At 43.8% G+C, this 561,600-nt stretch overlaps 18 protein-coding genes and 1 long non-coding RNA gene across 36 annotated transcripts; 6 read left to right on the top strand and 13 right to left on the bottom strand.

Moving 5' to 3' along the window:
- Positions 1-6,522: 6,522 nt before the first annotated feature.
- LOC306916832 (L-lactate dehydrogenase B chain) lies at positions 6,523-19,045 on the bottom strand. The gene is made up of 8 exons (XM_079494887.1): positions 18,875-19,045; positions 15,355-15,491; positions 14,285-14,402; positions 13,635-13,808; positions 13,057-13,230; positions 12,125-12,242; positions 8,929-9,052; positions 6,523-8,046 (listed from the first exon to the last, which is right to left on the bottom strand). The coding sequence occupies exons 2-8, from the start codon at positions 15,481-15,483 to the stop codon at positions 7,879-7,881; spliced, it is 1,005 nt and encodes a 334-aa protein (XP_079351013.1). The 5' UTR covers positions 15,484-15,491; positions 18,875-19,045; the 3' UTR covers positions 6,523-7,878.
- A 20,478-nt stretch (positions 19,046-39,523) lies between these two features.
- Positions 39,524-49,975, bottom strand: LOC306916632 (solute carrier family 25 member 3-like). Of its 3 annotated transcripts, none has more exons than XM_079494595.1 (8): positions 49,822-49,975; positions 49,113-49,272; positions 47,818-47,942; positions 45,249-45,428; positions 43,592-43,773; positions 42,369-42,541; positions 41,409-41,519; positions 39,524-40,045 (listed from the first exon to the last, which is right to left on the bottom strand). In XM_079494595.1, exons 2-8 carry the CDS (start codon positions 49,255-49,257, stop codon positions 39,885-39,887), a joined length of 1,077 nt encoding a protein of 358 aa, XP_079350721.1. In that variant the 5' UTR covers positions 49,258-49,272; positions 49,822-49,975; the 3' UTR covers positions 39,524-39,884. The 3 variants fall into 3 exon arrangements, with proteins under 3 accessions (XP_079350721.1, XP_079350723.1, XP_079350722.1); XM_079494597.1 differs by lacking the exon at positions 47,818-47,942 and adding an exon at positions 46,616-46,740; XM_079494596.1 differs by having other exon boundaries at positions 49,113-49,269; positions 49,822-49,959.
- Positions 49,976-54,893: 4,918 nt separating this feature from the next.
- LOC306916631 (lamina-associated polypeptide 2, isoforms beta/gamma-like) lies at positions 54,894-77,901 on the bottom strand. 2 transcript variants are annotated; one of them, XM_079494593.1, is made up of 13 exons: positions 77,171-77,901; positions 69,856-69,973; positions 67,455-67,604; positions 66,060-66,238; positions 61,638-61,733; positions 59,532-59,633; positions 59,279-59,353; positions 58,542-58,670; positions 58,309-58,401; positions 57,880-58,041; positions 57,395-57,550; positions 56,979-57,079; positions 54,894-56,748 (listed from the first exon to the last, which is right to left on the bottom strand). In XM_079494593.1, the coding sequence occupies exons 1-13, from the start codon at positions 77,420-77,422 to the stop codon at positions 56,337-56,339; spliced, it is 2,025 nt and encodes a 674-aa protein (XP_079350719.1). In that variant the 5' UTR covers positions 77,423-77,901; the 3' UTR covers positions 54,894-56,336. The 2 variants fall into 2 exon arrangements, with proteins under 2 accessions (XP_079350719.1, XP_079350720.1); XM_079494594.1 differs by having other exon boundaries at positions 57,416-57,550.
- Positions 77,902-80,114: 2,213 nt separating this feature from the next.
- Positions 80,115-89,116, bottom strand: strap (serine/threonine kinase receptor associated protein). The gene is made up of 9 exons (XM_079493929.1): positions 88,576-89,116; positions 87,877-88,012; positions 87,455-87,536; positions 87,102-87,174; positions 86,534-86,633; positions 85,440-85,574; positions 84,813-84,949; positions 82,178-82,327; positions 80,115-80,942 (listed from the first exon to the last, which is right to left on the bottom strand). Exons 1-9 carry the CDS (start codon positions 88,685-88,687, stop codon positions 80,878-80,880), a joined length of 990 nt encoding a protein of 329 aa, XP_079350055.1. The 5' UTR covers positions 88,688-89,116; the 3' UTR covers positions 80,115-80,877.
- Positions 89,117-91,701: 2,585 nt separating this feature from the next.
- On the top strand, positions 91,702-138,235 carry LOC306916105 (protein bicaudal D homolog 1-like; the record flags this gene model as incomplete). The annotated part of the gene is made up of 14 exons (XM_079493842.1): positions 91,702-91,923; positions 112,455-112,667; positions 113,971-114,123; positions 114,788-115,086; positions 116,105-116,267; positions 118,982-119,530; positions 120,814-120,992; positions 121,596-121,818; positions 122,559-122,729; positions 123,484-123,678; positions 126,323-126,474; positions 127,268-127,478; positions 136,203-136,282; positions 138,135-138,235. The coding sequence occupies 13 exons, from the start codon at positions 91,702-91,704 to the stop codon at positions 136,254-136,256; spliced, it is 2,784 nt and encodes a 927-aa protein (XP_079349968.1). The 3' UTR covers positions 136,257-136,282; positions 138,135-138,235.
- Positions 127,758-128,306, top strand: LOC306916307 (uncharacterized protein; the record flags this gene model as incomplete). The annotated part of the gene is made up of 1 exon (XM_079494141.1): positions 127,758-128,306. A coding segment is annotated over one exon (549 nt), but the record flags the coding sequence as incomplete, so codon positions are not given.
- A 6,387-nt stretch (positions 138,236-144,622) lies between the features above and the next one.
- LOC306916147 (FYVE, RhoGEF and PH domain-containing protein 4-like) lies at positions 144,623-163,417 on the top strand. Of its 3 annotated transcripts, none has more exons than XM_079493906.1 (16): positions 144,623-144,918; positions 151,210-151,726; positions 152,188-152,408; positions 152,601-152,782; positions 153,749-153,894; positions 154,860-155,016; positions 155,846-155,984; positions 157,128-157,186; positions 158,367-158,510; positions 159,158-159,330; positions 159,418-159,448; positions 159,692-159,775; positions 160,691-160,816; positions 161,101-161,250; positions 161,393-161,518; positions 162,743-163,417. In XM_079493906.1, the coding sequence occupies exons 1-16, from the start codon at positions 144,762-144,764 to the stop codon at positions 163,061-163,063; spliced, it is 2,733 nt and encodes a 910-aa protein (XP_079350032.1). In that variant the 5' UTR covers positions 144,623-144,761; the 3' UTR covers positions 163,064-163,417. The 3 variants fall into 3 exon arrangements, with proteins under 3 accessions (XP_079350032.1, XP_079350031.1, XP_079350033.1); XM_079493905.1 differs by having other exon boundaries at positions 152,580-152,782; XM_079493907.1 differs by lacking the exon at positions 162,743-163,417 and having other exon boundaries at positions 152,580-152,782; positions 161,101-161,278.
- Positions 163,418-179,749: 16,332 nt separating this feature from the next.
- LOC306916728 (uncharacterized protein) lies at positions 179,750-181,164 on the top strand (the record flags this gene model as incomplete). The annotated part of the gene is made up of 3 exons (XM_079494746.1): positions 179,750-180,163; positions 180,728-181,039; positions 181,159-181,164. The coding sequence occupies exons 1-3, from the start codon at positions 180,080-180,082 to the stop codon at positions 181,162-181,164; spliced, it is 402 nt and encodes a 133-aa protein (XP_079350872.1). The 5' UTR covers positions 179,750-180,079.
- Positions 181,165-192,880: 11,716 nt separating this feature from the next.
- Positions 192,881-200,683, bottom strand: LOC306916437. Its single transcript, XR_013788977.1, has 4 exons — positions 200,546-200,683; positions 197,039-197,175; positions 194,701-194,754; positions 192,881-193,376 (listed from the first exon to the last, which is right to left on the bottom strand). It is a non-coding gene; the product is annotated as an uncharacterized lncRNA (long non-coding RNA).
- Positions 200,684-203,918: 3,235 nt separating this feature from the next.
- tmtc1 (transmembrane O-mannosyltransferase targeting cadherins 1) lies at positions 203,919-281,296 on the bottom strand. 2 transcript variants are annotated; one of them, XM_079494633.1, is made up of 19 exons: positions 280,658-281,296; positions 270,135-270,312; positions 259,858-259,931; positions 257,758-257,934; positions 242,651-242,732; positions 237,860-237,963; positions 231,490-231,679; positions 223,847-223,968; positions 220,589-220,756; positions 217,021-217,134; positions 214,215-214,358; positions 213,679-213,787; positions 212,021-212,123; positions 211,100-211,235; positions 209,378-209,522; positions 209,065-209,202; positions 207,781-207,903; positions 206,496-206,573; positions 203,919-205,619 (listed from the first exon to the last, which is right to left on the bottom strand). In XM_079494633.1, exons 1-19 carry the CDS (start codon positions 281,278-281,280, stop codon positions 205,494-205,496), a joined length of 2,934 nt encoding a protein of 977 aa, XP_079350759.1. In that variant the 5' UTR covers positions 281,281-281,296; the 3' UTR covers positions 203,919-205,493. The 2 variants fall into 2 exon arrangements, with proteins under 2 accessions (XP_079350759.1, XP_079350760.1); XM_079494634.1 differs by having other exon boundaries at positions 223,847-223,962.
- A 13,889-nt stretch (positions 281,297-295,185) lies between these two features.
- ipo8 (importin 8) lies at positions 295,186-326,982 on the bottom strand (the record flags this gene model as incomplete). The annotated part of the gene is made up of 25 exons (XM_079494646.1): positions 326,732-326,982; positions 324,807-324,888; positions 323,288-323,444; positions 321,942-322,100; positions 320,144-320,300; positions 319,652-319,741; positions 319,346-319,440; positions 318,681-318,765; positions 317,719-317,853; positions 316,706-316,805; positions 315,941-316,017; positions 314,964-315,080; positions 314,663-314,752; positions 313,487-313,652; positions 313,096-313,256; positions 312,338-312,463; positions 311,350-311,416; positions 308,706-308,831; positions 304,654-304,751; positions 304,049-304,144; positions 299,723-299,806; positions 299,251-299,387; positions 298,365-298,579; positions 296,142-296,399; positions 295,186-295,319 (listed from the first exon to the last, which is right to left on the bottom strand). Exons 1-25 carry the CDS (start codon positions 326,813-326,815, stop codon positions 295,186-295,188), a joined length of 3,096 nt encoding a protein of 1,031 aa, XP_079350772.1. The 5' UTR covers positions 326,816-326,982.
- A 1,024-nt stretch (positions 326,983-328,006) lies between these two features.
- Positions 328,007-343,821, bottom strand: caprin2 (caprin family member 2). 6 transcript variants are annotated; one of them, XM_079494636.1, is made up of 21 exons: positions 343,682-343,821; positions 342,587-342,836; positions 341,986-342,048; positions 341,163-341,249; positions 339,482-339,720; positions 338,288-338,370; positions 338,078-338,194; positions 337,469-337,512; positions 337,159-337,380; positions 336,390-336,431; positions 336,169-336,300; positions 335,970-336,051; positions 335,144-335,202; positions 334,697-334,801; positions 334,267-334,371; positions 332,687-332,824; positions 332,011-332,155; positions 331,180-331,359; positions 330,631-330,692; positions 329,802-329,871; positions 328,007-329,390 (listed from the first exon to the last, which is right to left on the bottom strand). In XM_079494636.1, exons 2-21 carry the CDS (start codon positions 342,818-342,820, stop codon positions 328,819-328,821), a joined length of 2,781 nt encoding a protein of 926 aa, XP_079350762.1. In that variant the 5' UTR covers positions 342,821-342,836; positions 343,682-343,821; the 3' UTR covers positions 328,007-328,818. The 6 variants fall into 6 exon arrangements, with proteins under 6 accessions (XP_079350762.1, XP_079350761.1, XP_079350763.1 ...); XM_079494635.1 differs by lacking the exon at positions 343,682-343,821 and adding an exon at positions 343,533-343,675; XM_079494637.1 differs by lacking the exon at positions 343,682-343,821 and adding an exon at positions 343,533-343,675 and having other exon boundaries at positions 331,243-331,359.
- A 789-nt stretch (positions 343,822-344,610) lies between these two features.
- On the bottom strand, positions 344,611-355,521 carry LOC306916659 (SIN3-HDAC complex-associated factor-like). Of its 3 annotated transcripts, none has more exons than XM_079494643.1 (6): positions 355,423-355,521; positions 352,015-352,142; positions 348,834-348,933; positions 348,461-348,548; positions 347,408-347,558; positions 344,611-346,926 (listed from the first exon to the last, which is right to left on the bottom strand). In XM_079494643.1, the coding sequence occupies exons 2-6, from the start codon at positions 352,140-352,142 to the stop codon at positions 346,653-346,655; spliced, it is 741 nt and encodes a 246-aa protein (XP_079350769.1). In that variant the 5' UTR covers positions 355,423-355,521; the 3' UTR covers positions 344,611-346,652. The 3 variants fall into 3 exon arrangements, with proteins under 3 accessions (XP_079350769.1, XP_079350768.1, XP_079350767.1); XM_079494642.1 differs by having other exon boundaries at positions 355,335-355,466; XM_079494641.1 differs by lacking the exon at positions 355,423-355,521 and adding an exon at positions 355,190-355,411.
- A 1,238-nt stretch (positions 355,522-356,759) lies between these two features.
- Positions 356,760-461,317, bottom strand: dennd5b (DENN/MADD domain containing 5B). Of its 2 annotated transcripts, XM_079494583.1 has the most exons (26): positions 460,886-461,317; positions 422,793-422,852; positions 416,217-416,326; positions 411,370-411,602; positions 409,459-409,777; positions 408,978-409,134; positions 399,237-399,424; positions 391,520-391,825; positions 390,657-390,956; positions 389,570-389,801; positions 386,553-386,703; positions 385,447-385,537; positions 382,207-382,338; positions 375,651-375,803; positions 374,666-374,738; positions 373,798-373,879; positions 373,361-373,489; positions 372,802-372,923; positions 369,794-369,939; positions 368,035-368,076; positions 366,377-366,495; positions 364,325-364,512; positions 363,551-363,633; positions 362,221-362,347; positions 361,377-361,551; positions 356,760-361,022 (listed from the first exon to the last, which is right to left on the bottom strand). In XM_079494583.1, exons 1-26 carry the CDS (start codon positions 460,992-460,994, stop codon positions 360,839-360,841), a joined length of 4,011 nt encoding a protein of 1,336 aa, XP_079350709.1. In that variant the 5' UTR covers positions 460,995-461,317; the 3' UTR covers positions 356,760-360,838. The 2 variants fall into 2 exon arrangements, with proteins under 2 accessions (XP_079350709.1, XP_079350710.1); XM_079494584.1 differs by lacking the exon at positions 368,035-368,076.
- A 2,234-nt stretch (positions 461,318-463,551) lies between these two features.
- On the bottom strand, positions 463,552-490,420 carry brd1a (bromodomain containing 1a). Its single transcript, XM_079494559.1, has 14 exons — positions 489,950-490,420; positions 486,163-487,555; positions 484,960-485,116; positions 483,368-483,508; positions 481,383-481,511; positions 479,737-480,049; positions 473,254-473,586; positions 472,029-472,546; positions 471,564-471,744; positions 469,820-469,976; positions 468,449-468,582; positions 467,832-467,941; positions 467,215-467,369; positions 463,552-466,770 (listed from the first exon to the last, which is right to left on the bottom strand). Exons 2-14 carry the CDS (start codon positions 487,533-487,535, stop codon positions 466,587-466,589), a joined length of 3,885 nt encoding a protein of 1,294 aa, XP_079350685.1. The 5' UTR covers positions 487,536-487,555; positions 489,950-490,420; the 3' UTR covers positions 463,552-466,586.
- Positions 490,421-494,407: 3,987 nt separating this feature from the next.
- Positions 494,408-504,298, top strand: zbed4 (zinc finger, BED-type containing 4). 2 transcript variants are annotated; one of them, XM_079494091.1, is made up of 2 exons: positions 494,408-494,584; positions 499,030-504,298. In XM_079494091.1, the coding sequence occupies exon 2, from the start codon at positions 499,238-499,240 to the stop codon at positions 503,096-503,098; it is 3,861 nt and encodes a 1,286-aa protein (XP_079350217.1). In that variant the 5' UTR covers positions 494,408-494,584; positions 499,030-499,237; the 3' UTR covers positions 503,099-504,298. The 2 variants fall into 2 exon arrangements, with proteins under 2 accessions (XP_079350217.1, XP_079350218.1); XM_079494092.1 differs by lacking the exon at positions 494,408-494,584 and adding an exon at positions 494,596-494,727.
- Positions 504,299-505,642: 1,344 nt separating this feature from the next.
- alg12 (ALG12 alpha-1,6-mannosyltransferase) lies at positions 505,643-514,727 on the bottom strand. Its single transcript, XM_079494093.1, has 9 exons — positions 514,516-514,727; positions 511,668-511,800; positions 510,972-511,145; positions 509,647-509,841; positions 509,422-509,524; positions 508,579-508,803; positions 507,910-508,079; positions 506,887-506,962; positions 505,643-506,027 (listed from the first exon to the last, which is right to left on the bottom strand). Exons 1-9 carry the CDS (start codon positions 514,672-514,674, stop codon positions 505,784-505,786), a joined length of 1,479 nt encoding a protein of 492 aa, XP_079350219.1. The 5' UTR covers positions 514,675-514,727; the 3' UTR covers positions 505,643-505,783.
- A 435-nt stretch (positions 514,728-515,162) lies between these two features.
- creld2 (cysteine-rich with EGF-like domains 2) lies at positions 515,163-520,789 on the top strand. Of its 3 annotated transcripts, none has more exons than XM_079493831.1 (10): positions 515,163-515,688; positions 516,221-516,303; positions 516,844-516,954; positions 517,353-517,444; positions 517,712-517,888; positions 518,189-518,287; positions 518,595-518,678; positions 519,051-519,146; positions 519,743-519,898; positions 520,391-520,789. In XM_079493831.1, the coding sequence occupies exons 1-10, from the start codon at positions 515,512-515,514 to the stop codon at positions 520,450-520,452; spliced, it is 1,137 nt and encodes a 378-aa protein (XP_079349957.1). In that variant the 5' UTR covers positions 515,163-515,511; the 3' UTR covers positions 520,453-520,789. The 3 variants fall into 3 exon arrangements, with proteins under 3 accessions (XP_079349957.1, XP_079349956.1, XP_079349955.1); XM_079493830.1 differs by having other exon boundaries at positions 520,388-520,789; XM_079493829.1 differs by having other exon boundaries at positions 515,165-515,688; positions 519,743-519,889; positions 520,376-520,789.
- Positions 520,790-537,614: 16,825 nt separating this feature from the next.
- On the bottom strand, positions 537,615-546,967 carry LOC306916727 (kelch domain-containing protein 3-like; the record flags this gene model as incomplete). The annotated part of the gene is made up of 3 exons (XM_079494745.1): positions 537,615-537,675; positions 540,388-540,468; positions 546,477-546,967. The coding sequence occupies 3 exons, from the start codon at positions 546,965-546,967 to the stop codon at positions 537,615-537,617; spliced, it is 633 nt and encodes a 210-aa protein (XP_079350871.1).
- Positions 546,968-561,600: the final 14,633 nt, after the last annotated feature.

The raw sequence follows: 561,600 nt of genomic DNA, 5'->3' as shown, positions 1-561,600 counted from the left end.
TGTGAGTGGACTCTGAGCATCAAGTGTTGTGCTTGTCACTACATTTCATTATGCTTTAAGTAGCATGTGTCGTGTCAAACTAGAGGGGTTTCATGATTCTGAATCAATTCCAAGCATTAGTTTTTCACGAAAAACACTCCTTGGGCTAAAAACAGCATCACAAATGTGATGAGGTTATCACATTTGGGCACATTGGGCAAGTGGCTATGGCCGAATGGTGGTGTCTCATGAGAAGCGACCTCGCCCGTGCACGCATCCGTCTGGGTGACAGCAGACTGCTGGGTGAGCGCTGGCGCTTTGGCATGGGGGGGTCAGATCAACATATGGAATGAATTCTGTACTGGCCATACAGTATATGGAGCGTGTCTTGAGTGTACAGGGTTTGATGAAGTCAGATCAACATAAGGAATGTCAGAACAGGTCATGGAGATCTAAGGGTGGCAGCGGGGCAGTGTCTTGAGTGTACAGGGTTTGATGAGATCTGGCCATATATATTTTTTTTCTTAATTTTTTATCCCACGATTTTGCAGCCCATTTTTTCACCCAGTGTCAATTATCTGATTCTAATGTAATCCTGGGCGCTGCACTCTGCCAACATGGGGGGGCAGCGGACTGACATCATGCTTCCTTCTATGCATGAGGAGTCCAAGCTGCTTTTTTTCACTGGACAGGGGAGACTTTCCCCGGCCATACATAGCGCGTGGAATCAAATCAAATCAAATCAAAATGTATTTGTATAGCACCTTTACAACAGCCAAAGCTGACCAAAGTGCTGAACAGAGTGAAACAAGACAGTAGAGCATAGCAATATAAAACAATGAAAAGAGACAATAAAATATAAAACAGAGCATACAATAGCACAGAGCTGGAAATCAATATACAGGTAAATCAGGTGCAATTAAAGGCGAGGGAGAACAGATGAGTTTTGAGGAGGGATTTAAAAGCCCCAATTGACTCGGCAGATCTAATGTGGTGGGGCAACATGTTCCAGAGTTTGGGGCCCGCAGCCGCAAAAGCACGATCACCCCTGCTCCTCTTACTAGTCGTGAACTCGACCAGCAGCAGCTTGTCCGCAGACCTTAATGCTCTAGATGGGTCGTAGGGCACAAATAGGTCAGAGAGGTAGGAGGGAGAGAGACCGTGAAGTGATTTAAAAACAAATAAAAGCACCTTAAAATCTATTCTGAACTTAACAGGGAGCCAATGGAGAGAGGCCAGAACAGGGGTGATGTGGTCACGTTTTTTGGTTCCGGTGAGAAGACGGGCAGCTGCATTCTGCACTAACTGCAGGCGCCTAAGTGATGCCTGGTCGATACCAGTGTTCAGAGAATTGCAGTAATCAATTCGTGTGGAAGGAACACATTATTCCGACCAGTACCCCTTGATCAGGTGCCCCGGCTGGCCACGGGGAGGTAGTTTAGGTCTGGCCATATATGGAGCATGTCTTGAGTGTATAGGGTTTGATGAGGTCAGATCAACATATGGAATGTCAGAACAGGTCAGCTCCATATATGGAGATCTAAGTGTGGCAGCGGGGGCAGTGTCTTGAGTGTACAGGGTTTGATGAGGGCCCAGGTAGGGCCGGGTCTTAAGTTTCGGGCCTGCCGGGCGCAGCTGCACTAATAACTTTGGGTCTGGCCTGTCTAGTTTGAATGGATAGGTATCAGTCAGAAGGGAGACATCGAAGAGGAAGGACGGGTGGGGTTGGATCAACATATGAAATGTCAGAACAGGTCAGCTCCATACAGTATGTGGAGATAGAGGCATGATGTCACGATGCGTGACCATATATGGAGGCGTGATGTCACGAGGCGTGACCATATATTGGAGGTGTGACGTGACACACGGAAATGCAGGTTTTTATAGTAATTGCGACGTATGGTCGCAATAAAAACGTTTAGTCTGTGGCGTAATGCATATCAAACTGAGGGTCTTTGATTTTTGTATTACTTGCGCAAGCAGAGCACGCAAGTACTGCGATCAGCTGGGTATGTATGTCGGTGTTGTCCACCGTATGTCGGTGTTGTCCACCGGCCAATAAGGGGCCACCATTCTTGATGACGTAATTAAGGTACGTTTGGTGATCGGCGTAAGAATGGTGGTCCCTTATTGGATGTTGATGGTGACGTAAATAAAGTACGTTTCAAGGTTGGTATAAGGTCAATAACGGGTCTAAAGGATTTAGAACAGCAGTTTTAATAGACATTAGTAGTAGCAGCACTTGCACGCTCTGCTTGCCCACAAGTAGGCCATGTATGGCCTACTTGTGTGCAAGGCGCAAGTTGGCACCTCGACAGATCTCATTTCTAGTTTCATTTTATTTCTTTTTTGAGAATCACTGACAGGCTACATCAACAAGATCAACTTGGATCTTAATTGGAGCTGCCACCGTTGTAGGTTCAGGCCTCATTCACACGTATCATACACCATCAAACAAATGTTTGGTCATGTTTTTGTTTTTTTAGGCCACCACAATGCTTTTCCAATGGGAGTCACATGGTTTGACCAAACATTTGTGTTTGATTGCTGATTGCTAGTGGTGTTCTGCCCCTCCCCCCCATCAAACAAAAATGTTTGGTCAAACCATGTGACTCCCATTGGAAAAGCATCGTGGTGGCCTAAAAAAACCAAAAAAAATTACCAAACATTTGTTTGATCGGTGTTTCATGAATGAATCATGAATCATGAATCATTTATGGCAACCTTTCACAGGAAAGGCATGAAGGGAGGATTCCAAGAATGACGATGTGTGCTGCTGACTTCATTGTTATACTGGTCGTATTAGCCTACTCAAGTGAAAGTTGCTCAGTCAAATTTTAAGTTATATAGCAGATCTACAAGCTCACTATGTTCACTATGTTTGAAATTCATGTTGAATCAAAAGTAGGCTACAATATTTATCTTTGAAATGTAGTGGAGTGAAAGTCAGAATTATAAGTAGGCTATTCAAAAAATATAATAATCAACAGATCAGAAAATGTAGGCTACTTAAATACAGTAGGCCTGGCTAGTCGAGTAAATGTACTTCACTACTTCTTTACCAGTGCACAATTCCATGATTGAACATACATGGTGGTAAGCAAGCCAAAGGAAGCGATTGTTTTCTCTTTTCTGTTGGTGGCCGAAATGCTTTCAGCGGCGAGGTGAGTGACAAACATTTCCGAGAATGCATTACTACTAATGAATTATGCATCTCAGCACCGTGGACACACGTGGACAGCTCCGCAATTTGTCACCCGAGAGACGCGAGACCGGCCATCCTATTCGCTGCCATGCACCCTATACCCAGCGCGCATCGTGGATGACCAACAGGTCACACTATTGGGGGAATATAAAAAGCACTGGTAAACACATTTGGCCTGATAGTTTTCTACACCTGCTTGGTGTGTGTTAGGTGGCCATTAACAACAGTCGCACGTTAACGTTGGTTTGATTTGGATTTGTAAGCACAAAATGATAACTTTGGCACTCATGGCGGTGTGCGTGATTATTCGTCTGGATGGAACGTCGGGAGCCTCTCTGCATGGCTTTGACGAGCAGTCTTCACAGTGGACACATCATGCTGCAGGTGAGTCTTCAAGAGGAGAAAATAATACAAGGCTACAAATTAATCACAATTTGTAATTCACAAATGCGTAAGAGAACCAGGCTTCTTCAATCTGTAGCTAATCCTCACATTATTATTATTGTTATTATTGTGATTATTTTTTTCCCCAGATTCCGTCTGAGAAATATTTTGGACAACAAACATTTTAATGTAGCCTATTCTTTTTCTATTTTTTTGAGGGCCCTCCTATGTCCATCTTATTGTGTGTGTGTGTGTGTGTGTGTGTGTGTGTGTACACACAAACTTTGTCCTAACACAAACATTAAATGCCATTGATAAATGAATGGCCGTTTTTTACTGCACGACACGTCTTAGTGTAAACACAAACATTGATGATATGAATGATGTATGATGCTATAGAGCGCCCCTCAGCCTCACTTCACACGGGTGTTTTTTTTTATTATTCTTCAAATGCAGTTTTAAAATCAACATTGATTGATTGAAATATTTATTAACAGTTTGCAGAATTACAGTACATTTCAAGCACAAACTCAATACAAAGACTGTTAACTGTGAGTGGACGACCCAATTAAGCATTACACTTGTTTACAAGAGGGTCCACCTTGTTCAATTCATCAAAACATTTAGAGACGTACAAATAGACACTTCTATATAGTCAAAGAACAGAACAGGAATTCATCATAAGGGAGGTAAAAAGGGAAAAGAAAAATATACAGTGAGGAGAAAAGGGGGTGGGCGGTGGGGTGGGGGATTCAGATTTTACGGAGGCCAGTTTCGAATTGCAGCCGTCCGTAGGTGCCCTTTGAGAGCGGTTTTGAAGGAGTCAAGGGATTCGCATGTCTTAATGACTGTTGGTAGGGCGTTCCACATTTTGGTGGCATAGGAGCGAAAAGAATTTAGTCCCTTGTTTGTGCCGAATCTGGGTTGTACATGGTTCGTTGCACTTCCTCTGGTGTTGTGGGTGTGGACATTAAAGGACCACTTCACCACTTTTCAACTTATCTTCCTATAATTGGTCCTAACTAATGTTCATGATAAAATACCACAATTTTTTTCTACTCAGTCTGTGTCTCATAGGAAGGCTGTGGGCAGTTCAGAAACCCGTCCACCAGTGACATCATCGATGGTGAATCCAAGCTAATAGAAACGTCAGGCTTTCTTTTCCTGAAAAGTTGCAATGCAAAGGTTGAAGCCATCGTTCTCACGATAATACAAATCTAAATATATTTTAAAACAAATCTGCCTAATGATGAGGCAGATGGTGGACGGGTGTCCGAACTGCCCAAAGCCCTCCTACGAGACACAGACTGAGTAGGAAAAAATGGTGGTGTTTCATCATGAAAATTAGTGAGGACCTATTATATGAAGAGATGTTGAAAAGTGGTCCTTTAATGGAAGTATCTAGACAGGTACATGGGTATCTTGGTGGTGTATCGAATCTTGTGGACCAGACCCATTGCAAGATGTTGTACTCTGTCGTCGACCCTAAGCCATTCCAGCCTGTCAAAGTGGGCAGGGGTGAGGTGGGTTCGGGGGGTGAGGCCAACAATCAAACAATCAATAAATGTTATACTTACAACATACGATAAAACAAATAAAGGAATTAATTTGAAACTTTATAAAAAAAAACAATATCAAGTAGCCTAACTTTTTTGTAGGCCTATCTGAAATCCTGGTTTAGTATTTCGAATGAATCGATGTATTAGCCTATTCAATTGCTTCAGTATAATACTGTGTTCATTTATCCATTTCAGTGTACAAGTAACCAAATGGACCCTCCACTGTGTAGGCTACACTCTCACTGTCGAGTTATAAGTAAAGTGCCGTAAAACAGTTGAGCTATATACTACATTAACAATGAATTGAATGAATTTGACCGTGTTTCCCATGCAGGACGGTGGCCAGCCAGCTTCCCGGAGCTCTCGGAGTCGCAGCGAACAGAGAGAAGAGATGTCGCGGATGTTTTCCCGGAGGAGTCCAGCTACAACCTGTGCTTGTCTTTGAGGGAAAACGAAGAACAACGACATCTTCTATGCAACGACCGGCGGAGTCAATTCAACTACAACCCGTTCGGGCTCCGCTTTGGAAAGCGTTACAACAGCTACCTTTACAAAGACAGCTTCACGACACCCAGGACCAGTAGATCATTGCCTATTTTACTATACCCGCGAGAACTCGAGGTACCAACCTAAACCAAGGTGTCCCTTCCCCAGTCCCCTCCCCTCCCAATAGAGGGTATGCGCGTGACATCATCATCAAACCAGGAGGTTATGCAGGAACGCCTACTGAGTGGCAAAAAACTACTTTCTGGCCTTGACAGCCCATACATCCACACAGAAAAGTCATATCTGATTGCATTAAACAACATTAAACGATGTTAAACTCACTTTGCCTGTTGCTTTGCCACTCGATTTGCCACTCGATGTGCCATTCACTTTAAGCATGCGCATACTCTCTATTGTCTAAAATGCTTGTCAATGTTTTGAGTCTACTTCATCAAGTGGGCTAATACATTCGTTTGTTCTACATGTGTCAAATAGACTTTGAGGCTGCAGACATATCGGACACAGGTTTTCTCTGAATTAAAACTTTTGTACTTAATATTATATAGCCTCTGTGTGCCATGAATGCTACTGATGATGAAATCTGTCACAAATTCACACTGAATAAGTGATCTCTGATTGAATCAATATTAAATTGTTCAGGTATAGCTTAATTCAAATTCTATGTGAGGAATATTTTTGTGAACTATGCTCTTCTCCCACAGGAATTTCAAGCTTTCTGTGCAAAAATTGATATATATGTAGGCCTATATGTACACTATACAGAAACAGTGCAAATCAAAGGTTAGTTTACTGAAAGGTTCTTCAGTTATCTCAATCTAACCACAAGATGGCAGTGTATTACCTGATATCAGCTGGCTGCTAACATTTGACAACACAAAGACCACAGGCTTCCATAAGGTTCATATTTATTAAGTTACTCATCACTGTTTCACACAACTCACAACACGAGAGTGACCGCTACAGTCAGTGTTCTTTTTTTCTTTTAGAAAACAAGTCAAGTTTGGACGTTTAAATCCTCCCCATGGCTCACCATCTCTTTCAGACGGTAGCCTATACCAGAGTGACAGGGATTCGGATCCACAATGAAATTCACATTGTTCTCAGGTGTGCCAAAGTCTCTCGGTTACAAATTTCAGTTTGATAGACAAGGACAGTGTCTTTCGGATTGTTCTTTAGGGCCTACAGTGTACACATCAACATGTTCAGGAGAGGTCTTTTGTTTCTAGGCATCCCCAGGAGGAGGCTGAAATGAACGACACATGTGCAAACAAAGAAGCAGCAAATGAAATGGCAGACACTTTAATTTTGTCTCTTTTTCTTGTCCTTTCCTTATCCTTTTTTTGATCATGGCCCAAACAAAACAAGAAAAAAAAAAGCTGCGGCACAAAGGGATTCATGGAAGGTAAACCAACTCATCCTGGGAGCATCTAAAACGGCAGTTTTGTTTCAAAGACACCAATGATACAGTAACCTCAGCGTACTGGCGGAACAGGGGAAGCTGGGCAGTGCTTCATTCTATACTGATAACAATGGAGTGAGTGAGATAACATACATGGAAGTTAGAAAAAGGAGTGTGTGTGTGTGTGTGTTTGTGTGTTTGTGTGTGTGTGTGTGTGTGTGTGTGTGTGTGTGTGTGTGTGTGTGTGTGTGTGTGTGTGTGTGTGTGTGTGTGTGTGTGTGTGTGTGTGTGTGTGTGCGCGCATATGGGAGTGTTTGCATGTACTACTGTATATTGGCTCTTTTCCACTACGGTTAACCCAGAACTTTCAACTTTCCAGAACCTGTGAAGTTCTGTGAAGTATTTTAGTTTACGTCCTGAAGGGGGAAATCTAAAAATCATTCAAAAAATGAAAATACTCAATCTATAATGCAATGGGATGTTAGCTTGTAGATCTGCTATTTTCAAATACATTTGAAAGTGTAAGTTCTAAGGTCTAGGTTCCCAGAGCTCAGGGTTAGTACCACCTCCCGAGCAGGGCCCAAATTAGGTTCTGAGAACCTCAACTGAAAGCGAGCCATAGCGTATGGAAACCCACCCAGAACCTGTGAAATACGTTTCATGGCACGGCACGGAACGATTCACTTAGTTCTTGTAGTGGTAAAGAGACAAATGGTGTGTATAGGAGCCAGTATGTGTCTGAATGATCTCGTACTACGTGTGTGTATGCTCGTGTTGTTCGGCCCTGCGGCAGGTTGCTTCAGGGGGGGTATTTTGGCGAGCGGGGGGGTGGGGGGGTGGAGTCTTTAGAGGTCCTTCAGGTCCGCCTGGATGGCCCAGAGTGTGTCAGCGCTCTTCTTCAGCTGGCTCACCTCGTCTGGGTTCAGGGTCATGTTGACCACGCTGCTCACCCCCCCGCTGTTCAGCACGCAGGGCAGCGACAGGAACACCTCCTCACTGATGCCGAACATGTCCTGGAGGAGAAACAAGGACACGATGGGTGCATCAGGGTTTTTATAGTGAAACTGAAACAAAATAACTACCACTAGAACTGGAAAAACATTTTTAGTTAACTGAAATAAAAAGAAAAAACAAGGCTTTACAAAAAAACTGTATTGTGGTTACAAAACAAACAGAAACTAATCATAATTATGTGCAATTACAAATATCACCCTTTCCTGAACACGGGCCAATTGTGTTCGTATAGATGCTCGACAAAGCTGGGTGCACTGCGGTGATTTCGACCTAGGGGTGGGTCCCGAACCTCAGGACCAAGCATGTTTGGGTATCCATTATAATAATTCAATTTCGGTTCTCCCTATCAGTTCCTACAGATGCATGCAGTCACGCGCTATTTATTTAACAGCAAAATCCGGTAAAACACCGGTGGACTATGTATAATAGAGTAGCGCAGCGTGTCTCTCACACTGTTGAAAGGAGTAGCCTACAGAGTCACAGACAGCTCTGCTGCTGTCCAGTGGCAGTGCTCCGCCTCTGAGCACAGCTCTGCATACCGTTATCAAACTCACAAAAATCCTAACGATACCCATCCCTAATTCGGCCCCCAGACTCCATGGTGGTGGGCAGGTACTTTACTACTGCGCCACCCGAGCGCCCCGTGTGTGTCTGTGCATGCGTGTGTGCGTAGTGCGTACCCGTGTTTAAAATGTAATATACTATGCGGCACACTTGATATAAACTCCATTTATTATCCACTAGGTTTTTTTTCTTTCCTGCATCAACTTTGTGTGTGTATGTGTGCAAGTGCACATCCGTACACAGTCAAATCTTCAGTTAGTTTAACTCTGAAATAAACAAAAGTGTGTCCGTGCGTGCGCGTGCCCTTGTTGACGTACCTTGACCATGGTGGACACAGGGTGGATGCGGTTCATGTTTTTGATGATGCTCTCGGTCAGGTCGGCCACACTCAGGCCGATGGCCCAGTTGGTGTAGCCCTTCAGCTTGATCACCTCGTATGCACTGCAACACAACGGGAAGGAAGCTCTGTCACAATCTGCACATAGCAGCACTGGGCTTTCTGGGTCGAGTGTTGATCAGCAGACCATTGTCTATGCTCACATTCAAAGTGTGCATAGCACATGAAGCAAAACGCTGCGTTATCTGGTTATCTGGTGGATATCGTTGCTGTCGGGCAGAAACCTCTTATCTCAATATTCAAATTTTTTGTGTTTTTCCGTAACGTAACGCCCGGCTTGATCATACTACAGCGGCACAAAGCTACTTTTGGTATTTTTGAGTGGTGTAAACCACTCCTACAACTGGCTTTGTTAGTTTACGTGTCTGTCCGTACCAAAAAAAATGAGCATGGTTGCTATGGTCACCCAGTTCACACGGGTGGCTTTGTTAGTTTACGTGTCTGTTCGTACCAAAAAATGAGCATGGTTGCTATGGTCACCCAGTTCACACGGGTGTGATTTCATTACGTCAGACCACAGTTGATCAGTCTATATAAGACCTTACACCACTCAGTTCACACGGGTGTGATTTTTTTTATTTGAATCCTGAAAAGCAACAGTTTTGGACATTTCAACCTGACAATATGTATTATATTTATTTGTTGTATTTAACCTGTTCTCTTTCCCTTCTGCGCTCACTCTTCCTCTATCCTCCCTCTTCTCATGGAATACTACAAAATGATGGAGCGAGCATGAAAAAATGACACCTGATTCTGAACCGAGTAACACTAGTTACTGCACTGTGACAATCATGCAGTGGTGTCATGCTCGTAGAATGGTGCACACGCATGCACTCTAGAATGCGTCCCCCTAGATTCAAGAGAAGACGCACCTAACCACCTTGGACCGGTCACCACTCACACCAGACTTTCCAAGACGCACCAGTCTAGGTTTACTGGCGGTGGGCAGGCCCCTCCTATTTTCACACTGTGTCAAGTACCCACTACTTTGCATAACAACAGCTTGAACTGTTTACCTGAACGCATGTTAATGGTAACTGGTAAGCAACACAGCACAGCAGTATGGCTGCAGTAGGCTAACGCTTCTGTGGTGCTGCTGCACACAACAAGAATGCCTCATCCACCATCAAAGAAGAGATTCGTCCAAAGCAAACTTTTATTTTCGCCACTGCAGGCAGCGCAGTATAAATAAATGTGTCTGATTATTTTAAGTATGTGTCTAAAACTCTCGTACACTAACACTATAAACAATATAGGCTATCAGCAGTTCTGTGCACATGCGCAATTGTAGGCGTGTGTGCGCGAGTGCACGTGCGTGTGACCGTGGTACCGGGAAAAAAAACACCATTACACCACTGCAATCATGGTGTTAATTTAACTGTCTTAATTAAGGCTTTCCCATAACTAAAGACTTCCTCCTAAGGGACTGTTAAGTGTTTAAAATGAGGGGTCACTGGAGGATGTTAAAGTTCTCTAGAATAAAAGGTTCCAGCACTTTCTGCAGAGAGAGGCTGCAGCGATTGTCCCTTTGGGTGGACACAATGTTGTCAACTTTGACGTTGTCGGTATAGTAGAGTAGTAGAGTTCTCTACCACTGCACTATCATAGCCTGCTGGCTATGATAAAAATCATGGCGAAACTTACCTGGCTGCAACTTAATACCTACTGCTACAGAGGTTGAAAGAGAAGCCACTTCCACACACAGTGCATGGGGTAGGACTAGGACCCATAAACCAGTTATTAACTTTCTTCTGTTCTCATTCCATCTGACTTCCTATAAATACTAGTACTATACTCAGAATAAGACTTGCGTTAATAATACGATTTCAATACGAAGTCAATGCAAGTTTTATTTTGGAGTCCACCTACTGAAAGTGCACAATGTCTCTTTCTCTCTCTCTCTCTCTCTCTCTCTCTCTCTCTCTCTCTCTCTCTCTCTCGCTCTCTCTCTCTCTCCCCCCCCCCCCCCCAGTTGACCCCTGCCATACAAATGGAACAGCCTCTGGGTCCTACCCCAAGATTCTTTTGTGAAATGAGTGTAATTTTATGAACACTAATCATCAACATTTAAAACACACCAAATATGTCTATGCCTTAACTCTTGATATGCATAATAGTAAGAGACACTTGTACAGTACAGTATATGTATGTGAGGCAGTCGATTATGGATTGAAGCCAATACTTGTAGTAGAGTCTTACTCTCAAACCACCACACTGCAAAGCCATTAGGCACTTGAGTAGTCACTCGGTCAAAGGCCACATTCGCGTAGTGGGGCAAACACTAAATATATAACCAGGCTACTATGGTATTGCCAGGCACTCTGGAAAATACCTCTCTACAACAGTGGTTATCTAAAGTTAAACTGGAATGCATGTGTTGCATGGCTCAAGTCAAGTTCATTCAATGTCTATCTAAAATTAGGGCAGAGCAGAGCCAAAGAACAGTATAATTGTATTCCATGTGTTGCAATAAAATGAAAAATGTTTTCCATTTGTTGCAATAAATGGTTACATTTCTGACTGAGGTTGTGTTTTTTCAAACATTGTGGTTGTAATTGTTGGGTTACAAGGGTCTTAGCTAGGCTTCGAGACGGCCTTCCATTATATTAATTTTAGGAAATGTAAACCCTTTACTACAATCTAACTACCTGGCACGTATAGACTGTAACTCTTTGTCAACTCTATGACTGACATGAGTTGACATCAGTTCAATCAGGAAGACTAGTCCATTCACAAATCCTCTCCCACATCTGTGTCATTCACCACTCCGCTAAGCTAGTAATTTCCACCTTTGCTCTAATGAGCGTTTACAACTCCCTCTGGGTTTAAGCCTCCACCCGTTCTTTTACATGGATTATTGCACGTCACATTCTCCACCCACGGCCTCCCACCACCAGCATCAAGACCATCCAGTGTTAACTTGGTCATGTGGGGATTCTATGCAGCAGACCCATTATGGGTCTCTTTCCCATAATCTGTCATTACCCCCAAATCTATTGTATTATATTAATTGAATGCTTGATGCTTGATTGCTCACTGCCTTCTCACACACACGCACATCCACATCCACATTCCACACACACACACACACACACACACACACAGACACACAGTACCTGTCGACTACAGCTTTGTGCGTGGCCTTCCAGTGATCTTTGTCTGCGTCTGTGCCAATCTCAGGGTTCAGCTTCTGTAGGCTGACTCCTGCCACGTTAGCGCCGCTCCACACGGGCACTGAAACGCACAACATGGCACAGCATGAATAAAGAACTGTCGAAGACATTTCATGTGATCTTTAACAGTGGCTCTCAAGCTCCTTCGTGTCAAGAACACCCCCAAGTTAATATGTATTTGGCCGCAGACTGCAGTCTGAACAGATGTTCCAGGGACGCTTTTGTTAAAAATGTTTCAAGCATCAGACATTTAGACACAATCTATCAAGCTAATACCAAATAATGCTAAATAACAACTACTAAATAACAACTGACTTTGCTACTATTGAATGTCATGAATTCTCTGTCTCTAGTGCCCTGTTCTTAGATCTTAGTCTTGTATTGAATGTTGTTTGTTGTGTGTACTTTTTACTATTATCTGGCTGCAAACCAATTTCCTGCAAGGGACAATAAAGCTAACCTTGAACAACAATCATGATAACACTAATAATACACAAACAAAACAGTGAGGATGGCTTATACACCCAGCATGCCTATTCTGGGGGGAACGTTCGCCAAAAATAGCAGATCTAAAAGCTCAAAGCGGCTTGTAGATTGGCTAATTTTGGATGAAGGTATTTGGTGTAGACAGAAAAAAGCGCTCAGCTCAGTTGTAACTCAAGTCCGTTTCTCTAAGACTAGATGGTTTAAGTGGTTAAACCCTCTATGCTTAGGTGACTGGAGTGGAGTCCCCCAGGGGCATATAGAAGGCCCCCCCCCCCCCCCCCCCCTCAACACTAAATATAATTTCCGAATAATAGCTGATCTACAAGCGCGTTGCAACTTAAGCAACATTTGAGTACTTTTTCCACCACTGTCCCTCTCTGTCTACATACCACTGGTGTCTCCGTGCTCTCCCAGCACCCAGCCGTTGAAGGAGGTGGCGTGGATGCCCAGGCGCTCGGCCATCAGGTAGCGGAAGCGGGCAGAGTCCAGGTTGGTGCCGCTGCCGATGACACGGTGCTTTGGCAGACCACTGAGCTTCCAGGTCACGTAGGTCAACACGTCAACTGAACGGAGGGTTGAAATCGAAAAGAACATTAACACACACAGGCCTTATCTCGCTCTCTCTCACTCTCTCTCACTCTCTCACACACACACACACACACACACACACACACACACACACACACACACACACACACACACACACACACTTCTTCACGTCTAATTCTAATACTTTGACCATATGATTTCAAATCAACATAATGATTATTTCAAACTTTATTATCATTAATGAACGATTAATAGAAAGACAATAGGCGATCTACAAGTTCAAGATTTTTGCATGCCACAATTGTACAACAAAGTATAAAATAGCGGTTAAGTGGTAACAGTTAATCGGAGTAATTGATTTAGTCGATTATACAAGATCTATTAGAATGTTGTAGAAAGGGCGCCGCGCTGTGCGTACCGGGGTTGGAGACGACGAGGATGGTGCAGTTGGGGCTGTACTTCATGATCTGAGGGACGATCATCTTGAACACGTTGACGTTCCTCTGCACCAGGTTGAGGCGGCTCTCGCCCTCCTGCTGGCGCACGCCCGCCGTCAAGACCACCAGGCGAGAGTTGGCCGTCACAGAGTAGTCTGAGAGAGAATGAGAGAGAATGAGTCATTACGTGCAGTTTCTAACTTTCCACCACAGAGTCTCAACATCAAACACATAGGCCCCTTTTCCACCCAAAGAACTTTGGTTCTAGAACTGGTTCTAGAATCTCCAATGTGGTTGGGCGGAGGTCTTTCTGCTACAAAGCCCCTTTTGATTGGAACAATCTCCCTCTATCTCTTAGATCCATCTCATCATTTAGTAAGTTTCAGAACTTCCTTATATTCACATCTAGACTCAACTTGTCTATGCTTCTAAATCTGGTTCCATTATAGATTCTTGGAACCGTGGTGCTTTCACGGAACCGGCAGCCATGTTTTGGTTCCAGTTCCGAACCAACTTTCAAAACACTCTGGAACTGGTTCAATATTAGGCGGGGAAAACATAATTGAAGCGGTTCAACCCCTGGTGGGAAAAGGGCCATAGGGTTGACTGTGTGTGGTCCAGGAGGACCAACCTTTATCGGCGACGATCTTGGAGGTCTTGAGGAAGAGGCTGCCGTGCTGCAGGTCCATCATCTCGCCCTTCAGACGGTCCTCCATCACGTCAACCAGCGCCAGCTCATCAGCCAGGTCCTGATGGGAGCAGGCAATACTTTATTATTAACAGTTTGCAGAAAACAGCACAGGAAAGTACAGTGCAGATATGTCAAATAACTAACAATGACTGGTACCAATAATCAAAATAAATTATGTAGTACAAAAATATTTAATCAGACGATTTACAATCTTGTAGATCTTGTAGACAAGCTATTTCCGCTTGTTTTATATATGTTTGAAAATGTATGAACATTTTCAACAGATTAAGAATGGAAACGATTCTGACGATTATAGTAATAATAATAATAATAATAATAATAGCTTGAATTGATATAGTGCCTTTCATGAACCCAAGGACGCTATACAAAATATACCAACAACAATCAACAGCTATATGCCATAAGCCTGAGAGAATAAGTGTCTTTTCAAGGTAGCCTTAAAAGAGTCCCGTGTTGGAGCATGGCGAATCTCTATTGGAAGAGAGTTCCACAGGGTGGGGGCTGCCACACTGAACGCTCTGTCCCGAAGGTTCGCTTGACTGCTTTGGGGACAGAGAGGAGGTCCAAGTTTGTGGACCGCAGGTTCCTGTCACAGGAGGTTTATGGAGGAGGCCTGAGAGGTACTGTGGAGCCAGGGCTTTTAGACATTTGTAGGTGAGAAGGAGGAGTTTATAATTGATACGGAACTTGCCAGGAGGCCAGCCAGCCGATTATGCATAATAATTGTGATTATCTCAAATAATTGCGATTAGGTGATTATGTAATAACTGTGACAGGCCTACTTATACATAATTAAGAGCTACAAGTATAACAAAGAATGACAGAGACTTGCATGTAGCATATGGATGGAATACTGTACTGAACAGTAAGTATGTCCTGTCCATCTGTCCCTTCTCAGTAAAACCCAATGCCAAGCCTGTGGGATACTCAGACAGACAGACAGACAGACAGACAGACAGACAGACAGACATCACTTCTCTTGTTCTTACCCGCAGCAGGATGCTGACGGCACAGGCCATGCCCACCTGGCCCACTCCTACCACCGTCACCTTGTTCCTGGGGGGCTCCAGGGGTGTGGTGTTCAAGGGGGTAATGAGTTTCTCCAGCACTGAAGACATGATCACAGCTGTATGTGTGTGTGTGTGTGTGTGGTGGGGGGGGGGTGGATAAGGGAGAGAGAGAGAGAGAGAGAGAGAGTTATAATTACACACCAGAGACCTCTTGAACTTGCCGATGCAGAGTCAAACAACTACAACTGCTGCTCCTCTGTGAGAGCTCACGCACGCATGTGCGGGCAGCACAGTCACGCACACACCACACACACATGCGCGCACATGCACACACACACACACACACACACACACACACACACACACACACAGTCACACACGTGACACTCACACTGTCTGTGCATAAACATGAATTCAAAATGCAACACCAAAATGGGATGTTACCAAGGGGTTGAATAGCGATTACGGGTTTACACACTACAGTCAATAAGGATGACTCATGTTTGGACAGTCAAAACATGGTCTTAGCAAAAGGTATAGTATACTAAGCAATTGACTTTCTATGCTCTCTCTCTCTCTCTCCTCTCTCTCTCTTGTTCACACTTCCTCACTTGCTCCAACTAGTTCTGACCAGCCTGAAACAGCATATGCTAAACCCAGTACAGAATGTAGCTTGCTATATTTCCAGTCCAGAGGCAATTCAGGTCAGCAACTGAGGTGTCTGTGACTGTAAGTAAGTAGCCTTGCCGAGCCATGAGGGCAGGAGCCTATCTCCTGATTCTGTAGCGTGAGGCAGCTTGATGTACAAGTACACGCCCTGGTCATGACGCTAGTATGTCGCAGGGACTTACCCCCAATCCAACCCTTGATGCTGAGTGTCAAGCAGGGAGGCACTGGGTCCCATTTTTAGAGTCTTTGGTATGACCCGGCCAGGGATCGAACCCCCGACCTCCCAGTCTCAGGGCGGACACTCTAACCACAAGGCCACTGAGCTGGTGACTGTGACTGTAGTCTTGTTGTAATCTAGACCCACTACTCTCTACATTTGTGTAAAACATACTAGTCATTGTCCAAACACAGTATGAGCACCATGTAATCTAATCTGTCATGGTTCCAGTACATAACAATGCAGTCATATCATCACTCATATCCATCCATCCATCCACCATGTTCTTTGTACCACATTGACGGGGTTGACAGCTGTCCCATTTCATCAGGATATAATTTCCCATGATTTGCCCTGAGGCAAAGGAGAAATATGAAAACACAGCCAATCGGGGCAGCCAAACAATTGTGCCGCGAGCAGGTCTGGCTATCATAACACCGTAACATTTGACGTTAGCATTTAATTTAAGGCATAAACGGCGATCAGATTCATCTAAAAGCTTTAAGCAATTGGATTACAGTGACAAGACATGTTTTCTTATTGTTTATTGTCATTTGTACTAAAGTGTACGTGATGTGCTAGTAGTAGTAGTACTAGGCGTATTGACACCAAGCCACAATAACTTTCATGAAGGTTTATTTAACTGATCATGTTTCCGTTTCCACAACGGTGTGCTTCCCGCAGCAAGCAACACCTACTTCCTCTTCCTGTTAGATCCTCACATAATGTGCCTGTTCCCCAATCCCCGAAATTTGAAAATATACAGGGTGCTAAACGTTACAGTACGTACACACAAGACTCAGACACAACCATCTCCTTCTCTCTTGCTGTACTCTAGTCTACTCTACACCTATGCAAAAAGGATTTGCTTCTGCCAGTAGGATAACCATGAATGTTGAGTAATAATGATAGCCTATATAGACAGGTGTTGCAGGCCAAGTTATAAATGGTAAATGGTGCATTTATATAGCACCTTTATCCAAGGCGCTTTACAGAGATTGTGCATTACATTCACCCATTCATACACCGATGGCAGCGGAAACCATGCAAGGCACCAACTAGCACATCGGGAGCAATTAGGGGTTCAGTGTCTTGCTCAAGGACACTTCGACAGTAACTCTGGGGAAGCCCGGGTTCGAACTGGCAACCTTACGGTTACCATCCAGACACTCTACCCCTGAGCCACCGCCACCCCCTTAAGTTATTAATTGACAACTTCATTACTAAAGGAAATCGGCACTGTGACACTTGAGTACTGGTCTTTGGTGGTCATGCTTTAATGAAGGCACATATGCCTATCATTTCATAACCAAGGTCAGTTATAACAGCGGTACAAGGGAGGCGTCCTTGCCAATAAGGCAAGGATGTCAGCTGTTGTGGAAATATGGAGGTTAAAGGCCTACTTAATAATAGACCAAATAGGGGCAGGACAAAACTGCTTTAAGGATGTCCAATTGCCCATTTTAACCTAATTTCTGCTGCGTTCTTCGACTTCCTCAAATCCAATTATATTACATTATATGATTATAATCAAATATAGATTTTTATATAATATATAGGCCTACTGTACACAGTATATTAAATATAAATATAGCCTAACAAGGCTATAGTTCTATAAAAATGTAAATCTATAGCCTAGCAACAGGCACAAGCTTTGTAAGCCTACATCAGAAATGGTCAGCTGGAACAATGAAACGATCTGGTGGTGACATTGTGTAGGCTACTGTAGGTTACTGCAGAAGTGCAGAATGCTCACACGACAAGAAGACGAAATATCAAGTGATATATCTGTATTTTATCAGACCAATGTTGTCCATTCATTGTTATTTTCTATTGCTATTATGTAACGGGGCTGCTGAGTCCTTCATTCGCTCTTGCCCTATAATGGAGAAATGGGCGTTCTAGCTAGGGGACACGGAACGGGTGTTAAAGTTGCATTTTGCACGACAGCTGTTTCTTCATACTAGTAAAAAACGAACCAGTTCAACACAACAAACATGCCTCTGTAAAAACGAGGGCAAGCATTCCGGATACCTGTATAATAACGGGATTGCTGGGATATTCGTGTATTATTTCCTGATTACTCTCCGCAATAATCACAACCGATTTACTTAATTGACATTTGACAGGTCAATTCAATTCAGCTGTTAAACTAGAAACTGGTTAACATGGACAGGTCAGGGTGACATCTAAACCTAAAATAAAGAAAAGTTTGGTTATTAATGCATCGCCTCGGGTAGTGGCCACTGGCCAGAGGGGGCTACCCAGTCCACTGTACAGTGAGCAAAAAATACACACAAGATTATTGAAATAAATTGTGGTACCGGCACTTGAGTTTTTAACATACTAAGAATAATTCACACATTTCCTGCCAAACATACAACCCATGGTTCACCGACACACGCACAGAAAGGTCGCTAGCTAGCGGATATATTCCGGTATAAAATGGTTTCCTTGCTTCGTGCATTCCATCTATTTAGACTTGAGCATCCATTGCTGCTGGTTCGATGCGCACGCTTCACAGTCACAAGTTCACATAAAATACGAACCACTGAACCTGAGTAGAATAACTGAATCTTTGAAGAAAAGCCGAGTTATAGATGCAGTACGTACATTTTTGAAGATATTTCTATGAGAAATATATCCCTTTTTTTGGTCCAGGGGGAAAGATGTTGCAGCGTCGACAGTCGGCAGTGAGAGAGGAAGACTTTGTACTAGAGCGGCTGAGCTGAAAGAGACAGGAGGAGGAGGAAGAGGGGGTGTATGTATCACCACACACACACTCTCTAAATTACCAATGTGACTTGTGACCACGCTGTGTTCACATCATCACATGAGATGTCATTATATAGGAGACTCTGCTGCTCTGATGCAAGAGTCAGACATTTTACAATAATGATGATTGATTTATAGCCGGATGGATCATTGGTTTGTCCCACCTTTTTCACACTAAATTGGCTCATAGTGTCAGTGTTGCCTCTCTCATAAACCTTCTGGGAATCTATCTACTGTAGCCTATTTTTATTTATTTAATTATGTATTTGTTTGTTTTGTTTGTTTGTTTGTTTGTTTGTTTATGTATTAATTCATAATGATCAGGGACAATACACATTACACATTACTCAACCACAAGGTAAATAGACCAGTGTTAACCAAGGGGTTTAATGTTCAACTCTTGTCCCTGCAGCCACGTCATAAAAACATAAAACAGATTATTGCGTATAGCCTATAGACAAACATAACCCAGACGACTATAGGCCTACTAACTATAGCCATTATCTAAAAGACAAGAGAAAAGATACAGGCAGGTCAACACAACAATAGACTACCTCCAAACAGGCTGACAGACGTGCAGCACAGTATACTGCTATATCAGTGGTTCTCAAACATTTTTGGCTCAGGGCACCCCTGTAAATAACATTTTCATCCATGGCACCCCTGAATTACATTAATTGTTAATTTACATTTACAGCACCTTACATTTATGTCATATATTACGGTAAACCCTGGAAACCCTGGCCTGCTGTATATGACAAATGCAGAGCAGCAGATTAACATGCAAGAAAAAATAATGCAAGCATGCCATGTACACATGCAAACGGGACAGTGGTCTATATATGAGCAAGCAAAGCCTGCTATTTGTGATATATAATTCATCATAGGATCCACACTGAACTGGTTCCACAAATACTCACAGGCCGGAACTATTCTGTGAGTCTCTGGGATTATGTCTCAGAGAAGCCAAGTTCCCTAGTTGTTGTTCCCTGGGGCTCGATCCTTGGTCTGTTGTTGTTCTCCCTTTACATTCTCCCACTTGGAGTAATGATCTGTAACCATGGGACCCATTTCCATAGCTATGTTGATGACACCAGCTGTATCTATCTATCTGCAGTGACTCAAGTCATCCTCTGATAAACTGCCTTTCCAATTTTCTCAAATGATATGACGATGAAAATTGATGAGAAGTCGTGTTCACACAACTGATTGGCAATAAGCAATTCCTTAAAGCAGGGTGTTTCAACTGGTGGTCCGAAACAGGGAGTTTGAATCTCAAGAAGGGGAAGTGTAACAGATTTCCTGGTTGGGTGCACCAGTCATCATTATTAGGAAATATATATTGCATGTGTGTGCTCGGCACTCATACAATCAAGTTGTGGCAGCGGTGGCCGAACGGATAGCGGCGCGGTCTAGGTACCGGAAGGTTCCCAGTTCGAACCAGCCGTCCGACACGTTAAAATTACCACCGCTGAAATGCCCTTGAACAAGGCATCAACCACTACGATGAAATGTGTTCTATGAGCAGGGCCTGGCTGGAAACTCTTGAGCTTAGCCCAGATACCCTGGGTAAATATAGATTTCATTTCATTTCATTTCATTTCATTTCATTTCATTTCATCAGTACGGTATATCAGTTAATATAGCATGAGTTTAATATGGAAGGTTGGATAAAGTAAGAGAATGGTATTAGGGTAACAATGCGATAAGAATAGATCAGTGGTTCTCTCCCTTTTCTTTTAGCTCTGGAGTCTGGACCACTAGCATATGTCAGGTCAATAATGACCGATAAGGGCTTGATATAATTCATTGTCCATACTACTGCCGCGTCATATCGTGCAACAAATTATTCATTTTCAAGCTTTTACCCCCACACCACACCTATTAATTCAAATGGAATGGAATTCATATGGAAAAAGGGGGCTATAATAACCCATAAAAATTGGTCCGGGTCCCAACCATGGGTCCCAACCCACTGTTTGGGAAACAGTATGACTGAGACTTGTATGAGAGCACACAGGATTGTTGGTAATGTTGTCCCACTCCCAAAGTACCATTGCAACTACCGGTACTTTACATAATCACGCACCTTGACACAGTGGCGGGGGCTTCCTTCCTATCTGGGGCCCAAAACTGAGGTCAAGAAATACAATTGTTGTTTGTCTGTCTGTCTGCGTGCGTGTGTGTGTGCATGCGTGTGTGCCTAGTGTGTGAATTATTTATTTTATGTGTCTGGAGTGACTCTGGCCACACCCTTACCGGATTATTCAGACACATTTCGAAAAAAGTGGAAACAGACAATAAAAAGATACAGAAATAATTACAATAATACAATAAACAATTCAAAACTACAAAACAGACAAAAATATGAGGTCAAAATAGAGAATGATAGAGTGTTGCAGCTATGTTGTTAGAGGAGGCAGACCTTACATTGTATGCACGGGTGTGGCTGGATTAGTGTGGACTTTAACCTGCAGAAGCAACAGACATGCTTCAGTAACATCAGGTGAAAAAGAATAATTGCCTGAGCTGAACTTCAATCAGAAGTGCATGCTGTTTTACAGCAGCACAACTGTCTTGTGAGACATTGTGTCCTATAATTAGAGAATGAACACGCTGAATGAACATGGGCAAGCTAAGCAAGCCACTGGGTCTGAGATAAGAAACATCATATATCATAATGCCTCATATATAGTCTGTCCTGAGCACACATAAGTGCTGTATGGTGCACTACAGTTTAAACGATAACGTGGCTATAATATAGGCTATTGGGAACATAGTCAGGGCTGTGTCCTGCTGTCTTTCATGCATTATAATGCATTTTAATAAACTGCCGTCACTGCCATATTTTCCCCATAGATGCACTAGACAGTCATAGCTCACTGCTTCATGTACAGTAAATACACATTAACATGAGTGTTAATTTATCCACTTGTAACTCCGAGGTTTTTACTGTGAGGTTCATTCACAGTGCCACAGGACGCCTTATGACGCCTCCCCCTTATCAGCTCAATCCACTGTTGTTGTACTGATACAGTATATGGACAATAAACCTGCACCACGCTTCCCAGGCCTCTGAACCTTTGTTATTCACTCACACAGCCACACATTAACAGCGTGGGCTCTGGGCCTGGCAATTATGGAAATGAAAACAAGTGTCTTGGCAGACAATGACAAGCGTACAAAGTCCAATGGTTACTGGGTCAAGCAGAGAAAGAGGAAGTCTGTGAAATAAGAGAGATAGAGAGAGAGAGAGAGAGAGAGAGAGAGAGAGAGAGAGAGAGAGAGAGAAGAGACCTTCTCTGAACATTCTCTCAACGATGACACTACATCTTTGAAGGGAGATTTTCCAAAAACCTTTGATTCCTATCACACAATCGAAATTGTCTGATCTTCTTCTATAGGCGGCTGGAACAAAATGTTCCTAAACATGAAATGTTGCCTGGTTTCAATGTAACACGCTGCTCCCTCCATCCCCTCCTGGATGCTGCAGACGATCCTTGCATGATGAGGAGGAGGATGATGATGCAGCAGTTCTGACCCAATAGGAGGCTGTAGTCACGCCTCACTCCTCATCCAATGAGGTTAGAGGATGCTGATCACTGCTAGACGCCCTGTCGACCGCAGGCAAGGGCATTGTGTGTGCGTGTGTGTGTGTGTGTGTGTGTGTGTGTGTGTGTGTGTGTGAAAACATAGGGCAAGGCAGCTTGCGAGGTCACGGTGTGGAGGAAAGCGATGAGCAGCACTAGATTGGACTGCAACTGTGTGAGAGGCTGTGGCTATGAAACTATTACATAACATAAGACCCCCACAAGCCGACCTACCCGTCGTTATGATGAGCTCATGTCTCTTTGGCTCTCTCCTCTCAGTCCCCCGCCCCCTCAATACAATCACATGGTATGTCAAAATAATTAACATTCACTCATGATGCTTCTCCCTACAGTCTCACCATCGGTTGATGACAACGAGGACAAAATTGTGACAAAATAAATGTGGACATGCATGCTGTAGTTTCGGTCTCTACAAAGCTGTCTGACGAATTAACCCAGGACCCTATCAGTCCTCAGCTGCTCATGTCTCATGGTGATTCTATTATCGACCTGTGGATATGAACACATATACTGTACTGTATGTACAGTGTGCTGCTGCTGCCCAATTAAAGAAGTTCTCTTTGTTCTTAACCAGACAGTGGCCATGTGTTTAGAGTGTCCGCCCTGAAACTGGGAGATCAGGGGTTCGATCCCCGGCCGGGTCATACCAAAGACTGTAAAAATGGGACCCAATGCCTCCCTGCTTGGCACTCAGCATCAATGGGTTGAATTGGGGGGCCCGGGGTCAAATCAACTAATCAAATGATTCCATAGGGTGGCACGGCTGCAGCTCACCGCTCCTTGGCTGCGGCTCGCCGCTCCAAGAGATGGGTCAAATGCGGACACATCTCTTCACACACACACACACACACACACACACACACACACACACACACACACACACACACACACACACACACGGCACAAAAAAAAACAAGCTCACAGATTGCATAACGGTTCCATGCAGTTGAGATTAACAGATTGTGTTAGCATTTGTCCAATAAAAACGATTTAATGGAAGGTTATTGTTCGGTTCTTTTGGGCCATCAGTACAATTCATGGGTATAAAATCAGTAAAAGTCATGGGTTAAGAAGTTATTATAAATAATGGGAACTGTGGGGTATTTCATACTATTGTCTATTGTCTATTTCATACTTTTCCTATTTATATAATCTCATAGTTACATAATACGTTTCATTGTAGTGATGTTTCATGATTTGTGTAATTGATGAAAGTGCTTGGCGCATGCGCGACTGCGCAGGAAACTCATATGTGTCTGATTGTGGCGTTCATTCATTTATCTACAATCCATTGACAGGAGCGCACTGCCCGTTGGTATGTAACCACCTGTAACAAGTGTTGATATAAGCTACTGGTCACTGATGCATGTTAGTAGTGTAAAAAGCATTTGTGTAATTGATTGTGAACATTTACCACACTGTCCGCGTTGGTACAAAGAAATGATTATTAAGCGACGCGTGGCGTGCAGTGAGAACGCTCTGGCTTTAATTATATGCTGCAGCCTGGCTAGCGTTTGGCTAGCAATGTTAGCCATCGCCAACGTTGGCTGTTCTAAACAAGTTTACTCTGTCAACCAACGTAGCGGACGGTAGCGTGGTAAATGGTGGAAGAGTCCTGTAGCCTGTACTATTGCATGGTGGTGTTTTGCGAGGTTTATACGTCCATGAAGAGTCACGTTGGTCTTAACACACGGACTCTGTGCCATAGTAATATTGAAGCACCGCGCCGGCCGGCACGAGTGTTAGTGAGTCAGTGCTGCGTGCATTCTGCGCAGTTATTTTGAGTGAAATGCATTCTGGGTAATGTAGTTAATGTTAGTTATTTCCAGTCTGCTACATTATGTTACTTCATTATATATATTCCATGTACATGATGTGTATATACATATATATGTGTACAATTGAGTATATGTTTCAGGGAGTACATATTTATGATGCAGTTTGTTTATATCAGTAGTGAGAGGAGCTGTGAAACAATGTTTGCATTTATATTCAGTGAGAGTGAGTGTATATTGCAATGACGATATTGTACTGTTAATTATTGCATTCTATATTCAAAAGAGTATATTTGTGATTGTAATACAGTGTTTGTTTGTTTTTTATTTCCTTCCAGGTTTATAACCTGTGGTCGTTTATGTCAATAAATTGACTAACACGAGTTATACCGTGTGTGCTGCCTGTCATTGGTCCTTCGGATGGCCATATTATAAAAACTCCGAACAGTTATAAACCAAGGCCCGGCTACTTGAAGGAAGAAGTGGACCGGATAACCTTTAATCAAGCTTCAGCCCATCCATACACCCTGCTAACCTGCTAGCTAAAGAGACAACTTTACCAAGATGGCAGAAGAGGAGAAAATGGAGAAGCTGAAGCAGAAGCGCTCAGCAGCCCAGACTGCATTCACCAAGAGAGCCAACTATCTCATCTCCAGAGCGAACGCACTGGGAGAAAGTGATCTAATAGGTGAGTGGAGGAACTTCAAAGTAGAACATACCAAAGTCACAGATGCTGGATTTGAATATGCCATGGCCCTACAAGAATCAAACAATGAAGAGGCCATGAAAAAGGCGGATCAAGTCGACAACAAAACAGCGGAATGTGACCGGAAGTTCGATGAAGTGGAACACCTCGTCCTGGATGGCTTCTGGACCAGGTTTGCTGAGGAGCACATCTCCACCCTCGCCAAAGAGGCTGACTCCGCCCTGGATCAGGCCGAAGCAACCGACTACATGAAGCTGACTAGGATGGAGCGCGAACTGCAGAATAAAAACCTAGAGCGGGAGGTCTACGAGGTCAACAAACTGGTCGATGAGTGGACTGGCATGATCCCTCTAGCCAAGTTAACGGAGTCAAGAGACCGTAGCAGGAAGCTGAGGAAGCGACAAGAGAGACTGTGGGATAGGTGGGAGTGGCGACGCAATGCATGGTCTGACAACGAAGAGGAGCAGAAAGAACAGGCAAAGCCAGATGTTCCGGTGAAGGGAGAGCAAGCCACGACAGCTAGTTCTCACCCTGTCTCTAACCTGTTCCGCCCCATAGACGGTCAAACCCCTGTAGGCGGAGTCCGGCATGGCTTGCACAGCATGCCCCAAAATCTCAGCTACGGTGTCCTTCCAGGCGCCGCAAGTACACCACTGCAAGGTCAAGGTGCTTCCGGTATGTACCCAGGGTCACACAGCTTCAAGCCCCAGATCACTCTAGAACGAGCACGCCTGCCCACATTCTCCGGTAACATGAGAGACTACTACCGCTGGAAAGCTGAATGGGAGGACCTTCAACAGCTGGGAAACCCTCATGGGTTGGAGAATGTGAGGAAGTTCCATCTTCTAGGCAGCCTGGACGATAAAGTCAAGAGGGACCTCGTGCTGTCCAGCTGCGGATCGGCTAACGACGTGTTCAGACTCCTAGACAACAAGTATGGAAACAAGCCGAAAATAGTGCTGCTAATTTCTAAGGAAGTACATGACTTATCGCCTGTCAAGGGAAACAACCCTAGAAAGACAATTGAACTTATTCAGGCTGTGGAAAGAGCTCTTCGTGATCTCCAAGTCCTGGGGGAAGAAGACGCTGTGAAGAATCGGGTGGTGGCCCAGTCAATCGAGAGTAAGCTGCCTGACTCCCTAAAAGAAAAGTGGCTCACTCACAAAAACGACCCTGCAAGCGGCTTTTCACCCAGAAATCACTTTGATTATCTACTGCAGTACCTGAAGAGACAAGAGGACATTCTTGAGGAGTTGGATCAGCTGCAGCCCAGCTCAAGAGACTATCCTGAGAGATCGTGGGAAAAGAGTAAAGAGAAGAAGGCGTTCACCAAAGCCACGTCCATCCATAAGGGCTCTCAACCAAGTTCGTGCATTGCCTGTGGAGACGAAGGGCATGCAGGTAGATTGTTTGCCTGCAAAGCCTTCAAGAAGCTCAACCTGTCAAGCAAGAAGGCTCAGCTGAAGAAATCAGGAGTATGCTTCAAGTGCTTGCGCCTCCATGGTGAAGATGGCAGTTGTACCCAAAAGTTTCTCTGCTCTAAGGACGATTGTCGGAAAGGAGGGTCTTCAGACCACAACTACTTGCTCTGTCCGTTGCCACCGACCAAGATGAACGACAGAAAGAATGGTGTGCAGAACGGTGAGCGAAGCAAAGTGGAGAAGAGGGGACTTGGACTGACCGGCAAACAAGAAGAGCTCTTTGCTAAACTCTCTCCGGAGCTGAAAGCAGAGTTTAAAGAAGCGTTCTCAAACAAGATCTCAACTACAGTGTGCACTAGCACTGGCAGTGAGCCAAAAGAGTACCCAGTCATAATGATGCTTCTAGATGTGACAACGAACTCAGGCCAACTAGTCGGTACACTGATTGACCTCGCGTCAGATACCAATTACATCTCTAACGACGCTGCTGAACGTCTCAAACTAAAGGGCGAGAACATTAAGCTGATTGTCCAAGGAGTTGGAGGGATGGAGAAGACAGTTGCTACCAAAAGGTATACTCTGAGACTGAGAGTGAAGACGCCTAAAGGTACAGTGGAAGAGCACAAACTCCTGTGTTACGGCTTGGAGAGCATTGCAAAGGTGAACCAGGCAGTCACACCACAGCAACTGCTGAAATTCTTCCCAGACATCACTGCTCACGACCTGGTTCGCCCGGAGAAGATCGACCTGCTGATAAGTCACAGAGAAGGTCGCCTAGTCCCGCAGCCAGTCAAAGTGGAGGGAGACCTCGTCCTCTGGGATGGTCCTCTCGGGAAGACGGTCGGTGGGACTCATCCTGACCTCTTCGAGGAGGTAGACCTGGCGGTGCATAGGTCTGAGACTCACTTCGCACGGTCAATGAGAACAGCTTCGAAGGCCTACAGAGAAGTTCTTGCTGATCCGACAGAACCTGTCGAAGCTGACGTGGAAGGTAGAGAAACGATCCTCCGGAGTACTGCGGCTACCAACAAAGAAGTAATCGAATGGTTCAAGTGGGACAGCGTTGGTGCGGCCTGCGACCCTCAATGTGGAGGCTGTAAGTGCGGTAGATGTCCCCCTGGAGGCAAGGAAATGACACTAGGAGAGGAAAGAGAAATTGAAAAGATCAAAGAATGCCTCACCTATGTGCTAGCTGACAAGCACAGCGACTCTCCTCACTGGGATGCAGCTTACCCATGGAAAGGAGACCCCGCGGCACTTCCAGACAACCGACGTGCAGTGGAGGCGACTTTCTTGAACACAGAGAAACGCCTCGAAAGGGAGCCAGAGTGGAAGGCTGCGTACAAAGAGCAAATCCACGACATGATCTCAAGGGGAGCCGCTGCTAAACTCACTAAAGAAGAATCCAACAGCTGGAAGGGACCGAAGTGGTACATCAGTCATCTAGTAGCGCCTAACCCCCACTCATCCTCTACCCCTGTGAGAATTGTGTGGAACAGCAGCCAAGAGTTCCATGGGGTGAGTTTGAATGACCTTCTGCACAAGGGTCCAGATGTCCTCAATTTAATCAGAGGAGTCCTTCTCAGATTCAGGACTGGATTGTACGCCGCCCTAGGCGACGTGAAGAAAATGTATAACTCCGTGTGGTTGAAAGACGAAGAAGTTCAACTCCATCGATTCCTCTGGAGAGACAACCCAGAGGATGAGATTGAAGTCTTCGTCGTCGTAAGGGTCAACATCGGAGACAAACCCGCTGGTTGTATCGCCCAGGTTGCCATGAGAGAAACGGCAAACCTTCCACAGTTTGCAGCCATGGTTGAAGAGCGCCGCGTTCTGGTAGAAGACAGCTATGTCGATGACATTTTGACATCCCACAACGATATCAAGATACTGGAGAAGATCACCAAAGGTGTCGAGAAGATCTTGAAGGCTGGAGGCTTCTCCCTAAAACCGTGGGTCTTGACAGGCCAAAGTGGGAGGTCAGAAACTGAGGCCGACTCCAGTAACTGTGAAACAACTTTGTCTGTGCCCAAGACTCTGGTGTTGCCTAACCAGATGCGAGACGAAGAAAGTAAGGCTCTAGGTGTTGGCTACGAGCCTGAGACCGACAAACTTCGTGTGATGACGTCCATCAATTTCTCAAAGAAGCGAGGCAAGATGAGGACGGGAATTGATTTACGCGAAGATGAAGTCAGAAGCAACACTCCAAACCCCTTGACTCGTCGAATACTTCTAAGTCAAGTCGCTGGTTTCTACGACCCTATTGGACTTGCCACACCAGCAAAGCAGAAAGGAGCGATGCTCGTGAGGGAATCCTACCAAGAAGCAAGTATAGGCAATTCAACAAAAGACACGTGGGATGAACCACTCTCGCCAAAACTCCGGGAGGCTGCTATACGACTCTTTGAGGAGTATGTGAGACTCGGCCAGATCAGGTTTGAGAGAAGCCTCACACCTTTTGGAGCCTTAGGCCACCCTTTGGGAGTCACGTTCTCAGATGGAAGTGAGGCTTCTTACGGCGCCGTTCTCTATCTCCGTTGGGAGACGCAAGAAGGGATCGTCGTGAGGTTGGCTGAGTCAAAAGCCAAACTCACTCCTCTTGACCAGAAAGGAGACGTGATCAAGGCAGAGTTATGCGGTGCCGTCTTCGCAACCCGTCTGAAAAGGTACTTTGAGAAGCACTGCCGCATAGAGGTTGCACGCTGGGTCCACTTTGTGGATAGCCAAACCATCCTGGGAGCGATTCAGAAGGATAGTTACGGCTACCAGACCTTCTTCTCCAATCGAATCGGAGAAATACAGATGGCTGGGTCAGTGGAAGATTGGAGGTGGGTCGACGGCAACCTCAACATATCCGACATCGTCACAAGGGGAGCAATTCCTGAAGAGCTTGATGAAGAGTCAGAGTGGCAACAAGGCCCTGCATTCCTGAAACGACCTGAAGCTGAGTGGCCTGTGAAGATGGCTAGCGAAATTGTGACTAAAGTCGCTGATGACATAAAAAAGTTGCAAAGAAAGGCGTTTTCAGCTGTAGTCACCAGGGCTCAATCACAAAAGGTCTCAAGCCCTGATGTTGGGGCAGACGTGGGAGTTAATGCACTGCGGCCACCGCCAAAAGACCAAGGTCCAACTCACGCAGCAGAAAAGCCGAAGAGGAAACCCTGGGGCGTGGCTCTTGTGCGCCTAGTTGACCCTCAACGGTTCAGTAGCTTGTCAAAACTATGTGGAACTGTCGCCTGGGCTCGGCGAATGGCAGAATTCTGGCTGAATCTAAAATACAGAGCCTCTGACTCAGCAAAGTGGGAGGCGAAGGGTTCTAAGCTGTCCGCAGAAGAGAGAACAATGGCCTTCCAAGATCTGGCACTTGCAGCTCAGGACGGTGTGGACTTCCAGACTACAACCCTGAACCGCCTGGTTGTAACCAAAGATAACAACACTGGGCTCTTGCTTTGCGGCGGTAGAGTCCAATCTTGGAATGAAGACGGTGCAGCTGTACCGTTAATCCCTTTCCAGTCATGGCTGGGGACTTTGCTGACTAGTGAAGCTCACGAGGCCAATCATGAAGGTGTCTCTGCCACACTGCTGCGCACAAGAAGAAAAGCCTGGGTCGTAGAAGGCCGGAGGACAGTCAAGAAGGCTATCAACGCGTGCATCACTTGCAAGAAGCAAAGAGCAAGGCTATGTCGGCAAGTAATGAGCGACCTTCCTCGTGAGCGTACTAGCAGAGCAAATCCATTCGAGTATACCACATTGGACCTTTTCGGCCCTTTCGAGGTGATGGATGCTGTAAAGAAACGGACCAAGAAAAAGGTCTGGGGAGTCGTGTATTGCTGCATGGCTTCCAGGGCAGTCCATGCTGACCTTGTCGACGATTTGTCTTCTGAGAGCTTCCTTCAGGCCTACTCCAGATTCACCGCGCTGAGGGGACATCCCCGGAAGTTATGGTCCGACAGAGGCACAAATTTCATGGGCGCCAAGCCTGCTCTGAAAGAACTACACAAGCATCTTGCTTGTCTACAGAAGTCGTCAGTCGAGAGCATAGCAGCAAAAAATGGCACTGAATGGCAGTGGGAGTTCCATCCTGCAGACTCGCCTCACAGAAATGGAGCAGCAGAGGCAGCTGTCAAACTCATCAAAAGAGCTCTCAGTAGCCTCGGTGGAACAAGCAGCTGCTACACCTGGGGGGAGTTCCAGACCCTTCTCTACTCAGCAGCCAACTTAACTAACGAGCGACCCATCGACGCCGTCGCACAGGAGCAAGAGGAAACAGTGGAGTACTTGACTCCTAACTCCCTTATCCTGGGGCGCACCGGACAAGGAGGAGACATGCACGGGATCGACGTGGAAACCCACCCTTGGCGCAGACTGAGGGCTGTCCAGGCTGGGGTGGACAAGTTCTGGTCGAAATGGAGTGAGCTGGCGGGACCGAACTTGTTTATCCGGCACAAGTGGCATCGAGCAGAAAGAAGTGTCAAGATTGGAGATCTGGTCTGGATCGCAGACCAGAACGCCCTGAGGGGGCAGTTCCGGCTCGGCAGAATCGTCGTCACCTATCCGGATGAGACTGGAGTGGTTCGGGATGCTGACGTGGCGACCTGTATGGCCTCTCCTGCACCTCTTGTATCCAGAACCCGGGCTAAAGACTCTACCCTGCCTTCGACCATCATCCTTCGCAGAGATGTGCGGAGACTGGTCGTGTTGATACCTGCTGAAGACCAGCAGGAGGTATGAAAGTCCTCACCATGGGTACCCAAAGGACTCTCTGAACTTTGTTTGTTTAGTTAGTGGGTAACCCTGGGAGGCGGCTGAGCTGTGGGGCAAACTCACACTCAGTAGGAGGCAAGGTGGTGGGGCCTACCTCCTTAGTGAGCCTTTGAGCTAATGATAACTTTAAAGACATTTTCAGTTTTTGTTTCTTTACATATATGCCTACAAAGATGGACTATAAGTTGATATTCCAACTGAGAGACTCATGTAACTGTGTTTAGTGGCCTCCTTGGATCTAGATCAGTCGGCCAAGTGGGAGGTGTTCGGTTCTTTTGGGCCATCAGTACAATTCATGGGTATAAAATCAGTAAAAGTCATGGGTTAAGAAGTTATTATAAATAATGGGAACTGTGGGGTATTTCATACTATTGTCTATTGTCTATTTCATACTTTTCCTATTTATATAATCTCATAGTTACATAATACGTTTCATTGTAGTGATGTTTCATGATTTGTGTAATTGATGAAAGTGCTTGGCGCATGCGCGACTGCGCAGGAAACTCATATGTGTCTGATTGTGGCGTTCATTCATTTATCTACAATCCATTGACAGGAGCGCACTGCCCGTTGGTATGTAACCACCTGTAACAAGTGTTGATATAAGCTACTGGTCACTGATGCATGTTAGTAGTGTAAAAAGCATTTGTGTAATTGATTGTGAACATTTACCACACTGTCCGCGTTGGTACAAAGAAATGATTATTAAGCGACGCGTGGCGTGCAGTGAGAACGCTCTGGCTTTAATTATATGCTGCAGCCTGGCTAGCGTTTGGCTAGCAATGTTAGCCATCGCCAACGTTGGCTGTTCTAAACAAGTTTACTCTGTCAACCAACGTAGCGGACGGTAGCGTGGTAAATGGTGGAAGAGTCCTGTAGCCTGTACTATTGCATGGTGGTGTTTTGCGAGGTTTATACGTCCATGAAGAGTCACGTTGGTCTTAACACACGGACTCTGTGCCATAGTAATATTGAAGCACCGCGCCGGCCGGCACGAGTGTTAGTGAGTCAGTGCTGCGTGCATTCTGCGCAGTTATTTTGAGTGAAATGCATTCTGGGTAATGTAGTTAATGTTAGTTATTTCCAGTCTGCTACATTATGTTACTTCATTATATATATTCCATGTACATGATGTGTATATACATATATATGTGTACAATTGAGTATATGTTTCAGGGAGTACATATTTATGATGCAGTTTGTTTATATCAGTAGTGAGAGGAGCTGTGAAACAATGTTTGCATTTATATTCAGTGAGAGTGAGTGTATATTGCAATGACGATATTGTACTGTTAATTATTGCATTCTATATTCAAAAGAGTATATTTGTGATTGTAATACAGTGTTTGTTTGTTTTTTATTTCCTTCCAGGTTTATAACCTGTGGTCGTTTATGTCAATAAATTGACTAACACGAGTTATACCGTGTGTGCTGCCTGTCATTGGTCCTTCGGATGGCCATATTATAAAAACTCCGAACAGTTATAGTAGACTAAACAGCAGAAAAACGATCTGCGAAGGAGTACTAGTGTACAGGAGGGAATATTTGTTCAAGGCCATGATCTTGAACAACATAACATATGCTATTATGGCTGCATATATTCCTTTATTTTGAGTATAGGAAAAAACAACATTTCGCACTGTTTAACATTTGTTTGATCGTGTGTTTGGGAAACCTCTGAGTGGACACTTCAAAATACTTACTGTTTACTCAGCAACACGCTCTATCAGTATTGGCTTGACCTTGGGCACAGTTAAAACCCATGGGAGATTTTTGCAACTTTCTACCAAAGGCTTTCAAATACTTCTCTTTTTGGACATGGAGCTGTCATTTCACAGTGCTCAGAGGGCCCACATGGGAATTGTATTGCTTATATATACTGTAAAATGTCAATTATTTAATATACAATAATACAACTGTGGGAAAATAAACAGGTTATACTGTAATCGCTGATCAGAATGATCTTTCTAATAAATGTTGTGCAATTTGCTGATTCATTACCACTGACAGCAGAGTCACTAGTGTTTTTGTTCAGAAAACTGCTGACTGGAAGTGATTGCTTAGGGTCCAAACAATGTCATGTCAGTGTTTTACTAAATCTTAGGCAAGATAAGAGAAAGAGAAACAGACATTGTTTCTCCCATACTCTGAATGATGTGTGAAACATCAGAAATACATGATAGTTTTACAGTGAGGGGCAACAACTCCTGCTTAAACAACCAAGATTTCAAAAGTGTGACCTTGATTACAGCTTAATCCCTCTTGGGAATGCTTTCCATTGCATTACTCCTTTAATGAGGCAACACAGTTATGACAAGCTTGGATATTAGCTTTGACATATAGCAGCTTAGCTTACACTGTTTATCAATGAAGACAAGGTCAGCCAATGAACATACTTTAAAACCAATATACGTAAATGTATGACATCTACTATATTTATGTGTACTTTCTTTTTTTGTATGGAGCTTGCATTGTGATGTTGCATCTACCCAGTGTGTACTTTTAGAGGTTCTCCGATCAGGTTTTTTGGGATCGATCCGATCACCGATTGTTTTCCTCACGATCGGCCGATACCGATCTTGTGCGTAAGGGGGTTATTTGAATAATTCCAAAATGATTATATGTCAAAACTGTTCCTGTGTGTGTGGGGAGGAAGAGGAGAATGTTTAGCTGTGTCACAAAGATGCAAAACGATATTATACTATATATCTGATTGACTTTTATACCACTTAAATGGTATACTATATAAGATCGGTTTCTCCAACAATTTTATTGTTGATCACTGATTCAGTCATTTGGAGTCGGACGATCACCGATTGGTGGCCGATCGATCGGAGCCCCAGTCAGTCGATCGGAGCACCAGTCCCCATATATTCTAATCAAGATAAAGCCTGCATTCATTCTACCCACATCCCCTCAAAGCAAACGTAATTTAAAATAATATGACTCCCAGGGAGTCACTTTCCAACAGACTCAGAATCAACTTAATTTATTGTTGAAAGCTGTAGACTAGTGTCATCCTCTGCCTCCTGTAGTCACGATCAGCTCCTTGGTCTTGTTGTCATTGAGAGTGAAGTTGTTCTCCTGACACCAGAGTGCCAATGATCTGACCTCGTCCCTGTAGACAGACTCACCGTTGTTGACAATTCGGCCCATCACTGTCGTCCCGACTCACTCCGTTTCCTGTCTCTCTACTATCAAATAATGCCAGAAAATCCCAAAGAAAGAGAATATACCATATAAAACTGTTATGTTGATGCTTACTTCAAATAGCTATGTTCTGACAACTAAACTGATTTCTAATCAATGTTACTTAAAAACGTTTAACTTCAAGTACTTACCAAATAGTAGCCTACTCCATAAACACTCTCGTAAATTAATTTATAAGGATTAAAGAAGTACTTGAACGACTTAAAACCTTTACAAGCAACGTAATTGAAAGGTTGCAAGTGGAAATGTAGTATATATGAACTGCACGCACTCTGTGCAGCCCAATGCCCATATTATTATTATTGTGTTGAGGCAAATTGCTAAACGTTGAGTAGATAAACTGCATGCATGCTTCGTTGTTGAGTGAAACAATGGCCTGGACCATGTAGTTATTAGTGTCAATAAGAAGTGAAAGGACCACTATATGCTAGTGTTTTCAAATGGCTGAAATTCTCCAAGGGCAACCCTATGACCTGCCAGTGCCGTGTCAAGGCCACTGATCAATGAACTACTGTCTACTACCAATGGCAATGAATGCTTAAAAATGATCCGGCAATGATAAATCGTATATGTAATGTTATCAATGGGAAACAGGAGAATTGACTGTGTAGTATACCTCAGACTTTATATACAGTAAACAATGAGGCACGTTTTATTTGCTATCACAAAGTAGAAAGCAATTATGCTTCTTAGTCAACACATTCTTTTAGCTAATAAAGTGTAAACCATTATACAGCATTATACTGATTATTTCTTAGTCTGTCCAACCTATGACCTGTTTAGTCCTGCACAGACAACCTATACACTTTCCCAACTTCTCTGAGAGAGCCTGGGATCAAACTGATCCCTCCTCCCACTGGCAAATTCCACTCCTACAGACAGAGCCATGCCAAGCCTGGCCCCCCTGGCTCATGTGACTCACTATGAACACTACTGTTTCAGAGTGACCTCCAAAGCCCAGGACAAGGGGAGAGAGAGAGAGAGAGAGAGAGAGAGAGAGAGTGAGAGGGAGAGAGAGAGAGAGAGAGAGAGAGAGAGAGAGAGAGAGACAGACAGACAGAGAGAGAGAGAGAGAGAGAGAGAGAGAGAGACAGAGAGACAGAGAGAGAGAGACAGACAGACAGACAGACAGACAGAGAGAGAGAGAGAGAGAGAGAGAGAGAGAGACAGAGAGACAGAGAGAGAGAGAGACAGACAGAGAGAGAGAGAGACAGAGAGAGAGTGAGAGAGAGAGAGAGAGAGAGAGAGAGAGAGAGAGAGAGAGACAGAGAGACAGAGAGAGAGAGAGAGAGAGAGAGAGAGAGAGAGACAATGGGCCAGACGCCTGCCTGCCAGCGTCCATGCATGAATGCACTGCAGCCACGCATGCGCCGGTCCTTGCCCTTGTTCCGCTCTTGGGGCTGGTCGAGACACTATTCACTGTTTCTTTCCTTCCTTCTTTGTTTCAGGAGACAGAGCACCAGAGAGTTGATTTCACCGACTAAAACTAAGCTATGATGGCTAAAACGAAGACGAAATATATTGACAATTTCGTCAACAAATAAAAACTATAGACTAAAATGTTAGGGAGGGACTAGTGGAGAAGAGATCCAGTAGAACTAAAATGAAGAGAAAGCCGACAGAGAAAGCAGTGTTACTTTTTACTACCCTTTAACTATGTTTGTGCTCGGGTGTAGCACTCAAAATAGCAGATCTACAAGCACACAGCGGGTGCAACACAAAGTGTCTGCATGCAACCAAGTGTAAAATCAGGCATTACAACACATCAAGGCCAACATACATTTTAGTTGACAAAATCAACTGTAGATTTAGTCAACTAAAATCTTATATTTAGTCGACAAAAACTAGACGAAACTAAAACATTTTAGAGGACAAAAAAAATGACTAAAACTAAATAATATTTTGCTGTCGAAATCAACACTGCACCATAGAGCAACTACTAGTTTCAAAACAAAAGCTTCCAAACTAGCAAGGAATGATAATTAATGACAAATCACAAGTACATTTGCAAGTCTGAAGTGCATATTATGCATTTTAATTAACACACACATTAATGAATGTGTTCAATTACTGAATGCTTTGAATTATGCATTCATTCATTTGTTCATTTTCAGATGCAGTGGTTCCCAAAGTGAGGCCAAGGGACCCTCAGCGTTCCTTGAGGGGGTTTCAAATGGACCCTTGCGGGTCTGTAACTTTTGAGAGTGTACAAATGGGTGGCTATTTTTCATTTGTGCGCTTTCAGAATTATAGGGGTCCTTGAAATGAAAAGGTTTGACAACGGTCTACTGCTCAAAGGTTTCTATTGTTGTTATTATTCAGCATGTCTGCTGACATGTTGGAAACGTGGCTCTTATTGGGACTGTAGGAGCTTAACTGTACCTGACTGAGAGCACAGCTGTTTCCACTGGCACTCGGACCTCTAAATAGACATACTGTAGTTGTGCTTCCATTATCACAAGCTTCTAAGTTCTGGCAGGCTGGCACACGAGGACAATGTCAATGTGCACAACTGATATGCTATCAGGGGCTTGTAACATGAGCTCTCTTAAAGCAACTGTCAACTTGTAGTGTATTTATGTACAGTAGAATGTACAGTACAATGCAGTGGTTCTAAAAGTGGGGTCCGTACGACCCCCCTCCCCCCCAGGGGTCCTTACCAGGGGGTCCCCAGCTAAATTTGTTAATATAACATCACAATCTGTTTAACCACGTGAATCCTATGTTATACTTTGTTCAAACAATAGTCAATCTTCAAGCTCACAACGTACCGCAAAGCTTTGTGAGCTTGTAGATCTGCCATTTTTGAAAATCTTTGAAAACTCGGCTTATTGAAGAACAAAGGGGATGTTTTTTAACACAAATGTTCTCTTCTGGGACAACCTGGCACAACATTTTTTTCAGATGGGGTTCAGTGGCCTAATTCATTTTGGTGTCCTTGCCATGAAAATGTATGTGAGAACCACTACCAATGTGCACAAATGGAACCAAATGGACCTGTACGGGTCGATTTGGTTCCATTCGTGCACTCTCTGACTTATGAGTTGATAAAAGAACACTGAGGATTTTACTGTGCACACCACAGGAAATACGTCCATTTCATAATATGCCAATGAATGAACGTGACCCGAGGGAGGATATTTGTGCGTAATATGGCCACTGTACATCATTCATAGGCGTGATGATCAGATGATGTATATCTGTCAGAGAAGCAGTGATATTTGGATCCATTACAAAAGCATGTCAGCAAAGGTTACGCAAAAAAAGAGAACACTAACTAAATGGAATCCATTTCAGATGACCCCTTTCAACATCTCACAGTCAGTGGGGGCCCTTTTAGATTGAATTCCTGTTCATGGAAGGAACACTGCACCATTGTTTCCAAGCATCAGGTGCACAAATCGGCCATTTTTATGTGTAACCAAATGGATTATAATGGCAGCAAGAGTTTCCGAGTCCCAGAAGGATGTTCAGTGCAGTCTAGCAGGGGGGATTAAAGGTTCTATTCACTGACCCCGTGTGAGGCTCATGCCCATTAGATAATTCATATCTCTCTGCAGCAGGCACGTAGCACATGCTCACCTCCTCACTCAGATATGTAACGTGCTAGATTTGTCATTCATAAACAACTGATGCCATTGGAGGACAGCAAGGGAGTACATTTACCCGAGTACGGTACTTTGAGTATTTATTTTTTTAATCCATGTTTACTCCACTTCAAGCTCATGATAAACTGATGTGTTTTGAAGTGAAATGTTGCTAGCATGCTAGCCCCCCCTATAGGGTGGACCCTATTGTAAACAAGTGTATAATGCTTTATGGTTTCGTCCACAGTTAAGTTTCTGTATCGAGTTATGCTTGAAATGTACGGTAATTCTCCAAACTGTTAATAAATACTTCAATCAGGAGCGAGGACAAGTACGTTTCAAGCAACAAGCTCTTCCTCAGATTCCAGACATAGGACAAGTTGCCACCCATAGTCCCCATTACAAGACCAAGTGATAAAAACATGTTCTGTATTGTCAATCCATCCAGTCTACCAGCATCACAAATTAGAAATGTGTGGCAGATAGACTTCAAACAGGAATATGGGGTGAACAAATGCCAAATGAGCTTCAAATGCATTACAAACCACTTGTATACCGCAGTTAAAGAGTTAGAGCTCCCTCTAGTGTTGAGATCTGTCACAATTGTCATGCTTGCAATTGAGCATCTACCATCTTCATAGCATACATTTAGTATTTAAATTAGACATTTTGTAACACCACACACACTACTGCTTTTTTTTTTTTTTTTAATGGGGTGCTCAAGTGTAAATTGTGAATGGAAGTGTCCTTGAGCAAGACACTGAACCCATAACTGCTTGAGATGAGTAAGTTAGTAATTAGTGACTTGTACGGCTTCCTTCACATTCACACAATGAAAGCATCGAGCAGCCAAGCACACATTGTAAAGCACTTTGGAGAAAGGCACTTACAAATATTGCCAGAACTTAGGAGCATTCAGTGATTTGGAAAAAACCCTGGTCCGCCCTGGTAACAAGATGTGCACATGCACACGCTCTACAGTGAGGGAAGTACAACAGACCAACAGCACGTGCAACAAGGCCCGCCACACTCAATCATGATTGGAGGAAGGCCCCTCTCATCCCGATTGGATGAAAGCTTTGGCACCCAAACCGAAACTAGGGTTTTTTTTTACTCCAGGGGCTCACTGGGGACAGGGAGGAACTCCTTATATGGTCAGCACACTTTATAGTAGGGTGTGAAATCACTTATAGTAGGGTGTGAAATCACTAAATATACCTTTAAAGAATGGATAATTTTAATCTAAAAATCACACCCATGTGAAGTGAGTGGTGCAACTTCGTGTGGGGGTACACTTGGTGATGAAAACCAACCAAACGCTATTTTCGTGCTCGGACACAGGGACAAAGCCAGGCAGACAGAGCTCTGTATAGGAGTGGTTGCACCACTCAAAAAATGAACACAACTACAAAGTTTTCCAGGGAACGCTTTATTTTAATATATTAGAATTTCCACTTGAACTAAAATGAGGATTTTTGATAAAACCAGGCTGTTTCTACACAGAAATACTTTCACAGCCATTACTTTGGAAAGCCCAAGGAGTGGCAGATACCATTCTCTTCTTTAAATATACATCAGTAGCAGCGTTGCGTTCAGTTACAGCGACATTGAGCTGGAAGGAACATAAATATAGAAAACAACTGTGTGCGCTGCAGAAGTCAGGAGGGAGTAGAGGGCCTCAGGTGATGTTGACTGGAAAAAAGCCCCTTGGGGTGAGGCCAGCTGTGATGGAGGGGAGGGGGGGGGGGGGGGGCAGAAGGTTTGAGGGTAAATTTTACTCTGTGAGGCCGAGCTTCTTTTTGAGGGACTCTGGCATCTCGGGGGGAGGGGGGCGGGGCAGACGGAAGTAGACCTTGACAGAGTCGTAGATGAACCACTGCAGGGCGGTCAGGGTACCGATCATGATGATACGGGCGACCAGGCCCTTCCACACGCCTGAAGAAGAGAGATGATATGCATTTGCATTATATTCTTCTGCCTGAACCAAAACACAATGTTTAAACGAAGTAAACAGGGCTCAGATCAGGCTGAAAACCTTGCCTAACTTTTGAGCCGTACAAATCTGACAGATCCACATTGGACAACACAATTTCCATGTGGATCCTGAGATCCAGACGATTTGTTTAATAACAATTTCATTGTTAACTTTTTTCACACTGATTTTATTCATCTGCAGCAGTTCCTTTAATAATAATGAACTGATAAGCAGTTGTTTATTTCACTGTTCTCATTACTGAACTTTTGAATGATCAAAATGGATAAATGCTGCACTATGCATTAAATCAGCGATTCCCGAAGTACTGTAAAATACTTTACCTCAAACTTTTAATTGCAAAGAACCTCTTTTCAACCCATCGTCATATAATAGGTCCTCACTAATAATCATGATAAAATGGCACGATTTTTTTCTACCCAGTCTGTGTCTCATAGGAGGGTTGTGGGCAGTTTAGAAACAGTCTTCCAGTGACATCATTAGGCAGATTTGTTTTACAAAAATGTTTAGATTTTCATTATCGTGAGAATGATGGCTTCCATTTTCACATTGCAACTTTTCAGGACTAGAAAGCCTGCAGTTTCTATTAGCTTGTATTCCCCATCGATGATGTCACTGGAAGATGGTTTCCGAACTGCCCACAGCCCTCCTATGAGACAGACCGAGTAGGAAAGAAATTGCGCCATTTTTTTCATGATTATTAGTGAGGACCTATTATATGAAGATAGGTTGAAAAGTGGTCCTTTAAGTCTGAGAACCAGTGCATTGAATAACACGTCACATGTCCGCCCCCCCAGCTTTGCAGCAGTGGGATCTCCCTGCCCGTGGAGGGCAGGGCTGGCACTGCAGCAGGTGGGGCTCAGGGGGCAGGCCAATGACTCAAGCACCTCCAACTGTACAGCCAGCAAGCTGCCGAGGAGCCCTGCTGCTTCCAACTGTGGAGCCACAGCGCCCTCCAGAGGTGGATCTAAGGAACGTGTCGGAGACAGAGTGATCATCACAGCTCTAAGGGGTCGGTAGCCAGCGGTCACTGTGGGAAGTTGTTTGGATTTGGTGATTGTGGTTGGGAACCAAATCCAACATTCAGGAATTGGTTCCATCACATTTGGTTTCCGGAACCGGTTGAATCACACTGGAGCTGGTACGTATGCAACACCGATCGTTCTGAGACTGTTTCATTTCAAGGACCACCCTAACGGTTCCATTTGTGCACTCAAGAGTAAGGGTTCATTTGGAACAGTTAAGGAACCTGAATGGTTAAAATCCTAAAAGGATCCCAACCCTAGTAGTAGTGCTCATACTGACCTTTGGGTCCCAGCTTCTTCAGCACCCCCATGGCTGTGCTTCCCGACTCCTTGTTCAGTACAGACACCACTGAGTCGGCAGGATGAGACACAATAGCACAGAACACACCAGCTGCAGAGAGAATAAAAAACACAAACAAAGAAGGACATCAGACATCTGCCACCCAGGAGGAAGGTCTTCATATTTCCTAGTTAATGAATGAATGCATTTTAAAACACATTGAGAGCCCACGCAAAATTACCCAAAAATCACTTTCACCTAGAAAATCCATTCACATTTTTTATAATTCAGCTGACTGTGGAGACACATGCTGGAACTTTTTACTTTGAAATGTTTTATAGTTTCTGAGTTATTTAATTTAAACGCCAAATGCATTCTCAATGGCGAAAACACAAACTTTGGCACCAAGTATTAAAAAAAAAATCATTGTTTTGATTTTTTTTAATACAAATAAATATATATATATATATATTTTTTCAAAGACGTCCACAGACGTCTTGGGCTATGCCCGTGCGGTAATACCAAGGACGTCCACAGACGTCTTGGGCACAAAATGTGTTAAAACATGCAAATATTTTAACTAGGACTTTGTGGCAGCACATTAAATGCACATGAGCAGTGCTGAAAAGATTCGGCACTGCTGTGCTGAATCCAACCTTTAAAAAAGGTTGGTTTGACGGCTGCATTTAATTAAAATCATATCATACAGTAAGGAATGACACATCTTAATCAATATTGGTGAGCAAGTAACTGATCTTCAACTTGATGGGACTAAAACATGCCTGTGAGGAAGAGCTTTGTAGAAAACAAATCTCTTCACCAACAATAGCTCATCTACAAGATGTATAGATCTGCAAACTTTACCTGATGAGCGCACCTGAACACTAAGGGGTCACATGGTTAAATTTATTCCAGAGGTCGACCGTGCAACTTGCGTTTCTGCTTTTTAAAGTTACTCACCAATGTAACCGGCAACGAAGGTGACCACTAGCTGCTCAGACTTTGAGCACTCGCTGCGAGGCTTGGGCACCGCATATTTGTAGAGCAACTCCACTGTGCGCTCAAAGCAGGCAAACTTCATCATTGTGTAGGGGATCTGCCTCATCCATAGCGGCACCACGCCCTTGTAGAATCTGGTTGGGACAGAAGAGACGTAGTTTACACTCCTAAAATAGCTGATCTATAAGATCAATCTATAAGCTTGTAGTATAAATTGGGCTTTAAGTGAGGAACAGTACTAAATAATCGGGTACAGGCTTTAGTTCCGACACTATTATTGGTCCGACAGTCATTAGGCCGACAACCTACCTCAAACCCTAACCTAACCATAACCGCAAGCATGGGAGCAGCGCATGTTCGAGTGCTAGTCTGACCGCTGTTCCCGCATGTTGGACTAATGCTCCGTCGGAATTACCATCGGATCCCAAATAATCATGTTGCCAGGGGGAAGAAAGAGAGTAACAGTGGTTCCCAACCGTTTTTTGGATCAGAGCCCGATTGAAAATCTTGAAGCTGGTTGGCTGCCGTGTTGGGGTGCAGTACTTAGTTTAGAGTCGTACCTGGTTTAGACTAGTCATTGGTTAGACCAGTCATTAGTCCTACAACCCATCTCAAACCCTCACCTCCCACGGGGCAGCACACCTAAACCTAACCTTAACCCATGTCTAACCAATGACTAGTCTAAACTAAGTATGCACCCCCCGTGCTAAGATGGTCTGGCTGTGAGCATGTTTATTTGAATTATTTTACACATAGTTTTTTTGGGCTATCACATACAGGGCCAATGAAGGGATAAGCCTCCTAAATTAAAGTGTACTGTCCGCCCCCCAGCCTAGCAGCAGTGGGATCTCCCTGCCCGTGGAGGGCAGGGCTGCCAGTGCAGCAGGTGGGGCTCAGGAGGCAGGTAGACTGATCTCACACGCCAATGACTCAAGCACCTCTAACTGTACAGCCAGCAAGCTGCCGAGGAGCCCTGCTGCTTCCAACTGTGGAGCCACAGCGCCCTCCAGAGGTGGATCTAAGGAACATGTGTTACTGTTCATCTGAACAGTGGTAACAAAAATAAAATGGTTTACAGTTGCACGTTATGGTCATTATGTATAACATTCAGCTAAATAGGATGCTCAGACAACAATGAAGCTTCATTGTTTTATAGGCCATCATTGGTCAAGGACAATACTTACACCCAGAGGCCCTCCTCTGCATACATCTTGGGGGCACACTCTCTGAGGGTGTTGGCATATCCTGGCTTAGTCTGAATGCGCACTTTACATGCCTCCATGGGGGCCAGGGCGATGTCGGCGAAGAACTCTGCACTGGCTGAGGAAACCAGGTACAACGATGTCCTCCAGAGGTAGGTGTTCTCCTGTTGGGAGGAGAGACGACCGTTACAGCACGTTGTCACAATTTCAAACTTTAAGTTGACAAATAATCGTCATTAAAAACAAAAGATTTAATTGTGTTTTTGGTGTTGAACATTGGAACATAACAAATGTAATTACTAATCTCTTTTCGCCTTTTAGGGACAAAATCTACAAAAATAAATAATCCACAAGTTTACAACACATTAAAAATATCAATAACTGTGACAGGCCTAGAACCAAATCGCTGATCTAGTACAAACTCACAGCGAGTCGCAAATGCACCACGCTGTGAGCTAGTATTTATTTGCTACTGTGAAGCAGCTTAACCCATTTTGACCTGAGATCAGATTCTAAAAATGTCTTCTACATCCTGACAGTTTTCTGAAAAAGCTATGTTTCTATGTCAGTCGTTCTTCGATTTTTCAAAAATAGCAGACCTACAAGCTCGTATCGCGCCACTCGGTGGCGCGCTATGAGCTTGTAGATGTGCCATTTTTCAATAGCTAAAGCATAACAATGCTAACACCAAAAGGGGTTTCCACCCAAAATGGGTTAAACACCTAGTCAGGATGGTGGATGAACAGGTATTACAAGAGGTTGATTTTATTTATAAAAAAATATAGGCATGGTGCCAGTTACACCTGCACAATATAGATTTGTATTAATTTATAAATATGTATTCTGCCAATAATATAAAATCGCACACATTTTACAGCCCAGGCAATTTGTAAAACTGACTACTCAAAGTTAACAGCAGTAAGGGCATGACACCATAAAACAGAACATTACTTGCCATGGCTTATTAGAACGACAGATGCACACAACAAAACAAGTGGTTAACAGACTTGGGCACCAGGCTGATTTGTTCTACAGTAAATTGAATCAAACAAAACAAATATTACATTATTATTATGTAAACTATTTTCAGTTAAGAAAAAGATAAGCAATACATTATGCAACTCAAGTGTCCATGTTCAGCAGTATCTGCAGAAGACCCATCCACAAGGGATAAAAAATGTCAGTCAGTCAGTCAGTCAGTCAGTCAGTCAGTCAGTCAGTCAGTCAGTCAGTCAGTCAGTCAGTCAGTCAGTCAGTCAGTCAGTCAGTCAGTGACACACACACACACACACACACACACACACACACACACACACACACACACACACACACACACACACACACACACACACACACACACACACACACACACACACACACACACACACACACACACACACACACACACACACACACACACACACACACACACACACACACACACACACACACACACACACACACACACACACACACACACACACACACACACACACACACACACACACACACACACACACACACACACACACACACACACACACACACACACACACACACCTAGCAGGATGACAAGACGTACTGCTGCTTGCCATAACTGCACAGTCAGGTAGAACACCAAGCCTGCACCTGGACTCACCTCGCCAATAAGGTCACTGTAGAAGATCTTGAACACCTCATAAAATCCAAACTTGCAAAGGCCCTGCATGGAGTAGCCAATGAACGTTGGAGCCCAGCCCTTGCCAAGGCCTCTGACCCCATCTTCCTTCAACGTGACTTTAAAGCCATTAACAATGTTCTTGTATTTGTCTGGGTCCACCTGAAGGGGAACAGAATAACAGCAGTGATTAATCATGTCAAAGAGGCCTTTTGCCACTGGTGCAGCTACCTCAAGTACACGACTAACATCTGAGGGTGTCGAATAGCTATCCTACAGTATACTGTAATGTTAAATGATTTAGGTAGTTGCTAATGATACTTTGCAGATGTGTGTAGATAGACACCATTTTCTTGACCACAGATGCCTAAATAGTATAGATTTATATAAAATAAGTTTACTTGAATGTGTTTAACCTATGCCAAGCATGTTCCTTTTCATGCAATTTGGCTTGTCTAATAAGCCTATCTCACAGAATTTCCCCGCCCCCCTAAATACGCCCCCTTTCGGGGTTAGTGGTGATAGCGTGACGTCACTCCATAGACGCTACATGTTAACAGAGGTAATTTAAGAAGTCTACAACTTTTGTTTTCTCAAGGTAAGGTTTGTTCTATCTGTTCGACCTGACTTACCATCTTGTTTGCTTCATAATATTGGTCTGTCACATTTTTACATTAGAAAATGTACTTAGATTCTCCAGAGAAAAAAACGTGTAAATGCTCATGTTAAAGACACCACTATTTACCGGAAGTGGGCGTGGAAAGCGGGCTGTGAGATAGGCCTATTGCTTCTACCAACAAACAACCTGAAACATTTTGTTTGTTTTCAATTTAGAGTAGGCAATTTTCTTTACCCCTTTTCTCCCCAATTTAGTCGTTATGCCAATTAATTCCTCCCCACACACATAGTGTGTTGTCACTGCTGCATCCTACTGGCTCACCTGCCAGTGAGGAGCTGCCACCAGGACGTAGAGCCTTCGTCCTACTCCTCCCACACAACACTCCCCACTGACAGGTGCTGCCCCAGCCCATAGGAGTACGTGCGATGACAATTATCACCCACACGGCTTCCCTCCCCCGAACTCAGGCCAATTGCGTTTGTGTAGACGCCTGACAAAGCCGGTTGTACCACAGTGGATTCGAACCCACAACCTCCGTGGTGGCCCACCACCACGGAGGTTGTGGGACTTAACCACTGAGCCACTCAAGCGACCGTGAAACTAAACATTTAACAGGATCCCAAATAGAATTGGTAGTACCTGTATGACTATGACAGTACATGTCACATTGGGATATCACTTTTCAGTGCTCACTATGGGCTGCTACATTACGCTTGGCTACTGTACAAACCTGAAGACGACACTTGACAAGGTCGAGGGGTACCACTATTGTGTGAGTGAGACCGCAGCTCAGGATACCCCCAAAGCCGCACATGGCATAGTACTGGTTTGAGCCAAACGCACAGCTCTCACCCTCTGTTTAAAATGACACAGGACACACAACATACATGCAGCATGCAAGGTTACGGGCAACGCAGGTAAAATCACCAAACTAGAACCATGTCAAGCAAAAGCTGTGTCACCGAGGAGGGACCTTAACCCATTTAGGCCTGACGTCGAAATAAATAAAGGCTTCTGAAAGAACAAACATTTTCATGAATTTTCAAAAATAGCAGATCTACAAGCTCATAGCGCGCCACCGAGTGGCGCGCTGTGAGCTTGTAGATCTGCTATTTTTCAATAGCTAAATAATGCTTAGTTAAAACACCAAAACGGGTTCCCGTCCAGAATGGTTTAAAGGCCTTAAGTGACACAACTCTTACAATGAGCATGGCTCTGACACAAACATGCCAATGATTAGGAGAACATATTAGGGGTTAATTTATTTATGATCACAATGATTAAATGACTCAATGATGAAACATGCTTGTATTTTTCAGCCCACACAGACACCATAGCCTAAACCTCTACCCCCACCATACCATAAGGCCCATGTCTTATATAATGTACTTTGACTTTGTACAACACTTAACACAGAAGGTTAAACTGGTAGTATAAAGCCCACTATCAGGCAATGTGTTAATGAACAAACAGGAGTCAGTCTTGAGAATGCCAGCATTAAAGTGCTACATTCATTCATGAGAATCATGACTCAGATTATAGGAGACCTATGAATTCAGTCAATAAAAGGGGGGTGGACAATTTGATGGCATAAAAAAATAGCTACGGTCAAAATTCTGGCCATATTTTCCCTGTGTCTGTAGTGACCTTCAGACACACAAGAGGAGAAGGAGTGATAACATTGTGGGGGTGAAAAGGAATCATTAGCCACACATGAGAACACCAGTTGGATCACACTTACCATGCTGCCATGTTGATCAAATGAATCCAAAACATTTAATCGTGATTGCAGTGAGGAATGAGGATCAGTGGATAATGACGATGACAAATACGCTACTGCTTTTATCCCATGCAAATTAATGCAAAAAATAAATACAACAGTTAGGGGTTTGGCGGCGGGTTTAAAAATGGCACCGAGCCACAGAGACAGACCTGCATTCTGCATTTGACCAGGTCGAGGGGAACGACAGCTGTGTGCGTGATGCCACAGCTCACAATTCCACCAAAGCCACACAGCATCAAATACTTCTGAGAGCCGAACTCACAACTGTCTCCCTCTAAGAAACAAATGTAGAACTTTTAAACGAGGGAACTATAGAACGTCAAAAAATGGGTGGGGGGGAGGTCGAGTCTAAAAAATGTCATGGCTTGTATGTTTGAGAAGATAATCAATGCAGGATGTTTTTTATTTTTATTTCAGTCCACCTCAAAGAGTGATTTAATGTTCAAGCTAAACTCTATAATCCAGTTATTGAGTATGACTGGTAAGTTGGTTACCATTGAGTCATACTCAATAAATGTAGACCAACTCATTAGTTACAACATGAACAAAATTTGGAAGGGACATGTGACACTGGGATATGGTTTCAACTTTCATACAGCTCAAATTGTTTACATTTATTGATTGGATACTTTTGTAAAAACTAGAGGTACAGTTATGCAACAATGCTAAAAGGATCACACAAAAATCCCTGGGGGTTCGTTTGATCGTTTCTATTGTGGTCAATATGGACGGTTAGTTAACTCTTTACACCAATTATCCAGGAGGACTGATGACTTTGTGGCAAGCACTGAGACGTTTCAAAGTAGGGATAAGGGGGTCAAGTAAAGACATTTCTGCACAACTTTTTAAAGGCAAAAGCATTGCAATTCAACCCTTTCAGCCTCCCTAAGACGATAACCATTAAAGGTTAATACACCAGAAGACAGGCTTCCTGCTATGCAAGGACAACATTGTGGTTTGCCCTTCCCTTGTCCTCCACAGGTAGCATGTCATAGCCAGGGCCCTAGCTTCTACACAGCTTGACATTCACATTGGTATGAATGGCTCGGTTTGATCACTTAAAAACATCAATCGTTCAACACAGGGTTGCAGTCACTCACAAACAACGGTTGTCTGACCCTGCTATGCTAAATCCAGCAGACGAGGTAAGGTCAGGCACATCTAGCAGAGCTAGCCAGCTATGCTAAGCTAGGCCTACAGTACCAGACAAGCAGTCCTGCACCAAGTTTAAAAAAATCCTCCTCAGCCTTTAATGTATCAATTTGTAACTCAGAGGGCATGTAAAATGTAACCAAATGGACCCTATAGGGTGAATTTGGTCACATTTGCATGACATCTTGAGTTAAATCAACTATTGTAGCCAATGCTAAGGCCTACTGGACTAAGCCTGACCTGCTTGGACCAAGGGGAAGGAAGGGGGGACACCATGCAAGAAGGGGCTTACCGGCTGAGGCAGCAGCCAGCCTCCGGGTGCTGCTCTCCACATGGAGCTTCTGTTTGGGCTCCTCGACCTGCTGCAGGGAGAAGAGCGGGGCGCTGAACGGGTTGGCCCCGGACCGGGCCAGCTGGGTCAGGGTGGTGGGGTACATGGTGTCCTGGACCTTCTGAATGAAAAAGGTAAGGACAACAACCGTTACAGCTGCTATAGTCTGCCCAGAGAGGGGGTTTAGCCTGTCACAGACACACACAACCCGCCCCCTCTAGCACTGAACACAGACGCACACACGTGACGCATACAAGTGACAACCTCAAACTGACATTTGGTTGACATTTAAATGGTCGGAGGGAGATTATATAAAATATATAGATTGAGGAAGGTAATTCGGCGTTGCAGACTTCATTTCAACGTTGTTTAAAGGTCAACTTAATAACTTAAGTAAGTAAACAGCGCGTTTGGCCAAGCCAACAGTAGGGCTGTCCAAAAGCTCACGTTTACTCTGTTATCTGGCTTTAGCATTAGCATGCTAGCCCCGTTGACCGTGACAAGGACGGGGGGATGAATGGGAACGCAGAAACTAAACACAAAGCGTGAGCGAAAACGCAGCGACAAAAAAGCGCACGGCTTCAAAGATATGCGTGTGCGGTCTTCGTATCGTGTCAGCGGACATTTTCATTCATATTTTATTATTCATTCATTGAAATAAGTCACTCACTGTGCTAGCGTCTTTAAGATGGCGCCTCCGCTGTGTAGTGGTGCACTGACTCTGCAACCGGCGACTCACTCAGAGAGGCCCAATGACCTCCCGCTAAATCTAATGTGTCCTTCCGTGACGTCACCCGGGAACGCTGGGTAGGGGGCGGGTTCCAATCTCCGTTCTGGCCTATCCGAGACGAGACGGCGGCCGTCAATCAATACTACAGTGTTTCCCAAACAATGGGTCGGTACCCATTGTATTTTTATTTTATTAAAAAAATAAAATGAAAATAGCTGAATTAAGCCTACACAAGCTTAGCCTGGAACCCGCCCACTCTCTGAGTGGACTGTCTCTTGCTGGGGGCCTCTGGTGTGACTATTCTCATGCCAGACCCCTGAACAGTTTTTGTGTCAAGTCTGGTGATGCTGATTGGAGAGACTGTGTGCCTGTGGCCCCCTAGGCCCTCACGTGAACCCTGGTGTGACTTCTCATGCATGGCTGTTCTAAGTTTGGTGGGGATGGGAGCAACAGTGCACATTTGGCCCCTGGTGTGGCTATTCTTATATTACGGCAGTCTCCTGAACCATGTTTGCCAAGTTTGATGCGAATTGGAGCATCTGTGTGCCTCACAAGTCTAGATGTTAGGCAGGACAGGGTAGGGTTCATAACTTCATCACCATGCTGTCTTGTGGTGGACATTTTGGTCAAAATATATAATTATATTTTTGCCACAGACATACAAAACTCTGAGACCCCTTTTCCACCGGTTGGTTCCCAATGGGAACCGGTTCAGTTCTTTTTGGTTTTTAGTCCATGAGCCAGAGCTCCAAAATTGGTGGGCAAACTATACCCTATATTAAATTGTTTATAGGATCAATACAATTAAATTAATACATGATAACCCTTCTACAGTAGTAGCTTTTTCATATTTTCGATTATTTTGCATATTTTCCTACATAATGCCTCATTTGCATATTTAAAAATGTAAAATTTGTAATACAATAAATCATTGTCTTCGTGTAAGTACTCAATTGGGGAAGTTTAATGGTGATAACAATCTAATATAGGTATGGTTTTGCACACTCAATTCATAATTAACGTTTCAATTTTGGAGCTCTGGCTCATGGACTAAAAACCAAAAAGAACTGAACCGGTTCCCATTGGGAACCAACCGGTGGAAAAGGGGCCTGAGAGTGTTCAAATGGAACCAAATGGACCCATAAGGTTCCATTTGGTTCCATTTGTACAATTTCAGTTATGGAGGTCCTTGCAAATAAAACATTTGAGAACCACGACTGGTATACTAGTTGGACTGTGGAATAGAGGGTATGCGCGTGACATCATCATCATACCAGGAAGTTATGCGGAAATGCCTACTGAGTGGCAAAAAACTACTTTCTGGCCTTGACAGCCCATACATCCACACAGAAAAGTCATATTTGATTGCATTAAATGACTTTAATCAACATTAAACTCACTTTGTCACTCACTTTGCCACTCGATCTACCATTCACTTCATGCATGTGCATATCCTCTATATGCCGTGTCGTAAACCAGTGTCATACTAATTCTGTAGAAAACCTGGAGACTGACATCACTCTTAGTTATGATCAAAATAAGAACATAATGGTGTGTAAAATAGAAAATAGAAAATGTGCCATGCATGGACAAGGACAAGTCTTTGCCAGAGACACGTCTGTGTACGGACATGCATGTAAAATAGCTCGAACCAGTGCTGATTATCTCGTTAGGACCCACTACAGTGGTGTTCGATACGAACTTAACCGGGATGTGGAAACCTCTACTTCAATGCTCTACGAGTTGCTTAGCCATTAGCCAGTTATTCTGTCTCATCTAGAAGACTCGTACCCAAGGTAATACAAGCCATTCAAGGTATATGGGTTGTAAAGCCAGATACCTTGATTCGTATATGTTGACCTGTTGGAGATACCGCGTGCGTTGCCTGGAATCTCAGGTTTAGAAGCCATGGGAGCCGCCTTTTAGGCTGTGCAAGTCTAGTGTTACGATGATGTCACCACTGTGTATATCCATCTTTGGAGTTTCTACATTAATCTGATGTCAGCGCTGGATAGCGCTGTTGTCTCCATATATGGGACTATGGGTTATCCCATATATGGAACTCTAAGTGAAAGCCTTCGCAACAGACATGTTGATGACCCCTGCACAACTCACAAGCCCGGATGTTATGTCTGCCCACCGCCCACTAGGCAATGTTAACATAGGAAGTAAAAGTACCAATACCACAATGTAAAAATACTCTGTAACAAGCAAAAGGCCTGTATGCAAAATATGATATGAGTTAAAAGTGTAAAATCATGCTTGAGTGGTCAATAGCATATACGTTTTGCTTAAATAATATTAAACTAGTATTAAAGTTAGTAACTTGACAGCTTTAGTAACTAAAGCTGTCAAATAATTCCTGTGTAAAGTATTGAAAAATGAAAATACTCAAAGTAAAATGGTACTTACAGTAAGTACAGTACTTGAGTAAATGTACGCTACTACATTAGTTACTTTCCACCACAATCAACATCTGTGGGGCCCAATTGGCCCAATGAAGCACACATTTTGAGTGGTTCTCAAAGTGGGATACGGGGACTCCCGATTCCCAACGTGATCTTGAGGGGGTTCCAGGGGGTCCAGTCTACAACTATTGATAGAGGAATCAAATGAATTACAACACTGTGGGCTTCAAATATGGCAGCAGTGAGGGTCTGGAGCAGAGCTGTGAAACTAGCTTGGAGGTGCGCTACCACCACCAACTGGACTGTGGAGCAGGAGATTATTGCAGGAGGGAAGGAGGCAGGTTGCAGTAGAAACAGAAAGTGTGAGGCTCTTCTAAGTAGATTATCTGCATTCTATTCTTGTCCTTTGTCCGGTCATCGAGCCTGAGAGCAAAGCCTTCATTCCTTACTGAGGTGTTCACTATGTCAGTGGTTCTTTTAATGCCAAGGACCTCCAAATAAATTATGTATTTGTCTGCAGACCTCCATGTGAAAATAGTTGCTTTGTTTAAGAGAATAAATTGGGTTGTTAAATATTTTCTTAATTAGCCAATTAGCTGTTCTTAATGTTTTTTTTTTCAATCACCTACTGTACACACTGAAGGCCAAGTGATAATACAAACATTTTATTCATCACATTTAACAATTTGTGAAAATTAAACCCTATTCAGGCCCCTTACACAGCACAAGCAAATAACACATTTTCTTTGGATAAATGCATCTTAGGTCACACAACTATTCCAAGCCGTTCTAAATAAGCACCATTTTATGTTCAAGGTCAATAGTTCATATCCTTAGCTTATAAAATATCTAGGAATCTGGAAAACTGAGAACACTTTCATGATTTTAACCATTGTCCCCTCAACCTTTGTGGATTTATTGCTGGGTTAGGGTATAGGTCCCAATGAATTATACAGTAGAGAAGATTTCAAATTGATATTCATCTTTGGTTTGTATGTCTAGAGATTGAGGGACAGTATAAAGACTTTGGATAAAAATAACATTTGGGTGAAAAAGAAAATGTAATAAGTGATAGTCATTTACATTTATCCATCACTGTAAAGTCAATAAACCATATAATATAAATGATAAAATACAAAATATTCAGCAGCGTTGTATACTTAAGACATTCTGTATATCCGACTCTTGTCTTGCCATTATGTTCCTTCCGTTTTGGTATCGTTAGAACCAAACATAGTTTTTTTAAAGTTACCTTCCTTTAGTTTATTTAAGGTCAAGCAAGAATTCTGGTTTACAAGGGGACTCAACCTTTTTCACGTCAAGGACGCCCAGAATTATCTGTATTTGGCTGTGGAAATTCTGTTGTTCCAGGGACCCCCAAGAAGTAAGGATTGGAGTTAAAAACGTTCGCTCTGAAAGAATATACAGGTCCATCTCAATGAATTAGAATATTTTGTAAAGTTCATTTTCTTCCGTAATATAATTTTAAAAAGTGAAACTTTCATATATTCTCAATTCATTGTGCATAAAGTGAAGCATTTAAAACCACTTTTGTTTTAATCTTGATTATGGCGTACAGCTCATGAAAATCAAAAAATCCTATCTCAATGAATTTGAATATTTTATGAGACGACTTAATTTTTTTATTTTTTAAACAAGAAATGTCGACCATCTGAAAAGTATATTAATGTATGCAGTTAATACTTGGGGCTCTGGGCTACTTTTGAACAAATTATTTCATCAATGGGGCGTGGCATGGAGTTGATCAGCCTGTGGCACTGTTGAGGTGTTATGGAAGCCCAGGTTTGCTTTGATAATTTAATTTGTATAGTTAATTCTTATGTCTCACCGTCACCTTCCTCTTGACAATACAATCTAGATTCTGTGGGGTTCAGGTCAGGCCAGTTAAGCACAGTAATACCATGGTCAGTACACCAGTTACTAGTAGTTTTGGCTCTGTGGGCAGGTGCCAAATCGAGCTGGAAAGGAAAATTAGCATCTCCATGAAGCTTGTCAACATACTGAAGCACAATGTACTCTAAAAAGATGGCTGTGTTGGAACCATTGTTAAGTTTTCACTGTCAGTGGATCAACACCATAGCAGAGAATATGGCCTAAATCATCACTGTGTTTTATCATGTCCAGAGTCTCAACACACGCTGCTGGAAAAGGAAGATCAGCATCAATCAACATAAAGCTTGTCAATGTATGGAGGCACACAGTGCTATAAAATAATATAAAATAATAATAGATGGTTGTGTTGAGACTCTGGACATGACAAAACAGTGATGGTCGACATTAAAAAAAAATGTTTTAGTAGTCTCGTAAAATATTCTAATTCATTGAGATAGGGTTTTTAGATTTTCATGAGCTGTACACCATAATCATCAAGATTAAAACAAAAATAAGTTTTAAATACTTCACTTTATGGACAATGAATTGAGAATATATGAAAGTTTCCCTTTTTGATTTTTCAAAAATGGCAGATCTACAAGGTCGTAGCGCGGCAATAGCTAAAGTATATCATACCGTGTCCAGGAGAGCTTTTCACCAACTCTATGAGCAAACTGCATTCTTAGAAATAAAATAATCTTTCAGCCATAGTAACAATACAATATTTTTATTGAGTGGATTATTTATAATTCCTTACCATGATACATAATTAGAATACACAGGGGCATCACGTCATAATCTTTAATAAAAAATACGAGAAAATAAATGTATAAGTGATTCAGAAAACATTTAAATGACCACTTCACCCATTTTCAACCCATCTTCATAGGAGCGGGAAAAAGCTCATTTTAATGTGGCAGTGACACCCTCTGTGTATTCGCCCCGTCACAGAGGAGGGCTGTGAACCGTTCAGAAACCCGCCTACCAGTGACATCGGTAGGCAGGTTTTGCTCATTTCACATTTTGTATCAATGTGAGAACAATGGCTTCCATTCTAGGATGCCGACTTTCCAGGAATAGAAAGCCTGTAGTTAGCTTCGACTCCCCATTGATGATGTCACTGGTAGGTGACATCATCAATGGGTTTCTGAACCATCTACAGTCCTCTGAGACTCAGACAGAGTAAAACAAAAAAAGGTACCATATTTTAAATCAGCATTGAGGACCGATTATACAAAGATATGTTGAAAATGGGTGGTCCTTTAAGCATTTTAGAGTTATAATAAGCCTCCCGGTCTCAAACAAAAGACGTCCAATAAAAACAAATTACAGTATTGAATTGAAGACACTGAAGCCTAATTTACACTTCATGGCACGATGGCACCATCCCCTGAAAACCATCTATTCTCGGGCACACGGTGCCGTAGCGTGACAAAGCATAAATTAAGGCTGAAGGCAAAGTGTGGAAAACATTTCTCTCTCAACCATGCATACACACCATGCAGGTATTACATAAAATAATAATACAAAATAACGTGTTTTCTTTTATGGAACATGGTGACGTCACTGGCTTTCTCTCAGCCTCGCGAGGCTGGGAGTGAGTCGGATGAAGAAGGAACGACCGAAGACATGGACAAAAAAACCCGACACTGTCCTTTCACGCTGTGTTACGGAGATCCTTTGAAGAGTGTCACAAAGACAGCTACAGTACAACTCAACATATTCACTTAGAATCGGCTTTTTAAATGAGGACACAAAAAGAAAAAAACAAACAAAACAAACCATTAAGAGATTAAAACAGTGACGACGAACGGCGACGGAGGTTGTGGTTGGCGGGAGCTCGTTAACGGATTGGCTGCCACAGTGGTTCTCAAAGTGAGGTCCGCGGACCGCCAGCGATCACCAGCTAAATTATTCGTAGGTAGGAACCAAATGCACCCACACAGTACATGTCTGTAACGCCAAGAGTGTACAAATGGACATTTGTATACACTTGGAGTAATGGAGGGGTCCATAGTCTGATGCATACTAAACTGGTGGTCCTTGAAATAAAAAATAAAAAAACAGTTTGAGAACCAGTGGAGTACCAACAGAAACACCCAAACCCACAAAAAGGCCTTTTTCTTTAAATCACCTCGCTGCTCCCTCTTGCATTCACTTGCTGGTGACCTCAGCCGCGCTTTCGCCGCCGCCGATCTGCTCCGGAGCTCCGGAGTCGCCGAACGGGTTCAAGGTGTTGGTCTCCATAGCCTGGTACACGAAGAAGAGGAAGGCGGCCACGGTGACCAGCAGGAACAGCTTTATCCACAGAGAAAGGCCGCGCCGTGCCACTTTGCTCTGGCTGGTGGGGGGCGCCACTGTGGTGGCCGTTAGCCTGGACGCCACGGAAGAGGAGGGGGGCAGGGCAGAGACTCTGTGGACAGAGCGAGACTCTGTGTAGGAGGAGGTGGTGGTCTTGGTGGTGTTGACGCTTCTCGGGGAGCGGAGGAAGTGTTCGTCGTTCAAGAGGTCGCTGGGCTTCAGGGGACGTCCCGCCGCTCCTCGGATGGGCCGTCGACAGGTGGCGCTACGAGAGACAGAGAGAACACAATGTTTTTTTTGTCACAATTATTACATAATTGCCTTTGTTTGAGCCAATTGCAAGCATTTTGCATAATCATTAGAATGTATTCTGTATAAAATTTACATTTATCATTATTTCCATGTTGTCCAAGCTCCACTTTCTGCCTAGAGCTGGATCTGGGTAGTTTGTTAGCACCACTCAGGCTAAAAGCTGTAAAAGATGTTTAGACCTACCTGATTCCTGTAGGAGAGTTGAGGTCATTGGGGAACAACTCCTTGAGAATGTCCCTCTCGTCCACTCTGGTGATCTCCTCACTGGCTGCTATCTTCTCCACCTACAAAGACATTTACATCAGTCAATGTTAAACTAACTCCAGTTTCCCTGTAGGCAAAACATTTAAAGATTTCTCAAAACAATTAAAAATAAAACAATAAAACATTAAAAACACTGTAGTACAATTTGCATCAAGCACAATCACCTGCAAGTGTATCCAGTAACCACCAGGTGGCTCACTAACTGAAATTGGATACCATTGCTCTCCCCACGTGACCACTTACCAAACACAAATCACTTTCCAAAACAAAAAGAACCCACCATGTGAAGTGCAGACGACACACACACTCTTGAATAGACAGTGTGTGACACTGACCATCGGCAATAGCAAAGCTACCTCTTTGAGTCCCGAGTCCTTGGGAACCATGGTTTTACTGCCATGTTTCTTGGCAGGGCTCAGAGGAGTGGAGAGGAAGCGGGTGATTTTTTGCTGCCTTGCATCAGCATGGACACCTGTTGGCACGGGCTTGTCCTAGTCAGAGACAAGGTCTATGAGTGTTCTGAAACGTTCAGGGATCCAACAGTTCAGCTGTCACGCAAGTGTGCAAGGACAAACAGCTGCACGTGCATGCATTGCACGCAGCACATGCACGCTCGCACACACACACACACACAGAGCCCCATTCACCATTCTCGACCACGTGTTCACACTATGCAGTGTTTCTAATATACATGATATTCGATTCCAGTGACCCAATGAAAAATCATCTACCATTCAGTAAAACCAGTGCCACCTCAACCAAGGATGTTTCCAGGGACAAAGAAAACAACAACTGATATCCACCAGAGATGGACCAATACCTCAAATAGACAGCCAGCCATGATCACTGAATCAAACTCGGCAGAATAAGAGGAAGGTTGATGGAGGTTGATGATGGGTGATAAGTTGCAAAATGGTCTACCGGTAACTGGGTCGATTCCGATCAAATTATCCAGTGGGCATGGTTCCCCGGGCAATACAGTCTGGATTAGAATAATTTTGTATGAGATTGGATAATACAAAGATGAACTCCAAATAAACTGAAAACAAAACAGTGATGGGAAAACAAACAAAAACCAAAACAGATTGCATGTTTACTGGTTATTTTACAGAGAGTGTGATCAGAGACAGAAAAGTAGAGTAGTGTGACAGACCTTTAGTGCTTCAGTCTAATGTGCATTTGAACAGTTCTGTGTCTAGAAATCAGTTTCAGAGAACGTTAGATAGGAGAAGACAGAAGTGAGTCACACCTCTACCACTGCTGTGTGGAGTATGGGGGCTGGCTGATGAGGTTGACATTTGACTGGTTTGGGAGAGGGGGGATGCACATTCTCCTTATAGGCCTATGGGTTTGAAGAACATACGATAAGTGCATACACACACTTTATGATTATAACAAAACGGTTTTCCAACCTTGAACCACAATGCTTTTGCTAAAACACTTCCTATACATTTACATATACACGGAGTGGTGAATGGACACCTTCTTCCAGGTTGAAGGACTCTTAATCCTCGCTGGGAGGCCTTTGGTGTCAGTGGGGGACTGCAACACTGGTTTGAGAGCCACACATCTCTGCCTCAGAGTACCGGGGAAGGCTGCGTCAGAAACCAGCTATGGTGGCACAGTGAACGAGCAGAACAAGCAGACATGAACTGTCAATGATGTAGAGAATGAGACGGACATTGTGTATACATAGCAGACACACTGAACTAGGTGGTAATCCGTTCACAACTGACTCCTAGCCACCACACCACCGCTGTGAACAACAGACAGAGAACAGAACCCAACATGAATTCTTTCACACCTGTGACTACTAGCCTCCACACCACAATGCCGTGAACAACAGACAGAACTACCCATGTGTAGCCATCCCTTGACGTTACGTTTCCCAGTAATAAAAGTTAAAACTGCTGGGGAAATCTCATCACTAATTAAAATGAAACAAAAACAGACCAGTGCACCCTGCTACAAACAGCCAGTGTGAGCATACTATACTGCAGTGGTTCTCAACATTGGCGTTCATCCACCCCCCCAGAGGTCCTTGAGGGGGTTCCAGGGCGACTCCAGCAAAAGGAGAACAGTTTAAACACTTTAACTCCATTTTATACTTCACGGCTTCAGGTGGCCGTCTACGAACCAAATGCATTTTAACTTGGTGGTCCTTGACACGAAAATGTTTGAGAACCACTGCTACAATAATGAACGTCTCTCCCGGCTACCTCAGACGGTCTGGGGGAACGGGAACGAGAGTCAGTCTTATTAGCTGGACTGAACAGAGGGCCCAGCCTTAAGTCCTTTGGAAACATGTAGGAAGAATGACAGAGAAATACAAATTAAAAAAAGGAATGAAAGCAAGAGACAGATGACAAGCAATGTGCCGACAAGTCATTGGCTCGTTTGTAAACTGCAGCTTGAGAACTAACAATTGAGCAAGGAGAGCTGAATAAGTTCCGGAAGATATTATGAACTGACCTTCAGTTGTTTGGGAGGGATATGAGGGGTCTCCCACGAATCAACTACACCAGTGGTTGTCAAAGTGGGGTCTGGGGACCCCCAGTGGTCCTTGAGAGGGTTCTATAGGGTCCCCAGCAAAATGAGTTAATAAAGCATCAAAGTCTGTTCAACCCCATGTCATACTTTGGCAATTGGAAAATAGCCAATCTACAAGAATCGTGTCGGCTTGTAGATTGGCTGTATTCTTCAAATTTGCAAAAAAAATATTAAATTGTTTTGAAAACAAATTCATAATTTCTGCAGCCAAATGTATCAAATATCAATATGGGGTCCTGAGACTGTACAACACACCCAAACCTTAAAAAAGGCACCTGTACGTGACCACACCAAATACCTAACCTATATCTATTCCAGATTTATGACGACTGATCATCTGGCCAACCAGGGGAAGCCCACGTCCTCATCCAACATGACATATGGTCATGCACTGACTAGAATTGAAGGCCAGTGATTCACTCTCAGCTGTGTGCAGATGCAGAAGCATTGTGAGGTCTAGAGGCAGCCTCAGTAAACCCAGAGGTGCTGATACTATGAGAAAGCAATAAGAAACCAGTGAACATCTCACCATTGTAGACTTTCAGAATGTTTTGAGAAGGGCGAGCAGACCAAGTTCTTGGTCAACAAATCAATTACTCGATTTAAAATCATAACGTAAAATGGTATTTGCTGAATACAATCCGGTAGAGAGCAGCCTTTTCAGAGGTTGGTGGGGCTGAGAACTGAACATTCTAATGTTGATGTCACAATAGCTAGTAGTAACTGTTCAAAGTTATAGATTGGCAGAATTAAATGGCTATATCTAGAATTTATAAGGGACAAAAAAAAGCATAAAAACAATGACTAATACAGTAACAAACTCAAGTACAGAATGGATTATGAGGGGGTAGTCCTAGGACTAGGCCATGGCAATTAGCCAGTTCGCTGCTTCTCATTTGACTGTCTCAACAGTGGATGAGTGGATGCTTTTATTGCAAGATAAGGGATGATTGTGCTTAGTTATATACCATCACTGTCAGGCAGGAACCTGGTATCTGCATCTTTTCTTTTCATACCGAGTTGTATGACAGTGTGGTGCAAAGGTAGCTAGCTACAGTAACTGATCTACAAGCTCAATATTTGACGATTGAATACTTGATTGAATACTTTATTACCAGTTTGCAGAAAAAAGCACAGGAAAGGTCTGCTAAGAGAATTTAAAACCCAAGAAAGCCTATTGGCTTGTTTCCATTGGGGTCTTCATATTCAATTCATCAGAATGAATTTGAAATTATACATTTTTTTAATTAATTGTATTATCAATTTCAGACTAAATAACTACTACATTCGATCGATTTGGACATACAAGGTTTCTGACTGACAGCGAAGACATAATATACATTACAATATAATGTGTTATACCGGTATTTGTTGTTTCAATGTGCGTTATATTCCACTATATCCATATATCCACTGAAGTGGTCGTCTCTTCCAAAAACAAATAAGGAATGCATAGAATGTGGAGGAAGCACCAGATCATGCAATGTACCAGGGAAAGAGGAGCTGAAGTGAACACACCCAATGCTCTGTGACCAGGTGCTATCCAAGTGAAAATTAAAATAAAGCGTAGGCTAATAGCCATTAAGACAGAGCAGCTTGCACTCTTTTTGACTGCAATAACAGGTGTCCATACACTATGGGCCCTGATCAGGAGGTGGTACTAACCCAGAGCTCTGGGAACCTAGAACTCATAAGTCATAACATATCAAAATTGTTCAAAAATAGCCTGTCTACAAGTTCACAACACTTCACAATGCAACATGTGAGCTTGTTAAACGAGTTCATTTTAAAGACGTACCTCTCCCTTCAGGGGTGGTTCTGGTTAAAAAGGAGATTTAAGCAACAAAAGAAAAAAAACATCACAGAACTTCACAAGTTCTGGAACAGTCCAGGACGGCTCTGGGTTGCCCTTTGCAGTCAAAAAAAGAGCCATTTTACTAAGCAACAAACAGCCATCACATCAAAACCACCACCAGAGTAGAAGCCGACACCAGCAGTGTTTAAGCTTTTATCCATTGGTTATATTACATCGTTAGACCGAGGTTTGAGAATCGGCTCCACTTTGGTTGACCTCCTGGACCTCCTTACAGTCACACTTTTATCACCACACACTGGCTCATCCATCTGCATATACAGTGAGGAAAGACATTGCACACACAAACACACACACACATCCACCTTAAGGCTGCAAAAGTTATTCAACTAATCCTATATGTGACCCCTATTTTAGGCGAAATAAAATGTCTCTCCAATATACAAGAGAAATAAATGGCTGGCCTTACATATAGTGTGTGCACACCCACTGGCACACACCTGTAGAGTCTTCTTCAAAAACCATCTCGACATCTGGTCGCATGCCAGTGAAATAAAGATGTTCTTGGCATACCAACGGAACTCTGGCATTCCTAACATTTCTCATGTCTCAGATCAATAGGCAAACATTCACCATCTCACCAGCAGGGGGGAGCAGCTCACAAAAACAAAGTCACAAGGGAGTGAATGAGGAGGAAAACAAAAACACATCAGTGTTGAGCCCAAACTATTCGTCTCCGCGATTCAACTCATCACGTGGGAACAATTTCAGACCGCTGTTGTGTTCTTTAGAGCAACGTCCCGTCCCCCCCTCCCCCCCAAGCAGTGCATGTAGGCTTTTAATCAACCACTGTCATTTCCATTTTTATTGCAACTTAAATTATGACCTACAAGTCTCTCAAGTACTTACTGTACCAATTAGGGCCATGAGGCGTGATGCTTAAGTTAATAACATAGCTACAGTTTCCAATATGGCAATGGGAAATGGAGAGAGTGCAGGGAAGAGAGCAGATGAGATAAGCAGGGACAGGAGGGGGGTGGGAGCTCCGCGAGACAGGGCGGGGTGGGGGTTGGAAGTTACTAAGTATATTTTATTTTATAGTACTAAGTGTACTGTACTTGATTATTTCCATTTCGTGATACGTTTTACTCCACTTTAGATACTACTTACATTGCAGAATGTAGGTGAAGGTACAGAATTTGTACCTTCACTTTGTTACTGTAGTATATTTTGATTGTATCCAACGCTTTTGCAAGTCAAATTTTGAATACAGGACTTTCACTCGTAACAGAGTATTGCTATACTGTGGTATTGGTACTTTTGCTTCAGAGTACTTCTTCCACCTCTGCGTGGGGGTGGGGCGACAGGGGGCAGAGGGTGAAAGAGTCCGAAAGCACGGAATAGCGGCAGAGAGAAAAAAAAAAAGAAAAACCTAATCCACATCATGCGCTCTTGACACTGAGACGGACACATACACACAGTGCTGGGTCCAATAAAACACACTTCCTTCCCCCCACAGCTCAGGAAAAAAGGCTTAATCAACTCCAGCTGCCTTGTAGTACCTCCTTCATGTCTGAGGTGATGGTGGTGGATACTGGATAGACAAACCCGCTTATCGCAAAATTGTCCTTTGTCATACACTGGAGCAGATTTGGCCCCTAAAATAGAGAATTTACTTATTGTAAATACTTTCGTTTCTTGATTGTTGTTTTTGTCTTTGTCTTTTGTCTGTCTTTTTATTTTGTCTGCCCAATCTTTCTTCTTTTTCTCCTTCTGAAATGTACACTCTGAAGCGATATTGCTCTTCCTTTGCCCCTGTTAAGTGTTGACCTGATGCCATATGTAGTCCTGAAGAAAGCAAGGACACAGAGACACTGGAGATGGAGTCACTTGGAGGGGGGAGGGAGGTAGAGTTCTCATTCTCTGCCCGAACCCGGCCCGACCCGGCCTGACATTTTCGGGTAGGGCCGGGCCCAAAATGCACGATAATTAGTCGGGCCGGGCCGAGCCTCGGGCTCTGTGATTTTACGTGATTTTTTATTTTTATTTTATTATAACAAAAATAACAATTCTGTTGTTTGTGTAATGTAGCCTATTTATTTAATATGAAGAGAGCTGAGCTGGTGAATGTTGGCGATTAACTTTTACAGTTTAGGCGATATACTATTATGTGACTGAAGGAGGAGGAGGCGATGATCAGCAGCAGCGCAGCGCACCAAAGTGACAGAATAGAACGGTGGTTGTTGAACTTGCTACCGCTGGCTGGCCTCTTGTTTGCCAACCAAATGAGCTGCTTACTGCTCAGCATCAACTATATAACTTAAGTTAACTTGCCATATGCTTAAATGTTTTATAAGACCATCGATTAATCCGCAATAGCTCGTTTTGGAAACGTCGGGGCTTAACGAGACACTGCTGTCTCGTTGAACCCAGCTGGGTGAATAAGCTAAATTAGGCTACCTAATCAACGTGGTCACCACGGTAAATGCTCCATATAACTATGAAAGCGCCTGCATACACGTAATATAGTTACATGATGACCAAGCAATGTTACAGTCACACTGTAGGCTACAGCTATTTGGTTTACAAATCGTATCGCAGCGCGCTGTACAGCTATTTAATTTCCCCATCGCAGCGCAGCGCGCCTCGTTGTGTGCCCACTGCCCAAAATAAAAGATCTGCAAGCTGTCGACAGACTCGACACGCCATCGAGCGGCATGTTGATGGTTTGTATGTCTGTTATTTTGGTTAGGCAACGCACATTACGCGTGGTATGTGGGTTTGAGGCAATGATTATGTAAACGATGTAACCTAGTAGATTATAGCCAAATTGACATTATTGTCATAATATTGTATAGCTCTGTTCGGGACTGTTGCACAACGGTGAATGATGACAAAGTTGCACTTTGTTAACGGGACAGTAGCCTATTGGACATAATTATTACTGCGTCACTTCAGAGGATCGCTGCTACTTTGATTCAGAAGATGTTTACTCACCCCTGGAAATTGCTGGAAACCATTAGAATGTTGGAAATGGAACATTATCAGCCAATTAACGTGAGTTACATAAATCCTTTATTTCGGCGACTAGACTATTAGTGCGTTCTCTAACTTCTCTGACACGGTCGTCTCAATAATCCACGGCGCCGCGCGGCCATATAGTGGCATTTTTCTTTTTCCTTTTTTTCTCTTTTTTTCACTCGGGCTTTTTCGGGCTTTCGGGCCTGACATTATAGTAATTGTTAGGGTCGGGCCGGGCCTCGGGCCGACCCAGTTAGGGTAGGGTAGGGCCGGGCCTTAATTTTCAGGCCCGATGAGAACTCTAGAGGGAGGGAAGAGGGGTGGGAAAAAAAATCCTGGAAACTGCACTTGTGTCCTATGTATGCATAGAAATGCTGTTATTCTACTGCTTTTTCCAAATAAAATAAATATTATAAAAAAATAAATAAATAGAGAATTGACTAACTGCTCATGGTGAGCAGGTCGGTGCCCTGCATGGCCTCGGCTCTGCCATAGTCACTGGGAAAATGTACTGCACTTTATAAAGTGATTTTGATATGAATGCACCATTTACCAATTATCATTTGGAGCATGTAGAAGGAGTGCTTCTCCACATTTGGAGGCCCATGATTACCTTACACAGGAGGTCAAAGATCAACAAAGCAGGGGCGTATTACTCTCCCATTAAAAGCATACAAAAATTAACCTGCGATTCACTGAACCTTCACTGATAATGCACCACAAAACATTGGCGCAAGAATTATTGGCCTAAACAAGTGCTTCTTAGAATAAGGAATGTTCACCGTTTTGCTTAATTATGCTTTGGTCTTGAGAGGGATATGATTTCGTACATTCCTGCATTTTTGGTGGTAAAGCAGACTTCTGGTGAAGATATTTCTTTTTTTTGCAATGCCTCCAAAAGAGGGAGTTATTTGAAGGATTGTAGCTGTCCATCTTGCTGATAGGAAAAACAAAATGAGAATTAAAAGGATTTAATTTCTTCCCTACTTTCTGATTATCAGATGCAAACATCAAGTCACTTGTGTTCTGCCCTTGGGTGCAGATAGAGAACCGTTACTCAAGTTATACCTGACCACCATTTTCGGTCTCGGTCAAGATCCTGCACTCCATTCATTTCAGGACTGAATTTGGAAGAGAATGGAAACTTGCTTGAGAGAAGTAGTACAACATGCTAAATAAGATTGCACGGTTAACGATAATGTTAAACAGGAAAAACAGGTAAATGGTCTTTGTTTGTCTTTTTTTTTTTTTTTTTCTAATGGCTTCTAGTCTTCTTGACTACAAAAACTAAGTCAACCACTATTTCATGTTTCCACATGTAGCTACATCTCGGTTTCAGGTAAAGGTTCTCAGAGCCTTGGGCCCTGCTCAGGATATGGTACTAACTGAATTCTACTCAGAAGGTACTCTTTCTAAAACAGCAGGCAATGTACTGCGTTGTCAGTCAACTTGTAGAGCGGATTTTCTTGTTTCTACGACATACCTTCCCCTTCAGGGATGGTTCTGGATATAATGGAAAAGTAAACAAAAATCGGATCAGAACGTCACAGGTTCTGTGAAGGTTTCATCTTATGGAAGCTTCTGGGTTACCCCTTCATAGATAAAGAGCCATGTACCTTGTTGTGCTGGCTGCTACGTGCGCGGGTGGTGACAGGGACCTTCCCTCGGCTCCGTAAGGGTCTCTCCACCACTGGAGCGGGCTCTGGGACTGGCTCTGGTTCTGGTTCAGGCTCTGGTTCGGGTTCCGGTTCAGCCTGTACCACCACTGGCTCTGGAACTGGAACTGCTGGCTCATCTGTAAGCATGTAACGATACACTCAACTCATGATACGATACGTATCACGATAGGAGGTTCACGATACGATTTCACGATTTCAACACGATTTCATTTTTTTTAATGATTTATCTTCCCCCCAAGCTTTTTCACATTTTTTATTTAACTACATTGCAAAAGTAGCATTACTTTTCATGTAAAATTACTTAATTTATGTGCAACAACTGTAAACAAGCTTTCTTGTTTAAACCTATAGCTCGAGTTAACATGTGGCATCTTAGGATAGATGTAGACCTATTTGAAACATAATTGCCTTCCTTGATGTATTAATGAGCATCAATTAACGACCATCACCTGGGCACAGTCAGACACATACAGCTCCCCCTCTGAAGGCCTCTACTACTGAAAGTGACTGCATGGAGTCCGTCTCATTTCTCTCCAAAAGCACGGGAATATGATGGAATATGATTACAGCTCACATTTCATATCACACACTAGCCCCCCCTAAAAAATATATTTTTATTTTTAATAAATCGATACATATCGTCGGGATATAATATAGATATATCGTGATATACGATATACCGTTACATGCCTACTCATCTGTCAACACACACAAAAAAATGTTTTTTATTTTGCACAGAGCCCACAATTCCGATCACTGAACAGGGCTGCCGTGTTAAGTGGGCCCTGATCAACAACTACAAATACAAACATGCTGCGTGTTAATTTCCCTGGTTAAGGGTTTTAAAACGACTGTACACCCTACTGAAACAAGTCTTTTCAGAAAATAAGCTAGTATGCTTTCAGAAAATAAGTCAGTGTGCATACTGCATAGTGCACCAGTTGCACTCACTGATTTTCTCTGACTAAAAAAAAGTACAGAAAAAGAGTGCATCCGTGCATTAACCCATTTAGGCATTTTTGTAATTTTTGAATACTGTACATACTGTACAGAACACCAAAATGGGTTCCCGGCCTGAGGGGGTAAAACACCAAAAGGGGTTCCCGCCCAGAATGGGTTGCTAATCAAGTTATCTCAAAAGTTATTTTATTGCATGCACAGGAATACTGAAGTGCAGGAAACACTGAACACTTGACATGCTGCAAACATTCAATTACCACAGCATGTGTGTTAACAGTAGCACACATACAAACATGCTACACTCTGCAGTACGCTTGCGTGTGACACATTTCAGTGCATTGATGTACTGTACAACAGTGGTTATGTACGTACCGTCTTCCTTGTCGCTGTAGTGGTCTGAGTCAGAGTTCCCGTTGAGGTTGGCATCGATCTCTGTGGGGATGACTTGCGGTGTGAGGGGCTCGGGTGGACCCTCGTCCATCAGCTTCTGGAGTTTCTTCTCGTAGAGCTTACGGGTGGATGCTGGTACAGGGTGGAGGAACAGCAACAGGTTGTGCAAGGTTAAGGTGTGGTCGGTTATTTCTACTATAAAGAAATAATATACCGCTCTGATTATAGAACAGATCAGAATGTTTGTAACAAACGGGCATGTCCGTGTAGAATGTATATGGATGTTTTCTTCTCACAATATAAAAGAAAGTGTCCAGAACATTAGGTATTAGGTATCTTTCCGGAAATTAATATTTTGACTGGTGATGTTATGATGATTTGGTCTATATAATGTATATTAATGATTAGCTTAAAAATAAAATACCAGGCCCGGACAGCAGGCGTAGCCGTCTGGGGACCTCGGCTGCTAATGCCACCTGACAGTATGTCATGGGTTTGACTCCTTGTCATTCCCCATCTCTCTCTCCCAATGTCCTGTCAGACTACTGTATCTATCAATAAAGGCTTCAAAAATCTTTAACAAAATAATCAAATAAAAATACTGCATGGATTTTCTTTTATGAATGGTCAGCGACTAGTATGTTGACATATACACTACCTTTCACTAATGTTTTCATAATCTACAGCTAATCCATTTACAAACAAACACAGCCAGCAACACAACTTCTCTAAATGCTCCTTGAAATTAAAACATTATAGAACCACGGTTCTACATCCACCCCGAGACCAAGCAGTAGGAGCTGGGCAGTGACGGGACTATATACTGTATATACAGTACATATCAGGAGGGATAATTGGCATAATGACTAGAGCAGGTGTTTTCACTTCACCCGGATTAACGTGTGTAGGCTATTATCAGGACAGTTTATTTTATAACAAATGCATGACTTTTTAAAAGATTCAACAAAACAGGTGTGCTGCCGGCAGTGAGGCCACCGAGCGATCGGCTGAAGGGCTGGCCTCACTAGTCGACTAGCAAGCCGTTCAAGTTGCACGCCGATAGTGTTGGAAACATTTCTAATGCATTTTTTTGTGTGGCTTTCGCCTTTTATTTTATATTTTTTATGGAGGGACAGACAGTAGGCGGACAGGAAATGGGGAGAGAGATGGGGGGGAAGACATGCAGTAAAGGCCGTCGGTATCGGGAGTCGAACCCGTGGCACACTGCCAGACTGGATTACCAGCCAAAGTGCCTGGACCACTGAGCCATGGCCCAGGCCTACTAATGCATGTTTAAATTAAATTGATATGAAACTGGTATTTTTGGTTCAGAAACCTCACTGATATTCAATGTTGTTAGCTTAGCATAGCTTAACAAGGCAAGCTGACCATGTACACAACTCGGGATGTAGGGGGCTTTCCCTGGGCAAAACACCTGTTTTTAGGGAGTTCCATCTTTAAAGGGCCACTTCACCCCTTTTGCAACCACATCTTATTTTATGATGGGAGACAAGAAACACTTTCCTGGGGTTTTTTTATGTGGGCAATATGTGTTTTTAGATATTTTAGTATTTCATGGAGTCCATGGACTCCATGATGTCATGGACACTGGGCTCACTTACTTCCTGGACTACATGTTGTCTCAGTAAGACAGCCCTATCCACAAGGAGCAGTAGTGGACCAAAGCATTATAGGAATTGTAGTTGAGGAAGGAAGTGAGCCCAGTGTCCATGACATCATGTAAATTACCCACATAAAAACCCCAGGAAAGTGTTTCTTGTCTCACAAACATCATTAAAATAAGATCTGGTTGCAAAAGGGGTGAAGTGGCCCTTTAATGCTTGTGGCATTGAATGTTGTGCGCAATCAAATACACTAGTATTCCTTTGATACTAAAAAGCGCACGTGTGAGCAGATTTAGCTAATTCTCAGTCTGGAAATGTGCCAAAGGTTGTTTGCAAACAGCCATGATGATTATGTCAAGAGCACTTGCTAAATTCCCCCACCTCCGTACAGAGTGTGGCACTTACATGATACATGCAAGTGTGAACGTGCGCTGGTACATTATTTGGGCTAAAGCTAGATGCTGCCTCACGTCCCTGGCCCACTTTCAAGGACCCATTTTGAGAACCACTGACATACATCACTGGTTCAAAAATGTGGGGTCCGGGGACCCTCAGGTTTCCTTGAGGGGTCCCCACTCCTCAGTAAAAATGACAGTTAAATTAACGTTGAGGATTTTACTGTGTCGATTGGGTTCCCAGAGAAAACAAAATTTAATCTGCATGTCAAACCGGGGGTTCTTGAAAAAAGAAAGTTGAGAATTACTGACCCATAGAATAGACAGTAAAATCGTGACCCATAGTGTGGTCCCACAACTCACCGACAATAGGCCCGGCGTCCACCCCGTACTTGACCAGCTCATCCCTCAGGCCCTCGGCGGGCAGCTCAGTCACGTCCAGCTCCTCTGATAGAACCTTGTCCGTTTTCCTGGTGGCTTTCTGTGAACGGAGGAGCAGCAGAGGTCAGGTTGGCTGTATTAGGTCTTTAATAAATCGTTACATAATCACCAGATTGCAATTATTCAAGTACAATGGAAACTAGATAAAGTGCCCCTTGGGGCATAGGTCTCTACCAGGGAAGGTCAGGTTGTGGCCTCCTTGTGGTGCTATAATAGGCCAATATGAAAAGGGTGCCATTTCTTCTTACGCCTTGGAGGGCAATTGGATGATTTGAGGCATTTTGTTCCAAAAATGTGTTTTGCAAAAGTCCACCTGTTGGTGGCGCTATAACAGGCCAATGTGAAAAGGGTGGGATATATTCCTCAGCCTAGTAGGAAAGTCTGGGAAAGATTTCACTTAAATTGCACGCTGCGTTCATGATTTGAGGCTTTTTGTTCAAAACGGGACAATCCTGCAAACTTTGAAAGCCGATGTTAGCCAATTAGAATGGAATATAAAATATCGGACAGATCCGTCTTGAACACATGACTATAGAGATACTGTGTAACAATTTGCGGGATTTTTGGACAGAATCCGGAAGAGTAATATTTTTTTTTTTTTTTCAAAAGTCTGCCTCCTGGTCGTTCTGGAAAATTTGGGGCAGATGTTCATCGTTGGCATCCAGGGAGTGTGTGTGCAAAATTTGGATTTATTTTGGATTATTGTTAGCGGTCATTTCTGTGCGTATACAAGTAATTAAGTTGTCATATCCGTCCTGTGCCAATTTTGTTTACAAAAGGCAAGTATGTTCAATGTTAATGCCAAAAAAATATGAAATTGTTAATTGCAACTATTGGTACGACAATGAATATTAAACCATTAAGCCAGGCAGAATCCGATTCTACAAATGTCTTTTAAATCCTAGCAGTTTTCACACACAAAAGAAATCAGTGGTGCTCTAACGTTTTGATGTCAAGGACCTCCAAAATGATATGTATAGACCCTCATCTCAAAATATGTTGTTCCAACTTCCAGGGACCACCAGAAGCAAATATTTGATAACCGGCATTATTTGATAATAAAGGCAGGACAGGTTGCAGGAGGAGGGAAGGCACTGGAGCAACTCAGACTGTTTAAGCCCTTATTTTATTATCAGGGTGCAAGTAAAACGTTTCGATATCAGTCACATCTTCGTCAGGTCATGATATAATGCTTATAATATAATACTTTTTAGCTCAAATGCACAGAGATTGTATGATCATCACAGCCCTACTTGGCTGGAGACGGCTGTGTCGTTAGTGTTCTCACACATTCAGTTGTGGTCTGAAATTCTGAACACATGTGTTACTTGTGTTCACCGCTGCTGTGCAGCAGTACAGGTGTTGTATGTATGGTGCTTTGCCTTTGAAATCATCCAAGAAGCACTTGATCACTGTACTACACTGTACTACTTGGGGGCCACGTTTGGTTGACTCTGATCCACTGGAATGGCTGCTCCCTGAAATTTACTGCCCGTCTATCCCCCTCATGACCTCCACATACACAGCCTCTTTGAACCAGGGATGCACCGATTGGAAGATTAAGAACAGAGGCCGATTCTTCTAAATCCTAACAGTTTTGTGAACAAGGTATGTTGCTATAATATCAGTGGTGCTAAAACTATTTCATGTCAAGGACCACCAAAATTAGGTATTTGGCCGCAGACCCCCCCCATAATGCTTTTTTTTTTAGCTCAAATCTAACGGTAACAGGTAAGGATCAACATATGTAATGTCAGAACAGGTTGACATACATCCATATATGGAGATCTAAGGGTTTGAGGTCAGAGACAGGGATTGTGGGTTAGGTGACAAAAACGCAAGGTTTCATAGTCATCTGCGACCTTTAACAATTTGAGTTATTATTGACAAATGGCTGATTGTCATTATTCACTCCCCCTTTTGTACGAGGGAAACAAATAAATCTTCATTGTAAAAAGCATTCAGGGCCTTAACCACTCTATAGAGCACAATTAATTTTGCCTGATACAGATGTACAGCCAATAAACTGGTGCATCCGGGATCCCTAAGTTTTAAACTTTCTGACGTTTGTTGCATCAACCCAAACCGGTGTGCTACCGAGGTGCTGTGAGTGCCTGCAGCTGCAGGAATGCATTAGAAACCTGCACAGCAAGTTCCAATGAGACAGCATTTGATAGGTGCAGCATTAACAGGACAGGTTTTTCCTCAGTAGAAAAACAATTCAATCAATTCTTGCTGAAGTTCATGCATAAGTTCAATAAATATTTGGAGGCACGTGTCTTAGACATGCATCTAGTACACAGACTACACACATACTGTACACGCTGGAATGCTAGACTATGCCTGAGGATAAGTAGTATCCTCCTGCTTCTAAAGACAGAGGGCCAGGAAAAGACAATAGTAGCTTAGTACTTGTGTCCACGCTAGCAGTAACAGCTGTGCGCTAGCTGCCATTTCAGAACATAAACAACCTGCCTACATTAGCCCCTCACAGACCTGCCTTGAGGAAATTACCCTTCGTTTGAAGTCATCCCCTCTGAAGTGAAGTACTGTGTGTTCTACAAATAAGAGCGTGGCTGTGAGCCAGGCACTTGGGTCATAAATTGTTTTTGTTTGGAGGTAGCTTGTTGTGGACAGTTACCCTGCAATGATGCACACCTCCGCAAAACCAATAAAATAGAATATATACACAAGACGTGTCAAAACTTTCAATTCAATTTGTGGAAGGGTTGTACAGAAAATAATTTCACTCTTTTACACCTGCTAATTTGTGATGTTCCAATTAACTGTGGTCACAAGGTTTTCAGATGCCGATAAACTCTAACAGGAATTTAAGGAATGTATAGGGCTGTGGGCCAAAATTAGCAGGTAAATGGAAGGAATGTAGGGCTGTAGGCCTTATATTAACAATGATGCCAACTTCTGATCAGAATTCCAGATATGAGAGTTGATGAGACCAAGACAGAGAGACGGGGAGAGACAGGGAGGGAACACCACAGAGACAGGGGGAGGGGGGGGGAGAACTGACTTACGCACTATGGCTCTGGTTTACTGTGGGCTCTAAGTAGGGCTTGGCTGGAAGGAACGGTTTCATAATCACAACATTCCAAGACGGAGGGAAAGCAGGAGAAGTAGAATAAAAATGTAAAAACAAAACCAAATCAGACCCGTGAGTGAAGTGAGTGGTGCTGTACTTGTGATGTGCTGTACTTGTACTGTACTGTACTGTACTGTACTGTACTGTACTGTACTAGCCCTCCTCCCTGGCCTGTGTGTCTATGTATTAGGCTGTACAACAGTGACACTTGGTGGTGAACAAACGCTATAACGCTATTTTCGTGGGCGGACACAGCCAGGGACAGACAGACCCAGGGACCCAGCCACACACATAGCTGTCTATAGGAGTGGTTGCACCACTCAAAAACCAGCTCTCACTACTAGACTATAGCAACCACACCCATGGCATATTTGAACCGTAAGCTAATTCTTGGTGCTGGGCCCAGACCGTCAAAAATAAACTCCTACAAGTAATCCTACAAAGTAAACTCAACTGTGATTTTATTTTTAAAACAGTGTTTGCGGGCATAGTATGGATTAGAGAATGATTTCAACACTGCTTGTATTTATTTTACATAAGACTACAAATGTCTGCATGGAGTAGTGTGTGCTCTAGCCAAGGCAGGCCCCGCAACTTGTGGCCTGGTGATGTAATGAGGTAGTGACGGTTGCCAGGTGGTTTTAAGACCAACCGCGGGCCTGAGTAATGACGGTGGGAAATTGGTTAACCATGATTTACTACATACTTTGAGTCTTCCCACTTCCACTACGTCCTCAAGCCTTGGTTGGCACCACTTTCTACTATAGCTTTCCCAATATGGCAAAAACACACAAAGCATGCAGGCCAGAAAAATAAATAAAACTATCCAAAAAATATGCATGCATTTTTGTGTCTGCACAAAACTCTTATCTTGTATAGTGAACAAAACTATGCGTTTTCAAAAGTCGGAATGCCAGGAATGAATGTCCTGTGTTGAATGGTTAATTCCAACCTTCATCAGAAGCCTATAATCGCTCAGACATGCCCGAGTGTCAGGTTTCAAAGGAACAACAGCAGCCTTACTATGCAGAGCACCATGCAACATCGAGACTACACAAATTACACACATGTCAACTTTTTGTTCCCCACCCCCTCCCTTTACACACATATTGTGGACATGCCCCATCTATTTTATATTGTAGCAGTCAGACCACGCATTCCTCGCATGGAGAAAGTATTTCCTCAATAAGAAACCGAACCCAATAGGAAAACAGTCCTATCCGCAACAGGGCTTAAGGTTTGTGATCCCTTCCAATCTTGACCCAACCCCCAAAAGCCACACTAGACCCACCCATTATTATTTATTTATTTGAAATTATTAACTTATACGTTATCATCTTCATTTTGTCTTTCTAAAATCTAAAAGAATGTGTTAAATTGAAAACATCTGTGAGGATTTTTCGAGATGAAACTATGCAAGTTTCAATGTCAACAATACATTTTAAATAAAAAGCTTATGAAGGAGCATGAACACAATTTATACTGGTAGTGGTATTCAAAGCCTGCGAGCATTGCTAGTAGCACATGTGATTTGACCAGCTAGTAGATACCATTACGCTGAAATCAAAAAGGTATCTATGGATTTAGGAAAGCTGCTATAGAAAGGAACTTGGTAAGACTTATACGACACAGCAAGTATGCCATACTAAAACTGAGCAGTTATTGCACTCCAATAGAACCAATTTGCACCGTACTAGAGCAAATAGCAAATCTCTCATTTATTTGTCATGACCCTGTTTATGGTTGTCTTCCTTCCATTTCAACCCGAGAAGCTACATTGGGCATGTAGGGTGTATGCCTTGGGTGAATATTTGTGAAAATTGTCCACATTTATTCAAAAATAGCAGGACAGGCAGGGCAATTGAGTTCTTGTTTGTTTTTTTTACTTTTGAAAACCTAAACAAAATGAAAGAAAAAAACATGGGTGTTTTAACCCAAGTGTTTAAACTAGAAAGAGTTGTAAATATAGCAGGCAGGCTATGTGATTGGATTGGTGTGTTGCATATTACAAGTACAACTTCATGAGAGGAAAATCAAAGTCTCATACAATACTACTTAGGCCTATCAGATCACAGTTCAAAGCTAGTCCTCACATCCAAATGTGTACTAAAATGAACCGTCTGTAAACCCAGAAGTTGCTTTTTTTGGTAGTAAACGTGGCTGGTAATAGGGTGAGATCATAGCTTAAATTTCCTGGGATTAGATTTTCTTCTTAAAAGAAAAATGCATCCAACATACCAGTGCTGCTGCTGCCATTATAGCAAAGTTTCTCACATTGAAACGGTCTTTTCTAAAACTGAAGGTTCTTCTGTACTTACCTGGAGGGTAAATTATGGACAGTCCAACTGTCGACACCTTACAATAGAGAATAGACCCATACACACAGCACAAAAGAGAGCTTCTGTGTGGTTTTACACTAACCAAACAAACACAAATCAAGTGACATGTGACCTCACCTCAATTCAAAGGCCTCAGGTTTGAAAAGCCAAAGCCACACATGCATTTTTAAAAAAAACAGAGCAAAATTGCAACTCATGCTTGTGAATCAAATTAAATCACTCTTAAGTAACTAACTATTATAATACGGCAATCATTAGATAATTAATTACATGGAATTATTTGTCATAGTTCTACTTTGCTTGCAGCACACCTTTCATTCACATAGACTGTATATATAAGCAGGTTGTTGTACAAAAGGTGACTGTCTAAGTATAGGACAACAACGGAAACAATGTCTGCTGTACCACGTGCTGTTTACATTTCTGACGATAAAGTAATCAAACAAGTAAAACCGAGACCAAGTCAAATGAGTCCTGAACAAATGCAGTAATGCTCAAAAGAGAAAACAAATTAACCAATGAAACCAAAAGGTTCACTCTTATTTAAAATAATTTACAAGTGGGCCTGTGGCATTATTTCAGGTCTGATTTGAATTGTCTGATTATAATGATGCCAAACAAAGTCACACAAGGCATAACTCTGTAACTAGACTATTAGTGACACTGAGAATAGCTGATGATGCAACTTCCATGCATAAACCACACTTGCCAGTTGCCAGCACTGGACAGTAGCCAAAGCATAGTAGCCATGCTGTTACAAAGGGAAAATCCATGAGTCCTACCAGACAGAGACAAGTTGTTTTTGTTTTGGGATTATTCTTTTTTTCATAAGAAATTCGAGACCCAGCAGCCAGTCAGTGACTTTGGGGTTTGAGACCAAAGAACGTCAACAACTACAAGTGCTTCAACAAAGGCTCCATTCATTCAAACCTCTTCAAATCTCTCCATTCTGTGCTCAAATTCAGCTTAATGCAATGCCAATTTTGATCGGATGTTTCCTACCACCTGCAGCAAATTATACTATGCTAAGTGTACATGAACAAATTACTTCCAAACTACACCCCAAACTTAAAAGCTGCTATCGGAAACTTATTTTAAAGAATATATCTATTTGAACTGGATGGTGCAATGTTAGTCTAGCTAATACAGTAGGCCTACATCTGCAGTGTTTTGAGACGGTCTCCCTCCCTACTCTTCCATTGGAACATAACTTGTGTCGGGTACTGGTTTACAGAAAGTACTGCCTGAAGCTCATAGGTGCAATAATATCTCCCCTGGTCAAGCAAGCGGGCCTTCTGTCTCGGTAGAGTGGCACACATTTGTATCTTTCACACTACACGGGGGAGACAGATATCTCAAATACCGAATAGGAGGACATACACAAAAGTTACGGATAGCACCTTTAACACCCGGATAGTATATGTCACCATAATAACATTCAAGCGGGAAACCCCTTTGACAGAGGAAACGGGGAGGAATGAATGCACGAACTTGGTTGAGGCCGGGCCCTCCATAGCAGCTGGCAGCAGTTTCGATTCGAATCGCCGGAATCGGTAATAAAAATAATCTTTTAAAAGATTCGATTGGTCCATTAAAAGATTAGACTGGTTCATATAAAAAAGCGTGCCCTTTTTATATATATAAACCAATCGAATTATTCTCTCGGGTAATCGAAAGTGATAGTAAAAGGCTTGCAACTTTTGTATCCAGGTTGCATGGAGGGAAGGAAGGAAACGGAAAGCTGCTGCAACATTGTAGCCACAAGTTGCAAAGTAGTACTAGCACCGAGGCGAGGACTCACCCTGCCGGAGGACCGGGAGGAGCGGCTACTCCTGTTCGACACGACGGGCGGCGGCAGCTCCTCGTCGCTGCTGAAGGCGTCCAAGGTCTGGGTCGTCGTCGTCATGTTCTGCACGGTGAGGTTGTCCAAATACAGCTGCACGTACACGTCTTTTGTCGGGTTGCCGCTCGGCAGCTCCACGTTGTTGGCCAGAAGCTCGTTCTTCAGCTTGTCTTTGGTGAGCACGGACGGGTCTTCGAGGTACTCCGGCATGGTGGCTTTCTTTGGCTGGGTTGTTGTGTGTGGGGGAGAGAAGCGATTTCCTTCCTTGCCCGTGACAGGGAAGACAGAAAGAAATTCAAATATATGGCGAAGGGAGAGAGTGGTGGCGGCTGCGTTCTTGTCTGGAGCTGGAACGGCTAACCAGCGCCTCTTATCGGATTTAATCCGCAAAAACTAAAATGGTAAAGGTGGCCACTGCAAGACATTCACCCACGCGTTGGAACAGTTGGAGCTTTCGGTCGCTGGTTTTCAGTTCCTCTTCTTGTGCGTTTTAACCCCCGTTAGAATGAAGAAGTGAGAAAAGTAACATATATTGTCCTGTTCTTTTGTTTTTCGCCAAAACACTAGAGACACGCCAGCTCTGCTCAGTCTGCTGCCACCACACTTGTGTGTGAGTGAATGGATGATGAGGGAGGACGGACCTGCTCTGTGTGAGCTGCCTCCATTGGACGACTGCCGCAAGAACGGGCTCTGCCATTGGTGGAACGTGCATCCCCCACAAATGCAAGCTCCTACAAAAAGAAAGTGTAGAATGCACACGTACACGCCCCCCCGGCCCCCACCCACACACACAGAGGACCCCCCTTAGAGTATATATACTCTAGAGTCTAGAGTATATATACCCCCCCCATCAGCTTTTGCAGTGAAGAGTTGCTGTGCATTAAAATCACACCCGTGTGAAGTAAGTGGTGCAACTCTGTGTGGGCGTCCCCGGGGGGTCCCCGAAACTTCCAGACCCACAGGAACGCGCCCAGGGTGCCGGCCCTGTTCCGGCAAGCCGCCCGTGTCCGAAACAGTTGAGAAATGACAGTTACCGTGTGAGGGTCGCCGGGGGGTCCCCGGAACATCCAGACCCCAGGAACATGCCCAGGGGCCGGGCCGGTTCCGGCGAGCCGCCACGCGTCCGAAACGGTTCAGAAATGACAGTTACCGTGTGGGGGTCACTGTACTGTACTGTACTGTACTGTACTGTACTGTACTGTACTGTACTGTACTACTGTCACTGTACTGTACTGTCACACCCAAAATCATCATATATACAGTTAATATGTGTGTGTGTTAGGCTGCGCAACAGTGACACTTGGTTGTGAAAACCAACCAAACGCTATTTTCGTGCTCGGACACAGCCAGGGACGGACACAGCCAGCCAGCCACCCACAGACACACAAAGCTGCCTAAGGAAGTGGTTGCACCACTTAAAAATGCTTATATTCCAATGCCGGAGCGGTTGCGCAAAGACCCGCCCGGCAGCACTGTTTAATGCAATTTATTTGTGCGTGTTATAAGTATTTTTTGTTGAATTACTGATGACAAAGTTGTAAAAGTCAACATTATGTATATCCATAACATTATGTTATTATGTTAAAAATCGTACTCATTATCCCAAATTGTATACACATTTTTAAGATTTGTCCAAGAAATAAAAAATAGCAATACAAGCACACAAGTTCACATGCTTGTACATTGGCGATTTTTTAATATCATAATACATGCTTAAACTGATTTTGATTGCTATAACTAATTTAGCTGGGGAGCCCCGGCCAGAACGCCCTCAAACCAGCTGATTTCATGTTTGGGGACCCCAGTCCCCATGAGTGGTGTACGTCAGAACCCACTTTCAAAGGGGGTTCTTTGAGAACCACTGACCGTGAGTGCCGTGATTTGTTTTAACTTTTTCTGTTTTGTATGTGTCTATAGAGTTAACATTACTAACTGCTCTAACAGACCCCCAGGTGTGGTTATAATATTCAAATCGGTCTTCCCTGTGTATTTTTGGTTTCTTCCAGAAAGCTGAAAGCCTTTGAGTCAAAAGGCTCAATCGAAATACACCACTTTAGTGACATCATAAAATCATCCCCTCCCCTATTATCATATCATAGCTGTGGGCAAGGCTTTGCAAGTTCAGGTGGGTGGTGCTAAAAAACGGTATACTTAATTAACTTGTGAGTGTGGCCACATACAAATTTTAAAAAATAACAGCACTCCATCTTTAACTTTCCCCACCCTAACTCCATTCCCAGTTTTAGCTCCATTTCACAAGGATATAAATCCTGGAAAAGAACTGCCAAACATGTCTAACAGGAAGTACTGTACTTCTGGTTAGTAGTCAGTAGTTCTTGCCAAGCTACCCCACCCAGCGTGCCACACATTCAAAACCTAACTGTGCGACTGACTTATATATGCAATATATCAAAACAGATATTTAGGATCCATAACAGACTTGCTCAGGTAGGTTCATTGGAGAAGCGGGAGTTGGGTTGGATAATTTGTATTAATTTATTTGTACATCAGATGCCTGAAGGTCTTTGACCGAAACGTTGCCTAAATAAAGTTTGTATTGCGAGTGCAGACGGTGTGCTGGTCTTTGTGCATTTTTCTGAGTACATCAATGAAAACGACTTCAAAACAATTCTAAGATAGTTACAGTATATATTTTTTATAATCGACTAAATTAGTCTGATTCACCACTTAACCCTGTATTATGCCATGTTGTACAATGGTGGCATACATAAGTTAAATTAGCCGATCTACAAGCTCACAACACATGACGAGTCATGACGCGTTGTGAGCTTGTAGATCTGCTATTTTCACTACAAACATTATGTTTGTATATTACATGATATTGATTCAAAGTCATATCGGACTGATATGCACGGCACACAATAAAAAAAATCACTGTGACAACTTTTTGTGCATTCACATAACAGTAAAGCACCCGTTTATTCATTCACTGGACACAAATAACGACATTAAACACAAAGGAGAAATTAAATCCAGTGACGGCATTTCCCTTTCCACTTCATCACATGACAAAATAAGATTTTCCATGGATATACTCCAGTCGTACTTTCAACCCACTGAAAAATTCATATAATCTCAAATTTAAATGAAAACCGCTCCAATTTTAAACACCTCCTCCACACCTTGTGCAGCAAGCGTGTGTCTTCTCGCATTAATAAAATAAACTACAAATAAAAATATCCAGACCAGAAGTGACTTGAAACAAAACGAAAAAAAGTTCCTTGTCATTTCCATTGGGAGTTGGGGGGGGGGGGGGTTAGTTTTCAGCAGGTATACAGAACTGGGCAACATCAGAGAGAAAACAGGCAGCGATGAGCCACAGACGCTCACAGGTTTACTGCTTTACTCTAGAGCCCGTAACGTCTATACGACTGCTTCAAACTGCGTGCGTGCGCGCGTGTGTGTATGTGACTGTGTGTGTATATATATGTGTGTGTGTGTGTGTGTGTGTAATGCACTGGTCTATGACAGATGACGCCTATCATCACATCCACATCGGTTACAGATGAAGATGTAGTAAAATGAACTCTGCTCCTCGCTGGGGCATGGTATGAAGACACTGGAATACCCCGCTGTTCATCTCCTCACTTTCGTCGTCCCTCGTCTCACGTTTCCCCCACCTGTGATGGGTGCTTTTTTTTTCTTCAGGCCTTGATGTCAACCGGGGTGGAATTGTACACCGGATCAGTGGTCTCCGACACTAGCTCCTCTGATGGAAAGAAATTAAGAGCATTAAACACATGTGTAGCATACACGTCCCAACATTTTATTTTTTAACAAAACAGTGAATGCAACCATTTTCTTTGCTCATAAACAGGGCACAGCTGAAAGACAGCTTGCCTCCGATGTCCTCCAGTGATTTAAATGGGAGATGGATGGGTATGATAAGGAGATAGCTCAGGGTTTTCATTATACATACTGCAATTTGTAAGATAGGGGCATCATAATGCTTTACAGTGTGTAGAGCATACGATATACCCCTAGCAAATTGCATGTTTAAAAATGCACTCTACACTCCTTTTAATCTGTATCCACTATGGACATATTTTGCACCTAAATATCCATGTCACATTTACAACACATTAGTTTTTGCAAATAATAAGATGACTGAGGAAGGTCTGTGACCAAAACGTTACAATTTAATAAATAAATTCTTTATTGAGCAAGCGAAGACAGTGTGCAGGTGTTTCGTCTCTGTTTACCTGCACGTGCAATGCTTTCCTACAGACACATGGTGGAATGTGCTACGCAAAACTACACACCCTGCACATTCTGTCCATATGGCACACTCCATGCACACTTTAGTACATTCCTGACATATTTGTACGCATATTTGGCTAATGGGTTATGCAGTGTAGAAAAGCATTCCTGCAGAACCATTTTCATGTCGGCTCAACCGAACCAACGGATGAGTAGAGAAATCAACACCAGTCAAAAGCATTTTTTTGTTTTGTTTTTTACACCACTTGAACCTCAGCATACATCTCGGGGAGGGGGGACGACATTAGACAAAAATAGCAGATCCACAACGTGTCGTAGCGAGCTAAATCTCTTTACTTTTTGGTAAAGAGATTTAGTTTAGACAAAAAAAGTACACACACACATTAAATTAACATAAAACAGTGAATGCAACTATTGTTTTTGCTCATAAACAGCATGAGGTGTTTTGTATGCGTCTATGGAGACACACAATAAACCTTAATTGAAATATAATTGAATGTTCTTTCACTAAGACTAGAGCGTTTAAGACGGTTGTTAAAGTGAAGCTGGCGGGCCTGTGGTTCAGTCAAGTGGTTCCGTTTGATTATTGATCAGTTTCTTTTGAATAAAAAGGTCCGGGGACCCCCAGGGCTACATATCAAATTGGGGGTCCTCCTTGTCTGACATGAAAAAGTGTAACAACCAGTGGTGCAGAGCTTGGACGTGGCGCAGATCGAAACTCACCAGGAAGGACACACTTCCACAAGCCGTAGGTCTTGCCCACTGCCGTCTGCCACAGACGCAGTGTCCCGTCCTCCGAGCCGCTGGCATACAGCTCGCCGTCTGGGCTGAAGCGCACAGTGTGGACCGGTCCAAAGTGACCCTTGTAGGACTCTAGGGACGGGACAGAACATGCCAGTGTTGGAGGAACAATCAAACCATAATTACATTCACCAACAACAACATTGTACTGCATAATCGTTGCCGTCGGGTGGGAGACCTTGAAACCTGTTCTCTCTTGTATCGTTATTTGTAAAAGATTATCTACAATCTCACATAGATGATAGATCTGCTATTTTCACCACTTTTGTGTGACTTGTATGATGTAGTAGGGCATTAATTTACAAAGAAAACAAAAAGTTGAAATACAGAGATGCGTCACCAATATCTACCTGCTCACAATGCTGTGATGAGACATGCATATATATCAGCCATTTTCGCTATTTTTTGGTTTGAAAATAAGGATTCCAGTTTGAAAGTGGTTAAATTACTGTAGTTTAGGTATACAAGTATAGCTATTGTAGCTACTGTATTTTTCTACTGCCATTTGACCACTGCTCCATTCACAATAGGTTGTAGGAGTTCAGCATTTACATCTCGTCAGACTTGTCATGGAGAATCCGCTCTCTACTGTGTTTTGAACAGGTGCACTCATGCGGAGTATACTTGTCCTGACACTGAACTTGACACACCTTTTGACTGCTATTGCTGGCTGCTAGGGTATTCACAAATTAAACATGCTCTAGCATGCAGATGATCTGACGACTAAACTATTCAAGTATTCAAAAAGTAGAATAATAGTATTACAGTTGGTAAATTATGATATAATACATCTTCATCTAATCTGAATTAACGTGCCTCCATGGTAGAGTGAGCTGTACCCACAGGGTCCATCATTCATGGTATGAGACTGAGTTAAAGTTGTATTATTTGTATTTGAATGCACAGCAGCCATTGCCTGCCATCAATTAGCTATGCCCAGCAGCGATGACTACAGGGGTGCCTGGGAGCTGGAGCACCCCTTTTATTTTTAAATACATTTTTATTTCATTTTTGGATGAAAGGCACAGGTACAGGCATACAGAAGAAAATGCACACAAAACATAATTCAAATTCTTTGCCAACTGCAATCAGTGGCTTGCCTCATTTTTAAAGAGCTGGAGCACCCCTGAACAAAATAGGAACACAAATTAGCACCGCTGAGCTTCCCTCCCCCATGACTGTGGTTGTGTCACGTAGTCACACCTTTAGTAGCCTCGGAAACGCAGACGTTTTTATTTCCAGGGAGGAAAAAAAAAGTCTGGGGCAGAGCCCACTTCAATACGGCATACAGTAGCGCAAACGTCGATCATTCTCTGCTGATTTCTGATCGTCTGCACCTTTGTTAAATTGACACACACACACTCTCTCTCGGTCTCTCGAATTAATTAGTCTGATGTCGCGCAGCGGCGTCTAGATTCTCCCTGCCGGGAGCTGCCTATGCCATAAAAGCATAGGTGGAACCCAGGCTACACCTTTAGGGACACAGGCACAGGCATGCAATTGCTAATATGGTGGCTTTAGTTTTAACCTGCAAGGTAGGAGGGGAGGAGGGGCACCCCTGACAGTTATAAGAAGTAGGGGGGGGCACCCCTGACACTTATAAGAAGTATTCGCCTCTGGCTACGCCTCAACACGAGATACCGGAAAAACAAACGGGTAGAGTGAGGTCAAGTCAAATTAATATATAATAATGAAGCACAGAAACAACCCTGTTGAACTGCTGTGGTAGACACCGTGCCTGTATAGGCAGAAATAAACAAACAAGGGACTAAACTAATTTCGATCCTATGCCACCAAAATGTGGAACGCCCAACCAACAGTCATTAAGACATGGGAATCCCTTGACTCCTTCAAAACCGTTCTCAAAAAGGCACCTACGGACGGCTGCAATTCGAAACTGGCCTCCGTAAAATCTGAATCCTTCTGACCCCCACCCACCCCTTTTTCCCCTCATATGTTTTTTCCCGTTATTTACTATGATGATTTCCTGTTTTTGGCTATATAGAAGTGTATATTTGTACCTAAATGTTATGATGAATTGATATGATGAAAAGTTTTTGTATTGAGTTGTGCTTGAAATGTACTGTAATTCTGCAAACTGTTAATACATACTTCAATCAATCAATATGCATAAAAAAAACCCAACCACATCAAGAAGATTAAAATGCAATTGAATATAAGTGACCAACGAAGTTACTTTCATGCTTTGCATGAATGCTCCTGTGACCAGGGTCTAATCTCTGCATTGTTAAAAAGTATTTTCACAGGGGAAGTGACGGACGTGGGCTATATGACATCAGCGTCCACCTTCACTGCTGTGAAACTGTCGCCCCCGGCAAGAGTTGAAATGTATTGAGCTATTTTATATGTGTTAAAACGCATCTATTCACACGATGTGCGAACTCAGTGCGAACTCGCTGACACAAGCGATAATGCAGGCGCTGTGTCGCTCCCCACCCCATCTGAAAAGCTGTATATTCACAAACCCACACAACAAATTGCAGGCACCAGGCAGTGAGAAGCCATTCTTTGAATTGTGATTCTTGATGTGGCTCACCCAATTCCTCCAAGGTGCTGTAGTCGTATTTGTAGAGCTTGAAGTCATCGCCTCCAGCCACGAGGAAGTCCTTATCTGGGTGAAGGGAAGCCGAGCTGATGGAAGTTGGTGCCTCAACTGTCTTTATCAGGTCCAAGCTAGAACACAAAGACACATCTTCATTCATCACGTTGTTGCTTTAAATCTTGGACTCCACCTACTGGTTGCTTGTGATGTTTTCATGAAGGTTTAACTGACTGTTGGGCTTATTGTATGTCGCTATGGATATGAATGATACACATCTACAACAGCGATTCCCCAACATGTGGGCCTGGGCACATTGGTGGGCCGTCAGGATATTGCATGTGGGCCCCCAAATAATTGTTAAAACACTAAGATTGTTGTAATAACATTAATATTACATGTATATGTAAAAGAAAAATAAGTCACATTTCTTCTTCAAAAGCTTGAAAAATTTGCTTATAGTGGAACAGCCGGAACACAATCAATTCTTTTTTTAAATCATTAAAATGAACATGCTGTGAAAATGCACATCCATCCCTCTGATCCCTTAAAGGGTTGGAAATCACTTTTACACTACAGTGCTCAAGTTGACCTCCATCTCCTCTCAGGCTTTGAAGAGGATACCTGAGGGCGTTGTAGAAAGCGATAGTCTTTCCGTAGGTGATGACCAGAATCTCCCCATCGACAAGCTCCATGCTGCTCGGCGACGAGTCGAAGGATAGCGTCTTCACAGCGTCAGTGGAATTCCTGTCCCACAGACTGGAGAGACACATACAATTACATTAGGACACTACAAATATGCCAGGAGAGTGTATCTATGTTGGCTGAAGCTTATGTTGCATCAAGACTAACACTAACCCCAAGCCTAAACTGAGGGAATAGAGGGTATGCGTATGCATAAAGTGAGTAGTAAATAGAGTGGCAAAGGGAGTTCTATGTTGTTTAATGCAATCAGATAGGATGTTTCTGTTTGGATGTATGGGCTGTCAAGGCCAAAAAGTTGTATGAATTAAAAGGTGCTACACAATAAACCACTTGAACCCCAGCATATTCTGTGTGTGTGTGTGTGTGTGTGTGTGTGTGTGGGGGGGGGGGGGGGGGGGGGGTAAGTGGTTAAAGTTTGTAATGTGGTGTCATTGAATTAAATGTTTATTATTTTGGCTGATCGCCACCACATGCTGAATTAAAGATGAGAAAAAAGATACTCATGTACACTTACGCCCTACCAACAGCCATTAAGACATGCAAATCCCTTGACTCCTTCAAAACCGCTCCCAAAGGACACCTACGGACGGCTGCAATTCGAAACTGGCCCCCATAAAATCTGAATCCCCCCCACCCCATTTCCCCCTTACTGTATAAGTTTCCTTTACCTTGTTACCTCCTTACATGATTCCTGTTACATCTCTAAATGTTCTGATGAATTGAAAATGGTGTATCCAGTTAGAAACAAATGTAATGCTTTTATCAGTGTGTCGGCCACAGTAACAGTCTTTGTATTGAGTTGTGCTTTCATGTGAAATGTACCCATTCTGCAAACTGTTAATAAATACTTCAATCAAACAACCCATGTCTGCCGGCGACAGACATTTGACGATAGTTGCTGATGTCAGCATTGTCATGGAGTCGTGGAAAAGCACCCACATATAGCAGGTCACTGAGACCAACGAAACTGTCCAGACGTAATGTCCAGCCCTTATACACATCCTGTCACTGACCGTACGGTTTTGTCATCAGCAGCTGAGAGGATCTGCTTGTCATCGTTGCACCACAGGGCCTTCTTTATGGCTGAAGTGTGACCTGGGAATTCATGTGGATCTAAAAGGAAGCACAAAAGGTGCAACAGTGGTGTCAGATGATGACCATCAAACAATGATAAGTACATTCCAATCATATCCAGGGCACATCCATGAAAGTAAAATTTCGGGGTATTTTATGATGACTACTGTAGAGGCTCGCACATACGTTGCGCGGCCGATTCAACCGATATGCCCATATATGGGAATCATGGGCGCCGGAGGTAGGGGGTCATTTGGGTCTGAATGTCGCCGCATTATTGGGGGATGACTGGTCTAATTATTTATTTAAGCAGCAGATACCTGTGGGGCTCGCGGGAAAAAATGAAAACGCACTATTGCCGGGAATGTGACAGCATTTGTTTGTATGAAGCTTTTATGAACAGCTGAGACCCAAATCAAATTTGGAAAAAAAAGGCCTGGAATTAATGACGGCTCTAGGTTACACCACTATTGCGGGATCTCCATATGAAAAGTGGCTAGTACTCACCGGCTTCAGGTTTGCCGAGATCATAGATGCGCAGCACTTTATCATTTCCTCCTGTCAGCAGACAAGTGCTGTCCTATTGGGGGAGGAGGGTTAGAGATTGAGAGGGGCAGTAGTAGGGCTGGGTGATATGACTTCCAATCAATCCCAATTTTAAACTTTTGTTTTGCCATTGATATACATTTACTACTTTTAACAGACTGTTTATTAACAGCCAAGACTGTTAATTAACGAGGCCTAGACACGCATTGTTGTGACTCAACTACAAATATTGTATCATTATATCCACACCTTTATTTTAAATGAACTGACTAGCATTTCTGTATGCAGCATCCATGTGCATTTTTTGCGCATACCTGTGTGAAGTTGACAGACTTGACAATGTGCTTGTGTGCCAATGTAAGGACCTCATCTCCACTCACTGCATCCCACACCTTCCTGGAAAACAACATGACAGGTGTCAATGACAGACAACGGTGTCACAATCAGTTCTTGACGGCAAGAGAAACCACACTCAACAGACGATAAATGGACCTGTATTTGTACTGTACCCTCTCAGAGTGATGGTGGTACTTGAAATGAACAAAATTTAGAACCACTGGTATTGTAATTGTATAGAAAATGTTAAGTCCATATAACCAGCTCCGACAGTGTGATAAAAAACAATTTCCGATTCCAAATGTGATGATGGAACCGATTCCGGTTCCTCAATGTTGGATCCTGTTCCTAGGGGATAGATCCACATGCGTTGCAGGTGTAAGGGATGCTCCACACTCACGCTGTGAAATCAGCTGCAGCAGTGGCTGCCTTGGTGGCATCCATATTCAGAGTGGCTCCCCAGACAGCACCTTTGTGACCCAGGAACGTTCCTATCCAGTCCCCTGTGTCTCCCTGGCGCAACATGGGCTTACCATCTGTAAAAAATAAATAAAAAATAAATTTAGATCACTCCTAAAAACACATACGGAATACTGTCTCTCCTCCAACGTGATCATACTGTCAAAGTAAACAATCAATATAATATTATTGTCAATGGTGTCAATTGCAACAGTCCGACAGTAGTCAACAGCTGCATGGCCAAAGCAAATTATGGTGGTATACTGTTGAATAACAACAATCAACTACAATCCTACACTGTATTCAACACAGGTAGCCATTAAAACATTTCTACAGTCTTTGCGTCGCATTGTGAGCTGGCAGATCTGCTATTTTTATGTGTTTACTTTACCTACAATGATGATGACATGCCCAAAATAGCAAAGCCAGGGTGAACGATTGTCTCACACACACACACAAACACACACACAATATATAAAGCCTATTGGTTAGTGAATAAAGTAAAATGGACAAGACATGTAGACCCTTTTGGTGTATTTACCTTTTGTGTATCAAATACCAAAAAGGTAAATAGGGTACCGAAAGGGGCTATAGGTCCACATTTAAGATCCACAGATGTTGATGATGCGATTCTCCTCACCTTTGCAGGCACTGATCATAAAGTACCCATAGGGAGTAATTCCACTGAAGGCTAGATCTACCACAGGTCTGGTGTGACCCGAGCAGGTGAGTGGGGTTTGTCTCATAGCCATGACTCTATAACTAGTAACTACCAAAAGATGATGTTAAAAAGGATGAAATCCGGCAATTTAAAGGGAATTGGAGAACTAAGAAGGTCGCTAAACGCTTTAGCCGATTGTAACACTGCTAGCTTCAGAATGCTATCGTCAACCCAAGCTATAATAAATAATATAGCTAGAGTTCATGTAGCTATAACGTCGTTGGCTGGCTAGCGTCTGTAAGTAATTCATTGGTTTTTTTAAAAAAATAAATAAAAAATAAGTGAGTGTTCGAGGAGGTTCCAGTCAAGTTCATTAAACGTGGGGTCTTCCTCCCAGCATAGGAATAAACTTGCTACTAGCTACAACATTGCAACTAACTAGCAAGCAACGTGCATCATCAGCGGCTACCGCACAAATATAACACCAAGGCACGGTCTGCATCCCATGGCCCGAAGAGACGGGCGGTGGCGTTGTGATTGGCTTCTAGGCGGTTGCCTAGGCAACCGATGACACGTTGGGCTTCCTGTGAATCTGACTCACTCAGAGCCGAATATTTGTGATTTTTGAAATCACACTGGGTCTGTGGCGAAATACATCTTAAATTTGAGGGTCCTTAACATGAAAAGGTTTGAGAACCACATGATGATGATGATCAGTGACTCACTGTCTGATATAATCTACCCATCTTCTATCTACTACTCATCTACTACAAACAGTTGCAAGTTGCAACCATATGGGTAGATGATGATCTCAAATCCACGGTATGATCTTAGCCTCGGTCCCAGGCTTACTTATGATCTCCTCGCGTCAACAGTTACCTGGCAACCAATTAGCTAATCACAGGGCGACTATCTCTCCTGGATATGGGATCTATTTATTTTTTATTTTTACAGAGAATACACTTCCGGCATCATGAACTTCTACTGCAGGGAGAAAAAAACACGGTTATGCTGCCCTCCCGAGGAGATATGTTGGAATTTCCATTACTTGGCATAATCAGTGGTCATATCAGTGGTTCTCAAAGTGGTGGTCCCCCTATTTGCTGCCTGGTCCAGTGCGTTAGCGCAGTGGTTCCAAAAGTGGGGTCCGGGGATCCCAGGGGTCCTTGAAGGAGTTCCAGGGGGTCCCCCCAGCTAAATGATAATTTGGAACCAAATGGACCTTTTTGTCACCCTTATGGTCTGTAATATGAGAGTGCAAATGGAACCAAATGGACCCATTTGTACACTCTCAGAGTTAAATTAACATTGATTTTACAATATGGTCCCAGAGATATAAATGTAATTAAATGGGGGTCCGTAGACTATTAAATGCATGTCAAACTGGGTGTCCTTGAAATGAAACGGGTTGAGAATCTCTGCTAGAGCCGTAAAAATCTTCTCTCATGGGGGTCCCTGGCATATCTTTTCAAATGGGGGTCCGCGGGCTAGTGTCAATTTGGGGGTCCTTGACATGAAAAAGTTTGGGAACCACTGCGTTAGCGAGTTCTCTTCTCACTATTAAATGCACTGAGAACTCGCTAACGCACTGGACCAGGGGCAGGGCTATTGTCCCCCCCATTAAAATCAAAAACACTTTAACACAACATACATCACAATCGTCTCTTCTTGGGGTTCCTGCCACGAAATCTTTTGGGATGGGAGTCCGCGCCCAAATAATAAACATTCATTTGAGAATCCTTCACATGACAAAGTGTTAGAACCATTGCTCTAAATTCTCACATTTCTAGTCACGTATACGCACATTTTGCTAAAATGAATAGGCCTACAAAACAAATGCGGCATTGTAGCCTATACACACCTGCCTGAAACCGTAATTACTATAGTGTACTGTAGCCCTAATGCCCCAGGAATGTTCCTTCCAACTGTTTGACAGCAGCTGCAAATTAGTCTAATGAAGTTGGACACACATGCACACAAAATATACCTGAGCTGATGATGTTATTGTTGGCTATATCATCAATCATCAACCAATTCATCAATATAACTTCATCACAGATTGTTTTCCTCCTTCTCAGTCTTCACAGAATCAAATGCTTTATGGTCATCATGATTCATGCAGGATCCTGCATGAAAGATTAATGGGTCTGGAACATGGAACCAGAAAGGTGGTTGTCATGTGTAGGCCTATTCATGTACTGACTGAATATATTACGGGTAGGCTGCTCTCTCTCTCTGTGTGTGTGTGTGTGTGTGTGTGTGTGTGTGTGTGTGTGTGTGTGTGTGTGTGTGTGCGCGCGTGCGTGTGTCGCTGTTCATTCCTTACGGTGCTGAAAGGCGTGCGCACGGCTATTCAGTGCTCATAAATCAAAAGTGAATGTCTTGCATGCCAATGGTTTTCGGGGCCCACATACTTGCAATATCCTCGCGGCCCCACAGGTTGGGAATTGGGAACCCTGGCTGGCTGCAACTCTGAACTATATTTAAACTCAAGAGGGCGCAATTGGGCTGGCGCGCCTGCTGGCATGCACCCGCGTGATCTTTATTATTTATTTCATCCTAGAAGCATTCACAAAGCATTCAGACATGCACACACCCAATAGTGTTCTCTGACTGCTGCTCCACGTCACTTGCAGAAGGATGGGAGAGAGTTGTGAGCGCACCTCATTGCCTGGGAATGGGATGGCTGCTGGCAGAGATGGCGTCCACACAGACACATCCCGGTGAATAAGCAGAAAAACAAGACGAATCATGAGATGCTATAAGACGTCTAGATCTAAAAGGATATAACTGCTTCGTTTAATAGCATAACATGAAAAGACGACCGTTGATGGGTGTCGATGACAATGCTTTAGATATATTAACTAGAATCTTTCTTTATTCCCCCCCTATGCGTTTTTAAACTGTGGCGTGTGATTGCTCGGCGGAGGAGGAGAGGCGGAGGAGGGGAGGTGCGCTGGGTCTGTTGTCTGTCTCAGCTGTTTCTCCCTCCGGAGGAGCTAGACTCTCATCCGACGCACCGGGGAGGTATAGGAGAGACACGGAGGAAGAGGAGGACGGGCACGGCGGCGGGGAGCCACGGGGGGTGCGGGAGCGAGGCCGGCGATGGCTGCGGGCGGAGGAGGATCATGCGGGGAGACCGTGGAGCAGTGCCGGGCCGAAGTGGAGCGCCTGACCCGGGAGCTAGCAGAGGCGAACCGGGAGAAGATCCGCGCCGCGGAGTGCGGGCTCGTGGTGCTGGAGGAGAACCAGACGTTGAAGCAGCAGTATGCGGACCTGGAGGCCGAGCAGGAGGCGCTCAGGCAGGAGTTGGAGCAACTGCAAGAGGTATACTATATGTGCCGGGCTCCTCAGCTGGGATTTGACATGTGTTTATTATGAACTATATGATATATATTCTAATATAGCCAGGCTAATATATATATAGCTATATTCCGCAGCATCATCTCCAGAAGTTGGCACTGGACCATCTGCATATCTGGGAGGGTGTGTGTGTGTGTGTGTGTGTGTGTGAGTGACAGAGGGAAAGGGATGGTCTTCATTGTCCTGGATGGAGTCCACTATAACAGGGAGGGGTTCAGTGTAGTAACCTGATGCTCTGCGCAAATCAGAGCACAGAGTGGCTGCAGCCGTGGTGGGATGCTGATGAAGTAATCCTTTATTCTTAGGTTTTCTTGGGATTACATTTGTTGTTGTTTTTTTGTTGTTTTTAGCTATTTAGATTTGATTGCAGTGTCTGTCTATTGACGTCTCTTATATACAATGTGTCTGACTGGTAATCACAATTGTCATAAGACTCACGCGTGAGAGCTTGCAGATCTGCTATTGTCGGTGCACATGCGCCTTTGTGCCGACAACATAAATTAGGCATAAGACAACATTCAGTTGAGCAGGCCCATGGTTTTCCAGGGCTAGCCTATAGGAGGACATCACACATTTTAAATATTTGATTGTGGCCTCTAACGCTTAGCCGTCAGCCATGAAAGACTTTTGTCTGTTTGCCTCAATGCAGCCTTCAGTATAAAAATACAGCAGACTAAGTTAATTTAATTTAAATAAGCACTCTGGGACCGTACACTCCTAGAGTAAGATTTATTGTCTCTAGACAGTGCCAGCTCTCTTGTATCTGGTGGCGTAGGCCTATTTACTGTACTGGTAGCAAGCCAAATGTATGTTACAAAGTGTAATAACCTCAAACCAGCATGGAGTATAGGAACAGGTTTTTCTGTATGGTTGACAGGAATATTGATTATTCTGTCAATATTGTGTGTGTGTGTGTGTGTGTGTGTGTGTGTGTGTGTGTGTGTGTGTGTGTGTGTGTGTGTGTGTGTGTGTGTGTGTGTGTGTGTGTGTGTGTGTGTGTATGTGTGCTTTCTGGTGTGTTGTGTTCACAGTCACACACTGGCAGCTATACAAAGCTACAGCCATTCATTTCCAAAGGAAGCTATAACCACAGGAAGATGCAAAGCAGCGCCCAACGTTTATAGCCATTACAAAATCTACAAAACAAATGATATCCGTCAGCAGTTCTTTTTGAGCCCAGGCTTTTATTTCCCTTTGTGTCTTTCTCGCTCGTCGCTTGATGATGAACACATCATCAGTGACTGATACACTGCGTTGCAGCGTCATACAGTTATAGGGCTGTCACCATTACAAATTTAAGTTGACAATTACCTGTCACACAAATAATTGAGATTAACGATTGAATTGTGTTTTTCGCATTGAACATTGGAACGTTACAATTTGTATTTCTGTTTACGCTTCATATATAATCACAAATTGCGCAGGGCAGATCTGACAAATAACTTAACTATACAAAGAAATCACTGACACATAATTTTGAATAATGATTTCTTTACACAAAATGTACAAAATGGCAAAAATAGTGAATCTACAAGCTTACACAAGTGACGTGTTGTAAGCTTGCATGTAGATCTGCTATTTTCTTTTTTTAAACCGAAAATGTATTGGACATTTTTCAACATGATCGACGATTAGGAAAAATGTATTGTGATTATATCTCAAATACTTGTGATAGGGTTTGGGAAATTATGTAATAATTGTGACAGGTCTATTTGTAGTTTCGTGTCTTTTGTAGCTGCCAGTTTGAGCGCAACATTAAGCTTGCAACAACAACAAACATTTCGCAGCACTTGACAACATGCCACTCTGTGACTAATGAGGCCGAGCCTTTTGTATTTTGTCTTGTCTCAGGCGAGGGTAAAGCTCATTCACTCACACGCTTTCTCGCTTTCAAGTGATCCAAGAAACAAACCCCCTCCCCATCATCACAATGCCATGATGTCACTGTCTGTGAGGCTATAAGGACACATGCTGCACCATATTGCTATTTCAAGTTGTCACCTCACCCATCGCTCATGGTGGATGGGCTATAACCCATCCCATGGCTGACACAACACAATTCGGTTCTGCCATCCCGCATTAGGTCTGCGTCAAGCATCAGATATTTGAATCTGTGACACCGCAGCCTAGCCTAGATTGATATAAAGTATAGGTTTATATAGTCAAAAAGAGTCATTGGCCAGGGGCACACTGTCTGTATGTTGAGCACCAGAGCAGGTGCCAGAGATCAGTCTACAAGCTTTCAACTGTCAGGCAGCCTCCCAACCTGGCTGCCTACAATCAGATTGTGTGTGGCCTAAATTCACAATATGCTTAGGGCTGTCACGATAATGACATCTTTTTTGGGGGGGATTTTCTGCCTTTATTTGTTTGTACAGTGAAGATAGGACAGGGAACAGTGAGAGAGAGACAGGGAGTTCAGGAATCGAACTTGCTGTCAAGCTGCATTTGAGCCTATGGCATGCACCTTAACCACTAGGCCATTGGTGCCCCGATAATGGAATTTTACTTGGTGATTAATTGCCCTACAAATATTTGCGATTTAATTGTGATTTTGGCTTTAAAAAGAAAAAGCGTAAATATCCTATACAAAGAAACCAGCTCAGTGGCCTTGTGGTTAGAGTGTCCGCCCTGAGACTGGGAGGTTGGGGTTCGATCCCCGGCAGGGTCATACCAAAGACTCTCAAAAATGGGACCCAGTGCCTCCCTGCTTGGCACTCGGCATAAAGGGTTGCGTTGGGGGTAAGTCTCTGCGACATACTAGCGCATGGGCCGAGCCTCATGGCTCATGGCTCGGCAAGGCTTACTACTACTACTATACAAAGAAATGACTGACATGTTTAATAACATTTAAATTTAAACAGTGGAGGGGGCACGGAGGCACAATCTGTAGTGCTCACAGCTAGAAGGTCCTGTGTTCGATTCCTGCTGGGGACGCTGTGGGCGTGACGAAAGGGTCTTTTTGCATGTTCTCCCCGTGTCTCCGAGGGTAGGTACTCTCACAAAAAACATGCAGTAATCCTGGTCTCTAAACTGCCAGGCAGGGCGCCTGATGGAGGGGAAAGCAACTGGTTGGAATAACGTGTTCCTTCCACACGTTACGTCCAACCTGCCTCCAATTAAATTACGTGTGGCCTAAATTCACAATATGTTTTATGATAATCATGTTCTTTAGAAAGCCATAATAGCATTCTTCTTTTGTTGTCCTTTGCGTGGTGATTTACTGTACCCCGATTCAGTTCAATAATCAATCTTCGTTAACGAGCTGCGTCAGGTTGGTGTGTGATTAACTCATTTTGTTACGGGGTCGATCGCATGTGTATTATGAGAACCGCATTTATTTCCCTCCCTGTATGGTAATGTATGTCAGCATTAATTTATCACTTTGTTCGCTGTGTAACACAGACGAGTTTGTAATGCAGACAGGGACGCTGACGGGGCATTGACATGCTGAAGGTCAACGTGTGTGTGTGTGTGTGTGTGTGTGTGTGTGTGTGTGTGTGTGTGTGTGTGTGTGTGTGTGTGTGTGTGTGTGTGTGTGTGTGTGTGTGTGTGTGTGTGTGTGTGTGTGTGTGTGTGTGTGTGTGTGTGTGTGTGTGTGTGTGTGTGTGTGTGTGTGTGTGTGTGTGTGTGTGGGTGGGAAGCAGACAATGGTGCCAGTTTATAAACATAGTTTACAGATACTTTGACTGAAGTTGTACAAATCAGTGATTCTCCAACTTTGTCATGTCAAGTACCCCCACATTTATTGTATTATGTATAAATTACAGTATTTGGCCACGGACCCCCATCTGAAAAGATCGAGACCTCCGTACTCGATTTGGGCTGTTAAAACCTTTCAAAAATATTCTAAATTCATTCATATCTTTTCAAGATTTCTTGAGCTTGTAGATCATTGATCAGCTATTTTCAAATAGCCAGTGTGTTACTGTGTACATAGGTTTAGAGTGATTGAACAAAAGTTTGTATGCTATATTAACACATTGTACCCTGATGCTGAGTGCCAAGCAGGGTCCAGGGAGGCACTGGGTCCCATTTTTATAGTCTTTGGTATGACCCGGCCGACCTCCTAGACTCAGGGGCGGAGTCGGTGGACACTCTAACCACAAGGCCACGGAGCTGGTAGTTAAAGTATATTTTCATGCCAATACATTTGTACACAGGGCCTCTATTTGTAAGTTACAAGTAAAAGTAGAAATACCACAATGTAGAAATACTCTTTTACATGTTGGAACACAATATTGTGGTATTTCTACTTTGTAGAAAGATGTATAAAAGGGGGGGGGGGGGGGGGGGGGGGGCAACCACCCCCCACTTTGTCACTGTCCTAGTGTCCTCTGAGATGTCCTTTGTCCTTAACGAATGACAACCTTACGGCAGACGCCAGCACACACACAGACACACGCACACACATTTTTGAGCAAGGCTCTTGCATTATATATAAGGGCTTATTTTGAAGGGAATATTGACATTTTGCATTTAAGATGTATAGCTCCTTTAGGTGTACATGTCTCATTTTCATTATCACCCGCAGAACACACGCACGCACGCACGCACGCACGCACGCACGCACGCACGCACGCACGCACGCACGCACGCACGCACGCACGCACGCACACACACACACACACACACACACACACACACACCTCCTCTATTCCTATACTCCTCTCACTTTCTTCTCTCATCGCCTCTCATCTGCCTCTCCACTCGCACCTCTTATCTTCTTTTTTAATCTCTTGGTCGCTTAAACTCCCCTGGGGCGCACACACGCACGCAAACACACACGAACACGCACGCACACACGCATCATTCCATTATAGCTAACTCAATACCTCTCATTTAATCTCAATCGTATGCAATCGATCCTCTCTGATCCAGGACCTGCGGCTGGTGAAATCAATCGAGTGGTGTAATACTTAGAAAATGTGTTAATTAGCATCATATAACAAAAAAAATTAAAAAATAAAATGATACGTAAAAATGTTCCCCTCTATGCCAAGCTGATATTTTCGGCCAAATGTTCCACCTAGAATAGAGCTGGTATAGTGTTCAAGTAGTTAAAGGTAAAAACACCATTACATTTTATCATTCAAATTATACTATGCAGTAAAATCCTCAGTGTTAGGGCCGATTCATACTATTTTACCGCTGTTTCGGCACTGTAGTGCCAAAATGATTTCGGCTCGTCAGAAATTTTCAGTAGCACCGAAGAGCCGGCTGAGTATGAATCGGCCCTTAATTTATCCATTTGTAACTCTGAGAGTGTATACAAATTATTTAACATGAGGCTGAGCAACACTGAGTATTTTACTGTGTAGACAGTAGACAGTTTGGCCTACGTTTGAATACTTTCACCACCTTGTTGCTACATGGCTGTAATAGTTGCCCCCTCATCAGCGATGCTAACCCAGTCTCTCTGCAGTGTTGATTTTGACAGCAAATTTCATTTATTTTAGTCATCTGAAATATTTTGGTTTTAGTCGACTAAATATCATAATATTTTAGTCGACTTGATTTTGAAAATGTGTTCTGGCGGGCCGTGATGGCGTCGTAATGACCGTAATGATTGTACACTTGGTTGCATGCTGAAATTGTTATTTTCAGAGCGCACCCAAACATTTATACAGGATCTCTTCTCCCCTTGTCCCTCCCTAACATTTTAGTCTAGTTTTTTATTTGTTGACGAAATTGTCAATATAGTTAGTGTTAGTTTTAGTCATCATAGCTTAGTTTCTATTTAGTTTTCGTCAGTGAAAATGGCAATCGACAAACATTTTCCGTCATAGGTTTAGTCGACAAACTCAACACTGTCTCTCTGAGTGGTAGGAGTCGAGGAATTGACTTTTGGTGTCATACTAGTGTACAGCACAGAGCTGGCTTACTGTGTGGTACACTAGAAGAAATGTAGGCCAACAAGCCTCACTGGCTGCATGTTTTGAGCTTTGTCTATAAATGATTCACCGCTGCATACTTAAATCATTGCACAGAGTGCTAGACTGACTATTTCATACACAGTCAAAAATAAACTTGCATCAACAGCACACAGTTGTAACTTCTTAAACCCTCTCTATACTTAGTAAACCTGACATGATTTGTCTCTGTAATCCTGTCCTCGCCTACACCAAATGTCTTTGCCAAAAATGGCCGATCTTCAAGTGCACAACATGCCGTGTTGTAATGCGAATCGTGTAGATGGGCTATTTTTAGAACATGCATTGTTCACCCCCGGAATAGGTATGCCAGGTTTGAAGTGGTTAAAGGACCATTCCAACCTTTTTGACTTGTGGTATCTTTGTCACTCTTATTCAGGAAAACATTTTGTTTGTGTGTATGTTTTGAGAGGCATCAGAGAAATACCACAATGTAGAAATACTCTTTTACATGTTGGAACACAATATTGTGGTATTTCTACTTTGTAGAAAGATGTAAAAAAAAAAAAAAGAAAAAGGGTGGGGGGCAACCACCCCCCACTTTGTCACTGTCCTCTGAGATGTCCTTTGTCCTTAACGAATGACAACCTTACGGCAGACGCCAGCACGCACGCACACACATTTTTGAGCAAGGCTCTTGCATTATATATAAGGGCTTATTTTGAAGGGAATATTGACATTTTGCATTTAAGATGCAAATAACAATCATGAATAGTTCCAACATATCGCAATGACAGAACAACACAAAAGAGACAAAGGTAAACGCAGCCTGTATGACAAGTGTTTCTTGTCAAGTCTGTAAAATATACACTCCACTATCCTTATCAACCCCCACTATCAACCCCTCACCTGAATTATGAAACAATGAATTGATGAACATCAATTAATTACCAGCTGCCTTATTATATCTGCAGAATTGTGCTATGAAATGTAAATATCTGTGTGTGTGTGTGTGTGTGTGTGTGTGTGTGTGTGTGTGTGTGTGTGTGTGTGTGCGTGTGCGTGTGTGGAATCGATAAATACATCTACGAGAGTCCAAATTTTAGGCTAGTTATGGGTTATATTTGTACACTCTCAGGTAGCCCATTCTCCAAACCATCATATATCGCACCTCACGCACAGCTGTCGGTTGTAGTGTTGTCATAGGCTTGGCAGGTATAAAGAAGTCCCGCGGTAGCCTGCGTGGGGGTCCGCGGGTACAGCGGGGGTCCCTGCGGACCCCTGTCTACATGATCGTTGTTTAACCAGCAGCTAAAGCAGCTGGTAAAAATCCACCTACAAATAGAATTTGTCTTTCTTCGACTGTGTGTTCTTTCTCTGCTCATGGGAAAAGCTCTTCAATTGAGCTGCTATCCTGACCCCTTATCTATAACTTATACATTACACAATCATTTTTTCCTGTTGTAGCCTGAACGTAGCCTCAAAACAACCCGCTTCCAAATGCCGCATTTAATCTTAGTAGAGTCCATTTTTATCATGTTTGTGATGCCATGTGCATTAGCTAATAGGATGACATGGACTGGCAGGTTTCATCTAATGACTAATGGAATAGCAGCAGGTGGTACAGTAGCTCCAGACCGCTTCCTCACTGGCCTTTAAAGAGCTAGCAACAGCTCACTGCTAATTAGCTCTCCCTACAGGAGTCCATTATATTGATCCACACAACCAGCTGAATCTCGGTTTTCAGTGGTTTGTGTTTAGCATCAATACCGCCGTATATATGTGGAAAATAGGGATGGGACGATGATCCATGTGATCGTTTATCATGATTAAAAAAATGCTCACAATAATCATATCGCAGATATTTCAATTTACCGTGTAGTTGTGAAATTGTCCGTCCGTCAAACCCGAGTTGGCTCTGTACCAGAACTGCTTTTTTTCCTTCAACGCCAACTCTTTTAAGCATATTTAGATTATTGCGATATCATTAATCGCAAACATTTTGGCCACAATAATCGTGACCTGAAATCTTCATATCCAGTGCAAATTTCTTGTGTATAAGTTGCCACTTTGTAGCCTACTTGAATTCTGATGATGATGCCACAGGAAAGAAATAAAAAAATAAAAGGAAGAGATATAATAAGATCTCCTCGTAACAAATGCAATAAGGACCTTTAATGCTAAGTGCATTTTCCGTTGGCTCCAGTCAGTGGTGGAAGAAGTACTCACATTTTGTACATTTTGTAAAAGTAGCAATACCACAATGTAGAAATACTCTTTTAAGTAAAAATACCAGTATTCAAAATGTACTTGAGTAAAAGTACAAAAGTATTGGCAAAAGTTAAAGTACTCATTATGCAGAATGTACCATTTAAGAGGTTTTCAAATAAATATTTTGAAAATAGCCGATCTACAAGCTCACAATGCGTTGCGATGCGACACATTGTGAGCTTGTAGATCGGCTATTCTCAAATGGCCGACTTGTATAGAGAGCTGAAGTTGTTACTTTATGTTTTGTTAAAAAAAAAGAAAAAAAATCTACAAAGTAACTAAGGTTTTTAATAATTGTAGTGGAGTAATAGTATAATATTTGCCTCTGATGTAGTGGAGTAGAAGTAAAAGTACAGAAAATTGGAAATACTCCAGTAAAGTAAATGTACTTGGTCACTTTACACCACTGGCTCCAGACAGGCTCAGACACCCACCTACATACTTTGTTGTATATGACGAATATATATATATGCTCATCTCTGACACTAGTCTTCTAGCATCAAGATTTAAGTATAGGGGCTTCTTCACAGGGGAAGGGTTTTGTGTGCAGTACAGAGAAGAGGAGTCTGGTGTGTCTGCGACGTGCGTGCGTTGTCATGCATTTGTACTTGTCCCCACAAGTATAGTAGAATGTATTTGTCCTGTTCCTCATAAGATAAATGGTTGTTTTGGGGAGTAAGGCTTAGGGTTGGGTGTGTGTGTGTGTGTGGGATGGGAGCCATGGTGGGAGCAGTAGGCGTGACGAGGAGGGCGCTGATGAAAAATGCAGCGTGTGCATTAGCGCCGCTGTCGAGGCTAAAAACAGCACGTCGCAATGGGACCTGCCCCAGAGATGCCCTGTTACTCCACTGACACTGCTGATGATGTCACACACGGGCCCCTGAGAGCCAATGGAATGCCTGCCTCCCTGACCTAAGTCCAGCATATATTTATCTAAATGATCCTACTAGAAAAGGGCTCCCTGTGTGTATATCTCCACCAGGCTGCGTTGCCTAGCCAGGAGTTGCAACCGTCAGGACACGATGAAGCTGTGGGGGGGGAATTACATTTCTACAACATATAGTGCAACTTTAGGCGTTTTGACGCATGCAAACGCATCAAAACAATGGGTGCGTTTGAATTCGTGGGCATCTGACGTGTGTCTGTGTGAGGGCCAGGGCCTTCAGATTAGCTGTACAAAGATGGACGGACAGACAGACAGACAGACAGGCAGGCAGGCAGGCAGGCAGGCAGGCAGGCAGGCAGACAGACAGACAGACAGACAGACAGACAGACACGTTGTTTCTCTTCCTAAACAGCAGGTTAATGGTTTACTGGTATATGTTCACGAGCACTTAAGAGCGGACGGGCTGTCTGGAAGATTCACGTCTTCCCCGTAGAGGAGAAGACAGGGTTGAATTATTCAATAAGTATGAGGTCACGTTTAAACCCATTGGTGTAGTGGGGGGGGGGGGGGGGGGGGACGACACTTCTCTCATGTCTAAAATGTTTTTTTTGGCAAAAATATGTTTTTTGACTTGTCGTTAAGCATGGTAAACCCTGTTTCTAAATAGGCTATACACGTTTGCATGTTTTAATAGTGTGTCTGCACGCGTTGCGCACATGCACGCAAATCTGCGTGCATGTGCGCGTGCACTTCTAAGCGTCCCCCCCACTTCTAAAAGTACCACTACAACACTGTTTATACCCCACACAAGCCACATGACCCAGGCTTTGCAGCTCCGAATTTCACCACTTGTTCTAATACAGTTCATTATTTTATGAAAGGGGGAAAAAAGAAAGAAAAGCTTACTGAAACATGATTCATAGGGAGTTAGGGGTTCAGTGTGTCAAACTAAAACTAAAGCCACAAAAGGTCAGTGGTTTCCATCATAATTTGGATGCTGGGGTGAGTGCAGAGTAAAGTCCTGACTGTACATTTAAGTGAGTGTACACATAATTTAACCAAAGGTAAACCGCACGGTGCAATTTTGGTTACATTTGTATTTGGTGGATAGGTAAAGATTTTATTTTATAGTTTTTATATAGTGTTTTATAGTGTGCCTATCACAGGGGACACACTTTTGCAAATGTAAATAATTGTTACTGTAATTGCTACTGTAAATCAGGCGACTGTGGCTCAAGAGGTAGAGCAGGTCGTCCAATGATCCATGGGTCGGCGGTTCGAATCCCGGCTCCTCCTGTCTACATGTCGAAGTGTCCTTGGGCAAGACACTGAACCCCAAATTGCTCCCGATGTGCTGGTTGGTACCTTGCATGGCTTCCGCTGCAATCGGTGTGAATGGGTGAATGTAATGCACAATCTATGTAAAGCGCCTTGGATAAAGGCGCTATATAAATGCACCATTTACCATTTACCATTTATGAATCAAAGCATTATCTTTTTAGCAAATTCAAAAATATGTGGGAACCAATGAGGAAGCACATTTTATTTGGATTGCACAGTGTAGATTGGGCTCCATATTAAATTATGGGCGTCTGTGGATTATGCGTATCAAAGTGGGGGTACTTGAAATGAAATGGGTTGAGAATCACTGCTGTATTTTGTGGATACAAATTCAATAAGAGTTTGATAACCAGCATTAACTAATTAACAACTTAAATCCTGTGCCAGTGCCTTTCAACACTTTTCATATCCAGCACCATTATTTATTCTGCATTTGAGCCACGGACCACCATTTGATGAGATTTAGCCTCTCTTAGAATATTTATCGTTAGATAGGATTTTGTCCACAATTCCATGCTGTATTGATGTTAGGAGAGACATTAGGAGAGACAACAGGCAAACGATCAAAATAACAATTCTTCTACATTCTCTAATTGTGTAGACTTCTTGTAAACTAAGTAATGCAGATGTTTAACAATAATTGAACTCTTGAGAGATTAATTTCTTTTTACACTCTCAAGAGTTAAAGATTTATAAGGGTCCTTTTGGTTACCAACTCTCCATCATTTGTGGCCAAATTTGACTGAGGGGCTGCCATTGGTTTCATGTCATCTGAAAGCATGGAATCATAGCTTAAAATTGACATATTGGTTGTTCAGTTTGACCCACCAGTTTTGGAGATATGTCTTATAGACTAATGTCCCCCTTCAAGGACCACTGGTGGTCCCCGGACCACTGGTTGAGAACCACTGCCCTATACGGATGAGCGGAGTCCCGCAGGGCTCTATACTGGCGTGTGACTTCAGTTTTCTGTGAATGTTAGCAAAGCGTTTTGCTGAAATGTGCTGCTGAAGCTGTTGCCCCAGTACTGTATATACGATTATACGGACCCAGCCTGGGGGTTTATAAGTGGTTAAAGACAGCCGAGTGGAGCGGGTGAAAAATGGAGAGATGGAGAGAGGGGACGAGTGGAGCACAAAGGAACCGTGCCAAAGGGGAGTGGCGCTACTATTAAGTGTGATTAAATGTGATTATACTCGGCCTGCCCCACCTCTGTCTGTCTGTCTGTCTGTCTGTCTGTCTGTCTAAATCTTTCTCTCTCTCTCTCTCTCTCTCTCTCTCTCTCTCTCTCTCTCTCTCTCTCTCTCTCTCTCTCTGTCTTCCATCCACCCCTTTATCCCTTTGGGCCCTTCCTTTCTCCTCTGTGCTTCTCTTTTGAGTGTTCTCCTTCCCACCCCCTCCCCCCCCCCCCCCCTCTCTCTATCTCTCTCTCTCTCTCTCTCTCTCTCTCTCTCGTCCTCTAACACTAGTACTCTCTCACTTATCCTTGTTGTGGAAACAATCTAATGGGAGAGAGCGGGTAGTGTGCCTGTGAAAGGGACACCGGAGGTCAATGCCTTTCTCCCAATAACACAATCCATTACTGGATATGACAGGAAGTCTGCCGTTCGCCCAGCTACAGCAGACCGACACTGTTATTCCCATGCCAGTGTTCCGCTCACACACTCATGCACTCGCACTCCAACACAAAGCAACACACCGAGCACAGAGGCCACCGTGAAACCAAAACAGAACATATGGGAGAGTGAACTATACCTCTGTTTCCCAAACAGTGGGTCGGGACCCATTTGTATGGGCCACGAGTAAATGTCCAAACATGCATAAAAAACAATAATCCAAAGAAAACATTTTTCATGAAATTCAATGATTTTTCAAAGACATTTCATGAATAAATGAAAAAACATAAATACAATCAAAGAAATTCCATCAATTAGATTTTTTTTTAAGAAGTAGTGAAAATAGCCGATCTGCAAACTCACAACACCACATGAAGTGACACCTTATGTGCGTGTAGATCTGCTATTTTTAACTATATATAGTTTGGGTCCGGGCAAATTTCTTCTGATCTTTTGGATCTCGAGCTAAAAACTTTGGAAACCACTACACAACCATCTACACAATTTGGTTCCTTCTTAGGACAATTTGTCTATTTATCTATTGCTTTCTGTCAATACGTCATTATTTATTATTAGCAAAAGTGGACTCTTGAAGGTCTGTATTTTTATTTCTCTCATTTTTCGCTTCTCTCTCATCTCAGATAAAAGGACATACTGCACTGTCTTCCTACACATCTCTCTCTCCCTCTCTCTCTCTGATGCCATTTTTGATCTATGTGTCTTTGAGCTGTTCACAGGGATAATAACTGTAGCGATAGAGAGAGAGAGAGAGAGAGAGAGAGAGAGAGTCTTTTCTATATATAATTTTCTTGAGCCTTCGTCCTATACTCCTCCTCCTCCCGCCCAACACTCCCTGCTGACAGGTGCCGCCCCCAGCCCATAGGAATACATGCAGTGTGTGTGTGTGTGTGTGTGTGTGTGTGTGTGTGTGTGTGTGTGTGTGTGTGTGTGTGTGTGTGTGTGTGTGTGTGTGTGTGTGTGTGTGTGTGTGTGTGTGTGCGTGTGCGTGTGCGTGTGTTCCTTGCTGGCATTACAGTATAATTGCTGGCGAACGGAACTGACCTTGATTCTGACTCATGCTGGCAGCCCTCATGCTTCCGGTCACCCAGTAGGGGGTCTACAACCCCCCCTCCCCCAACACACACACACACACACACACACACACACACACACACACACACACACACACACACACACACACACACACACACACACGTTGCCTCTGACTCTACAGGGCCAATTACCTGCCACTAATACCTTGCATGTCATTCTTATTGATCTATAACTCAGCGGTTCCCAACCTTTTCTTTGGACAGGGCCCACTTGAAGATCTGGAAAACGTTCGCATCCCACCCACTTAATTGATTTAGGATTATTTATCCTAAATTAAAAATTATGTTTATATTAATCGGGCCATAACACTCTAGACCAGGTGTGGGCAACTTTGATGATGGATATAGGGTGGGTCTCTATATTTCCACATTGCCTCCAGAGGGCCACGTTGCATTGGATAAGATTAGCTGACAAGGTTTTCAGGAATGCTTCGTTTTAAATAAAATGCCTCAAATCACGAAGACATTGTGCGATTTCCGTGAACTTTTGCACGTATATTTCCACTAGGCAGAGGAAGAAATGCCACTTGAAAATATTCAAATCAGCCTCATGGTGGTGCTAAATAGGCTGATTCGTGTTTTGATCAATAACTGCACCGATCTGTGTAAAACTGTGTAAACCTTTGTAAAACACATTTTTTATATTACTTCTTCAGATTTCAGACCTTTTTATTTGTCCTTCCTTACACAGCGTTCATTTAAAGAGTCAGGGTCCATTTGGTTGCATCTGCACACTGACTCTCAGAGTTACGCATGAATAAATCACTGTTTAGTTGCATCTCTCACACAGGGACAGTTTTATGGAGGAATCGTGTGTATGGACGCATTAGTATGCAGACGAGTTCCTTGTCTGTATACACAAGAGAGAATGGAGAAGAGAAAGGGCGGGCAGAGAGAGAGAGAGAGAGAGAGAGAGAGAGAGATGTATATTATCGATCGATTAATCGATTAATTGATAAGCAACGTTTTTAATACTTTATTTTGTATTTTTTTAATGGATCTTTTTCATTTTCCAAAATGATTAGTTATGTCTGTGTGCAGTTATTGGATGAGCTAGCAGGTAGTGTATAGTGTAGTAGGTTGTAGCTATTACACCCCAGCTGTGCTATTTATAAAATCTACCTGAGAATCTTGTTTAGTCATTCTTCTAATCACAGAAGGAGCAGGATTTGTGCTACTTGGGATTGGTTTAGTTTATGGTGCCAGACTAATTAAATTTGAATCCATCTCAGAAAGTAATTTGACCCGGTTCTGATTGTCAGAGCTTTCAGTGGCGGTGGCAATAAATGAGTGTTTATCTCTCTCTCTCTCTCTCTCTCTCTCTCTCTCTCTCTCTCTCTCTCTCTCACTCTCTGCTTCCTCTTAACAGCCTCCCAGCAGTAGCGCTGAGTCACTCAAGGCAAGAAGCCAAGGCCTTTATTTGTGTTTCGGAGAATATGAAAATGTGCATTAGTTGTCTGGGTTATCCTCAAGGCAAATTGTGCAAATCAATCACAAAAATAACTTTCGAAGTGGTTTTCCAGCCCTCCGAATAATTAAAGTCCATATTTACTCATTAACCATTAATCACAGCTAGTGGTGAACTATGTGTCATGGTTAACAAGCCAATTTCTCCGTATTTAATGTCCGTCATCAGCCGTTATCAACACATTCAATGAAGCCAGTATGGACATTTCCACATACTGACGTTGTCAGCCGGCTAAATCAAACCCTAACCTCAGTCTTAACCGGTCACGTAATTCCCTTAACCTCATATCAGTCTTAGCCGGCCATGTAAGTCAGTTTCACAATGTTTTCGCTTCGGCGGCAGTAATTTCACTTCCACATTTCCTAGTCGCCTACTCGTGGTATAGGCGACTAGGAAATGTCCATACTGGCTGCATTGAATGGTCTTGATAAGAACATACTGGTGATTATAGGTTGATAACATTTAAAGCAGGGGTGGGCAACTGGCGGCCCGTGGGCCGCATGCGGCCCCCACCTTCACTTAATGCGGCCCTCAGGTTAATGTCAGAATACTGATATAATATTGGTTTCAGCTGTTACAATTCCACAACACATTGCAAACATGACCCGCTGTAATTACTTCAGTCTAAATAGCTCATTGCTCAACACAAGTATAATTAAAGGTATTTGAAATTACATAAACATGTTAATTTTCAGGATTCCAATTCAAAAATTCAAGATTTCAATTCGAACATAGCAAAAATAGCCGATCTACAAGCTCAAAACGCGTCGCAGCGCGGCGCGTTTTGAGCTTGTAGATCGGCTATTTTGCTACGACAGCAATATATGGCCCTATAGGGAGTGAGTGGAAATATAGTGGCCCTCTCCATCGTCAAAGTTGCCCACCCCTGATTTAAATGGCACACATGATGGCCTGCTCAAGAGCTGTCCATGGTGCTGAGGCTGAGTACTGTAAAGACAGCTTTGCAGTACTGCAACACTGCAACAGTGTACCATAGTAAACTATAGTAATTAAATACCGAATGGCCAGAAGTCAATTCCATTCCATACGTCTACCGTAGTACAGTAAACCATAGTAACATTGTGCATGGACAGGAATCAAGCCCATGCCATTTCTCAGTTATACCTCGGTAAACAATAGAAGTGTGGGTCAGAACTCAATTCCATCTCAAAGCTCACCCTGAACCTGGAAAGTGTGTTCTGCGCTGCACGCAGGCCAATTATAAGGCTCTGTTTAATAACTCACCCACTAGCTAGCGCATGGCAGCAGCACTGCCAGGGTTAGTCCCATTTCCACAGGGGGCCACCCGTTGCTAAAAATAGATGCATTGTTTGGACAAAACCCTCCACAAACAGGTGCTGTATTTTAAGCTATACGTGCCAGGCACATAAAGCCTCTCATTGTTGCCTCTCGTGTGTGTGTGTGTGTGTGTGTGTGTGTGTGTGTGTGTGTGTGTGTGTGTGTGTGTGTGTGTGTGTGTGTGTGTGTGTGTGTGTGTGTGTGTGTGTGTGTGTGTGTGTGTGTGTGTGTGTGTGTGTGTGTGTGTGTGTGTGTGTGTGTGTGTGTGTGTAATAGCGTGTGTATGAGCGTGACAATATGTGGTGGTGGAGACACCTATTGGTACCACTGTGGACCCACAGGGGAGTGTCAGCCTCCCGTGATTCATCTCATGCGCTACTTGTACAATTACATGTTGATGGCGCATTGCAACATACTTCGTCTTACTTACTGGACAGATATGTTGCTATTTACCTCCGCCTGCGAATTGACTTATTCATGTGCCAGCTCTTTTCCACACTGAGCCTGATAGATTTGTGTCACGGGGGTTTGTGTTGGGATATATTTATTGTTGCCGTGTCAAATGTGTCAAAGTAATGACTCAGATCTGTGGCCATGACCAAGCTTATATGTGCTCCGTTTCATGTCAAGGACCCCTATACTGATGTATTTGGCCACAGAGCGCCATCTGAATGTATTTTGTGCCGGTGACCCGCATGAGAGAATTTTTTAAAATGCTCTTAAAATAGCAGATCTGCGAGCTCTCAATGAGTTGTGACCTTGTGCTGTAGATCGGCTATTTTTGAGTAGCTACAATAAAGTTAAAGTGCCTAAACTGTTCCTAATTAGCCTGATTATCAGGCTGAAGCTAGAAGCTACTACGGTCTAACTCTATGGTCTGAAGCCAGGCTAGTTCATAGTTGTTCTGGGGACCCCCTGGAACCCTGCCAGGGACCCCACTTTATGAACCACACTGCCGTATAGAATACTCTACATTTTTGAGTGGTGCAGCCACTCTAATGCCCAGCAATGTCTGTCCCTACAGGTATGTATCTATGTGTGTCCGTTTAGGGTACCAACAGGTGACAAAGTGGTGCTGTTGAGCTTCACATGTGCACAGGTGCATGATGGGAAGCTGAGTTTTTAGCACCCATGTGGCGCTGTATGCCTACATAATGGGAAGCTGAGTTTTTACTTTAGCAGCCATTACGTGATTTCGGGTGTGACAGGACAGTACAGTGACAGTACAGTACAGTAAAGTAGAGGGACCCCCTGGGGACCCCCACACGATAACTCATTTCTCGACTGTTTCGGACACGGGGCGGCTCGCCGGAACCGGGCCGCCAGCCCCCCCTTCCCCCCCCCCCCGGGGGGGGGGGGGGGGGGGGGGGGGTGGGGTTACACGGTTACACGGTAACAGTAACTACAACAAAAAGTATAGTTGCACCACTCAGTTCACACGGGTGTGATTTTCTTTAAAAAAGCAGATGGTGGTCTGAACTTGAAGTCAAATCCCCAGATGTACTACGTCCTACAGGGAGCTACACAACTTAGCCTATGCTTTTGCTTACACACTGTGTGGTGATTCAGAGTCCCGTCGAAGCAAAATGTTCTAGTTGGACAGATATGTTGCTATTTACCTCCGCCTGCGAATTGACTTATTCATGTGCCAGCTCTTTTCCACACTGAGCCTGATAGATTTGTGTCACGGGGGTTTGTGTTGGGATATATTTATTGTTGCCGTGTCAAATGTGTCAAAGTAATGACTCAGATCTGTGGCCATGACCAAGCTTATATGTGCTCCGTTTCATGTCAAGGACCCCTATACTGATGTATTTGGCCACAGAGCGCCATCTGAATGTATTTTGTGCCGGTGACCCGCATGAGAGAATTTTTTAAAATGCTCTTAAAATAGCAGATCTGCGAGCTCTCAATGAGTTGTGACCTTGTGCTGTAGATCGGCTATTTTTGAGTAGCTACAATAAAGTTAAAGTGCCTAAACTGTTCCTAATTAGCCTGATTATCAGGCTGAAGCTAGAAGCTACTACGGTCTAACTCTATGGTCTGAAGCCAGGCTAGTTCATAGTTGTTCTGGGGACCCCCTGGAACCCTGCCAGGGACCCCACTTTATGAACCCCCCCCCCCCCCCCCCCCCCCCCCCGGGGGGGGTTACACGGTTACACGGTAACAGTAACTACAACAAAAAGTATAGTTGCACCACTCAGTTCACACGGGTGTGATTTTCTTTAAAAAAGCAGATGGTGGTCTGAACTTGAAGTCAAATCCCCAGATGTACTACGTCCTACAGGGAGCTACACAACTTAGCCTATGCTTTTGCTTACACACTGTGTGGTGATTCAGAGTCCCGTCGAAGCAAAATGTTCTAGTTGGCTTTTCTTGGAACAAGGTTGTTAGAACAAAGAGAGTGAGGGATGGAGGAGGTTCCACACATACTTCTTCCTCTGTCTCGCTCTACTGTACCTGTTAGCTTCCCGTCAAGTTCAGCCCAGCGTTGCGCTCCAAATCGATTTCTCAACTCCATGATATTCTTACTTCACTCTTCAGCTAAGCTGACAATTGATCTTTCCTTCACTCCTCTCTCCCCTCCCCTCCCCTCCCCTCCAGGCTACCGCGGGAATTCTTTATGTATTTACATGTCTTGGAATCATGATACAGCAAGAACACACACACACACACACAGACACACACACACACACACACACACACACACACACACACACACACACACACACACACACACACACACACACACACACACACACACTGAAACATGTTTCAGGACTATAGCTTTAGTTGGGTGTTAATTGACTATTGCATTGCATTTTCCAGTGCAACATGTATAGTCACAGATCCAAAAACAATGCATACAAGACAATACATACAAGTCAAGAACGTGTTTGCTAGTGTTAGTGTAGCGGCGCAAGAAAGGACACCAAAGTCAAACATCTTATTGACTAGCCCAGTGGTTCTTTTTTTGGCTAAGGGCACCTCTATATAGCTTTTTCATCCATTATGGCACCACTGAATCATAGCACCTTCCATTTAGTCATACAGTACAGGAATGTAAATCTTTCCCCTTAAGATACATTATGTCAGGAAGAAAACTTGAGACAATATCCGTTCCATTATACAGTAGGACAGATTGAAATAACTTTATACTTGAAGTAACCACTTGAACCCCAGCATCCCTATTCTGAGTGGAATATTCACCAAAAATGCTTGTAGATCTGTGTTTTTTGGTGAAGAAATTTGGGATAGAATGCACCAAATGAATTCCAAAGATTATCAACTTTATTTTTTCATTCTAAACTCTGACAAGTGACTCTTCTTCTGTCACATGACATTCTCTATCTCCCAAAGCCCCCACAGTCTACAATGTGCCTTTGAGACACCTACAGTACGATTACAGTTTAATTGAAGTGCACTTGGATATGGACAAAACATACATACATTCATACTAATGTGAATTCTGGCCAGCGGGGGGAGGGCAGTCGTACTCGAATCTGTCAGACCTAGTGTGAATCCATTACAACCCGGTAGGCTGACCAAGTCACAATGACATAACAATATGTCATTTGTTGTTAAAGAAGGCTGCAGAAGGCTGCTACGTACTGTATGGGTTGTATGCCTGTATTTCCTTTTTTCCTCCATTATGAAATAGCCACTATAAAAGGCTAAAAGCTTTTAAAAACTTTATTGCCAGAAGGGTGCTTTGGAATGATTTCTTTTCTTTTGTTACACTTTTTTATGATTGTATTTGGTATTCATGGTATGCCCATGTGCAGATCAACAAGATGCTGGAGTTGCAGCCACAGACAGGGCCCACTTTGAGAAACCCTGTAGCATGAAGTGGAATTCCCCTTTAGACCAGGGGGAGATATTAAGCATTTGGTCTTCAGGCAGAGGCTCTGAGCCAATCTGATTTCAATAAGACCTTGTGTTGCAGCAGTAATGCAGGTGACTTCCCTAGTTCCAAGCCGTAGGCAGTCACTGGGGAAACCTCCAGCCCGCGCTACTGCAGGTCATTCTATTAACAAACACCCACATGGTTGAAAATCTATATCTGCATTGCTGGCTGGGAATGAATGACGTGCCCTTGCGTCTGAAGACAAGGTCGCGGAGGCCTAATGGGGGTTCGGAGACGTGCGTTTCATCTGCTGTTGAAGCCTCGGTGGGTTTGTTAGCAGAATGTGGAAATGATGAGGTAATTTCAGCAGAGGGGGAAATAGTGACTATTGATTGTAAATGGTAAATGGTGCATTTATATACATAGATTGTGCATTACATGCACCCATTCACACACATTGATGCACCGATGGCGGCGGAAACCATGCAAGGCACCAACCAGTACACCGGGAGCAATTATGGGTTCAGTGTCTTGCTCAAGGACACTTCGACACTAGCCCGGGTTCGAACTGCCACTCTACCCCTAAGCCACCGCCACTCTACCCCTAAGCCACCGCCACCCCATGATTGTCACAATCATTATGAAATGATGCCTCGCCCATTCCTGCCAAGATGACTCACACTCACTCACTCTATCCTTTCTTTCCTCATCCTCCTTCCTTCGTCTCTTTTCTCTCTCTCTTTCTTTCTCTCTCTCTCTCTCTCTCTCTCTCTCTCTCTCAGGCGTTCGGCCATGCCTACTCCACCCAGCGGAAGGTGGCAGCGGACGGGGAGTCCAACGAGGAGAGCCTGCTGCAGGAGTCGGCCACCAAGGAGGCCTACTACATGGGCCGCCTGCTGGAGATCCAGTCGGAGCTCAAACATAACCGGGCCACTGTGGCCAACACCCAGGCCGACAACGAGCACCTCAGCACCCTGCTGCAGGAGCTGCGAGAGGTGGGTCGGCTGGACACCCCATGTACCCATATGTGTAGCCTCAGAGACCCGGTGATTTGGTTTAAAAAAAAAGAAAAAAGCCTGGGCGAAGTAACAAGGACAAATCCTGGAGTGAACCTTGTATTTCTAGTGCAGAGGGGCGTCACTCCAAATTTTGTCAGTGCGATTACAGTTTAATTGAAGTGCACTTGGATATGGACAAAGCATACATACATTCATACTAATGTGAATTCAGACCTAGTGTGACAAGTCACAATGACATTACTGTAATGTGTTGTTAAAGGGGCATTCCACTCATTTTCAACATTTTACTATGTCATTAATATACCTTAGAGCTGTTGTGTGGAAATAATCTGACATCATCAAGATGTGATTCACCATGTTAATGATTTTTTTCAGACCTCCAGTTCTAGGAAACACAGACTGGGGGGACTTTTTTTTAATTATTTCCACAGCTCTAAGGTATTTTAATGACATAGTAAAATGTTGAAAATGAGTGGTATTCCCCTTTAAAGAAGGCTGCAGAAGGCTGCTGTATGGGTTGTAAAGTTCTCAACGGGCCCAAGAATTATGGCCCGGCCCGACCCTACCCTAACTGGGCTCAGGCTCAATGCTTTTCCAATGGAAGTCACGTGGTTTGACATGTGTGTAAGAGGCCTCTGAGTCTGAAATGCCAGTGCGATGCGACCCCCGTCTCCAGTCCTCCTCCTGTCACAAGTGAATCGCCTAGCGCAGCCCTCTTCATAATAAATACATACAGTACTTGTATACACAATCACATTACACAAATAACAGAATTGCTATTTTTATTATAATAACACTCTTTTAAAAAAAGAAAGAAAAAAGAACAAAATCGCGGAAAATCACCGAGCCCGAGGCTCGGCCCGGCCCGACTAATTAGCATAATCTTTTGGGCCGGGCCTGGTCGGGCCTGGTCGGGTTCGGGCAGAGTTTGAGAACTTTAATGGGTTGTATGCCTGTATTGTTTATTTATTTACTTTTTATTATGACATAGACACTAAATAAAGTATTTGTAAAACAAAGATATTTTTTGCGGCTTACGCCTTTTATTGGTTTTTGAAGGGACAGACAGTAGGCTGACAGGAAACGGGAGAGAGATGGGGGAAGACATGCAGTAAAGGCCGTGTCGGGCTCGGGAGTCGAACCCGCGGCACACTGCGACTGGATTACCAGTCGGGTGCCCAGACGGTTACGCCACCGCCTGGGCCAATGTTTTTTCTTTTATTACACTGTTCTTCTAATGATTGGTCTTTGGTCTTCATGGTGTGCCCTGCATGTGCAGAGCAACGAGATGCTGGAGTTGCAGAGGAGCCGCATGCGGGAGGAGGTGAGGGAGTACAAGTTCCGCGAGGCCAGGCTGCTGCAGGACTACACGGAGCTGGAGGAGGAGAACATCTCCCTGCAGAAGCTGGTGTCCACGCTCAAGCAGAACCAGGTGGGGGTGGTGGTTCGTTTGGACAAGTGCTCAACGTCGCAACGACGTCTGGGGGAAAACCCCCTTCGCCGGAATTGAAGCTCACTTCCGGGTTCTCTTTCAGCTTGCTGTTCCTCCTATTTATGGCACAGCAGATGTCGCTATTTCACCTTCTATACCGTCATTCTTCTACCCAAAACATTATAATCTGGTTTTGGGTAAACTACACTTGATTATATTACCTTTTCATAAACACTGATTAGCTAGTTTTTTAAATCATCATGAAATGTGTTTAGTAAATTTTGGTCCCAATACTTTTAAAATCAATGATAAAGTAGGGTATGTTTCTAGGGTTTCTACTGGTTCTACCGAGTGAAGACCCGCCATCGCTGTGGTTGCAGCCAATAGCATTCATTTCCGTTAGCATTTCAGGATATAGAAAGATGGCGGATTTGAAATTGCTGAAAAACAGGCTCCAAAACGGGTCTGTAGAAACCAATGGCATAACTCCGGTCTATATCTTTTTTACGGTCCATGCGTCTTATCCATCCACGAGCTCAAAATGCGCCGCGACGTGACATATTTGTGAGCTCTGTGAAAAAAGGTAGTCGACGAACATTTTTCTCGTCATATAGTTTTTAATCGTTGGAAATCTTAACACCTGCTCCCCGCTGTCTTCCCCCAGGTGGAGTACGAGGGCCTGAAGCACGAGATCAAGGTGCTGGAGGAGGAGACGGAGCTGCTCCGCGGCCAGCTGGAGGACGCGCTGCGCCTCAAGGACATCTCGGAGGCGCAGCTGGAGGAGGCGCTGGACGCGCTGAAGAGCGAGCGCGAGCAGAAGAAGCACCTGCGCCGGGAGCTGGTGCAGCACCTCAGCATGTGCGACGTGGCCTACACGGGCAGCGCCCACCTGGCCTTTACCTCGGCGCCGCCCAGCGGCACGGTCACGCCCACCACCCTGCTGTCGCCGTCCGAGGACGCCAGGTCGGTTACTTAGAGAATAGAGTGCGGACCGGGAGTGACAGCCCCGCCCCCCGCTATTCATTTCAATGGACGTTGCTCAGTTGCGTTTTGAAGCACCCGGAAGAACGCTCTATACTTCCGCATTTGCCAACCAAATTTTGGTGGTCAAATGCGGACGAACGAGCGCTCAATGTTAAGCCCCAGCGGCACAGGGTTTCCTTGTGATAAATGCACAGGCCTGCAGTTCCAGCTTTGACCAGTAGATTGGCTATTTTCAAATGGCCGAAATGTTTATAGAACTGAATCGGTTGATGGATGTTTTGCGATAATAATCAACATCTACAAAGTAATAGTAACTAAAGTACACTTTTGTTTTGGTACTTTTACCTCAAAATCTTTACACATCATTATAATGTTCTTATTTTGAACATAAGACCCGATTTTCTGAATGTCAATTCTCCAGGTTTTCTTCAGAATGTGGATGACACACTTATTTACTATGACATTAGGACACATTAGGAGTCCACTAGTACTAGTGGTTCTCAAATGTTTTATTTGCAAGGACCCCCTTAACTCTGAGAGTGTACAAATGGAACCACATTGACCAGTAAGGGTTCATTTGGTTCCATTTGAACACTCTCAGAGTTACTAGTCCCTCGAGACAGTCTGTTGACTCACGTCAACTAAGGAAAAGAGGGCTGTGTTCTTCCTTTGTTTTGCCAATGGGTTCCCAGATTGCAGAGTTACAGACATGTTATGGTCATTCAGGCCTAGCTCTGTTTAATTAACACAGAGGATTTTACAGTGTTGACATAAACATTTGAAAGGGCCTAATCCCTAATGTAATGGTTCTCCAAGTGGGGTCTGGGGACCCCCAGGAAACATTGATGGGGCTCCAGGGGGTCCCCAGCAAAATAGGTTAAAAAAATATTATACATCGGCTATTTGAAAATAGCCGAAAGTCTGTGAGCCCCGTAGGGACCGTGACTGACTCTGTGTATTGTATGTCTGTATGTCTGCTCTGACTCTGATGTCTCAGGTGTAACGGTCACCTCCAAGGAGGGATGGGCACAAACTCGGGGTCACTGCCCAGGGCTAATGGAGAGTGTCGGGGGCCCGGGAGGAACGCTGGGGGCGCCTCGGACCTCTTCAGTGAGATGAACATGACGGAGATCCAGAAACTCAAGCAACAACTGTCGCAGGTACGTCTGTTTTAGGCCTCGGTTAACCTGCCCCAGCCTGTGTGATTTCTGCTCTAGTCTAGAGGGGCGGATTCAAATTTGCCGGTGAAAAAATATACCACTATCTGACACCTGGGTGTGCTACTTATATTTAATTAATATGCTCTAGTCTACACTGTACAAATTGGTTAAAATGACACTGTATTCATTAACTTAAGTTTAAGATTGCAGCTTTATTAAGGCATTAAAGGACTTTTCTTTAGCCTTATTCGACAACAACAAAACCGGCTCACTTATGAAGCTCATACTAGCAGGGGAGAGGCTGGCTTCTGAATAATTGACTGAAAAACGGTGCTGACATGCTGTATAATATGATAACCCCACTGCATGCGGTACTCTCTCCCTTTGTCTTTCTCTCTCTGTTGCTCATATAATTACCCCACCACGTGTGTGTGTGTGTGTGTGTGTGTGTAGCCGCTGCCACACCATCAAAAGAGCTGCGCACGTTCTCGGCTGCGCGTAGCTTAAAGCTTGAGTTTTTAGACAGCTGGTGGATGGAAATTAAGCTCCACCTCCGCCGAAGACTTGAGCGGAGGAGAGCGTTTCCGGGAATCTGGCCGTCGCGCAAGTCTTCGGCGGAGGTGGAGCTTCTTTTCCATCCACCAGCTGTCTAAAAACTCAAGCTTTAAGCTGCGCGCAGCTTAAGAAGTGCGCAGCTTAAGAAAGTTTTGCGCTATGGTGTGGAGACGGTGTCTGTGTGTGTGTGTGTGTGTGTGTGTGTGTGTGTGTGTGTGTGTGTGTGTGTGTGTGTGTGTGTCTGCGTCTGCGTCTGCGTCTGCGTCTGCGTCTGCGTCTGTGTGTGTGTGTGTGTGTGTGTGTGTGTGTGTGTGTGTGTGTGTGGCTGTGGCTGTGTGTGTGTGGCTGTGCGTGCGTGTGTGTGTGTGTGTGTGTGTGTCAGTGTGTGTTTGTGTACAGATGGATACTGCAGTCTCACTAGATGTAATCTCATCCCCTCCTGCTCTCCCACTGCTCTTTCTGATTGGTTAGGATGCAGGAAGAACTTATTTATATCCTGTGCTGACACACTAGACTATTGACTATCGACCACTCACCAGTCGGCTGGGCAATGTTTAACTGCTTGAACCCCAACATCCATATTATTCTTTGCTAAGAATAGTGGGTTTAAAGCAGAACTATGTAACATTCATCTTCTACGGTTTCCTCCACAAGACATTGACATTTTTACCTCTCACCTAGACACAAGATCTGACATGAATTCTGACCCGATGGTCAAGATGAAATGTTATCGCCCGAACAAGCAGGCGGTCTCCATTAGCTCCATGGCATGAACTTTGATATGATCTAAATGTCTCAATAGCAAGGAGACAAAATACAACCAAACCAATTGTATACATTATATTGTACCAGTAAGACCAGCGAGAAGCGACCGCAGGCTGTGGGGAAACAACAGACTTAAAAAATAGTGTAAATCTGGCAATGTACACACACAGACACACGCACGCACGCACGCACGCACGCACGCACGCACACACACACACACACACACACACACACACACACACACACACACACACACACACACACACACAGAGACTAGGGCTGTCTTTGACTCATGATGTAGCAAGTGGAACTGCTATATTTTAGATACACAGATTAAGAAGGAATAAGCAAAAGTCCTGATGCGACAAAAAAGTACACAAAGTAAAAGTATTATGCAGAATGTCTCATTTCAAGTTTTAAGTTTTCAAATGTATACAAATATTTTGAAAATAGCAGATCTACAAACTCTACAAATGCGTGAGTAAAAAAGGTAGTATTTTTTTTTTCCTCAAGAAGCACCAGACCTAACACTGAAATACCCAAGAGACAGAATGAATTAGGTCTTTGTCTGTGACCTAGTTCACAGTTTGTCCTACTCTTTGCACCGCTGTTGCTTCAGCTAATTATTTGTAGTTTTTTTAAAGCACAATTAGCTAGAGGTTTTGGGTGTGTAGTTACCTTGATATAGTTAGTAGTTGATATAGTCAATATTGCTCCATTGATTGAAAAAAACAACTTATTAATGTGTTTTACCAAAGTCGGCCTCCTGGTGGCGCTATAAAAGGCAGATGTGAAAAATGCAGGTCAAAGGTTTGTCCTTGGCCTCTAGGGAGTATGCATGCAACGTTTCATGCAGATCGGTGCAGTTATAGGTAAAAAAGGTGAAAAGCTGCCTTATGGTGGCGCTCGCTATTACAGGCCGTACTGGAAAATGTGGGGCAGAGGTTCATTGTTGGCACCCAGGGAGTGTGAGTGCAAAGTTTGGCATCGACCGGGTTAACGGTGCCAGAGACGGACGGACGGACAGACAGACGGACGGAGTGCAAAACACACTCTCCCCATGCCTTCGGCTGGTGGAGACAAAACAAATTATAATCCAAAATATCCTCCCCATTGTCTTACATTGCACAGTGAAAGTAACAGTGGTTGGTAGAGACGGTTGTGAGCTTATACATTTTCATATGCCACCATTGTACAACAAAGTATAATACAGGGCTAAGATGCTAAACAGACAAATCGATTTAGTTGATCATAAAAAAAGACTATTTCCTCTCTATAAAATGTTACAGTATAATAAAAAACAAGACAAAATCAAACAAACCTTGTTTTTTGATTATGCTTCTGAGTGTCTTATTTTTGGTTAATTGATCCTACCTTGCCCCCACCCCCTTCAGGTGGAGCGAGAGAAGGCGGTGCTGTTGACCAGCCTGCAGGAGTCCCAGACCCAGCTCCAGCACACCCAGGGTGCCCTAACGGAGCAGCACGAGAGGGCCATCCGCCTCAGCCAGAGGGTCACTGCCCTGCGCCGGCTGCACCGCGGGGCCCGCCTCACCCAGGATGCCCACCACCACCACCACCACCACCACCACACCGCCATGGTGTCCCACGGGCTCAGCTGCGAGGCGGGGGAGGCAGAGGAAGAGGAAGGAGGAGGAGTAGGCGGAGGAGAAGAGGACGGAGGGGACAACGAGGATGACACCAGTGGGACAGTAGTGAGTCAAAGTCAGGCGATCCTGGAGATCCTGCAGTCTAAGTACCGGGTGGCGGTGACTGAGGTGGTGGAGCTCAAGTCGGAGCTCAGGGCCATGCGGGAGAGGCTGGCTCACGCCGGCGAGGCAGAGGAGAAGGCGGCGACGACAACGCGGACGGGCGGCGCTCACCTCCGTGGGCTGGAGGGGCAGGTGGCCAGGCTTGAGAAGAGCTGCCGCGAAGCCCGGGATAAGGTACTCACCTCCTCCTCCGACTATAAAATGAGTGAGACCTCTTGGAATGCGTTCAGCTGTGTTGAGCGACTATATTGTGCACATTTTTTTTATTTATTTTTTATTTCACTGGAGGATAGTCCCTTGAGTTGCATCAACTTGTTTTCAAGGGGGTCCTCAAGTATACAGTAACACAAAACATGGACATACGCAAAGGCTCTTCCCCCAACTCAAGCCCCACCACAAACAAACTACATCAATATACTTGTAGCCTTCTTAGACCATTCTGGTCAAACAGAGTCAGTCAGGGTGCTGAATGGAAATGTCGGGTATGGGCTAGTGATATTAATTATAGAGGCAGATTATTGGCCATTATTTAACTTCAATTATGCAGCCGATTTGTAACCTTTTGGTCATCATAGGTGAAATGTTTTTTCACCAGATCTACAAGCTCACAACGCATTGTGAGCTTGTAGATCAGCATTTTTTAAATTGCCTTTTCTTTAGGATCGGCATCAGACCCAAAAACCTGGCATCGGTCGGACTGTGATCGATTCCTCATACAGTAACACACGGTCTGCGGGGACAGAATGAGATATGAAATTATATCTGGTCTTGCTCGGAATTAATGGAAATTGATTTTTCGGGGTCAACGTACCAAGACAAGGCAGATCACTTTCACTGCAGTGTTCTCTGCTTCATGTTATTTTCCATGCTTTAGCCTTTCCATTCTTTTTACTATATTCATATCATACGTAAGTTTCAATATTTTGTGGGGATACTGTATTATTAAAGGAAATGTTTTACTGTATTGGTACGTAACTATATTAAAATAACATAAATCATCAAATAGTACCAACCAAATTTGCTGACTTTATAGACTCGACTCGATGTATTTAAAAAAATACTTGTGACTTGACTCGACTTGCAAAACAATGACTTTCTCCCACCTAAATTGTTTTCCTCAGGGGAAACATTCTATTCCAGTGGGTCTCGAAGTGAGGTTCAGGGAGTATCTGGGTTCCTTGAGGGGGTTCCAAATGGACACTTGTGATCAGCTATTTTCAGCATGCAACCAAGTGTAAAATGACTTATAGTGGATCTCTTGTCCACTAGTCCCTTCCTAACATTTTAGTCTAGTTTTTATTTCTTGACGAAATTGTCGATATATTTAGTCTTAGTTTTAGTCGTCATAGCTTAGTTTTCATTTAGTTTCTATTTAGTTTTCGTCGGTGAAAAATAGTTTTAGTCGACGAAAACAACACTGTTTGAGAACCACTGTTCCATTCTGTTCTATTCCAAAGATCTCTCGCCTGGAGTCGGAGCTGCGGGCAGCTCAGACAGGGTCCAGCGAGAGCCAGGGGGCTTTGAACGCAGCTCAGGATGAGCTGGTGATCTTCAGCGAGGAGCTGGCTCAACTCTACCACCATGTGTGTCTGTGCAACAATGAGACCCCCAACCGTGTCATGCTGGACTACTACAGGTTCACAACCACTTCAATCGTCTAATATACTTAGTGGAAGGTCGGCTCTGTGCTTTTTGAGTGGTGCAACCACTCCTAGAAACAGTAATGTCTGTCCCTCCCTCTGTCCCTCCCTATGTCTGTCTGTATGTACAGTATGTCCTTATGTATGTTTAGGGTACCAACAGGGGGCGCTGTTGCACTACTCACTTCAGACAAGTCTGATTTTTTTACCCCTATGCTAAATCTCTTTGCCCATAATAATGCTAAATCTCTTTGTCCATAATAGCTGGTCGACTGCGTGCTTGTTTTTCTGTAAAGTCGCCTGTAAATATTGTTAGTTGGTTGCGTTTTCTTTTCTAAATGTAGTTACTTATTTGGACTCGTCTCCTAATGTTGTTTAAAGGAGAATTCCGGACCAACTCTTTTTTACCTTAATCTGATGTTATCATATCCAAGAACGAGTGGTACAGGTGGAAAATGACATAACTCGGCCCAGTTAGGGCCCAGCCTACATTTTCAGGCCCGTTGAGAACTCTATTTTCAAATAGGTTTCAATAGGCTTGTTGTTGTAGACCTGGTGGCTTATTCCTCTGACAGCATGTCCTTGTTGTTTCCTCCCAGGCAGGGCAGGGGTCTGCGGTACCTCAGTGCCGGCCTCAAAGCGCTGTCGGCTGACGACAGCCGGGTCCTGCTCACCCCGCGCCTCGCCCGCCGCCTGGCCGCCGTCGCCTCAGCCACCTCAAGCCCCGGAGAGTCGCGGAGCCCGTCGGAGTCTCCGTCCAAAGAGCCCCTGTCTGGTGAGAGAGGGAGAGAGGGGAAGGAGGTGGCCAGCGAGGGTCTGCAGGTAGGGGCTGTCACCATCGTGACATTTTATCAGAGATGTACCGACACCTGACCAGTACCTGTACCTGACCAGACAGTGGCCTTGTGGTTAGAGTGTCCGCCCTGAAACTGGGAGGTCGGGGGTTCGATCCCCTGCCGGGTCATACCAAAGACTGTAAAAATGGCACCCAATGCCTCCCTGCTTGGCACTCAGCATCAAAGGGTTGGATTGGGGGGTCAAATCTACTAATCAAATGATTCCCGAGCGCGGCACGGCTGCAGCTCACCGCTCCTTGGCTGTGGCTCACTGCTCCAAGAGATGGGTCAAATGCGGAGAACAAATTTCACTGCAGTAACGTGTGTGACAAATCGTATGACTTTGACTTTGACTTTGACCACTGTTGCATTCCCGATACCGATTCTGATACCTATAACTTGCGTATCGGTCGATATGCAAGTTATCGCCCGATCCACCCATCTTATTCAAAAATAGCAGTGCATCACTTTGTGCTGCGGCAAAAAAACGAAGAAGAAGAAGATTTTTTGCAAATCTTTGAATATAGATATTTTTAAAGCGAACATTTTCAACTCAAATCTTCACTTCTGGGGGTGCTTGGAACAACATATTTTGAGTTGGGGGTCGGCGGCCAAACACTTAATAATTGTATAGGGGTCCTAGACATGAAAAGGTTTGAGCACCACTGATATAGCAACAGAGGTTTTTCAGAAACGGTTTCTTAAGTGTGTCATGTCTATCTGCAGGTCCCGCCCCAGCAGCAGAGCCCGGGGCCTCGCTCCCCCTCCGTGGCCTCGCCCAGCAACAGTGCCTCTTCGTCATCATCATCATCGTCATCGCCCGCCTTGGAGCCGGCCGGCGAGCTGCGCAAGGAACCCATGAACATCTACAATCTGAACGCCATCATCAGAGAACAGGTGGGACCAGTGTGTGTGTGCCACTGTGTTAAAGGGCCACTTCACCCCTTTTGCAACCAGATCTTATTTTAATGATGTTTTTTTAATGTTTTAATGTCTTTTCAATAAAATTCCATTTGGTTTGGGTCATATTTTAGTCATCTGCATGTTTTAGTTTCAGTCCAGTTTTAGTTGACTAAATATCACAAGATTTCCATCCATTAAATCTATGGTTGATTTAGTCAACTAAAGTTTTTTTTGGCAGGCCAAGATGGCGTCGTAATGGCTGATTTATACTTCGCTGCATGCCGAAAATAGCAAATCTACAAGCTCAAAACTGCGTCGCGGTGTGAGCTTGTAGATCGGCTATTTTTGGAGCACGACACCTGCGTGCAACCAAGCATAACATTCCTTAGTTCTATTGGATTTCTTCTCCAGTAGTACCTGCCAGTACCTACCAGTTTCGTCTACGTTTTGACAATATATTTAATTTTAGTCATCATAGCTTAGTTTTTATTTCGTTTTTATTTTTGTTTTTGCCAGGCGAACATAGTTTTAGTCTAGGAACATAAAACCGGTGTGTGGCTGCATCTTAGTTGCGGACCACCTTCAACCTCTTGATGTCACATACATTTGTAGGCAGCTCTGGACAAGAGTGTCTGCGTTTGTTGACATACTTAACCTGTGCGCTTCTCGATTATTCGATTAAAGGGGACAAGTTGAATCCTTTCTTCCTGTTCTCTCACTCCCCTGCCGTGGTCCATGTTGTCTGCAGGTGAAGCACCTCCAGCGGGCAGTGGACAGGTCTCTCCAGCTGTCCAGGCAGAGAGCCGCAGCCAGGGAGCTGGCTCCTCTACTGGACAAGGACAAGGAGAGCTGCCTGGAGGAGATGCTCAAGATGAAGTCCTTACTCAGCACCAAGAGAGAGCAGATAGCCACCCTCAGGCTGGTCCTCAAGGCTAACAAACAGGTGTGTGTGCACGCAGATTATGCATATATATCAGTTGTCAGAGTGCTCTGGCGGTGTGCGCTTACTTCAGCAAATTTACAGACGGTCAGCGAAAACACCACGTCTTGCCTGTAGACTATACTAGAGTATTGTTGCTTCGTGCTGCCGTGCCTGCCGTCTGTGTTGTCCCTAACTGCTTCCTATACCTGCCCGGGTGTTAGATAATAAATTATAAATAAGTTTACTGGCAGCAAGCAATGACAGGCAATATGTATGCACGTTCTGAATGCCCCTGCCGACAGATACAGTAGCGCCACTTGGAATCTGTTCTTGAGAGATTACCCTGAGCCAAGTCTAAAATATTTGGATTTCAAAGTAAGGTTTTGTCAAACATCCTGAGTTCCTGACAAACATCCTGACAAATGTCCTGACAAACTGCCCAGAAAGACTGACATACTGTAGCCGCCAGGCTGTCGTCATGCCATGGGGTGTGTTGGTACACAAACTCTATATGCCGAGCAACACTAAATATGCATTATTTGGGACAGATATGTTAATGGGATAGTTCAGATTTTTTTAACTTAAGCTGTATGAAATACTTGCCATTAATATAGTGGTTGCAACCGTATTCATTGATTGCCCGAGTCCTGTGGCAGGAGTTCTGCTCTGGTTTCGGTGAAATATTAAGTAGTTCCGGTCATTTTGTGGGGTCACTGGGGCCACGCAGTAAAAGTTAATGAATCCACAAAACTAACGTCATTTGTATTGTTGACCTATTTCTAAAATATTAGTGCAACTTTTGTTCATTTTTGACCGTTCTATCACATGGAACTATGTTTTTTGTGTCCATATCACTACGCCCACTTTGTGAGGGAAATGCTGCAGACTAGATGAAATACGAACCTAATATAAAGCCCTGAAAGACTGGCCACTTCAGCATTGTTCTAGCTGGTTACTAGCCACGACTTACTGCCCATAGAGGGAACAATAGGGACAATATATAGGATTGTCCAAAAGGTTGTAACTAAGATCATAAGCCACCGTGTAAACATAATGAGATTTCGAGGTATACATTATGCTTGATGACAAAACTGATTTACATTGTTTAGAAAGATGTGGGAAGCACTGTAGCAGGATGCCAGTTAATCTTGTGTGAGCCATGGACAGAATGAAGCAGTAGCTCAGTGTGCAATGCACAGTGGTGGAAGTGGCTCAATTGTTTTACTTAAGTAAAAGTACCAATACTACAATGTGGCAATATACCCTGTTACAAGTACAAGTCCAGTATTCAAAATGTACTTGAGTAAAAGTACAAATCTATTGGCACCAAAACTTACTTACCAAGGGAAAACTAAGAGTAAAAATATCTGATCTACAAGCTCACCCACTTGTAAATTGTCTATGGAGTATATAGGGCTGAAGTGGTTAATGTATGTTTTGTAATAGTAATCAAAATTCGACAAAGTAATTAGTAACTATAACGTTTTCAAATAATTGGAGTGGTGTAAAAAGTACAATAATACCGTATTTGTCTCTGAGGTGTAGTGGAGTAGAAATAAAATTATTGAAAATTGGAAATGCTCCAGTAAAGTAAAAGTTACCTCAAAATTGTACAGTACTTGAGTAAATGTACTTAGTTACTTCAACCACTGGCAATGCAACGTCGGATTGACCGAGCAGGAATGCTGCGCCTTTAATTAAAGCAATGCACTTTGAGTTTTATGGAGACATACAGTACAGTATTTACTGCGTATAGTATACTCTTAATGGAATCCCTTGTAACTTTGTAATTGAGATTATCTTTAGGCCTGGAATTTCTTTGACTAATCACAAATAAAGATTGATTGCAAATAGCATAATGGCATCCATAATGTCCTCCTTTCTATGTGCAATGCAGGACCTTGAACGCGGTACGGTTTCCAATCGACGGAGCCAATTTATGAGCTTCAACGTTTTCACTATCAATCTAGTCTGTTCCCTTCTGCGCCGGCAGACGGTTTCAGACGTAATAAAGTGAGACAATTATCTGGCCAATGGCCTTCATAGATCATTGAAACTAATGACACTTTCTTGGACACTGCTGAGCCATGCTCACGTCGCCCCCCTCTCACTTGACAGCGTCTGCTGAGGATCTACACTTTATACATTTAGATTTTCGAAAATAGCAGATCTAACAAGCTCACAACAACGTGTCGTGATGCATCACGTTGTGAGCTTGTAAATAGCCTATTTTCATTATAAATCAGGCTTAACTTAAACACGGATCTACAAGCTCACAACTAGGGATGCCCAATATTAGGGCATGCCTATCGGCAGATAATTGCATTAATATGTAATATTGGAAAAATATTTGTATAGGTTTTTATGCATGCTATTTTACAGACTAAACACAAATCTACAGTAGTTTTAATGTTTTCAGCAGATTTTGATTTAGTCTTAGTCTTTTGTATAGTCCTATTTAGTCTTCTGAAATGGTTTAGTCTTACTCTAGTCTTAGTCGACTAAATATCAAAATCCTTAGTCTTAGTCAACAAAATTAAGCCAATATCGAACATCCCTATGCCTACTCCAAACTCGTCACACAACGTGACACACCTACATCCCCCCCTGGGTTTTGGGTGCTGGGTTTCAAGTGGTTTAGATGGTTGCATGTGTCTCTTTGCAGACGGCAGAGGTGGCCCTGGCCAACCTGAAGAGTAAGTACGAGACGGAGAAGCACATGGTGACGGACACCATGATGAAGCTGAGGAACGAGCTCAAAGCCCTGAAGGAGGACGCCGCCACCTTCTCCTCCCTCAGAGCCATGTTCGCCACCAGGTCAGAGACAAGGATCTCTTCCCCACTAGTCCCTCTCTAACATTTTTGTTTAATTTTTATTTGTTGACGAAATTGTCAATATATTTAGTCTTTATTTAAAATGTATTTCGTTTTTATTTAGTTTTCGTCAGTGAAAAAAGGTAGTCGATGACATTTTTTTGATACTACACTTACCGCCATTGCCGTTGATTAATGGCAATTGCGCTTTTATAGTGCATTCGATCGCTCGAGCCATAATGCTACTTACGTTAGCAACTGGTAGCTACTGTAGCTGTTGTTGTCACAAGACTCCGGAGCCCATCTTAGATCATCGGCACCATAAGAATCCATTCTATCCGTTTCTTTCAATCGCCTGTACAGTATCTCCTATTCCTTGTCCCAGATGGCATTTTTGGTCAAAACAGCGTTTCTTTGATGGCACAGAGCCGGCGATGTGGAGCTCTCCAGTGCACCGGCATAGAACCATATTGTAAACAACAGCTGAACTGGACCTGTTCAACTTCCTAGGATAATACTACTTCCGGTAGTCTAGAAATGTGGCTTTTCAAAATAAGAGCTCGACTGGGGAAAATGCTGGCGTGAATTAGATCCTATTTTTTCAATAAATGCTATGGACTAAGTGTTAACATCCCTACTACACTTTTGTCTAAATCCAACAATCTCTCTTTCTCTCCTTGTATCGTAGCTTATTGTTTCTGCTGAACGTAACCTCCACCTCCTCTCCTTTACTCCTCCCCACTCCCGCACTTTTCTCCGTCTCTGCCCACCGCTTCGCGCCTCCCCGTGCGCCCAGGTGTGACGAGTATTGTACGCAGCTGGACGAGATGCAGAGGCAGCTGGCCGCGGCCGAGGACGAGAAGAAGACGCTCAACTCCCTGCTGCGCATGGCCATCCAGCAGAAGCTGGCGCTCACCCAGCGCCTGGAGGACCTGGCCTTCGACCAGGAGGTGTGCCACCGCACGCGTGGCGGCAAGCCGCCCCGCGGGAAGACCAGCACCCCCAAAGTAAGTCACCCAGCCCCGGCCTCCGCCCTAACCCAGGGTTCTGGCTCGCCCGCGGCGCACGGTAGCCTCCGCCCCTCCAGCCTCACCAGTCCAGCCTCGGGCGAACTGCATTACGTCGTTCCCCGTAGCCCGTCCTCCTCCTCCATTGGCGCAGCAGCTGCGGCGTTGCTGCAGCTGCCCCACGTCATCACCTCCCCCACGTCATCGCGCAGGCCCCCTCCCAGCCCGACGTCTCCCTCGGTGCCGGGGAGCCCCCCAGCCCTGGAAGCGCCCTCCTCTCCCACCTCCTCGGCCTGGACCCCGGCCTCCTCCTCCTCCGCCCCGCTCGGCCTGGCTCACTCCCAGTGGACGCTGGGCGTGCGGACGTTCCACGTGGTCGACTCCCACAGCATCAGCGTCAACTTCTCGCCCGCCTCGCCCCATAGCTCGGACCTGTCGAGGCACTACGCCTCTGACGCACACCCCTCTCCGTCCCCCTATTCCACCTCCACCACCACCACCACCACCAACACCAGGGGCAGCCAGCTGAGCTCGGCCCCCTCGGCCCCTTACCATTCGTCTCTGGGGCCATCCAGGCACTCCGCGTGGAGCTCTTCGGCTCGATCGCGGCCCCTGTCCAGCTTGCCGCACTCCTCTGGCCTCTATACCCCGTACCCGTCTTCTCACTCCTCTGCATCGCCACACAGTTATTCCTCTGCATACCACAGCCCCTCTTCAGCCTACACGCCCTCTAGCTCATATACTCCATCCTCCTCCAACTACGCTCATGGGTCCCACTACACGCCCCTCTACCCCAGGTACCACAGCTCCTATCGACCTCGCCACTGACCCCCGCTTCCCTCTAGGGCTGGGCGATGCGACTTCAAATCAATGTCACGGTAATTTCAAACGTTTGCCTCGATTTACGATTGATGAATGATTATTAAAAATAACAAAGAATAGTGATTTTTTTGTGTACTCCACCATTCTAAGCATAACACAGGGTTATTTCCATGTCGATTCGTTGATATAATATATTTAAAAAAAACTGCTTCTTGATTATTCGATTAATCTACATGAGCAAGATTAAGTCGGATATATTTTCGGTTAATTGCCCAGCCCTGCTTTCCACCAACTTGGCTACATTTCCCATCAGACCGCCCTTACTGATTATAAAACTACAGCTCCCATCATCCCTCTGTTTTCTGCCACTGGACAGAGGGGGGGAGTGAGTGGGGCTCACAGAGAGGAGGACAGAATGGTTTCCTGTTTTTTCCATTTCCTGTGCCTAAGCCTCGGCCAATGGGTATTGAATGTTCAGACTTTGCTCAGGGATTTGACACAAAGGAGCACAAGTGGCACCGCCTTCCTTTTATTCTGAGACTGTTGATTGGTCTACTCAACACAGGATGTTAATAGAGGCTTTTTAAAGAAGGTTTTTAAGCTTTTAGTTTTGCCTATCCACTGTACATGCATGACGTGATGACAACACAGGGACATTATCAGACATCTTTAGGGTGGACATTTTGTGGATACTTTGATTTAACACCTTAAATGAGGGCCACGACATATACTACTTTCTACTACTACTACTTTCATCCGTATTCAGTGTTATATTCACTCTGTTTTGAATGGTAATAGTTACAGTTATATACAGACAGCACTGTTAACCAAATGTTATACAGCGCAAGAATTCCAGTAAGTCGAGGATGAGTTACTGGGATACAGTGGATGCTCAGCGTGTGTTTGAAACCTGATATCTATCACTCTTTCTTGATCAAGAGCTTAACAAGTGTGATGTTAGCGCTGCTGTGGACCGGGAACGAAGCCAGGCCTAGTCTTTGGCACGTGTATATTAAATCATAGGGTTCTACGAGTCGACACGACAAACCAATTCGTCTTGAATGCGTGCCGTTCCATCAAGTATGAATATGTGCACGGGCAACGGCTAATCGTATTCCCGGTCCACTGTTGCTACTGTACAGTCACTACTTTCTTCAACCTTTAGTGTTTGGTCCAGCCTGTACCGTAGCACCACCCGGTGGCTCACTTTAATATAGCCATAATATTTGAGCTATGCATGTTCACGTTTTGGATGCTCTCTTACGTTGCAGTCCTTTCTCTTTGAGTATGACTATGAATTGGTGTTCGCTGTAAGGAGGAGAAACATGTGCTATATACTCTGCTCATGAAACTACTGTGGGTCACAACGATAGGGAGGAAGGAAGCACTCAGAGCACTCAGGCTGCACTCACATGGAAAACAATAAGGGCCTTCCTCGGCCGCACCCTTCTCCCATTGTTTATATTGTGTTTAGTTTCCAAGATGGCCGCAGCACCAGGAGGGGGTGGGGCGGAGGTGAGCGGGCGGGGTCGACATATGCCCTTACATTCAAGACACTTGGCTTGTGTCTGACACCTGACTTGTGTCTGAACACAGCTTTGATGGATGTGTTCTGCCCAAAAACATTGGAGCGGCCATTAAACACAAGACAAATGCAAGACAGGTGTCTTGAATTTGTGAATGCAGCCCAGTAAGGGCATATGTCGACCCCACCCGCTCACCTCCACCCCACCCCCTCCTGGTGCTGCGGCCATCTTGGAAACTAAATACAATATAAACAATGGGAGAAGGGTGGGGCCGAGAAATTGTCTGATGGTTGTCCTGGGGGGAGAGGGATGAAGAAACAGCTTCAATTCATTTTCTATGGAAGTCACATGGTTTGAAGAGACAGCCTTGTTTCATGGGGAGTCACGAGACGAGGTTGTCTCTTCAAATCATGTGACTTCCATTGAAAATTAATTTAAGCTTTTCTTCACCCCTCTCCCCCCAGGACAGGCACGAGACACATGTTTTTTACTGTATATGTGAGTGCAGCCACAAACATGGCGCATGACCCATCTAGGATCAGTAGTAGTGTCCACTATAGTCCATATCATTGCTGTCGGGCCGAAACCTCCTCCATATCTCAACTCAAATTGTTGTCGTTTTTCAACAACAGCGTCATGCGAAAATAGCCAAAAAAGCCTATAAGCTCAATAATCAAGCTCACAGCTACTTTGGATCCATTGAAACACAGCCATGACGGTTCTCCATTTCCTGAAAAGCATCAGCTTTTTTGCACGTACAAGATTTCCACCCGACAGCGACGATATTAAATGTATGTGACATGGCTAACAATTAAGGGTGTGTCTCAATAGTATGAAGTGGCTCCCTCCTCGTGCAGTGTCTCTGCCGTGGCCCGAAGTAGGTGGATTGCTGAAAGGAAATTCCATAGATATAGCCTATGGCTATATCTGGTGGGTGACGTGGTGGCACCATAGGGTGCCGTGACATGAACCCATTGAGACCTGACAACTGATTCTACAAACGTAGAATCATGGCAGTTTTCAGAAAAACCCATGTTCCTATATCAGTGGCTCTCAAAGTTTTTCATGTCAAGGACCCCAAAAACTATATGAAATTGGCTGCTGACCCCCATCTGAAAATATGTCGTTCCAGGGACCCCCCAGAAGCAAAGATTTGACTTAAAAACTTTCGCTCTGAAAGAATATATATTCAAAGATTTTTACGATTTTTCAAAAATAGCAGAGCTACAAGCTCGTAGCGCGGCACTCGGTGCCGCGCTATGAGCTTGTAGAACTTAGTATAACATAATGCTTAAAACACCAAAAGGGGTTCCCGCCCAAAATGGTTTAATGGTTTAGTGGTCACCTGAGAGGAATGGATGCCATTTAAGGCCATTGAGACGCACCACAGTGACTGTGCTTTACGGTTATCCTCCAACTCTAACTGTAGCGCCCTCTTGTACCTCGGAGGCCATGTGCAGAGGATCGTATAGCAGTGAATTAAATGTCTTCAGGTTGATTAGAGAGGCTTGCAGCGCTGCACCAAACTCAGGGAATGTGACAAAGCGTTTCGACCATGCAGGAATTCATATTCCAATCAAATCTGAATTTATGGAGAGAAAAACAAAGACATAATAGGTCTCGGATGTTAGGCTAAACTCAAGGCAGTGGTTTCGTTAAAGGGAATTTGAGGTCAGAAGAGTGAGGTTTTGCTTACTCCACAGCTGAGGTCATACAGTGAGTACACACTACACAGTAAAGTCTGCTGTGTTATTTTAACAGAGTTAAGTTAAAGATAAGCTTAGCCAGCGTTCAACCTAAATCCCATTATTCTGATGTGACCAAAAAATATCCCATCTTCTACTGTATTCCTATGCGAATGTTGACGATGCGGAACAATGACGTCGAACGCGTCATTTCACGTAATTTCATCGGGTATATATTCCGTACGCGCCGTTTCTCGTCGTGAAATTACGCATTTGCCATTTTTTGTTACGCGCCACTATCTGATCTCCTCATGTCAGAACAACGGGATTTAGGCTGAAAACCGGCAAGCTTGCCCTTAGACACTTGCGCGGATTTTGCGGTGTACTGTCCTGCACACATGATACCGTGTTCCCTGTGTATATGTGTGTGCCTTATTAGTACCTATTATACTTGCACAGAGTAACAACAATGCCTGCTATGGCTGATCACACTTGCCTTTTGTCTATATAAACACGACTCTTCTCATCATTGGACTTTCTTTATTGCTCTTCACGGCCTCACCAACCGTCTTCACATTGTTTTTTTTTTTATTGTTTCTTTCTGGCCCAAATCAGTGGAACTGACAATGACCAGACAATACCAGATACTGTCCATATGCAGTGCCTCCAACCCAAGAATGGCAGGCCTGCTATATGCTGCCTGACGTTTTTTTTTTTTTTATGCCTACACTGTTTTATTCTTTCCTTACTTTTCTGTCAATGGACACTTGTTTTATTCAAATCTGTTGACTATTGTCTTTTACTGCAGACAGATGTACCCTCTTGCCTAAAAAACAAATGCTTTGTATTATGCAACATGGGGCAAAACACATTTGACAGGCTCTTTTTTTTGTCAGATTTCTGATTGGCTCCTTTGGTAGTTGGCTTTGCCACCATCGACCCAATGGCGTGTTCCTATTTGTCCCTTCATTCACCCACAACAACATGGAGTTTAAGGCAAATGACACATTTTGCACACCACTCCCTCCATTCATTATTTCGTGCAGCCTTTTCTAGTTCAGTTTGCGTCCCCTCCGGCCTGTACTGCGTTCGCAATCAACGCCTGAGTCAGCGCATTTAATTGTTCAAACGGTGACCTCAAAGAACTTGCAAGTCCATTGCCAGGTTTGCAGGTTTATGTCTGCGATTGGCCCTTTACTTTGACCTGTGCACCATACCGTCTTATATATACGACAGTGTATAAAGTCAGCTTAAATCAACCCTCTGCAGCTCATAGAGAATAGCTGGTACATCATTTGCTATAAAGCTAATTTAACCATGTATCATGGTTATGCACCAAGAGCTGTTGACATAGTTAGTGACAGGTACTGCAATTTGATCACTGTGATAGGTTGATTTTCCATTGTTTTTTTGTATTTACCTGGCTATTTATCTTGTCCCTCGTGTTCTGCTTAGCAGGATATCCAATATTTTATTAGCTCAGGCAATGTATATATTGTCAGAGATAAAGAATAAAAAACAGTGTGATCAGACATATTAATTAGATTTAACTTTCTGGCAGGCATTTTGGCTGAGCTAATGGAAGGAAACCAGTGTGATCTCCTCTCTGTGACCACCCCGCTCCTCCTAAAGACACACGCACGCACGCACGCACGCACGCACGCACGCACGCACGCACGCACGCACACACACACACACACACACACACACACACAGTACACACGCGCCAACATCCCATATTGGGGACTAATTGTCCTACTGTACATCCAGACCCAAATTAATAACTAGCCGTGATGAAAGAGGACCTCAAGTCTGTCAAATGTTTTCTGCCCCAGTCAAATACACCAATGAATAACTTAAACCCCATTAAGGTCATTAAACTGTGTGCTGCTCATGACTTATGGGCCATCCGTATGGGTGTTCCGGATTTGTCGAGTGGATAAGCTAGTCTTGTATATGGACCCCTAAACTTATTTGCCTTTTTTTTTTACGATTTTGAAAAACATTGTTTTAATACTTCAAATAGCTAATCTACAAGCTAGAATTTTTTTTCAAAATAGTAAAAAAAAGGCAAAGAAGTTTAGACATAAGGGATGAAGCACTGGCGAAAATAGGGCCCCCATGTCTACTACTACGAGTTCTGATTACGGAGTGGAGACATGTATTAGTCCCACAGGGGGTAGGTACCCTCACAAAAAACATGCAGTAATCCTGGTCTCTAAACTACCTCCTCCTGGCCAGCCAGGGCGCCTGATGGAGGGGAAAGGAACTGGTCGGAATAACGTGTTCCTTCCACGTGCTACGTCTGGCTGGGGAAATTCCCCCCTGTCAGGTGAATAGAAGCAACTTGGACTCCTCATGCATAGAAGGAAGCATGAGGTCAGTTCGCTGCCTCCCCCCCCCCCCCAGGTTGGCAGAGGAAGTGTATCCCAGGAAGAAAATCCCACAGGGGGAATCCGGTTTCACTCGGGGGTGGTTAGCGGGCAAATGTCTTGCTCATGGACACTTCAACACATGTGTGAGTCCGCTGCCCCGCCCCTCCGCTGCCCCCCTCAGGTTGGCAGAGGAAGTGTAGCGCCCAGGATTACATTAGATAATTGACACTGGGTTAAAAACATGGGTTGCAAAATCGTGGGATAAAATATATATTAAAAAAAACACACATGTGTGGGCCAGGAGGCAAACCGGTGACCTTCTGATAACCACACAGCCTCTCTCTACCCACTAAACTACGGCCTCCCCCCAAAAAATACCTCCACTACTGTCCATTTGTATTATTGAATGTAGGATTAAACGTCAATGAAGGAGCACCTTGCAAGTCTGAAAGGCCTTCGATATCACAGAGAAGATTGACCTCGACATTCTATTGTCCTCCTAGGGGGATATACTTTTAGCCTAAATACTGCATACAACATATCTCAATATTGAATTGCTTAATAACACATCGCAGGATTCCAGGGATCACAATTGTGGCCCAAGTTTCATAATTGACATGGGGTTGTTGCCAACTCCACCAATCAGCAAGTCTGTGATAATACCATGTTGTTCACGCATCCACACCGTAAAATCCTCCGTGTGAATTTATCCACCTGTAACTCTTGAGCGTGCACAAATGTACACACTCAGAGTTAAATGAAGGATTTTACTGCAGTGCATTCCTGGCAGACTGTTAAATGTCATTCCCCACTGAATGTAATGTGTCAGATGCCTGTTTTTGCTTTTTTTGAGCACTTTATATGCACGTGTAAATACTGAGTATTTTAAAGCTGAATCTGTACAGTGTTATGTTAATATTCATATAATATACTGTAAATATTATGTATAAATTAAGGGTATTTTGCGTGTCCTTGTATTTTGTGAATGGGTGGCACTCACCGCTCGGTCCCAATGCTTGTGCTCTTCAATCACATCAGTTTGTCGACTACCTTTTTTCACTGATGAAAACTAAAAACTAAGCTATGATGACTAAAACTAAGACTAAATATATTATTGACAATTTCGTCAACAAATTAAAAAACTAGACTAAAATGTTAGGGAAGGACTAGTGGAGAAAAGATCCAGTAGAACTAAAAGACAAGTCATTTTATTTGGTTGCACTCGGGTGTTGCATGCAACCAAGTGTAAAATCAGCCATTATGACGCCAAAATATATTTTTGTAGACAAAATAAACTGTAGATTTAGTCGACTAAAGTCTTATGATATCTACGAGACTCAAACTAAAACATTTCAGATGACTAAAATATGACAAAAACTAAATGGCATTTTATTCAAAAGACTGACTAAAACAAAAAGACCGTCTAAATCAACACTGCTTCCCAACACGTTCGCGTTTCCTTAAGTTTCCCTGCGGTGATTAAACAAGCGTGTTCCAGAGCTCCCTGCCGTGTTTACACTAACCTTTGAAAAGACACTGCGCCGACTTGATCCTTGCTTGTCATGAAAATCCACTTTAAAACGGTGTAATCGCTTTAATGTTTTTGCGATGACGCGTCACCTCATCAAAAGGCGTCACCTATCCCACTCTGTCCGGTGGAATCCCCGTATGAATTAAACGTATTAAAACGTGGATTAAACAATGAAAACAACTCGTGTAACTCGTGAACGGGAGGGAAGCTATTCTACAGTCAATTAACTCATGTAACTCGTGTTCAGGAGTCAAAGTGTTTAAGGACCACTTTGGCCATTTTCAACCTATGTTCAAACACTGTAATTGGTCCTCACTAATGCTCATTATAGGATGGAACCATTTCCGTCTACTCACTTCGAGGACGAGGGCTGTGGACAGTTCAGAAACCTGCCTACCAGGGACATCATCGGGAGGCAGGTTTGGTCATTTCAAAAAGATTTCAAACTTTATTCTTCTTTTTTTATTAATGCAAGATAGTTGCTTATAGATAGTTGCTTTCCAGGAAGAGAAAAGTTGTAGTTTATATTATGGAATGATAGATGATGTCACTGGTAGGGTTTCTGAACTGTCCTCCATAGCCCACCAGTGAGACACAGAGTGAGTAGACGGAAAGAGGTTAATGAAACTGAAAACGCCTCTCGTCCCCATCTCTTTTGACCATTGACACTTACCTATCGATGAGGGGGTAAGTCAAGTTAATTTTTCTCTCTAGGCAAGGAAGTAATTATGATCTTTCGTTGTGCTCTTTTGTGTGTTCATCTAATGGTTGACAGTTTTTTCCAGATCGTCAGCAGTCTGCTGCCACAGTGCCGCTCTACACAGCCTCCTCAGAGCTGAGTGGAACAACCGTAGCTACATCACAGGTAAATGCAAGCAGGCCACCACATGGCCACGTTGCTTCTCTTGACCAGTGGTAGCTACATCACAGGTAAATGCAAGCAGGCCACCACATGGCCACATTGCTTCTCTTGACCAGTGGTAGCTACATCACAGGTAAATGCAAGCAGGCCACCACATGGCCACATTGCTTCTCTTGACCAGTGGTAGCTACATCACAGGTAACTGCAAGCAGGCCACCACGCGGCCATATGTTGCTTCTATTGACCATGTTCATGCGCGGCCACCAAAACCACAATGGTGTCACACTTGACAACATGGGGTTATTTGCAATGTAATGTAATGGACAAGTCAGAACATGCTTTCAAAACCAACCTGCCTCACTGTTTGAGTGATCAACATGAGACCATTATAATGGTGTGTAAAAACAAAATAACAAATTTGCCATGGACGAGGCCACGTCTTGCCACGGATACATTTGTCTGTGTAGCGTGTATGGATATATTGATGACCCCAGGTGTTTATCAAGCCAATATATTTAAAGCTGCATGAGGATCTTGTTTCACGGTAGTTGGGAAACAAGTGAGTTAGGAATTGCATTTATGACATTTTAGAAAACTTTAGAATTGTCTTAGAATGCCGAGCGTTTCATAAGGAATTAGCGGATTTACTGTCCATGTGGGTCAAACGCTAGAACTCCTATTCAATCGCGCAATTGGTTTTAGTTTTTTGTTTACATCTGGTCTAGATGATGTGACAGGTTAGTCCATGAAGTGTTGTTGCTGCACTCTTCCTGGTCTACGTCAAGGACTGTCTAAAGAGGACGAGACGCGAAGACCGTACGGGCGACGCCATGTTGCTCCATGGAAGGAAAGAAACATGCGCAGTTGAGACCAAGGACTGTCTAAAGAGGTCGAGACGCGAAGACCGTACGGGCGACGCCATGTTGCTCACATGGTGCTCCATGGAAGGAAAGAAACATGCGCAGTTGAGACCAGGAAGTTGGACATGACAAATCATAGATATGGCACAAATGGCCCAGCAGATGGCGTGATGCCAATGAAAGGAGAGATGCTTGTATATATGTCACGTCCGACCAACATTACTGTCTGTGTGATGATCCATGCTGGAACTTACTTATCCATTTGCTGTTAAAACGTTAATATAAAAGGTAAAATGCAATGACATGACATGATATGTACAAGCATATCTCCTGTCAGTGGCATCACGCCATCTGCTGGGCCATTTGTGCCATATCTATGATTTGTCATATCCAACTTCCTGGTCTCAACTGTGAATGTTTCTTTCCTTCCATGGAGCACCATGTGAGCAACATGGCGTCGCCCGTACGGTCTTCGCGTCTCGTCCTCTTTAGATAGTCCTTGGTTGAGACCAGGAAGTTGTACATGCCCAAATTTGTGCATGTACAACTTCCTGGTCTCAACTGCGTCTCATCCTCTTTAGACAGTCCTTGGTCTACGTGTGCTGGCGTTAGACCCCTCCTACGCTTTTCTTAAAGGACCAGCGCCCTATATCTTTATTTATTTTGTAATACTTTATTTTTTTGGTCAATATACATATTATCCACTTACTTTTGTAAAAAAAAGGGTTAGGAAGAAATTCCCCTTTAAGCCCAAACCACGCCAAAGGGTCGGGTAGGGACAAACGGTTTTTAAGGGCAACCACACCAATGCAACTCATTGAGTTGCTATGAGTTGCATTGGTGTGGTTGACCTTAAAAAGGGTTTTGTCCTTTGGTGTGGTTTGGGCTTACCACTTTTCATTTTTCTGTTCTGGGTGCGCCACCCACAGAAGGATGTAAGATTCTAGTCTGGGCACACCCCCTAGCTCTGCCATTCTCGCCTTCTCCTCTTGCAGCCTTGTGCCAGCCTCCTGGGAGCCTCCACCCTGCTGTCCACGCAGCGGAAGCCTGCCTTGACTGCCTCTGCCCTGGCTTCCTCAGCCCCACAGGCCCTCCACCATCACCCACTGACTGCCTCTGCCCTGGCTTCCTCAGCCCCACAGGCCCTCCGCCATCACCCACGATCAACTGCCTTCCCAACTCGTCTCAGAACCTATATACCATATAGTCCCCAATGCCTCTGGAGCAGTGGTTCTCAAAGTGGGGCTCTCGGGACGCACCCAGGGAAATTCTAAATCAGTTTACAATTACAATTTACAATTTAGGCATTTAGCAGACACTCTATATCCAGAGTAACTTACAGTAAGCAAGAACAACACGAGGTAATACATCTAATGGCATGCATAGAAATAGTCACCTGGGATCATAAGTAAACCGAGAACCTATCATCCGTCAAACAGTAGAATATCTGTACACTGAAACTACAAACACTATACACAGGATGACAGATCATAATAACTACATACCATGCTATCATGTTGTTTAACCACTTTAAACTTATACTGTATACAACTGTCATGAAAACCATTTAAATATTGTTGAATATTTCTGAAACACAAATCTTGTGTGGGGGGGGGGGGGATTGTCCCTGTGTCCCTGTGTCCCTGTCCCTTTTCCAGGTGGGGGCCACGGCCAAATCAGTATACATTCTGGGGTCCTTCACACATTAGAATATAAATAAAAAGACATCTGGGAACGGCCGCTCTGGAGGACACTGCTGGATAATGGATCACAATATCATCAGTGATTGTACTGTGACACAGTATACTGTGAGCAGACCCTCAGTAAATACTGTCCCTTACCTCAGCTATTATCCACAATTACATGTATATTCATCAATTCATTAATGCTGTTTAAAATGATCAAGTCATTGTTTCATGTGAAATATGGTTATTGTGTGTAAGTGTCGTCGAGTTGAAGATTAAGAAAGCTTTTTTTTATTTGTATTAATCGCTCTATACAATCAATATGACTAAGTTACAAAATGACTTTGCAGAATTCAATGATGTGTGTGTGCATGCACACACATTATGTGTGTTTTAAAAGCATATACAGCTGTAAGAGTTATTAGCTTTGGACAATATTGCCACAGATATATAGTAGTTAAATCGACCTGCTTTTACATATAGTGCTTCTATAACTATAACCACTTGGATTCAGAATTTCCTGCATGGGAATCCCAATACAACCTCTAGTCTACTGCTCTGGCAAAGGGGAATCCTCCCTTGGCCAGGAGAGATATTAATAAACTTAGGGGTTACAGGCGGGGCTACTCTGTTACATTCACCTCCAGTTGGCACCCCCCCCCCCCGCTCCCCCCCAAAAAAACAACGATGTCACAAGTCCGGAATTCAATTTTTTTATTTGAGTAAAAGTACAAAAGTATTGGTATCTTGGTGAGTACCAAAAGTAGAAAGTAGTCATTATGCAGAATGTCGGATGTCCCATTTCACAAGTTTTCAAATGTATGAAATAGCAGATCTACAAGCGCAGAATGTGTCACTCCTGTTGTGAACTTGAAGTGGTTAATGTATCTGTATGTTTTGTAAAATAACAATCAAAATCAACAAAGCAACTAGTAACTAATGTTTTCAAACGACGAATAACAGCTTAAGTCCAAATTTTATTCTGACCCCTTTATTCTGACCCCTCCACTGACCCCTTATCCATCATTTATAATGTGGATAATTAGTGTGGACTTAAACTGTTATTCGTCTATAGTACTTATTGTAGTGGAGTAAAAAGTACAATATTTGCCTCTGAGATGTAGTGGAGCAGAAGTAAAAGAATTGGAAATAGTACCTCAAAATTGTACTTTCCACCACTACCTGTACTTGTATCACTAGTAGCAAAAGCATTTGGCTGATCATGCTACTCTGTGAACATTAAAGCATTTTGTGTGTGCTTACATGAGCACACATTCTAAACACAGAGCCTTAATACTCAGAGTCTCACATTAATACTACAACAACTACTACTACTACTACTACTAAACTACTACTACTACTACTAAACTACTACTACTAGTACACATATCCGCCTGGGTGACGCGTGACTGCAGAGGGCAGACTGCTGAGCGAGAGTGCTGGCACTTTGGCATGGGGGGGTCAGATCAACATACGTAATGAATTCTGTACTACTGGCCATATATGGAGCGTGTCTTGAGTGCAGGGTTTGATGAGGCTGCTGATCAACAAGAGTTGCTGGCCGGCTCCATATATGCAGATCTAGGATGATCCAGTCTTCTCCGTGTATGGTTATCCAGGGAGGTCAATGTCATGATCTTCATATGGAGATGGCCATATATGGTGGCGTGACGTGTCACGAGGCGTGAGTCGCGTGACCATATATGGAGGCGTTAAGGGTCTCCATGATGTCACGTGATGTCACACGGTCAGATCCATATACTGTATGGAGATCTAATGTTGCGTTCACAGGGGCAGATGTAAAAGAGGCAGTCTACCATTCATTGTCAATGGAAGCCAGCGACATGGCGTTGCAAAGACGGAACGATGCATGTACGTAGCTGCTCCAAATCAACTCACAACGCATCATTGCATCGTTTCATCTGCCCGTGTACGCACCATAAGGGTCTCCATGACGTCGTGATGTCACAAGGCATGATGGATTGGCAACCATATACGGTGGTGTGACGGACGCGAGACGCAGGATTTCATAGTAAATGCGATGAGGTCAGTGTCGTGATCTTCATATTTGGAGATGGCCATATATGGTGGCGTGATGTGTCACTAGGCGTGATGTCATGAGGCCTGACCATATATGGAGGCGTTAAGGGTCTCCATGATGTCATAAGGTCAGATCCATATATGGAGATCTAAAGGTCTCCATGACGTCACGTGATGTAATAATAATGGCGCTGTAGTACAAGCACAAACTGAAACAATGCATTCCAAATATTACATATACTGGTTGTGAGCGACTGTTAGCACCATATCTATCCTGCAAAATGCTACAGTATAGGTTAATATATGCAAGGCTGACTTGATTTCTTTATGGTTGGATAAAAAATCACACCCGTGTGAACTGAGTGGTGCAAGGTCTTATATAGCTTGATCAGCTGTGGTCTGACGTAATATCAGTGACCATAGTAACCATGCTCATTTTTTTGGTACGAACACGGGTACACGGGTACAAAGCCAGTTGTTGGAGTGGTTTACACCACTCAAAAACAGTGTACCGACTAGTAATGGCAACTTGAAGTAGTAGTAGTAGCTAAAAGTTGTACGTTACACTGTCCGTTAGACAACGTGGTAGTACTAGACCAGTGGTTCTCAACCTGTGGGTCCCCAAATGATTTTGGGGTGTATTAGTTTAACATTGTTTTTCTCAGTCAACACTAAACAAACCAACACACAGTATAATTTACACATGTCTAAAGTGACAATTTAATACTGCACAAAATAATTACTGTGTCAAAAGTATTCAACAAACATTGAAAAATTGGGAAAATTGCTTGTCGGGGTGGGGATTAAATCACTGCTTCTCATCATGGCATCCAGGGACAGGGTCGTTGAGGGAGGGGTTCCCAAGCTAAATGATCGATTAAAATGTTAGCGTCCTAGTAAATTCATATTAATCTGGGGACCTTGAATTAAAAAAAAAGTTGAGAAGCACTGTACTATACAGTAGATAATGTTTACAATTATGAACACCATTTTGCGTTTGGTTGTCAAACCTATACACCAACTTTTGACTTTTCCACTGACCGCACTATTATGTAAAAAGCATGGCAGCATCATCATGACACAAACCAACGAAATAAACTGCCAAAGATTCATTTTGGGCTTTCACATTACAGCTTTTTAACATTTGTGCCCAAATACATCAATTAACATTGACATTTTAATTTAATTACCGTACTTTGGTTTGAAAAAAATAATATTTCTACAATTTGAGTAGAACAATTAACTTGAATATAAATTTGGGGGTTCGGTTTTCCAAGATTATGTGAATGTCTACTTGTCTATGTCTACGGCTGACATAAAGCTATATGGATTTGTTGCAAGCTTCTACCCCAAGAAGACATGTTGAAAGTTGTGTACAATTGGAGGATATGTCTTCCTTCTCACTATCGCCATGCTGTGTGCAGTATTATTGAAAAGCAATTATCTGGAATTGCATTCGTTGGGCGCTCTGGGCTGTATATCTATAGGCCTACAGTGTATATTATAAAAAAGGTCATGGCATGGACCCTTATGTCAGTTGGGGAGGCTGGGGGACATTGTCAGCAGGCTAATTGCTATAGCTACATGCTAAAGAGAGGAGTAGCCTGTAGAGGCAATGGAATAACTGTTGTTCAAGATGCAATTGATTCTGAATTATATTTCTGTGATCATGGCCACGAATTGAAACGTAACCTGTTTGTTTTGGCACACCCTGGTTAGTGAAGGTACAAAAGTACCCTATGGCCTTCCTTTTGATGATGATGATAGATTATGATGATTGTGAGTAACAAGAAAGGGGAAGTTAATACTACATATATTGGCCTGGGCCATGGCTCAGTGGTCCAGGCACCTTGGCTGGTAATCCAGTCTGGCAGTGTGCCGCAGGTTCGACTCCCGATCCCGACGGCCCTTAATGCATGTCTTTCCCCCATCTCTCTCCCCATTTCCTGTCAGCCTACTGTCTGTCCCTCCATAAAAAATATAAAATAAAGGTGAAAGCCACAAAAAAATAAACATTAAAAAAATAAAAATAAATACTACATTATTAAGTTACATTTATGATGATTGTGAGTAACAAGAAAGGGGAAGTTAATACTACATATATTAAGTTACATTTATATGTGAAGAGCAGTGGTCAATAAGCCCAGTAAATTCAGTGCTCTTCTTATCCTATATTCAAGAGCCCTCTTGATAGTTCAGTAGTATAGTTGATTGAATGGACCTGATGACTGGGAACTATTGTCCTGAATGATTAGCCTTTTAGTGGCTCTCAAAATGTAGGGTATTTAATATCTTAATAGTCTTCAGAGATTTTCTCTGGGCCCCAAATCAGAAGAACTGAGGACTTTGAAGAAGGGTTGTGTCGAAAAACAAACTGGTTACTTGTTTCATAGGCTATCTAGTATACGTTTGTCCATGCATTTTTGAGAATGTATGTTGGCATTTTGGCAATCACTCAAATGTGAAATGTATAGAATATCCTTAATTGGCGGATGATATCATGGGTGAATTACATGATGACACATGAAGAACACAAACGTCAATAAGCAATACTATGAAATAGCCCATTTAATTGTCAGTCTTACTGTATTTCATAAAATCCTGCCTTTCAAATAACTAATAAAATGACCCATAGTTGGGGAATGCAGAGTTTCGTTGGCCTGGTATGTGTGCTTTTTTTCCTCCACTGATATTAATTCAGACATAAAGACCTTTATAGAGGGTAGCATATCCAGTGGTGGGAAAAGTACTTGTATGTTTAAGAAAAGTATCAATATTGCAAAATAGCAGATCTACAAGCTCACAATGCATCGCAGCACAACACATTGTGAGCTTGTAGATCGGCTATTTTCAAATGGCCGAACTGTAGGCTATACTGAGGTGGATATAATGTTGTAATCAAAATCTACAAAAGTAACTAAAGTTTTCAAATAATTGTAGTGGAGTAAAAGTAGGCCTACCTCAAAAGAAGTAGAGCAGTGGTTCCCAAACTTTTTCATGTCAAGGACCCCCAAATTGACACTAATTCGCCCGCGGACCCCCCATTTGAAGAAGATTTTTACGGCTCTAGCAGTGATTCTCAACCCAATTTCAAGGACTTCCAGTTTGGCATGCATTAGTCTACGGACCCCCATTTAATGGCATTTCTATTTACAATATAAAATGTACAATTTATATTGTAAAATCAATGTTAATTTAGACCCATAACAAGGGTCCATTTGGTTCCAAACTATAATTTAGCTGGGGACCCCCTGGAACTCCCTCAAGGACCCCTGGGGGTCCCCGGACCCCACTTTAGGAACCGTGGCTGTAATAGCTATAGGCACTGGGGCTGACCCACCCAGCTGAGCCAATCGGGAGAGAGTGGCTACCCATTTATCATCTTAGGCCTACATTTGATAATGTTTCAGTTTCAATTTTGTCTGCACATTAATTTCCCCTCATCACTTCCAATTTCATTAGTTTATTTCATATCATGTAGCAGCCTCATGTAGCCTTCTCTTGGTTAAATGAATTGGTAGGCCTATCCAACCTGAAAATGCATTACAACACAGCACTTGTTTAGAATTTTGATTACTATCAGAATGTAGAGTTATTTAAACATAAATAAATACTACTTTCCCTACTTTTAATGAAATAGCAATCAAAGTAAACGTCCTACCACTGCAGACACGCCCATTTGTGTGGATACGCCCACAGCTAAGCGGTCTTGGAGAATGGCCATTTAAAATAAGGGCGGTACCAATAACTCCTGATGACTGAGCTCGACCATAACAACGTGTGCTCCTCCTGAGTGCTAGCTGTCGTCACAGTTATTCTAGTAGACATTTAAGAAGCGTATTTCTGCGAGGAATCGGGAATTAAGAACGATCTGACTCTCAGGCTCTCTCACACACCATGTTTGATTTAAAGAAGAGGCACAGCTTCACTCTGACGACCCGCGCGGTCGCGGACACCCGTCAGACAGAGGAGTTCAGGCGGGTCGCGGTCAGAAGGAGGGCGTCTGCAGGTGTCGTGCATATTGTGCATGACCACCACCACGCTTCTGTAACAGGTGAGAGGAGTCAGTGGACCACCGCCTGACTGTGCAGAGTGCAGACAGTGCAGTGTGCACTACTAGTGCACGCCAGAACAAGGCGATTACTCTCCAAACTTAAATAAAGTTACTCAAAACGTAGCCTTGGAGTTGGATCAAGATTAGCTCTGGTCTAGGCAGATTTAGGGTGCATTTTGCATCCCAAAACGCAGTTTATAGCCCGGACAAGAGCTAGATCAAGATAAACTGACTGTCAGTCTGTCAGTGTCATATTTATTTGATCGATTCTGACACGAAACGACGTGCCTATAGGATCTTATCTATGCCATGTAACATATGGCTCTCAAACATTTAAGTTTTAAAGGACCCCATTTCCCCCCAGCATTAATCCACGGACCGGACCCCCTTAACTCTGACTGTCACTGTACAGATTTGGACCCTGTTGTAAACGGTAACAAGACAACTCACCCCTTTTGCCTCTTTTGGTGATCACCCCGAACGTGAAGACAACTCACCAGGGGTGAGATGTCTTCACTTTCGGCCACTTTCGGGGTGAGTTGTCTTCACTTTCGGGGTGAGTTGTCTGACTGAATATGTAGCCTTTGAGCTCTTTTATATACTTTACTGAATATTGCACAATAATACTTTACTGAATATTAGAACTGTGATTGATTGATCATACATTATTATGATGTTATTTCACACTAGGGTACATTTCAAACAAAAGCAGACCAAAACGCACTAAGACTTGTTTACATTAGGGTCTTTCGGTTTAAATTTATCAGAACATTTACAGACGTAAAGATATACACTTCTATGAAATGAAAACAGGAAATCATCATATAAAGAACTAAATAAATAAAGGGAAAAATGTATCCAGTAATGGAAAAAAGGCGTGAATTTAGAACTAATGGTGACATAGTTCCTATTGGATATTGAAGTAGTCTATTTTCAGAATTTTACAACAACAACAATTTCTACAATAATATATAAGTATAATTAAGTCAAGGCATGATAGCATAATCACAATATAGGCTACAGATGTAAATATATTTATGACACAGTAAAATGTCGAAAATGAGTGCTATTCCCCTTTAAAGGACCACTTCACCACTTTTCAACATCTCTTCATATAATTGGTCCTCACTAATGTTTATGATAAAACACCACAATTTTTTCCTACTCAGTCTGTGTCTCATAGGAGGGCTTTGGGCAGTTCGGACATCCGTCCACCAGTGACATCATCATTTTTTTTTAAAACAAGATTTGTTTTAAAATATATTTAGATTTTTATGATCGTGAAAACGATGGCTTCAACTTTTGCATTGCAACTTTTCAGGAAAAGAAAGCCTGCCGTTTCTATTAGCTTGGATTCACCATCGATGATGTCACTGGTGGACGGGTTTCTGAACTGCCCACAGCCTTCCTATGAGACACAGACTGAGTAGGAAAAAATGGTGGTATTTTATCATGAACATTAGTTAGGACCAATTATAGGAAGAGAAGTTGAAAAGTGGTGAAGTGGTCCTTTAAGTATGTCTAGGTCAAATTCATACATTTAATAAACCTTACAAATACAAACATTATTGTTTGTATGTAGGCTACCCAGTAGCCTACCCATATGATTAGATGAATGTGCAACATTGTTTCCATCTTCCAAGCATATTCCTGCCAAAATGGAGATGTGTGTGTGTGTGTGTGTGTGTGTGTGTTTTAAACTTCTGAAGAAATGTGAACTGAACCCCTCCTAATTTGGTTACTCCAGATGGCTGAATGGTTATATAAGGTCACTTGTAATTTCTCACATGCGAATGTATAACTAGCAGTAGCCATATCATCATCGTCGTTGTTGGGGGGGGGGGGGGGGGTGGTCAATATTGCTTTGCTATTCAGATGTAATTCAGTCAGTATAAGTAGGCCTATAATAGAACTGTGATTGATTGATCATGCGTGCGTTGGGAGTGCAGTCTAATTAGCAACTTTGTACAGCCGTGAGACTCTGCCTTTGAAGAGCAAACATTATCCACAAACGACCCCCCCCCCCCTCAATGCTGCATAGAGAGAGAGAGAGAGAGAGAGAGAGAGAGAGAGAGACGCTCTACTCCTTACTTACAAGTGTTTCACCGGATTTTACTGTTAAATAAATAAATAATTAGCCGTGACTGCGCACGTCTGTAGGAACCGATAGTTAGATCCGAAATTGAATTAGGCCTACTGTAATGGGTGCCACGGAAAGTACAGACAACTCACCCCGCAATGTCAGAAAGTGAAGACAACTCACCACGGTGAGTTGTCCAGTATTCGTTGTAAACAAGTAGTGCTTTATCTAGCTCTGGTCCATATAGCTCTAATGCAGCTATGGACCAGAGCTATGGTTATCTGGTTCGTCCACAAAGTAGCCTAACAGTTTTTGTATTGACTTGTGCTCTCGTTTGAAATGTAACCTACCCATTCTACATAATGTGAAATAAAAAAAAATCGAATCAATCAATACAAATGGAACCATTGCCATTCCATTTGTATACTCTCAGAGCTACAGACTTGTAGCTAAAGCGTCATTTAATGGTTCCTTACTATCTATATCAGTCATTTAAGTGGGGACCCCCTGGATTGCTGGAACCACCTCGGTGACCCCTGGCTGGGGTTTTCCGGGCCCCACCTTGAGAACCACTGTTATATTTACAATAGAGGATGTTATAAAATCACTGCCAAATAGCTATCCCATCTGTGAAAAATAGGACAAGCTACTAAATTAACCTACAAAAGTTCTACTTTTGTAGGTTAATTAGCCTTCTCATTCCGTTGCCCATTCTTTCAATATAAAAACGAGATGACCATTGTGTCTACTTAATTCTAGTCATATGGAGCCCTCTGCTGGACATTTGTAAAAACAACAGGCCCTTTCTAGCAGCCTCCTGCTAAACCCATTTTAGTTGGATTATTAATGTGAAATCTCCTTCCTCTGATCCAGTATGGACTTTGCCATGAGACCATGGGTCTGTCTGTAGCCCTCATGGACAAAGACTCTACTGTTCCCAGCTGAAGCATTCATTCACTAGTAGTAATCATTAAAGCAGTCCTGTTATGTTCTCAGGAAGTATTAAGTCTCAGTATTTGATATTCATTTTAGCTGCCCCACCCCCTTCTGATACAAACCCATTGTAACTTCAAACTCTATTTTAACCATGATTCATCAAAAACACCCGTCTTTTATGTGTTCAGGTAAAAACACACACACACACACACACACACACACACACACACACACACACACACACACACACACACACACACACACACACACACACACACTTCTATTAGTTTAATTAACTGTTGCACTCCTACTGTGAATGATAACTTCTGATCAAAGTCTTGGGGCATGCTTTGTGTTTGTGTCTTAATTGTAGCCTACTTAAACTATTAGGCATTGTGTTTGTCTTAATTGTCCTACAGTACTTAAACTATTGTCTAGCCAAAGTAATTTCCGCTAATCTGGGCAGTGTGTGATACTTTGCCTTGGCAAGGTAAACAAAATTAACGTTTTCTCATGCCAATAAAAGCTCAGTTGAATTGAATGGCCAATGCAAGAGAGCAATCTAATTTTGTTCTTTTATTTCTTTATTTTCTTTGAGAGGGAGATGGGAGATACTGTAAGGAATTACTACTTTTCTTTACTCTATTGGTTTATTTGAACGGGACTAGTGTAAATACACCGGATTTAGCAGAGATGCTAATTTCCATCTGTATTTTTTGGTATTCAGACAGCCAGCAATGGGTAAAACGTTCCCCAAAAGAAATTAGTCTCTGTGACACATCTAGGGGCCGCAATCTGCATTCAAAGATTTTCCTAGAAGCTTTGTCATTGGTCGATTTGCCTGTCTACTTCCTGATTGGTTAGTCATTTCGACCAGGTTTTTTTTGACCAATGACAAAGCTTCTAGGAACATCTTTGATTGCAGGTTTTGGTCCCTAGGTGTGTCACAGAGACTACATTTTTAGGAGCGTTTTACTCATTGCTGGCTGTCTGAAAATAATAATAATAATTTAAATTTCGACATATTTCTTATAGCAGTTTTAAACACTAAAAAATACTGATATGACAAGACATGAGAGGACAGCATACAAATACATAGTACATTTCAAACACAGTACAAAGAGAAAAAAGAAATTGAGAAATCATTGAGTCATATGTGATCACAGGACTTTTTTTTTTACCACTGTTTCAATTGTCCTTTAAAAGCTGTGAAAGTGGGGATCTCCCTCAATGTGACAGGGAGCTCATTCCAGTATTAAACTACAACATGTACACTGAGATGTGTTGAGCTTGTAGATCGGCTATATTTGCCAACGATTTTTGATGTAGAGAGAAGAATAGAGCCTTGGGGGACCCCGGTCAACAAGGGGTTATGTGGTTGAATACAGAAGTGAAAATGAGGAATAAGGCTTTCAAAACTGCACATGACCAAGAAGACCTTTGTTTTCCCCCCAAGCTGATCTTTCTGCTTAGTTCGTTGTGGTAAGTGATGTACAGTACGAGGTTCATCTTTGCTTTGCACAGAAAGAATCGGGCATTGCTAGAAGAAGCTCGACGACAACGTGAGGTAAGCAAAGCACAGTTGGCTGTTAGGCTGTATGATATGAAAGTAATGCTAGACTCCACTCAGTCCATTTGGACACTTTCTGAGTTAAACTAAGACTTCCGTACTGAATGCAATTAGACTTCAGAAAGAGATATTATTATATTATAACACTGGACTGGAACAATGTGGCTTGCATTTTGTGCTATGTTATGTGACATTAAATGGCTTTGTGCAAGTTCACCATTCGGAAGAGGAACAAGGCCGTAGCGGTGCAAAAGTTTTTGTAATTATTCTTAATTCTTTTTAGTTTTCTGAGCTCAATTGCACCCAAAAAACATTCAGTAGATTTTCTGTGGTCTGGAGTTTTCTGGCTCAAACAAGTGCTTTGATTTTCCTGCTGTTTGTGATGTCACAGCCTGCAAATCCCATATATGTCAGTGGGATTTGCCAGCAGATGTCACTGTTTTCACTGTTGCCCGTTTTCATTGCAGCTCAAAAGGCTTCCAAACCCCAGAGAAAACCTAAAAGAAAAATGAAAAATAAATAAATTAATGTCATGAAACCTTTAAACCCAACTGTCCCTATTTCAGACATTTAATTATAGGCAAGTTATGATGTATGGGTTTATATGTAGGAACTGATGTGGCTAATTTGTACACTATAACGGTCAATGAATAAGTATTGCCAAAAACTGTCTCAAGTGATTTAAATATACGTGGATGTTAGTTGACAGATGTTCTCATGGCAGGATCTTCAAGCAACAACAATATGAAAAGGCTAATACACAACACAAGTATTAAAGGCGAGAGAGAGAGAGAGAGAGACAGGAAGGGCGGGAGGGTGAGAGAGGTACTGAGCAAAGGGAGAACAGACATACAGCGGTGAGAGAGTTGATTGGGAGTCAGCGAGAATGCATCGTTCTGTATTATATATTGGACCCTGACTTATCGGTTTCCCATAAGAGAACCAAGAGAAAAGAAATAAATGAACAACAGTATCGTTATTATCGTTATATGAAAAGAATAGTAAATCTAGTGAATATAATTGGTTACTAAATGTCAACTTAACTTCAGTGACTGCTATAGCAAACACAGTAGTAAGATGGAAATTCTCCGTCAGAACTTCTAGGAAGGGGAATATCTAAATATTGAATCAAGCAACATAAACTGTCGGGTGCTCACAAAAACCAGAGTAGACGTTCAAATGATCCCATATGTTCTAAAGTGAAATAAGCCTTTGAGTTCTGAAGTTCTCATTAGATGTTGATGTGTGCTTGTTTCCAGGCAGTGTTGAGCAATGGTGTCTGACTCACATAGGAGACCATGTGACAACTTCCCATCACGTAGAAGAATCATTTTGTGTGCGCGTGTGAATAATCTGTGCATGTGCGTGCGTGTCATCAACATGACATCGGACATCCACATGGAATCCATGCTGTTTTTAAGACCCTGGTCTTGTATTTTTATTTCCCTTTTTTCCCCCAAACTGAATATGTATAGCATCATGTCAGTAAGCATGCTACATCATGACTGACATGGTGTGCTAAATGCCTCCGGTATATTGGAAGGAGCACTGCTGTTAATAATTCTACCATACTGGAAACAACATTCCTTTTGGAATACGTGTTTGACTGTACTCTGTTGCTGTTTTTGAATTTATTTAATTTACTAATAAACTATTCATTCAATCAATCAAACATACTGTCTCCTACCCCCCCACCCCCTTGCAGGGACTCCTAGCCCAGCCCACCTGCAGAGACCTGGGAAGTCAGAACCAGAGGAGACCAATGGATGGGAAAGAATTCAACGGCCCACACAGAGTCCTAACGGAGACAAAAATGGAGACCTAAGTGAAACAAATGCAGTCTTCGTCCACCTTAGCTCGGCATCGAACGGTCTGGGATCTCCTGTTGAAGCAAAGCCAGCCAGGCGTGGTCCGGTCTACGAGGCACCTGCTGGAACCCACAGCAGCCCTGCACGACGGAACCAACGAACACACGGGCTGGTAATCCCCACGATCGTGGCATCCCTCATTCTACCCGGCGACGGGGGCATTGAGAGCTGCTGCAGCCCCGTGGGGGACGGACAGGGAGGGCTTAATAAGCCTGCCAAGTTGTCCTCAAGAAGCCACAGCGGCCTCATGACACGGCTCCAGGCACCCAGCCCCTTCCACAGGAGGACAAGAAGCTTCAGCCCGGCCACCAGTTCCAAACTCTGGATTGGACAGAAAAGAGGCCCTGGCACCAGGTGATTGATTGAATACTTTATTGGTAGAAATAGAAACGGTACAGGGTACAGTAAAAAAAATAACAACAAAATTCAAATCATCATAAAAAGTAATAATACTAAAAAGATATGTACAGGCTGGGGCAAAAATAAGGTTATAAAGAGGTGGGGGGGTAGTCACTTGACTAAAGGAGGCGCAATCATTTCATCTACCTTTGGCCTGCTGAAAGGTGGATTTGCAGGATGCCAATGATTTGCATTTTTTGAGGGAGGGGGTCAGGGCATTCCACACTTGGGTGGCAGTGTTGTAGAAGGAGAATTTACCCATGTTTGTTTAGGTTCAAGCTTTTATTCTGTTTCAGTGATTTGTGTTTATAAGACAAACCATAGACTCAATGTAACGGCACACTAGACTGAGTGTTTATTATAGTTTAACTGTAACCACTACTTTTATGACAAAACGGTACATTTTGTTCCCCCAGTCAATCCATTGTGAGAAGGGGACGTTCCCCATTGAAACCACTGCTGTCTGCCAACAGCAGTATGTCCACCGCCAGGACCAAAGTGCCATCTAATTGTAAACTTACTCCAACCCCAAACGGAACAGTGGCTCACCTTGATTCCAGTGGCACCACAGGGCGCTCCCTGGAACATGCCAATGGCGTGACCCCCCTGGCGAGCGAGGAAGGCAAAGGGGGCGTTGGTAGGCCTGTCACAATTATTACATTATGGCTTAATTGCAATTATTTGAGATAATCACTATTTTTTGCATAGTCCTCAATTGTTTCCATGTTGAAAAATGTCCATAGATATTCTCCATACATGTCCATACATTTTCTCATTTTCTCATTAATCGCAATTATTTGTGTGACAGTTAATGGTGTAATCGTGACAGCCCTAGGCGTTGGAGGGAGAACCAGAACCTCTGGGAGGGGCCTGGAGGGTTCCAGAGATGACCAGACTGAGGGGCTTCAGAGGAAGCAGGAGGAGAGCAGAGAGCAGAAGCTGTGGAGGACGGCCAATGAGCTCCTGCAGACAGAGAAGGCCTATGTGGATCGGCTCTACCTGCTGGACCAGGTTGGTAATGCTGTATTTGGCCTCATTTCCAATAGTCATTTCAGTCATTCCATTTTCATAAGCTGAAAGTGGGGTCAACCTAGCAATAGAATACATGTTCTATTGCTTAAATTATGGTTGGTTTGCTGAATGTGTATAACAGCATGAACATAGGTTTAGAATGATAATGCCTAAGCATCAGAATTCTACATATCTGCTTATTATTCTGATAATTGTTTAGTTTGTGGAGGATTAACAAAAGTCGCGATTGATTAATTAATTGATTTTGATTGCTTACTTTAGAAATGCAATATGCGATATGTTGTCTAAAAGGATAATACAAAAAGTCCTGAGGACTTGTGGTCCTATATGTATTCAATTCATCAACAATATTGTTTTTGCTTTAATCTCTGATTTACTCAAGATTTGATTTGTTACAGATGGGGAATTATTAAATTAAAACGTTATTTTATAGCAAGACTTAAGAGTAATAAGAGAATTTTTGTGTACGAGATATTTTGTGTACAAGTGGACGTTTTGACCCAAGAGTGGTGCTAGAGGAAAGGCCATGTGGTCACCAAACATCAGTCATCCTTGGGGAGCATGACATTCCAAGTTCTTTGATACTCTTGTATGATGAAGTAGGGTTTAAATTTACAAAAACAACTTCTTTACTTGACACTTGACAAGAGGGCAAAACAAAACTTGGAGATGCAGAGGCGGATCGAACCGGGGACCTTCCCATTGCCAGATGGCAGCAGTGTCTTCTGAGACACATGACGTCCCAACAAATTTGTCACTGTATCTAATAGAAGTACTATAGTTGACTTCCAAGTTCCATGGGTTGTGGTTTTAGGCATTATTCCTTTTGTGCACCGTCACCAATATCAGAGAAGAAACTGTGTAATGAAGGTTATGAAACAGCAAAGACTCTTTACTCATGTCATGCTAATGTCCTGGTTCTCAAACTCCCTCCCCTCTCTCCAGGTGTTCTGTGTGCGTCTGACGGAAGAGGCGGCTCGAGGCTCGTTTCCTCCAGAGGTGGTGAGGAGCATCTTCTCCAACATCTCCTCCATCCACTCCTTCCACAGCCAGTTCCTCATGCCTGACCTGCAGCACCGCATGGACCATTGGTGGGTCCTAGAGATGTCTCGATACTGTATCGGTATCGGAAAAGTATCGGATCGGCCCTTATTTGGTCATATCGGGTCATATCGGTATCTGCAAATATGCCTATGTCTAACCACTGAGCCGACACAGGGGTAAGCGGTTGACACTATGGCGGGTAAATAAAATGTCGGGGCATGTGTAGTTTGCTTTCGAGTTGCCCAAACTGAAAGTGCATATTTGAGTGAGGAGTCCGCTATAAACACAGCACAAGATGTATAGCTAGATAGCTATTTCTATTCCCTGTTGGTGGACTTCAAAATAAGACCCTTTTTCTTTCTGTAATATAAATATTATTCTGGTATCGGTATTCAGTATCGGTATCGGCTAACACAGAAATGATGGTATCGGGATCGGAGCGGGAACGAAAAAAGTTATCAAAATAAAACCTTTTAAATGCACTCAAAGAAAAGACCTGATTTACGGTCAACAGCACTACGCGTTGGAAAGAGCTTCATACGACCATATTTTCCACCATTTTGTTTGATTGCCTTTACATACATCTTTTTTCAAAACGTTGAATTGTTTTGCTTTCATTGTGATACAGATAAAGAACTTAAAAGTATACTACGTTGGTTCCATTGATTCCAGCCCGAGCACTATTGATTGATTGATCATTAAAATAAACATGCTCTGAAAATGCACGTAGCCCACCCATCTGACCACTTAACACAGCAGCTGAATGGCTGCCATGTTAAGTGATAAGATGGCCACTGTCGGTGCGTCCAGAAGAGGTTGGAAAAGACTGCTTTAGGCTTGTAGAAGACGCCCTTATTCAGAGCGACCTAAAAAGCACAAGATGGCGAAAGGTGATGAGAGACAGTGTGTAATCAACCTGACGCCTAAAATTACGCAAATACCTAACGAGGCTGTCTAATGTGTCCATGCCAAGGTGATGAACTGTTGACCTTCCCACTGTGGCCCAACGTAGGTGGGAGCACCCAGGCCTTGGAGACGTAATGCTGCAGCATGCTCCCTTCCTCAGAATGTATGCGGAGTACGTTAAGAACTTTGACCAGGCCATGGAGCTGCTGAGGACCTGGACAGAACGTTCAGCTGCGTTCAGGAACCTCATTCAAGACATACAGGTTAGGACTGCACCTGGACACCAGCGTTCCCAGTGTATTATGTAACTATGTTCTGCCTTATATGCACTTTGTAACTGGCTTGTTTTCCTATTATTTGACTGTACGGGAATATTGTGTCCGTAGGAGATGAGTTGAAAAATCGGCTTGCGATTGGTTGTCAGTGGGGTAGGGAGCGCTCTGCTGTGTTCATTTGGACCGCACACAAGTGGTTATATGCCTAACGGTACCCTAACCTCACAAAAACTATGCCTAACCTTAACCTCACAATTGCTATGCCTAAAATATACCTTAACCTACTTTATCGGCCAAAAAAGTAGTCCGTCGTCGTTGGACGGCAGTGGGGTTCAATACCAGGAGGTGTGGGTAGGTCTCATGAGCTGGCTGCCAGAATGTGGTTAGAATGTGAGAAAGCCCCGCCCTGCGGGCGCCCCCCTACTACTAGTGGCTGGCGGTGAAAAAATAAACGCTCCCCAAAACCCCATCTCCTACAGACACGATATTAGCTGACTGTCAGACTGGCAGTGTTTATGTCCTTTTGTACAAGGCATTCTCGTGCTTCTGTTTATGTGGACATAAATATTAGTGTGTGTGTGTGTGTGTGTGTGTGTGTGTGTGTGTGTGTGTGTGTGTGTGTGTGTGTGTGTGTGTGTGTGTGTGTGTGTGTGTGTGTGTGTGTGTGTGTGTGTGTGTGTGTGTGTGTGTGTGTGTGTGTGTGTGTGTGTGTGTGTGTGTGTGTGTGTGTGTGTGTGTGTGTGTGTGTGTGTGTGTGTGTGTGTGTGTGTGCGTGCGTCCGTGTCCGTGTCCGTGTCCGTCCGCGGCTGCCTCTCAGAACCAGGGCGTGTGTGGCAGCCTGACTCTGCAGCACCACATGTTAGAGCCGGTCCAGAGGGTTCCTCGTTATGAGATGCTGCTCCGGGAATACCTGAAGAAACTGCCTGAAAATGACCCCGATTACAACCTGGCTCACAGTGAGTTAATGCAGCGATTCTTGCCAAAAGCTAAGATTTTGATGATATAACATTGCATTTTTTTCTTCAAAAAATCTTATAGTATACTACAATTAGTTCCATTGATCTAAGCCGGAGCACAGTCAATTGACGGATCATTAAAATAAACATGCTTTGAAAGTGCACACGGTCCACCCATCTGACCACTTAACACGGCAGCCCTTAGGTGGTCAGATGGGTGGGCCGCGGACGCTTTGGAGATATTCAAGAGGGCCTTGATCCAGTGAAGGTTGAGAACCACAGAGTTAAAATGACCCCGACAACCTGGCTCGTTCCATGAATGGATGCACCGTTCATAGAAGGTTCCTAGTACAGAACTTTGGCAACATTGCCTCCTGGCAATACGGAACGGGTCGGACAGGTTGGGGAGGGGCTATATAGCGTATTTTCCCATCACTATTTTCCCACACAATGACGGTGCATCAATCAGCTGACTCTCACTCTCTCACACTCACGGGGTGCTCACCGGTAGCAGCCGCGGGGGGAGGAGGAGGACGGCTCATTATTTCAGAATATCCCGCACGAGTTCTGGGGCCAAACACGTTGGCTATTAACATCTCAGCCTTGTTTTATTGAATTTGAATCATCAAACATTGCACTGTTGGGGCACCCGCTGGCCTAGCGGTCCAGGCATATACCACATGCAGTATAGGCTCTAATTCAGCCCGATGACCTTCGGTGCGTGTCTTTCCCCGTCTCCGATTTCCTGTAGCATCTTCACTTCAATATAGGCAGAAAAGCCTAAAACAAATTAAATAGATAAACATTGTACTGTTCAATTTGTTAGTGGAGTCCATCATGATGCAGCTCAGTCTGTGTTTAATAAACCATAGGCTAGCATGATATGCTAATGTAACCTCGCATGCGGCAACGTCATTTTCGGTAGCGCATTTGGAGCATTTTTGTCAACAAGTTTTGGGTCACCGCATACTTGATTAAAAAGTATAGTTGTGTAGTAAGGAGATGAATGTTTGGGGGGGTTGTGTATTCGGATTGCATTTATCTAGGGATCTTACAGACATCCTTTTTTTTTAACCTTTTTATTTAACCAGTAAAAACACATTGAGACTCTCTTAGTCTGTGATTCTTTGTCTCTGTCCACAGAATCTTTGCAGACCATCTCCATGGCAGCCATTCACTCCAACAGCGCCATCGACCAGGCTGTATGACGCCAGTCATTACTACTACTGCTCTAGTCTAGAACACTACACAGTTTGTCAGACCACCACACTACTACTGCTCTGAAACAGTGGTTCCCAAACATTTTCATGTCAAGGACCCCCAAATTGACACCAATTAACTAACTAATTTCAAGGACCCCCAGTTTGACCTGCATTTATTTACGGACCCCCATTTAATGGCATTTCTATCTCTGGGACCCCCAATTTATATTGTAAAATCAATGTTAATTTAACTCTGAGTGTACACATTTTGGTTCCATTTGTACACTTGTGAGACGCATAAGAGTCCATTTGGTTCCAAACTATCATTTAGCTGGGGACCCCCTGGAACTTCCTCAAGGACCCCTGGGGGTCCCCGGGCCCCACTTTGGGAACCGCTACTCTAGAACACTAAACAGTTTGTCACTGCAGCGTCTGTGTACAAGATGTACAGCGTTGCTGTCGGGCAGAAACCTCATATCTCTCCAACTTTCTTTTTTTAATGTTTATGAAAATGCATGCCCTACGTCTCTGATGCTTTGTGAGCATGTAGATTGGCTTATAGAGCTGTGTTTTTTGAAAACATTTAAAGTGAAAGTGGTTAAGTGTGTCTGTGGTGTGGGTTTTGTAAATATTGAATCAATATTATAGCTTGTGACTGGTCCTTTTTTTTCCAGCCATTTCCTGAAAAGTAACAGTTTTAGACATGCAAGGTTTCCACCCAAAAGTAGCGTAGCGGATCTACAAGCTCTTAGATCTGCTGTTTTCAAAATGTGTGGAAATTTTTTAACATTTCCCCCTATAATGAAAATGGGGATGCCAGGTTGGAAGTAGCTAGAACTCGTGTGTGTGTGTGTGTGTGTGTGTGTGTGTGTGTGTGTGTGTGTGTGTGTGTGTGTGTGTGTGTGTGTGGTGTGTGTGGTGTGTGTGGTGTGTGTGGTGTGTGTGGTGTGTGTGTGTGTGTGTGTGTGTGTGTCAAAGGTGCAGATGATCAGAGAGTGAGCGACGTTTGCGCTACTGTATGCCGAATTGAAGTGGCCCCAGACTTTTCTTTTTCTCCCTGGAAATAAAAACACCTGGGTTTCCGAGGCTAGGTTGGAAGTGATTAAACATTGTCATTAGGAACACAACATTTCTCCTCCATTGCAGCCTTTCATTCTAGTGTTTACTGCTGCCCATGTAGGAGAGGCTGAAGAGACTGTTGGAGATCAATGAGATGATCGGAGAGGAGAACTTGGTGAACCCGTCCAACGAGTTCCTCAAGGAGGGACGCCTCCTCAAGCTGGCTGCCAGGAACACCTCGGCCATGGAGCGCCATTTCTTCCTGGTTTGTCCAAAGCCTTCCGTTTCACGGTGCTTTAAATTACTTTTACTGATAACTTCTCCAGAGCCGGCAGTCCCGACCAGCTTGGTGCCCCATTCAAGATTTTAGCAATGCCATGCTGATATTGAGGCAAGCTAATATAGTTATATCTGCTACTTTTTATATATGTGATGTATGCCATGCTTAATGTAAGTCGCTCTGGATTAAGAGCGTCTGCTAAATGCCTAAATTGTAAATTGTATCTGTAAATGCACCACGTCTCTGTGTGTGCGTACATCTGTAATCCACGTAACTCGAGAACTGTTCGCCACACAGACTTCAAATTCGACACACGCGTTCCACACCCTCACAGCCCGGTGTCGGTGTTCTCAATCTTTTCTAGATCAAGTCCCACTTGAAAATCTTGGAAGTGTTCACAGAAAATGGTCACCAATATTGACATGGCCAAAATAGGGATCCCAGTTTGAAAGTCCATATTAACTGTGTGGTTGCAGACAAGAAAACGCATGTCTATACATGTAGATGGATCGCAATTGCCATCCCCTGGGACATAATGTGAATATTGACGCATAAGTATGGCACTTTAAAATTATGCTTAGGGTTTGGGATGTGACCTTCCGTAAAGTTTAGTCGTTCTCTTTTCCTCTCAGTTCAACAACTTCCTGTTGTGCTGCATTCCGAAGTTCAGCCTGGTGGGACAGCGTCTCGCTGTGCGCACGCAGATCCGAGTGGAGGGCATGCAGGTGCAGCAGACCGCCAACGAGGACCACCCACACACCTTCCAGGTCTCTGGCAAGGAGAAGACCCTCGAGCTGCAGGCCAGGTGGGGTTGTCCTTCAATGACCTGTCCATCTGCAAGGTGCCAACTAGTTTTAGAGAATCTGCAAGTAATTCTTCTTTCCGTTTTCAGTTCTGAACAAGAGAGAGACGACTGGATAAAGGTACTGCAGATGAAACTGCAGTACTGCAGAACAATGCACACACTTGTGTGAAGTGAGGGGCGCTCTTATCGTCATACATCACATACCGTGCTCAGCCAATCGAATCATTTCAAATGTGGTACACACAGACACACAAAGCTGGGCATAGGAGGGGCTAGCGCCCCTCAAACATAGGGGGGGAAAAAGATGTTCATCTCTTTACAATCCATATCGATGATAGCTAAAGCTAGAGTTTTTTTCCAGGTGATTCAGGAAGCCATTGATGAATATCAGAAGAAACATGGAACCTTTAAGCTGGCCTCCAAAGAAATAGATGCAGAAGTTACCGTAAGTCTGTCTGTCTTTCTTTCTTTCTTTCTTTCTTTCTTTCTTTTCTTTTTTATATTGCCGAAAAATCAAGGAAGTACATTGACAAGTGTGAAGTTGGATCAGCAGTTCTGCAGAACAGGCAGACTTGAACCAGCACTATGGGCATTGCACTATAAAATAAAAAAGCCAAGGGGATACAGTACTAGTACACGTTACTGTACTGTACATACAAATAGTTTTGCTAAACATGTTAAGACCAAATCGATCCAACAATGGTATAAAATAGTCCCAAGGTTTGTTGTTGAAGAGAAAAACCGCCCTTACGATGTGAAACGAAACCACCCATGTTGTAGTCCAAACAAACCCCGTTCACTTGTATTGAACTCATTTTCCCAGAAGCCCTAGTATGCCCAGAGTATGGCTAGATTTTCGGTTTCGTCATAACACGACGGCCTCGTCACCAGGTCGGCGACAAATCCGCTCTTTCTTTTTCATTATTAAAAAACGGTGAATTAAACAAATAGCGGGTTTAGCGTATTAAGCAGCACCAACACATGGATTAAATAGCGGGTAACGCGGGTTACGCAGTAGAACTGTTAAAAATATTTTGAATTTATATGGTTATGGTGTGATTAATCAAAGCAGACATGTTTTGTTTGGCCGAAGTGGCTCAGGGGTAGAGTGACCAGACGGGAACCGCTAGATTCCCAGTTTGTACCCGGGCTCCCCCAGAGTCGGTGTCGAAGTGTCCTTGAGCAAGACTCTGAACCCCAAATTGCTCCCGATGTGCAGGTTGGTGCCTTGCATGGTTTCCTCCGGCATCGGTGTGTGAATGTAATGCACAATCTCTGTAAAGTGCCTTGGATAAAGGCGGTGTGTGTGTGTGTGTATATATATGCACCATTTATGTGTGTGTGTGTGTGTGTTGGACAGACAGAAGAGCTGGGTCGGCGTGCCCCTCGCTGGATCAGGGACAATGAGGTGACCGTCTGTATGAAATGTCAGGAGGCATTCAATGCTCTCACCCGGAGGAGGCACCACTGTCGAGCCTGTGGCTGTGTGAGTGCTTTATTCTCCACCACTTAAAAGGACGACTTCAGCCATTTTCACCCCATCTTCATATAATTGGTCCTCACTAATGCTCATTATAATGTCTATTATAATGTAATAATAATAATGTAATAATATAATGTTCTAGTATAATGTAGTATTGTTTCATTTTTGTCTGCTCGGTCTGTATCTCAGAGTAGGGCAAATGGCACACTGTCGAGGTCGACCTGTCTTGACAAGCAACTTCGATTTCACCGATACCATCCTTTGTGTGTGTCTGTCTCCACCTATAGGTGGTGTGTTGGAAGTGTTCAGACAACAAGGTGGCTTTAGAGTATGACGGCAACAAGCTGAACAAAGTGTGCAAAGATTGCTACTCCGTCCTGATTGGCCAGGGCAGACCAGAGAGGCGGGGTGAAGGAAAGGCGAGGAGGTCACTGGAGGTGAGCTAACCTCAGTGGTTCTCAACCTGTGGGTAAAAAAAACCAAGCCGCTCTACTGTTGAAGAACGCCATGCTCTAGTTTTCTACGTTGATCTCTCCTGCCTGCCCTCAGTCCCAGTGGGATCACGTCTCTCTCCCCCAGGTGTCCAGTGACGGCGTGATGAGCAGCTTCCTGCAGTATGGGGACGGCCCCGGCGGCTGGCAGAGGATGTGGTCTGTGATCCCCAGGACTGAACCACCGCTCCTCTGCCTCTACGCTTCTCCGCAGGTACACCCACAGACACCTATACACACGCACACACACACTAGGGCTGACACGATGATGACATTTTACTTGACGATTTAGTTTCATACAAATGATTGCAGTTAACGATAATTGGAAACTATTGTGATGATTCTGATTACTGCGATCAGTCAATAAATAAATAAATGTGACAGGACACGCATACACACACTAGTGTTGTTTTTTTTGACCGGAAGTTTTAGTCAGTCTTTTGAATTGAGTTTTAGTCTACTAAATCTAGCTTAGTTTTTGTCGACTATTATGTATTTTGGCGGGCCGTGATGCTGACATAATGGTATAATTTCACTTGGTTTCATGCTGAAAATAGCCGATCTATAAGCTCACAACTTAGATCTGCTATACCAACACCCGAGCACAACCAAACATAAAATGACTTGCCTTTTAGTTCTACTGGATCTCTTCTCCACTAGTCCCTCCCTAACATTTTAGTCTAGTTTTTGTTGAAGAAATTGTCTATATTTAGTCTTAGTTTTAGTCATCATAGCTTGGTTTTAATGTAGTTTTAATTTACACTGGTACACACGGTACCCAAACGCATACAGTACGCTCAGTATACACACAAGCATCTAAACCATGCTGATGTAGAAATGTACACTGTCGTCCAATGCAAAAACCATTAACAAAAACTAGCGTGTAAACCTGCAGCTGGCATCAATATACTAACATGAACATGGTGTAAGAAGTGTACATAACCTGATGAATGTTGCTTTTTTTTCTCCCAGTGACCCACCCTCACTTTACTCATGACACCAACTCCTATTCCATCCATATCAGTTTACTATACTGTACATCTTGTATATACAGTATGCTACCTCAACTTCCATGATTCATTCAACCTTTTAAAGTTATCTGAGAGATCATTTACAATGCCTTGATTACAGATAAATAACATAAGAACAACAAATAAAAACTATCAGTTAAAACGGTTGCATACAGGTAAATTAAGTAAATTCCTAAAATGGCCAATAGATACTAGGGTATTCTGTTTAAGATCTTTTTGCAAGAGGTTCCAAGAACCAGGTGCACCAATGCTAAAAGCAGTCTTTCCCAGATCTGATTTGCCAAAAGGAACTAGAAGGACTTTGCCATTCTCTATATGTTATTATACAGGACACAGTGAGTGTTGTAGTTGCCACCAGTAATAAACCTCAGAGATTCACGTATTCCTGCTCTCCCCCCAACAACCAGGATGTGAATCCCCTGTCCAGAGTGCCTCTGCTAGGCTACAGCGTGGAGGATTGTCGCCGGGCGTCTCCAGAGCTCCATGGACAAGCCTGTTTCCGCCTCCACAAGTCCAGGAACAGCCACGTGTTCTGCTGCGATTCCCCGGAGCTCAAGCAGCGCTGGCTGGCCGTCCTACATGCTGCAGTGAAGAGCGAGATGCTGACTGGCAACGGGAATGCCACTAATGGAGAAATGTCTGTGGTTAGCGCCCATGATGTCACAAATGGAAAGGTCATGGACAATGAAATTGGACTCGACGACCGCACAAAGGGAGACAACTCCTGAAAGATGAAATGGCACCATGTTGTTTTAAACCACTGGGTTCTCAACTGCAGGCCAATGGACTCTGTGCACAATGGGTTATCTCTGAGACCCCAATCAACACTGTAAAATTCACCATGTTAATTTAACTATTTAGAGTGTACCAATAAACGACACTCTCAGAGTTACAGACCCATTAGGGTCGTCTTTGACCCCTGATGGTCCCCGGACCAGCGTTGAGAATCGGTTGTTTTAACAAACTTAATAACAGAGATTAACTGTATGTAAGTGTATCCTGTCCACAATGTTGACCTTGTCATGTGTGTTCGGCACTTTGGAAATGGGTTTTAAGTAAAATAAACTATTTGAACAATTCAACATCCAGCGGGGCTGTCCATTCAACTATAGATGTTTGCCGTAGCTTTGTATGGACTTACTATGGAATACTGAAAGTATTGTGTAAAGCAGTTGAGTACGTACTGTTCTCACCCATTTATCTCACCCATTTATCTCACCCATTTTGTGTGTGTGTGTGTGTGTGTGTGTGTGTGTGTGTGTGTGTGTGTGTGTGTGTGTGTGTGTGTGTGTGTGTGTGTGTGTGTGTGTGTGTGTGTGTGTGTGTGTGTGTGTGTGTGTGTGTGTGTGTGTGTGTGTGTGTGTGTGTGTGTGTGTGTGTGTGTGTGTGTGTGTGTGTGTGTGTGTGTGTGTGTGTAACCATGAACTATAGTATGTCGTTTTTTTTGAGTGGTGTAAACCACTCCTACAACTGGCTTTTGTGTGCATAAAAAAATGACCATGGTTGCTATGTTCAAAATAATTTCTGACGTAATTAAATCACACCCGGGTGAACTGGATGACCGTAGCAACCGTGGTCATTTTCTCTGCACAAAAAAAGCCAGTTGTGAAATCACATCCGGGTGTGATTTCATTACGTCAGATCAGAGCTGATCAGGCTATATAATACCTTATTACGTCAGACCACAGCTGATCATGCTATATAAAACCTTACACCACTCAGTTCACACGGGTGTGATTTTTTCATATATTTTTGAAATCCTCAAACATGAAAAACGACACACTGTCTTCCGAAACCATGAACTATAGTATGTTGTTTTTTCATAGTTTTAAAATAATTTGTGAAATTTATAATGGAGGTCAATGCCGGTTTTGGCACGTCAAAAAAATCACTTGAACTCCATTCACACTTTATATAACTCGGCTTACTGTGGTCTGTGGACACACATGCTGGAACTTTTTACTTTAGTAGCATGCCAAAGTTTGCTATTGCCATTGAGAATGCATTGGGAGTTTAAGTTAAATAACTCAGAAACTACAAAACATTTCAAAGTAAAAAGTTCCAGCATGTGTCTCCACAGTAAGCTGAATTATAAAAAGCGTGAATGGAGTTTCTAAGTGAAAGTGCTCTTTTGATGTACCAATATCTGCCATTGAGCCCCATTGTAAATTTCTCAAATTTGAAAGCACTACGTACACCTAGAAACCCCATTCAAACCTACTTAGGTTCATCTTACGGTGGACATGTTTGCCTGAAAAGGAATCTTTTTTTTTCTAGTTTTAGAAATACAGACAACCTTGAACCTTGAAATAGTGCTTTCAAATTTTAGAAATTCATAATGGGGCTCAATGGCAGCTATTGGCAAAAAAATCGCTTTCACCTAGAAACTCCATTCACATTTTTATAATTCAGCACTGTGGAGACACAATTTTTTACTTTGAAATGTTTTGTAGTTTCTGAGTGATTTTCGTCTTTTTTTCAAATCCTCAATGATGAAAAACGGCATGCTATAGTATGCCGTCCGAGGTCTCGGAGTGATTTTCGTCTTTTTTCAAATACTTAAAAAAAAATCACACCCGTGTGAACTGAGTGGTGCAAGGTCTTATATAGCCTGATCAGCTGTGGTCTGACGTAATGTCAGTGACCATAGTAACCATGCTCATTTTTTTGGGTCCCACGTACAGGTACACACATACATAGACACATAGATACAGACAAAGCTGGTTGTTGGAGTGGTTTGCACCACTCAAAAACGGAATGCTATAGAATGCAGTTTTTGTCTTTTTTTTTCAAATCCTCAAAAATGATGAAAAACTGCATGCTATATATAGTATGCCATCCGAGGCCATGGGCTATAGCCCATGGTCTCGGAGTGATTTTCGTCTTTTTTTCAAATCCTCAAAAATGATGAAAAACGGCATGCTATAGTATGCCGTCCGAGGCCATGGGCTATATAGCCCATGGTCTCGGAGTGATTTTCGTCTTTTTTTCAAATCCTCAAAAATGATGAAAAACGGCATGCTATATATAGTATGCCGTCCGAGGCTATGGGCTATATATAGCCCATGGTCTCGGAGTGATTTTCGTCTTTTTTTCAAATCCTCAACAATGATGAAAAACGGCATGCTATAGTATGCCGTCCGAGGCCATGGGCTATATAGCCCATGGCCTCGGAGTGATTTTCGTCTTTTTTTCAAATCCTCAAAAATGATGAAAAACGGCATGCGTATAGTATGCCGTCCGAGGCCATGGGCTATATAGCCCATGGTCTCGGAGTGATTTTCGTCTTTTTTTCAAATCCTCAAAAACGATGAAAAACGGCATGCTATAGTATGCCGTCCGAGGCCATGGGCTATAGCCCATGGTCTCGGAGTGATTTTCGTTTTTTTTCAAATCCTCAAAAATGATGAAAAATGGCATGCTAGCTATAGTATGCCGTCTGAGGCCATGGGCTATAGCCCATGGTCTCGGAGTGATTTTCGTCTTTTTTTCAAATCCTCAAAAATGATGAAAAACGGCATGCTATAGTATGCCATCCGAGGCCATGGGCTATAGCCCATGGTCTCGGAGTGATTTTCGTCTTTTTTTCAAATCCTCAAAAATGATGAAAAATGGCATGCTATAGTATGACGTCCGAGGCCATGGGCTATGGTCTCGGGGTGATTTTCATATTTTTTTCAAATCCTCAAAAATGATGAAAAACGGCATGCTATAGTATGCCGTCTGAGGCCATGGGCTATAGCCCGCATGGTCTCGGAGTGATTTTCGTCTTTTTTTCAAATCCTCAAAAATGATGAAAAACGGCATGCTATAGTATGCCATCCGAGGCCATGGGCTATAGCCCATGGTCTCGGAGTGATTTTCGTCTTTTTTTCAAATCCTCAAAAATGATGAAAAACGGCATGCTATAGCATGACGTCTGAGGCCATGGGCTATGGTCTCGGGGTGATTTTCGTCTTTTTTTTAAATCCTCAAAAATTATGAAAAACGACATGCTATAGTATGCCGTCCGAGGCCATTGGCTATAGCCCATGGTCTCGGAGTGATTTTCGTCTTTTTTTCAAATCCTCAAAAACGATGAAAAACGGCATGCTATATATAGTATGCCGTGATTTTCGTCTTTTTTTCAAATCCTCAAAAATGATGAAAAACGGCATGCTATAGCATGACGTCTGAGGCCATGGGCTATGGTCTCGGGGTGATTTTCGTCTTTTTTTTAAATCCTCAAAAATTATGAAAAACGACATGCTATAGTATGCCGTCCGAGGCCATGGGCTGTAGCCCATGGTCTCGGAGTGATTTTCGTATTTTTTTCAAATCCTCAAAAACGATGAAAAACGGCATGCTATATATAGTATGCCGTCCGAGGCCATGGGCTATAGCCCATGGTCTCGGGGTGATTTTCGTCTTTTTTTCAAATCCTCAAAAATGATGAAAAACGGCATGCTATAGTTAGTATGCCATCCGAGGCCATCCGAGGCCATGGGCTATAGCCCATGATTTTCGTCTTTTTTTTAAATCCTCAAAAATGATGAAAAACGGCATGCTATAGTATGCCATCCGAGGCCATGGGCTATAGCCCATGGTCTCGGAGTGATTTTCGTCTTTTTTTCAAATCCTCAAAAATGATGAAAAACGGCATGCTATAGTATGACGTCCGAGGCCATGGGCTATGGTCTCGGGGTGATTTTCGTCTTTTTTTCAAATCCTCAAAAATGATGAAAAACGGCATGCTATAGTATGCCGTCCGAGGCCATGGGCTATAGCCCATGGTCTCGGAGTGATTTACGTCTTTTTTTCAAATGCTCAAAAATTATAACTGCATGCTATATATAGTATGCCGTCCGAGGCCATGGGCTATAGCCCATCGTCTCGGAGTGATTTTCAACTTTTTTTTCAAAACCTCAAAAATGATGAAAAACGGCATGCTATAGTATGCCGCCTGAGGCCATGGGCTGAACTTGAACCCACGACCTGTGGCTCACATAGACAGCAGCTTATCACAGAGTGCCACCATGCTCTCTGAGAATCTCCTCAGCTTTCCAGTTCTCTTCTGGATGTTATTCTCCAAAACATGCTGCAGAGTGAAAGTAGGAGGAACTGAGCTGGATTTGAACCTCTGGCTCACATGGACATCATCTTAACAAGGGTGCCACTGAGCTCTCAGTGATTTTTAGGTTGTAAGTTGTTCTTCTTGGTGTCACTTTTCAAATGGGGCCTTGGGATCATGTACAGAGCATTTGAATGGTGCTGTGCATCAAAGGTGTCTTTAGTGCTTTTAAGTATTATGTGGATGTTAATCAGATAATACAGAGGAGAAACCATGACAGGACACAGACAGCCTCCCCATTGGTGGATGTGATCCTGCAGGCAGCCAGCCCAGGTGTGTTCTGGTCCCGTTGATTGAGCCTAGTAGTACCTAAAAACCTTCAAGGTTTATAGGTCCTGCTCTGCTCAATCAACAGGACCAGAACACACACTCGTTACTTTTCTTCTAGTTCATTATACCAGTCGTCACGCTACTAGTCCTACATACTTACACCTAGAAACCCCATTCAAACCTACTTAGGTTCATCTTACGGTGGACATGGTCTGAAAAGGAATCTTTGAAATGTTTCATAGTTTTAGCATGCCGTTTTTCATCATTTTTGAAGTTTTGAAAAAAAGGTGAAAACGAGGATTTGAAAAAAAGACGAAAATCACTCGGAGACGGTCTCGGAGTCATTTTCGTCTTTTTTTCCAAATCCTTGTTTTTCATCATTTATGACCATGGGCTATATATAGCCCATATCGGACGGCATACTATAGCATGCCGTTTTTCATCATTTTTGAGGTTTTGAAAAATAGACGAAAATAACTCTGAGACGATGGGCTATAGCCCATGGTCTCGAACGGCATACTATAGCATGCCGTTGTCCATCATTTTTGAGGACTTGAAAAAAAGACGAAAATGACTCCGAGACCATGGGCTATAGCCCATGGTCTCGGAGGGATTTTAGTCACTCCGTGCCGCGCGGCACCGAGTGCCGTGCGGTGAACTTGTAGATCTGCTATTTTCTACAGAAGAAAAGGTTTGACGTTCGCGCCTACGTCGACTAGAAAGGTCGCCCGGGGACGTACTACAGTTCCACGCGTGCGTCTAGACTCAGAGAAGCTCTATAACATATACTCGGTGCCGCGCGGCACCGAGTGCCGTGCGGTGAACTTGTAGATCTGCTATTTTCTACAGAAGAAAAGTTCGCGCCTACGTCGACTAGAAAGGTCGCCCGGGGACGTACTACAGTTCCACGCGTGCGTCTAGACTCAGAGAAGCTCTATAACATATACTCGGTGCCGCGCGGCACCGAGTGCCGTGCGGTGAACTTGTAGATCTGCTATTTTCTACAGAAGAAAAGTTCGCGCCTACGTCGACTAGAAAGGTCGCCCGGGGACGTACTAGTCCTGTAGCCTATGTGTAAAGTGGAGTTGAATGGAGTTCTTTATCTCCAGAAGAAAATAAATTAAGTTGGTAGTCTTACGTATAGAGAACAACTTTCTTTGTGTAGCATTAGGCAGAAGCAGGGATTGAACCCGGGGCTCCTGACCAACGCACAACCTACCGTGCCTGCCAACACAAGGCTATTGCAGGCTCGGTCTTGCCCGGGGGCTACATTTGGGTTTCACAATAATTATTGCAAACCACACTTTAGAACAGCTAGTGCACTCATAAATAGGCCTATATGATTTTTGTGTTGCTCATGGTGTAGTCAATTCTGTTGAAATGGTACACAAGTTTAACGTGACTCTTTTGGGCACCGGTCACAGCTGCACAGGTGGTATTTGCTCTACTGCACTGCCACCTGGTGGCCACACCACAGGTGTAATGCGTTCTAAAGCAGAATGAGAATATAATTAAAGTCTGTACATTACATCCACCACTGAAGATAAAATCATAACTGTACAGGGAGGCACGTGGGCATAAAACTGCTGAATAAAAAGTACCATTATAATGCCTTAATAATAATTAGATGTATTCATAGAAGCACTATGTTCCTTCCATGAATGTATTGCAGAGACTCTTGGGTAATGAAGTCGGCTGACATTTGGTTTGTATCCAAAGTGGCCACTGATGCACCAAACTATATACAGTGGCGCCGCTTTAATGTCACAGATTTTCAGCTTCACTTTGCTCCCCACAGAAGAGCAGTTAAGGCCTTGACACACTGCTGGGACCCGGATTCGAACCCAGGACCTTCTGCTTACCAGGCAGGCTTACCAGTGGAGTTAGACTTTGCTGAGATCACAGTATAGCTATTCCACTGTGTTACACTGTACCATGCCTCCCCTTAGTGGCCGTTTATGGTATGTGCACCGTGCATGAAACAGTGTAATTCAGGCATACATGTTTCTTCCCAGGAGGAAGTCACTAATGTTGCTCTGGAGAGGGAAGTCTGGAGCACTCTGGTGGAGCTGCTATTTTCACTACTTCTTAATCGTTTTCATTGATTTATTCATGGAAATTATTGTTTTGCACCAGTGCTTCTCAAAGTGGGGTCCGGGGACCCCCTGGGGTCCTTGGGTGGGTTCCAGGGGGTCCCCAATGCAGCACGACAATCGTTTGAACCACACGACTAGACACCAGCGCGCAACAGACTGTCTTCATGTTTAAAATGTCATTCATAACATTTTGGGGCAGGCCCGTCTAGAGTTTGAATGGACAGGTATCAGTCAAAAGGGAGACATCGAAGAGGAAGGATGGATCAAGGTCAAAACAGGTCAGCTCCATATATGGAGATCAATGGGTTTGAGGTCAGATGTAGAGTTGCTGGCCGGCTCCATATATGCAGATCTAGGTGATAATCCAGTCTTCTCTATGTATGGTTATCCAGGGTTTGATGACGACAGTGTCATGATCTTCACTGACGGCCATATGGTGGTGTGACGTGTCACGAGGTGTGAGGGACTGTTAGCTCAAATCTAAAATGATACATAACCCATTAAGACCTGCTGCCCCTTTAAGGGGAGTGCATAAAAGGGGTGGCTAGGATTGTGGCCTTCTGTTTGCCAGAAGCCTGAGTTCGGTGTTTGTTTGGAAGAGAGAAAACCTGGAGCAAATAATGTTGATGCTTTCATCAATCATTTTGGCAATATGGGGATATGTTTGGAATCGGTGGCATATACTATATTCCCTTTTATAGAGTTGTATTTTGCAGAGCTGGGACACTGCCATCAATACAGGGTAGGGAGGATGGGTTTTAAGAGGATTTTTGATAATGTTCAAAATGCTAGGCCTGCTGTTAGCCTACTTTATACTCTTATCTCCCAGAGCCTTCCTGGGTTATCACATTGTAGTGTATCAGAGGGAGCCTTGAGTATGTATGTTTCTATCAGAGAAAGCCTATATGTATGTATTGTTTTGTATATTTTTGTCGATGTTGCTGGGATGAATTGGTATTGAGGGCTGAACCATAAAATGTTTTATTTGTGATTTATTGTAGTCCGGACTAACTATCCGTTCACTGTTTTTCCCTCCCGTGACATATTTTATCTATATTTGAGCTTGGGTTTTAATAGGGCTGAGGACATGGGTGTATACTGGGCCATTAATATTATTATTGCTTGTTTTGGATTTTATTTGCTGTCGTTACTTATTTACTTTGTGCTTTTGCTGTGCCATATTTATTTTGTAGATCTATTTTCAAAAGATTTCCATGCATTTGAAAAGTTGAAATGGGGCATTTTGCATAATGAGTACTTTTACCCTTGATTTGTACTTTATTAATTTTCTTTTGTATATGAAACATTGACAGACATAGACAAAACACAACCAAAGAAATGCATAACAAAACAAACGCATAACATAACAAAAGAAAACAAAACAATATAACAGATGTTAATTTTGATGTCAATACTTTTGTACTTTTACTCGAGTAAAGTTGCAATGCAAAAATGGAAAACATAGTTCTCAAGATAATTAAAATCTGAATATATATATATATATTAACGAAGATGTCACTGGTGGACGGGTTTCTGAACTGCCCACAGCCCTCCAATGAGACACAGACTGAGTAGGAACAAATTGTGCTATTTTATCTTGATCATTAGTGAGGACCAATTATATGAAGATAGGTTGAAAAGTGGTGAAGTGGTCCTTTAAGTAGAAAAAAAAACTAATTGACATGATTGACATGAACACACTGGGCTCACTGCTAAAATCTAAAATATCTAAAAACCACACATTACACACAAAGACCACCAGGAAAGTGTTCTAAATCTTCTAAATGTCATTAAACATATATTCTTGCCCAGGCGGTGGCGTAACCGTCTGGGCACCCGACTGGTAATCCAGTCGCAGTGTGCCGCGGGTTCGACTCCCGAGCCCGACACGGCCTTTACTGCATGTCTTCCCCCATCTCTCTCCCGTTTCCTGTCAGCCTACTGTCTGTCCCTTCAAAAAACCAATAAAAGGCGTAAGCCGCAAAAAAAAAAATCTTAAAAAAATATATATTCTTTTGCAAAAAGGGTGAAGTTTCCCTTTAACCAGTAAGGCGCCCTGAGGGCTTCTGAGGTTGCGTGCACGCATCCGCCTGGGTGACAGCAGACTGCTGGGCGAGCGCTGGCGCTTTGGCATGGGGCGTCAGATCAACATATGGAATGAATTCTGTACTGGCCATATATGGAGTGTGTCTAGAGCGTACAGGGTTTGATGAGGTCAGATCAACATATGGAATGTCGGAACAGGTCAGCTCCATATATGGAGATCTAAGGGTGGCAGCGGGGGCAGTGTCTTGAGTGTACAGGGACTGACGGCACGACAGACAGGTTTTACAGGTTTTCATAGTCATCTGCGAACCAGGGTCGCAATATTTTTACTTTATGTGAATTTGGATGGCATATTTATTTATTTATTTATTGGCATATACTTAATTTGATTTGTTTATTTGCTGTGTGCAATTAGTTAGCCTTCACCGTTCATCACCAATTTGCCACTTGTGGGCTTATAGTCCCATTTTTGAGTGGTGCAAACCACTCCAACAACCAGCTTTGTCTGTATCTGTGTATGTGTGTACCTGTACGTGGGGCCACGTACAGATGAGCACGGTTGCTTTGGTTAGTGTGTGACGTCACTGCACGACTCAGTTCACATGGGTGTGATTTTTTATGATCATAATAACCCCTCCTTCCCTTCGTATTTTAACACAACTTCCTTTTTAAGATTCAATAAACTTGATGTTGAATAAACCTTTTTGGTACATCAGCCTCTGGTTCTGTTCATTCTGAACACTTAACCAATTTGGGTTACCTTACCTTTGTTCACTTACCTTGTCCAATATAAATACAATATATGGTTAATGTGTTTGTAGGATCCCTCACTCCTATCTGTGAGGGTGGTGTAGTCATTATCTCCCATAATATATTATCCCTGCTACATAAACATGTTTTCGAACATTGAGATTCTGTCACGGTCCGCTCCTCGCACTGTGGACTTTGACTGTCCTTATTTTGCTTTTGGACTTAAGATAAGATTTGTCATTTCAGTACGCTCTGTTTTGGTCTTTGGTCATGTGTTCCTGACTGCTCTGTTTGTTTGTTTTGGTTACACTGTTTGTTACCTTGGTTTTGTTCGTCTTATTTTGTAGTATTGTTTTTAGTGTTTCCTGTCTTCCTAGTTAGCCTACTGTTTTCCTGCCTTGTCTAACCTTGTAATTGGTCAGTGTTTCCACCTGTGTCCTGTTAGTCCCCCAGCCTATCCCAGTGTTGATTGTCAGTTGAGTTCACCTGTGCCCTGTTATCCTGGGTCTATTTAAGTCCTGTGTTTGCATTGTTCTTGTTGGTTCGTTAGTTCCCTGTTGGGTGAGTTCCTGTTATGCATTCTGAGTTTTATCTGCCTTTTGCCCAGTTGTGGAAGATCCTGAGTTTGATTAATGAATCCTTCTAAGTTTAATTGTTCTGCCTCAGTGGTGTCTCCTGCATTTGAGTCCTCATCCCTACTCACCGTAACAGGTTCCTTACATACATAACTACTTAATACATCTGCATAATTGCAATCTTTTACTTTGTCTATTGTAGTACACCCAGAGCCATATAATAGAAGAGTTGCGTTATTGAGGGGGCACGGAACAGCCCGGTCACGTGATCCCGGAAGCGCTCGGGCGCACAGCTGCGCTCTCATGGAGAGCCTGATTAGGGACCCCAGGCTGTCCCTAATCAGGCTCTCCGTCTTTTTAGCAAATCTAGAACTTCCTGTTTGAGAGCTAGCAAATTTAAGACATCCGGTTGCTTTCAGAATAAAGCGTCGTAAATTAAATAATTATTACATTACATTATTAGTATTATTATTACATTACAGTTATGGTGAAGACACACATTATGTTTCTGTGTACAAATAAGTAATTAAATAACGTAAAAAAGTTGTAAACTGTATGCCTTTTTCTTTCCATTGAAAGTGTACACTGTTATATTAGCAATGATTAATTAAAAGGTATTTAAATTTGCTAGCTCTCAAACAGGAAGTTCTAGATTTGCCAAAAAGACGGAGCCATGTGGATCCATGCAGTCTGTCAACATCCGGCGCACAAACTGTCCCTAATCGGCGTCCCCAGTAGCGCTAGATGCCGCCATTACGCAGGCCCCATGAAGTCAACGGAGTTTGCAGAACTCTGTTTTTTCTAAGGCTCTGAGTACACCTAGCCCTCATCGACAGTAACTCATTCATTTTTTCTCATTTATTTTAGAAAACATGCCAACGTTTCACCTCATCAATTCTAACTTGACAATCAAAAAGGTTATTATGATTACTCAACAAGAGTTCAAGGTGAATCCGTTATCAGTATCTTTTAACATTTTTGTATTTATTTTGTACGTGTTTATTTATTTTGTACGTGTTTAGGGAACAGTTTATGGACAACCTCGCTCAATGTCTTCGCTACTCCTACGCAGACAGACATAGCAACGACCCACTGCGCAGACAGACCAATGACCCACTGCGCAGACAGACAGACCAACGACCCACTGCGCAGGATTGACGACCCAGGATGGACGAGAGACATCACAGTGAGTACAACTCTGCACCCCCTGCTCTCTCTCTAACCGTGCACAAACACCCAGCATCATGTTTTATATTCAGTGGTGGAAGAAGTACCTTGCGTCACCTTGTGAGTTTGTAGATCTGTTATCTTCAAAGGATTTTTAAAAATATACATACATTTGTTTTATACATTTGAAAACTTCTTAAAGGCGTAGTGAAACGGAAATGGTGGACATTTTATTTTGAAGTTTCAGACGGTCTCAAGTTGAAACACCGCTATGAAGTTTCTGAACCAATCAGAGCGTTGCATCCCTTCAGGGGATGGGACGGTAGCTAGGGACGGGTAGCTATGCTACGCAGGACAGCGTGTGGATGTTTGTTTACAAATCAGATAGTCAGCCAGCTTTACCAGTTTACACTTAATGTGGCTTATTTCTACCCTATAATGTTTTCAGATACATTTTTAGCGTGATGATTAAGTTGAAACCGAGTAATACACTCTCTGGATGTTATCTTGAATGGGAATAAAAACGGAAGATGTCTGTAATCAGTAGCAGCTGTGCAGCCTGTGCTGGACGGATGCGGAGATATGGGGAATTAAACTGGTGAGCTTCATTTTTATTGGCTTTTATTGATGTTGGCCTCGACACGTCATCACGCAGCACGTTTTCGTTTTCAGGAAGTAATAATTTATGGACTTTTGATATAAAAACACACAAAAATTTATTTTTCATTTCACTACACCTTTAAACGTGACCTTCTGCCTAATCAGTACTTTAACTGTATATTTTGTTGCCAATACTTTTGTACTTTTACTCAAGTAAATCTTGAACACCGAACCAGACAATGTATACGATTTGATACTGATACTTTTACTTAAGTACAAACTGCGAATACTTTCATCTTTTATTTTATTTTAATTTTTTAACGTTTATTTCTTTTCAAAAAGAGCCGTCATTTTCAATGATACCAAGATTACAAAAGGCATAATACATAAGCAGTGTAATATTAAAAATAAGAACAGCACCACAAAATTAGTACCATCATGTCAAAATAAGCAAAGACCAGTGTGAAATCAATACCGACATCTTATTTAACAGTCTTTATCCAAGGCGCTGTAATTTTGCATTACATTCACCCATTCACACACACACATTCATACACTGATGGCAGAGGAAACCATGCAAGGCACCAACCTGCTCATCGGGAGCAAGGGGTTCAGAGTCTTGCTCAAGGACACTTTGACACAAACTCTGGGGGAGCCACTGCCGCCCCAATAACTATTACGTATTTATCACATAACGGTTCTTGCTAAAAATCAAGCGAGTATTTCTCACGTAACAGTTTTCTTCCTGAAATCAAGCGAATATTTCTCACTTAACAGTTTTCTTCCTGAAATCAGGCGAGTATTTCTCACAACGGTTGTTCCTGAAATCAGGCAAGTATTTCTCACGTAACAGTTTTCTTCCTGAAATCAGGCAAGTATTTCTCATGTAACGGTTGTTCCTGAAATCAGGCAAGTATTTCTCACATAATGGTTGTTCCTGAAATCAGGCAAGTATTTCTCATGTAACAGTTTTCTTCCTGAAATCAGGCAAGTATTTCTCACATAACGGTTGTTCCTGAAATCAGGCAAGTATTTCTCATGTAACAGTTTTCTTCCTGAAATCAGGCAAGTATTTCTCATGTAACGGTTGTTCCTGAAATCAGGCAAGTATTTCTCACATAATGGTTGTTCCTGAAATCAGGCAAGTATTTCTCACATAACGGTTGTTCCTGAAATCAGGCAAGTATTTCTCATGTAACAGTTTTCTTCCTGAAATCAGGCAAGTATTTCTCACATAACGGTTGTTCCTGAAATCAGGCAAGTATTTCTCATGTAACAGTTTTCTTCCTGAAATCAGGCAAGTATTTCTCACATAACGGTTGTTCCTGAAATCAGGCAAGTATTTCTCATGTGACGGTTGTTCCTGAAATCAGGCAAGTATTTCTCACATAATGGTTGTTCCTGAAATCAGGCAAGTATTTCTCATGTAACAGTTTTCTTCCTGAAATCAGGCAAGTATTTCTCACAACGGTTGTTCCTGAAATCAGGCAAGTATTTCTCATGTAACAGTTTTCTTCCTGAAATCAGGCAAGTATTTCTCATGTAACAGTTTTCTTCCAGAAATCAGGCAAGTATTTCTCACATAACGGTTGTTTCTGAAATCAGGCAAGTATTTCTCATGTAACAGTTTTCTTCCTGAAATCAGGCAAGTATTTCTCACATAACGGTTGTTTCTGAAATCAGGCAAGTATTTCTCATGTAACAGTTTTCTTCCTGAAATCAGGCGAGTATTTCTCATGTAACAGTTTTCTTCCTGAAATCAGGCGAGTATTTATCGCGTAACAGTTTAATTCCTGAAATCAGGCGAGTATTTCTCACATGACAGTTCTTCCTGGCATCAGGCGAGTATTTCTCACATGACGGTTCTTCCTGGCATCAGGCAAGTATTGACAGGAGGTCCTTTCTCCAGGTTCCTGGATTCCTTGAACCGTACTAAACCCATTTGATCAAGGCATCATCATGCGCCGTGAAGGAGCCTATAAGGTGAGAAACAGTCAATATCATGATTCACCATGCAACAACATTTATGTAAGGTGCAACTGTTACTTACTTACTTACGCCTACTGCCCCTTCTGGGGCATCGGCCGTCAACAAGCGATCTCCAGGCATCTCTGTCTTGAGCTGTTCTCTCCAGCTGGTTCCAGGTCATCTTCAGGGTCTTGATGTCTGCCTCCAGGTGCAACTGTTATTGCATTCTAAATAGGCCTACATACAAAATTGCAGTTGCAACTGATTGCATTCTAACTACATGTGTAAACGCTACACGTAAGCTACATGATCACAGTTGTGTTACAGTCCACTGTACAGGCCATTTGGTTTCCAAAATGCTTAGTATTGTAGCAGTCGTCACGTGGCGCGCCTCATTGGTATGTGCCCAAAATAACAGATCTGTAAGCTGTTGAAAACGCCATGAGCGGTGTGCAGGGTTGGGAAGCAACGGATTACAGGTAACGCTGTTATGTAATCGGAGTAAAAAAAAGGTAAATAGCGTCTTACTAACTAACTGGATTACAGTAACGGGGATTACAGACTTGATTACATTCTCCCCTCATCATTCTCCCCTTCCCCTAACCCTTCCCCTCATCAATTTATTACAGGCTTGATTACATTCTCCCCTCATCAATTTATTACAGGCTTGATTACATTCTCCCCTCATCAATTTATTACAGGCTTGATTACATTCTCCCCTTGATTACATTCTCCCCTCATCAATTTATTACAGGCTTGATTACATTCTCCCCTTGATTACATTCTCCCCTCATCAATTTATTACAGGCTTGATTACATTCTCCCCTTGATTACATTCTCCCCTCATCAATTTATTACAGGCTTGATTACATTCTCCCCTCATCAATTTATTACAGGCTTGATTACATTCTCCCCTCATCAATTTTAGGCCTAGAATAAATTAAAACAAACAAAGAATCAAGTCGAAATAAATAGTACTTTTGTACTTTTACTCATGTAAATCTTGAACACCGAACCAGACAATGTATACGATTTGGTACTGATACTTTTACTTAAGTACAAACTGCGAATACTTTCATCTTTTATTTTATTTTATTTTTTTAACGTTTATTTCTTTTCAAAAAGAGCCATCATTTTCAATGATGCCAAGATTACAAAAGGCATAATACATAAGCAGTGTAATATTAAAAATAAGAACAGCACCACAAAATTAGTACCATCATGTCAAAACAAGCAAAGACCAGTGTGAAATCAATACCGACATCTTATTTAACAGTCTTTATCCAAGGCGCTGTAATTTTGCATTACATTCACCCATTCACACACACACATTCATACACTGATGGCAGAGGAAACCATGCAAGGCACCAACCTGCTCATCGGGAGCAATTAGGGGTTCACTGTGTGTGTCGCTGCCGCTACCCATAATGCACTGCACAGTGGGCACACGAGCAGCGGCGGTCCCAGCAGCACCACGTCAGAATCCAACTCTCCAGTCCCTATATTATATATATTATATTATATTCCATTATATCGCGTGATGATCTATAGCCAGCGGACACTCTGGTCAGTGATCTGTATAGGGGAAAACAGGAGGCGGGGTGTGTGTGTGGAGCGCTCTATAGCTGCGGGGTCACGGGTGGAAAATGATACATTCCGTTCAAATGGCACTCCAGTAGGCTATGCATTGCTCGCTATGATGCAGACATAACCATAACTCTATGGATCATATCATTAACATGCAGCTCTCAACAGCTTCTGTGTTGACCAGTGTGGTGGTCGTATCAAGATCATTTCAAAACGACATAGCCTACAACAATAGTTGATTTCTAAATGCAAACTGAATCAGTCTGTGATTAATTACAGCTGTTGGTCTCTCATTGCAAAGTTAAACTTGTCAGCTCAATCGCGCTATTGTGTGTGTGTGTGTGTGTGTGTGTGTGTGTGTGTGTGTGTGTGTGTGTGTGTGTGTGTGTGTGTGTGTGTGTGTGTGTGTGTGTGTGTGTGTGTGTGTGTGTGTGTGTGTGTGGTGTGTGTGTGTGTGTGTGTCCTCTGCCATGTGAGAACGTATTTGTTAAAGTACCATTTGTTTTTCCAATAGGCCTATACCAATTGCTTTTGGCTGTATACATATTTTACTATAATGATTAGGAATTATTATTATAATGATTAGGAATAAAGTTACCTTTTGTACAAACTGTGCCTGAATAAGACTATATTTTAAAATGAATCATAATGGTGGTAGGTCTACTTAAGAGCCAAATATTTTCTGAGGTGGTATCGTTGAGAACCACTGATTTAACTATTTCTGTAGTTTTTTCATTCTTGAAAAACATTCTTGTCTGGTTATCAATGATAAAACTTGTTTTATCTAATTAAATAGTTTTGCATAAAAGTAATCCAAAAGTAAGTGAAAGTAACCCCTTACTTTTGAAATTGTGGTACTCTCATTACGTTACTCAATTTTTTTGCAAGTAACTTGTAACTGTAGGGGATTACTTTTTAAATGTAACCTTCCCAACCCTGGCGGTGTGTGGATGGTTTGTATGTTTGTTCTTTTGGACACCGTCCGTTACGCACATTACGTGTGCTATGTATCTGTATTAAGAGTCGATGATTGATGTACACTACTAGATTATAGCCAAATTGGCCATTGTTCCATAACTTAGACATAACCGTCACTTCTAAAACTAAAATAAAGGGAGCTGCTACTTCAGAGATGTTTACTCACCCCTGCAATCCATTACAATGGTGGAAATGGAACATTAACAGCCAACGAGAGTTGCATAAATCCTTTATTTCGGCGATAAGTCTGTTCTCTCACACTGTTCTCTGTATATTGAACCATCTAGTGGCCTAACATTATGGTAATTGTTTGGGTCAGGCCGAGCCTCGGGCCGACCCGGGTAGGGTAGGGCCGGGCCTTAATTTTCGGACCCGTTGAGAACGCTACGTCTCCCCCTCTCCCACCCCCCCTCATCCTCCCTTTTCTCCTCCCCTCTCCCCCCCTTGGTTGTGTGGGTTCGTTTCCCATCAGTGCGATTGTTATTAACACTGTACAGACTCACGGTCCAGTAAGACCTGCCACTAACTCGTCATCCGGGGAGCTTCTCCCCGGAGTCTCTTTTTGTCTCCCACTCTGCAGTTCCATGGACTTGTATTATGGACCCCCAGCTGCCTATCAAGAGTGTGACTGTGGACCCGGCCTTCTCCCAGAGCACGGCCAAGGACTGCTACCATATCATAGTACACCACCACACTGTATTTTATCTTCTTCTTAATCCAAGTGCATTTTTGTGGCTCTTGAATCAGAGACAGGTACTTGCCCTTCTCTTCCAAAACAAGTCATTTTTTTCACCCTTCAGCATGTATAGGAGGAGTCTTTTGTGAACAGCTCACGTGTCATGACTGATTGTGCTGACATATTTCCATTGCTGACCCACGGCAAAGGCCAGGTCTGGGTTGGTATGGGTGTTCCATCGTGCAGAGAAGAAGCTTGGGGGCACTTTTGGGTCAAACAACAGTAGTGAGTTGGTGCTAGAGGCCCATTGGCTGTGTGTCTCCATTTGATGATTGGCTGTAACCCCAAACCTTGTTTTGGGAATTGAAGTCTCCTGTATATGGGCCATTCTACCGAATCGGTTCAAATTCAGAGTTGGAAATTGTGTGAAATTTGTATGCTGTTTTGGAAAAACTTTTACCATATTCATGTCGCACCAGATCTAAGGGACACATATTTCATAAAGGCAGACTCAATTATCATATTGTATTTTAATAATGTAAGTGTCAGTGTTTGTTTTTCCTTGGCAGACCTTGGAGATCTGGGCGGTGTTGGGCGCGGAGCCCGAAGCTAACGAGACCTTCACGGTGCTGCTGTCCAGCCCCAGCGGAGGAGCCCGTCTGGGGGGAGCGGCTCCACCGTCCAGCCCCAGCGGAGGAGCCCGTCTGGGGGGAGCAGCTCCACCGTCCAGCCCCAGCGGAGGAGCCCGTCTGGGGGGAGCAGCTCCACCGTCCAGCCCCAGCGGAGGAGCCCGTCTTGGGGGAGAGGCTGCACACCTACATCACCGTCCTGGAGAACCTGGCTCTGTCCGGCCTGTTACGCATCGGACCCACGCTGAACAGGTCAGCGCTGAGCATCACACCACACACCGCATCCACAAAAAAAGATATTTATTTAGGCACGCACGCGCACGCACACACACTGTAGGTGTAATATCTCTACCTGTGTATTTGCTGTTCAGAACTAACACAGAGGTGGTGGCCACGGAAGGGAGCGTGGTCTTCCTGAAGGGGGCGTGGTCTTCCTGACCGCTTCCCGTAGCAACGGTCTGGACTGGCCGTCGGTGTGGAATGGGAGACGCAGTCTGAGAGCGCCGCGGCCGCAGGTGAGATGACGAGATGACTTCATGGTGTAATTTAACTGATGCGTATTTGCCACGGACCCCCATCTGAAAATATGTTGTGCTTGACCAGTCATTAGTCCTACAAGTTGCTACAACCTATCTCAAAGCCTCACCCTAACCCTAACCTCCCACGGGGCAGCACACCAAAACCTAACCTTAACCCTCTCCCAAACACACCTCACCAACCTTAATCCGGTCGCGTTAACGCACCCCTCACCAACCTTAATCCGGTCGTTTTAATGCACCAATGTCTAACCAATGCTATGTCTAACCAAAGTGTGCCTCCCCAGTGGTGCCCAGAAGAGAAGATTTATTACAGCAACAAAAAAATACCAATCCAGAAAAGAATTGCAATTGCACAAACTCGCAAGCGTGGCACAAACTCCTGCGCTGTGAGCTTGTACATCTGCTACTTTTGAACATCCAACATATCAATGGATAAAGTGGTTAAAATGATTGTGATGCCACGTTAACTACTGTTGATGCACCTTCACCATACCTTTGTAGCTTTAAAACAATCCAGTATTTGTTGTCAGATTGTTTATTTGGATTCCTTTCTCATTTCACCTTCCTTCAATCTTCGCCTCCGTTTCTCCTCTCTTTCACTGTAGTCGGGGGATATTAATAAAATCTGGGAATACATTTCTTACCAAGAATTTTCTTCACCAATGTGTTTGTAAAGGTGTCTACTAACATATCCCACATTGGTTTCTATTCAACCACCCTAGGGGAATTTCTGACAGCTGCTGAAACCATTAGCCTATAACGTAAAATGTTCTAAATTTCATTATGTTTTAAGTAGCATGATTCTGAATCCATTCCAAGCATTAGTTTTTCACCAAAAACAATCCTTGGGCCAAAAATGGCCATATCCGTCATCACAAATGTGATGAGGTCAGTGCACATTTGGGCAAGTGGCTATGGCCGAATTTAGCACAAGGAGTGTTTTTCGTGCAAAACGAATGCTTGGAATGGGTTCAGAATCATGAAAAACCCCTAGTTTGACCATAGACCCCCTAGTTTGGCCATAGCCACTTGCCCAAATATACCCAAATGTTTTGACCTCATCAACCATTTTTAGGAGTGTTTTTAGTGCAAAACTAATGCTTGGAATGGATTCAGAATCATGAAAACACCCTAGTTTGACAAGCATAATGAAATTTAAAACATTATGCCTTATAATGGTTGTATGGCACACCAACTTTCAGCAGCTGTCAAAACTTCCCCTAGGGTGGTTGAATAGAAACCAATGTGGGATATGTTAGTAGACACCTTTACAAACACATTGGTGAAGAAAGTTCTTGGTAAGAAATGTATTCCCAGATTTGACACTATACTGACGATATTCCCTGACTACTGGGGTAAATGGATTGTAAAATGGATTCATGATGATGGTGTGTGTGTGTTTCTTGCAGAGGGCAGCATCCCAGTGCTGGGCGTGTACCAGACCTTCCAGAGGGCAGCGTCCCAGTGCTGGGCGTGTACCAGACCTTCCAGAGGGCAGCGTCCCAGTGCTGGGCGTGTACCAGACCTTCAGCAGAGGGCAGCGTCCCACTGCTGGGCGTGTACCAGACCTTCAGCAGAGGGCAGCGTCCCAGTGCTGGGCGTGTACCAGACCTTCCAAGAGAACCCTACGTCGGCCTGGTGCTCCATCCCCGACGACGGAGCCTCCTCCCTGGCTATGAGACTGGACAGAACGCCCCCTGTTGGATCAGCTCACACCCTGGCCACTCTGTGCAGATGGCAAGGGATCTTTGTCCCCATACAGGTACATACAGACCATCTCTCCTCTCTATAAGCACCTTGCATTTACCTCCATTTTGTTTTCTGTCGGGTGGAAACCTTGGATGTTCAAGACTACTTTTCAGGAAATACTCTCATCTCTTAAAAAACAAGTCAACAAGATACTGCACTTGTTAAGCTTTCAGCATGTATATGAGTCTTCTTTTGTGAACAGCTCAAGTGGCATGACTGAGGTGCTGACATATTTCCATTGCTGACCCAAAGCAAAGGCCAGGGCTGGGTTGGTATGGGTGTTCCATTGTGCAGAGAAGAGGCTTGGGGGCACTTTTGGGTCAAACAACAGTAGTGTGTTGGTGCTAGAGGCCCATTGGCTCTGTGTCTCTCCATTTGATGATGTTTGGCTATAACCCAAACATGATCTGCAGATCAGCTTCCACCAACTTCTTCTAATAACAACTTCTAATACCACCTTTTCTAAACACGTCCTTCTAACACCACCTCCTTCTAACACGTCCTTCTAAAACCACGACCTTCTAACACGTCCTAACACCACCTCTTTCCATGTTGGTGAAAGCTGATCTGCAGAAGACATATGATGATGTGAATTCACTCACTCCCACTAGTACCAGCGCCTGCCTTCTATGCAGGGGTCTTCAATTCCCAATACAAGGATTGGAGTTACAGCCAAACATCCTCAAATGGAGAGACACAGAGCCAAGGGGGCTTGTTTGACCCCAAAGAAGCTTCTTCGCTGCACAATGGAACACCCATACCAACCCAGACCTGGCCTTTGTCGTGTGTCAGCAATGGAAATGCGTCAGTACCTCAGTCATGCCACTTGAACTGTTCACAAAAGACTTGTATACACACTGAAGGGTGAAATAGTGCAGTATCTTGTTGACTGTTTTGGAAGAGATCTCTGCTTCAAGTGCCACAACATTGGACTCAGATTAAGATGAACCTGGCAATAGGAGACCTTATGATTATGGACGATTCAGTGCCACAGAGCTTGTGGGTGTCGGGACGAGTCAAGTAGATGACACCTGATGCAAAGTGAAGTCACATATGATACCTGATGAAAGGGGCTTGTCAGATGTACGTGCAGATGTATGTATGTGCATATCACCCAGCTAAGCAGCACAGTCAGTGTAGGTGAAGTCAGGGTTCATATCTACAGGTCACCATGACCACAGCGTCTCCATGCATGAGACATCAGACTTCCCATCTTGTGACTACGACGTCACTACGCTGCCACCATCACTGTGCTGAACCAACGAGGGGATGCCAACGATCTCCTCCACGTGGGTCATCGTCAGCTGACAGCAACATGGATTCATCTCAGCCAATCACGATAGAACAACAACATTCCGCCATGTTTGCTATAATTGTGTTATTCACGGAATAGAAACTTTATCCAGGACTCAGGAACGGACTTTGTAACTATGGAATAACGCTATGTCAAGCCTGGATCTGTAACATCTTTTCACTGAGAATCAATTTGTATAAATTCCACTAAACTTTATAATTCGGCATGGTCTGAATTCCTGCATCTTCCTAATTAGTTTTTAAGGGTCTTTTACCAAGGTGTTTTATCCATTGCCTGGATTGTGTTCAGGGTTCAAGGGTTTTTCTAGGATTGGCAAAGGTTACTAAAGGATTTTAACCCATTTTGGGTGGGAACCCCTTTTGGTGTTTTAAAGCATGATGTTATACTTTAGCTATTGAAAAATAGCAGATTCAGATTCATTTGGTTCCATTCAAAGTTCTCTGATAGGTTTGTCCATCTTAAACTGACAGCGCACTATATTTGACAACTACTAAGGTTTTTTTTAAGAACTATGGTTCTTTAATTACTGCCTTAAACTGACTGTCCTATATTTTAACAATGAATCCATGAATTGAACAAGGTGGACCCTCTTGTAAACAAGTGTAATGCTTAATTGGGTCGTCCACTCACAGTCTTTGTATTGAAATTCAGGACCCTGACCCTGACCGTATAGGTTGAAACATGTCGGTTCAATAAAGTTTCCTCCTTTTAACATTAAGTGTGCCCGGATCTCCTCTTTGTTCTACAGTCGTTGTATTGAGTTTGTGCTTGAAGTGTAATGTAATTCTGCAAACTGTTAATAAATATTTCAATCAATATTTCAATCAAATTCTATAACTATTACCCTAGAGTTGGGTTCTGCTTGACGTTTCTTCCTAAGGGAGGGAGTTTTTTCCCGTTACCACTGTCGCAATATTGCTTGCTCTGGGCGGCTGTCCTTTGCTCTACATGTAAAGTGTCTTGAGACAACTTGTTGTGATTTGACAGTTTAATAAAATGGAATTGAATTGTGTATCAGGCATATATGCATGTGTTCTGACAGGTGGGTGAATATAATTCTGCAGTAAAATTGTACTATAAAACTATATTTGTACTTAAAGTATTTGTACGTATAAAGCTGTTTAATTGTGTTTTAAACCAATGCAAGGGAATGCTTGACGTGTCTCTGTAAAGATGTTTAATTGTTTTGAACCAATGCAAGGGAATGTTGGATGTGTCTCTCTGTAAAGATGTTTAATTGTTTTGAACCAATGCAAGGGAATGTTGGATGTGTCTCGGTATAGCGGATTAATTGTTCTGATGAACTAATGCAAAAATAACAAATGATCTTTTTTTTTCTTTTTCTTTTAACTCCTGTGTCTATTGTCTGTTTTTGTTAGACACATATTATAACCCACATTCAATACATCATCAATATATATCACCCACATTCAATACATCAACAACAAAGCCAATACGAAACAGGCTGTCTTAAACAACAAAGGGACACTACAAAGTGTGTATATTCTAAACATTTAAATAAAAGTACTGTATTTGAAGCCCCTAGTAGTAAATAGTAGTGCAAGTGATAGTTTTTGGTTAAATATGTTTATCGTAATTATTACAGTAAAGATATTGGTTCTGTTCAGAATTTGTCGCGTCATGTCTTGCCACAAAATAATAGAAAAAGCTCAAAAGGGGCTCGATAAGACAGTTCGATAAGGTGCTAGTTATGAATAAAAAATAACTAGCTCCATCGCTAGTCCTCCCTCACCAGCACGCTGGCGGGAGCTTCTTCACACCCCGACCAATCTATAAATCTTTTGATTGGTAAGGCCCTTTGCCTTACCAATCGCCCTATTTAGCTTTATATTCATTGTCTTTGTTCTTAGATAACTTGATTGACTTTGAATGACGCTACAGGATAATAGGCACCACTATAATACGTTCTTTATGCATTTTCTTTCTTGATAAGCACTTTTCTACCTTTTGAGGTTAAAGTAATATTAACGTACAAACATGAGTGATAATTGATTCTTATGCATTCTGTTAGCTGCTTGGTAAGCACACTTTACTAATTTAATTTACTCTCATTTTAGTTATACAAAAGTGTGCTTACCAAGCAGCTGTTTTGAAAGAAATCCCGGAGCTGATTGTGTTAAACACTTAAGCGTTTGAGCGGTCACGACCAGAAGTGAGGAGGCAGAGGCAGAAGATACATCAAACCCCAAAGGTGGGCCCGTAAATGTCAGTGTCCATAACATACATGGTAACAATAAAACCTGCATGCATATCGGCCTTTAATACACCCGACCCTCAGGCGCTACCATCCACAGGGGTGCTCTAGCACATGGGTTCCCAAAGTGGGGTCCGGGGACCCCCAGCGGTCTTTGAGGGAGTTCCAGGGGGTCCCCAGCTAAATTATAGTTAGGAACCAAATGGACCCTTATGGGTATGTAACTCTGAGAGTGTACAAATAGAACCAACGGGTCCATTTGGTTCCATTTGCGCACACTCAGAGTTAAATTACCGACAGAGGCCAAACACATACCTCTACTGCACCCTATAAGCATGTGGTCCGAGACCATGGACTATAGCACGTCTGTAAATAGCTATTTATTAAATAATTTTACATAAGTGACATCAGTTTCGTCCTTCCAACTATTATGGGCCAAGTTTGCCCCTAGACCAAGAGTGGTCCGTAATACGGTCCGAGACCATGGACTATAGCCTGTCGCTTTTCCGTGATTTTCACCTTTTTTTCAAATCCTCCGAAATGGTGAAAAATTGGCATGCTATAGCATGTGGTCCGAGACCATGGACTATAGCCTGTCGCCTTTCCGTGATTTTCACCTTTTATTCAAATCCTCCAGAATCATGAAAAATTGCACCCTATAGAGCGTCGCAGTCCCGCCCCCTACCAGGGCCCAGGAAATGATTCTCCGTTCATTTTCCTCATGGACATTTCAGAAAGTATTTATATAAAGATGTTTACGCCGCGGACAAAACCAACTCTTGTCGTGACAAATCATGACAACAAACACAATTTTTTGGGCCGAACAAATAATTAGAAAGAAGAAAAAACCGGCAGGTTACAACACTTTTTGTGTTGTTTTTCTTCTTTGTAATTATTTGTTTGGTCCGCGGCGTAACCGTCTTTAAATAAATACCTTGGAAAAAATACATTGGGAATCATTTCCTGGGCCTGGCGTCGTCATGAAAGGGGGTGGGACTGCGACGCTCTATAGCATGCAGTCCGAGACCATGGACTATAGCCTGTTGCTTTTCCTTGATTTTCACCTTTTTTCAAACCTCCGAAATCGTGAAAAAAGGCACACTATAGCATGTGGTCCGAGACCATGGACTATATATAGTCTGTCGCTTTTCCGTGATTTTCACCTTTTTTTCAAATCCTCCGAAATCGTGAAAAAATGTCACCCTATAGCATGCGGTCCGAGACCATGGACTATAGCCTGTCGCTTTTCCGTGATTTTCACCTTTTTTCAAATCCTCTGAAATTGTGAAAAAAAGGCACACTATAGCATGCGGTCCAAGACCATGGACTATAGCCTTTAGTTTTTCCGTGATTTTCACCTTTTTTTCAAATCGTCCGAAATCGTGAAAAATGGCACCCTATAGCATGCGTTCCGAGACCATGGACTATAGCCTGTCGCTTTTCCGTGATTTTCACCTTTTTTTCAAATCCTCCGAAATCGTGAAAAAATGGCACCCTATAGCATGCGGTCCGAGACCATGGACTATAGCCTGTCGCTTATCCGTGATTTTCACCAAACTCTGATGGAAACATGGCCGCGGTCTGCAAATGGTCAATTACAGCTCTACAGATAATAGAAGATTTGAGAATAATATTTGTTCTTGGTTTAAGTGTTTTAGGGTGACCAGATCCACACTGTTCATTTGAGGAACAGAAGTATCGCTTGTGCATTCCACAGTTTGCCCCCCCCCTTCCACTTGTCCCACACAAGCGACACTGAAGTACGGGGTTAGCAATTTACTTCTTGAGTTGCTATTAACCCATTTATTAGACCTGAGGTCGATTCTACAAATGCCTTCTAAAATCCTGACCGTTTTCTGAAAAACCTCATGTTTATGTCAGTCTTTCTCAAACATGTTCATGTCAAGGACCCCCAAAAATATATGTAATTGGCCGCTGACCCCCATCTGAAAATATGTTGTTCCAGAAGCAAATATTTGAGTTAAAAACGTTCACTCTGAAAGAATATATATTCAAAGATTTGTGACACATTTTCAAAAAGCAGATGTACAAGCTCTCGGTGCCACGCTATGAGCTTGTAGATCTGCTATTTTTCAAAAGCTAAAGTATAACATGATGCTTAAAACACCAAACAGGGTTCCCGCCCTGAATGAGTCAAATGCCTTGATGTCATATTTGACCATATAGGCCTATTGGCTATCTACCACAGACGAATAACAGTCTAAGTCCACACTATTGATCCATAATATATAAATGATAGATAAGGGTTCAGGACAACGAGGCCTTTTCGTGGAGGGGTCAGTCTGAAATTTGGACTTATACTGTTTTTCGTCTGTGGTACTATAAACTCCTCTGGTGTCTCACTTTTTTTTGGAAATCATTTTTATGTTATTTTAACAGGCTTAAAAACACATCTTTCAGAAAAAGTGACAATGAGAGAGCTTTACAACAGAAGGCCAACTATTAGGGGACTAAACTATAAGGACATTTGAACCCTGATGCCTGTCAGTCACAATGTGGGACAGACAGGGTCTCAATGAACACTGATGACTGTCAGTCACAATGTGGGACAGACAGGGTCTCAATTTGAACCCTGATGCCTGTCGGTCACAATGTGGGACAGACAGGGTCTCAATTTGAACCCTGATGCCTGTCGGTCACAATGTGGGACAGACAGGGTCTCAATTTGAACCCTGATGCCCGTCGGTCACAATGTGGGACAGACAGGGTCTCAATTTGAACCCTGATGCCTGTCGGTCACAATGTGGGACAGACAGGTTCTCAATGTGAACACTGATGCCTGTCGGTCACAATGTGGGACAGACAGGGTCTCAATTTGAACCCTGATGCCTGTCAGTCACAATGTGGGACAGACAGGGTCTCAATTTGTTATTATTATTTTTTTTTTAGCTAAAAAAAAACCCCTTTAATGGGTTAATGGGTCCTCGTGGGGTCGGAATGATGGCATTATAATATTAATGACTAATGATGTCATTACTAATGATATTAATAACTGAACTTTCTGCTAAAATAATTTTCTTCTCTTGTTACGGTGCATGATTGGTTTTGCACGAGTGTATGGAATAGATGTTTATATATGGCAGGATTAGCCTAAATTGCACTCATTTAAGGGGAAATGAGTGCAAATGTTTAAGCAAACAAGCATCCTTCCATTAATCTATTTGATTCCCACAGAAGAGTAGTTAAGGCCTTGACACATTGTCAGGACCGGGATTCGAACCCAGGACCTTCTGCTTTCCAGGCAGCCTCTCTACCCATTCAGCTGCCTCTTCTCATCAACACAATGATTCTCAAACATCTTCATGTCAAGGACACCCAAATTAATAATAGGTATTTGGCCACAGACCCCCATCTATGATTCAGATAGAAGAGCCTTGTCTGGGTTTGAACCCACAACCTGAGGATCATGTACACAGTGTCTTAACAGAGGGAGCCACCAAGTTCTCTCTAATCATCCACACTTTTAGGGTGTTCTTTGGGTGTCACTCTTTAAAACATGTGTTGGGCAGAAAGACATGAGCTGGACTTGAACCCATGACCTGTGGCTCACATACACAGCAGTTTAACCCAGAGAGCCACCATGCTCCTCCTCTGCTTTGCATCTTTTTCCAGTGTTCTTCTCCAAAACATGCTCCAGCGTGAAAGAAGAATGAACTCAGCTGGGTTTGAACTCACAACCTCTGGCTCACATAGACATTGTCTTAACACTGGGAGCCACAGAGCTCTCTTTGATTCAGCTCTCTGAGATTCCTCATAGTTTTGCTTCTGTTTTAGGTTGTTCTTCTGGTTGTCACTTCAAATGGGGCCTTGGGATCATATACAGAGCATCTTAACAGTGTTTGCTGTTCCATCTCATGTGTCTTTGATGCTTTTAAGTGTTATCATGGATGTTAGTCAGATAATACAGAGGAGAAACCATGACAGAACACAGAGAGCCCGGTAGCTCAGTGTGTTACATGGCTGAACACATGATCCAGACGTTGTGGGTTCAAATCGCGCTCTGCTCTTTGCTCTGAAACTTTACTTTGAAGAACGAAGAAGATATAAGCGCCCGGAAATCTCACTCAGTCAGGAGAACGCTATGGTGGCGCAATGGTTAGAGACCCTACCGCAAGCGGAAAGACTCTACCTGCCCCAGGACTCGAGTTCTCCTACCGGTTGATAAGTCATGAACCATGTATGGGCCCGGGACCATGTATGGGAGTGGGCGGTGTTGCCCCCTGGTGGTCTAGGACAATAAAACGAGGTGGTTATGAAAATAAAATCCAGATCTGGCTGAAATCTTAATACAAGGAGAGAGAGAGAGAGACAGGAAGTGGTGTGACTAGAGAGAGAAAGTGAGAGAGAGGAAGGGGGTGTGGATAGAGAGGAAGGGGTGTGACTACAGAGAGGAAGTGAGAGAGAGGAAGGGGGTGTGGCTAGAGAAAGGAAATGAGAGAGAGAGGAAGGGGGTGTGGCTAGAGAAAGGATATGAGAGAGAGGAAGTGAGAGAGAGGAAGGGGGTGTGACTAGAGAGAGGAAGGGGGTGTGGCTAGAGAAAGGAAATGAGAGAGAGAGGAAGGGGGTGTGGCTAGAGAAAGGATATGAGAGAGAGGAAGTGAGAGAGAGGAAGGGGGTGTGACTAGAGAGAGGAAGGGGGTGTGGCTAGAGAAAGGAAATGAGAGAGAGAGGAAGGGGGTGTGGCTAGAGAAAGGATATGAGAGAGAGGAAGTGAGAGAGAGGAAGGGGGTGTGACTAGAGATAGGAAGGGGGTGTGGCTAGAGAAAGGAAGTGACGGAGAGAAAGGGGTGTGGCAGAGAGGAAGGGGGTGTGGCTAAAGACAGGAAGTGGTGTGACTAGAGAAAGGAAGTGAGAGAGAGGAAGTGGGTGTGGATAGAGAGGAAGGGGTGTGACTACAGAGAGGAAGTGAGAGAGAGGAAGGGGTGTGGCTAGAGAAAGGAAATGAGAGAGAGAGAGAGAGGAAGGGGGTGTGGCTAGAGAAAGGAAATGAGAGAGAAAGAGAGAGAGGGGGGGGTGTGGCGAGAGAGAGAGGGGTGTGGCTAGAGAGAGAGAGAGAGAGGGGTGTGGCTAGAGAGAGAGAGAGAGAGAGGGGTGTGGCGAGAGAGAGAGAGAGAGAGAGGGGTGTGGCGAGAGAGAGAGGGGTGTGGCTAGAGAAAGGAAATGAGAGAGAGGAAGGGGGTGTGGCTAGAGAAAGGAAGTGAGAGAGAAAGGGGTGTGGCAGAGAGGAAGTGGGTGTGACTACAGAGAGGAAGTGAGAGAGAGAAATGAGAGAGAGAGAGGGGTGTGGCGAGAGAGAGAGGAAGTGGGTGTGGATAGAGAGGAAGGGGTGTGACTACAGAGAGGAAGTGAGAGAGAGGAAGGGGGTGTGGCTAGAGAGAGAGAGAGAGAGAGAGGAAGGGGGTGTGGCTAGAGAAAGGAAATGAGAGAGCAAGGGGTGTGGCGAGAGAGAAAGGGGTGTGGCGAGAGAGAGAGAGGGGTGTGGCGAGAGAGAGAGACACTAGAGAAGGAAGAGAGAAACTAGAGAGAGAGAGAAGGACGACACGAGAGAGAGAAGAGAGACACAAGAGAAGAAAGACACTAGAGAAGGAAGAGAGAAGAAAGACACTAGAGAAGAGAAACTAGAGAAGGAAGAGAGAAACTAGAGAGAGAAAAGAAAGACACTAGAGAAGGAAGACACTAGAGAAGGAAGACACTAGAGAAGGAAGAGAGAAACTAGAGAGAAGAAAGACACTAGAAAATAGAGAAGGAAGACACTAGAGAGAGAGAGAGAGACACTAGAGAAGAAAGACACTAGAGAAGAAAGACACTAGAGAAGGAAGAGAGAAGAAAGACACTAGAGAAGAAAGAAACTAGAGAGAGAAGAAAGACACTAGAGAAGGAAGAGAGAAACTAGAGAGAGAAAAGAGAGAAACTAGAGAGAGAAAAGAAAGACACGAGAGAGAGAAGAAAGACACTAGAGAGAAGAAAGACACTAGAGAAGGAAGAGAGAAACTAGAGAGAGAAAAGAAAGACACTAGAGAGAGAGAAGAAAGACACTAACATTGTTTCATAGGAAGTTTCTCTCATAGAAAGTGAGTTTCATAGGAAGTTTCTCTTAGAAAGTGAGTTTCATAGTAAGTTAGAAATGTGTTTCATAGGAAGTTTCTCTCATAGAAAGTGAGTTTCATAGTAAGTTAGAAATATGTGTTTCATAGGAAGTTTCTCTCATAGAAAGTGAGTTTCATCGTAAGTTAGAAATATGTGTGTCACAGTCATCAAGTAGACAGGGTTTTTGTATTTTTTATACAGATTTACAGTTAAAACAGTTAAATAGTACTTAAAGTGTATCCTTATACCTGGGTGACATGTTTTTACATTTTTGTATGCATAGCTTATCTCAACACATAACTTTTATTCCAGGGATAAGCTAGCATATCACAAGATCTACCATCAGTGTATAGTATCCTTCATGATTTTTTAAATCCTCGAATCAAAAATTAACTTTCCCTGCATTCCGTATGACCTATCCGATTAAAACACACCACAGGCAGAATAGTCCGTATATCGTTCAAAGTCCACCCCAAATTTCATTCACATGGTGGTTTAAGAAATTCCATCCGTAGGGGGGCGCCTATTGCAAAAACATGCTTTTTGGTATAAATCCACTATGTTTGCAACAGCGAGACACTGTACATCATTTGGGTAAATAAACATAATTTGGGTAAAGCCCTTCAGGTACTTTTCTCGATCCACTGCTGGTGTAGAGGTGTCCTCATGATGCATCAGGCAACCCAGAAAAAATAAAATAAAAGCAAAAGATTTAGTACATAGACATAACAATTAACATCCCTAGCTGGAATACTGTAATAGGCATAATGCAGTTGTGTCTAGGTCTCCCTGTCGACTAATCCAATAGTCGTGAAGTCCTTCAGGACCTCCAGAACTTTGAGTAGAACTCAGCTGTATGACACCTTCTTCCAGCTGCCGCCAGCACTATGAGTAGAACTTCCACTGTATGACACGATAAGTCGATGACCGTGGTGCCGCCAGCACTATGAGTAAAACTTCCACTGTATGACAACTTGGTGCGGTACCTTGGTACTACACGGCACAGTGACTCTGTCAGTGACACGGACAGAACATTGGAGCAAAACTAGGACTGCAATAGCTCATTTTCTTAGTGATTATTCCATAACTATTGGATTAGTAGACAAGGAGTCCTGTGCCCGGCCTCGACACAACTACATTATGCCAGCTGTAGACTCTGTCCACTGCTATGTGGTTCACAATTACATTATGCCAGCTGTAGACTCTGTCCACTGCTATGTGGTTAGAACTCAGCTGTATGGCACCTTTAGGACTTTGGTAATTTACAGTATATATATATATGGTTAAATTATTACCCTCAGGCAGGGTCTGGTGTTTTCCACTGAGGTCAAACACAAAGGTCATGGGTCACAAAGCGAAGCACACAGTTATATTTATAATCCATTCATTTCAACAGTAGAATAATGAGCTGTGTGGCTGTGTGGCTGTGTGGCCCGGTTGAAAAAAATAAAAAAAATCACCTAGTATTGTCTCAGTTAACTAGGATCACAGGTAAACCAATAACAACATCGGCCTAACATTATAATGGTGTGTAAAACAGAAAATTCACCACGGACAAGACCAAGTCTTGCCATGGACACATTTGTCCGTGTACGGACATATTAATGACCTCTTAAACATTTAGAAAATACACATTAAAATAAATCCAACACAACTTTCAAACAAGTCTGTGGAATCTATGAAATCTATGCAGTTTGATCTGCGACACAATTGTATCAGTACATTGAAATGCCAGATAACCAATGAACAATGAATGTTCAAGTAGCAAGATATCTAAATTAGATTTTTGACATAATCCATTCATCATGTCATTCATCCCCAATGCATGTCTTTTGAAGATTAGTCATATCACATGTGGCAGCCAAGTCTATGGACCTTTTAATGTTTGTTTAGAGCACTAATACGTAAATCATTTGCCAGCCAAGTCTATGAACTTTAATGTTTCCAAACGTACAATACATCGTTTGCCAAGAGATCCACGACTTACCAGGAAAGAAGAGAAGCTCAGTCTGGGTATAGCTTGAGGTGGTGAGAAGACAACCTGAGTGGCACAGTAGTGGAGAGAGAAAAACTGTTGAGTTTTTAAGTGGTGTAACCACTTCCTTAAGTGACTATGATAATGTGTGTGGGTGGCTGGCTGGGTGGGTGGCTGGGTGCGTCTGAGCACGGAAACAGCATGGTTGTTTTTCACCACCTGTGCGCAACCTAACACACACACAAACACACGCACATATTAACTGTATATATGGTGATTTCGGGTGTGCCAGTACAGTACCGTTTCGGACGCGGGGCGGCAGGTGCGTTCCTGTTGGTCTGGACCCCCCAGAGGTCAACAGGGGGGTCCAGGACCCAAAGTTACTGTGGTATATTGAGCAGTATATTAAACACCACTTAAACTAACAAACCAGAGCAATGGAGGACCACATAGGGACAGTGTAGTGCCTCAGTAAACTATAGGACCATAGAGACAGTAAACTATAGGACCACATAGAGACAGTAAACTATAGGATCACATAGAGACAGTAAACTATAGGATCACATAGAGACAGTAAACTATAGGACCACATAGAGACAGTAAACTATAGGATCACATAGAGACAGTAAACTATAGGATCACATAGAGACAGTAAACTATAGGACCACATAGACAGTAAACTATAGGATCACATAGAGACAGTAAACTATAGGATCACATAGACAGTAAACTATAGGATCAAAGAGACAGTAAACTATAGGACCACATAGACAGTAAACTATAGGATCACATAGAGACAGTGTAGTGCCTCCAACCCGATCTCACCCAAACACGTTCAAATAACACACACGACTAGTAAACCCCAAAATCCGTACATATTACACTAATACTGTTTTGACCGCGACGGAGGCGTGGCTTTCAACGGCTAGTAGTGTTAGTGTATGTACAGAATTGCCAATCTGTGTTATTTCACTGTGTTTGGGTTAGACCCTTTGGGTTACCCTTTGGGTGAGACCGAGTTGAGTGCCTCAGTAAACTAGGATCACATAAAAACAGTGTAGTGTCTCAGTTAACTAGGATCACAGGTAAACCAGGAACAGGGTAGTGTCTCAGTTAACTAGGATCACAGGTAAACCAGGAACAGGGTAGTGTCTCAGTTAACTAGGATCACAGGTAAACCAGGTAGTGTTATATTTTAAAAATCACACCCGTGTGAACTGAGTGGTGTAAGGTCTTATATAGACTGATCAGCTGTGGTCTGACGTAATGTCTGACGTAATGAAATCACACCTGTGTGAACTGGGTGACCATAGCAACCATGCTCATTTTTTGGTACGAACAGACAGACAGACAAACTAACAAAGCCAGTTGTAGGAGTGGTTTACACCACTCAATAACAAAGCCAGTTGTAGGAGTGGTTTACACCACTCAAAAATAGATGCCTCATCAGGGACGGCTCCAGGGGGGTAAGGAGGGGCTTTAGCCCCCTCTGGTGGAGGCTTAGCCCCCCTCCAAACAACAACAGACTCAATTCATTGATTCATTAGCCCCCCCTCTAAATAGAGCGTCGCAGTCCCGCCCCCTACCAGGGCCCAGGAAATGATTCTCTGTTCATTTTCCTCATAGACATTTCAGAAAGTATTTATTTGAAGACGTTTACGTCGCGGACAAAGCCAACTCTTGTCGTGACAAATCATGACAACAAACACAATTTGGGCCAAACAAAGAATTAGAAAGTAGAAAAAAACGGCAGGTTACAACACTTTTTTGTTGTTTTTCTTCTATGTAATTATTTGTTTGGTCCAAAATATTGTGTATGATTTGGGTTATGATTTGGGTTAGGGTTAGGGTTAGGTCTTTAAATAAATACTTTTTGAAATGTCTATGGGAAAAATGCATTGTGATTCATTTCCTGGGCCTGGCGTCGTCATGAAAGGGGGCGGGACTGCGACACTCTATAGCCAGCTCCTCCATAGCACCCCCAGTCACAATTTAACCCTAACCCTAACCCTTAACCCTAACCCTAGTTCCAAATCATCATTTAGATGGAACTCCCACAAGTACCCCCTGGGGGTCCCCGGACCCCACTTTGGGAACCACTGCGACAAAGTATAAAATAAGCATCAAAAGATGACATAAAAAAAATAATATACAAGGTTTCTAACTGACAGTTGTTCCTTTTGTAGCACTCTATAGTGTATGTTTACGCATAGTTTCATTATATAGATATTCCACTGTTAGGTTCTTAGCTTACGTATGATTCTTGACGACTTGATGTATTTATGTATTAGCATGTTTTAGTTTGTACGTAGGGGTGTGTGTGTGTGTGTGTGTGTGTGTGGCCTCTTACCGTCTGCGGTTGGGTTTCCCAGGATGGTGGTGACCTCCTTGTTGGTGGGGTTCTGGCCCAGCTGCCCAGAGCACTACAGATATCGGCCACCAGGTTCTCACCAGCTCTGTCAAAGAGACCAAACGCCTCCTTGAAGTCTGGACACAAACAAGACAAGACAAGACACACACACACACAGACACACACACACACACACCTTTGAATGCGGCGAAACGGAATTCAACATCGAGAGAGTAAATCTATAACGCGTACATCTTGTCATATATGAAATTATACATGCATTTATTGTACAGTATACATGTACTGTGTACTGTACTATTTATGCCATGAGTCATGACTGTCACTCCATCAACTTTCCCTGACTGAAGTGAGAAACATAATTAAATAAACTAGCGGCCACGCCAAAAAAAGAATACAAATACAAATACAAACAAAAATGAAAACAATGTTAACCCATTTTGGACTGAGGCCGATTCTAAAAAGCCCTCTAAATCCTGACCTAAGCTTTCTGAAAAACGTATATTTATGTCTTATATTACACTTATTACACTATTACACTATTGCACTTATTACACTATTACACTTATTACACTATTACACTGTTGCACGATTACACTGTTGCACTTATTACACTATTAACCATTTCACCAGAGCCAGTATTGCAGATGTGGTGCTCCCTGCTTTTAAAAGTAAAGTGGGCAAAGGCTCATTCATTTATATAGGAGCCACACAGTGGAACAGCCTGGAAACCAGTGTTAAACTGACCTCCAATTTGAGGACATTTAAACAGAAGATTAAACAATGGCTACTGGAAAAGTTTCCCCTATAAAGGGTCATCTTAGAGGGATGGATAGGGTCGTACTTGTTGTGTTGTGTATGTAATGTATATGTACTGTTATGTATTTGTGATGTATTTTAAAGTATTGTTCCGTTCAGTGTGAGAGGACCTCAGTGGAAATAAGTCTTTGGACTTTTCTGTGTAATCCTTGAATCGCTGATTATAATGTTGTATTATGATTGCTTTTCTAAATAAATCAAATAAAATCAAAAAAATTACACTTATTACACTATTACACTGTTGCACTATTACACTGTTGCACTTATTACACTATTACACTATTGCACTTATTACACTATTAACCTTATTACACTATTACACTGTTGCACTATTACACTGTTGCACTTATTACACTATTGCACTTATTACACTATTACACTTATTACACTATTACACTTATTACACTATTACACTATTGCACTTATTACACTATTGCACTTATTACACTATTACACTTATTACACTATTACACAATTAACACTATTACATGTATTGCACTTACACTATTACACCATTACACTATTACACTATTACACTTAATACACTATTACACTTATTGCACTTATCAGGTTGAGGGACTGAGTGAACATAGAGCTTTGGATAACATATATATATGTAGGGAACATTGAGGGAACACAGGGCTGAGGGAACATAGGATAACTTAAATAATATGTCGTAAAATAAATACAACTTTTTTGTATCATTGCTCTCATGGCTTTGTCACTGTTAGAGCTCCAAAAATATTTATAGGTCCTTATTTAGATCAGTTATTATTAAACAATGCCAACCTTTTTTAACAACCAAACTCGTATCTTAGTTAAGATAATTAACTAAATGCTAAAAGAAGTGAGGTAAAGTTAACAGAAGTTTTTAAATAAATGTAGTGGAGTAAAAGTACAATATTTGCCTCTTCTAGTGGAGTAAGTATTGGAAATGGGAAATACTCAAGTAAAGTACAAATACCTCAACATTATTGTACTTAAGTAGGCCTACAGTACGTAAATGTACTTAGTTACTTTGCACCAGTGGTTTCAAGGCCCATTATTTATTCTACATTTGAGCCCAAATGGATCTGATGAAATGTAGCCTCTCCCAAAATGTAGAATATTTCTGGTGTCATTGTTGGATAAGATTTTGTCCACAATTCCATGCTGTATTATGTATTAATGTTGGTACCACAGGAGAGATACAGAGAGTAAGGCTGTATTATGTATTAATGTTGGTACCACAGGAGAGATACAGAGAGTAAGGCTGTATTATGTATTAATGTTGGTACCACAGGAGAGATACAGAGAGTATTATGTATTATGTATTAATGTTGGTACCACAGGAGAGATACAGAGAGTATTATGTATTAATGTTGGTACCACAGGAGAGATACAGAGAGTAAGGCAAACGTTGATCAAAATAACAATTCTTCTACATTCTCTAATGTGTAGACTTAGTATAAATTAACTGATGCAGGAGAGGAGAGTGTGAAATGAAACCAAATGGACCCACAAGGGTTCATTTTCTTTAATGTCCATTTGGCGGGGACCACCTGGAACCCCCTGAAGGACCACTGAATAAATACCCCTGCTTTACACCACTGACTACAACACACCATTAGTGTCTTAAAAGGATCCCTGGCTAAAGACAAATATGCCTTAAAACATTATACTTGCCCCTCTACAGTATAACTAAAATTACAAAATAAAAACACTTTCATAAAAAGAAAATGTTTCACTCAATAGGAACTACTCCTGTCGGAAGTTGATGTCATTATATAAGATGTATATATATGTATATATGGAATGATGTCATATGCCTATGGAATGTATGGAATGCACATGCTAATAAAAAGTATATAAAATATTGCTTTGCTCATATTAACCTTAGGAAGTATTACATTGTTTTTATTAGCATATGCATTCCATACATTCCATAGGACTAGACCATTATGGACATATGACATCATCAACTTGCGATAGGAGCAGTTCCTATTGAGTGAAAGATTTCTATTTAAGAAAGTGTTTTTATTTTAGTTGTAGAGCAGGGCAAGAATAATGTTTTAAGGCATATTTGTCTTATTAGCCAGGGATCCTTTTAAGACACTCAAACAAGTGTTGTTCATGTCAACAAAATAAGCAGAATGACCCTTTAATGTTTTGCCATGCTGTTGCCTCAGTAACCAAGGCTAGCTAGCTTAAGTAAGTAAGTACATTTTATTTGTAAAGCAAAGTCACAAGGTGCTGAACAGAACACAGAACAAGCAATCAACAATAAAGCAATAAACAAGGCAAAATCTCAAAACATAGGCATGTAAGATAGTAAAATAGAGGCAGAATCACAAAAACAAAGTATGTAAATGCTTAAGTAGTTAGCATCTTGGTTAGCATCAAACTTCTTCATAAACATCACTACAATGTTACAGTGTTGCACTAAAGTATGATTAAAACACCAAGACAACTCTGGCGTGGTTTTTGTATCTGGACTCAAACAAGCAAATGAAGTATGTTATGACATGGTTAGCATTAGCAACAGGCTTTGGGCCTAGTGTGGATTCACAACATTAAACTTGACTGAATTATCTTTGCTTCAGGATCACAGTCTGGACTCCAATAAGAGATCATCCGCTCTTATGTATTATGGAAACAATCAACAATAAATGACAAGTCTTTTTTTCATACCACTTAGTTGTTCACAGCTTGTTCTGACAGCCACCAGGCATCAAATCACCTGGAAGGAAGTGCAGTTTACAGAACAGGAAGCAGTTTCCGATTATATCCACCTTTTTTCCCAGCCAAGGTACTGGGGCTCCTTCTTTGCTTCCTTCAGGCAGTGTTGCCATGTCTGCTTATTATAAGCAACCTTTGACTTGTTTTTTCTGTAAAGTAGCTTGTAAATAAATCATTGATAGTTGCTGGTTGATGTTTTTTGGGCTTGATTCTAAAGTGTACAGTAGTTGCTAATTTGGGCTTGATTCTAAAGTGTACAGTAGTTGCTAATTTGGGCTTGCTTCCTAATGTTGTTTAAACCAGTGGTTCCCACATTTCTTCACGTCAAGGAACCCCAGATTAATATGTGATTGTCCACAGACATCTATCGGAAAAGATTGTGCCTTTTTTATTAAAATGTTTAAAAAATATTCAAAATATTTTGATTTATTCTCAATGTGTTTTTAAATAACAGATGTACAACCTCACAATGTGTTGCTGTGAGCTTGTAGATCAGCTATTTTCAGTTGCACTTGTTTTCATAGACCTGGCCACTTGTTTCTCTTGTAAAACTGGCAACACAGCAAGAGTCAGAGAAATAAAATGGCAAATGTCATGATTCAGCCCCGCCCCCATCAACAAAGACAGTTATGGATTTATATTATTAAGCATTGGAACACACTAGTGGAACACACTAATTAATAAAAAAAATTGTTATAATATAATAATTCTTCTTTACCACTTGCACCACAGCAAACCTATTCTGTGGGAACATTCACCAAAAGCAGCTGATCTACAAGCTCACAAGCTGTCATGATGAGGTTGTGCAGCCTATATTTTGGTTCTTTTATTTTGTATATAGTGCTTAAATTAGTCCTTTAATGCAGACTGATTAAAACAAGGCAACATAAAGGCAAACATCATTGGTTTGTGATCAGATTGACTGGTTAATGAACAGTAAAGACATCAGGATTAGGTTAAACCTGGCTGTTAGCCTGGTCGAGAGCAGGCTAAATCCACAGCATTAGGTTAAACCTGCTGTTAGCCTGGTCCAGAGCAGGCTAAATCCACAGCATTAGTTTCCAACTAATGTGGCATTGCTTTCATGAAACTGAATCAAGCCTCAACATATCCAGGTAAACTGGCAAACTTAATCTGGCAAGATTAACCATTTTTCATGAAACCGGTTAATCGCTGATCCAGGATATATTAAAACAGGATATCTGTTAAATCCCGGTTTAATCTCTAATCCAAGTTTCGTGAAACGGGCCCCTGGACTCAAACAAGCAAATAAAGTAAGATGTTATGACATGGTTAGCATTAGCAACACATGGTTGGCATTAGCAGGCTTTGGGCCCAGTGTGGTTTCACAACAACACTAAACTTGACTGAATTCTCTTGAATGCTTCAGGGTCACAGTCTGGACTCCAATATAAGATAATAATATTAATAATATAATGGCTCATTAGCTGTTATGAATGATGTAATAATAATAATATAATGGCTCATTAGCTGTTATGAATGATGTAATAATAATAATAATATAATGGCTCATTAGCTGTTATGAATGATGTAATAATAATAATAATATAATGGCTCATTAGCTGTTATGAATGATGTAAATGTGTGTGTTTTTTCATACCAGTTAGTTAACAGCTTGTTCTCTCAGCAACCATCAATGACCTGGAAGGAAGTGAAGTTTACAGAACAGTATCTCTAAGGGAGATGCACTTCTCACCCTATCTCTAAGGGAGATGAACTTCTCACCCTATCTACACTCACTGTGTAGAGTAGCAAAAATTGCTGATCTTGGCTATTTTTGCTATATTTGAATTGAAATCCTGAAAAAAATGTGGCCATTTCTTTTTATCGAAATCCTGAAAAATAACCTTTTTATTGAATTTCAAATTAATTTAGTTATAGTTGTGTTAACATTATGAACTAAATCCAAACACATTGGACATACAAAAGCGGGTCATGTTTGCATGTTTGGAATTGTAACAGCTGAAATCAATACTATCACTATTCCACCATGCTCTCTGAGAATCTCCTCAGCTTTCCAGTTCTCTTCTGGATGTTATTCTCCAAAACGTGCTGCAGACTGCAGAGTGAAAGTAGGAGGAACTCAGCTGGATTTGAACTCACAACCTCTGGCTCACATGGACATCATCTTAACAAGGGTGCCACTGAGCTCTCAGTGATTTTTAGGTTGTAAGTTGTTCTTCTTGGTGTCACTTTTCAAATGGGGCCTTGGGATCATGTACAGAGCATTTGAATGGTGCTGTGCATCAAAGGTGTCTTTAGTGCTTTTAAGTGTTATCGTTTATGTTAATCAGATAATACAGAGGAGAAACCATGACAGGACACAGACTGTCACACATGTCCACATGATCCAGATGTTGTGGGTTCAAATCCCACTCTGGGCTTTATTCTGATACTTTACTTTGAAGAAAGAACGGTAAACATGTTTGCCTGAAAAGGAATCTTTGAAATGTTTCATAGTTTTAGAAATATAGTGCTTTCAAATTTGAGACATGGATGTGATCCTAGCAGCCAGCCCAGGTGTGTTCTGGTCCTGTTGATTGAGCTGAACAGGACCTAGAAAACTGGCTCCTGCTCAGCTCAATCAACAGGACCAGAACACACACTCGTTACTTTTCTTCCAGTTTATTATACTCGTCGTCACGCTACTAGTCCTACATACTTACCGTATATTTCTAAAACTATGAAACATTTCAAAGATTCCTTTTCAGTCAAACATGTCCACCGTAAGATGAACCTAAATAGGTTTGAATGGGGTTTCTAGGTGTAAGTATGTAGGACTAGTAGCATGACAAATTTGTGCTATTGCCATTGAGAATGCATTGGGCGTTTAAGTTAAATAATAAAAATTATGAAAATCATGAAAAAACGACATAGCCTACTATAGTTCATGGTTTCGGAAGACATACTATATGTACATTTTTTCACAATTTTAAATCTAGGGTTAGGCATAGTTTCTACATGCCTACACCAGCCAGTAGGGGTCAGCAGACATACTGTATGTCATTTTTTCATGATTTTCACAATTTTAAATCTAGGGTTAGGCATAGTTTCTACATGCCTACACCAGCCAGTAGGGGTCAGCAGCGACAAGGAAAAGGGGAGAAGGGAACTAAAGATTAGGAAATGTAATTATTACAGTATGTTCCACTATAGCTGCTCTGCTCAACGCTAGTCTAATATAGGACCATCTGAATTTCACGGGAACATTACTCAGGCACATTGATTCACTGGCAGATAATGCATCTTGGGCAGCATAAATTGGAAATATGAAAAATAACATGACACCATTTTTAATAAAAACATATATTTATTTTCATGGTGCAAGTCAATCACTGCACTAGTCACTTCATCTTCAGCTTTGTTTTACATTCCACAACAAATGTCATTCACAATCCATATTGATAAGCAAAGAAAAGAAATACAAACATTGCATCATGTAAAATCTTCATTAGGGGGCATGGTACGCGCTAGGCCACAATGCTCTGTATGTTCCATATACAGCTATATATGAGCACACGCGCTAGCTTATTACACTTGCTTAAGGCTACGTATACAGCAGGCTGCCTTTAGACCAGTGGTTAAATGAACAATGACAGATTAGCTTGTGTCCATTCAGAATGCAGTGTTTCTAGTTGTCCTCGTCTTCAAAGTGACTTGAACAAGGTGATCTTCCTGATTATTATACAGTTTGGTCACGGTGTAACTCCAATGTATTGCATTTAAAGGGATCGTTTTGTTTTTTTTACCTTAAAACGTACAATCCGGTGGAGGGCACATGTGTTTTACGTAGGCCGACCGACTGAGCCTTTGAAGGTGAACAGTCACCAAACACATTGGAAAGTTATGTCAAATAGTCACGTCCCCCTCACAATAGAACGACATGATTCAGGTTAAAAGACTAAGTGACCCATTTAGTATTGGTCCCCAAAACACACACAGAAAAAGAATATATATGTATGTATATAGCCTATATATATATATTCCTTTTCTTTTTTTTTTACAAGAAAATAAAGCCTATAACACTCACATTCTCATCGCCAGAAAAGGGAATTAAGTAGCAATCTGAGATTAAGTTCCACAGTAGGGAAGGACTTCACAACTTGAACTTAAAATGAATCAAACAGTACAAATGTCTAAAGCAGATGTAAGTTTTAATTAAAGCTGATTCAGGCAGGGTGGACATACGCCACTCCCCAGTCCTTTCCAGGGGTCTCAACCCTGTGGCACGGTGTAGTTTAGATCAGTGGTTCCCAAACGTTATAGTTCAAGAAAGACCTAAAAGAGAAATTAGACGTTTGCTCGGGACCCAAACTAGTGCAAATAGCAGATCTACAAGCCCGTAGCTTGGAGTTTGTAGATCGTCTCTTTTCATTTCCACTTTAAAGTTACATTTGTGGAATTTATAGAATTTTTTATTTTTTATTTACGTGTGTAAATTTTTTTTTCGGGGGAAGTAATAATAATAATAATAATGAAAAAAAGGGGGGATATTTACGTGCAACCCACAAACATATGGGTGTGTTTGGTGTGTGGTTTAGATGCATCCTGCCCACTGGGTTTTCAACCCCAATTTATAGCCTATTGTTCAGGCAACAATCTCCCTGGATAGGTTTGGTCCATTGTGTGGCTCAGCCAGCCCTCTCCTGCCTCACTTATACAGTATATACCCTGCAGCCCTCTGCCATATTAATCTTCTCTCCCATGTTTTCAGGCAGCTGGTTGTTTTAAGGGTCCACTGCAGGTCCATTGTTTTAACCAGCTGCATGGTACATTTGGCTGGTCGCGAGGCCCCTGTTGGCCTGATCCATGACCAAGCAAGGTGGTACCCTCGGCGTGTGCACGGCTGAGGGGGGGGCGGGGACGGGGGACTCTGAGGCTAAGCTCCCCCTGTCAGTCTTCTCTCCAGGCGGTCCAGCTTGGACAGGTTCTCCTTCAGGAGCTTGGAGCTGGGGCTGAGGAGCAGGGCTCTCTGGTAGTACATCCTGGCTGCTGCATAGTCTCCCTGTCACATGCGCACGCACACGCACACACACACACACACACACACACACACACACACACACACACACACACACACACACACACACACACACACACACACAGTTCAGTACTTCTACTCAACTACATCTCAGAGGCAAATATCGTAGCCTGGAAACCAGACGAATCTGCCATTGCAAAACAGTGATAGTAGTCTGACTATGCCAGGCTACAAATATTGTACTTTTACTCCACTACAAACATTTGAAAACTTTAGTTACTTCGTAGATTTTGATCATTATTACAAACCACTCCAGTGCTGTATACATTTCGGCCATATGGCATTTATTTATAGTTATTTATTATGTTCAAACATGTGAAATGACAAATAAAGTGAATCTTAATTGAACCTTGAAATTAGCCGATCTACAAGCTCACAATGTGTAGATCTGCCATTTTCTAAAGATTTTCATACAGTTGAAAACTTGTGCAATGAGACATTACTGCATAATTATTACTTTCTACTTTTGATACCAATACTTTTGTACTTTTACTCAAGTAAATTTAGATTTCTTGACTTTTACTTGTATTTCTATATTGCAGTATTGATACTTTTATTTAAGTAAAACATTTGAGTACTTTTTCCACTACTGCATATGTGATTGCGAATGCAGTGAGCGATTACTATAGAAGCCTGCCTAGCTCGTCTGTCTGTCTATCTGTCTGTGTGTCAGGCTGTAACACCACTCGCCCGCCACCAGAGGGCGCAGCTGTATCACACAAAAATACATGCACGCACACACGCACGCACGCATGCACGCACGCACACACGCACAGCTGCGTTTGCTTCCCGCATTCATGCGTCTTACTTGTTTGTAAACGAGGACAGTGTTAAAGTTACCTTCATGTGCTGAATCCCTCCCATGTTCATCCATGCCTGGGACTGGTCAGGTTTGAGTTGTACGGCCAACTTGTAACTCTGTTCGAAAAACATGATACTGAGGTCAGTTTCACTCATTGAACCACCACCGCTTGTGGCTCAAGAGCTTAACACCGAAATTCACACCAGCAAGATGCAATACCCCCAGCACTCTGAGTCACAGGGCTCTATCTTGTGCACCCCCTTTTCCCTAAACTTTTTGCCATTTTTTACTATTTTTAAAAACATTTTAAAATAGTTCAACTAGCCGATCTACATCGACACGTTGTGAGCTTGTAGATCGGCTATTTGAACTATTTTAAAACGTTTTTCTAAATAGTAAAATATGGCAAATAAGTTTAGGGATAAAGGGTAAGGGGTGGCACAAGATATAGGCCTAACTGTCTGTTCTTGGAAACGCAACCAGCAACCTGTGAGTGTCAGCACTCGCAATTTATCAGGGCCGAGAACATCCATCAGCACTCGCAATTTATCAGGGCCGAGAACATCCACAAAGACCTGCTCTACAAACCCAGTCTTTGTTGACTCACTGAGAGAGTGAGGGGAGGTTATCTCTAGCTGCACATGGTGTTCTGTGAGAACTGCTAGCTGAGGGAAATGACGTTATGTAGTTGGGATAGATAGCAGTGGGACGGTGTTATATCTCCACCTTTTAAGGAAGAAAAGAGATGGAGTGCGTTTGAAGTTTAGGGACTTTTATCTTTTACTTTAAAGTGCCTGAACAGAAAGACTCAAACATCCCACAACCCTTTCTAAACTAACATAGTGTACTGTAAGGAATACATAGTAGATAATGTGAGGCATTCTTTGGAAAATGAACCCTGACAAATTAACCCCAGCATCCGAATTGTGGGGAACACTTGCAGAATGCGTCAATCTGCTATTTTCAATGAGGACATTTGATGTAAAGTGAAAACAGAACATTAGTACAGGGCTGTATACATTAGTATAGAGCTCTGGGGGACTCAGGTCAGGTCCTGTTATGACCTGAGGGTCATTTACTTTCCACAAATGACCAACCACTGTACATTATTCTGCACAGATATTTGTCAGCAAAAATCTATACTTTTACTATGTTTCACAGCAAGACACGGTTCACTCAGTTCTTATGTAGTTGAAAAGAGCCAAGAGAGTTTACTTTTCAGAGACGGGAAGAGAGACAAAGAGTGAGTCAGCACTGCAGAGAGAGAGAGAGAGAGAGAGAGAGAGAGAGAGAGAGAGAGAGAGATAGATGGTAGCACTGCACCTCGAAGGCTCTGTCCAGCTGGTTCATCTCCCTGAGCTGGTTGCCTTTGGAGAAGTGTAGCTCTGCTCTCACTGATAGATCACTGGGGTTCTGCTGCAGGGCCTGGTCCAGAGCATCTAGAGCCTTGGGGAGAGAGAGAGAGAGAGAGAGAGAGAGAGAATTCTCCTGTTTTAAGCCATTTAACCTTTTTTGACCTGAAATAGCCGACCTACAAGCTCACAATGCGTCACATCGCGACATGTTGACAAAGCCTCTGCCTTTCGCACAGCTTCCTTCAACAACTGTTGAAGAACTAAGTATAAAATAGGACTTAAGTGGTTAAGAGGAGGAAGACTGAGCTCGTATATTTAGCAGAGTCTGGAACTCCATGTGCAGTGCTGTGTGTGGGCTCCTGTTCCCCCAGAGAAAACTAACTTCCTGCAGTCATTCCAGCAAACCTCTCTGGCAGGCTAACTAACAGAGTGGAGACATTATTTTTAGCCATTAGACACAAATAACCTCCATTCTTTTTAGCTCCTCCCTTATGAGATGCCCGAGATAGAGTGAGAGAGTGAGACGGCAGGAAGAGCAAGAGAAGTAATGATGGTTGGTGGTAATAAAGAGACGAATGTTGGAGGATGAAGCCTGAATTCATGCAATCCTCTCGATTAAATTAATGTTCTCCCTCGTCAACAAAACCACCACCAATGTTAAATGGTCGTGTGTGTCCTGACCATAAGAAGAGCATGTAGACAGGCCGGATGTAAATGGAAAGCCTTCAACGTTTTTTTTTCTCTGTTGACAAACGTGACACATTCTGATATTTCGTTTTAGACAAAGTCTTGAGCATTAGAGCCCAAATGATACCAGCATTGTGAACTTATGTATGGCATGACAACGTAATGTAATGCAGTTTCCCAACCTGACCTATTCATGAATCCATCATCCCTGTAGATACCCACCATATAGTTATATTCAGACATTTTAGCAATATTTTACAAGTCATTATCCTCTGGTGTTATTCCTCCAATATTTAAATCAGCTGTTGTTGAACTGTGATTTCTGTTGTTGAGTAACTTGAGTTGCATTGAGTTAGACAAGCTTCTGCATTAATCTCCCAAAACCATTAAAAGCCATACACAATACACAAAATAAGCAACATTGGCATAACTGTTGCAACACCACAACAACAGAGAGAAATATAAAACCAAGACGGCTTCAGTAACTCATCTCCCAAACACACACACACAAGCAAGTGTGTGTGTACACGCACACGCACACACACACACACACACAAATGGATACCTCTGTGTAGTTGCCGCGCTTGCTGTAAATTGCAGACAGGAGACGGTAACATTCGATACAGCTGCCCTGTTTAGATATGATTCCCATTGTCATCTTCTCTGCCTCTTTAGTTCGTCCTGCCATCGCTAAAACCTGGGCCTGAGCGGGAAGGTGTGGGGGGAGGAGGGGAGAGAGAACATGTACTGTACTTAAGTACAATTCTGAGGTATTCTTTTACTTTACTGGAGTATTGCAAATGTTCAGTACTTTTACTTCTACTCCACTACAGGCGACACTACGGGCGACAACATCAACATGCGTGCTTGGCTCTCACCAGGGCCAGCCAGATGTCAGTGCTGTCAGGCTTAAGTCCAGCAGCCTCCCTGTACACCTGCAGAGCCTCCTCATAGCGGCCCGTGTTGTAGTAGAGCGCCCCTAGTGGCGTTAGGATGTCGACCTTCCTCGTCACCTGCAGTGCCCTGGTGGGGAGGGGCAAACAAAAGACATTTAACATGATGCAAGTAGGCGTGTTATTACCACAGTCACACAGGAACACAGTTAACATCTGAACATCAGTTAACATCTGTCAGGTGAAAAGAAGCGGCTTGGACTCCTCATGCATTGTAGGAAGCATGAGGTCAGTCCTTTGCTCTCCCCAGGTTGGCAGAGGCAGTGTAGAGCCCAGGTTTACATTAGAATGATTAGATAATTGACACTGGGTGAATAAATGGGTTACAAAATTGTGGGATAAAAAAATAATACAAATAAAAATAAACATCAACATTCAGTTTCATAGTGCAATCTCAAGACAAGAGCATGTTGGTGAGTTTAAGTCCATTGGTGATATGCAGCCTAAATGGCAATGGAATGACTACGTGTTTTTTTTGAAGAATGAGAATACCAGCACTCACGGATTAGTCCTTTAAGGCACTTTATTTCCCCTCCTGACCATGCACCCGGTAAAATGTTCAAAGAGTTTGAGACAAGCTGGAGTCGTGCGTGCTTCCTTTGCACAACGCGTTCCTCACAGTCACACAAGACGAACACAGCATGCCTGTCCTCAGTGTCCTGGCTGCTTTTCACTACAGTTAACCCTCTTATGGCCACCCTAATTAACAGTGGATTGTGCCTTCTACCTGCACTATTCATATAATTCATAATTTTAATGCCAATAGAAAAATCCGTGACATACACACTATATCTATTTTAACACGGTAATCCTATAGTATTATACCCAGTCCTGATGGTGGCGGTAACTTCACCATTATGCCGATTTTGACGAAATAGAGCGAATCTGGCGATGTCATTTCCGGTTCTACGGATCACAACATCCGCTAGTTTTCTTCACTGTGTTACACAGTCAGATGTCCGGGATGGTGGTTTGCTACATTAAGCCCCCGATTATAGGGAATAAAACGTTTACGTAATTTACGGCAACGGTTATGATGGCTTTTTTGATTCATTACGTCAATTAGCCATAAGGGGGTTAACAGAAGGCTGGGACTACTTCTGAGTTCTGATACAATAATTGAATTGCCTTTGTTGCTGGATTTCTCAGTCGTGCATGAGTTGATTGCATGTGGCTCATACTCATTACATGAGAGAATTGTCAGCTCTGCGAGAGACCGATTTTAACAGTTACACAACAGTAAGAATTAAACATTTAAAAACCATAAACCAGACTGTAATTATCACCTTGCGTGAATTAATATATCCCTTAGCTGCCAGATTCATACATTTATCTCCTGTGTCTGAGGTGGGGGCCTGAAATAAAATTTGGAGGCTGAGGGTCACATCTGCACCCCCCCCACCCCCCTCCTATTTAAATAACGACCAGTCCCTAACACAACCCACTGACCCTAGCTCCATAGGAGCACCGGCGATAGTGCAGGCGGTGCGCTGAATACGCGTTCATTCACTGGGCACTCAAACGCAAAAAGTGTCGTTCTTGATTGTGTTACGTGCACGCAAACCCAATGCACGAGCTTGACCTTTTGATTTGTGTAGCGCCAGGGCCCTCGGAGGGGTCAATTCGGCACTGTGTCCACACTCTCACCTCTTGTACCATGTCTCCGCCCCTTTGTTGTCATTGGAGGAACGGAGGAGTCGGCCTAGGTTGACCATGGCGACATAGTGGGCCGGTTTGAGACGCACAGCGTGCTGGTAATGCGCCGCCGCTCGCTCCCCCTCACCTAGGAGATCACGGAGAGGAAGATGGTGAAGACGAGGACAGGAATGACGATCAAATGAGCACATACTGTATTTAACCCATTTAGGACTAAGACCAGATTCTACTAAATGTCTTCTAAATCCTGACAGTTTTCTGAAAAACCTATGTTTCTATGTCAGTGGTTCTCAAACCATTTCAGCAAAAAAAAACAGAAGCAAAGATGAGTTAAAAATGTTTGCTGTGAAAGAATATATTCAAAGATTTGCACACATTTTCACAACTTTTCAAAAATAGCAGATCTACAAGCAAATTTTTTTCAACAGCTAAAGTTTAAAAATAATGGGTAAAGTGGTTAAAAGCTAAGGTGACACAGATGCGTTCCAGTACTTAATGGCTTAATGATAGAGGTTGATTGAGGCTACAGAAATGCACAAGCCATTTTGTATGTCAACAACTTGTTCTCAGTCAAATACTATCATGGTCAAATATCAAAAATATCAAATACTAATGTGGTTAATTAACCCATTAAAAACCGAGAAAGCCTCTGCGTCATTTTAGATTTTAGCGTTGGCTATTCAAAAAAAGCCGATATCCCTTTGAATTATTCATCATTGGGGTCCATGACGTGAAAATGTTTGACATAGAAACTTGAGATTTTTCAGAAAACTGTCATGATTTAGAAGACATTTGTAGAATCGAGGTCAGGTCTAAATGGGTTAAAAAACAAAAAACCCTCGAGGTCCCCCACATTGTGAACCACTGCATTTAAAACAGTGGCGAGCAGATGCAGCAGTGAGTTGAACTCACCCGTATCCACCAGAAACACCCCGTAGTTGTTGTGCAGGTCGGAGCTGTCGGGACACTTCTCGATGCCTTGCAGATACACCTGGTTGGCCTCAGGAATGCGCTTCTATGGGACAACGAGGGCAGACAGTAGAGGTATGAGGAGGTGTAAAAAGACGAGACTAATAGGTTGAAGGCCAAGCTTACAGAATGCCCACGTTAACCCATTAAGACCTGTGGCTGATTCTACAAATGTCTTTGTACCTAGCATTGTTTTTTTGAGGGGCGCTAGCCCCTCCTATGCCCAGCTTTGTCTGTTTGTGTGTACCCCATAGAAATGATTTGATGACAAAAAGTGAGGACAGAAAATTGAGGATGCCACAAGTGAAGTGATTAGTCAATTGTGATTGGCCGGATTGTGATGATGTATGATGATAAGAGCACAGGTGTGATTTTTAAATCCGGATCCAGGTAGCAGAGGACACAATGGCCCCTTTTCCATCAGGGTTGAACTGGTTCGGTTGTTTTTTCACCTAATATTGAACCACACCAGAGTGTTTCCACTGAAAATAAATTGGTTCAGAACCCGAAACATGCGTCTACATGCGTCTACATGGGTCTACATGGGTCTACATGGGTCTACATGGGTCTACATGCGTCTACATGCGTCTACATGGGTCTACATGGGTCTACATGGGTCTACATGGGTCTACATGGGTCTACATGCGTCTACATGGGTCTACATGGGTCTACATGCGTCTACATGGGTCTACATGCGTCTACATGGGTCTACATGCGTCTACATGCGTCTACATGGGTCTACATGGGTCTACATGGGTCTACATGGGTCTACATGCGTCTACATGGGTCTACATGGGTCTACATGCGTCTACATGCGTCTACATGGGTCTACATGCGTCTACATGCGTCTACATGCGTCTACATGGGTCTACATGGGTCTACATGGGTCTACATGCGTCTACATGCGTCTACATGCGTCTACATGCGTCTACATGGGTCTACATGGGTCTACATGCGTCTACATGGGTCTACATGGGTCTACATGGGTCTACATGTGTCTACATGGGTCTACATGTGTCTACATGTGTCTACATGGGTCTACATGGGTCTACATGCGTCTACATGCGTCTACATGGGTCTACATGCGTCTACATGGGTCTACATGTGTCTACATGGGTCTACATGGGTCTACATGGGTCTACATGCGTCTACATGGGTCTACATGCGTCTACATGGGTCTACATGTGTCTACTCGCAACCGTTTGGTTGCAAGGAGTTGCAACCAAGTTCGGAAAGTTTGGAACTGGACCCCAAAAAATGGCAGCCGGTTCCGTGAAAGCACCAAGGTTTCAAGAATCTAGAACGGAACCAGTTCTAGAACCAAAGTTCTTTTGGTGGAAAAGGGGCCAGAGTGCGATAGTTGTTAGGCCAGTTGCTTTTTTCGCGAGGCTCAGGGTGCCTCTGTACACACTTTGTTTTAATCCACAGCACCCCCCTAAATTACATTGTTAATTTCACTATAACATATTTATGTCATCTTCTACTTTGACATTACATTTTAGCATCACATTACAGTATAGTATACATACATACAATAGGCTCCACTACACCTATTTGTACTGTATAGTAGTATCACCGGTCAAAAGGTCAGTGTGTTTGACCTGTTCAGCGTAGAGTGATGCAAGGCTGGAGTAGGCGTCAGCGAAGTGCGGTCCAAACCGAATGGAGTCCTTCAGCAGAGCCTCGGCTTCCACCTCCTTGTTCTGGGATCTGGAACACAGTATTATAAATAAAAAAAGTGTAAATCAGTGGTTTCCCAAACGTTTTAGCTCAAAACTCAAAAGAGAAATTAGACGTTTGTCCCGGGACCCAAACAGTGAAGCAGATCTATTTTCACTACTTCTCAATTATTTGTAAAATATGAATTTATGGAAATTATTAGATTGTTTCATTTTATTTATCAAATACTTTTGTATTTTTTTTATCGTTTTGAATTGATGAAAAGTTGTGATATTTACTTGTGCCAAAATAAATATATTTAGGAGATATTTATTTGCAACACCCCAAAATTGGTCCATGACCCAAAGATGGGTTCCGAGTCTCTGACCCACTGTTTGGGAAACAGTGGTCTATATTATGGCTATGGATTCAAAGTATCCGTATTGCACACGCACGCATGCACGCGTGTGTTTCTTACTTGAGCAGGTTCCCCAGGTTAAAGAGGGCTCTGTTGTGCTGAGGGTTGATGTCCAGGGCTCTCCTGTAGTAGCGCTCGGACTCCTCCGGGTGGCGCGTCAGGGTACCCAGGTTGTTCATGGCGCTGGCATGGCGAGGATAGAGCCTGCAGCGAAAAGAGCGGAGTGGCGATTTACTTTTGCACGACATTGGTGTATTTTCATACAGAGAGAGCCATGCCCGCCCGACACAACGCAGTGAATAGGTATGGGATGATAATCGTTATCGTTTATCGTGATGAAAAAAAACTCACAATAATCCTATCTCAGAGATTTTAATTTAGCGAGAAATTGTCCTCGTCATCACCACCTAAACCCTTTATACATATAATATGAACCTGTAAAGAGACACTCTGATTTCACTATATACACTATGCATGCTAAATGCCTAAATTGTAATACACACATCGATTAGCCAAAAATAACAGATCTACAAGCTCATCGTTCCAACACGCTTGTAGATGGGGTATTTTTGGCGAACGTTCCCCCAGGAATAGGGATGCTGGGTGGGTACTGTGTAAGTGGTTAACAAAAGTGGCAAAGTTTTAAGCATATTTTGATTATCCTGATAATATCGTTGATTGCAGACATGTCATTTTCATATCGTCCCATCCCTAGGGGTGAATGGGTGCCATTCAATCATCAATACAATGCATGGAATTGTGGACAAAATCTTATCCAACGATAACAGAATATTCTTTAGTTTTGGGTCTGAGAGGCTAATCTCATCAAAATGGTGGTCCGTGGCTCAAATGCTGAATAAATAATAATAAAATAAATAACATAGTGGTTTATTCATAATGTTTGTTTGCGTCCTGGGGGGACACCAGATGTATATTTTGGGACCTCGAACTAAAAACCTTTGGAAACCACATGGTCTTGTGGATGCTAGCCTGATGTGAGCTGGGTTTGGTTTGGAAGCTGATGAAAGTCCTTCAACGTCTCTGGTCTCAACTGGGCAGCAAACAGACTAATTAACCCACTTCATAAGCCCTATACACTCGTATGATGAAGCAACTCCATACAAGTGAATGGGAGGGGTACCCTCTCTATAGGGTACCGGAATATTATATTTAACTCTGTGGTGTGTATGCTTCAATAGTAGCACACCTCAGCTGCAGTCCTCAACTGCTTCAAGGAAAGCTGAGAGGAGGCTGGAGAGAAAGAACCTCTGGAGCAACATCCCTGGAACAAACTATTTTTAGATGGGGGTCATCATTTTGGGGGTCCTTGGCATAAAAAAAAACACGTACTGCAACATATAATCAATCATGTAACAATAATCAATGTATGGAATTAGTACAGGTTTGTACAGGTATATGTGCATTGTGTGAATATGCTTACAGTACACGTGCTTTAATTAAAACATGTAACCATTAGCACTTGACCTAGATATGGATGGCCATGTAGACATACCTTGGTCATTTGTTCTCGTTTTTGTTACCTAGGCTTGTTTTTCTTGACCACAATGTTAACAATGTAATTTAGATAGCATGATATTTTACACAGATGCTAGGTTCACCGTTTACCTGGTATCTGATAGTTTCCATGTACAGATTGTTATTTTGACAGTATATCGTTTAGACTGATGCTAGGTTCATGGTTTACCTGGGATCCTAGTTTACTGAGTTTACCTTTCTTATTATAGAAGTCGCTCTGGATGAGAGCGTCCGCTGGATGCCTAAATCGTGAATGTAAGCAGATTTTTTTGAAGGCCAAAGCCAATAAAAGCTCTTTTTGTGTGTTTCACAGAGCTCAAACAAGCAGACAATCGGACAAAAGCTGAATCCTGAAAGCGTTCACAGTCCACTCCTCTGACTGCAATAAGCGTGTGTTATGCTTGTAGATCGGATTTTTTAAATACATTTTGGGTGATGGAAGAGGTAGGGGAATTCTTGCTGCTTCGGGCTGGCCTCGAACCTGCGACGCTGTGCTTACTAGGCAGCTGCCTTAACCACTACACTAGCTCCAGCCTAGTGTCATGTTGCCAAACTGTTGCCTCTCGCAATTTTCAAATACTTCCATCATACAGTGGAGCCTTCTCCCCACTTCCATTTCGTCTTTACAGTCGCGCAGATTTATCCTCATCTAAGCCTATATAGCTTACTGCATATCAGAAAAGGAATTACAAAAATAAGCTGTAAGGATAATTTAAAATATATATACATACATATATTTATATACATACATATATTTATATATTGAGTACTCAGATTTCTGGAGGTGAAGTTCCAGACTCTATATAGCATTCGGAGATTGTGGAATAGTTGTCTGGATACGCGATACTAGCTCCACTGAGCCCTACAGTAAAAGTTAAAATGTTGAAAGCAATGAAAATTGCAGCTTGTGTGACTAAATAATAATACAAATTGGAACACAGGTTCATGTTTCCCTTTCCCGACGACAAGTTCGTGGACAATCATACAAGTCAGACGGCATCAACGGGCTCCATTATTCTAGTTACTGTGGAAACCAGGCTGGATCGTTGTCAAGGAACTCAGGAAGGAGCTCATGCAGCATGCATGTGGCTGCTGCAAGAACCCAATTACTGTAGCTGCACACACACACACACACACACACACACACACACACACACACACACACACACACACACACACACACACACACACACACACACACACACACACACACACACACACACACACACACACACACACACACACACACACACACACACACACACACACACACACACACACACACACACACACACACACACACACACACACAGTAGGGGTGAATAATCACCTGAGGGCTGTAGTGTAGTGGTGAATTGCCTCCTGGTGTCGACCGGTGTCTTTCAGAAAGTTGGCATAGTTGTAGTGAACCTTGGCATTGTGAGGCAGAGTCTGAATACCAGACCTGAGAGGAGAGGAGAGCAGAGCGGAGGGGGGCAGAGGAGAGGAGAGCGGAGGGGAGGAGAGGAGAGCAGAGCGGAGGGGGGCAGAGGAGAGGAGAGCGGAGGGGAGGAGAGGAGAGCAGAGAGGAGGGGGGCAGAGGAGAGGAGAGCGGAGGGGAGGAGAGGAGAGCAGAGTGGAGGGGGCAGAGGAGAGGAGAGCAGAGTGGAGGGGAGGAGAGCAGAGTGGAGGAGAGGAGAGCAGAGTGGAGGAGAGGAGAGCAGAGCGGAGGGGAGGAGAGCAGAGCGGAGGAGAGGAGAGCAGAGCGGAGGGGAGGAGAGCAGAGCGGAGGAGAGGAGAGCAGAGTGGAGGGGGGCAGAGGAGAGGAGAGCGGAGGGGAGGAGAGGAGAGCAGAGAGGAGGGGGGCAGAGGAGAGGAGAGCGGAGGGGAGGAGAGGAGAGCAGAGAGGAGGGGGGCAGAGGAGAGGAGAGCGGAGGGGAGGAGAGGAGAGCAGAGAGGAGGGGGGCAGAGGAGAGGAGAGCGGAGGGGAGGAGAGGAGAGCAGAGAGGAGGGGGGCAGAGGAGAGGAGAGCGGAGGGGAGGAGAGGAGAGCAGAGTGGAGGGGGCAGAGGAGAGGAGAGCAGAGTGGAGGGGAGGAGAGCAGAGTGGAGGAGAGGAGAGCAGAGCGGAGGGGAGGAGAGCAGAGCGGAGGAGAGGAGAGCAGAGCGGAGGGGAGGAGAGCAGAGCGGAGGAGAGGAGAGCAGAGTGGAGGGAGGGGGGGGGGGGAGAGAGCAGAGTGGAGGGGGGCAGAGGAGAGGAGAGCAGAGTGGAGGGGGGGGAGAGAGCAGAGTGGAGGGGGGCAGAGGAGAGGAGAGGAGAGGAGAGGAGAGGAGAGGAGAGGAGAGGAGAGGATTTTAAACAAATTGTTGCTGTCGGACAGAAACCTCCATATTTCAAGTTCAACTTTTTATGTTTCCGTAAATCAATGCCCTAGTTCACCATACAAGAGTGTCACACTACAATAGTGAAAATAGCAGTTCCACAAACTAACAAAGCGCTGCTATGTTTTTAAAATCATTAAAAAAAGGACAGTTTTTTTCTTTACATTTCAAGGATTCTGCCCGACAGCGATGAAATGTGTGTGTGTGTGTGTGTGTGTGTGTGTGTGTGTGTGTGTGTGTGTGTGTGTGTGTGTGTGTGTGTGTGTGTGTGTGTGTGTGTGTGTGTGTGTGTGTGTGTGTGTGTGTGTGTTTGTGTGTGTGTGAGAGTGTGAACATAAACACCAGAGTCAGAGGAAGTAAGCTTTATGTGAAAACATATTCAAGGATATACTGCACTTTTGTCTCTCTCCCTCTCCCTCTCCCCCCTCTCTCAACATTGTATCCTTCACAGATACACTTTCCATTTATGTACAGTCAACATTGATACCAGACTGAAAGACACGAGAGAGAGAGAGAGAGAGAGAGAGAGAGAGAGCTTATCAGTTGAAGGAGGCAGACTGATAGGATCATGGATGGATAAATAAATAAATATAACGCCCCGTCTATTAGAGTTGCACTATGAATTATTCAAAGCCCACTGCAAATGTGGTTTATTGGCAAAATTCACAAACTCCCAAGTGTATTAAATGAGCAAATCAAGAATAATTTAAATAGCCCAACACGGCACAACATTATTTCGTGTGGTTTCTCCAAATTCAGAAAAAACTGTTTTAATGACTATACTGCAGGCTCAGAATTATTCAAACTGTCTACAGAGCACCGAAGTCTGGCGTAATTTACACATCCTACCCGGGTCACGTTACCCCCCCATTCTGCATTCCCATAGACATATTTTATATTGCGTCAAATAAGAACTGTGTTTAAAAAATAAAGGTATTTTTTCTTTCGCAGGGACCTCCCACGGGGCAGCACACCTAAACCTAACCTTAACCCATGTCTAACCAATGACTAGTCTAAACTAATTGCACCCCCTTTCGGGTTCCACTTAACCTTATTTTATTATTATTGTTATTTCAACACGGATGTACTGTAAACAAAGGATGTCACATTGGAAAGAGTTTCTCTTCTTTCTGCCGGTAAAATAAACCTTGTAACTGCGACCTTCCGTTCTTTAGTTATGGGCTGTTCAATTTGGTTTTTACCAAAAAACGCAATCTCGGAAAATAAATCAGAGATAGAAGCATTTTTATAAATCCTTGGAGTGTACGGGCTGGAGGTTATTTTTTTTGGACCACATGATTTCTGGGTGTAGTGTTCACTGAAAGTACTAGGGATGCAACGATATATCGGCCACGATATTTGCCGGTATCGGGAAAGACATTAAAGGTGGTTGCACACTGGGTGTGTTTTTCGGAAAACCAATGGAGAAGCGCTGCTAGAAATCCGAAAAGCGCGCTCTGTGTGCAGGGACCTTTTCACCCCGAACGCCCAGGGTTATTTAATCCATTAAATCATAGCGCCCAGCGATTTATAGCAGCGGAGCACATTTAGCGACGGACCGGATGTTATCCCGGATGTGGCTGAAGTAGCTTGATGTAGCCAAAACACTCTCGAGGCGATCGGCAACAATGGGAGGTACGATTAATTCTAACGCGACTAGTGACAGGACCGCGGTGGGCCATCTAACACAATCTTTTCTTAGAATTGGACGGAATGATTTAGATCAAGAGTTATTAACATTTTACGATTTTAGATCTCGTCGGCTAAAATGGGGGGGAACATTTTTGATGACGTCCCACCGGAAAATAACATCGAGTGACACTCCCAGCCTGCGGAGCGATGCGATCGGTTTTGCTATCAATAATCTCCATCTTTTTGATCATTCTCCGTCTTGAGCGCTGGGCGTTACTAATTGATAGGGCAGAGAACTCCGTCCTGTGCGCTCAGGGTGTTAACCGATAAGCATCCATTTTGCGCTGGCTATGTTGGTGTGTTGGTTATCTGGCAGCCTACCAAGCTGTAGATTCTGAACAGTTATTTCTATAATGAAGATGTATTTGTTTCCCTGGCACAGAAGGGGAAAATAAATCAAATAACACCAAAAACTAAATAAACGAATATCGGTATCAATCAGCATTGTCTATTGGCTAAATTGTTATCGGTATCGGCCAAGAATTTCAATATCGGTGCATCCCTAACTGGAAGTCATAGCATCATTCGTAAGGTTGGCGAAGAGTGTCCTCTAGCAACACCGGTATAGATAGACTAGCCCATTCAGGGCGGGAACCCCTTTTGGTGTTTTAAGCATTATGTTATACTTTTAGCTATTGAAATATAGCAGATCTACAAGCTCATAGCGCGGCACCGAGTGCCGCGCTACGAGCTTGTAGGTCTGCTATTTTTGAAAGATCGTGATGGGGGTTGGCGGCAAATTACATATATTTTTGGGGGTCCTCGACATGAAAATGAGGTTTTTCAGAAAACTGACATTTTGTCGAATCGACCTCAGGTCTAAATGGGCTAGACGTGCAGGCTGTACCTGAACAGAACCTCTCTGGACAGCCAGATGTGGTTCTGCTGCACCGTCTTCCAGGAGAACAGCAGCAGCAGCAGCAGCATGGACACGCTCAGGGCCGTGGTGCCCCAGCGGCCCAGCACCGAGCACAGCCTGCCCAGGCCATGGACCACCAGGATGCAGTAGCCCATACTGGAAGGAGGGAAGGAAAAGACAGAACATGAACAGTGGCGGAAAGAAGTACTCAAAACGGTTTACTTAAAGGTATATTCAGTGATTTGACTTAAATCAAATATCACTTATTTTTTCTTTTTTTCTGGATAATCCTCCCTACTATAGAGTGTGCTGACCATATAAGGAGTTCCTTCCTGTCCCCAGTGAGCCCCTGGGGTCAAAAAACCCTAGTTTAAGTTTTGGTGGCGGGTGGCAAAACCTTCATCCAATCAGGATAAGAGGGGCCTTCCTCCAATCATGATCGAGTGGGGGCGGGCCTGTTGCACTTCCCCCCACTGTAGAGCGTGCATGTGCACATTTTGTTACCGGGGCGGACTGGGTGGTTTTCCAAATCACCCAAATCACTGAATGCTCCTTTAAAAGGGAACGTGAGGTTTTTTTATTTTTTTGTTTTCCCAAAAAACACCCCAGAACTTAAAATGTTGTGAATGAATGTTAAAAGTATTAACATCTCTCATAGTAATCTGTGAAATCATCAGCTGCAGAGACAGATAGTGGAATACTTCCAAGCTAGTCTATCTCTCATCAGTCAACAGACACCGACGAGATACTCAGCCAAGAATAAAGCTTGTTTTGTCCAAAAACGCAATTTGGGATTAAGTACATCCGAGATGAATGCATTTAGCTAAATCTCATAACGTGTAGGCGGATGGCAGGCAAAACTTTCACGTCCTGTTCATTTCTGGATGCATCTGTTCAATCTTCTGTATGTAGAACCATTCATACGTTGGCGAAGGCCACGACCTATCATAAACCACTGAAAAAAAACTCTCACCCAAGCAATCCTCCCACTCTCACAAGTCAAAACAACATACAGACTGGTAAGGGAAATTAAGCGCACAGCGCTACACATAGGGTGGAAGCCTTGTATGCCCAAACGTTTACCCTTCATGAATAAAAAGAAAAAAAGTTCTGATGGATCCAATGAAGTTATTATTTAGTCACAAGCTATTTGTTCATACTTTTCATTGGTTAAATATTTATCGCAATGTATTCAACTTCACTGCAAGCAGAGTGACAGCCAATCAGCTGTGAACTATTCAGGCCCAACAGCCAATGACAGCGTTTGGCTACATGCCATGTAACTACTCGATAATTCCATTGTTTGCGATAGATTTTTTTATTATTAATATTATGGATTAGTAAGGGATCTATCAAATAGCTAGTGACAGCCGAGAGAATGACAGGAGGAATGTATATGAAAGGAAATGAGAAACTCATCTTTAATCAATAGGAAAGATTCACCAAATATAGCAGATCTACAAGCTCAAGCTTGTACAAGCTTGTAGACCGGCTATTTTTTGAGGAAGCGATGCAGTGTGGAATGAAAGCGCACCAAGGAAAGTTGCAACTCAAGTCCGTTTCACTCACTATAGATAGAGGGTCTAAGTGGTTAAACTGAAGTGAAATTGATACATTCCAAGTATAATGCGGTACCCTGGGACTTGGCACATGGAACACTAGGGTGCCACGGCACCCACTTTGAGAAACCCTGATTTGTAATTGTATGTCCATCATTCTGAGGATCTGACCCGGGTGGTAGAACTTGGAGAGCATTTTTCAACAGAGACTGCTACTCTCCAATGGCCCAGCAGGGAGGAGTAGTGAGCACATAATATGTCATTATGAGTGAGATGGAAGTTGAGGGGATTTCTGCCCCTGCAGACATCAGCCGCCACATAAAACCCCCTGCTTTGGTGTGGTTAACTTACTCTGTTTGTATTGGTGCGTGTGTGCGTGTGTGTGTGTGTGTGTGTGTGTGTGTGTGTGTGTGTGTGTGTGTGTGTGTGTGTGTGTGTGTGTGTGTGTGTGTGTGTGTTCGCATGTGCACAGCTGCGCGCACAATCCGCACATGTGTGTATATAGGCTTATGACTAGGAAGCGATTCAGGTTAGGGTCATAATTTGGCCTTTGGAGGTCAGATGTATGGATTGGGTTATGCCTCATTCCTATTTAGTTGCACGCAGACAAATGGCAGATCTATACGTCAAACGAAAACAAGGGCTCGCAACTCACTTTGTAATGCTCCAGGTAACTTTTATTTATTCACGAACACAGCAGGCAGGACATACAACGTGTCAACCTGTGTCTGTCTTTCTCAAGTATACAGTAATACATATACATACTTGAGAAAAACTGTAAACATTTGTAAGTTAGTTTTTCAAAGTGGTAAAAGGGACACAGCTCTGTTTACACAATTCTTTATTCTCGGCTTTTAACTGTGCATATAAGCTTTCGGTTTTGATAGTTTTTGACAATGTAAAGGTATGTTTTCTCATGCCAATAAGGCTCATTTAAATTGAACTGAGAGTTGGTCACAGTGTATTTAATCCTGTTCTTATTGTATGTTTATGCTTTCTATTCATCTACAATGAGTCACTCAGGGATAACTCCCTCCCGTGTGGCTGTTTAGATATGCGTTATGTATCCCGGTCAAATGCTTTGATCATCATGTGTGACAGAAGAGGTAAATAACAGCTGTGATACTTTCCCCAGCTGCAGTACAAGTCACATTGCTTCAGCCACAGATTCTTCTCATCTCCTGCCATACACACCTTTTTTCTTTTTTGTATTTACTTCAGAGTGAAGAATAGTAAAGAATAATGTTGGGTGTGACTAATATGTAGAAATTATACTGCAAATTCAAGAGAGGGGGGAACACACATGAGAAATATATAGTTGACTTAATAGGACAATGCAGGGAAGGTGATTTACAGACAGTAGGAAACGAGAGGGTGAGACTAAAAAGAGAGGACAGAAGGGGTGAGAAAGAGAGGAGAAAAGAGAGAAAGAGAGGGAAGAGAGAGAGAGAGAGAGAGAGAGAGAGAGAGCGAGAGAGAGAGAGAGAGAGAGAGAGAGATGCAATTAACCCAATGGTGTCATTACCACCGTGAGCATCATGGAGTGTATTGTCTTGTTAGTATTAATCATCTGTTAACATCCACACCCCACTTTAGGACATACACACACACACACACACACACACACACACACACACACACACACACACACACACACACACACACACACACACACACGCACACACACCTGGGCATGTAGAGGACCCTCTCAGCCACCACAAATCCCACCCTGAAGAACAGGTTGCTGGCAGGAATGAAGGGAAACACCAGGAACAGAATGCCCACCAACACCTCCCTGTTCTCCTGTTTCTGAGAGAGAGACACAGAGAGAGAGAGAGAGAGAGAGAGAGATCAGTATAACCTCATACTGAATATTTCCAATACATCCTGTTAATGCCTATTGTAATGGAAGACAAGCACAGTCATTATACATGGGGTGTCTTAACCAAGGTTTTATGCGCAGGAAATAGCAAATCTATAAGCTCACAAAGTTGTGCATTTGTTATAACACACGGTTACAGTTTTCAATACATTTTTGTTTTCATTTTCATCGATTGTGAATCTAAGCTTATAGAAACTACAGGCTTTCTGTTCCCAGAAAATTAGCATGCTATAATGGAAGCCATTGTTCTGGTTTGAATCTTGTTTGGAGAAAAAAAAATCTGGTGAACGATGATGTCACTGGTAAGCAGGTTTCTAAGTGTCCACAGCCCTCCTGTGAGAAGACGCATAATCGTTTTTTACCACCTTATCATGAGCATTAGTGAGGACCAATTATATTAAGATGGGTTGAAAATGGTCATCCATTTAAAGAGATCCGCACATGTGTTGCCAAGTTACAGCGATCCGGTAGGAAAGTCCGGTCCGGTTCCAAGAAGGTTCCAAGAATCTTGAACGGCACTAGTTCTAGAACCAAAGTTCTTTTGTTGGAAAAGGAGCCAGAGTGTGCACATGAAACATAGAGAGAGTCTGCACTCAGTAAAATAGGTAGATTTTTTTTTTTATATATATATATTTTTTATCCCACGATTTTGCAACCCATTTTTCACCCCTGTGTCAATTATCTAATGTGATCCTGGGCTCTACACACCCTCCGCCAACCTAGTCCCCATATACAGCATGGGGGACATGGGGAGAGCAACGGACTTGAACTCATGCTTCCTTCATGCCTGAGTGTCCAAGTTGCTCCTTTACACTTGGTTGGACGTAGCGCGTGGAAGGAACACGTTATTCCAACCAGTTCCTTTCCCCTCCATCAGGCGCCCCGGCTGGCCAGGGGGAGGCAGTTTAGAGACCAGGATTACTACATGTTTTTTGTGAGGGTACCTACCCTAGGGGACACGGGGAGAACATGCAAACTCCACACAGAAAGGCCCTTTCGCCAACCCCGCCTCGGGTAGATTAGATGGAATACTTTATTGTCAGTTAAAAAAAATGACAACAGTGTCATTAGGAAAATGTGCATGCCAGGTCAAGGACAACGTCTCGACAGCCTTTTCCTCCAGGTGCTACACTCCAAAATGGAACTCCATTAAGAGTGTGTGTGACCTGACTGTGAACCCGGCTGTTAAAACAGGAAAGACAGCCAGGCTTATCTGTGAGACATGGGATCACTTCCTGAAGGTCAAGAGACAGACTGATCCACCCATTACTTCCATGAGGTCAGGAGGCATTCTGGGTAGGTCTGGTCACATCATGACATGCATTCAACTATATGCTAAATATGGCATTATGTGCAATGCGCAGGTTTGTATTTGTGTGTGTGTGTGTGTGTGTGTGTGTGTGTGTACTGTGTACTGTGTACGGACAGTAGGAAACGAGAGGGTGAGACTAAAAAGAGAGGACCGAAGGGGTGAGAATGAGAGGAGAAAAGAGAGAGAGCGAGAAAGCGAAGAGAAGAGAAGAGAAGAGAAGAGAAGAGAAGAGAAGAGAAGAGAAGAGGAGAGAGAGAGGCAATGGTGTCATTACCACCGTGAGTATCATGGAGTTTATAGTCTTGTTAGTATTAATCATCTGTTAACATCCACACCCCACTTTAGGACATAGTGCTACCCTTGTGTGCGCGCCCACCCCCCCACCCCCCCCCCCCCCCCCCCGTGTGGAATTGCTCATTCTCACCTATAAGTTCACACAAAGAGAACAGCGCTACAGAGCAGTTAAAAAAATTATACAAATAAACACCTTCCACAGTGAGATCCTGTATGCCTCTGAATCTCTCCACACATTCACAAAGATCCTGTATCCTGTATCAGTGTTGATTTTGACAGCAAATTTAGAATATAAAACTTTGTCATGTTTTACTCATCTGAAATGTTTTAACTTCAGTCGAGTAAATATCATAAGATTTTAGTCGGCTAAATCTACAGTTGATTTTGTCCACCAAAACGTAATGCCTGATTTTACACATGGTTGCATTCTGAAAATAGCCGATCTACAAGCCCCAAAAATGTCTCATCGTGATGCTTTTTGAGCTTGGTAGATCTGCTATTTCCACATTTTTTAGTTTGAAGATATACGAAAACATGGACATAATGACGGTTATGCACCAAATTATTGTGATTAAGCGATTATGTAAAGATTGTGACAGGCCTAGACATAAAAAGTAATTGAGAATGTATTTATTTATTTCATTTATTTATTTGTTTGTTTTTAGTGAATGGAAGTTACACTGGACAGATAGACTGAAATCGCACCATTTGTTCAGTAACCGTCAATAAATAAGGGCACTTTTGTGACTGTAATGTGTTGCCATTTAAAAAAAAATCTCAGAGTCTGGTGTGTCAACATAATGAATCTGGAAGCATCTGAAATCTACCGCAGCTGAGAGAGTTAGAGAGAGACAGAGAGAGAGAGAGAGAGAGAGAGAGGGGAAGGGGAGGTGTTTAACTAATGCAATTTTATTTGTTTTTTATAGCTTGTCATAGCAATAAAGCATTTGAATTGAATTGAATTGAATTGAATTGAATTGAATTGAGAGAGAGAGAGACAGACACTTTGGGAGTGAAAAAGTGAGCACACAAACTAACACAATCTTTCTGTCTCCATGGTAACAGCGCACGTGCGTGTGACTGTGTGTGTATGCGTGATTGCGCGTGTATGCATGTGTGTATTTTCCAGAATTTCATTGTTACTGTACATCCCATTACAACTTAAGTATACAAGTGTAAAAGCCTTTAAAATGCTACAGTAGGTGCATTTCCATCAAGCCTTTTTGAAAATAGGAAGCTAAATTTCCGAAATTCGATAAAAGAAAAGCACATTTCTCCGCAGATAAAATGCAATTCTTGGGAGATAGTTAATTTAATGAGCAGTAGGTCACGCTATTTTGCCAGTCAAGTGAGACGCCTATTTGACATGTATTTTACTTTTTGAAGTTATTTTAGGCAAAATATTATACACAGACAGCCTGGTTGGCGATTGGGCTGCAAGTCCTCTAGCTGTCCACTCCAGAAGCTGTCTTTCAATCAGGCATGCTGTCTGTTAATATATAGTGGCCTTCTCTTCTTCTTTCGTGTGTAATCATCAGATGTCCAGCTCAGTAGCGTGCAGCCACACCCTCATCTCAGGTCCCACATCGAATAGGCCGGCCACCGAGGGTGGTTTATACAGGGCGATTATGTGGTCAGCGGTCTGCTCCGGCTCCCCACACTCAGGCCCCACTTCGTCATGGATGTTTTGAAACGTCCGACCCCAGTTCGCAGGCGGTTCAGCAGGGTCCATTGCCGGCGTGGCAGTTCCTCTCCTTCAATGCCGCCTCCCGGGTCCTGGATGTAAGGGTGGATGCGTGTTGGCCCGGCTGACTCCCACTCCTGCTTCCAGGCTGCTGCCAGCCATGCCTCTGTAGACAGGCCCTCAGGGATGGACCTGAGCAGCTCTTGTGCCGTCTTGTTGTACGGGTGGCGGGACTTGAGTCTATTTAGAGGCAGTTCCGTTGTGGTGGTGTTGTGCAGGATATGCCAGTTGTGTATTTGGGCTTGGCTAAGGCTAGGGTAGCAGCCTCTCGTCGGAGGCCGGCCGGTGCAATTCATGATAGTACTGGCAGATGGAACAGTGGCCTATTCATGATGGACAATTTACAATTTAGGCATTTAGCAGACGCTCTTAATCCAGAGCGATTTACAGTAAGCAGGAACCTAAGACATGGTAATACATCAAATACATGGAAATACTGTAGTCATCATGAATCATACGTATGCTAAGAACAGTGGAATATCTATATAATGAACTATGCGTATACTATATAGAGCTATGTCTACATAAAATGCTATCTAAGGCTAACATAATGCTTACGACATAAATTAGTAGACTATTCATTCACCGGTCAGTTCTGCCATATCTTGCACTCAAGTTTAATACTCATAAATAATGCTGCTTGATTTATGTGTTTTAAAAACTGACGTGGCTTCTACTTATAAATAATAATGACAAAGCATCACAGAATAAGTGCGTAGCCTAATTAATGGAGCTGCACACATCAACTCATTAGAGGTGAGTATTATTATGATGAGAGATGAACTTATTAATACCAAATAACCTAATATGTTATATTAAAGAATATACTTTATAATATAACGTGTCATTATTCTAGCCTAATTTAAATGTATTCTGCTAGATGAAATGTTATGCTGTCGGAAATGCATTTGGTTACCCAACATCACGACGTGGCATCTTTTATAAATAACTATAGGCCTACTTATAATAACCTACTAGTCTATTTATACTAGTAGAGGTCCCCTTTTGTGCTTTTAATTTTCTCGATAAAGCCCCCAAATCCACCCCCTCGGAGCACAAAGGTGTTTTTGCGAAATATGCCAAAATGCACTAAAAAGGGCTTGATGGAAACACACCTAGGGTTATGCAAGGGATAATCAATGGGGAGCAGGTCATTATTGAGAAATAAACCCAAGGCTTGGCCATTAAATTATAATAGTTAGATTAGATAGTTAGTAAATTAGAAGTTAGATAGATCAACCATCTGCCCCAACATAACACACACAACACATTGTCACACTTGTGTTCACAGTCTGACAGACTGACAGTGTCAGAGTGAGCTAAATGATAGACCTATCTATGAGAGTGTGGCTGTGAATTATCACGAAATGTGATACCAGAAGCTACAGTGTATATGAAGACATGATGAACAGAAGGTGAGGTTACATGCTTTTTTCCCCCCTCAGATGTTTACCGTCCTGCGTGTTGCCTGCGTAGGCCTAAATTATGAATGTTAGCTATGTAAATAACGTTTCATCCACAGCACCGCTGCATCACATTGTTGCTTTAGAGTACCATACCTTACATTTATGTCATATTACGGTGTGTAAATATGTAAATAGTTGCCCCTAAGTTACAGTATGTCATGAGGAAAACATGAGAGAACATCAGTTTCCATTAGGACAGATTGAAAATGACTTCACATGTTTAACCACTTGAACCCCAGCATCCCTATTTGGGTGGAACGTTTGCCAAAACAGCCTATCTAGTAGTATAAGCTCACAGCGTGTTGCAACACAACATACGTAGATTGTGTGGTGAGCTTGTAGAGCTGCTATTTGACAAGGGGATTTGATGTTGATGGAAAAAGAATGCACAATAAAACTCAGGTCTGTTTTACTAAGCATAGAGGGTCTATCTATGTATGTGGTTAAGCTGAAGTGATATTGATACATTCCAAATATTATCAAAGTATTCTGAGGCACTGTGCTAGACCAGTGCCTAGATCCCCAAAATAATCATATTTGAACTGGCTGGTTCGGCCAAATGTCTTTCCCAATGTATGAATGAATAGACCATTGTAAAGCGCTCTGAGTAGGCACGTAGTGCATAGAAAAGCGCAATAAAAATGCAATCCATTATTATTATTCTTTGTGACAGGAACGTTTTTCCCCAAACAATATTGTATGTGTTAAAAATATACACATTAAGATGAATCCAACATACAGGTGAATTATTATTAGTAAAAAAAACAAGTAATAAAAAAACCACATTTAATGAACACAATACTATGGCGTCATAGTAATCTGTGAAACCATCAGCTGTAGAGACGGATAGTGGAATACTTCCAAGCTAGTCTATCTCTCATCAGTCAACAGACACCGATGAGATACTCAGCCAAGTATGGAGATCAGGCTTTGAAAGTCTCTTCTCAGGCACGCACGCTCTCTCTCTCTCTCTCTATCTCTCTCTCTCTGGCAAAGATTAAGGCCCCTGTGCTTTTGTTATGACAGTTGACCACAAACAAAATGATATGATCAACACAACCCTGTCACATCCCTGTTTTGACTTCTGTCTGTCCTTGGTGCACGCATTTCCTCTGCTATGCTGTCGTTAAACTGCCCGTCTCTCTTCCCCGTCCCGTCTGACTAAGATAACGAAAGAAAACTGCCTATAAATGCATCATCATCATCATTTACGACTGTGATGCCGCCTGTTTTCATTGGTCCATTTTCAGAGCACGTTTATTGTAACACTTTAGACTGCTAAACCCGAGATCATTGATTGCGTCTTTCCCTGCTACACGACTTTCCCGAGTTTTGTTTTATTGAGCCTGGAGGGCGCTTTAGATAACTTATGAGACATCATACGTTTTCTGCAGGTTCTTTGTGACGCGTCACACGTTTGGATCACATGACCGGAAAAAAAGAAGTCTCCCCGTGGCTGTAGGGGGCCAGCGGAAACGACCGCCTCTATTTTTCTAAAAAAAATCACGGATCGATCATGGATTATTGTCCGACACTAGGACAGTCGTGCGCGTTATTTTAAGGCACCCATGAGTGGAATGGAACGACGTACAATATTGGGTGATTCTTCAAAGGTCAGTGGAAAAACACCAGCAGTCAAAGGGGGATTAAGATGAATTAATCAATTGTGCATGTAGTACCAATTTATCTGTATGACAATGAAAACTCATTTTCAAAAACGTTTAAAAAACAAAATAATACCATAACTTATTTTTTTATATTAACATCATTTTATTATCATAGAAATCTTAGAAATGGGACTATTTGGGGTCCCATTTCTAAGGTATAGGGAATCATTGGAATAGTCTCTCATCTATCCCTTTCCCCCTCGACACGGTCGAGGCAGATGGCCACCCACCCTAGAGCCTAGGTCTGCCTGCTATTTTCGCAATAAATGAGACAACTTGTTGTGATTTGGCTTTTTTTGGGTCACTCTTCATCCCGTGCTGCGAGCTTGTACATCTGCTATTTTTAACATTTTAACAAAAATCTTGTGATGTGAACTACTGATCTAGAAGGCATTTGTAGAATCGGCCTGAGCCCAGCTACTAATCCAGACAACAGTCTTGTCAAAACTTGACTATTGTAACTCCCTCCTCACTGGCCTACCGGCATGTGCACTTAAGCCTCTCCAACTGATCCAAAATGCCGCAGCTCGCTTGGTCTTCAACCAGCCAAAATTCTCACATGTGTCCCCCCTGCTCCGCTCCCTGCACTGGCTCCCGGTCGCTGCCCGCACAGAATACAAAACTCTGATGCTGGCATTTAAAGCAACCAAAGGTATGGCTCCCCCATATCTTGCAAGCATGATTGAACCCTACAAACCCTCCCGCGCACTCAGATCAGCCAACGCAGGGAAGCTGGAAGTACCCTCACTAAAAACGCCGGGACAACGCTCCACACTTCCCAAACTCTTCTCCCTTCTGGCCCCAAAACTGTGGAATGCACTTCCCGTTGCAATCAGAACTGCAGCATCACTCCCGATCTTCCGCCGTAGTTTGAAAACCCACTGACCCATTGACCTGAACGGGATTAAATTAAATTAAACTGAACTGCAGTGCAGTGCACACTGCAGAGAGGCAGCATATCCTACCTGCAGCGAGGAGACACAGCGCAGGCAGAGGGCCAGCATGAGCGCCGCCAGCAGGAGGGAGGCTGCGTTGCGGACGTCCCCCATCGACTCCACCAGGGGGATGCTGCCCACCTGCCAGTCGTAGCACAGCACCACGGGGGCCAGCAGCAGCCAGGCGTTGAACCACGGCAGGTAGCAGTACGTCAGGAACCTGCATGCCAGGGCAGGGGCCACAGAGGAGGAGGAGCAACAGGGTAATTGGAGTTAAACCCACCTGGAACGCATCCGTGTCACCTTAGCTTTAACCACTTTAAACCGTTATTTTTAAACTTTAGCTGTTGGAAAAATAGCAGATCTAGAGCTTGTATCTGCTATTTTTTTTTTTATCGTGAAAACGTGTGAAAATCTTTGAATATATATATTCGTTCACAGTGAACATTTTTAACTCATATCTTTGCTTCTGGGCGTTCCCCTGGAACAACATATTTTGAGTTGGGGGTCGGTGGCCCCAAACAACTATTACTACATTGCAGTATTGATACTTTTACTTAAGTAACAAAATAGAGTACTTTTTTCCACCACTGACTATGATAACCTTGAAGAGAGGACAGGGAGGCGGGGAGAGGTTGAAGGTTCACACGAAGACAGTTGTATATTGATTGAGTGCAATGCTCTAACATGGCATTAACAGCCCAGGAACATGAGCTTATGTCATTACACACAATGTACTGACCGCTGAAAGCTTTGCTGCACGGGAATTTAATTATACCCCCCCCCCCCCCCCCACACACCCCACCCCACCCCCCTCTCTCCTCTCTCTCACGAAACAACTTCAATTACCACTCTACCTCAACACCTCCATTCTGGTAAAATAGCACATCTACATGCTTACAACTTGTTGTAAGATTTGAAACAAAATAGCAGCAATATCCCCCCCCCCCCCCCCCTGAACCGTCTGACTAAGGGGGCATCCTCTAGGTATGGTTGAGGGAGCTCTCTCTCTCTCCTCTCCTCTCCCTCCCCCCTCTCCCCCTCTCCCTCTCTCTCTCTCTCTCTCTCTCTCTCTCTCTCTCTCTCTCATCTCTCTCTCTCTCTCTCTCTCTCTCTCTCTCTCTCTCTCTCTGAACTGTGATGTATTGATCAGCCCATCGTGTGGTATCCATCTATCTATCTGCAGCTATTATTAGATACACACCGGGGTCAGGCAGAGAAACACATCCTGCTTGAATGAACTGAATGGAGTTAGAAAGACACAAGAGCAAGAAAATGGTCGCCGGAGACCAGAAACTGTGTGTGTGTGTGTGTGTGTGTGTGTGTGTGTGTGTGTGTGTGTGTGTGTGTGTGTGTGTGTGTGTGTGTGTGTGTGCGTGCGTGTGCGTGCGTGCGAGCGAGCGAGCGAGCGAGCGAGATATTAATGACCTGCTAAATGTTTAATAATCATTTAATGCTGTAAAACTAGCCCTTAATAAATAGTTAATAGATCGTTCACAAACTGTTGGTTAATGCATTATTAATGATTTGTTTAATGTTCGTTAATAGCTGTAACACCAGCCATGTGGTGAGAACAGTGCCTCTTTCACCTCATATGACTGGAGCAGTTTGGCCCAGTATCCAAGAGCAGCGCTTCTCAACCTGTGGGTCGGGATTACATTCGAATCTTTGGGACCTTTTTAATACATCAATCAAATGATATGAGAAAGAGACAGCATTTGTGAAAATAGCCGATCCAATACATAACGATACAATCTCACAACGCCTCGCCTTGCGAGTTCAAATATGATTATTTTGGGGGGTTATGGCCTGAAAAGGTTGAGAACCACTGTCCTAGAGCATGGGTGTTCCACAGGAGGCCCGGGACCCCTAGGGGGTCCTCAGAGTTGCCCCAAAGCGACTCTACGCCACAAAAGCATCGGCTATAGGGCATAGCAGTGGTGGCTATTTTGTGGCGCCCACTCAAAATAGGCCATTCATTCAAGAAGAAAACCGCTAAACAATAAAAAATATTTTCAGATGGGGAGGTCTGCCTAATGTAGGTGATCCTTGGCATGAAAACCACAGATTTGAACAACATTAGGAAGCAAGCCAAAATAAGCAAAGCCACTAAAAAACACAACCACCAATATTTACAAGCGATATTACAGAAAAACATGCCCAAAGTCGCTTTAAATAAGCGGGCTTGGCAACACTGGTTGTGTCAGCAACGCCTGCAGACGTGTCGGAGACGGTAGCCATTCCCAACCATGGCCTGTTTCAGATGCTGCCACTTGGAAAATGGGTTCGAAGCCACAAGACCACTGCGGCAAATTTGGGTTTTGGGATTTTTGTTTCGTAAAATTAATGCTCCACTTCATCATACAAGAGTGTCTCACAAAAGTAGTGAAAATAGCAGCTCTATATTATAAACACGTGGAATTAGCAACCGTAGAAGCAGTAACAGTGTTGCGGCGCTCTCATAAACAACTCTGGTGTTCATGAGGGTGGAAATACAAAACGGTGCGCGACACTGCGCATGCACGGCAGTCGTGTACTCCTGTGGGGCAGTGACAAGGAGTTTAGCATGCAGCGAAATGTTGCCATCGTGTGATTGGTCTGGAACATAAATTCAGATCCCCATTCCCAACCTCATAGAGCTGATCCACAAACCATCACACACACACATACACACGCACACACACACACATGCACGCACGCACACCTTCTCTCTTTTGATGGAAACGTAGGCATATACACTCATGTAAACGCATCCATGTGTGTATGCACTGAGCCTAAATCTCATCAAATGGTGGTCCGTGGCTCAAATGCAGAATAAATAATGGGCCTTGATATGAAAAAGGCTCAAAAACCGCTGCAATAATGTAAGAGCCAGAATGGTCTGGGATTTCTCACTGCTTCTAAAACAACACAGCTGGCTGGCAGTGGAAGTCAAGCTTTCTGCTTGTTGCATCAACAAGCGTGCGCGCACACGCACATGCACACACACAAAAATCAATGTTTAGGACAGGAAGAACTCAAATGACCTTCCTTTCTCCATCTTCTCTCTATCAGACACGAACGCACGCACGCACGCACGCACGCACGCACGCACGCACGCACGCAAGCACACACGCACCTGACCTTTGGATAATGTAACAGCAACAGCTGAATGAGCAGAAATATCACTATTTCCCCCACAGTATATTCAAGAGAACACCCCCCACCACACACACACACACCAGATGGTGTGTTTCCGTGTGGGTGTCGTGCGTTTGATACAGTAAGAGGTCTGCCACAGCGATGAGAATGAGATATGAACCTGGAGCAAGATCACGTATGCTTTACATAATCTATCACCCTGCAGCTGTACAGCACACACACACACACACACACACACACACACACACACACACACACACACACACACACACACACACACACACACACACACACACACACACACACACACACACACACACACACACACACACACACACACACACACACACACACACACACACCCCCCCCCCCCCCCCCCCCCCAAGCAGGTCCATAAATTGATTAATCACCCAAACAGAAACACACACAGCAGATTAATGACGGAGGGGATGCCACCCAGATGAATTATGAATGAAGTTGGCAGAGGAATGCTGACATGATGGATAATCACTGGTGAACCTTCGCAGATGGGAGACGGTATGTGTAAATAAATACAGAGCTGCTTGGTGCCTGTTCTCCCCGTGTCCCCTAGGGTACGTAGGTACCCTCACAAAAACCCTACATGCAGTAATCCTGGTCTCTAAACTATACCTCCCCCACGCACACGCACGCACGCACACGCACACACACACGCACTTTGTATTTGTGTGTGTGTGTGTGTGTGCATGCGTGTGTGAATATATTAGGACGCAGATTTTACAAATGCCATTTTAACGCCAAGTCGCCAACCCTAAAGTCTGAGATATACCGTACCTTGTCGTGCACCGGCGCAATGCACCGAAAACATGCGACCCCAAAAGCTCACAATGCGTCGCAGCACAGGTTGCAAAGCGGCTCTTTGGACACTGAAGTCTTTGGTATCTTGGGAAGCGTGCAGAGCCGGATTTACCTTGCTGAGGGCCCCCGGGCTGGAGCAAATTTGAGGGCCCCCCTTCCGCGATTTGGCCTCGCGGCACAGCCGCGAGGCCGAAATTTTTTTGGGCTATTTTGTTTTCATTTTGGGGTACCCAGGCCCCTAAAAAGAGAGGCAGGCAGGCAGAAGCTCTCAATGGTTTAACCATAATACAACTAAATACAATTTTTTTTTTGGGGCCCCCCTAGTCGGGGGCCCCCGGGCTTCAGCCCACCCTAGCCCAACGGTAAGTCCGGCTCTGGAAGCGTGCATGGTGCGCACACACGCATCCACATGTCCCAACCTGTCACCATCACCTGTGTCATTGATTGAGTGACAGTGTCAACCGTCAAGGTTAACTGCACCGCAACGCACGTTAGGAATAACAAAACAGCAGCAGGACACGGGCGGATGGATGTTCAATGATACACTGTTTATAAGGAGCTCACATTAGCATAGCCAAGACGGAGCAAGATAAAGCACTTGATACACAGAGAGACCGACATAAAATAAGTCTTTATAGCTGTAGAAGTTGACAGGCTCGGCACCCCGTGAGAGGGCATCTTTTTTTTTTTTTGCCAAGATGGGGAGTGGATAAAATAAGATAGAGAATGGAGGATAGATTGTGGGGTATGATAATCCGGTTTAAATTTCCCAGGTGGCCGTGGAGAGGGAGAGGTGTTTTTCCACTCTGTACGTGTAGACTGCTAAAGACAGATTATCCTCTCTTACAGTGACATTTCACCAAACACTGCAGCTAGAGGGATCCACACAGGGCCAATAGTCACGGGCAGTGGTGGAAAGTAATTAACCAAGTACATTAACTTAAGTACATGTACTTAATTATTTTTCTGCCAGCTACGTATATATTCGTACAAAAGTAGGACTTTCAATGCCTCGTATCTCTGAATCTACGAGCGATGTCCATGGTTTTTCTGATGCATCCGAGGTTCGGAATTCGGATGTCATTTGTGATTTTGTACCGCATCGCTGTGACATGTTAACGTTTCTGGCAAAAGATAAACAGTGTGAGCTAACTGTAATAATAGCCGATCGTTACAATAAAGTTCTCCATGCCAGTAGAGCGGAAATGAGTCTGCCCGAAAACACAGAAAATGCGTGCCATACTGGCACAGTAGAGGCAGACAAAGAGTCAAGTACAATTTTGAGTACACAATGCAATGCGACACATTGTGAGCTTGTAGATCTGCCATTTCAAAAGATTTGTAACGGTTTTATACATTTCAAAACTGAAATGGGACATTCTACATAATGACACAAGATCTCCTATTTTCAATAGTTTGGGTCCCAGGGAGACATAAAATGTCTCTTTTGGGTCTTGAGGCTAAAAGTTTGGGAGCCACAGTACTAACTCACTCATTAACCAATACTACTATTAATTCCTACAAGTCCTTTACACAACTAAACCCTATGTAGACTGAATGCTCACTGCTATTTTCTAGGGTATCTAAACCACTATGTTATACTTCAGCTACACAAAAACATATTTTTTAAAGGAAATTGATCAAAGGGATGGCAGGGTGGTTAATACATGCTGGGGCGTTTGGCACTTGCAATTCCAAGTGCCACACATCCACTTCAAAGATTTTAACTCTGTGCCTCACCGGATTCTCAAATAATCATTCAGCGCGGAGAAATACGCATTCATTATAGATTCACTTATTGATTCAAACCAAATAATGATCAAAAGTTACCTTTTTAACAAGGTTGTAGGGCTTCAACAACAGTTCAACCATACTTTAAGTTTGGTTTCTGTCTGTCACTGATCAAACAACTGAATTGCAGCCAGACCCAAATATCGGTTTAGCGGTTATATCGGCCAATATTTGACCATACCAGTATCAGCAAGTATATTCAGGCTCTGTAGTTTTCAAAAATGTTCAAGAATAGCAGATCTGCAAGCTCGCAATGCATCATGTTGCAAACTTGCGACGCGTTGTGTGCATTTAACCCATTTTGGTGTTAGCATTATGTTATGCTTTAGCTATTGAAAAATAGCAGATCTACAAGCTCATAGCGCGCCACCGAGTGGCGCGCTACGAGCTTGTAGATCTGCTATTTTTGAAAAATCGAAGAACAACTGACATAGAAACAGCTTTTTCAGAAAACTGTCAGGATGTAGAAGAAATTTTTAGAATCTGATCTCAGGTCAAAATGGGTTAATCAGACTAATGGATGTGTGTGTGTGTGTGTGTGGTGTGTGTGTGTGTGTGTGTGTGTGTGTGTGGTGTGTGGTGTGTGGTGTGTGGTGTGTGTGTGTGTGTGTGTGTGTGTGTGTGTGCTGACCTTGTGAGCAGATGTGGGGAGAAGGACGCAGGGTTGTCCTGTTCAGAGAAGAGAGGCATGGACCCGCCCATCAACCACAGCCTGAATGACATGATGACCGTTACCTAGAAGAGAGAACACCCTTAACATTACTTTAGAACGGTGGTTTTCAACCAGTGGTCCTTGAGGGAGTTCCAGGTGGTCCCCTGCAGCTAGAGTTGTTACCAAATGGACCCTTGTATAGATCTTTAACTCTTGAAAGCGTAAAATGAAACCAAATGGACCCCTCAAGAGTTAAATAAAAGTGTCATGCAGTTAAAAAGAAACTGCATGACACCATCACTTAATTTACAAGAAGTCTACACAATTCAAGAATGTAGAAGAAATATTATTTTGATCAACGTTTGCCTGTTGTCTCATTGTGGACAAACTCTTATCTTAACGACGAACAATATTAAAATATTATTTTTTGTTTTAGGTCTGAGAGGCTATAAATCAAATGGTGGTCCGTGGTTAATGCCAAATAAATAATGGACCTTGATTTGAAAAAGGTTGAAAACCACTGCTTTACAACATGGTCGGTGGCCAAAGACATCGCTGTCTGCCTTCGTTCAAAATGTATACTTTGTGTGTGTGTCTCACTCAGACACACGATATTCACGGAGAAGCAACAATAATAGGGATGTGTGGCGTTAGACGTGAGCGCGCCATAGGCACGCAAGCTTCTACTTACTTTATATCAGGGGTTCTCAAAGTGAGTGCCATGGCACCTTGGGTGCCGTGATGCAAGTCCAGGGTGCCACAGGATAATTTGATAATATTTGGAATTCAGTTTAACCCCTTTTGGCACACAACCAAGTGTAAAATCAATCATTGCGACGCCATCAAGGCCAAAATAGATTTTTGATGACTAAATCAACTGTAGATTTAGTCGAAAACGAAAACTAAATGAAATTTTAGACTATGACTAAAACTAATTCAAAATGTGCTGTCAAAATCAACACTGCCTCTGAAACAGACTAAAGAGACAGAAATGGGGCCATGATCTTATAATGAGCATTACTGGACCAATTATAAGAAGAGTAAGACAGGTTTAAAATGGGACAAGCGAATACCTCTCATTTTCGAGGTGAAAAGATATAAATGCATGTCCGTGCCCGTGTGACCTGAAGCGTTTTCAATTAAAAGCTGGTCTCCAGTAGTGGAAAAACTGCTATTATGCAATTACATGTGAAATTCCACAGAGTGCCACAACAAACTCAGACTGATGTATATACCTATACGTGTTTAGTCAACCACATAAAACCCATACAGTGTCTGGTGGAGTCCCTCCGGGATCCTCACTGGAGGCTTTTCTGTTTTCACTCTACATTAAATATCTTCTTTCGCAGAAAATAGCGGATCGACAAGCCGACTGCTTGTGAGCTTGTTATGAGCTACTACAGTTACAGTATGAGCTATGCAGTGCAGTGAGCTTGTGCAAGCATAGCTATGAGCTATGCAGTGAGCTTGTGGGGTTTAATGCTGGGGTTTAAGTGGTTAAGAATGCTGCGATTTAAGTGGTTAATTATAAACTTCACTATGACACCCGCCTAATGTTCTGTGTTTGAGGCCCCATATAAGCTATCATTGGCATGGCTTACAGTGAAGAACAAGAGGAAAGAGAGAGAAGGTAATTGCTCTGTGGTTAACCCAAAGAGAAATGCCGAAGAGTCTCTTAACAGCTGCTGCTGATTTGATCTGATTGCCAATTAAGAACATAATCACATGCACGCACCCACGCACGCACAAGATGAGAGAGGGACTGAGTTGAGTTCTTCTGGTGAAGAATTAGCTGAATTTTGGAGGTAGCCTCTTGCATCAAAATTTCTCATAATACTGCTTATTTATACTGTACTTGTATTGACAGCTGCTGCTGATTTGATCTGATTGCCAATTAAGAAGAACACACTGCATGCAAGAGAGGGACTGAGTTGAGTCTTTCTGGTGAATAATCAGCTGAATTTTGGGGGTAGCCTCTTGCATCAAAATTTCTCATAAATACTGCTTATTTACTGTAGTTGTGTATTGTATTGACTGGTGTCAGCTTTGTGACATCAGTTCAGAGTTAATGTGTGGGTGAATTTCTCTCAGACAGAAAAATAAATCCATTCATACAATTTGCACAAGACAATAGCTATTCAGCCAGCGATTCCACATAACTGTAGAAAATATTGATACTGAGAAAGGGAAAATATCATCATGGCATTTCACCAACATTCTCTCCTCCACAGTACAGTGCAAATGTGTAATTCATAAGTCTGATTTGAGTCTGATTTATCAGTGTTTCTCAAATGTGCAAAAAGTGGAAAATGGGAAAATGTGTTTTACTAATCTTACAGTATGTTAAATGACAAAACATAAACATACTTTGTGTGAATCTCCTCATCTCTAAACATTTTAAAACAAATTGAAAACCTGACTAACACAACTGTTATTGAATAGAAAGTAATACCTTTGCCGTTGGTGTTTAATTTGGAACATATTATTGACATCAGAACTGGAGTTTGACGTCAATATTGCCTATGCAAAAGGCTGTAGTCAGCTAAAGGAAGTAGGCTACTTGCCTTCATAAATCAGTATATGGCAGCACTGAAGCCAAAACAGTTTGAAAGCCACTAGAGTAGATGAAGACTTGGACAGACACTATGAATAATTGAGTTCAGAGGAAACCTGGTGATATGGATATGTGCATAATATACTGTACAGAACCGTTTCTCAAACACTGGGCCAGGACCCATTTGTGGGTCACGGACACATTTTTTGGGGGTCCCTATATACGTTTACTTTCCTATATTTTGTTATTATTTCAAAACATTTTCCAAAAACATTCACAATGGACCTTACGGTAAGCCCCACCCCCTCACGCACCTCCCCCGCCCCGCCCCCGATACCGTTGCTATGCAGGACAAGCATGTCCTACTACCTGCTAGTCCTCCACTGAGGACCGTGTTATGTCGGCCTTTTTCCGAAGAGGAATAGAAGTATTCATATCAACAACATCCATACTATAATAACGCCATGGTGAAACGTTGCTGTTGGGCGTCCTGCAACAGTGCTTCATAGGTACCCAGAACGTTTGGGGCATTTTCATTTTATTCCTTTTCCCGTTGGTGCGCACATGCATGAGTGACCGCCGAGGACGCAGCGGTCACTCATTCACCCTCCCTGCTACTAAATTATACTATTAACGTCAACTTTTAGTAAACAATGGTTAAATCAATCGTCTAATAAACAACAAACAACTTACCTTGGAGCAAATGGTGTGCTTTGTAACTTTCTCCACGTTCAGTTGCTTGTGTGGACGGCCATATACCATATAACACAGCCAGTCTGTCTATCCCCCTCCTACTGCGGTTCAGAAAAAAATAACGCTGCTTACCCATTTCTGCACATTGTATCCAAAAAGTGAAGGTCCGCTAATGGTCTAAAATTATTTGAATTTAGGAACGGCAAAGAAAATCTAGTTTAAAAGTTAAAACAAGTGTTTACCTGTACATCATGGGGTTTACATAGCTTGATTAGTCAGCTGCTTCCATTTTTTCAAGGATGTTGAAATGCTTTAGCGCCTCCCCTGGTTGAATGTGTAATTAGATTTTCCAACTGACTCCAGTTCAGTCGACAAGCACAACTTCCTTGAAAAACATGGAAGCGGCTCACTAAACAAGCTATTTAAACGCTCGTTTAACCGTTTAAACTTGGATTTTCTTTGCCGTTCCTAAATACAAATTAGTTTAGATTAGCGGACCTTCACTTTTTGGATACAATGTGCAGAAATAGGTAAGCAGCGTTATTTTTTTCTGAACCACAGTAGGAGGGGGATAGACAGACTGGCTGTGTTATATGGTATATGGCCGTCCACACAAGCAACTGAACGTGGAGAAAGTTACAAAGCACACCATTTGCTCCAAGGTAAGTTGTTTGTTGTTTATTAGACGATTGATTTAACCATTGTTTAGTAAAAGTTGGCGTTAATAGTATGATTTAGTAGCAGGGAGGGTGAATGATAACCTGACTCCGCCAGATGGGGCAGCAGAGAGTACACTGGGTTCCCCCTCCTGCTCCCATCTGGGAACTCTCAGGCAGACTTGATGGAGGAGGGGGGAACCCAATGTACTCTCTGCTGCCCCATCTGGCGGAGTCAGGTTAGGTGAATGAGTGACCGCCGCATCCTCCACCTCCATATTGTAAACATTGATGATGTAAACATATGAAGCACTGTTGCAGGACGCCCAACAGCAACGTTTCACCATGGCGTTATTATAGTATGGATGTTGTTGATATGAATACTTCTATTCCTCTTCGGAAAAAGGCCGACATAACACGGTCCTCAGTGGAGGACTAGCAGGTAGTAGGACATGCTTGTCCTGCATAGCAACGGTATCGGGGGCAGGGCGGGGGAGGTGCACGAGCGGGTGGGGCTTACCGTAAGGTCCATTGGATTAAATTTTTTCAGAAATCTCATGAAGAAATAAAAGAAAAATCTAAGAAATTCCATGAATTAGAAGACAAAATGTTTGAGAAGTAGTGAAAATGGACAATCTACAAGCTCACAATGTGGCTCTTTCAGATCTGCTGCTAGTGAGCTTGTATGTAGAATTAGATCACTAGTTTGGTTCCCAGGCAGACGTCTAATATATGTTTGGGGTCTTGAGTTAAAAAGTCCAGGAGCCACTGATACACAGTACAGTAGGCTATATATACACCGATGTTTGGAATCATGCATAATCATAATATCACTTGTGTTTTATGCAAATGTAAAATGATACTCACATGGCAGGAGACAAAGCAGGCCCGCTTCAGGAAAGGACTGCAGACGTGGGGAAGGTCCCGTAGCCTGGAGCCACACAGGTGTCTGGAAGACAAACGACCTGGCTGTCAGGTGGAAACCTTGTATGTCAAAAACTCTTGACTTTATTTATTCATTTATTTCCAGGAAATAGAAAGAAAGAAATAAAGAACTTTAAAAGCACCTTTATTAAAACACTGCAGTACACAAAAAATGTGACTTCACAGTTTCAGTTAAACTATACAGTACTCATATGAAGAGATAAAGATGACAACACCTCTTTTTCAAATAGAAAGGCACAATTCCCCATCCTGCACCACACACAGCACGAGAGAGAGAGAGAGAGAGAGAGAGAGAGATAGAGAGAGGGGGGGGGAGAGAGAGAGAAAGAGGGAAAGAGAGAAAGAAAGAAAGAAAGAGGGAAAGAGGGAAAGAGAGAAAGAAAGAAAGAAAGAAAGAAAACGTAGTCACAAGCTCTTTAGTTTTCATTGGTTGAATATGTATAAAACCGACAGACCTAACCACTTTCACTTTTTATTTATTTAAAAACAAAACTAACTTTTGTGATACTGTTGTACGCCAAATTTTGGCATTCAATTATGGGAAAAAGAACAAAAACGTTGAATTGATATTGAATTGAATGGATATTCAAGGTTTTTGCCTGACAGCAAACAACATGGAGTGTGTTTCATTTGGAGAACACAGCCTGGGCTCATATACCCAGCTAGAGCCTTCCACACAAGCACGAGGCTGGAAGAATAAAGATGGAGATATGAATGCTCCATCCATCTACAGTATCTACAGGTCAGGTCATCAAGCTATACACTGCCTGCAGGGACAAACTGGCAAGGCCAGACAGGTTTATCGGCGTAGCAATTTAGCAAAAAAGGTCGAGTCAAAGTGCTTTGCATAAGGCAGAAAAAGGAATGCAGGGGCATTAAAAAGAAAGCATTTGAGGAGAAATGAAAGTATAAAAAAGATATGGAACAGCATGAAGAAAAGAAAGGTCAAAAGTGTAGTTTCAAGTCAGCCGTATCAGCAATAAAGTCCTTTTTTTAAATCAGGAGTATTGTTAAGAACAATTTATCCTTCTTCTGTTCAACCACCACATGTGGAAAGTATTAATGTAATGTCATTACTGGAGAGAGAGAGGGGGGAGGGAGAGAACTTGCAGACTGTGCACGCGCGCACACACGCGCGCACACACACACACACACACACACACACACACACACACAGAGAATGATGTGCAGGCTTGTTTGCTGTAAGACAACTTTTATAAGTCTGGTTTCGCATTGGGTGTGCGTAGTGAATATTAAAACAAGTCACTGCTACAATACTAGGTAGGGAGAAGGGGGGGGGGGGGGGGGGGTAGAGAGAGAGAGAGAGAGAGAGATAGAGAGAGCAGCATTCATCCACAGAAACAGACAGCATGTCCTTGGGAGACTTCACTGAAAACACCGATTTCACACTAGACACGAAGAATGACACGTCACGCACGCACACACGCACGCACACACAGGTATTGTCGGGTTCTGAACGACTCCCAAAGGGCTCATCATGGGAAAGACGTCGGCATGGCATCCACACACAACAGGATGCTAATTCACCATGACAACTGCTCAGCGAAGGACGGAGGGGGAGGGGGAGGGGGGTCGGAGCTGGACAAGGAGATGAGAAAAGTGAAGTTGGAGGAATCAGCTATATAAGACCTGCAGAGGAAGATGTCTGTTTGAAGACAGTGGTTCTCAAACGTTTTCATGTTAACTCACTCGAGATCGCCTTTTGACGCCTTCTGGTCCAAACTGCCGAGATCGCCTTTTCACGCCTTTTTTAAATATCAATTGATTGCGGTTCACAACTGTGTTCTGTATGCACTCTTAAATTGAGAGCCCACGCAAAACTGCCCAAAATCACTTTCACCTAGAAAATCCATTCACATTTTTTATAATTCAGCTGACTGTGGACACATGCTGGAACTTTTTACTTTGAAATGTTTTATAGTTTCTGAGTTATTTAATTTAAACGCCAAATGCATTATCAATTTTTTTTTTTCAAAGACGTCCACAGACGTCTTGGGCTAGGCACGTGCGGTAATACCCAGGACGTCCACAGACGTCGGTTGCGGTGCCATGAATAAAAAGAAAGGAAACAATGAAAAAACGGAAATTAAAATTCCACTGAGAACGCAGTTTTTAGGATCGTAATATCTCAAATTCTTCTTTTTGGACCAAAACAAGCTTGATTTGCGGCTCATTTCTCTAAATTATATGATCCTCGGTTACAAAATGTATGTTTTGTGTGAATAAAATAACATTCGTGGGACACTTCCTGACTCGCTGTTTCCATTCCGTTTGAAGTGAGTTCCTTTCCTTTCCAGCCACTAAATGAGTTAAGGACTTCCCGAATTGACACCAGGGACCTCCATAGAAGAAGACTTTTACAACTATAGCAGTGATTCTCTGCCATCTTTGTTTCAAGGACCCCCCAACTATGCATTGAGATACGGCCCCCCATTTGATACCACTTTGAACTCTGGGACCCTAATCTGCACTGTAGTATTTAACTCGGAGAGTGTACAAATGGAACCAAATGGACCTGTTTGGACACATATGGGTCCATTTGCTTCCAATCAATCATTTGGCTGGGGAGGCCCCTGGAACTCCCTCAAGGACCCCTGGGGGTCCCAAGACCCCACTTTGAGAGCCACTGGTTTAAGAAACAACAAGGCCCTGTTCAGACTGACAGCCCAAAAAACAGCCTGCAGATTGGAGGTGTGTTGGTTTTATACAGTCAAATCTGATTCACATAAATCAGTTTCCATGTGTTTTTTTCTTTGGCTTTTACCATCTTTTGTATTACACAATACTTACCTTTTCAATCCTGCACCTAACAAATAATGCAAAGTATAAAAACAGTAAAACTAATAAAACTAAATAGCACTTTCAAAAATGAATAAAAACTAACTGAAAAAATATTCAAAACAAACTAAAACTAAACTAAAATGAAAAATCCCAAACTATTATAACCATGGCGTGTGCGTGATGTCCTTTTCACTTCCACACTCCATCTGTCTCGCTCTCAGAGTTGATGTCATGCTATTCAGTGTGATGTGTGAAGATCCACTCCGTAACGGAGCGCATGTGTGTCAGTGTGTGTCAGTGTGTGTGTGTGTGTGTGTGTGTGTGTGTGTGTGTGTGTGTGTGTGTGTGTCCAGAGGCTGAAGGTTGTCCTTTGTCCTCCAAGTGGGTGTGTGAACGCGTCTTGGTTAATCTCATTGTGTTTTTTTGTGTTTTTTTCTCACGATTTTGCAACCCATTTTTTCACCCAGTGTCAATGATCTAATATAATCCTGGGCTACACTTCCTCTGCCAATTTGGGAGGGCAGAGGACTGACCTCACGCTTCCTTCTATGCATGAGGAGTCCAAGCTGCTTCTTTTCACCCGACAGGGGAGAGTTTCCCCGGCTGGACGTAGCACGTGGAAGGAACACGTTATTCCAACCAGTTCATTTCCCCTCCATCAGGCATCATGGCGGCGCCGCGCGACCGTTTCGCCGATGGCATTAAAAGTGTCTTCCCCCCCTCTATGGACTGCGTAGAAAGGCAGCCAATCAGAACTACGCGTCTGACTAGCATGTCGAACTTCTCATGGGTATTCATAGATTAGTGCTTTTCAAGCCACTGGTAAAAAAACATACAATGAAATATGGATATATGAACTTCATGCAGGAGTTTAGACTGCAGTCCTGAACCTCCTAGTTTGTTTCTTTTTGTAAATAAATGCCCTACTTCTTCATATTACAGTTCCACAAAAAGTAAGAAGATAAACAAGAATGGGGTTTCAAATCCACCGTGGTGCACATCCAGCTTTGTCGAGCAAATACGAACACAATTGGCCCGTGTTCAGGGGATTGAAGCCAGGCGGGGAGGATGATATTTATCACTGCACTTATTCCTACGGGCTGGAGAAGTCGGTTCCCCAACTTTTTAGCTCAAGAGTAAGACCCAAAAGAAAAACTGTGACTCAAACTAGTGAAAATAACATGTCTGCAAACTCACACCGTGGCAAGAATAGCAAAAATACAAGCTCACAACTTTGAACATTTTTGAAAAATCTTTAGATCTTCAAATCTTCTCTTCTGGGGGTCCCTGGCACAAAACTAATTCAGATGACGGGGTCTGCGGCCAATACATATCATTTTGGGGGTCCTTTGGGGGGCACGAACAAGTTTGAGAACTAAACTACTTGGACAAACAGTACAAGTTTTCTACCAAACAGTAAATGTCCATTCATCTGAGGCCAGCCCACTCATGTAAATACCAGAAGATTATTGAACATAATTTACAACTGAAAGTAATCCAAGTTAGACTGCAAATTTTAGTACAGATAACTGCTCCAGACATTTTAACTTCATTCCACAAGCCCGGATACATTCTGTTAAACTCAATCAAGGGAAGAGGGAACGGAGCTATTGCATTACAGTTTGGACTTGCGCACACACACACACATTGAGGACCACAATGAAGAAAGTTCACATAATAATTATGAAAACCACTTGGAAGGCATATTATACTATTCTTTTTTGAATACATCCATCCTTACATTTACAATTATCAGACTGGAAAATCACACGCACCCATACACAGTTTGCTAGTTTAGGTCAAAATTAGATTACATAATACACAGGAGATGGACTATTATTGGGCGTCAGCGCACAGCTAAATCTGTGTTGTTAACTGAACTCTGATGGTGTATAAATAGACCCTTATACAATAGGTCCTTTTCTTTACACATTCATTGTGTTGTAGAGCTGTGACAATGCAGTGGAGATCCCACACAAATCACTAATAATATTAAACCAGGACTGTGTGTTTGTATGCGCGTGCGCGTGTGTGTATGTGTGTGTGTTTGTGTGTGTGTGTGTGTGTGCGTGGCGTGCATGTATAAGCTCTTTCAGAGATGGAGGGAGCATCTACCTGATATTAAAGTTCTCCATCTTCACCGAGGTCCTATCAGAGAAACGATTTGTAACATTTGCTTTTCTGTTACAAATCCCCGGTGAAGAGAAGAATTTGATGCAAGGACACACATAGGATACACCTGCTGCACACGCATAAAGTAATAATAATAATAGCTTGAATTTATATAGCGCCTTTCATGAACCCAAGGACGCTTTACAAAATGTACCAACAACAATCAAAAACAATATGCCATAAGCCTGAGAGAATAAGTGTCTTTTCAAGGCAGCCTTAAAAGAGTCCCGTGTTGGAGCATGGCGAATCTCTATTGGAAGGTTCGCTTGACTGCCTTGGGGAGTACAAATAGTACATGCACACAAACAAATTCTTGTATGTTTTCAAAGAAGTACTGCTTAATTCCCAAAAGGTGTGGACTGCAGCCAGAACACGATCAATTGATGATGAAAGTACCGTAAACATTCTCTGAAAATGCAACTTCCGATTCAAATTCCGCTTTTCAAGTGGGCCCTGATCCAGAAAAAGTTGCACTATTCTGCGCAGCATGTGTGTGTGGGTGTTGTGAGTTAGTATGCCAGACAGCAGCGGTTCTACTGTCAGTGTGTGCATTTATATAGCGCCTTTATCCAAGGTGCTTTACATAAATTGTGCATTACATTCACCCATTCACACACACACATTCCTACCCCGATGGCGGAGGAAACCATGCAAGGCTAACCTGCTCATCGGGAGCAATTAGGGGTTTTGCTCAAGGACACTTCAACACCAACTGAGGATCGGACTGGGAACCTTCTGGTTCCCAACCGGCAGCTCTGCGCCTGAGCCACTGCCGCCCCCACGTTGTGAACGTTAAGTACCATAACAACTTTAAAAGGGAGAGACGGAGGCCTTGGCCACTGGAGTAGTGATCCAGGCTAGGCTGCCAATGCAGCCTGACAGCGTGTCACAGGTTCAAATCCCAAAACCGATGACCTTTGCTGCACATCACTCCCCATCTCTCTCCATTTCCTGTCAGTCTACTGTCCTATCAATTAAAGGCATAAAAGCCCAAAAACAAATCTTAAAAAAGGGGAGAGACAGAAACGTAACTCGCTTAATTGAACAGAGTGAGTAGGCTAAAGGGCTTAGAAGGGCGATAGACACAGAGAGAGGGGAAGTATTGCAAAGCAGCGAAAATAGCAGATCCACAAGCTCTACAAGTACAGGCTTAAAGATCTGATATTTTTGCACACAAAAAAACTGGGTTTTATACATATTTGCAAGTGTGAGAGTGGCAATGATATGTGATACACTGGGCAACACTGGGGACAGAATTGGCTCCACAGCGGTACGCTGCCACTGTAATCAATGGAACTCGTCTGTGGTGTGCTTTATTGTGCTTTATTTTTCGCCTCGCCTTCAGAGGGAAAAAAACAGTAAATATGGACAGACAAATTGTCGTGAAGCCAGCTAGCAGCGTACGGTTCCTGTGTAGCCCCCCCCCATAATTGTCCTGGAGGTGTAGAGACATAGAGGAGAAGGGTCCATGCTACATTGACTGACTACATTAGCTTGCTAATGGAATGTAGGCTATTTCTGACTCTACTGTGACCCATTGCAAGGATAACACCTTCATTAGCACATCTGGGCTCTCAAAAGATCTGTCTCACTGTCGCACACGCGCGCACACGCACGATATCCCACAATGCAAAAACATTATCAACAAGTCCCATGGAGCCATTCTCAGTACCTAATTACCTATGTCACTTCTACAGACTTGCTTTCACCACTTTAAAAGAAAGTAGCAACATTGAACTAGCATGATTCTCTCTTTCAATGTATGGTTGCAGTCGGGCAGAAACCTTGCATGTCCAAAAACATTCGTTTTTTATTATTAAAATAGCCGTACTACAAGCAGCTGAGGGGTTGAAGACCAAAAGGGATGAAACCCTGTTGTTTTTGTTCTAATAATTCCTCTTCTGCTCCCGTGGCCGGTTTTGTGAGATCACACACACGTGGGTGGACAAACAAACATACTACTCAAGTTGTAAGGCATGCGTGGCACGGTGGGTCAAGAAAGCACCTGTAGGCCTACACATTTTATTGTACAGGGTTTACAGTCTTGCAGCATTTACATAACAGGCTGCCGCTGTATAGGCCTGATGGTTCCGCAAAGTTAAGTGTTAAACTATTTTTGTAACCTAAATTGTCATCTGCCTCGTGCGGTGGCCCTAGCAGTCAAGTAGCCCTTGGACACTGGCCCAGTCCATAACCTGTACGACTCCAAGGCAACACCAACGCAAGTTACGTAACCTACAACAGAGTATAAATGTCCATTGAATATGACCTGTTGCGTCACTAGGATTTACCAACTGTATAAATAACCTTCAAGAAAAGCAGGAGAAATCACTTTTTATATCAAGGTAAATCAAATATTCTCTATGTCTTACGGTGTTAATCTATATGTAAATAGCCTGCCTGTACTTGAGTTTGATGCGTGATAGAATGTTGCACAGTGGTTTGAACAGTGCTCATGCATGCAGACTATGATCTTCACCATTTCCAGTCTGTTTAGATTGTTGTCTTTGTGTGTCCAATTTGATGACTTTAAAGGGGCATTTCACTTAAAACATGGGGTTCTGTTAATGTCTACTCTGACTTTTGTGTGCACCCCAGACATTTTTAAGTTGCTTGCTTAAAAATGTCTTTTAGATATTTGATGTTAATTTAATCAGACGCGGCACCCTCCTATATTCGACTTCAAACTTCATGTTAACCGTTAGACTCATTGTTTAGAGATTAAAATATGATTGAAAGCACATTTTAGAAATGATACATTTGCTAATTTGGATTAATAATTATTTAAAATTCTGCAACACTGAACATAGCTTACCGTGTCATTTTGTGTTAAGGTGTTAACTGCCATCTCAATTTCCTTCTTCAGGTTTTTTTCATTGATAACAGGCTTATGATTATGGTTATGGCTGTGATGAATATGTGTTGTGCAGACCATCATGAATGTCAGAGAGAGGATACAGACAGTCTTCATGGCTTCGAGGTACAGCGCAGGTGTCAAGTTGAGATGGAAAGCTCACTAACATACACAGTCAAATACTTTGCTTATTCATCGGGAGATGAAGAACTGTTGCGCAATGATTCTAACGGAGACATGGTTAAAATCATCTGTACCGGACCATGCTGTTGCCATGGAGGGACTCCTGTCACATCGGTAAATCCCGAGGGGGTGGGGTGTGCATTTACACTAACAATAGATGGTGAAATAATGCCACAGTGGTCGCTAGTCACTGCTCTTCTGACATTGAGACTTTGGACTATAAAATGTAGACCATTCTATTTACCCAGAGAAATTACTACTATTGTAATTACAACAGTGTATTGTACATTCCCCCCAGTGCAAACACTAAGGAGGCACTTAGGCCCCTTTTCCACCGGTTGGTTCCCAATGGGAACCGGTTCAGTTCTTTTTGGTTTTTAGTCCATGAGCCAGAGCTCCAAAATTTAAACTTTAATTATGAATTGAGTGGGAAAAACCATACCTATATTAGATTGTTATCAGCATTGAACTTCTCCAATTGAGTACTGTGGAAGGGTTATCAAGTATTAATTTACATCCTATAAACAATTTAATATAGGTCTAGTTTGCCCACCAATTTTGGAGCTCTGGCTCATGGACTAAAAACCAAAAAGAACTGAACCGGTTCCCATTGGGAACAAACCGGTGGAAAAGGGGTCTTAGTCAGGGCTCCAGCGTGCGACCTATTAGGTCGCATATGCGACTTAATTTATTAAGGGTGATACTTAAAATTGAATGAGGTCGCACAGGTGTGACTTGCTGGAAAGATGAGTGGAGGGAAAAAAAACATCCCGCAGTGCTTGCCCGTTCCATTGATTGAAAACATTGGACGTTCGCCTGACGCCCAGTGTTCAGAGCGGCGCGATTACATACTGTACAAAGTCAATTCAAAGACGAGAATTGCGCAAACGGGCGCGGCGCGACCTGCCGCGGTACAAACTGGACGAACCGAGGCGAATATATATATTCAGGTCTGAACGCAGCTTATCCGACACAAATTAACTAATCTTTCTCAGCTGTACAATTTCACTGGAGCGCGCAGCGCGCATATCTAACTGCATGATGATCAGTCATGATCTACACAGCCGACTCCCGACCCAAACACTGAGTGAAACTTAGTAAACGTGTTGTTTGATTAAACATGTGCCACGAAAAATAGCTTCCAAAGCTTGTTATGTTTGCATCGAGGAGGTAGCCTATGTGTCCATACCATACGTCCATACATGCTGATCGGCCAACAAAATACATTAATCTCCCTCCCAGTGAGTGAAGAGCACTGATGCCTGATTTTCTTCGTGTTCCGTGCTGAAAATAGCTGATCTACAAGCTCACAACGCGTCGCGTCCGAGCTTGTAGATCAGCTATTTTCAGCACGCGGAGATATGCAGGCTCTGAGAGCATTCAGAAACTTTTGCCTTCACAATAAAAGCATGCAGCTTTCACAAGTTGGCCCATAAAGACAAGGAAAAGGATTAAGAATTTGGTGGCATTTCACATTGCAAAAGATTTTTTCCAAAATGTAGAAATATTATAAGGAATTAATTTGGATAATGGTAATGGAGATATTGTACAAATTGTCACTTTATTAATCCAAAAGGTTTGGACTGCATTTAATTTTCAACACAAAACCTTAAACTGACTTTCTGTGTGTGGAATATAAATATTGCCTTTATTGACTGAGTGACTTTGTGGTGGGTTGAAACCATCTACAGTGTTTTGAAGTATAACCAGGTAGGTTGCTGTTTTTTACACAGTGACCTTTGTAGGGGGTTTTATGATTCAAACCTTTAATGGTGGAAACCACTACATAAATAAATGGCGCCCGATGTGGGGGCATGATAAGATCATGTATTAATACCATGCTATACAAAGAAAAAAATGGTGCTACCTAATTTGTGGTGGAACACACTGGGTCTGGTACACTAACATCAACAGTGCTTTTAGAGCAGCCCCCTGTCCCCATCTTGGCTTATCAGACCACCGTACGGTGATGCTGGTCCCTGCATATAGGCCCATGCTCACTAGAGAAAACACCTGCGGTAAAGCAGGTGAGGGTGTGGCCTGAGGGTGCTATAGAGGCACTACAAGACTGCTTTGAGTGTATATACAGACTGGGACATGTTCAAGGAGGGACAACACACTGATGTGGAGGAGTATATGGAAGATGTTAGTGTTGTGAAGAACATCACAACACGGCCAATGAGAAGCCTTGGATGACCAGCGAGGTATGTGCAATGCTGAGGGTGCGAAACAATGCTTTTAGGGCAAGGGACGGTGTGGAGCCAACCTGAACCGTGCACAGCGTGCCTACTGTCGGAAAATACAAGGTTTCTTCCAGGATTCTACGGACTGCCAGTCCCATTGCATGTGGCAGGGCATTGAGTCTATAACAGGCTCCAAGGGGGCTCCATCAAGGCATTCAGTCTATAACAGGCTCCAAGGGGGCTCCATCATCCTGTGAGGATATGAAGACTTCCTCAATGACTTCCTCACGCTTTGAAGCCACAAATAACATCCCTGCAAGGAAAACTATTCCTCTTCCAGATGAGCAGGACTCAGTCTGGACGTACATGATGTTCGGAGGACACTGTGAGGTATCAACGCCCGGAAGGTGACGGGCCCCGACAAGCAGGGGCGTTACTAGCACTACGCAGACAGCGCAACTGCGTGGGGGCACAGGGGGGAGTTGCTGTCGGGGGAACTCGCTGACCAGCCTGCGTCGGGCCTTCTGACGTCTAGTTACACCCCTGCTGACAAGATTCCAGGTCGGGTGCTAAGGGAATGTGCGGATCAGCTGCTCCCGGTCCTCACAGAAGTCTTCAACATCTCACTGAAATTTGAAGGGGCAACAGCCTGGTGTAAAGCTGCTACAATAATACTAGTGCCAAAAAAAAACCCCACAATAACATCTCTCAATGATAACCGCCCACTTGCCGCCCACTTCATCCATAATGATGAAGTGCTTGGAGACTCGAGAGGCTGGTGAAGGCTCACATCGTTTCCAGACTCCCCCCCCCACATTTGACCCGTTTCATTTTTCCAATCATGCTAATCGCTCCACAGAGGGTGCCATTGCCTCTGTCCTACACCGGAGCCTGGCTCGTCTAGAGGGGAAGAACACCAGTGTGCGACACATGCCGTGCACAGATGGGAGTCATGTACAGTACATAATCACTGCGTTCCCTGCTGCTAATTAGCTAGGTTTGGTGGAAACAGATGTTGCAGTGTGCAGAGGAAACAAATATGGTCAAATAATGGACCCTTCACTTCTTCATCTTTGGGCTATTTCCTTTGCTGGTGATTTCGTCTGTGAGAAACCTCAAGTGTGCAGAGTGAATATAAAAAATAGAATTCTGTCTCAGATGGGCCATTTCACATACTGTCTGTAGGAAGTAGACCCTTTGACACAAACCAAACTCAGACCTCTTCAAGTGGACCAAACGAAAAGGGACTGCAGTGTTCACATCGTCAGTTCAAGTGAAAGATGACTTCCACACCTGACCCATACCGAATATTCTTTAGGCTTCCTCAAAGAGGTAGTGACTGTGCGCGCGCTGCGCACACACTGTGACACACCCACCACCAGTGGATACGTTCCATTTCCAAATCCTCGAGGCGTGTATTTTAGAACATAATCATTACAACGCAGTTGAACGCACGCATACCATAATGTCTATTTTCAAAACCTATTTTTAAAGTTGAAAGGTTTAATATATAATAAAAATCGGGTCCTGCACGGGCATTTCGGGTATTCTGCATTGCAGATGCCCGAAACGAGGCCTGCAACTTTGAAATGGAACCGACCCGTTCCCCGACGGCATGTCAATATTTTGCACCCGACCCGGCTCGGTTCTCGGTTCGGATCTCGGGTATTCGGGTCCGGGTGGACCCGTGCTGCCCTCTAGCGTGCGTGCGTGCGTGCGTGCGTGCGTGCGTGCGTGCGTGCGTGCATCATGTGCGCTGAATCCCTGGGATGAAGTGTATTTCCTGTGTTGGACGCGGCATCAAAGAAAGTGGGGAGGGAGATCTCAGTGGGGAGGGAGAATGTACGGCAGCTCGTTCATTTGGCAAGCTGTTCCTTCCCCCGTCACGAGGGCAAAGGCATTCAGCAAAAGCAAGACAGAAACACACACACACGCGCGCGCACACTCAAGTCTCCGGCTCTGACTGTACTGCACATCGCCCCTGACTGACTGAAAAGCACACCCTGCAGTGAATACAGGTGTGTGTGTGTGTGTGCATGCGTGCGTGTGCGTACATTTGCGTATCATCGCTGTCGGGTGGAAACTGTGTATGGCCAAAACTGTTACTGTTCAGGAAATGGAAAAATAACCTGTGTTATAATTGAATCAAAAATAGTTATTTGGTCACAAGCTCATAAACAACCCACAGGCACACTTAAGTTAACTAGAACTTTGTTTTATATATACGTATATAAAAATAGCAGAACTGTGGTCGAAACTAAACAAATAAAACCATTAAAATGAAATATGGTGATATACAAGGTTTCTGCCTGACAGCAACAATATACTGCATGTGTGCTTGTGTTCATGATCATCGTGTGCACTCGCGCACATGCGTGTGTGCGTGTGTGTGTGTCAGGAAGTGGAACACCCTGCACTTGACTTTACCCAGCACAGGTTCCATAAACAAAGTGTTCACACTGCAGCAACAACACCTGACTGACTGCACTGTAATTACTAGGAGCGGGCAGGAAGCAGTCAACACAGTGTGTCTAACATGGAATCCAATGAGAGAGAGAGAGAGAGAGAGAGAGAGAGAGAGAGAGAGAGAGGGAAACTGAGCTACACTTCCTAACCACTGGTCCACTGTAACAAGACATCAGAGACACATATACTTCACATGCATTACAATCCCAAGAAGAGTTTTAAAATATGACTAATGACAAAACAAAACTCCCATAGCTGCTGGGTGAAGTACAACAATGTCAAAACACAGCACCAAGATTTGTGAGCTATTATGACAGAAGGATGTCTAATGGAAAACAACGACCTTAAGGACTGCAAATCAACAACGACCTTAAGGACTGCAAATCATTGTCTATCCGCGCCCTGTTTACACCAGATGACCTCGGTACATAGACAACTGTTGATATGGCCTTCAGCACCATAGTGTCCTCTTATAAATCCTTTCTGAAAACGCACTTTTATACTTCATTGTCAACTACTATTAATCTTCTTTTCTTTTTTTTTGTAGATTTTTTGCTGCTGCTCATTATATTTTGCCGTTTATTGAAAGGTGCTATATAAATAAATAAAGTTGCATTATTATTTTATTATTCTAAAAACAGCAACTACCTTTAATTAAATTACATTTGAATAAATACTTGTCACAAGGGTGTTTATACCAAGAGAATGCAAAACATTGATTCAATACTGCAATGTAGAAATACTCTGTTACAAGTAAAAGTCCTGTATTCAAAAAGTATTGGCGTCAGAATATACTTAAAAGTAACAAAATATGTTTTTTTTAAATAATTGTAAAAGTGCAATATTTGAATCTGAAATGTAGTGGAGTAAAAGTATATTTTTTGGGGCGAAAAACTCCAGTAAAGGACCTCAAAATTGTACTTAAGTGCAGCACTACGTAAAGTAAATGTACTTAGTTACTTCCCACCACTGCATTCATTTATATATGGTCGTCCCCCAGTGAGGTTCATACCAGCTGTACTCCACCACTAGAAGAGCCCATTACATAGGCCTAGTGCTTATTACCCTGTGTGTGTGTGTGTGTGTGTGTGTGTGTGTGTGTGTGTGTGTGTGTGTGTGTGTGTGTGTGTGTGTGTGTGTGTGTGTGTGTGTGTGTGTGTGTGTGTGTGTGTGTGTGTGTGTGTGTGTGTGTGTGTGTGTGTGTGTGCGCGCGTGTGTGTGCGCGTGTGTGTGTGCGCGTGTGTGTGTGCGTGTGTGTGTGTGCGTGTGTGTGCATACGGCAGAGCAGAGTCTCACCGCGGCTGGTGATAATCGGAGAGACGAACATAAACAAGACTTAAAGCACAGCTGAGCTCAATGGCAACAGAACAGCCCCTCTGGGCACAGCCTGGAGGGCCACAACAGCGTGCGCACACGCACACACACCGCACACACACACACACACACCGCACACACACACACACACACACACACACACACACTGGCAGGAGGCCAGGAGCAGATGTGTGTTACAAGCTAAACCCCCCTTCCCTGCAGCCTAGCAGGGTTGACATGCCATCAGCCCTGCAGCAGCAGCAGCAGCAGCAGGCTAATTCCACCACATTCCAACACGGCTTTACGCTGCAGTGATGATCCCCGAAACATCTGGAGAGCTGGCGCTGCCATACCGCCGGCCGGAATGTTACTGCCATTTTGACAAGCTCCCAGTCACGTTGGCCCACGTTTATTTATTGTTTAGCTTGTAGATCTGCTATTTGTTTTTCAATGTGGTACAAGGTTGTGTGTGTGTGTGTGTGTGTGTGTGTGTGTGTGTGTGTGTGTGTGTGTGTGTGTCCATGCAAATGGTTTAAATTCATGAGCCTTCAGAATAACACCAGCAGCACCTACTTCAGAGCGGTAATGTAGCCTATCGCTATCATTTATCAGACAGTGGAGTGGAATGTGAAAATATATACATCTAATGTTCATCTCGCTTGTCATTCTGTAGATGACAAGCCATGAATAATGCAACTGCCCTTATGTCAAAGGCAATGAAGATAACAGTACACACACACACACACACACACACACACACACACACACACACACACACACACACACACACACACACACACACACACACACACACACACACACACACACACACACACACACACACACACACACACACACACACACACACACACACACACACACACACACACACACACACACACACACTATGAGCTTGGTAGATCTGCTATTTTTCAACAGCTAAAGTTTAAAATAATGGTTAAAGTGCTTAAAAGCTAAGGAGACACAGATACGTCCTCAGGTCTAAATGGGTTATGGGGTGGAAGGAAAGAAAAGCGCGTAAGTTTTCAACTCACGAGAGGAGAGGCTTCCGGCAGAGCACCAGGGCGTCGTAGAGAACACACACTCCGAAGGCGGTGATGCCCGTCTCTTTGACCAGCATGGCACAGGTACCCAGCAGCAGGCTGCCCACCAGACACCCCGGAGACACCGTGGGGGGTAGGCCGTCCCCAGAGTCACACACACCCACACTCCTGTTGGAGGGGGGGAGAGAGAGAGGAGTGGGTTATGACAGTGGTTATCAACCATGTATGGAGTTGGGGGCATTGAGGGTAAGGGGGTGGAGGTTATGGGACTTGGGGGTATGAGGGCCCCCCTAACCCCAACCCAAAGGGTTGGGGTTAGGGGGGCATGGGGTGTATGGGTATGGGGAGTTGTGGAAGTGTGTGTGTGTGTGTGTGTGTGTGTGTGTGTGTGTGTGTGTGTGTGTGTGTGTGTGTGTGTGTGTGTGTGTGTGTGTGTGTTTTTGGGGTATAATGTACAGTGTTCAATAGCACTGATTTATGCAAAAAGAAAAAAATCTAAAACCTCAAAACTGGAGTTTTCTCGACAGTAACGAAATATTATGTGACGTGTCAAGCAGCTGACCACATTGGCGGTTAACTTAAGCTCAGCTGATTCTTTGTACTTCGTCTTGCTGTCAGCGCTGCCACTGACGCTGTAATATAATACTGTCAGCGCTGCCACTGACGCTGTAATATAATACTGTCAGCGCTGCCACTGACGCTGTAATATAATACTGTCAGCGCTGCCACTGACGCTGTAATATAATACTGTCAGCGCTGCCACTGACGCTGTAATATAATACTGTCAGCGCTGCCACTGACGTTGTAATATAATAATCGTCTTGCTGTCAGCGCTGCCACTGACGTTGTAATATAATAATCGTCTTGCTGTCAGCGCTGCCACTGACGTTGTAATATAATAATCGTCTTGCTGTCAGCGCTGCCACTGACGTTGTAATATAATAATCGTCTTGCTGTCAGCGCTGCCACTGACGTTGTAATATAATAATCGTCTTGCTGTCAGCGCTGCCACTGACGTTGTAATATAATAATCGTCTTGCTGTCAGCGCTGCCACTGACGTTGTAATATAATAATCGTCTTGCTGTCAGCGCTGCCACTGACGTTGTAATATAATAATCGTCTTGCTGTCAGCGCTGCCACTGACGTTGTAATATAATAATCGTCTTGCTGTCAGCGCTGCCACTGACGTTGTAATATAATAATCGTCTTGCTGTCAGCGCTGCCACTGACGTTGTAATATAATAATCATCTTGCTGTCAGCGCTGCCACTGACGTTGTAATATAATAATCGTCTTGCTGTCAGCGCTGCCACTGACGCTGTAATATAATAATAGTCTTGCTGTCAGCGCTGCCACTGACGTTGTAATATAATAATCGCTACAATAAGTGCTACATGGTTAAACGCTCTGCTCGCGCAAAAGTAGTAGGCCATGTGGCCTACTTGTGTACAAGGCGCAAGTTGGCACCTCGACAGAGTGCATTTCTAGTGTTAAAGTCTGTTTTTAAAGAGTCCAGGGTCTACTCTGCGGTAGGAAGGCTGTTCCACAGTCGCAGATTCTGTAGGTTTCTGTAGGTAGGGACTAGGGAGTGGCATGCCCGTTTATGCAGTTATGAGTGATTAGCAGGACCTTGTAGTCCATCCTGGCTGAAACGGGGAGCCAGTAAGAATAGGATGGGTGTTATGTGATTGTTCTTAAGGACCCAGGCAGCTGTTCTGGATGTATTGCAGCTTCTGAAGACTCTTGCCAGGAATCCCAATGAGGAGTGTGTTGCAGTAGTCCAGTCTAGAGGAGATAAAGGGGCAAGCTACTCTGCATCTGACTGTGTTAGAAGGGGACGAAGTTTGGAGACGTTTTTGAGATGATAGACTGCAGCTTTGCACAGATGCTTTATATGGTCATTGTATGCACTTTGTTTGCTCCCACCGCCACCCCAGCACCACCAGTAGGCTCTGCTTTCCCAAAAGGATCAAAACATCACTTGCTCATGACTCAAAGGCCCATATATGTCCAGCTCACTATATCACAGGCACAGAAAAGTGTGTGTGTGTGTGTGTGTGTGTGTGTGTGTGTGTGGAGGAGTCTTCTTACCTTATATAGCAGAGGAATGTCAGCAGGAACAGCAGGCAGGCCAACACATCAGCCCTGCCCACGATACCAGACACCTACACACACACACACACACACACAGAGATTATTGCGGTGACATATCCAGAGAATACACAGAACATAATGGGAAATGGGATGCATCAGGTTTCTAGGCTCCGACAATGTGCACAGCTTTTAGTCTTGCATAAAACTGTAAGTAATGTGTGCAACATTATGTCAGGGTCAACGCTGCACTTCCTGCACGCGCGCACGCACGCACGCACGCACGCACGCACGCACGCACACACACACACACACACACACACACACACACACACACACACACACACACACACACACACACACACACACACACACACACACACACACACACACACACACACACACACACACACACACACACACACACACACACACACACACACACACACACACACACACACACACAGTCTAACTAACCTCATATTACCGTACGGTTCATTATGTAAATCTCTAAGATACAGTATTATGTCACAAAGAAAACTTGAGAGAATATTCTTTTCCAATATGACTTCATACGTACGTTTAACCACTTAAACCCCAGCATCCCTATTCTGGGGGTAACATTCACCAAAAATAGCAGATCTACCAGCTGTGTGTGTGTGTGTGTGTGTGTGTGTGTGTGTGTGTGTGTGTGTGTGTGTGTGTGTGTGTGTGTGTGTGTGTGTGTGTGTGTGTGAGAGAGCTCATTAGCGAGTGGGGGAGGATTCAAACACCTAAATTGTATTCATGCAGAGAGAGAGACAGAGAGAGAGAGAGAGAGAGAGAGAAGACTCTCCCGTCTTTCATCCCCTCTCTTCCCCTCCCCTCACTTCCTTTCATCTTCTCCCTCAACATCCCTCCATCCTGCTCTTCGTCTAGCGTTGGGCAATTAACCCGAAAATATATCAAAACCAAATATTAGAACCAGAACGGTAAATGATGCATTTATATAGCGCCTTTTATACAAAACGCTTTACAACACGTATTACATTCACACACACAGGTTCACACACCGATGGCGGAGGCAACCATGCAAGGTAAGGCACCAACCTGCTCATCAGGAGCAGGTTGTGCCTTGCTGCGCAGTGTCTTTCTCAAGGACACTTCCACAGTAACACAGCCTGGGGGAGCCCGGGATCGAGCAGGAGTAACTGAGAAACAAGGTAATCTTTTGATCATTGTGTCTTATTATATATCAACGAATCAACTGCATATTTAGTCTTTTGTCCACTAAAACTAGACTCAAACTAAAACATTTCAGATCTGACTAAATCAAATACATTTTTGTCAAAAGACTATGACTAAACTAAATCAAAATGTACTGTCAAAATCAACACGTATTTGCATCCAGCCCTCCAAAATTGTCCGTGGGTGACGAAGCATCATTATATTAAAAAAAAACAAGTACGAAGCATCGTTATAAAGCAGCCACACACCATAACCACTTACATAAAAATGCAAGTAATTCCTCTTATCTGGCACAAAGATCAAACTGTGTGTGTGCGTGTGTGTGCACGTATGTGTGTGTGTGTGTGTGTGTTTTCCAGAAGGTTGTGTGCCCCACCCCTTCAGGGTTGCAGCTGCTTCCAATAAGAATGCTCTCGCAGACACACCCTGCCCCTGGATCTGCCAAACAGGACATTTGGCTCTGATTTATGTGTGCGTGTGCATGTGCGACTGTGTGTGTGTGTGTGTGCGCGCGCATGTGTGCATGAGGGTCTAACTTTTCTCTGAGAGGCCAAGACATCCAATATGATCGTAATCGCTCGCCCACAGACAATTACCGCACGCACGCATGTACGTACATGCACGTTTGAGCTTGTAGATCTGCTACTTTTGCTAATTTTGAATTTGAATCCTGAAAAGTAACCGTTTTGGACATGTTTACACCCAGGCGATTTGACACCTTTAGTTCTAGTTACTTTGATGATAGCCTGAAACGGCACTATGTTTTCTGCGCATAGAGGGGCGGAACAAACTAGCGCTGGAAACCGACACCAAATCCCTATTGGTTCACCAACCTATGAGCCCGCCTCCCCTCCCCTCCCCTCCCCCACTCCCCTCCTCCTCCTCCTCCTCCTCCTCCCCAGTAGAACGCAGCGGAGAACACTGAGGTCACCAAAGTTGGAGCAACGTTACTGGTTTAGCGAAATACAAGATTCACTCCCACTCACGCAGGCTTTTTTTCCCTTTCGCCTGCAGTTTCCGAGGAAACCGCAAAATATTATTACAAAACATTAACCACTTAAAGCCTCACTATGTACAGTTGGAGGCCATCGATATTGTCCTTTTCTTTTTGCTGAGGTTTGCGTGATCTGCGCAAAAGGACAGTTAACCCATTTTGGGCGGGAACCCCTTTTGGTGTTTTAAACATTATGTTATAATTTAGCTATTGAAGAATAGCAGATCTACAAGCTCATAGCGCGCCACCGAGTGGCGCGCTACGAGCTTGTAGGTCTGCTATTTTTGAAAAATCGTGAAAATATTTATTTCAGAAAACTGGAGGATTTAGAAGGATTTTTAAAAATGTTGAGGTCAGGCCTAAATGGGTCAAATGATAAGGGACAATATCGGTGGCACCCAACTGTATATACTCTCCGTTTGTCCAATCTGTATGGTAGAGTATGTTAATACAATACAACTTATACAATTGGGGTGGTTGTATTGTGTCTCCCTGGTCTTTTATCGAGACATTTAGATCGTGCCAAAGGTCATGTCTACACCTACACGCATTAGATTAGATTAGATTAGATTAGATTAGATTAGATTTATTGTCACTGCACATAGTATACAAATACTTTGACAATGAAATGAAGAGTGGCGTCTAGCCAGAAGTGCAATACACAGTAATGCAGTAAATGAGAGAATAAATGCAGAAAAATGTACAGTATGTACAGTAATGTATATTAGAATAAATAGTAATGAGTATGATGGTAGAACCAAGCATAATCTGGATAAGTACATGAGAAGAAATAACTGTACAGTGCAAGTAATGCATATATAGCATATATACAGTATGCACACCCACCCCACACATACCCACTCTCTCTAATGCTACTGAATATAAGCATGAGTTCAGATGGGTAGAGGAGAGGGATGGAGGGACGGAAGGGGGTCAGAGTTCAATGTCCTTGGGGGGGGGGGGGGGGACAGAGTTCAGCAGGGAGGCAGCAACAGGAAAGAAGCTGTTCCTGAGCCTACTAGTACGGGAGCCAATAGTTCTGTAGCGCCTCCCAGAAGGGAAAAGAGTCTGTGGATTGGATGAGAGGGGTCTTTCACAACACCTCTCGCCCTACGCAGACATCTCTGCCGCTGTAGGTCCTCGATGGAGGGGAGTTGTGTGCCGATGATGTATTGGGCAGTCTTGACTACCCGTTGCAGGATCTTCCGGTCAGAAACTGTGCAGTTGTTATACCACACTGAGACGCAGGTGGTTAATATGCTCTCAATGGTGCAGCGGTAAAAGTTCACTAGAATCCGTGGAGACAGGTGAGCCTTCCTCAGTCTCCTCAGGAAATAGAGACGCTGCTGCGCCTTTTTGTACAGGATGGAGCAGTTGAGAGCCCATGAGAGGTCCTCAGAGAGGTGGACACCCAGGAACTTAAAACTGGACACCCGCTCCACCACCGCCCGTTGATGTAGATGGGGGTGTGGTCACAGTGGTTGGCTCTCCTGTAGTCCACAATGAGCTCCTTTGTCTTTGTGGTGTTGAGAGCCAGGTTGTTGCTGGTGCACCACGCCGCCAGGTGCTGGACCTCCTCCCTGTAGGCCGACGCATTGTTGTTTTTAATCCGGCCTACTACCGTGGTGTCGTCCGCGAACTTGACAATGATGTTAGATCAGTGCACAGGAACGCAGTCGTGGGTGAAGAGGGAGTAGAGGAGAGGACTGAGCACACAGCCCTGTGGTACGCCAGTGTTCAGTGTCAGGGTGGAGGAGGTGTAGTTATCTAACCTGACAGACTGAGGTCTGTTGGTCAGAAAGTCCAGAATCCAGTTGCAGAGTGAAGTACTGATGCCAAGGTGATGCAGTTTGGTGACCAGTTTAGAGGGGATGATGGTGTTGAATGCAGAGCTGAAGTCGATCAACAGCATTCTTACATAGGTGTTGGTGAGTTCCAGGTGGGTCAGAGCTGTGTGTATTGTAGTGGAAATGGCCTCCTCAGTTGACCTGTTGTGACGGTAGGCATACTGATGAGGGTCCAGGGTCGGGGGTAGGCAGGTTTTCATGTGAGCCAGTACCAGCCTCTCAAAGCACTTTGTGATGATGGGGGTAAGTGCCACGGGGCGGAAGTCATTCAAGCTTGTTGCAGTGGAATGTTTAGGTACAGGCACGATGGTAGCGTTTTTTAGGCACTCAGGAATGACTGCCTGAGACAGAGAGAGATTGAATATGTAAACTCCTGCCAGCTGCTCAGCGCATGCCCTCAACACACGACCAGGAATGCCGTCAGGGCCCGCAGCCTTCCGTGCATTAACCCTGCTCAGTGTGGTGTATTCCTCACTGGTAGAGAGTGTGAGCGGTTGGTCACCTGGTGGAACGCTGGATTTGTCCCGGTCGAAGCGAGCGTAGAAGTGGTTCAGCTCGTCGGGCAGAGAGGAGCTGCTGGATCAGACACAAATTTTGACCTAATGGTCAAGCTTCAGTTTATCCCCTGAGCAAGCAGGCCGTCTCTATTAGCTCAATGGTAAAAATGTCAGCACTTGCGCAGGAGACCTGCGTTCAAATCTGAGGTGGAACAGTGAAGTTACATAGTGCCACTATGTAACTATGTAAATGTAGCTATGTAACTATGTAAATCTGGTATGCACCAATATGCATACCAAAGAGCATGATAATTGGCCACTGTCCTCCACAACAAGAGGTGTTCAATAATAACAGGCTCTGTGGTCATAATGGATCATAATAAGCTGCCTTTATCACAGTCAGTCAGTCTCTCTCGAAAATGGGATTTTTACTTGAGTCACACGTGACCCATAAAGGTTTTGGGAAACAGTGAATTACATAATAGTGCAGGAATTCCATACAAACACAGCTGCAGCCGCCTCCCCTCCTTCTAAACCTCAACTCAAGGGGAGGAGGACGCTTTAGAATGGCAATTTTATGAATGGCAATTTTATGAATGGAAATAAGATGGAAATAAGATTACAAAATGACAATACACAACATTTGTTGTGTATTGTCATTTTGTAATGTACAGTATGACAGTGTTTGTAGCAAAGTTTGAGTAAGAAAGGCTAAATTGTAGTAAAATGAAATTGGATATGACAGTATGTAGTATGAACATTTGTGAGCAATTGTATGCTGCATCACCATACTGTACTGTACCATACGGTATTGTACTGTATCATACTGTACTGTATTTAACTGTTGCGTACTGTACCATAATGTACTGTACTGTACCATGCTGTACTTACTTACTGTACTACTGTGCCAGACTGTACTATGCAGTAGCATACTGTACTGTAGTGTACTGTACTGCACTGTGTACCATGCTGTACTATACCATACGGTACTGTGTTTTAGTGTACTGTACCATGCAGTACTGTACTGTACCGTACTGTACCATACTGTACCATATTGTACTGTACCATACTGTGCTGTACCATACTGTACTGTACCAGACTGTACTGTGCCATACTGTACTGTACCATAGTACTGTACCATACTGTACTGTTCCATACCGTACCATACTCGTACTGTACCATACTGTTCTGAACTGTAGCAAACTGTAGCATAGTGTACTGCACCTAACTGTACTGTACCATACTGTACTGAACTGTAGCAAACTGTAGCATAGTGTACTGCACCTAACTGTACTGTACTGTACGGTATCGTATCAATGGTGGTGGAAACTGGAAGGTGGGCTGAGAGAAGAGGTCCCAAAGCTGTGGGGTTTCAATTGTGTAGCAAGAGATGAGCTGCATTACTACATGTACAAGAAGTCTACAAGATTAGAGGATGTAGAAGAATTGTTATTTTGACCAACGTTTGCCTGTTAGCTCTCCTATGGATGGTAATCAATAAGTCATCAATACAGCATAGAAATGTGGACATCATCTTATTCAACGACATCAAAACATTCTAAGTTTTGGATCTGCAAAGCTCATCAAGATAGATAGATAGATAGATAGATAAAACCTTTCTATTTAGTGAGGACCAGGAAAACACATGTCTATTTCTCAAATTCTACTATACTTGTAGACACACACACACACACACGATGAGTTTTGCAGGCAGCCTCTCACCTCAGGCAGATTCTTGGATGACTTGTTTAGTATTCCCACAGCGCTGGCTTGTCTGAGCCTTCAATGACAGCCAGGGAACACTTTATTGTGTGCACATGGTGTGGACACACACACACACACACACACACACACACACACACACACACACACACACACACACACACACACACACACACACACACACACACACACACACACACACACACACACACACACACACACACACACACACACACACACACACACACACACACACACACACACACACACACACACACACACACACACACACACACACACACACACACACACAAATTTTCCTGGTCATCACAAAATAAATACTTGTTGTACGTGTTATGGTTAAAATGTTTTCTTGAAGTTAGGCTTACAAGGAAAAAGACCAAAAATAGACGATCTACAACCTCACAACATGGTGCAGTTCGTTGGTAAAATGTGCTAAAACGTTGATGTCCTCACAAGTATAGTAATATAAACGTGTGTGCCCGTGCGTGCGTGCGCACGCAACCACAAGGGCACACATATGGTCGGTGGGATCCACACACATGGCCAGCCGTTCTGTCGTCAAGCCTCCACAGAGAGGAGTGGAGAGAGAAAGGGATGAATAGAGGCTTTTCAGGCCTGAAACAGGAGCCTCCATTCACCCATTACAGACAGAAGGCAACCCTACAGCAGTCGTTCTCAACCTGTGGGTCGGGACCCCCAGGGGGTTCCCCACATGATGTTGGGCCCTTGGGGGGGTCCCCGGGGGGAGTTCCTCAGATGACACTGAAGTAGGGCTTTAACAGCTTGTGATTTTTGCATGTCGACTTGCCGTCAGTAAAAGTTGTAGTCGAGTCGACTACAACTTCTGACACGGTGCAGTTCAGCTGGGCAATCAGTGGGACAAAGCATGCAGCTGTGGAGCGGCCAGGGAAGGCACATCAGTGTTGATTCCGTCAACTAAAGCTTGACGAAAAATGTTCGTTGACTACCTTTTTTTACTGACGAAAACTGAATAAAAACTAAATAAGAACTAGGCTATGAAGACTAAAACTAAGACTAAATATACTGACAACTTCATCAACAAATAAAAACTAGACTAAAATGACAAGTCATTTTATGCTCAGTTGCATGCTGAAAATAGCAGATCTACAAGATCACAATGCGTCGCAGTGCAACGACTGATATTTAGTCGACTAAAACTAAAACATTTCAGATTACTAAAACTAAATCAAAGTGTTAATCAGAGCAAACTGGATGCAGAGGCAGGGAAACGCAATGCCACTTGTAAGGTGTCTAAGCATAGAAGATGACAAGAGTTTGCGGGCAGAATCTTCAGATGATTAATAACGTGTGGGGGGGGGGGGGGGGGGTTGTGCCTGTGTTTCTGTGTGGCGTACACACAAGCCTGTACCTGTGTGTGTGCCTGTGTGTGCCTGTGTGTGTGTGTGCCTGGGCGTGTGTGTGTGTATGCGTGTGTGTGTGTGTGTGTGTGTGTGTGTGTGTGTGTGTGTGTGTGCGCGCACCTCAAGCCCATCTCATTCCTCGTGGAGAGATAAGTGAAACCAGCTCCGTCGGCACGGGCTTAATGACTGAAGCCGTTTCCATTTAGGTGGGATCATCAGGACTTGTGTGACTGTGGGTGCAGCACACACGCGTGCATTCATTGTGCACATTAAGCATTCTTGTGTGGAGCCTTTGTGCGCGCATATGTGTGTGTGTGTGTGTGTGTGTGTGTGTGTGTGTGTGTGTGTGTGTGCAGCCGTGCACGCATGTGTGCATGTGCGTGTGTGTGAGAGAGAGTGAGTGAGTCAGTGCAGAGAACAAGCCTGTCAAATTGGTGCCACACAATCCAGCTCTTCAATCTCCCTCCCCATCAAACTGACTCCAGGCTTCTCTCTGCATAACAGACTGACAGACTGACTTATTGACGACTGGCTGACTGACTAACTAGTAGATGAAGATGCAGAGCCAGGCTCCACTCTGCAGGCCTCCACTACACCGTACAATGTGTCACCCTCATAGCTTAGTTAGTGTGGTTGCCTATGGGCAACCATACTATTGTTCCCCTTACCTTTTCTTTATTGTTTATTGTTTTCTTTCTGTATAAACTTTTTTCTGCCGTGCTACTCCTCCCACAGTTTTTGCCGCACACACTTGAGCCAGATGTCAAAACGACCGGCTTTATCGGGAATCGTGTGCTATCTCCTTGCTAAGACATCCGTTGTATAGTTTAATTGATATGAATTAATTAGTGAATTAATTTTCCCCATTCACTTGAATGGGAAAATGCCAAAACTCACATTCAACCATTTATTCCTCTGAGACCTTAAGGGCTGTAGTTACAACAATTGGAAGGGAGGTTCATAATAATTACGAAAATTAATTAACTTATGATTACATCGGTCGGCCTCATGGTGGCGCTATAACAGCCCACTTTACGTTTTGCCTTCTAACTCTTGACCCGTAGGTCATAAAAAGAACATTATTTTTCCCTGGATTCCTTGGGTCATGACGCATCTCCCCATATAGGCCACGCCCATTTGCGTCAGGATAGATTTTCCACCATTTTGAATTTTCTTCAAAACACACTTTTGGATCCTCCAGCTACAGATTTTGGCCAAATCTCACAAGAATCGGTACACATGATCTCCGGACCTATCCGATTAAAACAGCAGAGTCAGAATTTTGATAGTACATATCGTTCGTCCGTAATCAGCTTCCAAAGTTAGTGGGAGGGGCCTATTTTACAAAAAATGCCACAATTCACGTACGGAATGTCCGATCCATCCCAAATCCGAATCACATGTCGAGGGTGGCTTAATCAACGCAATTCCATTTTCATCCATAGGGGGCGCTACAATTGCAAAAACAATTACCCGTTTGTTGCAAAAACATGATTTTGGGGGGGAAAAAACACTTACACATGATCACAAGGGTGACTTGACATTGTCATTGGCTAGCAAAATTACCGGGAGGGGCCTATATCAGCGAGTGAGGCAACCACACTTTGCAATTTCCCAGAATTGCTTCTTTCTAGTTTATATTTAGTTATTGTCGTGAAGAAAAGTGGACGAACATTTTTCGTCATCGTTTTAGCCGACGAAATTAACACTGCCTCACAGCCCCCCCCCCCCCCCCCCCCCCCACACACACACACACACACACACACAACTGCACTAACATTTTAGAATGGTAATATATTATACTAAAAGCAAATTGTTTTTTGCCATTTTCAACCCAACCCCTCAAGTCTGAGTTTAATTGTGTGCCAAAATATTCTGGGTGAGCGAGGCCAAGCCAGGCTTTTTTGTAACTACAAAACGACCAGGAAAACGGTCCTCACAATGTCGAAGTACACACACACAGTTCACTCTCCCTCTCTCACCCTGGCCAACACTCGGAGCATCACAGGACCCAGACTCTTCTCCCCCCTGGCTCCCAAGCTGCAGCATTCGGCACACACACGCACACACACGCACACACACACACACACACACCCCTTTCTTCTCCCTATCCAATCTAACCGCTTCTGCAGAGCCTGTGAGCGTGAGAGCTCCTTTATTCTCGCCTCACCTGTCGGAGCGAATAACAATGTTCTCTTTGCTGCGGCAGTACAGAAAATGTTGCAACTCGCACAACTCGCCCTGTAACTTTTGAGAGCCTTTCCCTCAGGCAGGTAATGGGTGAAGAGAAAGAAAAAGCGTGGTTGCCCTCCGGGAATCGAAGCGAGGTGCACAAATAAGTACTTTTAGTAGTTTGTCCTGCTTCAGTAAAAGTAACAATAAAATTATGTTATTATGACAGACAGGGACAATAGGTGGTACTCAGACATAGGGACATACACACACACACACACACACTCAGTCACTCTTGGGAGCACTTGGCACCGCTTAAAAATAAGATGTGTGGTGTGTGTGCGTGTGCGTGTGCGTGTGCGTGTGTGCGTGCGTGCGTGCGTGCGTGCGTGCGTGCGTGCGTGCCACTCACAGCCTCGGTGTGGATGGGGTGCACGGAGAACAGGAGCGCCGCGAGGAAGGCGGGTCGTGGGTCACGGAACACACAGCGCTCACACGTGTGCATGAACAGGCAGGTCACGGCCGAGTGCAGACACACGTTCACCACATGGAAGTAGAACGGAGTCATACCGCCTAGAAGGATGTTCAACCTGAGAGAGAGAGAGAGAGAGAGAGACATATCAAGTGAATGCAAAACATTGAATTATTGCGGCCAGTTGTTTTAAAAGTTTATCCCAAACCAGTGTCGATTTCGTCGATGATGATACTATGACGAAAAATGTTTGTCGACTCCCTTTTTTCACTGACCAAAACGAATTAACGAATTCGAATTAATGTGTAAAACCTGTTGCACAAAGTTTGAACTGATCTATTAAACAGCATCTTAAGAATTAGGTTTTACCCTGCCTCGTGGTGGCTTGCAGTGGTGGAAAGTAACTGAGTACATTTAATTAAGTACTGTACTTAAGTACAATTTTGAGTATTTCCAATTTTCAGTTATTTTACTTGAATTACTAGTTACTTTACAAAGATTTTGATTATCATTACAAAACATACATTAACCACTTCAGCCCTATATACAATTCGGCCATTTGAAAACGTGTTGTGTTGTGAGCTTGTAGATCTGTCATTTTCAAAAGATTATTATACATTTGAAAACTTGAAATGGGACATTCTGCACAATGAGTATACTTTTGGTACTTTAAGTATATTTTGATGGCAATACTTTTATACTTTTACTCAAGTATATTTTGAATTCCAGACTTGTACTTGTAACAGAGTAGTTCTACATTGCATTATTGATACTTTTACTTGAGTAAAACATGCAAGTACTTTTTCCACTGCTGGTGGCTTATGAACACACTCGCACTCGCTACACTGAGCATTGGATTCTTGGGATTCAAATCACACACACTGCTTAAGCTCTATCAATATGTAATTCGTTGGGAGGAATCGATCCTACTCGATGTACATTGTGACAATCTCTTTAGGCTGACGCGAGAATCTCAATCCTTGTCTCATCATAATAACCCAAAGTGTAGTGAGCCATCGATTCAGATTCTTTTACACATTCGCTGCCTTTTAGATTATAATTGCCTTGCCTTGCGTTGAATACACCATTCTCATCTCATTGTAAAAACCCACCAGCAGCCAATAATGGCAGATTCAATTACATAGCCGCTCTAAGAATCAGTCTCTTCTTCCTTTATCAAACTACTACAGTATATTAATATGAAATGCCCTGCTCTGAATAATCCCTCTCTTTGAAGATCAAAGGCTTTGCAGACCAGAACAAAAATCGCAAGTTTGAACAGAACACCGCTTTGGATAAAAAAAGAGCACATTGCGGATTTTACATTAAAAGGAATCAGCTTCTTTTTCATAATTATGTTTAATGCACATAGTATGTATTTAGCACGCTGCGACACATTGTGAGCTTGTAGAGCGGCTATTTTCAGCATGAAACCAAGTGTAAAATCTGCCATTACGACGGCATCAAGGACGCCAAAATACATTTCAGTGGACAAAATCAATCAGATTTAATCAACTAAAATCTTACGATATTTAGTCCACTAAAACAAAAGACTATAAACTAAATGAACACTACTGGGGATATGTGGTAGCCTATCAAAGAAAAACGGAAATTCCATTATGAATGACATATCTCTGATAATAATTAAAACTGTGTCTCTGATGGTAACTGGTGATAATGTAACTCAACGCCGCCATTTGATTAATAACCTCGAGAAGAATATTCTGTCCTTTCCTGTCCCTAGTCCATTGTGCTCTACGAATGCGATGGCTTGTAGCCATTTTAGCCTCAAGATGATGATACAGATCTGCCGTCAGAGCTGATAGAAGTAAAAGAAGTAGGTCGGGAGTGGCTTATTGTCGGTATCAGCCGGTAACACGCAGGAGTCTACCCCAGTTACAACGCGCTAGACCCCTGGGAGATGGATTGCTGAGGTGGAGCGCCACACCAAAGGCGAGAGCTCAGCTACCCGCTACCCGCTACCCAAAGCTGATAAGTCACCCTGTTTTTTATAGTTGAGCTGAAACATTTGTTTTTAATTTTAACACGTTCAGACCACAACCTCAGTCATATTGTGCACATAATTATATATGCTGCTCAAAATAAAAATCACAATTTTGTATTGTGATATCAAAATCCAATTTTAATTTCTTCCTACTAGACCGTCGCAGTCGGCCACCGGCCTACTTGGGAACGATGCAACTTGGGAACCTAATGATATACATTGCCATAGCACCCGTTTTAACTGTCAGCCGGTGTCCCACATGGAGATCTGTGTGTGCCTGTGTGTGTGTGAAGACTGCAAACTGAAAAGTGTACTTGGCAATCAATTGGGCCCACTGGCAGAGCCTGATTGGTTGAGCCTCAATTGGCTGAGGCAGAGGCTGGAAATTGCACAGGTGAAAGGAGTTGGCCTCATTAGGCCCACTGGCAGAGCCTGGCCCAGGTGAAAGGAGTTGGCCTCATTAGGCCCACTGGCAGAGACCAGAGCCCTGGCACTGCACTCCCTGTGGGGGTGTGGAACGCGTGTGTCGAATGTGAAGTCGGTGGGTCAAACAGTTCTCGAGTTAAGTGCAATACAACCGCACACGCACACACGCACGCACACAGAGACGTGGCGCATTTATAGTAGGATGAAACAAAATATGACGTGTGCCGCCCTACATTCAGCACAAGTGGGAATTCTCCTTTTGACAAAAAACACGTGACAGAAGTGGCTGCTGCTGCATGGGTCAGGACTCTCCCGTTTCGAATGCCATCAATGCATTGAAAGGGACAAAAATCACGTTTAATCAGAGCATTGAATGCTCTCAGTAGCTGTCTACTGACCTACCAAGATCTCAATAGTTTGCATTCTGTGCGTTTGATCACGGATACTGTTTTGACAGCGACGCGTTGTCGACGGACTACGTGGCCGGTTAAATCTGATATGAGGTTAGGGGACTTAGTGGCTGGTTAAAACTGATATGAGTTTAACTTCAACTCCCGATGCCGACGACCTTTGCTGCGTGTCACTCCCCATTTCTTTTCCCCATTTCCTGTCAGCTTACTGAAAAACTCTCAAATAAAGCCACGGCAGAAAAAGCCCCGCAAAAAAAGATTTAAAAAAATAAAAAGGTTAGGGGACTCACGTGGCCGGTTAAGAGTTAGGGTTAGAATTAGTGTCGGACAACGCATGTCGTCACTGTCAACAGTAGCCGTGAACAACGCACATAATGCAGCCTACTGAATTTCTCCAAAGCATCACAATATAACGTTTCCGCTGGAGACGGTTACGGTAGGTCAGTCCCTTTCAATGCATTGACCTCTCTCACTACGTGCACCTCCCGCCAAGGTTCTGGACGTTGAACTGGCATTGACTCAATTGGCCATAACATTAATCAATATAAAAACAGATCTCTAGGGTGAGTCATCGCAACCTGGAGGACATTCCTCTGGTACAGTGGTTCTCAGACAGTTTTGTCTCTGAGGTCACCCCTGTAAAAAAATGTATTTTTCACCCACGGCAACCCTGAATTACATTGTTAATTTATAGAACCTTACATTACGTTTATTACGGGACATACATTTGTAAATCTTACCCCCTAAGATACAGTATGTCACACGCAATATTTGAGAGAATATCCGTTTTCATTAGGACAGATTGTATACAACATTTATATTAATTTTAACCACTTGAACCACAGCATCGCTATTATGAGTGAAACATTCAGAAATTAGCCGATCTACAAGCTCACAAGTTGTTGATGCGTTGTGAGCTTGTAGATCGGCTATTTTTGAAAAAGAATGCAGGGTCTAAGTGGTTAAACTGAAGTGAAAAGGATAGGATACATTCCAAATATTGTATTCTGTGGCACCCCTGGACTTGCGTCACGGCACCCATGGTACATAACATGGACTGTTTGACAGTGCGGGGCGAGAGGAGCTGGGCTTTGTGTCACTGCTCAGCCGCATGTCCCTGGAGACACAGCGTCCTCTGATGTCTCGCTGGTGGAGGAGGTGGAGGGGAACTGACAGGTGAGATGACACAGCACTCTCGTCCTCTCTCTCACACCGCACAGCAGCAGGAGTGGAGCGGGACGCACGCACGCACGCACCATTGGTCTATCCTGGTATAGCCCACCACTAATTATTCCAGAGGCGACTGTATCAGCAAGTAAGGGCTGTGGAGTACATTTTTCTCCCGAACACCCCCTGCAACGTAAGGTGATACATTACACTACACTGGAGGGGGAGCAGTCTAAAATAGCATCACCTTTTGGGTCATATTGTGGAAAATCTCTCGAGGGAATGATTGGGGGGTTCTTTAACACCTTGAAAGGATAATCATCACAGCTTAGTTTTTATTTTGTTTTCGTCAGTGAAGAAAGGTAGTCTACGAGCATTTTTCGTCATCGTTTTAGTCGACAAAATCAGCACTGCTCCAGTACACTGTAAAGTCCTCTGTGCTATTTTAACTCACAGTTACAAATGGATACGTTAACGGAGGGATTTGACTGTACGTGTATAAAAAGAGCATGTAACAGGAGTGACTGAGGTAGACGCAGAAAACAGAACCAGATGGAAACGGATGATCCGCTGTGTCAACCCCTGATGGGAATTGTCCGAAAGAAGATGATGCAATTTAAAAAGAGCATGAATCCAATCCCTCCTCCTGTTTCTCATTATGAACATGAAAACGGCGTTCTGTGATCTTTTTCTTTTTCACCGTCTTCCTTGTCATCCCTTGTTATGCACTTTCTCGTTGACTCGTTTACTTCAAAGTCATTTCACGCTGACGCGTCTATAGGATGAGATGAGAGGATGAGACTAGTGTCTATACCCTCTCATCCTCCTTCCTCTCCCCAGGGTTCCTTCCACCTGAGCTATAAATGTGTGCACCCCCCACTAGCTCTTTACCGTCGCTTTGACATCATTTCTTCTATTCGCTTCTCTTTTACTCACACGCCTCCTCGTGTGTGCCCGTAAGAATGTTGTTTAGATGGAATGTTGTTTAGACAGATGCTACGTGTGATGTTTACAACCCTGTTGGAGTTGGAAACAGTCTCTATAATGGTGGAGAGACACCTTTAGAGAACTGGACTAGAGTTTCAACTGTACTTTGGCCACTTGTTACGTCCACAGTACACCAAATATCTTCACCGGAAATAGGCGATCTACAAGCTCCACAATAATTGCAATTATGTGACCTGCTACTTTTGGCTATAATGTTCCCCCCAAAATATGGTTCAAGTGGTTAAGCTTCTTTATTGTTACGTCTTGTGTGCAGTTACATAAGTACTTTTTTTGGTTTCCTCAGACATCCTGATGGAAATACAGTGGCCACAAACAGTACAGCAGTTCAAAATACAGATCACAGGGCAAACGTTTTTGTAGTACATTGCAGTAGCATAGTAACGTGATAAACAACATTAGACTATTGTTGTTTATAGTGATAGGAAAGAGGAAGACAAAGCAAGCATCTATACATTACATAACTGTATATCGTCTGTCGGGCGGAAACATCATATGTCAAAAACTGTGATTTTAAACAGGATTCAAATTCAAAAACAGCAAAAGCAGCAAATCGACAAGCTCAAAACAAGCTCACAGCTTTCGAGCTTGCAGATCTGCTACTTTCGATGCTATTGTGTGATGCTGTAGCGTGATCAAGAAGATTGTTAGATTATTCTCAGCTCATTCTGGATAAAAAGCATCTGCTTAATTGTCACTGTCTGACAGAAGCCTAGTATCTCCGTATTTCAACGTTGTGTGTCCCCTCCCCACCCGTAACTTAAACACATTTACCGCCAAGAACGTCTATAGACGTCCTATCAAACCCAACGCTTCACTGTCAAAGACGTGTATAGTTGTTCAATGGTCTTTTCAGTGGTTTACGATAGATCACTTCTCTTCGCCATCGTATGACCGGTTTATCGCGGATTCTTTTCCCAGATTGGGTTTTGGGTCAAAATAAACTTTTTTTAACGGCCCATAACTAAAGAAGCAGTTCGTCACTGCACACGTTTGTGTACATTCGGTTCATGTCTCAGGTCTCGTGGGACTTCAAAATAAGGGTTTTCACTGAAAAACACTGCACTGGCAGTGGCAGAAGAATTCGTTAATTAAACCTGGCAGTTAATAATGTGTTAACAACTTAACACCCTACTACAAAACAATAGACCTCACAACAAATGCTGCATGAACTGTAAATTATCTCACAGGCCAGTTGTTTCTCCGTCCACTGCGCTGCTCATCAGCGCTTGACTTCATGGCACACTGCGCAAGTTTGTGTTTATTAGTGCATGCGTGTGTGCGTGTGTGTCTCTCCTCCATCTTGAAGATATCTACAAGGTCCCCAAGTGATCACAGGCACAGACTGCTACACAGAGCCCCCCCAGGTCCCCGCGGCGCTGGCACACTACAGGCGTGTGCACACAAGTGTGAATATCATTGTCTGCCCATGTGTGACCACAAATAAAAATGACCCCAAAGAGCACAGGTGTGGAATAAACCACACGTGAATCCATGTTGATTTTGACAGCAGATTTTTTTATTTGGTTTTGGTCATAGTCTCTTGAATAAAATTCCATTTAGTTTTGTCACCTTTTAGTCATCTGAAATATTTTAGTTTTAGTCTAGTTTTAGTTGACAAAATATAATGAGATTTTAGTCGACTAAAACTACAGTTGATTTACAATACACCATTAATCGACGCCAAGGGCACAGGTGTGGAAAGCGTGAATGTGACCAAGCGACGTCCTCCGCTGTAAACCTGGCCTTCACGGAGAAAGAAAAATGCCTTGCGTCTTAATTCGTCCTGAGCTACTGCAGCAGGAAGCAATTTAAATTGGGGCTCACTGCTGCTAGTCTTGGAGTGATTAATTTAGCAGCCCGTACTGATGCGAGAGACTGAATGAGGCCTGGCGTGGAGCTGACAGCTAAATAGCTCTGCTGGGATAGCGTCCAAAAAAAAGGAAAAAGAACCCTTCTAAAGAACAATAATGGTAAAGAAAGACTGATTTACAGAATCACCTCCACTGTCAATGGCCATTATAGTGCTCTCTCTCCCTTTCTCAATGTGATTGTGTGCGCGCGTGGGTGTGTGTGTTTCGAGCCACTTTACTGAGAGCAAAGCGCCGGTGAATGAAGAAGCATGATTAAACCTATAGATGTTCAACAACGGTAACTCTGGGGGCAAGGCTTGCATGCAGCTGCTTCTACACTGGAAGGCCAACTACTACTGCAGTGGTTCTCTGCCGTGGATGTTTCATCCACGGCACCCCTGAATTACATTGTGACTTTATTGCACCTTTTGTGATATTAACGGTACAGTATGTAAATCTTTTCCCCAAAGATACAGTATGTCACGAGGAAAACTGGAGAGATGTTTCCATTAGGACATACTGAAATTCTGGGGGGGAACATTCACCAAGAATAGCAGATCTACGCCCACAACGAGTCACGTTGTGAACTTGTAGATCTGCTATTTTTGGTGAAGAGACTTGGTGTACTGTAGGCTGAAAAATAATGTACCACTACCAAGCACAGTTGAACTCAGGTCAGTTTTACCAAGTATACAGTAGATGGTCTAAAGTGGCCGAACTGCCATGGCACCCACTTTGAGAAGCCCTGCTATAGATGCTCAACAACGGTACCTCTGGAGGGAAGGCCTGCATGCAGCTGCGATCTACACTGGAAGGCCAACTACTACTGTGTGTACTATAGTGGTCCTCAGGCTCAATCTTGTCCGGATAATTCAGGGCCCACTTGAACATCTCGACAAGCGTTCCGGCTGCCGTGTTAAGTGGTCAGATCAGATGGGTGGGCCGCGGGCATTTTCAGAGCATGCTTATTTTAACAATCAACCAAACTATTTATGTTCCGGCTCGGATGGACGGAACCAATGTAGCATAATTTAAGTTAATATTTATCGGTATCACACAATGAAAACTTTTATCAAGGTTTTAAAGAAAGAAAATACCACACATTTATTTTATGTTATATTATATTATCATTAAAATCTCAATTATTTGGGGGCCCCAGTTTGCACTATAGTATCCCCCTGGCCCACAGGTTAGACCATCATTGCACAACACCACCACCTCACTATTAACACTGCAGAAAAAACATCTGTTTGTTGTTTCTATCTCTGTCTGTCTCTCTCTCTCACACACACGCGCGCAGCCACACACTCTATTCAGAGCAGGTCTTTGTTATCTTCTCTCCACTGTGATAGATGTAGATTTGTCAAAAGAGAAGGAAAAAAGAAATCGAGCATCTTTGAAATCTCTCTCTCTCTCTCTTAGACTGTTGCAACGCACTGGGAGGAGTTGGCACATTGGTTGATAGTGCTGTGCAATGTGTGTGTGTGTGTGTGTGTGTATGTGTGTGTGTGTGTGTGTGTGTGTGTGCGCGCGTGTGTGTGTTGGGCTAATGTCCCCCCCCCCCCCAGAATAATATGGATGCTGGAGAGCAAGAGGTTAACAAAAGTGGCATTTAGAGAGTTTTAAGCATATTATGATTACCGTGATAATGTCGTTGATTGCAATAATTTTGGCCACGATAATTGAGACATTAGATTTTCATATTGACCCATCCCTGTGTATGTGAGCCTTTAGCGAACAGCCCCCACTAACAAGGAGACATGCTGTGTGTGTGTGTGTGTGTGTGTGTGTGTGTGTGTGTGTGTGTGTGTGTGTGTGTGTGTGTGTGTGTCGCAATAATGGTGGCGGGGGGGAAGTGCCAGTGTAGCATGTATGTCGCTTTTAATGTCTCACCAACCTCCGCCGCACGGCCACAAAGCCCACATTTCATGTTGTCTACCCATCATGCATGTGCTAACATAACAAGTGTCTCCATCTCCCTCAGTCTGCTTTCAGACCTCACACGCACATCTCCGCCACGTTCAAGGTTAGAGTCTCTCTCTCTCGCTCTCTCTCTCTCTCCATATCTCAAACAGATCCCACCCCCATCTGTCCTACTCCTAAAGCGCTCTCTCTCTCTCTGTGTGTGTTTTACTCGTTACACACCATAAGCCCAGCAGTTATGAGGCAGAACTTGATTGCAAAGGGGGAAAAGTGCAGCCATGAACTACCATCACCACAGTGACCACACTATGACTTCATGATGCTATATCACAGACCAACAATGGTTTAACAACTCAATCTCAATTAAACTCTCAGACAACATGTGTTTATTGTCAAAGACAAATACAATTCCACTCCACTCAAGTTCGCAACACTGACTGTATAGCCCAGTGGTTCTCAAATTTGTACATGTCAAGAACCACCAAATTGATAAATATTTGACCGTGGACCCCCACCTGAAAAGACGTTGTGCCAGGGACCCCCAAAAGAAGCAAAGATTAGTGTTAAAATGTTCACTAATGTTCAAGCGTGTGTATAGATCTGCTATTTTTGAATAGAAACACTCTGGAACTCCTCCAAGGACCAATGGGGGTCCCCGGACCCGACGTTGAGAACCACTGACATACTGATGTGAATCACATCATATGTTACCGTTAAATGCCATTCATCTGAGAGAGAGAGAGACACGCCCTCCTCACTCAGTCAGAGAACCGTTACCGATTTGGTCGTGTTTACAAGCCCGCTTGCTGCACTTTCTGGGCTGTTTATCTATGACCAGTGACCACCCACCCAACTGAAATATTAAGAATAGACTAATAGACTGTCTGCAATAATAGACTAAACTGCAGTGAAATGCTGGGAAAGTTCCGGCAATGCTGCTGCGCAACAAGTAGCCTACTTACGTCAAAACAGTGTTGGAAACAGTTGGGGTTTGACTTTGGATCAAAGTCGATATCTGTCTGGGGTAGCCTACGAAAATACTTTATCCAAACACTGCGACATTGCAATTTCCATGGAAATATTCAACTGCACAGACAGACAGACTCTCTAAGGCTAACAACACATTACATAAGGAGTAGGACGATGCATGTATGCACTAAACGAAACGATGCCAAAGAAGAACTAAACAGACAAATCAAGAGACATGACGTCAGATTTAATTCGGTGCTCACTCATGGGTCCCTTAATTCTTCAACGTCCACACCAACAGGGCCAGGCTATGTGTTAGATGTGTGGGATAAAAGAACAACCACGGTCCCCTCGGACAGGACAGTGCACGGAAAGAATCCGCTCAAACTTCCCAATTCCCATGCATGCAGCGCATCTGTCTAACAGGCAACAGCTCCAGATGTGTGAACTTAAAATGTTTATGCTTGCTGCTATAAATAATTCATGCTCTTTTCGTGCGACGGACGGTGTCGCTTGCCGACCTACGAGCCCCGTGCGACGTTCGGATTGTGCCGATCGATGATAGATAGATCAGCTATTTTCGGCCACATCTGGGCTTACAGTACAAACAAACAGTTACTTTGTAGCGGGACGCAGCCAGCGCTGCGCAAGGCTGGAACGGAGGAGGGAGGTATTTTTCTCGGGGAGGGGGAGAAAGAAACTTACTTGAAGGTGAGGATGCACAGCGGCCGGTAGGACTTGTGGCTCGTGTTGTCCGCCATCCGCTTGCCCCAAAAGTCGTCGGCGAAGACGCTCCGCAGGCTGGAGCCGGGGCGCACGTCCGGGTTGTTGGTGATGGCCCACACGTCGTCGTGGACGAACTCGCCGCGCAGCGAGTTGCCGTAGCAGAGCGCGCACAGGGCGACCAGCGCGGCGAGCCTCAAGGCTCGCAGGTATCGGCGCATGACGACGACTCGGATCGGGTCCAGCTGGACCTGCAGCCGCAGGAGGCTCTGCTGCTGCTGGCGATGGTGCTGCTGGCCCTTGGTCTTGTCTCCTCCGGCGGCTCCGTGCTGCTGCTGCTGCTGGTGGTGGTGGTGCGCTGTCATGATGTCGCCGCCGGCCTGATCGCTTCTTGCTGCTGGTCGACGGTGCTGGGGAGAAGAAGAACGCACGGCGGCGCGTTGGAGCCCATGTCCATTCCGCTGGGGGTGGATAGGGACGGACTGACTGTCTCTCTCTCTCTGCCCGTGGCCGGCGTGCCACCAAACTGCAGCAGCGGGACTGTGTGTGTGTACTGTGTATTGCTGATTCTGAACAGCAAAGCAAGCAACCGCCTCCTGGCGCATGCGCAGGAGAAGGCTGTCTTTTCTCTCCTCGGTGCCAGACTCATCAGCACCAGTGTTGGAAACTATTAGTAGGGCTCATAGACTGGGGTATAGAGGCTACATTTACTCACACCGTTTTGAGGTACTTTTACTTTACTTGAGAATAGGCCTATTTCACATTCTCGATCTGGCTGCTACTTTATACTACTACAACACTACATGTCAGAAGCAAATATTGTATAGGCTACTTAACTTTATTGGGGAGATTGAGTCACTCACAAGTTATGTTGCAGATTTAGATTAGGCCTATAATCATATATATATATATATAATTTTCTTTTCTTTTTTAAATCTCTATGGGAAAAATGAATGGGGTCTGGATGGATGGATGCCTCCCTCCCTCTCTCCGTGCAAGAGAGAGGGAGAGAGAGAGAGAGAGAGAGAGATGCATCAGCACCCACCTACACAAGAGAAATCAATAGTGCTCAACCGATCATTGCAACGGCAGAGATGTGACCTTTCTCTGCAGACAAGGCCAATAATAAACTAATGATGCGCTGCTAAGCGCCCGGGATGCACGAGATAATAGAGTGACAGCACTGTCCGGTACACACTTTAGGTCATGAGAAGCATCATCATCATCATCACGATTAGGGAGAAAATGAAAGGGAGGGGGGGGGGGGGGGGGGGGACATGGATGTTGTCGTCACTGTCAGGTGGAAACCTCATACGTCCAAAACCTTGACTTTGCAGGATTCATATTCAAAAGCAGCAGAAAACAGCAGATCTACAAGCTCAAAACGCATCGCAATGTGACACACTGAGCTTATACAGTAGATCTGCTATTTCTGCTACTTTTGTGTGACACATGCTGTATGTCGAAGTAGGGCTATATTTACAGGGAAAAAAACATGCAAAATTATTATGGAGATACGAGGTTTCTGCCCGACAGCAACGGTATTCTGTAGCAGTCTCTTTGGACGACGCATTGTAAAAATTTGGTTCTCAGATTCCGTCCGGGGACCTCCAGGGGTCCTTGAGCCGGTTCCAGGGGGTCCCCATTCCCCAGTTACATCATAGGAACCAAATGGTCTGTACTCAGAGAGTCCTGCAATTGGAACCAAATGGAACGTTACGGGTCCATTTGGTTAAAATGTATAATGAATTAATGAATTGCATTTTTATAGCGCTTCTCCAAGTGCTCAAAGCGCTTTACAATGGTTCATTCATTCATACATTGGGAGGTGAAGCGGCGAACAGTCAACGCCAGCGTCCTCACTTCCCACATTCACACACCAATGGTGGCAAGCTCACACCGACCGACTCATTGGAGGCAATGTAGGGTTCAGTGTCTCGACATGTGGACAGGAGGAGCCGGGATTCGAACTGCCGACCCAGGGATCATTGGACGAGCTGCTCTACCTCCTGAGCCACAGCTGCCCTGAGTAATAGACACTGAGTAACCCCAGCATCCTTATTCTCTCTGTGTGTGTGCGTGTGCGTGTGCGTGCGTGCTGGGGGCATTATTAGCCAAGCCTTATATATCTACAAGCTCACAACGTGTTGCAACTGTCAGCTATCGGCAAAGGCATTTTGTGTACGCGAAAAACAACGGTCCAAGATAGTACAGAACCAACTCAGGTCCAGCTTACAGGTCCAGATGGTTTAAGACTTAAACCATCTGGACCTGTAAGCTGGACCTGAGTTGGTTAAGTGACAGCACATGTCATCCACATGCATGTATTCCACATGCCTATGCTGTGTGTGTGTGTGTGTGTGTGTGTGTGTGTGTGTGTGTGTGTGTGTGTGTGTGTGTGTGTGTGTGTGTAAATGGTAAATGGTGCATTTATATAGCGCCTTTATCCAAGGCGCTTTACAGAGATTGTGCATTACATTCACCCATTCACACACACATTCACACACCGATGGCAGCGGAAACCATGCAAGGCACAAACTAGCACATCGGGAGCAATTTTGGGGTTCAGTGTCTTGCTCAAGGACACTTCGACAGTAACTCTGGTGGAGCCCGGGTTCGAACTGGCAACCTCACGGTTCCCATCCAGCCACTCTACCCCTGAGCCACCGCCGCCCTGTGTGTGTGTGTGTGTGTGTGTGTGTGTGTGTGTGTGTGCGCGACTGTGCGCACATAATATTTAAGCATATAAAAGTCAGCCACTAATCTATCAGATGCGTAAGTAAAGGACAGGGAACATTTTATGTCAACAGGTTCGGGTCAAGGTCACCGACTGCAAAGTGCAGGAAGATGCCACTCAAGGCATTAAGACGTGAGCTCAGCTTTACTATCTAGATTAAAACAAACAAACACACACACACACACACACACACACACACACACACACACACACACACACACACACACACACACACACACACACACACACACACACACACACACACACACACACACACACACACACACACACACACACACACACACACACACACACAAAGGGTGGGCTTAATAATTCATAGAGGGTACATGGTTGGCTGATTCAGAGCATCCATCAGTTCCAGGTGAGTGAGGAACAGATGGCCTTCTTGCATGTGTGTGTCATGTATGTCACGTGATAGCCAACATAACAGAGGAACCCTCTGCCAAAAGCAAACATAATGTAGATGTTGATGCATTCAAGTTTATTTTTTTCCCGACTTGTAGGACACTCATCAAGAAACTGGACATCAGAACATGCTTATATGTAGGCCTATGACTTACTTATATATAGCTTACTTTTGTATTCCCAGTATTTTGTTCCAATAGGGACTATTCAGTAACACCCCAAAAGCCTCGTTAATGCTTCATCGGTTGACAGTGTCAAACTTTGTCAGATTAATTTAATTTCAGCAAGTTACATTGGACTCTCTCACACACACACACACACACACACACACACACACACACACACACACACACACACACACACACACACACACACACACACACACACACACACACACACACACACACACACACACACACACACACACACACACACACACACACACACACACACAGTGTCAGAGGAGAGCAAGGCTGGTGATACATCCAACAGCCTACGGTAGACGCTCTGTATCAGACAATATTATAGCGAGAACATCTGGTGTCCCCCTTGTGGACACAGAAACTCATTGCCATTCATGTCCTGTTGTAGCTGGCTTGCCACTGACCTTTCTGTCTCGTTGGTGCCTGCAGTCCAATAAGCCTCGTGGTTTGAGAGAGTTTGAGGCAAACAAAAGCACAAATCCCTGGTGCTCTAGACTAGAGAGCCTGGAGGAATACGGGGGGGGGAGTTGAAAAGATTTATTTTATTCAACAAACTGAATAAGGACATTTGTGGAAGCTAGCCCGTGGGTGGTCTCTCTCTTCCCAACAGTCATGTCTATCATTTACCACTCTGGAACCAAATTGCCTTTAGCACCAAGTTAAATTAGATTCCTCTGTTCCTCTGTTCTGTGTGCGTGTGTGTGTGTGTGTGTGTGTGTGTGTGTGGTGTGTATGAGAGAGAGTGGGGGAGCTAGGGACATGGGCAGGAGTTTAGTTGACAGTGACTCCTTGCGGCACATGAATGGCACATGAGGCAGCACAAGCTGACAGGCTGCCCGCCTGCCCGCTAGCCGCACTAGACTCGTGCCTGTACTGTAGACCAATTTTAAAGTTGGAGTGCTGTGATTTTTTCCACCCTAAAACATGATCATCAGGACTTTTAATACCTTTTTAATACCTAAATAAAAACAAGAAAGCAAAAAATATCATTACCTCATCAAACGTGACCAACAAACTATATAGTCTGCTATAAAACCAAACTCAACCATTGGACAAATTGTCAAAAAATATAAGAAAGAGGCAAAAAATGTGAAAAGAGCTATTTTCACAATATTTATCTGCAGTGGAACCGAGCAAAAATAAAGGGCAAGGTCGCGAGCACACATCCGCCTGTGTGATGGGCAGACGGCAGACTGCTGGGCGACCGCTGGCACTTTGGCTTGGGGGTCAGATCATATATGGAGCGTGTCTTGAGAGTTGAGTGTACAGGGTTTGATGAGGTCAGATCAACATATGGAATGTCAGAACAGGTCACCTCCATATATGGTGATCTAAGGGTTTGAGGTCAGATGTAGCGTTTCTAGCCGGCTGACCGTGACCATATATGGAGACATGATGTCACAAGGCGTGACCATATGGAGGCGTGATGTCGCGTGGTGGTGGGTAACCATCTGACGGTCGGGAGATGCAGGTTTTCATAGTAAATGCGACCTATGGTCGCAATAAATCCGGCATATCTCCAACAATAACACAAACCTCTAAATGTCTAACCCTGACCGCAACCTGAATCTTTTCCTATAGCCTAGTAAAAAAACAGTTTTAACCAACAAGTTTTTCTTTTTTCAATGTCTATCAGATTTCACTACACTTGTGGGGACATCATGGACATCCAAGGGCAGCAGGCCAGTGCTCTGGATCACTGGGGGAGGCATGTTATGTTAACATCCCAGCAGGACATGCTGCCTTCACGCTGTACACACACACACAAACCCCTCCTATGACCCCAGTCATGCAGGAAGGATATTAGTGTGTGTGGGGAATGGAGAGAAGTGGGAAGTTGGAGGGAGCATTGCTCCAGGGGAAACGCATACATAAGATGAAAGAGAGTGCTAATTTCACTCAGGAGCGTGCATCATCGTCATCATAAGCCCGGTGACGCCAGTTTTGGGCCTCTTATCAAGCGTTGGTCGGCCACAACATTTTATCTGCTACTCAGTACTCATATTCCTAAATGATTCCCTCTTAACAGTAACGATTCCTAGGGTTACTACTTTAAACAAACATCATACTCCAAGCAAACTAAACAAATTAAAAGTATAGACTTGGCTGCCACATGACGTCACGTTTAGTAGGATCTCTAAACAAAGTCCCAACCCTAATTACTGGCACATAGAAACACCTGTTCTCGGGGAAGGGGGAGAGCGCTTGTCCTTAATCAAGGTCTCTGTGTAATCACACCCACTGTAATCACTGCAGCTACTCTACAACTCTGTTCTGACTCACCAGAGACCTGCTGGAGGAGAGAGAGAGAGAGACAGACAGACAGACAGACAGACAGACAGACAGACAGAGAGACAGAGAGACAGACAGACAGACAGACAGACAGACAGACAGACAGACAGATAAAGAGAGAGGGGGGTGGAATCAAACAGCTGCTCTCTCATTTAGTTTCTCCCTCTCCGTGTCCATAGGAACAGCTCAGTGAGTGGACTGTTCACTGTTAAGTCATTTGAAATATGAGTCCCCACTCTCTCCCGAGCTGTGTTTCTGTTTGTTTAAAGGGTGTACTCTCATGGAGAGCTTTGTACATTCTGCCAGGCATGCAAGCTAATTACCCTCTAAACAAAGAACCCCCCCCCCCCCAGTACACAATACTAATCAACAGAGTGCACGGCAAGTCCAAATAACAGTTTCATGTTCTCAAAGTGGGTGCGCCAGTCCAGCGTCCTCCACAGTAGAATTTGATTGCGTTATTATTAGAGCCGGGGCCGGATGATTGCTGTTCAAACAAGGTGACGATTCCCACTGTAGATGTGCATGGCCTGCTGACCCCAGTGCACACACTGCACGCTCAAATCCTGCAAGTAGTGCTTGAGAGTGAAATTGGTCATTAGTGGAAAAGGGTGATTAGCTCTGAAGTAGCATATAGGGACACTTAGGAGACCGCCTCAAGGATGCAACACAATAGGACATGATGGTGACCTGAGAGGCAGGGGGATGGAGCAGGTGGGACATTTAACATGCAGTCTGACAGCACAATTAACAACGCTAATGTAATAAGTTGCCATCATCATGACAGTGACAGGCTGCAGCTAAGAGGTTCATTATGTCTTGTAAATTATAAAAGCTGCCGTTGTTGAGGCGGAGGTCATCTTCAGCATCAGGGTTTAGCGGACACCATATTGGCGTGAGTAAAGCAAAGCAAAGCAGTTCTTTGTTTACCCAGGGTGAATGGACTAAGCTCGAGATGCTTGTTTACAGCCAGACCCTGCTCATAGAACATTTCATGGTAGGGGTTCAATGCCTTGCTCAAGGGCACTTCCGCGGTGGTAATTTTAACGTGCCGGTCCGGGGATTCGAACTGGCGACCTTCCGATAACAAGACCGCTCCGCAAACCGTTCGGCCACCGCTGCCCCTAATGTGTGTGCGAGGGCTGGGGTCCTCCCTAACTCAGGGGCTGTAGGCTACCAGACACACTAAGTGACCACCTGAGTGTATTCAAAATACGTACTGCTTGGCTGCAGTGTTGCCATGTCTGCTTATTAGATCTTAATTTATGATGTTTATCTTGTCTTGTAGCCTTAACCAGTCCCACTTGTGATTTCATGGGATAGTTAACCAGGCTACTTGTCTTGTACAAAGTTAAATAATCTTTAGTAGCAAGAAAGTAGCAAAAATAGCAGATCTACAACACAGCGCAATTCACAATGTGTGAAAACGTTCTGTCTGTGGGTGTTATAAATATTGGGACAACTATTAATAAGAACTTGTGACTAAATAGTAACTGGAGTCATCGGATCCATTGGAACACTGGTTCCTGAAAAGTAAGTGCTTTGGACATACACAAGGTTTCTGCCCGACAGTAAGGCAGTTTTGTGATGTTGTGTAGGCATTGTCATCACATCTAACTGTCATCTTCCAGAGACACACAGACCTTCCCAGGTAACACCTTCAGAGGGTGTTTTTTAACATGACATACAATGAATGGAAAGACTCTCCCAGTGAAGGTGTGTGTGAAGGTGTGTAGGTGTGTGTTAGAATCAGAATCAGAGAAGGACAGCTCTCCTCCTCTCTCCCAGTCCAAATGGACTCTGATTCTCCTGGGTTTCTGGTACACTGAGAGCTCCGTCTTTGACCTTGATGAGGAGACTGCTGTGGAATTACCAATAACCATCTCTGACACACCTGGTGAGTAGTATGCTATGTAATTACCATGAGCGAGCACTAGTCTCCAGTGTTTCCCAATTACCCGCTCCTTCCACTTTACAGGCTCTTCAATCACACCCAGTTGCTATTTTGCAACGTCTACAACCTCAACATCCCAGCTGTGAGAGCCTGAGCTAAATACCTTAGAAGCCAGGACAAGGTCATAGTGGTCACACCTCTCTGGGATGTCTGGGACCCAGGGACATTTGTCGTTGTAGGACACACTGGTCACAGTGGTCAGATCGTCAGACAAGATGAGATCTTCACCAGCAGTGTTGGGATCCAGGATGATAGGCGTGTAGGAGACAATGTCCTTCATGTTGTGCCATACTGTGAACATCAGGTTGCCCAGGTGTTTGGCCACGTCAATGAGTGTTCTTTCTGGGAGCGGTGGTGGATCCGGCAGCCTGCGCTGCACAAGGTGCGTTTCCATCAAGCCGTTTTTTTGCGCATTAAGGCTCTTGCGCAAAATCTCCTGGATGGAAACACATCAACATGCGAATAAGTCTCCATTTTTCGCAAAACACTTTTTCGCTAGAAGGTGGCGGATTTTGAGGCTATATCGAAAAAGTGAAATGCGCAACTGGAGCATGGAAACACTAGCGAAAAATGAACTCGCATGATATCGCTTTCTGATTGGCTACAACGTCTGTCATTCAATACATGCATCGCCTGCATCAAATCAGCCAGTCGTGGCTATGTGTGTTGTTGTTGTGTCGGTTGTGTCGCTGTTCTGGTGACATCACATGACGTGTCCATGTGCGTTGTTGTTGTTGTGTCGGTTCTTAGTGTCGCTGTTCTGGTGACATCAGATTGCGCTGCTTTCTTCTTTTGCAGTTATATAAAGTCATTGGACTGAAAGAGTGCGCCACCTCCTGGTTTAACAGACCAATAATCACATATTATTCGCTTGAGATCCGCAAATGGAAACGAGAGACATTGCGCTTCACTTTTTTCGCATTAACAAACATACGCTTCCTATTTTCGCAAAGGCTTGATGGAACCGCACCTACTGTGGCCTTGTAGTATAGGGATGAAACACTTAGAAACTAATTGATCATAAATATGATCAATACTGGTAATTCAAAGCGACTTTTAGTACCTAGAAAAACGGTATATAAGTCATAGATATTACAATTAAATGAAATAATCTATGCCTATTTTGTGCATGTCAATATAGGTGAAAACCTTCAAAGAATTTCAAAAATAGTTAAAAGTACCCGATCCATGAGCTCCCAATGCATTGTGATGCAACGCATAGTGAGATCATAGATCGGCAAGGGTGTCAAAGTACAAAATAATGCTTGTGTTAATTGATTTGTTGATATATTAAGTATAAACATAAATGTATTTAACTGCGCTTCTCGATTAATTGAAAAAGTAGTTAAGAGTTGAAGCCCTACCTTGTAGTTCTGCATGAATGAGACGTCGTCGTCTGCCTCGACGTCTCTGATGGTTTTGGAAAGGGCCGTCATCTCTCTGTTCAGCCTCTCAATCATCTCTCTGTTCAGCCCCTCAATCATCTCTCTGTTCAGCCTCTCTGTTCAGCCCCTCAATCATCTCTCTGTTCAGCCCCTCAATCATCTCTGTTCAGCCCCTCAATCATCTCTGTTCAACCTCTCTGTTCAGCCTCTCAATCATCTCTCTGTTCAGCCCCTCAATCATCTCCATCATCATCCGACTCTCCTCCCTCTCTTCTTCCCTCACTGCAGAGATCCTATACATTTCAAACGAAAGCACAGGTCAATACAAAAACTGTTACTACAGTGGACGACACCATGATAAAGCATTACACTTTCAACAGGGTCCACCATTTCCATTTTAAATTCATCAGAACATTTAGAGACGTACAAATATACACTTCTATAACAAAAAACAAGAAATCGTCATTTCCTCGTCAAGAAAGTAGCCTAAAATGGGAAAAATATAGGCTACTTAAGAGGAAGGAAGGTAGTGAGCTTGTAGATCGGCTTATATTCAAACGGCCGAAATGTATGACTAAAGTAGTTAATGTGTTTTTTAATCAATTAATCAAACTCTTTTTTTTTTTTTTTGCGGCTTACACCTTTTATTGGTTTTTGAAGGGACTGACAGTAGGCTGACAGGAAACGGGAGAGAGATGGGGGAAGACATGCAGTAAAGGCCGTGTCGGGCTCAGGAGTCGAACCCGCGGCACACTGCGACTGGATTACCAGTCGGGTGCCCAGACGGTTTTCGTGCTTGGACAGACCCAGGTACTCGAGTAGCTACAGACAGTAAACATAAATGTTACTTTCCACCACTGCTATATCAACGTACGTTTTTCAGAAAACTCTTGGGATTTACTTAGATTGGTTTAGAACAGCGCATATTTTTTAAAACATTTTAGAAAAGTCTTTAAAGTTAAGAACGACTGATTTAGAAGGAATTTGTATAATTCGCCCCCTTCAGGTCTCAAGGATGAGGATAGTGGAAGGCTCAGAGACAGAGTTGCACTGATGGATGACAAGCTTTTACAATGACAGTTTAAGCTGTGTGTGCTGCTGGTGTACTCTGCATCTGTAACACCACCATGTGTCTATTCCCTCAGCAGAACGCTCTCTTCACTAAACTCAGCTGTGTGTGTGTGTAGCATTATTTACTATGAAAACCTGCATTTCCGTGTGGCATGTCACACGCCTCCATATATGGTCACACCTCGATTGTGACATCACGCCTCCATATGGTCACTCACGCCTCGTAACATCACGGCTCGTGAGATGTCACGCCACCATACAGTATATGACCATCTCCATATATGAAGATCACGACACTGACCTCATCTAACCCTGGATAACCAATCATACATGGAGAAGACTGGATCATCACCTGAATCTGCACATACGTATGTATGGAGCCAGCAGCAACTCTACATCTGACCTCAAACACTTAGATCTCCATATGGAGCTGGCCTGTTCTGACATTCCATAATTATGTTGATCTTTCCCAACCCGTCCTTCCTGTTCTGACATTCCATATGTTGATCTGACCTCATCAAACCCTGCACACTCAAGACACGCTCCATATATGGCCAGTACAGAATTCATTCCATATGTTGATCTGACTCCCCATGCCGAAGCGCCAGCACTCGCCCAGCAGTCTGCCGTCACCCAGGCAGATGTTTGCACGTGACCTCGCCCTTTAGGGGTGATATACAGTATATAGCGCTCACTTTAGAAGCACAGCTCAGTGAAGCTGACAAACCCAATTTCCCTCCATGGGATGAAGTATAGGACTAATTATCTGCCTCACTCTGAAACCATGAACTTTAGGCTAATCTCTACCTCTGTGGACTTATGCCCTTTTGTCTCTCTTCTCGCTTCGCAAGACCTTAGTTGTGTCTTTCTTTATTCATTATTACTCTTTCCCCAGCAATCTCCAGGGTCCAAGCAAAACCTTTAATCCCTATCCGAATGGATCAGATTCAGAGAACATGACTGGGATCTGTGATCATAGAATTATCTCAGCAAACACTATGTCAATAAGAGATAAGTTTAATTAATAAAATATCTTTTTAACACCCCAAATCCAAATCTGATCCACTCAGACAGGGAGTCAAAGCTTTGTCCTCTTGGGCCCATGCAGGCCCCAGGGCATTTGAGGCAAAAGCCAGGCTGGATAACATGCATCCTCGCCAAGTGTGATTAGAGCCAGCCCGGACCAGCTAAATATGACAGAGCTGACATCACACATTAATCCGACTTTGTGAGACTCTACATATTATCACCTACTGTAAGTGTCTGTGTATGGAGAGCCAGAGAATGAGGCTGCAAATCTGCCCAAGTGTGTCTGACATGTCTCTAACCTTTTCTTTTTTCACTTTCTCCTCTTTGCCCTCCAATTGTCTTAACTTTTCACCACTATCTCTGGATCCTCTCCCCTCCCCAAATGGTGCAGTCCTGCTCAATACTGCACTGCTGCTGTTCGTTACCAGTGTTGCCAGGTCCGCTTATTATAAGCAACTTTGGGCATTTTCCCTGTAAAGTAGTTTTTTGGGACTTGTTTCTAAAGTGTAGTTGATTATTTGGGTAAGTTTCCTAATGTTGTTAAACCAGTGGTTCTTAGAAATGGACAAATTGATATATAATGTCTACTTAATATTAAAGTAAGAAATGTTTTTTAAACTGCTTTTTGGGCATAGACCTCATTGCTTATTTCTCTCAAAGTCTGCAAAATCTAGCAACAGTGTTTGTTACTGTACTGCTGTTCGTTAATGTGCTGCTTGTTACTGTACTGCCGCAGCATTCTCGCCTGGCCTAGAAACGTCTGCCAAAATGCTCCACCAGACAGGGTTGCTCACATGCACGACAGGATTACAACGCTCAGATACACAGAGGGGAAGTTGAGAATAATTTATACTTTGTCATAGGACCCCATCTCTTGCCAAAAATGACTCATTTTCAAACAGAGAGATCAAATCAGTCTTCTTCAGCACGAGTGACACCAGTTAATTCCAACGGCGCAGGTGTGAATATTCGCCATCGTGCTTCATAATTAGCACGTCAGACAGACGGGCTGAAGGAGACGTGATGTCTGGCTGGGGTTGAGAGCTGAGCTCTCCAGCACACTCGGCTGCTCCTAAATACCGATGTGGACAGAGACAGGCAGCCGCAGGCAGGCAGAACAGGGTATGCTACAACACACACAACCTGCAACGAAACACACAGGGAATACTAACTCAGAAGAGGGAGAATGAAAGGAAAACGAAAAAGACAGAGTGCCCAGGATTTAGAGAGAGGCTGACGTAATGCACTAAAGTTAACCCAGGCGTTAAGCACCCCATCCCGCCTCAACAGCTTTCCTGAACACACCTGGTCTAGCCATTTATTATGAATCCCCTCTTTGACAAAACCTTAACATCTTTCAACGTGGCATCCCGATTTTGGTCATTATAGGCAGAACCTTCCAACAATTTCCAAAAACGTTCACAAAATTAGAAGACAAGTCAACAACAGCAGGTCTACAAGCTCACAATGTGAGGCGCTGTGAGCTTGTCGATTGGCTATTTTAGAATATCTTTTGAATAGGGCTCAAGTGATTAAGTAAAACGCTGAGGTGAATATAATCTTTAAAGACATCACCTTAAGACTGTGTCCTTCATCTAACAAAAAGCCCAATTGCCACAGAGATTTACAGACCTCGTTGGGGGACCATTATGAATTATTGGCACAGTTTACACAATGCAACACAGAGGCTATAAAAAGGGGCCCCACACCTGTCTTCTCTGACGTATCCCATAATACTAGAAGACCTACATACAGAGGCCGACTTGTCCAACCACACTCGCTCAGAGAGAGAGAGAAGGTTGTGGACCGTGGATGAATTACCAGTGTTCTGGAATAACTCTCTCTTTTTTACAGTCTAGACAGAGCTACAACACTCCCTGTGAAGAGAGAAAGGGAGGGAAGAAAAGGAGAAACGTAAGAAGGGAGGAGGGGAGTGTGTGTGTGTGTGTGTGTCTTTGTGTGTGTATGTCAGCATTGGAATAAGAAGCGAAACAACCCAGAAAGATTGTTACAGGAACTTTTATGATTTTTTTCTTAAGTTAGTTTCTGAGAACATTAGAAAAACAAAACCCAAAGACAAACCGAACAAAAAATAATAAAAATAAAATTAACCGCTCTTCTCCCATTATCAATCCCCCCTGCCCCCCCCCCCCCCCCCCCACCCCCACCATCAAGTTTTTTTTTACATTTCATGTGTGTGACCGTTTCATGTTTTTACAATGTTTTTTACAATACAAGCACGGCGTGACGCCGTGCTTCAACCTTTTTTTTTTTTTTTTTACCACATAGACCACAATAACAGAAAACAGGAAAGACACACTAGCATAGAGGACTCCGCTCACCCATATGGGGTTTAAGTGGTTAAACTCCAGTCCATCCGTCCCATCCTCTGTCCGTGTGCAAGAAGGCACCCTTTGCAGACTCTGCTGCTCCGATCCCAGTTGAGATGATTTAAGCATTAATTATGGAGACGAAGGCAGTGTGGGTAAAACATGTGTGTGACCGCCGCACGTTCCGTCACTCGACACACACGCTCTTTAAACAGGCGTCCATGTGCTCGCACGCGTCACCAACGCATGTTTTACGAGTAACTGAGACCAAAGGACTGCACCGTACAAGAACACAAATCAACTTTGCTGATGATATTATATATATATATATATAAAATGCAGACTTTTCTCTACACATTAATCCATGTCTCTCTCACACATCAACTCATCCTGCGCACACACACACACACACACACACACACACACACACACACACACACACACACACACACACACACACACACACACACACACACACACACACACACACACACACACACACACACACACACACACACACACACACACACACACACACACACACACACACACACACACACACACACACACGGTTGTAGCAATAGTCCAATAGGGGCTGTGGTTCTGTACAGGGCCTCAGGGCCAAAACATCATACTGAACCAGTCCACTATACGAGTCCAGCTGCGATGGAACCCTAGAACCTGGTCTCGCTGGGGGGGTCCACAAAGTCCCTGATCCGTGATCTGGTCTGATCTGGATAGGAAAGCGCAGTGGATCCACTTCAGATCAGGTCAGACCCTCCTCCTCTCCCCCGCCGGGTCTACAGTCCTCACCTCAGCATTCTGAGAACACATCAAGGGCGTGAGTAACAGTGTCAATTTCGTTTGTCGCCTACCTTTTTTTTCCACAGACCAAAACAAAATAAAAACTAAACAAAACTATGGTATGGCGACTAAAACGAAGACTAAATATATTGACAATGATATATATTGACAGGAAATGGGTATGCCACCTTCAGGGGAGCCGGGACTACAGTTATGCACAGAGCCTATTGGCCTAGAGCTCTGTTTCCTCCCTCCCGATTGGCCCATTGCCTGGTTTTCTCACCATTGTCCCTTGGCGGCGGTGCTTCTCCTCTGCTGTGATAGGCTGTAGATCTCCTGCAGCTGCTTCTTCTGGTCGTCACTGAGAGGAGCCGTCAGAGTCTGGTACCAGCCTGCGTCTGTGTTCTGAACCCCTGCACGCACGCACACACACTATGTAAAGCGCCTTGGATAAAAGGCCCATCAATTCTACAAATGCCCCCTAAAATCAGTAGTTCTCACACTTTCACGATAAAAAAAAAGAAATAAAAAAATAGCAGAGCGGCACTTTGCCACGCTGTGTGCTTGTACATCTGCTATTTTTGAATAGCCAACACAAAAATCTTAAATGCCACAGTTGTTTCCTGGTTTGAATGGGTTAACTCTATGGTGCCAGATAATAAAATACAAGGACTTGAAGTGAGTGCTGGTGATCTATAGATTCAGTTGCATTCTCTTTGAATGGCGCACAGCGCACTCGGTAAACAACCATTTAGATCTAAATCCAGAATTTTCTGAAAAACCTATTTTCATTGGCCCTAAAAAATAATAATTTCCTTTGGTTATTGATTTTTAAATGAACATTAGGGGAATGTCAATTTCAGTAATTTAGGTTTAGTGTTTTTCATTTCATTTGTCTATGTGCTAGAGTACAGGGAGGCTGAGAAATAAATAAATATATATTATACAGCAACATCTAAAATGACCAGGGCTGGATTAGCCGTCTGGGCACTCCCGATCCCGTCGATCATTGTGTCACCGCACATCTCTCTCCCCATTTCCTGTCAGCCTACTGTAAATCTATCAATAAAGGCAGACCTCCAAATGGACCCTTACGGGTTCCATTCTCTCTCATTCAACTCTCAGAGTTATGACAGTCCTTGTAACTAAAACGTGTACGGACATATTGATGACCACTGGTATAAACACATACAGTAGGTTACAACAGGTCTGTGTGTGTGTGCGCGCATACTCACTGAGCAGGGCGGCCGTGAAGAACTGATACTCGTCCTCTCCATTGTCGTAGTCCAGCGGCGTGCTGTACTCCTCCAGCGGCGTGCCCTCAAAGCCCTCCTCATCCCAGTAATCATCCTCATCCTCCTCCTCCTCCTCTTCCTCCTGCTGCTCCCCGCCGCCTGCCTGGCATGGGCCCACCATGCTGGACTGCTGCTGCTGCTGCATCATGGCGCCGCGGCTGGTCTCCGTCACCTCGTCTTCGTCGCTGGGAATCTCCTCTGGCAGCCCCAAAAAAGGAGTAGAAACAATTTCGTCAGCGTCGGCCCGGGAAAAACCTTGTACGATCCACTCCAAAACTGTTACTTTTTCCAGGAAATAGAAAAACAGAATTGTTACTTTTTCAGGAAATTGAAAAACAGAACTGTTACTTTTTCAGAAAATGGAAAAAAACTGAATATGTTTCAAAAGGATCCAATGTAGTTATTTATTATTTTTTTGTTATAAAAATGCTTCCATCTCTGATTTATTTTCCCAGATTGCGTTTCTGGTGAAAACAAGCCATATTAGTCAATACCTAAATAATGGCAGATCGCAGTTACAATCTTTGTTTTACGGAGAAAAGAAGAGAGACTTGACATTAGTAGATCACAAATCCTTTTGCTTTAACACGGTTTCGTGAGAAGGATTGCATTGTCTACTGTATGAACAAACTGTGTGACAGTGTTGTAGTTAAGGTTACGTACTGTATGTTTAAAAGTTCAGCATATGCATGTTTAAAATACTCTAAACAGATGGGAAGCTAGCACCCAAGCACATTCCTTGTCATGGTAAACTTCCATAGTTCCTGGCCACCAGGTTTTAAAAGGAAACAAAACAAAAAAACAGTCCATTTACTTGCACTACAAAACAGTTTAGACATCTTTACGTTGGACAGCCGGAGCTATAGGGGCCATGCGGGGACATGTGGTCCAGCTAACTTGACCTCAGTGCTGGGAGGAGGTTTGTACATCAAGGCAAAAATCTATATAGTTTAATTTCATTATCATCACTCATGCTGACGTATACTTTTGCCCCCTTCTGCCCGCATTCACTCCATTTGTATTATCTTCCCCGTGTATCATTATGTCCTGTCTCAGTCTCTAGAGAGGCTCAGTGTCTAGCCTCTCGGTTCGTCCCCGTGTAACCTCTACTCCTCTCGCATTTCTCATCCGATCTCTTACCTGCAGCCTCAGCCCGTGCCATCAGACTTGAAATAGGAAAGAGTGACACGTTTTTATTGACTGCTTTTAGATTAAGGGCTCCATCTTGCGCTACCCTTATCCCTAAACTTATTTGCCATTTTTTACTATTTTGAAAATCATTTTAAAATAGTTAAATTAGCCGATCTACATCTACACGTCGTGAGCTTGTAGATCAGCTATTTTAACTAGTTTAAAAGGTTTTTTAAAATAGTCTTTCCAGTACTTTTACTTCTACTCCACTACATTTCAGAGGCAAATAGTAGTTTGTAGATTTTGACTATTATTACTAAACATACATTAACCACTTCAGCCCTATATACATTTCGGCCATTTGAAAATAGCTGATCTACAAGCTCACAATCGCGTTTTTCAAAATATTTGAAAACTTGAAATGGGACATTTTGCATAATGAGCATTTCTTTTGATACTTTAAGTACATTTTGATGTCAATACTCTTGTACTTTTACTACAAGTACATTTTTAATTTTACTTTAGTAAGTAAGACAATTGAGTACTTTTCCCCATCACTGCCATTTGGCCTTTTGAGTGGTGCAGCCACTCCAATGACGAGCAATGCTGTCTGTCCCTATGTATGTCTGTATGTATGTCCCTATGTTTAGGATACCAACAGGTGACAAAGTGGCACTGTTGAGCTTCACACTGTGTGTGCACAGGTGCATGATGGGAAGCGGAGTTTTAGTGTAACAGTGCAGTACAGACTACCAGACGCAATAGCATTTGTTGACCACCAAGTGTCACTGTTGCACAGTCAGCACCACTCACTTCAGAAAGGTCTTTTTTTTTTTTCAATATATTTTTTGGCGGTTTTTGACTTTATTGATAGGGTACAGTAACTAGACAGGAAAGGGGGAGAGAGATGGGCAGTGACACGCGGCAAAGGCCGTCGGGCTCGGGGGGTCGAACCCGCGGCACACCGTCCGTCTGGTTTGGCAGCCCAGACAGTTGAGCTAACCGTCCGGGCCAGGTCTGATTCGTTCTCACCGTTCTGGTCCTCGGCGTCCTGAGGCACCCCGGTGCAGCGGGCCAGCAGGTCCGGCTTGTGGAGGAGGCGCGAGGCGTACAGGTGCTTGAGGCCCAGGAAGAGGAGCAGGACCGACGGGACGAGCTGTGCCGCCACGCCGTCCAGCGCCGCCGGCCGCCGGGGAAGCTCCATCAGCACGCTCAGCCCGATGATGCACATCTTACGGTCATGGAGGCTGGCGGCGTGCCAACGGGAAGATGTGGCAACAATGGGGAGAGAGAGAGAGAGACAGAGAGATAAAGCATGAAATTAAGCAAAATAAAATCTCATGACTGAAAATGTAATGATGTTTTAGGGTATTATCATTCTAAACCTATTGTTGCTGCTGTTCCACACCACAGCCGACCACAGATTTGCGGCATTTATAACCTCTTTACTTTTATGACATTTCTGAGACCATTCATGTTTCTGTAAGATGCTTTTAAACTTTAAACTAAAATAGCCGATCTACATGCTCACAATACGCCGCGCTGCGACGTGTTGTGAGCTTTACAGCTAATTTTACAAAATGATGGGTGGACAAAACTAAACCTTTATACGTCACAAAAACTAAGTGACATCATCTGGTGATCAAATGGTTGACACAATTGACCCCATGGTGCCATCCCTCGTCGCACCGATTGCTGTTGCTTGGTACCATTTTTCTATAATATATAGATTTTTAAACTCATCATAAACCAGAACAAGGCAGAAGGGGCCAGTTGGTTGGTCAGTCGGGGACCAATCAGATTCAGAAGGCTGACAAAGGGTCAATGACACACACAAAGGAGGTCCTTGGAGACTTTTGGGTGGACCATTTGTTTTGGGCCCCTATAGGCTCATGAATCCCCCCCAACCCCCCCTCACCCCAGGAAGAACTCTGTGTCGTTCATCCACTGGTTGATGAAGTGCGCCGTGATTGGCTGAGGGTTGTGCGGGAAGTGCATGTTGTCCAGGGTGTGCACCAACAGGGCGGGGTTGTAGTAGAGGGCGGCGATGGCCACCTGCAGGTAGGGGTGGGCGATATGGAAAGATATAATATCAATATTATCACAATATTTTTTCACATGGTTTTTAGGGTCATTGTTCAAGTTACTTAACAGTACAACCACCTACAAGGTAACAGAAACTAAAAGAAAAAGGACTAACAGAACATTTAGACCAAAATAGGTAAATATTTTGGCTAACGAAACCGTCATTCTACAAAAGTATAAAATAAGGTATAGAAGTCATAGAATGTACATTCACTGTATCACGATATATATATATATATCTCTAAATATAGTATCACGATACGATATTGTAATTTGTATCACCATATCACCCCTCCCCCCCCTACCTGCAGGCACATGGTCCTCAGCTCGCTGGACTTGACCCGCCGCGTCAGTCTCTCCAACACGGCCTCCACGAACAGCGGGATGCACTGTGGGGGGACGAGAACAACAACACAGTAACAACGTCAGCCCCACGAACAGCGGGATGCACTGTGGGGGGACGAGAACAACAACACAGTAACAACGTCAGCCCCACGAACAGCGGGATGCACTGTGGGGGGACGAGAACAACAACACAGTAACAACGTCAGCCCCACGAACAGCGGGATGCACTGTGGGGGGACGAGAACAACACAGTAACGTCAGCCCCACGAACAGCGGGATGCACTGTGGGGGGACGAGAACAACACAGTAACGTCAGCCCCACGAACAGCGGGATGCACTGTGGGGGGACGAGAACAACAACACAGTAACGTCAGCCCCACGAACAGCGGGATGCACTGTGGGGGGACGAGAACAACAACACAGTAACGTCAGCCCCACGAACAGCAGGATGCACTGTGGGGGGACGAGAACAACAACACAGTAACAACGTCAGCCCCACGAACAGCGGGATGCACTGTGGGGGGACGAGAACAACAACACAGTAACGTCTGCCCCGCGAACAGCGGGATGCACTGTGGGGGGACGAGAACAACAACACAGTAACGTCAGCCCCACGAACAGCGGGATGCACTGTGGGGGGACGAGAACAACAACACAGTAACAACGTCAGCCCCACGAACAGCGGGATGCACTGTGGGGGGACGAGAACAACACAGTAACGTCAGCCCCACGAACAGCGGGATGCACTGTGGGGGGACGAGAACAACAACACAGTAACGTCAGCCCCACGAACAGCGGGATGCACTGTGGGGGGGACGAGAACAACAACACAGTAACGTCAGCCCCACGAACAGCGGGATGCACTGTGGGGGGACGAGAACAACAACACAGTAACGTCTGCCCCGCGAACAGCGGGATGCACTGTGGGGGGACGAGAACAACAACACAGTAACGTCAGCCCCACGAACAGCGGGATGCACTGTGGGGGGACGAGAACAACAACACAGTAACAACGTCAGCCCCACGAACAGCGGGATGCACTGTGGGGGGACGAGAACAACAACACAGTAACGTCTGCCCCGCGAACAGCGGGATGCACTGTGGGGGGACGAGAACAACAACACAGTAACGTCAGCCCCGCGAACAGCGGGATGCACTGTGGGGGGACGAGAACAACAACACAGTAACGTCAGCCCCACGAACAGCGGGATGCACTGTGGGGGGGACGAGAACAACAACACAGTAACAACGTCAGCCCCACGAACAGCGGGATGCACTGTGGGGGGACGAGAACAACACAGTAACGTCAGCCCCACGAACAGCGGGATGCACTGTGGGGGGACGAGAACAACACAGTAACGTCAGCCCCACGAACAGCGGGATGCACTGTGGGGGGACGAGAACAACAACACAGTAACAACGTCAGCCCCACGAACAGCGGGATGCACTGTGGGGGGACGAGAACAACAACACAGTAACGTCTGCCCCGCGAACAGCGGGATGCACTGTGGGGGGACGAGAACAACAACACAGTAACGTCAGCCCCACGAACAGCGGGATGCACTGTGGGGGGGACGAGAACAACAACACAGTAACGTCAGCCCCACGAACAGCGGGATGCACTGTGGGTTGACGAGAACAACAACACAGTAACGTCAGCCCCACGAACAGCGGGATGCACTGTGGGAGGGACGAGAACAACAACACAGTAACATCAGCCCCGCGAACAGCGGGATGCACTGTGGGTTGACAACAACACAGTAACGACGTCAGCCCCACGAACAGCGGGATGCACTGTGGGTTGACAACAACACAGTAACGACGTCAGCCCCACGAACAGCGGGATGCACTGTGGGTTGACAACAACACAGTAACGACGTCAGCCCCACGAACAGCGGGATGCACTGTGGGTTGACAACAACACAGTAACGACGTCAGCCCCACGAACAGCGGGATGCACTGTGGGTTGACAACAACAACACAGTAACAACGTCAGCCCCACGAACAGCGGGATGCACTGTGGGTTGACAACAACACAGTAACGACGTCAGCCCCACGAACAGCGGGATGCACTGTGGGTTGACAACAACACAGTAACGACGTCAGCCCCACGAACAGCGGGATGCACTGTGGGTTGACAACAACACAGTAACGACGTCAGCCCCCCTGTCCATTCCAAGGACCACCACAACTCCCAGAGTTACACGCCTGTAAGGGTCCATGTATGTAACCCTGAGGGTCCCTGGACCCCACTTTTAAAACCACTGCACTGGAGAAGGAAGTATAGAAGCAGCTGCACATCTGAGAGGCACAGATACAGTAGCAGGTGTCGGACCAGCTGCACCTTGCTAATCACACATCAACTCATGCATTTTGAATGAGCTGCGGCTTACAAGACACCTTGCTTGGGTACAGTGTTGATTTCTTTGACTACGACAAAATATGTTTTGCCGGTGACTACCTTTTTTCACTGACGGAAACTAAATAATAGCTAAGCTGTGATGTGACGACTAAATAGATTGACAATTTCATCTAAAAAAAACTAGACTAAAATGTTAGGGAGGGACTAGTGGAGAAGAGATCTAGTAGAACTAAAAGACAAGTCATTTTATGTTTGGTTGTATCGCTCTCTGAAAATGTATCAGGCATTTCAAGGTCACATTCACAACTCGATGCGATTGGGCGTAGAAGTTGCATCATTCTTGCATATTTAATTTGCTGCGTATGCCTTCACACTGGTTGTGTCAAGCGCAGCAGGGAACCTCAGCAGGGAACTTTATCAATTCATAAACTACACAGTGAAATCTATGGTGTTAAAATTCTACTTATAGTAATAGTTAGGACGTAAAGTAAAGTAAGGGTACGTGGATGCAGTGTGTTGTCGGGGAGACGGGGACTGGACGGTGTGTGTATGTGTGCGCACGCTTTTGGGCACATTGCGGAGGCACAATGGAGACGGGAGCGCAAAATTAATTATCCAACGTTTATCCTCATTCGACCACGCCCTCTCCGTCTCCAACTGTGTTTACTCCTCACGTTTCATTTCCTTTATTTGATGCGATTGCATTCACACCTGCAGTGAATCGAAGTCAGGTGCGCTTTGAAGCGACGCGAAACCCCCGTTTTTTGTCAAACTAGAATGCGATTGTTTGGCAGGTGTGAAAGTACTTAAGTACAGTTGACGTATTTGCACTTTACTTGAGTATTTCCAATACCCAGTAATTTAGCTTGACAGCTTTAGTTACTAATTAATTTGTAGATTCGGATTATTATTACAAAACAAACATCACCCACTTCAGCCCTATATACATTTTGGCCATTTGAAAATAGCCTATCTACTTATAGATCTGCTATTTTTCAACAGCTGAAGTTTAAGGTTAAAAGCTAAGGTGACGCAGACAGACGCATTGTTGTTCCAGGTCTTAACGGGTCAAAGATAATAATGAATTGCATTTTTATAGCGCTTTTCCAAGTGCTCAAAGTGCTTTACAATGGTTCATTCATTCATACATTGGGAGGTGAAGCGGCGAACAGTCGGCGCCAGCGTCCTTACTTCCCACATTCACACACCAATGGTGGCAAGCTAACACACGACCAACTCATTGAGGGCAATGCACGCTGGGCTGGGCAAGACCTACGCTGTAGACGCTATAATTTGTTTTGAGCGGAAGTTGCGGCATTTTGGCGGAAGTACCGCTCAAGGAAATTACGTTGATACTGGACAAAGTTTTGTGATTGGTCGGAATAATATCATATCCGGGGGAAATACATCTGACGGATGTTACGGTCCGACACTTATATGATAGCGTCTCTGCCTTACGATCAGTGTCTTGCCCAAGGACACTTCGACATGTGGACAGGAGAAGCCGGGATTCGAACCGCCGACCCAGGCATCATTGGACGACCTGCTCTACCCCCCGAGCCACAGCCGCCCTAAACGATAATAGCGATCGTGGTCCCAATGTGATCCCTAGTAGCTCTGACCTGGTCGATGGCCCTGCCCTATGCACTGCAGGATGACCACTAACCTGGTCGATACCCCTGCCCCTGCACTGCAGGATGACCACTAACCTGGTCGATACCCCTGCCCCTGCACTGCAGGATGACCACTAACCTGGTCGATGCCCCTGCCTCTGCACTGCAGGATGACCACTAACCTGGTCGATACCCCTGCCTCTGCACTGCAGGATGACCACTAACCTGGTCGATACCCCTTCCTCTGCACTGCAGGATGACCACTAACCTGGTCGATACCCCTGCCTCTGCACTGCAGGATGACCACTAACCTGGTCGATGCCCCTGCCTCTGCACTGCAGGATGATCACTTCCAGCAGTTTGGCAGCGTGGCACTCGGCGTCTTCGCCCGCGTCGCTGGTCAGCACCTAAGGCAATAAGGCAACAGTCGGACAAGAATAATAATAATAATAATCGATAGGCAAAAGAAAAATTACCTTTTTTTGTAGGTGTAACCGACTTCACTTCAATGCCTAACTGTTGTTAGTTTATGATTTTATCTTTCTTACGTTTACATTTTTTATTTCACAATTCTGCTGAGATACATCGCAAGTATATACCTTAGAGTTGTGTGGAAATGCCGGTAATACAAAAAAAGTCCTCCCCCCTTCTGTTTAGCCTGGAACTGGAGGTCTAGGGTCATGTGATCAGTGACATCACAACGGTGAACTCTGAAGAGTACACCGTCTAGGCTAAACAGGCTAAACAGAAGGGGGAACTTTATTTTATTATATCCAACAACTGTAAGGTATATTAATGACATAGTTCAATGTTGAAAATGAGTGGCATTTAAACCTTTATTGTTGTTTTCTAACATCCCCTCCAGCCTTACCTGAAATGTATTTTAAAAAAATATATATTTTCAGAAAACACTGACCTTTTTGCACATGGTATAGATGACCTCTAAATGTTTGGGGTTGCACAGGAGCATGTCCGTGTCCACAGTAATGTAGTTGTGCAACAGAGGCATCATATCTGTGGAGAAAACACAGTACCAATCAACGTGACTTTTCGTGGGGTCTGCCAAAAAGTCAACATTTGACTTTTTGCGGGTGAGACTGTGTTGCACCAACACACAGTCCAAAATCGTTAGAGCTGGTAAATTAAAATGCAAATCGTGCATCGTTCAACTGTTCAACAAGTGCATGATAGTTGACGGCCAATAAATGCATAATAAAGCATGTCCTAACGTGAAAAAAGCAACAAAAACAGCGACACAACATTTTGGTCCTCCTTCATTATGGAAGTCTAAATACTCAAATGTGTACTGTACTTAACCTTTTGTTAACCCTTAGACAGATTACTACTGGAAAACACGTGGAGTTTTGCATTAGTTCTGTCTGCCCTGTACGTGATTTTCCGTAGTTCTCTTTTTTTATTAATACCAATAAATTAATTCGGTCCGCACCTCTGTATAGAGTATCGAGCATAAATATCAACTACATTTCCCAGAATTCCCGTGTCACGTGACACACGTGTATGCTTTCCTATTGGAAACTGACGCCCAGCCCCCAGTGAACAGGGGGGTTGGTTGACTCCTCCGAGGTGGGCACTGGAGGAAGACTTTTTCAGCCAGGTTTGCAGTCGCCGCAAAAAAAACAATCTGAAAAATGATCCATCCGTGTCCAGTGGCATTCTCCAGTCCCAGACCGTTGGCCGGACTGCAACATCCACCCTCGCGGATTACACGTGTGCAATGTTTTTTCTTCTCCCCACCGGAGTTACCACCAAGGCTGATGCCTTCGCTAAAAGGTAATTTTATTGTATTCGAAAATGCCCTAATATGACATGTCTAGTAAGCCGATCCCTATATTTGGCCCGAGCCGACCTAGTGCTGATATCAGATAGATGTGGTAGAACCATATATGGATAGATCTAACTGGTTTAGTCATCGTGACAGGTAGCCCGTCTCCGGACCCCCCGGGTTGAGCTCCTTTGCGGTCCAAAGGAGCTCAACCCGGGGGGTCCGGAGACGGGCTACGTGACAGGCATAGTCGGAGAATATATAACAAGGGTCGGTACTATAGGTGATCGACGTAGCTAACAAAAACATCTGATCAAATGAATGTATTGTACTGTGTCTTTGTGGGCCGAATCGTGGCATCGTTGCATACAAATAGATGTTTGTATAATTAGTATCACGATAAAATAATATGGCGACGTTAGAATGACACCACCAATGAGTGATCGTGCGTAATGTAGCTGCCCAGCGTATATCCAGCACCATCGCGTCACCACATTCCACTGGCTGTTGGCTAGTAGTAGTTGCTAACAAACGCTGCACAAATGGTACTGGCTATTGGCCGGGCCACAAGCCCGGGCAATAGCCAGTACCAATGTTGCTGGATGATTGCGACGCAATGGTGCTGGATATACCCTGGGCAGCTAGCTACATTACCAGCGATCACTCATTGGTGTTTCATTCTAACGTCGCCATATTATTTTATCGTGATACTACTTATACAAGCATCTATTTGTATTTTTCATGCCACGACTCGGCCCACAAAGACACTGCACAATAAAATCATTTGATCGCCAGCAGCCGGGTAAAACGCCATGTAATAGTAGCGTGCACTGACTACAGCTAAAATGTTTATTTATTTTTATATATTTAGAACTGGCATCAGATGAGGAGGAGGAGGAGGATGAAGAGTCAAGACTGCGATGGCGTTCTCCGACACTGAACCGGATTCATTCATTCATTCATTTCAGGGGGGGCAGTTTTTGGGTGTTTTTTTTATTTAGCCTACTCACACATAACCTGACTCCGCCAGATGGGGCAGCAGAGAGTACACTGGGTTCCCCCCTCCTGCTCCCATCTGGGAACTCTCAGGCAGACTTGATGCCCGGCCACAAAACGGCCTGGCCAATCAGCAGCAGCTAGAAGCTAGAAGCTGCTGCTAGAAGTTGCTAGAAGCTGCTGCTGATTGGCCAGGCCGTGTTGTGGCCGGGCATCAAGTCTGCCTGAGAGTTCCCAGATGGGAGCAGGAGGGGGGAACACAGTGTACTGACTCTCTGGCGGAGTCAGGTTAACTCACACACACACACACCGTCAATGACTGGGTTTGGGGACATTTGGGAGGAGTAGCTCTGATCCATAGCTCTAAATGCGCATTTAGAGCTATGGATCAGAGCTAGGGGAGGAGTAACTGTTTTGTATGTAGGCCTATTTATTTTCTGTAATATTTATCATTTTATTATGTTAGTAGTCGTAAAAAATAAAAGACGCTTTTACAATGAGTTAGACCTGTCATGACTATTTTGTTCACTATTGTGAGGTTTATTGTATATGACTAAGCAAGTTTCAACTGTGATTTACTCTGTAACGGTAGATGGTAATAACTCAATTTCTTTTTTATAATACAGTATACATTCAAGTCTATATTTTGATACATATCATGGGCACCAAGTCATATCAAAACAATGTCCTTGGATGTGTTTTTTATCAAAACTGTGTTTCTTCATAACAGGTTTTTGAGATGCATGCATGAATAGACAAGGTACTGGTAAGACTATGTAAACATGGTATATATCAAAATGTGCGTTAGAATGTCTAATTTTACCCCAAAAAAGAATTGAGTTTATATGATGTTCCAATTTCAGAGCTATGGGGACTTTTAGCTGGATAGGTCAGATTGATCATGACTGACCATGCTATTTATAGATGGCAAAATATCTACAGTGGTACATGTGAGAAACTTTTTATTTTATTTTAATTGAACTAGACAACTCACCCTTTAAAATTAGATATTGCATGGCTATGTACGCCCAGCAGAAAAAAAGTTATTTAGAAAATAAAACTTCAACCGGGCATAACTTTTTTTGGTTGTCCTAGAAACAGAAAACAGTGTAAATGCAGGCTCTTTTAAATGGCTTCCAACACAAGAACTAAACATTTTATCAACTCAGTTCATTTTTTTCCTGTAAGCAGACAAGTCAAGCTTTCTCTGAAGGTCTTTCGTTGTCACACATTCACAACAGAGAATTTTCAATAAATCATTCAAAAACGCCATTCTGGCCATAGAGAAGTCTACCTACTATATAGAAATCCTTGAAACGCTCAAAGAGTTAAGTAAAAGCCTCTAGTATACACCAAGGTCTCATTTTGTGCCCTCTGCCCCGACCCCGATCAAGTACAGTAGGTGAATTGACGGCAGGACTCATTGAGATGGCAGGCATTTCAATCGCATTTGCGGGCTAGTGTTGATTCATATTAACCCATTGAGACCTGGAACGCATCCATGTCACGTTAGCGTTTAACCACATTAACCATTAACCCCTTTTGGGCGGGAACCCCTTTTGGTGTTTTAAACATTATGTTATAATTTAGCTATTGAAAAATAGCAGATCTACAAGCTCATAGCGCGCCACCGAGTGGCGCGCTATTAACTTGTAGGTCTGCTATTTTTGAAAAATCGTTAAAATGTGCCTCAAATCTTTCCGAAAATTGTCATGATTTAGAAAACCTTTTTTTTTTTTAAATTTCGACGTCAGGCCTGAATGGGTTAAGGGCCCAACTAGTACTACTGGTAGTTGGACTCCTAATATGCCATAGTGTCATAGTAAATAAGTGTCATACATACTCTGGAGAACACCTGGAGACTTGACGATCAGTAATTGGGTCTTATGATCAAAATAAGAACATTATAATGTTGTGTAAAAAAAGAAAATCGAAACAGACAAGACCACAAAACCACTGCAAGTGTACAGGCATATTGATGACCCCCTGGGTAGGAGATTCATTTCCTCTCACGCAGAACAGCGCCGTCAGCTGACTGACAACTGTATTGCAGTTTAAACATGATACTGTATGTGACCTGATGATCTGACATTGTACTAGTGTGTGTGTGCGTGAGGTCGTACCAGTTTAACCACAGCGCGTGGTACTAGTGTGTGTGTGTGTGTGTGTGTGTGTGCGTGAGGTCGTACCCGTGAAGTAGTCGAAGCAGTCGTGCTGGAAGACCTCATAGAGGACGCCCAGGAGCTGCCACATCTGGGGGGAGATGGTCTGGCAGGTCAGGCCGAACGCCAGGGACAGAATCTCCTCATAGAACTCTGCATGGGAGGGTCAGCCAAGCAGTGTTCAATTCGTTGACTTGAAACCATGACAAATACATTATAGTGACAAGTGATTATTTTCAGCATGCAGCCAAGTGTAAAATCAGCCATTACGACGCCATCAAGGCCCATATTTTTTGTCGACAGACTGGAGCGCAACCAAACATAAAATGACTTGTCTTCTAGTTCTACTAGTTTCTTGTTGACAAAATTGCCAATATGTCTATATTTAGTCTTAGTCATCATAGCTTAGTTTTAATTTAGTCAAAAAGGTAGGTTTTAGTTGACGAAATCAACCCTTATTGGAACACAGGTCGCCGCCCCCCCCCCCCCCCCCCGCACCACCCCGACATTTCTTGAAAAGTAACGGGTTTGGACATACAAGTTATCCATGGTGACATCGATGTGAGAGCCATGGACTGAAGAAGACCAAATGTGATGGTACTGCACAGTCACACAGGGTGAATTAAATTGATGAGGGGAGAGAGAGGCGTGTGTGTGTGTGTGCCTGTCTACAGATAACCAAGTACTTGAGTAGAGTTCCCTGGGAGGGAAATTAGCCTGACCTCTCCATGTTTCACCTTGTTAATTTTAGCTTCCGTCCCACTGCTCTCTCCGTGTCTCACGCCCCACATATAGGAGCAGGTGGGGGTGGGGGGGGTTATTCCCAGTGGTGGAAAAAAGGTTTTCAAATGTATACATGAGCTTGTAGATCAGCTATTTTCAAATGGCCGAAATGTATATAGGACTGAGGTGGTCAATGTATGTTTTGTAATATAATAATCAAAATCTACAAAGTAACTAAAGATGCCAAATAATTGTAGTGGAGTAAAAGTACAGAGTAGAAGTACTGAAGATTTGACATACTCAAGTAAAGTACAAATACCTCAAAATGTACAGTACTTAAGTAAATGCCCTTAGTTACTTTCCAACACTGGTTATCAGTCCAGCTATTCATTCATTTACCAGCAAAGCTGACTGGATTCAATTCTCCACCAGACACAGGGGCCCAATTACCACACACACACGCGCACGCTGGCAGAGGTAATTACACTAGTATGAATCGTTCTGGATGTTTGGTGACCTTCCAGAAAGTACAAGGAGAACCTTTTTTACTTTCATAATTGTACAACGTCATGTGGTTTCACTGGAAGAGGAATACGAGCATGACATTCTACAAGGTGGGCAGCAGGGACGTGCAGAGAATGTTAGGGAGGCAGGGGCTCAGATCAGAAGACCTTAACTCATTGACCGCCAGGCGGACCCCCAGTGCTGTCGGCTACTGCCACCATAGACTCTCGTATTTCGCTTGGAGAACAAGACCGTTTCCGCCAGACCCAAAACAGCTAGCATGGACCGGCTATAGCTAATGTCATCATCGTCAATTTAAGAGTCATAAAGCATTGTGTGCAGGCCACAATATTTATTTTCCTACCACCAGTGGTCCTTGAGGGGGTTACAGGTGGTCCCCAACTAAATGATGGAGAGTTGGTAACCAAATGGACCCTTATTAGATCTTGAACTTTTGAGAGCCTAATTTGGTTTAATTTTACGCTCTCAATAGTTCAATTGTTGTTAAACATTTGCATTAGTTAAATTACAAGAAGTCTACACAATTAGAGAATGCAAAAGAATTGTACCACATCAATACAGCATACAATTGTGGACAAAATCGCATCCACCGAAAACAAAATATTCTAAGTTTGGGGTCTGAGAGGCAACATGTCATCAAATGGTGGAAATGTGGACCTTGATATGAAAAGGGTTGGAAACCACTGGGATGGAGGGTTACTCTTCCGTAACCTGTGAGTTAATCTATGGCTTCCGGATCAGAGGGGAAAAAAAGAAAAAAAAAGTTGTGATCAAAACAAATTGATCACCTATCAAATCCTATCCTAGGATTTCACCCAAAAAAAATCAGTTTTTTGTTCCCACACAGTGTTTTCATAGATTATATTCAACTGCCAATAACTAAGAATCAGAACATAGCAGAAACACACTTGTCCCCCGATGAAAGTAGAGACTCTTCTTTCTTTTGAGATATTTGGTATTTACAAGAACAAAATACTCTGTGGGTCTAGAATAGTAAAAATGCTGACATTGTTGGCTGCAGACTGTTTTAGAGAAATTATTTTATAATTTATAACATTTTAAACTTCAAAAAAGTTTAGTACTTTTAGCTTAGGTATATGTTGATGCCAAACAGCTTTTAATCAAGAAAAATTACATAAACGTGCCTTTTACTATTATTTAAATATTGTGCTATTGCTACTTTTACTTAAAACAAACTGTGTGTACGTCTTCCACCAGTGGGAGGGACACAGGGTGTGTGGGAATGAATGAATGGATGGATGGATGGATGAATGAATGAATGGATGGATGGATAAATGGATGGATGAATGAATGAATGGGTGGATGGATGGATGGATGGATAAATGGGTGAGTGAATGAATGAATGAATGAATTAATGGATGGATGGATGGATGAAGCGTGCGTGCACACACACCTGCCATACCTATGATGGGCTTCTGGAGGACGAGACCAATCACCTGCAGACATATCCCCTCCAACTGTTGAGTGATCTGAGAGAGAGAGAGAGCCCAGCAGACAAGCATAATTTTAACCACTTTATCCATTTATACTGGCTATCCAAACACTGCGAACTCGCTAAGCTCTCAAGAACAGATTCCAGCGCAAAGAGGGTGCTGTTTTTCCTTTTTTGCCGATGGGTTCCCAGATTGAAACACAGCAGATCCACAAGTTCACTATTTTCGAAAATATTTGACAAATATTGAAAATGTTGAATAATTTAGATTAAAAAAAAAAAAAAAAAAACATAAATGTGTAGGTATACAAAATGTAAAAATGGTAAAAAGGTGCTCCTGGGATCAATCGGGATAACACAACGATATAGAGCAAAGAGGAGATCCGGGCACACTTAATGTTAAAAGGAGGACATTTTTTATTGAACCGACATGTTTCGACCTATACGGTCTTCATCAGGGCTCTCTTCAGATTGGGGCGGTCCGTGGCCAAAACATATCAATATGGGTGGTCCTTGCACTTCCCAGTTTGGACTAGTGCAGTGGGTCTCAACCTTTTCAGGCCGTGACCCCCAAAATAATCATATTTGAACGGTGAACTCCCCCACCCTGACAAGCACATGGAATGTAGGAGTTGAGGTATTACATTTGGTTTGACTCGGTTCCACAGATAAATATTGTAAAAATAGCCGATCTGCAACTGCTCACAGCGCCTCGCGTCCCCCCCCCCCCCCCCCCCACATGTCACAGTTTGAGAACCAGTGGACTAGTGCATGGGTATCACAAACCTACTTGAAGAGCTGAGATTGTCTTCCACTCCAGGCTCTAGAAACAAACTGTGCCATCTTAAATACTTCATGATTAAATAACAACTCCAACTTCTGACCATCATCTTCCCAGAATGGTTCAGGTTTTTGTTGTTGCATTGTTGCCTCAAATTATGGACCCCTCAAATCATACCTCCCTGTGGTCCTCCATGACGGTGAGGATGGTGTCGATGGTGCTCAGGATGCCCAGCGCCATCACAGTCTTGTCCTCGCTCTCCTCGTACTCCTCGCTCTGCAGCACCTTGGTGAAGATCTCCGCCTGGCGGTGGTGGACGCACGCCACAACCGGTGGGTGGGAAAAGTGCTTAGTTGTTTTACTTAAGTAAAAAATGTCAATGGTTGCATTGTAGAAATGTCAATGCTGCATTGTAGAAATACAAGTAAATGAGTAAAAAGTATTAGGAATTGGTATCAAAATGTACTTAAAGTACCAAAAGTTAACAGTACGCATTGTGCAGAACGTCCTATTTCAAGTTTTCAAATGTATACAAATCTTCGAAATCTAAAAAGTAAATAATAACTAAAGTTTTCAAATAAATGTAGTGGAGTAAAAGTACAATATTTGGATTCGAGATGTAGTGGAGTAGAAGTAAAAGTATCGGAAATTGGAAATACTCAAGTAAAGTACAAATACTTCAACATTTTACTTAAGTACAGTACTCAGTCGGAGAAGTGAGAGAATAGAACGGTGGTAGTTGTTCTTGCTGCCACTGGCTAGCCTCTGGTTTGCGCACCAAATGAGCTTCTCAGCATCAGCTATATAACCAGTTGACTTGCCGAGTTGCCATATTATGCTTAAATGCCGGGCCTTAATTTTCGGGCCCGTTGAGAACTCTAACCGATACCACTTTCTCCTTTCCGATACCGATTCCGACAGACGTGCGTCCCTACCAGGTTGCGGGTCATGTCCACGGCGATGACGGCCACTTCCTGGTTGTATTCGCAGATCATCTTCTGGATGACGTTAGTCAGGTCGTCGTTCTCCGTCTCCTTGACCACATGCAGCAGCTCCTGCATGACCGGGCGGATGAACGGCCTGACGTACACCTTGGCTGCGCACACACGTTATAGGTTTCAGCACCACTGACATACAGTAGAAACAAGAAACATTTTTTTTCAGAAAACTTTTAGGATTCAGAAGACATTTATTTTGTAGAATCAGCTTCACGTCTTAATGGTTTAACTCAAACGATATTGATGAATTCTATATTTACTAATATTTATAGAATAATAATATAATATTATTTTCAAAGTATGAAATTTCAAAAGTGTTTGAGCGGACCTTGCTCCTGGTTGCTGACCAGCGTCTGCAGAGCGATGGCGGCCTCCACCTTCACGGGCATCTCCTTGTCGGCGATCAGGTCCTGTTTGACCAGCTCCACGGCGTTCCTCAGCACCAGCTCGTCGTGGAAGCGCAGCGGGCTGAAGCAGTGGAGCACCCAGCACGACTGAGAGAGAAGAATGCACGCACGCACGCACGCACGCACACGGCAAAACACATGAGAATCAACCAACATGTACTGTATGTATGTATGTATGTATGTATGGGCACTGGGCAGCGATGGGCAGCAAAAGTATCAATACTGCAATATAGAAATACTCTGTTACAAGTAAAAGTCCGGAATTCAACATTTACTTTGAGTAAAAGTACAAAAGTATCGGCTTCAAAATGTACTTAAAGTACCAAAGGTAGAAGTACTAATTGTGCAGAATGTCCCATTTAAATAATATATAATAATATAATATTTTGAAAATAGCCAATCTACAATCTCACAATGCGTCTGGACGAAATGTATACAGTAGGTCTGAAGTAGATAATGTATGTTTTGTAATAATAATCTAAATCTACAAAGTAGTAACTAAAGTTTTCAAATTAATGTAGTAGTGGAGTAAAAGTATTATCCAATATTTGGATCCGAGAGGTAGTTGAGTAGAAGTTTGGAAGTAAATACTCAAGTAAAGTACAAAGGTTGGCAGAGGGAGCGTAGTGCCCAGGATTACATTAGATAATTGACATTATCTTTCTGTGACCCAAAAATGGGTCACAGAAATCAGGACAAAAATGTAGAAATAACAAAAACCAAAATAAGTCTGCTCATAAAGAAGCCCTGCTACAATAAATTCCAACACTATGAAATCAATGTTGCAGAAGGTCTTTAGATTTGATCACACTCTACTCTATCTATACCACCGTTTCCTAGAGTTTGGGAACCACTGCTAATACTAACATGTTCCCCATGATACAAGCATTATTAAAATAACCACAAACACGGAAGTCCTTGTTATGAAGTACAACTGGATACCTACAAGCACATTCCTGCAGTCTATTCTCGCACGCTCCGCATCCGAGGGGTTGGGGACGTTGCAAATTTTAAACGTCTAACTGAGGGCAGACGGTCTGGCGAGGAACAACGACAGCATTGTGTGTGAGGAATAGGGACGCGTGGGGCTCACTCACCCGGGCTCGCAGGTATCCCAGGGGAGAGTTGAGCAAGGGGAACACGTAGTTCTGTAACATCAGCTCCATTTGCTCCCTGTACAGTCGCTTCTGTGGTGGATGGGAACAGACACAGCAGAGGGAGGAGTCACAGAGTTATAGTCAGTAGTCACAACAGAACGCAGCCCGGTCAACGAACCCGTACCGATATATCCATCACCTCAGGGAACCACTGCTATAGGGCATAGGATCACGCTGCAGCACGTTGTGAGCTTGTAGATCTGTTATTTTTGTCAAGTCCAGTACATGGTGTACAACATGCCTTTAGTAAGAGATCAGCCAGAGCGCCGATGCAGTGCAGTGCCCCATCCTTCCTGCGGGGGTCAGCAGAGGGGTCCGCCAGGATCTGGTGACAGAACTCCATCATCTTGGGAAGAACCTGATCAAAGTACAAAGGCTTACTGTCATTATGTATGGATTACATCATCTTCAAATAGTTGAATTACTAATGCACTTTTTTCACATGATACTTTGTTTATCAATCAATGGCTTCTATTTCAGCATGCTAACTTTCCAGGAAGGGAAAGTCTGTAGTTTCAAAAAGTTAAAATATGGAGATAGAGTTTCAACAGCGATATATAGACGCCTTATCAGACGACGTCACACCGATAAGCACCAGCATGCGTGCGCAGGCTGGCAGCACAAGAACACCACCTCTCATAAGATGCAATGGAAAAGTTCTAGCTGCAGACTGCAGTCACGTGTAAAAAAATGCCCCATCAAACTTTCAGATGCTGTTTTTCTCCCAGTGTGGATGAAGAATGATTAGGATTTTTATTGTATTCTCTCACTCTTGAAACATATAATCCATTGATTTCTGTTGTGTGTGAACAATAATAGCAATTCAAAGCAGTTGTCCTCAAAACTACACCTCCAGTCGCGTCATAAGAACGGGAGGTGCGCTCATAATCACGGCAGCAGAGCCTATTTGTGCACGGCTGCACGCGCACCTGCAGCCCATCAAGTATAATTTATGCTAGAGAGTGTAGAATAATTGTTATTTTGATTAACTGATCTCTCCTATGGTACTACATCAATACAGCATGGAATTGTGGACAAAATCTCATCCAACGACAACAGCATATTCTAGGGCATATAAGGGTCTTGGGTCTGAGAGGTTAAATCTCATGAAATGGTGGTCCGTGGCTCAAATGCCAAACAAATAATGGACCTTGACATGAAAAGGGTTGAAAACCACTAGGTTAAAAGGATGACTGGGCCGTAAAATGTCTTGTTCACCTCCTTCCTCTTGCGGGCAGCTTTGCACAGCAGGCTCTGGGCAGCGGTGGCGGGGAGAGCATGGTCATCGTAGAGGTCTACAACACACAGCAACATACAGAGAGTTGGACAACACTGCATGGACTACACTGTAGCGCAGTGGCTCCCAAACCTTTCAGGTCGAGACCCAAAAGGGACATTAGGCGTTTGCCCGGGGCCCAGACTAGTGAAAATAGCAGATCTACAAACGCACAATCAGCTATTTTTACTACTTTTAAATAATTTTTAATGGAATTTCTTAGGTTTGTTTGTTTGTTTGTTTTAAAATTCATACAATTATTAACAAATAAAAAATATATATATTTCTTTTAAATGTAGGAAAAGAAAATGGGAATTTTCGAGTCGTGGCTCACACAATTTTGCCCGTGACCCACAAATGCGTCCCATCCCAACCCACTGTCCGGGAAACAGTGCTGTAGTGAACTACACTGTAGTGGTTCCCAAGCCATATAATATTGAGGACCCCCATAACTCTCCATTTGTTACAGACCCGTAAGGGTCTATTTGGAACCCCCACAAGGAAACCGGAGGGGTCCCTGGACCCCACTTTGAGAACCACTATAAACAACAGGAATGTTCTGAGATCTGGTACCCACATAAACTTGCCACTAGGTGTCACTGTATCTACAAATACTGAAATCTCTAAGCATTGATAAACATTTCATGCATAAATCTCCTATTGCTGTGTGTGTGTGTGTGTGCGTGAGTGTGTGCGTTTCCACTCACTGAATTTCATGCGGATATATTCATAGGGGTCTTCTTGCCAGAGTTTCTCGTCCTCGTCTTTGTAACACATGAGCGGGAAGATGACCTCCTGACTTATGGTCTGTTGAGCATACATCAGCCATGAAGACACTTTCACTTTGGCTTTTCTCAATCTATAAAGCCCTACCAAGATATCTATTAACATGTCGGTACATGTATTTGTTGCGTGTACTGTATGAGGACCACAATGGAAATTAAGTCGTGGACTTCAATGTGCCTCATCCTTAACAGAGAACATTCTAACCTTCAGAACTTATAATGCTACACAGGCAGAGCAAACTGATACAGTCTACCATTCATTTTCAATGGAAGCCAGCGACGTGAAGCTACAAAGTTGAACTGGCTTCAACTTCAGATACAAAGCGACAAATAATGCTCTGAACCTTTGTATCTTTGCAGTCTGCCCGCGTGAACGCAGCATTAGTCATTATAGATTTTTTTAATTAATTTTCCCCATTTAGTTTTGATTTGTTTTTAAAGCAGATTTGCTAGTTTAGTTATTATTTATTTATTTGTTTTGTTTTAGTTAGTATTTTTTTACTGTAATGTAGGGTAGTCAGTGGAAAGATTCAAGATTTTCTGCGGACGTTGATGGCGTCAAGGTCCACCAAAAATACTTTTTTGTCATCAAAATCAAAATCTGTAGATTTAGTCGACTAAAATCATATGATATTTAGTCGACTAAAACTAGACTCAAACTAAAACATTTCGGGTAAAGATATGACTAAAACTAAATAGAATTTTATTCAAAAGACTTCGACTACGGACCGTAATACTAAATCAAAATGTGCTGTCTTATGGTGCGTTCACACAGGCAGATATAAAAGAGGCAGTCTACCATTCATTTCCAATGGAAGCCAGCGACATGACGTTGCAAAGACGCAATGATGCATGTACTGTAGCTGCTCCAAATCAACTCACAACGCGTGGTTGCGTCTGCCCGTGTGTGAATGAATGCACCATTAGACTCCCACCTGCATGTGTGGCTTCAGCTGCTTCCAGGTGAGGGAGTGAGAAAGGCCCTGGTTGAGGTAGTTGAGCGACTGTTGCAGGACGTGAGGCGTGACGTACTGCTTCTGTCTGTACTGGTCCACCACCTTCAGCAACACCTATGGACACAACACACCAACCACTTACTGTAACAACAGGGGGGGACGGGAGACCACTAGGGCAGGTCCTTTCTCAAAGTGTGTGCTGTGGCCCGTAGCTCTCCCTAGGGTGTCGTGACGCAAGTCGGGTGCCTCAGCATAATTTTTAATATTTGGAATTCATCAATATCACTTCAATTTAACCACTTAACCCCTCAATACTTAATAAAACGGATCTGAGTTGCACTGTACTCGGTGCGTTCTTTTTCAATCTACGGCAATCTATGCCAACTCTTGGCAAAATAAAAAATATTTTTTTTTTTTAAAGCTCACAACTCGTCACAATGTGATCGGCTTTTGACGAATGTTACCCCCAGAATGGCATGGCATCATCATACCTGGAAGTTATGTGGGAACACCTACTGAGTGGCAAAAATCTGATTGCATTAAACAACCTTAAACTCACTTTTCCACTCACTTTGTGCATGTGCATACCCTAGTCTATACAGTTATTAATGGAAACAGACATTCTCTCTCAAGTTTTCCTCGTGACATACTTGTAGCTTTACATGTTTATGTACCGTAATATGACCTAAATGTAAGGTTCTAAAAACTGATAATGGACTACCACTGGACTAGGGCTTTTCCATGTCAAGGAAACCCCCAAAACGTATGTGGCTGCAGAGTGCAGACCCCCCCCCCCCCCATCTCATTTTGTGCCAGGGAGCTCCAGAAGCACAGATTTGAGTTTAAGAAAATGCATACAAAATATCTACAAGCTCATAGTGCAGCACGTAAGTGAAGTAAAGTAAGTTAAAATGATTGCAATGCTGTAAGTATGTACATACCTGTTGTATGCCCACTGAGTATGTCTTCAGGAAGAAGTCAGCAAACTCAAAGTACTCCTTGGTCACATTGCCTGGGCTTCCATACCTAATGGAAATCAGTCATGATGAGAGTGCGGAAATATGAACATATTCAGTGGTGGAAAGTAACTAAGTACATTTACTTAAGTACTGTACTTAAGTACAATTTTGAGGTATGTGTACTTTACTTGACTATTTCCAATTTACAATGCTTTTACTTCTACTCCACTACATCTGAGATCCAAATATTGTACCACTACATATATGAAAAACCACTTCAGCCCTATATACCTTTCAGCCATTTGAAAATACCTGATCTAAGAGCTCACAATGGGGTGAAAACAACACCGCTTACCATTGGAATTGCATTAGGGAACATTGTTACTTTTTTTCAAACAGCAACAACTCGGGAACGCCATATACAAATAGAAAAACGCTGAAATAACGTAAGATAAATGGAATAAAGCTGGCCATGGGGAAAACAGGGGGCAAAATAATTATGATACTTGACATTATAAGTCATTATACAATGCTTTTGTTGATTATTGTTAGAGAGCATTGTGTTTATGAGTGCATACTGTAATCATATAGTGTTAGCGGATTAGAACATATTATGAATGCATTACATATAGACACAGGCTTCATACCTCTCAAACAGTCTAGTAATGATGTGCAAGGCCCACTTCTTACACTTCCACCACACCAGCTCTGGACGGTCGTCCTCATCCACCTCCAATGTCTCCTAGCACGCACAATGACAAAACAACAGCCATCAAATCCATCCTTTGTAAACATTACAGTTTATTACATGTTTACACTATACTGTATTTGGTGCAATGTGTAGATATTTTGTTTTTTCTCTTGTTGTACAGCATTTTGGTTGGCCGTTTTTAAATGTGCTTTATAAATACATTTTGACTTGACTATTGGCTGCTGAGTGTGGTGTATCTTACAGGAGGCACGCCCCTGTCCATGACGGCTCGGAGAATCTCCATCCACTGGGTCATGACTGTGTTGTTGATCAGCTGGAGAGGCAGTGAGTACTGCGGGGAGGACAGCGGTGGAAAAAGGTACTCAGATGTTTTACTTAAGTAAAAGTATCAATGCTGCAATATAGACATATTCTGTGTTGCAAGTAAAAGTCCAGAATTCAAAATGTACAAAAGCATTGGTATCAAAATGTACTTCAATACGCAGAAGGTCCCATTTCACAAGTTTTCAAATGTATACAAATCTTTTGAAAATAGTAGATCTACAAGCTCACAATGCGACACATTGAGACCTTGTAGATCATTTTGTAATAACAATCTGAAATCTGAATCTACAAAGTAACTAGTAACTAAAGTTCTCAAATAAATGTAGTGTACTAGTAAATGTACAATATTTATAAGCAGTCAGTGAGTCACACCCCACCCCCCCACACACACACACACACCCAAACCCACCTGTACGAGAGCGTGGAAGATTTTGAGGATCTGTTTCTGGATGAGGACAGAGAAAATGGTGGCGTCTGCCAGGAGCTGGGTGATAAGCTGTTGAATGCGAGGCAGGAAGAGCTGCATGGCTGCCAGCAGCGGTTCCCTCTCATCTGCCTTCTTATACCTGACGCACGCACGCACGCACACGCACGCACGCACGCACGCACACACACACACACACACACACACACACACACACACACACACACACACACACACACACACACACACACACACACACACACACACACACACACACACACACACACACACACACACACACACACACACACACACACACACACACACACACACACACACACACACACACACACACACACACACACACACACACACACACACACACACACACACACACACACACACACACACACACACACACACACGATAAGAACACCAAATCAAAAGAAAAATTACATTTCATTGAAAAGACTATGACTAAACTAAATCAAAATGTGCGCTCAAACTAGTTTTGTTTTATTTTGTTTTGTGTCTGTGCATTGTAATATCCGTATTGTGGTACTGGTTGTTTTCCTATGTTGTGTTGAAAAAATAAAAATGTGTGGTTCTATATACATTGAATTGCGATTGAACAGTTGTGAAATTTCAGAGCCTCAATAAAAATACATTGGAAAAAAGATTTGCTCTGAAAATCAACACTGGTCACACTGATGTGTGGTTTCATTTTACACTCTCAAGAGTAACATTTTTGTTAAACATTGGTGTCCGGGTAGCTCAGTCGGTAGAGCTCTCCCCTTTGGACCACAAGATCATGGGTTTGATCCCAGGCACCACCAACTCAGCTTATACGAGTAGCATGGCTTGGGTGCGGCAAGTACTGGGAGCTGGTAGGTGTGGCGCTCCACCTCATCAATCCATCTCCCTGGTATCTATAGCACATTGTAACATGGACAGACGCCCGCGTGTTACCGGCTGATACTGACAATGAGCCACTCCCGACCGACTTTTGTTGTGAAGAAGGTCGACAATCGCTATCCTAGGAGGTAGTATCAGAGTGATGGTGTGGACATGGATTAACACACCATCACCACACACTTAACACAATATGCAAAATAATGACGTTTTGGTAGCCATACAGCTAACCCGTTTAGGAAATTGCAGATTGAGGCCTTAACGATTGCGGTTATGAAATATCTGAGATCATTAGGGTTTTCTGGAAGACTGACATAACTAATAACCGGAAATAGGCTAACTGCGACGTGTTGTAAGCTTGTAGATAGCCTATTTTTGGTGCAGGACACACTTCTATAGAAGACATGCTGACTTCTTGAACTTGAATCCATGAGTGGAACAACAGAGGGACCTGAACGGGGCCCGGCAAGCCAAATGATGACGTCCTCCGGTGACGTTCAGGACATTCAAGACTAGGCCAGATCACAGCCCATATGGGGATGATCTTTACGTAATTTCCAGGACGTTGAAATAATATAGCTTATTCTGGCCCAGATATGACTAATTATGATATGACTTAAGTTGATCTGGCCTCGATTGGATTCTCTCTGATCCATCCAGGGACGTCTGTCTTAGTGGGTAGAATTTATGTTGGTTGAAATCAGGTGATATTTTGCGCCAGATGTGACTAGTCTTGGTTTGACTTAATTTGGCCCCAATCGAGATGTCACTAATTCGTCCTGACCGTGCTTGCTCGGGGGACTCACTCGTGGGTCTTGACCAGCTGGTAGAGCACCAGCAGACCGTGTGTGTGCGTGTGTGTCAGACTCACTCGTAGGTCTTGACCAGCTGGTAGAGTGCCAGCAGGCTGCCGTACCAGCTGCTGCTGTTCTGGGACTGCAGGTACACGCCCAGCTTGTCCACAACGCCCGTCCAGCGGCCGGGGAAGTCGTGCTTTATGATGGCGCGCAGACACATCGTCAACTGGGACCTGTTGGGAAACAAAAGAAAACACCCCGATAAACAGTCATCGACCTCATGGTCGGTCATCGGGATCGGAATTTCACACAAGCCTTTTTGAGCGGTGCACACCATCTCCTTTAAAAGGGCTGTGTGTCCCTCTGTCTGTGTGTCCCTATGGGTGTTTAGAGTAGGACCTTTGGCCCTGCTGACAGTACGACCTATTGACCCACCCAGACGCTGAGCCATTGACACTGACACTGACACTGACACTGACACACACACACACACACACACACACACACACACACACACACACACACACACACACACACACACACACACACACACACACACACACACACACACACACACACACACACACACACACACACACACACACACACACACACACACACACACACACACACACACACACACACACACACACACACACACACACACACACACAGTAACTAAAGTTGTAGTGGAGTAAAAGTACAATACGTGCCTCTAAATTGTAGTGCTGTACTGAAGATTTGACATACTCAAGTAAAGTACAAATACCTCAAAATTGTAGTTACTTGGACAAGCACTGGTTAGTCCAGCCATTCATTCATTTACTACTGACTGGATTCAATTCTCCACCAGACACAGGGGCCCAATTACACCCCCCCCCCCCCCCCCCCCCCCCCTCGGAGGACCGATCTTTTATACCATTTAAGTGGTATAAAATATATATCGTATAATATCGTTTTTCATCTTTGCGACAGGCCTAAACATTCTCCCCTTCCTCCCCACACACACACACAGGAACAGTTACTTTTGACATATAATTTTGGAAATATTCACAAATTTTCCCCTTATCGGTATCGGCAGATCATGAGAAAAACAATCAGTGATCGGGATCGGTGCCAAACAGTGTTGTTTTTGTCTACTATTAAATACTATGACGAAAAATGTTCGTCGACTACCTTTTTTCACTGACAAAAATTACATAAAAACTAAATAAAAACGATTAATCAACTGTAGATTTAGCCCACTTAATTCTTATGATATTTAGTCGACTAAAACTAGACTAACACTAAAACATCCCAGGTGACTGTTCAAGAGACTATGACTAAAACTAAAATCTAAATTTACTGCCAAAAACAACACCGGTGCCAAAGAACCTGATGGGAGCACCTCTATGTGCTCAGATGCTCAGATGTCTCTTACCTGATGGACTCTGGACACTGGATGATGGCCTCCACGATGTGCTGTCTGATCTGCTGCCGGTCGTTCTCGTGGATGTTGAAGGGGAACATCACCTCCCCCAGGGCGGGCTCTCTGTCCTGCCAGTACTGACTCACCATGTTCTTAAGGTAGATGGCGGCTGTGGAAGCAACGCACGCGCACGTCTTAGGACAGCCATTGACCCACTAAGTTAACTTCCACAAATGCCTTCCAGATCAACAACAAAAAAGGAGACGTACAAGCTCGCAGTGAGCTTATAGATCGGGAAATAAATCTAAACTGACACAGATCATTTCCTGGTTTTAATGGGTTAAAAATAGCTGGAAAACAGCTGGAAATAACTAAACGATAGCCGGGAAATAGCAGATCTAACAAGCTTTGTTTCGACCGTATAGGTCTTCATCAGGCAAATCATTTGCCTTTAAACCAGTGTGCGGATGTTTTAACCTTCTACATGTTTTCTGTAAAACCTTGAAGGGAGTTGTTATTCTAATACTGATTCTAATACTGCCTTAATGGGGAAGATCTAGGTCTTCTCCATGTATCCAGGGTTTGATGAGGTCAGTGACACTCAAGTGTCGTGATCTTCATATATGGAGACTGTCTCACCGACGGACGGACAGACAGGTTTTGCGGGTTTTCTTAGTAATCTGCGACCTATGGTCACAATAAAGATTGTTTCAGAAGACTTAGGTCAGGATTTGGAAGACGTCTTTAGAATCGGCCTCAGGTCTAAAATGGACTCATCAGATGGATGGGCCGCAAATGCTTTTCAGAGTGTTAAGTGGGCCCCGCCCAGAAAAGGGTAGAGGAACGGCTGTTACACTACACAGCTAGATCACAGACATTACTAGCAACCACAAGTGAGGAATGCACAGATCAAAGCAACATCACGCAAGACAGCTACCAGCCGTTTGAATTCAAAAAGCCACAGCTCAACAAACAGGCCTGTGCAGCAAAATTGATTTTGACAGCTAATTTTGATTTAATTTTAGTTATAGACTTTTGAATACATTTCTGTTAAATTTCAGTTATCTGAAAGTTTTAGTTTTAGTCGACTTAAATATCATAAGATTTTTGTAGACTAAATCTACAGTCGACAAAAATGTATTTTGGCGGCCGTGATGGCGTCGTAATGCCTGATTTTACAACATGGTTGCCGGCTGAAAATATTCGATCTACAAGCTCACACAACAGAACGGCACGTCATGAGCTTGTAGATCTGCTATTTTCACACCCAAGCACAACCAAACATAAAATGACTTGTCTTTTAGTTCTACCGGATCTCTACTCCACTAGTCCCTCCCTTTAACAATTTTGTCTACTTTTTATCCGTTGATGAAATTGTCGATATATTTACTCATATAGTTGCAGTCATCATAGCTTAGTTTTTATTTTGTTTTCATCAGGTAGTCGGACATTTTGTAATCATAGTTTTTAGTCGACAGAATCAACCCTGCAGTGCAGTCACAGTCTCTCTCTCTCCTCCTCTCTCTCTCACCTGCCTGGCGAACAGGGAAGTCCACCTGTTCAGACACGATGATCTGCAGCAGCGTGGGGGCAAAGTTGATGATCTTGAAGGACTGAAACAACAACGTAAAGTGTAACGTAACACAGGCATAGTATTCTGTGGTTAGGGTTTGTCACCATTTATGACATTTTACTTGACGTTTATTTGTCACTCAAAATAACGATTAAATTGTGTTTCTGTCTTTGATACATTGGAAGTTACATTATGAATATCTGTTGACATGTTTGGCTTTTAGGGTTAGTAAACAAAAGATGCATTAGGGCAGTGACAAACAGCGTAGAGCGTACATATTTGATTACTTTACACCAGGGGTCGGCAACCTTTTAGCCACAAAGTTTTATTTTCTTGATAGTCAGTGTGCCATATCAACATTAAGATGAATTATGATAACACCACTTCAAAATAAAATATTTCCATCAGATTTTGATTGTCCACTCCAGTCCACACAACAACCTTTATTTTTGTTTCATTTTTCCCCCAGACGGAAGATGGGCAATTTCGACTATTTGTTTTAGAATATGTTGCAAAAAAATATTTTTTAATTATGTCAAATAATTGTGATTAGGCCATTGCCTATGTCATAATTGTGACAGGCCTATCTGTGGCACATCTTAAATTCTTAGTGAGTTATTTTATCAGAGCAACTTCAATGTTAATGGGTAATTTGGGCCATATTCCCTGATTTGGGTCATGTGATCCCTATGTAGGCCTGCCTATCTATGTATGTATGTATGTATGTATGTATGTATGTATGTATGTATGTATGTATGTATGTATGTATGTATGTATGTATGCCAATCTGTCAGTGTCAGTATAGCCTCTAAAACAGCAGGCATTTTAATCTGTCAGCAGATGAGAAGTGTCAGCATTCCTATAAACTGAGAGTGGCACTGCAATTTAATCACACAGATTCCTCTAGGCTGCATCACTTTGTATGTTCGGCTGTTCGCATAATATGCACCTTTGTTCACTTGACTAAACCACTCTAGGTGTATAAAGCCTTGATGAAAATTCTGCACAATCCAATGTTTAACTGGTCAGGATCAGCAAGAGACACAACAAACAAAACAAAACAATGAAAATATAACACACTACTATAGTGAACACAATACTAGTGTGTTCACTATAGCCAGTTAAAATACCAAACAAGATCAGGAACTAAAATGTTTACCAAACATCACCAAGTGAAAATGTAGCCTGACTGAAAGCAATGACATTTGCCAACAGTAGTACAAATCTCTATCTTTTAAAAAATAGACCAATATATGTAATAGTTTCAGATCGTTCTTCTGCAAATGTGTTTGTGTACTGCGAAGGGACTATAATAATAGTCATTGTTGCTCGATGGCTGTCACAACCAACACAATGCTGTGGTGTGTTGTTGTTCCGTGCAACAGTAGCCTATATAAAAACTGGAAACTGAGTGACTTTCTCTATATATAAATTATATATATTTTTTCCCTTTTTTGCTAATGCATGTCTGTCTTGTTTAATGTTATGTTTTTTTCCCTTCTTCATCATGTTATAGGTGTGGAGTCTGGACCCCCAAGAACAGATGTTCATTGTTTATGCATTATGCATCAGCTAATAATGGAGATCAGTGTGTGTGTGTGTGTGTGTGTGTGTGTGTGTGTATGTTGATGCAAAATGTGGCCAACTATAGCGATTAGCAATAAAGCCACAGCTTTAGCACCGATATGGAACCATACCAGGCAGGCCTGATCTATAATGGAAGGTTTGTAAATCTATCAATCTTTAAAAAGAAAAAACAATTATAGGGCCTATCATCCGTACCATGATCATTATGTGGGGGGAAATGGGGCGGGGGGGTTGGATGCTAGAATCTAACACAAAAACAAACTACTTTTGTTGTTGTTATTGTTGCAGAAACCCACCTGATTGAGTTCATGTTCAGCCGCTATCCTCAGGTTGGGGTCGATCGTGCCCTTCAGTGCCTGAATAATCCGATTGGGATCCATTGTAATGTTTTCGATCAGGTTTCTCTCCTGTGCCTGTGTTCTCCTTTTCTCACAATCACATACATGTACTACTGGCCTGATTTATGCTTCGGCCGCACGGCGGTGGAAACATACCAGATCTACAAGACCACGGGACGTCGCGGAAGCGACGCGCCGTGGGCTTGTAGGTCTGCTATTTTTCCCCAAGGCTTTCGTGGATCTTGCATACACACTTTGGCCCTGCCCCGTTTTACCGGCAACCGGCGAATGTCGGACGTAAAGCAATGTAAACAGACAGACACTTTACGGCTTCTCTCTTCTTCATGTCCTTCATTGATAATTCATCTCTCTCTCTCTCTCTCTCTCTCTCTCCATATTTGGCATTTTGCTGCCACCTTGAGTTGGAGGAGTTTCTTTTGAAACAACCAGATGGACCATGAGATGGGCGTGATCATGTCACATGATATCAATCACTTTCATTATCATGTTCCTTTAGATTCACACATTTCAATAAGATTTAAGTCCATGTTGTCTCAATGCGTACAGAGCAATATTATAATTGTGTCCCTCGTCAATCGTTTGATGAATTGAACATGGTGGACCCTCTTGTAAACAAGTGTAATGCTTAATTGGGTCGTCCACTCACAGTTAACAGTCTTTGTATCGAGTTTGTGCTTGAAATGTACTGTAATTCTGCAAACTGTTAATACATATTTCAATCAATCCCTGACCCCTTTATATTTGTAAAGTAGATAGGCTACATAGTACATATCCTCAAAATTCACCCTGCCATTTCCCATTCTTAGCAGTGGGCAAAACTTTTTCCGGCACCCAGGGGCACTAGAATGGGCGAGCAGTAGGTTAAGTCGACGACCCGCCTCATGTATGGCATTATCCTCTGCCCCAGATTTGAACTCCCCCCCCCCACATGCAAACAAAATCCTACTTCCTACACACATTGGAACAATTTAGTATTTTTTTAATAACCGTGGCGGTAAATTGGTCAGCAATGCCTCACGATAGCCTGGTGGTGTAAAATAGCCTACGTGGAAGGCAAGTTTCATGAATAAAAGAACTAAATGATTTTACAATTTCAATTAAAAAAAATTAAAGACACCACTTGGTTTAAGGGGGGGGGGATAAGCATTTCTTTTTAATGAACCGAATGATTTCATCTGTAGAACTGCTGAGAAAAAAAAACTCAACAAGATGAACTGCTCATTATATTTTATTGAGGCACATCAAGGGACCATGTCCTCCACAGTAGCCAAGTTAGTGCAACGATTCAAGTGTTAAACACCTCATCACCCCGTCCTCTCTTCCTGCCGTACCTCTTGGGTTCACACAAAGGCAACACTGAATGCATTCGTTTGACACAGTGTTCATTGTCAAGTTAAATGCCAATTGTAAAGTTGCTTACACGATTCATCCCATAAATAAGCCAGTCATTCGTTAGCCATTCAAGGAACCCAGTCACGTCTTAGAAAAGAAAAAAAGCCATTCAGAAATACAAAAATAAATAAATAAACAAAAAAAGGCACAACATAACATTGCATCAGAGGTCTGGATTTGTGACCTGTAGCTTTTAACGCAAAGTGTTACGCTACAGTAGGCATTTACAGCGAGAGACAATGGGCCAAGTTGTACATTATGCTCCAAACGCATGATTCAGAGTTACAAGTGTCTCCAGGCTACCACCACTGTGCACCAACATTCATGGGGAAATGCATACTTTGTGTCGAGGTTAACTAATCATAATCAATTAACAGTCGCCGTTTCAAATTTAGAGAACGGCTCCAACACTTCCATACACTAGTTGTGGCCATTGCCACGTACGTACGTATCCCATATTATGTTAATGAAATGGGGTTTGAACTGCGATGGTGGTGACGTAGGGCACTGGCATGCAGCCTGAACCGCATGATGCAGAAATATCACAGTTTAATCACCGCTTAGTGCAAAAGCAACAGAGTCCTAACACACACACACCGGCAGGAAATGAGACGCGCCCGGCCCGGCGGGCTTCAGTCCTGGTAAAGCATGAAGCCGGAGAACGTGCTGTACTTCCAGGTGCTCCCGTAGATGGCGCCGCGGTGCAGCCGCAGCCACACCTGGTCGCCCTGGTAGAGCGGCAGGATGGCGTGGTTGCTGGCCGTCTCGTGGTCGGGCGCGCCGTCGTTGGCGTAGGCGGACACCATCACCTCGTCGTTGCGCATCAGGTTGACGTAGAGCGGCACGTTGATGGCCAGCTTGAGGATGTGGAAGTGGAAGACGTACGTGCCGTGGGCGGGGCAGGTGAAGCGGCCCATGTGCGGGTCGTACATGTCGCCCAGGTTGCTGTGCAGCTGGTCGAACACGATGGGCTGGTCCAGGTTGCCCGGGGCGTAGTTGGCGGTGCGCGAGGCTGTGAAGGCCACCCGCATGGCCGCCACAGGCTGGGAGACAGGGTAGAGCTGCATGGGCATCAGGGTGGCGTGGGGGTGCGGCGTGACCGACACCTCCAGGGCCGAGGAGGAGTCCCCGTGGCCGGAGTCCACCACGGTGTACATGCCCTCGCGGTCCGGGCTGCTCACCTGGGACGAGTCGCTCCAGCCAGCTGAGGAAGCAGATAAGAGACGAGATGAGACCTTCATTGATTCCACGAGAGGACATTCAGTCAAAGGCAGCACAGCAGTTCGTATTTGGATAGAATAGATACAGATACAGTAAAGAAGCCGCACAAAAAAGAAGCACCGTCAATGATGAACACAATATGCAACACAGCACAGTACACACCCTCAACAAAGCTTGCATAAAGACGTGTGATGTTTCCTCGTTACGTAAGGTACTGTATATACTCTAAGCATATCAACGCATATCTGTGTTGGGCGGAAACCTTGCATTTTCTCCGAAAAAGCTAAACTGACGGAGGTCCCAGGACTGAAACATTTGCTAGATTTAAACTAACTTTCAGCACTTCATGAGCATCTAAAAGTCACAGCGGTTTTAAATGTATATTGTTACGTACCACTGGAGTTATGTTGTCGTGCTCCTCCACTGCCTCCACCTCGCCTATAACCATGCTGGTAGCCAGGGTCCTGGGAGCAAAACAACCACACACACAAATGTCACTACCCAGTGTTGATTTCGTCGACATAAAATGTCCTTCGGCTACCTTTTTTCACCGACAAAAACAAAATAAAAACTAAGCCATCATGACTAAGACTAAATACCACGTATAATGACAATTTCGTCAACAAATACAAACTGGACTAACATGTTAGGGAGGCACTTGTGGAGAAGAGATCTAGTGAACAAGTCATCATGGGTGCGCGTGCCGCACGGGTATCACAGACAGAAAACAGCTGATCTACAAGTTCACGTATTGTGAGCTTGTAGATCGGCTACATTTCGCCATGCAGCTACAGTGCGTAAACATCGGTCATCGGTCAAGGGCCAAACATTCCACATGACGAAAATATGACCTTAACAGAATTTTTATAAAAACCCTATGACTAAAATAAATGAAAGTTGGCTGTCAAAAGCAACACCTGTCATCATCACAATCCCAATAGAGGGTATGCGTGTGACATCATCATCAAACCAGGAAGTTATGCAGGAAGGCCTACTGAGTGGCAAAAACCTACTTTCTGGCCTTGACAGCCCATACGTCCACACAGAAAAGTCCTATTTGATTGCATTAAACAACATTAAACAATGTTAAACTCCCTTTGCATGTTGCTTTGCCACTCGATTTGCCACTCGATGTGCCATTCACTTTAAGCATGCGCATACCCTCTATTCCACTGACAAGTCAGCAGTGAGACACCAGTGGCTAGAGGTACCACATGACTTACCCTAGTTCCATACATGAGAGGGCCAGAGTCCCTGAGATGTGCCTGGTGGATGAAGGCTCCTCCTGGGGAGAGAGGAAGGAAGAACCACACTCTGGTAAGACTTCAAAAATAAAAGATACTCGTCTGAGTGCATGCCTGGAGGACCAACTACTGTAGACCAGTGATTCTCAACGTTATTGGTTTCAAAGACCCTCATTTGATAATTACGGCATTATTTATCTATGTTTTGTTTTAATATATGGAACCCCAATACTGTAAAATCCTCAGTGTTCGTTTAACTCTTGAGAGTGTACAAATGAAACCAAATGGACATGTTGGGGTCCATTTGGTTCCATTTGTACACTCTCAAGAGTTACAGACCTGTGTGGGTCCATTTGGACCTCGTGGTGGGATGTTGAGAACCAGTGACGCAGAAATGATAATAATAATAATCCCTTTAGTGGAACGTGAATGAAATGGAACAGGAAGCCAAGGAAAGGAAGGGAAGTGACTATTCTATTAGAGAGGTGAACAGAAACTCGGAATAGCAGAGGAAAATCTTGAGGATACCTCGATACCAACCAGGAGTGCGAAAGGAGTGAGCCAGTCCCTTGCCACCACCACGCGCCATACCTCTCACGGAGCCTCTGGTGTAGTACGCCTGGCCAGCTCGACCCGCACCAGCACCTGGTTGGCCAGGGGACAGGAAGAGCTGCACACCATTACCCACTGTGTAATCTGACTGGTACACTGCCAAGGGGGTGACACGGCACAAAATGTGTTGAGGAAAACGCTCAACAGGTTAGACAAAAATGCTTACTTTAAGATACACCATCCAAAGCTTCACTCTCCTATGTGTGAAATAGTACACAAATGGTCTCCTAAAGCCTAATTCATGCTCCGTCGCGTCGGAAAATAACACCTCTTGTCCCCTTCTGCCATTTGCGACGCGCGGAATGAAGTATGAATCAGGGTTTAATTGGGCGCCATCTAACGTCAGATCTAGTGAACGAATGCCCTATGATTACAGTTGCTAAATCTCGCGAGTGTGTGCTGCTGGGACAGAGAATCGATTACAAAGATTTTTTCCCCCCTGATTTGTCTCTTGCCATGTTAGTGTCAGAATGTGTGGCTTGTGAAGAATGGGCCCAATATTTGGGCCCATATATATATGACCATGATGCTAAAAAGAATGAGTCTGAAGCCGTATTCACGTTCACTTCTCTCATTGGAATCAGTAGACTCACAGCCTACTTCTGGTCTCCTAAAGAGGCAGCCACCTAGGTCACACAGATACAGGAAGTGAAGCGGAGATGAGGCATCTCGTTTTTTCTATCGTTTGTCTTCGGTTTAGCCTAGTAGTGCCTGTTGTTATCGTTCTTTGTCGGGTGATTAGCATACCCGTCTCTGGTTGGTCTTCCGGCAGCACAAACTCCGGTGGCGTTTGGGTGCTGGCAGTGCTGTATCTGGTCTCAGAGAACACGCCGCTGTCCACTTTGTAGCTCAAATCTCCATTCGGGGGCAAAGGAGCATTGACCTTGAAAACCTCAAGTGGAAGGGAAAAGAGTGAATGGCTAAGTAAGCAGGTAGTGGCTTCCAGCGGTGGTCTGGCTTTTTTTTTTTTTTTTAAATCGCACCGATTACGATTCACAACTGCAGACTTTGTATTTTATCATGTTATGCAGTTAAGATAGCTCTGATCTATTGCACTCTTGGCCATTTTCCAAAGCAAGCCCACCCCCAAGAAAATGATTGGATTTGGTTACTTTTAGTAATGTATATAATAAAACCTTGCTTGTGATGGATCCAATAGTCAAAGTTCTTGTCAAGGTTATTGTTTTGTTTTAAAGCGTGTGTTGATTTTTGAGTCTAGTTGAAAACAGACTCCAGAGAAAAGACTGATTTGGACGAAATTCAAATGTTCACCCATTCTTAACAACGACAGAACTGTCAGCAGGAAAACCAGTTAACATAATACTCCAACTACGCTTAAAAACTTAAAAAAAAAAAAAACATAGTCATGCCAGACCACCAGTATATGCGACTAGTCTATGAAACAGGCTGTGGTGTCACTTACTGAGTGAATGTTCTGAAAGGGAGTAGAGGTCAGACTTCTTCTTGTGGGAGGTGTAGAGAAGCCCTGACTCTGAGGAGGGGTGCTGCAAGGGACCACTCCGTTACAGGGGGACTGTTTCCCAGATTCGGATACAGGGGTCTGGGGATACAGAAGAGATTTTTTTAGCATTGGTTCCCCAACGTTTTAGCTCAAGACATTTTATGTCTCCCAGGAGCACCACTAGTGCCCTGCAAGTCACCTACCTCTCATCTAAGGGGTCCTTGGACTGAAAAGCGTTGAAGACCCCTGCTCTAAAGGAGTTTCCGGCCAATAGGTGAGAACGGTTTTGCCGATTTGCTAATGGGGGACCATTTAAAAATGTGCATGCACTGGGGGTGAAGAGCTGCCAATGTTGTTTTTCTTGGCCGCCGTTTTTCAGAAGTTAGACTGGGCCAGCTCTAAATTGACTGGCCCACGGCCCGGGTGGCCCAATAGAGAATACGCATCTGCCTGTGGTTTGTGCTGATGTCATCTGCAATGTTACCTGTGGTTTGTGCTGGGGTCATAACTATGCTTACTAGAGTCTTTCTTCTGCATCAGGCAGACAGGATGCAGGCAGACAGGATGACTGCGTTAGGCAGTGTATGTTCTTGTACTTTTATTGATAGCCTGTTTCTTATTCTGCTTCAGGCAGGAAGATTGTAAGCCTACAGGGTGAATACATTAACTGTACTTCTAACGCCCTGTTTAGTAAGTTAAACTGCTGGGTCTCTGGTGCCCGACTTTACCCTGCGGGATACAAAAATAAAATAAAATCGTATCCATATATTGTCAGTTGGATGAAAACGTCATGTCCAAAACTGATACATTTCAGGATTAAAAATAAAAACATACCTTTGTAATTGTTTGGATGCCAAGCCATTGTTTTCAGTGTTTTTACCTTTTCAGAAGAGCCACTATGATATGTCCAGGATGTAAACAAAGCTACATGTGGGAGGCAGAGACTGTTCACACAGAGAGAATGTTTTGTTTTGCCTGTGCCATTTTTATGCCATAGTTTTATGCCAACCCTGAAGCACTTTGTGATTTGCAAAAATTTAAAGTGAGTTATAAGTCAAATGTATTAACCCATTTTGGGCGGGAACCCCTTTTGGTGTTTTAAGCATTATGTTATACTTTAGCTATTGAAAAATAGCAGATCTACTTGTAGGTCTGCTATTTTTGAAAAATCGTGAAAATGTAGTGCATATCTTTGAATATATATTTTTTCAGAGTGAAAGTTTTTAACTAAAATCTTTGCTTCTGGGAAGGTCCCTAGAACAACATATTTTCAGATGGGGGTCGGCAGTCAATTACATATAATCGTGGGGCTCCTTGACATGAAAATGTTTGAGAACAACGGTTTTTCAGAAAACTGTCATGATTTAGAAGGCATTTGTAGAATCATCCTCAGGTCTGAATGGGTTAAAAACATGTCACGTCGCTCAGTGTCTCAAGCTTGCAGATTTGCCATTTGATGCTTTTGTGTGAAGCTGTACTATAGTCTACGATCAAGCAGGGGGTGTTAGGGTGTAATATATGGAGATAAGGTTTTTTTTTACCCGAGGTCGGCTCTTCTCCTCCAGGCCGACAGAGATGGTGGACTCCCTGCGGTACAGAGGAGGCGTGGAAAACGCAGGCTCAGCATCAGACAACTGCAGCGCCCCCTAGAGGGAGACAATTACCACGCATTACTCCACATGAAACTGATGCATTGATGATACATTAATCCGATGCAGCTTTCGCCTCAAACTTGTATGAATAGGCCTTAAGGGGGAAATAATGCATCGGTAATCAAAATCGTAGCCCTCTGAATTGTAATAGTCAGGTACCTAGCGATTTCCGACCCCCAAAACATATAATTTTAATATTTTTTCATGTAATTTTGGTTACATGAAAATGGTCAATGCCAAATTGTATTTATCCAAATGCAATTGATCAACTAAAATGTCATGTTGGAGACAGCCGTGATGACAGCGTGATAGTCATTACATCGGGGAGGTCTATGGTGAGGTCAAGGTCACAGGTCACCGGGGGCGGCTCTCCATTGGTCAGGCTGGCATTTTGATCCACGAGACAGGCGGCCCGTGGCGTGGACTAAAACAGGAGGGAAGCGGAGAAATGCATATAATAATAATAATAATGACAATTTAGGCATTTAGCAGACGCTCTTAATCCAGAGCGACTTACATTGAGCAAGAACAAAACATGGCAATACATCATATACATAAAAATAGTTATCATGAATCATACGTAAGCTAAGAAGCCAACAGTGGAATAACTAAACTATGCACGTATACTATATAGTGCTATGTCTACATAAAATGCTATCTATCCAAGTTACATAAATTGAGACTACGGCGGAAGATTGTAATCCTGGTCTTTTAAATTCCAGACCGAATGAACTGGATGCACGTAGAAAAGAGAAGCAGATCTTACATGCATTACTGTGGGAATGGGAAGGATATCAACTGGACTCTTCATCGATTCCCTCCGAGCTGTTCAGTGGTGGAAAACAGAAAAACATGTTACTCTACAGTCTACACAACATACGCCAGAAGCTAATTAGAAACAAAATTGACCGCCGTTAACCACGCATGTGGCTATATCAGTGCCACTCAACCAATGTCTTTGGCTGCAACCCCTAGCGCAACATATTTTTAGTTAAAAAGGTTTGCTTATATAGATCCATCTATCCATACACCCATCCATCGATATCCACATATTCAAATAATTTCACACATTTTCACAAGAAAGTGACACGCCAAATGAATAGCCAAATTATATGCTTCTCGAGCTAAAATGGCACAGATGCTTCTTTTTTTTCACATTGAATTATTATTATTACAAACTAATGAATGAACCCTTGTAAAAAATAAAAATCACAGCATAATGTGAAGTGAGAGCGGTGGCTTGTAAATGACCCCTCCTTCCTGGCCTGTGTTTCTGTGTGTGTGTGTGGGGGGGGGGGGCTGCGCAACAGTGACACTTTAAGCGGACATATACACAAGTTGTCCTTTACTGGGTCAAGAGCAGAGGGAATACACACCTTTTGTCCAAAAGTAAAATTGGACATGGCCTACCCTAACACACTGGACTCCTAGGCCCACTAGTGCTTTGTTTGTACTTTGCTTGTATGATCAGTCTCTTGGTACTGTAATCCCTTCACCATGGCAAATAAAGGCTGTATAAAAAGAGGGTTCGCGTGCAAGCATTGCAGTGGAATACAACTCGACTAAATCAAAGTTTGTGTGCAGTGCGGTACCATTTGGAGAGGGCGATCCGGATGCCCGTCGACCCTGTCTGGGATGGTTTGTAGGAGACCCATCGCCATCCAGAAGAGACTCCTGAATGAGATAATACAGTACTGTACGTTCAACCTGAAAACCGTACCAGTCTTATCTAACAATATCAAGCAAATAAAATTACATTAAATTGGTATGGAACTCGCTTTTACGGCGTACCTGCATAAAACTGAAGGAGCCGGTTCGTATCCTTGTCATGAGGTCCTCAAGTTGCTGTTTCCTCTGGATGGGGTCTTTGGGCAAGGCAGATGGAGAGTTGAACACCTCCACAGGGGTGCCTATGTGCATTGTCTGTCAGCAATGGAATCAGAGGATTATTATATTGAACAGCAAGTTCAAACATCACCTGTTGATGTGGATGACGATGGTTCTCTACTCACAGTTTTGGTATTATGTTCTCCTTTGGCCTTCTTCGTACTTCTCTGTAGGAAAGTGAGGATATCAATTATTTAAACAGTCAAGGCCAAGACCTCGTGACCCAGATATTCTCACCAGACACATGTGCCTTTCGCTGTCCCCCACTTTCATCAAGTCTTTGTCAACAGTCAAAGTTGTCAGCTGCCGTTACAACAAAAAAAATAGCAGGATGGATCCATTTGTTCATGCTGCAGACGCTACATTCTGACTCTACCTATCCGAGACCAAGCAACATTTCTCGGCAGGCCTAAATGCATCGAGTTGCTACCACATAATTGGCAGAGTAGAAATGTATGTTATCTTGCAGTTAGACTGTGTAGTATTTGTGAAATCTACATGACTCATGGTGCAGCTGATATATACACATATATATTAAAATGCCTAACCTTTTTAGTGAATAAAAGACCAATCTGATAAAGTATGTCAAATTCAATACGATATGCCCGACACAAAACAAACTCAGGCTGCGTTTAGATGGAGGCGCCGATTGAATACGCTGTAGTGTGCATGCTTGGTTGGCTAGGTGTCGGTGACGCACAGACACCAGATAGACCAGTCACGCATGTGTACAACCACTTACGTTCTTTATCCTATCACAGCTGGTTGTTTACGCAAATGTAAATTGCATTTGCGACGTGAATTAACTTTTGTTGAGGTTTCAATTCCCATCTAAACGGACTGATAATTTATTTTTGAGTTTTCTCTTTTCTCCCCTAAGGCTTTTCAACTCACCGGTTTGGCATCGTGTTTCTTAATGGCAACAGGCATTTTGGGGATGAAGGTGGCCGCTCCTCTCCATGGCTTGTGGCCAAAGCATTGAGGAGAGGCTAACCCGTCTGCAAACTCCAATTCCCAGGAGTCGGGTGGTTCCCGCTCCTTGATGGCCTCAAACTCCTCCTTCCAGTTCTGAGGAGGAGTGGTTTCTGTGTCCCTCAGGTAGAGTCTGTTAAGAAACTGCCATATCACCCATAGAGCACATCAGTGCAATCTACAAGACCTGCTCACAATACAGCAACACATGGAAATGGATTGTTGTTCTCACCTCCTTTTTAGAAATGTCTTTTGGTTTGGATATATCTGGCATTTCTAACAGAAATTGAAAAGCATAAGAACAAGCAATATACAGTATACAACATCAATGAGAAAATAAATACACATTTTACCGCTAGCATTTCCCCACCTTAAAGTTACAATCCGTAAGCTGTATGTCCTCTCCCCAAGGACAAAGGCAATTGCAATTCTAACACCCGGTACTGAACCCAGTCTCCTGCATTGGGAAACCAAACCCAAACAAATAGTGCTCAGCCTGGCTTGGCCAGGGGAGATACTGGGCTTGTGTACTAAACTTGTCAACCACTAGGGTCATAATTTCTAGAATGGAAGAGTAGGGAGACTGCAGATTTATTAAACTTTATTGAAAATGCTCTAGCATACGGTTATATAAAATTTAATACAAAATTAAGTCCCAGATTGTAGCTTTAAAGGAAAGGTCAAACTGTCCAAAAACGGACCTACAGCAGGCATCCTTTCATAAACAAGATGCATATAATCTGTTACTAAATGCACTCCACTGGCAATGGTAGTAGTACCACACAACAATAAGCATTTATTCTGCTGGATATTTATTAAATAAATAAGCATTTATTCCTACTAGTGAGGATGGTGGAGGAGCTCAGGAACGCCTCTGTGGTCTTGCTTGGCGGAGGAGGAAGGCAACGGAAGTACTTGCAATCCAACAGCATATCGAGCTCTTGCTTCATGAGTTTAACTGCAAACACGAATGCAAGTCAACTACACCATGCCAAGTCAAACTTTAAAGAGGTAGTTGGAGGTGATCTACAGAAAACATTCTCATCCTCACATGTGGAGCCAGCCACCGGCTTGTCTTTTCCCTCCAGGAGGTCCAAGTACGCCAATGCAGACTGCTCCATCTGCTCCTGCAAACTAACAGACAGAACAGATGTCACCAAAACACTGCAGAATAAAAACTGAGACGGAATATCATGGCAGCATGTACACTGCTCTCCTGGCAGACAAGAGAGAAAAGAAGGTGACAGAGTCAGAGGCACAAACCTCAGGATCAGGGGGACGATATGGCTCACGAATATTTCAAACATTTGCCTATACGGTATAGGCGTCATAAGGCGTCATGTGGCATGGAGTGAGTTAATAGGCTCTGTGCATACATGTACTGTAGTTCCATTTTCCAGAATGTGGCATTCATGTTTCCAGTTCCGGGTCAGTTTCTCATAGCTTCGTTTGATTGGCTCAGCAGCAGATTTAACTGGAAACGCAAGAAACCATTATGCGTGTCCGTTTCAAATTTCCTGCTTAGCCGATCAAACAAAGCTATCCGGAACAACAGGAAAAGGGAACAACGGTCATCCAAAGAGCCTATTATAGACGAATTCAGAAACGGGTCTCATGGTCGCAGCTTACGTGTTTCCTGTAGGCGGAGCCGACATAGCTGCGGGTTAAACCCGCACCTCTTCTACTACAGTGAACTGTAGAGTGACTGATGTTAGTCTGCCTCAAACGTTACTCTTTTACCTGCTTTTTACTAACACTAACATTACAAAGATGCCCAGAACATCGGGATGAACCCGTGTAGTTTATGGCTGCTCCAACAGTAGTGGCAACATTGGTCTCAGCCACCGCGGTGGCCTGCGACCAATGAGACCCGTTTCTGAATTCGTCTATAGGTTCTATGCATGCAAAATAACTCTTCCTACTTCCAGGCCCCTTACCTCCTTCAAAGGTGTTACTGATGATACCAATTAAGGCTCTGTTCCATTTAATGCATTTTCAATTTAAACAACCCCCATTACTCTCAGAGTTACACACCCGCAAAAGGCCATCCACTCAAGGACACTTTGAGACCCTGAGTGGAGCAGAGGTGTTTCCAGTGAGCCAACATGGACAATAGCACCCTGACTGTTTGACCAGAATGGAACCGAGCCTTCATTAGTATCATCGGTAACACCTAGAAGTAGGGAAAGGGCCCAAGTTCTTTACAAACAGGCGTGTGTGCATAGAGCCTGTCGGCCAGCCCTACCTCAGGCTGTCATCTCTCTTGACGCCCAGCAGGGTGGCGAGCTGGGTGAGGCTGTGCAGCTGCGGGGCAAGGATTTGAGGGGCCTGGTTCTGTCCGCTCAGCAGGTCCTGCCTGATGTGCTCCTCCTGCAGGCAGTGCAGGAGGTGCTGGATCTGGAGCACGCTGCAGAATCGCCTCCGCTCCACCTCCATCTTAGCCACTTGCTCCTTCTTCGTGGCCTTCTTCTGGTCCCTCAGCAGCTGCAACACAGGGGGACGACGGTTGATGGACCACTGCAAGAACTCCGCTCTGGGATACCAAGAAAACTACGCCTGGGGGTTTAAGTTAAACTTAAAGGATGGATAATACTTTTGCCAAAGCGTACAGCACACCATGAGCACGCATTTGGCTTGGCATATGGCAGCATTCTGTCATTTGTGATGTTTATTCCTCACATGACTGCGTCTCACAGTACCTCTCAATAAAAGGTATATCTATGCATCCATCTACCCATGTGAATTTTCACATCAACGTCTAGATATCACACACCAATGAAGGCTGGACGGCCTGAAAACATTGTGTGGATTGGAATACTATGGACTATTAAATTAAGACTATTGACTATTAGGCCCCATTTACACTGGCAGCCAAATCCAGCCTGAATCAGATCTGAGCCACATTGGAATCCGATTTGTCTAAATGAGTCATGTGACCATTTAAACCAATCGGATTTCAATCTTGATGTGGCACAGATCTGATTCAGGCTAGATTTGTCTGCCAGTGTAAATGGGGCCTTAGAACAATGTGTGCAGAGTGGTCAGAACACAAAAATTATGTTTTAATGGCGAGGCTATGTAGGAATCAAGCAGTCTAAATTAGTTTTAATGAATGCAGATTTGATGTAAAAGTACTTTGATGCAAGACAGTTGCAATATTGTTTGGCACGAATGGGTAGCCATTAGAATTTCCATTTGTGCTTTCTATCATTAATGCAACATTGCTTTGTGAACTCTAAACAAAGATAGCTAGGCAACAGTGTGCTACACAGCAAGGCAGTGCATCGAACAAAATGTGGTGGGCTGTCAATACAATAACGAATTTAAAAACTCTTGTCTTGTGACCTTCACTCGACGATGTGAAATGACTTGGAATCAACCAAGTGGAAGACACTGTGCAGTGGGGAACTCGCATCAAGCCTGCCAGCATTGCTGCTGCACACACCCTGTCTCAACCAGAGAGGACATGGATGACAGGGCAAAACAATCTAAGGAAGTGATTATCATTCAAATAAACATGCTCCGAAAATGCATGCGGCCCACCCATCTGACCACCTATGGGAACCCCTTTTGAGGTTTTTACCTTTCAAGACGGGTACCGCTTTTGGGGTTCTTGTTGCCATGTACAGTACCGTTATATAGCAAGATATATTTTTTTGTAATAAATATTTGAAGTTTCTCAGAAAGTTTCTTAGGTCAGGATTTAGAAGGTGTTTGTTTTTAGAATTGGCCTCAGTCCTAAATGGGTTAACACGGCAGCCTTAAGCGGTCAGAGGGGTGGGGGCGCCAACGCTTTGGAGATTGTCCCGAGTCGGCCCTGATCCAGAAAAGGTCGAGAATCACTGATCTAAGCAAGGGGTAGTGAAGTGGGTTTTGTGTCCAAAAATGCAAAATAAATAAATCCTCAGTCAAAATGGGGCCCTTACGCTCTGCGTCAAATCAGTCAGGGACTTGTGCAGGTCTTGCGCAAACACCAGGTTATGGATCACCTCGTCGTACTTCTCCACAGCACCCTGGGGAGAAAACACAGGCGAGCCACATGGAGACGGTGAAAACCTGATGCACCAAAGATAAAGTCACCAATGATGCATGTATTGTACAGCAGTGGTTTTCAACCCATTTCATATCAATTCACCTTATTTATTCGGTATTTGAGCCACGGACCACCATTTGATGAGATGTAGCCTCTCATACCTAAAGACTAAGGATTTTGTCCACAATTCCATGCTGTGGTATCATAGGAGAGACATTCTCTAATTGTGTAGACTTCTTGTAAGTGAAGTAATGCAGATGTCTAACAATAATGTAACTATTGAGTGTAAAAATGAAACCGGTCCATTTGGTTTCATTTTACGCTCTCAAGAGATCTATAAGGGTCAATTTGGTTACCAATTCAGCTGGGGAACACCTGAAACCTCCTCAAGGACCACTGGCGGGGCCCAGACCACTGGTTGAAAACCACTGACATATAGTCATACATACAGTATGTAAACATTTTCAGCATTAGGGCTGTCACCATTATGAAATTGTACGTGATGAGTAATTGTCACACAAATAATTGTCGTTTTTGGGCACTACACTTTGGAACATGTTAATACAAACATTTTTTTGCCTCCAAGACAGACAATTGCACAGAACAGATATGACAAATAACTATGAATAACTAAATAATTGGCGATTATGCGGAATAATTGTGATCATGTCAAATAGGTCTCAACGATGTGATAATTGTGACAGGCCTACACATACCATCTGATCCTTGTTTAAAGCCTCGCCCTGGTTCAGCCTCTTCGTGTAGTCTTCCAGTTTAAGCTGTGGACAGAAAACAAAATCCATCGCCCACCCAGGACGTCCGGCATGACATCTGTGTGCACTCTGTATCAGTGGTCCTGTCGTTTTCAGCTCACACAACCACACAATTACCCTATTGGCCTGAATATAAGACTCCAATGGAAATATCCTAAAACACGGGGTCGTATTATAAATCGGGGACTAGACTATTTGACATTCAATGTTCCGTTTCCACAAATGAGTCTTGAAAAAAGGGGGTCGTCTTATAATCAGAGTAGTCTTATATTCGGGACAATACGGTAATACATTCCTCCAAATCCCTGACTCAGGCACACACACACACACACACATGCAGAACAGTTCCCTGTTCCCTGCATACACTTGATTATTATTGAGTGGCAAATCTTCAGAGGAAACAGGCATCTCTCACAAATGGTTAAACAGAAATCTATGCATGTTTCTCTCAATTACTTGCACATGCAATCCCCCACAACAAGGTTTTGAGTTTTGACACAATATGCATGTTTCAAACCCATCATTGCACTCTGAGAAATCCTACCTTTTTTTTCTCCAAGTTGCGGACCTTGTGTTTGAGGCAGATGAGGCCGTCCTCTATGTAGCTATCATAGCCGTGGTAGGTGGTGGTGGTGGCTGAATCATCCAGAGTGAGCTGGAGAGCACTTAGCCCACCGGGGGAGCCCATCTTCGGGCTACTCTGCAGTTTTTTCCCCTCCTCGGAGAGCTCTGGTGGGGGTGAGACATCCAGGACAGGGGAAGGAGACAGCTGCACCATGATGTTGAGACCCTTTCTGGAAGGGACGCGTTCACATCATCATTTGTGTCAAAACATCAAAGTGAGCCACAGCATTCTATGTCATGACAAATGCAACAGAGAAAGGTGCTGCCTATTCCATCGCCAAACCAAGCAAGTGCTTCAATAGCGCTGCTGGACTCACCCAACTTGGGCCGTGGCCAACCGCGTGACACTGCATTTATATCAAGCCACTGAACAGCAGAGCTCCTCTTGATGAAACCATCCAAACAGGCACAGAAAGCGCTAGTTCACAATAGCATGATCAAACAACCCGCAAGATGCCATTTGGTCGGGGGACAAGTTAACCACCCGCAGCCAGACTAGATTGTTCTGCTTTAATGCATCTGTGCGCATTTATTTACGTGGTTCGTCTTGTGCGTAAATCTGACTTTATTCTAATAGTTGGCTTGTGTCGATTTGATTTGCAACATTTAGTTACCATGAGTCGGAGTAACGAATCAAAGCTTTGCCCCCCGAGTCCCAAACAAGTCGATCACGAAATCTTAAGCATCATCTTACTCGGTGCACGCACGCAACAAAAGAAATAACAGCACATATCACAAGATAACCGAAGCACATGCGCGTGGGGGAACAGCTGTGACTCAATAATATTTTGTATGTGCAGCAGGACGTTTCGTTATGATGATGTGTGATAAACGCCAGACAGCACCAAGGAAAACAGCTGACTAACCTCGTGTCTTTGCGTTGCGTTCAAACGGGTTGCTGCTGCGAAAAATGCTCACAGGACCCGACTGACTGACCCCTTTCCTTCCAAGCCGACCTATTAAATGGTGATGTTTTTTTAATACTACCGAGGCCAGCCCGGTGCTGCCAACATACCTTTATATAGCGTCTAAACAGCCACAAACACGCTCCGCCCTGACGTCATATAGGTTCGCCGGGCACCTGTCACGGTGCGCATGCACATCATTTGGGTCAGTAATGGCACTCAAGTCCTGGCAGTGGTTCTCAGTTCTAAAACTTTTTCATGTCACAACTAAGGACCCCCCAAATTGTTAGCCTATAGAGCCTATTATATGTATTTGTATATTGTTTTTTTTGTACGATATTTTTGTATAAATTAATAAATACATAAATAAAGTCCTAAATTATGCAAGCCTCAAGCACTTTTCCAAAAATGTATTTTTTTTAATATAATTGTATAATCAGCTATTTTGAATAGCCGGATAAAGTAGTTAAAATGATGGTGATGCTGTATTAACACATTTAGCTGGGGACCCATGTAACCCATTTAAGGACCCCTGGTCCCTGGGGGCCCCCTGGACCCCACTTTGAGAACCACTGCAGTGAAGTAGACCTACTAGTCTGGACTGGCAGTGGTTCTCAAATAAATTTGAGTTAAGGAACATGTTAAGGGACCCCAAATAATGTGAATTTGACCGAGGGCAGACCACCATTTAAAGTGTTGTTGAAAAAACAAATTTATTTTCAAAAATGTTCACAACTGATACTAAGACTAGCTTTTATATTTCCAAAGTGCAGTGCATACTGCATATAGTCCTTATATTTCCCTCACTCGAATCAAAAGAGCATGCTTAAATTACCCTTACATTTGATTACATATAGTTTATATGAATGTGTGCATCAAATCTCAAATGCCAAATTAAATCTCTATAGTCTTAAGATGATTTAGACACTGGCTTGAAGGCTTCTTAATGTTATATTTTATATATTAGAACATGACTTAAAAAGGTAGAAATGCAGATCATGATAAATCATGGGTCTACCTCCAAACAGTAAAAGACTGATACATGACAAATTACATTTATTGAACAATTACAAATTACAGGAGTGTATAAAAATACAAACTTTGTTCCTAGAAATAAACAATAGTGTATCTCTGGAAAAGACAAAACAAAAACAAAATCAGCTCATGGAACCATCATAAACTGGACAACTAAGACCGACATCTTTTGTAGAGATAAATAAAAGTGCAAATCTACAACAAATAAAGGGCAATCTACCAAAGCAAATGGAGACAAGATTAACACAATCTGTCTATGTTGGACCCCTTGTTCAGAAATCGTTTGAAACAAAACGGCAACATCATAATAAACAACAATTAGTAATACTCTTTTGGACAAGACACTTCACTTATACTGCTTGTCACTTTCTGACAGAACTCTGCAGTGCCACCTTCTGGTGGGGAATAATAAAGGAATAAAATAAAATTGCACAGAGCTTGTTTAGTAGTTTTCTGGTTATTGTACATTGAATATTCATTCAGTGATGACTAATGTATTTTAGCACACACAACTTTGAAATGCAGTGAGAGACATACACTGAAACATATCAAAACTGCTCAAAAAATAAATATTAATTATGTACGGGAACCAGACATTTTGCACGTTCTAGAATGCTAGAACCAATAAGGTCATGTCATGGTACAAATGGTACATCCATCCTGTGACTTTAACACATGACCTTTGTTCTTTTTTGAACAACTAACTTAGTTTTTGTACTTTCATTATTTATATACAAAAATATATTTCCAGGCGGTACATCACTTCCATAGACATAATAAAATAGCATTTTGTCAAAAGAACATGCAATTCCCATGCAAAATACCTGCATCGTTTAGTTGTTAAACTCATGAGCGAGTTCTGCAAACAGACACAGAACCGGAGTTGACATTCCTTTGAAGGCCTCAGTCAGAAGAAAAAGAACTAAAGCATGTTACAATTATCATCTATGAAAGGACAGACCTGTGCAGGCTTTTTGGTTGTGGAGGAAAGGTAAGGCTTCTCATGACATCATTTGAGTATAAATAGCTACCAAGCCCTTTCCAATAGAACTAAAAAAGCCTTTAAGAAGAGTGGAGGAAAAAACAATACAAGAGGTGTCTCCACTACGGTATGCCCATTGCTACATACACCTTCTGAGGATTTATTCGTTTTAGCTTATATAATGGTCTATGCGAGTCAACAGCTGCATCATTCTAGACCAGTGCTTAAAGTCAGCAATATCCCTGAATCATTGTTTGTGCTTCCTATGTGCACTGTGGTATATTTATTCTTTTTTCTTTCTTTTTTTTTTTACAGTGATTCAAAGTGTTTTATCTATCTCGTCTCATAATTTTTCTTTCAAAACGGGTCATGATCGCAAAAGACCTCGTGGAAACTTTACATCTAACTAAGTTGGTGGCCATTGCGCCTTTAAAATAATCACAGTAGCTGTGTGAGACGCAACCACCTGACCACTCCCAAAAATGTACAGTAGCCATGGATTGTCAAACAAAAACAAAAATGTAGAAATTAACTACCTCATACCATACAACATAGTACGGTGAAAGATTAGAAGAAGAAAAAAAAGGAAGGCCGTTTTCATTGTGCAGCTCTACGTTATGGCTCTATCCCAGCTGTAAAGGGTCATTCATTATGAGAGGTCTCCTAGTTTACATGCAGCTTTTTTTTTCCTCGATCCAGCATTTTAGACAAGAAACAAAAGGGAACAAAAGTATCTACAAAATGTATAGAATCTCGGAGCACAGTGACAAGAACAAGGCCGAGGATAGCACTCACTGCACTGTAGCCCGTATGACAAGTAACGCAGATAAATAACAAAACAAAGTAACACTCATCTCTTCAAAAGGATGGGATGGGGGGGTAGTACCCCAACATGATGACAGAGAAAAAGGACTTCCAGCAGCGTGTTGTTGAGGAGAGGGTAATCCGGGGTGAGGCTGGGTTGTGTTGTGACATTAAATAGCTGTCCGTTAAAGTGCCATGTTTTATAGTGAATTGTCAGTATGTCCGTCCACACATGGAAGACAATACAAAACCCCGTAGAGTCAACACCATTCCTCTCGGCTAGGCTTCTCTTCTTGTGCTTCCATATCGCCTGCTTTCTCCTGCTGCTGAATGTCTTCTGGAATTACCTCTGGGGACTCGGAGCCACTCAGCAGTGGAGAGCTTGTCGGGGTCCCTCCATTGGCCTGCCGGTCCTCCCCCATCTCCTCCTGTCCTTGCTGTTGCTTCCTCTGACAGCAGGGTTTGTACAGGTGGGGGTCAATGATGACCTCTCCGTAGCGTCCCTTGTAGATGATCCCACAGCACACCTTCTGTCTGGAAAACAGCAAAGCAGACACGTGTTGTGTATGCATGTGGCAAACACCATGCAAAGTTTGGAAAATGTATTAAATTATGAATTAAAATGAATAATTTGGGGCCTGTTTGTAAGTAGAAGGGTAGTTAGGTACCGAGAGGAAATGAAAGCGTTACAGCAGCTCTCATGGACACATCAATAAAAACAGACGTACTGTAGTGCAATATCTGATCTTTAGAATAAACGAGTAGCACACGCATAATGATGTATCAATTCAATTTAGTAAAGATTTCATATTACTAACAAAATTAACACACAATTTGTTTAAATGCGTCCCCAAATTGTGAACATTTAAAGTGAGCAATACATCTCCTCGTACAGAATGGAAATTGGGAGTGCTAGTGGGCCTACTTGCCATGTGAAACACTTCTTCTTACTACGCAGTGTTTAGTGATTACAGTCTCCTGGTGCTTGACCATTGGTCTGAGCCCGGTTACATACCTCTTCCAGTAGGTGAGGTCCAGGAAGGAGAAGGCCGGGGAGTGGTCCATGCCGGGCGGGAGCTCGCTGTCCGACCCCTCATCGGACTGGTAGCTGTAGGTGAGTGACTGTGCAGGGGAGGCACTTGAGGTGGTGCTGTGGGCGTACAAGTCTGTGGAAGTGACATGGCCACAATAACAATAATTACTGACCACCGTGGCGATCGCCATAACTGACCAAACAACCACCAGGATGCAACTAGTCTAGCCCACACTAGCATTGTTTTCCGACTGGCTCACAACCAAACTTAGTGCTGGTGCATTTTTTTTAACCCAGCCTCATGGCAGCACATTATGTACAGACCTGCATATGATGCTAATGTTTGTCCAATAATAACATGTACACACACCTGCATATCATATGTAAAATGTTTCTAAAATATTTATATTAGGATAAATTTGCGTGACTGTAAAGACGAAACGGAAGTGGGGAGGATGCTTCACTTCCGCTTTATCGCTTACTCATGATAGAGCTTCCGTTGCTCCAGACTGTATGACAGAAGCATTTGAAAATTGCGAGAGGCAACAGTCGTGAGACTAGTGTCCTACTGATGCGGCTTTAGGTGCACGGTCAAAAAAATACAACGAAAAGATGAACAAGCCCACAGAACTCATCCTTCACACAATCTTATGTTCACCAACAGCGGAATACAACAGTGTTATCGGTGTACTGTGTGCCCGCTAGTGCTGCACAATTTGCTAAAAAAAAGTCTGCGATCTAGATTCAGACACCAGGCTATGAGATCTCATTTCTAAATTTGAGCAAGAATCACGCAGCACTATAATTGGTTGTCCAATTCATTTTCGCGACAAGAGAGACTTTAAGAGTCAAAGCACTTTGATGTTGTCTGTTTAAAGCCACAGTAGTTTGTTCCAGCCAGGTGCCACATTTTGAAAGTAGTAATGTTCAACTACAGACTACAAGACAATAAATATTTTTTATGAAAAAAAAGAGAATCGTGATCTCAATTTTTGTGGATAACACGGCAAGCCTAAAATTCAAATGTTAACTTACTGCTCCTCGTCTGTCCTTTCTGCACCCGACTCTTCTTCTTCTTCTTGATCTTTGTCTTCAGGCTTGAACGGCCCTTTGCATCCACCACCTTGGAGAACAATGCAGGAAAACAAGGTCAGCGACGTCACAATTAGACCCCCCACCCACACACACAAACTAGGGTTGGAATCTGGAACCGGATCCAACAAACATTGAGGAATGGGAATCGCCGGTTCCGGAGTATATTTATCACACTGTCAGAGCTGGTATTGGACTTCAAATCTGCTTGCACGCACGCACGCGCACACTCGCACACGCACGCACACGCACACACACACACACACACACACACACACACACACACACACACAAAATAAGTGAAAGGCTTCCTTACATGATTCCAGTTCTTCTTAGATCCCGCAGGAAGTTTTTTCCATCTCTTGACCAGGAGCACACAGGCGTTACAGATCTCCCCACATCGCACCTCAGCCAGCCTGCAGCGACAGCGGAGGGACGAGCACAATTCCAAGCAATAGAAAGGATTAATCATGTGAAATGTTGTGATGGCACAAAAGTGACCATAGCATGCCACAAACATTTTCCTAACAGGAGAATAGTCAGCAACTTTGTCAGCAAAGGTTAACTTCTCACAGACCAGCAAGGGTACTTGTGGTTCCGTTTTGGAGGAGGGTGTCTGATATCAATATCAGGAATTCAGGATTATTTCAAACTTTTGCCTCGATTATTTATGATTAATTAACCATTATAAAAAATAAGAATAGCAAAAATAGTCCATCTACAAGCTCAGAATGCATCATGCTACGAGTTGTGAGCTTGTAGATCGGCTATTTTCCTCATTTTTTGTACACCACCATTGTACAACAAAGTATAATACTATAATACAGGGTCAAGTGGTTAATCAGACTAATTGATTTAGTAGATTATTAAAATCTATTCAAATGTTTTCGTGTCGATTCCTTCATAAGGGAAAAATAAAGATTCCTAGTCTTGATAATTTGATTACCCTACATGAGCAAGATTAAGTCAAATCAATTCTCAATATAGGTGTTGATATATTTTCAGTTAATTGTCCAGCCCCATGCATTGTGTTTGACTGATGAACTGTTTGTGTGTGTGTATGTGTGTGTGTGTGTGTGTCAAGGTCAAGGTCAAGGTAAACTTTATTGTCCACAAGGGAAATTTGTTTTGGGCTTTCACCCCAGTTACAGCCACACATAAAACATCAATGACAAACAAAAATACATTACAGAGGAAGACACAACATTACACAATTGCACACATGATGTGGATAATCTAACCTCACAGTTACTGCTGTTTCAGAGCCTCGTTCAACATCTTAGTTGATGCTGGTACAAACGATTTTTTTTATCTGATGTACTTCCACTTTGGTTCTTTGCATCTTCTCCCAGAGGGCAGAAGTACAAACTCGCCATTTAAAACATGGGTAACATCACTGACGATTTTTTGAGCCTGTTTTAATGTAGCCTGCTCATAGACTGCAGAGAGGGGAGTTGTTTTATCCCTATGATCTTCCCTGCAGTCTGCACCAATCTGAACAATTTGGACCTCAGTTGCACTGAGAGATTACCGAACCAAACTGTGATGCCAAACCTGACCAGGCTTGCCAAGACTGCTCGATAGAACACTAACATAAATCTTTGGTCAACCCTGAGACGCCGAAGGAAGTGCAGTCTTTGCTGTAGTTTACTACAGAGACTGTCAACATGTGTATTCCAAGTTAGTGAGTTGTCAATACAGATCCCCAAGTATTTATATGAGGGGACCTGTGAGATGGTCGAGTCATGGATGACCACAGGCCTGTGATCACCAATACTCTTGGGGTCAAACACCATCTCCTGTGTCTTCTTAACGTTAAGAATAAGGTGGTTGTCATCACACCACTTTACAAAGTTCTGTACCTCTAAAAAGTAGTCAGCTACATCCCTATCAGTGTCATCCGAGAATTTAATGATGTAATTGTTCGGGTTGCCACTTCTACACTCATTTGTATACAGAGTAAAAAGGACAGGTGAGCTCACGCAGCCCTGAGGTGCTCCAGTACTCAGGGTTCTGCACTCTTGACATAGTGCCATTCACACTGACCCTTTGTGTACGTTTAGTTAAGAATGAATGGTACCATCTAATAATAAGAGGATGGACATTAAGGTCCCTCAACCGCTTAATTAAGAGATGTGGCTGTATTGTATTGAATGCTGAGCTGAAATCTACAAGAAGAAGGCGTGCATAGGCTTTGTTATTGTCCAAGTGTTTCAAAAGAAAATAGTCCAAGGTCAAGACTGCGTCCTCTATAACCCTGTTACTCCTATAAGCAAACTGAAAATCATCCAATGAGCAGCCTACCGCTGCCTTCAGCAGACTGATAATGATTTTCTCAAAACATTTCATGACTACTGAAGTCAACGCGACTGGGCGATAGTCATTATTTTCCTTGCAGCCTGCCTTTTTGGGAACAGGAATTATAATGGAGTCTTTCCAGGTGGACGGAACAGTACATGAGTCCAGTGATTTTTGGTAGATGGGACACCAAGCCTCCGCTAACTCCTGACTGCATGAATGCAGCAGCCGGCCACATATCCCGTCTGGACCTGAAGCCTTCCGGGGACATGTGTGGGAAAACATCCTCTGGACTTCACGTTGACTTCACGTTGATCCAGACTCTAGGGCAGCATTTTGTTCATACAAGAAGTCAGCTGTTTCTAACCTTGCATAAAAGTTGTTTAATTCATTGGCCTTTTCCTTTTCATTTGACACACAAAGGCCCTTCTTAGCTGGAGCCATGTTAGTCATGGCCTTCATAGATTCCCACATTTTTTTTAATTAGAAGAGGAGCAGTAGGCCTCAAACTTCTCCTTCTCCTTTCGTTTAGCCTCCCGTATTTTAATGGGAGGCTGTGTGTGTGTGTGTGTGTGTGTGTGTGTGTGTGTGTGTGTGTGTGTGTGTGTGTGTGTGTGTGTGTGTTTATTAATAGCTCCATTTCACACAGATTCATTGCTACCGACATAGCAATGAATCTTGGCAAACAAGCTGAAGCCAGTTTCAGGGGGTAAACTAGAGTAAGGAGGAGACTGACACCTACTTTTTATAGTCTGTGTGAAGAGTTATGCGAGAATAAAAATGATTTAGAGCCGAGTCAGAGTGATGACTGATTAACTGGACACGACTGATGTTTGTTCCATAATTGCTCCAACAGCCAATGGGAAAGGAAACCTAAATTAATAAATAAAAACTGAGCCTAATAAAAAGGAAGAAAAAAACATTACTGCTCCCATATCAGGCTGGACAGCATGACAGAGCTCAAGAACATTATAGTTTTGCATCTTTCATTAGTTTTTATTTCCTTTTGACTTTTTGCTTTCAATTCCATTTTAGTTTTAATTTAACAGATCTGCAACGTGGCTATATTCACTATTTTTTAAGAAATAATATTGGATAAGGAAAGGATTAAGGAAACTTCACCTATGATTTGCTAGTGTTAGTTAGTTGTGTTCCACTAGTTTTCATTATTTGAGTGCAAGGTCCAGTCAATGTCTCACCCAAAGCAGCTGCTGAAGTCACTCTCATAGCGGTTGCTGTCAGTAAAGCGGGAGCTGGAAGACTTGGCCCTGCAGATGCAGCAGCCTTCTGCGCTGCGGTACATCTTTGTCTTGTGGAAGCCAAACATCTGCAACATACATGAGACGGAGATACATTTAACACATAAGACCTGTGCTTGAACCTCTTCTACAAGCTCATATGGCGCTGTGCAAGAGCTTGTAGATCGATTTTTGAAAATAATATATATATTCTTTAATTTATTTCACAAACGTTTTTTAACTTGTATCTTTTCTCCCGGGGGGTTCTTGGAACAACATTTTCAGATTGCGGTCGACGGCCAATTAAATACAATTTTGGGGGTCCTTCACATGAAATAGTTTGAGAACCACTGATGTAGAAACAGGTTTTTCAGAAAACTGTCATGATTTAAAAGACATTGTATAGAATCTGGTCTCAGGTCTCAATGGCTTAATATAAAATTGCAAAGTAGACACAGTTCCTTAAAACGTCATTATGCACAGATATTAAAGGGATATTTCACTTAAAAAAATGTCGGGTCGTTTTATCGTCTACTCAGGCTTTTGGGAGCACACTGGCCTGGACAGCTTGCTCGATTCAGTAATAGATATTTGAAATTGACTTTATCAGACACGCCCAATTCCTGTATAAACACATTGTAACTCACAAGGCCTTGCGATGCAACTCGGCTAGGTTTTGGAATTTGGAATACAAGGTTTCCACCCAACACCAACGAAAAGCAGATGACAATAAATTAAACATCACATCTGCAGACATAGGCAAACATCCATCCATCTACCTAGTACCTACACATTTATTCTGTTGTTCAGTCCAAATGGCACAAAAGGGTAATGGAAGTTCGGGGTGGGTGTGTGCGACTGTGCCTTTTACGTGATCATTCATTACATCACTTGCGTCATGCGCTATTTGCCGAGCCCCCCTAGCTATCTGCCTGCGCCTGCTGGGGCCAGTGAGCAGTGTTGCCCGGTCTGCTTTTTATAAGCAACTCTGGGCATGTTTTTCTGTAAAGTTGCATGTAAATATTGGTAGTTGCAGGTTGCGGTTTTATTTCTAAAGTGTATAGGTGCTTGTTGTTGGCTCGTTTATTTATTTTTACTTTCTTTAACTATATATATATATATATATATATATATATATATATATATATATATGTATGATGATTTATTTCTTTTTTCCATAGAAGTGAATATTTGTACATCTTTAAATGTTCAGATGAATTGAAAATGGAGGACCCTGATGTAAACAAGTCTTTAATAGTGCTTTTTCTGGTTTTATCCTCGTGGCGGTTTTTGTACTGACTTGTGCTTTTGTTTGAACTGTACCCATTCTACAAACTGAACAGAATCAATCAATCAAAGCAGTGATTCTCAAAAATGTTCATGTCACAGACCCCCAAATTAATATCTGTCTGCACACACCGCAACATGATGTTAGACCCCAAAATATGTTATGCCAGGGAGGGACCCCCATACAAGATTTGTGTAGCCTAATTAAATGTTTCAAAAATATTTTCTTCAAGATTTATTTTGAAAATAGCTCTGATCTACAAGCTATGAGCGTGTCACGATGTTACGCGCTGTGAGCTTTTAAATCTTCTATTTTTAAATAGCAGATACATAGGTTTAAACTTTAAAGTGCTCATGTGGCTTCTTTTGGGCTTGTTTTCATACACCGGTTGCTCGTTTCCCTCACAACACATGGCAACACTGTCAGTGAGACTGAGGCAGACTGGAACAGAACGGTCCTGGCTGTGCGACACTCTTATGCAACCACAGTGGTGCTGATGCAAGTAGGAGCGCCATGTGCTCACTGCTCACCGTGGCTGAGAGAGATGCGGCATCCGAGTGAAGTGATGCTCGAGTGAACGATATTATATTATAAAGGCCACAAACGCCGTTTTACCAATTAACTACCGTATGTATGCATTCATTTAAAAAAAAAAGGGAAAAAAATTAGCTGACAACGTAGGGTTAAAAACTATTTGTATCCCGCATTAATGTTAAAAAAGAAGGAAAAAAACGACACATCTGAAAACATCTCGTCGTAAATAATGTGGACCAACAATTGCCCCAACCTAATTTAAAAAGGGGTGTAGTGATGCAGCCTGCCGTCTGCGTTGAAGCATCGACACACGATTGCATAACGATGGCCATATTAGAGCACATGGGGTAGGTAGGCTACTGGCATGCTTCATCCGACATGGGAAGTTGGACGACTAGAAATGCTCATCATTCCGGTATGCCTTTAGATTTTAGAGCATGTGGAAAAAGATGTGGATAATGGATTTAAACAAAACTCCAATTAAAGTTCCCCCAAAAGCACCAAACACTGGTTGTTGTCGTCAATCTAGCTGGACAAGGCTATATTATGGCCGACACCACTGGCCATCAATTAAGAGAACGATCGGTCGACGTCTCGAGGAGAGCTTGCTGTTCCACAGTTCCACTTATGAAACGCATAAAGCTTGCAGTAAAAACTGCTCCATCCACCTTTACAGTGATATCATATTAACACGCATCCATTGTTTCAGTCTTTGTGTTCACAGAATGACTGAGTGCGTCACTCAGAGCCAGAGCGAGGGTTGAAGTGTAAACAGATCAGCACGCTGCTAGCAGACCGGGTCCGCCCCACTCCACTGTACTGTCTCCAACCCAAAACTATCAGAGTTCTGCGGCGACCGACGAACAAGTTACAATAAAACAAAAAGGTGGTAGGATTTGGAAGTATTAACAATTAGGACGCTGGACGCACAATCCACTGTCAAAGTTGACGCCGACACAAATAACACGCCACAACGGGAGGCAACCAAACAAAACGCGAAGCTGACTTTGCATTTGCAAACTGCCTAGGATTGACTTCAACATATAACAATTTTGAAAGGACGCAAACCGTAAAGAATGAGGGCATACTGGCGCGCCATTCGATTACAAATTACAATGTCTCCCCACACTGTCTGGATCAAAACGGTTCCACTAACATGTCAGCTGCACGTTAACACCGCAGGAAACTTTGGAACTAGTACACACTACAAACGCATCTTAAAGATGTGGCTCAAACAACTGCTTGGTAGGAATTTGAGGTCGTTGTTGTTGCACTATAGTGTTGCGATGTGTTGAAAACCAGACATGCCCTCACCTTCCTCCTCCTCAGACAACTTCAGTGTTTTTCACTCAGCGCGGTACAACAACGTTTACGCACACGCCGACAACACTTTGCGAGTGGCACGCACGTTTTCTTTGAATGCAGTTTCTTTTTTGGTCTTCGCTTTTTCAAAACAAACCCTTTAAAGTCGTCCGGTGTGGCTGCACGGTCAGAAAGATGTATTTATTTGAAGTGCCTCTCATTCATGTAAAAAGATCACAGCTCACCACTGTCCGTAGTAGAAACGTATGCGCATGCGCGCTGCGCAGCCCACCGCTCCACCATTTTCTGTTTTTTTTTCTCTCTCAAAGTAATTTGCATACATGTGTGACGTATGTCCGCGTAACAAAGCCATGGCCATATAAGGACGGGAATTACGCGGGAAATGGGGAGTTGAGAGGTTGCAGCCAGGACACGCACCACACGGTGGCAGTGTGGCACTGTTTGTTTGTTTCTATTCTGTAGCTTGATACTCAACTCCAGTCAAATAATGTTACTCAACTACAAGTGAAAGTTGGTGAGTCAAATTTGTACTTGAGTTAAAGTACTGGAGTATTTGCTTAAAAAAATGAAACTTGCATATTCAAATGTAGGCCTAATAAGAAAATAAAAAATCATGACATTTCAAAATCCCAAGTTATGTAAAAAATAAATGGGAGAAAAGGGTTTAGAAAAATAAATGGTTGCCTGCAGGATAATTTGAGCTTTATGTCAGAAAGTAAAAAAAGACTTACAATTTACATTGTAGTTAATATAATTACCTACCATCTTATTGTATCTTGTATAGGTAACAAGACAACTCACCCCTTTTCCGTTTTCCTCCCGGATTTTCCCCAGCTGGAATTTGAAATCCTCCCGGATTTTCCCCAGCTGGAATTTGAATTTCTCTAACTATAAACTTTCACAACAGCAGACAGCCTAAGTACAAATATATTTATGAAAAGCTACTACAGTGAAGTCTGTTCACAGAAGTTGTTGTAGGCTATGTGGGGATTATCTGACGAGGTACCATTTGAGTGGGAAAAACCTTACATATACTAAATAATAGTAAATTGTTTATAGGGTCAATATAAGTAAAATAATATAGCCTTTCCACAGGAGTATCTTTTTATATTTTTCCAAAAAGAATACAAACAGCCAATAGCATATTACAAAGTTATCCCCCTCACTGGGGAAAATTCCGGGAGGAAAAACGGGCAAGCACCGGGGTGAGTTGTCCAGTATTCCTTGTATACGTGCCTGTGCATCATTTTTAAAACAACTAATAGAATACAAAAACAGAAATAAACCAAAGCCATTACTGCCTACACATCAAGAGACTAATTGCTAAAGCATGATCCATTAATAAATATTGGTTGGGTCAATTACATTTGCAAGATTAAGGTTATAAATATGACTATGCATAACAATGCTGAGAACAAGTATTTAACAGGGGTCAAGTTCACACGACCCCAAGGAATGTGTTATGACAGGCATGCATGCATGACTGGCTGCATACGCAGTCGCACACGTGTACACACACACACACACACACACACACACACACACAGTAAAAACACGCCAAAAAAATGTATCGGGTGTTTTTAATGAAATATGCATAATAAATATCAGAACAGAACAATAGACAAGTCTACATACACATGTCAATTTGTTTGGTAGCTTATGTCTCATAGGTAGGACTCAATATGGAAAAGCTATGCTTCTGAAGCACTTGCTTTCCCACAGATTTCGGTGCAGATCTTCTGCTTCCAGATCTGCCAATTTTGAAATTTGTCACACAAAAAAACTATGTAACAAGGAACCAGTTGAGCACAGTGTAAAACAAGGGGCCCAGACACGCTTTGATTTCCACAGTCTGTCCTCAGAATTGGAAGTGCAATGAGGACTTGTCTCGTCTATCAAGATGAAATTGCAAGCCACTGTGAAAGGATGTTCTCGCCCATTTGATATGGAGGAACTTAGCGCTATATAAAGACTAAGACTATACAGCAGAAAAGGGGAGTAAGAGAGCATGCAGGTAGCAGTTTGGCAGAACCTACACAGCTAACCTCCTTCATTCTTTAACCGCAGACAAAAGTATTGATGAGTTCTAGACATAATGTTAGTAAATGGACCAGTACCGGTCCATTTGGTTCCGTTTGTACACTCTCAGAGTTAAATCAACACTGGGGAATTCACAGTGTGCCGTGATTAAAGGACCAATGACTTCATCCATTTCTCAACCCATCTTCATATAATTGGTCCTCACTAATGCTCAGTGCTTTATAACACCAATGTTATAAAAGATGGCACCATTTCTGTGTACTGGCTCTGTGTCAGTGTACCCAGATATACGCGACAAGAGGCGTCAAGATGTTGCCTAGGTTTTTAAACAGCTGGTGGATGGAAATGACGTTCGCGTGCGGCTGCAACTTGACGGCCGCGTTTGCAACGTGTTTCCGGTTTTCTGGCCGAAGGGTCAAGTTGCAGGCGCGCTGCTATATCTGGGTGTACCCAGTCTCAGAGGACACAGAGCCAGTTTTATGCTCTTGCATTAATAAAAATAACAAACAAAAAGTTTAACTCTTGTTTGAAATGACCAAACCTGCCTACTGATGATGCAACTTGTAGGCAGGTTTCTGAACTGCCCCCAGTGCAGAAACCTTGAGACACAGAGCGAATAGACCAGAACAGTGACATCTTATAATGAGCATTAGTGAGGAGCAAATATGAAGACAGGCTGAAAATGGGCAAAGTGGTCTTTTAAGTATAAATGAAGCTCAAGTCTTCAAGAGCATAGCAGCAGGACCAAAGTGGTACAACGTGACAACATAAAGGGGACAGAGTGGTCTTTCCCTGTTCATTCTACAGGTGTCTTTTAAAGGGGACACAGAGTGGTCTTTCCCTGTTCATTCTACAGGTGTCTTTTAAAGGGGACACAGAGTGGTCTTTCCCTGTTCATTCTACAGGTGTCTTTAAAGGGGACACAGAGTGGTCTTTCCCTGTTCATTCTACAGGTGTCTTTTTGTAAACCCAGAATGCCAGTGATATACCAGCACACACAACCGCATTTAAGGCTCTCTCGGCCTACCACAGATCAAAAGGAAAATGTGACTTGCATAACATCATGCTGTTAACCATCCCTGGTGGGCTGCCTGTATTTCACAGAGTAAATACTGGGAGATCTTCAATACTGTATATTAACCACTTAGACCCTCTATACTTGGTCAAACGCATCTGAGTTGCTCTGTTCTTCCGTGTGCTTTTTTTCCTCCAATCTACATCACATCTCTTTGCCAAAAATAGCCGATCTACAAGCTTAGAGCGAGTCACACTCGCAACACGGCTCGATATGAGCTTGTAGATCTGCTGAGTTTTGGCAAAAAAAAAATCTCCGCAGAATATGGATGGTTCAAGTGGTTAAAACAGAAGGAAAGAAGGAAATCCTCCGTCGGGTGGAAACCTCATGTGTTCAAAAAACAAAACCGTTGAAACATTTCAGGATTCAAATTCAAAAATAGCAAAAGTAGTAGTATCTACAAGCTTGTCGATCTGCAACCTTTTGAGTGACACTGTAGTATGACCAAGTAGGGCATTATTTTAGAAAAAACACAAAGCGATGAAATATCGAGATAAGAGGTTTCTGCCCGAGGAAATACAGATGAGTCCGGTTGCTCCTTTTTCCTCCTTTTTAATCTTTCGCCTCAACGTCAGAGGAAAACGTGACAATAAATACATTTCGGTCAAAATCAGGTCATCTTTCATCGACATGCACTAATAATCCAAATATTTACAGGAGATTGCATCAGGGATTATTTCATGGCAAACGTGGCAAAAAACCCTCCTAGAATAAAGGATTATATTTCAAACAAAAGCCAAAACACACCAAGATTCAATTTGCTTTGACATAGAAGGATTAGTTGGGGGGGGGGGGGGGGGACTGAATCACTCTCAGGTTACTATTGCCAACGTGTTTGACAATGTACTTTGAAGCTTTAACAGTTATTCATTTTTAAATCCATCAGTGAAAGAAAAACAAACATTTGAGTTAGTATTAGACCCAGGATAGCATTGGCAAAGTGGTCCAGAATCTCCAACAGCCATGCAGTTGTACCAGTGCTGTATGTATGAGGCATACACAGGTTCAAGAACGCACGCACGCACGCGCACACGCACACACACACACACACACACACACACACACACACACACACACACACTCCAGTAATGTACTATTTTGTGCTGTTGTCTTTCTTCAGAAACCAGTGGATCATTCCAAATACTAAAAAGTTGGAACATATAAAAATAAAAGTAGAAGCATAAATGCTCACATACCTATACACCCATCTGTGAAATTACTTTTGTCACCCCCCCCCCACACACACACACACCCATACATACACAGTTTTCAACAGCCAGGTCTACGCCTGACATTTTGGTAGGAATGGTCCATGCAGCTTCAGATAAGCTCCCGCCCTCAGGCAGGCATCTCGTCCCCGTGCCTGTCCGTCAACATCGGCAAGCCAATCGTAATGCAGAAGGGGGGGGGGGGGAAGGGGTCCAAAAAGGCAGGGGGGGGGGGGGGGGGGGGGGGGGGGGCGACGACAGAGCCGTTAGTTCATCTCCACAACCACTGTACATGGCTCAGCTTCTTGCAGAATCTACCTGCGGGCCTCCCGATCACCATCGTCCCATACCATGCGTTCGGCGCAGTCCACATCTTTAGTCCTTCCAGTGTGGTGACTACAGAGAGTCAGCAGGGTCAAAACAGTATTCATTCTGTGGTAGATTACGGTTTATGTGGCCCAGTAGCACAGGTCCACCGGCTAATACTACCACTGACGGGGAGACGGCGGAATTACAGCCAGCTGTCGCAGACAGAATGCAGGCGAGAAAGAGATCGCAGCGTCTCTACGCGAGAGACCCTTCTGTACTGTTAATTTCAAGGACCCCCATAACTCTGAGTGTACAAATGGAAGCAAATGGACCCCTGCGCGGTTCCATTTGTACACTCTCAGAGTTTGGTTCCATTTGTACACTCTCAGAGTTTGGTTCCATTTGTACACTCTCAGAGTTTGGTTCCATTTGTACACTCTCAGAGTTTGGTTCCATTTGTACACTCTCAGAGTTTGGTTCCATTTGTACACTCTCAGAGTTTGGTTCCATTTGTACACTCTCAGAGTTACGGACCCGTAAGGGCCCATTAGAACCGCCCCAAGGAACCCTGGCGGTCGCCCTAACAACACTTTTAGAACCACTGACATTTCTTTCATTGTTTTTGTATAAAATATCCGTAGTAAAAACCACAGGCAGGGTAATAATAATACTGCATTCAAACTGGTTAATAACTCCAAATCTCAAGCCTTCCCGTGTGAAGAAGTGGAACTTGTGTCCTTTGGTCGTCAAGTTGCGCCGTGCGTGCACTTTGTCGTACGACAGGCAGTGTAAATAGCCAAGCTACAGTACAAGCCCCGTGACCCATCTTTTATTGAGAAAACGTTGAAAAGTCTTGAAAAGTATGTGTGAAGACAAATCTCGTCTATAACGATCTGCCACCCAAAAAATAGGAACACCAGGTTGAAAGTGTTTTAAGAGAAACAACAGCAGCCAGTGTGCTGATGGGTGGGGTGGCGGAGGGGGGGGGGGTGCAGTCCTGCTCAGAGGTTAAAGGTCGACGCCTTTGACCAGCGAGGATTCCAGTGTGACGGCAAAGTCGTGGAGGGTCTCCATTAGGCTGATGAGGGCGTTGACGGTGGTCCGGTCGCGTAGCAGAGCGGACTCCTCGTACATCCTCTGGATCACGGGGCATTCCACCAGTAGGGGGAGCCACTGGGGCAGCAGACGGTCCCTGCAGGAAAAGAGGTGGATGGGAAAATGATCAGCTGAGCTGTACTGTACTGTACTGTACTGTACTGTACTGTACTGTACTGTACTGTACTGTACTGTACTGTACTGTACTGTACTGTACTGTACTGTACTGTACTCACACGGCAGGCTGACATGCTTACTGACAGGGGGGTTGTGATGCAATTCAGTGAAATACATTCATCAGGGAATGTGTGACATATGAGGTTTAGAGTTGAATCCACTTAATTTTGCACACTGCTCTGCGACACTGATAGCCGATCTACCAAGATGCAAATAAACATATTTGTTTCCGCCTATCTCTACTTGTTATTGACACTTCAAAGCAAAAGCCTACCTCGCGCCCATGCAAACCAACAGCTGGAACTTCCCGTCCTTGCCAATGTTCCTGGGGGTGGAGTTAATGGCGTTGACATAGCGGCAGAGTGATTGGCAGGTCATCCCCAGGGGCTCCGAGGTCTCCTGAAGGTCTCCCATCTGGTCCGCCGTCTCCATGTAGGCCACAGCCTTCTCTGTAGAGAGGGAACGAAGGACACACGTTGAGAGGTTTTTACTAACGTAGGAGGAGAGTTGCTGCCGACCTGTTCCTTACTAGAAAAATCTACTACTACCCTAAATACATTATGGAAAAACACTAAGATTAGATACTTGTAGAGACTTCTTTGCGTGACAGTTACTAGAACAGCGGTGAGCCTACTACGTACATAACTGCCATAAGTTTAGATTGGATTACCCTTTTTTTAACGCCAATAGTTTCCAGGCAGTTTTAAGTTTTAGGCGATTGCAGTCTCTAGTTGAGTATTTCTGTAATATAAATTAGCGGAATTTGAAGAACGTGCAGCTATTGGAAACACACCGGTGGTGAACGAAATAAAGATTCATTTATATCCATAAGAGTCTATCCATGTCATCACGCAGCACGTTTTTGTTCACATGGAGTAATTAAAATTGGCTTTTTAGGGAATTTGGATATACAAATACACAAAAATAGATTGTTTTCCCCCATTTCTTTGGTATCTATAGTTTGGTATGCCCATATGATGACCACAGATAGGTTCTATAAAGTGTGAAAAACATCTTTTTCCATTTCACCAGACCTTTAAAGGACTGACTTTGAGAGTCTACCAACATGCTGGTCCCAATTTACGCCAGCAGGGGGCAAAGTGGCTCCACACACTCACCCACAAAGTCCCAGACAAAGACGGTCTTCTGGAAGAGCCGGGCGGACTTGAAGCCGTGGTGGAAGAACTGCTCCAGAGCCCCGACCAGGCCACTCTCTCCACACAGCAGGATGGTCAGACTGCCCCTCTGTTACCAGAAGGCCGGGGATTAGTCACCATGGTTGAAACACAAAACCTCTAATATAAAAGTGTTGCCGCTAACAGATACAGTACACTGCTTAGGATGGACGTTCTCAGATTTCAGATGGAAATAGGGGTTGGCAAAAAATAAGTTACCATACCCCCATTTCTAATACAGCAAAAATTGTGTATCTACAAAGCTCTCAACGCGTCGCAAAGCCACACGTTGAGAGCTTGCTGATCAACTATTTTGAAGAGAAAACGTTCGCCTATAATAAAATTCCCAAAATAGGAATGCCACGTTGAAAGTGGTTAATAAATTAATGGTTGGTTGCATTAAAAAAAAGGCTTGTCTAAATTATAGTCACATGTAGATGGACGCGGGCATTGATTGTGATGGAATCAGATTAATGTTCTAAAACAATTCAGGGTTGGGGACAATCTGCATACAATAACGTAATTTAAGGTTAAATGTGAACAGCTGACGCCCCTGGACACGTTCTCTCTGGCGTCCGTTGGTCACAGAGTTACACAACGCTCCTGAGGTCAGTCACTGAGTGAAGCGTTTGTCATGGCAATGAGCAGAGAGACATCTCCCCTCCAGAGCAAAGTGCATTGGATTTGGAGACTGGATCAACTCCATTGTGTCTGACTGTGCAGTTAATGGACTCCTCCAGGGCTCCGAAAGGCTCTCTCTCCGTCTCTCTTCCGCTCCTTTCACATCACAGTCTCTTTCAACGGTTCACTTTCTCCCTATAGCTCTCTGACAGTTAGGCGTTTAAAACCAGGTGCAGCAGTTATAAAACAGAAAGAGATAATGGCCACACACAGCCGCCGGAGAGAGGGGCAGGCAGGAGAGATGTTGAGACAGAGAGAGATTCAATGGTAAGCACCAGAGTTTATTCACAGCCTGTCACTTCACAATTCTGCCAGACAAAGTAAGTAGCAGCATAGAGAATGTGTCTCTCCTGTAGTCACTAACGCTGGTGGTAGAAATACTATTCTCACAACCACTAGCACTCCAACTCAACCACTTGCTTCAATATATGTTGTAAACAACACACACACACACACACACACACACACACACACACACACACACACACACACACACACACACACACACACACACACACACACACACACACACACACACACACACACACACACACACACACACACACACACACACACACACACACACACACACCTCTTTCTCAGGTTTGTGGAAGTGTTTAATGATGTTGTTGACTGCCTCCCCAATGGCTTCCTGGATCTGGGCTGATGTTGGCTCTGAAATCAGGAAAACCACCACGTAAACACACAGATTCAGATGTTTTCATTTTTCTATAGTGCACTGCATTTCTACACAGGTAAAATGAGAGACTATCCATTTCAGTATATAAGAAAACACCGTTAATAAGATACATGACTCTGAAGAGGTGTGTCTTCAGACTATGGCGGAAGATTGAGTTTGCAGTCAGAACTGCAGACTCACACCCAATCTTCTGCTGTAGCCTGAAGACTCACACCTCTTCAGACGCCACCTTAGCCCGTAGCACTTGCCGTAGGACTTGACGACCTTTCAGGCTTATGCAGAGGCTAAAATGTAATTTAGATAGCATGTTATGTAGACAGATGCCAGGTCATTGTAGACCTGGCATCCTATAGTGTGTATATTCTCAATGTACACAGATATCATTTTCTTGATATTATGAGTGAAGACAGGTTCTTTGTTTACGTATGATCCTAGATCACTATTTCTATGCATATGATTTTACGTTTTGTTTTCCTTGCTTACTGTATGTCACTCCGGATTAAGAGCGTCTGCTACTGTAAATGGCTAAATTACTACTGTTTAGTTCTAAAGCATCAAAGGTCATGTCTCACCTAGACACAGGATCTTACTTGAGCAGGAAATCGGGTTAAAGTTTTGGGTAAATGAGGACAGTTAAACAGTTTTTTTATGGCAGAAAACACCTACTGTATCCACGGCCCGACATCGACGTGACGCTGATGCGTCGGGTCTGGGACGGCGAACGCTGGAGCTCCGGGGTGCGGCAGCCCCTCCCAGAATCCTCCTCTGTACTGGGCACCACCAGCTCACCAATCAGAACTCGCTCCAGACTGCCGTCGTCCACCCCTTTACCCAGCCACCGCCCGCAGGGGAACCTGGAGGAGAGGGCCGGAGAATGGGAGTTAATAGCGCTAAGGCACACCGATGGTTTGGTAAGGCGCTGACCTTTGGGAACAATCTTGAAAAGGAGGAAAAAACATCACACACATTGGCTCCATGCACAGTGATTTATTTGATTGACGTTTCCGGGTCGTTAGGCCTTCGTCAGAATCAACAAACGGGTATATTCTGAGGAAGGCCAAAGGTTTGGAGAGGAGCGCTGCTCATCATTGGTACTTTCCTATGCAGAGTGCAAGTCTTCTGGAGGCTCTTATAAGATCATATCGTCTGGGTCGGGTGGAAACTTTGCGAGTCCAAAAAACGGTTCCTTTTTGTTGAGGGGCGCTAGACCCACCTATGTCCAGCTTTGAGTGTTTGTGTAAACACAAACATTGAAGACAAAAGTGTGTAAACACAAACATTCAAGACAAAAGTGTGTAAACACAAACATTGAAGACAAAGGTCTGTAAACACAAACATTGAAGACAAAAGTGTATAAACACAAAAATGTAAGACTAAAGTGAGGACACAACATAAAACTGTTAGGAGGAGTTAGAAGACATTTTTAGAATTGGCCTCAGGTCTTAATGGGTTAATATAATAGTCAGTCAGAGAGAACAGCAGAATAATGGAAGAAGAGTCAAGGTCAGTTCTAGGGTGCATCTGTTTGCAGAACAAGGGACAAACATATCAGCGAAGCCAGATATCTGAGAAGCTACTTGAAGGGTGCAGGAACACATACTGTAGATGTTACCGTTCCTGTCATTACAATTACATATGTAATAATCTTTCTGTTTGACAAAAGTCCATATTTTGTACTGTAATGTCACCACACTACAATGTTACCTAGATGAGATCATCGTTGAATTTCAGTAGCTTGCACACAATATGCTGGAAAGGCAATCACTGCCCCTGAATGCAGTACAACTCTGACTCTTGAGACCAAAAAAAGAAATAAAAATGAAAAGGAAACTGTAGTAGAGTAGCAGCGTAGGCTATTCTGTACAAATTTGACCAAGATTTCAACATCGTCTTACAGCGGTTTCCTCACACCACTGCCGAAGGCAATCTTGTCCATCTCAGATTTAATTGAAAATTCTGTCTCAAACACGTCTTTATAGCCTGAGGTTGTAAAAACTCTGTGGCAGGGCCCGGGTCCTTAGAAAACTCCAGCAGAGAAAATGAAGAAAACCTTCATGATGTGGGTTCCATCATGTGTGGTATCGCCCTCACTGTGAATTAATGTCAACAGGCTCTACTCTCTCAACGTAGTTTATAAAAAGGTTGAATTCAAATGTAAAAAAATCACCCAGTGTGAAGTAAGCGGTGCCTTTGATGAGTTTATTATCATAAAACCTTTTAATTTCAAGGACCCGCATAACTCTTGAGAGTGTACAAATGGACATGTTTGTGCACTCTCAAAGTTACAGGCCTGTAAGGGTACATTTGGAACCCTAAGGGTCATTGGACGCCACTTTGAAAATCATCGAACCAGAGGAACAATGTTAAATCCCTGTCTATTCATTTCAATAGGCTTCTCACCAGCGCCACTTGAAGCAAACCACACCCACTGCTAATTAAAGAACTAAAAAAGCAGGCTGCTGCTAGTGTGCGGCGTGTGCACCCTGCGTGCGTGTGCTTGCATGTTTGCTTTCCTGTGTGTGTGTGTGTGTGTGTGCGCACGTTTATAAGTGGCTCGCAACAGTTTATGCATGGCATGTGTGTGTTTTCATGGACATGGAGATTCTCAGACATACAAACATAAATATATACAAACACACAAAGTTACTTGTGGAAGCGGCTAGCACCGCTTAAAAAAAATACACCAACGAACCAAATAGTGGAACTGAATCCGCTCACCTGTATGTGTGTCCTGAGATCTCGTTGCGCACCATGACACAGTCGACCAGCCATTTAGCCAGGAGACCAGAGTTGTCGTGACCCAGCTGCACCGTGGTCAGCTTACCCAGGTTCTGACACTAAACAAACACACAGATGGAGAGTTGTCATGACCCAGCTGCACCGTGGTCAGCTTACCCAGGTTCTGACACTAAACAAACACACAGATGGAGGGTGCAACATAAGAATGAGACTCAGGGTGATCCTAACCTCCAAGAAAACGGTGCTGATTCTTAATTCAATCCATCAGTGTTGATTTCGACAGCAAAGTTTGATTTTAGTTTTAGTCATAGTCTTTTGAATAGTTTTCAATTAGTTTTAGTCACAAGTCACCTGGAATGCTTTAGTGTTAGTCTAGTGTTAGTCGACTAAATCTACAGTTGATTTAGTCGAGTAAAATGTATTTTGGCGGGCCTTGATGCCGTCGTAATGACTGATTTTACACTTGCTGAAAATAAAACACACGCAAATAATAACACATGCAACCAAGTGTAAAATGACTTATACTGGATCTCTTGTTCTCTAGTCCCTTTTACGTTCCTAACATTATAGTCTAGTTATTATTTGTTGACAAAATTTACAAAATTGACAAAATTGTCAAAATTGTCTTAGTTTTAGTCATCATAGCTTAGTTTTAATTTAGTTTCCATTTAGTTTTCGTCAGTGAAAACAGGTAGTCGACGAAATGTTTTTGTCATAGTATTAGTCAACAAAATCAACACTGCAATCAGCTACACGTTCATCACCTAACCATTACTTTTACAAATGTAACCAAATGGATCCTTACGGGTTACAAATGGATAAATGAACAGAGAATTTTAGTGTGTAATAATATGTCACTACACGCACCACGCGCGCACACACAATCACCACATGCAATACAGTCGCTCTAGCATTCCCAAATGACAGTGGTGTTTTTATAATGAATAATACAAGCATAGAATAAGTCAATAAGTGAATAATAAAAACCTAGCAAAGAATGGTGACAAACGACAATATGACATTACAGAATACCCAAATAACAGAAAATTAATAATAATCCTTTCGGGGTGGGCAGAATCACCCGGTAGAGACATGGTTGATGTCCAGCCCTGACTAGAACAACCTGTAGTGGTACAGCAGAACCAGTGGTGGAAAAAGTACTCAATTGTTTTACTTAAGTAAAAGTACCAATACTGCAATTTAGAACTCACAATGCGTTGCTATTTTCAAATGGCCGAAATATATAGGGTTGAGGTGGTTAATGTATGTTTTCTAATCAAAATTAAAATCGCAAGAGTAACTAAGTTTTCAAATAATTGTAGTGGAGTAAAAGTACAAATTTTGGCTCCGAGATGTAGTGGAGTAGAAGTAAAAGTACTGGAAATTTGAAATACTCAAGTAAAGTCCAAATACCTAAAAATTGTACTTAAAAAAGTACAGTACTTAGGTAAAAGTACTTAGTTACTTTCCAACCACTGAGCAGAACCTACAACAACACCTAGACAGTGTCACACCAGAACCAGCCCAGTTCCACACCAGAACCAGCCCAGTTCCAGAGAGAGAGCGCTTTAGGAGTAGCACAGATGGGGGTGGGATCCGTTTGAGATATGGAGAGAGAGAGAGAGAGAGACTCTAACCTTGAACGTGGCGGAGATGTGCGTATGAGGTCTGAAAGCAGACTGAGGGAGATGGAGACACTTGTTATGTTAGCACATGCATGATGGGTAGACAACATGAAACGTGGGCTTTGCGGCCGTGCGGCGGAGGTTGGTGAGACATTAAAAGCAACATGCATGCTACACTGGCACTTCCCCCCCGCCACCATTATTGCGGCACGCACGCACGCGCGCGCGCGCGCACGCGCGCACGCACGCGCGCACGCACGCACGCACGCACGCACGCACGCACGCACGCACGCACGCACGCACGCACGCACGCACGCACGCACGCACGCACGCACGCACGCACGCACGCACGCACGCACGCACGCGCACGCATGTGCGTATGAGGCCTGAAAGCAGACTGAGGGAGATGGAGACACTTGTTATGTTAGCACATGCATGATGGGTAGACAACATGAAACGTGGGCTTTGCGGCCGTGCGGCGGAGGTTGGTGAGACATTAAAAGCAACATGCATGCTACACTGGCACTTCCCCCCCGCCACCATTATTGCGGCACGCACGCACGCGCGCGCGCGCGCACGCGCGCACGCACGCAGCCGCAATAATGGTGGCGGGGGGGAAGTGCCAGTGTAGCATGCACGTTCTGTGGTGGTGGTGTTTTGTTTTATTGTTGTGTGTCAGGGACACATAACTAACTAATATTGCACACTGCACCGTATATGTGAATGCATTGTTCATTAGTATATCATTGTCCCTCTCACAAATAAACAAATCAAATAAAAAATTGTGATACTTATCAAAGTAGTTCTTTAATGTGAACATTTAAATAAACTAAAATATAAATATAGTTCTCTCTTTACCTACAACTGTGGAATGTTTGCAAGATTTGCATCTCGGCTTGAAGGCACTGTTCTTACTAGATAAGAGGTACTGTTTGCTCAGATGTGGCTATCACTGTATCACTGTCTTTCAGCACTTTATCTGACCGAATCAATCAACAGACTTTTCATGTGACTTACATGTGACATGCTTTTGGAAGTAAATATGTAAGCTCTAAGTCCTTGTTGTTCATTGAGCCAAGCTGGGTTTGGCTCCGGGAACATGCAAAGCTACAGTCTACCATTCATTGTCAATGGAAGCCAGCGACATGAAGATGCAAAGATGCATACGACGTTTGTAGCTGCTGCAAAAGCTACAACAGCTACAATTACACTGTGTAGCTTTGCATCTTTGCATCTTTTGCATCTACCCATGTGAAAGCAGCTGTATTCAAGTAAAATGTCTCATACTTTGAAGTCTGGATTATTTTCTTGCCTCATTGTGTATGTAGGTTTTTGAGCACCACTACAGTTTCTGCATCGACATGCTCATGCATTTTGTCTTGACTCAATGCATATGATTTTTCCTGACGGCACCACGCTGTAGTTAACCGTTTACTGCGCTGCAATGGATGGAGTGAATGAAACGACAGAGATGAGATGAACAGTAACACAGATGAGGAAGAGGAAGTAGAAGTAGAGATCCTGACAAACTCTTTCCCCACACACAAACCACACACCTCACCCCTGTAGACACCCAACATCTAATAACACCCCAGGGGTCAGTGGTGGTGCAGTGCTCCAGCCCACTAGAGGCCATGGCATGTGATTTATACTTATGTGGCGCGCCAGCAGCCGAGTGCAAAAATAGCCGATCTACAAGCTTTCCAGTGGCGTTGGCGCGCAAATAAGTAAAAATCAGGCTTTAGGTCAATGGTTGAGAGGTCACACTCACGTCAAAGGCCATCTCAAGGACATTCTTGGGGATCTGCATGACGCCAGAGTCTCCCAGCTCGCCGGACACACACACCCACGGGTTGGACGTGGTCATGGTGTTACTCAGCTTCTTAATGGGGATGATGACCGCGCGGTACGGGATCACTGCAGGGACAAACACAACAATGTGTTAGTATACCAGAGAAATACAATTATATGAACACAAATGAAGTTCAGAAGAAGAGTTTTTTTGACAGTGGGATTTCTCAGTGTTATACCCACAATCCTGTACCGTATAATCCAAAATATGTGCGTTGCGAGCATGTACAGCAGATCTGATATTTTCACGACAACAACCCCTTTCTTCTTAGGTAATATGTTATACTTTTTTTTAAATGCAGTAATGGTATTATATATTTTTTCTCTTTTTCATTTTAAAGGTATTAAAAAGGTCCTAAAAGTCCTTAAACTTTCACTTTAGAAATGTGCAGATACCCTGTATACACTTATACTGTACAGTATGTTGGTCTGATTACTGTTGAGTGAGAAAACAATGTTGTACATTAAGCTAATCATCTGGGGACCCCCACCCAAAATCGTTCGAGGACCCCCCCTGGGGGGACCATTTGAGGACCACTGCTCTAGTATGACATCAGTTCCATTACAAAGAGTTACAAAATAAATACATTTTCTCAAAACATTAACATATCATAAACACCTACCCGTCAAAATCACCAGACAAACATTTTTATTTTATTATTTTGGAACACAGACAGTTATTAGGACCTGATGGGAGTGTACGGATTTAGTGTGGATACATTGACTGTGTGACTCAGTGGGTAACAGACATGACTTCTGGACTTCTATGCTCTATTGACTTGAAGTCTGGGATGTGCTAGCTTTTTTCATATTAACACAAACATATGCGCACAGTAGCCAAATTGAACTTGGTACGTCAAGCTGGGATGATTCTCAGTGTACTAAATTTTATATGAGAAAATGTAACATTTTGTGGCTGAAGATAATAGTGACTCTTGTATTATAATGTAGAAGCGCAAGAGTTAGGGGTGGCTCAATGAATAATGCATTACGCTTTCAATATTTGATTAAACTGTACATGTATCCTCATGGTTTATTCATGCTCATAGCCAAGGCAGCCATTGATCCCTATTACTGTACATCCACATGCATCTAAGGCTGAGATTAAACCAACTAACGCAGAAACAAGATCGGGAAGAGGCCTCCCCCTCAGTGCCCCCCATCGGCATGGAGCCGTCTTCAGAGCTTTAGCTGTGGCTTCTATCGGAGGTTAGTGCTTCTATCGGAGGTTAGTGCTTCTATCGGAGGTTAGTGCTTCTATCGGAGGTTAGTGCTTCTATCAGAGGTTAGTGCACTGCACTCCAAGGTTATCATAGTTTTAGAGATGTCCACTTTTCTTTTCTCCACTGCCATAGATCAGACAGTGAAGTGACAATACATTTAAAGACTTTTTTTTTAAATTATATTAGTTACACCAGACTATGTACTGTATAATAAACGAGTAACATAGCCATAGCCATAATAGGGCCCCATATATATTCAAATGTTGCTAGACTTTCCTGGCCGTTGCAACGCAGCCTTTACAAGTGTATCAGTGATACAATTTAAGGACTTAAGATATACCATTACTGGATCAAAAGTAATCAACAAACTATACTATAACAACTGGTCAAAATAAGAAAGACAATAGCCGATCGACAAGCTCACAACGCCTTGCAACGCGAGGCGTTTCACAAGATTTGTCCGTGGGGACTGAGACAAATAGAACTGAATGCTCAACTCCTACATTCCAAGTGCTTATCAGGCTCCCCAGTTCAAATATGATCATTATTTTGGCGGGTCACGGCCTGAGAAGTTTGAGAAACTGCCATAGATGGAGAGTAGGAACGAAGATTGGGATGGCAGGGTGAGTAAGTGGAGGGTTGGGTGGAGAAGAGGACTCGTGATGGTGGTGAAGACAGTGAATAAGTAAGTGGAGGGTTGGGTGGAGCAGAGGACTCTGATGGTGGTGAAGACAGTGAGTAAGTGGAGGGTTGGGTGGAGCAGAGGACTCTGATGGTGGTGAAGACAGTGAGTAAGTGGAGGGTTGGGTGGAGCAGAGGACTCTGATGGTGGTGAAGACAGTGAGTAAGTAAGTGGAGGGTTGGGTGGAGCAGAGGACTCTGATGGTGGTGAAGACAGTGAGTAAGTGGAGGGTTGGGTGGAGCAGAGGACTCTGATGGTGGTGAAGACAGTGAGTAAGTGGAGGGTTGGGTGGAGCAGAGGACTCTGATGGTGGTGAAGACAGTGAGTAAGTAAGTGGAGGGTTGGGTGGAGCAGAGGACTCTGATGGTGGTGAAGACAGTGAGAGGATGGAGGGTTGGGTGGAGCAGAGGACTCTGATGGTGGTGAAGACAGTGAGTAAGTAAGTGGAGGGTTGGGTGGAGCAGAGGACTCTGATGGTGGTGAAGACAGTGAGAGGATGGAGGGTTGGGTGGAGCAGAAGACTCTGATGGTGGTGAAGACAGTGAGTAAGTAAGTGGAGGGTTGGGTGGAGCAGAGGACTCTGATGGTGGTGAAGACAGTGAGTAAGTAAGTGGAGGGTTGGGTGGAGCAGAGGACTCGTTGATGGTGGTGAAGACAGTGAGTAAGTGGAGGGTTGGGTGGAGCAGAGGACTCTGTGATGGTGAAGACAGTGAGTAAGTAAGTGGAGGGTTGGGTGGAGCAGAGGACTCTGTGATGGTGAAGACAGTGAGTAAGTGGAGGGTTGGGTGGAGCAGAGGACTCGTTGATGGTGGTGAAGACAGTGAGTAAGTAAGTGGAGGGTTGAGTGGAGCAGAGGACTCTGATGGTGTTGAAGACAGTGAGTAAGTGGAGGGTTGAGTGGAGCAGAGGACTCTGTGATGGTGGTGAAGACAGTGAGTAAGTGGAGGGTTGGGTGGAGCAGAGGACTCTGATGGTGGTGAAGACAGTGAGTAAGTGGAGGGTTGAGTGGAGCAGAGGACTCACTGATGGTGGTGAAGACACTGGTGAAGCAGAAGTAATCCACGGCGTTGAGGGAGAGGAGGTGGAAGAGGAACTGCTCCTTCTCCTCCTCACAGCGCAGGAAGGCGTAGCGCTTATACAGCTTCCTGCAGGATCGCGCACACGCGCACACACACACACACACACACACACACACACACACACACACACACACACACACACACACACACACACACACACACACACACACACACACACACACACACACACACACACACACACACACACACACACACACACACACACACACACACACACACACACACACACACACACACACGTACGTGTTAAGGTTCAAATTTGTTTGTGATGTATTTACTCGCTGAGAGTTAAATCAACACAAAGGATTTTACTGTGCAGGGTTGGTTGTTGTGTAGCCTCGGTACTCAGGCTTTTATTTCCGTTCGCATCTTGTGTGATGGTACGCATATCCTGTGTCTGTTGTGTGTCTTTGTGTTTGTGTGTGTGTGTGTGTGTGTGTGTGTGTGTGTGTGTGTGTGTGTGTGTGTGTGTGTGTGCTCACTTGGTTAAGGCTTGTCGAGACAGCAGCGCTTTGAGGTGCTGAGAGAGCAGCTTCTTCTCCAGTGACAGACGGATCCACGCTCTGGCCCTCCCCACCTCCGTCTTAATCTCTGACATGCTCTGGATATGTCTGTGAGTGTGCGTGTGCGTGTGTGTGTGATGCGTGTGTGTGTGAGTGAGTGAGTGAGAGAGAGACAGAGGTTACTGCATCAAATGCATAGAAATAGTCATCGATGATCATAAGTAAACCAAGAACAGTACAATATCCATACATTGAAACTATAAACACTATTGAATGCCAGATCAATAATGACTTGGCATCTGTCTACAGCACTCTACATAACATGCCATCTAAATGACATTCTAGCCTTTGCACATGCTTGCAAGGTCGTGGATGCTTGGGCAAGTACTACGGGTTAATATAGGACAGTGACCTACCTCATATCCTGTACAACAGAAATGCGCAGACATGGCATTCCTATTGTTGGTTCTGACTTCCTTCGCTCCGGGCCACTTGATACTGCATGGAGGAAATGAAAAGCATTGAGTGTTCAATGTGTGTGCAACGCTTGCAGGGATGGAGGGGGAGGATGCATGCCCCCCCCCCCCCCCCCCCTCACTAATCACTCATTGTTATGGCGGGTGAGGATATCGTTGCTCTTATCTCCATATGTGTTTGTGTGTGTACAGCGTCACACAAAAGCCTCAAAAGTAGCATATCTGCATATGATGCTAATCAGTGGTGTGTTCTACCGTTATACGCTGTATATGTAATAGGCTGTGCAGAACATTTTGAATAATAATAAAAAGACAATACTGTCTCCTAAAAATGTCCTCCATTGACCACGGGCAAGCGTATAGCCTATACATGTGCATGTTGTGCAGGGAATGATTATTGATTGCCCTCTGAAAAAAACCTAGAACACAGCACTGATTCTAATGTTCTAAACATCATGTACATATACCTGCTAGTACACATGCTATCTATATACAGTACAGTATGTCCCTGCAGGGGTTGGCATCCTTTAGGAGTTTAACAATGAATTAACAATTCCTCTAAAATAACTCTAACCTCTAAAACGTTCCAATTCCTTAACGGTTTCCCTTTAACGATTCCTAGGGGGTTCCAAATGTATCACTTACAGGTCTGTACCTCTGAGAGTGTACAAGTGTGTGTGTGTGTACAAGACTACAAGTGTGTGCGTGCGTGCGTGCAAGTGTGTGTGCATGCGTACGTGCGTGCGTACGTGCGCGCGTGTGTGCGTGTGTGCATGCGTACGTGCGTGCGTACGTGCGTGCGCGTTACCTGGAGACTCTTGCTGCAGTTTCTCCTCTCTGGCCTGGTAGTGCAGTAGGTGGGACCACAGGGCAGACTTCCCCTACAGGGTCAAAGGTCAAGGGTCATCAACAACACCTCCAATACACTCATGTACAGCAGTGGTTCCCAAACCTTTTCATGTCAAGGACCCCCATATTGACACCAATTAGCCCACAGCCCCCATTAGAAAAGATACACCAAGGACCCCCATAAGAGAAGATTTTTACGGCTCTAGCAGAGATTCTCAACCTGTTTAATTTCAAGGACCCTCAGTTTGACATGCATTAGTCTATGGACCCCCCATTTAATGGCATTTCTATCTCTGGGTCCCCAATTTATATTGTAAAAATCAATGTTAATTTAACTACTGTTGTACAGGGAATAGGAGTATGTACTGGTCCACACGGCAGGGGAGACAGCCTCTCCCCACGGCAGGGGAGACAGCCTCTCCCCACGGCAGGGGAGACAGCCTCTCCCCACGCACTCAGCTGCAGCTGCCCAGAGAGCATGCATCATCAGGCAATGACCTCTTAGCGTTTAGCTGCACATGTACGTTAGCCTGATAGATGCGCGTTTGTGTTAAGATAACCAATTTGTTTGTATTCCACTGCACTCTGACCATCTGGTGCGTTATCCCAGTTAACATTAAAGAGGAAAGACTTTATTTACTTGGTTTTGATCACCTCAATCTAGACGTCGTTACAGTAGGTTCTGTACATCTTCCCATGTTATCATTTGAACCCTGGCATCCATATTCTGGGGGGAATGTTCTTAAAATATCTGATCTACAAGCTCACAGGCAGCTTGCAGACCGGCTAGTTTCGTCAAAGAGATATACTGGTGTAGAGGGGGAAAGAGCGCTGAGAGGCAGCGCATTCTCTGATAAATGGAACCTTTTTTTTCCTGAGAGTTCTACATTTTTTCCTCTTTATTGTGTGAGTGTGTATGTACGTGAACGAGTGCGTGAGCTGACCTGTTTGACCTGCAGGCCGTGGCTCCAGATCCTCTCCAGCAGGTCACAGAGGGAGGCGATGAGCGTGTTCTCCTCCAGACCTGTGATGTTGGCCTCCCCGTGGCCCAGCTCCACCGCCTCCTTACCCATCTTCTCTACCAGCATGCGCTTGGTCTGCGCACATGCACATACAATTTAGGCATTTTGTAATACATCAAATACATAAAAAATAGTCATCATGATTCGTAATGATACGTAAGCTAAGAACCCAACAGTGGAATATCTAAATAATGAAACTATGCGTATACACTATAGACTAGTGCTATGTCTGCACGCGCGCGCATGCACGCAACAACTATACTTTTGAGCACTGTTTCCCAAACAGTTTGTTTAGTACATTTTGTTTTTGTTCGTCTTTTCAAAATCTATTTATTGCAATTTTTCAATAACTCAGAGATCTCAGGGCAGACAAATAATGAGAAGACTATGTTGTTGAGCAACACATACCCCTCCCAGACAAAAGAAAACCTTCAAGTCCCAATTTAGTAAAGCCTATTCCCAATTCCCCAGCCTCTCTACGAGTACTCCATCTCTGCTAACCTCCACAATAAGTCATTGGGAGGGTGAAGATAGCCTCGGGTCTCCTCCGATACCCGGGCCATCAAGCCACCATCTTCTTTTCACCCGACAGTGAAGGGTATCACTAGGGGGGCGTAACACATGTGCAGGTACACGCTATCCCCCCCTGAACAGGCGCTGTTGCGAAGGCTCTCAAATGGATCTCCATATATGGGGATAAAAGGCCGTCACTTGGATCTCCATATATGAGGATGATTTATGGCCCATATGTGGAGATAATGGAAATATCCAATGCTGACATCGGATTGATGTGGGAACCCCATATAGTGATGTACACGTGTGTCATCGTCGTATCACTTGGATCTCCACATATGAGGATACTTTATAGCCCCATATGTGGAGATACTGGAAATATCCAATGCTGACATCAGATCAATAGGGGAACCCCATATAGGGATATACACGTGTGTCATCGTCATATGCGATTGGATAGCATTGTCATTATGACACACATATAACTAAAAAGTATAAAAGGATTACAGTCAGAGACTTAAGGTGGCAGAATATCTTCTAATATCTTTGACCTGAGTCAGTTGGATAGGACGGAATATCTGGCCAAGCAAATTATAAAGCTTTTCATTGGAGGTTTCCATATCCCGGTTAAGTTCGTATCGAACACCACTGTAATGGGTCCTAACTAAATAACCAGCACTAGTCAAGCTATTTTTCATGGTCCATTCGAGAACGGATTAGGGCGTATTGCAGTAACAGGATGTCGGAGGCCCTAGAGGATGGTGATGGGACGGCTTCCCCAGGATACAGGAGTTTACGACACCAGTTGGAAGAACTTGGGGAGGATGGTGATGGGACGGCTTCCCCAGGATCCAGGAGGTTACGGCACCAGGTGGAAGAACTTGTGGAGCAGGTGCGCTTCAACAATCATCATTTAGCCCCAGGGCCTACGGGCTCGGGAAATTCACCTTCGGAGCAGGTGGGCTCTGAAGGTCCTGGACCTCAGTTGGTTAGATGCCAGGGACCCGAAGTGGTGGGACACACTTCGCATTCGGAGCAGGTGGGCTCCGGAGGTTCTGGGCATCAGTTGGTTAGATGCCAGGGATCCGAAGTGGTGGGACACACTTCGCCTTTGGAGCAGGTGGGCTCCGGAGGTCCTGGGCATCAGTTGGTTAGATGCCATGGACCCGAAGTGGTGGGACACACTTCGCCTTCGGAGCAGGTGGGCTCCGGAGGTTCTGGACAACAGTTGGTTAGATGTCCGGGAACCGAAGTGGTGGGACACACTTCGCCTTCGGAGCAGGTGGGCTCCGGAGGTTCTGGACATCAGTTGGTTAGATGCCAGGGATCCGAAGTGGTGGGACACACTTCGCCTTGGATCCGAAGTGGTGGGACACACTTCGCCTTCGGAGCAGGTGGGCTCCGGAGGTTCTGGACATCAGTTGGTTAGATGCCAGGGACCCGAAGTGGTGGGACACACTTCGCCTTCGGAGCAGGTGGGCTCCGGAGGTTCTGGACATCAGTTGGTTAGATGGCAGGGATCCGAAGTGGTGGGACACACTTCGCCTTCGGAGCAGGTGGGCTCCGGAGGTTCTGGGCATCAGTTGGTTGGATGCCAGGGACCCGACGTTGTGGGATTTCCATGTCCAGCAGAGATTGAAGGACCCGGCGTAAGACAGGAGAGTTCATCTTCAAAACGGCATGGGAATCGATTCTTTGGACAGCAGAGCAGGCTCGGACATCAAGACTACGATGGATATACCACCGATGGCGGAATCTACCGAGGACGAAGAGGAGCAGGAAGATACAGCAGCCGACGAGGAGCAGGAAGATACAGCAGCCGAAGAGGAGCAGGAAGATACAGCAGCCGACGAGGAGCAGGAAGATACAGCAGCCGACGAGGAGCATGAAGATACAGCATCCGACGAGGGTCCAGCTCACCAGGAAGACACAGCATCCGACGAGGGTCCAGCTCACCAGGAAGACACAGCATCCGACGAGGGTCCAGCTCACGAGGAAGACACAGCATCCGACGAGGGTCCAGCTCACCAGGAAGACACAGCATCCGACGAGGGTCCAGCTCACCAGGAAGACACAGCATCCGACGAGGGTCCAGCTCACCAGGAAGACACAGCATCCGACGAGGGTCCAGCTCACCAGGAAGACACAGCATCCAACAAGGATCCAGCTCACCAGGAAGACACAGCATCCGACGAGGGTCTCGTTCACCAGCAAGATACAACACCCGACGAGGGTCTCGTTCACCAGGAAGATACAACATCCGACGAGGGTCTCGTTCACCAGCAAGATACAACATCCGACGAGGGTCTCGTTCACCAGGAAGACACAGTTGGTGAAGGTCTGGCGAGACGCTTTCAATGGGGTGGCCCAAGTGCCAGAGAGCACTGGTGATGTGCTGGAGAGAGAGAGCACTGGTGATGTGCAGGAGAGAGAGAGCACTGGTGATGTGCAGGAGAGAGAGAGCACTGGTGATGTGCTGGAGAGAGAGAGCACTGGTGATGTGCAGGAGAGAGAGAGCACTGGTGATGTGCAGGAGAGAGAGAGCACTGGTGATGTGCAGGAGAGAGAGAGAGAGCACTGGACATGATCACCTCCCTGAAAGACGCCAGGGTTGACGTGATGGTGTCGTGTTGTAGACGCCAGGGTTGAAGTGATGGCGTCGTGTTGTAGACGCCAGGGTTGACGTGATGGCGTCGTGTTGTAGACGCCAGGGTTGACGTGATGGTGTCGTGTTGTAGACGCCAGGGTCGAGGTGGTGGCGTGGTGCTGTAGAAGCATGGGTCCGAAGTTGTGGACCACCCTTGATACGGTCAAGAGGGCGTTACTTCAAACTGGAACTGCATGTGTTGGCTGACCCATTGACAGGGAACGCCCTTAATGGGTGGCATGTGATTTGATCTTGAGGTTTTTATGACCCACCGTAACCTCAAAGGAAGAAAGCGGGAAGCTTGGATGCCCTCAATGGGGTGGCCTGAATGGCTGACGTTGAAACGGGGACAGCTGAGATGGCGACGAGTCGGAGGACGGAGTCGGAGACGGAGCGCGAGATACGAATGGAAGAAGATAAGAGAGGAACAGACAAGAACAAAAGGAGGAGAAGGGATGAATCCAGCTCGGGAAGTGAAACGCTAACGAAAGATAATGTGGTTGGCATGACAACGGTATCTTGGAGAGACGGAGTGTTCAGCGACCCACATGAAGTGGGGAAGATATTGGTGGGAAAAGTTGGGGAAATCGGATCAGTGAGGGTAACACGGAGTGGAATGGTCATAATTGAGTGCAGAACGAAGGGGCAAATTAAGAAGCTTTTGAGAATGGACGAGTGGGATGACGGAACGGCAACGACAAGGGTGAAGTGTTTTCAACTCGGAGAGAAAACAAGGAAGAAGGGAGTGATCAGCAGCGTACCAAAGTCAGTTTTTCCAGGATTGTTTGAGAAGGTTGAAGGGGTGTGCGAGGCAAAGAGGATGATGAGGCGGAGAGACGGAAATTTCGAGGGAAGTGGGTCAATTTGTCTGACATTCGACATTCTGGGTGAACTACCAGAGAGGGTGTACCTAGACTACGTGAGCTACAAAGTCCGGCCGTTCGAAGTAGCACCGCTCAGGTGCTACCGCTGTAAAGGCTATGGACACGTTGCTGCTGTGTGCAGGGCGGAGTGTGAAGAAGAGAGGAAATGTGAAGAAGAGGGAATCGAACCAAAGTGTGAATACTCTGCGGAGGAGAACATAACGCAGGGTCGGCAAAATGTGCAAAAAAAAAGAAGAAAAGAGAAAGAAAAAAAAAAAAAAGAAGAAAAGAGAAAGAAAAAAAAAAAAGAAAGAAAGGAGAAAGATTGGAAAAAAAAAGATATATCTTACCAACCCATTCAGGTTTAATCTTACACAGTTTATATATGGACCGTGTTGATCCGGAGGATCATAAAGGAGGGATGGCCATGCTCTTCCGACGGGGTGGCCTGTGGAGTCAGATGCTCTTCTAGTGGGGTGGCCGGAAGGATCGGCATCGACACTGTTCAAGACTTCTTAATGTAATGCAGATTTCCACAGGAAACCTGGGGGTGGCGATATCATGAGAGCATTGTCTGAACAGCATGATGATGCAAGGGCATCGGAGCTATATCAACCCTCCCATAGATGTTGGAGCAGTCGGAGGACGGAAGCGGAACGCTCTGGTGGATATCATGAGAGCATTGTCTGGACAGCATGATGATGCAAGGGCATCGGAGTTATATCAACCTTCCCATAGATGTTGGAGCAGTCGGAGGACGGCAGAGGCTTTGTTCACCGATAGGATATCGAGATGAAAGTGCAAGCTGACAGACCAGAAGTCCAGGTTCATAGGGATCGAAGTAGTCCAGCAAGGAGGCTGGACGGTCACTCTTGCAGAAATGACCATGAGCATAACCGGAGACGAACAGTCATCATGCATGGTACGGTAGTATCACCCCAAGGGCCAGGTACGCTCTTGATGCGGTGGCTCGAAGAGCCAGGTACGCCTTTGATGGGGTGGCCCAAGGGCGGCCAGGTACGATCTTGATGCGGTGGCTCGAAGAGTCAGGGACGCCTTCGATGGGATGGCCCAAGGGCCAGGTACGCTCTTGACGCGGTGGCTCGAAGAGCCAGGTACGCCTTCGATGGGGTGGCCCAAGGGCCAGGTACGCCTTCGATGGGGTGGCCCAAGGGCCAGGTACACTTGCAAGGGGCGAACTGTTCAAGCCTTCTTGATATTTTACATATTTCCATGGGAAATCTGGGGGTGGCTGTTGCGAAGGCTCTCAAATGGATCTCCATATATGGGGATAAAAGGCCGTCACTTGGATCTCCATATATGAGGATGATTTATGGCCCATATGTGGAGATAATGGAAATATCCAATGCTGACATCGGATTGATGTGGGAACCCCATATAGTGATGTACACGTGTGTCATCGTCGTATCACTTGGATCTCCACATATGAGGATACTTTATAGCCCCATATGTGGAGATACTGGAAATATCCAATGCTGACATCAGATCAATAGGGGAACCCCATATAGGGATATACACGTGTGTCATCGTCATATGCGATTGGATAGCATTGTCATTATGACACACATATAACTAAAAAGTATAAAAGGATTACAGTCAGAGACTTAAGGTGGCAGAATATCTTCTAATATCTTTGACCTGAGTCAGTTGGATAGGACGGAATATCTGGCCAAGCAAATTATAAAGCTTTTCATTGGAGGTTTCCATATCCCGGTTAAGTTCGTATCGAACACCACTGTAATGGGTCCTAACTAAATAACCAGCACTAGTCAAGCTATTTTTCAGGCGCCCTGACCGTTTATGGGGATCAGCAATGCAGCAACAAAGATAAGCCCTCCCCATAAATTAAATGTTTTGTTTCAGTAATTTCATGAGGAAATACTGTGAAAATAACCGATCTACAAGCTCACGATGCTGCACGGAGCGAAGCGTTGTGACCTTGTAGATCTGCTATTTATTTTAGTTAGTCCCGGGGGGAAATCAAATTTCTCTTTTGGGTCACATGCTTAACATGTTTGGGAACCACTGCTTTTGAGGACATCACAGACTTCAATGTCCTTTGCGTGCAGAGAGTGCGACACCATTTTTACAATGACAATTTAAGGACTTTTAAGACCCTTTTTATACCTCAAAGAAAAGAAAAAGACCTGAATCAAAAGTAACCGACAAACTACACTATAAAAACTGGTCAAACATTAAATAATATAAGAAAGACCATTTCTTATATTATTTCGAAAATAGGCGATTTACAAGGGCCTATTTTCACAATAATTATCTGTGGCACAGAGTCAAACAAAATTGAATGCCTCAACTGCTACATTCGAGAGTGGGGTGGTCCCCAGTTCAAATACGATAATTTTTTTTGGGGGGGGTCACGGCCTAAAAAGGTTGAGAACCACTGGTACAGTAGGTGGACTGTAGCGAGGTTTCGCACCTTCATGCGACATTCCTTCAACAGGCCTTCCACAAACTTCCAGTTGGTCTGTGCGATGACGGCGGGGGACAGGTCCGACAGCTTGGGCTGCCGCAGGTTCTTCCCAAGGCTACGCGCCTCCTGCATGAACCTCTGATGGAGAGCAAGAAGCAAAACATGATTAGCTCTGCTCTTCATTCTGTTGTGTGTGTGTGTGTGTGTGTGTGTGTGTGTGTGTGTGTGTGTGTGTGTGTGTGTGTGTGTGTGTGTGTGTGCGTGTGCCCCAGGAATTTCATATTTGCTCCGCTGTCAGTCGTTTCACAAAGGTCCCACACGATCACCGGAGATGAGCGCGTTGAATGACAGCGCGGAAATGAGAAAATGATGAGAAAAGCAATTGCCTTCACGAGTCCACGGGTCTCCCCACACAGTACAATCCTCAGTTTAGAATGTATCCAAGTGTACAGATGTAGAAATATGGACCACACCGGGTCCATCTATTATACATTTGAAAAGGTGTCCCCAAAAGCGAAGAAAGTCACCAGCTACTACGTCACTGACACGCTGCAACACGCTGCAACACACACTGCAACAACACACTAACACGTCACACACTTACCCTCCGCGTCGTTCGTTCCCTATCTCCTCATGTCGCGCCACACGGCCACACTCAACACCAGCCGCGTAAAAATTGTCATCGCACTGCCACTAAAGCCGGCTCCCGTCCACACTCGCAAACAATATCAATATCAATAATAAACACAAACACGCCACAAGCACCGACACCCCCGCCTAATTTGTTGCCACGTCTATGACAACAAGCACAGAAAAAATGCCATTCAACACGCTACTTACACACACTACCACTCGCTTACAATACGCGGACCTGGCAACACTACATTCCCTCTCCCATTTGCTCACAGCCCACCACGTGACCCACACAGGGAGGGAGACGATTGCGTGATGCTTCTATGTACAGGATTCTATAGGTCACCACTTTTGGTGTGACACACACACGGCTTCTGTTTACTATGCGTTGTCAACACGTGCTGAGTTGACAAACATTGACCGATTTCGGAGAAGACTGATAGTTTATCCTTTAGTAATTAGGCTGTGGAAGTATTCACACTAGGCAACTTTTGCATTTATTGGGATTGGCAATTTGGGGAGAAAAGGAGGAGGAGGAGGTGATCAAGCTCCACAACACCACATTGGTAGGTAGGCTCAAGGCTGCATTTATTTTCCTTCTTTTTCCTCTCGAGGGTGCATGGGATGATGTGAACCCCTCCAGCAGGCTAGGGAGCACCGCTCCGGTTAGCGGAAAATGACCGCGGGGTGCGGGTTGCCAGGTTTTTTTATAAGTAAAGTATTTACATTCAATTAAAAAAAAATATATATATAATACATTTTAATTTACGTCATATTTAGCGCCATTTCGACCTAATTCCTCTGTTCTTTGTCAATGGCAAATATTGAGACGTGTGGGGACTAAAGCTGTATATAGGAGGGCCCTCAAACACATTATTTGATAACTTTTCATCGTGCTCCTAAAAAAAAATGTGTGCTACTAGCCGCGATTACATACACAGTTAAAATAATAAGAAATTTGCGCCAACGACTGCGTCGACACCTGGCGTGGAACAAACGGGACGAACCGAGGTGCATATATGGATAACAACAACAACACTACACGCGCGCTGCAACACAAAACAGCTGCATACAACGCGTGTCACTGTGCACTTCTGTATCTGTGGACTTCTGTATCGCAACGCGGGGCAACGCAACTCTGGGATGAGCGGGCCGAAGGCCCGCAAAATTCTAGTTTACTTACATTTGTATACTCTGTTAAATTAACACTCAGGGATTTTACAATTAAGAATCTTTCTGCCACACTCCAGTGGCTACGCCCTGCTGCTACACAGCGCTAAACTCACAGTGAAAACATACACGCCTACGGTCAAAGTTAATACAGCGGAAAACATTGTTAGTGTAATTGATATTTGTTTGTTAAAATAAGCATAAATAGCTATATACACAGTATAGTACACATTTACTACAGTTTGTTAGAAACACTCATTCTATAGGGGGTCTCCCTATAGAATGCGTTGTCAGGGTCGGGATGCCAATGTTAGCCAATCAGGAGAAAGAACAGGATACAGGTGAAGGTGCGATGCAGGAGAGGGGTGAAAGCAGCGCGCTCACTTCAGGACAGTGTGAGTGTGGCAAAGGTTATTAATATAGTAAACCTGCTGGTTAACTCCCACTGTGAGCTTGTTGAAATAGAGCCAAAGTGGTTAACTAAAACTAAACTACAAGCAAAAATGAGAGGGGAAAAAAACAGGGAAACAAAAATGTAGGGCTGTCCCCGACTAAAGATTGAGGTAACGCTTCCTTTTACAGTACAGTTTTTACCAGGTAGCTACATGGTATAGTCGATTATTAGGCAACTACAGGGAAAAATGTTTTATTTCTTTGGCATGATTTTGGCTGAGAGATTGGCAGTCAAATCAGTCCGATTGCATAACATAAAAATGTTATGCATAACATTTTTGCAAATGATTGCATAACGTAAAACATGCACTAGAGAATCATTCCATTTGGTCTGTGGGGGGAGCTTAATGTCTGACTTAACATTATACTTGCTTGGTTTCTCCCAATAAATAATGATATACGTACATATAGACTGTTCTAGAGAAACTACAGCAGTTAATTAATTAATAAGTAATTGTTCTCTAGAGCGGGTCTTTGACAGAGGAGGGTGGGATGGAGGAGGGCGGTGGGAGGTACTGTTGGAACTGCAGGGGGGAAGGTTTGTGAGAACAACCATCAAACACCACCACGTACCAGGCAGGACGTTGAGGCAGATTTTTTGGGTGGTTTGAGGGGCGGGGGGGACGCTTCGTCCCACTCCCAAAATGCCATGGAGTTCTGCAGAATCAGACACCCCTCTGCCTGCTGCAAGGAAAGTGCCACGGCACCAAAACCCCCAACCGACCGGCACAGATAGATAGACAAGAATAAAAAGAAACAAGACAGGAACAGAAGAGCAGGCGGGGGAAAAAAGAAGAAGAAGAAGAGAGCAGCATGCACATGACAAGAGAGAAGGATGCGGTTACAGCCAATGACAGACTGAACGGAAAACACCAGCACAAAAGATGAACACGGAAAACAGAAAAGGACATAAAAGGCATGCTTCTAAAGCACGAAGAAGAAGACTGTCATGTTGGAAAGAGCGTTGAGCAGGTCGTCTACCGCAGTTACCTCTTTGAGGTCGTTGTCCAAGGTCAGATGCTCCGTTTGCTGCCTGTGGCGGTCTTTCCTGCGCTGAGCTGTGGCCGTCCGATGGGACCACCTGATAACACACAGCACCAAGTTACTAGCCTGACACTGAATTATCACTTCATTATTCAGACTGAAAGCCCTTCCAACAACGGCAGCCGTTTCTGCGATGGGCGTTGCCAAAGCGGCAGTCTTCGGCGATTGGTTCATACCAACCAATCAAAATAGTTGGAAAGCAGATGACGTCATTGTCAATCATGTGGCTATTTAATTTTTTTATTAAAACTGTATTTAACCAGGAAAAACACATTGAGACACCTTTTCATGTGGGAACTGGCCAAGAGGCAGAAATAAAATTACACTTAACCCAGTTAACCCAGTTGCCAATCTGGGAACCCAGAGAAAAAAACAGCTCCCTCTGCTGTTTGATTCCTCTGAATTTGCCTCTGGGGCAGGCCTCAATAGAATGTGGATAACAGGATGTTGGCCCATTTGGCCCGCCCTCAGCCCTCCACTTCCTGTGGTGTGCCTGTGTTTTCATTCCCACTATCAACAATATCGTATACATGTTCTGAACGGCCCTGCTTACGGATTCGGTAGCGCAGCACAGAATCTGTCACCAGAGCTGAATCGCCAGAACATATTTTCTTTTAATGCGTGGCTATGAGCTTGTAGATGCTATTTTTCAATAGCTAAAGCATAACACACCAAAAGGGGTTCCCGCCCAAAATGGGTTAATTCCAAGGACCCCCATAACTCTGAGAGTGTACATTTGGTTCCATTTGTACCCTATCAGAGTTACACACCCGCATGGGGCCATTTGGAACCCACTCATGGACACTTTGAACACCTTCTGGTGTAGCAGGGTGTTTCCAGTGAGCCAACATGCACGATAGCAGCACCCTGACTCTGCTTGACAAGAATGGAACAGAGCCTCTTCATTAGTATCAGCCGTAACACCTGTGAAGGAACTAGAGAAGTGGCCCAAGTTCTTTCCAAAATGGCATGTGTGCATATAGGCCATTCTCTTTTGCTACCGGCGAGTGCGTGGCGTGCCGTGGCGGGGCATTCGGGGCAGTTGGACTAACTTGTTATTGGTGGGTCCGGCGTTGAGCACGTGGGACTCCAGCTTGGGGAAGAAGCCCTGCTGGTATTTGCCCTGGCCTATCTTCATGTCCAGCAGGTGGGGGTGGATGGCCGTGTGGTCCATCTTCATCAGGCGCTGCTCAATGGCCTGGGCTGCGAGGGACACGACATGGGGGGTTAGGGGTAACATGGAATAAAGCTAAATAAAATCTCAAGACTGAAAAATGAAATGATTATGTTTTAGGTATGATCATTCTAAACCGTTTTTCACATAACAGCCAACTGAAGCTGAACGCTGATAGAAGAAATCACAGATTTGAGGCATTAACTACAAGATCACAACACTTCGCTGTGAGCTTGTAGATCGGCTTCTAGACACGCTGGCTTCTATGGAATCCCTATGACTGAAATCAGTCGTGGCGACTGAGAACTTAAACCCATGGGGTTAGCTTGGCACACATGCAGTGGTGAATAGTACTCACATTTATTTTTTACTTGAGTAAAAGTACCAATACTGCAATATAGAAGTACTCTGTTACAAGTAAATGTCCAGAATTCAAAATGTACAAAAATCTTTTGAAAATAGCAGATCTACAAGCTCACGATGCGTCACATCACGACGCATCGTGAGCTTGTAGATCGGCCCTTTTCAAATGGCCAAAATAAAGTGGTTAATGTATGTCTATTAATCTAATCTAAAGGTTTCAAATAAATGTAGTGGAGTACAATATTTCGATCCGAGATGTAGTGGAGTAGAAGTAAAAGTATTGGAAATTGGTTCCAGTAAAGTAAAAAGTACCACAACATGTTACTGTAAGTACAGTACTTAGTTACTTTACAGTACACCACTGACTGTATATGAGACACTGTATTTTCTTCTGGCCTTTCTCTTGGTCTAAGATAGATGCTATCTTCCCTCTTAGCTTGGACCGTATCATTGTGGTTTGTCCTTCGACTATTTTACCTTGACGGCTGCACACGCGTAGCGAGCGTACCCAGGTCCCCGACACCATCTCTTCTCCATTCTGTTGGCTAAGGTCTTTTTATTTTCCTTAATTAGTGCTCGTTTAAGGGCTCCACTACGTTAACTGTGGTTAATTGCTGCTGATTGTGCCGTGCAGGGAGAAGCAAAGCACACAGATTGACTGAGAAGAGGGGTCAGAGGCCAATAGAAAATCCATGGCCAGACCCGTCGCGAAATGGAATTATAAAAGGGAGGTAATGGCTGCACACTTGTCTGCTCTGTGTGGATTTACAGCGGAGGGGTGTGAGTGCGTGCGTGCGTGCGTGCGTGCGTGCGTGCGTGCGTGCGTGCGTGCGTCTGTATGTGTGCGCTCGTGCGCGCTCGTCCGTGAAAGTCTGAACTGTCCTGTCGAAGCGCCTCTGACCTGCGCTGGTTGGTTTTAACGGGGCCAAGCGATGTGAAACCTTAATTACCAAGTGTGAGCTCATTGAGGGTTGATGGTGCTTGCAGGTACCCAATTACTCGGGCAAAAGTACTCGGGTCTTTACTACTGCGAAATAGCCCCCCACCCCCACCCCACCCGGCACTGCCATGCAAGGCTATCACGCTCGGCACAGCTTGTAGATCGGCCCTTTACGAAAATGTCCCCCAAAATAGGAGCGTGTGGTTAAGCAACTGTTTAACATCGGTACGACTCGTACGAGCAAGGTTTGCTTTGAGCAGCACAAGAGGAAAACGTTTTAGGTGCCGTCATAAAATGTCGATGTCCCCACAAGTATAGTAATACAAACCTGTGTGTACGTGTGTCGCATGTGCACACACCGATGTTGTGTGGAAGAGAGAGAGACTAAGAGGGGGAGACAGGACAATAAAGTGCATGCCGGCCAGGTTGAAATGAAGAGAAATGGGAGTTGTGGATTTTCCGCAGACAGAGCGGAGCTCGGCTGCCTCCCGGGGATCAGCGAAGGACCGGGGAGGGGAGAGGGTGGGCTTAGGAAAGGAAGGAAAAGACCGGTGAGGGGAGAGGGGGCTTAGGAAAGGAAGAAGGAGACGAGGCGGAGAGCTAAAACGGGATACAGACGACGAGAGATGAACGACGCCGTGCTTGTGTCTGCGTCTGTGTGTTCACCCATCTACGCTGTCGGGCAGAAATCTCCTATCTCAAAATTTCCCCACTTTTTATGTCGTTTTTTGTAACTGAATTGGCCTATTGTTTGCTACTTTTTTTTTAATAGACCGTATATATTGAACCAATGAAACATACCGACACGAGAAGACTAGAAATAATAACTATATCGGATCTGTTATTTGAGGTAATTTTTTTCCTATGTCCAGAAAGGTAAATGTTTTGGAGATAATAGTTTCCACACAACAACGACAATATCTAAAAGGCCGACCTCTGGTTAATGGATGTTTGGTATATAACAGACAGAGGGACACCCACACACACACACACACTCGCGTTGATTTTGGCAGATTTCTTTTCATAGTCTTATGAATACAATTCTGTTAAAACATTCCCTCCCGTCCTGCCCGCATTCCAAGTGGCCAATTAAACTCACCCCACCCACCCTGACCCTTGGACGACGTCTATTCACCTGTCAATCATAATTCTAGACCAATGGTTCTCAACCTTTTCAGGCCGTGACCATCTAATCAAACTAATCATATTTGAACTGAGGACCCCCCAACCTGGCACTTGGAATGTAGGAGCACTTGGAATGTAGGCACTTGGAATGTAGGAGTTGAGGCGTTTTCAGTTCCACGGATACATTATTGTGAAAATAGCTGATCTACAAGCTCACAAAGCCTATCTTTGCGAGGCTTTGTGAGCTTGTAGATTGTTTTTCTTCCTTTTTGCTAATTATTTATTTTATTATTTGACAATTTGGCCAATGTTTGACCAGTTGTTATAGTATAGTTTGTACATTACTGTGTGGTACTGGGTTTGAGGCCCTGAAAAGGAATCCTGGGGATCTTCATTGGCTGTTGATTGTGTTAAATTTAGGTCAAAAAGGTGATGTGTTAATCCGTCCCGCCCCCGCTGAAACTCACCGGCCTCCTTGAGCACGGCGCAGCGCTGGTAGTTGGAGGAGCGCAGGCTGGGCGCGCGCACGTTGTAGAGGCGCGCCTTGTCGATGCGTCCATCGAACACACGCAGCAGTGGCTCCTTCTCCTCCCACTGGGACATGATCTTGTTGTCCACGAAGGTGGCGAACATCTGCGTCTCGATGAAGTGCGAGAGGAAGGGCAGGTAGGGCTCCGGCTGGTCCGACAGGAACGAGGCCTGGAATAGTTACGTGGGTGGTGGGGAGACTGGAGTCATTGGTACGAACTGGACGTAAAAGGCTAGAGTTCTCATATTCTGCCCCGAAACCCGATCCTACCCAAAACCCACGCTACCCAAACCCCACCCAAAACAGCTCAAGCATTCGGGAGCTTGAAGTTTCCTCTTTAAAAAGAAATATATACACATACTGTATATTATCATGATAGTATGATATCAAGGTCACAATATCAATATCGAAGCATTTAGGGTAAGAGAAATATGGTATTCCCCCTGCAGTGTAATGGGAAAACAGTGAAACACATACAAATATTCACCTATCCATGCAGGGTACTGTGGTAATATGGTACTGTGCATTGACTCACAGGGGAAATAAAGCACAGTGCCGTTTGCAAACAATGTAATTTACAATCTCTCTCCCCTGTTCTGAAGGCGGGTCACACTTATTTGCTTAGCAGACAAATTGCATTTCACATTGAAATGTTTTTTTCCTGCATTGCGGGCCACACACAATACAATGTTTTCAGACTTCAATACGACAATGCAGGTACAAAATCTCACTGGTTGGTTATAACAATGGCTCTCAAAGTGACCAGGGGACCTTGAGGGGGGTGCACTCGCCAGCAAAATAAGGAACAGTTTAAACACAACAATGCATCGTGAGGGCCTGGGCCGTGGCACAGCGCAGGCACCTTGGCTGGTAGTCCAGTCTGGCAGTGTGCCGCGGGTTCGACTCCCAATCCACAAAATCCTGTAAAATGGGGGTCTAAAGGTTTTTGAGACCCGCAGGGTTATAATAAGACCTTGAATGTAGCGATACTACATGGTTATATATATACGGTATGTGTTGCTCACCTTATCAAAGTTGTGCATCTGCTCTCGGTTGGTGAGCCAGGACTCCAGGTCCGGCGAGCCCTGGATGACGAAGGCCTCGTAGTCGGCGAACATGGTGGCGAAGCGGCTGGCGAACACCTCGCGCAGCTGCACGTTGAGCTTGGCGCTCCGCAGCTCCTCCTCCTCGGCGGCCGTGCGGACCGCCTGGCCCCCCTCGGTGCCCCCGTGACCTTTGACCCCGGCCCGCAGCTCGTCCACGCGTGCCACCGTCACGCCGGTGCGCTTGGCCAACGCCAGCAGTCTCTCCAGGGTGGCGTTGCCCTGCACGGAAGAGATGGGTACGATGAGCAAAGCAATACGCCACGGGAGGTTCTTCAGTTGTATAATGGCTGTGTGGCATAGTGAGCAAGGTTATAATGGTTTGGGATTTTTCATTAGAGTTTAGTTTTAATTCGTTTTGACATTTCCTTTACTTCCAATTCAGTTTTGCTAGTTTAGCTTTAGTTTAGTTTTTATTCAAAAAGGTCAGAGTAAGTATTGTGTAATAAAAAACCCAACAAAAGATAGCATTTTGAAAGTTGCTACTATATTCAGTTTGACAATCAAAGAGAAAAAAACTAAAACTAAGGACATTTTGTCTATAATTTCAATTTGTTTTTGTTCGTTTTGCAAAGACAGAATACAGTTTAAGTTAGTTATCATTTTTCTTTCTAGTTTTTAGTTAGTTCAGTTAACGAAAATGTTTTTCAATTTTTAATAGTTTTCGATATTTTACTTTCCATACCATAGGGCCTTGGTAGGGCATACATTAATGAATAAATAAATAACACAAAATATGGAGATAAGAGGTAGCATAACGCTACTGGTCTCCTCGGCCCTCCTACCTGCAGCAGCTCCAGCACGGCCATCTCCTCCCCGGCCAGGTTGCCGTTGCGTCCGTCGTCCTCCAGCTGCCGCAGGGCCACGGCGGCCTTGCGCACCCTGCCCGGCGTGGAGGTGGCGCTGCCGGGGGTGGTCCGCGGAGGAGGAGCTCCCCCTCCTCCCCCCTCCCCCGCCACGTCGGGAGCCAGGCCGAAGCGCAGCAGCACCTCGCTGAGCTCCTGGATGAACTCGGGCTTGTTGGGCAGCTGCGGGAAGTCCTCGGGCAGCTCGATGCAGTGGTTGTCGATGTCCACGAAACACAGGTTGGCCTGGCCGGGAGGGAGGGAAGGTGGGAAAGATGACGTTAACGATACCACCTTGCGTTTCCAGATTTTACGAGAGACAGAAGTAACCAGATCTTTGACGTCAAGCCCAAAAGAAGCGACTATAGGCCACGTGAGCACTTTAAACCTATAGTAGAGCCTGACATAATGTAAGCATCCTACCTGGATCCCAGGATATAACTGCGTTAAAAAAAATAAACACATTTTCTACTCATATGCTCCTGAGCCTTGAATAGCCTACAAGCTTCTGCGACGTGTTGTGACTTGTGAGTGATCTACAATCTCTGTGAGTACATATAGATTTGGGGTTCCATGAAATGAAAAGGTTTGACAGCCACTCGTCTACATGTAGTCCTATGGGGTACATGAGAACCAGCACCTGCCACCTTTTCCATCACAAGGTCCCATTTCTTCCACTCAAGCTTCGCCGCACCTCGACAGAGAGGTTATTATGTGAACAGAACATTCCAACAAAAGGGTTGAAGCACTCAACTCTCAACTTGCCTGTCACAGAAATGTTCAAAGTCCCAGACTTATTTATTTCAAGGACCACACGCACGCACGCACACACACACACACACGCATCCCCATAATGGCAGTTCAAAATTGTAAAGGGGGCCTTTCTGCCTTCTCTTCCCTAAGCCCCTGGAGTAATCTATCAACATGACTGCTCTGCTAAGGTCCCTCCTTCCATCTGAGTCCAAGGCCACAGATAATCTAACACAGTGCTTCCAAACCCAGCCCAGCCCTCCTTGGTATGGGGGGGGTCGGGGTTACAAGGCCTTTTCTGTTTGGAGGTGGTCCATAATTTCAGAGAGAAAGGAGGTCCTGCACTGTCTTCACTTATATAACAGTAGTTTATTAGGCTACTGAGATGAAGGTCGTGAGACTGAAATGTGAGACCGAAACGTCGTAACTCTCAGTAGCCTAATAAACTACTCTTATATAAGTGAAGACGGGACCTCCTGTGCGGGACCTCCTTTCTCTCATTATTTTCACTGGTTGCTGACTCCGACGCACCTGTCCCTGTAGATGTGCAAAAGGGTAATTTTCTACAAAGGTCCATAATTTCAAACATATTGCATGACATCATAACTTGCTTTCATCCACTCCATGTGATATCAGTCCAGCTTTCCGTACGGTCGGTAAACATGAATCTGATATCGGAAATAGCATAGATCTACGAGCTTGTATAGGCCTTCTAATTTTGCTATTCGTCGTACGAGAAGTATACATACTGTATAGGGCTGCGCAGGGGTCTAATTCATGAAAATGTTTGCGTTTTTGTTTTTTAAAAACAAAATATAGGACACAAAAAATTAACAGAACCATACGTGACCCACAAACGGGCCCCGGGTACTAGAGTGGACGCAAATCAGATGTACTGGCGGTCAGCGCAATACACCTGAACCCGTTGCACATGACATGGGTTGGGTTTCGCATGGGGCCTGGGTGTGTGTTAATGTCTGGCAGACAGAGAGTTGGTTCAGGCTCAGGTCTAAATGCAGCTTGTTTAGCCAGTGCAGGGGAGCACTACAGGAGGCCAATCCGCGGATTTAGGAGACGGCGGGAAAAGAACTGGAGCATGAAGCTGCCCACGGGGCGAGACTGGGTCGTTCCACAGGATAATAAGTGCAAAAGGGGGCATCTTTGTTTCCAGGAAAAAAGTTTGCTGAAAGGGATGATAAAAGTCTCGATCAATCTAAAAATGTAGTAAGCATGGTTATGCTGTTCATTGTATCCTTTCCCATAGTTTCAATGTACAGGCTGTTATTTCAATAGTATATTGTACTCGTGTGCCAGGTTCTTGGTTTACTCGTGACCGTAGTTTACTGAGGCATTACACCGTCTCTCTGCATTTGATGTATGCGATTACCTTGCTTATTAGTCACTCTGAATACAAGCGTCAGCTAAATTGCAAATTGATAAATCCTCATATATGCCAATGTTTGCTTGGCAAACATTTTCTCGTGTTATTGTTTAATGTATATCTGTTCTGAGCAGGGAAGACAGACACTAACAAACACAAAACATATATTCTGTCTCGCAAAAAAATGCGACGCTTCCTTCCTCTGATCCTCTCTCCTCATCCTCTCGTCTCCTCTCTCCTTATTTGCTCCCAGATAATCTTTCGTCGTCGACTCAAATTCAAGGTCACTTCAAAGGAAAGGAAGGATGCGCAGAAATATTACCAATGGAGCCAGGGACCAGTGTTGCCATGTCTGCTTATTATTAAGCGACCTTGGGCTTGATTTTCTGTAAAGTCGCTTGTCTCGTTTTTTGGGGCTTGTTTCCATAGTGTTGTTGCTTATTTGGGCGTGCTTCCTACTGTTGTTTAAACCAGTGATTTCCAAACATTTCCATGTCGACATTTCTCCAAATTAACCCATTAACACCTGGAACGCATGCCATCTGTTACCTAACCTTGGCATATAACCACTTCAACAGTTATTTTAAACTTTAGATTTTAGAAGACATTTGTAGAATATTACAAATGCATATGAATGCATTTGGCTGCGGACCCCCATCTAAAAATATTTAGTGCACTGCCAGGGTGTGGGACGCCCACACAAGATTTGTGTTGTTAAAATGTAAAAAAAAAAAGAAACATTCCACTTTTTGCTTAAGCTCCGCTATTTTCAAATAGCCAATGATGTAGATATAACAGAGTTCTCTTGGACTTGTTTTCTTGACGCTGAGGAAGGCCATACAGGCCGAAACGCGTCCGTTTTTCAGTCTCAGTCAGAGGTAAATAAAATCATGCAAAAGGACATACAATGAGTGCTGGCATTCTTCATCTCTACTTGTTTTCTTAGACCTCGTGCTAAATGTGGCAAGAGGGGGGCTGAATGGGAGGAGAGGCAGCGGGGGATGGGAGGGGGGGGGGGGGGGGATGGGGGTCTCCTGGAAGAGCCGCAGTGTCCAGTCTTGGATAATTGCAATGGCTACAGAATGTACAGATTAGAATGCAGCAGGATTACCAGGCGCTGGGGGAACTCGGAGGATGCGAGCGAAGCTGGAAGCTCGTGGTAAATGGTAAATGGTGCATTTATATAGCGCCTTTATCCAAGGCGCTTTACATAGATTGTGCATTACATTCACCCATTCACACACTTATTCATACACCGATTGCGGCGGAAGCCATGCAAGGTACCAACCAGCACATCGGGAGCAATTTGGGGTTCAGTGTCTTGCCCAAGGACACTTCGACATGTAGCCAGGAGGAGCCGGGATTCGAACCGCCGACCCATGGATCATTGGACGACCTGCTCTACCTCTTGAGCCACAGTCGCCCTCGTGGCTGCTATGTTAGGGTTGTTACAGTAAACCATTCATTATAGTAAACCATTTATTATTATTACTATTATCATTATTATTTTTGCATTTCTAAGCCAATCATTTGATGACCATCGTAGGAGACTCTCATCCACTTATTGGCTTTATATTTTATTTTTTTAAAACATTTTATTTAAAAAAAAAAATATTGTATTTTCTGCAATAAAATACATAAATCTGACACTAAAACTAATACAAACAGAACTAAAAAATCTACTAAACTAACCAATCAAAACTAAACAGAAATCGAGATTAAACATGAGGTCAAAACTTAAGTACAACTACAATAACCTTGATTAAACATGAGGTCAAAACTACAACTACACTAACCTTGGCACACGTGCACTTTCTTGAAGTCATGTTCTGTGAAAATGACTACTGTATACTTCTTTCCCGCTATGATGCAAATATAATAGAAGCTTTTGTGTTGTGTTAACACACACACACACACACACACACACACACACACACACACACACACACACACACACACACACACACACACACACACACACACACACACACACACACACACACACACACACACACACACACACACACACACCTCTGACAACTGAATTTCCACCACAGGATCAATGAAGAGGGGGTTGGGGGGGTACAGTAGATGGGAAGAATAGGAACAATCAATCTTAGAGATTTCCTTGAGATGCTTTTGTGTGAGTTTCCAGGCGAACGCTGAAGAATTCTCCCAGCTTGTGAACATGCGAAATTGCATGTGTGTGTGTGTGTGTGTGTGTGTGTGTGTGTGTGTGTGTGTGTGTGTGTGTGTGTGTGTGTGTGTGTGTGTGTGTGTGTGTGTGTGTAAGAGAGAGAGAGAGAGACAGAGAGAGAGAGAGACAGAGAGAGACAGAGAGAGAGAGAGAGAGACAGAGAGAGAGAGAGAGAGAGAGAGAGACAGAGAGAGAGAGAGAGAGAGAGAGAGAGAGAGAGAGAGAGAGAGAGAGAGAGAGAGAGAGAGAGAGAGAGAGAGAGAGAGAGAGAGAGAGAGAGAGAGAGAGAGAGAGAGAGAGAGAGAGAGAGAGAGAGAGAGAGAGAGAGAGACAGAGAGAGACAGAGAGAGAGAGACAGAGAGAGACAGAGACAGAGAGAGACAGAGAGAGAGACAGAGAGAGAGAGACAGAGAGAGAGAGACAGAGAGACAATGTAAATAGAGGTTGGTGGATGTCAGAAGAGGAGCTTCACTGGCTGTAACGAAAATGCCTTGTTGGCGTCATAATGTCTGATTTTACTCTTGGTTGCTGCTCAAACTAGCCCATTTACAAGCTCCACAAGCGCAACGCTTTGTGAAGCTTGTCGATTGGCTATTCCGTTTTTATTCCGTTTTTGTCAGTGAAAAAAGGTAGTCGACGACTCAACAAACATTTTCCGTCATAGTTTTTCTAATGTGGGGTCCCCCAGGGCAGAGTGAAGGGGTTCCAGGGTCTCCCGAGGCCCGCTAAGCCAACAGGCGCGGGCAGGAGCGGGAATGACAGTACAATAGCCTCATTATATTACCACAGATGAACTGTTCCTGGTGCCATATGTTTTGAATGAAAACCGCATGAAACAATAATCTGAAAAGAACACAAAATCCATTGCCTTTCCTGCAATGGAATGAAGACCAACTTATTAATAAAAGCAAAACAAAACAACAACAGGATGGGAGTGGGAGTCATTTTGAGTAATTCTACCAGGAATGGGACGGGATAGGATGTGTTTTCTGGTCTGGGGTTGGGACGGGAGGTGATTTATTTTCTGTAGGAGTGGGATGGGACGGGAGTCAGTGAAAATACACTCCTGGGTCAGTCTCTATTCAGTGGTTCTGTAGGAGTGGGACAGGACGGGAGTCAGTCTGGGTCAGTCTCTATTCAGTGGTTCTGTAGGAGTGGGACAGGACGGGAGTCAGTGAAAATACACTCCTGGGTCAGTCTCTATTCAGTGGTTCTGTAGGAGTGGGACGGGACGGGAGTCAGTGAACATACACTCCTGGGTCAGTCTCTATTCAGTGGTTCTGTAGGAGTGGGACGGGACGGGAGTCAGTGAACATACACTCCTGGGTCAGTCTCTATTCAGTGGTTCTGTAGGAGTGGGACGGGACGGGAGTCAGTGAACATACACTCCTGGGTCAGTCTCTATTCAGTGGTTCTGTAGGAGTGGGACGGGACGGGAGTCAGTGAACATACACTCCTGGGTCAGTCTCTATTCAGTGGTTCTGTAGGAGTGGGACGGGACGGGAGTCAGTGAACATACACTCCTGGGTCAGTCTCTATTCAGTGGTTCTGTAGGAGTGGGACGGGACGGGAGTCAGTGAACATACACTCCTGGGTCAGTCTCTATTCAGTGGTTCTGTAGGAGTGGGACGGGACGGGAGTCAGTGAACATACACTCCTGGGTCAGTCTCTATTCAGTGGTTCTGTAGGAGTGGGACGGGACGGGAGTCAGTGAACATACACTCCTGGGTCAGTCTCTATTCAGTGGTTCTGTAGGAGTGGGACGGGACGGGAGTCAGTGAACATACACTCCTGGGTCAGTCTCTATTCAGTGGTTCTGTAGGAGTGGGACGGGACGTGAGTCAGTGAACATCCACTCCTGGGTCAGTCTCTATTCAGTGGTTCTGTAGGAGTGGGACGGGACGTGAGTCAGTGAACATCCACTCCTGGGTCAGTCTCTATTCAGTGGTTCTGTAGGAGTGGGACGGGACGTGAGTCAGTGAACATCCACTCCTGGGTCAGTCTCTATTCAGTGGTTCTGTAGGAGTGGGACGGGACGTGAGTCAGTGAACATACACTCCTGGGTCAGTCTCTATTCAGTGGTTCTGTAGGAGTGGGACGGGACGTGAGTCAGTGAACATACACTCCTGGGTCAGTCTCTATTCAGTGGTTCTGTAGGAGTGGGACGGGACGTGAGTCAGTGAACATACACTCCTGGGTCAGTCTCTATTCAGTGGTTCTGTAGGAGTGGGACGGGACGTGAGTCAGTGAACATACACTCCTGGGTCAGTCTCTATTCAGTGGTTCTGTAGGAGTGGGACGGGACGGGAGTCAGTGAACATACACTCCTGGGTCAGTCTCTATTCAGTGGATCCCAAACCTTTTAGTCCCTTTAGACCCAAAAGAGAAAACATTCCCTCGGGACCCAAATTAATGAAAATAGCAAATATACAAGCTCACAACGCACCGCACCACGTTGTGAGCTTGTAGATTGGCCATTTAAACATTTAGTTTTCTAATTTATGGAATTTCTTAGATTTTTCTTTTACATATTCAAGAAATTACATATATCAATCATTTAATTTGGTGTTAATTCTTGAAAAATGTTTTGAAATGATAATAATTAACTCATTAATCCCGACCCACTGTTTGGGAAACAGTGCTCTATGTCGGTGGTTTTCAACCAGTGGTCCTTGAGGGGGTTCCAGGTGGTCCCCAGCTAATAGATGAGGGGGTTCCAGGTGGTCCCCAGCTAATAGATGGAGAGTTGGTAACCTAATGGACCCTTCTAGATCTTTAACTCTGTAAAATGACCCTTCCGGGTCCATTTGGTTTCATTTTACACTCTCAATAGTTAAATTATTGTCAAACATCTGCATTACTTAATTTACAAGAAGTCTACACAATTAGAGAATGTAGAGAACACCAATATGGAATTGTGGACAAATCTTATCCAACGACAAAATATTCCTTAGTTTTGGGCCTGCGAGGCTAAAATGTCATCAAATGGTGGTCCGTGGCTCAAATGCCGAACAAATAATGGGCCTTGACATGAAAAAGGTGGCAGTATGGTTGCCAGTGTTGCCAACTGTCGTGACAGAAATAAGCTAACCAGCCTCCAAAATCCAAACCAGGCAAGCAACTGTGAGGGCCAAACCAAGTGTGACTGGAAATATGCGGACTTGGCAACCCACCCTTCAGCAACTAGGGGTGTCAGTCTAGCAACTAGCGGTGTCAGTCTCCCGCAGCAGAAATACTAGCTGTGTCGCAAGTTTCCAAGGTAAACACTAAACAGCACCTTCTCCGAAGCTGCTGGTAAAAAGCACTGCTCTAATGTTCTTCCTCCGTACCTCTTGGGGGAGCTCCAGCTTGGAGCGGTCCGTGCCCTCCTTGCACTGCAGGCCCATCAGGTAGGGCACGGGGGCGTCCAGGAAGTGGAGCAGCGAGGCGGGCAGGATGGGAACGTAGACGTGCTGCCACTGGAAGGGGAACAGCAGCGTGGTCACGCCCTCCGCCACCGTCATCAGACGCTGGTAGTCTGCAGGGGTGGGGAGACAAAATGAGTACTCACACGTTTTACTTAAGTAAAAGTATCAATAATGCAATGTAAGAAATTCTTTTTATAATACAATGTAAGTTGCATTATAAAATTGACATTTTAATTGACATTATTTTAATGCAAATAAAAAGTCTGGAATTCAAAATGTACTTGAGTAAGTAACAAATTATTGGTATAAAAATGTACCAAAAGTAGTCATTCTGCAGAAGGTCTAAGGCTCTCATAATCTGTATCGATTTGGACTCAAAACCTCTGGCATCGGTCAGTCTCTACAACGTACACACATGCGTACAATCGTACATACACACAAGGACGTTGAACATGACAATCCCACGATGGGGGGGGGGCATTGGAATTGCACTCTGTGTGTGTGTGTGTGTGTGTGTGTGTGTGTGGTACGGGTGTATGTGCGATTGTGTGTGTGTTGCCTCTCCTCTTCCCTAAAACGGATTAAGGCCAGTGGCTTTGGTATTGAGTTCAGCAGTAGTTCCATCAGACATACTGTACTGTATGATTATAATGGCATGAGGGAACAAGCCAGTGTGTGCTCCACAGAGAAGAAGAAAAAAATCAGTTACCAATTTATCCGATCAGTCTATGTCTCTCTCTCTCCCCCTCTCCCGCCCTCCCTCTCCATTCCCTTCTGCCTCTCTTGTCCTCCACATCCATACTTTGGAGTTCAATCTCCCCAGCCTGCTCAGGCAGACAGACAGTGGATACAGTGCTATGGTGCACATTCATTCAAAATGCATTAGGCTTCTCAAGGCCCTCAGTGCACTAACCGCACTGCCTCGACTGATTTATATTACACAAGAGAAAACAGGGATAGTTTCAGTAGTTCTACCCTGTCTCTGTGTGTGTGTGTGTGTGTTTCAGATTCAGATTCAGATTCAGATACCTTTATTTGCCATTGTGTAAAACACATAGGAATTTGCTTTGACATTAGCGTGTGTGCATTCATTTTTCCTTTTTTCACATGTAACACAAAAACAACAACAACACAAATACAACACCGTGCAGGAAGTATAAATATAAAGTGCAGAGTTGATGGAACAAAATGTCCAAAAATGTCCGGTGACACTCCCTAGGGGGCAGGGGTGGGAGGGAAACCAGAGTCATTTAGCAGCCTGGCGGCTGAGGGGAAAAAGCTCAGTCTGTGGCGGACTTTTGTAGCCTTCGGTAGCCGCAACCGTCTCCCAGAGGGGAGCAGGGTGAGGAGGCCGTGGCCAGGGTGGGAGGGGTCGGCCATGATCTTTCTCCCTCTCTTCAATGCCCTGGAGTCATGCAGGGACTTGAGGGAGGGCAGTGGACGGCCAATCACCCTCTCCGCAGAGCGTATCACCCGTTGCAGCTTGGCGAGATCTTTTGCAGCTGCAGCGGGGAACCAGGTGATGATGGAGTGTGTGAGGATGGACTCAATGATGGCTGTGTAAAACTGAGCCATCATGGTCCTCGATAGTCTGAACTTCCTCAGTTGCCTGAGGAAGTACAGCCTCTTCTGGGTGTGGGGCATGCGCGTATACTCGTGCACAAGCATACATGTCCTTGTGCATACAAATTGCATCTTTCTGCAGCTGACTCGCACTCCGTACCGCGGTACTCAATACAATCTAAAAGCAGCACATCTAATTATCGGATGTTGATTAAGGGAAAATGAACACACCTTCTCTTTATGTCCTCACACCATGACACATGACACTGAGTTTAGTAATTAAGGAAAGAACGGCAATCAAACACCTGCCCGTGCAGGAGAAGAGAGAGCACCTAATGTGTGTGTCCATTAACAACTCTCAAGTGTATCTTCAACGTGCGTGTGTGCGCGTGTCCTCATCCATCAGTGACTGCCGATGTTTGATGTTGAAGCCGAGGTATACAGACAAGTCATTAAGCATAATGAGGACTTTATAGCAGTGAAATTAACGAGCCCAATGTGTGTTGGACAGAAGAGGGGAGGGACCATTTATTTCATTCGCCGGTTGGCCCCTAATGGAGGTTGTCTGGGATGATGAAGGGTGGATACTAGGCCAGCTGTGACAGCAAGAGCGCATGCATTTACTGCACGGAACTGAACCACTTATAAGCCATATATCTACATTCGAGAGAATTCCACGCCCACAATTCAAATTGTATCGCAGCTTTGTGCGCAGTTCTGGTGACTTGGCCACCAGACCGTATGCGCAATAGGCCGTATGCGCAAGTGCCGTTCATGCCTGTGCTTTGTGGCCATGATACGTCACTGACTTCACCTGCGGTGAGCACGAACACTCGCTCTCCCTGTAGTTTACCTACCTCTCTCTATCCTTGCGAACAAAACAGGGAACGCCAGGTTGACAGTGGATAATCACTCCACATATGTTTGCATGCTTCCACAGCTGCCATGTTGTAGACATTGAACTGACCACTAAATTACTGACTGTTCATCTTCTGGATGAACTGTCTGTTGTTCCTCTGGTGATATTCTCAGGGAAACAAATGAGACACAGAGGATTCCTGGGTGTCCTACGATAGGACATCATGTATCAAGAAAAAAGCCAGGATAAGATTGGACAACCACAGTAAATCAGTGGTCCTCAATCTTTTTTTGGAACAGGCCAGGGGGCCCAGTTAAAAACAGCCCTCCTGACAATCAGGGGAGTCGTTTCCTACCCCAGTTTAGATCAGGAGATATATGTGGCCAGAACACTTCCCAGACATAATACAACCGTCCGTCATTACTGTAAGTTTAACCAGCTCCGTTTGTTGTTTACAGTACATCATAGAGTTAAATAGCAAGGTTTACATGTGATCAACGTGAGATGAAATGACGTGAGGTGCTACAATCGGGCAAGCCCCAATATTCTGAATAGAATCCATATTGTGTGATGTTTTAAAATCTTGTAGACCGTGTAACAAGATAATCTGATGAGATCTTAACCCATTCTTGGCGGGAACCCCTTTTGGTGTTTTGAGCATTTTGTTATACTTTAGCCATTGAAAAATAGCAGATCTACAAGCTCATAGCGCACCGAGTGCCGCGCTACGAGCTTGTAGGTCTGCTATTTTTTGGCTTCTGGGGTGGTCCCTGGAACAACATATTTTCAGATTGGGGTCGGAGGCCAATTACATATCATTTTTGGGGTCCTTGACATGAAATATTGAGCACCACTGATACAGAAACATAGGTTTTTCAGAAAACCTTTAGGATTTAGAAGACATTTTTTTAAGAATCGTCCTCAGGTCTAAATGGGTTAAGAAGATCCCATCGTCAGCGGTTAGGTAAGGTTCTCATCCTCTTCTGGACCAGTGCCGACTTGAATGATCTCAAAAGGTGTTCACGGCACACGGCATCCGTGCACAGTATGATCTAATGATGATGATCATCATTAGATCATCATAATGACGATGGTGATCGTCCCTGTTGGCGCGTGTAAAGCGAGCGGATCAGAGAGAGAGAGAGAGAGAGAGAGAAGCGGATCAGAGAACACAGCCGGGAGAAATGTAGGACGAAAGCTCAAGTTAACCCAGATAGAGCACACAAAATGCTGAGTAAAGTCGATAGCGAAGCTGTGGAGTAGTGTGCACGCACTCGCGCACACACAAACACACGCTCGTGCACAGACACACACGCACGTACAAAGACAAACGTGTCTACTCAAGCAGAAGCACCATGACACACTGAACAGCCTCACTGCAGTTGTGAATAATGGATGAAACTTTAGAAGGAAGGCTCCGCGACTCATCGCTGCAGCTATAACGGCAAAATATATCGCTTTACTTAGTGCAACTCGTGTAGCCTGGTGTGTCAGATGAGCTTCATAAGTCACGCGAGGTCTCTTGAACTCTCCCTTTTTCTGCTTTATTTTTCCGATAGCACAGTTGCAGTACAACAGGGAGAGAGCCGTGGAGTGACATGCAGCAAATCCGCCGCCTGGCTTCGGGAATCGAACCGGGACATGCCTGCCGACGGGCATGAAATATTGTCTTCCCCCCACGAAGCAAAGATTTGAGTCGCAAATCTTTTCATGATTTTTCAAAAATATAGCATATATACAAGCTCATGGCGTGGCACTAAGTATAAAATATAAAATATGGTAAAAGTGGTTTGTGACACTATATTAACTATACTAAAGTGACACCGGCAACGGACCTGAGTTGCAACTGTGCTTTGTCCACTCTCGTTTCCTTCCACATAGGAATGTCTTCATCAGGAATAGCCGATCTACAAACTCACACAACGTGAGCTTGTACTTCGATTCCTGGCAAATGTCCCTCCCACCCGGAGTGGTTAAATGGAAAACAGGATAATCCAGTCACCTGGAGCCTGCATGTGGCATTGAGATTATGAAAACCGGTGTTCTCTCAAGTCTGAACATGATCAAGGTTGGCTGTGTGGGAATCAAAGATAGGCAGGGATGACTCCCACGCGCACACACAGACACACCAAGACATTCCTGTTACTTTGTTCATGTTACTGACAACAACTCCCATCTGCTCCACTTCTCACTCAGTCTCAAACCATTTTAGCCTCTACATATTTTTGGCATCACAAGAGCATCGTTTCCCCAAACAGTGGGTCGGGACCGGCTGTGGGTCTCGGGCGGATTTTTGTGGGTCGCAAGTAAATATCCCATTTCCACCCTCTTTTTCAAAAGATTTTCACCCACTGCTCCTAATTGTCACACCGCATGGAATTCTAATTAAGAGTGATATTATATGGGGGCACGATGGCACAGTCGGTAGTGCTGTCACCTCACAGCTAGAAGGTCCTGGGTTTGATTCCCGCTGGGGACGCTGTGGGCACTGAGGGCGTGCTCTATCCTCCGCGTCATCAGCGCCCATACCCGAGGTGGGGTTGGCGAAAGGGCCTTTCTGTGTGGAGTTTGCATGTTCTCCCCGTGTCTCCTAGGGTAGGTAACCTCACAAAAAAACATGCCGTAATCCTGGTCTCTAAACTGCCTCCCCCTGGTCAGCCTGATGGAGGGGAAAGGAACTGGTTGGAATAGTGTGTTCCTTCCATGCACTACGTCCAACTGGTGACTTCAGGTGAAAAGAAGTGGCTTGGACTCCTCATGCATTGAAGGAAGCATTTCACTCCTACTGGACGGGACGTTTACTGTATCTCTGTGCAGGGCACGACATGCACTGCTTCGTATGAGAAACTCCTCTTAGAAATATGGAAAGTACAAAGAACATAAGACGAAGTGATGGAATGGCTTGTGATCATTTATAAAAACCCAACACAGACCGCATTGTGTCTCAAGGAAAAACAGCTGACTGAAAGAAGAAAAAAATAAGTGGAGGGAGTCAAGTGTTGATTTCATGGACTAAATGTTAGGGAGGGACTGGTGAAGAACAGATCCAGTAGAACTAAAAGACAAGTCATTTTATGTTTGGTTCTGTGTTCTGTGTTGCGCTCTGAAAATAGCAGATATACAAGTGTTGCGACGCGTTGTGAGCTTGTAGATCGGCTAAGTTCAGTCTGCAACCAAGTGTTAAATCAGGCATCAAGATCTGCCAACGTAAAAAAAAATCGCCAAACTCAACTGTACATTCAGTCCATTAAAATCTCACAATATTTAGTCGACTTAAACTAGACTTCAACAACACTTCAGATGACTAAAATATGACCAAAGCTGTCAAAAAACAAAACAACACTAGACCTGTGAGATTTTTTTTGTAAAAACTCAACACAGGTCACATTGTGGCCAGCTGTGTCTCAAGGAGAAACAGCTGACTGAAAGAAAAAAGAAAAGAAAAAAGAAAGAAACATGCACGCAGGGAGCGCACGTCCTCCATGAGCCAAAAGCAATGCAGAGCATGAGAGCATGAGTCAGTGTGAAAGTGTGACAGTACAGCGGGGAACGAAAAACAGCGGAGAAAAGCACTCTCGGTCTCGGAAAGGAAAAGGAACTGAAAATGCTTTTTTGCTGCTTTGGTGCTTTTTCAGATGGGCATTGGGGATATTATAATATTTGACTTATAATAAAGTCAAATATTATTGACTTATTCCTTTAGTGTCTTTCCAAATATTTGGGGGCCCACTACTTGCAATATCCTCCTGGCCGGGCCAGGCCGGCCTACATGCCCAGTATAGCGTGATTAACATTCAAGATAGATTGCATAGATTTCACCATAACCTAACCTTCACACTACTGATAGCTAGTGATGTTACATGGATGTTTGGTCCCCATTGCATCGGTGGCGGTCCCCATTGGTCCCTGTTGTAGTCACACAGGGACTATGGAATATAAATCAACGGTGGGTCGGTTGTGTCGTAATTCAATTCAGGGACCACCATCACCCCCCACTGAGCCACGTGATTGGGTAAGAAATGCGCTTGTCACTTTCTCCACCTAACCTGTCATAGCCAGTGAGTGAGTGAGTGAGGGAGGACTGGCTTGGGGGTGTGGTAGTGTGTTTATGTGAGAGCGCACACGTGAGTGCATGTTTGTATTACTATACGGTACTTATACTATACTTATACTTACTATAACTATACAATGCCACCAAAACATCTATTTTTCAAATATTCGTGGCAGTCTCCAAATTCGATTTAATATTTCAAAATATGATTTTGCTGTACGCTGTACACAATCTCCACAAAGGTTAACTCATTTTACTCATCAAAACGATGACAAAATGTCCCCACAAGTATAGTAGAATTTGAGAAATAGACGTGGGGACCATTTTTATCCTGGTCCTAACAAGAAAATGTTTTGTTTTATGATTAAGAAAGATTGTGAAATACAGTGTTACGATTAGAAAAAGACTCTGGTTGTGTTTAGGGTTAAGATGAGGTATTTAGAGGTTAAATTTAGGGGTTAGAGTAGTCCCTATGTTATACTTAGTTGTGTGGCGATGTCAGAGAGAAAAATTGCTGCTCAAGTTGTGAACAATTTGTTCTGCTATTTTTGGGCTATTTTCGATGCCGTCCTAAAAATCTCATGTCCTCACGATTATATGAATACAAACCTGTGTGTTTGTACAGCGTGTTGGTGGATGGAGGGGGAAGCATCACATCTGTCACGGTTTAATTGGTTGTTGATTAGGAGAACATATGATGGGTCTTGTCTCATTAATTTCTGTGTACGGTTGGACCCAAAGTGAACCAGTCCATCATCCACGGGACGTACGCTCCCCGTTCTCATTACAGAGAGAACGGGGACTCCTGCCGCGCAGTCGGGAACACAAGATTGAACGCCGATGGTTGCTTCTTCGATGAAAAATGACGAGCGCTAAAACAAGACGGAGGATGTTTTCCCCCGTCCGAATGAGTGGTTTTTAATTATTCCCACTCAGGAAGCGATTGCTTCTGACGGCGGGGATGATGAATAAAACATGGAGGCCCATCTTTCATCAAAGCATGGCGGGATGAGAGGTGGTTGGGGGGGGGCTGGGTGTCTGGATGCAGGGAGGTCTTTTTCTTGGTGGTGGTGGTGATGGGGGGATTTATCCAAATGACATGGCAGACTTATCTATTAATTTTCTCCAAAAGGCGGAGAATATGTCCATCACCCACGTGTGTGTGTGTGTGTGTGTGTGTGTGTGTGTGTGTATGTGTGTGTGTGTGTGTGTGTGTGTGTCAACAGCTAACCTCAGAAGCCACTATGGTGATCACTGTTTCTTTTAGCAGGCCAAGGGTCAATGACGACCATGTTATTTTTTTGTGGATGAAATTATTCACAGTGCAATCGTCCCTCCAGTCTATAAAGCATGTGGCCAAAGCATTTCCGGCCGTCCCCTCCCTCCCAGCCAAAAAGGTCTCTGGCCTACATCGCTCTTGGCCAACAAAAAACACTGCCTGACACTTGGCTGACCACCTCATAATCTCACACTTGATGCCCACTTGCTCGTCTAAGCACCTCCCGCCCCCTCTCCGCTGGGAATCAGCACAGTGCACTACAGTCAACCTGTGCTCCCCCCCCCACAGTCATCACTGATTACTGACTCTAATCCCAGCGGCGTTTGGCGTCGGAGCCAGCTGTGGACGCGACTGGGACGGGGCCAGACCAGGACAGGATACCGCACATCTCAACATCACAGATTACCCCCGAGGACTTGTGATGATGATGATGATGATAAAGGCAGGGCTTGGATGGGATCGCCGAGTATATCGCCTCTGTCGGGTGGAAACCTAATATGTGCAAAATGGTTACTATTCAGGATTTAAAATTAAAAGATTCCCAAATTACGAAAAAACACAAAAAGTTAAAATACCGTATGGAGATAAGAGGTTTCTGCCCGACAGCAACAATAAACTACCCTCCATTCCCCGGCTGGTGTGCCACTCCTGTGCCACCTGTCCACCTTGTCATCAGCCCACCATTCCCCAGCTGGTGTGCCACTCCTGTGCCACCTGTCCACCTTGTCATCAGCCCACCATTCCCCAGCTGGTGTGCCACTCCTGTGCCACCTGTCCACCTTGTCATCAGCCCACCATTCCCCAGCTGGTGTGCCACTCCTGTGCCACCTGTCCACCTTGTCATCAGCCCACCATTCCCCGGCTGGTGTGCCACTCCTGTGCCACCTGTCCACCTTGTCATCAGCCCACCATTCCCCAGCTGGTGTGCCACTCCTGTGCCACCTGTCCACCTTGTCATCAGCCCACCATTCCCCGGCTGGTGTGCCACTCCTGTGCCACCTGTCCACCTTGTCATCAGCCCACCATTCCCCGGCTGGTGTGCCACTCCTGTGCCACCTGTCCACCTTGTCATCAGCCCACCATTCCCCGGCTGGTGTGCCACTCCTGTGCCACCTGTCCACCTTGTCATCAGCCCACCATTCCCCGGCTGGTGTGCCACTCCTGTGCCACCTGTCCACCTTGTCATCAGCCCACCATTCCCCGGCTGGTGTGCCACTCCTGTGCCACCTGTCCACCTTGTCATCAGCCCACCATTCCCCGGCTGGTGTGCCACTCCTGTGCCACCTGTCCACCTTGTCATCAGCCCACCATTCCCCGGCTGGTGTGCCACTCCTGTGCCACCTGTCCACCTTGTCATCAGCCCACCATTCCCCGGCTGGTGTGCCACTCCTGTGCCACCTGTCCACCTTGTCATCAGCCCACCATTCCCCGGCTGGTGTGCCACTCCTGTGCCACCTGTCCACCTTGTCATCAGCCCACGCTCACAGCTATTTCACATAGAAAAGAGCGTGCAAATCTGATATGTTTGAGGACCTTGTTGAATCTAATCCATATATTACTAAAAGAAAGAAAGAAAACTAAGCCTTTCCGAAAACTAAACCAAAATAGCAAATCCTCTTTAAAAACTAAACCGAATGTCGAAAACAAAAAAGTCTTTTTGTGCTGACAATTTCGATCTACAAATAAAAATGTTAGGGGGGGGGGGGGGGGGGGGGGGACTAGTTGAGAAGACATCCAGTACAACTAAAAGACAAGTCATTCTCTGCTTGGTTGTGTGCGGGTGTCGGGCTCCACAAAATAGACAGATCTACAAGCTCACAACGCGGGGTGCATGTGTTTAGTTTGACATACGGTAAGTCGATGAACATTTTTCCCCAGTTTTTGGTGGAGGAAGTGAACAGTGATTGTTACCCTGCGAGTAGAGCAGGATCTGCATCTCCAGCAGCGTGCAGGTGAACAGCTGCACCAGGTTCTCCACTCCCAGCAGGCTGAAGGCCTCTCCCAGGGGGAAGTCGGCCAGGGGCAGCTCCCCCGGGCCGGGCCGCTGGCACACGATGGGCTCGTACACCTGTTGGGAGGAAACATTTATTATAGGCAACGCTTTGTATATCGTTGCTGTCAGATCTCCACATTCTAACTTTTTTTTTTGTAAATAAACGCCCTACAGTGTCGCACAAAAGCATCGAAAGTAGCAGATACTCAAGCTGGAAACATGGCGCGAAGTGACACGTTTTGAGCTTGTAGATCTGCTACTTTTGCTGTTTTTGAATATGAAATGAATCCTGAAAAGTAAAGTTTATTTAGAGGGTTTTCCACCTGGCAGAGATGCTATTACTGTATTTACTATTAACCCATTTGCATACATTTCATAATAACTCTCGGTTCTACGCACCCCGTGGAACTTGAGTGAGCGTCCGGGCGGGGGCAGGGGCACCTCGTACAGGATGTTGTGCACGTAGCTCTCCAGGGGCAGCGGGGGCGGTGTGGCCCCCGTGACGGCGCGGTGCAGCTGCGACAGGAAGCGGCGGCAGGCGTGCATGAAGGGCATGGGCGCGATCAGACACAGCGCCTTGGACACGTACAGGGTGTCCCGCGACGAGTCGTAGCCGCCCAGACCCCCGGCGGCCCCCGCCGCGGCCCGGGCGGACGGCGAGGAGGAGGAGGAGGAAGGGGTCTCGGCCTCGTCCAGGCTGCTGGCCAGGGAGTCCATGCTGGAGGAGGAAGAGGTTATGCTGTGGTTCAGTGTTTCCCAAAAAGTGGGTCAAGACTTGGGACCCATTTTTAGGGGGCCGCGCTGACCCATTTTATGGGTAAATAATATCCCCTTTTTGGTTTCCTAGATAAAAATAAATAAAAATAAAATCTCAAATCTAAATATTTTTCATGAATTAAAACAACATTCACAGATTTCTTTCCCCAGAGCATTTCATGAATTTCGGAATTTCATAAAAAAAAGAAAAGCAACTAGAAAAAGTGCCCTTCTGGGCACAGGTCTCCACCAGGAGGATAGGAGTGTGTGTGTGATGTTTGGCAAAATGTTTAGGAGCAATATAAACGTGTGTGTGTGTGTGTGTGTGTGTGTGTGTGTGTGTGTGTGTGTGTGTGGTGTGTCGCGGCTTGGCCTGTTGTAGCGCCACCATGAGGCTGTTTTGAAAACGGTCAAGTGGCATTTATTCCAAAGCCTAGTGGGAATATGCATGCACAGTTTCACCACAATCGGACGCTGCGTTGAGTAGTTGTGGCGATTTGTACAAAACGGGTACAAAGCAGGCTACTCTTGAAAAGTTTAGAAGGCAATCGTAGCCAATGAGGGTGGATTATGAGAAATCAAACAAACCCGTCTTGATCACATGACTATGGAGAGCATGTGTACCGATTTGCGTGAAATTTGGATAAAATCTGAAGGAGTAATATTAGAAAATGTGTTTTACATATGTCGGCCTCCTGGTGGCGCTATAAAGAGCAGATGTGAAAAATTCCCGGCAAAGGTTTTTCCTTGGCCTCTAGGGAGTTGGCATACAAAGTTATTCACAGATCCGTGCAGTTAGGGGTAAAAACACTTTTCGGCCAGTTATAGCGCCACCATGAGGCTGAGTTGAAAATGTTCATGTGGCATTTCTTCCTCGGCCTAGTGGGAATGTGCGTGCACAATTTCACGGAAATCACACGATGTGTTCATGATTTGCAGCATTTTGTTTGAAACTGAGCACTCCTGCAAACTTTGGAAGCCAATCTTAGCCAATCAGGATGGAGTCTGAGAAATCTGAAAGACCCGTTTCGTTGAATGGCTCTAGAGAGACTGTGTACCAATTTGCGTGATGTTTGGACAAAATATGTAGGTGTACTGTCCAAAAACTTGTTTTGCACAAAGCGGCCTCCTGGTGGCGCTATAACAGGCCGTTCTGGAAATTTTGGGGCAGAGGTTCATCGTTGGCATCCAGGGAGTGTGTGTGCAAAATGTGGCATCGCCCGGGTTAACGGTGCCGGAGATTAGCTGTTCACAGACGGACGGACACACGGACACACGGACGGACGGACACACGGACACACGGACGGACGGAGTGCAAAACATACTCTCTCCCCATGCCTTCGGCCTGGTGGAGACAATTAGCAATATTGTGTGTAGATGGGAGGGGGGGACAAAACAAACTACAGAGCCAACTCGGGTCCAGTTTACTTAGTATAGAAGGTTTATATTAAACTGGAAAAACAAAAACAAAAGAATGAAATGAAAAATGCTAAAACCCAAATAACCTGGAGGAGGGGGAGGATGAGGAGGAAGGGTCAGCGGAGGGGTGCTCACCTGGAGGAGGAGGAGGATGAGGAGGAAGGGTCAGCGGAGGGGTGCTCGGCGTTATGCATCTGGTAGAGGGTCTGCATGGCGGAGCAGATCTGGGGGCTGGTCACCTCCTCGTAGAAGGTGTGCACGAAGCCGTAGGTGCGCGAGTAGTCCTCCCGCGTGATGATGAAGGAGTGGAACTGGGGCGTGCGCGCGTCCGCCTGCGTCCGGAACGACAGGCCTTTGGGCATGCACAGCTGGACCAGAGGGGGGGGGAGAGAGAGAGAGAGAGAGAGAGAGAGAGAGAGGAGGCGTTGTTTTTTTTAGAGCAGCGGTTGGCAAACGTTTCCTGCCATGGACCCCCGAATTTATGCATATTAGGCCCGGACTGCACCTCCCACAAGGTTTTGTGCCAGGGAGGGAGACCCCCAGAAAAAAACAATAGAAAAAATAGCATTTGTACAAGCTTACAGCTTTTGATTAGTTGATTGAATACATCATTAACAGTTTGCAAAAAAAGGCACGGTGGCACAGATTCATACGAAATAATTCAGATTCATGCGTTGTAGATGGGCTATTTTTGGCAACTGTTCCTCCCAGAATAGTAATGCTGGGGTGGGTTCAAGTGGTTAAATGTCAAGTATAGCGAGTTATTTTCAATCTGTCCACTATAGTACGGATATTTTCTCAACTTAGAGGGGAAGATTTACATATTCACGTACCGTAATATGACATAAGTGTGAAGTGCATAAAGTATACAGTAGGCCTAGTCATGTAATTCAGGGGATGAAGAAAAATAAAATGACAAAAAGGTTTGAGTAGCACTGGTTTAAGAGAAATGGCCATAGTTAGCAATCTGTTGTCATAGAGTGTGTGTGTGTGTGTGTCATGTCATGTGTGTATTTTTGCAAAGCATGTGACTTCTCTTTCAGCGTCCCAACAACCATAATAGGTTTATGTAAAACACCCCGGGTTATACCGCAGCCTGGAATAAACATGGTTCATCACGGCCAAGTCGGCCATTATGTTTTATATGGTGCTCAGAGCTTGAAGAGGAAATTACTCGGAACAAGCGTGGCACCGCTGCGAATAACACGTGTAAAGACAGCGGCTGGACGCGTGGTCTTTCACCGCACGATGTATTCCCGCGGGCAACTATACCTGCACATGCACAATTGCACATGCATAAGTACACCGTATGCACACACTTACAGTACACCTCATTTGTTGCTGTCCGGCAGAAAACTCACATTTCAACTTGTTACGTGGGGATTTAATACCCTAACTCATCATACTCCAGTGTCACACAAAAGTAGCAAAAAAAGCAGATGTACAAGCTCACAATGTGTCACGATGATACACGTTGTGAGTGTGTGTAGTTCTAGTACATCTGCTATTTCTTTGCGAATTTCTTCATTTGAATCCTGGAGAGTAAACACTTTTGGACATGAGATTTCCACCCGACAGCAGAAACATTGACGCGCTCACTCCTCGCCCGCCGGGCTGCTCTGATTGGATTAGGAGAGAGAGGGAAAGCGAATCACCATTTCCACTTATCATTTCTGACAAGTAACCCCTGACAAAAAAATAAAATAAATCTCATTATATGTTTACAAGCGCAGAAGAGTAATGAAATCACACGCAGTGCGTTGGGAAATTAATGTTTCTTCATCCCACAGAAAACACAGATGAAATCTGTCAAGCGCCCTGCAAAGCTGTGGAACATTCACAATGTGTGCCTATTTGAACGGTACTGAGCGCCAATGGGACGCTGCACTGCAGCACACACACACACACACACACACCTGGAAGGACATTAACATTTTAGGGCTGTATTGAAAATCGATGAAAGAATAGCCGAAAAATAGCAGATCTACAAGCTCGCAGCGTGTTGTGAGCTTGAAGATCAGCAATTTTTGGGGGGTGCACGATACCAGCGTGCAACCAAGCATACTGTAAATCAGTGAGACTGAGACCTATAGCTCTAATCTTTTTTTTTTTCTTTTTCTTTTTTAACTTGTCCCTCCATTTTTTATGGTGGGACAGACAGTAGGCTGACAGGAAATGGGGAGAGAGATGGGGGGGGTGACATGCAGTAAAGGCCGTCGGGATCGGGAGTCGAACCCGCGGCACACTGCCAGACTGGATTACCAGCCAAGGTGCCTGGACCACTGAGCCACGGCCCATGCAGGCCTATAGCTAATCATAACCATTTCTCCTGCAGGGAACAAGAACATGGTCCTCATAACGTCACGCCTATTTCTAAAATTCTACTATACTTGTGGGGATGTTTGCTCTCAAATAAGACCCTCGATAAGAAAGGGGTGTATACTGTGTGTGTGTGTGTGTGTGTGTGTGTGTGTGTGTCTGTGAGGCTATAGTACGTCCGTCCGTCCGTCCGTCCAGCTAACCCATTTATACCCGAGGACACATCGGTTAATAATTGCTTCTCTGCTGGCTTTATTATATGCGAGCGAACGCCCACGTTGATGTTTCAAGATACATTTTGGAGCGGAATGAAGAGTTTTTAGGATTTAAAGCTGCAGGAACAGGTCTGTTAACCCCCGCATCCCAGTGATAGTGATATATTGAATATATCGGGAGAATGACAACATATTTCGCTTTCATTGCCGTTTCCTCATGCGGAAAATGCTATATCGATAATCTCTCACGCTAGTAGCATACTGCACTCGACTATTCCGCCAAGACACTAAAAATAAGTAGAGGCTGCATTGATAGTGCGAGTCAGAGAGCGAGAGAGAGAGAGATGATATCCCAATGTCTCTCTCCCATCAGACACCTCCCTCCCTTCTCGCCGACGAGGCCGGTGTTCAATTTCGAGCCGGGCAACGCGCCGCACAATGGCCAGTTTCCATGCCGACGTAAGTCGAGAAGCGCAGCTTGAATTATTAAGCGGCTGCTGACGCCAGAGTGGATGGAAAACATGAAGAGCTGACCTCGCATGGTCACACGAGCACCCAAACTATACGACCTCATCTCCACAACGGTTATTACCTCACCTGAGGGAGGCGCACGCTCGCACAATATGCACGCACACACGCACCCTTACACATGACACGTGCACATGCATACTGTACACTCAGTGGTGGAAAAAGTACTCACATTTCTTATTTAAGGAAAAGTATCAATTTAGAAATACTCAATTTACTTTAACACACACACACACACACACACACACACACACACACACACCCCCCCCCCCCCCCCCCCCTTTGGCATGCTTAAACAGACATGTCTTGTGCACAAAAACGTAAAACACAAAGGGTCACAGACATGTCCCCTGACGTAACACCCGGCCTTTAGATGTTGTGTGCACGATGCAGCACTGGTGCACACAGCATGCTGTCGAAGGTAACACTACACCACAGCACACCTCCTGTCCAAAAAACACAATCACTAGTATACTGATGGGTCAGCAGTTTCCTCAGCCCAACACTGACACACACTTCCTCTGGAAGGCCACCGTGGACAGTAACTTAACCTCCGACAACTATCTTTACTTTGTCAAGAGTGAACAGTGGCAGTTACAGAATCCCCTGTGTGTGCGCGCCACTGTGTAGCTGTGTGCACGAATGCATGCTCGCTTACACGCGTATATGCACACACACACTCGCACACACGTGCATGCGCCAATCAATACACTGTAGTGATTTATGCCCTTTTCAAGGAAGGCATGTTCTTGTCTGAGGGAAAGACTGTCTAGCACATTTTCCTTTTCTCCCTCCGTCGTTGGATGCATCTCAATTGACTGCCTTTCAGTTGACTCTTGGACACAAAACATCCAAATCTATTGTTGTAAAAAAGAGAGGGAGAGGAACATGATGTGGCCAGACCTTCATGCTGAGAGCCTCCTGGGTAAAATGCATAGAGAAACCCAGAGGAGGATTTGTCGGCGCTCTGTTAGACAGGATCCCACATGGGAAGGGAACAAAGTGTCTTAATCCTGGTACCTCTCGGCTGACATTTGTGTGTGGTTGTTTCCTAAAATCTCTCCCTCCCTCCCTCTCTGTTTCAGAAACTTTCTGTGTGTGGGAGAGAAAGAGAGTGTCCATGCAAGTGTGTGTGTGTGCCTGAGAGAGAGAGAGAGAGAGAGAGAGAGAGAGAGAGTGTTTAGCACACATTTTGCCTCTGTGCTCTGTTTAAATAATCCCAGATGCCCTTCTTCTCCCCTGTAAATGATCTGAGGCCTCCTGGGGGTTTTGTTGGGACGTAATACCTCCTCCACTTGTCCCCAGCTGCTGACCCCATGATGGGACAATCCTTCCCCAGAATAGTGACGGGAGCCATCATTAATTAATTTCCGCGACTCAAAAAGTCATTCCGTTCCAGTTCGCTAATACGATTAGTTCTAATGATTCTGTCCACCGTTCAGTGCTTCCCTCCTCCTCCGCGCGTCACCTGACTGTCCACGCAGAAGAAACTGAGCGACTGGAGCGATGACTTTTGAGGAGGTGCCCAAGTTCGTTAACCTGACTCTGCCAGATTGAAGAAGCTTGCCTCACGCTCGTTTCACAAACTACTTCCATCTGGTATAACTGCAACCCAAACGCTGAAGAAGTTGGGCCATTTCTTTAGCTATACTTGGCAGGTGATTGGCAAGTCCCGCCTGTAGCTGCCGCCGATTGGTCCAAAACGCGGCCGGTTCGGTTCATCGCTACTGCGTCAGCGATTCCAGATTGAGGCTGTGTTGTGAACGTGTGACTCAATACCGCCCCCATCTGGCGGAGTCAGGTTACGAGTTAGTTACAGTCACACGAAGAAAGGTTACAATAATAACAATGCATCACTTTGAACGAAATGCTCGCGGGCGATAGGCCAAATACTATTTCTCTGGTGGAGCAGATACCTACCATGTTGACAGCATCCTGATCGAATGGGTTCCACTCCACAGTCTCTGGGTAGTGGGCGAGGACTTTGGACTTAAAGGTCCTCTTGAGGGGGCTCTGTTCGAAGTTCTCCCCTAGAAATGAGGAGAGAGAGACACATACAAGAGGAAAGACAGCATGTTGAATGTATCAGTATCAAATTCAGGGCTGCAACCCTAAATTGAACTAATCAATTTAATCAAGTAATCAATTTTGATTAACATAATCGATTTAAGGAAAAATAAATATGTGCATATGGTGTGTGATAAGCTTATAACACACATCCTACTGTGTGTTGTTTATAAATGTCTTTAACTGCTAATCAGATTAATTTAATCGTCATTCGTTTTTACGTTGATTCTTGATATAGAAACAATATGGTTCCTGATGATTCCATTATATAAAAAAAACAGTTAATCACACACACAATAGTTACAGGTGTAATCAGAATGTCTTTGCCGTATTGGACTGTGTGCACAACTGCATTGGATATGCAGTTGAAATGCTACGGTCCTTCAGGTCGGGGGGGATACATAAGAGGGAAGTCCCGCCGCCCCCATAGACCAAATCAGCGGAGCCGAACCGTGTTGGCCAGCTGTATGCAATAATAGCTGCGGGGTCGAGCTGTGCTTAATTTGACACCGCAGCTACGATTGCGTCCAGGGTAGCGCTCCGCAGATTTGTCTATAGAGTCCCTCCCCTCTATCAGCACCACAACACAGTCACGCTTTGACGTCACAAGGGGGTACAGACACACACAGTCACGCTTTGACGTCACGAGGGGGTACAGACACACAGTCACGCTTTGACGTCACGAGGGGGTACAGACACACACAGTCACGCTTTGACGTCACGAGGGGGTACAGACACACACAGCCACGAGGGGGTACAGACACACACAGTCACGCTTCGACGTCACGAGGGGGTACAGACACTCAGTCACGCTTCGACGTCACGAGGGGGTACAGACACACAGTCACGCTTTGACGTCACGAGGGGGTACCACACACACACACACACACACACACACACACACACACACACACACACACACACACACACACACACACACACACACACACACACACACACACACACACACACACACACACACACACACACACACACACACACACACACACACACACTCTCCCCTTTGTCGGAAGCCAATACTGAAATAATCCACAGCTCCTCAAACAGCCAACATTTTCATTAATCTCTCCAATCCGATTACTGATCATAACCAATTAATATTACACGTCCTCCGTGTCTAATGGTATACCGTTAAGACGTGCTTAAGAGGAGGGGATTACAGTGGTGGGGGATCTGGTGTGACAGCTGTCAATGTGTCACACACTGGCATACAGACAGTGGATCGTGGAGCTACGGGAGGAGTGACAGCGCGAGAAGGCTTGTCAAATGGTGCAACATCCCACATATACCAGGGGTCTTCAGTGTTTCTGGGGGCCAAGGACCCCTTAGGTGAGAGAGTTGAAGCACCCCACCCCACCGCTACCTATTGTATAAAAAAGGTGTTGCAGATTAAACAGTTTCATATAGATTTCATTAAATGCCTTAGTTTGTACTACCCGTTTGACAACACCATCATCATTCATTTACCAACGCGTTGTGCAAATTCATCTTTTCAATCAATATGTTGGATAGATTTATATTTTCAGATATTTAATTAGTGATTAGTATTAGTAGATAGCATATAGCTTGTAAATAGCCTATTTACAAGCCATTATGTGCTATTTTTGGCGAATGTGCCGCCCCAAATAGTAATGTTGTAACTCTGAGGATCCCCTAGGGCTCCCATACCCCCTGTTGAAGATCCATGCCCTAGGGCTCCCATACCCCCTGTTGAAGACCCATGCCCTAGGGCTCCCATACCCCCTGTTGAAGACCCATGCCCTAGGGCTCCCATACCCCCTGTTGAAGACCCATGCCCTAGGGCTCCCATACCCCCTGTTGAAGACCCATGCCCTAGGGCTCCCATACCCCCTGTTGAAGACCCATGCCCTAGGGCTCCCATACCCCCTGTTGAAGACCCATGCCCTAGAGCTCCCATACCCCCTGTTGAAGACCCATGCCTATAGGGCTCCCATACCCCCTGTTGAAGACCCATGCCCTAGGGCTCCCATACCCCCTGTTGAAGACCCATGCCCTAGGGCTCCCATACCCCCTGTTGAAGACCCATGCCCTAGGGCTCCCATACCCCCTGTTGAAGACCCATGCCCTAGGGCTCCCATACCCCCTGTTGAAGACCCATGCCCTAGGGCTCCCATACCCCCTGTTGAAGACCCATGCCCTAGGGCTCCCATACCCCCTGTTGAAGACCCATGCCCTAGGGCTCCCATACCCCCTGTTGAAGACCCATGCCCTAGGGCTCCCATACCCTGTTGAAGACCCATGCCATATACATTTATATTTTATGCCTCCGTTTGTACACTTTTTGACACTGCTGCTAAGGGATAAACTCTTGTACGTGTCTAGGACAAGAGCCTAACCTTTTAGGGTAGCAGATCTGCTATTTTCAGCGCAACCTAGCATAAAATGACTTGTCTTTTAGTTCTCCACTCTTCTCCACTAGTCCCTCGCTAAGATTTTAGTCTAGTTTTAATATGTTGATGAAATTGTCAAGATATTTAGTCTTAGTTTTAGTCATCATGGCTTAGTCTGTTTAGTTTGTCAGTGATCGTTGTGAAAAGACTAGATTTCCATGGGCTGCTGTATAGTGCTAATGGGGGATGGATGGATACAGATAGAATTGAATATCCATCCCAATGGTTCCATCATTTATTCTGTGATTTATTCCCTCCTCCATTGTGTTTGTCTCTTTGCTTCATCGCTTTGTCATCGTGTTACACTGTACTCTCTGTGGTTTTGTCAACACACTAAACAGAGGCTGAGGACCTCAGCTTCCAGTGAGAGAGAGAGAGAGAGAGAGAGAGAGAGATGATGCTGCTGCATGTGGGTGACCGCATCAGTCCTGTGGCTCCGTAACAGCCTCTGGACTGTTAATGCACTGAAGCCTGCAATTGTGTGACGCATTGTGAGCTTGTAGATCGGCTATTTTCAATGCTTAAAATATGTTTGACATTTTTGGGAAATTCTTGGGAGATCTTTGGAAGTGAAAAGTGGTCAAGTTGAAAAGTGGTCAAATCCACACTAGTTATCTGCCAGGTTAGGTAGGTTAATGTGGGCCAGCAATTTTCGGAATTTGCCAATCGGGATAGAATATGAAAAATCGGATGGATCCGTCTTCTTGGTCACTTATAATGTGTACCGATTTGCTTGATAATTTGGTACATTTTGTAGGAGTATATATAAAAATGTTTTGCAAAAATCTGCCTCCTGGTGGCGCTATAACAGGCCCTTGTGAAGAATTTGGGGCAGAGGTTCTGCTCTGGCATCCAGATAGTGTGTGTTTCTGCCATCAAGCCAACAGTGCCGGAGATTAGCTGATCGCGGGCGGGCGGACGGACAGACACACAGGGTGCAAAACATATTTCGGCCATGCCTTTCAGCCTGGCGGAGACAACAATAAGTGGGCTAACTTTTATAATGCTCCAAATTCTATTCACGGCAGCAACAGGACTGTTCCGTAGCTGCTGTGAACTAAATTGGAGCATTTTAAAAAGCGAGTTGCAAGAAGCCCACTTCTTGTTTTTTCTCCAATACACTCACACCAGGGAGCGGGAGGGGGGAGACAAATGCTGATTGATTTTTGGATGAAGTGAATAGTGGTGGCCATTACAGGGACAGGTGGCACATCCTACACCCTACACCCTTGCTTTTAATTGATTTGTTTTTTTAATTTCTTTTGTTATTCATGTCCTCACTGTATTGCATTACTGCTCTTGTTTTTTAATGTTTATGCCTTGCTTTTCTTTTGTTATTCATGTCCTCACTGTATTGCATTACTGCTCTTGTTTTTTAATGTTTATGCCTTGCTTTTCTTTTCTTTTTTCTCTCTTCATTGCTCTGTAAAGCACTTTGAGCTGCATTCCATGTCATGAAAGGTGCTATACAAATAAAGTTGTATTATTATTATTATCCACAGAGAGTGTGCTCTTTTTTTTTAGGTCGGTCACAAAAAAAGGACACATTATCTTCTCAGGGTCAACGTGGGTTTCATGTACACTAATGTGATCTTCTCTCTTTAATGAGTACATATTTTCAGACTACATCTTCTCCTGTGCTTCACTTGAGATCAAAATGTGTAGTAAGGTAGATATGTACTGTATACTGTATGACTATGGCTGCAAATGAGATGCATTTAATCCGGATAAGAACAAATAGCAACGCATTCTATCTTTTGAACGTAAAGCTCCCAACAAGCGCCTGTAGATCGGCTATTTTCAAACGGCAAAGGTTTAAATAGGGCCGAGGTTAATGCATGTTTTGTAATTATAATTCAAATCTACAAAGCAACTAAAGTTTTCAAATAACTGTAGTGGAGTAAAAAGTACAATATTTGCCTCTGAGCTGTACAGTAGTGGAGTAGAAGTAAAGGAATTTGGAAATACTCCAGTAAAGTAAAAGTACCTCAAAGTTGTACTTTAAGTACAAGTACTTGAGGACATGTATGTACTGGATGTGTTGCTTTCCACACACACACACACACACACACACACACACACACACACACACACACACACACACACACACACACACACACACACACACACACACACACACACACACACACACACACACACACACACACACACACACACACACACACACACACACACACACACACACACACACACACACACACACGAGACTGAAGAAAGTGGGTGAAAAGACAAGAGGCAGAGAAAAGGCCAGGCACGGAAGACTGACTGACTGACTGAAGGAGACCACAGCCACCATGACCAACACAGCAGCTGATGATGATTTCACCGCAGCTCCCCGCATTGATTTCACTCTTTGTGCGTGAGTGCGTGTGTGCGGGCGTGCCTACTGATGAATAATGAAAAGGGTGGTTGACATTTTAGAATATTTTGGAGAGGGAGGGAAAGAACAATAGGAAAGGAGAAAATACAAGGTTTCAAGGTCACAAGGTATAGGACTCCAGGGAGAGATTAAAAGAGCTGCTGGTTTATGGACGTGCATGTCTTTGTGTTACTGTACACAGTCACACACACACACGCTAAGCTACTGTTAATTGTAATTCAAAGGGACATCCTGGCCTTAAATTGTTCACACACACACACACACACACACACACACACACACACACACACACACACACACACACACACACACACACACACACACACACACACACACACACACACACACACACACACACACACACACACACACACACACACACACACACACACACACACACACACACACACACACACACACACACACACAGAGAGAGAGTTGTGCCTTGGCAGACTGCCCTAGTGTGAATGCCAGACAGGGCCTTTGTCTCCACAGAGTCTCTGCTGGCTTGAGCCTGAACTCCCCGCAGCCCTGAGCTGAGACAAACAGAAGGAGACAGGCTGGAGAGGAGAGGAAGAGAGGAGAATGAACAGCAGAGAAGAGAAGTGAAAGTGAAGCTCCTTTTCATTTTTCGTTCATGTGTGTGTAATGACTAATTTCTCTGTTTCTATTCAAACCTGTGTGGAGGCATCTCTCTCTCCCCCCCCCCCCCCCCCCTCAAGGTAGATGAGGATGCCAGTGGAAGGTCTCTCAGCAGAGGTACAATGAGGATAAAGAGGAGGAGTGTAAAAAACATTACAGTGGCAGGAGTGGAACTGTGATTTGGATAACAAGCTCAGAGGAACCTGACCCATATAGGCTGGATGCATCTGGAGAGGGGGGGGGGGGGGGGGGGTGCAGCGGAAAGCAACACATACGAGAGAGAGAGAGAGAGAGAGAGAACAGAGAAGTCACTGGCAGACAGTCACAGAGACAGAAGGAGGGCGAGACAGGTGGAGAGAGAAAGAAAGAAAGAAAGAACACAGGTCCAAGATGGACAGAGGGTATAGAACCAAACTGAGGTTGAGGGTCAGGAGCTGAGTCTTGCTCAGGAGGTCAAGGTTTAGAGCAGTGGTTTTCAACTCTTTTCTTATCAAGGTGGGTCCATTTATCCATTATTTATTCGGCATTTGAGCCACAGACGGATTTAATGAGATTTAGCCTCTCAGACACAAAACGTAAAATATCTTTTTGTCGTTGGATACGATTTTGTCCACAATTCCATGCTGTACTGATGTTTGTACCATAGGAGAGACGACAAACGATCGTTGATCAAAATAAAAATTCTTCTACATTCTGAAATTGTGTAGACTTCTTGTGAATTTAGTAATGCAGATGTCTAACACTAATTGATGACAGAACTTAAACTCTCTCAAGCGATAAAGATCTAATAAAGGTCCATTTGGTTGCCAACTCTAGTCTCCATCATTTAGCTGGGGACCCCCTCAGGGGGGTGAGAAGAGAACCACTGGTTTAGAGGGTGAAAGGGCTATGAGGGAAGTGGACGGAACAGCAGCAATCAGGGTAGAAGGGGTCAACGATGGTATGGTTCTTTACCTGTAGCTGAGGTATCGGGCTCCCTGCCATGGAGGTCTGCTTCTAGCCATTGGTACAAAGCTATGGATGAGGGTAGCATGCAGAAAACAGACAGCAGGAGAAACCAAAAAAAAGAGGGAGGGGGAAAAAGAACAATGCGCAATGTCAACAATGAATGCAGAAAATACACACATGTTAAAAAAACGAAAAGCAAATTAATCAACGCATGGCAATGAGTAAAGCATGAATGCGACAACGGATCATGACATGGCAAAAACACGGCCATCTCAAACGACACCTTTGACCCCTCTAAGTGGGGTCTATGGGACCCTCAGGGTACCTCGGGGGGTTCCAAATAGACCCTTACAGGTCTGTTACTCTGAGAGTCCACAAAGGGACCCGTAATGGTTCCATCTGTGCACTCTCAGAGTCGCGGGGGTTCTTGAAACTTAAAATGTTTGAGAACCACTGATCTATACAAACTAGATTGAGCATTGTTGGACTCACTTCTGCCCAGATATAATATGACCTTGTGTGGTCTCGATAGAGGGAGGGAAGGTGCCATTTCAGAAAGCACATAGATACACACAGTGAATTTCAGTCAGATGCACGTTAGTGTTTTTTTTGTTTTGTTTCGTCCATCATGATGGAGCAGTGAGGTAGGTTGTGGCTCATGGCCTTTGATGTTAGTGAGCAGTCTGTACACAAATGAATAATGCACCAAATAAACGTTCTTTGGAGTCAAAGGAAGCAGCCGTGTTTTTCTTCACACAGCAGTGACAGCACCTTACGAGCATCAACACGTTCTCAGTAGCCAGCCAATTCACTTTCAACCAGATTAACCGACAGAAATGTATAAATAATTTCAAATGTTTACCTCGTTGTATTGTACCCAAGTTTAAGACACGGTTTGAGACACTCTGGAAAACTAATCCCAGACCAAAATATGTAATGTAAAATAAGAAGATCAGTACAACTATAGGCATACCATCTTACAGTGGGAAAGCAAAGTTTCTTCCCTGTGCACCGTATGCTGTGTGTGCACGTGGGATGCACTCTCACCCACACTGTGGTCCATAACACTCCCCTCCTCTCCACCGATGCACAGCAGGGGACTCGACTGCAAGGTCATTGTGGAGACAATATACCGGTTTTATGCTCCAACCACCGGAGGGAGTCTTAAAATAGACTTTAGAAAAGCATGGATCACGCTGTGCCTAGATGGGTGAGTATGTGTGTGTGTGCGTATGCGTGTTCTCTCATGTACTCCCATATACCATCGATCTCTGTGACAGATTCTTGGGACACAGTGTTACCAGTTACCACTGCCTCCTGTTCAACCGTTTCACACACACACACACACACACACACACACACACACACACACACACACACACACACACACACACACACACACACACACACACACACACACACACACACACACACACACACACACACACACACACACACACACACACACCCCACCCCCCCCCCCCCCCCCCTTGGTTATCGATGTTATGCAACTGTGTATCATTCACAATGTCTGCTATCGCTGCACTTTTCTCCCCTCCCTTGGCCCTTCCTAAGTTCCTATCCACCTGAGCCAGCCAAGTCACCATTCCTCCACACTCATCAGCGCAGTATCTGTATTCTGTACAGTGTGTACATTACTAACATTTTACAGCCATATCTGCTCAGCCATAAGAGGCTGTGTCAGGCCAAGCCACCGCGGACTCTGTAGCTTTGTGTTGGCTTGGCTTGTGTTTGTTCTATGTTAGAGCAAACATGATAACATCTGGTTTGAAGACACAGGGGGCAAAGGAAAACGGTTAACACTGAAAAACATTAAAGTTACAGTTTCAGAAGAATGTTCATTTACTTACACAGTAGGTTGTTTACCCATACTGTAATGTGTAATCCTAATGGGTGATTCCTTGTGCAAATAATGGATTGTGCTAATACGGCAAAACAAAGCACTATTTTGTCACCGTATAAGGACTAATACGGTGACCCATGATGCTATAAAACGCACCATAATTTCATACATTCTTAATGAGCATTTTAACAAAGCAGATGCCTGTGGCTCGATTTTCCCGATGCATTCGGGCGCATATCTCACTTTCAAAACAAACACGAGGTGCTCTCTCTCTCTCTACACAGGGGCACCACCGGCAGTGGTTTACAGACTCTTATCTTATCGCTTTCTCCCATCATCTATCATCCATCTAGTGTCTATCCTGTCATCAATCGGTGTGTATCTGCCTTCACCAGAGAGTAGAGTAGGCATAGAGCGCTCATCTCTCACTCTCTTATCTCCACATTCACACACAGTTATTCACCTCTCTCGCTGTTGGACCCGAGGTTGACCTTGAGCCATCAAGATGTGCCGACTGCTCTGTGCAGCCATCTGTCTGTGTGTTAAATGAGAGAAAATGGTGCGCGTAGACACGCACGCACACACACCTTCAAATAAACACAAATGCGCACAGACAGGGACACACACACACACACAATCGACCTGTGAGGTCCAATACAAGGTTAGCAAATCAGTTTTTAGAGATTGCTGCCAAACATTGGAGGCTTTGGGATCAATGTGTGTGTGGCCGTGGAACCGTATTAAACCGACTAACTATTGGTTTTCGTGAGCTACGGCTGCCCTTATTGGGTTCTGCATTCCACAAGGCACAATGTGAGGATCAATAGACTGCCTGTATAGTAAGACGATGGATTCTGTATTGACGATGCTGCATGCTGTAGTGGCAGAAAATACTACACTGCCTGGAGCAAGGCTTCCACCTGTTGATTGTCTGTCACTATGACCTATTCTTACCCAAGACCCATGTTTAGTCTTGTCCACTGACCACACCTCCAATGTATTTGTGCTTCTTCATTTTGTATAAGAGAGACTCATTTGAACAGCCAGGGAGGCTTGCATCCGTGCACCTCCCTGGGCTGGTACAGACCACTCCTTGTAATAAACGTGTACATTGTTTCAGTCCACTCTCTACCTCGATTATTTCTTAAAGTCTCTGTTTATGAGTATTAATAATCCCATCACAATTATGGCGCAGTGAGCAGCGTGTTTCTACTGTCCGTCAGCATTCTTTTTTTCAGATGATAGCGCTGTGCATATGGATCTGAGATGCTGGTCCGACAGGGACAACACCTAAACGAACTTTGGGGTAAGAGTGTTTTGACTCAATGTACAACATTTTGTATTTTGAGGCTGTGATCGTTAGAGATACAGCCGTACAAAGTACTAGTTCATCGTATTCATCGTATTTGAAAGAGCTGGTAACAGTCCCTCATCGTATTCATCGTATTTAAAGGAGTGGTGACAGTCCCTCCTCATCGTATTTCATCGTTGCCAAGTGGTAACAGTCTTTTATAGACATTTATATAGTATTCATCGTATTTAAAGGAGTGGTGACAGTCCCTCCTCATCGTATTTCATCGTTGCCGAGTGGTAACAGTCTTTTATAGACATTTATATAGTATTCATCGTATTTAAAGGAGTGGTGACAGTCCCTCCTCATCGTATTTCATCGTTGCCGAGTGGTAACAGTCTTTTATAGACATTTATATAGTATTCATCGTATTTAAAGGAGTGGTGACAGTCCCTCCTCATCGTATTTCATCGTTGCCGAGTGGTAACAGTCTTTCATAGACATTTATATAGAAAAACTATAGCCTATATCAGTAGGATAGGGAATAGCATAGGAAATCATACAGACAGCGTCCACCGTTATTTTCTTTCTTTTCTCTCCTGTTGGGACCAAACAGCCCACAGGGAAGATTAAAAGAGAATGGTGAAACAGCAACTTGTATAACGCGTAAGACTCGAGCAGCAGGTATGAATGTGGAATGTGGAATGTTGAGTATGGAATGGAAGTGTGTGGGACGTACGTGTGGATGAACGGAAAATACTATTTTTGTGAAAAGTCAAATGGTGATTTCCTAGTATAAATGTGGCGTTGTGAACAAGTAAGTATGAAGAATGTAGTCCTGGTATTTTAGTTAAGTGTCACCACCCATGGTTAGTAGGACAGCAGTTAGCAGTTGTCAGCGGCAGACTCAAAATAGCAGGTCTACCCAGTAAGTGCTGTCTTGTATTTAAAGTAATTAACAAACAGTAACGTGGTTAGCTGATCATCATGGTCATATGTATTATCTTATTACGTCTTATTATAAAATAATGACAATATAACAATTTCCCAGAGTCACGGCAAGTTGAGTGTAATTGGGCTTTGTCACTCTCTATATTTGGACTAAATAGATAGGCAAAATTATACTCAAAGCATGAAATGTATAGGTAGTAAGTAACTCCTTACAATAGGCAATATTTGTAACTGTCATCACATTTTTTCCCAGTCAAGACAGGAACCCCTGTTTTTGTTTTTCCTAGGAACCTTTCGTTTTTGTCGCTATACAGAATATATCGGTATGGCATTTTTTGTGGAAAGATTAGAGAGGTCCTCAGGGAACTTAAGATCAGATTCAAGTAAGGGACATTTTCCAGGACAGGCAGTTCAGAAAGTCCCCTACCATTGACAGCAGCTGCTTTGAGTGGACACATTTGGGACGGGTCGAGCTGGGAAGTCTGGTGAGTGTAATGTTACTTATACATACACGATATAGGAATACTCTGTAGCAAGTAAATGTCCAGAATTCAAATGTAGGCTTAATAGTAAATTAGTGTTAGCTGTGGCTGTATTTAAGAAACTAAAACAATTTAGCAGAATGTCTCATTTTTAATTATAAAATAACTGTAAAATAAGCAGATCTACGAGCTCACAATGTGTTGTTCTTGTACATTAGTTATTTGCAACATGGAAAAAATGTATATAGGGTTGGAGTGGTTAATGTATGATTTGTAATAACCATAATCTACACAGTACCCAGTAATTACAGTATTCAACTACATGCGTATTACGGTCCCATATACGGACAGGTCATCCATTAGGGAAGACATGGTTTGAAGTTGTGTTGAGTTGATCATATGGACAAGCGCAATTCCCTCATGAGAAAACCTAAAAAGTGAGACACAGAACTCATACGTTAGTGTGAGTGACGTGCAATTAGATATGTAAAGGGTATTATTGGCAAAGTTGATTCACCAGACATAGAAATCAGTAGTACTGTGTTTTACGGAACCTGATTACTATGGGACCATTAGATGGATCGCCTATCGCATCGCACGGCAAGTCACATGTACAGTCCGACTGTTTCCGCACTTTGATGTCTGAACAGTATGCGTGTGTTGGTTTGGGGCCCAACACAGGCGGGAATTGACTATTTCCCGAATTACATTTTGGGAACATGGACATGCAGGCACTTGGACAGAGGCATGAACAATGGAGGACTATATGTGAGGAAAGGGAACATTCCAGGGATGAACTAATGACTGTCTTTTTCCTTTCATGTGATGGAACACTGTACGTCCACTCTGTGGCGAGGTACGTGCGATTGCGGTGGTGGGCCATTGGTGATGTCATAGTGAGTGGGTGAGTAGAGAGTACTGCTTTTTGGGGTCAATCTGATTCAACTTTACTACAGTGCCTCAAGACATTTTACGTGTTGAGCAGCGACCCCTGCTACATGCCTAAATTAAGCAGTTTTACGACGGGGGTAACAAGACACTGTCCTTTAAGCGGGGGGAATCGTCAAGCTTGATGAGATACTCTTTGGCTTGTCAATATGATCATACAACTTTCCTATAGTCAATAGTCTATCAGACAACTGAATTAAGGGAGTTTTAGGACTCACAAATCTTGTAGTAAATTGGTCTTGATTCAAACGTAATATTAATGAACAAGTAAAGTAAGAAATAAGTTGTTGTCACCAACGGTGGAGGGCATGACGTCATGTCTCCCTCCCATGCGTGCCCAGGAGCACTGAAAAATATATATAACACAGGCAGATAGATACCGTATACTACTGAGTATCTCATATTGTAAGTAAGACTCACATATCAAGGGGTACCTAAATCATTGGGCTTGACTAGTTCACCAGCCCCCCCAACGCCTAAGGCAAGATATTTTCAGTGACATAAGTAATGTGTGGGACACGCAAAATGTAAACTTGTCCGCAGAAATAGCCCGATCACAGCTGTTAAAATAACAGTGGGGGCTCATATTGTTCAGTTTCCGTTCAGTTTAGTTTTTCTAATTTAAGGAGAGTTTCACAGCATGACATGTCACTTACGCCAACCAGGTGTCCATTTGCACCCCTCACTTCAGAGTAGCAGTGTGATTGACAGGCATCAGTGTTTGGGGGGGGGGGGGCAAGAGAAGGTCCCCTAATAGTTGGATAATTCACACTCATGGCAAATGCCCTGTTGACTCATTTTTGTTGTCAACATTTAACTAATAGGCCTGTACTCCTATCTGCTTTAATCAGCTAGAGAACGGGGTCAGGCATTTCACTTTTTGATTCCAAGCAGTGATGTAAATAGATTCTCAATGCTCTACTATCTTCCTAAAATTTCTTCCTGAATTTAACTAGATGTGTTTACTATCTTCTAATTTAACTATAGATGTGTTTAATTGATTCTAGATGTGTCCAGTCATTTTTTAATTTCTTAGAAGAGTAATTTTTAAAAGTAAATGAGTCCTGGGATGCAGGAATGATTTTGTAAATAAGTCAGGGGGATATATGTGTCCCACTTCAACAACGTTAGGAGTTATATTTTGCCATTTTTACAAAGTGCAGCATACTCCACAGTTCAGTAATACACACATGCACTGTCACTGAGGGTGCATGGTTACAGCTGCTGTTGCATTGTAGTCAGAGGAGGACTTAGAAGGAAGGATTTTTATTATCTGGACTTTCCATCAAACAATCAAGCAGCAAGCATACTGGTCAATTAATTAAGACGCATACACATTTGTATGATAAGCTATGAGGTTCAATTTGAATGTCTAGTTGATCATGGTGTTTATTCATATATCAATAAATATATCAATAATAGTGTAAACCATATACAGCAGAGTCATGTAAATACTATTTTAACAAAGAACATTATGTACATACTATTTTAAGTTACGAGTCATGTAAATACTAGCATTTTATTTTAAGAAATCAGTTGAGTGAACCCGTGGATCAGCTATTTTCAATGAACAAGATTTAACAGTTAAAAACCATTTAACCAAGTCGGCTTTCCTACTTACCGGAGAAAGTTTATTGTTAGTGTGTGTTTTTCAAAATGTATTCCTAGATGTGTTTATCCTTAGTTTATTTCTTTATAGATGTGAGATCATTTTATTTGAAGTTAGGGAAAAAAAATGTACCGAAAGATAGAAAAGGATTTTTTAAAATAGCAGATCTGCGTGCACAAAACATACCTAGCACGTTGTTTCAATTATAGATAGACTGGCAGGAGGAAGTGACGAATAGGGTAAAATAGCTTAGTGTTAATAGGATGTTGATGCTGTTAAATAGCTTAGGTAATATTAAAAATGTTTAAAGTAAAGCGATGGTTCTAGCAATTATGAGCAATTCTATGGATAAATTCTATCTATATCCGACAGAAGTGCTCAGAGGGGGGACATGTATAGTTTAAGAAGTGTATAGTTTATGAAGTATAGTTTAAGTTGAACATAATTTAATTCAAATTCATATAATTTAATTCAAATTCATTTTAAGCATTGGAACATAATTTATTCTTGAGTCTATGGCGACATATTGTCAAACCTCTAAAACTACATTCAGTAGGCTGCTGAAACAATAAACAAACAAAACCTCTACGGCATTTTAGATTGCATGTCAAATTGTAGATGTACCGAGTAGAATTGCGGGCCCACATTTGTCTGAAAGATCTGATGAGTAAATTAATGTTATTTCAAAGGACCTGGCCTCATGTCGCCTATTTTGCTGTTTACAGTAACAGAACACGTACTGCTTGTGAAGAGTTGGTTCCACTCAAACCAGTAGTAATAGCAGTAAGTCAGATACAGGTACAGGGGAGACTAGACTACACATGGGGAAGTTTTTTCACTCAAGTACTACACTATATTTAAATATTTATAAAATACTGCAAAACCACAGCGGAGACACACAACTGACTGTTACTACACCCAAGGAACAGCCCGCAGACAACAGCAACAACCATGAACAACCTGAACCCCTCAAAAACAATCAAGGACAGGGGGGAGCAGGTGTCACAAAACAATCAAGGACAGGGGGGAGCAGGTGTCACAGAGACTTTGTCCAAGGAAGCTATTTCCATTCATTCCATATCCAGAACCTCATCCTCATCGGGGGACTGGGGCACAGCACTCAGAAATAGACACATATTCTTCAACAGTACATGTGCAGCGACGCGGGACACCTGATGAACTGAAAGACATCATGAAGGACCTTCCAGACCACAAAGTCAACGTGGAGCGCGGTGTGCAGCTGTGTTAGACTTGATTGAGATGTATGAGCCATCGGCAAGAATGCTCGAATCTGTATTTCGCAAAGTCTTTGGATTAAAATGGCTACATCTCAGGGAACATTTTGATGTGAATGGAGCACAAAATCACATTGTCACTGGACAGCTGCTGAATCACGGTGGTCTTTTTGACAGCATCAAAGCAGCATTTCCAGTACCCACTGATTGGCAAAAAATTCACAGCACTAAGCAATGGCCTGATGAAACCTGTGACACCTACAGAAATAGACTGGAGAACTGCTTTCAGAAGCACTGTGGTGTGCCACTGGACAACCCCGCTTTCAATGACTTGTTAAAAGCGCAGACAGGTGGGGCCCAGCCGGGGGTCAAGTGGCGACCTATGGGTTAGGCCACTACACAGATTTGGTGTGATATGGAGCGAAGTAGAATGAAGACCTACGCAGTGGCAAGTGTGGAGAATGAATGGCCCGGGTATGTGTGGAATGTGATGTTTATCGAGTAGGCCTATAAGTAAGTAAAATGTTTTAAGGTATCACTGTGTACAACAGTGTTATTTTTAGGTGAAGTTATTCTAATGAAAATTGTTCTTTCCTACTTTCCAGGACTGGATGGTGAATCAATGAGATGGTCTAAATGTGTTGACAATTTAATGAATATCTTCCTTTCCCAGTGTGCATGGCATGGTTAATATGGCGATATTGACTAACTCACTAAAAACTTAGAATAACTCGTCTAGGAAGAGTGTTGTGATACAATGCAATTACAGGAGGAAGGACAAAGGGAAAAATGAGTATCTATAGACATTACACCGACAAGGTAAGAACCTACTCACTCCCACACGATCTCATACATTATTGAAATATTTGTATTGAAAGGAGGATAGTGCACTAGTTTGATGAAATACAGTGTCAAGATGCAATAATGTGTAACCTGTCAATGTAGTTAATAACCATAAGAGAGGGAGTTAACCAGAAATCAGACTGTGAAAGATTGTGATCAACTGTGATCAAGATAGATCTTAAAAAATCATAATTATGTATTATCATCGGGGGAAAAGTATAGAACAAATGTTTTAGAATAGGGGTAGTGTGTTGTTTTGTTTTTTTCCAGCTCTGAAATCCAATAAATTAAGAGAAACATATCAGGAGATGTGTTTGAACAAGGAAAAAACAAACAAACAAATGAAGACAACCAGAGAAAGCACTGAAAGGATTTGGGTTTGTATGAATGGGTAAATATACACACATACAGTGACGTCAGTCTAGTGTTATATGAATTACAATTTAGGCATTTAGCAGACGCTCTTAATCCAGAGCGACTTACATTAAGCAATAACAAAAAGCATGGCATACATCATGTATAAAAAGTAGTTATCATGAATCATGCGTAAACCAAGAACGTAACATTGGAGTATCTATGTAAACTATACATACTATACTATATAATATATTATACATGTGTACTATAAAGTGCTATGACTACATAAAGTGCAATTCTAGAGCTGTCTACATAACAAGCTGAAGCTGAAGACAATTAATGTAAAATAATAATAATAATAATAATAATATTGAAATTAATTTTGTATAACCACCTTTTTAACCACGGTGGAAATAATTCAAGTGAACAAAATTACCTGCAAGTTGTTCTCCCTCTAAGAAAACCTGACAGACATATAAATATGTCACATGGGCCAGTGACACCAATGAGAGCCAAGCCACATCATCATGTCCGTCCAGAGACTCCAGACGTCTCTACAAGGCCCACACGCAGTCACCCCCCAGTGACAGCGATGGGAGCCGGATAAAGACGAAATACTGGGCCCACCATGGGGAAAAAAGACTAAAATGCCATGCCACAACTTGTGACAGAAACATAAGGAGAGGAGAACATTTGCGTGGAGGAGAAAACCACGAAAAAAGACTACACCTGATGCTGGCTTATGAGTGATCGCTCAAGACAAATCGAGGGTCGTAGGTTGGAATTTCCCAATAAGAAGGAAAAGGGTTTTCGCCCCTACCAGCCATCAGAAGTTGTGTGTAATAAAAAGAAAATTATCATGTGGGTGGACATTGAATACACTTAAATGTAAACCTTTCTTACTCTAGGAGATAGTCCATATATAAGTCATCTTTTTGTAGTAAATTTGCAGACAGTATAGTATCTCATGTTCCTTGGTATAAATTAATATGAGACATTTAATTTACATATTTGAAATGGTGGAATGTAGTGGCAGAAAATACTACACTGCCTGGAGCAAGGCTTCCACCTGTTGATTGTCTGTCACTATGACCTATTCTTACCCAAGACCCATGTTTAGTCTTGTCCACTGACCACACCTCCAATGTATTTGTGCTTCTTCATTTTGTATAAGAGAGACTCATTTGAACAGCCAGGGAGGCTTGCATCCGTGCACCTCCCTGGGCTGGTACAGACCACTCCTTGTAATAAACGTGTACATTGTTTCAGTCCACTCTCTACCTCGATTATTTCTTAAAGTCTCTGTTTATGAGTATTAATAATCCCATCACAATGCTTAAACACCGGGGAGACGACTGGCTCCAACCAATCATTTCATCTGGAGATGTGACACAAATATGTAGCTGATGTCGAGCGGTGGTGGAAACCTTGTATGTCCAAAACAGTTACTTTTTACACTGCAGGAATAAAACAGGTTAGAAATAGTGAAAATGGCCGATCTACAAGCTCACAACGTGTCGCGCTGCGACACGTTGTGAGCTTGTAGATCAGCTATTTTCATTACTTTTGTGTGACACTCTTGTATGATGAATTCAGGGGCATTCATTCTCAAAAGGAAAAAAAAAAAACGTTAAAAGTTGAAACAAATGGAGATACGAGGTTTCTGCCCAGACAGCGACGATAAGCATGCTCTATATCCATCTCTCAGATATGGGGGTTGACCTATGAGCCGTGGCGTGAATTGGTATTTATATCCCAAAAAGCCAGACCCGGGAGACTCAGTATTGAATGGGAGGAATTGATTGTTTTCTGCCTTCGGAGCCAGAGCCTCCTCCATATGCATAACAAACACCATATTGCACGATAAACCACACACACACATGCACGCACGCACGCACGCTCAGTGGCAGAAATAAGAATGCAGTCACTAGGTAATATCCGACACTCGCACGACTGAACCAACACACAGCTCAGAATGACGGAGAGACACATTGATTGGATGACACAAACACTTGCATACATTCTGCACACTGACCACACACACAGGAAATAAGGACAAAGCCTCAAACTCTATAATTACAGTCACTCACACACACACACACACTCTTAAGGTGGCCTTACACTAGCCGATAATCGGGCATTTTTGACGCTCGGAGACGCTCAAGAATGTTTGATATTTGCGCTGCCCCGCTCCGATTATCCTGTAGTGTGTGGTGCTATCAGATTTCAGATTGGAAAAAAATCGGCTAGTGTAAGGCCACCTTAACTCTCACACGCACACTTACTGTAACCCCCGGGTCGGAATTTAAGCAAATTTTCTAAATGACTGGAACAATTCTTTAGTTCCACAACCCCTCTCCCCCCCTCCGCCGTCACGGAAGTAAATGTACAGTTGCTATGAGACGGGAGAGCTCAGAAAGCACCCCCTCCCTCAGTGCAGCTCCCCCCCCCCCATTAACATTGAATGAGGTGCAGTGGAGGTTGTAGTACAATGTAAGGGCCAGCCAACCAACCCCCTTCAATATGGCCCCTAACTAGCATGCTTGAATTGCAAAGCAGCGGAGGACCGACCGCTTGGCAACAACAGATCAATGTCCAGACTGTGTGCGTGTGTGCGTGTGTGCGTGTGCGTGCGTGCGTGCGTGCGTGCCAGGGTCTCGGGGAGGGCAGGGAGAACAGAAAACAATCCAGGAATCCCTCTCTCTCCATCGCTCTTCAACAAATGGATAGTTCACAGAAAGAAATACTTTACTTCCTATCGATTACTCTCCCAATGGGGACTTGAATTCATGGATATTCTTTAGTTTTTTTGTCGCCAATAACTTGATGACCAGCAGTGGTTCCCCAGAGAGAACTACAGAGAGAACTACAATGATGATACAATACATCATCATACATTATCGACTGTGGCTGTGGCTTTTTAAGCCCTCAGGCAATCAAATCGTCAGAATGTGGTACACACAGACACACAAAGCTGGGCATAGGAGAGGGTAGCGCCCCTCAAAAATGTCATTTTGGGGGTGAACAATCCCTTTAACTGCATTTCTGAGTGTTTTGCCAATTATTTGGTAGCCCACTCCACTCCGCTACAGTATGTCCTCGTGGGCCCATCAGTGGTCCCGGCCCACAGGTTGGGAGTTGCCGTTCCCATACAATGGTTTCACGTGCCTGCACTTGTCTCGGGAGACGGGCCGTCAGCCGCCGGACAGGCTCCGCACGTGGCTCATTTATTCTCAAATGTCACATTAACTCATCTCGTCGACTCCATCGCGTCGCCCACCAACGGTCCATAAAGCGCACGGCACTCAGGCTCAGCTGCAGCGCCGAGGCCACAGCAGGACTGTAAAGGAGCTGCCCATAAAGAGAAGAAATGGACCTGCTATAGTTTGACGAGGAGGAACCATTCAGGAACGAGAGGAGAAAGTGCCGGGGACGACAGGGGGCTTTTAATCAAAGTGTGCCCCGGGGTGATGGAGGGAGACGGGCCTGACTGACGGGCTTTTCACTAAGGAGGAAACCAGAGGCAGGCCATTTCTCTACCACGCATGGGTGCACGCTGTCATGTACAACTTGGCATGCACACACACACACACACACACACGGACAATATACAGACCACCCACACAAAATGAACTTTGCACCCGGAGTAATAATGTTGACTTGAACATCAAATCTATTATTATCCCCCCCCCCACACACACACACACACACACACGTGCAGCTCGTCTGAGGTTAAAGGGTAAATTCTAACAGATAAGGCTGAAGAAAATAGGCTTCAGATCACACATCATGTCCAGGGACTAGCCTAACCCACACTCACTGTCAAATGAACACACAGGAGAGTTTTTGCCCAGATATGCGTGTACAGTGTGGGTGCACAGTAGAGTACAATGCTCACGGCATTTTCTTGGCAATAGAATAAACACATTCAGATGGAAGGGCTTATTATTGATTATTGACGCCAGTAAAACGCCAGAAGTGCAGAAAGGCATTATGGATGCGTGGACACGTGAGAGAATATAATTACAGTGCACGGTGTCGCCAGGATATTACATTGTAGAATCCTGCACATATCCTAGAATCCTGCATTGAGGCGGTGTGTGTGTGTGTGTGTGTGTGTGTGTGTGTGTGTGTGTGTGTGCGGCTGTGCGTGCGTTTTTTTTCTTTCTTTCCTTCTTTCTTTCTTCCAGACACCAGACGAGAGTTTGACAGTTAGGCTTTAGTGTGTTCAACGGTTCAACCTCTTCAACCTTACTGACAGCAAGTGTCTCCATTCTCCCATTTGCTGCTACAATCAATTTCATGGTTTCTCGGGGTGCAACTGCCATTGATTTCACCCTCGGGAACAGTCCCCCCCCCCCCCCCCGTCTTTCTGTCTGAAGCAGACATGGAGTGACTGTAATAATGAGGTCATTTCCACCAATAGGCAGCCATACGGCTATGTTCCCTGCAGGGGTTTCCCAGGCTGGTTATCACGGGTGTGGTATCATGATTCACATCATTAGAAGCACTGCTTAATGTAGGCCTACCTATAATTACATAGAATAGCCCCCAAGAGAACGTTTTGAACATGATGCGCACGCGCGGACAGCCACACACACGCACACACACACATAAAGGGACATATCATTAAATGTCTTCAACCCCCACCTTTGTTTCGAACCCTGCTTCTATTGAAAAAGAAAAATCATATTACTTCCTGCGGCAACTATAAGCTTGCATGCGCGTGCGTGCTCACAGACACACGCACCCAGTATATTATCAGCAAGACACAGAGGAGATAATCATATGTTGGACCCAGACGGTGATGTATAATGCATGCAGAGCCTGTTGCCTTGGCAGACTGGGTGATCAGACGCTCCGCTTTGGGAGTGTGTGTGTGTGTGTGTGTGTGTGTGTGTGTGTGTGTGTGTGTGTGTGTGTGTGTGTGTGAGAGAGAGAGAGAGAGAGAGAGAGTGTATCGACTCCACATCCACAGTCAGAGAGAACATGATTGACGTGGCTTTGTTGCTTGGCTAGCTGACCACGCAGGCAGACCCAGACCCACATCAGTGTGTGTGTGTGTGCGTGTGCGTGTGTGTGTGTGTGTGTGTGTGTGTGTGTTGTGTTGTGTTGACGAGTTTCCATGCAGTGTCAATATAGCAGTCCATTTCCCGAAATGCCATACATCCGTTCTGAGGAGAAAAATAAACACTTGAACTTTAAGTGTCTAAAAAAAACCCTGAATGATTCAATCTGAGGAGCTGGGCCATTTAGTCCAAGCACTGACTTTAAACTCAAATACTTTCAGAAGAAGGCCAATGCACCCCTCAAAGGTTACTGAGCCCTATGTTGGACCAGGCCGACAGGCGCCGCCACCGATCATTGCTCCCGTGCCGGTTTTGGATGTCAAGAGGAGCGGATTTCCCTCAGCAACGCGTGCAACAAAAACAAAGGTCACTGCCTTCTTCTGGACTCATCCCTCACTCGGGAAGCAGCAGTGGGGACAATCCCAGCGGACTAGTTTGCGGCTACGAATCGATGGACGAAAGAAAACATGGCAAGTGTTTTCATACCAGTAAATATAAGGCACTGTATTGTCCCGAATATAAGACCACTCCGATTATAAGACGACCTCCATTTTTCAAGACTAATTTCTGGAAAAATAACATTTTTTTAGGATATTCAGGCCAATAGGGGTATATCTGTTATATACGTAGGGGCGCAACAGTGTGAGTGATTTCAAGTTATACCGTCACTTTATTCACTTTAAGTGAATAAGTCTTTATGGCAACAGCTCTCGTAGCTCTGTTGTCACTACAGCGTTGTTTATACCCTCTCCTCATGCCTATAGTCAACATGCTTGAGACGGACACTAACAGGGAATCCCCTCGTAGACGAAAAAAAACCCTCTCGAAGTGACGAGGCGTCACAAATGTAATTTAGTCCTGGTCCGACCGGGGTCTCTAGACCCGTACTGTACCCGATGCTCATGCTAAAATCATGTGTCAGTCGCCTCGGCTGAAAAAACTAGATCAGAAACCTTATTTATTAACGTTAAAGCACATATGCCACCACCATTTGGCGTACGTACGCGTATACAGTTATGCACAGGGGCAGGCAATAGGTCTCTGAGCCAGTGTGTGACTGACACACATTCCTGTGGGAGTTATTGTACTTGGCAGTTTAAAGGTGATCCCCATTCTCCTGTTATGTTAATCAGTTTGTCTGCATGTTCCTGCCCCAGGCAGCACTGTAGAGACTAGAGAACAGTGGGTTGGCAGCTTGGTTATTCTGCTGAGAGTTCTGTAGGACTGGAACCGCTCCCATAAAATATTGCTTTCCATTTGGCTGCTTCGTGCATTCCACCACAGTGCACACCCCCACCGTGACCAGCACCTGCTCTGACTGGGCGCACGCACGGCCTGGCACACACATACACACACATGGGAGTGTGTGTGAACGCACGCACGCACACATATTGTAACCCCCACACTTATTGTAACCCCCAGGGTTGGAATTAAAGCAGCGCACACACACACGCACACACACATTTCTCACACAAACAATGAGCACGCCACCTCAAAACTGGCAGTGCCTGCCAGGACGGTTAGCTCAACCGTCTGGGCACCTAGGCTGCCAAGCCAGCCGGACGGCGTGCTGCGGGTTCGACTCCCAAGCCCGACAGCCTTTGCTGCGTGTCACTCCCCATCTCTCTCCCCCCCTTCCCTGTCTAGTTACTGTACCCTATCATTAAAGGCAAAAACCCCCCCAAAAATATCTTAAAAAAAAAAAACTGGCAGTGCCCGGGAACGAGCACTGGCGCCCCATCGGTCTCCTTGGCAACAGCACAATAGGAGATGGCGAAGGTTCACCACCGTCTAATCTCTTAATCATCACAAATGATCTTTACATGACACGGTGGCGCCGGTCAGACAGACCTATAGGGCCGGGCAATTAACCCCAAATATATCCACTACGTTTCCACACGGATAGGGCTGTCACGATTACAATTACAAGTTGACGATTAATTGTCTCAAAAATTATTGCGATTAACGATTTCATTGTGTTTCTGGCATTCAACATTGGAAAGAATCTTCTGTTTGCCTAATAATCAAAAATCAAAAATCAAAACTGCACACGGCAGATACAAATAACTGAAATATACAAAGAATCACCGACATATTTTTATACTTAAAAAATAGTGGAAAACTGGAAATGGCTGATCTACAAGCTTTCAAGGCAAACGTTTGAAATAATCCTGATTATTGATTTGAAGTCATATTGCCTTGAGCCGTGGAGAGACATGTATATTTATGAACCATATATATATATATATATATATATATATATATATATATATATATATATATTATATATATATATATATATATATAAACATAGATCTGCTATTTTCTTTTTTACAATTACAAGTTCAAGTTGACGATTAATTGTCACAAAAATGATTGCGATTAACGATTTCATTGTGTTTCTGGCATTCAACATTGGAAAGAATCTTCTGTTTGCCTAATAATCAAAAATCAAAAATCAAAACTGCACACGGCAGATACAAATAACTGAAATATACAAAGAATCACCGACATATTTTTATACTTAAAAAATAGTGGAAAACTGGAAATGGCTGATCTACAAGCTTTCAAGGCAAACGTTTGAAATAATCCTGATTATTGATTTGAAGTCATATTGCCTTGAGCCGTGGAGAGACATGTATATTTATGAACTATATATATATATATATATATATATATATATATATATTATATATATATATAAACATAGATCTGCTATTTTCTTTTTTAATAAAATGGTGACAATTTTGTGTCCAAATAACATGGGGATGCCAGACAAAGTGGTTAAGTGGTTAAGTTAAGTGTTCAATTGGACCGAGGCACACCAAGTCTAGAACAGGAAAAATAGTATAAATCCAAGTACCCTTTCTTTCTTGCACTGGCATTGTGGGTAGTGGGTACGTGAGTGTAGTGTGCGTGCACGTCTGCACGTGTGTGTGTGTGTGTGTGTGTGTGTGTGTGTGTGTGTGTGCATGCGTGTGTGTGTGTGTGTGTGCATGCGTGTTTGTGTGTTGAAAACAAGTGAATTGCTGTGCCTGAGCATGTGCATCCAAATGACGGTCTCTCCCTATTTTATTTTTTGTCAATAGCAGTGTGTGTGTGTGAGTGCACGTGTGTGTGTGACTGTGTGTGTGTGTGTGTGTGTGTGTGTGTTAAGTGTCTATGCATGTGCTTTTTTGTGTATGACAATGGTCCAGTGTCAGAGCCCAGATTAGCCTGGCTCTGACGACCCTATTCAGTCTTTCTATTGGCCGGCTGCACGGGCTCAACGCCGGCCGCGGTGGTGATGTCATCATTCTCTCAAGCGCCGCTTTGTCCCACTATTCAACGCCGCGAGGAGGGAAGACGAGAAAAAGCGAGGGACAAGAAGAGAGTAGAAAGAGGAGAAGAACAGAGTCTTTAAGGGAGGTGAGGGGAGATGACGGTAGATATACAGTACAGTATATGACTCATTTTCATTCCGGCACATGCTCTGGCCAGCGTCGGGGTCCTGACTCCTGACGTCCTGTGCTTCCTATTGCGGATTCTCTCTCCACTCTTAGTGACTGCATGTCACCTGAGTCTATGTCAGACGGTGCCCAACCTGTGGTCCGGGGCCCACTGGTGGGCCATGAGAATATCTTAACCCATTAAGACCTGCGGCTGATTGTACAAAAGCCTTCTAAATCAGTACTTCTCACACAATTTTTTTTTAAGCGTTCCACAATAGCAGACGTACAAGCTTGTATATGTGCTGGTTTTTCAATAGCCAACGCCAAAACTCTAAAATGACACCGATGCTTTCCCAGTTTCATGGGTTCAGTGGGCCCCAAATAATTGGCAAAACATGATTTTATTGATAACATTTTTATAAAAATAAATCAATGTAAACCAAAACCATAACATGGTGATGAACGATGTAGTTCATCACCATGTAGAGCTCACCCGTGAGACTATAAATGGAAAACAAAATGAAAACACATTTAATTCCAGAATTGTGGTGTAAAATAGATTACCCAAATGACTAACACACAAAGCTTTAAAGTGAAATTAAATAATGTGCTAACTACAAAGTGCCCTTAGAACTGAAAACAAGAGGCCAAGAATCCTCAAGAAGCGGAGGAAGTCAGTTTTTGAGATATAATCTCTGTCGGGTGGAAACTGAAAAATAGCAAAAGTAGCAGATCGACAAGCTCAAAACACATTGTTCACACTTGGATCTGCTACTTTTAAGTGACACTGACTGTAGTATGATCAAGTATGGTCTAGAGCAGTGGTTCCCAAAGTGGTGTCCGTGGATTGGAACCAAATGGACCCTTATGGGTCTGTAACTCTGAGCGTGTACAAATGGACCCTTATGGGTCTGTAACTCTGAGCGTGTACAAATGGACCCTTATGGGTCTGTAACTCTGAGTGTGTACAAATGGACCCTTATGGGTCTGTAACTCTGAGCGTGTACAAATGGACCCTTATGGGTCTGTAACTCTGAGCGTGTACAAATGGAACCAAATGGACTCCTGACGTCCTGTGCTTCCTATTGCGGATTCTCTCTCCACTCTTAGTGACTGCATGTCACCTGAGTCTATGTCAGACGGTGCCCAACCTGTGGTCCGGGGCCCACTGGTGGGCCATGAGAATATCTTAACCCATTAAGACCTGCGGCTGATTGTACAAAAGCCTTCTAAATCAGTACTTCTCACACTCGCAATTTTTTTTAAAGCGTTCCACAATAGAGCGTCGCAGTCCCGCCTCCTACCCTGGACCAGGAAATGAAACCCAATGCATTATTCTCATAGACATTTCTTAAAGTATTTATTTAAAGACGGTTACGCCGCGGACAAAGCCAACTCGAGTCGTGACAACTCATGACAACACAAACAATATTTTGGACCAAACAAATAATTAGAAAGAAGAAAAAACGGCAGGTTACAACACTTTTTTGTTGTTTTTCTTCTTTGTAATTATTTGTTTGGTCCAAAATATTGTTTGTGTTGTCATGAGTTGTCACGACTCGAGTGTATATGTGCTGGTTTTTCAATAGGCAACGCCAAAACTCTAAAATGACACCGATGCTTTCCCAGTTTCATGGGTTCAGTGGGCCCCAAATAATTGGCAAAACACGATTTTATTGATAACATTTTTATAAAAATAAATCAATGTAAATGAAAAAAAAAGGTCATGGTATTTTACAATGTTTCCTTTGAATCATCTACCCCGGTTGCTTATCAGTATCACAATGAAAAACAAGATTTCATTTTCATTCAGGCACATGCTCCGGTTGGCCTCGGCCCTCGGGTCCTGTGCTTCTCCGTCGACACCTAAATGACTGTCACCTGAGAGCCCGATGTGGATCAGATTAACAGCTGCCGTTTATCTGCACCTTGTCATAAGCTCTGCTACTCACTGACAGACCGAGGACGGCACAAAACGCACAGCACACAAGCAGTGTGTGCTGTGCAGACAAACACAATCAGATGCAGAAAAGCAATGTTTGCTGTATTAAGAGGCTTATACTAAAGTTTAGTTAGTTAGTTACATTTATTGTCCACGTGTGGAAATTTGTCTTCGGTCTCAACAACAGTAAAAAACAAACAGCTACAACAGCAACAACACTTACACAATTATTTTTCATGGCAAAAAATGCAGGACAACAAAAGGGCTGTTCACAGTGCACACCAAGCACTACAAACGATATAACTATGAAGATATACTTTTAAAAATAGTCAAGTGGATGACAAAGTCCACACCAAAACCATAACATGGTGATGAACGATGTAGTTCATCACCATGTAGAGCTCACCCGTGAGACTATAAATGGAAAACAAAATGAAAACACATTCAATTCCAGAATTGTGGTGTAAAATAGATTACCCAAAGGACTAACACACACAGCTTTAAAGTGAAATTAAATAATGTGCTAACTACAAAGTGCCCTTAGAACTGAAAACAAGAGGCCAAGAATCCTCAAGAAGCGGAGGAAGTCAGTTTTTGAGATATAATCTCTGTCGGGTGGAAACTGAAAAATAGCAAAAGTAGCAGATCGACAAGCTCAAAACACATTGTTCACACTTGGATCTGCTACTTTTAAGTGACACTGACTGTAGTATGATCAAGTATGGTCTAGAGCAGTGGTTCCCAAAGTGGTGTCCGTGGATTGGAACCAAATGGACCCCAACAGGTCCATTTGGTTCCATTTGTAGTACACTCTCAGATTTAAATTGACATTGATTTTACAATATAAATTGGGGTCTCAGAGATAGAAATGCCATTAGATGGGGGTCCGTAGCCTGTTGCATATCAAACTGGGGGTCCTTGAAATGAAAATGGTTGAAAATCACCCTTGGCATATATTTTCAAATGGGGGGTCCGCGGGCTAATGAGTGTCATTTTGGGGGTCCTTGACATGAAAAAGATTGGGAACCATGTGTGTGTGAGTGTGTGTCTTTATGCAAGTGATTGTGCGAGAAAGACATTGCTTGTGTGGGAAGAATTACATGTGTTAAATGCAGGTGTGTGTGTGTGTGTGTGTGTGTGTGTGTGTGTGTGTCCATGATTTATGTCTGCTGCCCTGTGTCCGACATCTGTCAGCTGTACTGTATGTAACGATGCTTTGCCGTCCATGCACGTTGTAACTGGCTGCTCTCCCACTGTCAAACTGCACTGGCAGTGTTTATGTCCTTTGTACAAGGTATTCCTGTACTTCTTATTATGTGGACATAAACAAACATTTCAAGTGTGCGTGTGTGTGTGTGTGTGTGTGTGTGTGTGTGTGTGTGTGTGTGCACGTGTCAGATCCAGTGCCAGCCATTCCCCATGGCAGCTGCATCGCAGTAACAAGGTTGTGATGATGTGCCTAATGAGATGAGGTGAGTCAGTCTTCACCTCGCTCCCAGCAACAGAGACAGCAGTCCTTGTATTACAGCCATGTTCCCCTGAGAGACGCCAGTGCACATCTGGGCTCGTTTGGCTAATGTAGATAGGGGTCAAAAAAATGGAAATGGTCTGCATTTCTATATATAGTTTTGGTTATCGTGGTAATAATAATAAATCACTATTTGTGTCGGTATCGCGGGAGGTAAAAAGCGGTTACAAACTCGACACTGCGGTATGCAATACACAACACAACCGCAGTATTGAGGTTATTGCACCCAGCAGTATTCACACGGCTTTGAAAAAAACAGCTTTATGAAAAAATATTCTTTATCAGATTATCTCTGCATTCCTTAATTTCCTTGTCGTGTAGAGCCAGTAACGCGCAACGGAAATAGTAGATCTACAACAACAGGCTCAGAACACGCTGTGAGCGTCTAGATGCTGCTATTCAGTGAGCAACGTGGTGAAGAAACAAGCTTAAAATCAGCCAGTAGGGGAGAAGTGTCTTGCTCGGGGGCGAACAGGTGACCTTACGACTCCGAGGCGGCCTCTCAGCTAAGTACTGCTGCCATGGCAAGGTAGGCCATTAAACTTTAAGCCGAGTAGCAAGTGTGATACCTGCATGGTCGCATGAAGAACAGCTGGGTTCTTTTCTTCTAAACCTTCAGAGCGTTTGTTTAAGTCTTTAATATCATTGCCTGGCAATCCCACAACTAATTCCTGTTTGTCGAGTCCCTGTATGGGCATGTTAAAGCTGTGTGATGTAGAGCAATATTAACTGAAAGGGATATCATGCCTCTATTATAATATGGATACATTCATTGTTGCCTGCTCTGTCTATTTAAATGTGTTGTCCAAATGTGGGTGAATAGAAAGGCAGTAAGGCTGCAGGCACACCTTTACTGTCAGTCTCTACTTACTGGTAGTGCAAACATGTAATGGCTGTAGGAAACGGATCGAAGGGAATAATTGTCAGAGAGAGAGAGAGAGAGATTAATTGATTTGCGAGAGGTCTCAATCAGTCTGCTTTGATATCTTTCAGATAAGGACATGGCTACTGTGTGAGTCCATGATACCAATTACAGACTCAGAGGGCCGACCGCACACGACACACACACACACACACACACACACACACACACACACACACACACACACACACACACACACACACACACACACACACACACACACACACACACACACACACACACACACACACACACACACACACACACACACACACACACACACACACACACACACACACACACACACACACACACACACACCTTTGTAAAACTTGTGTGATTACACAGAGGTCTTTGATCACTGAGGAAAAAGCTATTGAGGAAAAATATAAATAAGTTGCACTGATCGAGCCATGGGATTAAAAAAAATAACTATTCCCACAATTCAACAGCACACACAGCACATGTACAGACGCAAGTGCATTAGCATGATGCTTTATTACTCAGGGGATGATGGACTATAATGCTTTCAAGTCAGGCCAGCCGACAAGCAACATAATAAATTATTGCATATAACCAGACCAAGTGAAGAGAGGGCCTTAAGTCATCGGTGGCAGTGGTGTGTGTGTGTGTGTGCGTGCACGCGCACACGCGCATGAGAGAGAGGGGGTTGGGCATGTCTGCTTATCAACCCTTTACAGCCAAAATAATTTGTCTTCCTCAAGTGCCTGGCGGTCGGTCTCCACGGCAACCTCTCGCGCATCACGCAAAGCTCTGGGAAAGACTAACGGTCGTCATTAATGGAGAGGTTACGTCACCCCCCTTTGAACCCACGGTTGTGCCCGTTAATTGTATTGCCCCCCCAAACCCTCCCCCCCCCCCCCAAACAGGCCCTGCATCAGCTCACAAGACACCTGTGTGTGCACGTGTGTGTGTGCATGCGTTTGAGTGCTCAAAAGATTCCCAAACCCCTCAGCTCTAGACCCAAACACACTTTTTCCCCGTCTCCCGGGATCCACACTTACAAAAGATTTCTGGGGTCCGTGACCCCAAAAATGGGTCTCGGACCATTGTTTGGGAAACACTGGGTTACTTATAAGGGTCAAGCATTAGATAATGAGAACAGGGTTTCATAAACGGCTTTGGGCCCTCGGGCCCTTAGGCCCCATAAAAAGCCACGAGGACACTGGTGGCTGCATGGGGGCCCCTGGTTTTATGGTCACTCACTTAGTAAAGGAAATGAAAAAAGAAAACCGAAAAGGCTGTTGTTGTGAGATGTATGAAGGTACTATAAAGGGGGTTCGGTTAACCACTTAAGCCCTATATACTTTGTCACACAGCATAGCAGTGATGGAACGTAAGTAAGCACATTTACTTGTAAGTATTTCCAACGGAGTCTACTTTTGGTATTTTAAATTGATTTTGATACCAATACAATAATGTTGTACTTTTACTCAAGTAAATGTTGAATTCCGGACTTTTACTTGTACTGTATTTCTACATTGCAGCATTGACACTTTTACTGAGAGTACTTTTTCCCACCACTGGTGAATGAAAGCCAGAGTTGTGCGCGTCCAGGTTTGGTTGAAAGTGGTTGAACGGGTGCTGAGAGGAGCACTGAGGAGGACAGTGGAGGACAGTGGAGGATGGTTGTGTAAGCCTCTTCAGCCCTCGGCCCCATACTGTGGCTCTTCAGTCAGGGAAACGCACATGACAAAACAGACAGCTCAAAAGAGATGGGGGGGGGGGGGAGACATGCTCGGCTGGGAAGCACATCCTATTTTTCCCACAATGTCAATGTGAGCAGAAGCTGGCCAGGTTGTTAAAGACCTAATGAATGAATGAATGAATGAATGAATGAATGGCAATGAAACACAAAGAAACTGTGGGGTTGGAAAAGACTAGACTCAGGTTGAGAAGACTAGACTCAAGTTGAATCCGTAGAATCAGCTTTTCTTTTTACCTCCTTTCTACTTGTGTATGTGTGTGCATGCGTTTGTTTGTTTCTAGTACGCTCATGTAACCATGCATCCAAATACATCTGGCTGATGCTGCCCATGGTGTGAAACACAGCGCTTCGTCAGAGCGTGGAGAAGCGATTCGCTGCCTGACTTCATGCAAATGGCCAATCTGCGCATGCATCTGTTGAGCTGACCGGGACCATCATGCAGGCCACGCATCGCGCTGCTGCCTGCAACTCCCCTGCTTTGCATGGAGCCGCGGCAGATCACAGCGCTGCTGATAAACACAGCCTGTTGAACACAGATTCTACAAACATCCGAGTTCGAACGTAATGGGGAACAACAATGGCGCCGTGCGTCCACCTCACAGGATTTGCGTGATGCTTGTTTTACAGTTGCACGTGTTGTCCTTTACACATGCATAATGCAACCATGAATGTAAATCCAAACTGTAATTCAACACGGCAGTGGGATGATGCATTGCCATCCCTCACGTCAGACAGCGCTGTAAGATAATATCTCAGGATCTCGCTGTCATAACACAGTAGTCGACACCCTCCATCAATCATTATGATGGTGTGCAGGATCTGTGATTCTGGAAGGATGGCGTTCGGTCTCAGGATCCCATACATTGATAATACGAAGTGACGCGATATGTGAGGTTGTATGTCTGCTAGTTTTGAATAGCCAATGCAAAAATCTAATATGAATAACACAGTTTTAATGTGTTAGGGCTGGGGGGTACAGACTTAAAAACAGTACATTCTTATTTCCCGATTTATTAGATCTACTGATGCACTATTAGTTGTGATAATTGAAATCAAGTAAAGATGTGACATTTAAACATTTTTCCAACTTGCTTGCCTTTATTTGTTCCAGTTTATTTTAAAGCTGACTGAAGCCTCAAAAGGCTTTTTCAGCTTCACATAAAAAAAAAATCACACCCGTGTGAACTGAGTGGTGTAAGGTCTTATATAGACTGATCAGCTGTGGTCTGACGTAATGTCTGACGTAATGAAATCACACCTGTGTGAACTGGGTGACCAATGACCATAGCAACCATGCTCATTTTTTGGTACGAACAGACAGACAGACACGTAAACTAACAAAGCCAGTTGTAGGAGTGGTTTACACCACTCAAAAATGAATATTACCAGTAAGACGCCCGAGGGCGAGAAGCCCTCGGGGATGGAGAGTTGCTAGCCAATATTGATGATATCAGGGATCTCCATATATGGGCTTAATATTGATGACTTCACGTGATGTCACGAGGCACGACCATATATGGGGCGTGACCACCTGACTGACGGGAAATGCACGATTTCATAGTTAACTGCGACCTGTGGTCGCAATAAAATGAAACATTGGCCAAAAATATTGTGATTATTTTCCCCCTATGGGGATTACAATGCAAATAAAAAGTACATGAACCCGTGGATTTGCGCCCTCTACCGATATTGACGTCAGACTTCGGTGCTCTATGATGCATGATAAATCATCCCCACCCAGAATCAAACTGACAACCTTTCAACTTCTAGGCAGCTGAGCCTGAGGCCAGTGGTCTGGCAGTGCTTATTACACAGCAGTTCTATCCCTTCTACAACATTCACCACAAAACCATCCTATTACAAGAACAAGAATGGACTTTTAAAGCAATCTAAATCAACATAAAATTAATAAATACATCACAACTCGGAATAGCGATGTAGGCCTACAGCTAGTCAGCTACAATGTAAAAGAACTGCAAAGCAAAATGCATGTTGATTCACTAGCCAGATGGCTAACTGGCCTGTCGGTTTTTATGTTCTATATTACGGTCAAAGCAAGGCAGATGTGCAAAACGCCCTTTGAAGTAACCTCGGTCAACCGCAACCCACAGACACAAATTGAGTTGTTTTCTTAGAAATATTAGGCTCTGCCATGTGGAGTGGACTGTGACTTGTGGGATTCATTCATCCTGGAATACTGCCGACTGGTCTTAAAGGTTATCCGAGTGAAAACCTTCCCGAGATTAGAGACATGGCATGGCTAAATGTCATCCTACGTCACCGTCAAACATCAAACGTCAAACATGCAGCAGCTAGATTATCTGTCAAACTCTGACATGTACGGTGGCGGTGCAAACAAGTTCAGAATTAACATGGCTTGCACTTGTGGTAATCTGTCCTGACAACCTCGCTGATTCCACCAATCACACAACCTGCTGCGATGTCCACTGTAGGGGAGGAAAGTCAGAAATTGGAAGGTTTGGTGGATTTCTTTGGGGGTTTGTTTTTAGCTTGGATTGAATATAAACAGGGTCAATCAGTCTCAAAAACTGTACTAATACTAATTGATGATGTTGTGACATGTTTCACAAACAACCATGAATCTCACATTTGCGTTGGATTTGCTGCACAGAGTGGAATACATACTTGGTTTTATTCAAAGCAAAATCCAATGGTGGATAGGTTGGTTGACGCACATGGACAACATTCAAGACTTTGTTACAAGCCATATACAAGTAATAAATAAGTACGAGACTTGGGAACCAACGGCTCCAGAGCCATATAGTGTAGGACAGTAGGACTATAGGAGCCTATCTCCTGTTTCTGTAGCAAGAGGCGGCTTGCTGAGTCCTCCAGGCTGCCATCATGTGCAAGGAATGACATGCCCATGACAATCTCCCTGGATCATTACCAGCGAGACACTAAAAAGGGGACGGGGGCCCGGGTTGGTTCCACCAATGCCCTGCGGCCTTTTGAGCATTGTGGCTGCCAGCGTTGCTATTTATTCAGGCGCTGCGTATCCGAGGGGCCACACGGGAGCCCTTAGCCTCTGCCACTGTCTCTTGTGTGGGGCACGGAAAAGACAGCCAGGGGAGTGGATGTCTGTCTAGTGTCTATGGCAGCAGAGTGGGGTTGGAAGGGGTCAGGGCTACACACGCGCATCGCTGCTTTGATTTATGAGATTCTGCCTGTCTGCTTGTAGGTAGTGGTGGTGGTATGTGCGCGGATGTGGTCATAAAAGATAGACAGAGTAGATAATCGTCCATAAAAATGAAGAGAGGGAGGAGGAAAGTGTAGCAGAAAGAGAGAGGTGAATGATAATAGTCATTGTGAGAAGGGAAGGAGAGAAGAAATAGACAGCCAGAGAGAGAGAGAGAGAGAGAGAGAGAGAGAGAGAGAGAGAGAGAGAGAATATTATCAACTGGTTTAACTGATTGCGTCATGTATTCTTTACCCATCCTTATCACACAGGTGCAGAGGTTGCTGAATGAGTTGGAACCTGAGTCAGTCAGAGGACAAAGTCGATATGACCCGACTGGCCGCAGCATTATGTCCTCATATCATATGCAGACAGTACAGCAGCACACACGCAAACAAAAGCACTCCCATGCACGTGCACACAAATGTGCACAGCCACACACTCTTTATTACCCATGAAGTTTCTGCCCTGTGTGGAGTCCAAAGGAAAGCACGGCATGCACAGTACACCCCAACAAAAATATACAGGTGCTGGACTAAAATACGTACACTGTAGAGGGCAGGATTCCCTCTGCACTCCCTCTGTACTTACTTGGGTTGAAATCAACGTTAACTTAATTCATTGTGCACAGTGTGCAGACTTCCATTCCTTCTCCTATGTGTTTTTTGTACATTAGTACCTGCTGCTCTGGACCTACCGAATGATGTGTTACCACGTTTGCACCTTCACCTCATGCATCTGGTGGTCTTATGTAGATTTATTTTGTTATTGTTATGTTATTGTTGTTCTCTTTAAAATGAATGCTTCTTCAGTGTTCTCCACGCTCCCTTTCTCCCTCCTCCTTTTTCTCCTTCCCCCTTTCTGACAAACAACAAAAATGATGGAGCTTGCGCCAAAAACAAAACAAAAACTAATTTCACCCACGTCCTTAAATCTGTGAACCTGTGATGATGTGACAATAAAGTTGGTTTTGACATAAAATGCTATAAGCTATATGCTGTCCATTGCTGTACTGAGGGTCAGTGAGTGATGACTGTCTTATACAGTCAGGGCCCCAGGCACACATGACCTCTCTCCACCCTTCCATCAACATTGTTCATACTAATGCTGTGGTTGTCATGACATGACTGACTGGCTACTATGCCATGTTCTGCTCACTGTTCTGGGTGTCTTGGAAGAGTTTGAGCGTTGCTGGCTCTGGCTGCTGCTGCTGCTGCTGCTGTTTCTGCAGCTGGCAGTGCGACTGTGTGGTATATCTTTCCTGTCTGGACTGGACAGCTCGCAACTCAGCTTAGGAAAGCACCAACCAAAAATGACACTCTTGCTGGACATTTATACAAAAGTCCCACATAAATCTACCGTAATTTAGACTTTGTACGGCCGTGTCCATAACTGAAATTCAGCTATGTCGTCGTCTCCATGAAAAGCTACAATGGTATTTTGTCTCTAAAATATTCTAAAATGTTCCGATTATGTTTAGGCAACAAACTCCTGTGTCCAGTTATTTGTGTCAGCGGTGTAGTGAGGTGACAGCTTACTACTAGGGCTGTTATGCCACCAATGCCAATCTGTCATGAAGGTGCATGCCTTAGTCACCATCATCAGCACTGACTACCGCGGTTATGTAAGGAGATTTATGGTGTGGCTGACATAACGCTACAGTGCACCACGGTGTGTTCTAATGACCGGCTTTGCTTTGTGTTGCTGCCCCGTGTCATTAGGGACAGCGAGGCCATATCACATTATGCCGTTGCAGACCACAATCGATGGCAATTAAACTATGCGCATTAATGAAAAGCTTTTCAACCGAATCTTACCAGATTTTCTCACAGCCAGGATACCATCTCTCGTCTCTCTCTGAACAGCACACACTTGAGATGTTTTTCCGCTAATGTTTTTTTTGTTTTTGTTTTTTGAAAGTAAATCCTCCCATACACAGACACACCCTCTTCTGTCTGAAGAGGTCAAGATGTATCAGTTTGGCCGATATATATCAGCCCTTATCTACAAATTATGCAGCCAATGTGTCCAGATTTTCTTTTTAAAAGAAAACATTGTCAGAAATAGTAAATCTACAGGCTCACAACATGCTTGTAAAGTTTCTATTTTTTTAAAGGTTATTAATTATTTGACCTTTTTAAAAATATAGATTTACAAGCTAAAATAAAACACGTCACTATACAACATGCAAGCTTGTAGATTAAGTGGTTAAATCAACGTGTTTTCTCTGTAATAAATAAAGTTAAATGAAGTAATTATCAAGCGACAAGCATCGTTCAAAACGGCAGTAATCGGATTGGCGTAGGACCCAGAAATCTGCCATGCATGCATCGGCCGGGGTCTAGCACATCATGCACGCATGCACACACGTCATCCTCGGCTCTTGCCACTGTTTGCGTTGCCAAGCTTGTCACCCTGGGCCAGGGACCAGCTTGGACTAGATGCACGCAGAGCACTGGGTGTACCCGTGTCGTACCACTGCATATTATAACTGCTATTGATCCCCCAGTGTAAACACAGCAACTGAAACAAACAGAGGGCCATTACTAAACTGGACCCGAGTCATACCATTACCTGTCCTGGACCACTTTTTGTCCCTCTAAACCAAAAATCTCTTAGCCGAAAATAGCCGATACAAGCTCACAACGCGTCACGTTGCAATGTGTTGTGAGCTGTTGAGAGTTGTAGATCCTATTTTTGGCTAATGTCCCCCCCAGATTATGGATGCTGGGGTTCAAGTGGTTTACAAGAGGTAATTTAACTCTGACAGTGTAAAAATTAAACTGTAAGGCTGAATGCACAAAACAAGAGAAGGTACGTTCGCAACTTCGCATGTCTTCTTATCCTGTCTTTGGTCAACCATTATGTAGCATTTGTGCGCTACACGTCATTACGGTTACCAGATATAAGAGATGTGTGCGGTGTATGAAATGTTGGAAGAAGAGTGTTGAGAGATGTTTCATATTACATACAGTAATCTGTATCCAAATACAGGGCATATGCCTCCAAACGCTGCTTGTTCTGGAGGGGAAATATGTTCCATAAAATGTCTGAGAGAGGAAAATGTCACTGGCATTTCCATATGCATCCCGTGGGTGCCTGGATGAAACGATGTGACATTCAGACGCATCTCCCTGAGGAGAATTATGTGCGTTACAAGCACAAAGCGCTGGTTTACAGAACACCGTGGCTTCTTTTACTGATTCTATTCTGTTCTATTCTATTCTATTTTAAACCAATGCCTGGCGGACTCCATTGAATGTACGGGTGTGAAGACCATATGGCACCAAATACTCAGACGACAACGGGCCACGTTCACAATGTACCGTGTCACGCCACTTTCTGTGCTACGCTACCTACTACCACTGCAGCAAATGTTGAGATTAGCCCAACGAACGATGACGAAATCACAGAAAGAGACATGCCACTGTCAAGCACAGACAGACACGGCCATTATCAGCCTCTGATGGGCTCAAAACGGCGTCTCCCCTCTCCCTTTGTCCCCTCGCTCTCTCCCTCCCTAGGACTGCTGTGCTCCACGGAGGGAGAACATATGGGGTACAGGGTCAGAGGTCAGTGGTGTGGGGGGGGGGGGGGTAATGTCTGCTGACACCTCCTGGGATCAACTGCTCACTTTGGTAAGAGAGAATGGGGGGGGGGGGGCGGGGGGGGTCTCGGTACGTATTGGCTGCGACACTGACAACGGGGAACCGCGGCTAACATCTAACAGTATTCTCTGGGGTTCCCGGGGGTCCGTCGACTCCCACAAATGGATAATCCATCATCACCAGCCACCGCTGTTCAGCGTCTCACCTCCGAACCCTGAACTTTGACGGGGAGCATGTGTTGAGAGATAACACGCGGTATGGTCACAGGACGTGACAGACAGTGCTTCGCTGACATTGACCATCTTGTTGCGTCGCCCCGCGCCCGTTGGGCACTCGGCAGGGGGCATTCAACAATAGCCCACAAACATCAATCATATCCGAGATTCAGCGTTCTTCTGGCGGAGCCGCTTTGCGCTTCTTAATGATCAGTCGCAGTGGGTTAGCATCGGCACACTGGGTCCAATAAGTCTCAGATTCCCTTGTGGAGAAAGAAGCATCAGAGAGGACTATGCCTATGCTGGATGGTGTTACACAAAGTAGAGATCGGATTCGGATGCCTAGCTCTGTGATTGAGAGTGTGTGTGTGTGTGTGTGTGTGTGTGTGTGTGTGTGTGTGTGTGTGTGTGTGTCAGTGTGTGTGTGTGTAGGACAGTCACGTGCGTTATAGATTACAGAGATGTGTTCAGCCTGGAGGAGCTGTCTGAACGGATTACTATAACAGGCTTAATAGGCCCACAGCGAACAGGCGCTCTCACAGAACACGAGCCAGGACAAAAACACAGACATGGAGGGGATCGCTACGAGGGCAAGAGTCAGCATGAGACACAGAGAGAGAGAGAGAGAGAGAGAGAGAGAGAGAGAGAGAGAGAGAGACTCTCTGTGAGAGAGCAGTCACATACAAGAGATAATTCAATTCAATTCTGCAATAAATGAAACCGACAAGACACAAATAAACAATAAACTGAAGGAAATTACCATACTAGGCTTTTAACCGTCTGATGATTCTGTGCAAACACAGGTTTCCGCCGCCTCCTTTAATGAGCCATTAGGATCTGCGTGACACCATCCCACCATTACGTTCCATTAGCATAGGTCAACAGGGGCAAGGTGTCAGTTGTTGTTAGCCTGCGTCATCATTAGCATATTATGTCAGCAGCCAGCACTGCCCTTTAAAGCCATTGTGCAGACATGACTTTCCAGGCTGGCCCCTGTGTGGACAGATGGCCAGAGCCGAGGCCCAGGACAGAGCCTTAAGAGCTCCTCAAAACCCCTTTGTGCTGCCCCTCAGTCTGTGGATGGTCCCACCTCATCAGCCTGCTACTGCTGCACTACACCACACACGCATGCACACGCACACGCAAAAACATACACACGCAAACACTCTTCAGCGAAGATAATTGGTGTAGAGTCTACACCAAATCTCTTTGCTGAAAGTCACCGATCTACTAGCTCACGTGTCACACTCGCACTGCATTGTGAGCTTCATCTATTGTTAGGAGATAGCCCAGAATAGGGAGCAAGTTGTTCTTAAGCCCATTTTATTCTCGACATTGTGTTGACTTCGACAAATAATTGATCTACAAGCTAATGTTGTGACACCCTCACTTGGAGTATAAATTAAGCTTTATGAGACAGAGACACGCTCCGTCTGCATCAACGTGCTATAGTCACTGCAATGGTAGACACCCTGTTTTTTAGACTCAGTACCATGATGAGTAAGTTATAAGTTATACATTCTTTATTGGCATTGTAAAGCTGTACTCTTTCTGCTGAGCAAGATGGCACCATCGCGACCAGTACAGTATAGACCAAGCTTTGTGGCGGACAATCCAAAAGGTTCCACCGACCGCCTCCTGACTAGCAGGTCGGATGTGGTCATATATGTGGTCATATATGCCCTTTGCTTTTCTGAGCGGCCCGGGGACATCAGGCTCCCTGAGGTGCAATTATGAACACATTCAGTTCAGTGGGCTGCAGCGGTGGCTAACCCCCTTGGCAGTGATGATATCGCACAATGAGGGTCTCTAGAGTCTAGACCAGTGGTTCCCAAACTTTTTTCAGCCCGTGACCCAAAATAGAAATAAGATATTCACCCGGGACCCCAAACTAGTACAAGCTACTACTTAAGGTACTTAACTATTTTGCATGCTTTCGTGTGGAGTCTGACTCTGTCTGAGGTGTGAAGAGGGGAAACACAGAACGCAGACGGAGACATGAAAGGATATGGGGCGGGGGAGAAGGTCTGGCATCGCTGGAGCTGGGGAACGACAAGCATGTTGTTCTCTGCAATTAATGACACAAATGATGGAGAGAGAGAGAGAGAGAGAGAGAGGTGAGCACCTGGCTGATTGAAGGAACCTGGGCGGAGAACTGAAGCTGGGCATCTGTTGATCATCATGTTGTTTACTCTCCAGAAAACGAGGCAGTGTGTATCTGCTTGTGCATACTGTATGCGCGCGCGTGCGTGCGTGTGTGCGTGTGTGTCTGTGACAAGTGGTTTACCCAGCATGAGAGCAGTGCTCTCATGCTGGGTAAACCACTTGTCACATATCTCGTATCAGAGAGGGTGAAGGGTGAGCGACCCGTGAGGAAGCAATACTGGCCTAATATTTCCATCTACAAATAGCTCGCCAGCTTCATCACCCTCCCAAGAATAGCTCCCCCTCTCACCTTTCGCCTCCGCAATGCCACCAACGAACCCACAATGTATCTGGTGTTAGAATCCAGAGCACAAACACGACGCAGGGCACTTCTTCCTCTCTCTCCAGTGGCAACTGTTTCCAGTGCCCTTCTCAAACCCGCCAGCGTGTATTTATAAAGCTTACAATCACCGACGTCCTGAGAGAGAAGCAGGGCTGTTATTTTTTGGGTGGAACTAAAGCCACTAATTATGACTCCGGCGTGGATCAAAACGTTTTGTTTGGACGGACGGGACAAAAAAAAAAAACACGTGCTCACATTCCTACACAGAGAGACGGGCACAGATGCCGGCCTCTATCAAAGCCACCCACTGCTCCGATCACACAATCCCACCAGCCCGAGACCATCGACCACGCAGGAGTCCATGGAGTTAGAACTTTCACTCTATGGTCCCAGCCTAGGCAGCTCCACAGGAAGTCTGGCCCTCTAGCTTGAACAATGGGCCTGGGGAAAATAGGGCTGCTGCCACACAAAAGGGATGGGAGGAGGGGAATCACAGGCTAAAATAAGCAAAGGCATCCACCACTACTACGGGCTAATGTGGGTCACAACAACAACCAGGGCCACGCAGTGCACATGATGAATACGCGGGGGTTGGTGGGAGTGGGTGGGCTGAGACGCTAGCCTGGTGCTAAAGGTAATAAAGAGGACCTTCATGGAGTCGTGTGTCATTGCGATATCAATCACGGCAGCATTAGCGTCGTCCGAGAATGGGGGCGAACTGGAATACAGGCCTGATCCGAGTTGTAAATCCTCTCAACGGACGGATCATGGGATGATGAGCTAGAGAAAGGACGGACAAAACGTACGTCATGGGGATGGATGGACTGCTTCTGTTCTGATAACAGGAGGTGGTGGAGGGAGACGACAAGAGACAAGACATGGCAGTTTTTTAACAATCTATTTTAGAATGATGTCTTGTCTGTCCAGTGTGTAGCGTGGGTGAGATGCCGGTGTGACTCCAGAGTCTCGGTCACCACATGCATTATCCCAGAATCTCATTCTCTCTCCCGTTTACTTTCTCCTAGCTGTCCTACTTTTAAATGACTCACTTTTTGCATTGACTCAAACGTACAGCAGTATGTTAAAAAAAGAAAGCCAAAATGGATCATCACAAAAAAGCCAAAGGCTTGTTTACGCTGTGGTCCATAAACATTCAAACAAATAACGATACAGAAAATACAAAAATATGCAGTTTTATGACAATGTAAAAAAAACATATTGTTAAAGTAATTCTTTATTTTTTTAATGTTTACTGCCATGGTTCCAGCTCAAGCTGAACCATATAATCAGCTAATCATATCAAGGGGACGACAGACTGAGCCAATCAATCCCCCAGAGATTTCCCACACAGATGTTGTCACTGACACTGATCAAGCTCCATGTGTCCCAATGACCTCATCAACAGCACCAATAATGACATCACCCACTGAGCCATCCATTGCTTTTATATATTATGATCAGATTACAACAAGTGTAATTATATCAAACTAGTATACTGTATAGGTTCAGCTCCCCAGAAGAGCATGTGAATCTCAAGTCTTTTTGTTAATAGTAATTGATTGTATTTTCCTCCCTCTACTTTCCATTTCTAATGTCGCACACTTTGAAAAACACTATCCTAAACAACACATAGGGCCTGTACTCACATAGCAAGTGGGAGCAGAGCAGACATCATCAGGATATATGCTATCATCAGCAAGGAGGACACTCATAACTCATCAACAGTATCATATCTCAGATACTAATACTCATCAGTCACCACAGCCTTAAGGCAAGGCAAGGCAAGGCCACACACACACACGCACCACCCCCCCCCCCCCCCCATCAACAAAAATCATCAGATTTTACATGAACAGACTCCATGCTCTTTGAATGCCCAACATCGACCTCTCCTCCAGTCACTTCCAGGGCCCTGTCTGTTTGCTGCAGCAATACAAGGACATTTGTTTTGGAGCAAGAGTCCACTTGTTGAATCAATAAATGCAGTAGAGCTTAAAATGAGCAGTCATGGCTCACATCGGTCACGTCATCACATGTGAGCTGCGGGTCCAGCAGGTTCATTGATTTAATCGACTAGAGAAAAACAGATGTACAAGCCCATAAAGTGCCATGTGTGTGTGTTTGTGTGTGTGTTTGTTTGTTTGTTGGGGGGGGGGGGGGGGGAGTACGACACTGTTGTACAGTACTATCAAGTATAGAACAGGACTTAAGTGGTTAATCACACTAAATGATTGTCTCGTTTTGACGATTCATCGATTAAAAAAATACAATATGTGCTTGGTTACACACATACACACACACACACACACACACACACACACACACTGAACTTTGAGCCAAGGGATTGACTAGAGCCACAGAGTCAGTCAGACATGTGGTACTAATGTGGTGCAATAATTTAGTAACACAGCGTGCAAAAAAAGAAAAGAAAGGAGAAAACTAGAAAAGGTGCGTGGTGTGCACTGTGCATTGTTGTTATGAATGAGTGTCACAGACTCACACCACATGGGAACAGATCGACTATAGACTATAATGCCTGTTAATGTTGCTCTGAACCAAATGGACCAGAGCTGTATTATAGGTTGGCCTGACTGGCCCCAGATCAGACCTCAGTTCAAGGTTCTGTGGTGGGGAGGACGGAGGTATAAATCAATGCATCTGCTTCGTACGGAAAGATACCGTGTACTTCTCTGAAGCACAAACTTACTACAATGTGTGACTGATATATAGACGGACACCTGAATGCGGGGGTCTTCAACAACGGGGTCTGGGACCCTTAATCTCTAAAATTTGCAATATCGGAGTTGGAACCGGAGACCAATTGGGTCTCCATTGTCCCGCTGAGAGCTGCTCAGAGGTGGACAGCCGCTGCCCTCGCCGGCGGGGGCAATGGGGCTCAAGAGGAAAGGGTCCTCAGAGATACTACAAGGGGTCCGCCAATTTTTTTGTGGGATGGGGAACATTAGATGAAAGTAGCAGATCTATATAGCTTGTACATGTTATTTTCTGAGAGTTGGTGTAGAGGAAAAGAGGCAAGAGCAGATCCAGCAGAGAGCCAACAGTCAAGTTGTATAAATAAATATTGAGGGTTGAAAGGGTCTGAAAATATAGGCCTACATTAGCATGAATCCAACGGATTAATAGAAAATATATTGTGTGTCAATTTTATGAAGCCATCTAGTCTAGTATGAACAAGTTGAAACTGCAAGACATTTTTATACAATTATGTAGTGGGTGTGGGGGTCCTTGCTTCATCTCTCTCTCAGCTAGGTGGTACCCTAGTCCCTATATAATACCTGCTGCTGTGTGGACCTACCTAAGTGTTACCTCCTTGCACCTTATCCTTTATGTCTAACCTCATATAATGTGCTGGTCGATGTAGATATCTTTGCCTCTCCTATATATATGTTTTTCTTTACTGTTAGATTTTTCTCTTTGCTCTCCCTTCTTTTCTTTTCTCTTTCTCAAAACAAAAAACGATGGAACTCGCACTAAAACAAATGTCACCGTCCGTCCCTCTTCTCTGCACCTGCTGTAAACCTGTGATGTCATTGTGCCAATAAGGTAGATTTTGATTGTGCTCAAGAAGAGAAGTCTGAATATTAACTAACATAGCGATTACAAAAGACGACCATATAGTTGTTCTCTTTCACACATAACCCCCTGGCACTGTATTCCAAACAAGCAACTTGATTACATCAGCAACTTACACATTGCCTATTCAAATGATTAATTTCATAATGCTATAGCCTACTATACCCCCATACTACATGCATGACATCAAAATGATCCATGATAACTCGTGCTTTTTAATTGCCACATACTGTGAATATATAATAATAGTTCAAAGAGCATAGTGCTGCTAAGACTGGCCAAGAATGTAAACAAGTCTAACGTTACTGTCACCGACCCGAACGCTGCATCCTTTGTTCTGGTGGTGTTCACATAATTATAGACCGAACATTTGTAAGAACAAATAAGATTATCATTGTAAGAAATATATAAATCTGTTCCTTAAGAAATTGTACTCATTTAAGCATTGCCACACACGTTACATATGATGGCTAGTACTAATTGAATTTGAGCCAATCTCCCAATGGATAGATAACTTGGATAAGTTGTGTTGTTGTGACATATGAGTGTGTGATATCCTTGGCTTGGATCAAGACTATCATATATGTATTTTATCGATTTTGACATTTCCATATATAGATGCATCATATTGATACGAAAGTAAAAGTCTGACTCGATAAAATACATCTGTCTTGATCCAAGGCTACAATTGAGTAGCAAATGTTTTTTAAAAAATCGATAAAATACATCTGTGATGATAGTCTTGATCCAAAAACTAGGCAGATATAATAATAATGATTTGAGCATCAGCATACCCGCTAATTCGTCCGGTTCCAGTCCAGTCTCCGTGTCTATTCCGCATATGACAAAGTAGTGAGCGAAGCGGCAGGGCGCCGCGCCGGACGCCGCGCTGCCTCCACTCATCCCCGGCGTCGCTGTTCAACCACGTCCCGCTCCTTAGTTCGGCGCACAGCAGCAACACATTCCCGAAGGAGGAATTAGAAGAACTGCGTCCAATAATGAGAAAGAATTGTGTGCCGGTTCCCAAGCTTGTAAAACAAATGGTTGTGTGTGCTGGCGTTCAATAAGAGTCACTGTCTTAATCTAAATGTGTTTTTTCACCCTAAAACATGAGAGCGTTCCGCGGGGAAGCCTGGAATCACTGCGGAGCTGTGGCTTCACTTCACTGCTTGTTGTCAGCGGCTCGTAGTCAGTGTTGCCAGGAATTGAGAGAGAAACAAGCAACCAACCAGGTCTATGAAAACAAGCCCAAAAGAAGCGAACCCCTTGCTGCTTGCTATTAAATATATGCTATTTAAATTTTAAACAAACAAAGTAACAAACAAATCAATAATTGTATGGGGGTCCCGGGTACCTGGTAAAATGTTTTCGGATTGGACTCTCTGCAGACAAATTCATTTGGGGTCCTTGACTTGATAATGTTTGAGAAACACGATTTAGGAGGAAGTCCAAATTGAAAAGTGTGAAATATTTAAAAACATTTTAACAACGGGGGTGCCCTGGCACAAAAGGTTTTCATATGAGGATACTGATACACAGAACATTACATTATATGTATTGTTAATTGGGGGTCAAGTTAAGCAATCCCAAACTACACTTTAGAAACAAGACCCACCCAGAGTCGCTTATAATAAGCAGCCATGGCAACGCTGCAGAACGGCGTGTTCTCCTATGATCCTGGAGGAGTCGCTGGGCTGCAGGGCGGGACATTCAAAACCAAATCTGCTCTGGAAACGAAGCAGTGGTTCGACTCAAACCTTTTCAATGTCAATGAAAGGACCCCACAGGCTCCCACATATGTATTTGACCACGGACCCCCATCGGAAAATATTTGGTGATTTTTTTTAGTGATTTTTGTATTCCTGCAACACTGAGCCTACATAGTTTTGAGTTGATTTTAGACCTTTTCTTTATTTTATTTTTTTCAATCTTGGTACCCATATTTTCTGGAATAATGTTTAGTCCACTAACATACACTTTGTGAATGTGTCTGTTATAGACAGGGGATAAACAACTACAGATTCAAGTATGGGCAAAGTGACACATGCCTGAATGCATTGCCCACAGAAAGTTGATATTCATGTTATGAGATATGAATTGATGTGGACAAAATTAATAAATTATATAAACTCTGGATACTTGGTTGACAGCACAACTTGGGAGACAGGATGATTGGCAAAATGGTAAATACAGGCAAATGGTGCATTTATATAGCGCCTTTATCCAAGGCGCTTTACATAGATTGTGCATTACATTCAACCATTCACACACATTCATACACTGATTGCGGCGGAAGCTATGCAAGGTATACAACCAGCACATCGGGAGAACTTTGGGGTTCAGTGTCTTGCCCAAGGACACTTCGACATGTAGACAGGAGGAGCTGGGATTCGAACCGCTGACCCATGGATCATTGGACCTGGTATACCTTCTGAGCCACAGGAGAAAGAGAGGGGAATGGATGGAGATGGCAAAGAAAGAGTCAGTGTGAGAGAGACAGACAGACAGACATACATGAGAAAGTAGTCACGCGTATTACTAGTGAAGACCATTATCATAAAACGGCTCCACAATTTCACATAACTATGCATTGGCTTTGGTGGATCAATAAAGATCTTATATTATTGGGAATGTAATAAATTGAGCCATTTGACACTCATTGCTTTAGTTTAGACTTTAGACCCATGCATACCACTACCAAATAAGTGATTACGGGAAAGATCAAATCCAATATCATATGGACAATCCTTGTTGAGTTGTTTATGCTTTAGGACAGCAAGTCAGGCAAGACTTCACAATCCAACATCCCAGTGCAGTGAGTGCATCATTATCATTATGCTGCTTTATGAGACTGTGATAAATATTGCAAGGTCTCCCTCTAGTGTTGAAATAGTAAATTAATTCTTATTGCAGAATGGGTCATTTCTATAATGGAAGAGTTAAGAGTATGGTCTGAATTTAAATACTATTAACCACTTGAACCCTTGAGCGGCTGAGCCCACTATTCTGGAGGTAACATTTCCCGGAAATAGCAGATCTATACATGCTCACGTGTTGTGAGTGATGTGATGCTTGTGAGCTTGTAGAGCAGCTATTTCCAGCAAAGAGATTTGGTGTAGAAGGAAACAAGAGCAGACCAAGTACAGAGCCAGCTCAGGTCTGGTTTACCAAGTGCAGCTAGAGGGTTTAAGTGGCAAATAGGAACATTAATGCCAAGGAAAGTCAAACAGAAATGTTAGAAACAACAAGTGGAAAATATGTCACATCATGACATTTATAATAGAAACATACTGATTGAGATATTCAGTTAACTTGTTAGGTTCCACTTGTGTTGCAGGTACATAGTAAGCGTAAAACACAACACAATCCACTAGCTTCCAGGTAAAGCTGGCTCCAAGACAGATGAGGACAAAACATTTACCTACTTGGTGGGGATTTAAAAAACAAAACATACAATTTTTACTTTCATATTATAATTTTTTTGTTTTATTTTCTGCTTTAGTACAAAAGAAACAGTCCCAGCAATAGTTCTGCAATATGACAAAAAAAGGAAAAAAAATCTACTACAATTAAATATAAAATGAAATATACCAAAACCATTCAATGCTACCCAGAAAATAAAAGTCTACTATAAAAATGAATGTCATGAAGTCTACAGGTAAACTGTATGAAATGAAAGGTTATTTAAAAAGGCAATCATTAGAATCCATCTCAAAATGTGCCACATTTACCACAATCAATACTCACATCTTTCTGTGAATATAAAGTAATGCAAAATACTTTACAATAAGTTAACACAGGCACATTTCCCAAGAACTGTAGCCACACGCTCAAGTTAACAGTCAAATAATGTTAGAAAATAAACGTTTACATGATTTTTTTCTTGTCTTTGCAATAGATTTGCACGTCACACAAATGTATCCGTAAAACATATCAAATCAAATAAAAATCTGGGCAGCAACATTTATTTTGGTTTTCTTTAGAGGAACACTTTTTTGTTTTCCACATTAAACTTCCGGTATGAGCAATCGAGACTTACATATAGATTTAATATTATAAATATGTGAACAAAAATATACTAAAACTATCCCCCATCGCCCCTCCCACCCAAGTAAAAAACAAACAAACAAAATAAGATCAATGCCAAATGGAACTTCAATAACTTATTATAAAACAATAGAAACTTTTGAAGGGAATACTTTCATACTTTCAGAAACATGTTTTAGCCCTATTCGTTCACGCTAAGGCTTCTATGAGCTGTTTTGTTTTTTATATTCTTAAATCAAACAGCATCACACCTTTAGTGCTGCTAACAAATCAAAGTATAAATACTAAGAAAAGTCTTGTACAGTACCCTTTTTTCTCGTCAAAACTACAAAATAAGTTAGTGTCAGGCAATTATACAGATTATTTACAACGGTCATTTAAATATAAACAAAAGGTCCTCTTTTATGTGGATTTGACTTGAGTGAATGTTTGTTACCTGGCAAGAAAATAAGCTTTGGCTACAGTATGCTGATCTGACCACTCACAGAAACACACTCAAAAGCAGGGTGAGAAATTAACTATTTTGTTTTGTTTCTCACGGTGCTCATTTTCAGCTTTGCATGATTCATAGAAGAGAAGAAAATTGAGACTTGTGTGAAGTGAGCGGTGCCTTTCATCACAATGATGACGTCCGATGATGTCATCATAATATCCAATCATATGAGCACATTCCGTGCTCAAATGGACAGACAGACATACAAACAAAGCCGTGCATTTGAGCGGCTGCCCCGCTCAAAAAAAAACAACCACTATAAAATGATGAAACTTTCTCCTCAGTGGTTTGTCCAATTGATATGAACTTGCACATTGATTGAATACTTCATTATCAGGTTTGTTAAAAGTACAGTCAAAGGTTATGTTAAAAGGACAACACAAAACGCCGTGGCTTGTTGACATTGTGGTCCACGAGATTGTTTTGTGTTGGCCGGGAACAAACCCAGGTCAACTGCTTGGAAGGCTGCTATGCGAACCACTATACCACCAACGCAGGGAGCGAGGCAATGAGGAAGCCAATTTCCCCAAATCTAAGCTGTTTATCATTATGTTTTATAACTCTCACTCAATTAATTCTCCTCAGTGGGTTGGTATCTTCAAATGTATTTGAAGCAGATTTTATTTTTTACTAGCACTACTGCCACGGGCTATGGGACCAAAGTCTCAAATCTGCACATAGTTTGGATGCATCCATCCTGGGTATCCTTATACTTTATGTAGCACCTGAGTTCAGCCTCCCCGACAGTGACGAAGTTAAAGCAAAATATGTCGCCTCTAACGCAAGGAATTCTGCAGTGTAGGACAGACCTGGTCGTTGGTGACCTACCACAGTGGCTGGTCTTGTAGGTGGACAGCAGCGTGGCTGTGTAAATAAACCTGTCAAAAACATAGCCACATTGGTGCTGCAACCTTCAATGTTAATTTCCCACCCTGCTCCAAAGCTTTGAACATCGCAGTTTCGGTATTTTGCATAAAATTGCAGTTTTTTAGTTTTAGTCGTATTTAAGTCATCTGAAATGTGTCACCTTTAGTCTAGTTTTAGTGGAATAAATACCATATGATTTTAGTAGACTGAATCTACAGTTGATTTTGTCGAAATAAATGGCCTCAATGGCGTCACAACAATGACTGATCTTACACTTGGGTGCATGCTGAAAATAGACGATCTACAAGCTTGCTGCGACCCGTTGAGAGACCCAAGCTGCACTTACAAAGTACAACCGAACACACATAATGGATACGCAGCGGAGTGTGTTGAAATGACGTGGAGGCGGTGCGTGAAGGCGCGAGGGGATCGGCAGAGTGGTTTAGGAAGGAACACAGCGGTGTTCAGCACCGCTGTGAAGACACATGGCAGGCAGCAGTCTCTCGGCACACAGTCAGGAGATAGAAGGACAGACTGGAACATTCGTTTTAAGCAGCAAACCGGGTCAATGTCCGGCCAGTTTAGAGAGGAGTGTATGTAAGGGAACGGACACCAGGGGGAGGACCGCCATGACGGCTGTCCAGTAAACACGTGTTTAGAGGCCTCTGCGGAGACAGTCAGAAGAGTAAGGTAGCTGATATCAGAGAGGTACAGGTCAGGCCTGAGAGCAAAAACGGTTGAGGAGTAAGACGCGCACGTGTGTGTGTTTGTGTGTTTGTGTGTATTACTATACTTGTGAGGGCCAAATGTTTTATGGTTAAAGAGTTAGGCTTACAGTTAAGAATAGAATCATGTTAGGGTTAGGCATATAGAGTTTGGGTTTAGGGGTCTGGGCTGATTCCTGCTTTAAATTTAGGTGCGGCTGTGTCGCGAACCAAATATAACAGATCTACAAGCTCACAACACATCGCAGCGCTGGATGTGTTGCGAGCTTGCAGCCTTAAGAAAAACGTTATAATGGCATTCATAAAATCGCCACCCTAAAATATATGTCCTCACAAGTAAAGTAAAACAAACGTGTGCGTCTTTCAGTCCACATCACTCAGGTCGCTGATAGGCTCGTCCTGCACTATGCTCAGGTGGTTCATGGCGCGGTTGAAGGCTATCTGGACGGCCTTGCGGATGCTTGATGTGCGTCCCTCCATCATCTTGATCTTGTCTATGGTCTTGTCCATCCCCAGAGGAACCATCTTGGATCTAGGTAGCCATTGCCTGCGAGGAGGGGGACAGCGTCCATAAAACAAGAGCAAATGGCATGCGTCATACGTGTGACTGGGATACCAAAGACTATAAAAATGGGACCCAATGCCTCTCTGCTTGGCACTCAGCATCAGGGTTGGATTGGGGGTAAGTCCCTGTGACATACTAGTGTCATGTCCAGGGGCTGTACTTGTACATCAAGCTGCCTCACACTATAGGAACTCATGGCTCTGCAAGGCTTACTTACTAGAAAAAGAGGTTGTGTCTTAACAGTGGGATTTCTCAGTGGAGTGCTAAACCCAAAATCCACACCAAAAACCCTCAAAAGATCGCACACCCCAAACCTCAAGTCATTAGAGGACTAAGTACTCGCATTACCACTTTTCTGTTATTGGCACACACCAATAAAACGTAACGCTTAAGTGCGTCAGCCCTTGCCTTTTACATGGCACTCACCAGCTGCGTTTGTTGTCGAAGAAGAGGACAAGGTAGAGCTTCTCTTCCTCCTTGATCTGCATTCTCTCGCCGACGCGAAGCACGTCCATGGGAGGCATGGGGATGGACACCCCGTTGTGCTGACAGCCCACCCGGGGCATGTGGGGGTCTATGATCTGTGCAGGGGGGTTGGGTTGGGTTATTCCACACTTCCAACATTTCTCTTCATGTCGCACTGTGGGCTTGTAATGTAGCCGTGTGTGTGTGTGTGTGTGTGTGTGTGTGTAGCTGATTGGCTGAACACAGAATGTGATGTATGATGATATGATGATGATGTAGTTACTATATTCAGACAATGCATTCAGTCTGTCCATAGGGTTTTACCTTGAATTGTAAGATGGTTTATAATGAAAGGCTGCCACCTACTGGAGAAGCTAGTTAAATGTTTTCAAAAGTTTAATGCCAGTAAGTACCAACAGAAGACACGTGTTTAGGATTTTAGGAGTATGACAACAACCACATGTCTTTTGCGTCAACCGTCTTCTTTGCATGTACATAGAACTGAAGCCAGCTAGTATTTACAGTTGGATGACATTCATGTAACACACTCCCTGATTAGCACACAGTCACACACTCACCAATGCAGGGTAGGAGGGGTATCCACTACATTTGGCCCAAACAAGCTTTAGGGGCTCCAGTGCAATCGTTGCAGCACTAGCGGGCATCCAGATGTTGCTGTTGCCCACCTCTATAGAAGCAGAGACAACAGCAGAAGAACGTTAGCATTGAGCACACGCAGAAATCACCATCAAAATGTAAACGCACTCATGATCCTAAGGCCTGGTAAATTACAGCTCCTGACTAATAGGCTCTCAAAATGCTGCAAAAAGACCAAAGTGCAATACGAACAAACTCTCCTGGTGATGCACTGTACATTTTACAGTTTAACCCATTTAGACCTGAGGACGCATCTGTGTCATATTATAGCTTTTAACCCATTTTGGGCGGGGACCCCTTTTGGTGTTTTAACTAAACATTATGTTATACTTTAGCTATTGAAAAATAGCAGATCTACAAGCTCATAGCGCGCCACCGAGTGGCGCGCTATGAACTTGTAGGTCTGCTATTTTTGGAAAATCGTAAAAATGCGGCACAAATCTTTGAATATATATTCTTTCAGAGCGAACGTTTTTTTTATTTCGACGTCAGGCCTGAATGGGTTAAAATACACCATCGTCTGGTACTCCAAACTCACCGGCGGCGATCCGAGCGGCTTTCGCAAAGTTCCCGTTTTCGATGCAAGCGATGAGTTCGCTTTTGTCATCCACAGTGCTCCTCCGGACCAGCGCGGGTTTCCCCTTCCCGCATTTTGGAAGACTAAGGGTGGTGCTGGGAGAAAAATATAACGAACAAACAAAAATAAAAGTGGGACATCTTTTACAATTATTTTTACGGAATACAAATGTACTGCCTTGCCCATGTACAATATACTGTAAATGTTTAAATCTTCATTGATTACCTACACATTTACAATTATTAAAGTAGTTGTTTCTAATCTGTATTCTGTACCAACTACCTGCTGTTCACAGCAGTTCAGGGTTCTACTATTAACCAACACTGTATTCATTGGATATACACTTTCAGAATATCCATACTTGCAAAGAGAGTCCTAAGATCAGTTCCTGTCAGAAAGTGACTTTGTTGTGCTTACCGGTATGAATTGAGCTTTACTGTCACTATCAAATAGAAACAGGAACCTTTAAACATCACACACACCACTGAAAATACTCAGCACTTTTCACATCAACTTTAAGAACGCCTAGTTCAGCTGCTGGAAGCTTGCAGATCCGTGCGACACCATCGTGAGATGGAGTATAAATTACACGTTAGTGAAGGTGTGTCCTGCTGTGTCGTCAGTCACATCATAGACATAAATAGAGCACCTAGCACTTAGTCAGGCGTAATAAACGCATCCTACCTGGGTCTGATTTCCCATAGACATGTTTAGTATCGCATCATAAGAATTGTGTTCCAAAAACAAACAAATGATGCCGGCGGTTTGACTTGTATGGATATGAAAAATCAACAGATGTGACTCTGCCAAATATTCGCCCGAAATACACTTTATCAAATGTGCGTGACTGACTAACGTAAACGATACAGAGCCACCTCCAGGGACAATTTGTTTATTTTTTTACCACAATTCTTATATGAGACGATTCTAAGATGACCCAATGTTATTCTCCATAGAGAAATTACATGGGGATGAACGAGTGACGTCAGGACTTCGGTACTCCATATGTCGCGGCATTGACAACTCAGTCCGTCTATCATACATGCATAACCCATTTTGGGCGGGAACCCCTTTTGGCGTTTTAAAGCATTATGTTATACTTTAGCTATTGAAAAATAGCAGATCTACAAGCTCATAGCGCGGCACTCGGTGCCGCGCTATGAGCTTGTAGATCTGCTATTTTTGAAAAATCGTGAAAATGTGCCTCAAATCTGATACAGAAATATAAGGTTTTTCAGAAAACTGTCAGGATTTTGAAGACATTTTTTAAATTTCGACGTCAGGCCTAAATGGGATAATATAGCGAGCGGCCACATCTATGGTCAGTCCTACCTGGTGCTGCCTGGCAGGCTGCTGCCGGACGAGATGGAAGACTCTGACGCACAGCGTCTCCTCGGCTCCAGGGGTCTACTGCCCTGCAGCTCCTTGTGCTCCTCCTCCTCCTCCTCCTCCTCCTCCTCCTCTTCCTCCAGGAAGCCATTAGACAGGCCTGAAGACGAGACGAGGCAGCGGGAGTCAAGACCCCAAAGTAACGCACATGCAGTGGGAAACCAACAGTTCAAGTAACACAATACTGCCCAGCCTTCTAGGCCAGAGGGTGGCGCCACTGCCAGCAAAATCTGCAAAATAACCATAGAAAACGGGTCACTTCCGCCCGCGCCGGAAGTGATGTAGTGTGTCGTTTCTGTAGGGTAAGCCTAGGGAACGGACGGACCAGCAGCGATGAAGATCATAGCTTGGATTAACGTTTTAATTGGCTATAAACAATAAACATGGCATTTTATGCCATTCTGAGCATAAATAAGACTAATAACCCAGTGCGCATGCACATGTACCGCGGACTATCATGTACGCCGTTTCTACAATGAGAGGCCTATGGATGCTAGCTGTGGAAGCTAACCGAGGCAAAAAAAGAAGAAAAAAAAAAAGTAAATAAATATTTGCGAATCGAATCGAATGCACCACAAAAACACAGATTGGGATAATTTCTAAACTACATCATGTAATACTGGTCTTGTGCAAATAGGGCTCAATGCTCTGCTAACCCATTAAAACCGGGAAAGCATTGGAGTGATTTTACATTTTAGCATTTCCCATTCATGCCTGAGGAAGGTCGAAAGACCGAAACGTTGCATATTGTGGACATTAAATAAAAAGCTCTTGAAGTGGCAGTGTGCAGGTCTCCCTCCTTCTCCTAAGCATTTCCCATTCAAAAATATCAGATATACAAGGTCACAACGCCGCATGAAGTGGCGCGCCGTGACCTTGTATATCTGTACATCTGCTATTTTTGAAAATGTTTGAAAAATCTTGAAAGTATTTGGAAAATGTTGAATAATTTTGAATTACAAAAACGTCGGAGAACTACCGATTTAGAAGGCACTTGTAGAATCGGTGCTATTGTGTCGTGCATTGTGTGTCTGGTCGACATGTGACCGTGTGTCTGGTCGACATGTGACCGTGTGTCTGGTCGACATGTGACCGTGTGTCTGGTCGACATGTGACCGTGTGTCTGGTCGACATGTGACCGTGTGTCTGGTCGACATGTGACCGTGTGTCTGGTCAACATGTGACTCAACATGTGACCGTGTGTCTGGTCGACATGTGACCGTGTGTCTGGTCGACATGTGACCGTGTGTCTGGTCGACATGTGACCGTGTGTCTGGTCGACATGTGACCGTGTGTCTGGTCAACATGTGACCGTGTGCCTGGTCAACATGTGACCGTGTGTTCTGGTCAACATGTGACCGTGTGTTCTGGTCAACATGTGACCGTGTGTCTGGTCAACATGTGACCGTGTGTCTGGTCAACATGTGTCTGGTCAACATGTGACCGTGTGTCTGGTCAACATGTGACCGTGTGTCTGGTCGACATGTGACCGTGTGTCTGGTCAACATGTGACCGTGTGTCTGGTCAACATGTGACCGTGTGTCTGGTCAACATGTGACCGTGTGTCTGGTCAACATGTGACCGTGTGTCCTGGTCAACATGTGACCGTGTGTTCTGGTCAACATGTGACCGTGTGTCTGGTCAACATGTGACCGTGTGTCTGGTCAACATGTGACCGTTTGCTCACCCGTGTCAAGACGTTTCACCGGGGTCTCCCCCTCTGCGGCGCCCTCCGTCTCTGCTCCGCCCCCCTTGCCGTCTCCTCCGCGTCTCCTCTTGCGGCCGTGGAGCAGGTTCTCCAGTCGCGGTATGACCACGGACAGGAAGGTCTTGGAGCCCAGCGTGTCCTCCTCCTCCTCTTTGTATGGCTGTCAATATCACACATTTAAGTTGACGATCAATTGTCACGCAAGTAATTGCGATTAGCGATTAAATTGTGTTTTTGGTGATGGAAATTGCAACATTGTGAACAGAAATGACATTTTGTTTGGCTTTTAGGCTTCGAAAATAAAGAAGTGCACAGGGCAGATATGACAAATAGCTGAAATATACCAAGAAAATACTGTCATTTTTATAAATTGTATACTTAAAATAGCGGAAATAGCAGATCTACATGTTTTCAACGCGGATGTGACAATTGTGACAAGCTTACCTCTTTGGCCCCTTTCCCACCGGTGCCACCTCCGTCCGGCCCCTCGCCGCCTCCTCCACCCGTGCTCCCCCCTCCCCCTCCGTCCCCCCGGCAGCCTTTTCGGGCGGCGTGAGGGATGGGAGCGGCGGCGGCCGGCGCCCTGCGCTTGCGGAAGAGCACGGCGGTCCGCCGGCTGACCGTGGCGGCGGGCTCGGCCAGCGTGGAAGTGGCGACCACGCTCACGTCGCCCTTCAGCAAGGCATTCTTGGCGTTGGAGTGAGAGTGACCGTTGAGGCGTGGTGGCTGGAGAGGAGGGGTGGGGGGAGAGGGAAGCGCAGGAGGAGGAGGAGAGGAGAAGATTTTGTTTGGCGTCTTCCCCTTCCCTCCGTCAAACTTGACCCGTTTGTCGGGGGTCTTGCGGTGGCAGTCGGAGGCTGAGTCGATGGGCTTGAGCGTGGGCGGTTCAGGGTCTCCGTCTGGGTGGATGAGGGGAGGTATGGAGTCTGACGGCTCCAGCTTGGGGGGCATAGATTTGTCCCCTGTGGGGTGGAACAGACAGACCATTAAAGACCTTTAAACCATTAAACTAGAAACACTATGACAACGTGGCTTTATTAGTCTGGGATCCAGCCTGCTTGCTACGTTCAGCGTTCTTTTTTTCCACTTCGGAAATGTCCGGAAATCCTTTCTCCCAAACCGGAGAAAACAACTTGTGGCTTCTGAAGTACTGATTGGTCTGTGGAGAGGACCAGTGTTATCCAATGTAAAACTCCAGTCACTTCCTGAATGATAGCACTGACGAAGGTCCTAGGACCGAAACGTTTGCTTTTTAATTGCACTTTGAGCACAGAGCACTTTATGAGCATGATAAAATAAAGAAAAAATATTTTTCCAAGTCTCAGTTTAAGGAGTTTTACTTCTATTTTCTATACGGTGAGCGAGTCTTTTCCTGTCAAAGTTTGCCTACGTAATGGAAATACGGGTCAAATAGGAGTCTGGCCAGACTGAGTAGCAAAGTGAGAAAAAGACGAACGTAGCGAATCAGGCTAGATTCCAGACAATGGGTTTATGTCTCCACCAACCAGTTGTGGTTTACAGTTGAGATATGGAAATGAATTGATTCCAAGACAATTGCAATGTGGACATGGATGATCCTGCATTGATATTACATAATGGATAATTAATACATGTTTATATATACTTATATATACAACAGAAGTGGAACATTTTCAGTTTTGATACAGACCTTCATCGTCTGGGCTGTGTCCGTTGGTCTTTGTGCTCTCCTCATTGGCTGACACTGGAGCCCGGCGGGAAGAAACCGAAAGAGAGGCGGAAGAGGTGGAGTTGGAGTGGGATTTATGGTGGTTATGGTGGTTGCGGTGGTGGGAGGGCAGGACTCGCTTTAGGCTCATCTCATTGCGGACGTCGTTGATGGTCTTCTTGAGCAGCTTGAGACGCTTGCTGCGCGACGGGCTGGACTTCATGGAGCAGGTCAGGTCAAACTTTTCCAGCAGATGATGCAGCTGCTTGTCTAGGGACAGATGCTGCCGGTTGGCTGGCTTCAGAAGACGGTCCACTGGGGGGGTTAACAGAGGAAGGGGCATTGGATTAGGGCTGGTCGATTAACTGAGAATATATCCGAAAACCAATAATAAGATCAAAATATAGCTGCAAGCAGCGATAAAGCGGGACCAAGATAGAAGAAGAACAATGCGCAATAAGAACAACACGCACAAATGAGACCGACGAGCTGAGTTGTCGGTACCGGGATTTGAACTCACAACCTTGTGGACCGAAGGCGGGAGCTCTACTGACTGACCTACACAGAGATAATCAGTGACTATATTGTAAACAGTAAAACCATTCAGTGATTTGGTAACAAGAAGGTGTGTCCTCATTTTAGGCATGTCTTTATCCATTACTACAGTCTGTTTTCACGTACAAACTTCTCTTTGTACGCTTTCAGTGCAATTTGGCATGACGCTCTACTATACTGTAAAGTGACATAAGCATATGACGCTGCATGTGTGTATTAGAGGCAGAAGAAGAATTTTCACAAACCAGCAATTTTCATTGGCTCATAAAAACTTAATATTTTCACTTAAACGAAATGTGCTACGATTTTTTGTCCTTATACGTCCAAAGTTCACGTGTAGAAGTTTACGTGCATTTTCATCAAAGATCCTGGGAAGAGATGCATTTTAACTGTTTCTCATATAATTCAAAATAGCGGGTGATTTAAAGGTCACAGGTAAAAAGTCAGCATATGCACGTTGTTCGGCATGAGGAGACGCATATGTGTATCGAATTAAATTGCAGACGGTCAAACGGTTCATGAGATATGCACGTTCAAAGTTTGTATTTTCAATTGAGTGCTATAGCGCCACCCTTTGGCCAATGGTCATGGGCTTTGCATAGTCATCGTTTAGCATGGCCCTCTACCAGAATCCCGCGTTTCGCGAAAACCGACTGCACGGTTCAGCCAGAGCTGCTATTTTTGTTGTTGTCTATTTCTTTTTGAGGTGTATAAGAAATAGATTAATATAGCTGCAAGCAGCGATAAAGCGGGACCAAGATAGAAGAAGAACAATCAATGCGCAATGAGAACAACATGCACAAATGAGACTGACGAGCTGAGTTGTCGGTACCGGGATTTGAACTCGCAACCTTGTGGACCGAAGGCGGGAGCTCTACTGACTGACCTACACAGAGACAATCAGTGACTATATTGTAAACAGTAAAACCATTCAGTGATTTGGTAAAAAGAAGGTGTGTCCTCATTTTGGACATGTCTTAATCCATTACTACAGTGTGTTTTCACGTACAAACTTCTCTTTGTACGCTTTCAGTGCAATTTTGCATGACCCTCTACTATACTGTAAAGTGACATAAGCATATGACGCTGCATGTGTGTATTAGAGGCAGAAGAAGAATTTTCACAAACCAGCAATTTTCATTGGCTCATAAAAACTTCATATTTTCACTTAAACGAAATGTGCTACGATTTTTTGTCCGTATAGGTCCAATGTTCACGTGTAGAAGTTTTCGTGCATTTTGATCAAAGATCCTGGGATGAGATACATTTTAACTGTTTTTCATATAATTCAAAATTACATGTGATTTAAAGGTCAGATGTCAACAGTCAGCATACGCAAGTTGTTCGGCATTAGGAGACGCATATGTCTATCGAAGTTAAATTGCCGATGGTCAAACGGTTCATGAGCTAAGCGCGTTCAAAGTTTGCATTTTCAATTGAGTGCTATAGCGCCACCCTTTGGCCAATGGTCATGGCCTTTGCATAGTCATCGTTTGGCATGGCCCTCTACCAGAATCCCGCGTTTCGCGAAAACCGACTGCACGGTTCAGCCAGAGCTGCTATTTTTGTTGTTGTCTATTTCTTTTTGAGGTGTATAAGAAATAGATTAATATAGCTGCAAGCAGCGATAAAGCGGGACCAAGATAGAAGAAGAACAATGCGCAATAAGAACAACACGCACAAATGAGACCGACGAGCTGAGTTGTCGGTACCGGGATTTGAACTCGCAACCTTGTGGACCGAAGGCGGGAGCTCTACTGACTGACCTACACAGAGACAATCAGTGACTATATTGTAAACAGTAAAACCATTTAGTGATTTGGTAACAAGAAGGTGTGTCCTCATTTTAGGCATGTCTTGTGTGTGTGTGTGTGTGTGCGTGCGTGCGTGCGTGCGTGCGTGCGTGCGTGCGTGCGTGCGTGCGTGCGTGCGTGCGTGCGTGCGTGCCGGCCTGCCTGCCTGCCTGCCCCTGCCTGCCCCTGCCTGCCTGCGTGCGTGCGTGCGTGCGTGCGTGCGTGCGTGCGTGCGTGCGTGCGTGGCTGCATGCGTGCGTGGCTGCATGCGTGTGTGTGTTAGGCAGACAATCGTTCATAACCATGGATTTGGATTGAAGATCATCTCTTTAGTTTTTGTGGTGTTTAACATAAGGTGGCTATTATAACACCAGTCTTTAAAGTTATTGATCTCACTGATATAGCCCACAGGGCGTTCAACAATATGTACAAATAAGACTGACAAGCTGAGTTGTCAGTAGCTGGATTTGAACACACAACCTTGCGGTCCAAGGGCAAGAGCTCGACTGACTGAGCTACATGGAGACAATCAGTTACTCCATTGTTAACAGGAAAATCATTCAGTGTTTGTTCAGCATAAGTACTCAAACTTTAGTGTGTGTGTGTGTGTGTGTGTGCGTGCGCGCGCAATTTTCATTGGCTCATAAAAACTTCATTTTTTCACTTAGAAAAAATGTGCTACGATTATTTGTCCGTATATGTCCAAAGTTCACGTGTAGAAGTTTTCGTGCATTTTGAGCAAAGATTCTGGGAGGAGTTACATTTGAACTGTTTTTCATATAATTCAAAATGGCGGGTGATCTAAAGGTCAGAGGTCAAAAGTCAGAACACAAGAGTTGTTCGGCATGAGGTGACACATATGTGTATCAAAGTGTCATAGCTAACGGTCAAACGGTTCATGAGATATGCACGTTCAAAGTTTGCAAGTTTTGCACGTTTTGCATCAATTGAGTGCTATAGCGCCACCATTTGGCCAATCGTCATGGGCTTCGCATAGTCACCGTTTGGCATGGTCCTCTATCATGTTGACAAGTTTTGCGCAAACCGACTGCACGGTTCAGTCAGAACAGCTATTTTTGGCAGAAGGAGAATAAAATAAAGTACTGATCATATAATTCAAAATGGCGGGTGATCTAAAGGTCAGAGGTCAAAAGTCAGAACACGAAAGTTGTTCAGCACGAGGATACGCATATGGGTATCAAAGTGTCATTGCCAACGGTCAAACGGTTCATGAGCTATGCACGTTCAAAGTTAGCATTTTCAATTGAGCGCTATAGCGCCACCATTTGGCCAATCGTCTTGGGCGTCGCATATTCACCGTTTGGCATGGCCCTCTACCAGATTACCGCGTTTCGCGAAAACCGACTGCACCATTCAGTCAGAACAGCTATTTTTGGCGGAAGGAGAAGAAGAAGAAGAAGGAGAAGAAGAAGGAGAAAAATAAACACAAAAACAAAGAGTGACCAAAGTCACTGCGTGACTTCTTGGTCCCTAAATATAGCTGCAAGCAGCGATAAAGCGGGACCAAGATAGAAGAAGAACAATGCGCAATAAGAACAACATGCACAAATGAGACTGACGAGCCGAGTTGTCGGTACCGGGATTTGAACTCACAACCTTGTGCACCGAAGGCAGGAGCTCTACTGACTGACCTACACAGAGACAATCAGTGACTATATTGTAAACAGTAAAACCATTCAGTGATTTGGTAACAAGAAGGTGTGTCCTCATTTTGGGCATGTCTTTATCCATTACTACAGTGTGTTTTCACGCACAGTTAAAGTGTGTGTGTGTGTGTGTGTGTGCGTGCGTGCGTGCGTGCGTGCCTGCCTGCCTGCCTGCCTGCCTGCCTGCCTGCCTGCCTGCCTGCCTGCCTGCGTGCGTGCGTGCGTGCGTGCGTGCGTGGCTGCGTGTGTGGCTGCATGCGTGTGTGTGTTAGGCAGACAATCGTTCATAACCATGGATTTGGATTGAAGATCATCTCTTTAGTTTTTGTGGTGTTTAACATAAGGTGGCTATTATCACACCAGTCTTTAAAGTTATTGATCTCACTGATATAGCCCACAGGGCGTTCAACAATATGTACAAATAAGACAAGCTGAGTTGTCAGTAGCTGGATTTGAACACACAACCTTGCGGTCCAAGGGCAAGAGCTCGACTGACTGAGCTACACGGAGACAATCAGTTACTCCATTGTTAACAGGAAAATCATTCAGTGTTAGTTCAGCATAAGTACTCAAACTTTGGTGTGTGTGTGTGTGTGTCTGTGTGCATGCGCGCGCAATTTTCATTGGCTCATAAAAACTTAATTTTTTCACTTAGAAATAATGTGCTACGATTATTTGTCCGTATAGGTCCAAAGTTCACGTGTAGAAGTTTTCGTGCATTTTGAGCAAAGATTCTGGGAGGAGTTACATTTGAACTGTTTTTCATATAATTCAAAATGGCGGGTGATCTAAAGGTCAGAGGTCAAAAGTCAGAACACGAAAGTTGTTCGGCATGAGGAGACGCATATGTGTATCAAAGTGTCAATGCCAACGGTCAAACGGTTCATGAGATATGCACGTTCAAAGTTTGCAAGTTTGCAAGTTTTGCATCAATTGAGTGCTATAGCGCCACCATTTGGCCAATCGTGATGGGCTTCGCATAGTAAAGTGACATAAGCATGTGTGTGTATTAGAGGCAGAAGAATAATTTTCACAAAACAGCAATTTTCATTGGCTCATAAAAACTTCATTTTTTCACTTAACAAAAATGTGCTACGATTATTTGTCCGTATAGGTCCAAAGTTCACGTGTAGAAGTTTTCGTGCATTTTGAGCAAAGATTCTGGGAGGAGTTACATTTGAACTGTTTTTCAAATAATTCAAAATGGCGGGTGATCTAAAGGTCAGAGGTCAAAAGTCAGAACTCGGAAGTTGTTCGGCATGAGGAGACACATATGTGTATCAAAGTGTCATTGCCAACGGTCAAACGGTTCATGAGATATGCACGTTCAAAGTTTGCAAGTTTTGCAAGTTTTGCATCAATTGAGTGCTATAGCGCCACCATTTGGCCAATCATGATGGGCTTCACATAGTCACCGTTTGGCATGGTCCTCTATCATGTTGACAAGTTTTGCGCAAACCGACTGCACGGTTCAGTCAGAACAGCTATTTTTGGCAGAAGGAGAATAAAATAAAGTACTGATCATATAATTCAAAATGGCGGGTGATCTAAAGGTCAGAGGTCAAAAGTCAGAACACGAAAGTTGTTCAGCATGAGGAGACGCATATGGGTATCAAAGTGTCATTGCCAACGGTCAAACGGTTCATGAGCTATGCACGTTCAAAGTTAGCATTTTAAATTGAGCGCTATAGCGCCACCATTTGGCCAATCGTCTTGGGCTTCGCATATTCACCGTTTGGCATGGCCCTCTACCAGATTACAGCGTTTCGCGAAAACCGACTGCACCATTCAGTCAGAACAGCTATTTTTGGTGGAAGGAGAAGAAGGAGAAGAAGGAGAAGAAGAAGAAAAATAAACACAAAAACAAAGAGTGACCAAAGTCACTGCGTGACTTCTTGGTCCCTAATAACTTACTTATAAACGAATACTGAGGCACTACCGACTGTGCCACCAAGAGGTTACATATTTTTTAATAATGGTTAATTAATGTGTAAATTAATAAATTCATATCGAAGTCATATTGCCCAACCATGCTTAGTCTGTTCGCTCTCCGCTCTCACTGAACTGACAGCATGCTTTCCCCATATATTGTGCTGCAGTAATCTCATGGCATGTCAGTGCTATCTACCGATCAGCGCTGAGCTCCAGTCTTTTCAGAGGTATTATACTGTACATAATGAAAACAGACCCGAGTTCCGAGATGATTACGGTGATTATTATGGTAAAACACGGCTCCGGACCCGTACAGGTCTCAGGTACTGTTGGGTATTTTCGGAATCGGGGGACCCGTAAAGAGATCCATTTCCAAGTAATAAAAATTCAATGAAGAAAAAGGACAATTACGTGAAGACAAGACAATATACAATAAGATGTCCACTTCTCCGTGAAGAGCTCCATAACAGATATCCAAACCATGTCTGTCATCGCTGGCTGCAAGACAACCTCCTTACCGTCCTCCCAGGAGAAAGCCGGTTGCGCCTCCACCTTGGGCGCCTCGGGGAGGTGCATGCCGCTCTCCGTGTCAAAGCCGATGCGCTCTGCGTCGCGCCGCGTCTTCCTGAACAGCACCCCGCCCTGGTCGCGGAGCCGCACGGCGGCCCGGTGGAAGTACGTGTCCTTGGAGTTGTACTTCATGCAGTTGCTCACGATGAGGTTGAAGTCGACCTCGAAGCGGTCCAGGCTGCTGTAGACCTGGGCGTCGATGCGCTGCCGCATGGTGGAGAAGTCCATGGGCTGCTTGATGTGGTCCAGGTAGTCAGGAACCTAGTGGGAGACGGACAGAGCGGCAGAGAGGATGTTATTTTACCACTTTAACAACGTGAGGACATGAGGACCAAAACAATGGGAAAACAAGCCCCAAACTTTGTTTGACTTCTATATCCATGTGACGTGGGTACTCACCCCTTTGTGAGACTATTAATAAGTTGTGAGTCTATTCATTCCCATGGAAGAAGTGAATGTGAACACAGATTATCTCTTGCTTCATGGTCACTGAACTAAATGTTGGACTTCTTCACAAGCCACATACTGTATATAGTATGTTCAGAACATTTTGACATTCAAATGTAATTTTTCAGACAGAAAAATCAGGACGGAGTTATCTTTCAGACACTAGACCCAACGGTCTGCATCAGCAACACACTCTGGTGAAACCTAGCAACAGTGATCATAGGACGTTTGCGAGTTCTGACATCAGACTTTACACATAGACGTAGGGTAACCGTGCCCACTTAGGACTCAGGAGACAGAAATATATAGGATTTCGTACTAGTGGCGAGGCATGACAACACATTAGGAGCGTGTTATTGTCGGCATGCAACAAGTATAAATCAGGTTACATACAGTAGTTTAATACGTAACCTTTATGCGCTGCTTGGGATTGGAACCTTTATTGAAAGGATAAACCCATCTCGTTTTCGAGGAGGGTAACTTTCTGCGCCACTCACTTAAAGGAGAATTCCATGCTAGAAGGCTTTCTTGTCTTTATTTGTAGTTGTTACAGCAACCAAAGAGGTCCAGGTGTTATTTTGTGCAAAAGCGCATTATTGGCTATTTCCCCTACCATAAGCCCTCAATGAATTGAATTGCATTGCATTGAATTGAATGAGGCATTGGGGTGTTGTGCTAATTCGCTTATTTCCATCGCTCAAAAATCATTTTTTTATAGATCCTATCTCCATAATGTAAATAGTATCCCAAGTGGCACACTTTACTACTTATTTCGATGGAAATAAGCAAATTAGCAAAAAAGCCCAAACCCCAGTGAGGGCTTATATTAGGGGAAATAGCCACTTTTGCACCTGGACTTCTTTAGTGGGGACGTAACAACTACAAATAAGGTAAGAAAGCCTTCCAGCATGGAATTCTCCTTTAACAAACCTTCCATGCCTGCCATACCACCCATGACCATATTTTAAAACAAAATGCCAGACGCCAGAGGATTAAGTGGCAATAGCCACTTGGTATTGGGCTTATGAGCTTCAGGCAGTACTACTTGTAAACTAGTGGGTGTCCTAGAAGTAACCACAGCAGATATACTGTATGTGCTAGTCATTTTGGGCTATTTTTGACCAATTCTGACGACGGGTAAGCTCACCTCGGTGATGTCGACAGGGTGGGAGAAGATCTTAGCCTGGTCTTTCTCCTGGAGTTGATCCAGTAGAGTCCTGAGAAGAATGTTGAACGGAGACAACTGTACCTCCAGCAGGGTCTGCTGTAGCTTCATCTGACAGACAGACAGACAGAGTGAGAGAGAGAGATTTTACCCAGAAAGTGTTGATTTCGTCAATGACAAAAAATGTTCGACTGCCTTTTTTCACTGACAAAAACGTAATAAAAACTAAATTAAAACTAACCTACTATGACTAAAATAAGACTAAATAGTAAATATACTGACAATTTTGTCAACAGATAAAAACTAGCCTAAAATGTTAAGGAGGGACTGGTAGAGAAGAGATCCAGTAGAACTAAAAGAAAAGTATTTTTATGTTTGGTTGCACTTGGGTGATGCAATCTGAAAATAGCGGATCTACAAGCTCACAACGCGTTGCACTGCAGCCAAGTGTAAAATCTGCCATTACGACGCCATCAAGGCCATCAAAATACATTGTCGACAAACTAAAACATTTCAGGTGACTGAAATATGACTAAAACTAAATACAATGTTACTCAAAAAATAAAACTAAATCAAAATGTGCTGTCAAAATCAACCAGAGTCTCTTCTCAATCTATTCACCAGCAGTTTTCCAATTGTTGAACATTTCATTTTTCTTTCAACTAGTGATAAGACTATTGCATTCTATACTGTGGTCCTAGACTCACTGTACACATCTTGTTCATATTGTACGTAAAATCGTAAATACCATACATGATTATATTATTTTGCACACTGCACTGTGTATGCATAACGGTCATAGTTTATTACACTACTCATTTTTGTATTGATCTCGAAATACATTCTCTGCATTTCACATATCCTGACAATTAGTAGCAGTGTGCTGCCACCGGGGGGCGCTTGGGGAGCAGATTCAGTTTCTTGCTCAAGGACAAAGGCCAAGAATTGTCCCTATTTTGGGCAACTTTTCAACAATAAATTAATTAAAAATATAAAAATAGCACAAATAGCAGATTTACAAGCAGCACAGTATGATGCGTTGTAATTCTGTTATTTTTACTATTTGTCATATTTATATCTAAAGAAATATATAATGACAACTATAATGTGTGTATAAACGTATGCAAACTTATGGATTGTTGTGTGTACTGTGTACTGTTCCAGAACACTCAAGAAAGACATGTACCTGTAGCTGCCAATTTAAGCCTAATTTATACACTTCAAAAAAGGAAAGTTGTGTGACGTGTAGACTGAAAAAAGGTGTAGACACTTTTTTCCAGCCAAAGGTTTTTGCCAAAGTGTTTGCCAAGCAAAAATGAGGTTTCAGGCATTGCAGCGATCAAACCAGAGATCGTTTAGTTATATACATCTCAGTTCTAGCTTGCTGTAATGCATTGGTTCCTAAACGAGAGATTAGACGTTTGGCCGTGACCCAAACTAGTGAAAATAGCAGATCTACAAGACAGTGCACAATGGGCCACTTCTGGCCGAGTTGTGAGCTTGTACTATGGCTATTGGCTATTATTTTTATGTATGGAATTTCTTAGATTTGTTAGTTTGTTTGTTTTAACATTTATAAAAGTATTTTTTGTATTTAAAAAAACTTTTTGAAATGTGTATATATATATATATATATATATATATATATATATATATATATATATAATTCTTTTGTAGGAAAAGGAAAGGGGATTTTTACTCGAGTAAAAATGGGTCCGTGGGCCCAGACAGTTAGCTCACCTAGGCTGCCAAGCCAGCCGGACAGCGTGCCGCGGGTTCGACTCCCGAGCCCGACGGCCTTTGCCACGTGTTACTCCCCATCTCTCTCCCCCTTTCCTGTCTGACTACTGTTCCCCATCAATAAAGGCATAAAAAGCGCCAAAAACAAAGGGTCCGTGACCCACAAATGGGTCCCGACCCACTGTTTGGGAAACAATGCTGTAACATCCTCTTCACTCTCTCCGTACCTCTTCTCTCTTGAGTTTCTCTCGCTTGCGGATGAGCTCCAGCAGCAGTCTGGCTCTCTCCAGGTCGTGGCGGAGACGATGCCACTGTTTCAGCTGTTCCTTCAGAGCCCTGCCCTCCTCCTCGTTCTGCTTGTGGACACCCTGACAGAAGAACAGCCAAGAAGAACCAGAGGGTGTAAGAGTACGAGGCTAGGGGTTGGGGCATCGCAGCTTGAGCATTGGCATGCAGGGGCGGGCTCCTTCGGTGCCTGAGACAAACTAGGAAATCAGTGGGACACTGATTAAGTTTTCTAGGGGGGTGAGTGTGGCCGGGTGGGGTAATGACCCGTAGTGTGGGCGTGTCTCTGGTGTGAACTAAAACTTCAGTGGCACCGGAGGGGAACGAGACCAAACACTTCCGTGACTGAGTAGGCTGCAGCAAGCCGTGTTACTGCAACGAGAGAGAGGGTTGCGAGCAGGGCTTTGATGCCAAAGTGTTCGGGTGAGTAGCCTTAGCCTAAAAGAGAGCTTGCTTCTGTGATCGCTAAGTTTGACATGCAGTATATTTAGTTAACCAAACTGAATCGGTATCCCGTAGGAACGACAGTCTGTTCCGACGAGGAGAGGATGCAGGGAGTTAGCAACTCGCACTGAAAAGGTATTGATGGGTTTATTTGTGTTTTCGAGATGTGTATGATTAATCCAAATGTAACTAAACGGTCATTTAAATGTGGTTGTTTCTAGTGAGGAACATGCTGGTTGAGAACCCACACCTATGTGTTAATTGTGTGTGCTCAGCGGTAACAGTTTGTCTTTGGTGAGTCTCTTAGTTTATATATTGATAGCCCAGCTATATGTATTAATTTTGTATGGTAACAGGCGTTCATGGTGTATATTCATTGTGTTCATTTCCATTTCCTGTACAGATCACGAGTCAGTGGTCACTGCTTTAGCCATACTGAATTAAGCTGTAGGTTTTATTGATAATAGGGAAAGCTAATGTTCTTGTTTGATTTAATCTGTGTCTGTCTCTACTTTTATTGTTAACTTTGATATAAATTGCTCGTAATAAAGTCCATATCTTATATATTGCATTTTCTAATAAAGATTGTATATTTTAATAATAAGTCTGTGGTCCGTCTAGTATGTACCTATAGCCTCCGGTTACAAGTAGAACATAAGTTTTAGATGCAAGTTTTCAGACCCTCACCAAAGAGCACCTTCGCTACACTTTCGAGCACCCAGACCCTTTCTTTTTTTCTGTAGAATATTAACAACATTCAACGTGGCACCCTATTTTGGCCATGTCATTATAGGAGCTTGCATAAAATAGGGCTTGAGAGATTAAGCTGGTAGCAGGTGCTCTCTTTTGAAAGACATAATGCTCTTCCACTTGCACGCACCATTTTGTTCCAGGTTTGTTCGGTGGAATTTACAAAATGTTTCTCGGTTGTACAAATCTAGTGAAAGGAATCAACATTTCCGTTCCTCGCTCATGGAGCACAGAAGCGACAGATAGAAATGATGGACGATATTTGTAGTAACTATATGAGTCAGACTTCAACATGGCTTTAATATCAATATATGTGTGTGTGCGCGCTCGCTGGACTGACCGTCTGTGTGGTCTTCTGGGACTGATTGCTGGTTTGCAGACGTCTGATGAGAGGTAGGCCGTTCCTCGACTGTCTCTTCAGCGACCAGTAGTTCAACACCAGCTCCACAAATGCCTTCTTCTTCTGAATAGACACCTGATTGAGAATGGTGTTCAACCTGGAGGACAAAGATAGACATGAGCAGGAAATCCCATTTTGATTAGTAGAATGGGACAACTTTGAAAAAACGTTTCAAATGTGTTAATGCCTCTGTCAGAATACAACCATTTCTGTCCTAAGTGGAGAGAGAGACTTGCACTTCAATGTGCCGGGAATATATTAGTCTGTAAACTCTTGCCTGCGAGACCTTTTTGCATGACATTGAAATGTCATGCAAGTCGTTATAGTAACACAGTATATTTCACAATATCTCTGTGATGATTCTTTCTAAGTGTGGTTTACTAGACAGTCAGTGGCTGAGGTAGTAGGAACCAGAAGGTCCCCAGTGCAATGCCCCTGCAGGCTCCTCCTGTGTCAGAAGTGTCCTTGAACAAGACACTGAACCCCTAAACTGCTCCTGATGAGCAGGATGGTGCCTTGCATGGTTGCCTCTGCTGTGCACAGCGTGCAGTGGGTGAATGTGATGCACATTACACAATGTAAAGCTCTTTGGATAAAGTTCAGAACAGTGGGTTGCGCACATCCAGTTCATCACTGGTGCTGGACTTCAATTTGTGTGAAAGTTTTAGTACTACAGTGCTTGAAACATAGCAATGTTCTCGAAGAGCAAATTGTACATTGTACAAATATTGTACAATGTACAAGTTCAGCCATTTGAGTCTAGGAATAAGTTGACCACTTGAATTGCCTGGACTCAAATAGCTGAACTTCTCCTTTTACAATGACTTTACTTAGATTTTTAACCAGATTTTAGTTTGGATTCCTAGCATGCTCATTTGACTGAATGTCAACTGTGGCCGAAACGTGGTACCATCTGTAATATTTTCTGTGTTTTAAACACATATTATTTCGAGCTATAAAAATACAAACCATTTTACTAGGCTTCGCTGCCACATGTTATTTGTAGTACTAGTAGTTAATGGGAAAAACATAATTGCCAACAAATTTCACAGTGCATATATATTAAAAAAAGAAGCAACATTAATGTACTAATTGCATGAATCCCACATAATGCACCATATTTCATGTTATCAGTGGTCTCACCTGTGAGGAGGAAAATTAGGCACAGTGGCGGGCACCGCATCCTCCTCAGGCTCCGGCTTGCTCTTCCTCTTCGACCTCCCTCGGTACCCTAACCTCTTGCCGGCCTTCTTACACAGTCCATTTTTAGGCTTGGCGTCATCGTAGATGGCGAGGGGCCTCGGGATGCAGTTGGCGGGCGTGTGCGCACCACAGTACGCCGTCTTCTTCACCGAGAAGGTGGGCTCGCCCGCCTCCGTGACCTCCTTGATGGGCTCCATCTTCATGAAGAGGCCGGCCTTCTGGGCGCAGCTGACATGGAAGGCGGTGTAGCAGTTGGCCTTGTGACACTGTATACAGGCCCCCACGCCACGCTGCTTACAGAGGCAGCAGGTGAGCTTCCAGCGGGCGGCGGGGATGAGGCGGACACCGTCGATGGGCTCGATGAAGGTGGTGTTGGAGAAGCCCACCTCGGGCACCCACAGAGCGCACACCACATGGCCCCAGCGCCCATCGTCCGTCTTCTTGACGGCGCCGCCCTTGTTGGGGCAGAGGATGCAGTCGGCGGGCCGAACAGGCGACTGAAGGCAGTGGCGGCACAGCCACTGGCCCTCAGGGATGTAAGGCACGCCATAGCAATCCTGGTGCACCGCCACGTTGCACATGTCGCAGAACAGGATGGCGTTGCTGTTGTGGCACTCGCCGTCGGCGCAGATGCAGCAGACGGCGTCCTCGTCGATGGGTGTGTGTGGCTCACCGTCGGCGCGGTCCAGGCCCTCCAGGTGCGACTCCTTCTCAAAGCGGTCCACCAGGAACTCGAACACATTGTGGGACACCTGGCTGACGCCCTCACTCCGCCGCTTCTCGTTCACCAGGTCCAGCCAGGCGTAGTCCTCCTCGTCCATGTCGTACTCCGTCTCCTCGTCCAGCTCCTCCTCCGTCTTCTCCTCGTACTTGTAGAAGGCGGACGGCCGCTTGGGGACGGCCGGGAGGTTGTACTCCACGGAGCGGAACTTGGGCTCCGGCAGCTTTGGGGTGGCGGCGCCTTGCGCCGGCACGCCCCTGCAGTCTCCGCTGGCGGCGATGCCCAACGCAGCGTTCCTCCTCTCCCGGCTGTTCTTCAGCCGGACGGACCTCAGCAGGACCTGCTTCTGAGGCTTCTCGGCATTCTCCTTGTTGCTGGTGCACTCCAGCATCTCCTGGGCCATGGGATCATCGTCCGAGATCACGCCCAGCTGGTCGTAGACGCTCACCCGGTGGACGCGCCCATCGATCTCCATCTCCACCATGCGCTTGGCCTCGGCGTACGTCAGGATCTCCTTGTTGGGCGACGGCATGATGGGCGACGGCGACCTCTGGGGTGCCGGGGCCCGGTGATGCCGAGCTTTCTTCTTCATCTTCAAGAGCCGTGGTGTCGCTGTGGAAAGAAATGCGTTCACAGGCAGTGAGAAAAATACTGAATATAAAAATAAATAAATAAACATCCATCCCCTATCAGCTGAGGTGTCACGCTACTCACGTTACAAGTTTTTGTTTACATGGAGACTTCCATCTTTGAAAATGTAAAAGGCTGTTGCTGGTCTTTGAGGCTGTTCCTTACGGGGTCATTCTATGAAAACAGACGGTCTACAACTTGTAGATCTGCCAGTTTTGCCTATTATGGCATGCCCAAAATAGGGACGCCAGGTTGAAACTAACTGGTTAATACAACAACCTTGAACCATGACTCAACAGCTAAATGAGCTACATTCACACACCTCCGAGCCACTTCGAGCCAGCGCAGGCAGGCCATCATAGATATTACGGTGCAGGTTTGCGGACACTAAACACACACACTGCTTGCATAGCTCAAAATTTGTCACAAAACAAACATGTCAGGGGGGTAATTAGAGGGCTGAGAGCTTAACTTGTGTTCAGAAGATAAGAACAGGTTGCCCACGGTGACAACGAGATAAGACCGGCCCGCCACGATGCATGAAGTGCATTCTCCTGTCGAGGTTAACAAAGGAATTACCTTTCTGCATGAGAATTTACGCTTTGGTGTAAATCATCACAATGAACCCGCCATTGCATTTTTTTTCATTGAGTCAGAAAGAACAATAGAACATTGCTCGTTCATCTTATCCTACAAGCTGGCCTCAGCTCACACCAAACATACTTCCTAAACGCAGGCAAGAGTTGCATGCAACTTTTCATTAGTTAATGGAGAAAGTCGTTTTACTTTTAAACATATAATATATGTTTAAAAGTAAAAAAAAAGTTGGACCACAGTTTTTATAATGGTTTTTATAATGGTTACAACTAATTGGACCACAGCAGACATTAATGTCTGCTGTGGTCCAATTAGTTGTAACCATTATAAAAACTTTATTTCAGAAAAGTAGAGCATGCACATCCAGTCTGGTGATCACATGCAGGACAAACAGAAACTCTGCATAAAACAATATGAGAAATGTACACTTGCCACCAGGCAAATGGCTGCTGCCGTTACATTTCTGACAGCAGTTAATAAAGTCTGGCTAGTGTCTATCCAATCAAACACATGCAGATATCCAAAACCATTTAAGTGTCACATAAAAAATTGGGAGATCCGGGCACTCAGGAAACAGCCTTTAGTATACCAACATGTTTCGACCACACTCGGTCTTCACTGACTTGTTTGTCTCCGGTGAGCACCTGACTCTACCATAAAAGTGTTTAATGTTTTAAATAATACATTTTTTTTGTCAGATTCTTACAGCACGCAGGTGGTGAAATGTGTTAAACTTAGAACCCAAGGCCATTTGCAGGCGCTTTGGCAGGGGGCCAAAAAAGGTGTGTTTCCTGTAACTGTAGCTGTCAGCAGCAACTTGGTTAGTAGTATTTTATCAATGGGTTAGTGAGGCATTGAAACGTCACAGGGGGAAGGAGGAGGCCACCCACACGTTAGTAGTACTACTATAGAGTAGTAACTGTTGGTATACTGACTGAGTCATTTGGAGAGGGTGCAGAGTGCAGACTAGAGGCTGTTGTTATAAAACAATTATAACCAGTATGACAGACTGGTGGTGGCCCAGTACCTATAAAGCTTAATTACAAAAAGTACAGACCGACTGTACGCATCACAGAGCGGGCTTTGAAAGCTGCCTTGTATGTCAGTTTTATTTTAATTTAGATAAACAAGTGACACAGTAACATTTTGAGGTAGGCTATTTTTGTTTTTACTTCATTGGAGACAGTGTTTCCAGTTTTCAGTACACTCCACTAGGTACACTAGGAGTCCACAGTACACTCCCTAAATCTCAGAGTAAATGTACTTTTACTCCATTACAATTATATTAAAACTTTAGTTACTGGTTACTTTGACAGATTTTGATTATTACAAAACACACTAACCACTTCTTCAGCCCATTTCTTCTACATTTAGATCGGCTATTTTCAAAAGATATTTTATACATTCTGGACTGGAACTTGTCAAATGGGACTGGACATTATGCATAAAATGAGTACTTTTTCCACCACTGCACCCTGAGTGAGTCAGTGCACTGATAACTGGAGCTTTAACAATAACATTAGCGCAGCGGCTAGTAGCCTCCCCTTCTCCTTCTCCCACGGAGCAAATGGCGTCAAACAAAAACAAATTAAAACAATTCAACCAGCTCGCTTCCTTCCTTCCTTCCTCCCTCCCTTCGTGCATTTTTGGGTTTGTTTGTAGAGCACGCTCCTCCACTCCTCCAGAACCCCCAGAATCAATGCAACAGACAGAGCCGAAAAGTCAGCCAGAAGAACCCAACAGGACTCCTCCGCGATAGACCGAAAAGAAGCGACCGACCTGGGCTGTGGTTCTTCGTGCAGAGCGGCGGGCCCGCGGCGGCAGAGCGGCCTCCTCGGCCTCGGCGGTGGCGCTGGCTCCGTACACCGTGTTCTCATCCAACCAACGGGGCTGCTTTCACGGCTCTTTTCTCTCCACCGCTTCACACAACGAACGAACGGCGGGCCCGGGGAACGAGAAGCGGCCTGATCCAGACTTTCAGTGTTGGCCGTAGGAATGGTGCTCTGCTGCTCTCCTCGCGGGAGGGAGAGCACAGGAGCAGCGAAGAGTCGAGAGCAGCGACAGCTTCTTGTTCTGCTCTCCCCTCCGCCCGACAACAATCGACTCACTGCAGGCTGAAGAGCAGCAGCAGCACAGTGGAGCCACAGAGCTCCAGTAGTAGTGGTGGACGGTGGTGGTTATTGGTTATGTTTGTTCTCACTACTGCTCATCCCCCAACCAACCCAACACAACAATGCGTCCCACCCGACGCAACGTAACGTAACGTAGCCACCAACGTAACGTAACGTATCGCACGACTTGACGTCTAGCCACCAAGCCCCCAGACAGTCAGGAGTCAGGACCGTGTGTGAGGGCTCTAGGGGGGAGGCTCGCTTGGGGCTTTCCATGGGGGTTACGGGTAGCTGCTCTCCTCTGTCGGCTGTGGGGCTGTGTCTGTGGCTTTGTAGCGGGGGTCGCTTGGAAATTAAATAAAAGTAAAAGAAACATAGAACATATGGCCTTATTGTTTTATCACTTCATTTTTGTTTTGCCTCGCAGCCCATCACATCACATTCACATCATCATCAAATTCATCATCATCATCATCATCATAATAACATTAATTATCAACCCCGACCCGGTCCCCCCTATAATATAAAATATACATTACCTCGCGCTCGCGTCACGGGAATTGAGTTCTGCTTGAAATGTACCAGTACCTATATCTATTCTGCATACTGTTAATAATAAATACCATAGGCCTTAAATCAATCAAAACCAGACCTTCCACCTCGAGAACATTAATAAACATCAATAAACATTAATAAACATCGAGAACATTAATAAACGTAGGATATAGGATAGATGTGATAGATTGTGGAACGCACTACCAACAGTCATTAAGACATTATGCGAATCCCTTGACTCCTTCAAAACCGCTCTCAAAGGGCACCTACGGACGGCTGCAATTCGAAACTGAATGGCCCCCGTAAAATCTGAATCCCCCCCAGCCCCCTTTCCCTCTCCCTTTTTACGAATTCCTGTTCTGTTCTTTGTCTATATTGAAGTGTCTATTTGTATGTCTCTAAATGTTTTGAGGAATTGAAGGTGTACCCTCTTGTAAACAAGTGCAATGCTTTATTGGGTCGTCCACTCACAAACAGTCTTTGTATTGAGTTGTGCTTGAAATGTAGACTACTGTAATTCTGAAAACTGTTAATAAATATTTCAATCAATCAATCAATCAATCAATCAATCAATCAATCAATCAGATAGGTAACCTATCATAGGTTGTCAATATAGGCATAGGCCTATAAATAACAGTATGCATTTAGGACTACAATTTCAAGGTGAAGCATAGGCATGCGGCCTGCCCTATAACAATTGTAAATCTGTCGCACTGCTGCTACCATATAGCATTTGGCCCTGGGCTCTAGTCTGCACTGACCCATCAAACTAACAAAACATGAACCAGATAGATAGATACGATATAGCCTACTATACTGATCCCGAAGGCAAATCCAGAACAGGACAGTTGCACACATATAATAACGTCATTATTATTATTATTATTACCTAAAATAACCGTTTATTTCAACACTGTTTGTGTCTTTGTACACACAAACCTGTTATTGTTTTAAACAAATGCCACCCTCACCCAAAATCAACAGACTGTTTTTCATATATACTAATTGGAGGGTAGCCTCGGAATTTTTTAGGGTTAGGCTAACCCTAAAATTAAGAAATGTGTAACACGGCCTACAAATTCAATAAAGGTTTGACATGACTTGACTTGACAGACTGCTGCTGACTGCATGTCAAACATGAACGCCTGGCCACATATGTCATGTTCTGTGGAAGGAAACGAATAGGATACAAAAATAAATAAAATAAAATGGTTCCGCAAGGAATCTACAGAGAAATACATTATACATCTTCCAATACCAACATGCCATCACATAATTATCTGAAAAAAACAAACTGTAACAGACAACAAAAAGCAAAAAGGCCATAATCTGAAGAAGTTCTGTTCTGGTTGCAGGTTGGGTGAGGCCTAAGAGGATCATCATTATGGATACACAGGTCACAGGGGCCCAGAAAACATGTCTACTGATGTGTCTACTCTATGGTAGGCCTACAATAAATAATTCAGCATTTTTGTACAGTGGTAAAGTGAACAATAATGACAATACAAGGTATTTTTGACACACACCCTTGACCACCAGAGGGCCCCTGAGAGAGGATCATTCGTGTCAAGAAACCCCGTCGGTTTGTTTTAAATAAAAAGGAACATTTAAGTTTTTAATTAAAACTCAGTCAATCACTACTCACTATAGGCCTACGAAAAACCAGCAGTGCAACAGTAGCGCGTTTCTAACCGAGAAGGAATCATTATTCTTATGTGCATATTATTAATAATTCGTTTTATTTTATTTTGATTGCCCTGTTCTTTTCGCCATGTTGAAGACCCTGGCCCTGGCCTACACCATGCCCTACACCCCGCACCCGGTGACGTCATAGCTACAATACGCGTTCCTTCCGTCCGACGCTGTTCACCAAAGACCAAAATGCGTCAAGTCAGCCACAGCTAAGCTTGAGCTAGAGTCAGACCACAACACCACCGGAAAAACAAGTTCACTTCAAAATAAGATAAATAAGTAAACACAGTGATTCTCTGGCAAATACATGGACATTATTATATTATATTATATGAACACATATGGACAAACCCGTACCACAGAGAACACACATTTATCGATATCGATAGAAGTGTAGCGATATGGAATGGAAAAGTAACCTAATTAAACCTCTCTTTTTCTTTTTGAGTGGTGTAAACCACTCCTACAACTGGCTTTGTTAGTTTACGTGTCTGTCCGTACCAAAAAAAATTAGCATGGTTGCTATGGTCACCCAGTTCACACGGGTGTGATTTCATTACGTCAGACATTACGTCAGACCACAGCTGATCAGTCTATACAAGACCTTACACCACTCAGTTCACACGGGTGTGATTTTTTCTTCTTAAAATGGCTAAATACTACGCAAAAGTGTGCGTGCGTGCGTGATAGTGTTATTATAGTCAATAAAGAGCTAGAATTAACAACATTATAGACTGGGATTGAAGTCGAAATACAAATAAAAACAAAAAATGACACCTGTCATCTTCTTTTGGCTAATTCCCAATGGGGTCACCACAGCAGATCATCAGTTTCCATCTGGTTCTGTTTCCTGCAACTTCCTCTGACTCCTGTCCATCCATTATTAAAGGACCACTTCACCCATTTGCAATGTATCTTCATATACTTCATATACTAATTGGTCCACACTCAGACTCCACACTAATGCTCATCATTATATATATATGTCTTCTTTTTTCTTGGTCTGTTTCGCAGAGGAAGGCTGCGGACATTTCAGAAACCTGTCTACCGGTGACATATTCGATGGGGAATCCTGGAAACTTAGCATGCTAGAATGAAAGCCATTGTTGTTCTCATGTTAATAAAAATCTAAATAAAATAATAAAAATCTTGTTATAGATATATATAGATATATAAAATAATTGAAATCTTGTTTGATAAATATATGTATAGGCATGTGTGTATATATATATATATATATATATACATATATAGATAGGCCTACCGTATACATATATTTGCTGTGTGTGTGCAACGATGATGTCACTGGTATAGCAGGTTTCTGAAGTGTATACAACAGCACCAAGTAGAAAACATTGTACCATTTTATCATGAGCATTAGTGAGGACCAATATGAAAGGTTAAAGTTGCAATTCTAAACTGGCACCTGTAAAAAGTAAAAAGTTAAAAAAAAAAAAAAAAAAAAAAAAGTAAAAAGCCCCCTCCCCCTATTTTTCTATAGGCCTACTGTACAGTTTTCCCTGCTTTTATAACTGTGTATATGATTATTCTTTTTGCATAGAAGTGTATGTATCTTTAAATGTTCTGATGAATTGAAAATGGAGGACCCTGATGTAGACAAGTCTTAGTGCTTTTTCTGGTTTTATCCTTTTAGCAGATTTTGTATTGACCTGTACTTTCATCGAACTGTACCTTTCTACTTATATTATCTCGATATTACTGTTAATACAAATTTCAATCAATCAATCAATCAATCAATCAATCAATCAATCAATCAATCAATCAATCAATCAATCCTTCTAGGTTTACACAATTTGTTTTATTTTTGAGGAGCCATTTCCGGTGTGTCGGCGCCCCGCTGCGTGCAACTTGACGCACAGTCTCCAGTAACGTCAGAACGTGAATCTCTCCAGCAGGCAGCCAGTTTTCACGCACAGAGACAAAGCAACAAAGTGAAACCCCCCTCCTCCTCCTCCTCCTCGCTGGATCAATCAAATGTGTCATATTTTAACCGTTTAGGAGCCAAACCCCGGTGGTCCGACCGGATCACATCACGGTACGTATGTATGAATGTCCACATCCACGGTTCTGGGGTCGTTAGACGGCACCGGGAGGTCGTCGCGCCGGGCTGTTCGCAGTACTGGTCTGGTCCAGATCTGCTGTGTGTGGTTCAGTGGGGTTCTGCTGCTGCCTCGCCAGGTTAGCTTCTGTATGTCCGGTGTGTGTATGTGTGTGGCCTTGTGTTCCGACCTGGACCAGACCAGACCAGACCCAGAACCCCCGAACCCATTATGTGGTTGAATGTGGACTGGAATCGTTGGCCTCTTTTGGTGCGATTAATCATCAGCGGGTTTTGGCTGTTTGTTCGGGTCATGTTTGTGACAGATTAACGGGTTAAACCCCGGGTCTTGTTTTGTGTGTAAGGACTTTAGTTAGCATTAGGCTAAGCTAGTTAGCTCTGTGAAGATAGCCACCCTAATATCAAGCCCCTCTCTCTTTCTCTGGCCGTGAAGCTTTATTAACCCCGGCTGAGAGAAATGAGAATTATTGTTTGGGGTGTTTTTTAATGTCTGATACCATGGTGTTTTTTTAACCGTGCGCGTGTGCACAGTGCACACTGCACAGGCACCGTGCGTGTGTATAGACAGTGTATGGATATCTGCTGTAGTGCTGTTGTCCTCTCTCCACACCTCGATGCTGCTTCTTCAGCCAGCAGCCAGGGCTGCCAGGCACACAAACCCGGAACACAACAACCACTGTTCACTGTTAATAATATGAATAATAATTAACCACTTTCACCCAGAACATGGGTGAAAGTGGTTACAGGACATTTGTAACCGTTTTTCTAAAGTTTGTTCTACATCTTTTTATTTGTATCTTTCTTTAAAAATATAAACAAAAACAAATAGTCGACTTGTGGGTTGTCGGTACTGGTTAACCAGACCGACCGACCAGACCTGTCTGCCTTTAATGATGATCATGATCACTGAGACGCAACACAATATTGGTGGGGTCAAAGGACTAATCAGAAAATAAATCTAATATCAAATTAAATCAAACTGTATATAGCACATTCCATGCAACCCAATGCAGTCCATCATGATAAAACTACGTAAATACATTATTAATAATAATATTATGATAATATAACTGGTGGATCCTCTAATAATTAACATACGTTAATAATAATAATAATTAAATATTCAGAAACTGGAGGATCCAGGTACTAATCGAATAGGCTAATGGTGTTTAGTGATCTATCATGTACATATATTGTGATTTGTGATTAGCATTTCACACTGCTTTACTATATCTTACTACACTGTCATGCACAGTGTGTGTGTGTGTGTGTGTGTGTGTGTGTGTGTGTGTGTGTGTGTGTGTGTGTGTGTGTGTGTGTGTGTGTGTGTGTGTGTGTGTGTGTGTGAGAGTAGCCATTTTAACCAAAATAACCTTTAATAAAGAGTTGATATTATATGAGATATTAACTACATCTTGTGTTTGTATTAGGGCCGCATGGTTATGAATTGTGATTATTATCGCTAATGATGATTGGGTTTTATCAGTGCCATATATCTGTTCAAATAGCATGTATCTTCTGCATTGGCTATATTTGTGTGTCGCCATTGTTAGACAAACTGTAAAATAGGGCCTGTGGACAGATACAGGTACAAGGTTCTGGTTTACCACATTCTGGGAATGTTTTAATAGGCAAACCTTTGGTGAACATACAATGTTCTGGTTATTAACCACATTCAGTGGGAATGTTATAATAGTCAAACTTTCGGTGAACATAGCATATCTACAAGCTCTTTTGGGTCATTATTTTGTCACTGCTGCACATAACATGAAATTTGTCCTGCATTTAACCCGTCATAACTATTCGGAGCAGGTGTTATTAATAAATAACCCATGGAGCAGTTTAAGTGTCTTGCTCACTGCTCAGGACTCACTTTGACACAACGTTGGTGCAACCTGGTTTAATAGCTTCTGATGATATCCCGACCCCAATGTTTGCAATAAAATGAAGTACCCTATAGCGTCGCAGTCCCGCCCCCGACAAGCGGCCCAGAAGAGAATTTCCAATACATTTTTCCCATAGACGTTTCAGAAAGTATTTATTTAAAGACCTGTAAGCCTCGGACAAAGTCAACTCGGATGGTGACAACTCATGACAAAAACAATGTTTTGGGCCGAACAAAGAAGAAAAAGGGGCAGGTTACAACACTTTTTGTTGTTTTTCGATGATTTGGCAATACTTTGTAGTTTTTGTACTAAAGCCAACAGATCTTGTCAGCATTTAGGTAGGAAATGGTTTGTGGTGCTTGTGGTCAGGTTGCCGTTTTGTTGCACGTTGTCTCATTTCACTATTTGGTGATTGAACATGTACAGTAGGTTACACCAAATAGTGGCGAATACTGTTACAAGTGTATGTGTGTATGTTGTTCATTAATGATCATGAACACTGACGTCATTGATTTGGCAGCGGTGGGAGGTTACCCCCTTTTTCTCCCCAATTTAGTCGTTATGCCAATTAGTTTCTCCTCACACACATTTCTGTGTGGTCACTGCTGTTGTATCCTACTGACTCAAATGCCAGTGAGGATCCCCCACCAGGAGGACGTCGTAGAGCCCAACACTCCCTGCTGACAGGTGCTGCCCCAGGTTGTAGGAATATATATGCAGTGACAAATGTCACCCTCCCTGCCGGGCTTCCCTCCCGCGAGCATGGGCCAACTCAACTGTGTTCACACAGACACAAAGCCAGTGCCGGATGCACCACATTGGATTCAAACCCACAACCTCCGTGGTGGTGGGCAGAGACTTTACCACTGTGCCACCCGAGCGCCCGCTTGTCTATTTAATTATTATTTAAGGCTGCACCAAGCAACGTAAAAATGGTCGGTTTCAGCATACAGCTGGAAAGCTATTGGTCAAGTCTGACTGTTATGTATTATTGAGCCAAATCCATATAATTTTTGTGTCCTTGACATGAAAAAGTTTGAGCACCACCGATACGTACTTTTTTTTAGAAGACATTTGTAGAATCGGCCTCAGGTCTTAATGGGTAAATAAATAGAGCCGTGTGTGTGTGTGTGTGTGTGTGTGTGTGTGTGTGTGTGTGTGTGTGTGTGTGTGTGTGTGTGTGTGTGTGTGTGTGTGTGTGTGTGTGTGTGTGTGTGTGTGTGTGTGTGTGTGTGTGTGTGTGTGTGTGTGTGTGTGTGTGTGTGTGTGTGTGTGTGTGTGTGTGTGTGTGTGTGTGTGTGTGTGTGTGTGTGTGTGTGTGTGTGTGTGTTCTGTCAAAATAGTTAATTCAATTGTGAAATTATTATAATTTGATTAAAATTTGTAACGCAATTAATCCATGCTTGGATGACCCGCCCCATACATCCCATAATCCCACTCACTCTGCTCCAATCCCTATTGGGGAAAAAACACAATTATTGCCATTAATGGCTGCACAATTTACATAGGCAGTGGCTCAAATCACATAGACACCATCCTGCCACACTGGATTGTTTGTTATAAAGAAGAATAAAACATAAACACATACGTATGTTAAATATATACTTTCCATTCCCACAATATACAGAAAAACATGACCTATTTTGGACATATTTCGAATGGTGAACGGGTCCTGTTTGCAGGTGTGGCTCTCAGGCAGGAAGGTCATGTAGGGTTACTGCTTTTTTCACTCTGGTGTTCCTCCACAGTCAGAACACTGTAGTTACAGCCAACACGCTTGAGCATGTCTTTGGGAAATGAGTTCGCAAACATGGTTGTTGAATAGCAGAATAGAAAACAACTACATGTTTGTCTTGGAGGAAAAACGAAAAAAAAGAAATAGAAAACATAGTATAGTTTTACTTATCACATACCACTTGACCTGATATAAAGTCTTGTTTTATGATATAAATCTGTAAGCTTTACATATTCTCTGGGATATGTGGGAGGTCTGATTGCGAGTTGCAACCGTAGGTCGCATTTACTATGAAAACCTGCACCGTTAGTCATGCCTCCATATATGGTCACGCCTCGTGACATCACACCTCCATATATGGTCACGCCTCGTAATAGTGTACCGTAAATGTTAAAAATATATTTAATTTAAATGATTGACATCTAAAAGGGTCTGTCAGCTCAAACCCACAATGCAATACTTTGTTTTCAAGAGTGTTGTACACAAACACTCACAAGTTATACAAAAAAAAACACCTACCAATTCCATTTCCCTCTATTTCCCCTTTGTAACCCTAACTATTCCAAAACCCCCTCAGGTACACGGGTACTACAAAATTCAGCAATGGGATCGTCTTTTTTTTTTTTTGTGGGTAGATCTCGCTGAGCTTGTCATTTTGAAAGTGTCCCTCAAGTCCAAAAAGTGTGGTCACCCCTGGCAATCGTTAACATAGTGTATCTCTATTCTTCTTGGCAATTGTTTGGATGTGAATGATTTAGGCTCCACAAAGGTTTTTAACCCTTCTCTCTCTCTTCCTGCAGGTCCTGTGAGGAGAGGAGACACCATTCCCATCCTAAATGGAGGAAAAGGACAGACAGGCTTCCTGCGTTCTGGACAGCCACGCACGCACGATGACTACAGCCGCTTGAGAGCTGCAACACCCATGACTACTCCTGGAAGGATCACAGACAACGTTTGACAGAGCAAACTTGATTTCCCTGCGGGACGAAATCCTCAGGCTGCCACACCATGGACGGCGAGGAAGAGGTGTCCCATGCGAGCGAGGACATGATCACTGAGCCTGGCAGCTCCGTAGAGAGCAGGAAGAGGGAAGCGAAAGGCACATGTCTGAAAATCGACGGCCAGGACGGCTACGTGTTTAAGTCCTACACTGTTGCCCCTCACGACACTGCAGGCGAGATGTCCTCTCCCCCTCCCTCGGTAACACTGGTGAACGACACCTGCCCTTCAATTGAAGGGGCAGCACACGATTTATCTTCTCAGGTTGAGCGACAATTGGAGTCGGAACACACGAAAGACGCACATCCGGCTTCTCCGGCTCTTTCAAACAAAAGCATATACACTGACATGAAAATGAGCATGGAGAATGAACAGTCCGAAAATGGAAACCGCCAAGCAACAATACATATCAAACAGGAGGAGGAAGAGGAGGATGAGGAGGAGGAGACAAATGGCATGGAGGCAGAAGCCCCAGAAGACGAGAGGTTAGGCCTGCCGTTTGAAAGGTTACCGTTTGAAAGCTTCCCGGGCCCGTTTGTCACCCGAGACAACGACGACTACAGCAACCTGCTGAGCGGTTACACGAGCACCCTGTACGACGTGGCCATGGACGCCGTCACGCAGAGCCTGCTGTCGTCCATGAGGAGCCACGCTACCCCCAGGAAGAAGTCCCCCGCCTGGAACCACTTCTGCATATCCCCACGAGACAGTACCAAAGCAATCTGTTTATACTGCATGAAAGAGTTCAGCCGCGGCAAGAACGAGAAAGACCTGAGCACGAGCTGTCTGATGAGGCACGTGCGACGCGCTCACCCTACTGTGCTGTTGCAGGACGCGGGAGACGCCTCCTCAAACAACTTGACAGGTCTCTCCCCTTTGTCACTGATACCTCCCTGTCCAAGCTCACCAAAAAACGGAGACCTCACAAACAGCCTTGTCGCTCTTGCCTCAAAGAACACTTTACCGTCCACCTCAGCAGCTGAAATTACAGACCCATCATCCAAAGAAACGGTACCCAAAGTCGAGCCAAATCTCGATCTGTGCGAGAACGTCGACGACAGCCCCGGCGGCGCACTCACAACCTCACATTCCAATGAAATCAACAGCGAGGAGGCAGCAGATGGGGGGCCCGAGCGCCTGCCCGGGACCCCAAAAGGTTCGAGTTCACGTCGGAGATCTGCCGTGTGGAAACACTTCTACCTGTCGCCCGCTGACAGCTCCAAAGCGGTGTGCATACACTGCATGAATGAATTCAGCCGGGGTAAGAACGGGAAAGACCTGGGCACGAGCTGTCTCATTCGTCACATGTGGAGGGCCCACAAGGAGGTGGTTATCGAGGAAAACGGACAGGGCAACCACATTCCGCCACCTTACACAAACCCACCCTCACTCCTCTCCCGCACAATCTTGCAGGACTCGCTGGAAATAAAAAAAGAATCCCCGCTCCCCTCTTCCTCACCGGAAACCATATCAGATGAACTGCCCCAGAACATAGAGGAGAGCATGGAGGTGAAAGAGCTGTCCGACGCTGCCCTGAACCTTTCAGGACAGGACTCCTCCCCCAATCTCTCCTTTCTCATTCAGGGGGAGGATCACACGCCTTTCACCTCCTCACCGTGTGATCTGTCAGAGGGCCCCAGCCTCAGCCAGGAGCATTCTGTTTTCCAGCAAAACAAGAAAATCATGAAACGGGTGAAATCCGAAGTGTGGCACCATTTCATTGTCTCGCCAGTTGACCAGCTCAAAGCACTGTGCCGCTACTGCCCCTGCGTCATCAGCCGGGGAAAGCGGGGTGACTTCGGAACAAGCTGCCTCATGAGGCACCTCATGAGGCGCCACCCAGACGTCCTCAAAAACCAAAAATGCACCGATGACAAGGAGCCCTCCCCTCACCTCTACACTGCTCTCACTGCAACCGATGCCGTTTCAGCCAAAGAAACTGACAGACCCACCAGTGAGAAAAAGCCACACCCGTTGCCTGTGTTCAGTAAAAAGACATCAAAGCTGTGGAACCATTTTTCCATTTCCCCCACTGACCCCACAAAGGTGGTCTGTTTGCACTGTAGCCGCACAATAAGTCGAGGCAAAAAGACTACAAACCTCGGCACCAGCTGCCTTTTCAGGCACATGCAGAGGTTCCATGGACACATTCTTGAAAGTAACAATAGTATCTCAGGTGGTGTGCCGTCTGCTGAAGTTCACGTCAAACAAGAACTCATGGAAACCTCTGCGTTCGAGGAGAACGTCGAGAGGTTCGACGAACATCACCCGGTTGCCAAAAAAATCACCAAACTCATCGCAGAAATGCTTGCACTGGATCTTCAGCCATCAGCCATGGTGGAGAATACGGGCCTGAACAGACTGCTAGAGTACCTCCAGCCTCAGTATTCTCTGCCCCCCTCTTCTTATTTCACCAGCACTGCCATACCGGACATGTACGAACGGGTGAGGGAGGTTGTCCTCACACACCTCAAGGAGGCCGAGGGAGGCATGGTCCACTTCACAACCAGCGTTTGGGTTAGCAGCCAGACAAGGGAATACCTAACCCTCACCGCCCACTGGGCCTCGTACGAGTCGGTCGTCAGACATCAGGGCCAGGAGCCAGACTTCCACTGTTCGGCTCTGCTCAGCATCTCGCAGATCGACTGTGACCACGACATGTTGAGCATCCAGAAGCAGCTGGAGTACCTGTGGGACTCGTGGATCGCCTCGTCGGGCCTGAGAAAGGGCTTCACGGTCACCGACGGCAACGCCATCCGGCTCGCCCTGGAGGACGGCGAGCACGTCGTCGTGCAGTGTTTCGGACACACCATAGACCTCATCGTGAGCGAAGCCATAAAGAGCCAGCGGATGGTGCAGAACCTACTGAGCATCGCGCGGAAGATCTGCGAGCGCGTGCACCGCTCGGCGAGGGCCAAGGAGAAGCTCGCCGAGCTCCAGCAGCTCCACCAGCTCCCCGACAACCAGCTGGTCCAGGACGTGCCGTCCAAGTGGAGGACATCCTTCCTCATGCTCGAGCGGCTGGTGGAGCAGCAGAAAGCCATCGACGAGATGTCGATCGAGTGCAACTTCAGGGAAATGATCAGCTGTGACCAGTGGGAGGTGATGCTGTCCGTCTGCAACGCACTGAAGCCCTTCGAGGTGGCGTGCAGGGAGATGAGCACCCGCACGGCCAGCCTGGGACAGGTCATACCCCTCATCCACATCCTCAACCGGAAGATCGACCTGCTGTTCGACGAGACCGTGGGCATAGACAACATGCTCAAGTCCCTGAAGGAGGCGCTGGTGAGCAGGATGTCCTCCACGCTGCATGACCCGCGGTACACCTGGGCCACCATGCTGGACCCACGGTACAAGACGTCACTGTTCACGGAGGAGGAGGCCGAGCGCTGCAAGCAGGACCTCATCCGTGAACTGGATCTGTCCATAGCTACCTCAGTCCCACCAAGGCCCCCCCTGCCGCCGCCGCTGCCCAACGGGTGCAGCGAGGCCACCGCCGCCTCGTCCAACAGTGCTCACTCAAACAAGGACAACCTCTGGTCCCTCATGGCCGACATCCGACAAAAGATAAAGCAGGAAGACAAGCCAAAATCCTCCGAGCTGACGGTGCTGGAGTACCTGGAGGAAGACATTCTGGATCAAAGCTGTGACCCCCTCGACTATTGGAACTTGAAAAAGTTCCTGTGGCCAGAACTCGCCAAAGTGGCCGCCCGCTACATGGGCTGCCCTCCCAGCATCGTCCAACCGGAGACTCTGTTCAGCACGGCCGGCATGAACTGCGCCCCGAATCAGCCCAGGCCTTTACTCGAAAACATGGAGAGCCTGCTTTTCCTCAAGGTCAACCTCCCCATGATTTATTTTCAGTACTGAGTAAGGGGCCATGGAGCATTACTTTCTAAACCCTTTATTGAGGACTGGAGCCTGATTTATACTAAAGGTCTGTACACACCAGAGTGTTTAACTGAACAATTGTTGTGTCGTGACTCGTGAGTACATCCACACAGAATGTCAATATTGTGTTCTGATAAGGTGACATATTATCTGTTAACTTTTTCCGAAACGAGGTTTTTCATCGCGAATAAAAGCATCAACCTATGAATCGAGCATCAAACGAAATGAACTGCTTGCTGCAAAACATTCGGCGATGCATTTTTGGACTGTGTGTGTAAAGACCTTTTAAGTCGTACAAAGGTGTCCTGCAAGGAAAATATCGGATCTATAAGCTTATAGATCTACTACTTTTGATGCGGGACTCCATCATATGATGTAGTATAAATTTTGCATGAGTTGTATAGCTGTGAAATTGGGTTTTCTGTTGGGCAAACTACGTTAGATATCAACGTTATACACCGATGTGTGTATTCTTTCTCAATGCAAACCTTGGAGCTTTTATGGAGTTCAGTGTGTACTACTGTTAAAACACTTTGGAGCTGATAATGGTTCATAAAGAAGTGTATCAGGGAGGGAGGGTTTCTCTAGCTGTAGGGGTTAATTGTTTTGCTGTAAATTTGTTTTCTTTTTGTTTCTTTGTGTCTGCTCTCTCCTTGTGCCTTATCCAATACTACTTCAGGTCAAAACGCTGTACATATTTTTATTTTTTAAGTTGCGCAAATCAGTTCAGGAGTTTTTGTTTTTGATGATTTAAAGAAAATAGATGCCGTTTGTTTTCTGTGATGAAAACATGGCCCAAAAAGAAATGCTGTGACTGAAAGATGTTAAGTTTATGTTATTTAATAATGCTTACATTGTGAAATTGTGGTTCATGGTACTGTCAGTTAGAAATAGATTCTTTTCCTTTTTTTTGTACTGGCAGATATGTTTTTGAGGTCTTGTAAAATATTGCTGTATTTTCAGATTAAGCCGTTTGTTTGGAATGTCCAATTTGTCTCTTAAGCACAATTTTTAAGTTTATTTCCAAGGGATTAAATTATGGGTTTATTGTTGAGTAAAACAATTGTACTGTAAATTTTTATATAAATGACTTCTGAACCTAATTTGATAAATGTTTTAGCTCTGAGACTGGAACCATGAAACTTTTGTGGTCATTTGTAAATAAAGGTTTTCCTTATGTACCATGTGTTTTTTTTATTACAGTATAACACGAATAGATACAACGGTAAAAACCAAATGCTTTATTATACCAAATAAATGAATCTATATAATCTACAAAATCAAACAAGTACATTGTTAAATGACAAAGAATGCCAGCCATGTTCCCAGAAGATGAAACCTTTTTATGATCCAATACATGGAAATCGTATTTATCTTCCTGGCTACGCACGAGTAGTAATAACATTGCAATGGATAATTGGCCTTTTAAAGCACACATTCCTTTAAACATGAAGGAACCAGTAGAACTACTTTACTAAGAATGATGCAACATTATGTCACTCCAATGGATTTACATTCATCTCAGAACCGGTTCTCAGCACTGATCCTTGATGGGGTTCCCCAGCTAAATGAATCCTAGTGAATGAAAACTAAATTGATCTGTAAACCCTGAGTTAAGGGGGTGTAAGTGATGTTTTTCTTTTACCAAATGTGTGCACACTGATTTTGTATTTCTATCTCCAGAGAGGGGTATTGGTGTACAGTAGTAAACCAAAAATACATTTTGATGTCAGGACACTAATTTTATCCAATCAGTAGAGAGAACTTGTACACAATCGAACTAACTCTAAAAATGTTATGGTACATTTTCTTTGTGCTGGTCCCTCTCCTGATTGGTTACATTTGTGTAACCCACCTGCAATTTTAATTTAACTAAAGAGTTGGAAAGACCTGTTATTGAACAAAATACTCGCAGTGATTACTATCAGAATATACAGCTATAACCTTTTAACACAAACTCGAACCCCCTTTAAATGAACATAGGATTTGACAGTGTAGATACTGGCCTAATGCCTAATCAAACTGAGGGTCTTTTAAATTAACCACTTAAACCCCATATACCAAACTTAAATGACGGGTCCATATATGCCTCTCCTTTTTGAGTGGTGCTAGACTAGCCTGGCTAATAAGCCAGACCGAATCAGCCGTTGGCAAAAAAAATTTGCCTGCCAGCGGATTACGGTCTGGAGAGGCTCAATTGTACGCCCATTTCCTACACCAGAGAACTGGTGTGGCCAATCGGGACACGGTATGCAATATGGGCGGGCTTTGGTACAGCGACGTTCAATGCTTGATGATGTTAAAATCATGTTGTATACTGTACATCCAAATTATTTATCTGGGGGGGAAAAATGCCAATTTAACATTGAGGTGACCACAATATTTAGGTGCCCCCTCGTCCTGTATCCGTTATAAGGGTTGGTAATCACCACCATTTGCACATCAGCTTTTCATGGCAGAAGACATGTAGTTTAATGTGTGCGTGCTGCCGTCTCCCAAGGTCATACTTAAGAAAAAGCACTGTTTATAGCACAAACATGCCGCCCTCTGACAACAGACGTTTATTACATAGCAACATCAGCTTTTGGTCTGTTATTTTTGGTCACTGGAAGAGAAAATACCAGATATTAAAGACACAAACAGCCGCAGCTGTAGGAAGTGTGTTCAGTCTTTCTCTTGGCCGGGGGTGTTCTTTCGTTCCATCAGTAGGGCTTTGTCCTCCAGTCTCACAGTGAAGGGGGGGAACCGCAGCCTGTTCAAGACTATGTTACTGTAACCTTCAATGAAGGCCAGGGGCTGGTGCGTGCCTCGCAGGAGCTCCATCTTGGTGACGTTGGCCTCCATCAGAAGGTGCGTGTAGGTCTTTATGTCTGGATGCCCGGGGCCTAGGTCTTCTCGCTTGTCGTATCTGGGGTTTTTTTTGGGGGGGGGGGGGGATATTTCACACAAAAGTTTGAATCCTTGGAAATAGATGTCAACAGTGAAGGGCCAGATAAGTGTCTATTTTACTTAACTGACACTAAAATAAAATAAAGTCAGAAAAGGAGAAACTCAATAAAAAACTAAAATGAGCAATGAAAAACGAATTGAAAGGGATTGCACGTATGTTCATCACAATTAAATAAAGCCAGTGTGTCCCGCTTTTTAACCACTTTAAACCTGGCGTCCCTATGTCATCAAAAACTTTCAAAAATGGCATATTTAAAACTTGTATATTTGCTATTATGAGGGAACATAATAGGGCTTAAGTGCTTAAATTAAATACAGTATTGTTTGTGTTTATTTCTTATCGATCAAAAAGTTATTTGCATTCATTAACTTTTTAATTGTTTGCTTCTAAGTAAAAATGTAAAAAAAGAATCATACCCGTGTGAAGTGAGGGGCGCTCTTATCATCACACATCCTCATACATCATCTCATTCTGGCCATTCACAATTTACGTCATTTCACTTTTTATCCTCAAATCCTTTTATCCTCAAGTCCTCAAGGCTAATCACGTGTGGGTCCTCAATTCACCCGTGAAGTATAGGGTGAATTGAGGACGCCACTTTGTGTGAAGAAGTGAGGGGCGCTCGTATATCTTACATCAACATCATCATACATCACATTCTGTGCTCAACCAATCAAATCATCACAAATGTCATTCCAGCCAATCATTTTGGACAAAATAATGGGTCAAAAATATCGACCATCTATGAACCAAAATCGGGATCGGCATCAGACCCAAAAATGTGGTATGGGTCAGGCTCTGTCCAGAACACACTCACCTCCAGTTCCTGTTCTGTTCTAAGAAGCGAGACACTCCCGTTTCAGCAGTGTAGGTATCGATGTGGACAAAAACATCTGAGGGGGTAAAACACATTATGCATCAGAATGATTATGGGCTGTAAATCACTGGTTCTCAAACTTAAATGTCAAGGAGGACTCCCCAGTTTGGTATCCATATGTACAAGAAAAGATGACAATGTGCAAAAGATAAAATAATAATAAATGAATTGAAAAGAAAAGAATGTATTGTCCAAAGGTGCACTCTAGTGTTCATTGTGAGAACTGCCTCACAATGAACACTATTTAGTGAAGTGATATAATGGTTTAATTGTTCCTGGGTCAGCATTGTACAAATATTAGCCCAGTAGACTGGAAAGATATTCGTGAAACTGTTAATTGTGTATTAGCTTGTAGCGCACATACAAAACCTGGATCGCTCAAAAACTAGAACTAAATCTGCTGCCGGACATAAAACATCACTGCCAGTGCTTTGAGATAATCCCTGGTGATCAAAAGGTCTACTACAAATTACACTACTACAAATACTAGAAGTCTTATATAAACAATCATTAACCATACAAAAAGTCCATGATTATTTGGGATAAGGGGAAGTTTATGTCTGTGTGTTTTTAGACAATGACATAGATGTGTAAATGTAACTAAATTATGTAAATTATCAGTTCTAACAAAATTATTATTATTAATTAACTGAAGCCATATAGTAGGGTAAACCCAGGTGCCACAGGTTCGACTCCCGATCCCAATGGCCTTTGCCGCGTGTCTCCCCCCCCCCCCCCCCCCCCACATTTCCTGTCAGTCTACTTTCAACCTATCAATAAAGGCAGAAAAAGCCAAAAACATATCTTTAAAAAAAAGGAACAAAAAAGAAAGAAGTAGGAGAATAAGTAGCGATGGTCTTATATTTTAATACCTTCCCACGTTGTGTCACATCTCAGTCTTGATTGATGTGGAGAACACTGCAGTGACAAATACATTTAAAGTGATCTGAAAGCAATACCCACCCACTGTGGCTGGCACCAGCCTGTGCAGTTCTCGCATGGCTCGGCCCCCTGGGTAATTGTGGTGGGAGACGTACAGAGAGATGCCAGAGTACACCGCGTTGGTCAGCAGCTGTCCGACCACCACCAGAGAACCCAATTTATACATCCACGACTTCTGGTAGTTGTTCAGGCTGCACGCACGCACACACGCACACACACACACTTAATTATTCTTTTTTTTAAGCATTACCTTATATATATATATATATATATATATACAGTTCTAATTACAATGAGGAGTTCATTCCATAGTTTGGGAGTCAAACAATTCTGTTTACATCAAGTATATTCATGAAAAAAGGCTATACAGATAATAATTTGTTCTTTCAACATTGTTATTCACAAAAAACAATGTGTCTGCCGTTTCACCTTCAAACTGTCATGTCTGATTTGAGCAAATAAGACTTATGGAGGTAAGTAACCATTCACACCTAAAACGAACAAACCCATTTATTAATTTGACTAGCCAGTATACACTGTGAACTGCGCAACACAACTGCAGCTAATCAAATTAAACAGCCTAATGCAGCCTGCCATGTTTTTATTCTGCTGTAGTTTTCTTTTTAAATCTGAACTGGAAAACAACCAGCAACCAACAACCAGGGTTTCATGCCCCTATCATGGTCTTACATGAAAGAGCAGCCGCGGGCGGCCACCAGGTTGAGCACGGGGAAGGTGTAGATGATGAAGCGCAGCTCTTTGTGGGGCATCAGCGAGTAGAGGAGGATGAAGCCTGCAGCGGGCAGCAGCAGGACCCTCATCCTCCTGTCCAGTAGGCCCAGGGGAACCAGGAGCAGCGTGCAGCCCAGGGCCCGCGGCACCGCCGAGTAGAAGTACCACAGGAACGGAGAGGTTTACTGGGCGGACCAGAGTCAAGGAGAGCTGGGGGACGATGGCAGCCGGTGGAAGGCCATAGTACTGACTAGAGTCCGACAAATGTTTGGGTCCGATTCTGAGAGATTACTTTGATTATTATACTGAATTACTGCCACTACCGATGCCATCAGAAAAGTCAAATAGTGTTTATGTATTAGCAAAACCCCTATCGATCAGGCTCTTCTTTTGAACATTTAGCTGACTCAAATGGTGCATTTATATAGCGCCTTCATCCAATGCGCTTTGCATAGATTGTTCATTACATTCACGCATTCACACACATTCATACACTGACAGTCTCTAGTGTCGACTGTCGAAGGAGTCAAGGACACTAACTCTGGGGGAGCCCGGGATCGAACTGGGAATCTCACGGTTCCCATCCGGCTGCTCTACCAGCCACTCTACCCCTAATGTAATAATAAATAACCCCTTAAATGTCAAAGATTTAGTTACAGACCTGTAAGAGTCCATTTGTAACCCCCTCAGGGAATCCAGAGGGTCCCTGGACCCCACTTTGAGAACCACTGATCTAAATAAATACTCATCATTACTGATTGATTGTGCCCAGGTGTGCGTCCATTTCTACGGAAGGATATTCCCCAGTTGGAGCTTTTGTTGAGGATGGTGTTGTACCACAGAACCTGGCCTTCAGGCCACAGCCACTTCCTCCAGAAGAACGAGTCCACGGCGACAGTCAGAGCTGCAGGGCGTGATCGTGAGAGTGGATTTTTATTAGCATTGGGTTGGGTGTAAATGTCGTGTTTGTGTCATGGTGTCAATCAACCGTTTTCACGTGCATACTTTTACGCGTGCACTGCTCACCTAGACACAAAGCCCCGGCCGGCACGGCATACGAAAAAAGCCCCATCAGCCCCAGCCTCCTGCTCAGCAGTGACATCATCAACATGAGACCCAGGAAGAGGCAGAGTTCAGAGCGGAACACGATGATGACCAACGCAGAGAGGCTGATGAAGGAGCCGTTCTTGTGAGCCATCCAGGATGTGAAAGCCAAGAGAACTGTGGAGATAAATGGAGTGGCAGTTGTCATGCCTGTTTGCTGCTTTAGGGCTTGAAATCACATATACATGGAAATCAGCTGCTTCTGAAGCAATTGCTTATGGCATTTTCTGTTGGCAGGTAACCAGACATCACTGATAGACAGTCACATAACCTATTTTTATACCGTCTGGCCTGTTAAATATGACCAGTGAATTTTGGAATGCGTTAGCCTGGCCACTGTGGCTGGTGGACAAATAAAGTTGATTTGCAGACTCCCAAGAAAATGTATATCCTTGTCAGCTGTTACGGTGTTACGGGGAGTTATTAAAACTTGCATAACTTAAATCGAATCATATAAATCAACCTGCTCTACACGTACAAGCGTCTTGAGGCAACTTGTTGTGATTTGGCACTGTATAAATAAAATCGATTGAGCAAAACAATCCCAAGAGGCAGTGGTGAAAAGTAACTAAGTACATTTATTTAAGTACTGTACGTGAGTACTTTTACTTCTACTTAACTCCACTACATCTCTGATCCAAATATTGTACTTTTACTCCACTACATTTATTTGAAAACATTAGTTACTAGTTACTTTAGATTTTGGTAATTATTACGAAACATACATTAACCACTTCAGTACATTTTTGGCCATTTGAAAATAGCCGATCTACAAGCTGTGAGCTTGCCCGCTGCCAAGTGGTCCAGGTGCATGCCACGTATAGGCTTTGGCCTGGCAGCGCGTTGCGTGTTTGAGTCCCGTTCATGACGACCTTCGCTGCATGTCTCTCCCCTTCTCTCTCTCCCTCTTTCCTGTCTATCTTCACTTGATACTATCAATAAAGGCAGAAACGCCAAAAACAAATCTTAAAAAAAATAAAATATATTTTTTTAAATGGTACATTACATTCTGCATAATGACTACTTTTACTTTTTACTTTTTTGTCGTGTCAATACCTTTACTCAAGTACATTCCGGATTCTGGACTTTTACTTGTAACAGAGTATTTCTATATTGCAGTATTCAGTATTGATAGAACTGAGTACTTTTTTTTTGCACGACCGCCAAGAGGTTACTTCAGTCTATGTACCATACCTATGGGCAGTGCAAATACATTGGGTAGTGTTACTTCAGTCTATGTACCATACCTATGGGCAGTGCAAATACATTGGGTAGTGTCCTCGTGCTGTAGAACATGAGGTGAAATTGGGAGGCGCAGGTGAGACAGAACAAGCCAGCGACCAGAGAACCAAACTGCCTCCGCACCTCTCTCTGCATGTGCCACAGCGCTCCGATGACGCACGCGCCCAGACAGCCTCGCACTGCACGGGACACAGCAACAAGTCAGTCTTGTGCACTGGAAGGTTGCAGATAAATAAGTATTACAAGGTGTGTGCATTCATGGTGCTGCGTGCAAGTATTTGGTAAAATAAACCATTAGAACCATTAGTTACAGCCGTAAAAATTAACATTGATCTCAGAATAAGATTCATGGTACATCGACACAACAGTATGCTGTATGAGAATGAATGAATGAATGAATCCCCCCCACCGCCCCCCCCTTTTTCCCCTCACTGTATATGTTTCTTTTCCCTTTTTACCTCCATTATGATGAATTCCTGTACTGTTCTTTGTCTATATAGAAGTGTCTATTTGTACGTCTCTAAATGTTTTGATGAATTGAACATGGTGGACCCTGTTGTAAACAAGTGTAATGCTTAATTGGGTCGTCCACTCACAGTTAACAGCCTTTGTATTGAGTTTGTGCTTGAAATGTACTGTAATTCTGCAAACTGTTAATAACATTTTCAATCAATCAATCAAGGTGTTGATCAGATAGATACCCATCAGCTGGGTGTAGAACTTGGGGATCTCCAGGAGGGCTGACAGACACACGACGGGAGAGGAGAGTGCGGCAAGGACCAGGGGTCCCAGGAAGGTCCGTGGAACAACACCAGGGAAGTCATGATGGTCATACTGAAGACAAACACAGACACGCGTTGCTGTGGGGAGGAAACCACCTAACTCCATTTTTGAGGTTTTTGATTTTGTTTTGCATAAATGAGTGCTATTGAACACCCTTTACGTCTGTGTGCTGTTGTTTTGAAAATACTGAACCAATGGAAAGTAGTAAAAAACGCTTTGGACTAAACCTCTTAACTCCATTGGACCGTCAAACTGTCTGCTAAAGCAACTAACTCCACCACCTCTTCCCATCTCATGCCAGTAATTGACAATATCTATTCTAAAGTCACAAAACCAACTTTGATGAGGTGCAGTATTGCTTTGTTTTCAAAAAATTGCTTGCTCTGGGTGGATCTTTGTTGGTTGTAGTGTCTTGAGACAACTTGTTGTGATTTGACACTTTAATAAAATTGAATTTTTATTTTTCATTTCCTGATGATTTACGATTCTGTCCCTATCGGTACATAACTCGGAGGGCACTGAGTCGACTGAAGGTGACTTCGCTAGGCTTGCCACAGCGGCTCGCTCGCTCGCTTTAGATCGCTCAGCGTGTCTCAAGCCACCTTCAGGCGGCGAGCCTCCGACGCTGAAACCGAGAGCACCTTATTCAATCGGACTACAGGGACAAAAATCAAATTTGTGTGTGAGCGGTGCCATGCAGCCATTAATCACAATGATGACGTCTGATGATGTCAGGGACCTTCCGTGCTCAAACGGATATTCCGTTCTCAAACGGACAGACATACACACACAAAGCTGTGCATAGGAGCAGCTGCACCGCTCAAAAAACAAGGAGTGGGGACTATTCTATTGCATTTATGGGACAACTTGTATTTTTGAATCAGCAGAAGTACTATTATTCAGCCTCTCTCCCTTGCTCAGCTGGCAGGGGGGAAGGGGGGTCAGAGGTGCAAGGGTATTTGTGTGTGTCTGTGAGAGAGAGAATGTTGGGGAACAAATTAAAAATAGTATAGGAATTAGCCTAGGAACAGTTCACTGGTATTATACAAGCTGTCCATTGGTATTCTACTTTAATTTATTTTATCTGGGTGTGAAAACAAACAGCCAGAGTGATATTGGAACATGTATATATTTGAATTCATTTTTATCATTTGTATCATTCTAATTCAATTTAATTCTATTTAATTTTAATCATTCTAATTCTATTTCATTCTATTTAATTTTAATCATTCTAATTCAATTTAATTCTATTTCATTTTTATCATTCTAATTCAATTTAATTCTATTTCATTTTAATCATTCTAATTCTATTTAATTCTATTTAATTTTAATCATTCTAATTATATTTAATTCCATTTCATTTTTGAGTGTAATTCATTTTTATCATTGTAATTCAATTTAATTCTATTTCATTTTAATCATTCTAATTCTATTTCATTCTATTTAATTTTAATCATTCTAATTCTATTTCATTCTATTTCATTTTTATCATTCTAATTCAATTTAATTCTATTTCATTTTTGAGTGTTTTTGAGTGTTTAAAGTTTATTGGAACATTGAAATATTTGAAGTCATGTTAATTATTTAATTATGTTTAATTCTATTTACAGTTTTTAATGTTTTATGTTTTATTTGCTGTGAGGAATTCCCAAATCAGGACTTTTATGTCAAGACCAGTATGAGTCTAAAACAGTCACAGGGCCAAGATAGTTCCATTGAAAAAAACAAACAAACAAAAACGTAGTCTTATATTCAGACCAATAGGGTCATTGTTTAACAAAAAGCATAGCATTATCAAAAATATGCCAAAATGTCCAGTGAGTTTTAGATATGTTGAATTATACTGTCAATGTTGTCTATTTAACCAAATAATTATTGTTGACTACACCGTGTGGGACTGGGTGACTGATAGCATATGCGCAATGCTGTTTGTCACTGTCATCACACATGTACCTAACAATAGAGTTGAATGTTTGTTCATGATTGTATCCCAGTGAATTATGATTCTAATGTTATTATGTATTTTCTGGTGTACATGTAACTGAGGTTTTCAGTTACAACGAGAAATAGGATGGAATGTGGTGGCGAAAATGCATATAAACACTATGATATTGATTAATTGAATGTAGCCTACTAGTAGATGATACTTAACACTCTAATTACCACCTGTTCTTCACTGACCAACTCATTAGAGACTGCTGACTCATGTAAACCTATTTCAAACTGTGTGAGTTAACTATAGAATAGAGTCCATTTAAGGCATGACCATCTCTTGTTACTCCTGAAACTCTGTACACTGCTGAAAGTATAAAATATGTGTGGGACATGTGTGTGGAAAGTGCTGGGGGAAGCTCTGGAGGGAGACACTAGTCTCTCTCTGGTGTGATGACATATACAATAAAAGAATGGAGTTCGAATCCTGATGGTTGAGTCCTGCTTCTTCCTGATGATGTTTACTTACTAATAGTAATATCAAAAGCTGCCATTACAATAATCATTGTATTATTAATAGTCCTTTTTATTTTTATTGTTTTGTAATACATTTTCTTGTTTTTGGTTTTAAATCTTCCCAATATGTGTTCTTGTCATGCTTTGCCTAATTGCTCTTTTTATGGGGTCCTGTCACATGAAATGTCATATATAAAAATAAACAGAATACAACTTGACTCGATTGAATATGCCTGCCTGGCTGTCTGTGTACTGTAGCATGTTAGCTTAGCACAACAACAAATGAATGAAGTCCTAGTCTAGACTGTGCTGTCTAACCTCGTCAAAGTGCAGCCTGTGGAACAGGATGTCGTGGGACGCCTGGAGGTTGAAGCTCTCCTCTACTTTGGTGAAGGGACAGATCAGCAGATGGGACAGACTGACGCTGATCAGTAAAAGCAACAGAGGAACATCAGAGATGATCCTCTTTTCAGCCATGACACCTCCTGGCTGTCAGGCAGGATGTTGACGTCGTTCCACCTCCGGCTCGACTCAAACGGATGGAACCGATGGAACACGTGACACGTTATTTCAACATTTAATTGTTTAATGTTTTAAAAGATTAGATTGTAAGATAGGTTTAAATAATGTAGTACATTTCTGAAACTTTTATAAAATACTATTTGCTATTTCAAACTTTAAAGTTAAAGATAATGTTATGTATAAAAGGAAAACATTTGACAATTGATATAGTGACCTTTTAAAATATTTTAAACAATAGTTAATTTTGAATCATGTTTTATCATATATAAATTATATATGATAAAACATGATACATTATTTATGTGTAATAAATAATGTATAACAACAAATAGACCGCAGAAATTTCAATTATGAAATATCTATTTTGACACCATATACATATTCATAACGTAATTATAATGTAATATTCATGTTTTATTATTCCACGTCTCGGCGTGGATATTGCCCATTGTCCCCTTGGAGTATTGTCCCACGCGTGGCGGATTCGGATTGGTCACGTTGGATTGACGGCCGTCCTGGCCAACCACAGCAGGCCACAATACTCCCTACGAACATGACGCGGAAGTGTAAAACCACACGCTTTAAACCTCCTCAGCCGGCTCCAAGCATCATGTAAATTATGACTTTATGATTTAATGACTGGATGCAACAACGAGCCGTTCACATGCGGAACATATTCTTTTACACGGTGGTTGTAAACTTACTGTCGCGCGGCTAACGCGCGCGTGTGTGCGCATGGTTATGTACAGTATGTGTGTGTGCGCGCGAGTTTATTGATATGAAACTTTGTATATGAATCGACCTGGCGTGATGATCATGATGATGATGATGGAGATGAAGGTGTCGCGGCTGGCGTTGTGTTGTTGTGCCATTGTTGTGCTCTTACAACAATGCACCGGTGCGAAACAACAGAGAGATGCGAAGAGCTTGTGTGTGACGTGCGAGAAGATCACTGAGGACTTCAACAAGGTGAGTGTAGTAGCCTAGAAGTGTGTTTGTCACTGGATGACGGAGGTCATTGATGGAGCTTTTAAAAAAACACCTGCAAATCACCTTTACTGTGGTGTAATGTCATTACCTGGGTGAACACATTAATGATGTGTGTGGTGTCCCTCTGTCTGTGCCCCTCTGTGTGTGTGTGTGTGTGTGTGTGTGTGTGTGTGTGTGTGTGTGTCTGTGCCTGTCTTATTAACACTTAATTAATAGATATAAAAGAGAATGACCTCACACCATGGCGTTATTGTTGTAATAGCAGAGGACCTCACAAGATAGCACCACTTGTCAGAGGGTGGCAACTTTTGAGGTTGTCTCCTCTATTATGGCTAGACATACATAGTTGTGCACGGTGTCGCACCGGGCTGCAATGTGATGTATCCTCTCCATCTCCAACTACCAAACCATCTGTCTCTCTCTCCGTCTCTTCACCTGAGCTCTCTGTCTGTCTATCTTCCTCGTAATCCGAGACTCCAGTGTACTCATACATGCTTTTGGTGTGTGTCAGGGGTTCGAGAGGACAGCCAAGCAGAACTTTGGTGGAGGGAACACGGCCTGGGAGGAGAGAAAACTGTCCAAATACGAGACAAGGTGGGAGACACGTTCGTCTGTGACTCTGCGTAGAACCAATCAGGTCACCCTGGCCTGACTGACACAACAAAACAAACAGTCTGTTTGCTTTACGACACCACCAGAGGTCACTCGCTATGTAGTCTGTACAGCCGGACAACACTGAGATGAACAACTCTTTAAACGCAACACACAGTCAAATCCTGAGCTTTAATTTAAAGCCACTATGCAGAACTTATTTTTATGAACAAAATGCTATTTTAACTGTGCAGTGGTTGAAGGTGGTTGAACTATTCCACAATCTCCGAATGCTATACCATAGGGTTTGGAACGACACCTCCCGAAAGCCAAGAAAGGAAGCTGTCATCTGTTTGTCATTTCCATTCACGAAAATATATGTCAAATATCTTTACATTTTATACTTGAATTTCGATTTCTGATAAGAGCAAGAAATAAAAACAATGTGACGCCAACCGCTGAACCGCAACACACCACCGGAACAATTGCTCTGTGGTAGCGGTCCTCTCATCTCTCTTGGGGTTTCCTCTGCGTGTCACACAGTGAGATCCGTCTGGTGGAGATCGTGGAGGGACTATGTGACAGCAGCAGCTTTGAATGCAACCGCATGTTGGAGGAAAACGAGGACCTCTTTGAGACCTGGTGGTTCAAGAGGTACGTGCATGTGTGCGCGTGTGTGTGCTCGTGATTACACAGGTGTGTGAGATCAGAGGTGTGACATTTGTGTGTGTCTGTGGCGCATGTTGTCATTCTTAGGGCTGTCACGATTACACATTTAAGTTGACAATTAATTGTCACACAAATAATTGCAATTCATGATTTAATTGTGTTTTTGGCGTTGGAAATTGGAACATTATGAATAGAAACAAACATTTTGTTTGGCTTTTGGGTTCGTAGGTTGATCAGATGAGCGGTTCTCAAGATAATACAGGACAGATAGACAGACATAAATGCAGAGTTACCTGATTCAGAGATGGATGTGCCGTTACGAGTCCCATCACTTGTATGTCCATTTCACTCATGTTTCTGTCTTCCTTTCCTTCCTGTTGCAGGAAAACGAAGCACCCAGACCTGCATAAATGGTTCTGTATTGAAAGCATCAAAGTGTGCTGTCCAAAGGGAACATTTGGACCAGACTGCAACGGTGAGGATCAAATAGGATATTGACACTTTGCATTTCTAAGATACGTAAACGTTAATTACATGAGCTCACAGGACCAGGACATGCAGGTCGGTGGTCAAGGTATAGTTCTCTCTGCAGAAAGCAGGGATCAGAACATACTGTAGTTATATTCAACGAGAGGGAGCTAATGCCATGCCAGCATGAAGTGGTGTCTTTATTCTATAATATTGGCCGAACAGTTGCCGCAATATCAATTTGTTTGTTTATTTATTTTTATTTTTCCTGAAGCCTGCGTGGGCGGGTCCGAGAGTCCTTGCCACGGAAATGGAGTCTGCGATGGCGACGGATCCCGTGGCGGGAACGGGAAGTGCAGCTGTAACAGCGGTTACACCGGGGACTTCTGCCTGGACTGTAAAGACGGACACTTCAACGAAGTCCGCAACGACTCCTACTCGCTCTGCACAGGTGAGACTAACGACTCCTACTCACTCTGCACAGGTGAGCGTCAAGTTAACGCACACGTGGCGCTTAAAGCAGTGCTTCTCAAACGCTTTCATGTCAAGAACCTCCCGAATTGATGCATTTTTTGGCCGCGGAAACCCCAATCCAGGGATGCCCAGAAGAGAAGATTCAAAATTATTATTTTCAAAAAGGTAGTTGATGAACATTTTTCGTCATCGTTTTAGTCGACGACATTAACACTGCATGGCAAAGGTGAGTGACAGGTAGCTGACCTGTGTCACCCCCCCTCTCTCTCTCTTACAGAATGTCACACGTCCTGCAAGACGTGCACCGGTGCCACCAATCAGGACTGTGACGAGTGCAAGGAAGGCTGGGAGGACGACGAGCAGGAGGCTTGTGTCGGTGAGACATTTTCTTACATGCCACAGACCTCCGTTACATACTTTAACTTCATACATAAGCCCAGTCTACAAGACTTAGGGTCAGGGTCATACAGGGTTAAAGAGCACACTGTTTGTTACGGGTAAGGCGGAAGCAAACACATGTAGGAACTGTGGCGACACAGAAAATGTAGAGCACATTTTATTGAACTGTGAAAGTTATGCAGAGGAAAGAGCATAATTACATGATAAATGTTTGTGAATATTATATTGGTTTGCGCCTGCAGATCTGTGGTCATCACTGCTATTGTTTTTTATGTTGTTGTCAGATGTTGACGAGTGCTCCACGGATCCTCCGCCGTGTAAAGAAGATCAGTACTGCCTCAACACGGACGGCTCATACTCATGTAAAGGTGAGACCACAAACAACACTCCCAAGCTGCTTCACTGTACACGTTCTGAAGGCGCCTTCCGACAGATGCAGTAGCGTAGCTCGGAATCTGTTCTTGAGAGATTAACAACATAGATGGCGACAGAACAAAGCATAACATAATACTACTGTTAATTGTTATGGGAATGTTCGCTTCAGAGAGAATATTTAATAATATTGCTCTGACGCACAATATATATATATATATATATATATATATATATATATATATATTATTTTTTCAATATAACATGGTGTGTGTGTGTGTGTGTGTGTGTGTGTGTGTGTGTGTGTGTGTGTGTGTGTGTGCGTGTGCGTGTGCGTGTGCGTGCGTGCGTGCGTGCGCGCGCGCCAGTGTGTGACAAGGTGTGTGCTGGCTGTTCCGGGCCGGGGCCTGATAAGTGCCAGTCCTGTGCCAGCGGGTACCACCATGTAGAGGGCACCTGCACTGGTGAGAGATCCCACAATGCACTGTTCTGTTCCTTGTTTCACTTAGTTCCAACCTATGTGTGACTACGGGATTCCTCAGCTTTGGATTCTTACATCAGTTTGACAACATCACAGGATCAAAATGTATTTGGTGGCCCCTCTCTCTAGGTCGTCCTCAGATTGTTAACTGTTGGGATATAGAGCTTTAACTTTTGATCAGCAAACGAAAAACACATCACTTACGCCCCCTTCAAAGCTTAAGTCCTACTATAGCAGATCTAATTTTGCGTTCACATGGGCAGAAGCAAAGATGCAGTCTACCGTTCATTTTCAATGGAAGCCAGCGACTTGACAATGCAAATCTGACATTTGTAGCTGCTACAAAAGATACAAATCTACAAATAAGGCTTCAACTTCAGATACAAAGCGACAAATGTGCTGTGAATCTTTGTATCTTTGCATCTGCCCGTGTGAACGCAGCATAACGTCTCACGACGCGTGTCCCGAATCACGACTGCGGTGCAGACTTGCAGAACAGTGACTCGGTCACGGCTCTGTAGTTGCCGTACGTGTTCTCTGAGCGGAGGTGTAAGTAAGTGGGTGGTTTTGCGTCATCAGATATTGACGAGTGCTCCCAGGAGGAGGCGGCGTGCACCAGGGAGCACCAGGAGTGCATCAACACTAAGGGGAGTCATCTCTGTGTCTGCATCGCCGGCTACGAGGAGGAGGAGGACGGGGACGAGTGCGTCCCGACGCCACAGCCAGGTCAGTGCCGTCGGTCCGCTCAGCCACTTAACCACCTCACCCCTTTTGCTACCAGATCTTATTTTAATGATGTTTGGGAGACAAGAAACACTTTCATGGGTTTTTTATGTGGGTAATATGTGTTTTTAGATATTTTAGTATTTCAAAGTGACATTCTACACACCCTCAGAACCCTGAATGCTCACCATATACTGTCCCCAAAACCAACAACTTGAGAGATGAATATCACTATCTATATTGCACTTTGAATGCATCCGCACTTTCTTTTACCAATGTTGTCTGCTCTCTCTACTTTGCAATGTTTTTAAACTGCTTTGCCCCCTTTTTTTTAAATGTCTATTGTTTTTAAATGTGATGCACCATGAGCCTAGTGTGTATTGTGAAAGTTACAATACAACTGATTCAGACTGCAGGTGCATAAAACAATGTATAATAGTCTTATGAAATTGAAATATGTCAACTTTTTCTTTATTCTATCACCACCAGAGGAGGAAGAAGAAGAAGAAGGAGAAGAATCGGAGATGCCAGATACCCACGATCCACAGTTGCACGATGACCTCTGACCTCAGCACTTAGGAGCCAATAGGGCGATATCAGGAAGAACTATTTAAGTTCCCATTGGACGCGTTGTCTTGGCGCTCCACTTGAGACCACTCCCGTTTTAAATTAAGAAAAACCTTTTAACTACACGACACTTGTAGAGAAACCCACAGCAGACCATCCTCTCATCGGACCCTCTGGATCAAAGACACACCTAAAGACGTTTTGCAGAGTAGACTCTGTTTGTCATTGTTGCTTCTCCGTTGTGCTCAAATAATGCCGTCGTTGTTCTCTGCCTTTGTTTGAATGAATGAATTCTGACAGAAATACGGTTCAATAAAGATGAGATATTAAATTAAATCACTCACGTCAGTGAAGCTATATACTGCAATGGTCTAGAATAGATTCTAGAACTCTAGATCACTGGTTGAATCGTTTATTTTTTTGTATTCCATACAAAGAAAAGAAAAAAATTGCTGATCTACAAGCTCACAACACGTTGCACCGCAATGTGTTGTGAGCTTGTAGGTCAGCTATTTTTACTAGTTTGCGTCCGGGAAGACAGAATTTCTATTTTGGGTCTCTGGCTAAAAAGGTTGGGAACCACTGAAGATATGACATTGTTGTGATGAGTCCTGTGCAGTGGTGGACAGCAACAAGTACATTTACTGCAGTACTGTCCTGAAGTACATTTACTGCAGTACTGTCCTGAAGTACATTTACTGCAGTACTGTCCTGAAGTACATTTACTGCAGTACTGTCCTGAAGTACATTTGGTTGAGTATCAGTATTTGTGTTTTTGGATCCTCTCTTTCACTCCACTACGTTTTAAGACGACTATTGCACTTTTGACTCGGATTACATTTCTAGGAAGGGAAGTTACCTCATGAATTAACCACTTAAAGGGGCATTCCACTCATTTTCAACATTTTACTATGTCATTAATATACCTTAGAGCTGTTGTGTGGAAATAATAAAAAAGTTCCCCCATTCTGTGTTTCCTAGAACTAGAGGTCTGAAAAAAATCATTAACATGGTGAAACACATCTTGATGATGTCATCAAGATGTGTTTCACCATGTTAATGATCTTTTCCATAATTACAGTTCTAGGAAACACAAAATGGGGGGACCTTTTTATTATTTCCACACAACAGCTCTAAGGTATATTAATGACATAGTACAATGTTGAAAATGGGTGGTTTTCCCCTTTAAGCCCCATTTCATATAGTACAGTATAGCGAAAATTGCATACAAGCTCACAATGTGTCACAACGTGGTATCTTGAGCCAGACTATTGACCCACACCATGTTCAATTGCTTATGTCATACTGTACAGTCTGCAAAGGAAGTGCTGAAAATGATCCGGCAGTAAAGCGGTTGTTCCACCTCCTCCCTGCTTCCGTTTTGTCTTTGCAGTCGCGTAAATCTGTCCTAATGTGAAACGAAAGTAATCCAAGCCAGAAATTCAAAAATAAAAATATATTTTAAAATATAGTTTTGTATGGTAGAGTATGCTATGGTAGAGTATATGTTAATACAGTAGTTGTATTTTGTAAGACATTTAGTCACGTCTCACATAGAAAATACTTTGGGGGCCCCCTGGGGTCCCAAACCCTTTAAAGGACGGAGGAAGTCATGATCATTACACGTGGCTGATGATGAAGTCATAGCCCTACAGTAACACATTTATTGTAAGATTAAATTTGAAGTGGCCATGTTCATGAATTATGGTATACATGTGTGATATGTGAGTTTACCACAATCACAGTAATCCTTAATCACATTCCATCATTCAAGGGCTTTTGGATAGAAATGAATCTCCAGTCACTTTCAGTTAGACTAGAGCACTGTAGAGGCTAAGGGCAGTATTATGCGTGTCTTAAGTACCAGGTCTTATTACTTAACTTAAGACCTGGAGGCGTGATCAATGCCATTTGGCTATTCTGAGTGGCCAAACAGCATTGACCACGCCTCCAGGTCATAAGACCTGGTACTTAAGATAATAATACTAATACTAATACATAATACTGCCCTGAGTGTCTGTGACCTGCTTTCTGTTTCTGATGAAACTAAACGAGTTGAAACAGTAGGTGGCAGCAGAGGACCATCTAACAGCGGGTTTCAACTTTTTCATATCAAGATCAATTATTTATTCAGCATTATTGAGCCAAAGGCCGGCCACCATTTGATGAGAGATGTATAGCCTCTCAGACTCAAAACGTAGAATATTTTGTTGTCGTGTTGAATATGATTTTGTCCACAATTCCATGCTGTACTGATGTGGTACTACCAAACATTCTCAGATTCTGGCTTCATACCATAGATAGAATGTATTATGCTCCATAGAGGTGGAACTATAGCGGAGTGGCCAGCTCAGCTGGACAGGAAACAATTCAAAAATGTTAATTCCGTTAAATGTAATCAACAATAAAATTATGTCCTTATATTTAATGTGCAAACTACAATGTGCAAATTACGCCGTGCTCGTGCAAATACTAAAGTGCTCATTATGCTATGCAATTAGGCTATAGATCATCAATTGATTGACTGATTGATTGATTGATTGAAGAATGTATTAACAGATTGGAGAATTACAGTACATTTCAAGCACAACTCAATACAAAACTGTTAACTGTGGACAACACCATAAAGCACTAGGCTACACTTATTTACAATAGGGTCCACCATGCATGTTCAATTCATCATAAATCAATAAATAAAGGTTACAAGTAGCAGACAGAGGACCTCTCTGTTACAGGTACCATAGGAGAGAGTAAAACGTTAATCAAAATAACAATTCTTCTACATTCTCTAATTTTGTAGACTTCTTAAATTAAGTAAATGCAGATGTTTAACAAAAAAATACAATGAAACCAAATGGACTCCGAACCCGTAACACCCTCAAGAGTTAAAGATCTAATAAGGGTCCAGTTGGTATTTCAAGCACTGGTGGTCCCCGGACCACTGGTTGAGAACCACTTATCTTACATATTTTTACTAGCCTCGTACCCAGGTTTTTAAAGTGTTGTTGGGCAGTGTCACGTTACAGCCACAAGATGTCACTGTAGCCTTGCAGAATAATATAGGTCAAGCTCAGCATACTGCAGGACAGGACAGGTTTTGATTGATTGATTGAAAATTGTATTAACAGTTTGCAGAATTACAGTACATTTCAAGCACAAACTCAATACAAAGGCTGTTAACTGTGAGTGGACGACCCAATTAAGCATTACACTTGTTTACAACAGGGTCCACCATGTTCAATTCATCAAAACATTTAGAGACGTACAAATAGACACTTCTATATAGACAAAGAACAGTACAGGAATTCATCATAATGGAGGTAAAAAGGGAAAAGAAACATATACAGTGAGGGTAAAAGGGGGGGGGGGGGGGGGGGGGGTTGGGGATTCAGATTTTACGGAGGCCAGTTTCGAATTGCAGCCATCCGTAGGTGCCCTTTGAGAGCGGTTTTGAAGGAGTCAAGGGATTTGCATGTCTTAATGACTGTTGGTAGGGCGTTCCACATTTTGGTGGCATAGGAGCGAAAATAATTTAGTCCCTTGTTTGTGCCGAATCTGGGTTGAACATGGTTCGTTGCACTCCCTCTGGTGTTGTGGGTGTGGACTTCGTTAACATTAAGGAAGTAACTACACAGGTACATGGGTATCTTGGTGGAGTATCGAATCTTGTGGACCAGACCCATTGCAAGATGCTGTCGCCGACCCTAAGCCATGCCAGTCTGTCAAAGTGGGCAGGGGTGAGGTGGGTTCGGGGGGTGAGGCCAAGTAGGAGCCTGACCAGTTTGTTTTGGGAGGTCTGGAGCCTAGTTTTAAGGGCCTTTGATGTGCTGTGGTACCAGGAGGTGCATGCATAGAAGCCTTGTACAAGGGCTCCTGTTAAGGTCTTCAAGGTGTTTTTGTCGACCAGTGAGGAGATCCTGTAAAGGAATCTTGTTCTTTGGTTGACTTTTTTGATTACGTTGGTGGCCATTTTATCACTTTTTTTTATTAGCCTCCAGGATGGAACCTAGGTAGGTAATTTCATCTTTACGTGTGATAACATTGTCACCCACTCTAATCAAGAAGCCATTTGCCTTGCTGAGATTACTATTAGATCCAAAGAGGATGGATTCAGTTTTTCCCAGGTGTAAAGATAGTTTGTTATCAGCGAGCCAGGTGCAGATTCTACCGAGTTCAGAGCTGAGGGCATTTTCAACCTGCAGTTTGTCCCTGTCCGAGACCAGCAGTGCCGAGTCATCTGCGAACAGGAACAAGTTGCAAGTCACAAGCTGAAGTCATGTCGTTTACATATATTAGGAACAGTAGAGGTCCTAGTATGCTTCCTTGTGGAACGCCACAGCTCACTGGGAGGGGGGGGGACAGTGTTCCGTTCACTTCCACCATCTGTTCTCTCCCCTCCAGGTAGGATTGCATCCAGCTCACTGATGTGCTATCAAAACCAATTGCTTTTAGCTTGTTAACCAGTATGGAGTGGTTCACGGTGTCAAAAGCCTTTTGGAGGTCCAGCATGACCATGCCGCAGTATTTGCCAGTATAGCCCTTGCTGCCGTTGGGGCATTAGGGCTATGGATCAGAGGCGAGCTAGACAGGTAACCTTGGGTTGCACATGAAGAGAATACTGGACGACTGGCATGTCTTATCATTTGGTTGGCCCAGAAATGTAATAACATTGACTGGTTGAAGCGAACTGTCGAACAAAGGTTGAGAAATCCGTTTTTGCAAAAGTGGCAAAGTGAACTTAATAGTATGACATCATGTGACATCTATGTTGAATTACTTGAATACAAACAAGAGTTCAAATTAGAAAATTACCTTTTATGCGAAAACCATAAGTAGGCTATCTAAGGCTATTTGTAACTTTAGGTTAAACAACACAAGAATCCCAAAGGTCATTGGCAGATATAAAAGACTGGAAAGAACTAGGCCTATTTGGAATCTATGTAATGAAGACAGAGTTGGAGATGAGTATCATGTTATGCTGGAATGTAAGAATACTAGCATTCTGAACTTTAGGTAAAAAATACCTGCCAATTTACTTTATCAACCACCCATCTATGTTCAAATTGATTTAATTACTGAAAAACAAAAAGTAATCTACAAAGGGGGTGCTTTTCTGAAAAATGTTCTTCCGCTGTTTAAATAGTGAAAGCCTTTTGATGTCTGTATGTATACTGTGTATTTTATTGTATACTTTTATACTATTTATGAATCTGTGCTCCATACCATGTGATCATGGTTGTGAGTTCAATAAATGATGATGATGATGATGATGATGATGATGATGATGATGATGAAAATGTTTTGTGCCAGGTACCTCCAGAAGAGAATATTTGTGTTAAAAACACAAATATTCAAAATCTTGAACACTTTCAAGATTTTGAATATTTGTAGGTGTACAAGCTCGCAGCACGACACTCGCTGTGAGCTATAGGCCTATACTATAGGCCTATATGCTATTTTTGAATAGCCAACACTGAAATCTAAAATGACACAGCCTCCTGGTTTAAGAGGCCTTCTAAAACCTAACCTAAGGTTTTTTAAACTTATGCACTACATCTCAGAGGCAGATATTGCAATTATTTGACAATTAGGCTAATAAAAAATATGTAACTGAGAGTGTACAAATGAAAGCGAAGTGTACACTCTCAGAATCACAAATGGACAAATTTACAATTGGGATTTTACGACGGGATATAGGCATACATAACATTAGCAGAACCCAAATGAACGTTTGTGGTCACTCGATGACACAATAACTGCATCCAATTAAGAGCGATATTTCATGTGTTTCCTATTAAAAAAAATGCAGGTAAACGGTTGGGGTCCGCAGGGGCATCATTAGAGGGTAAACCATTTCACTGTGAATGTGACCAGGTGGGAATAACCCCCTGCTATCATGAGGCTTTCTTTTTATTTGCTTTAGAATTTTGAGACCCTGAAGTATTGCTGTAACGACACTTTCTTCTGGGAGAAGCCCGGCAGGCTTTTGGGCCTGGGTTTGGGAGGTTTGTGTGTGTGTGTGTGTGTGTGTGTGTGTGTGTGTGTGTGTGTGTGTGTGTGTGTGTGTGTGTGTGTGTGTGTGTGTGTGTGTGTGTGTGTGTGTGTGTGGGGGGGGGGGGGGGGGGGGGGGTGTTCGGTATGTTGCTCTAACCTGTGTCTCACCTTGTAATCAGCTTCCTCTGGGGTGATGTCAGCCGTTTGGACTTCCACACAAGCTCTCTAAGGCGGTTGGAAACCAGGCCAGTACAGGCCTGTCTGCGCCGGCCGGAGAGGAGGCAAACCAGAGATGTAATCACATGCACGCACGCACGCACACATGCACGCACACACTCTACACAGTGATCTCTGTCTAGTGTCTATGTGTATCTCTTTCTCTGTTTCTCTCTGTCTATTTGTCTCTCTCTTTCTCTTTCTTTCTGTCTCTGATTGATTGATTGATTGATTGATTGATTGATTGATTGATTGATTGATTGAAAATGTTAAACTTGCAGAATGGGTACAGTTCAAGGAAAGTATACAGGTCAATACTAGCCTGACACTCAGTCTGAATTCCCCACAACAGCAGTTTCTGGGATGGGCGTTGTCAAAGCAGCAGTCTTCGGCGATTGGTTCATACCATAGTAGGAAAGCAGATGACGTTGTTGTCAATCATGTGGCTATGGCTAACCCGGTTGCTAACCAAACAAACACAGCCAACGAGCGTTACTAGCATGTAAACAAAAGCGGTAAAATATGTCGGATGATGATGTTTATAAAACCTGCCGTTTCTGTAAAGAAACTATTTATCATAGGTCGATTTAATAGCCAGATTGATACGGTCGCGAGTTACTTCAGTGGGGGCAGCCATCCAAAAGTGCTATCTAGGGGGCTAGGGCAAGTGCTACGGGCCATGATGGAGTCTGAAAAGGTGGGTTTTCAGACTACGGCAGAAGAATGGGAGTGAGGATGCAGTTCTGATTGTAATGGGAAGTGCATTCTATAGTTTTGGAGCCAGAAGGGAGAAGAGTTTGGGACGTGTGGAGCGTTGTCCCGGCGTTTTTAGTGAGGGTACTTCCAGCTTCCCTGCATTGGCTGATCTGAGTGCGCGGGAAGGTTTGTAGGGTTCGATCATACTTGCAAGATATGGGGGAGCCATACCTTTGGTTGCTTTGAATGCCAGCATCAGAGTTTTGTATTCTGTGCGGGCAGCGACTGGGAGCCAATGAAGGGAGCGGAGAAGGGGGGAGACATGTGAGAATTCTGGCTGGTTGAAGACCAAGCGAGCTGCGGCATTTTGGATCAGTTGGAGAGGCTTAAGTGCACTGCATGCCAGGCCAGTAAGCAGTGGCGTGCACAGACATTTAGAGTGGCAGGTGCTCAAGTGAAAAAAGGGCACCTTGTGCAGCGCGTGGAACCGGCCGGTTGCCTTAATAGTGTGGGATGTATAGATTTTGGGGCATAAATAATATATTAGAAGCTTTTTTTTAATCAAGAATTGATCAATGTCACCATGGTCCACATACTGTAAACTGTACAAATAAGGGCACATTGCTGTCCAGAAGGCAAAGGCAGGAGGTGCTCTAGCACCCCCTAGTGTCTATCTGTGCGCACCACTGCCTGTAAGGAGGGAGTAATAGTCAAGTTTTGACAAGACTGTTGGATTAGGAGCTGGGCTGACTCTTGGGTGAGAAATACTCACCTGGCTTCTAAGTGAATGTATATACACTCACTGCTAGGCACGACAGAATTGTTGACCTATTTGCTAAGGTCATAAGTTCATATGTTTCATCATCTGCATTCTGCCAAAATGTATAAGCACTAATGTGTTTCAATTGCCATGTTCATGCGCAATACTGAAAATGATGCCTTTTCAGATGTCGCTGTTAATACGCCAGATGTTGTTGTTGATGAGGAAGTGACCATTTTTTAAGTGGCATGTACATTTGACCACAGTCTGGGAGAGGCATTCCTTACCAAGGTGCTAAGTACCAATGTCTTAAGGATGCTATTATACAGCTTGGTTATAAATGTAAACCGCTTGTATTCATATTTGGAAGCCTCGGTAATGTCCATAAATCAGTTCTGAGAGGCCTGCAGATTGCAGGAATGCCCAAGCCAAGACCTAAAGCATCGGCAAAATTCTGTTCAGTGATTATCTGCGATAATTGGCAGTCGCCATATATGGAGGACTGGTACTTCCTGTATACCTGTAATCTGTATCCTGAAACACTTGACTTGTTGAGTTTTCCAAGTTTGTGCAACTACTATTGTTTTTTTCTTGTTAAATATGAACAAAAATATTATTATATTAAATAATATGTGCCTGAAAATGTTTCGTGTCTGAGTCAGGTTGAACCCAGTGTGCACGCACGCACGCACGCACGCACGCACGCACGCACGCACACACTGAATCGCCCGTTGTGAGCTTGTAGATCAGCTATTTTCAGATAGCAACACCGCAGATGTACTTCCAGCATTCTATAGCAGTGGTTCCGAAACTTTTGAGGTTGCGACCCAAAAAGAAATGAGATGTTTGCCCGGGACCCAAACTAGTGAAAATATCAGGTCTACTAGCGCAAAACGCAAGGTTGTATGCTATTTTCACTACTTCATTATTATTGTTTTATTTATGGAATTCTCTTGTTTGTTTCAAAATGTATGTAATGTCTTTATTTAAAAAAATTGTTCCGTGACCCAAATGTGTACGTGTTCCATACAGATGCATTCTATTACAGATGTATGGTACCTCCAGAATGCTGTAACTCCAGCATTCTACGCAGTCCGTGGCGGCGGCGGCTTGCTGTGACATGATCACATGCATAGTTTCCTGGCCGCTCCGGGGTGTCACGGCGAGGTGCTGAAAGTGGAGCGTCCCCGTCCTGGTTCCAAGCAGCCGTGGGCATCAAAGCAGCTATTTCTCACGCAGCCGCCATCTTTCTATAAAAAGACGAGTGATCTACATTCACCTAGATGCTGATGCGGGTTTCGGGAGCTGACCCGTATTTTTGTTATGTGTGTGTAAGGGGAGAGGCGGGGGGGGGGGGGCACGAATGATTTCAAGTGCCTGAAATACCGGTACGTGTGTTTCTTGTGAGTCCAGGTACTTTGCCAGCAGTACTGTGTTAGAAGGGAAACCGTTACGAGCGTTCTATTTGTGGTCGTGGCACCGAGCTGTCGTCACCATGGTGTCAATACGAACTTGTGATGTAACCCTATAGTTACATCACTGACTATAAAGGGTGCAATCGGTATGGTTCCTTATTTCGTAACTAAAAGACGTGACCCTTATTATTGAACTGATAACGGGACACACTTTGTTCCTACATGTCATCATCATCTTAAAAGTTCAAACAGCTCATATCCATCCATCTATAAATGCACTCTCTGTGTGTAGTCTCTGTGTGTATACATACGTCTGTAATCCACGTAACTCAAGAACCGTTCGCCCCACCGACCTCGCGTTCCACACCTACAGGGGTGCAGTGCCCGGTGTCGAGTCCATCGAATAGCCGGTTGTCCAGAACCAGCACAAAAGCCTCTGCCCGGGCTCTCGGCCTGATCACCCTTATATCTCAAAGACAAGTAGGGAGCTGCAACTGGTTGCGGCCCTCGTCATGTCACCTTTCACCCTTGCCCCTGCAAAATGACTTTAGAGTCCCTCTGGACCTGGCTGTTTACCCTCTAGCAAACTAAAACTGGACCCGAGTTGCCTCTGTACTTGGATCACTTTTTTCGACACAAAATCTCTTTAACACCTATAATAAAAATCTTTTCCAATCAAAAAACAAACATTTCTCTTGTGAGGGCCAGGGAAATTGTCTTACAATGTCCATTTTGCACATTCTACTACACTTGCGACACACACACACACACACACACACACACACACACACACACACACACACACACACACACACACACACACACACACACACACACACACACACACACACACACACACACACACACACACGTGACACACACAAGTTGTGACAAGATTTTGATTTTCTCTCTCAGCACATAAGTAGTCTTTTACATTTGTCTTGCCCAGACAACCTAAAGCTCTTTGTTTCCCCCGAGTCCTTAAAAATGGAACGTCTCAACCCCAAAATCTGAGTACTCCTTTTTGCCTGTGTGCCAGTTTCGCCTTTTCCCCCCTTTTGTGAGTGAAAGTGCCTTTTTGGATTCTCAAAAGGCCACAAAAGTGCACGTCAAGGCCTGGCCGGTGCTCGCATATGTGAAGTTGAACGCTCTCAAAAGTCCAACCCCATGCGTGTCTGTGTGTGTGTGTGTGTGTGTGTGTGTGTGTGTGTGTGTGTGTGTGTGTGTGTGTGTGTGTGTGTGTGTGTGTGTGTGTGTGCAGGTCCGAGGGCGTGTGCACGCGGCGCGCACAGCAGGGGCGCGTGCGAATATCCATGCGCGAATCGCTTTGCGGTCGGCCGGGTTGCTGTCAATCTTTTTTTTCTCCCTCCCAGCTTTGTAGTGGTTTTCCCACTGCCAGTAAAGCTCAGCTGTGGAACACATGGCCCGGCTGTGGCCAGGGGGTGACCATGGAACACATGGCCCGGCTGTGGCCAGGGGGTGACCATGAGGACACCGCCAGGGTTACCCAGTGCACAACACAAGGAAGATCTGCAGCGGTGTGTTGTGTGTGAATGTAATCCCACGTTGGTTGATAATTCATTTTTATTTTGCTAAGTTACAACCAACCAACCAACTAAAACGTTGTCGACAAAAAATGTCGACTACAAGACTATAAATATTGACAATTTAGTCAACAAATAAAAACTAGACTAAAATGTTAGGGAGGGACTAGTGGAGAAGAGATCCAGTAGAACTAAAAGACAAGTCATTTTATGTGTCGTTGCACTCTGAAAATAGTAGATCTACAAGGTCACAGCCTGTGTAGTAAGAAGAGGTGGGGTGGGGAGGCCTGCTTGGGCCAAAAATAGCAGATTTACAAGCTCACAACATTGAGTGTGGCACCTGTACACTAGCCTGGCTAATAAGCCAGACTCAAATCACACTGTCGTGTGGTATTTGAGTCTGGAGATGTTGTGTATGGATCTTGTTTCCCGGGGGGCGGGTTCAAACATTTTCTCTTTGCCGCAATTGGTCAGAGCTACTGTCAGTCAAAGGTCTCAAGCATTGAACGTCACTGTACCCCCAATTAATTTTCCGCAAATGGCCCGCGGGCCGCCTATTGGGGAACCCTGGCGTACGCCGTACAATTGAGCCTCTCCAGACCGTAATCCGCTGGCAGGCAATTTTTTTGCCAACGGCTGATTCGGTCTGGCTTATTAGACACAACCAAACATAAAATGACTTGTCTTTTATTCTACTGGATCTCTTCTCCACTAGTCGCTCCCTAACATTTTAGCCTAGCTTTTATTTGTTGTCTTAGTCTCAGTCATCATAGCTTAGTTTTTACCGGTATACAGTGAAAAAAGGCGGAAAGTCGGGGGGAAAAAAAGGAATAGTTTTAGTCGACAAAATCAACACTGGTTGCAAGTGAACGTCCCGCTGAGGTGTTTCTTCAGGATAACACCAACACGTGCCCCAGGACTGGGGCAAGCCAGATGTGTCGCCATGTGCTTTCATTCAGCCACTGCAGAACCCCCACCGTCCGGGATGCCAGGGCTCCTCCTTACTCCTTAAAACCTGCAACCCTCTGTGGTGTGGCCTCCCCTTTTTACCCAGCTGGGTGCCCAGCCGACGGCGATAAAGCCGGACAAATTGAAGGCCCCGTGAAGAAGAGCTGGGGCACGAGTTCATATTAACCCCCGACACCCCTATTTTGGTCAGAAATAAAATAAAATAAAAGCATTTTTGAAATCAATATAATAAATAATATAATAAAATAAGTAAAGCAAGTAAAGCATAATCTATGCCAATGTCAAGATATCTCGTAGCGCTTAAAGGTATATTCAGTGATTTCACTCAATTCAAATATCACTTCTTTTTTTGTTTTGTTGTGATAATCCTCCCTACTATAGAGTGTGCTGACCATAAGGAGTTCCTTCCTGTCCCCTGTTAACCCCTGAGGTAAAAAAAAAAACATTTTGGCTAGGTGGCCCAGCCGTCATGCAATCAGGATAGAGAGGAGCCTTCCTCCAATCATGATCAAGTGGGGGCGGGCCTTGGTGCACGTTCTGTTGGCCTGTTGCGTGTCCCCCCACTGTAGTGCGTGCATGTGCACATCTTGTTACAGGGGTGGACCAGGGGGTTTACCAAATCACCCAAATCACTGAATGCTCGGCTGTGGCACACTTGACAAGAATTCTCATGTCTATTAATCCAGAAATATACTAATATATTTACCGTATTTGAACTTCTTTAATGCTTCCCGTCGCTCTGCAATGCTTACTTCCACGGTCTGACGTCATCCAAGAACTCCTCCACATACATTACTTTTTCTCTGAATTGAGGCTCAGATTGAGGTGATATGAGGTTGAGGGACGATGTTAGTTCTGAGCTCAATGAAATATTACCGTGACCTCCTGGTTATAGCATTTTAGCGTTTCTTACGCTAAAACAGTGTCGGACATATGAGGTCTCCACACGACAGCGATATTGTGTGTTGTGTATGTATGTATATATATATATGTATATATATATATATATATATATATATATATATATATATATATATATATATATACTGTATATACACACACACACACTTTCTTTTTTTAAATAGTTAAAAAATCAGTACAAGCTCACAACTCGTCAGATTCACATTGTGAGCTTGTAGATCAGCTCCTTTCACTATTCTTCAAACGACAAGCTATGGAGATGTCAGGACGTTCTTCTAGTTCGACCGGAAGCAGGCACAGAACTACCGGGGGCGTTTCACCCCGGCCCGTGACTCCAGGAGCCCGGCTTGTCAGATGGTTACGAATCCGATCACACAGTGTTACACATGCAGTCACGACTGCAAATTCTGGCGGATGCCAGAAAGGCTGGGCAGTCATGGGGCCACGGCTCATCCAAAACAAAAGAAAATGTCTTATGTCTTATGTCATAATGTCTTTGGGCCGGTGAAGACCACAAATGCCAGGGCCATGCCAAATAATAATAACTAATTTACATTGGCTATTTGGAAATGGTTGTAGATCTGCTAACTTGAAAACTTAACTACCAATATTTACAAGCGCTAATAAGAAGCAGACATGGAAACACTGACCACTTCCACCAAGCTCTCCTGAATCCTGACTCTTGCGTAAGTTGCGTTGTTCTGACTGAGAGCTAGCGCCTAGCGGTGAACTACGCTGTGCGCGTGGCTCCGGCAGGCCAAGGCCGCCCCAGGTTACCCAAAGGAAAGGAAATTGGGAAATGTGTGGCGTGAGGGAGGAAAGAGAGATGAAACAACTGCGACTGGCGGTTTGTGTGACCTCTTAAAGTACAGAGAGAGATGAACGGGCCGACCACACCGCAGAAATCCCTTTGATGTCTGCTTGTTTTCATAATCTGGTTGGCATTTGACGTAATAGAAAGGAAGAGAAATATTCAATTTCATAACTTGACTGCTAGCCTACACCACGGATGAGGATGGAAGTACAGAGTCTACAATCACATTCACACGACACAATGCTATACAAAATACCGGTACTATACATCGCAATTTATTCAATTTATTCAATAAATTGACTATAAATTACTAATCAATTCATTTTTTTATAACACGATAGCTATGAAGCATACGAAAGTAGCTCAGGGCAGTTGAATTCCGGGCTCCCCCAGAGTTAGTGTTGAAGTGTCCTTGAGCAAGACTCTAAGCCCCGAATTGCTCCCGATGTGTAGGTTGGTGCCTTGCACGGTTCGATTGATTTATTGATTGATTGAATAGTTTATTAGAAAGAATGTATAAACAGCAACAAACACTCAGTCGAAAAGGGATAGTGCCAAAAAAAGTCCTTGCGGTCTGGTTTCCTCCACCATCGGTGTATGACTGTGTGAGTGAATGGGTGAATGTAATGCACCATCTAGAGTGCGTTGGATAAAAGAGCTATATAGATGCTCTATTTACCATTTATTTACCGTAGCGTTAGTTCATGCAGGACACGGGAGTCTTGCACGCCTCAGCTGTAATGGGCTGTCAGTCAGCTGATTGCATCAATCAGCCTAACTTCCAATTCACAGCTCTGCTGGTCATTACATCACACTTCCATACTCCAATCAGAGCTCACACTCTTAACAGAGCGCTTCCTTTAAATACGGCTTTGCACAGAGCCATTGAGTATAGACAGAGTTGCGACATTGAGGGAGCAGTAAACATGCAGCCCGGTTGTCTTCTGCATGGTGTCCCTATTCGCCAATAGAAGTTAGAAGAGCCGTCATTGGACTGGCCCCATGAAGTGAACAGAGTTGTCGTAACTCTGTCTTATATGTCTTACTGCCTGCTTCGCATCCACTGCTGCTTAGCTATAATCGACTAAATCGATTAGTCTGATTAATAAACACTTGTGAAACATTTCACATTGCGTTACAGATCTGATACTTTACCGTTGATACTGTATAAAAAGAAATGTCCTGAGGCTGTTTGTTTGCAAGGTTGTGGGTCCTTGACATGAAAATGTTTGAGAACCACTGCTTCAGACGAAGGCCCTTGCTGCCCATGCCGGGTTTATTGCATTTCCCTGTGAGCAGAGTTGTTCGATCAAGGTGGGGGTGGGGGGGCAGGGGTAGTGGGGGGTGGGGGGGTTGATGGCCCCGTCAAACAAAACGAGACCCAGAGAGTTGCGGAGGGCCAATTTAATGTGGAACTTGAATTATTTAGTCCATGAGTCATGACGCTGTTAAAGCCATGGCGAATGAAAGAACAAACGAATGCTGGCAAGTATGGGCTTTCACAGCAGCGCTGGAATAATGGCTTCACTAAACAGTCAATATAGCGTCTGTGCATTCTTCTTCGGTGTGCAACAAGCTGCTAAAGACTGGCATTGTTCAATAAGAACTAATTCAAACCTCCTCAATTATTCATGGCACCAGGGTCACTCCGCAATACCACTGTGGTCCTGTGGAAAAGATGTGGAGATCAAATCGACACGGTCGGCCAGAAACCTCCTATCTCCTTATTTCAATGTTTTGTTTTGTTTTTTCGTAAATGAATGCCCTTTTTTGTCGTACGATAGTGTCATGCATAAGTACTAAGTAGCCAAAAGTAACCGACCTATACAAGCTCACAACGTGTCGCATGGTGACGTTCTGTGAGCTTGTAGATCTCTTTGCTATTTCTGAGAAAACAGAAAGTGTGTCTCTGGGTTTGAACCAATTAGAAAGTATTACCAAGAGCTTGTGACCAAATAATAACTACATTGGATCCTTTGGAACGCAGTGCTCAGTACATCCCTCAGTGTTCCTGGGTGTGTTCTCATGAGCTGACATCTCTCCGGTCATGGCCAGGTGCTCAGTGCATCCCTCAGTGAATCAGTGTTCCTGGGTGTGTTCTCATGAGCTGACATCTCTCCGGTCATGGCCAGGTGCTCAGTACATCCCTCAGTGAATCAGTGTTCCTGGGTGTGTTCTCATGAGCTGACACCTCTCCGGTCATGGCCAGGTGCTCAGTACATCCCTCAGTGTTCCTGGGTGTGTTCTCATGAGCTGACACCTCTCCGGTCATGGCCAGGTGCTCAGTACATCCCTCAGTGTTTCTGGGTGTGTTCTCATGAGCTGACATCTCTCCGGTCATGGCCAGGTGCTCAGTACATCCCTCAGTGTTCCTGGGTGTGTTCTCATGAGCTGACATCTCTCCGGTCATGGCCAGGTGCTCAGTACATCCCTCAGTGTTCCTGGGTGTGTTCTCATGAGCTGACATCTCTCCGGTCATGGCCAGGTGCTCAGTACATCCCTCAGTGAATCAGTGTTCCTGGGTGTGTTCTCATGAGCTGACATCTCTCCGGTCATGGCCAGGTGCTCAGTACATCCCTCAGTGTTCCTGGGTGTGTTCTCATGAGCTGACATCTCTCCGGTCATGGCCAGGTGCTCAGTACATCCCTCAGTGTTCCTGGGTGTGTTCTCATGAGCTGACGTCTCTCCGGTCATGGCCAGGTGCTCAGTACATCCCTCAGTGTTCCTGGGTGTGTTCTCATGAGCTGACATCTCTCCGGTCATGGCCAGGTGCTCAGTACATCCCTCAGTGAATCAGTGTTCCTGGGTGTGTTCTCATGAGCTGACATCTCTCCGGTCATGGCCAGGTGCTCAGTACATCCCTCAGTGTTCCTGGGTGTGTTCTCATGAGCTGACATCTCGCCGGTCATGGCCAGGTGCTCAGTACATCCCTCAGTGTTCCTGGGTGTGTTCTCATGAGCTGACATCTCTCCGGTCATGGCCAGGTGCTCAGTACATCCCTCAGTGTTCCTGGGTGTGTTCTCATGAGCTGACATCTCTCCGGTCATGGCCAGGTGCTCAGTACATCCGTCAGTGTTCCTGGGTGTGTTCTCATGAGCTGACATCTCTGCGGTCATGGCCAGGTGCTCAGTACATCCCTCAGTGTTCCTGGTTGTGTTCTCATGAGCTGACATCTCTCCGGTCATGGCCAGGTGCTCAGTACATCCCTCAGTGTTCCTGGGTGTGTTCTCCTGAGCTGACATCTCTCCGGTCATGGCCAGGTGCTCAGTACATCCCTCAGTGTTCCTGGGTGTGTTCTCATGAGCTGACATCTCTCCGGTCATGGCCAGGTGCTCAGTACATCCCTCAGTGTTCCTGGGTGTGTTCTCATGAGCTGACATCTCTCCGGTCATGGCCAGGTGCTCAGTACATCCCTCAGTGTTCCTGGGTGTGTTCTCATGAGCTGACATCTCTCCGGTCAAGGCCAGGTGCTCAGTACATCCCTCAGTGTTCCTGGGTGTGTTCTCATGAGCTGACATCTCTCCGGTCATGGCCAGGTGCTCAGTACATCCCTCAGTGAATCAGTGTTCCTGGGTGTGTTCTCATGAGCTGACATCTCTCCGGTCATGGCCAGGTGCTCAGTACATCCCTCAGTGTTCCTGGGTGTGTTCTCATGAGCTGACATCTCTCCGGTCATGGCCAGGTGCTCAGTACATCCCTCAGTGTTCATCTCTAACCCAGTTGTCCCCAAACCTTTTTAGCTCAAGCTCAAGAAATTGGACGTTTGCCCGTGACCTAAAGTTAGTGGGATTTTTCTTTAGTAAATTATGAATACCAGACTAATCAAAAGATTTTAGTACTTCTTCCACCACTGGGACAGGTAGTGGCTGCCCCCGCACCCCCTCCCCACTGTACTTTTACACAGACAAAACACAGCGCAGGCAGACACGCTGCAGGATTGATGTTGGCCTTTGATCTCAGAGCCCATAGCGTGTGTGTGTGTGTGTATGTGTGTGTGTGCTTGCGTGCATGCATGCATGCAGGTTTTATCGCGCTTGTGTCTCTTCGCGTACATCTGCAAAGTGTTTGCACATCATGTGCGTATGCATATGTTTGCAGCCAGGGTAAATGGCATGAGAGTGCATTTGTATCTCCGCTGTCCGTGTGTGTGTTCGTGTAAAGAGCCTAGCTGCACATGTCTGCCATCGTGCATACCGTACTGTGTGTGCGTGTGCGTGTGCGTGTGCGTGTGTGTGTGTGTGTGTGTGTGTGTGTGTGTGTGTGTGTGTGTGTGTGTGCTGGCCTCTGATCTCTCGCAGCCATCAGGACTGACAGAAGACAGACGGTGACTTTGATCTGCTTCCAGCAGGTTTTCTTTTAGAAGGAGTGAGAGACCGTCTTCCACACCTTCACGACATCCTGGGCTTGTTTGTCAGACCATACCCAGCAAATACATGGCCGTAGACAGTGGTGGAAAAGGAAAAGGTACTCACGTCTTTTACTTAAGTGTTTCACTTAAGTATCAATAGTATCAATGCCGCAATGTAGAAATACTGTTACAAGTTAAAGTCTGGAATTCAAAATGTACTCATTATGCAGAATGTCCCATTGCACAAGTTTTCAAACGTATGTACCGTATATATTTTTTGAAAATTGCCGATCTACAAGCTCACAATGCGTCGTGAATCCTCTCCACCACACAATACATATGTTTTTTTAAATGTCCCCAAAATGTCCAAAATATATATATATATTTTCAAAATGTTCTAAAATAGCAAAAATACTTTCCGCTATTTCTTTTACAACAAAGCATATAGGTTTTACTGTAACACGATTAACAGATTTGTTCCCACTAATCGGGCAGCAATTTGTACGGCAAAGCTTTTATTTTTAACACCTGCACAGCAACACACAATACGTTATTAGTTGCCCCCACGGCCACAGCCCACACCACATCAAAGGCAGGTTCCACTCTGACACTGTTGGCTGGGACTTCAAAGTCACAGGTCTTTTCCTGACCCCCCTTTACTGTAAAAATGAAAAAGAAAGAAATCTGCGTGTAAAAAGCAGCTCTTTAAAACAGCTGTAAAACGGTGGCTGAAGCAACCCTGCTGTAGCACGTTGCCGTAGTTACTGCGCAGTGTTGACACTGCAGGCTGTAAACAGACGTGGAGGCAACTGAGTGTGTGCGTGCACACGTACGTGTTTGTGTGTGTTGGAATGGAGGGGACGAAACAAGAAACACTCACAGAAAATACCAGCTTTAGACCCCTCGTTCCATTTGTACGCTCTCAGAGTTATGGGGGTCCTTGAAGTAAAAATAAATGCAAAATAGTTTGAGAACGCCCACAAGGAACCCAGAGGGTCCCAGGACCTCACTTTGAGACACACATGGGCTAGGGGCAAAATCAGGATCAGACAGGTAACCGCAAACAAGCTGGGTAGACACAAGAACATGCACTACTACACAAACACAATAAGATCCAAAACACCTGCAGCAATTCCAGACTAGAACTACAAGACCTAAACACTAAATACAGAGACACAGAGCTACAGAAACTAACAAGTAAAATGACTAAACACCTTGAAACCTACAGGAAAAACAATAACAGACAAGAAACACCCAATAACCAAACACAAACAGCCAATATTCCATGGCTGAGGAGCTGACTGTGACAGAGAGATCAGAGATGCATTTGGCATACTACCAACAGTAGTATTTTGAAATCAATTATTTGACACACAGGGAGCCAGTGTAAAATAAGATCTAAGAACTGGAGTGATAGGCTCCACTTTCTTGGTATTAATAAGTACTCAAGCAACCTTGTTCTGAATGAACTGCAGCTGTCTGATAGAAAATGTTATTTTTATTTTAGCCAGACCTGGAAAGACACTGCAGTGGTTGGTTCTATAAACTAATGATGAATACATGCATGGACACATGTTTTTTTTATATAGAGATATACATGAGTATTTTCTCAAGGTGGTAGTAGGCTGACTTTGTAATTGTCTTAATGTAATGGTTGAAATTCAAATCTGAGTCCATCATCTGTCAGGTGATAATGTTTAACATTGCTGACTGATGCAGAGTGCTGACTTTTTTATTCAGATTCCGTTTATTTGTCACTTACAGGCAGATGCACTGTTCAGGTACATACATGTGAAGATCTTAAATAAAATCATTTGAATCTATAATGTTTCCCATGGCTCAGCACAGATGCGTTTTTTCTTTAAATATTTTCTCCTTTTTTTAAAATACACCCTACAGGTATGTGCTACTGCTTCAATGACATTGCACTTTGTTTATCAGGAATAATTAATGAAAAGATATATAAGCTACAGTAGCATATATCATATTGTCAATGTTCAGCAGAAACAGAACTGAATTGAAGTCTCAATTGAGTCTCCTCCGGTCATCAAATTATTGGCTTAGGAATGTGACAAAAACAAAACAAAACCAAAAAATCTCCATGAATTCAAGGTTCATAGGGTGAGTAATTGATAGAAAATAAGTTGTTTTTTGGGTGAACTATAAACCCCTATAAGGTCCCTCATGGGTGTGTGTGTATTTTAAATGTCCCCTCCTTTATTATTTGCCTCCACATCAAATATCGACAATAGCCAACCCTGGGCCTTCTACGGAGCTCATTTCCTGGGCTCCTATCAGCTCATACAGCTCTGTTTTCTCTGGCCGGGGACCGAGACCCCTGCACGGGACCAGTGGAAGGGGGATCACAGGAGAGTTCGGCGTACAGGAGATGGTACGGCTTAGCTTGTGATGACCGGACCCCCCCCCCCCCCCCCCCCCCCCCCCCTTTCCTGGGTGGTTATGCAACAACACAAACAGGGCAGGGTAGGTTGTGGTCAGGGCGAGGGTCATGCCACGGTCACTTCAACTACTGCTTTGTTGTTGTTGTTGTTGTCTTGTTCCAGGGTTCAACTTGGGGGGACTGGATCGCAACTGCCCTAACTACCCTAAATATTTATTAGTAGTATTATTAGTAGGCTACGTCTGATTTTAAGAAGATACAAAAAATAAGAAAAATAAGAAAAGGTAAATGATATACTATAGAGGGTATGCGTGTGACATGACATCATCATCATACCCGGAAGTAATGCGGAAAGTCGGAAACGCCTACTGAGTGGCAAAAAACTACTTTCTGGCCTTGACAGGCCAGAACAGGCTTGCAGATCTGCTATTTTTCAATAGCTGAATTACAACATAATGTTTAAAACACCAAAAGGGGTTCTCGCCCAAAATGGGTTTTAAACTCACTTTGCCACTCACTTTGCCACTCGATTTGCCACTCGATTTTCCATTCACTTTATGCATGCGCATACCCTCTATAGTCTATACCATAAGACGCCCTAAAGGGCGAGGTCGCGTGCACGCATGGGTGACGGTAGACTGCTGGGCGAGTGCTGGCGCTTTGGGATGGGGGGTCAGATCAACATATGGAATGAATTCTGTACTGCCCATATATGGAGCGTGTCTTGAGGTCACGAGGTGTGATGGACTGATGACCATATGGTGGTGTGAGATATATGAGTCACTGACGGAGTCACTCACAGGTTTTTCAGGTTTTCATAGTAATCTGTGACCTATGGTTGCAATTATCACCTTTGCAGCTGGCCATCTGCTCTTGTCATCGATATCAAGCATTCAGTGATTTGGAAAAAAACCCGGTCCACCCGGTAACAAGATGTGCACATGCACACGCTCTACAGTGGGGGAAGTACAACAGACCAACAGCACGTGCACCAATGCCCGCCCCACTCGATCATGATTGGAGGAAGGCCCCTCTCATCCTGATTGGATGAAGGCTTTGCCACCCAAAGCCCAAACCGAAACTAGGGTTTTTTTTACTCCAGGGGCTCACTGAGGACAGGGAGGAACTCCTTATATGGTCAGCACACTTTATAGTAGGGAGGATTATCCAAAAAATAAGAAAAAATAAGTGATATTTGAATTAAGTGAAATCACTGAATATACCTTTAAGAGGTTTGGCAGAAAAAAATCAAAAGCAGAGGTATCACATTTTTGTCTAAATATTTTTTTTGCCATGGGCATAGCATACAAATGAGTGGACAACAATATTACCAGAAACATATAAAGAGCGATAGCCTCAAATGACTAAGTCGGAGAGTGCACAAATAAAACACAAAACACAAATTTGAGAGTTATGGGGGTCCTTGAAAATAAAAAGTTAGAGAATCACTGTGCTAGGGGCTAATAAACTATAGTTAATCTGTGTCGTACATATTCTGAGGAAAACCTGGAGACTGACATTCAGTAATTTGATTTTATGACCAAAATAAGAACATCATAATTAAAAACAAAAAATATTAAATTTGACACAGACACATTTGTCCGTGTACAAACTGTACATGACCCCTGAGAGGATATATGTCCAGCTGTGTGTGTAACCAGAGTCAGACTCCATTCGCATGTATGGAAATGCGATTTCTTTGACGTGGGCAAACAAAGGCCGAAAAGTGGATCGAGCAAATCATAACAATTTACTCATCGGGAGATGTAAAGGTAAGAGGTCTTTTGACGAATGAGTGTGAGCTTCAGTTCCTGATGGATCTTCACGGCCCTCTACCATATATTGCCGAATTTCGTGAAGAACGATAGCTCAGAACTGCCAAAACTGCTAAAATGGCGGAATTGTTCTTTGGGCTTGACCACTAATAAACGTCCGTACCCGCGGGGATGCACACATGCAACCCAGCTACGTTCAAATCATCGCATAATGTTTTCATCTTCAGTTTGCTGTGGTGGAGTTAATAATGCATTTAATAAAGTTCATTTTGTAAAGCGCTTTTCAAAAAAACAATTACAAAGTGCCTACAACACAACAGCTCAAGCGGGTTCCCAAAGAGGGCTCCATAGACCCTCAGAGTTGGGTTAGGGTTTCCAAATGGACCCTTACAGATCTCTTAAGTGTACAAAAGGAACCAAGTGGGCACCCAAATAATTGGCAAAAAAAGATTTGATTTTAATGATAAAATTAAAAAATATTTCTTATGTCTTTATAACCTTGAACGAAATTAGTTTATTGATTCAAGCTGGAGCCCTGTTGATTGATTGATCATTAAAAGAAACTAACCCTAACCGCAAGCACAGGAGCAGTATATGTCCGACCATTGTTTCCGCATGTCAGTCCGTTAGTGTGTCTAATCTGTGTGTACAACCCCATGGCAATGCACATGGATCCACCCAGCTGCAGTGTTAAGTGGTCAGATGGGTGGGCTCTGATTCCCTGAACTAAATGGTAAGCTTTAATGTCAAAATATATCACACACCCCTTGCATCTGAATCTGAATCTGAACAAGGAACAGGCACTAGGAAACGAATACTGGGACACCATCACTCCAAGCTCTAGGATTCCAAAACAGGACTGGACACAGTGACTACATACAACGACTCAACAGAGCACTGAAAAGGGGCATATAAATAGACAAGGGCTAATTAGACACAGGTGAACTCAACTGACAATCAACACTGGGAAAGGCTGGGGGACTAAGACCCCATTTACACTGGCAGCCAAATCAAGCCTGAATCAGATCTGAGCCACATCCAGATTGGAATCTGATTTGTCTAAATGAGTCATGTGACCATTTAATCCAATCGGATTTCAATCTTGATCTGATTCAGGCTAGATTTGTCTGCCAGTGTAAATGGGGCCGTAGGACACAGATGGAAAACAGACTAATCAGTTAGACAAGTCAGGCACAGAACTACAGGGGCAGACAGGAAGGCACAAAACAATACTACAGTACAAAGGTGTAAAGTAAAAGTAAACCGCAACCGAGAAACAGGAAAATACTGAAAAAATCACAGGAAAACAAAAAAGCAGTAAAAAACTAACTAAAAACCAGGAAAATACAACCGGGATACAGAACAAGTCACAGACCGTGACACATTTTAAAGAAAGAAATATCTCGATACAGCCACATTTTAGGAGTGAGTGAATCTACAGATGTAACTGCACTAAATGTTTTCACGTATGTTTTATATTTTTGGAAATATTTAACTTTAATAATATTTATAACTAGATATGCACTCTGTCGAGCTGCCAACTTGCGCTTTGCACACAAGTTGAACATGAATGGCCTACTTAAATAGGTAATTAGAAACGGGAAACAGACACTATCAGCATCCAAGGACTTTTTAAGTTATATTTTAAGTTCGCTATATATAACTTTGAAACTCAAATTTGTCACGTCATCCACATATGTCCGTTTTAGATAAACATACATAGTTACGTCATCACCCAATCCATGATTGGCCGAGCAACGCCACCAACACACGGACCCAATCCAATTGGTCGAGGGGCCACCGGCATACGCAGCAAGCTGGCAATTTACGCTCTGATTGGCCGAGCGACGCCACCAAAAATACACAATCCCTGATTAGATCGGCCGAGCCACGCCACCAAAGACAATACACAATCGCTGATTGGCCGAGGGAGTCACGGACATATGCAGCTGAAAACAGTACTTGCGCTCTGCTCGCGCAAGTAATAATGGAAGTCAATATGGGGCTATAATCTAACTGAAACCCAGGCCAAATTTGAAGCCTACTTCATAGACGGCTAAAGTCATAGGTCAGAGGTTCCCAACCACTGGTGGGGCTCAAGTACGCTCCTCTGGCTCAAGTACGCTCCTCTGGTGCTACACAGAGGAGTCGCCCAAAAAAGGAGAAAAAAGACAAAAGTGGAATGAAATATTTATATTACTACAGACCTGTAGCACACCTAGCAGTTAATAGAAGATTTGAGAACGGATTAATCACATTATAAATATCATCAGTTGCGCTGATTAGTGATTAGACAGAGTTTTGTCAGAGCAGCAGTATTATTGGCTTAGGAATGGAACAAAAAGGGCAGGTATACGCTCCTGTATTTTAACTAACTAACTAAATAAATAATAAATGTTATTTATTATGGTGGTACATGGAGAGCCATATAGTTTCTTAGGTAGTACTTCGGTATAAAAAGGTTGGGAACCAATGTCATAGGTGACTGACGTCACGGGCTGGTCATGTGAAGTCCGAGATCCGCATCGGAGCCACGCCGTTCCCATGTGGATTCGTAGGTCTACTGGTTATCATGTAATTGTATATTTGATATATATATGTATTTATTTTTTAGTGTTGTTCACTGCTTTTTTCGGATGGTGTGGTCCTGATGGAACCATCAGTGCGAGACCCTCAACTCCCACTGGATCGGTTCGTGGTCGAGTATGCGGCAGCTGGGATGAGGATCGGCATCTCCAAATCTGAGGGCATGAGCAGGAAACTGATGGATTGTGAACTCCGGGTAGGGAACAAGACTTTGCCCCAGGCTAAGGAGTTTAAGTATCTCGGGGTCTGTTTCACAAGTAAGGGGAGGACTGAGCAGGAGATCAGCCGGAGAATCGGAGCAGCAGGAGTCTCTACAGTCTCTGTACCGCACTGTTGTGTGACGAAAAGAGAACTGAGCCAACCGAGTAATCTTAGGGCCGATTCATACTCCTATTTTACCGCTGTTTCGGCGCTGTAGTGCCGAAATTATTTCGGCTCGTCAGAAATTTTCAGTAGCACCGTAGAGCCGACTTTAGGACGGTACCCGCCCCCCCGAACCTCAAATGACGTCACATTGTAGGCTCTACAGAGCCGAACCGACTTTTATTCGGCTCTAAAATAGGAGTATGAATCGCGCCTTAGTTCCTACTCTCACCTATGCTCAGAATAAGATTGCAGATACAAGCGGCTGAAATGAGTTCTCAGACGGGTGGCCCGCCTCTCCCTTAGATAGGGTGAGAAGTACAGTCATCTGGGAGAGACTCCGAGTACATGCAACCTCTGCTCCGTGACTTCAAAAGGAGCCAGCTTAGGTGGTTCTAGTATGGATACCTTACGAGCGTCTCCCTAGGGAGGTATTCGATACACGTCCCACTGGGACGAGACCATGTGGCAGACCAAGGATCAGATGGGGGGATTATCTCCACACTGGCCTGTGAACTCCTCGGGATCCCCCAGGAGGAAGTTGCTAATGTTGCTCGGGAAAGGGAAGTCTGGAATTCTCATCTGGAACTATTACCCCTGCGACCCGATTCCGGATAAGCGGTTGAAGATGGATGGACGTTCCTTTTTCTGTTGCTGTTGGTAGTCATGGCTGCCAGTTCCCATCTGATGTTGTGAGGGAGTCCCGACTGCTCCATACGGTACTTAATAACCGCTAGCTTGCACAATGTCTTTAGGCAGGGACTTAAATCCAAGATGAACAGGTCGTCGGGTGTGCTGTATCCTCCAAATAGGATAATGCGGTCTCCCACCATGCAACAGCACATAAAAGACATCCTGGTACACGGGCCATCCCCCCTGAGCTGAACCTTCTTCCAAGAGAATGTCTTTGGATTGAATTTCCAAAAATCATTGAAGCTCCGGGTGGCACCACCAAATATGTACAGCTCTCCATTGTAGGCAAAGGCTGAATGACTCCAGCGTGCTTCCGGAAGAAGCTGTGCTGCAGGCATGCTGAGCCAGCTGTTGGTATCTGTGTCAAACACTCTGATGTTATGGTAGGGGTCCACATCATGGTGCCTTATGCCCCCAAATACAAACATTTTTGTCCCAATGATGGTGGCAGAATGCCAAAACGAGGCAGGTGCCGGCGTGCTTCCACCACAGACAATGGCCTGGTCATTAATAAACGCTATTAATGACCAGACCATTGTGGTGGTGTCCAGCTTGTAGATGTCGGTGCATCGGGTGCATCCTCCGTAGATATACATGGCCTTCCCCAAGACGCAGGCCGAGTGGAAGTACCTCGCCTCCGGGATGGTCCCGGAAACCTTGGGCTTGAACCATCCGTGGGTGTCGACGTCAAACGCATATAGCACGTTGCTGTCCTCCCTCGTGTCCTTGCTGCTCCCGCCCCAGATGTAGATGGTGTTGTCGATCAGCACGGCCGTGTGGTCATAGCGCATGGAGGGAACCTCCGGGGGGCGTTCCCCACTTTCGGCTGTCACCGGGGGCAACTTCCTCCAGCGCAAAGACACTGTGTTGAAAATGTGCACGTCAATCTGACCCATGTTGTACAAGTAGGTCTCGTCATAGCAGTAACCGCCGAAGGAGTACACCCTGTGCCCCACAGCTACTGCAGCCTTATGGTATCTCTTTGGCTCTCCTTTGAGATACACCGTCCACTGCAACATCTCGCACAACAGCACAGCCTCATATGTAGCTGGATCCCTTTGGTCTGGTTATGTAAATGGATGTACGCACCGCCATTAAATGGGTACGCTGGCACAATGTCGCCTGAAGCTTGGCCAATCCGTGAAGGGAGATGGGTTGGTCAATCAGGGAAGCTGATACCTGTTGTCTCCCTAATCCCACTCCAAGCTGTTGCATACAGTCTTATGCTTTATGTGTGTGCAGCTGTGTGCGCCACGCAGACCCTGGGGGCCATCAAATAATTGGCAAAACACAAAGATTTAAATGTCAATATACAATTAAAAATCTTCTTTAAACTCTAAACAAACATAAACTTGGCTGGGGTCCTGTTTTTTGGGGTGATGTTTGTTAAGCAAACATTAAAACATTAAAGGTCCATAGACTTTGCTGTCCTATGACATCATTTCTGAAAGCCTGACGTTCTTAATAACCTGCATATCTCAATGAATCCACCCCTTCATTGTGATACCGATTTATAGGAACTTACAGTATACTACGTTAGTTCCACTGATCCAAGCCGGAACACCACATAACACAGCTTTGATTGATTACCACTGATGCACTGACCATTAATGTCACATGTAAGTCCCATTGACCCCTTCCTACCTGAAAGGTAGACTCTGTTCCATTCTTGTCAAACAGAATCAGGGTGCTGCAATTGTGTGTGTTGGCTCAATGGAAACTCTGCTACACCAATGGGTCTCAAAGTGTCCTTGAGTGGGTTCCAAATGGCCGTGTACGGGTGTGTAAGTGTACAAAATAAATGGAACCAAATGGTCCATTCGGTTCCATTTGGTTCCATTTATTTTGTACACTTGTACACTCTCAGAGTTATGGGGGTCCTTGAAATTAAAGGTTTGAGAACCACTGCACACTAAATGGAACAGAGCCTTAATTAGTATCATCTGTAACACCTGAAGGAAGGAAGTAGGGAAGCGGCCCGGAAGTAGGAAGAGTTATTCTGTGTGCATATGGCCCATTGTAAATATGCTCTTGAGGTAGCCTAAAGGTGGTTGCACACCGGCCGCATTTTTCGGAAAACCGATGGAGAAACGCCACTTAAAAATCCGAATTCGTGCTCGGTGTGTGGGGACCTTAATTGTTTATCCCCCAAAATCACGAAAGCTAATTTGACCTTTGGGATACACAAATAAGTCTGTGTGTCCAAAAACGTACAACTGCATTTTGGCTTTGTAGGGCAGTATACTTGTGTTGCTTAGTGTCGTGACTTGTTGACATGGTTGGAATGCCTTTCATTTATTTCTCTTCATACTGCCTTGCTGACTAAAGCCTTGGGTCTGTTTTTCTTTCTTTCTTTCTCTGCCTCGAGGCGCAGCCAGACCCCTTGAGTTTTACAACGTGCCGATAAAAGACATTGATCGACGCTGCAGTTACACAAGCTAGAAGCTACTGTAGGCCACAGGTATAGCTCATTATTATAGGTCCTTTTCCTGGTATAGGACTCATGCGGCCCTACAGGCTCTGATCCATTAGCAGATAATACTGGTCCTTTGTGGGTTTGATGTATATTTGATGAACCACATTTCATATTTTCTGCTGTAATTCTCGGTTCAAGTGGAAGGGTTGGCGGGAGTTTGTGGAGTAATGTTTTGTCACACGTCACACATTTTCCTCAATGTGCTATTGAAGGTTTGTGTGCGTGCACGCACACACAATGTGTGTTTGTGTGTGTGTGTGTGTGTGTGTGTGTGTGTGTGTGTACGTGTGCGTGTGTGTGACACACATGTACACATCAAACCAAACTCTTCTCCCTTCTGGCTCCAAAACTGTGGAATGCACTCCCCGTTGCAGTCAGAACTGCAGCATCACTCCCAATCTTCGGCCGTAGTCTGAAAACCCACCTTTTCAGACTCCATCATGGCCCATAGCACTTACCCTACCCCCTTAGATAGCATTTCGGTAGACTTAGATAGCAATTGATACAGACTTATACTTATATGTTATGTAGACAGCACTATAATTGCATTGTATGTAGTCATAGCACGTCATAGTACATATGTATAGCATACTATAGTATATATGTATAGTTTATATGTATAGTTTCATTATATAGATATTCCACTGTTACGTTCTTAGTTTACGCATGTTTCATGATAAATGCTTTTTTTTATGTGATGTATTCCCATGCTTTTTTGTTCTTGCTTAATGTAAATCGCTCTGGATTAAGAGCTAAATGCCTAAATTGTAATTGTAATTGTATCAACACATGCTAGCATTTTCTCAACATGGCAATTGAAGACTTGCATGTGCAGTGGGTGCGTGCGCACACACACACACACACACACACACACACACACACACACACACACACACACACACACACACACACACACACACACACACACACACACACACACACACACACACACACACAGTGGCGCTGTTCAGTGGCTCTTGGTAAACCATAGCCATCTATCATGTCATCAGTTTCTGTCTCCGTTCCCACACTCCACAACTGCTTCCTGTTGCATCCCTCCCTCCATCATGTCTCAGACCCACACATTAACATCTATGATTTGGCCGCGGACCCTCATCTAAAAATATTCTGTGCCATGGCATGCAGGGACCGGGAATCGTTCGCGACCCACATGTGAATTTGCTTTCAGAGGAGCTCAGACTTTTGTTTAATTCTCTGAGACACACGTATTCCGGGGCGTGGCCGAGTCCACCATTCCTTCATGGGGTGAAAACAACACAGCTTACCATTAGACTTGCATTAGGGAACGTAGACATATTGTTACATTATGTTTTTTTGTTGTATTGTAGTGCAGGTTATTGCAACAACCACCGATGTTGTGAAAAATGAAACGCCAAACATTCTAAACTTTCCACGATTCTGCCAATAATCATATTCTTTGAGACACATTTAAGTTAAGGGAGTTAAGGGAGTTAACACGTTTGTTAACAGTACAGGTACAGTACACAATACAACACATGTCAGTAGTGTAAAGTAACTAAATGAAGCCTGTCGTTAGTTTATACAGGAACACGTGAGTCTGCATGCCTATAATCTGTAATCAGCTGTCAGTCAGCCTAGCTTCCTATTCTCATTCACATCTCAGCTGATCATTATGTCACTCATTCATACTCCAATCAGAGCTCACGCTCTTAACAGAGCATTCCTTTAAATACGGCTCTCTGCTTCACTACAGCTGCTTCTTCGATCAAAGACATTGCTGATGCTGCGCGGCTGTTGACAAAGCTTGCCTCCTCCACCCCAGCCTCCACCTTTTGATCACAAGTCTGGAATAGGCTCAAGAAGAGTCTGGCATAGGCTCAATTACTTGGGGAATATGTCTGCTGATTCAAGCTAAATATTAATGTCTTACGTATTGCTCAAACGTGTATCCGTGTGTGCATGGCACTAAGTAAACTAGATTTCAATGTTGATATATATAGCTCTAATCTGATTCATGGCTTTAACGTTAAAATGCATTCAAGTTGTATGCTTCACGTTTGTATGACTCAAGTTAATCATATTAACTGTCTTGATACTGTATGTGCCTCTTCTTGTATACACCATGGGGGTTTTGCTAATGCTCTCTGATTTTACTGCTGCTTCGACAGAATTCTGAGAATATCTCCCTGAGCGCGGAGCCTTTAACGCCAAATTTAACTGTATACCATTTGTTGCAATAAATCTACTTTGATGTGTGAGTGTTTCCTTTCTAATGTACTCAAGTACAGTACTTAAGTAAAAGTTTGAGCTTTTCTTTACTTTACTGGAGTATTTCCAGTTGTCAGTACTTTTACTTCTACTGTACTCCACTTCATCTCAGAGGAAAATATTGTACTTTTACTACACTACAATAATTTGAAAACTTTAGCTATACTATACTTTGTAGATTTAGATCAGTATTACAAAACATACATTAAGGATTTCTGGCTATTTTCACTGGTTTGTGGGCGGCTGGGCGCTCGGGCCACATTGCACCCGTTTTCCTCTGAGGAGGAACGTGCCGGAGCCGCCCACTCACCAGCCTGCTACTATCAACCCTGCTGCCGAGCCAATCACACGCAGCTATATATGGGGAATGACCTGGAACAGGAAACAGCTATATATGCCTGGAGACCCGGGACTATACCGTTATGCACAGAGCCATTAAACAATGCTTACAATGTCTACAGCACTTCTCAAATTCTGCTATTCTTGTGCGCACATTTGGCCCTCACAAATTCCAATTATGGTAATATATGCCTACGAGCAAGCAACCACCTGTCCCCCCCCCCCCCCCCCCCCCCCACACACACACACACACACACACACACACACACACATATTCAGGAAGTTAATTTTGTTGATTTTTTTGTTGAAAACGTCCCTCGCTCCTCCCTCTCCATCTTGCTCTCACCCACACACACACACGCTCTCCCACACGCCTGTTTGCACCAAGCGAGGAGGACTCCCAGATGGAGTGTAGTGGCAGAGTGGCCATTACGTAACAAAGGCCTGTTAGTTTCTAACTTCACCATCAAACACACAGCAGAGCACGGAGGAGGAGGAGGATGTTTTTTTTCCATCCTCTCTCAGCCGGCTAACAATTGAAACACTGTTGGCCATTGATTGATAAAAGTCCCCGGGGACGCGATAACCGTTACGCTTGTGGTTTACGTTTATTTGGCAGAGCGCGAGTGTTTGCAACGTACTGTACAAGGAGGAGCCGGGACTTGGTGGAAAAAGTACTCTCATGTCTTAAGTAAAAGTATGAATACTGCAATGTAGAAATTCTCTGTTACAAGTAAAAGACCGGAATAGACGATATGCGCACGACATCACCATCATACCCAGAAGTTACGCGGGCAATGTGTCGCAGGGGTGCGACATGTTGTGAGCTTGTAGATCGGCTATTTTCAGGCATGCAACCAAGTGTAAAATCAGGCATTACGACTCCATCGGGGCCTGTGAAGGGGTTAAGGGTGTCTGTCTTTAAACATTGAACCAATAGAAAGTATTAACAAGAGCTTGTGTAAATGATAACTAGGCTACAATGGATGCATTGCAACACAGCTTCTATTTTATACCGTAGGCCTATGTCCTGAAAAGTAACATTTTTGGACATACAAGGTTTCCCCCAGACAGTGATGATAATTATGTGTAGGCAATGTCCCGATATAACCACATAAAAATAAACAAAAAAAGCAACAAGCTACAAGCGTTTCTGCTACTATCTGCTACTTTTGATGCTTTTGTGTGACGCTGCAGTATGATTGTACACACACACACACACACACCTGTTTGTGGTTGTGTCAGAGATCGCTTTTCTTACCACAAACACAGCGAACAAACTAGAACAGTCGCAATTTTGAAAATTTGCAAAGTGTGGTTGCTGCAATCGCTTACATGTTACATTTCGGCTTAGGAATCCACCACTCCTGAATGAAGTGTCTGGTGCTGGGACTCTGGTGCAACGCACAGGTCCTGGACCTGGTGAGAGCAGGAGTGGACCTGGTGAGACGTAGGAGGGGCCCGGACAGGAGTCAACCCACAGAGCCTAGTCCTTCCATGCGCCAGAAGCGTACCTCCCAGCCCTGGCAGAGTAGTTCTGGAGTAGTTCCAACGGATTGTGTGGCCTTGGTCTTTCCCTAATGGGACTGATCGAGGGTAGCTACTGGGACGTAAGTCGGCACTTGATCACCCCGGCTGGGTCGCCTGAGCGAGGGGTATGATGTTCGACAGACCCAAAACCCTGATGACCTTGGGATACATCACTGAGGATACGTCCCAGGTGCATCCATGCGATGTTATTTGTTATAGAAGTGCATGCTCAAAAAAAAAAACGTAAGTATTCAAAAGAGTACTCAAGTAAATGTACTTTAGTTACCGTCTACCACTGCCAATTCCTGACAGTCCCGTCTGTTTACAGGAAATTGGACACGGTGACCGGCGTGATTGGACGGGGCCAGTTCGAGGGTAGAGTACTATTTGTTCTTTGGCAAAGAGACACTAATGGCAAATTCCCTTCCTTTATGCTTCTTAAACCAATTAGATTATCAAGATGAAGAATCTGTTTTTAAAACGGATCAATCTGGTGTTCTCCATCGAGTTACATAACCTCCACCTGAGCGACCATAGAACTGGAGTGACTGGATCGGACAGAGCGCGTGTCTCAGCAGGTGTGCATAATTGTCTTCTGTCCAGTGATGGAAAAAGTAAAAGTATCGATAAAGTAGAAGTTGAGTATTCAAAATGTAATTGACTAAAAGTACTAAAGTGCAAAAAGTACCAAAAGTAAAAGTACTCATTGCGCGTGTGTCCCATTTTATAATTGTCAAAATGCATTAAAAAATCTTTTGAAAATAGCCGATCTGCTATTTTCAAATGGCCGAAATATGTATAGGGCTGAAGTGGTTAGCGTGTTTTGTAATGATATGCAAAATCTTAATTCTACAAAGTAACTGTACGTGCAATTTTGAGGTATTTGTAGGTTTACTTGACTATTTCCAATTTCCAATACTTTTACTTCTACTCCACTACATCTCAGAGGCAATTATCGTACTTTCACTCCACTGCAGGACACACATTGCAGAAATGCACAGAAATCTATCATGGCTTACTGTTGAGAACAGATTACATTCACGTATTCTCACTTTTTTCAGAAATGTATTAATGGACAAAAAACCACAGTATTTCTTTGAACAGGTAGTATATGTAAGAGACGAGCATAACCTATGACTAGACAAGCCAGTTCAGGTGTTTTGGTATAGCACTTAAACCAAGAACACATTTTCTCAAATCTTCTATTATTTCGTTGGATATGATTTGGTCCACAATTCCATACTGTATGTGGGACCATTAGGAGAGATAACGGGCAAACGTTGATCAAAATGAAAATATTCTTCTACATTGTCTAATCACGTGGACTTCTTGTAAATGAAGTAATGCATGATGTTTAACAATAATTTTGAACTCTTCAAGAGTTAAAGGTCTAAGGGTCCATTTGGTTACCAACTCTCCATCATTTAGCTGGGGACCACCTGGAACCCCCTCAGGGACCACTGGTTGAGAACCACTGGTCCAAGGCGTTTTGAGGCGCTTTGGCCTCACAAAGCGCAGCAGGTAAACATATCGCTTTACCATGAAACAGAGGGATCTGTGTTTAAGAAACACAACATGGTGACATTGACAGATGAGCTCTCTCTTCCCTACCTTTGCCCCAGTGTTGGAAAATATATACTCACATTTCTTACTTAACTAAAAAAATACTGCGATCTAGAAATACTCATATTTAGGTAAGTAAAAGTCTGGAATTCAACATTTATTTGAGTAAAAGTACAAAAGTGTCGGCATCAAAATGTACCAAAAGTACAAAGTACTCATTATGCAGAATGTCCCATTTCACAAGTTTTCAAATGTATGAAAATCTTTTGAAAATAGCAGATCTACAAGCTCACAATGCATCACAAATGCAACGCATTGTGAGCTTGTCGATCTGCTATTTTCAATTGGCTGAAATGTATATAGGGCTGAAGTGGGCAATGCATTTTTCGTAATAATAATCAAAAGTAACTACATTTTTTAAATAATTGCGAACGAAAGTCGTGCATTTCCCGTCAGTGTGTTGGTTGGTCGGGCACCAGTGTGTTGGTCGGGCACCATATATGGTGCCCAGGTCTCGTGACATCATGTGACATCATCAGGGATGGAGATGTGGAGACCCTGATGTCATATAGTAAATGCAACCTGCTGTTGCAGTTAAGCCATAGAGTAATAAAAGGATAGAGACCGAACCGGAGAGTTCTCAACAGGCCCACCTGTCCATTCAAACTCTAGACGGGCCTGCCCCAAAGTTATTAGTGCAGCCGTGCCCGGCAGCCGGCGAAAACTAGAACAGGCCCGAAAATTAAGGCCCGGCCCTACCGGGCCTTACCCCTACCTGGACAAACCCTGCTACCACCCTTAGATCTCCATACTGTATGGAGTTGACCTGTTCTGACATTCTATGTTGATCTGACCTCATCAAACCCTGTACACTCAAGACATGCTCCTTATGGCCAGTACAGAATTCATTCCATGTTGATCTGACCCCCCATGCCAAAGCGTCAGCGCTCGACCAGCAGTCTGCCGTCAACGAGGCGGATGCGTGCACTTCTCAGCCTCACTGGTTGTAGTGGAGTAAAAGTAAAAGTAATATTTTCCTCTTAGATGTAGTGGAGTAGGATTAAAAGTATACCGATTTTACTGATACAGAGGTAAAAGAGTAAAGAATGTTTGCTTAAAAAGAAGAAGATAAAAAAAAAAATATGTATATATATATATATATATATATATATATATATATATTAATCATGAACATTTGTGCAAATCTTTGAAAAAATATATATTTATTTTCTATTTTTGAAAAGCCAAGGCATACAATAATGGTTAAAGTGGTTCAAATCTCCAATGACACAGACGCTTTCCCGGTTTTAACGGGCTAATGTTATACTATCATTAAAATCCAATGTTTTGTGGCCTCACTTGCAATACCCCGGTGGACCACCGCTGGGGCCCCCGGCCCACAGGTTTGGGGGGATCATTGGAGCGCATCAAGAGCATTATGTGAGATGACAATGCCAGGAATGCGCTCTAGTATCCCTCCGTTGAAAGGAGGGGTAGGATGTTGCTGATGCTCATAGGTTCTTTGAGCCGAGCCAGGGCCCCGCCCCATCCCACGGGCAATAACAAAGCCCCCCCTCCCCAACTGCTCCAATTGATGACGAGGCAGGGAGGGCGAGAGTGCCACGAGGCTGCCAACACAATGCCTGTCTGGAAAAATGCACGGGGGCATTCCTAGCATGCCTGGATGTTTTGCATGGCAAGCGGGTTCGGACAGGTTCATGTGGTACGTGTGTGCGTGCGCTCGTGTGTGTGTGTGTGTGTGCATGCGTGCGTGCGTGCGAGTGTACGGACACGCGTGCATACAGTGAGCAGCCCTGTCCTGGGTGACCTCTCTATCTATACCCTCTCTGTTCCATGGGTTCCCAACACATTTTCAGCTCAAAGCCACACAAAAACGGAAAAGGTTTGTTGTCTGATCCCCGCGGCGCGGATTGGCATAAAGTGATGCGATGCGAGCTTGTATATTTTATGTTTTTGAATAGCCAACGGTAAAATCTCAAATGCTTTCCCAGTTTTAATTCCCATTATTGGTCACACATCCTGTGTTACGATGTGTTTAGTGGTTGTATTGTAAGGTAGGCCTACTGTACAGCATTAAGACAGTAAACCTGCGTTTGTTCCATCACGATCCCATGGTGTAACCTGAATGTCCTTGGTGGCAGATTTGGTGACCTTGGTGGCAGACCAGCGGTTTTCAACCTTTTTCTGGACCAGGGCCCACACTTGGAAATCTCGGAAAGTAGGCTATCCACAGCTGGTCCTTGTCTCCGAGAAGAAGACAAATTCTCCCCAGAGACAAGATAAAGTCACCTTGAACCTTGAACTGTTGTTCAGGCATTGTCACTCCCGTAGTCAGCTGCCCAAGCACCTGGAGCTATAGTCATGCATGCACGCACGCACACACACACCGCACACCCATTAGTGACATGGGCGAGAGTACAACAAAAGCAAAAAACGTGATAGCGTGAACAACTGTCCATGACCCCGAGTGAAAACAGATGAGAGAGAGAGTGTGTGTTTACCGTTGTAGTTTCTCCAGAATGAATATCCATGCGTGGCTGCATGCTGACGTCCAAAGTACACATGGTTGCTGTGCTACATATAGGACACACCTATAGGAAACACCTTTGATGTATAGCGCACTTTAATTTTTTTTGCCAATCTGGCAACCCAGTCGGTGATGTTTTTATCAATGGAGAGTACTGTACAAAGCATATTCATTTCGAGCCCCGGATGCCAAAGTCCATGTGAGATGTATCAAGTGATCCAGGATTCAGTCCATGTGAGATGTATCAAGTGATCGTACACAGCCGATCCTAGGGTGCATATACAGTAGGACCATTGGAGCTTTGTCTCACGGCTTATCTTATCTCACAGCTCAAACCGACCCTCATTTGAATAACACGCCCTTAAATATTCACCTGTAAAGGTAAAAAAAGAAAAAATGCAAAAAAACAAAAACAGAAATAGAAATAGAACAGACACTTTTTTTATATTTCTGGAGCTTCCAGAAATAACTGGTAAGTATGACAATATATCTATCCTGGGTGCATGCTTGGGTATCGATGTCTGCCTGATACAGCTCAGTCATGGGATGTCAAACACACACACACACACACACACACACACACACACACACACACACACACACACACACACACACACACACACACACACACACAGACAGACAGACAGACAGACAGACAGACAGACAGACAGACAGACAGACAGACAGACAGACAGACAGACAGACAGACACACGCTCGCTCGTTAGGCACGCACAACCTTGCAGCTATTATTGTCATCCAGATGACACAGTGACATGCGCTCGGTGTTGACGCACACACTTTCATCCTTGCTCCTCCTGAACTTCCGCCCCTTCCTTTCAGCAGTGGAAAGAGTATTTTTACTTAAGTATTTTACTAGAGTAAAAGTACAAAAGCATAAAGTGCTCATTATGCAGAATGGTGGAGAGAGAGAGAGAGAGAGAGAGAGAGAGAGAGAGAGAGAGAGAGATTTTAACCACTAAGCTCTATTTTAATAGAGCTAATGGCATACTATTGAAAATAGCAGATGTGACTATCTATTTTCGAAAGACAATAGACAGACGGACGGACAGACAGACAGACAGACGGACGGACGGACGGACGGACGGACGGACGGACGGACAGACAGACAGACAGACAGACAGACAGACAGACAGGCAGACAGAGGTGGAAAACATACTCACATCTTTTAGGCTACTTAAAAGTAAAAGTATCAATGCTTCAATGTAGAAATACAAAAGTACAAAATAATTGGCTTCAAAATTTACTTAAAGTATACCAAAAGTAAAAGTACTGTGCAGAATGTCCCATTCAAGTTTTCAAATGAAGGATACAATAATCTTTTAATAGCAAATCTACACGCTTTAATAATAATTATCAGAATCTACAACATAATAGTAACTCTAGTTTTAAAATAAATGTAGTAGAAGTAAAAGTACTGGAAATTGGAAATACTCCAGTGAGGTACAAACACCTCATAACTGTACTTAAGTACAGTACTTTAGTAAATGTACTTAGTTATTTTACAGTACTGTCCTCACTGCCGTTTTCAGCTGCTGAATAGTGAATGATGATGCTGCAGCAGATAGACGCACATCGTCTATTTTTAGACGTCATGAGCAACCAACGAGTTCATGACTCATTAAAACCTATAGGAGTGGGAGGGAGGCTGTCACGCAGGCACGCAGGCATGCACGCACGCACGCACAAAACTGCTGAAAAATAGCTGATCTACAATGAAACACACGCTTTGACGCTTGTCACTGCTTGCCACTTTCCAACCTTCATATAATTGGTCCTCACTAATGTTTGATAAAATGGCACCATTTTTTCTACTCATTCTGTGTCTCATAGGAGGGCTGTGCGGCAGTTCAGAAATCCGTTCTTTGTTAGGCAGATTTATTTTAAACAAGATTTAAAAAATAAATTGTGGCATTATCAGTGAGGATCAATTATATGAAGATAGGTTGAAAAGTGGTGAAGTAGTCCTTTAAGCCTCCCATACACTACATGATTTTGGAAATATGTTTTTTTAAAGACTACATTCTAGTAGTCTAACCTTGTAGTGCATTTAACTAGGGCTTTAACTGTAAACCTTACAACTACAGTATGTATGTTAATGTGAGGACCATGAAAATGTAATTTGGCCCAAGTAACACAAGTATAGTCACACACACACACACACACACACACACACACACACACACACACACACACACACACACACACACACACACACACACACACACACACACACACACACACACACACACACACACACACACACACAGAGAGAGAGAGCTCGGTGCACCTGGCCCCAGGCCCGGATGGCAACAACACAACGTGCACAAACAGCTCGTGTCATGCTTCTCTCCGTGACATCATGGAAGATGACGTCCCTGAACGTAGAACACAAACAAGAGCGTCATGGACGTGTGTGTGTGTGGGGGGGGGACGACGACACACAAACATGTTTGTCCCAGAGCTCTGCCGGCTTAGTTGACCTCTCAGACGGACGGTTCATTTAACTATCAGAGAGTTACAACTTATACGGTGTGCATTAGGAGCTATTTTGAGGACATTGTTTTCAGTGCCTCACAAACCTTTTCATGTCAAAGTCCCCTAAATTAATATATATTTGGCCAGTGGCCACAGACCCCCCATTTGAAAAGAAAATAGCGAATCTACAAGCTCACAACGTGTCGCATCGCGTTGTGTTGTGTTCTTGTAGGCTATTTTCAAATATAAGACGTAGCGTTAAAGTGGTTAAACTCTTTTGCTGGAACCCCCCCAGGGACCGCCCATTTTATTTATTTTATTATGAATTGTCTTGTGTGTGTGCCAAAAGTAGCCGATCTACAAGCACACAATGCTTCGCACTTTAAATAAAGCGTCCAGGATCTATTTTCAATGAAGTGCAAGTTTCCCTCAAAAGAATCGCTTTAGTCCACAAGCACGGAGTCAAATCATACGAGCAATTAATTATTGTCATAGCATCCCCATTAGGAACAGGCACTGTCTGTGCTGAGTGCTTAGCTTTAATCTACTGCTGTTCAGAGCAGATGTCCAGGAGCAATATTATTACCCTATGGCACATCTGTCACTCATAATATCATGAAGACAATCTGCATATTGTCACTGTTTGTCGGGCAGACAAACCGTGTATCTCCCTAGTTCATCTGATGTGGAATTAATCCAAGTATAAGATGACAATAGACATTAACTCGGTTTTAGCAAGGTTTATTTAAGCATTCAAGCGTCCATGGAGGTAGCAGTATTAGCTGAATAGACCTGAGTATTTCGCCCAGACTTATACCCAATCCTCCGCTAAATAAGGCAATGTTACCTGATAATAACCAATGATAAGCAGGGATATTCTAGGTGGTCAGCAATATATTATTATTACATCAGATCAACAGTGCATGTTTCTGACCCCTCAGCCTCGTGATGAGTCAAGAGGGGTCACTCCTTATGGACAGGGTGTGAGTGGAGTCTGGATACAGAGAGGAAGGCGTGAGGATTACTTCTTTCCTTTCTGTTCATGTGAGCAATACATGATAGCTCCTATATGAAAGATCTTTCTAAGTAGAACTCCTAAAGTAATACAGTAAATATTACTGCCATGGGAGAAGAAAGCATGGGAGATGGTTTACTGGACTTGCTCTGGTCAATCAGCACTGGACAGTGTTTCTGGCAAGGGTCAGGGTGGCCGTAGCTAATTTTAGGGCCCCGACACAACGGGTCATATTACATGCAGTCTACTACAGGCAGGCCTCCATGCTTCTCTCCCTGGCTGTATACAGTTATAGGTACTCTATTATAACAACTGAAATTATCAGTATAAAACAGCAGATCTACAAGCTCTAGATAAAATAGACATCACATCCTGTAATGTTTTTTCCATAGGCTACATTAATGCCCAATTCTATAAACTTAGTTGGACAGTGTTGCGCACAAGTAACAAAAATAGCCAATACAAGCTCACAACGGAAAGCCTTCCCCGCGATAACATAGAACAGGAAAGACACCCGTATAGAGCCCTGATGGACTCCATTTCGCCTTACCATGCGCAAAATATGGAAGGCAGGTAAAAAAAATTTGAGCTAAACCAATCAAAAGTATAACTCACCCGCCGCCATCACCCCCATCTGGTTTGTGCACGCCAGAACCGCCGCACATTCATTACCCTATGTGGAAGCGCTTTATTTTGAAAGCTGTTTCACTGGGAAACATACATTTTGTAACCAGCGATCATATCATTTAGAGAAATGAGGCGCAAGTAAAACTTGTTTTGATCCAAAAAGAAGAATCTGAGATATTTCTTTTCATCGCACCCGAACCGGAGTGTTTACGAGCGCGTAGAGAACACAGTTGTGAACCGTACAAAAAAGGCATCAAAACCCGATCTCGCCGCCAACGGCGTTTGGACCAGAAGGCGCCAAAAGGCGATCTCGGCGGTAAAAGAGCTTGTGACTAAATCAAAACTACATTGGATCAATTGAGACACAGATTTGGACATACAAGGTTTGCACACGACAGCCACGACATGGGTACATATATACGGTACAGCAGCCAGGGACATCACAGGAATACCATAAATGGGCAAAGAGGATATATCTTTCTTTCCCTCTAGCTTATCCTTCCTGTGACCTGTATTTGTGCTCTGGCCTCGTTGTGAACCCGCGCTGCGCAGCATGCGTCCGCCCCAGGGTATAGCAATCCCACCCAGCTATCTACACTATGATTGGCAGAGGCCAGGGTATAGCAATCCCACCCAGCTATCTACACTATGATTGGCAGAGGCCACGGCATAAATATATCGCTGTTGTCGGGCATAAATAAACCTCTCATCTCCATATTTTAACTTTTTGTGTTTTTTCGTAAATTAACGCGATACTTGATCACGCTACAGCGTCACACAAAAGCATCGAAAGTAGCAGATCCGCAA

Source organism: Electrona antarctica (assembly GCF_951216825.1).
Source record: "Electrona antarctica genome assembly, chromosome: 23".
Taxonomy (NCBI): domain Eukaryota; kingdom Metazoa; phylum Chordata; class Actinopteri; order Myctophiformes; family Myctophidae; genus Electrona; species Electrona antarctica.
Note: the sequence above shows the minus strand (reverse complement) of the source record. Positions and strands in the feature narration are given on the sequence as shown.

Bases quoted from the DNA above. Each gene is read 5' to 3' on its own strand.
- LOC306916632 (XM_079494595.1), bottom strand. From the start codon at position 49,257: ATGTACCCCACCACCCTGACCCAGCTGGCCCGGTCCGGGGCCAACCCG. The intron at 45,429-47,817 runs GTCTGTCTCTGT...GTTCCCCTTCAG, and splicing joins TGGTCAAATGCAGAATGCAG to GTGGACCCAGACAAATACAA. The intron at 43,774-45,248 runs GTGAGTCCAGGT...TCCTCCCAACAG, and splicing joins ACAGTGACCTTATTGGCGAG to GAGAACACCTACCTCTGGAG.
- LOC306916147 (XM_079493905.1), top strand. From the start codon at position 144,762: ATGTTTGATTTAAAGAAGAGGCACAGCTTCACTCTGACGACCCGCGCG. The intron at 155,017-155,845 runs GTTAGGACTGCA...GCTGCCTCTCAG, and splicing joins ACCTCATTCAAGACATACAG to AACCAGGGCGTGTGTGGCAG. The intron at 159,331-159,417 runs GTGGGGTTGTCC...TTCCGTTTTCAG, and splicing joins ACCCTCGAGCTGCAGGCCAG to TTCTGAACAAGAGAGAGACG.
- strap (XM_079493929.1), bottom strand. From the start codon at position 88,687: ATGGCTATGAGACAAACCCCACTCACCTGCTCGGGTCACACCAGACCT. The intron at 88,013-88,575 runs GTGAGGAGAATC...TATTTTTTACAG, and splicing joins TATGATCAGTGCCTGCAAAG to ATGGTAAGCCCATGTTGCGC. The intron at 80,943-82,177 runs GTGAGTTTCGAT...TCTTTCCATCAG, and splicing joins GTGGAAGTGTGTCCTTCCTG to AGGAGCTAGTGTCGGAGACC.
- creld2 (XM_079493829.1), top strand. From the start codon at position 515,512: ATGAATCGACCTGGCGTGATGATCATGATGATGATGATGGAGATGAAG. The intron at 516,955-517,352 runs GTACGTGCATGT...TTCCTGTTGCAG, and splicing joins GAGACCTGGTGGTTCAAGAG to GAAAACGAAGCACCCAGACC. The intron at 518,679-519,050 runs GTGAGACCACAA...CGCGCGCGCCAG, and splicing joins CGGCTCATACTCATGTAAAG to TGTGTGACAAGGTGTGTGCT.
- tmtc1 (XM_079494633.1), bottom strand. From the start codon at position 281,280: ATGCGCCAGGAGGCGGTTGCTTGCTTTGCTGTTCAGAATCAGCAATAC. The intron at 213,788-214,214 runs GTAAGAAACACA...ACTGTGTTCCAG, and splicing joins AACCTGGGGAACCTGCTCAA to ATCCCAGAACAAGGAGGTGG. The intron at 209,523-211,099 runs GTGAGAGTGTGG...CCTCCCCACCAG, and splicing joins GCGGAGACATGGTACAAGAG to GGCACTGCAGGTGACGAGGA.
- LOC306916659 (XM_079494643.1), bottom strand. From the start codon at position 352,142: ATGTTTGGCTTCCACAAGACAAAGATGTACCGCAGCGCAGAAGGCTGC. The intron at 348,549-348,833 runs GTAAGGAAGCCT...TTGTTCTCCAAG, and splicing joins CTAAGAAGAACTGGAATCAT to GTGGTGGATGCAAAGGGCCG. The intron at 347,559-348,460 runs GTAAGTTAACAT...TCACTTCCACAG, and splicing joins GAAAGGACAGACGAGGAGCA to ACTTGTACGCCCACAGCACC.
- dennd5b (XM_079494583.1), bottom strand. From the start codon at position 460,994: ATGAGTGGAGGCAGCGCGGCGTCCGGCGCGGCGCCCTGCCGCTTCGCT. The intron at 409,778-411,369 runs GTGAGCACCCCT...TTCCTCCTCCAG, and splicing joins TCATCCTCCTCCTCCTCCAG to CATGGACTCCCTGGCCAGCA. The intron at 363,634-364,324 runs GTAGGTGTTTTC...TCCTGATTTCAG, and splicing joins GATGTCGGGCCGTGGATACA to AGCCAACATCAGCCCAGATC.
- alg12 (XM_079494093.1), bottom strand. From the start codon at position 514,674: ATGGCTGAAAAGAGGATCATCTCTGATGTTCCTCTGTTGCTTTTACTG. The intron at 511,146-511,667 runs GTATCTATCTGA...TGTCCCGTGCAG, and splicing joins GTTCTACACCCAGCTGATGG to TGCGAGGCTGTCTGGGCGCG. The intron at 506,963-507,909 runs GTGGGTATTGCT...TTACCCCCTCAG, and splicing joins GCTGGTGCCAGCCACAGTGG to ATGTTTTTGTCCACATCGAT.
- caprin2 (XM_079494636.1), bottom strand. From the start codon at position 342,820: ATGGTGCAGCTGTCTCCTTCCCCTGTCCTGGATGTCTCACCCCCACCA. The intron at 342,049-342,586 runs GTAGGATTTCTC...TTCTGTCCACAG, and splicing joins GCAACTTGGAGAAAAAAAAG to CTTAAACTGGAAGACTACAC. The intron at 329,872-330,630 runs GTAAGTCATGTG...TTTTGCTCCCAG, and splicing joins CTCTCATGTATGGAACTAGG to GACCCTGGCTACCAGCATGG.
- LOC306916631 (XM_079494593.1), bottom strand. From the start codon at position 77,422: ATGCCGGAGTACCTCGAAGACCCGTCCGTGCTCACCAAAGACAAGCTG. The intron at 57,080-57,394 runs GTCAGTGTCACA...ATGTCTTTGTAG, and splicing joins TAGCTTTGCTATTGCCGATG to GTGGAGAAGATAGCAGCCAG. The intron at 56,749-56,978 runs GTAGGTCTAAAC...TGTCTCTCGTAG, and splicing joins AACTCTCCTACAGGAATCAG to CGCCACCTGTCGACGGCCCA.
- zbed4 (XM_079494091.1), top strand. From the start codon at position 499,238: ATGGACGGCGAGGAAGAGGTGTCCCATGCGAGCGAGGACATGATCACT.
- brd1a (XM_079494559.1), bottom strand. From the start codon at position 487,535: ATGAAGAAGAAAGCTCGGCATCACCGGGCCCCGGCACCCCAGAGGTCG. The intron at 483,509-484,959 runs GTCAGTCCAGCG...TTCTTCTGTCAG, and splicing joins CCCAGAAGACCACACAGACG to GGTGTCCACAAGCAGAACGA. The intron at 469,977-471,563 runs GTGAGCAAACGG...TCTCGTCTTCAG, and splicing joins GGTGAAACGTCTTGACACGG to GCCTGTCTAATGGCTTCCTG.
- LOC306916832 (XM_079494887.1), bottom strand. From the start codon at position 15,483: ATGTCTTCAGTGCTGGAGAAACTCATTACCCCCTTGAACACCACACCC. The intron at 13,809-14,284 runs GTTGGTCCTCCT...ATTCTCTCTCAG, and splicing joins CAAGATCGTCGCCGATAAAG to ACTACTCTGTGACGGCCAAC. The intron at 13,231-13,634 runs GTACGCACAGCG...CCCTCCGTTCAG, and splicing joins CCTCGTCGTCTCCAACCCCG to TTGACGTGTTGACCTACGTG.